The 454,430-nt window shown below is 26.8% G+C and overlaps 19 protein-coding genes and 3 non-coding genes across 49 annotated transcripts; 11 read left to right on the plus strand and 11 right to left on the minus strand.

The window, feature by feature from the left end:
• Positions 1 to 15,827: 15,827 nt before the first annotated feature.
• Positions 15,828 to 178,425, minus strand: LOC100863469 (lachesin). Its single transcript, XM_003697592.4, has 8 exons — positions 178,342 to 178,425; positions 99,464 to 99,561; positions 58,671 to 58,878; positions 45,222 to 45,374; positions 36,844 to 36,966; positions 34,493 to 34,630; positions 30,849 to 30,995; positions 15,828 to 16,696 (listed from the first exon to the last, which is right to left on the minus strand). Exons 1-8 carry the CDS (start codon positions 178,412 to 178,414, stop codon positions 16,443 to 16,445), a joined length of 1,194 nt encoding a protein of 397 aa, XP_003697640.3. The 5' UTR covers positions 178,415 to 178,425; the 3' UTR covers positions 15,828 to 16,442.
• An 11,489-nt stretch (positions 178,426 to 189,914) lies between these two features.
• Positions 189,915 to 219,539, minus strand: LOC100863353 (protein RUFY3). Of its 5 annotated transcripts, none has more exons than XM_012492099.3 (12): positions 218,054 to 219,539; positions 214,570 to 214,748; positions 214,379 to 214,488; positions 213,773 to 213,980; positions 213,517 to 213,680; positions 213,276 to 213,438; positions 213,040 to 213,156; positions 212,765 to 212,905; positions 210,340 to 210,437; positions 206,443 to 206,659; positions 204,535 to 204,777; positions 189,915 to 190,675 (listed from the first exon to the last, which is right to left on the minus strand). In XM_012492099.3, exons 1-12 carry the CDS (start codon positions 218,241 to 218,243, stop codon positions 190,535 to 190,537), a joined length of 1,971 nt encoding a protein of 656 aa, XP_012347553.1. In that variant the 5' UTR covers positions 218,244 to 219,539; the 3' UTR covers positions 189,915 to 190,534. The 5 variants fall into 5 exon arrangements, with proteins under 5 accessions (XP_012347553.1, XP_012347552.1, XP_012347551.1 ...); XM_012492098.3 differs by lacking the exon at positions 218,054 to 219,539 and adding an exon at positions 215,768 to 216,718; XM_012492097.3 differs by lacking the exon at positions 218,054 to 219,539 and adding an exon at positions 215,639 to 216,692.
• Positions 219,540 to 222,221: 2,682 nt separating this feature from the next.
• On the plus strand, positions 222,222 to 237,467 carry LOC100863237 (soluble guanylate cyclase 89Da-like). Of its 4 annotated transcripts, XM_086914858.1 has the most exons (14): positions 222,476 to 222,578; positions 222,667 to 222,745; positions 229,466 to 229,665; positions 231,321 to 231,514; positions 231,647 to 231,780; positions 232,082 to 232,321; positions 232,752 to 232,954; positions 233,044 to 233,151; positions 233,748 to 233,916; positions 234,776 to 234,919; positions 235,046 to 235,199; positions 235,681 to 235,790; positions 236,382 to 236,471; positions 236,559 to 237,467. In XM_086914858.1, exons 2-14 carry the CDS (start codon positions 222,734 to 222,736, stop codon positions 236,667 to 236,669), a joined length of 1,869 nt encoding a protein of 622 aa, XP_086770984.1. In that variant the 5' UTR covers positions 222,476 to 222,578; positions 222,667 to 222,733; the 3' UTR covers positions 236,670 to 237,467. The 4 variants fall into 4 exon arrangements, with proteins under 4 accessions (XP_086770983.1, XP_086770984.1, XP_086770985.1 ...); XM_086914857.1 differs by lacking the exon at positions 222,667 to 222,745 and having other exon boundaries at positions 222,222 to 222,533; XM_086914859.1 differs by lacking the exons at positions 222,476 to 222,578; positions 222,667 to 222,745 and adding an exon at positions 226,426 to 226,561.
• A 682-nt stretch (positions 237,468 to 238,149) lies between these two features.
• Positions 238,150 to 243,717, minus strand: LOC100867891 (trypsin-1). Its single transcript, XM_086914861.1, has 7 exons — positions 243,465 to 243,717; positions 242,701 to 242,872; positions 242,127 to 242,289; positions 241,669 to 241,877; positions 241,041 to 241,243; positions 240,768 to 240,822; positions 238,150 to 240,318 (listed from the first exon to the last, which is right to left on the minus strand). Exons 1-7 carry the CDS (start codon positions 243,543 to 243,545, stop codon positions 240,203 to 240,205), a joined length of 999 nt encoding a protein of 332 aa, XP_086770987.1. The 5' UTR covers positions 243,546 to 243,717; the 3' UTR covers positions 238,150 to 240,202.
• On the plus strand, positions 243,676 to 253,386 carry LOC147656478 (trypsin 3A1). Of its 2 annotated transcripts, none has more exons than XM_086914862.1 (7): positions 243,676 to 243,862; positions 250,121 to 250,271; positions 250,899 to 251,058; positions 251,847 to 252,055; positions 252,282 to 252,487; positions 252,643 to 252,700; positions 252,813 to 253,386. In XM_086914862.1, exons 1-7 carry the CDS (start codon positions 243,791 to 243,793, stop codon positions 252,950 to 252,952), a joined length of 996 nt encoding a protein of 331 aa, XP_086770988.1. In that variant the 5' UTR covers positions 243,676 to 243,790; the 3' UTR covers positions 252,953 to 253,386. The 2 variants fall into 2 exon arrangements, with proteins under 2 accessions (XP_086770988.1, XP_086770989.1); XM_086914863.1 differs by lacking the exon at positions 243,676 to 243,862 and adding an exon at positions 248,559 to 248,748.
• A 3,020-nt stretch (positions 253,387 to 256,406) lies between these two features.
• LOC147656479 (trypsin-1) lies at positions 256,407 to 262,611 on the plus strand. Its single transcript, XM_086914864.1, has 6 exons — positions 256,407 to 256,848; positions 257,312 to 257,426; positions 259,233 to 259,395; positions 260,131 to 260,339; positions 260,699 to 260,950; positions 261,289 to 262,611. The coding sequence occupies exons 1-6, from the start codon at positions 256,720 to 256,722 to the stop codon at positions 261,408 to 261,410; spliced, it is 990 nt and encodes a 329-aa protein (XP_086770990.1). The 5' UTR covers positions 256,407 to 256,719; the 3' UTR covers positions 261,411 to 262,611.
• A 556-nt stretch (positions 262,612 to 263,167) lies between these two features.
• Positions 263,168 to 268,772, plus strand: LOC100869483 (trypsin-1). 2 transcript variants are annotated; one of them, XM_086914866.1, is made up of 6 exons: positions 263,168 to 263,908; positions 264,346 to 264,439; positions 264,880 to 265,042; positions 265,881 to 266,083; positions 267,486 to 267,688; positions 267,990 to 268,772. In XM_086914866.1, exons 1-6 carry the CDS (start codon positions 263,846 to 263,848, stop codon positions 268,170 to 268,172), a joined length of 909 nt encoding a protein of 302 aa, XP_086770992.1. In that variant the 5' UTR covers positions 263,168 to 263,845; the 3' UTR covers positions 268,173 to 268,772. The 2 variants fall into 2 exon arrangements, with proteins under 2 accessions (XP_086770992.1, XP_086770991.1); XM_086914865.1 differs by having other exon boundaries at positions 263,595 to 263,908; positions 265,869 to 266,083.
• A 660-nt stretch (positions 268,773 to 269,432) lies between these two features.
• Positions 269,433 to 272,599, plus strand: LOC100869363 (vitamin K-dependent protein C). Its single transcript, XM_003697560.4, has 7 exons — positions 269,433 to 269,816; positions 270,399 to 270,468; positions 270,554 to 270,722; positions 270,797 to 271,002; positions 271,710 to 271,921; positions 272,178 to 272,235; positions 272,416 to 272,599. The coding sequence occupies exons 1-7, from the start codon at positions 269,724 to 269,726 to the stop codon at positions 272,535 to 272,537; spliced, it is 930 nt and encodes a 309-aa protein (XP_003697608.1). The 5' UTR covers positions 269,433 to 269,723; the 3' UTR covers positions 272,538 to 272,599.
• A 406-nt stretch (positions 272,600 to 273,005) lies between these two features.
• LOC100873026 (uncharacterized) lies at positions 273,006 to 276,787 on the minus strand. 2 transcript variants are annotated; one of them, XM_012492129.3, is made up of 5 exons: positions 276,678 to 276,787; positions 275,265 to 276,572; positions 275,153 to 275,185; positions 274,909 to 275,069; positions 273,006 to 274,819 (listed from the first exon to the last, which is right to left on the minus strand). In XM_012492129.3, exons 2-5 carry the CDS (start codon positions 276,382 to 276,384, stop codon positions 274,670 to 274,672), a joined length of 1,464 nt encoding a protein of 487 aa, XP_012347583.1. In that variant the 5' UTR covers positions 276,385 to 276,572; positions 276,678 to 276,787; the 3' UTR covers positions 273,006 to 274,669. The 2 variants fall into 2 exon arrangements, with proteins under 2 accessions (XP_012347583.1, XP_012347582.1); XM_012492128.3 differs by having other exon boundaries at positions 274,909 to 275,072.
• A 339-nt stretch (positions 276,788 to 277,126) lies between these two features.
• Positions 277,127 to 277,245, plus strand: LOC105736621 (5S ribosomal RNA). The gene has a single exon (XR_004225658.1). It is a non-coding gene; the product is annotated as a 5S ribosomal RNA (ribosomal RNA).
• Positions 277,246 to 277,988: 743 nt separating this feature from the next.
• TRNAD-GUC (transfer RNA aspartic acid (anticodon GUC)) lies at positions 277,989 to 278,060 on the plus strand. Its single transcript has one exon. It is a non-coding gene; the product is annotated as a tRNA-Asp (tRNA).
• Positions 278,061 to 285,111: 7,051 nt separating this feature from the next.
• On the minus strand, positions 285,112 to 339,681 carry mAChR-B (muscarinic acetylcholine receptor). Its single transcript, XM_003697586.4, has 5 exons — positions 339,576 to 339,681; positions 324,671 to 324,852; positions 289,502 to 289,701; positions 288,612 to 288,806; positions 285,112 to 288,427 (listed from the first exon to the last, which is right to left on the minus strand). Exons 2-5 carry the CDS (start codon positions 324,766 to 324,768, stop codon positions 286,188 to 286,190), a joined length of 2,733 nt encoding a protein of 910 aa, XP_003697634.1. The 5' UTR covers positions 324,769 to 324,852; positions 339,576 to 339,681; the 3' UTR covers positions 285,112 to 286,187.
• A 7,377-nt stretch (positions 339,682 to 347,058) lies between these two features.
• On the minus strand, positions 347,059 to 347,131 carry TRNAR-UCU (transfer RNA arginine (anticodon UCU)). The gene has a single exon. It is a non-coding gene; the product is annotated as a tRNA-Arg (tRNA).
• A 5,025-nt stretch (positions 347,132 to 352,156) lies between these two features.
• LOC100872789 (homeobox protein rough) lies at positions 352,157 to 358,758 on the plus strand. The gene is made up of 4 exons (XM_012492004.3): positions 352,157 to 352,366; positions 353,427 to 353,691; positions 357,537 to 357,771; positions 358,463 to 358,758. Exons 1-4 carry the CDS (start codon positions 352,157 to 352,159, stop codon positions 358,668 to 358,670), a joined length of 918 nt encoding a protein of 305 aa, XP_012347458.1. The 3' UTR covers positions 358,671 to 358,758.
• Positions 358,759 to 366,035: 7,277 nt separating this feature from the next.
• On the minus strand, positions 366,036 to 374,263 carry Hrb87F (Heterogeneous nuclear ribonucleoprotein at 87F). Of its 4 annotated transcripts, none has more exons than XM_012492001.2 (7): positions 374,091 to 374,263; positions 372,578 to 372,789; positions 371,635 to 371,947; positions 371,306 to 371,555; positions 371,042 to 371,191; positions 368,974 to 369,133; positions 366,036 to 367,088 (listed from the first exon to the last, which is right to left on the minus strand). In XM_012492001.2, exons 1-6 carry the CDS (start codon positions 374,109 to 374,111, stop codon positions 369,006 to 369,008), a joined length of 1,074 nt encoding a protein of 357 aa, XP_012347455.1. In that variant the 5' UTR covers positions 374,112 to 374,263; the 3' UTR covers positions 366,036 to 367,088; positions 368,974 to 369,005. The 4 variants fall into 4 exon arrangements, with proteins under 4 accessions (XP_012347455.1, XP_012347456.1, XP_003697603.1 ...); XM_012492002.2 differs by having other exon boundaries at positions 371,312 to 371,555; positions 374,091 to 374,258; XM_003697555.3 differs by having other exon boundaries at positions 370,973 to 371,191; positions 371,312 to 371,555; positions 374,091 to 374,258.
• Positions 374,264 to 375,519: 1,256 nt separating this feature from the next.
• On the minus strand, positions 375,520 to 379,182 carry LOC100872668 (uncharacterized). Of its 3 annotated transcripts, XM_086914873.1 has the most exons (7): positions 378,398 to 379,182; positions 378,076 to 378,206; positions 377,639 to 377,988; positions 377,241 to 377,580; positions 376,940 to 377,107; positions 376,533 to 376,700; positions 375,520 to 376,452 (listed from the first exon to the last, which is right to left on the minus strand). In XM_086914873.1, exons 2-7 carry the CDS (start codon positions 378,140 to 378,142, stop codon positions 375,863 to 375,865), a joined length of 1,683 nt encoding a protein of 560 aa, XP_086770999.1. In that variant the 5' UTR covers positions 378,143 to 378,206; positions 378,398 to 379,182; the 3' UTR covers positions 375,520 to 375,862. The 3 variants fall into 3 exon arrangements, with proteins under 3 accessions (XP_086770999.1, XP_012347445.1, XP_086770997.1); XM_012491991.2 differs by having other exon boundaries at positions 378,076 to 378,776; XM_086914871.1 differs by lacking the exon at positions 378,398 to 379,182 and having other exon boundaries at positions 377,639 to 378,367.
• Positions 378,432 to 382,930, plus strand: LOC100869243 (complex III assembly factor LYRM7). Of its 3 annotated transcripts, none has more exons than XM_012492018.3 (5): positions 378,432 to 379,342; positions 380,097 to 380,169; positions 380,252 to 380,322; positions 382,118 to 382,199; positions 382,269 to 382,930. In XM_012492018.3, the coding sequence occupies exons 1-5, from the start codon at positions 379,319 to 379,321 to the stop codon at positions 382,385 to 382,387; spliced, it is 369 nt and encodes a 122-aa protein (XP_012347472.1). In that variant the 5' UTR covers positions 378,432 to 379,318; the 3' UTR covers positions 382,388 to 382,930. The 3 variants fall into 3 exon arrangements, with proteins under 3 accessions (XP_012347472.1, XP_086771007.1, XP_086771006.1); XM_086914881.1 differs by having other exon boundaries at positions 378,805 to 379,342; positions 380,234 to 380,322; XM_086914880.1 differs by having other exon boundaries at positions 378,805 to 379,342; positions 382,118 to 382,930.
• Positions 382,931 to 383,185: 255 nt separating this feature from the next.
• LOC100868894 (glycerol-3-phosphate dehydrogenase [NAD(+)], cytoplasmic) lies at positions 383,186 to 395,328 on the minus strand. Of its 3 annotated transcripts, none has more exons than XM_003697556.4 (8): positions 395,082 to 395,328; positions 394,548 to 394,728; positions 385,591 to 385,731; positions 385,362 to 385,503; positions 384,539 to 384,651; positions 384,218 to 384,448; positions 383,889 to 384,088; positions 383,186 to 383,517 (listed from the first exon to the last, which is right to left on the minus strand). In XM_003697556.4, exons 1-8 carry the CDS (start codon positions 395,129 to 395,131, stop codon positions 383,490 to 383,492), a joined length of 1,086 nt encoding a protein of 361 aa, XP_003697604.1. In that variant the 5' UTR covers positions 395,132 to 395,328; the 3' UTR covers positions 383,186 to 383,489. The 3 variants fall into 3 exon arrangements, with proteins under 3 accessions (XP_003697604.1, XP_086771003.1, XP_086771004.1); XM_086914877.1 differs by having other exon boundaries at positions 383,186 to 383,800; positions 395,082 to 395,314; XM_086914878.1 differs by lacking the exon at positions 383,186 to 383,517 and having other exon boundaries at positions 383,787 to 384,088; positions 395,082 to 395,314.
• On the plus strand, positions 387,599 to 393,165 carry Tpx-4 (thioredoxin peroxidase 4). Its single transcript, XM_012492013.3, has 5 exons — positions 387,599 to 388,291; positions 390,929 to 391,085; positions 391,682 to 391,899; positions 392,499 to 392,574; positions 392,717 to 393,165. The coding sequence occupies exons 1-5, from the start codon at positions 388,209 to 388,211 to the stop codon at positions 392,843 to 392,845; spliced, it is 663 nt and encodes a 220-aa protein (XP_012347467.1). The 5' UTR covers positions 387,599 to 388,208; the 3' UTR covers positions 392,846 to 393,165.
• On the minus strand, positions 395,264 to 406,855 carry Gpdh1 (Glycerol-3-phosphate dehydrogenase 1). Of its 3 annotated transcripts, XM_086914875.1 has the most exons (9): positions 406,639 to 406,800; positions 405,745 to 405,922; positions 403,810 to 403,950; positions 403,275 to 403,416; positions 400,833 to 400,945; positions 398,939 to 399,169; positions 398,440 to 398,639; positions 395,827 to 395,917; positions 395,264 to 395,334 (listed from the first exon to the last, which is right to left on the minus strand). In XM_086914875.1, the coding sequence occupies exons 1-8, from the start codon at positions 406,680 to 406,682 to the stop codon at positions 395,860 to 395,862; spliced, it is 1,107 nt and encodes a 368-aa protein (XP_086771001.1). In that variant the 5' UTR covers positions 406,683 to 406,800; the 3' UTR covers positions 395,264 to 395,334; positions 395,827 to 395,859. The 3 variants fall into 3 exon arrangements, with proteins under 3 accessions (XP_086771001.1, XP_086771000.1, XP_086771002.1); XM_086914874.1 differs by lacking the exon at positions 395,264 to 395,334 and having other exon boundaries at positions 395,664 to 395,917; positions 406,639 to 406,809; XM_086914876.1 differs by lacking the exons at positions 395,264 to 395,334; positions 395,827 to 395,917 and adding an exon at positions 396,208 to 396,904 and having other exon boundaries at positions 406,639 to 406,855.
• Positions 406,856 to 408,540: 1,685 nt separating this feature from the next.
• On the minus strand, positions 408,541 to 443,998 carry Vha100-1 (V-type ATPase subunit a family protein Vha100-1). 5 transcript variants are annotated; one of them, XM_012491990.3, is made up of 11 exons: positions 443,660 to 443,998; positions 442,254 to 442,559; positions 419,433 to 419,533; positions 413,077 to 413,203; positions 412,820 to 412,996; positions 411,889 to 412,101; positions 411,049 to 411,817; positions 410,678 to 410,907; positions 409,767 to 409,986; positions 409,421 to 409,592; positions 408,541 to 409,133 (listed from the first exon to the last, which is right to left on the minus strand). In XM_012491990.3, the coding sequence occupies exons 1-11, from the start codon at positions 443,774 to 443,776 to the stop codon at positions 409,031 to 409,033; spliced, it is 2,535 nt and encodes an 844-aa protein (XP_012347444.2). In that variant the 5' UTR covers positions 443,777 to 443,998; the 3' UTR covers positions 408,541 to 409,030. The 5 variants fall into 5 exon arrangements, with proteins under 5 accessions (XP_012347444.2, XP_086770996.1, XP_086770995.1 ...); XM_086914870.1 differs by lacking the exon at positions 419,433 to 419,533 and adding an exon at positions 427,892 to 427,947; XM_086914869.1 differs by lacking the exon at positions 419,433 to 419,533 and adding an exon at positions 428,733 to 428,818.
• A 252-nt stretch (positions 443,999 to 444,250) lies between these two features.
• ATP6AP2 (ATPase H(+)-transporting accessory protein 2) lies at positions 444,251 to 454,025 on the plus strand. 3 transcript variants are annotated; one of them, XM_012491996.3, is made up of 9 exons: positions 444,285 to 444,445; positions 444,554 to 444,681; positions 444,862 to 445,092; positions 445,354 to 445,668; positions 445,780 to 445,872; positions 448,123 to 448,248; positions 450,880 to 451,074; positions 453,341 to 453,443; positions 453,531 to 454,025. In XM_012491996.3, exons 1-9 carry the CDS (start codon positions 444,403 to 444,405, stop codon positions 453,608 to 453,610), a joined length of 1,314 nt encoding a protein of 437 aa, XP_012347450.2. In that variant the 5' UTR covers positions 444,285 to 444,402; the 3' UTR covers positions 453,611 to 454,025. The 3 variants fall into 3 exon arrangements, with proteins under 3 accessions (XP_012347451.2, XP_003697602.2, XP_012347450.2); XM_003697554.4 differs by lacking the exon at positions 448,123 to 448,248 and having other exon boundaries at positions 444,267 to 444,445; XM_012491997.3 differs by lacking the exons at positions 448,123 to 448,248; positions 450,880 to 451,074 and having other exon boundaries at positions 444,251 to 444,445.
• The last annotated feature ends 405 nt before the right edge of the window (positions 454,026 to 454,430 follow it).

The raw sequence follows: 454,430 nt of genomic DNA on the forward strand, positions 1-454,430 counted from the left end.
TTATATAATGATTTTTTTCTTGATTTTTTTATAGATTTTATTGTTTTATTGATTTACATCTACATCAATTTATTAATTTATTTATTTATTCTTTCATATATTAAAGATTAGTTTTATCATAAAAAAATGAGTATATAGATTTACAAATACTAAGGAATTCAAAAAAAAAAAAATACCAAATAAGTAAATATATGTATAAATAATTGAAAGGATAACTAAATCAAAAGAAGAGTATTTGAATAAATGTACAAAATAAATGTATAAATAAATAAATATATACAATGAATACTAAAAGTGAATATATAAACAAATAAAAATATTAAAAAAAATTGAAAATTGAATTATAAAATAAATTAAGAATTAAGATATTCACATAATATTCACTTAATTCACTTAATATAGATATAAATAATTAATAAATCCTTAATTTTCTTTACTTATCTATAACTGATCAATTCATTTATATAACTTAAGTTCTATAACTATTTAGTTCTAGTTATATGTATTAACAATTCATATATTTATTCATTGATTTGATTAATGATTCATTTCTAGACTCTTTTATTTTGTTTACTTATGTATATATCAAATTATTTATATAATTTCCATTTTAAATATATATCTATTCATTTTTTTTATTCATTCATTTGTCTATTGATTTATTTGTAGACTTTTTGTTTTGTTCATTTATATATGAAATTATTTATCTATTCATTCCTTTCTTTATTTAATAATTATATATTTATTTATTGATTTGTACAATGACTTATTTGTAAACTTTTTTGTTTTATTCACTTATATATTTATTTTTGACATTTATGTATGCATTAAATTATTTACCTATTTATTTTTTTAATTAAAATAAAGAAATAAATAAATATATATATATATATATATATATATATATATATATATATATATATATTTATTGTTTTATACTTTCTTTTATATATTTTTCTGTAGATTTATTTATAGATTTTATGTTTTGCTCATTTATGTATTATGTATCAAAATATATATAAAGAAATATTTATTACTTTAGTTTAATAATTTATATATTTAATCATTTATTTAATAAATTACTTAATTCTAGACTTTTTCATTTTATTTACTTATATATGTATCAAATTAGTTATACATTTACACTTTTGATTATTTAATCATTTGTTCATTCCTTCATTCATTCATTTATTCATAAATTGTATCTATAATTTTTATATAAACTTATAATATACTTATAATAATTATAAAAAATTATATAATTACAATATATTGATAAATAAATAAATAAATGAATGAGCAAATAAGTAATTTAATGCATTCATAAGTGATCAAAACTAAGAAGTTTATAAATAAATCATTGACAAGACAAATGAATAAATAAATATATAAGTAATTCAATAAACAATAAAGAAAATAAAGAAATAAATAAATTGATGCATATATAAATAAATAAAATAGAAAAGACTGCAAGTAAGTCACTAAACAAATAATTAAATAAATATATAAATATTACATTTAACAAATGAAGATGAATAAATTTATGAATAAATAAATGAACAAAATATAGAAGTCCATAAATAAATCATTATATAAATTAGTGAAATAAACATATAAATAATTAAATGAAAAAATAAATTTGATACATACATAAATGAACAAAATAAAATGGTTTATAAATAAGAAAATAGAAAAATAAATTATTAAATATATAAATAGTGAAATAAAGAAAGGAATAAATGAATAAATTTATTAATTTTGATGCATATATAAATAAATATAATGAAAAAGTCTATACAAATAAGTCATTAGACAAATGTATGAATAAATATATATAATAATTATATAATAATATATATAATAATAATATAAATGTATAATAATATATATAATAATTATAATTATATATAAGTAAATGAATGAAGGAATAAAAAAGAAAATAAATATATTGATAAATGAATAAAATAAAAAAATCTATAAATAAGTAGGTAGACTGATGAAAATGAATTAATGAAAAAAATTATACAAAATATAAGTAAATAAAGAAGTAAATAAAAAAATAAATAAATAAATTGATGCATACATAAATGTATAATATTAATAATGAATGTAACAATTAATGAAGTGTACACATAAGTTATTGGACAAATAAATGAATAAATACATAAATAAAATGAATAAATATATAAAAGGAGCAAAAATAAATAGATAAATGTATATTTAAATGAACAGAAATAAAAGTTTATAAAAAATGTCTATGAAATCATTAAATAAAATGGACAAATAAGTATATAAACAGTTATATTATATAAATAAATTTATTAATATTGTACAAAAAATGATAAATTAAGAAATATAATATATAATATATAATATATAATATATAACATATAATATATAATATATAATATATAATATATAATATATAATATATAATATATAATATATAATATATAATATATAATATATAATATATAATATATAATATATAATATACAATATACAATATACAATATACAATATTGAATATATAATATACAATATACAATATACAATATACAATATATAATATATAATATATAATATATAATATACAATATACAATATATAATATACAATATACAATATATAATATATAATATATAATATATAATATATAATATATAATATATAATATATAATATATATATTATAATAATTAATTTCATGTGTATATAAATGAGCATTTTAAAGAAATTTGTAAAAATATTTAAAAATAAATTATTAGAAGAATAAATAATTCAGTAAATAAATTCGATAAATCGATAATCGATAAATCGATAATAAATTGACGAATAAATAAATTAATAAAAAAATGTATAAACATAAGAATTAAAAAAATAAACAACAGATTAAAATTTAATAAAATTTTACTAAATTAATTTTTTAATTAGTATTGTTAATTAAAATAAATAAAATATATTATCCATATTTATTAATTTTCTATGCGATTTCGATTATCGAATCATACGATGCCAGCCAATCAGAAAGCTCCTAAGAAAATTTTGGCGGGCAGGCGTCAGTTTTGTGTGGAAAGTGCTAGAGAGAGGACGTGTTGTCGCAGCCGGCTTCGAAAATTCTACTACGCAGTAAGTAATTTTGATCATATTTTACCATCGAATTTCTATATTATTATCATTTTCGTTTATTTGATAGTTCATTTATTATTCTAATGTCGAAATTAATGAATATTTGGGATTTTTTTGTGTTTTTTCCATCGATCGTTTCCGTCAAATTACCGGTATGTCATGTTTCGTTGAATCGGGATTCGAATTCACTTGTTGCTTTTAGTATAGTTTTTTTATATATTTGTTTTACGATTTTAATTTTTATTTGAAAGAATTCATTCTCTCGATTATCGAGGCTTGGAAGGAAAAATGGCTTGGTGGTATGGACCATTATAACGATTTATGACATGATTTTCGTATTAATATATCTTTTAACGAATAAATTTATTAGAATAAATTTATTTAGAATAGATTATTATAATTTTTTTATCCATATTGAAACGAACGTGCATAAAGTCAATTTTATTTTATCATATTCGAAATATATCGATATATACGTATAATATATATATGTGTGTGTTATTAACGTATTTTGTTTCTAAATACATCTCTCCATAATATTTATATATTCTTTTTCTTTTTTCTTCAATGTTCGAGTCTCATTATTCGTTATAATATAACTTTTTCAAGAATTTGAGAGTTCGTGTTTTTTGACACATAGGTTTCGACAGGTTTAAACTTGGCAAATTACCGCGCTTGCGCATACACCCCCCTCCCCCCAAACCGAATGTAACCGAAACAGTGACGTTTATTCGACGGTTAAAATTTTAATTTAAAATTTTAGTTAACTCGTATGTATATCTTTTTAAGATGGAATTTGTGCTTGATATTTATTTTATTTTAATGTATGATCGATTAATTTTATTTTAATTCATATGTATATATTGAATATATATTGAAAATTCTTATTTTCTTTCGTACAGATTACTTGATTGCTGGTATAATTTGAAAGACAGGAAAAATTTCAATATGGACGCTATCGTACTTTTCAAGAAGTTTGATGTTTCATTTGCGTACTGTATGTATTTATTCTTTTTTTATTCGATCATTTTTATTATATACCTTATCATTTCAAAGTATATTATAATGAATATTTATAATGAACATTCACCATAAATATTAATAGCTTTTTTATTAATAATATATATATATATATATTCCTCCCTTCTCTCCCTTCCCCACAATTACTAATCAGCTTTATTTCCAGACAATTATTGTGATCGCGCGCAATGCGATCGGTAGATTCAGTGTTTGCTTCGTTACAGTTTTTTAATATTTTTAGAGCACGATAGCTCTAATTAAATTTACTTATTATAATCGGGAAGTTAGAATCAGTGTTTGTTCGCCGATTATAAATTAAACGGACGCGTTAATAGTTTCTTATTTTTATTTTTTTTTATTTTTAATATTCGTTTGCGGTACAGGATAGAGTCAGTGCTTCTCGAAGAAATAAGGCAGTCATCCATCACGCGAAGAGGTAATTATTTTTATAAATTTTGTTTATTCTTTGTATTTTGCTTTAATTATTGATTAAAAAATAAAAGAAATCTTTAGTTTAAAGAAAATCAAATTCTTCCATTGAAATAAAATTAATAGATTCTCAGTTTTTTCTATTATATATTGTTATCGTTATTACAGTTTGTTAGATATTCAATCTTTATTCATATTAAAATTTGAAATTTAATAGATTTTTTTTTATTACTTAAATATTTTAATATCATCAATATTGTATTGTTAAAAAAATAATTACACATAATACTTTAATTTTGTTAAAGATGCCTGACTTTGCCAGTGTTTATGGACATTTCTACTGGACTATAATTTAAAAAAATATTTGTGATCGCGTGCAATGCGGTCTGTAGAATCAGTGTTTGTTCCGTAACAGTTTTTTTTTTTTAATATTTTAGTGCATAATAACTCTAATTAAATTATCATAATTATTCGCGAAATTAGAGTCAGTGCTTCTTCGTCGCCTATATCGTTTTAAATCGACGCGGTGGTAATTTTTTATTTTTTATTTTATTTTTTTAAATATTCGTTTTCGGTACAGGGTAGAGTCAGTGTTTCTCGAAGGAATAGGGCAATCATCCACCACGCGAAGAGGTAATTATTTATATATATTTTCCAGTTCAACTTTTTTAAATAATCAGTATTGTGTTTTAATTATAATGTTTCATGTTTTGTTATAGTTTTCACTTCCTGATGTTGACTACTTTCACGATGACATCTTGGGCCACGACAATGCAGATTCTTCGCATCTATTGGTGAGTCGCATGCATTTATGTTCCTCCGGTCATTCAATCATGTCGTAGGACGAAAGGTCCCAATCGACACGGATGATTGGTTGTATACGTAGATTTTTACACGAGCATAATGACCGCGGGTATTTATCATACCCGTGAATAGTAACATTTCTTTCTTTGTGTTTTATTTATTAGATCAGGATAGATCTTCTTGCACGTCGCGTTTTTAAGATAATATTGATAGTTAATATTATATAATATATATCTAAAATTATTTTAATATGATTAGTATGAAGGATACAAATTAGTTTGATTGTTTATAGTTGAAAATGTTTTTTTCGTAATTATTTGTAAAATAAAGATTAAACAACTATATGAATCAAACTATTTGAATAACTATATGAATTTAATAATAAGAACGAATATTCGAATAAATGAGAAATATTGAATTGATTTTAATTAAATATCTTGTAGTGAAAAGATTGGGTGTCCTTCGATTTTGTTATATAATGGATAAAAATATCGATTATACAATAAAATGCATATTATCATTAGTGATAAACATTAGTAATAAACAATTTTCAATTTTACTTTTAATCATATGTATATTTGATATGTTATAAATTTATAATAAGCATGATTTCAATTAAATTAAATTAAAAAATATTTAATTTTCTCCGTAAAAAAGAAGAAATGTATGAAATATTATGTGCAAGAAGATATTTCGCGACAGGTAGATTTCTGAATCAGAGCAAGAAGTTTTACACATTGATTTTTCATTTTCGAACATATGCTTTGATGAAGAGATCGCCTGAGGTTATTTTCATTAATATTCATAATTTCATTTAGAGTCAATTATTTTTTATTATTAATTATTATAAATAAATATCTTTTTTATTGTATTTTTACTTTCTAAAATTAATAATTCAATAATTCATTAAATTTATTAAGTAAAGTATTTATTAAAGAATGAAATAAAATGATATAATTTTAGCCCGTTAAATTTGCACTAATACTTTTTTTTAGCTCAGGATTTTCAGGTTTAACCCTTTCCATGTTTATTGCCAGGATCTCATTCACGTGCCCAAGTGCTTACTTGAGTGAGAGAGAGGCGATGAGCATGATGACCTTAGTTTATAAGCTAATAAACATTTTTTAGCGATTGACGATGCGTTAGTGTATCGTGCACGACGTATTTTCCATATTGTGTGTGTGGTTTAGGCTGTGGAATTGCGTCGTTTCATTCTATAACACAATATAACTTGAAATATTTAAAATATTCACGATTAATATCATTACAATTTCCAACAACAATATTTATACACAATATTATAATTCTTACTTTCAAATTATAATAATGGTCAATAGTGATCAAATTTTCATGCTGCTTTAATAATTTAATTGTCTTAAAGGATATATCCATTTATTAATAAAGAAATAAAATTAATAAATATTAATAAATATTCATAATTAAAATTAAAATATACGCGTGTTTTTATCGCATTTCACGCAATGGTCACTAGCCATCGTCAGTCGATTTCAGGAAAATGGTACGTAAAGTTAGAGTGTGCGAGTTGTGTGCCAAGCTCGGGTGTCGGAGGTGTCCCGGGACGCTTTCCCTAGTGTAGGCTTTTGCGCCCGAGTATTATGCGTGAGAATCGTAGAATGAATGTGTTGGTATGCCTGTTTTGCCATTTTTTAAATATAGGGTTAGGTAGGATAGGTAGTATATTTCTGGTGTATCTGTTAATTATAAGTAGGTAGGGCCGGGCAAGTTGTCACAGTCTCTGGTCGGGTAGGCGCGTTTTCGCGTGACAACTTGTTTCAGGAAATATAATTTGAAAAATGGAGGATGAAGCTGGAATATCCGAATGGAGCATGCCATTCGTATTTGGCTTTATTCATCGATTTTTCGAATTTCCGCGGTCGCGGTCGCGAGGTAAATTCGAAACGGACGTTGCGCTCGAGATTCTGCACGTCTCTACGATCGACGATCGTAATTGATAGTTGATCGTCTACGTGCACTTAGCTTTCGCGATTTAGTCTTCTTTTTTTTCTTTTTTTCTTTGGTTTGCGATTAGCGAGTCTCGAGCCTAGATTTAAGTTTCAGCGGGCATTGCGCCCGAAGGAGGAAGACCGAAGAGGCCCCGACAAACTGTCGCGAAGAGGGGCTGCAACGAATGGTTTCTCATCTTTTGGATTTGTTTTTTGGATCCAAAGGATGGGAAGTCATTGTTACTATTTTGTCATTGTGCTCGTTTTAGTATATGTAGTAATTGTTGTTGTGTTGTCTGGCCTATTTGCATGCAGGCCCATCATCCAGATCCAGACATCATGGGCATCGCGATTTTTTTATTAGTGTTGCGATTAACGAACGGATTGAATTAGTGTTGCGTCAGAATCGCGTTTGCATTAGAGTTACGAAAAGATAATTGCGGTTTGAACGATCGTTTTCTTAAAATAAGAATCTCGTTTATAGTATCGTTGGAAATTTTAAGATATCGCGTATTTTTTTTTTAATTATAAATTGCTACAAAATTTTTATATGAAAGATTATATTATTTTCTTCTTTTAATCGATTTAATATTTCTATTTTACAATATTAATATAATATTTATACAACAATAATAATTTTATCGATTTCGTTTTGAAAAGTAGCGTTGCGTTCAAGAAATAATCGCGTTTGTTCTAGTAATATTGCGAACATTAAATGCCCAAATTTTTGTGAGATTGTCAAGAATACGTGTTCCTGAATCATCTCACGTTGGCTAAGCAAGCTAACAAGGATGATTGTACGGCAGCAGTCATTACAGACTGCACTGAATTTCTTCGTTATCGGTGTTACGATACAAAATGAATATTCCACTCGGTTTATTGTTCGGATTTATTTCGAATGGAAGATATTTGTAGTCCTTCTGGCTACTGAATTGTTACCTTTTTCAGCAATTCTTTTCACATTCTGCGTTTGCTGTTACATGTAAGTATATTTCTCTTTGTCATTGTTAAGACAACGATTCTCCCAAATCCTTGAAAAATATCGAATTTAAATTTCTTTGACTAAATTTTTTAGGAATAATTGTGAATGTTCATTATAAAATTTTTTTTTTATTCTATTCCATAGTCATATTTATGAAATCGTTCGTTACTTTTTTTAATTATTGTGCTAATCATCTAAATAAGTTTGTTTCAGGTATAAGTTATCAGTTATATTTTCAAAAAATATTCGATTTTCGAAGTTATCATCAATTCGAAAGTAAGTATATTTTATATAATTTTTATTAATCCTTGTTGTTTGAAAGAATAGACTAGTATACAACAGAATACTAGTAAAGTTCATCTAATTTCCTTCATTTTATATCGGTCATTTTATATATCTAATTCCCTCATATTTTATTGAGGTTTTTCTCTCTAAAATCTTGCGATTGTTATATATGGGAAGGTACTACTTTTAAATTTATATTACACAATGTATTTAGCTAATGGAAAATTATAAAAAAATTGTAGGTTTAAATGAAAATATTCTGTAATAATTTTCTTTTTGAGAATTATATAGAATATTAGAAGTCTAGGAATGTGTTTCTTCCTAAGAATGGAAATTATTTTCACAGTTAGGATATTTTTTGTATTTAATGTTTGTATTTAATGTACTTTGAAGTTTAAAGTTTCATGAAATTTGTTAGCCTAAAATTGTTAAGAGTTTTCAGAATAGAAGTAGATGGTTTGTAGAATTGTTGCTATGGAAGTACTTTATGTGTACAATATATGTGATTGCATGCGTAATAATAATAATAATAATAGTAATATTATTACTATTATCTTATAATATATACAATATAATTTGATATATTGTATATATTATAAATAGTAGTGATATTATTGTGAATAGTGTTGAAATTAAACCTAGTTGTGATCAGTAAAATGTTATAATGCATTTTGCATTTTTATTTTGCTTTTAAATTTTAATCAAATTTTTATCAATTTTTTATAAATTCATGACAATGAATATATAAAATATTGTTATATGTACATAGTATAGTGTTTATGAACGTATGAATGTACATTTTAATTATGATACAATTTAATTTTTCCTTTAGCTCGTCGTTCCAAGTTTTTGGTAGAAATCTTTTTATTTGTTTTGTATAACAATGTTACAAAATTGTATACGCGTATTTTGATATCGATTTTTAAAAAATAATTCTACTAATCTCTTTTTATTTTTTTAAATTTTTATCTATCATATTTTCTGTAGAAAGTTTTTGCAGTTATTATAGATCTTTGATTTATTGATTCATTATTTATTTTATTTTTTCATTTATTTTTTTTATTCGGTATTTGAAGATTTATTTTATTTTTCTTAAACAAGATTACTTTTTCTTTTATGTATTTGTTGAATAGAATTTTACTTGCCTTTTGTGTTGTTTGTTTTTGTGCATTTTTTTCAATACATGTTTTATTACTTTGTTGTAAATTAGTTGTTTCATTTTTATTTTTTTTGATTTTTTTTTGTAATCGTAATCATTCACTGTATAGTTATCCTAAATATTCATAGATTCGTTTGCTTAACGCTCTAAGAAATATTGTTAAATTTTTTACGCGTACGATATTTTAGAACGTGAAATTCAGTTTTATCGAATGTTAGATCTAACTAGTCTGTATTACTTGTGTTTCTCTAAATGTGAGATGAGAAAGTTTTTTGAATGTGATCATAAATTAGATGTACAAATCCTATATCTAATCTGTGATATTTAATATGAGTGATATAATTTATAAAATATAGCATATATTTAATAATATGTTCTATAAGAAATAATATGAACTAACTGGGCTGCAAGTGTGATTGTATTTTTCATAAATTTTAACATTTTAATTTATTTAATAATTATTAATTTTAAAATATATAACACAAGCATAGATATATAGGTAATATAGGTATATGATATGCAAGCATAGGTTTTTATTTTATATGTGTATCGTATTCTAAATAACGTAAGAAATATTTTGATCTTTTTCGAAATTGATATTTCACAATGTGATGTAAAATCCCATAAAAATTTTGTTAAAAATTCTTCGTTTGTTTTTGATTTACACGACAAAATACATAAAAACAGCAAATAATAGAATATGGATATAGGAATTGAATCTAGTGCCATCTCGTATCAAAAATATCGTACTCTGTACAATAAAATAGAATAAATATTTAGATAGAATAGATAATAGATAGAATAGAATTGATACTTAGCGCTATCTTTCAATTGCCAAAGATATTTTTCTTTTAAAATTTTTCAAGAGATGGTGCTAATTATCAATTCCTATTTTATCTTATCTAATTTTAGATACATATTTTTAACGAAAGATGGAGCTAGTGATCAACTCTATCTCTATTCTTTTTTGCTATTTACTATCCTTTCTATTATGTTTTATATACGACATCCTAGAGATGGCGCTGATTCCAGAATTTTCATCCTATCTGTATCTTTTTGTTCTTCAAAAACTGATTTTGATTAATTTTGTTTTTTAGCTTATGTATTAATTAAAAATTTTATTCAATCCAATTTTTATATATTGTAAGTACTTATGTACATTTTATATATATCTATTTTTGTCGTATTATGAAAAAAAATAAAATTTCGCGCCTTTAATAATTTTCTTTTCCGTTAAAATCTAATTTTAACAGAATTTATTTGAGTTTAATTGAGTTTATTTGAGTTAAGATAAATTACGTGAAAGATATTTTTATATTTAGAAAAGTATAGTAATTTATTAAGGGTATGAAATTGCATTAAAATTTATCTTAAATTCTATGCTTCGAATAAGTTAAATTTTCGATAGCTAGGAATTATTAAAATGGAAAAAAATTATTTAATTTTTATAGGTATTAATTATTTATTTTTTTAGGTAGGTAGATTATAAATTATTTTAGATTTTAATTAAAATATCTTTTTTCTTAAATTTTAATTTCTCTTAAAGATCCTTTTTATTATTCATTGATTTTTTCATATATAGTATTCTTCTCAAATTCTTCTCTTCATATAATATTCATCTCATATATACAGATTTTTTTCTTTCTTTTTTTCCTTATCTTTTCTCATGATATTCTTCGAAGATATTCCAAGTCTTAAATCACTATATATTTTTCATTCACACGATACATACTTTTGATGCAGCCATTTCAATATTCTCATTCATATCTATAATTTCTTATGCTAAATACTAAATTTAAATACTCTTCTTTCATAATTATAAATTTCTACGTCAAATAATTCATAAATATCTCACCATACAGAAACCAAATTAATCAACTCTTAATCAACTAATCAAATTTAATCATTTAGTTCCTTTGATTAGTAAACAATCAAATACCAATCATTTTGATATTAAAATTCGGAATTTTTTCAAGAAATGAAATTTATTATTTTTGTTTCTAAATAATATATTTATTAATCCAATCGTTTACAAACAAATTTTTTTACAAAATTTTGTTATTCTCAAAATATTCGAAAAACCGAAAGAAGAAAAAAACGTAAATAATTGAAATACATAGATTGTACGATTGTCTAACATTTATTGCCCAAGTACACGATAGAGTACATTTTATTTACACGGGATGAGGGAGGGTAGAAGTGGCAGTGTGGTCACAAATGCAAAAACTAACACATCATCTTACAGCTTAACGTATTTACATGTCCCTGAGGCTTATTCTACACGTTATCATACACACGCTATTATTTTACAATACCACGTATAATCCTATGCGTCGAAAGCAACGATCTGTAACGCTTTACAGATCACGTTTAGGCATTACAACGTTCCATTATGTTACACGCAACGAGAATCGTTGCCAAGCTGGGCTATATGAACGATAATGCACACAGCTTCGTTTCTTCTTTGTTCTTCTTTTCCTCTTTATCTCCTTGATTAAGGCTGAAACATGATCGCCAAACTCGTGTTCAACAAGCAATGTCAACGTTAAGAATATGTGTAAAGGCGGATTATAGGCTCGGTTCGCTCTACTTGTCTGATCACTAGCGATCTCTCGTACGTCGACTCGAAGAGAGTGGAAGGAATGTATGATTCTATTTAAGTCACCATTAAGTCACACTGATCATTTTCTTGTTCATAAATTTCGAAATTTTATTAAATTAAGCGCATGTGAAATGTCGTTTCTTAATTATTAAATCTTTTAAATTATTATCGCGATCTTTGAATATTTTAAAATTTATAAATATTTCCTAATTTTTCGCTTAATTAACATGTGATTTAATTATTAAATGTAAAACGTAAACTTTAATAATCGGGTTGAGATTTATATGTATAAAGATTTAAAAAGATATATTATCGGTGTAAATTGTATTCTCTGAAAGTGATTCACGTAGTGCAAGAATTCCCTTGTCGTTTAAACTTTCAATTGACAAATCTATTAAGTAATTATTTAGTATAGTAAATAATTTAGTAAACTCTTAATTGAAAAATTAAGTGACTATTTTGGTAGTTTAGCGATCCAATTGATTTATCATTATTAAAAGTTTATAGTAATTTGAATAATTTAAATGTTTCTGATTGACTTCTGAATCTTTCAATTTAACTAACTTGCAATTCTAAATTTTTATTTTTTATTGGAATTAGAGAAGTCATTATATATAAATTTCGATCATGGCAGTTGAATATTGTCTTTTTATCATTGTCATCAATTATGAAAACGAATTTCATTATAAATTATAATGGTAGTTACACATTTTTTTTGTCAATTATCATAAACTATGTTAAATTATTATAAAATATTTTGAGAAAGAAAAAATATTTTATTTATTACACGCAAAGCAAACAAATTAAGAATAATTTCGTTGAATAATTTCTTTCAAAATTTATCTAGATTATTAAATAAAGCAATCTAGATAAATTTAACATTTAAAGATTTGTTAAATTTTAGATCAAATAAAAGAACTATTTCGATTAAATATATAATATTAATTAAAAACAAATTTATTTCAGAAAATGACATTTCATATGCACTATTCTATATTATATGACTAATAATAGTAATTTTTTAAAAATGAAACGATATTTATATTAACGAGAGATGATCAATTTGACTTTCGTGTGGTTGATTTTATTGGTTAGGGTACGTTAAAATATTACCCAGATCGTCATCCTTATTAATCGTATCGGTGTTACTTTGGTTATTCATTATTGTTAACTATTGGATACAGAACTTGCAAACGCATTTATAAAACGATGGAACCGTTGGAAGGAAGTGAAGTCAGTTTCTCTCTCATTGTTTCCACTTGTACTCATTACAGAAATGTAAATAACGATGATAAAGGATGAAGTGTTTTTGAAGTAGATAGTTAAACTTTTGAATTGTGGTAGTTGATTATCTTTGCAGTGGACAAACTTATTGCGTATGCACGCATAGAAACTCTGATATCTGAAGTAATGAATTTTTTGCGTCGCGACGTGATGCTTTCATCTTTATATGCTGCCCTTTTTTTATATTTATTTCTATTGCATCTTTTTTTTTTAACAATTAAATTAACTTTTAAAATTTAAAAAAGGATACAATAAAGAATTACTACAATATTTATTATATAAATACTTGTGATATCATTAATAATTTAAATTGATAATTTAATTTCATAAATAAATAATAATTTAAAATAATTATTACTATAAATAAAAGTTTCTTTTTTTAAATATATTTAATTTTTATAATATTTTATATAATTAAAATTAAACATCATTTCAAATATTAATAATAACTCAAAGATATATTTATAACGCGTGAAAATTATTGTCATTCAATTATTATTAATTGTTTTAAATTGATAGGATAAGATTATCTTTTTAATATAAATAGAGTAAAATAAGCTATCTACTTCAGAATCACTTTTTATATTACAATACGTGATTTAATACGATTGAATGTTTCATTGATTGAACGTGTCACGTGAGAATCAATTTTTTTTGTAATTCTTTGAAATGAGATAAAAAAAAAATCTATACTCGTTTTGAGTTCCTAATATTACGATAATAATAAAACAGAAAAGTAAACGATAGAATTTACAAGCTTTGTACAATAAAAAAGAATCGATTTGTGATTTTCGATTCATTCTCTGAAAAAAGTGAAGTAATTTCAAGCTTTTTATTCCCGTATAAATATATAACGTGATTCGGAATCAATGTTACGAACATTGTTGCGTGTTATAAATCATAGGTTCTGTTCGTAATTGAATAATCGAAACAATTATTGTCGTAAAGCATGTCGCTACACGAAGAAAATGATATGTACTTACATGTAGATTAGGTACAAGCGTAACACACGTACATAAAAATAAAAACTCTTGTCGAGATTTTTTTTACTTTAGGAAAATACGAATTAAAAACGAATACTTAGAATTGATAAATATCGCAATAACAATATTAAACAATAATTAATAAACAATATTAAAATTATAAATCAGGCGAATTAGAAAATATAAATTACAAAATATAAATTTTTCTCTAAATTTATAAATATCACATGATAAATAATTATACGAATGATGTTACGAAAAAATTTACAAATTAATCGCATAAAATTCAATAGCGAATAAATTAAATCGAAGACATCATCCGTGAAAGCTCTTCAGATTTTTTATCACACATTATCGTTAAGCGTTATTAAAAATTATAAAGAAATGTAAAAAAATATATTCGTTCGATATCATAATAGGCCTTACGAACGATCTAGAATTTACAAATTAACAAATAACGTAAATCAAGGAATCGTTTACAATATTTCTCGCAAAACTTTCGAGGTAGAGAAAATTAAATTTAAATTAAATTAGGTCTTTCCTTTGACTTGTTATATGAATTATGTCAAATATAAATATACTTCGTTTATATATCTCTATCGTTAATTCTTGATACCGTTTTCTCGATACACTGGATTTAATGTGAAGAAAATGATTATTATTTAAAGAATTATTTATAAAATATAATTTAATTACATGGAAGAAGAAACATAGCAAGTTCTGTTATTCTAAATAAATGCATTGTCAGTTCAAAAGCTACCGGTAATACTATTCTCAACCCTTTAGCTCCGATGTATATATTGTAAAATATTATTAGAGTATAGATACGGGATCAGACGCGTATTAAATTTAAAATAATAAAGTATTACGAGTATTACAAATTGCAAAATTTTCAAATTTGCAGCTAATAGAATATTTTTAGAAATTTAAATAAAAAAAGAAAGATATAAAATATACCAACTAACTTTTTATTAAATTAAACTAACTTTTAAATTTTTATTAGATTTTTTCCAAGTTTAAATTCAAATAAGAAATTCGTAAGAATATCCCCATTATTATTTTAATATTTTCACAAAATTGCTAAATTTAATTAGAAATTAATAAATACAAAAAAGCTTGTTTTCAAACTCCATGAATCGAAATCTTGATATCTATTAATTGATAGACAGGAAAATCATTGTGTTACATACAAAAAAATTAAAATTAGTTAAAGAACTTGTTTAAAAAAATCAAATGTCTTCACTTTGAAATTATATCATTTATAATAAGAAAAATTTTGATCTACTAATAATGAAAATAATTTAAGATAATTTTGTAAATTTTAAATTACAATAGAATAAAATTCAATGATTAATATTAGACTAATATTCAAAAAAATATATATTAACACGTAAATATCTAACAAAAAAGGATCTTATAAAACACTAGCGTCTTTTATCTATCATACTTTCCATAAATATGCAACATTCTTCTCGAGCCATATACTCGCGCTAAAGGGTTAAAGAACGAATGGAATCTTTCGTATAAGAGGAACGCGCATTCTCTCAAGCTTCGTTCTAGGCGATCTTGCTCTCAGAAGACACTTTTTTTTCTTTCAATCTCTCGGCACCTTTCTTTCCAAATCCATGGAATGTTCTCGCGAACAAGAACGTAAAGAGAAACATCGAACCGACTGGTCCTCCATTAACATTAGAGTCGCAATCCGGCAATAATTACCAGTATTCTCGCGACTAGCGACCCTGAAAACTCATCCGGACGCGAATTGATCAGTTTCATACGTAAAACTGAGATCACAGAAGGGTCTACGTTGACATACCACCGGCCAATATGGCGGTGATGGCCATGATTCCAAGATTGGTCAGCAGATGGCAGTGGAACGGGGACGAGGCGGTCGCGGATTGGAAATCGATCTGCTCGTCGTCGTTCTCGATCATTTTCGTCATCGGCTCGTCTTTCATGCCGGTCGTGTTCCTCTCGTGATTGTGATCCAACTTCCAACTCTTCTTCGAGTCTCGTCTGGTGCTTGGCCTACGCATCGTTGGCGATCTATCGATCTCTGAAAAAAAAAAAAAATAGAGATTTGACGTGTTAAAAGCACGTTCTTGGCCGCGATTCGGAATTTACGATGTGACCACGGCCGCGCAACCGATCAAATGACCGCAACTCCCGGGGAGAAATATCGCCTCGGTTCGAAATTCGGTTGGAATCGAATCGGGAGATCTTGTTTCGCGATTGGGAAACGATTTGTACTTCGACGCGGTGATTAAGAACGTGTGCTTTTATCGAATCGCGAATTATAATTTGCTTTCGCGCTTCAGTTTGCGTATAGGTAAATGTTGATCAGTTGTTTATCGAAATTTTATGAAATTTTGGAAACAGATTGGATACAGATCGATAAATAAAGTTAAATGTTTAGCGTGAATGCAAGGTTCGTGATTCGTATCTGTATAAAAGACGTGAAATGTTATCGTTATTCGTTGAAGTTTTATTAAATATTTCGGAAATAGATTATTAAATGTAATGGTGAAAATATTAGATAGAATTATCATAATTTAACTTACAATCTAAGAGATATAAGAATATTTATATTCATATCTATATGAATATATGATGACATATTTGCGATATATAAAAAGAAAAATAAAAATTAATTTTTTTGTAGTATAGGTATATACAATTTCGTCAATCATTTTTCAAAAAATTGCTCATCTATTCCGCCAATAAATATCTATTTGTAATAGTTTTTATAAGCTTCTCCAATATTTAATTTCTTTTCATCAAAAAAGTTTGATAAAAACTGGAATAAATGACAGTGAGATTACATCCTTTGAATAGGATAAATGAATATTCCATCTGAGATTCAATATTTTTTTGCCTTCATCGATACACGAGATTCAAAGTGTTCTTGTTCATTTCTATCGATTAATTCCGGATATTTATTAATTCATTTATTTCAAATTTAACTAGAACCATTGTTCTTATAAGTGTATTTTATTATCCTCATTTTTTTGCTCTTAAAAGTTTATAGGTGTAATAATTTTCTTCTTTCCACGTTATATTATACGATTAATTAAACAAACAGATTATAAATAAAAATAAATTTTTTAAATCTTTCTTCAAAATTTTTACTTTAATTTCTTGACATTTCCATTTTTTAAAAATATTATTTAATAAGAAATTATTTTTTCGGCTATCGAAATGAAAAATAACTTTAATCAAATTTAGCTTCGAACGTTTAATGATTCAAATTCTCGATATTTTCATAAAATATTAGATTTCTCGAAATTCCTCGGTATTATCATAAATCAATCTTCAATTCTTAATTGATATACATCCAAGTTACATTTATCAAAAAGGACATTAAATGATCACGAGTTCAAATCGAGAATTCGGCCGTGTTGGTCCGAAGTGTGTGTGGAACACAGAGATGAAAAGTAACCTCGTACCTCTCGCAGATCCATATCCCAAACGCAGATCTATGGACTGACGTGTCCCTATTTGTTCCACATAAATTCAGCATTATGTACGATACATTGTTACTTGATCAATGTTAGCCGAATGCGCCATTAGTTCAACGATGGTTCATCTATGGCTTTAACCTTAGCTTGAGCTTCATACTTGGACCCACAGTTCATTGTTTGATACCTTCACAGATAGAATTTACAGCTTTCTACTTGAGCAATTGCGAACTTCTGCGTTTGACGTATTTCTAACTTGTGAGAGGGGGGGGGGGAAGAGTGAATTGTTATGACAGTCGTATTTGGGTACTTAAACAGACGAGACAGTATGGTATTAGAGAAAAGACTCTCTTTGTGCAAGGTTTTATTTATAGAGAATTGTTCCGTTATCTTATTTTACTTCGTTATTTTATTTTTCGTTTTTGCACTGCAAATATATTAATAAAAAGAAATTAGATTCTTCTGTATTTGTTTATTTCAAAACATTTTTAGTTAACAATCAAATTCATTCAATGTTGAATGAAAGGAAAAATTAAATAAAATTGAAATAAAATTTATCTTAAGGAAGAAATCTTCATTCGCGGAAAGACTTGATTCCATGACAAATATTTGCCCGTGTAACGAAATGCAATTGAATTCTCCGATGCTCGTCGTTCTCGGTTGATGAATAAAATAAAATTCTTTAGTGAAGTACTAGAATCGTAACCTACTTGTTCGATTGCAACTAGTAACGCATTTGATTGAATATTGATTCTGATTCCTATTATAATAAAACTAAATTAAACGGAACAAGAAGAAGAATGTTTCAAATTCATAGAAAAAAAATATATATATATACACGTCCAAAATATTTTATGAAATAAAAATACTTTACTTGGATTAAAAGAACTTTTTTCAGAAAAAAAAGTTTTACACAGTTTATCCAATTTTAAATGGAAGCATATTGCAAAATCATCGACAGCTTTCAAAATATTCCCATGTAACGCACGATTCAAATCGAAACTCCCATCCTGTGCGATATAGAAAAATATAAAAGAATTTCGTGGAAGAAAATCGCGATTTAGCGAGTAACGCAATAACAAGTGGCGGCAAATAAACGAAGGAAAGATTTCGATTTCCAGAGTGCGAATTGCCGAATCCATTACCCAGAAGTCTATTGTCCCGACGCGACAAGAGCCACTGATTCGAGAAATAACACTGCATACGTGTTTCAGTATCATGGAGGTCGGTAAAGGAAGAATGCTTCCATGTCAATGTAGCATTGTAATCCTATTACACTACCACAGGATATCGATAAGCGCTTTTGATTGAGCCAGTCTACGTTAATCTGCCGTCGTATCCATTGATTTGATAAGCTTGTTTGAAATCCGGTCCATCGGTGTGGCAGTATATACACCAAAGTAATAGCATTAAACCGTATCTTTAGTGCTCGCGTGTATTGCGATACAGGAAAACGGTATACCGCTAGTACAATCTCTAGAAAGAGTATTCTTTTCCATTTTAGATTTCACTTTGAAATCTTATTTTGTGTTTCGCCCGTCTATGATTTATATTTTGATTTAATCGGGTGACATTTGTAGCGATAGTAATATTGACGATAATAGTAGTGGAATTTTATTTTAGTAGCGATTAATTGATAATATAGTATATTAATTTAAAATTTTGAATTTTGATTGGAGTGCAAATATTAGATTTGCGATGGAAATGAAGCAGATCTCTGTTCAAACTCCATTTTTACACAAAATTTTTGTATAAAAATCCAGTTGTGATTTATGGTATGCTTTTTTTATGGCAACAAAGTTTTAATTTCCTTCGCTAATTAATTAATTCTAGAATGTTTGCCAGTTAAAACTTAGATGGCGCCTAATTGCCATTATGAAGTAATCACAATTTTACTTTTAAATGATGTATGAGAAATATTTTAGCAAGTTGAGACTTATAATGTGGAATTGGAATTTATACACCTTCAGATTTTATTCTTCATTAAAATATCAATAAATTATCGTTCTTAACTTCCTTAATTAAGGATAAAATTTTTTAACGAATTTAAAGTATATTATAAAGGATTTAAAAAAAAAAAAATTAATTTCAAAACTTAAAATTACAAGTATTATTTGATTATCCGTCTCGCATCCATCAATCATAAAGAAAAGGTGAAAAGTATGCGGCCGAGATTTGTGGCGCTACCGTTCCTCGTAATAAACTCGGCATTCTAATTAAGACTTGGAAGACTTAAAGTTTCTTCTTACTTCTCAACAGTAACTGACAGTATAATCATAAACCCTAAGGAAAAGCTAGAAAACTGGAAAACTTGTGGAATCACTGGTTTCGTTCCCCCAAATTAAACACGCATGCAAACATCTCCTATGTGCCTCCCTTTGTGCAATGCAAATAACAACTTACGAGCTAGCTATATATACACATAAATCAAATCCATCTAAGTGACTTTAAATCACTCGCGGGCCAAAGATCGAATCTGTCAATCAATAAACCAATCTGCATCTCGATGTCCCATCGAACGGGACAGCGCATCGTCCACGTAACGGATAGTCGCGGCGTGGATGATAACGCGCGTTATCACCGATCTGTCCATTAATAAAGATGAACGCGCGGAATCTCATCAGCGACACAAAGTCTCTGGTGCAAAGGATTTAATGCTCGAGCACGTGCCAAAATAGTTTTTAATTTTTCTTTGTTATCTCGTCCCGTGTTTAATGAGTGGAATTCAAAAAATTCGTAAGTTTTTCATCGTTAGAAAACCGTTGTATCGAAAGTTACGAAGGTAATTTAATATTGATAAGTTTTGGATGCTTCGGTTCAGGGCACAGAGTTATTCATTCAATTTCACTTGGAACGTAGAAAGGACTTTGGGGATCTGTATTATTTTGTAGTTTCATTATCATTATCATAAATATGTAATATAAATATGTCTAGTTATACGAAGTTTAAATTGATAAATTATGACAGACAGCGTCATAAACTTTTATAAAAAAACGTGCTAATAATTAAATTGGCTGTAGAATGTATTAATATGGCAACATGCAAAGATGAATGCACTATTTTTTCATTTTTCAATTTCACTATTCTTTGAATTTAACACTCATTTCATTAGTATATACGTTAACTAATTACAGAATGTTAATTGAAAAATCAATTTTAAAAATCACCGTTTATAATTAAATAAATAAATCCCAATCAAGATGTACGCCAACTTTCGTGATTACTTTTCTGGTCTTCCAATCTCCAAAGATGTTCCACTCTCCACAAATTACTCGAAAGTACCAACTTTATAAACACTCGATCATTTCAAATACTTGCATTTTAATATTCAATAATTTCTAATTTCTCAAATATTAAGAAGAAGTTTACCCTTTTCCTCCTCGAAAAATCGAGTCATAACCGGGGAAAAATAATCGGGCTGTGTCAACCGCGTTTCGCCTATTGGAACGTCGAATGCCGCAAAAGCGGGAATGCACTTGTCACTTGCACGCCTCGTCGAAAACGTTCACCGACGATATTAATTTTCTCGGTGCGCGTGTGGATCCACCGCGTTCGCCCGCGCCATTCGAAAATACACTTCTTCCAATTATTCCTTTAAAGGGGGCTACCGGTAACGGACAATCGGCCCTGCTCATCTCTGTGGTCAAAGCTCCCGAAAAAAAGTCGACGACGCGCGATCGTTGAACCGGTAATAACCGACTGCGGATCAGACGATTCGAAGTTTCTTTCATCGAGCGTGCCTTCTTCTTTTTTTTTTTTTTTTTGTTCCATCGTAGAACGAGTTTGATGAGGGAACGTGACGTGGTTATGGATAGGAGAATGATCTGTACTGTATATATTGGATGGAGTGATAGTTTGTTGTTAGTTAACGCAGTGTTTGTCAGAAATTCACGATCGAACGTTCGAGAACGAAGCTTCGTGTATGGAATTGCGATTTCGTGGGATTAAGATCGTTAATTCTTTTTCTTATTTCATTCGTGAGATTGTTTAATTTTATTCGTAGGAGGCGTGTTTATAGATGTGAATGCAAATAATACGTAAATTGATTTCTAACTTCAAATATGAAATAGAATATTTTACGGATATATCACTCTCGTAAAATGAAATTATATGTAATAGATGGATGATGTAGATAATGTTCAGTATATTCGAGAGTTGGACAAGAAGAGAGAATAACTTTCCATTCGTGACGTTATTCCAATGATAAAGGTGAAGTTTTTAAACGTATATTATGATTCTTTGAAAGGTTTGCATTGTAATATACGGAATCATCCTAAGATTCGTACAATTTTCGATGCATTCTATATCCATATTTATTTCATATACATTTTTTACGTATGAATGACAATCTTATTTTAAAATCTCTAAAGAGATCTCTAATAACATATTCGAATCGTATATTTTATTCAAAGAATTCTTCATTTCGTTGAATCAATTTTCAGAGAAGATCATATATTCCTACGTGCAATATAATTTAAAAATGATTTGAAATCCAATCATTTTTCACCGTTTCGGTGAATTATCGCAGAGTCGTAACCGTAAAATATGATTTTCCTTTAATTTTGATCTCTTCCCGATGTCAAGTTATGAAAATTGAAAATATGGAGGGAAATTCAATAGACCGATCTGTCCAACTCTTCGAAAATTGTTCCAAGAATTGTTCGAACATCGATTCATCAATAAATATGGATTCGAATCCATATTTCAGAGGCTAAATCTTAATGTGCATACGTGGCGTCTGCTGGAATCGCAGATTCATCTGGGTAAATATTAAATCGTACGAGGTGATCAAACTTGCCCTTTGTTTATATAGGTTTGCATTGTTGAATTTCATTTCGCCACTGTAATTGCATTTGTTTCGATGACAATTGCGAAGTCATGTTTGTTCATAATTATAACCCATTTACTGTGCACACGAATTTCGTTATATGCATATTAATATTATATCATCCCTCTTTTATTCCATGATTCGATGATGAATAAAATCTAAGTGAGAAAATAAGAAGGATCAAAATTTAATACGAACGTGAATTATACAATTTATCGAAATATTTATCAAAAGTTTTTTTTATAAACAATTTTTTTTTTCATATCATACATTCATCTTTCGATATTTTTTTCAAAATTAAATATGTCACATTGAATCGTTTGTTTAGAATCAAATTCGGATTTAACTTATGATTTAATTTAGCTATTTAATTTAGCAATATCTTATTTGACAAATCAGATTAAACCGAAATCTATATCCCAACATTACAACATTACATATTCGACGTATGAATGCGTGAATGATATAATAATATTAAATCTAATAAATAACATATTACGTGTAGTATTTAGAAATTGCGTTGTCTTGCTTTCAATGATAAGACACTTCGTTCTTTATAATTTTAATATACTTTTCGATATAACTTTGTAATGATGCGAGATGGAATATTAAAATTTTCGAGATAAAATTAACTCGTAAGATAGAAAACTTTTGCAATGAAGCTAATTATATACGGCGTAGTGCACGAAGTAGCTAGAAAATATAAAGGATGATTCTGGAAATTAAACGCAAAAGTTTATTATAAACAATTTAATTTCATTCTTCCCAATAAATAAATTAATATTCCTACACGTGGCATAGCTTTTACACGTTTCCTTCACTCTGCAGAAAATCGCTCCTTAAATTTTCCATTCTCCTACTTCATATCCGCGTTCCGTGTACACACTTGTCCACATAACTCAACTTTAAAAAGCCTCCACGCGTATTTCCTGTCGCGGCCATTTTAATTTTCCGCCGTCGCACAATACGAAATCCATTAAGAACCGCGTAATTGCAGTCGGGCAAAAGCCAATCAGAGGCCCCGGAATCCATCTTGAAAACATTCATCCCTTATAATTCCCTCTTACCTTCTACCACTCTCTTCCATCCTCCTCCTTACCCCATTGTCCGATAACTCGTTCTCCTCGCGCTCCAACGAGATTTCCATCGAAATTAATCGACTTTAATGAGGCGTATAACCCCCTCCCCCCCTACTCCCCCTACTCCCCCGATAATTATTGCTAACGTTATCAGCCGAGACCGATACCGGGGGAGTTAAGAAAACCGAGGAAGCAAGGGAAAACGGTGCGTTTCAATGGGCCGCGAATTATTCGATTATTCGGAGCCAATTTACTCGACGAGGAACTCGACGAGAGGTGACGATTGCACGACGGTTTTATTTACAAATTATCGATAATTGAGTGCGCGCCCGAATCGAGCCAATCGAGCCAACCCGTCTTTCCCTCTTCTTCCCTTGACCCGGCGGTTTTCGTTAAATCCGTCGTCCCCATTTCTATTTCGTCTCCGTTTCATTTTCATGCGACCTCTCTTCCTTGCCGGCCGATACTCTAATCGGGCGACCGATTAATTATCAGCCGGAGAGAGCAGAGTCGTGAATAGATGCCTCGCGGTTTAATCGTATGCATGCCATTGGAAAATCACGTTCCACGACGGGTTTTCGCTGAAGGAACTGGGAACTGGTGGTGCTATCCCCTTGATTTTCTGGCCATCTATTTGCCCGGGGATTGAACGATTTCGGAGGGAAATGAATATGTCGAGTAATTTCGATTTTGCGGAGAGAACGAGATTTCTTTTTTTTTTTTTTTTTTTTTTTTTTTTTTGGAAAATCGAGAATAGAAGGATGTTTGTTGAATAATTTTGATGTTTCTTCTTTTTTGCATCTTTTTCTCTATGAATTTTGCCGAAGAAATTAGGAATTCGTTGCATTGATTTTCACGATGTGTAGTATATAGAGTTGCGGCATGATAATTTCGAATGATGGATGGTTATGTCGCATACTTTTATAGGGGAAATGGAGGTTTTTGTGCAAGCAGTATTATGATTGTTTGTTGTATTTAGTAGATTTTTCTTTATGGAATACGGGAAATGAAAGTATGTATTTAAAAAGATTGCAGGGAAACTTTAAAGCCGTTTAAAGCTGAACGTTTGCGTTAACGCGATATTTCATTTCGAGTATTTCTTTCTTTTTTTCTTTTTTTTTTTTTTTTTTTTTTTTTGAATTTAAAGCGCAGAGATGAGCTAAAAATATAAAATAAATTTTGTTCATTCGAAGCGACTAAATCATTATTTTGAAGGTGTGAAAATTTATCAAGTATACATGAATTTTATTATTTCCCATTTGGACGGGAATGAATAATGGATGAGAGTTTATTCCACGTGCGAAAATCAGTTAAAAATGTAGTGAAAAATTTTTGTTCAAGAAAATTAAATTTGCAGATATTCAGTTAAGATACATGAAATAATGAGCGGATTTAAAAATTTAAAAATTATTTATGAATTTTCGAATGAAAAAATTCTTTTTTCCCTTTTTACTCATTTTTACTCGTATGGAATAACGTACTATCATTCATATATTGGTCAAATTTACCAGTATTTATATTTTCAAATTTGATATTCCCGAAAAATAAGAAACAAATTCAAATGAAACAATTTTACTCACTCAATTTCGATTTATTTTCGTGTTAAGAATTTATTTTCCACATACGTAATGACACATCACATATCTCATTTTTCTCTTCTTCTTAGGCAAAAATCAATATTAATTTTCCCAAAATCACTTGCAGCTTATTAAAAAATAAAAAAAAAGAAAAATAAAAAAATAAAAACAATCAAATCTGAAATCAATCAACCTGATTGATTCGATAGTACTAGTATTAAAAAAATAATTACTATCATTTCCCCTAAAATCAATATTCGAGTAGTTCAGTAGTTGAACAACCCTGTATAGCCGCGTGACGTTTATGTAGGAAATTTGACATGATATGATGCGACATGACGTGGGGTTATACGACCTGTCATAATTTAAAGCTATCTGAAATTCTTCATCGATTCCAGTATGTTTTCTCTCTGTCTTTTTTTCTTTTTTCCTCCTCCCTTTGCAAATTACGATACTAACGTCATTAGCTAACGAGAAGCAACTTTGCAACAGAATGTTTCTCTTCAGGATACTTCTCAACTTCTTTGAGAAGCATGTAAATATTTGCAATAACAAAAATAAAAAGAAGAGAAAAAAAAAGAAATATTGATGCAATTTTCTTGTTAAAATGAGCTAATTTGTGCTATGAATAGAAGAATTAACTCGATGAATGAAATAAGAGTAAAATGTATAAAATGTTAAAAATTGAAGTTTAAAAGCGAAAGATTTAAATAAGTAAAGTTATAGAATATATTATGAAGTTTACAGGAGAAAAGCTACGATAAGTTCATTTTTATTGATTTTTCATTTTTCACGCGAACTCGTGACTGAAAGGGAGTACTTTAAAAAAGGTAAAAACTTGACAAGTTCCAAGATATAATGATTTGAATGATGAGCATATAGGAAAATAACTTAATACGTGCGATTTAGTGCGATAGTTTTATACATTTATATATACGAAATACATACAGATGAAAAAAACTTTTAGGATAAATAAAATTTATTAAATAAAGAAAAAAAGTCTTAAAAATCAACATTTTCAATGTTGTAAATAATTTTTTTGTTTTGGTTGAAAAGGATGATTTTGAGAACTGACGCGCCATGTAAAAACAACAGTCTTATTATTTCTTCTTTTCCCGATTACAAAAGATTTCTTTACATGTCCTCCTTTCGTTTCTTTACACGCGCTTGACATCTTCATTAGAATTACATATTCGTTTAAAAATTCTTTAAACATTACTTGCTTTGACAAAAAATTGTTTATAACTTTGAAAATATTTTCATTAATATTTTCATTGTTAATAATAAAGGATATTTTTTTTTTTCATTTACCAGATACTACTTATCACAAGAGTTATGAATCTTTCTTTTTTATCAATTTAGTACATGTATCTTTGATTATAACTAAGATTATATTATATACATTCATTTCATTGTGATAAAATTCGTATATACTGCAAAATTTCTTCTTTAGTTTTATTTATTGTTAACTTCAAATTTGTTTATTTTTGTCCATTTAGTTTAGCTCGAGTTTCGTATTCTATTTTCTGTTTGATTTGCTCGTTTCCATTCAAAAATAAAATTTCACTAGGAAATTCTGCCAATTTGTAAAAATTGATGAGAACTATGTAACCAATCAACGAATTTCGCTATATACATGTAGAGAGATTTATATCCATATTTTTTTTTATTTTGCTTCGATTTTCGATATTATTCATGTATAATATTGATCATTTTTTTTTATTAAAAAATCTCTTTCATGTTACAATTATATATATATTTTTTTTATTTATCTTTACTTTATCATAGTTTCAAGAGTAACATATGACAGAAACATAATCTCGTGAATTTATCTTAATTGTTCAATTTAGAGCAAAAAATATATATAGAGAATATAAATAGAAAAAGTCTTCTTAATCTGTATGTATCTATATATAAAAGAATATATATTTAACGAAACAGTAGCAATATATATAGCGAAGTATCACATAAAGAAATATTTTATGACAAACTAATTAATTAGTAAAATTAATTGAGTTTGAAATAAGTATTTTCTTATAAATATATTTGTAATTGTATTTCATGTTCTATTTTATTGTGTTAAATTATAATAAAGAGATTTAAAAAGATAAAATCGTAAATAATATAAAAGAAAGGAGCAATTTAAAAAAGAATTAAATTAGGATCTCTGAAATTATCGATATTCGTGGATTATCTTAACTGTATCATAAATTTAAAAAAAAAATAAATGAAATTAAAACAATATAAAATAAATGAAAAATATATAAAAGGATTAAATGATCTCTGATATTAATATTTACATAATATTATAATTTTAAGGCACCGAATATGAGAAACGATTGAATAAGATCCATTGTTTCTTTGTGATCATACAAGTTTCTAATTAGTATATCGTATAAGTTTGCCAGAGAGATTAACATACAGCTTAACCGTTTTCTCCAGTTAAATAACGTTTAAACAGCTCACCTGGACGCGTATGTTTGTTTAATTAATTCAAGTCTCACCGGTTAAATTACTTTTCAAAGCGGTTGAAAGAACCGTCACGATAATTAACAAGTTGCAAAACAGAAGAAAGTTTGTCCATTATCTTCAACACGTAACGTTATTTAGCGTATTAAATTTTTCGCCTGGCGTGTAACGAAGAAGTTTTTTCGCATAGAACGAAACGAAAATCGTTAATAACATGGCGAGAAAAAAAAAGGAAGATGAGGAAGAAGGAGTTAGGTAAATGGCGAGAAACACGAAAGTCTTATTTTATATTTTTTTACGCTAAGAAATTAACGAAATTTATATTACAATTAATTAAATTCCTAATAAATTTGGTTTAATGGGTACTCTTTAGAATATTTTTCGAATCGAATTAGATTTTTATTTGGAAATTGGCTATATTAATTAGATTACATTAGTTATATCGATTTCTTCAAAATGTTTTATATAAATTTTAATTACGAATTTAATAAGTTTATCTAATAATTTTTAATTAATAATTATTTTAAAAATATTTAGTCAATCTATTTAGTTTTTTATCTCTCGAATTATTAAAATAGAAATTTCTAAGTATATTTTATTTATCTAGTAATTGGGCAGATATTATATTATATCCTTTTTAGTTAAAAAATGTTTTTATCGTTTTTTTGAAATCCTTGTTAGGGAAAATAAATTAGATCTGATTCTAGATCTCTATAAAACACATAAAACTTTTGCTAACTTGAATAAAGAAAACACATCGTAGAGTACTGAATATTGTTAAAGAATACAAAATTTTCTTCTAGAATTTTTTTTTTTTTTTTTTTGTTTCATTTTATCTGAAACAGGGGAAAAAATAATTTCTTCTTAGTGAAAAATCGACATATATTTACGATTATTACAATTAAAATAAGATTAAAACGATATATAGTGGCTATAATTTATTTTTCATTTCAATCTCTACAACTGATTCTTCGATAAAACCATTCAAATCATAATATTAAGTAGTTACACGACATATTTCATGTTTAATTATCGCAATGAAACTTAGTCTACAACGATAGACGAATTCTGATATAATTAACTATCGCAATATGGCGGTTTGTGAAAACTTTAAAACGGTGCCAAAGGTATCCCTGTAATTCCACATTAGTTGTACTAATTGAATATCGCGAATCCTAATAACGACTCCCAATGGTTCGATTATGTTACCTGTACAAGCTGTATCGTAGCATGCGGAGACGGCTTCCGGAATGGATTTAGCACGCGAAATCGATAAAAAAGCGTTCATATAAACGTACATTCCTACTTGGTCTTGTTGTAACAAATTTTGCGTTCCAATATGAAAGTTGTTCAATTTCACCCAGTTTTTATTCACATGAAATTAATGATTTAACTCTATTGTAGTTCATAAATTTGCAAATAAGCATCCATAAAATATATTTATAATATTAAAAAAGTAGTTAATCAATAGGAAGATAAACTTATTTTTTATAATTAGTTTCCTAAACAATTTAAAAAATCTGAAAATTGGCAAATATATATCATTTTTATCATAAAGTATGACCCATCTTATACTTTCTACTATTTCACAAATTGATCGAGTGAATCGATCGACGCTGATAAATTATTCAAACAATTTTAATTCGTTCTTTCCAACAGATGAATTGATCTATAACGAGCATTCCCGAGTTTTTAAATGTTTCACCGTGCGAAGCTTAGAGTTTGAAGTAACTGGTAAATTAGCAAAGTAGAGTAGCGTTTATTAGGATGAATTAATTGACTGGCACGAAAATATCGTTGCCAGCCTGAATTGATCGACGAAATTTAAGGTCTTTTAATACTAGGGCCTCGTTCCTCAACCCTCTCGACCTTTTCTCTTGCACCCTCGATTCGATATCATCGAGTAGTTACTACATAGCCGTGTAATTAACGAAAGTTACGATAACGAGAGGATCTCGCCAACTGATAAAAGTTGCGCAGTTATGAAATTGCTGTGCAATTGCTACCGTTGAATGAACCATTACAAAAATAATTTCTTTAGATATCCTCTTAAATTGTCTCGTTTCCTTCTTCGACAAAAAATAACAAGAGGATTATCATAGAAATGAAAATGTTACATATCCGACGACTATATAACTAATTATATTAATTAGTACGGATGGAAAATTTTTTGAAAATTTTTGTTCTTTGCTCGGGTCAGTTTTTCTAAGCGTAATGTAGATCATGTCACGCGCATGCGAAAGAGACTTTGAATGGAAGTGAAGTACAGGAAAAAGAGAGAATGGAGAAGAAAATGAATAATATATTATTATCGATAGTAACGTTCTTTTTAATTCTTTTCTCCTTTTCGGTTCTAATTTTAATTATTATCATGTTACACAACATACGTGGTTGATAACATTTTAGACAATTTTTGATAATAGTGTTGACTAGAATCTTGATTTAAATTAGGTTAACGAAGTTGCATTCTCTTATTTTTATACCCATTAACCTAATTCTATTATTCAAATGAGATGTGCGATGAGATTGCAATTTTAATGCTATGATGAACGGTTGATCGATGTTGACGGAATTGGAGAGTTCGTATAAAGTGAAAGTCACATTAAAAATTTTTTTAATGGAAATATGGAAATAATTTTAATCGATATCAATTATTAATATTTGGTTCGATGTTGTTCGGTATCAATGATTCATAAAAATCATAGAGAATTTTTGATGAAAATGAAAAAAATATTTCCAATGGAAATATTTATATATCGAATCTTGAATAATAAATAATAGAATTCGATTTACTTACTGTACAGTTTGATTTTCCCGTCCATTTCGCCTAATGAGTTTCTCGCGACACATCGATACGATCCAAAATCTTGAGGTTGTACGGATTTTATAGTAAGCTTCATAGTGATCTCGTATCCCTTTGGAATTGTCTCAACCTTATAATTATCTACAAACGGAAATAAAGAGAGATTTTGTTATTTTGAATCATATTTGAAAAATAATTAAATAAAGAAGTGAAAAATTAACTCTGAAAAAATAATTCAAAAATTATTTTCATTATAAAAGAATATACGAATATACAAGATGATTCACGTTTAACTGTTTTCAAATAAATAATAAATAATAAATCTGAAACGATCGAGGATAGATAAATATTTCAAATAGAAACATTAAATTATTTGGAATGACATTTGATTTGATGTTGCATGTTTATACATTGAAAATCGAGATATTTGAAAAGTTTTCTCCTGAAATGAAATCGATACGTATTTCTATTCTCTTTTGTACAAAACAAATTGACACAATTTTATCTGAAAACAATACGTTTAAAAAAATATCAACTTGTATATATATATAAAAGAGAAGAATGAAATTCTCATCGTCCACCGTCTATCGTTATTTATAACCTCAGAGTATCCTCTATAAAATTATCAGAATCATCAAAATTTTATAGAGAAAACCAGTGCACTAGTCTAATAACATTTTTTCCTAAGAAAAAACGTATTCTCACGAACAATCGTTCTTCGTAATTGAAAATCTCGTTCAATCTCCACCCACGTTGTTCGTACGAAGAATGCAATGAAAAAGTGCTTGATAAGACTCATCACTCGTGAGTTCCGCTATTAATCCCGTGGTGGTGTAATTGCTCGTCCGTTAAAAACCTAATTCGTTTCATTTCTACGAGACGACAACGATAAGAATGTGATCTATTCGAGTAATGAGTGTTGAATGACATAAAAAGAACTAGATTAATTTTAGTTATTTTATTCCGTGGCGTAATCGATATCATCTGGCTACGAGACTGGTTGCTAGAAATATGTGGAAAAACGAAGGATTGTAAGTTATGCAATAAAAAGGAATTTTTTCTGATTCGTACACAAGACACAAGATTTTTCTTAAATCAGACTTATACGCTTAAGAAGTTGTGTTGTAAATGTGATTGATCAATTTCACTATTTGAATATGGCGCCTTTTTCTGTAAGATTTAAGCGAAAAAAGATTATGACAAAAATAAAATAATATACAAAAATTACATGTAATATCATGATGATATAAATAATGATATATATTTTATTTTTTTTTCTCATATATTGAGATATATGTAATTTCGTGACTTTCTATTAGATATAATATAATTCTGTATAAGAAAATCGAGTATATATTTAAAAATATATATAATCCAACAGACTATTATTAAATATTATAAAAATCGATAACAAAATACGTAATTTCTATTTTATTATTCTCCATTATATTTGAAGAATTCGGTATAATTCATTTAACGCGTAAAAAGATTGATTTAATTTGGAATAATCGAAATCGATTTAATTCGATTTATAATCTTCGAGGGATTAACTGTAATATGAGAATGAAAAAAAAAAAAAAAAGATTGTTTCTTCCAATTTTACGTTTTATAAAAACACACATATTCTGAAGACGAAAATAAAAAATATACGAAAGAATAAAAAATTTTTATCTCTCGTTGTTACAACATTACGTGAGTTGGATATACCATGCTTTTACATGGCTGCCATTTTCTAAATTTCACGAATGTTGAAATTCGTTCAATGTTCTGAGAACGCGGATACGTCATACGCGTTTGCTTATCAGCATATTTTCCTTGCTTGGTATTCTAATGTATACTTTTTCCACATATATTCGAGCATTCATCCCCGTATATTTTTTGAACAATATTAATATTTTTTTCTAGCCAGACGTGACGCGTGGAGACATAACGAAAATGAAGTTTTATTATGCTTTGCGGGAATACGTGGTTGGAATGAATAAAAAAAATTAAACTTTTAAATATTATGGCGATAAAATTTCTCTCGATGACTCTTCATTCTTAATTTAAGAGCTTAACTATCTATTTCTATATACATTCTGAATAGGAAATCATTCAAATCGTAACTTTTTCAATATAGAAAACATTCTACGTTACGACAGTCTGTGTATGGCACTGATTGTATGGCTGATATTTGAAGTCTTCTTTTATTATCGACGAAGTCGAGAGTTTTTGCAAAGAAAAATATCGTAGGAATTTATTTAGCTATTTTCCCCATATTTACTTGCCGCATTTTTTCGCATAAAGAATTTACACACAGAAAATTATTCGTAATCGTCGGAATCGTAATTCCATCGTTATTTTTCCATCAAGAGAATATAAAACAGTGAGAAAATATCATATTTCGACTTGTTAAATATTGTCCTTTGTCCCAATAACAAATCCCTCTGTTTCTCTCTGTTATTTTTACTGCATGCCACGTAATCCAGACACCGCGATCAACTTCCAAACACGCCTGAACTGACAAAGGATTAACCGTTTCCGCAAAAGCTTTTCCGTAACCAAGGAAAACGATCATCGGGCCAGGGCGATTTCACCCTGGGCTGCTGTGTCACTTTTCTTCCTTTTTTCCCTCCCTCTCTCTCTCTCTCTTTTTTTTTTTTTTTTTTTTAATCCCCTTTTCTTTGTTTCGTTCCGCTCAATCCGTACGAGTTTAACGAGTTTCTGTCACGCAACGCGTATTTTCTCACGGACCGGAGTCGACGTATCAATTAATTCAGAAATAAGAATGTGCGATTAAAGATGGCCGTGATTCGGTAACAAAGAAAGAAGGAAATTAAGATACACGCGAGAGGGACGACGAGACGTGTTATTAATTTTCAACGCGTTAACAATTAACTCGAAGGGGATAAAGCGGCACGCACGCGCTCCATTGTTTCACGTGCGTGCCCCTTCAACATCCCTCCTCCTCCTCACTCTTCGCCAATTATCACGAAAGGATATTAGACTTTAAAGGCAAGACAATTACGTTAGATTGAAATAATTAAGCGAACCGCGTTAGCGTTACTTAGCAGTGTAGTAAAGTTTGCTAAATCCCGTCTTTCGAAGATATTTGAGGTAAAAATTTGGGAAAATTCGTTTTCGAGGAAAATTCTGTTTTTTTGAAGTATAAAAAATATTTTCTCGTTGATGATTGGTTTAACGTTTTATATCTTGAGAGATGTGAGTATTTTTGTTTCCTTTTTCAGAAGCGGGGAATAATATTTATGATTATTTGGAACTTTTAATTGTCAGATTAAAATTCTTTTTATTAAAAAGTATTCCTTCTTGCGAATGATAGATCTCATAATTAGATTTCTATTATGAGCCTTTTAAGAAATTTATGACAAAAATATAATTTGAATTCAATAACTACTAATAAATTGTTATAAAAAGATTGCATTCAAAAATTTCTATTCCAGAAAAATAGATAGATGGTATTCTTATAAAATGATGAACCATTGAAAAAATGTATCGTTCGAAAAATTGTGAATTACTTTAATATATGTAATAATATATACCTATATTAAAAATTTAATTTCTTATTCGTTATTTGAATAAAAAGAAAAAAAAAAAATAAAAGCATGTCATCTCAGAAGAAAAATTTAATATTTGCATACCATTCGTAATCGTTTCGTTAGACGGCCTAGTCCAATAAGTGATTGCTGTTGGATAAGCCTCGCTGTGACATTCTAGGACGAGCGTTTGACCCTCATAAGCGCCAACTAACTGGTTTTCAATCCATACCATTGGCTGAACTGCGAACAGAATTTCCATTAATATTTCATACACCTTGTATCTACATATGAAATCAAAATTTTCTACCGTTAATTGCTTCCTTCGCTTGTACAGTCGACTAAACGTTTGATAGAGAATATAATAGATTTTGAGAGAGTTGCATTAATGAATTTATGTGGTGATGGATTTGTACTTAAATATTAAACGTAATACAAAGTGATTTTGAATTGACATCAAATTTATTGAAAATTAATTATAGAAATGTATGGCAGAAATAAGTGTTCAAAATCCTCGTGAATTTTTATATTTCTACTAAAATTTTAATATTTAATAATACAATTTTTAATAAGATTGTTAGTTTTTATGCTTTTTTTTTTTTATAAAGTATCAAATATTTATCAATAACTATCTAAATTTTTTCAATTTTTCGAACTGTACTAGGATTACTGAACAGAGATTCTTCTTCAATTAAACATTTTACATTTTATTTTTATTCATACGAAAATTTCGTGAGAAGCTGATGAGAAATAAGAATAAATATCATTAGATCATCATCATTTTTTACGATCATAGATTATTTTAATTCCATCCATCGTTTTCTATGTTACTCATCCCATATATTTTTTCAAAGACAGTATGAACTTTTAAGAAAAATTCAAAACAAATCATTACTCCAAAAATAATATAAACTGAGAGAAAATGCAAATTCTCTTTCTACAAAGATTACAATTAAATTTTATAAATCCCCAATAATTCCCTCATAAAATTTGCATTAACTAATAAATTCCACATGAAATAAAATTATAATTTCCAATTATCAAAGAAGATTTTTAATATCGTATAATTTCATCTGACACACAATTGTTAAAAAAAATCCAATTTACAATTTATCCAGCAGAAATCAATCAAATTGCAAAATTCGTTTCGTCAATATCAAAAAAAGGGGGGGGGGGAAGAGAAAAATGAAAAGAAATTAGCGCACGCGAATTTTACTACAGATTCGGCTGATGGAATATTTTCAGCTCAAAGCGGACGTTTCAAAGGCCTCATATTTTAATCAATCCGGTAAGATGGTCGACAAGCCGTGACAGCAGAGATTCGCCGGTGGCGGAAAATATTTAAGGCGTTACTTGAGCGGTGGAAACAATGGTCCTTCGCATCTGCCATTCACGGCCTCCCAAGTGGCGTCATTATGGTACGGCTCTCCCCACGGGGAGACCACGACCACGTAGCCAGACCTTAAATTGCATTTTCCAACGTGCGTGCACAATGCATTGTTAACGCTTTCGGTTGTTTGCCTTTGTGCCGTGCTCGTGACCCATTAACTGCTCTTCGAGTCGAAGATTTACAAACGATTAAATTCTCTCTCTTTATTGAAATTATACGAGCGTTCTCCTCTTTATTTTCAGCGGATTTTTAGATATAGGCTTAGGTAAATGCGAAGGTAAATTTTTAATTTGAGTATGGATTTTTGACAATTTTTATTGTTAGAAAGAATTAGATTAGTTACGGTTATTAGACAATTTTTATTAATTTTATATTTGAACTTCTTAAAATAATTTTCGTGTGATTTATGACTCTCGATTCTTCATATAGTATAGAGTAAATGATTTGGTTATTCTTTAGTTATAGGATAATGATCATTTTTGAATACATAATTTCTATAATCGTATAACAAAATCTGATAAATCAGTGTTTTGTAAAAATTGAAATATATACTTTCTCACGTACTAATATATAGTGAGTCACAAAATTCTATGGAAGATAGATCTTTTAAAAACATTTCATCTAAAAATATTTTCTACAACAGGATAATTAAAAGGAGTATTAAATTTCTTTATAGCTTAAAATATTGTTTGATTGAAAATAATATTAATAGGTACTTTAGGATATCATTATCATTGATTTCAACGATATAAATTATTAATTGAATTTTCCTAACCTGTACAAACACTTTTATACACTGACTGTATACAAAAATAATTAATTCATGCACGAGACATTTGTCTATCACTTAAACAACAAAAATTAACCGCGAGAAACAAACTTTAAACCCTTTCTTTTAAAATTAAAAGGTATCAGATTTTACCAGATCCAACCACAAAATTTTCAATGAGTAGCGTAGAAAGTAATTCCACATGATTTATAATTTGTTATATATATATACGTTGTTCTCGACAAACAAGCGCGCCACCACTGAAAATACATATGCATACATATTCAAGATACGTACAGTAAACGTTGAGGACGATCCGCTTGCTCACTGCTGGCGGCACACCGTTTGACGCTATGCACAGATACGGTCCCATGTGGGCACGCGTGACACGCGTTAGCTTCAACACGGAGCCCTGGCCTACTGTAACAAAACGTGTGGAAACGTATAATACACAGAGCGGCGCGTGTTCCATTTTATTGGAGCTAGGTATATAAGCGGGGCTGGTCTCGTTTAAAACTGAGATACTTTCGAAAAATCGCTATCTCGCTCGACCAGGTTTGCAACCCTCGAATGGAGCTGGGCTGTGATGCGACCGCATGAAAACCGAGTGCATTAAGTAGTCGATTTTGCTCCCGTTTGTATATCCGTTGTGACGTTTTTTGGCTAGTTGATTTTTCGTGTAAAGGAAGCGAACTCTTTTCAAGCATTAGGAATTCTATCTCACGTTCGTGGAATATTGATTTTTCATGTGAAATTAATTTTCTCTTGATATTATTATTTTTATATTCATTGTCAAGAAGAAAATTATCTCTCGAATGGATAAGATATGCGAGATTAATATAATTGGAAGTGAGACGGAGTTTAGGATAACATTTTTTGAAACTTAAATAACTTAAATAAAAGAGAAGAAAAGTTATTTTTCATAAAGATATTTAAAACCAATTTTTTTGATGCTTCAGTAAATCGTATAAAAATTATTATTAAATTATATTAAAATTATTTATTTAGCTGTATTTCAATCTATGTACCTTCCCATATAAAATGATCTTTTCATTTTTATGTTTATTTTTGAAATCAATTTACATCAAAATTGAAGCAAGGTTCAAATACTTTTCAATAGCAAGTGTATTCTAGATACACGAAACACGTAAATCGTTAAAAAATTCACCAATTGTTTGCCTAATCAGTGGCCATGTTTACGTGTAATAACATTGCCGTGCACCAAAAGCTGGTAAACGGTTGTAATCCGGTAGAAAATATTCGAATCACGAGGAGTCTGGATGCGATATACTTGGCTCGGTTGAACGTGACACACAAAAACGGAAAACCTGCTTAAAGGATTTAATTAGATCGCTTGAAAGGGCGTGTAAGTGATGTAACCGCTTTAAGGAAACCTGCTGTGTGCCACGTGAAATTTCACGTAGTCGACGATTTATTAAAGTAGCGAGTATACTGGCAGGAACACGTGAAAGGGGATGCTAATTTTATGACGTTATGAACTTCAATGGCGTATGTAATTCGCGGATCTGAAACGGTAGAAGTTCGCGTACTAAGAATGTATAGGCTGATAAAGAAAAAAGATAAGTTTCAGAATGCGTAGATAATAAACACATTGAATAAAAAAAAAAAGTAATAATGAAGAATTGCATGTGTTAACCATCTTGATTTAAGGAATAAAGTGATTCTTTCTACACTGAATACGAACTTTGATTATGGTACAATGTTTTCTCTACAGATGGATTTCGATAGAGCAACGAGTATTCAGTATAAAAGTGTTAAAGTATTGTTGAATGTAGTAATCGAGATATTTAATTTTGTTCATCTTATTATTTTGATTACATGAGTGAGGAATAATTTTAATGAAATTTGTTCAAGTCGATAAATAGAATATGAAGATACTATTTTTTAGCTACTATATATTATAGTAATATTCAAGTAAATGAATAACTTGATAAGATATGATATAATTACAGTGATGTGTACTAATAAAATCGGACGTGTAATATGAAATAATGATTAAAACAAAAGAATAAAATGTAAATTGCATTTATAATTTATAATGAACATTTTCTTTGTTGTTTGTTTTCTTTGTTGTTAAAAATAAGGATAGATTGTATTTTTAACAACGTTAAACAGTAGTAGTAATTTATTTCTTGGAAAATTTTGAGAGAATAACAATGTGCCTTAAAAAATTCAGATTGTTAATAGAGAGTTAAACTATTATTGCTTTTCATGGAAAAAGATGAACTTTTCAATTATTAACTCGTTAAAAGTTTCAAACTTTTATTGTAAAAGTTTAATAATTCGAAGAAAATTTCACATAGGGGATTTCACATAGAAAATAAAAATTCCTTTAAGAAGCAACTAACAGTTTAAAGAGAAAAATAATCTAAAAGTTTTCTTTTTTTTTTTTTTTTTTTACGGAGAAACTTTCTCACTGTTTACAACTTCTCATTTTAACTTTCTTTTCCCTTTTATATAATTAGAAATTTTAGTCAAAATTTATATTATTCCAAGATACGCAATTGTTAGAATTTAATATAATTATGTAAAAAATTAATTATTTAATACAATTATTATTTTTTTTTTATTTCGATTATATAACTTTAAATTAACTTAATAGATTTCGAATTTCTAGAAAATACGAATTGAAATTTATTTTAACATATATTATATACATATAATATAGTGTTTTTTCATGGACAATATAATTAATTGATTAAATTTTATTATATTTTACTATATCCATACAAACAATTTTTCATATGATATTTTTTAAATATATTCCTCTCAATCGCAAAATCGAATAGGGCCTAGTTTCATTACAAGTCTCTCAATTTCCAATTAATTATTAAATGACCAATTTCTAATTTTCCAATTTCTCACTTTCGCACGATAACAATCATTTATCTTCAAAAAAAAGCAAAGAAAGAAGATATTAATCGAACGTAAAATATATAAATTCTCAATTCGACTCTTAGAAACGCAAAATCGAAGATAAACCGTAAAACGATTTATCATCCAGAGTGAAATCACACACACACACACACACACACACACACACACACACACACACACAAAACTTCTTAAATCATCCTTATAGACATTTCGTCAATACAGCGGAAAATTCTATCGGGAAGTTGAAAAGAAAGGATTTATTTCCGGTAATTGATTCGATCGGAATCGCGGGAGAGAAAGAGAGGAGGCGAAAAAGGCAAGCACATCCCTTTGAACACCTGTTGAGAAGAGCATTCGTTCCGTTGAAAATTCATTTCACGCGTCTGTCTTTGCTGTCCTCGAGCTAATTAAACGAACAGCATCCAGTTGTTCTGAAATTAACGACGGGAAGTTTCATCAGGGGAAAAGATTTTGCTTTTCATCAACCATGGCCATTAAGCTTGCCCCCGTGTGTGTCGGTCGCGCCAGGGAGAATCAACGCCTGGAGGGATAAAAAAAAAAAAAAAAAAAAAAAAGAAAAGGAAGAATAGAGGAGAGAAATCGTGTACACGGCCAATGGAATATTTTATACTTTCCCCTCTATTTATCGCCTAATGGAATCGAATTGTGCGCCATTGTGAGGAAACGACAGATGTCGAGGAAGAAGCGGATAAGAAGAATAAAAAGAAAAAAGAAAAAAAAAACGAAGCAAACGCGACAAATGCTTGGAACGATTCCTTAGAACCTATTGGTGGACGATAAAAAGGTTCATCCGGTGAATAAATCAGTGGAATTTCATTCGTATCTTTGAGGCTTGCCTGTGAAATCCCTTTTCGTACGACGAGCCATCACACCTCTCTGATGTTGAAACCTATGAATTCGATACATCCTGTTGCTCCAGTATTGGATTGATTCGATTCTTATAGGGAATAGTTGGATAGATTTCGAGTCGAAGTCGGATGTAGATCGGATCTGGCGAACGATGATGAATGGGGATCAATTCAAGCTAAAATATCAATTTTTAAAAATGAGATAGAGAAATCGAGTAAATCTTGTTATTCATCTCTTTAATTATATAATCTCTTAATTAAATAAAATTTTACAAACTAACTATTTAATTGATATAATAATAACAGGCATCAATAAATTCTCTCGCTTTAAAGAAAATAGTATATACTTGCTTATAATGTGTTACTATCGATTTATTGAATCTTATCAAACTCGAGAAACTCTCAGCCTTTCTTTTTCATTAAAAAAAAAAAAAAATCACTAGAAATAAACCTCAAGAGTTTCAATTCTTACTTAACACTTACACCTCTTGATCTTGGAGGAGACCGTCCTCTCGAAGCTGTCCTCTCGAAAAAAAAAAAAAAAAAAAAGAAATAGTCCAACCCTCTCTTCGAGATCCATTCACCAGAGGGTCTTAATTAACGAGAACCTTGACCATTTATCTGGCTTGAGAGCGGCTCAAAAATTGTCGGCTCCTTTCGTTCAAAGGAGAAACCACAAACGCGCTGCAATTGTCGTCGTCGCCTCTGTTCTCAATTCTAAGCTGGAAGGACGAGGAGGATGGAAAGGCGAGAAAAGAGGGTGGCGAGGCGAGGTGAGAAAGGGTTAGCAGTAGAGACCTTCTCCTTTACGCACCTGCACAATTCGAAACGTCCCTTGCACTTCCGTGTGCAATTAGTCACGAAACGGTTGAACAGTCGTGCAGGATGGCTCGAGGGGAGGAGAGAGGGAGAAAAGAGGGAGGAAGTGGACAAGAGGAATGGCGTATTGGGACAAAGAAGAGGAGTGCTTCGAACGAGGAGATGGTAATTGAGGAGAGGGAGAGGGGGGAGGGGAGGGGGGTAAAACGATCGCTTGATAGTTGGGAAATTTTTTTTCAGGGAAGATTTTACTTGATGGGAAAGAATAGATTCGAAAACAAAGAAAGAATCGATTTTCGAATTCTCGAATATGATGAATCGTTCGATCTATCGATACGATTCGTTCCCACGATAGAGACGGTTAATTGATTGGCACACTTCTGAGGAGGTAATTAATCCTTTGGATAGAAGTGAGTTAAATTGATGATTAAATTATCCGCGCTGAAGGGTAACTTTGATGGGGGGTGACGTTACAAATGCGTAGCCGTTCAAAGTGTTTGAATGCTACGTGTGCTCTATTTACACTCGATTGTTGATCGATTGCTATTTAATACTTGTGCGATTAATTGATCAATTTAGATTCTCGTTCTCGTTTTTTCGTGAAATTAGTACTGAAAATTTTAAATGAAAATACAAATTTCGATCTAACAATATAAAATGTATAAATTATTGGTTAAAGATATTACTCTTTTATAAGAATTAGATTCGTTTTAGGACACGTTTGCTTGTAAAAAAAAAAAAAAAACTCGCGAAATAAGAGATTAATAAATGAAAAAGCACGACAGTTTGAAGATTAAAAATGGCAAAACGATATCGAAAAATTAATCGAATCTCCATCGGTCTGTCTTCATTCTGGCACAGACTGATTATTATTAGGAATTTATTAGCAATTTTCAGATTCGTCGGACGTTTTCGTGACTTGTTCCGTTGTAAATTAGAATTCTCGTTGGACAGATCGTTAGGAATTCTTGACGGATGTTCGTAACTAAGATAGAGAATGATTTAAGTGAATAAATGGAAAAGTTGTACGGATAACGTGTCAAATGGTAACGTCGAAATGAAATAAAATCATTTTTGAATAATGTTATTCCTGTTACATTAGCGCATGCGACAGAGAAGTCCGCCCGACATCAATAAACGTATTACTACAAAATCAATTACATTTCATGAACAGTGGAACACACGAATAATGCTCGATTATGTTAATCTTTGACAGTGATGATAGAGAAAATAAAAAGTTTCTCTAATTATTTAATAATTGTAATTAAATTTTGAATTCGTTTGGATATTCGTAAAAACAAGTAATAATTGAAATTGTTAAAAATTAACAATGAATATAAATTTATTTTACAGAGATATATAAATTTTAATTCTTAATAATTTTTAATAAAAATGATTTTTCTCGTGAAATTTTCTCGATATTAAAATTTTTGTAAAATATCTTTCGATAAAATTAATCAAGAGCAGACTTTTATTTCCACGCATTAAAAAGAGATATAAACAAATTTTATCACGTTTCAAATTCGAACATATGATACGTCTGAAATGGAGAGAGTCAAAATTATTATAAAAGCAAATAGATATGTTTAGATATTTAATGTAATTTATTTACATTAACTTTTTAAGCATTGCGAGATAAGTAGATTGCGAGGTAAATTAATTAAAAAATAATAAACAGACGAATGCGAAAAAGAGATTAATGAAATAAATTTTGATTACTCTTTACACTATCCATCTTAAAATTCTCTCCTTATATCAAATTGAATCGTATGTTTTAAATTTTAAATTCGAATCGATCATTTTAATCTATTTCTACTCATTTTGCAGAATCGAGTAAAATTTTTTTCTTAAATGATTCTCTTGAATAGAAGTACAATTGTAATTACATTCAATCAACAAAATTGAATTATATTTGTCCTTATGTACTAATTTGCAAAATCAAAACGATTTGATTATTAAAACAAAATTATTATACGTATATATATATATAATAATGGAAAAATAAATATGTGTGTATAATAGTTTTGTTTTAATGAAATTTAACAAATCAAGATTATTTCTATGTGAAATATTTATTTAATTTGTACGTATATTTATTCTCAGTTCAAATAAATATTTCCACGAATTATATTTCACATAAAAATAATATTATTTTCTATTTTGACATCTTAGGAACAAATGTTTGGTAATTAAATTTATTGAATTCTATTTAATTCATCTTATATTTTCACTAATTCTATCAACTTCTATTAATTTATTAGATCCCCAGTTTTAGATTATCTCTCTTTGTTAAATTGCGAATCTTTATGTAATCTAATTACATTAATTTTATTCAAACTGGATGAAAATTCTTCAAAATGGATTTCCTTTTAGATTCTTTTAAATTTCCAATAATTATATATAGAATTGCATTGTTTCTGTATTTCAATCGATACAAATTTTCATTTTTCTCTTTTTCCTTTCCCAAAGTCTAACAAAGTAGAAAACTAATATCAAAGTTTAATGAATCTGAAACAAAAGTTCAAATCTTCTGAGACAGAAAATAATCTTGTATTTATCTGGTTGTTATCGAAAGATAAAAAGAAAAGTGATTTATTGATTTAAATTATGGTAACATGGAACTACCTATTTTCAAAGATTAATCGAAAATTCTATTGGTAATCTCTTTCTTTGAAAACGTCATCTAACGTTATATATTAAAAATATACCAATTCCTAATATTTAATAGTTTTTTAAAAAATATCTAAATATTGTTATCTTATATTTATATTTATATACAAAAAATTTTGATAAATCTCCACATTATTCAAATTCACATTACTTATTTTTAACTATTTTATAGATACAATCGTAATAAGATTATTCATTTTATTCATTGTCCACTCATGCACTGCCCAAATTTTCTAAAATATTAATATAATATAATTACTTTCTATATTTGTTTGAAATAGTTTAGAGAATTGGTATATTTCTGACGCATATATATGTTATCAACTCTCTCGTGCACGATTGGTGACCGTGCAAAAATATCAAAGAAACGAACACGAGGGACGATCTCGTCCAGATTGCTATCAAAACGTAGCTAGTCTATCCTCGCTAATAAAGATCTGGTGCAATCAGAGAGGAGGATGAGACGGGTCGAGCGGGTCGTGTCACAGCTTTATTTGCAAGAAGGTTGGGCAAAGTATGCTCCTCTGCAAGAGGAAAGTGGCAATATACGTGGAACGAGGCGAGAACGATTGTCGGGTAACAATGGCTGTAGATGGAGAGCAGATATAAATGGAGGAAGATACGAAAGGTAAAAAACACACGGTCAGTCGGTGCAGCGTGGTCAAGTAGAAGCTACGTCGAGATTGGAGAAGGCAAATTGGGTCGAATAATCCATTGACCTAATTTTCTGAATATCTTCATTTAATGAAAACCATGCGAGGACTATGAAATATTATTATTATTATTGACGTTTGATGATTGTTTTAATTTCTAATTTTTATCATTTATCTTTCTCTCATTAGTTTAATCTTTTTGAACAATTCAAATGAAGTTTTACACTTAATGAAAACCAAATATTATTATAAAGATTCTTGATGCATTATCAATTTTTATCTTTATGATAAGATATGTGCAAATATTTAATAGGCGATTTGAACAATCATTTAATCTATTGTCAGAAACCTAACTGATTTGATTAAAATTTACTTAATATTGTTGCGACCACACAAAATGAAGGATTCGAAATTGCGATACAATGGAAGAAAGAATAACTCCTTGCGAAAAAATACAGTCAAAAGTATAGAATCGAACATTTTCATCTTCGATAGATATCAAACTTAACCATTACGTAAGAATATGCATCTCCTTTTTCATATGCACATTCCATTTTTATAATTTCTTTTTCTTGACAAAAAAAATATCCAGGGAGTTGAAATTTTATCAAGAATCACGAATGAAATATGCGCATATTTCAAACCTGTGGTCCGCAAAAATCAATATCATATCAACATCGTAACAAAAGAGCATAACTAAAGGCGTAAAAATTTACAAGGAAGGGAGATCAATGATCAGTAAAATTCCAAATCCAACACCACATACCTTCGTGCGAGTTTGCCTGGGTGCCTGCAACTTCGCGACGCCACGTGACCTTCGGCTTCGGGGTGCCGGTCGCGGCGCATCGCAACGTCACGTTGCTCCCCTCCCGCACCTCCATATCCGTGCTGGTGGAGTCGTCCAGGATATCCGGTGGTACTGAAACAATGACCACATTGCAACGACAACTATAGCCCGCCTCCCTCGTGTACCGAGCGCAACCTCGCGTACAACTGGCACGCTCGAGCGCGACGCCATTCGCTTGGATAGATGGCTATCTGGCCGAAATCGGCACCGATCTACCAATGTCTCGTTGTGTATACGCAAATATTTCACACCACGAGGGGGCCATCCGCGCCAATTCGATCGTAAAATCCGGGAATCGTTCGGACGCTCGTGGATGAACTATACAGGATTGAGTTCAAGTGTTGGGCGCTTATAAATCGAATTTTTTGTATAAAGATTCGCTTAAGAATCGGATTATTATTAGTTAAATGATTGTTTTGATTTTTTCATTGTGTTGAAATGTTTCGAATCTCAAAATTTAAGTACCATTCGTTAGGTAGAATCTGTTATGAGTTATATATGGAACTATGAAATTTTGAAAAATTACAAGGAAATGCAATATATATTTCATTTATATTTGACAAGTAATTCATATAGCAGGAATCGATTATATTTCTGGTAACTTTTAATTTTTCAAATAAGAGTTCAAGGTTTAGATAAATAGGCTCAAGCTTACATCTGGTTTATTTGTAATACCTTGATAAACTATTGTGTATTTTTTCGTAGTAGATGTTTATATAATTAAAACGAAGCTTGGAATTCAAATAATAGCTTGAACGAGATTCGCGTAAGTGTCGAAAAATAATACTTGACTAACAATATAGTTTCATTAAAAAATAAGAAAAAAAAAATAATATTTAACGAGACTACTATTCTACTCTCAAACATTTTTTTTCTGGAAATATTCATAGAGAAGCGATGAATTATTTCTTTCACGGATTCTCGAATCTACTCGAAAGTATCGATTTCGATTGGAAAATATACGAATCTTGTTTGTCAATGTTCAAACGTACTTGAGGTATGTTTAATCCCATCACTAGCGAAACGACGTGCTCCGATTCACCAATCCGTGTCTCTATTGTGCGGTGACGCGTTTAAGGTGCCTTCGATCACTTGGAATCATTGCGTGTAATTCGTTTCGTTTGAACCAGGCTTTGAAATTACGCGACGACGAATTTTTCTTTCGCGAGTTTTTGAATCGTATTGGATCGAAATTTGATATTGGATGCCTGATGTTTGGGATGGACAGGGTAGAATGTTATGTAGCTTTTGTCGGGAAAATATATGATGGTAACGGTGGATGTTAACAACATAGAAATAGAAGTTTTGGTTATACATGTTTTGTTGGAATTTGTATTTCAAAAAAAAAAAAAAAAAAAATAGTGAACGCGTAGCTTCTTTGTAAGTTTTATTTTCACGTGTACGATTATTGTTAGTTTTATATTTGTTCGTTTACGTTCGTGACGAGGAATAACAACGAAAAAATGGATTTAATTACTTAATTGTATCTCTATCGATTTTTTAATTGCTGATTAAGTACAGGTTACTGACACAAGTTGGAAAGTTTAAATGGATGATTGATTCTTGCTTAATTAACACTTAATACTATTACAGTTTGGATTCTCGACGATGAAAATAAAAATGATAAAAAGATAGAATATTTAAAGAAAAAAAGAAATTTATGAAAGTAATAAAGTAATGATCTGACAACAAGAGTTAATCACAATATGTAGGAATTCTGAATCTTGTAATTGTATGATTTTCATACATTCGTTATTTTATTAGAATAATCTGTTTACATCTACTACTACATCTACTACATCTTCAGACCATATTTACTCCAGTGTAATACATTCAAAGAGAATAAGACAAAAAATCACGATGAAACGAGAAATAAAATTAACGACTACTTTGTCTCTAACAAAATATATTTGACATGAACATTTTTTAAATTAAGAAAAAAAAATTCTAACAAAAATTATAATATCCACGTGTTATTAATTAATCTTCTGATTATTACTCATTAATTCTTCATACAAAAAAAATTTCACATAATTTTACTTTTACACGAAACTTTCGTGGATGGCTGTACATTAAAAACTTTCTCCAAATCCATAAATTGAGAAACGGGAAAAGAAATAAATTACACAAGGCTGTAAATTCAAAGAAATGAAAAAAGTTTCATAATATTTGATACGATCAAGGATTTTATACGTTTAAATTTCCCAAAAGCTGAGAATTGAATGGTCCTTATCACGGTTCTCTGGTTTCGTTTCTCTCTCGAATGTGAGAGAAACGGAAGAGGCCGCGGCACTCCTTTGTCTCGTTGCCATCGATTCGTGATAATTGGCCACGATAATTCCGCTACTTCAATCGTTATTTCTCGATCGTGGTAGAAGGGAAAGGGAAGAAGAGTGTTTTGTTTCGCGCGCGGTGGAAATTAAATGGCGTATCGTGGCGCGAGATGATAACCACGCTCTTCAATTTACCGAAGGTTATAATTTCAATTTAAACGAGAAAGGCGAAAGGGACTTTATCGATTAATGTTACCATATATACCTGCAATTTCACTTTTTAATCCTGCAAGCGTTTGGGGCTTACAGTTTCATTCGTGTACTCATTTACTGAAACTTGGGGGAAAATAGAAATTTATTACGTGGTGCGTGGAAAACTTTTTATCGATTTTTATTACGAAATGAAACGAATCGTGTTATTTTTGCTAAAGACGAGTTATTCGATCAGTTGTGTCGTACACACGCCAGGAAAAAATTAATTATACAGAAAAATTACGATTTTAAATGATTCGAATCGTGATTTTATGGTTTTGGAAATTCGTCTACTATTAAAAAGTACCAATTCCTTTCCAATAATTTAATTTATGAATTATAGATTTTGAATTACGTTTAAATTTTTTAGTATTTTTCTAGAAATTTAACCGATGACAAAGAAGAATCTATTTATTTATAAGGGAATTCAAAACTTAAACAAATCAAAACTTCTGCGTGTATCTATTATTTTCAAAGGATTTTTTTCTTTTTTTTCTCGCATTAAATTGTTTCGTTCCATTACTCCTTACAGATATTGTTTTGATAAATGGATATCAATATATATCGATTTTGCAAAAAGTGCAATTTACATTCGTTAATTGTATATTGGTATCAATCATTGGAACATGAAACTAGTTCCTATCGATAGTTTTTTAAAAAACTTTTAGCTTGTTATTAAAATTGAAACGTTATGTTCGTTTTTAACACTTTTTTATGTGTTCTATGTATACTATTCTACATATCGTGTTTCTTTTATTCGAAACAATTGATAGAAAATAAGATTGAAAATTGAAAAATGCTAAAAATTTTGAAAAATCATTTCAAAAAGTAATAAAATTAAATGAAATTGCCCAATTTTTTTAATTTAAATAAATGAAACTATTGTGTATAAATTAAAGTGAATATTAAATACATCGAACGTGTATTAAACGCGACAAAAAGGAATAAAAAAAAAACGGAAAAATTAAAATAAAAATTTTCCCTATAAAATTTGAAATTAAACTTCATAATGTAATATGATAATGCATTTTATGCATTTTATTGATAAGATTTTATTTAAAAAAGATACTTCATAAAAGTATCTAAATTAACAAAAATTTCAATTATTCAATGAAAGAAAACAAAATTGGATAGAATTGCTTTCGAATATTTCGTATCACTGATGTTCAATGTTTCGTCCCGCAATTTCGCGAGAATTCTACTAGAAACTTTTATAAAAAAAACTGTATTTATTTCAAATTCTTAGTAACAATGTTTGGCATTATGCCAAAGAAATATATAAATATATAAATAAATTTTTAAAACCATGAAATTTGAAGATATTCAAAAGTATTGGAAATCTTTATAAAATTTGACTGTCTTAGAAACTTGGCTAGCTTCACAATTCAATGTTCAAAATTTTATATTTGAAATCCAAATTGAAAATTTGAAATTCAAAGATTGGACGAAATTCAAAATTCAAAGTTCAACGAGCTTCGATTTTTTTTGCATATAAAATATTATCATTCATAATAACATACTTTGACATACTCTAAATGCTAATTATATTCAAGAAATCCTATTTAAAATATAATAAGTTGTTATCAGAATAAAAGATAATGAAGAAAGTTATTGTAAAAGAAACTAAATTATATCGCTTGAAGTTTAGAATTTCGATTTTAAAGTTTTTACTTCTTTCATCCTCAACTAGTCGTGTCATATCCAAAGAGCTTTTTAAGAACAAGGTAGAAATTAGTTTTTAACGATCCTTAGAAACCCGTATACTTGACAAACGATTCAAAGCCCGGAGAAAACTTTCCCCGCAGACACAGATGCTATTGCAGCCACTTCTTTAAAAAACCTGCACCAAGTTTGCACTAAAAGAGAGATTATATCTTTCAAAGTTAATGAACCGTTAATTAGTTGAAAATGAAAAAGAAAGAATCCAATATTTCAAGTTAAATAATATAAATAATTTGAAGGAGATCGATTAAAAATTTAGAATCATTTTCATTTTCGTATTCAAATTTTTGTTAAATTAGTGCTACAAATTTAATCAATAGTATCATTTTTTTTTATTAATTTAATTTTCTTCGATATATCTTTTACGAAATAATTATTTTAATTAATTAAAGAAATTAATTTATAATTTCCATGGAACATATTAATGGTATTTATAATTCTTTCAATAGTTAAACGAATAAAAATCAATAAAATAAAATTATTATTAATTTTATATATTGCGTAATTCTTGCAAATAACTTATCGATTTTTATTCTGAAGTATGGCTGACATTTTTATTATTAAATCAATAAGTATCTTCTACGATTTATGGATCAAAATATACTTCTCTCAATACACACTTCAAGACTATCAAGTATACCCTGTATCGATTAAAGCGATCAAATTTCTAAAGGATATTCAAATTTCTAAGAAATATTTCAAGTTAATCATGGATTTTCTTGCAGAGATAAAAACACTAAAGGGAAAATGTATAAGCCTTTATTAACTATATCCTTATATGAAGATCACCATTAAGGATAACCCTTTTCTAAAAAGCTTTCTCTCTCTCTCTCTCTCTTTCTCTCTCCTATAAGCACTGAGTTCTCGAAGACGTGTTCAGAAAATGAAATAGTTTAAGAACGAACTTTTCACGAGAAAATATCTTCGAGCGTGAACTTTTCATCCAGCTCTCTCGCCCATTTATGCAACTTGTTACCCTGATTGGAATGATCAGACAGACAAAAATGAACAGAAATTTCGGCCATATTGAATTATCATGAAATCAAATAAACAAGCATCAAAAATATAAACACGTGTTAACGAGCAAACGTTTGAAATTGCTTGTCTCGTTCATATCGAATTGGTGATAATTATACTGCGTAATAAACGTTGACCTATTATTTTCAATTATTTTAAAATCATGGATGATTATTTTTATTTGTATCCTGTTTCGTATGAAGAGATTTATCTTTGGTGCTATAAAATTAATAATATTATCAAAGCAATAATTTTCGTTTTTAAAAACGGAACGTGTAGAAACGTGGTTTTCTTTATGAGTAATGCTTCTTCGGGGCTATAAATATGACAAGATTACTCCAAAAAAAAAAAAAAAATCAGATTTTTGTGAAACTGAAATTAACGAGACCTAATACAATTCAGTTTGATAAAACATCGTGAAAAATATTTATTATATATATCAAATTAATTTTTGCCAATCATTCGAGGTTATTAACAAATTTTTTAATGATTTTAAATTTGATGTTTTTATAATTATTAAAACGTGAAGACGACTTTGGCAAAATTAATACCGGTTTTCATTCAGATAGAGATATAACAATATATTTGCAATTAATGTATTTCTACTATTACTAATATTTTTTCTAATGCTTTAAATCTAATTACACGTGTACAACATGAATATTGTACTTAACTGTGTAGGATTTCTATATCAGACGGGTTCTAGTTTATAATATATCATCGTCGATCGACAATTCTATTAACCCTTTTATATACGAAATGTAATATTGTATTTTAATTAAATTTCTAAATGCAAACTAGACAATTATAACGATTTTGAAATACGTCATTGTATAGATCTTACATTTTATACAAGATATTTTATATTATATCGAATAGTATAAATTAATATATTTATTCTTATATCGAATCTTTATATTTACAACGAATGTGTAAAAAAAAAAAAAAAAAAAAAAAGAATCAATTATACATTCGTACTAATAGAAAAATTATTCATCCTGACAAATGCAGCGATCGTGTGACCATTTAAAAATGGTGGGTGCTGTTTATTAAGGGTGGTAGAATCAGAACTTGAGCTCATTTATTTTCCGCTTTGATTTCGTATCATACAGATCAGGAATTTAAATAAGTCCCTTATATAAAAAAGAAGAAATAGTGTGGAAGGCTATTAGGTATATTTTGTCATTCATTAATCTCTATTTACATCATAATTTAGACTAAAATTTAATGAAACGAGATAAAATATCTTATGATTTATTCTTACAGTATTTTTCTTTACCAGATATTAAATAACGGATAATTGGATCATTCTCATATTTGAAACTTTCGAATATTAAGAAATCCTAAACTTTTTTTAATATCGAAAATATAAATTTTATTTGTTTAATTCTATTTCATATATTATTATTGAAACGATAGTTATTATAATGGATTAATTAAATTAATTTTAGTATTAAATATTTATTTATTTTTTTTTTTTTTTAGAAAATCGAAACATGTTCAAAAAATTTGAATTTCAAACATAAGTTGAATTATCTATTAGACTAATATCACTTAAAAAGTTTCTTTATTTTTAGAATTAGGACGCAGAATATCACGATAAAACTAGTACGCAAAATTTGCATTCATTTCCATATCGTATAACGTAAATCGCACTACACCTTTAAACATATTAATTTTTTGACTCTAAATCTAGAATCCCTATTTTTTTTTTTCTCATTCAAGGAATATTATCTATCTTAAAAGAATCACAAATTTTTTTTCCTCGCTTTGTACGAATGCGAAACTATGGACCAATGCAAACGCGTGTTTTACCCCGATTGACAAACACGCAAAAACACTTTGTTACAGAGATATCGAATTTCCATTTGCACCGTCTCATCGAAACTACATAATCGAGGAGGAATCGTGAATTATTTTCTCGATGCACGAACTAAATTATTAAACTCTTCTCGATACAATTCACAATTTACGGGCAAATACAACACCGTATAATGGAAATAAAACGAATAACAAATTTCCCGTGGAAAATCAAGTAAACGCGGGGCCATCAAGCAAAAAAGCAATTGGGCCGGGTCGTGGAGAAAAATATCAAGCTATGCGTAGTGCAATTCATTTCTGGCTACGTCGTAGCGACAAAAAACCCTCGTATCCGCAGATAGTATATTTATTGATACTGGGAAACAATTGCGTCGAATTTATTATTTCGCACGTGTTTCGCTTGACAACGTGCTGCGGTTCCTTTTTGTTTTCTTTTTTTTTTTTTTCCGCGAAAGTTTTTCCTCTTTTTCATCGCAGATTGCGCGAAACATCCGTTCCATTTGCGAAATGAACGGGTTATTCTAAATCTTTAAGACAGCAGAAACTCCTTAAAACGTGTAAAAAACGAGCAATGTTTAGGAATATTTTTCACTCGTGAATCGATAAGTAAAAAAATTCGTTTTTAAATGTTACAAAATAATTATTAATTATGAAGAAAAATAACGTTATAGATTTTATCAAGAAAGAAAAATAATAATATAACCTACTAGTTGTGTTACATAAAATCAAATGCTATATTCGATCAAATTGATATTTATTGCTCGCTTTTCTAATAAAATAGAAGAAAATAGCAAACAACGAGAATTTCATTGTGATCTGAAAAAAGAAAGATCCTAAAAATTGGATAACGAGAAAAATATTTGAACAAAAAAAAAAAAAAAAATTCCATTCAAAAAATATTAAAAATTTTCACGGAGGGAATAATTAGCATGGACGGGCAAGGAAGGAAATATATTATAAGACTTTACGTTAGAGAAATAAGACTAATTAAGAGAGAAAAAGAAAAGTATGAAACGAACGAAAGGACTTTCACGTCCACCTCAGCTCCACGCTTCTTTAAGACTCGTGGAAAAACATTTCGTGCCTCGCATAACGATTCGCTCGACACGTGCCAAAATTCAAACTGCCAACTTTCCCGACACATGGCAGATATCATCATTATTACGCAAATTATTTCGTCCACTTTGTTGTGAAGATATAAATCCGCTCCATCCGCGTATAATAATAAATTGAACCGATTAAAACAGAAGAATTGAATCCTTGTATTATCGACTCTAATCCCATAATGCAATTAAATCCCAAAATTCTCTCGACTGAACATCAGAGCCAATCGAACGCGCGGAAAGTGTGTGAGAAGAGCGCGTGTTTTCACGGTGTTGTAGTCAACAGGCCGTAGTGGGTAAAGCACAGCGAGCGATAAAGGAAGGAATTTAACGAGGGTTATACGCGATAAACTTAAGAGCTTACCGGGGCACCCTGGAAATTATTGTCCGTTGCACGGGGGAGGCCACGCTTCAGTTCGTCCACTGGACTAATGGAATTTCGGGAATTCCATTTGAAAGTTAATCGCGTGTTTCTCCCTGCAACATCCCGCGGAGAGCATTTAATTACTCGCAGAAACGGTCCCCCTAACTTATTTACGCGTGTCCACCTACCAGCCGCTAACAACACTCGTGCTGCTTCCATGCAAATATAATCTTGCCCCGTTTACGAATTCATCAGCGCCCCCTCGGCCGTCCAGCTGTTCACCAGCTAAACGGTGAATTATGCAAACTACGTACGACACACGGTGCTGGAGGAAGAGGAGGAGGAGGAGGAGGAGGAGGAGGCCCCTTTTCCTCCGCAAAAATTCCGCTCGATCGATCATCAAAGAGCTTAAGGGATAGCGCGTTTCCTGCGCGACCTCCCAACCCCCTGCTCTTCTGACGCCTTCGCGAAATGGCGGCTTTCGTCGACCGATCCTCGAGCACCGATAAAGAAGAAATTTAACGAGGGGTTAGGCGGAGGTTGTTCTCTGGCTCACGTTCTGCCGTGCTCAGCGACTGGTAAATGGGCTTGTTGCGGGGCGGGAGGGGGGAGGGACCGGCCAGTTATTAGGGCGAGTCGAGCCAGGAAGGTGTTTAATAGCCCACCAAGAGTACAATCACGAGCGCAAGGAGGAGGTTTTTGGTACAAGGTGTGCACTTTACATATATTTGCATCCCACCGCGGCAAATTCGACATCAATCTAGGGGAGGGCGCGAGCAGCCCTCAGGTGTCTCTATCTTGGCCGACCGGACTCCTTCCACCCCTTGATTACACTGTCTCGAATTCGCGTTTCCACGCTAAACGGCTTCCTTTGTGCCCTTTGTTCCACCGCTGCGGGTGGTCCTCTTTCTCTTGCTTTTTTTTCTTTTTTTTTTTTTTTTTTTTTGGTCCCAGGAGAAATTTGCAAGGGATGGGTGTTGGGTTTGGCTCGAAGACAGGTCTACTACGGACGCTTTGAGAGAGTGTACGAGGAGAGTTGTGTGTGTACGGTGGATTTGTGATTATGTGGATTTATAGCCTGAGACTCATTTGCAACCTCGTTAAGATCGTGGGGTTAGTGTTAATTGGTCCTTGTGTACGGAGTGTTAGAGAATAGAAGTCTTAGTTTTCTTTTTTTAAGAGATTATACTTTTAGCGAGTTTAAAGTTTAAAATCTAGTTTTTTTTTTTTTAGAATATAATGTTTTTAAGTATCTTTTTTGTAAGGTTATAAATTTAATATGGATTGTGCAATTTTATAGTTTAATTGTTAGATGTACGTGTGATGATTTAATTGATATAATTTTTTTGCATAAGTACGATTTCCTTTTCTTTGGTATATTACAATAGATGGTGATCAAATTTAACTCGTTAATATCGATCAAATTATGACAAGATTCGTCGTTTGCAAAATTAATTCACTTGCTTTACAGTACGATCGAAAAATTAATCAATTTTATAGAAAGAGCTATATAATAAAAATAGTATCTAATGATAAAGATATTAAAATATCAATGTTGATTTAAATTAATTGAATATCTTAATCTACTATTACGTGATAAATGATTTTCCTTGTTATTTTCAAAAATTGTCTTTCTTAATATCGCATTATAAATTTTCAAAATTTTCCATACCTTCTTTTATGCGTATCAGAAAATAATTCGAAATGTAGATATCAAAATATTCTCATTAAAATCGATAAAAGTATTATTTATTAATCTCAATATGGCGATTGTCGTATTCTCATGAACATTATTATAAAAATAATGCAAAAAAGTAATTAAAAGTTGAAAATCAAATTCCAATATTTTTCCTTTTTTCAAGATAGGAAATTATATCTTATCCATTTCGTCTAAAATTTAACCTAGTTTAACAAGCGCAACCATTGATTGTAAACAATCTAACTTAAATTAAAATTATAATCCTACGTAGATCTAGTTCGCTTCGCAAAATATCCAAGGAGTAGGATAAGTAAAACTAGAGTATCATAACCCATCACGTTGTAAACTCGATCTAACCCAAACATAACCTAAACTTAGTACAAACCAAATTTCAACCGAAATCAAACTCTTCGAAGACGTATAGCGTCAAAAATAATATGTCTGGAAATAGCAAAGAACAGCCAAAATTATGCATACAGAATTGAAAGATCGACTCTAGATCGATTCTTAATTATTCGTTTCAAACGCTCGAACAAAAAAAATTCCACGATTCGATTCAGGTGATTCACAAAATAATCGTTTCTGCCATACCCTTCCTTCTTTTAGAGTATCTCTTACGATACTCTTATGTTTCATCCAATCGCTGCCATGCATTCCCCTGGCTTAGTGACCCAACTAGCGAGACAAACTACCAACGAAATAATCAGGGATTAAATATCGGTGCAACGTGGTGGCAATCACGCGACCAGAGAGACACCAGTGCGGATTCTAAGGCGACCGTAGTTGGGTAAGTTTGACAAGTTGGCGGTAACAGGAACGGTGGTACCAAGTGCCAAGAAAGTTGCGGGGAAGGATCGGTTGATGCATGGCCACGGAAGAAGGATGCCGCCTAGCCGTCCAAAGGACGTGTTCCGCGGGACCAAGGGTGAGTTACGAACACACGGAAAACGCTGAATCCGTGCTTAGCCGAGTTTCCCAAGGAGGGCCGAAAGATGGCGGGGAAGGTTTCCACGCGAGGCGCAATACAAATTCGACCGGCTATCTCAGAGATTCGGCTGCGAATATTTGCCGTAATGGCGCGTCCATCCAGCATGAGTGCAATAGCACAAAGTGTGAATTCGCCCTGAAATCTGAATAACAGTGAGCGTAAATTCTGCGAATTCCTTCCTCATCGCGGAATGATCCTTATTAAACTTCGGAGTATTTGTTGGCTAATACCAAGGAGATTTTGGGATTTCTCGCTGGTTTTTGTCGATCTTGGATTTGGTGAAAATGGCGGTTGATTGTGAGGGGGAGGTATTGTAGTGGAACGATTCTCAAATGATCACTGATGGTGGAATGGAATTACAATTGCACGAATTCTATTCGTATAAGAGAAGTTTTAATAATGCTTAGTTGATTCTTCTATTAAAGGGATTACTTAGGTTACATTATTTGTACGAAAGAGTAAAATTACAAGGGAAGACAGGAAAGAAGTTAAAAATTAGTGAAAGGAGCAGAGTGAGCTTTTTATATTTTGGTTCGTTTATTGATTAACTTGATTTTAATGGTATTCACTTATGAGATGATTGAGAACCACTGTTATTTTTGTGGAATGTAATTTCATTTCCTCATGGTAAAAAAATTGGAAAAAAAAAAAGAGATTATGATATGATATGGATGAAAGATAGAATTAATTTTGAAGATTGCAAAATAATTTAATTAATTTTTTATTACATCAGTGAGAATCTTATATTGCAATTAAGTAATTTTTACGAATTGAATATTTATCTTTTATAACCAAATAGAATTCAAACTATAGAGTTTTATAGCAATGGATATTTCTGTAGTGTATCGTGTATTGCAATAGATGTATTGAAGTTTTTAATTACTGTAAAATAGACCATATCTATTAGGCAACTAATCATAGATATAAATAATATAAATAATGCTTCCAAAAATTTCTAAACTTTTTCACATTGGTTAGTACATTTCCTCGATTATTAAAATTTTTTTAAAAATACCAAAAAGTATAGATGTGAATATTTTTAAGTATAGTAAGATATAAACATTTTTAAATTTTAAATAACAATTCATTAATATTAAAATCATGGTTAATTTGTTATTATAAAATATATTATCTACGAATAAATTATTATTTATTCAATATAGGCAAATTTGAACATATTTGAAATTATATTATTTTATTTCATAACTTTTTCGTTTGATATTTATAAAATATCGTTTTAATTTGATTTAATAAACAGTCATTATTTAAAATTAAAATTATATTTTATATTTCAAACACATATTATTTATTTCATAATTATTTCAAATGATAATAATTATTTGAAATAATATTTAAAATATTGTGAAATTTCATGGTTCTAATAAAAACAATAATATCAGACTCTGTTTTATGTTTGATAATTATTGTATATTATTATGCATATTGTTTGTAATTTCTGTTAGTGCGATATAATGATGTAACTTCTGTTTCGGATTATTTCGAGGATTATCAATTTCATTAAATTTGAAATGAATATAAACAGTAACGATAATATGTTTTTTATCTCAATTTTAAATAAAAAAAAAGTTTAAATATAAGTATGAAATCACTATTCCATAATGTTTGGAATTTTTACAGATATTTGTTGTACGATCTGATAGTTGACTCCACTTATTGAATGTCATCTCTCCTTTCGTACGAAGGTAGACGTCTGAAAGTTGAACTTTTCAAAAAGTTGATTACATCATTTCCTGATATTTCGGTAAACTTTATATAGAAAGTTGTAATACATTTTCCGTTATACATATTTCGAAAATATACCATATACAAAATTCAACAATTTAAATTCAATAATTATAATAGGATCAATGAATTAATTTTCATATTAAAAATAAATTCTAATTATGCAGAATAGTATGTATTTGATTTTAATGGAGATTCGCGAAATTTTTATTCAAACACTTCTTTAACATTTATTTTTAAAACCCACGAAAGTTCTAAAAATGACAAATTAAGGAAAACAGCCGATATAAATATCCCTATTTATTCCCTGAATTATTTAATTACTTGAAAAATATATTTATTATCGACAAATTGAAAATTAAATAAATAAATAAACAGTTGATTACCGACTACTTCGAGGAATCCAGTGTTGCTGGACATCGGGTCGGTGTTAACTTGGCACATGTACCATCCCCTGTCCGTCTCTTTGGTGTCTCGAATGTGAAGGCACCACCTACGATGACCGCTATGTGTCACGGCGATCCGATGATTCTTCGTGATAACGTGCGTTGCTATAGTAAGAATTGTCTGTGTGTCCACGCGTAGCCACGCCACCTGTCGTACAAAAGAAACAATTTTCAATTTTTATTCGATTCGAGACACATCGAACGACATTAAGTACCATCGACCAATGTATCCTCCAATACAAACAGAAGCGGGCTCTTTGAAAGGTAATTTAACTTGAAACGCGTTTCACCATGGAACTTGGGGGAAAATTAAACTTGTTATTCGTCGACAATGTTGTTATCTAATTTTACTAACTTCGAAGAATTTCACTCGTTGCGACGTGATATCGTTTTAGACGTCGAAGAAAGGAGAAATCATTACTTAAATTTACAACTTGAAATTTATTTTCAATTGTAACGCATATTATTTACAAATAGATTAGAAAATTATATTTTACAGATAAAAGAGTTCAAACATTATAACAATTACGTATTATTAATATCGCGTTATTTTTCATGTTATAAAAAGAAATATTTTCTTGGTTAAATTAAAGAAGTAGTTTAACAGCGTATCTCGTTTGTTTCATAACTTCATTTAAATTTTTTCAACATTCAATATTCCTTTGTTCGAAATCCATCATACGAGTAAAAACTCCTTCATACTTACAAGCTGCAACAAATGATTTATATTCTCGCGCGTTAATAACTAACAAAGTATTCAGATAATTTTTTCCCACAACAAATCATAATACGTATCATTGCGATATATTACACGTACGAAACAAAAATAATATATATATTCATTATATAAAGCAATTTTTGCAATTTCATACGTGGAATCCATAGTCCGATAAATCGAGACAGTCGTCTTCACGGTCCGATTGAAAATTAAAAAGAGCGACCACCAATGGACACTCGGCGACAAACGCTCTCTATAAATACATCAACGAGCGACAACCAATTCAAGCAGAAGCGGGATCCTCTTCGTTCGAAAATAATTCATAGCCAGACGGAAAGGAGAACGCGGATAAAAAATAAACGCGTGGCGACGAGGATCTGTTGAAAGCCGGTAGCACCAACAACAACACGCGATTGTCGCGATCCAAATCAAAAGAAATAACAATTTATCTGACCTAGATGTCGCTCGTCACACGCGTCATCTCCAACCCGCCCTCTCCAACGCTTACAACCTACGTGTGTATGCATTACAAAAATACGCTTTCCCTCTTGCTTCTCCTCCCCTTGTTTTATTCAATCTCGACCACTTTCGTTCATATCCGTGTATTACTTTGCAATACGAATTCTCTCGGCACGCATTGTCCCGTGGCGGCCAAGACATTTCGTTAAAAGTATACCGCGTATTCTTGGAAACGAGACCAGAGGAACGGAGTGAGAAATTTCGTCGAAACAAATCCTCACACGGGGCTATATATTTACAAACGTTGCCCCTTCCACCACTTCCGCCTTTTTTCCCTCCTTCTCCTTGTTATTCCTTCTGGAACATTTCCCAACCCTCTCTCTCTCTCTCTCTCTCTAGGCCGCCGCAAACTCTGGTTTCCACTCCTTTTTTTCTTTTTTTTTTTTTTTTGTTTCTTTTTGTCGCCATCGTCTCTCAGTGACTCATTGTCCAAGTGCTGCGACAATGTGCTCCGTGTTACAAAACTGTACTCGTTACGCAAAAAGGAAAAACTTCCTCGCCAAACACACGTAATACACTCGTCGCCGTTTTAAAGCGCGTATTTCCTCGCTTCCGCCTTCCCTCGTGTATTCCGGTATTCCGGGAGAGCCTTGTTGTTTCCCGCTTGATTTCTTCTTCCGCGGGAAGACACATCCACTTCATCCTCGTGGGCGATACAAATGTAACCACGTTCCGTGCTGCACGCGTGTACAGGGTGGTTCGTCGCCATTATTCGAGTTGAATGGTTTCGGGAAACGGCGTATTCTTATACTCTTGCTAATTTGTTTCATAAGTGGATGACTCTTTTCCTTCGAATTTTAGAATTTCATTAAGATATTTCATAAAATTATCTCGTGAACGATTCTTTGGACGCAAGTTAATACCGTCTTATAAAGAATATCAAGAGTTGAAGAATAAAATAAAAAATGTTTGTTTATAAAAGGGCGATGGTAATATCTCGCGGACTGTGTGTGTGTACCGTGTTATATACAAAGACACGTGAATAGATTTTTATCCGCCTTTATCTCGTGACGCGCGAGTACGCCTCCGTGGAAAGGGGTGAGAAAGGAACGTTTTCCGAAGACCGTTTCGCGAGGTTCTTTAATAGAACAAGGGGAGGCGGCGCGAAGCGGACCCCGAGAAAGACGTTTTCCAAAGACAACCGAGGAGGGTTTGAAGAGAAGAAAAGGAAGAAAAGGAAGAAAAGGAGGGTGGCGGAGGAAACTTGCAAATCGTGCCCGCCCCCGCCTCGATGTTAGCTCAACGTAGTTTACCGAGTCTATTGTTTAGCGGATGAAAAATATAGCTCGCGGATACGATAGCGTTAAAATCGTGACTTTAAATGATTATTTTAACGATAATTTTATTATTTGTTCATTTAAGGATGATCGAAGATTTTAAAGATTGCGAGAGGAGAAGTGAATACGAAAGTTTGTGCTGCTAAAACCGTGATTTTAATGATTATTTTAAAGATAATTTTATTATTTGTTTATTTAAGGATGATTGAAGAATCTAAAGACTCTAAAGAGAAATGATAGGAATACCAGAGTGACGATTAAAAGTATAATAGTGTTAATATATTGTATAATAAGAAACTAGTAATCTTCTTTATAACATTTTTTTTATAAGAATGATTTAAATTTTTTATTAAATCTTTGATTTAAATTAAATAAAAGATTGAAAATTGTGAGAGGAGAAATGAGTACGAAAGCGACGATTAAAAATATAATAGTGTTAAATCGTGTAATAAAAAATTAATAATCTTTTTTATAGCATTTTTTTTATAAGAATATGGATCATGTGCAACTTACTACGTGATCGATATGATATAATTAAATAAAGATACCAAGATAGGTGTATGTCTGTTTTTTCACAATTTTTTTTTTATAACAAGGAAATTTTTAAAAATGTACGAAACAATCAAATTGAGGAAACAATTTTCTTTGATTTAAGTCAAATATAGTTTTAAATAATTTTTCGAATTCAATTATTGTGATTAGGTGACGAAGTATTTCTTTGTAATTTCAATAAAATAAGCAGTAAAATATTTTATCCGATATATTATCTGAATTGAAATTCATTTAATATTTTACCCCTATTAATTAATTAATTTGCTTATAAGAAAAATAAAATGAAATTGTATTAGTGATTGTAAAGAAAATTTTAAAAGAAAATTGTAAAAGGGATTAATTTCTGTACTACATAATCAGCGTAAATCATAGTTGAATTTTTCGAGATTCGAAGATAAAGATTATGATGATTTTCTTCAAGAATCGTTGAGTTGAAAATCCTTATTTCAAATCTTACAAAGGAATTGTTCGATCGAGTGAACTGGGAATACGGATTTTTGAGATTCTTATTGAACTTTTTACAAAGACAAACTTTTTCTTCAAATGAATGTAAAAAAAAAAAAAAAAAAAAAAAACGAGAGAATAAAACTTTGGATGATTTAATATCTTTTTGTGAATTATGTATTTTCCTGTATATATAAGCGAATAACAGATAAAGAATTTAATGCACATATAGCATTTTTTTTTAATACAATTACTTTATATTTAAATGATTATCGTTAGCAAAAAAGAATAAATTTCTCACTTTGATTATATATTTATATATTTTATTTACACATATCATGACACTTTAAAGTGAAAAAATAATCTCACTTGTATATCAGATCGTTCATTAAATTCTACATACTCGGTTCACTACATTTCTTAAAATAATTACAATTTTTTGCCTTTGCTTGTTAAAATTGTAATCATAATTTCTTGTCTTTACTGAAATAATGCATACTAACTCGAGTGATTTATTGCCATTATTTCAGAGTTGGATTCCACTTGGAGCTAAAGTAATCGATTCGATTTTTCATTTTATCGTGATTTTTAAAGTGCTATCCTTTTAGACCATATTGCACTGGGTGAAATGAGCCGAAGGTATAGATAGTGGAAAGTGAAAATAAAATAAAATATATCCCGATTATAATTTATTTTAATAAATTTTGATAATATTTTATAAAATATATGAATTTTTATATATTATTTTACTTTTCTATAAAATAATAATTTATGAGATAGAGGAAAGAAAATTGATGTAAAATATTAAAAATTTAGGATAGGCCAGAACGAATAGAGAATTATAACAGAAGTTGAACAGAGTGAATAATACAATGTCAAATTTAACGTAGGATATATAGAAAATATAGAATTACAATTTTTTGTACAAAATCACCTCGAGCAAATAGAGTTTGAAAAAATTGTCAAACACACGTGAAAATTGACTAATTTTTCATTCGATACGAGTGGATAATCGGTAGCAAGTTATTCTACATGTCAAAATAGATATAAAAAGTGTAGAATAAAACTTTTTCATTTGAAAGGTTCGTTTTCCAGAAAATCGAATTTCGATATTCATCGAGTACGCACGCATGTATCTGACTCATTCCTAACCGAATGTTTTTTGAATTCTATTTTCTCCCCAAAACTAGAAGGCTAAATGATAAAAGAATATTTAATATCACACATTTTTGACTTATTTTTCTATTTTATTTGATTTATTATTTCGTGAAATATATATTACAACAATAGATAATCTATTATGTTTTTTTAATTTAAAGAAAAACGTAAAAAATTTATGAAATTCTTCAATTTACAATTAAGTTCTAAAAAGAAAATATATTAAATATCAAATTCCATTATTAAAAGTGTGACATATCATCTCGATCTGCTTCTTTACCAAGTTCCCAATATATCAAATTTTCTCATTATCCTAGAATAACATCAATAATATAAAATAATAAATAACGATGTAATAAATAGAGAAAACATTGATCATTCGACTCATCAATCTTTCGATATTAAGGAAGATTAACCGGCCGATGACATTTATTTCGCTCGATTCGATAGTCAATACCGTTTCTTCCCCTTTTCCTCGCAGTTTCATTTTATTTCTCCTCCACTCGCTTTCTTCCCCGGTCAGATACTGATGATGTAGTTCTTTAATTTACCTCGAGATACCTCGAGTCCCTCTCCTCGACTCGACCAACGTGAAAAATGACTGGGAAAAGTTGCTTCCACGGAAGAATAGCCCGCGGTACCCTCGCGATGATCGCTCATCCCCTTCCCTCCTACCATCTTTTCACCCTCGCGTGCACCGTAACCAAGTTTGCCGATAATCAACGAGAGAATGAACGTCGGCCACGAGTTTCCAGCGATTTCGAATGATCGAAAAGCTGTCGATGTCGGTCTCGATCGGGGTTTCCCCGTCGTGGTCGCGCTGTCACTCCTTTCTATTCGCGTTTAAAGGGAAAAAAAAAAAAAAAAAAAAAGAGAAAAGGAATTGGGAGGACGGTGGAAAATGGGCAGTGGACTATTGGAAATTTGTTACTTTTTTTTTTCTTTTACGGTCTTTTATTTGAAAATTTTGTTGCGCGTGTTTTTTCGGTTGGAAATTCTGGCTCTTCAGAGCAAATGATGTTTGAAAGATTGAATCAGCGATCACTAGAATGGTTATACTCTATGATCGATTCAGTGGTCAATCAGTGGTCGATGAATGGTCAGTCAATGGTCGGTTAATAGTCAGTCTGTGATTAATTGAGGGTCGATATGTGATGGTTAATAACCAGTTAGGAATCGGATAATTGATCGGAACAGTTGGTTGTTAATCAGTAGTCAATGAAGGATCAATGGCGAGTTGATAGTCGGTCGGTTAAAGTCAATAATCAATTAATGATAATCAGTCGATTGTTAATCAGTGATCAACAGTGATTGATTGTCACTTGTCAATTTTCAACTGATGGTCAATCAATTTTAATTGACCAACAAGTTTTACGTATGAAATATAAATTATTCGTTCAAATTATGAGGAGAAATTTTTACATTTATGTAGATATCAATTAATAATATTATTACGATTGCGAGAAATAATTGATTGCTCTATTTCCATTTTTATTCCTTTTGTACAAATTCTCTTCTTACGTCTGATAGTCCTTTAAAATAATTTACAGAATGTTGAAATCGAATGTTGTTAATCTGCAAAATAATATCTTATTATTAAAAATATTGAATGTAAATAAATATTTTATCGTGTTTCGAATATCGTGTTTAATTGTGATATTGTTCCGAGTATTCATGGATATATGTTTCGTATTAATTCGTTCTTCCGTATCGTATCATTTTACGCACATACACATCCAGGTTATTACTTGTATTATTTACGTTACAAAGACAATACACGCATTAATTAACTAAATTATAATTATCTTAATCCCATCGATGTTCTGGAAAATCTCAAACAATTCACAAACCGATCATAAAATTATACACTCGCACGAACAATACCTGCAAATCAGTAAAAACAATAAAACGATTAACGGACAAGCTGGGGAACAATTCAGCCCGATAAATAGCAATTACTATATATATATATACCGTTATCAAATATTCGATATAACGGAATAAAAAAAAAGTACGAGGCACGAAGCAAAGTAAGTAAAGCAAAAGTATGCAATAAAAAGTTTTAACGTAAATCGAGTAACAAAGAGTAACAGTCGATGATTTATCCGATATCTTTGCCAACAATAATTTTAAAATTCTCCCTCCTTCGTTAATTCTTCCTTCTTGCGAAAAAAGTGTTCCAAAATCGAATTGATGAAAATCGAACGTCATGGCTAACAGGTCTCGAGTAAAAAAGGCAGAAACACAGGGCAGACATCAAAGGGTCGTCACTGTAGGCATCTCGACGCCGTGAAAAAAATCATGGAACGCGGCATACGTATATACGAGCAATAACGAAACAGGCATATTGGGTTATTCAAATTTTCTTGTGGCGTGGCGCACACCTGTGCAAAATATTGAATATTCCGGCGTGTAAATATTGGAAATTCTGAACACCGCGCGGTATTCTGAACACAAGGCTTCGGAAACGTCGTATATCGAGCCGGTGTACATTGGTAATCGTATCCACACAATCGTTTACGAGCGAAACATCTCGAACGCGCCGTCATTCATTTTTTCAACAGCTCTATTTCCGTCCGTATTGAAACGAACGAAAAGCTGATGGCCACAGAGGCGAGATTGGCCGAACGACGAAATATGAAACGTTCGACAGACGTGTCGACGTTGTTTGCGCTCAGTATTTCGGGAATTATAGTAATATTTCATTCTTTCCTCTTTTTTCCTTTCTTCCTTTCTTTTCTCTCTCTCTCTTTTTTTTCCATGACGAATAGCTACGAATAAAAAAAAAAAAAGGCAGAAAGAGTTTTTCGAATAACGAACTCGTTTCTCGCGGATTTTGATTTCAAGCGTCGATGAAGATTAAAATTTTACAACTGATATATATATGGATTCTTTTTAATGTTATGAAAATTGTGAAAATATTACTGTTGTTATTGTTATTAATTAGAGACTTAAAGTAGATTCTTCGTTTATTTTTTTAAATCTCTATTTCCTTTCAATGCAGTTTTCAAACGATATTATTTCAAAGATGCCTCTGAATATAAGAAAAAAAAAAAAAAACCACAAATGCATGTAATTCTGCTCTCATTATATGGCTAGTGAACTGTTGCCAAATTGTTGTAATTGGGGGACTAATAACTATTCTGCTAACTGTACTACTTGTTTCCACTTTTTCCAAGGAGGAAATTTTTTTAACAACACTGTTTTCTTCCTTCGGTGTTTGAGATAATGTAAAATCATATAATTATAAAATTAAAATGAAAAAATGATGAAATAAGTGAAATAATAATAAATAATATAGTTAGTTGGATTTTTCTATTTTAAATTTTGTAAAATTTACTATATGAAACTATGAACTAGCACCACTCTTTGTTGTGTTCTTCATCTTTCACATAGTAAGATTCAATAAATTTAAATTTTAATGCTCTCACGAGTATGTACTTGAACATGCACAGCCAAGCTCAAATATGTCATATAACATACCTATGACCTATTTTAAATAATTAAGAGTATAATAATATTAACACTCTATTCGATAAGAATAAATCTTATTATTATTTTCAATTATTTTTAGTCATTATTAATTTTTTTCAAGCTAAAACTTAGAAAATCGATCACTCCAACTATATGCATTTCTTACTTCTAAAGAGAACATCTCCTTCCCCGTACATCCTTAATAAAATCGCCTCCACGTTATTACTCGTAATAAGCAAATTAAAACATCCCCACTCGATTCAACAATTTCGTAACAGCAACACTCTTAACACCTCCCCTTACTTTTCATTCACATTCGAAAATATCGTTTTATAAAAATCCAGTTGGCAAAGATTCCCACCGCGATTCCCCGATAATTTAATGAAAACCGACAATGGACACATCCGGTGACCCGTACACATCGCGCGCGACCCCATTCAGCGCGCGAATTTCAGCGAGAGAGGGAAGTCGGTAGCCGTGACCGGGTGGACGGTCAGGTTACGGGTTAATTCGATGGGTTATCAGAGGACAGAGGAGAGATAAGCATCTGTCCGCAACGTCAAAGTTTACCAGAGGCGGAGCGAGGGAGAGGGGCGGGTGGAGCGGATGGAGGCAAGTACGGGAGAGGATAATTAGCCTCGGTGGAGCAATCCGCATAATTATCGTACGTCTCTGTCCAACTCGCTCTTTTTCCTCCCTCCTGCGCGGATGTCGACCGTTTTACATCCGGCAAACATTCCCGCCACGATCGAAACACGGGCTATCACGTCGATGATCCGACGAGCGGCAACCAATGAACCGCTTTTACCTAAACAAGGAATACACTGTTAATTGTAATCGCCCGTGAGCACGGGACTCGGTTAATTACAAAGGTAATCATCGTAACGAATGTCACGTACGGATAATCCTTTTTCGTGGACGCGTGCCGGACGCGTGAAAGGGCAGCCTTACGAATTTTCTTCAACGACGAGCGAAGAAGCGGTGGTGGAATAAGAAGCGGTGGGGGATCGTTTGGGGCGATTGTTTAAAATGTCGGAGATTTTTAAGTGGTAGTAATTGTAATTTTATAAATTGAATGTTATGGAAGAGTATTCGGTGTATATTGAAATTTAATTTGGCGCAAAGTTTTTAATTACGGAGAAGAAAAGAGGTAACGATATGATGAAATAGAATTGAAATTTTCAACAGGCGGTTCAAGCATAGCAGCATAAAATGTTTATAAACGTGACGATAACCGTATTTTATAAAATTACATTATTCACCGATATATAGCCGTGAATTAAAAGACTGAAAAACACGATAAATTATTAACTGTTTGTGTAATGTACCTCCCTTACAAATTAAAGACAAACAAATATCCATTTTCAATTTCAACTTCTTATTTATTCATTGTATTTTGTTCGTAATATGTTGCAGCCATTATTATTCGTAAAAAAAGAAAAAAAATTCAATCTTCTAAATCGATTAAAGTGATTTAATTTCTTACTTTTTAAATCAGTTTCGTCTGATTGATATATCTCTTTTTTTTTTTTATACATATAAAACGCGGGGATACGTAGAATGTTGACATTTTTAGAGAGGAAGATTTTTGAAAAATCCGATTTTTACATCCGAATTTTTTTTCAGCTTATAGGTTTTTCATTGTAAGTACGTGATTCATAAAATATTTGTAACCGGCCAATAGAAATTTAATACAAGTTTTACACTAAAATTTCAATATTGTATTTGAATCTTATATATATATATATATATAGATTATCTTTGTATAATGTATCAATGTATAAAACATGGAATATATAAAATGGAAAACACAAAATGATACACAAATATCTAGAATTTAAATAGACATTCAACACTACTTATTTATTTCAAATAGAAAATTTATTTATACTAGAATTTAGAAAATATCCAAAATTTCTATCTGTCCATCCATCATCCATTTCCAAATCCTCCCCGATCAACAACACTCGTCGAAGCTGGATCAGTCACGATTTCGGCCACGTGGGAATTCGCCAAGACGCATGAAAAGGGAAGCAACCAAAGTAAAGGAATAAACAAAAGGAAGGAAGGAAGGGAAAGATCGATTTCGATGGTGGGTATCCTACTGTCTTCCCGACTGACATCCTCTCCCTCCCCGAATACTAATACAGACTTGCTCATACGCGCTTCGCACGGGATCGCCCCAGCACGAATACAGGCGAGAATATCTGTCGAGCATGCTGGCCCCCCATCTGACAACCCGTAAAAACCGTTCTCCTAGGGTATATCTTGACTGTGCACGGCGCGTTACTCACCCTGTGTGCCGCCGTCACACATCATTTTTCATATCTCCCAGCCCAGGAATATCCTAGCCTCCACGACGGCTGACATTTTCCACCCCTGTCTGACGTCGACAATGTGCCACGTTGATTGAATCGTCGAACGTCACTCCTCTCCCCCCCCCTCCTCCCCCTCCCCGTTTCTCTTTCCTTCCTTCGTCTCACGCGGTTTCCATCGCCCCTTCTAGCTATCGGTTATACCCTTTCTTCGAGCCCGGGGCTCGATTCTTAACGAAATTCCACGAGTGATAATTCCACGAGGCAGGCAAGACCTATCGACCTGTCTAACGCTTCGCTCGGGGGATTATTGTTAAGCGCTTGTAGTCCACCGTTTCAGTGGTGTCGGTACGTCTGAATTCAAATGCGAATAGGAGGTTAGGTTAGGTTAATATGATGGAAAAGTATGATGCTTCTGGTTTTTCGGAAATATTTATTGTTGTGAATAATTATTGTTTGTTTGCTCTTGAATTTGAAGAAGAATGTATATGAAGAATGTGTATAGGGGTGTTAAGGTACGAATGATTTTATTTGACTTGAAGTACAAATTATTTTGCATTATTCTTCTCTTAACGAGAAATCAAGGTTTTCATTTCTATTTTTCGCACCTTTCTCCCACAATAATAAAAGAATAAGTAAGAATAAAACGAGGGGGGAGAAAATGGAAAGGAAGAATGTTAATGTACAGTGAAAGAAAAGATACGAAAACGGATTTTATTATTTACAATACAATAACTGTGGAATAAGTATAATAAGAAGAAAAATATGAAGGAAATAAGATGTGTAAGCAAACGATACGACTTTTTGCTTTCAAGAAAATTTGCGTGATAGGCGATGTCACTTTAATTCGCGAGAGATGTTCCAGCAGTTGAATGCTTGGATTTGGGGATCCCGTAATCCCAAATATCTTCGTATAAACCTTATACGAACCACTCACGATGATGTTACTGAGAACGAGGACTAAAAGTCACTTAATCCGATGAAACTGAAACGCCAAGTACCGTGTCATTTAGTAAAGTAAATTGCTACAATTTTCAGCAAAAGAATTTACTATTAGATATTCCTCAAAATATATAAAATTTTTTACTCTCCCATTGTGTTTGAGTTTAATTAATTCAATCTTTAATATCTTTAATTTTTAGATACATTCATTGTCTAAAGCATGCACATATTTATTATATTTATGAAAAAAATACACATAATGATTGATGTAAATTTTACATTTAAACATAATATTATAAAAGCCTTAATAAAATATGTCCTTTCATTCGAGATATCTCTTAATTCATGATTAAATCGAGTCAGACAGGTTTTACAGCTTCTTAGAATCCTGTATAAATATATTTAATTAAAATCATTTCCATATTCCATATCCAAGTTTTAAAAGGATAGCATTGTTCACTCATACACTAATTGTCGTAAAAATATATTGATGAAACTGTTATCATTAATAAAAATCAATAAAAATTACCTATTTACCTAAAATTTTAAAAAGATTGTATTTACAAAGTAAAATAAAATTTGCAAAATATTCGAGGAATCGTTTCTCGCAATTACAATATCGCCACTTAAACGGGAGGAAACATGATACGCTATCATAATAAACATGCCAGTCATGATATCAGACTACAATTACCGTCAACGTCGATCCACCGGCAAAGTATAAGCGTGTACAATGAGCCGAGGCTTGATTATAGTCCCAGAAAATACATCATCAGGGACATTTAGTGACTAATGTTTCAAGGTACTCGATCCAACGTCGAACGAATCGAAAACGTTGGTGGTGAAATGGGAACAATGCTTTACAGCATGGTGGTGGAAACGCGAATTTGCCGAGGAAACATCAATACGAATGGAAAATTCGATCGTGATGAAATCTATTGTGCTTATATTATTGGCTTGTCGATAATTTAATTCATTATTATCTAGGTTCAAATAAATATAGATGATCTTTTAAAAATAGTAGTCGTTAACGTTAGTAGTATTTTATTTGTTTTAAGCACGAAAGATCGTACATCGATTCGAAAACTAATTTTGAGATGCATTTTCTATTCTCAAAATTTTATAGATGTGTAATGAAAAAGCACTGGCAAATAATTGATAATGATTCTGCCATTTTATAAAATTCATCCAATTTCAATCAATCCTCTGTTGGTTGAAAGAAATTAAATATTGCATCCAACTTAATTTAATTTAAATGATTTAAAGATTTTTTTTTTTATTATTTTTATCATTAATATCGTATTTTTGTTTTATATTTAACTTTATGATTATTTTTCCTTTCGATCTTGATTTTTCAATGAGACACATTGTTTAATTTATTCTATTTTGCGATTTTATCACAAATATTATTAATGTCGAATTAAAAGAAATAAAGAAAATGTTTCAAAAATATAATTCACGAAAACAATTATTTATCATTGTCGAAAGTTTTGAATCTTTTTAAAAATCGAAAATTAAATTACATTCTTCGAAAATATAGAAATAAATAATTATTAACAGCGATGATGAAGAATATACATTATGTCACAACGATGAAAAATTGAAATTGTTATAAAAATTTTTAATAATAGATACAAAATAATGATACGAATAATAATAAAATAAAATATTAAAAGTTTTGATTTTTCTTAATAAGCTTAAAAGCTATTTCGCAACGTTTCATATTTTCTCTTCTTATGCTTTGTTCATTTTTTCTTGGATACGAACTGTGTTTAAGTATAAAAGCATTCTAACGTCTTGCAAAAGACACGGGTATAGAAAAGCAGTGTCGAATTGTGAAAGCTTTGAAACTTTCGAAATACTACTAAGTGCGATGAAACGCACACATGATAAAATTTTTCTTAAAACTTTCGAAGAAGCTCTTTTGAGAAACATATTATTGATACTATATTTTGAACTGTGAGTGAGAATTAAGAAGAAAGGATGCTAAAAGGTATTATTAATTCATATCCCAAATTGTCTACGTACAATGTTCATTTTATATAATTCTATAGTATAATTCTATGCAATTAAATTAAATTAAATTTTCATTTTGTTTGAGTTTTGAATACTCGTGCTTAAAACTATAATCCTACTATCACGAGAATACAAATGGAAATTTTAGAACTTCTAACATCAATAAAAACTCTTTTATCAAAGAATTCTCTCCCTGTCGTTAAAAATAATTTAATTAAGAAAAAAAGAATATAAAAGAAAATGATGAAAGAAAAAGAAAAATAAACCACAGAAAATGGAACATCGTTTAAATCTTTTCGAACATTGAAATTGCTGTCACGAGTATCTCTCTTTTCTATTCAAAAGGGAGAAAAAGGAATTGCTATTCATGAAATCAGAAATTGAAGAAATATATGTAGTTTATTGACTATACATATACATTGCCTTTAGATTTTTATATCTTTCTATTTTTTTTTTATTTTATGCATTTTATCTTAAAAAAGAAAGGAAATTTTTAAAAAATGTCACTCTTCATTTCATGTAATAAATAATTAGCCAATAATTATATGCAAGAAGATAAGTGCAGCTTCACGTATATTAATAAAAGTAAAAATAATAAATATAAGAAAGAAAACGTTACAATTACAACGATCAATCTTCAATCAGCTTTCAAGAATTCTGATTGAAATTAAAAATTATGAAATTTAAAGATATTTTGATAAGAAATAATTACAATAATATTACATACATTGCTAATTTTTCAGATTTACCATATTTTCCATAGATATTCTTAATATTTATTTAAATGGAATCTATTTATTGAATGTTAAATCTTTTTGCCCGATTTATAATCATTAAAACAGAAAAAATGTAACGTTGAATAAATATTATTAAATATCGTTTATCGTTTTGTTTCACGAATGAATGAAAAATGGCACGCGTCGTTGGAAATTAACATTGTAAAACGGAGAACGATCTACGGATAAAATATATTCTGAAACAAATTATACGATGAATTGACGATTGTTTTACGTCGGGGATGTTTTGAGATAAATAAAACTCTTTCTTTCTTTCTTTCTTCCTTTCTCTCTCTCTCTCTCTCTCTCTCTCTCTCTCTCTCTCTCTCTCTCTCTCTCTCTCTCTCTCTCTCTCTCTCTCTCTCTCTCTCTCTCTCTCTCTCTCTCTCTCTCTCTGTAATCCTGTATCTGCTACAGTAGAAAATACAGAGGAATAAGTAAGAAATCTAAAAATACGTCATACACGTTGTTGTTGACTCACGTGGATTACAAATATTGAATTTGTCAACATTATCTGATAAGCATCGGTGTATTTATGTCTTCTCATAGCGTATTTCAACACAATGTTTCATCTTCGATATCCTCGTTAAACATTGATACGATTTATGCTTATCTTAGAATCGATGGAATCAATTCCAAAAAAGATTTATTCGAGCTAATTGATAAGTTAAAATATTTATAGATTATTTTAGATATTGGAAAAGTATTATAATTATTTATTAACTTTCTTTTCAAGATAGTAAAATGTATGTTCAATTATCTATTATAGTGATAGGTTTACAATAAGTATATTTTTTCATATCTCCATATTTGATTTCGTATTTGTATAAATAAAATGGAATTTCTTTGTACGAAAGGTGAATCGTATAATTGGAACAGTAGAGGGTTCTTTCTGTTTCAAGAGATAGGGGAAAATAGTAGAGACAAAAGTTTAATGATATAATGGAGTTCATTTTCCTATAGCCCTCTCTTCCTTTTTGAAATATAATCAGAGGAAGTTTAGTTCTATCTGCCTTTGAAACTATCATATTTCATGGATGTTTTAATACAATACATATTTCATTTTTTTTTTTTTTAACTTCGAATCAAAAATTATTATAGAATATGCGTGCATATCGATATCGAAAATTTATATCTACAAATAAAAAGTATGAAACGTGAAATATAAACATGACAATTTATCGAATACATGTACTAAACTAGTTTTGGGAATCATAGGATTGGAGAATGAATAATCAGTAGACAGCTGAAACTAGAAGCTATTGAACAATGAACACACAAAGTAGTCAACAATTAATCGAATACACGTGTAATAATTAATCAGATACATAAGATACAATAAATAAACGAAAGTTTTAAAGAGAAAAATTTTATTCTATAATAACTTTTAGTTATTTTTTTCCATGCAGAATAGGATCGTACATTTTCTTGAAAACGAAGAAATGGAATTTTTTGATTTCTATCTGACTTATAATACAATACATATATTTATATAAAAAATTATTTATGATATTTAATAGATGAAACACATTTCTCTTGATGTTCCATTTCATTATCTATGTCTGTAAAAAAATACGAATTTGCATAAATACACGGAATATAATACTTACTAACTAATTTTGAAAAAGTAGAATATCTAATATTGGAAGAATTATTTTTTTATTAAGAAAAACTGTATCGATTTCGATCTTTTAAATTAATTACAAAATCTGTCAAAAGTCAAATGAACGAATCATCACGACACAATTGAAAATGAAACGATGCTTAAATTTGAATATTATATCATATTATATATCACTTAATACCTATTACGTTAAAAAAAAAAATTGAAAAATTTTTATCAACGAAAAATATTTCTTTCAAATTCACACAAAAGAAACACATCTTCATAATTGTATCACTGACTTATTTATTTATTAATTGTGAAAACTTCCATAAGAGAAGAAAACAATTTCCAACAAATGCGAAAACTCGAGAATGCATGTTTGAACAACTGTTTTCCTCGTACGATTCATTCCATATACTATTAAAAAACGAACAACGAAACGCTAAACAAACTCGTTTAATTATCCTCCAACAAGTTGAGCGTGTGTTGTCTATATTCTCGAAATCTTCTAGCTATCTCTCGTCTAATGAAGTATGAATGGCAGAGAGAGGAGAAAAAAAAAAAAGAAAAAAAAAGAAAGGGATAAAAAAAGAAAAATATCCGCCCTTCGCGCAATTTCATCTCTGTTAATTTGCGAACCGCAGAGAGGAGAGGACTTAGAAAGACGGTAGCTCGCAATTTCCACAAAGCAACGCAATTATCATTCGCGTTGTTTTAAGGGGCTGCGTTTCATCATCGCCGTAGCAAATTTAGTTAATGTTTCTTCACAATCTTTCATAATTTTTTTTTTCCTTTTTTTTTTTTTTTTTGAAATTAAAGTCGTCAGCTTGATCTTATCAATTTTGTTTATTTTGTTTAAGATTGAAATCGCATTTTACGATTAGGGTAAAATTCTATTAATCGCTGATATGAATCGCTGGAAATCTTTTTTTTTTTGAGAAAAAAGAATTTCAATGGCAAACGATGTGTTAATTCGAATTCCGCCATTAAAGCGTTATTAAAGTTTACTTGAGTTTGATTAAATTTTAACGATTATTAGTAATCAATTTTTTATAAAACAATACATATTCTTTTTCGTAATATTTAGATTTATAATTTATAATCTTGTTTCACGTAGAAAATATTTTCGATTAATCGAAAAAGTGGGTAAAAAATTAAGGACGTTTATTATACATTTTAACGTTTTTTTGGAATTTAATTTGGATTTATCGTTGATGTGTCATTCCTATAAAATTTGAAATTGGTAAACTAATAATGTTTGCCATTAAGTTTTGATTATAATTGACAGTTATTTTTGATAAAAATAATAATAATAATATATATTTTGTTTTATGAATTTAAATTTAATTTTATTTAGAGATTAAGAGATTCCTCAACAATATTTTGATCAGATTTTACAATATGCACGCTATGTTGTGGTTTTATACTTGAAGAAACTTGCGCAGTTTGCAATTCAATTTTGACTTATAAATAGGGATTTCATTATTAACTATTGTTGTATAATGAATAGGATGTACAGTAACGTTATAGTACCTAATAATACATAGTACATAATTAAATCGACGAATATGGAAAGTTAAGACTGTAATTGCGTGACTTGTACATGATCTTTATATCATTCGTTACAAAAAAAATAAATTTGTCTATTGACAACTAAAAACAATCGAAAAAGAATAACAATTATTAGAATCGAATGATTAAAATGATGAATATTCGAAGAATCGTATAAATAATTTATCAAATTGAAAATAATTATTTTTTCGCAAGAATAAAAAAAAAACGAAATTTTCAACAATCGAAATATGAACTGAAAATGAACCTTTCTCAATTATTTTAATATCTACAGAATATTGTTATTCTGTTCTCAACTATATTATTATAAAAATTACCACGATATAAAATTTGAGTTGAAATCACGTTTGGTACACATTTAATAATAATATCATCAAAATGTAAATAAGTATCCAGTGTTACGTTAACTATTGAAGTGAAATTATATTAACAACGAGAATTTGTTAGGGAATTGGAAACCTATAATATTGAAAAATTGGCACAATCATTGATAACCAGAAGGATGAAATAAAAAATTGTTTGAAATAAATACGTTTCATTATACATTAAATATTTTATGGAATTTGGCTGCTAAAAAAAAAAAAAAATAGAATTTCTAATTTTCATTTCTTACGCCGTTATCTCAATTTTATTGTAAACAAGCAATAATATTTTCCTTCACATATAAAATAATTCAACTAAGAAAAATCTGTGTTTCATTATCTTTTTCTTATTCGATTGAATCTGAATCTTCTTATTAGTTCTCATAATGAAGGTTTCGTTGTGCAATTAAATAAATTTCGGTGGAAGAAAATTCTGTCGTGTATCCATACGAATTTGACGTTAAATAAGCTCGGATTCTCGTCCCCTCAAGAACGAAATTGCGTTCCATTTATACATAAGTAATTTATCTCTAGCTATGTCCATCGTTCCAGCTGTTGCAATTAAGAAATTGAAACGAGTTCCCCTCGAAAAGAACGGAGAATATCCGCTTGTCATTGCAATTTCGATTGTTGTTTCTGTTTCCACGACGAACAAAACAAGAGGAACAATTTTCTATAATTAATCTTCCTCATACAGTATTTATCTTGGATCAACGGATAGATATAAATGTTGCAACTATGATTAATTATGATATAAATGAAACTGAATCCGAGATTTTTATATAAAATATCTATTAGATTAATTATATGTCTTTTGTTTTTCGAGGAAAAATTACGTTCGTATCTTTTCATTTTAAAAATTTATTGATATTTGAACAAACTTTTGTTTCTTTTTGAAAGAAATTTGCATTATGTTTTTGTAAAAATTAAATTTAGTTTAGTATTCTTCCTAACAAAAGTATCATACTTTTTATTAAATTATTTAATTTTTTTTTTTTTTTTGTATTAGAAATTTTAGGGAACGTTTATTGAGATGCAATGTAGAGATTGAATTGGACATAAAATTTGAAACATTTATAATGAAATTGGTATGTGATAAAATTAAATAAAAAATAATGAATTTTTGCGTTGATACAAATATTATACAGAAAAGATTATAATTAATAATAAAACTGTTATTAATTATAGAATTATTACTCATTTTAAATGAAATTTATTATATTAGGATAAAAATCATTTTATATTTAAATGCATAAAATAGATCATATAAATCTTATTCATCGAAACATGTTTTTCTACGCAGATTTACGAATTATATTAATACCAGAAGCGATTGAAATAGTTGATTTTAAAGCTTTATTCAACGTACGACTTTGTTAATTCCTTTCAAAACTGAAGTAAAAAATGATAGAACCATTTTATGAAATGTAGATAGATAAATTCACAGATTTAGTTGAATCTACATAAAATATACTCGAACAAGTAAAAATTAAAAGAGGAAATGATTGATTGTTTAATTGTTTATAGGATTTTTAAGAGTTTTTATATTATTCGAAATTTCAATAGTTTAATTTAAATATATGTTTTCACAACGCAAATATTAACTTTTGTAATAACAATGTCATTTTTGTAAATATAATATCAAAAAATAGTGGAAAATTTCCATTTGCATAAATAATATAAATATAACATAAATAAGTGAAATATGAATGAAATGAAATACCTATACATATTTGCATTAATATTTGAACATTATGTTCTATCTCTAAATTTGTTATTTTATATACAAAATACACAAAAGGATTATTTGTTATATTTGTTACGATTTATAGATACATCAATGATATTTTCACAATAATAATATTTGTGTATGCAATATCGTCTTTCTTATTTTATCAAAGAAATATAAATAATTAGTTTGATTTTGTACGCATATACATCATAAAATTTCATAATAGATTCATTCGAAAACGAAGACTTGTATAAAAAATTTTCATTTCTATATTTTGGATTTACTTTGCAAGAATCATCCTCTTCCAGTTTTGCATCACAATTTTCGATGCGAGTTTTTTAAAGCTAAATAACCATCTCCAGAACCAAAAATAAAAAGGATTAAATATTTTTCTAATATTTAATAATTTCCTTTCAAAAAAATATTTATATTTTTTTTTCACTGAATAAAATAATTTTTTATTAGTACTTTTCTCTTTTCTAACACGGAAAAAGTACAGAATTTTTTCAATCATATTTTTTTTTGATAATGTTGCAATTTCGAAGAATAAACACCGGTTTCGGTTGAAAGATCAGTCTAAAACGAAACCTTCGTGAGTTTAGCGTTGTCTTGGTTTCACAACACGCGATTGTTTTCTCGGAGGGGAACACGAACAGGAGTCGCAACAATGACATTTTGCATTATCCAACGGCTTGTCATCTTGCCATTTCACTCGCGAAATGTCGTTCATATGGCCGTCAAGTTGCGATCAAGCGAAAAATTCACCAAAATGTCACATTTCTTAGGATAAGCTAGGCTATTTCTCTCTGCAATGCAACAACTATTATTGTTGCTGTTGTTGTTATGATTTTTTGATATCGTTTTTCTAAATTATTCGAAAATATATAGTTATATTTTTCGAAAATGATTAAGCACGTTGGATCATTGAGATTATACCGTGAAATCAAGAAATGTTATGTATTATAACAAATAGATCGAGATGTTAATATAAATATGAAACAATAAATAGAGATAATAGAAAAAGTAATTAAATCGATATTTATTTTTTTTAAACGTTGATATGTTGATAATTTTTTTTATGAAACTGCGAAAGAGAAGTTCATTTTCGTTGTAAACAAATTTTTTAAAATATTAAATGAAAATTTACAGGAGAATCTCAAAATTATGTCCGAATGAAAATAAAAGAGAATAATTAAACTTTAAACAATATTAAATCAACGTAAACAATTTGGTTCGAAATCGGTTTATTAAATGTTAATTAATTAAACGTTAAAATATTATTAATATTAGAACTTTCAATTGGATTATACTGTATAAATAATTCATGTAAAATTTTCTATAATTAATAGATATGTAAACAATTTCGTTCGCGATTGATTAATTAATGTTAATTAATTGAACATTAAATATTAATAACATTAGAATTTTCAATTGGATTATATTGTATAAATAATTCATGTAAAATATTGTAAATAGAGTTCAATGGATATGCAATCAATTTTCGCAAATTAATACTGCAATAACACCTCGCAGTAATGTAAATAATTTTAGAATAATATTAAATTATGCGGTGATTATCAATTGGATATCAATTTTGACAAATAACAATCATCTTACCCCCAATATCATTTCAAGATATTAATAATTCATTGTATTTAGAACCGATTTATTGAAACCTGTTGTTTTGTTGTAACGTACAATGGTTCGTAAAATTATTGGAACACTTATTATAATAAATAAAATTGTTAACAAAAGAAAATATGTATATTAGATTATTGCAAATATTATAAGACAGGAATATCAAGATATATGTGAATTTTTTTATTAGAAAAATGATATTATGAAAGAATGATATCAAGCCTTAAAATTTTAATACTTTTATTTTTCGTTTCTTTAAAAATATAATTTGTTAGTAGGATTTTAAATTTTAAATTATAATACTTTTTTATCATCCCATTGTAAAAAATATTCCCAAGTGAAATTGCATGCGAAATATTATTCCTGTTGAAAAAAATTTGTTTCATTTGTAATCCATTATGGTCGACATGCAAATGAACTTTCATTAAAATCAGGATAAAATTAGATGTTAATTAAATATAAAAATATAATAATATTAACGTAAATAACATACTTGTACATTTTATATTTATAAATAATCTAAATCTCATTTATTTTTAAAAAGAAACAAAGTTTACAATTTCATTATAAAATTATTAATGAAATAAGTTTATTACAAGTGCTTATAATATTAGTTTCAATCAATCAACATATCTCATCATTGCATCTGATTAAAATTTTCTTTCAGATAATGTTCGAATATTTTCACGAACCACTACACATTATGTTAACACAAGACATTCCCAAATTTATAATTGAAGGATTATTTATCTACCATCAGTTCAACATAAATATAATTCTAAGCTCTTAGGTACAAATATGATTTTAAAGGAATTTCCAAGTTTATTATTAGAGAACCATATATCATTTCATCACCATTCCACTGGCAACTCATCGACTATACCACTGAAACTAAGCACTGAGCATAGAAATGTATTTCATAAAGGAGCACATTGGTTTTCTCGTTCTTTACGCGACATCTTCATTATTTCGACCCATTAGCAATTCATTGTTCCTTACAAACGCTTTTTTACATAAGCATCCTTTGCGTAACGAATACGTTATTACCTCACTCCCTTTACGTGATATACCCACCCCCGCAAATAAGATTCGACGTTATTTACATATTCATGACGAAACTACTTTAATGCCCAAGGAAACTATAGCGTTATTTTATTCCAATTTCCATCTTAAATGGTAAACAGAACGCCACTGTCATTTTACTCCGTGGTATCGATCGAGTGTCCTCCCCTCCCTCGACAAGTCGTCCCTCGTTATAGAACGTAAATTATCGCGCCGCAATCCCAAATGGTACCGTTAATCCTCCTTAAAATGAAATTGGAGAATGCACTCCTTTGGAAACATCGAATAAATTATAGGGATTTAAATCGTTCTGAGAAAAAAAAAAAAAATACGTATCACACCGGTAATAATGTTCCCGCGTAATGATATATGTATATACCTTGAGAGATGGTCATTTGCTTAAATAATGATGTATGAAACGTTATTTGTGAAAATTTATTTCGACAAATTAACATATATATATAATTACTTTTAAGAGGTTTTATTTTGTTAATTTGCTAATAATATATTCTGTTTGTAAATGGAAAATCAATATTGTTTTGAGGATAATTTATTTTATTATATTTTTTTTTTTTTAGTTGAAATATGTTATTTAAAATTTCGAAAAATTGAAAGTTTTAATTGGTTTTGTTGAAAGAAAATATATTTTGTTGAAACGGGAGATATTAATTTACACGTAAAAGCATTAATCTGCATATTGAAAAGAAATTATGATACGTGAAAATTGAATTAATGAATACAGTAAAGGATGCGTGCAAGAGAATTAATATTAATTACGAATAAAAACTAAAATAAGCGAAAAATTTAATAATGAAATCGAATTAATAGTAATTTAATTAAATTTCACAAAAATCTGAACGACTTTTTCACTTATATGAAACGGTAAAAAGTATTAATTTCAAATTTCAATTTAAATTAATATTATAAAGTGTAACATTTGAATAATTTTTTTCACGGTTAAAAAATTTTTAATTTTTGCAACAATTTTTTCGTACAACAAAACGTTTCTTATAAACTCATAAAAATCTGTTTTACATATGTATCATAGGATTGTACTATTTGTGTACTATCGTAAAACTGCAACATCAAAATAATTTATTTCATCACGTGTCTGTCGCATCCCTACTATGCGACATTTTTTTTTTTTTTAACATGAAAAATAGAGATAAAATTTTATTTTGACATTTATATTATATTGAAATTCTTATATCTAATAATAACAAGTATATTTAAAAAAATAATATAAAGTAATATTCAATAAGAGATATTAATTGTTTAGATAAAAACAATATTCACGTAATTCTTTTAAATGTTAACAATAGCTATTCGTCTTTTCCCTTTGTTGGGTCGTGTAATTAAAAAAGTATCATATAAAAAATAACTGTGAAAGTTATTTCAAATAAATCTAACTTAATTTTTAAACAAGCTGTGTAAAAATGTAAAGCTTGATATACCATTCCATTAAAACAATGGCGTTACATTCGTGCAACGCGAGTTGAATAAATTCCAAAAAGTATTCAAAGAGAATACTGTTTCTGTTCTTTCTTCTAAGTTTCATAGAGAATAGATAATGTTTTAATGCATCTAACTTTCGAAAGGATATTCTTATTACAAAAATTCATTTCAAAATCATTTTAAAATTAAAAATATTACTTATTCATTATTAATGAAATAAATGTTAATAAATTATATTAACATACATATATATATATTTTTTAAATACATGTAAAATGAATTTCTATAAATAATATTTTCCATAAAGAAAATTTAAATTTAAAATATTTCTATTCCTAAGAAAAACAAATTATGATAGAAGTCATTTAATCTTGCGAATCTTTTGTTTGAAATAATATCAAACAATTTATTATATTATCACATTCTCAAAATTCAAACGAATCAACTTCTGAACCTCTTTTCAAAATATTCTTAATTTTATATATAATATATAATTAATTTTTCAAAATCTAAATGATTTTTTAAAAGAAAATTGATAGTCTGAATATATTTGTCAATTTCTCATATTCTATCAATTCTTTTAATACTATATTTTAATATTCATTAAATAGTATTAAATAATTCTATTAATTGATTTAAAATTAAGTTTATTTAAAATAACGATAACGTATAATATAACAAACAAATTAATCTCATTATTCTAAATAAACTTAATTTTAAATTCTGTATAATATAACAAATACATCATGTATAAAATATAACAAATTTTTGGGTTCTTAAATGTCCAATAAGCGCCATCTACAATAAATGATCATATCCAAAAAGAGACACGAAAACACGCAATTCTCTTTTCCCTGGCTCGAGTAACGTCGTTTTCCGTGGGAATAGCCGCGCGATCATTCCTTATCCCCCCTGTTCGTGTTTCTGTTTCTCATCAATTCTCCATTTCTCGTCATTTTTGCTTGCGAGAACGCGAGGAAAGCAATATCAGAAGAATTTCCCGCCGCTCGTTTGAAATCGAAACAATTTTAATAGAAAAAAAAAAAAAAATCTTCCGAACGATTACTTTAAATTTACAATATTTCTCGAATAATGCTAAATATGAATTCTAATATTCTTTCTTATAAAACTGTTTAATCTGAATGAAAAGAGAAGATTTTCAATGTTTTAAAATAATATCGATTGAAATTTAAAGGAGGGAATGGGTAATTAAAATTAATTAAAATGTCAGAATTTTTAAAAGAATATGTTATGTTTAAAATTATATCACATCGAAGATTGAGAATTAAATTATAATTTTTTTTTTCTATTTTATATATATATATCATTGTTTGATTTTTTTGCTAAAATAAATAAGTTGATTTCTTAGAATTTAATTTGAAAGAGAAATAACTATAGTGAAAATTATTAGTAAAAGTAATAATTGTAGAGAATAGAGATGAAATATCAATTTCATATTAAAATAAAATATTGCATCGCAATGATACAAGAATTTCGCAGTAACGATATATGTTTCTCGAATGCATTTTTCCTTACCATTCTTTTTCCCATATTGTTATGCATATATTATATACATAGATTCCTTCCCTCGTGCGTTTATATATATATATGTGTTTCTTAACAGCCGTTTTCATTTTATCGTTCATACAAAATTTACCACGTGTACAATGTTGCGAGTATATTTTGTTAGGAAACAAATCTTTTCTCTAGAATTTTACAAAAATTTTCATTTCTTTTTCTTAGAAATAATGTTTCGAAATGCAACATTTAAAATAGAATATTCCAGTTATTAAACAATCCTCAAAATTTTCCATACACAAAATTGCTCGTTGCATAGAAATTTATATAAAAATTATTTCGATTTCTAGAATCGAGATTATCTACTTCAAAAATTATAAACTTTTTGTAATATATAACAAATTTCAAATTCAAAAAGATTCATCACATTATCAATATTTAAAATCTAAAACATATTTAAAAAAAATATAATATCATGTTTAACATGAATAATATTGCGTCTATGAAATATTAATCATATAGATATTATTTCCATTCGAACGTTATTAAAAATGTGTCTCTCATCCGCGAGTAGATCGTTGCTTTCCGGACGAAAACGACGCAATTCCACTCCGCAAACTTAATAATATTGGCCAAGTTTTCGATATTCATTTATGACTTTCATAGGACGAGCAACGATCGCAAATAGCGCGTCTGAACGGAATTTCATTAGAGTTCCACCATTTGACTCGCCGTTCCACACACGAAACATCCTTATGCATCGCCCATCGTGTGTCTGAGCTCGCAAGAAAACTTCACCGTGAAGCGTGTTCTCTTCTCGTGGCGCGCCCCATATTCTCTATCTATCTGCACCATTTTCTTTTGTGCACGAGCGAGCTTGAAAATTTTCAATTTTAACAGGAAAAGCGATGTTAGCCGCGCGATCAATATCGTTTTCGTTATCACGATCCATCTTTTTTTTTTTTACGTGGAAAAATTCTATCCCTTAAACAATATTGAGATTAGCCGAAAACAATGTTGGAATTAAAACAATCGTTATTTTTATCCATTGGAGAAATGTTCGATTTTCTCGGAAGCTTTGAAGGATTTTTAAGGACATTTAAAAGTAAGAAACGAGTATCTTTTTAACATTGTTTGAAATATTATTAGGGTATAAAGAATAGGGAAAGAGAGTTTTCTGTGACGTGATAATTTGGAAACGTGACGCGAGTTATAGCGTGATTAATAGGCTTTTGCGTGAGAGTTCATTTTTTCACGCGACGACAGAAAATTGTTTATCGTGATTATCGTAATAAATAAGGTGTTCCTGTGTTGATGGTACAATTAATGAGATGATTGTGATTCTATGAAAAAAGAAAAATTTAATTTGAAAAATACAATTTGTTCGTTCGAAATTTTGCTTTCGAGAAGATTAACTTTGAAAATTTTTCAAATACTTAATTATTAATCTTAATTAAATGGAATTTATTAATGGAGAAATTATTGAAAATACTATCCATCGTTATGCATGCATAATTGCGTTCCCCGAATTAAATTTTTATATTAAATTTCTCACAAAACGAATCCAGACAGTTATCTGTCTGAGCAAATAACTTGTGGAAATTCAATTGAAAAAGAGAAAGAATGAGCGCAAGTGGGAGAAAGGATCGATATCAAATTTATTATAGATTTATCTTGAAAATTTGACACGCTTAGAATTGATGGAAAGTTTTTAGTAACTTAAAAATTTTGATTCACGATCACACGATTTTCTTGAAAATAGCTCTTAAATTAAAATATTTTATTCCTTTAATGTATTTTTTCACGTAGAATCGAATATCAATTGTACCTACTATCACTAATATAGAGAAAATATTTATCATAGAAATAAATCTATATGCAATTTTTCAAATTTAATAGATTTTTCAATAAAATTTAATTGAAAACACGCTTTGAACCGAAAGAAAAATTCCAGGCAAAGCAATTTTTATATGAATTCAGAGTTTTCTTCATTTTAATTCATCTGTAAAATTAAAGGATTAAAAGAATCCAGAAGAATCTACCTATTTGAAGCTAAATACACAGGAATCTCTAAACTTCAATGAAAACTTTCAAAACTCGAAGTATTTTGGAAAGCACGCTCATAACTTTTCATCTCGAAAAGAAACTATATTAATTAAAAATTTGATTGAATATTTTTTGTAGAAAGTTCAATTTAAATGGAATCGTCCCCTATTTATCTATCTATTCCATACATTTTATTTTTATCCACACGCAATTCCCAACCGAGAAAGAGACAACAAAAATATATTAATATCCCAGAAGATAAACTAGATAACCAATCATATACATTTCACATCGACATAAAAATCACTGATTCTTTACGTATTCATATTTCATCGCTCTTCAACGATCGTCTTGATCATCGCCACTTTACACTTTGGAATGCATCGATAAATTCGATAAATGGCAGAGCTCGAACGCAACGTAGAAACAGGGATAAACGAGTAAAGACGGATGACGAGAAGAGGAAGAAGAGATACGAGGATGGGAAAGAAAAAGAGTGGGTGGAAGATCAACGCGATATTTTCACTGTCGTAGCATGTGAAGGAGGACGAAAAGGCCGAAATGTTTTATGGTTCAGGGCCACGGAGGGGAAAAATAGAGGAAAAACGTGGCACGAATGCGCGTCGACGGTGGCGCCTCTCCCCTCTCGCGGCTATTCACGCGAAACTAAACAACCGTGAAGTAATTTGACCGAACTGAATCGTTTGACGTGATAAAGTCCAATTAATTCCCACGGCAATTGCCGCGAACACGAGGCGATATCGTCGTGGATCGAAACGCGTTCGAGTGGCAGATACAAGGGATTTAAAAGTGGGAAAAAGAAAGAAAGAAAGAAAGAAGATAAGAGGGGAAAAGGAAATAAGTCGATGTTATTCCGATTGGATCCGTACCTACTTCCGGCACAAAGTGCACGCTACCTGTTGAGAACAACGACACGTACCGTGGATTATGACGAACGTGATTTCTTCGCTGTTTTCGAGACTATGAAGTTTTTTGCTCTTTTCCTGTTTCGAGATTTACGATAGGTTCGTTTGGGAAACAGATAAAATGGAATTCGAATTAAGAGTTAACGAGTGGGTATTTATTTTCTTATGGAGGGTTTTAGCTGGATAAGATCGTATTCCTCGAATAAAACGACTGTTTATTAAGCGTTTCAAGCACTCACATCTTAGCTTGGAAACAGGATATTTTAATTTAAACTTTGAAACGGAACAGTGTTATTTAATTATTTGTTTATTCGATGTTTTAATTTATTGTAAATTTGTAACGTGTCTCTGAATATTCGTAAATTAAAAATGTTTTTCCTTTGTCATATATCTATTATGAGAATAATTAATGCCTCGTTTTGACCGCGGCTCGGATAATAGAGATTCATCTATGAATAATTTAAAGTGAGCATTACAACGGTACGTACAAACGGAATGCTGATAATCCAAATTGTACTGCGTGCACCGATCTTCAGATAATCTCAAATCTATGGCTAGGTATTTAATACCTGTCATATTTTTCTAATATCCCAATAAATTAAGTTTTAAAATTAATTCATCTTTCCTCTTGCAAATTAATATTTTATTCGGGTAATCACAAAAATAATCTACAATTATTAAATAAAACATTAACATTTGAACACCATCAATATATATAATAAAACTCCACTTTATACGAAGCAATTATCATGCAAAATTGTTTCCAAATTTGTAATATTTGATCAAATCTAACTACAGTGAAAAATCAAATCGATTAAACATTCAGTTTTGATACACAAACGATTGTCTTTTCAACGATTATTTTTCTTATAAAACTTTTTAAATGACAACGTTGAAAACTTAATTTTAATCATGATACATTTTAAACAAATCTTTGAAAAAAATCATCCCTTTGAGAGATTACACGAATAATCTAGTCACCTATATAAACCTGCTTGTCCCCTGTTCGCCAGATTCGCATAAACGGACTGTCATCGCGCATTATTTTCCCGACAGAAGCTTTCTCATCGCTTCTCTTTCATTTTTTCTTTTTTTTTTTTTTTTTTTTCCTTTGCGAAAGTGCATAGCAACGCACATATATACATATATACATATAAATCGTGAAAACGTTGCCACTTCACTCTCCTTGACTACTTGGAGCTTCATCTTCACCTTTCGATTCTCACGGTTCTCGGCAGCTAGATTACAAGGCGCCTCTTCCTTGTTGCCAGAGTATTTCAACGGCTGCCCCGCTCGTAATACACGTGAGAGAGCGAATGAAGGTTCGTGCGGAAATTCTATCGTATATCCAGAAGGAAAAGAGCGCCGCCGACTTCTGGCAAATATTTTGCGTCGATAAGTGGAGCTGCATCTTGTGCCATTCTCGACAATATCGATGATAAATCTCCGTTTTGGAGTTCCTCGTGCGATCAAATTACATACGAACCGTACACGAGACGACTTGGCGTCTTGCGAACGATCGTTCGAAGATTTATAAATATGAACGCCTTGAGAAAAATTGTGGAATTTTTTGTACAACTTTTATATCGAGTCTCTAATAGTTAGAGTTATTAGTAGCTTATTTTTATCAGTTAATTTTAGAGATACGTAGATCGATAAATTTATAGACAGCTATTCCTTTGGGATATAATTATTCATTCAAAAGCTGATAAATTAATCGCGGTATAATCACAAAATTCTGATTTCGATGAAATTTTTGTGCAAAACATAATACGGATTATACATTTAATAATCTCTGTCTCTCAATGAAAAGTCTCTTTGAGCGCGAAAAAATTAATCCTCGAAATCCTTCATCCTCTCGTCTTTCACGATAAAAATATTTTTTACAATAAAGCACTAAAATTCGAACATTTTAGATATACTTAAAACTCTCTATCTCCGAATATTAAAGATACCGAAACTTCAACGACTGATCCCACTCCCTCGATTCAATATTCCCCTAATAACTCCAAACATTAACCTCATTCTGACGCATCATATAATTCGACAAATCAAAAAACCCAAATCCCTTTGATTCAATTAAGAGTCAATCAAGAATCTCCTTTCGTCGTATCCACGATCATCGACATCTCCAAAACCACCACTAGAAAAAAGAAAGAAAGAGAAGAAAAAATAGCAATCTTAGCAACACTGGTATTATCTCGAATAGGCGCAAACCCCTTCCTTGCCACGGTTAATCAACCTGCTTACTTTTCACACAACCGCTCGTCCCTCGCAAAAACGTCTACATACGCGGCACAGTTTCCACGCCGTAATTACCCAGAATTATTACCCTTATCGCAAGCCGGATAACCGTGGGTGGGTGAGGGCTTTCGTTCGTCGATTTCGCGTAAATTTAATAAGCGGCGAATGCAAGTTGGAACCGCGCACAAAGACGGAGAAGTGTTTAGGAGAAGGATACTGTATGCAAATTCAACGGTATCGCAATTCCATTCGAGGACGTAACGCGCGCACTCGCTTTACTTTACGACAGGTCGACCTAATAATTGTTCCATCCGGCCCCTGCAAAGGCTCGCATCTCTAGGGTTCTACGCTCTCTCCGCCACCTCTGAATCGTTCCTAACCTAAGAAGCAATTAGCGTTATCGCGGTGTATTGATATCGATCCGGAGTGGAGCGAGCGAGTTGCGCGATTCGAGATTCTTTTCTTCTGTTTTTTCCGATCTTCCTCGTCTTCTTTCCTTTTCATTTTGACACGGGGATCTCTTCCTCTTTCGTTGTTAAGTCTGAACACAGTTTGTAGCGTTCTTTTGAAGCGTAGATTATGTGATTTTTTTTTTTTTATGCGAATAATTCGAATAATTTGAGCAGTTTGATTTTGATGATAGGAAGAGATTGTAGTGGATTTATAGAATGAAATTATTGATTTTTCGCAGATGCAATTTATTTATGATATAGAGTCTATGGTATTTATATATATTTATATATATTAGTTGAATATCGAGCATATCTTAGCTGCACGAAAATTTGCAATTATTGCAAATTAGAATAATGGATATATTATTTTATTCAATATACGGTTGGAACGATAAATAGAAGGAAGTATTGTAATTAATAATACAATATGTAATACAATGATATACATTAATAACGAATTGTTGAACACTTTTTCAATGATGATTCGTATGCTGTTAAGCAATTACTTTTTTATATCTTTATATTTTTCATAAAGAGCGAATAATGTATATAATGTCGAATGAAAATGCGTCAAAATTTTAGATTCTATCAGAAAATTTAGGTCAATGCTTTCTGAATAAAATGGGTCAAAATAGGTCAAATCTATTTTCACGAAACTTTCTTTATCACGAAATTAATTCGTAAATTAATTTGTAATTAATTTCGAATCCAATAGACGCGGCTCAATTTCACAATTAGTAGATTGAATCGAAAATAATTTATTCATAATTCCAATTAAGGATGATATTTTTCATTAGAACTCTACGAAAAAAAAAAATAAATAATTTAAAAATAATTTAGGAACGTGATCCTTAATTAGAATATCGAATCAATTTTTTTTTTAATTTTTAACTTATTCAAATTAAAATATTCAATAAGTTTTATTCGTGAAATTTGTTACAAAAATATTTAAAGATTTAGATTAATTAATTTTGGAAATTATTGGAAATTATTAATTATTATATCGTTACAGCAAATAAGATAATTCAAAAGAACGAATATTGAGAAAAGTAATTGAAAGAAATAGATAGATTGATTAGAAAAAATAGATACAGTTAGATATTAATACAAATTCTCAATTTATATTATCTCTATACAATTTTGTTAATATTAGATATCTCAGAAGCACTTAAGATATCCGAGATGAACGTTAGAAATCATTAACACAAATTACGCTACAAATTCCCGTCTTGCTCAATCCTACATTATTATTAGATTATTCTGTAAGGGATTTCAGCAAATAGAGTTACTTGAAATTTGGATAAGGAATCCTTAGAAATTAATACTGAAAAGTGATTGAAACGAACACTGCTTACATTAAAAATTATTAATACATGGTATAATTGATACAAATTTCCCTTTATGTCACATACACTCTATCTAAATTTAACATTAGAAATCGTTAACACAAATTACATTACAAATTCTCATCTCTCGGCTAATCCAATACCATTATATAGATTATTCTGCAAAGAAATGGAAGAAATTCCAGCCCATAAAATTACCCAAAATTATTCACCCTTAAGGATCGATGCAGAAAAGAAAACCTGATCCTGAAATATCAGCACCAAAAATTTCACAAATTTCCCATCTCTTCTATCAATAACTATTTATCAAATATATATAAATTTATCAAATAATATATATATAATAATCCATCAATCCAGAAATAAAATCACTCGAAAGATTCAAAGGAAACTTTTTACTCAGACACCCTCCTCCGTTCGTCCCATCGCATAGTTTCCAATCCCATGGGGATCCTTTGAATGCCTGGTTCGTCGTAACCATCGACATTACGAATAATTAATACGGTGGTTTGTTTGCATGGGCAATCACAGGGCAGCTCGTGCACACAAGTTCTCCGACCCTCCCCACTCTCGCTCCTCCACTTCGGCTATTGACTTCGAGACGCGCCCTACCCCGCATTCTGCCGGGTTAACCTCCTTACTTTGGAATAACCCCGCATTAGAGCTGAAGGCAGACACGCGTCGGAAATCGTGCGTCTACCTGCCTCGAGATCTTGGGGTAATTACGGATTCTTAATAGGGCCGGCCATTTAGCAGGAAGCGCGCTCTAATAGATGATCCTCGGGGCACGAGGACCGACCTCTGGGGCAAATTATAGAGGTTGGTGTAAAAAAAAAAAAAAAAAAGGGGAGAGGAGGAGGACAGTGCGAAAGGGTGTTATTAGATTCGGGGAAATGGGATGAAATAGGGTGCCCTTTGACGGCTGGTTTTTAGGATGGTGGTTTAGGGTGATTTCAAGATGGATGGAGCGTAGCATAGAAAGTAATTGAAATTGGAATTGGTTTTATTATATTTATTAGATATTATTTGTAACGAATATGTAATTAGAATTAAAATGAAATATCTTTTGTAAATATTAGAATTGCTAGCAAATATTCGATTTTTAAGATGTATAGATTTTTTCGTTGCTTTTGCATCGATCGATTTGGATGAGGTTTCATATAATTGGTATAAATATGCAAAATGTATTGTTTAATTTTTCAATGCAGTCTCAGGTAAGAAGTTTTAAAGAATGACATCTGCATTCCTCCTCTTTAAGATTAACTGCTAAAATTTTTCAAAAAATTTTAATTTATTTGGTCCAATTTTAAAAAAATTACTCTAATAATTATTGCCAGGAATTGCATGAATGCAATCTACAATACACAATGATAATATTCATATTCATATTGAAATAAACAATTATTTTAAGAAAAGAAAAAGTATCAAATGGAAATTTAATTTTAAATAATAATATTCATATGAGATTTCCAACATTTTTATCATGGTAGATGTATATATTTTTTTTGTAATTCAACAAGTTTAGATTGTAATAAATAAATCCGTGATTTCTGATATATATATATATATTCGAAATAAACAAAGAAAGAATATTGGCATTGTTACCAAGTAAAATATTTCCATTATTATGTAAATATTAATCAAAATAATATAACAGAGCAGAGATGAAACATGAAATAATTTATACAGATGTGTAACGAGAAATTGTTGTTAAATTTACGATGTAATTTAAATATAATTTAAATATTAAAAATTTATTTAAAATACCACACCTTTTAAAAGAGGGAATATATTTTTAGGAATATACTGTACAATTTATATGTACGATTCGTTCAAAAACAATTTCATTTCCTTCGAAACTTTCTTTGAGAGCTTTTTAATGCATTTGCAACATTCACAGATTGTCTCGAGCTATAAAAACACGATATGTAAACTTAGCATATCGTAATACGATGAAAAAAAGTTACTTTGAGAGATCATTTTGCCCAAGAGAATGAGATAAATGGAAAAGAAAATAATACGTAGCGCTACGCGGAATAAGTTCCAAGAATCTAGGGTAAGCGCCAAATTTAGAAGAAAGAAAAAGTATGGTATTAGAGAAAAATAACCAGAATCTGACCTCCCGTATTCTCCCGTGATAAAATGCGGTTTAGATTTATCCTTTTTCTTTTCCTGAACTTTTTCCTTTACTCCTCTTTTCTACCATTTTCATCTTGCGCACATATATAATATATATATGTGAAACCTACCCAATATACTGTGAAATAATTAATTTTTGAACAAAAAATAACATGATTTATTAATAACATCAGAGCATTTGTATAAAGTTACGAATGAAACTTTTCACAAACATAATAAGAAACTAAAAACTTCGTCATTAAGATTCAATTAAAAAATAAAGGAAATTTAAATAATACTTAAAGTTACCCAATATCTTTTACTCGAAGATAAATTGAATCTTTATTTTAATCCATTTCGAACTCGACTACTTTAATTAATTGAAAATTTTGTACATTCTGATCAACATTTGTACAGAGAAGTTTCGTAAAATCATCCTAATCTGAATTATTTCCAAATTCAAATCTTCTCCCTATCTCATCCCTTCATCGAATCATTCGACAGTCCTACGAGGATCACACGATCCCATCTCCCCCCTTTATTTCTCCGATTAATTTATTCGTATTTCTGTTCTCCAACCAACTCACACGCCGCTCGTTGCATCCGCATTGTGTTGCTCATTGAATATGTAACCGGTATTCGTGCTTGCGCGCCATTCTCCGACGTAATATTACGTATTAACGGGAACATCGCGCATGAGAATCGCAGTTTCCGAGCTCGTCGTTATTCACCTGCAATGAAATCTCGCCTCCACCATTGATTCTCACGATTTTTACCACAGACCTTCCTCGAACCTCCCCACACACGAGCAAGTATGCGAGAATATACTCGCAACACTTGGCAACCGATCCACGGTTCGATAATGTTGCGATCGCGAAAACTGCATTAGGAGGGGCCGGCTCATATTCGTTCAAGCTGGAAACGGAATGGCGTGCAACCATTTGGCAAAGTTGGCTGGCTCCGATTGCGAAATCAAACCGGTAATCCGACGGTGTAGTCGCGACGGAAACGTATGGACGAGCACGAATGAATGTCGTCGGGAAAGTTTGCGACGATGGGCCACCAAGTCTTCTAATTTCGTTTTGATGGAATCGGATGGATCGGGAAATTTAGGTTTATCGATCGTTTTAATCGATCTGTGCGAAAGAGACGAAGGGAGGGATAAGTTTTTGTTTAAATTTATGGAATATATTGGGGCGTTGAAATAATTTTTTATCTCAAATATTAAATATAATTTCTAGTTTTTATTTGAACGTTCGAATCATCATTTAACTTGTATAAGAAAATGTGCTCGCGATTCAGCTTCGGAAACTAAGCGTACCGTAAACAATGTTTTGTTGAAACATTGGGTTGAGACGAAGAAACGGAACTCGATATCGCTATTTGCACGTTGAAATGCGGCAAACAAAACGGAAGGAGAAGGGCTCTTTTCTTTCTTGATTCTATAAATAAAACATTTCTCACGCAACTGCCAAAGTATATGTAAAACAGTATTTAAATACGCGATTTATTCAATTTATTCAATCAACGATACAGCAGAATAAAACAGGAGGAAAAATATTGTAGCTGATGTTGAAGAGAGTAGAAAAAAACAAATGATAAATTATAACGATATTTCACCACGTAAAATATAGGCATATCATATCATATTTCTTTCATATTATAATTTTTATCCCACGCGTCTGCTAAAATTTTCCATCGGATAAATTATTAGGTTGTGACAAATGGTTGAATTTTTGATAAAATTTAACATTTAATCCGCACGTGGACTTTTGATTTATATCTTCATTAAAAATGATTTCGATCGATTCGAACGAGTTCAATATATCTTCTCAGTTAAAAAGATTTTTAAGAGTTTTGTAATTAAAATATTTCTTCGATACTCATTATATAATAAATAATAATTTTTATTATTTATTTCTTACGTTTATCAAAATTTTTCTCAGAAGAAGACTCTATTAATGTTCGGTGTTTTATACAGAATTTTAAAGTTGAATAAGAAAAGCATTTGAATTGGGTGTTGAAATATAGTTCGTTATATAACGTACAATTTGCTTTCTTTAATAATAAAGCAATTAATAAAACATCGTTCAAATTATAGTTCAGCTAATTTCAAGCTTAAAATTAACGTGCAAATAATTAATTAATATATATTTAGTCATTAAATTCTGAACGCATTCGCGGAAAACGAGTGTTTCATATGTAACAATTTAATAGCTGCGTGCTTCTATTAATAAATTAACATTGAAGTTTTTCTACATTTATCGCGTTTTACATTACTACATATTTATCACTTCGTCCCACGAAGTAGAACTTGATCCTCATTGCATTCAACAAGCACGAAAATCACGTAACAATTCTATTAGAGTGAAATTTATTCCGCTTTAAGTGGACCGAAACTCGCTGACGGCGTAAATACACAAATTTTACCCTCCCTTTAAATTCACTCGTGCACTGAATGGAACATTATTTAATATGTATTTAAATTAGTTCATAACTTTTATAGCTTTCAAATATTATCTAATTATTGAATAATAATCAGAATATTTTAATATAAATGTAAATTGGAATGGGATAAACAGAAAAATATGAATGTCTGTTTAATAAAATATGTACAAAAAATATTATATTTCTTAATTATATATCTTTACAAATATTGCTGACATTAAGAAATATTGACCAAGCAACGAGCTGTTATTGAAACATCTTTTTATGTTTCTTCAATTTTCTTAAATGCAATAATTCAATACGTCTAATAATACACGAATAATATATTAATCCAAATGTAATAATTCTAATACTGGATTTCTTAAAATAATTTGATCATACTTATTACCATTTTCAAATACTGTTTGCTTAATTCTGAAAATTATTCTTTTATCACGTTTCACATGTTTCATTCTAATCAATATTTCAATAGCATCTTATCATTATTAGCAAGTAACACTTACTTCAAACAAATACAATTTTATTATAATTTAAGAAATTTCGAGGGATTATTAAATTTTGAAGATTAAAAAATTGATTTTCACTTTAATTTTGAGAAATTACTTTTTTCCATTCATCTCACTTTTGTATGTTTCAACCTCATCGTCGATTAACTTATTAAAAAATAATAATAATAATAATAATAATAATCCGATAGTAAAATCCGATGAAATCTTTTCGAGCAATGGAAAACAAATAATTCGAGCAGGAACGATTATTTTAACGGGACGAAAAAGAAATTCTCCTGATGCTAATCCCGCCAACTCCGACAAATTTCGAGGGTTCCAACTTCAATTAGGTTTAGCACCGTAAAAATACGGGGGGTTAGGGCCGCTTCCACTTCCAGCGCCGTTTCCGCAGGAAGTAATTTCGACTCTTTAATGAAATTTTAAAATTTCCCGCCGACTTCGGATAATGTGCAAACTGTATTCGCCTCGCGGACCAATGTTCTTTAATTTTCGCAAATTTCATCCGGATTGCACAGAGAGAATGTTAATATTAAGCGTTTATCCTCTGCGGCGGAATCAAAACTTTCAATTAATATCGGTTCCTTTCCTACAAACGGGAAAGGAAAATTTATTGTTCGTGGAAAATGGAATTTTTAATTTAATACCTATGATATTGAATTTGTTTTATTATATATAATATATAAAATATTTATTATTCAAGTTATTTAATTATTTCACCAAATTACTTAATTTACGAGTTGTTAAATTTCTGAGACTCGATATTATTTAAATATAATTGGTGGAATGTGAAGTATATTCAACAGGTTATTAGTTGTTGTTTTTAAAATGTCGAATAAAAAAGAGTTCTACACTCGCCATTTAAGGAATTTCGCGCTTTTTTAATGGAAAGATTATTCCAATAAATCATTCACAAGCCACGATCAGTCACAAGATTTTAAGTCCTGCTTCAATCTTCTCTGTAAGTTTCTAAAAGAATTTCATACAGACAAAAGAAAATTTTTAAAAGAAATTTGCATTGTTTTAAGCTAAGAAGAAATTCTTTCGTTATAAAAATCTTATCATTCGAATAATCTAACTTGAGAGAATCAAAGAGATATTTTATACAAATAAAATTTTTATCGTGCAAAATTAACCATTGATAGGAAAAGTCACTTTCTCGATGCATTCCAGATAAGATGCCTTCAAGCCTATTGAAAATAATACGCCACCCGAAGTATCACGGGTTTTGATTACTTCAGAAATTGCCATAGACGGAGCAGCAAGATAACTTCATCATTTTCAAAGGAATTAGCGGTGACACGTACACGTCGAATACCTGATAATGTCACTGTAAACTTTGTTCCTTGCTCATGAGCATACTAATTATTACCTCGAAGTGGAACTTGTATCGAGTAGTGCAACTGGATAATCTCAGACTTCTTAAATAAAAGAGTACATTTTTCATACATTTCTTCATGATATTAAATATCGAAGCATTCTGCTTGCAATTGATCAAAAGGAATCATTAATACTGAAAAAAGAAAAACATTTAGCTAATTAGGATACTTTAGTACTTCGAATGCATCGATACAAACAGTTTTAATGTTAAAAGCGATTACTAAATACTCTCGCTCTCTTTTACGACGATTTTAACCATCCTTAATTATATCAATATAGACAATTGCATTTGAACATTGAGATTTCGAAGATAAAATTATTATTGGGTCTTAATTTAATTAAAGAAAATTAAAGAAAATTCGTCAAGATAAATCATTCACGGTGAAACGAATTAATTTCACTGGAAGCGCATCTTCCATTATCGACTACTTCCCATTTACCCATTTACCCCTTTCCATTTTTTCCTCTCCACGTATCCTCTTCCTCTTCTTCCGATTCTTCCTCGCTTTTCTCCCCAGCCACTTGTCTTTCGTTCCAGCAGAGAGCATCGAGCAACCTTGGCATTTTCATTTCCTGCCAGACGCCCTTGTCCACCGTGGCGCGAAGATAATGCATCGACGTCCACCATAAAACAATTCGTGCACGCATTTTTATCGGCAGAGCACGGGCGCCACCCCTATCGGGGAAACTATAACTCGCGTATCCTTGCGGCTGGTGGTCGGGTCGGTCGAATGGCACGTGCGAGAGGAGAGCACGAAGATACGTGGAGAGGAGAGGATGAAGGGTGGAGGGAGGATGAAAGTGTCGGGCGGTGAATGGAGCGAGGGGTTGGACGAGGAGGAACCACTTAACAAACTGCTGAACTCACACCCCGCGGGATTTTATTTCTACTTAAATGGAGTTGGCGAGATACGCATTGGATTCTTTGCCGGATCTCTGGCTACGAATTTATTTGTACCGTTTGTTATAGACACTCTTTTATCCTCGGCTTCGATCGTATATCCGCCCTTCTCCACGGATCTTATATAAAATTTCTCTCCCTTCCCGTTGAAACTACCCGTTCAAGGTTAGTAGAGGGATGGTAGAAGTATTGCTTGGTTCGTTTCTCTATATATGTTTGTTTTATTCTTTTTCTGCAGGGAGGATAGGTTTGGAGAAATCGAAGCAAGATGAATTTTAGTTTATAAAAAATATTGTCGAAGCTTATTTGTATTAGTTGCGAGCGATTTAAGTTTGTGTTAGTGGAAACGTCTTATTTCGTCCAATGTGAATTTAATCATTGATCATAATTTAATAAATAAGCTCGAACCAATATTTTCCTTGCCAACTTTGCGAGTTTGTTTTGGCCTCTAGAATCAAGCCTTGGAGGGGGGGGGGGGTATTTCACGAATATATTATAAGCATCGGTTAGTTTTGTGTGAAATTCAGATTATAATTTGTGTATTATTTAGCATTTGGTATAAATTACAGAACAATTGGTAAGAAAGGAACGATTTAAAAAGTTATTTGAAAGATTGTTTGTTAGAAGAATTTCTTTCTTCATTATTCAAAATAAATTACAAGTAAATCAACAACGAGAATAACGCGTAAGAAAAAAAGAAAAATTATCATCATTATGCACCGTAATAACACAAACTATGTTACATGTACATCTCACAAACTATATAAATCGTTTGATCCTCTTAATAAATATTGAAATAAAGAGAGAAGATGTTAGAAGATGCTAAATCTTCGTTGAAAGCAACCACATTCGACAGAGACAATTTTTCATATCAACGTTGAGAAGGCAGAACGAGAGTATCTTAATTTTTTCCCTCTTAAACAACGCATCCCCCTCCCCCTATACCGAGAACAAGCGCAAAGAAAGAAGTGGAGCAACTAGAAGAAAGGAAGGGGGGGAGGGAGAAAAGCGGCTTCCTTTATTTTTCCCAACATCCATTTCATGCCACGCGTAGCGGAGAAGCTGGCGAAACGACGAAAGATATCTGTTCCTGGTTCAAGAGGCGCTCGCCTCTAATTTATTCGAGGCGGTATGCTCGCGCATAATATGGCGTGAATAATTGCAAAGACGTTTGAAACAGTGCGTGAATACGAAAGAGGGCGTGGAGGAAGGTGGATCGGTGGCGCTCACCTTGTACGGGCCAAGATTTTCCACGATGCAGGTGAAAACGGCCTCGCGGCCCACGGATACCGTCAGGTTGTTGAGCGGTGTGCCGAACCTGGGTAAATCTGCAACACGAAAGATCCTCGTCTTAAGTATCCCGTCAACGGTGAACGATTTGCATAACCGTGGTATACACGCCACCCCTCCCTTGCTACTTATACTTATAACCCGGGTGGAGGAGCGCGGTAAAGTTTGCAAAGTACTCGAGAAACTCGACCGGTGAATGGGGCGAGTTAACGTAAGCGGGTCAACCTGGGACCTAAGCCAGCCTCTTTATATTTCCCGGCGAAATTCCCTGATTTCGCGTTCGTTCGATCAAGGAGGGGAGGGTGGGCAGGGCCAAAGGGGCGGTCATCCCAGCAGCGAATGTCCCATGAAAATAAAGGGACAAGAGAAAGAGAGATGTCGAAGGGATTCGGGGGTTTATTGTGATAATACCGGATGTGCTCGAGTGGATGTGGATGTATTTTTGTTGAAGGTTCGAAAGGGACTGACTTGTAGGGTAGGATAGTAGATGTAATGACGAGTATTTAAACTCGAGTTTTGAGAATATTGCGGTGAAAATATTTTTATTTTTGCGGGAATAATGTTGAGAAATCGAGGGCAGTTTTCGAAAATCTATATACGTTTTATTAAATGTATTATCTGAAATATTTTGATTTAATTTAGTGTACTTCGATTTTTTTCCTCGAGTGATAATAGTGAAATGGATTTGTTTGATTGTTCTTTAATTATCATTTATATAATCATTTATATTGGTAATTTCGAAATTTGTTTTGTTGTATTATATTTCCTTAGAAAGAAATTTATTGTACTTTAAAGTAGATAAAACTATAGATATGTAACTATAGTAAATATATCGAAATATATTTGACCTATATCATAAACGATTCGGAGGTATATCATACGGAAGTTCGTTGGGCACGAAAATTTCAATTCTCGTAAGACCATTGGTTACACATGCCACGTTGAAAATTTATGGCACATCGATCGTCATTGGTACTAGAGCGAAAAACTTTAAAAATGCACATTTCCAACAAAAGCCTAAAAGTTCTTGAATATGAAAAGAATAATTAAAAATCTATGTTACATTTCCTCTAGCATATCATAAAGTTTCTCTAAACCTATAAATTTTTGTTAATAATTCACCGAATTTTCATTCAAACGTTTTCCATATCTCAGTTATATTTTTTATATTTAATAAATTTGTATAATATCTGTAAAAAAAAAAAAAAGGGAACAGAATAGAAGATTCGACTGCATTTAATATGAACACGTATCAAGAACACGTTATTGAAAGAGTAAATAACAATTAAAAATTAATTTACTTCAAAATCTCGAAACGAAAATACGACGGCGTATGATCATCGTGATAAATCTAGGAAAGCTCCAATAAACGTGGCTAACAGTGTCATGTGAAATTGATTATACCGTGACATCTGGCACTTTCGTTATCTCACGATTTTTTAGCTCGAATTTTTCACTCGTATTTCAAATTTCTATATCGTTAGATATTGATTTCGATACACGGCCATTTATCTTTTCTGATAAATATTTCCATAATATTGCTACAATGATTATATTTTATCTTGAAATCGATCTTAAATCGATATAAAACGTAAAAGCTTTCAACATTTGATACAGATGATTGATGTATATATTTCTTTATTCATAATGCAGGTACGATAAAAAAAAAGGAATAAATATAATAACAATTGAATATCAAAATATTCCATATCACATAATCCGCATTTATATTTATCACTTTTATTTACATGTCTCCAAGTAAATTACAAACGTTCTGTATTTATATTCGTTCAATAATAATTATAATATATTGTGTATTGAATAAACAATAATTAAACGTTAATCACATTCTGAGGAAATATTCCTTCGCAGAGGAATATCAAGACGATCTCAGACGCAAGCCAATACGAATTAATTTCTCGATACCTAGTGGCCGTTCAATTTATTTACACGAGGAAACATGTTTCAGTAATGTCCAATGCTCGTAATGTCTTCGAGCATTATGAAATAGTATAATATTTAAAGGAAACTGCGAAAAGTTCATTAATGAATGCTATGTACTCTTGACAATCTATAAATAGATTGCTGATAAATACATCTTGCAAATACGTTGAAGAATTAACGTAATATGAAAATTAAATCAAATACTTTCTCCTCTTTCTGTCAATCAGATTAGAATTGGAATTAAAATTTTTCGTTGATTAAAGTTATTCATACTTTATTTCATTTCTTTAGAAAAATTTAATTTAATTCATTAAATTTGAATGAGTTTGTAGTATGGTCATAATATTAGTAATAATTTAATGTTATTAATAAATCTTATACTTTGTAATTATAAATAAAAATAAATTCATCAACATTCTCATAATTGACAAATTATTATTATTTCTTTTGAAGGGAGGTTTCGAAGATTTTTTTTAAATTTAACAGAATATTTTGATACTTCCCATATTCCTTGTGTTTCACGTGGAAATTTCTCAAACTTCTAACAATTTTTTAAATTAACCTTGCGCCGATATTAAAAATTACTATTAAAAATTAATCCATCTTAAAAGAAATAAAGATTCGCATAACCTCTATAGTGAAATATCATCCCCTTATATATATTGAAACAACTTCTGCAAAAACATTTCTTTCTCAATTCTTCCTCTCCTTGAAACGTACCTCGCTATATTTAGATAAAAAACAACCCTTTAGATACCCTGCATTAAAGCCAGTTGATGAAATTTACCACGGTTTCTTTGAAAAGCTATCCCCAAAGTTTCAAGACGAAAACAGCGCGGTTATTCTCGTTTCTTCGCGTAGCCTGAATTCGAGGATGCCACCTAGGTCGTGGCACGTGAAGGAAAAAAATATAAAATGCATTAATGTCCGCGCAAGCTTGATGATTTATCCGATGAAAGGGATGCCGAGATTCGCCGGATACGGATCTCCTCTCCCCTCCGATACCCTTGGATATAATATCGAGAGAAATCCTTGGGGTGAATGGGGAGGGTTGGATGAAAGCGGGCCGAGCGTTATTTAATGCAAAGAACCCGCGGCATTTAATTGCGGAAAATCGGATTCCGCTGTTACAACGAGAAAAAAGGGACGTTTAAACTAGTTTTTAACCTACTTCCCTCGACTAGAGGAGTCACCGCGCTCTCGCGATTTTAATGAATTGTATTTTAATGGGGTCGCAGCAGGGGGTCCAAAGTAAAACTCATCGCGTAATTTCGCCGTTTTTTCTTTTCTTTTCTTTCTTTTTTTTTTTTTAATAACGTAAATCCGTGGCAAAGAACCGATCCTGCTCCATCATCTTTTCATGTTTCTGGTTCTGGTCATTGAAAAATTTGAGAAAGAAAAAATAAATGAAAGTGTAAACTACTAAAAAATATTTGCACACATTTGTTATTATCAATTGTTAATTAATTAGATTCAAGTGTAATATTTCGTAGCAGTACTTTTATATGATCTATATTTCATATTAATTTTTTTACATATTCGAGGAATCTGTGGACAGTGGTTCTATATGCAAAAATGAGTCGAAAATGAATAAGAATACAATCGTTTCATTAAAGGTTTCGTTTTTAAGTCAGATTTGAAAATTTTTTAAATAAAAATGGGAATAATATGAATGAATTATCGATAGAAGAACGAAATTTTTCATTTAAATGCACTTTTTCAAAAAGATATTAAAACGTTCGTCGAGTGCATAAATATTTGGCCACATTTTGATTACGTGTTTAATTTCGATTTTTTCAAAAATGCAATGCTTGTGTAAAGATAAAAATACGTGAAATTTATAAAAGAATAATTAAGATTAATAAAATTTATATTATTAATAAAAGAATTAATTGTTTTATATAATTTTAAAAATTATTAAAAAATTAATTACAAGTAATATGTGTTATATTTAAACAGTCAAATATTTTTTGGATATGTAAATATTAATTTTTTTTCATTGGATGATATGAACGAAAAAGATTTTTAGAGAAAAATTTGTTTAATAGAGAAGAATCGTTTGGTTAATTTTACTTTAAAAAATATGCATTCTCTGCATTGATTATAATTATAATTGATATTAGTATCGTTTCTAAAGTATTAATAGTATAAAATAAAATTAAAATTGATCGTGTAAAGAAAAAGATAATTTTTAATCGTTTACCATCTTCGTCCTTAGTCAGACTCGTCTCACTAATCTATCCCAAACTCCAAACAATCGACAGACGCGATTCCTGGAAAAACTAATACACATTTTCAAAAAAAAAATATATAAATCATTGAGTCGTGGACCTATTCATAATCTTTGTATTATTTTAAGTACAACTTTGAATTTTTGAGATATCAGAATGAAACAAAAAGCGATTGCATAGTTTCCTCTATTTCCTTTATTGGATTTTAATGACAAAATTGTTCTGTTTCTTCTTATATTTTTCATATGGAAAATTAAAATTTCATTTGTGACTTTTTATGAATACAATGATTTGTTAATTCGATACAAAGCATATACAGAGAATTAAATTTATTTAATTTATATTCATATTATACGAATAATAATAAATACGCAAAATATAATGCGTACAAATATTATTTTATTTTGTTTTATAAATGAATTTATGAATTTCCTTTTAAATTTTTAGATACACGTTTCTATTCTCTTCAATTTAATGGAATCGAGGAGATATTTAATCAACAATTTGCAGACATATAACACGTTGCGATCTCAAATTCGAAAAGCGACGTTAGGAAAACAGTCGAACGAATACATATGAAGGGAAAATTCACGCTCATGTTTTTGCAAACACTCGTGTTTAATATTTCACATGAAAGGGAAGATCCATTGATGCGGATGAAATTGCCTCGTCAAATACGAACGATCGTTTTTATAAAACTAGCCAATCAACCGAAAGTTCATAATTTTTGGCGAAATTCATCTTTGAAGATGAATTAATTGATCGATAATTACACTTTGGACATTTTATTTTTTAATATCATATACATTTATTTATTAACATCATATTTTTTAATACTGCTTTTTATTTCTATTCATCAACAATATAATAATAATTTCAAAATTATTATTATAATTTTTGTAGAATTTCCTGTACAATCGAGATAAAAATTATTATTTTTATATTTTCCATCGCTATATTTTGTAATACGAATGCATCCTTAAAATATCTTATAACAATCAATCTCGAAGTGTCTGTAATAAAAATCTGTGATAGAAAAATAATAGCAACAAGAATAGCAATTCATGCTATAAAAGTTTAACAAGGTATATCCGATCATGGAATAGAAATTCGTAAAGTTTTTAAAAAGGTAACGTGAAAAATTAAAGACTCATTTCCTTTGTGGTTCTTCAAGAGTACTACTAATCTGATGGATGTAGAAACGGGAAAATGGGAAACAAAAATCAGCACGCAAGGATGAAACGAATCGATAACAACCCCTTACTTGAAACAACGTTAAATTGTTTTACTGAAACGAACGTGAAATTAATTCTCGAGTTTATTAAATAGACCACTGCTGCAGAGATTCCTTTTCAATTTAATTTAGCTTTCTCGAATAATCCCTTTTTACATTTCATTTTTTTTTTTCAATTTTTTTTACTTCTTTTTTATTATTATTATTATTATCATCTCAGAAAAAGACAAAGTAGTTCATTTCTCTTCTATTTTTTTTTTCTTTTTTTTTTTTTATTACTGGTATTATAAAGATAAAAGAAATGCGTAGTACTTACTTGCTTATCGTTAGTTCTCACAATGAAATGGATAAAAAAAATCTGATTAGCGAATTGATAAGAAGATTCGTATTAAAAGATCTTTGCGTTAATTTATTCCTGGTAAAACGAGATACGTAGAATATAATAAAAGATATATAATACGTCACAGGATAATGGCTTTAACCGATGAAAAGCAGCCAAAGTTCTGATAGATATAGCAGGATGTAATAATGCATCAAAGGTGTGCTACTTTAGCTGGTGAAAACTAAATAGAAGCTGTGGAAGATATAATGTAGAGGGAATAATAGCGAGCATATGAGTCTGTGTAAAAAGGTAGTATTGATAACATTGAATATTTTAAGAAAAAAAATATGTTTCTATTTCTTAATTATTCTAATATTGCTTAAATTATCATAATAAATATTGTTTACATATTTCATACTATAATGACAAACAATACACGAATAGTTTATGGATAATTACTATGTTAATTATTTTTTTTTTGTAATGTTGAATTAATATAAAAAAATATCTGTGTCGATTAATGAAAAGTAATTAAAAAAAAAAGAAAGAACGTTCAGAAATTTTATTTCTAATAATGAATTCAGATAATGGATAAATGATACATAATAGCTAACAGTTTTTATCGTTATAATCATAGTGATGTAACTAATGACTATGCTATAATTAAACTTGTACAATAAATTTGTATGATAAACTTGCTGTAGACTATGGGCTTGAAATATAGTTTAGCCTTTAGCTTTAAATATGTATATCTTTACAAGACTTGATCAGAAACAAGATTTCTTGTTTCTTCGAGGCTCTCATTTATGATTAAATGATATTCTCAACTACCAAAGATAATTTTATTATCGAAGATAGTTTAGAATCATTTCAAGATCATGAATAACTTCTTTTCTTGCCTTCTTTCTCTTTTTAACCTGTTTCTCTATTTGAATAAAATTTTTAATAAGTAGATTAAACAAAAGAAAGTATCGTTATGAATCTCTTCAATCTCATGACTTGAAAACTATGACGTACAAATTTTTCAATAATTAATAACATAAATAAATTGAAACACGTCGAAGAGTATAAAATAACGATATAGAACAAAAACGTAAAATTTTTGCAAGAATTCTTTAATACAGGGATGAAAGCCAGAACATCTAGAAAGCCAGAAATTTCGAAAAGCCGGAACTCTTATTAATTGAAACGATAATCGAATATTTCTCGCGTGTAAACCAGAGATCCGATGGATGATATCTAGATTTGTAATCTGCAGCTTGACCCGAGCTCTATGTAAATTCAGCCGAGTGGTATAGACGGTTGAATGGCCAGAGTGAACAGAAAAAAAAAGTGAACGGAAAAGAAAAAAAAGAAAAAAAAAATTGGGAAAAAAAGAATAACAGAAACGCGGAAGAATGGAAAGGATTTTCGAGTCTCGCCACGTCCACGTATTACCATCGATGAAGGCATCCGAAAATAAACGTAACGATTTTATCTAAGATCGGGAGATCCATACGCGTCTCGACGAACCGTGAAACGACGTATCCCGATGCGAGAGAGTTGGCCATTTCTGAAATTATACCCGTGCACAATGCGAGCGTTCTACTACGAATTTTGAAAAAAAAAAAAAACGAGGGAGGAAGATTGAAAATGGGAAGGGGGATACGTGGCTTGTTTTGGAAGTTGGAAGTGTCTCTTCTTTCGGGGAGGATGATACGTTGGGATAATACTCTGTTTCCGGAGAATACGTAATCGGATTATTGGGTTTCTTTGGTGGAACGATATTTGGCAAGGAGGACAAAAACTTCTGGGAAATGAGTTTGTTTCTTTCGCTATGCTCTGGGCGTGGTTCTGGGGAAAAAAATGTGGAATAGGATGTTTGCAAACGTGTAAATGTATATATGTACTATATAGCAGGATAGTCGAAGTTGTGATTAATTGGAATAGAGATTGAGCCCAGATGGCGATACTGGGCTTTTTGGTAGATTTTTTGGTTTTGGCATGGATAGATTATCAATTTATTACGATTCCGTACGATATTGATTTTTTTTTTTTTTTTTTTAGGAAAAATGTGATAGGATCACATTTTTTAGTGTGCAAATGTACGGTATGAAATGGAATATTAGGGTCAGGGATTCTTTTTTATTTCATAGATAAATTATTGATTTTTTGAAATTGGTTTTTCTCTTTGAACGAATTTGTTTCTTTCGTGATATGCTTGATTCAGAAAAAAATGTGGATGTTCACCAGAATATAATAAATGGAATAAATTATGAAATATAATTCATTCGAAAAAAAAAAAAGAAGAAGAAGAATTAAAAAATCAAATTTTTTTCGTTTCACAACTAATAAACTTTTAGAAGTAAAATAAATATCCCTGGGAAATATTTGTTTCGCATTATTTATCATAGCACAAAAGGAAATCTTCGAACACAAGATATCTCGATCCAGCGAAATTGCCACGAAGCTCTTAAACTTCTATCACCTTTCAAACATTTCCACGAAAGAATTCGGAAAGGATAGAATAGAGCAGCACAATCGATCGAATGCTATACTGGCCAGAACATTTTTCCAGCGGAAGGTGGTGGCGAAATATTCGAGGAGACGTGTTCCTCATCGATTTCTGTTGTCACGGCACACGAATTATCGTCGCGTGATAGAAAGTGGACGACTGGTGACTCTAAACCCTCTGATGTTATCTGTCGACCTCTCTCCCCCCTCCTGTAAAAAGGATACCGGATTTGGTGTCCACGAGTTTGAATCTAATCTGGCCACCAAGTATTAGCATCGGAATTAACGAGATCTTCGCTTCGATCCTGCTTACCTGACCGTTCTTTGTGCTGTGACAATTGCAGCTTTATTCTCCAACTACCTCGAGGAAATCGTAATTGCGTACACAAACTCCGAACGTTAGTTTCATGCTTTCCTGTTCTAACTAGGAGAGATTTGGAAGTCGGTATTGTTTAAGAAAGAATTCAGTTTTTGTTTTTTTTTTTTTTGTCGAACACGAAAAGGCTCACGAGATTTATAATATTTTTAATAATGTGATCGGTAATCATGAAATTCTCATTGATTAGAGAAATATAAGTGAATGAAATGAAATTAAAATTGTGAAAAATTTTTCCTTTAATTATTTATAGAATTGATGAAATATTAATTAGAGTATAAATGTAAAAATTTTGCGATACATTTTTATTGTATATCTAAGCATAATCAAACTTTTTAAATAATTTAAAAGTCAAGGAATAATTTCTTCTTTTTTCTGAAAAATTTATCATTTGTATTTTTTTTACGAAAAATCTTCAATTATAGAACTATTATGGGTTCTATTTTAAAAAATGATCGATCGTCATCATTTTTGATTATTTTAAATAATTAATTTCGGTTTCGAATTGGACGTATTTTGATCATTTCGAAACTGATGGTTGAAACAGCTTTTGTAATTATGATTTAATTATGTTAATATATTGACAATTATAGTCATATATTACAGTAATATTTGATTAAATTTAATTAACTTATTAAGTCGTATATCCATACGTAATCTATATTTTAATGTTACTTTAAATTTAAATTGCAAAATTTTTATTTAAATTTTTCAAATTAAATTATCACGATTGTAATTTCTAATAAAGAACTAAACGATAGATTTTATTATCCAACTTCAATAAACAAATATTCAGTAAATTGCAAAAATGTTTTTTCTGCTACAACAGCTGATTATATCCAGTAAAAATAATGTAAGAAATATTGAATATAATTATTATAATTATTATTATAAAAATATCCATTATATTCTTTCTAATGTAATGTCAACGGAATAATCACGTATTTTATTCATTGCAAGAATTTACTTTTTAAATAGCAATATTTTTTTTTTTTTTTCAAAAAAGAAGTTCACTTAAATTAAAACATAGAGCAGAATTTTTAATTAAAAAGATAGCTTTAATTTTCAAATTGTATAACGAGAAACTCGAACATTTCGAAAAATTTCAAAATTAAAAAGAATTATTTTTGCACGACAGAAATATTCTATTACACGAATCTTCGAAGCTTAACTTTTTAAAAAGAATTGCCTTCACAGTGTTTAATTTATGTCGATGTTTAATTACGTATTAATTTTTAGCTCAATATAAAAACTTGTATTCTACCTGTATAATAAGAAAATCATTGTATTCGTACTTTTTCATATAATATTCAATTTTTACCTCGATAATTTGTTTTTTAACTCTGATGAAATCGATTTGTAATTATAGCGTGGTAAAAATGTTGCTGGTGCACAGCTATACATAAATTAAAAATGAAGTCTAGTTTAAAAATTGTTTACACAGCGTGAACAATATAGATACGAATGCACACGAATAACATGAAAATGGTAACGTGTCACCGATGGATACAGATACAATCAATATATTGTATATCTTGACATTAGTAATAAATAATATTGTTACAAGCTGTCCAAACTGTGACGGCTCCAATATGAATGCTTTGTTAGCTGTCAGCGACTCGTCTGACGGTTGTAAACAAGTCAGGGAAAGAAAGAAAATGAACAAGTATACGTCAATGCTAAATTGAAATTCTTTTTAACACTTAATATGAATAGAAAATAATAATTAATTTTAATTAAATTTATGATTAAAATATTCGATCGATTTTATCATATTTATTTGAATAAAAGAAAGAGGGAGAAACGAATATTTATTGATAAAATTTTAGATATAAAAAATTTATAATAGAAAATTTTCAAGATGTTTGTCATAAAATTTAATGATAAAAAATATTTCTCTTTTCCTTCTTTCTTTGCGTTTTTTATAAAATAAAATAGAATGATATTTTCAAGGATTAATCTCTTAGAGCAGTAATTTTCAATCTATTTTCAATAAAAAAAAATTGTTGTTATTATCAGTAAAGTTTCTTTAATTTTAGTAACATTAGTAATTTTAGTGTTCTCCAAAATTTTCTTAAAAATCAAAATTTCCTGTAATTTCAGAAAAGATTAAGAGTTTGAACAGAAAAGAAATTATATATTTATGCTTCACATGTCTTCAAAGAATTACTAAAGTTTTTGAATTTTCTAAGAGATTAAAGAATTTCTTTATTAAATATAAAATTATTAATTATTATAGAATATAAGTTCAAAACTCAATATTTATCGTAGCATCTATCGTCAAACTTCAAAGAGTAAACATATTTCTGTGGTCTTTAAAAATAGTTATATATTTATTAAATTCCAATATATTTTTATTCTCTCTTTTTTCCTCTTTCTTCCTTTTTTATTAATATAACAAGAATTTTTTGACAACGTTAAAAGAACGATAGAACATTGAACTAATGGATTGTCAGGGGTAACGAAAATTGGAAATTCGTCTAGCGATACATTATTCCATGTCACAAGCGTTTCTCAATGCACCTTCCAATATCTATTATTCTCTGTTTAAATTAGTTTTCAAATTGTCGGGTGTAATACGCCAGATGTTGTTGTCAATATAATCAATAACACTTTTAATTTCTACGTTCGATGTTCGAAATAATTGGAAATGAAACGTTCCTTGTCGTTACGTTATAGCGTTTTATTACATTACGTTTGATTAATTGCAAATTGTTGGATACCTAAATTACCTTGGAAATTCAAATTTTTGAACGAAGAGTATATTAACGATATAATCGATATATCTCTTATTATATATCTCTATATAATGTAATGAATATTTTTAAGTTGTATAAATTATATTTTCATTTGATTGAAATTTATTATTGCTATTATCGTTATCATTCAATAACTAAAACTTCGTTATTTCAATAATTTTCAATTTTGCTCGTTAAATTTAAATCTTTTCTATTTATCATTTAACAAGGTATCCTATAAAATAATAAAATTGGAAAAATAATTATTATTACTATTATTGCTATTACAAATTTATTGTTTCATTATTGGAATATTTGTTACTTCAAATGTTTTTTTTAAATTTTTTCTTCAAGATTAAACAATTCAGACTTGTTACATATTAAGATATCTCTTAACAAAAGATTAGATTAAAAAACAGTCACTTCGTTAAAAATTTTTAATTGAAAATATTCTTATTAAAAAATCCTTTTCCAATTTACTTTCTAATTAAAAAATTTGTATATACTTCTTTACTTTATTGTCGTTTGAAAATTACGTATGTGTATTTATTCATACATGTAATTAAAAATTTTTATAAATATTGATGTACATTTTAAAAAAAATTCTATCCTGTTTCATTTTAAATATTTTATAATTCCTTTATAAATTCCTTTCTTGCACACATGCTGTAATACAACATGCTGTGTACAAAATAAACGGAAAATTTAAAGTGGCAACTGACAATAGCTCGAAAGAACTTACTTAGAAATAGCTTAGATCAGTCCTTAGAGTTAGACTAGTTTTGAACTCTAGTGACCAAACTTCTTGAGCTCTTGTGCTTTCGCAGTTCAGAACTATTCGTGTATTCGTTCATTGCGTCAGAACTCTTGAAGTTACAATTCTGTAAACCCTTCCAAAATTCAATCGATTATTATTTCAATCAGATATGTCAAATTTTCGAAAGTATTGAGCTGGCTTGAGAAAAATAAGAAAAAGAAATATATTCATTCGGAGTAAATTTTTTTATTCACTTTATATTTTAAAACTTTATTTACATTTATTATTCTCAAATATTAATTATAGATTTAAAAGAAATTTCCCCATTTTTTTTTGCCATTTTATTTTATATGTTATTGATATTATATCGTTATAAAAATATGGGAAAAATTATTTCAGAATCATCCGATAACTATTGGATTAATAAATTATTTGCATGTTTTATTAATTTAAGTTTTTTCTTCAGCTTGTTCATAATTGAAAAATATTTTTATTTACTTTTTAATTTTTTTAAATAAAAATGGATTATATACGTAATAAAAATAATCCATCAAATGTATAGAAAGTGATTGACGAGCTTCGAGGAAATAAATTTTAACGACACATGGATTATAGTCAAAATCCGCACTAATCTTCAACCATTTTTGAACACCATACTTTAAAGGTTAAAGTGCTGTATCCAAATTTCTATTAACATTCTTTCCAGATATTTCATTTGATCAAACTATACTGTTCAACATTCTATGGGGTAAGCTTTTATTCTAAATTAAAATAAAATTCTATATTATAATTTATTATGTAATTCTTATATTTTTATTTTATTTTCAATTACAACAATTATCGATATTGTGTCAAGAAATTTACACAACGAGAAACCAATGAAGGTACTTCGTATTTTCTCGATTCGAATAGAAGGAACATAACATGTTTGAATCATAGCTTGAGGGAGTGGCGAAATTCAATAGAAATCCATGTTATTCGTAGAGATATAAAGAGAAACATCTCAATTGTTGCTAGTTATATAAATAATATCCCATTAAATGGAAAAACAATCTCAATCAGCATAAAGAAAACCGTGTCTTCAAAATTGATCATACGTTTGGTTAGCTCGAAGATAAAGTAATATTTAAAAATAAGATTATAGCATAAAAATAATTTTGTCAGTCATTAAAAAAATCTTAATGGAAATAATCAGCAAATATTAAACTTTGAAGTAAAAAATAAGAAATAGTTATACGAAATATCAGAAGATATAGTATTTCCATTAAAAATAAAAAACTTTAGCATATCGTTCTAAGTAAAAAATTTTATATACATAATGGATCGAGTATGTTCTCGAGGTAAGATATGTGCAAATAATCAGATGCATTTGGAGGATAGATAATGTTTTCCTTCTTATTAATTTTTATTTTATAAATTTTGATATAAAATTTTTTAAATTTCTATATCTAATCATTAAAAATTTCTTCCCTATTTTCTATGATCATTTATTATCTGCAAAGCGAAATTTCTTTTTATTGTGGAAAATGTAAATGATGTATGTGCATATTGCATGAAAGAAATTTCTTTTTCAACTCTTTTTAGTATCTAAAGATAAAAGAAATACTGGATGAAAGATGTTTTCATAAAATTAATGATATCAAAATTTATGTGAAGATTATTCAAAATTGTTTTCAAAATTATATTGAAGTATATATATCTTTCTAAGCTATTTTCTAAGGGAAATATATTTTGAAGAATCATATGATCTTTTGGAATAAAATATATAGTAACTTATGATTTTTATTATTAAATTATATTTTATATTTTGAAATATCAATATAAATATAAATATTGTATAAATAAAAATAAATATAAATATAAATAAAACTTTAAAATATTTTGACTTAGATTATAATAAAAAAATAGATCATATTACAATCACCTGATGCAATAGGAAATTTATGATGATTTATTGTCAAAGAAAAATGAAACAGCATAGGAAATCCGCTGTATTCATCAGATATACCATCCTCTGATTATTGTCTGTTCCAATCTCCGCAAAGCTATTTGAAGGAAACAAGATTTTCAAATTATGACAAAATGGAAACTGGACGAAATTTTCAATGAGTTTTCCAATTCACGAATTTTTTTCCTAAAAAAAAAGAACTAGACAACGATGAAGAAAATTTAATTGAATCAAGAATATAAAATTTAGGGAAAAAGTTTATTGTAAATATTTTAAGTTTATATTTATTTATCTATTGCAAATATTGCACGTACGAGAAATTATTTAGACAATTAGACAAAAATCAAAATTAATTTCATTATAGAAACATAAAAATATTTGAAAATTATAACCTTATCTCATAAAAAATATCGTTCAATTGATGATAAGATCTTATAGTTCTTTTTATTACATCACAAAATTAAAAATGAAATTATAAACGAAAAATATTATTAAAAAATTTTTATTCGTATTAAACAATCAAACTTAACTTAAATAAAAAAGTTTATAAAATCAAACGCGATCCACGAACTAGTGTTCGCCATTCAGTTCCGTTGTTTTGTTACCTCGAGTGTCACAACAAGATCAGTCGAGCAAGATGAAGTATCCTGTCAAGTTTACGTGCGGGGAATGGCTCGAATTCAGTGTCCAGGGAAATACCCGAAGAACCAGGGCCCGACAGGATAGAATAGCTACGGTTAGAATTTTAAATCGTCGATAATTATCCTCGTTGATGAAGGAATATTATAATTTCGAGTTCTGAAGCGTCGTTGAATGCGTGCATCGAAGCGATGCCATAATTAGCGGTCGAGCCTGTCATGGCGACCAAGTTGCGTGCAAATAATTGAGCTAACATTGCGCACCATCGTTTAATATTCTGTTGACCAGTAATAACACATGATATTTGCACTTGCATGTACGCGTTGTAACGATAGATGATGCCTGATGATGGTGGAATAAATCGTTGATTTTAAAACGAGATTTTGGGAACGGATATTATTAATTATGAATTAGTCGCTTCCTTCTCGGATCGAAGAATATTCGAAATGGTATTCTTGACTCTTGATATTGGATTGATGAATGATTCGTGATTTATTGGCAAATGAAAAACTTGGTTTTCATTTGGATTTTTCTTTTTTTTTTTTTTGGACTCGAAGCGTGAAATTGGAAAATGTTTGAGGATTCGTGATGAAATTAATAATATGGTTCAAATATTTTAATAATAAATATAATAGATATAATGTTATCAAAAAAAATTTACTAGCTTTTCTTTGCTATATTATTTCTTATTCTAAAGAATATTTAATGTCCAATAAAAATCGTACATATAAATTTATCAATTAATCAATAAAAATTTAATAATTATTTTATATAACTTTTATATAAGTAATGTTTAAAGTAATTATTGCAAGTAATTGATCAATGAAGTATCGTTTATATAATATGTTCAAATATTTTCAAACAATATCGACAATGATATTGACGAAAAAACTTTATTCTTCTACCAATATTTGAAAAATAATCCAATAGCGTCAAGTCTGGAGAATAAGCCGGTTATGAAAATATTCACTCGATTTATCGATTCGTGGATTATCTTATAATATCTGATGCACTTATGCATAATTCATAATCGTCCTGTTGGTACCACATTGTTAAATATAGTTGCCATAACGGATTTAGTTGTGTTTATAAACGCATTAATCCTTAAACATTAAATCACCATTAATATCTTATTATATTGTCATCATATTTATCCCATTAAATTAACCTCCTATCTCTTCGTTACATTATGCCTTTTTTCCCTAATCTAATTTCAAATTTACAAGCTAAATTAAATTACAATTAAATTTAAGCTGTAACTTATTATTATATCTTAATTTTAATTATAATTTAATACAAAATAAAATTTCTAAACCGTGTCTACATACATGAACTGGATAAAATTCTTTTTATAGAAAAGTTTGTACGTTATATAAAATAGTGTCCAAAACTAAACTCGTTCACAGTATTATTTCCAATATTATCAATTGATTTCAATATACATGCCAATACATTCAAATATTCTCTGAATTATTCACAAATAAAAATTTCTTTTAAAAAAACACGCACACACGATAATTATCATACTCCAGAAATAAGAGTATAATATCTATACTTAAAAAGAATCGTAATAAAAATAAGGGATTCTTTTCGAGCCTAACTCTACAGCCGTCCTCGTTAAACCGGAAACGCTCCCATTCGGCCGAGTTTAAGACAATTGGCCGTTTATCGTTGGCCCCACGATCCTCCTTCCGCAAAAGCTGATCCTTCCGAATTATTTTATAGCCGTCTCCCTCTCCAAATTTTGTTGTCCAATTTCTCTATGGCCCCGCTTAATTCCTCGATAAACGGAAGAAGCATCGAGTTCGTTCGCGGAATAACAATGGGCATCCGGAATGGTGAATCCGGGCTAGGGTTTTAACGGTTCAATTACTTGGAGGGCTCGATTCCGCGGCTCCTACGAAAAATTGTCCCCTCGAGGAACGTTGTCGAAATTCAGCTGAGACCGGTAAACGACGACGAGCCGGAAACTCAGCGACGAATCTCTCTGATCCCTCTCATGATCACGGGATTAAATCCACGTACGATGGCGCTTGAAAAATGGAGTATACTAATGATCGGAGTGTGGCGTTTTTTCTTTTTCTTTTTTTTTTTTTTTTTTTTTTTTTACGATCTCGTTTTACGATTTCTGTGTCTGTCTTTTGGGTTTTTTCTTCTTTTATTAAGACAGGAGACTTTGAAGGGAAACGTGAAAGTCGATGTCTGCTTGAAAATTGGATATATCGATTGATCGAAAAGATTTAAGGGAACAAGTGTATGTTTTTTTACTTTTTGGTACACTTCTTTTTTACTAGTTGTAATATTGTCATTGAAAGTATGGTTAAGATTAATAATATTCGTCAAAATATGTTTTTAGGTAATTTAATTATTACAAATCGATTGTTATACGTTGTAGAAATGGAGAAATAATTACAGTAAACGTTTAGAATTATTTCTTTATTCACGCAATAGAAAAAGAAAATTGTTGGCTTCCTTCCAAGATAGAGATCGTGTTGAGCAATATTAAATGACACATACTATGTATCAAGAAATAGTAAAGTGCAAGATGTTAGATCTTATAGGTAGAATATATAATTAATTTCGCATTAGCTGTGTCATATATGGTGGCCTTATTAGCTAGCAGAAAATCAGGTTTAGGTTAGATCATTAAGACTAGATTAGAAGCGTAGGATAATTATTAGATGTAGATTAAACCTCTGCACTGCATCTAAGTATATCATCTAATCTATCCATGAAACAACATTTGATTTACATATATAAGATTAATTTTCGTACAAAATTTTTGTATGATCATTTTGTTTCTTAATTTCTCTAGTTTAAATTATGCTTTCACAATTTGTTTGGAAAAATTGGAAATATCTTATATATATTTTACAATGTAGTTAAAATTAGTTTCTACGTCTCACAATCTCACGTTATTCTCGTTATATCAATAATAAATAAAATTACATTGTACTTTATAATAAACTTTATAATATTTATTGTGTATCATAATTATAAAGTTAGTCAAAAAATTCTAATTTTCATTGCCAATAAATTTATATTTGAATCAAATATGTATAAATGTCTGTGATGCACTTGAAAAAGAAAAGCTTTTTTTCTTTCCAGGAGTTTTTAGAAAAAAGATTTGTAAGGATTTTCATGCAGAAGCAAAATATTTTTCAAAAAGTAATTTTGATAATAGTAGTTTGAAGAGGATTCTGTGATAATGATATATTGCTATTAGTTATTTTTGTTAACAGAGATGAATATTTAGTAGTGCATTAATCTTGTAGAAATTTCTTGTAGAAAAACAATGACGATAGTAAGACAATGCTATTACAATTCAGCTACACATCAATCATACTCAAATATATACTTAATTGGACTTCTAAATCAAAATTAATGTATCTTTTTGACTATAATAACCTATTCTCTTGAATTCTATACAAAACATGTATAGATACTGTTATCGTTCAGAAAGTTTTTTGTTAAAAGTTTGAATTTTTCCATAAAACTCCATGTCACATAAAATATGGAAAATTCAGAGTGCTTTTATACGTCACGAAACATAGTATACTCAACAAATAATTTCCAAAAATTATAAAGTTTTCAAACCTGCAATCTAAATATCAAACCATCAAACATAATGTACACGCTACTGCAAAAATTGAATTAAATTATAAAGAAAGTAAAATATATCATTTGAAAAATCTAATTTTATTACTCATGAAGAAATCTTCATAATGAATATATTCATCGCAATCTCTTCTTTTTTAATTAAACAATTGATAAGAGTCGTTTATGTTATAATTACAAACCTTCAAAAAAAAAAAACTCCATCATTTTTTTAAAAATACAAAAACAACAAGTATCGATCACTTCTTATTTAACCTACCAAAAAAAACTATCGAAACAAACTGCTTGAAACATTTCTTTCCAATCCTTTAACATTCAAAACCTAAAATCCAAAAATCGTGGAGAAATTCGCCGCACAATTTCTCCTCTATCATTACATTGAAATTCAAATTGCAATTCAAACGTCATCAAACAACAACTCGATACTAATCCACAACTCGAGGAAATTCTCATTCCGCAGTGTCTCACAATCCGCATAAATTGACGAATTCTAATCTCAACATTGCTTGAAGATAAGAGGAGGAGAGGGAAGATTGACGGATGAAGAGGAGAAACGGGCATAAGTTGGCGGGGACAGAAGGCTGGAAATGCGTGAGCGTGGCCGGTGACAATGTGTATATCGTCCAGGCAAATCAGATTAATTAGGGAATAACGTGGCCATGCGACTAACGTGGCCAGGCACGAAGGCTCTCTTTGATAAGCTTCTCGTGTCGAGAGGTTGAGTGTCGCTCCTTGAATGATTGCGACACTAGGGTGGGAAAGGCTAGACAGGCCGAACAATTCACGAATCTGATGGCATTAAACTAGCCGGCTCGCGCCATGCGGGGAGGGGGGGTGGTAGAGGCTTTGATCGTAATCCAGAGAAGCTTCTAAGCTGTCGTCGACCTAATCGAGCTCAATCGGGAGAGGATTCCTTCGTGTATCGACGCCTCGATATTCATATTTTTAACGGGCGTTTTTAAACGATTCGAGTAGGATAATTGATGACCACTGCGTGTCGATTACGATCGTGATTACGTTTTATAATTTGTGGTTTCAAAATTTTGAAATTAATATTCTTCTATTTGTTCCTTATCTCGTTTTGGTAAGAAACGAATGTTTGAAAAATCTATAATTATATTTTTCGTTTGAGCATTCTTGTGGTTTGAGCATTCCAGTGAAAATAATGTTTTGGAACATTTGGATATTTTGTTTTAGTAATAGTAAAAATGAAGTCTAAATGTAATTTTGTAAAAAGTACACTATATGTGACATTAATTTTTTTTTTATTTGAAATGTCTAGAATTGAAAGGATGCAAGAAAAATTATTAAAATATAAAAATATAATATTGTAAAATATTATTCTTATTGTATAAATTTAAAAGAATCAGTTTATCAGAATTTATTCTTTGTTAAAAAGTAGATCAAATCAATAATTAGTTCTAGTTTAAGATTATCAAAATGAATAGGGAAAGAAGAAATAGGAATTACTAAAACTTTTTTCCAATATAAAATAAGTTAAATTAAAAGAGAAAAGAATTATTGCGACATAAATGTCATATAAATGTCATAAAAAATCGAAAATAATTTTTTTCATTTTCATTTAATTTTCAATTTTTTTTTCAGTTTTTGCTTATCAGTATAGTATAATAAATGTGGTGTTAATAATTTTAAAAAATACTTTGAAAAATATTTGCTACCGGTAATTTTAAACAATTTAATGTGAAGGTATAAGAAAAAAAACAAACTGTTCAGATTTTGAAAACTAAATTGAATTTAAAAAAAAAAAATAAAGCAATAGAATTTCTTAATTTAATTATTGCGAAAAAAAAAAGGATGCAAATTTAAGTACGATTTTCCTTTCAACGAAATATCGGGAATACACGCGATGGAAATGCTCTTCTTCGTGGAAAATCATCAAAGAAGCATTAGAGTCGCTTTCGTTCTTTCGAGGAATAATGATAATACTTCTTTGATGTAAGCTTATAGATAATGTAAGAAGCGAGATTCAACGACGAAGAAAGAATACAATGTTCTTAAATTCAATTCTAAATAATATTTTATTTGACATTATTAAATATTAACGATTCGAGAAGTAATAGAAATAGTTATAGAGAATTAATTCAGATTTTATATATGATATTAATAAATTAATAAATATCATTAATGTTAAATTATAAGGAAATAAAACATTTAATATTGATATTTTACTATTAGAAACTTCGATATGATTATTACGTACTATTTCTTTTTTATATCTATATTTTACATATTCTCTAAATGATTTTCTTAGAAAGAAATGATACATTAGACTAGACGGAAACATTAGATTAGAAATATTTTTCAGGTCGATGAAAGTAGCACATTTCAGAGCGTAGTTTATTTTTTGAAATCCGATTAAAAAGTTTCGATAATAACTTATCGTTGCAAACTCGAACAGAAGGAAAGTTTAAAAAGCTATCAAGCTTTTTAAACTTAACTTTAACTTAAAAGCTCGAGGAATTCGTGATATAAAATAAATACTAATCCCATAGTAAAATTCTAAAATGTAACGACATCCACATTCCACAAGATATCTAAATATAACAGTATCCAATAATTTCTAAATTTTCTGGTAGATATTTATCCAAATCTACACAATATTTTTTTTAGAAAATAAAACTTACATTTTATATAATTATTGATTTCGTGTATTTCAAATATTTTGCAAATTTCAATCATCACGATATTCAATAAATCAAATTATTCTTATTCCATAAAATCTTGTAAAATTTAAGAAATTTAAGAATTTTTATATACAGAAAAATTATATACCTTAAAAAAATAATTAACGAATCAAAAAAAAAAAAATATTCGACGATATAAAAGATGATATTATGACAAAATGAAATATCAAGTTTGATCAGAAATTATAATTTCGAAATTATATTATAAATTGATGAAATTTTAAAAGGTAAAATGAATATTCAGGATCCCATAGAAGTTAAACAAACACTACTCGAGCAATCCGTCCTTGCTATATCATCCGGTGTCAAAGTATAAATTAATTTTTAACTTTTAATTGATTCGATCCAGCTGCATCAACGGACGGATACTTACACGTACTTACACGCATTAACAATAAAAATTCTCAAAAATCTTCTTCGTTCCTCGACCACTTCCAAATTCTCAATCATTCGCTGCACAACCATTAAAAACTTGGAAAAATCGTTCTTCTTCTACATTTCTCAAAAAAAAAAAATTTCAGCTGTAACACCCACCGTTGGTTACAAACAACGATCGATAAGGATCAGCAGTAAAACCGAGTTCCCAGTTACCCTACTAAACCGAACGACATCCTCCACCCTCCTCTCGACAGGCGCCATTCGAGGCGAAAATTACAATCGACGCGGAAAGAATGAGGCCCGGTAGACAGACCATAATCTATAAGATCGTAAGAATACGGATCGAAACCGTGAACCGGTTCTAATTAACATCGGAATGGGCAGAGCGGATGCGTTTTCATTGCGCCTGCAATAAATCCAGGAAGCAGATAAGCGTTATCGCGGTCTTTCGCCACCACCTATCTGCAGGAGGAACGTTTTCCTCGACCGGGTCGGGCCAACGCAATGCGGGGAGGATGGGCCAGTGATAGATGGCTCATCGATCAGCCTGTTCACAATGTCGTGGATCGATGGGGATCGAAACTGGACGGTGTGTGTGTGTGTGTGTGTGAAAAACGTCAATTTGCAACGTCGCGATGCTTATGGCCACGCATAACCGGTAACCGATCACCACCGACTGTCCAGCTTATTTAAAAACTCGCCAATCGATAAGGGATGATTGATTCAACGCGTCTTACGACGGGACGATACGGACGTTTCGAATAGAACGAATCGGATGGGATGATCGATTCAATGTGATTCTTATGACGACAGGTTGGAATGGAATTAATTAATACGATAACAAATGGCTGTTTCGTTTCGTTTGAAACGCGATCCCTCGCGGTGTGGAATGGATGTTTCGTTCAAACTTTTGGAAAGTTTTGATTTGCAATGAACAATTTTTTTTTTTTTTTTTTATAAAGTAAGAAACATCTTCGAAGGGGCGAAAGTTTCTTTCATATTTCGAATATTCGTTGATTTTGACGATACAGAGTTAATCGCAGTTTGTAGATATTTAACATTGTATCGTATTTTAGAAAACGAAGGAAAGGTTAAAATTCGAGGAGACCATTTTGCTTTAGGCCAATCTATAAATTATTTATCGTATGTGGCCCCTGGATACAATATCTATTGTTTGCATTAGCACATTACATTAGCATTGCTGTACGTACTCTAATACACGTGCATTAGCATTAAGTTACATTAGCATATTACGTTGCGAAATCACGTTTACATTAAGCAATTTTTGATCTTTCGAGCAAATTATTCGATTATAAATTATTCAGGGTTATTCGTGTAAACCAAATTCTATTTGAATAAAGTAAACGACTGGAGTTGAGCAATTTATGCAAGCCTTCTCTAAGTATAAACTTACCCCAGAAGATGATATAAAGTAAAATTGTCAGAAGTCTTGATATAAATTTTAATTCATTTAATTTCGAAATAAAAGAAATTATGTACGGTTAATTTTTAACATTTTATTTAAAAGAAAAATAAAATATTCATTTGGCGCTGAATTGGGCATCGTATTGATGCAAAATTGATATTTAAGATATAGATATTTTCGATCTAAAAGTAAAATTCCATAATGATTTTATAGAATGATATATGTATTGCAATATAATTATTTATATCTATCATGCTCCAAAAATTATAAAAAGAAAAAAACACGTTTCACTTTCTTTCCACAAAAAGCAACACGTCCTGAAATATAGCACGAACTTTCCATTTTCTTCGCGACATGTCTTCGCGTCACCGACATCGAACCCCGTTTCCTATTTACTTTATAGCTAAATTCTGATGCCTTGTGCTCCTTTCATCGAAAAAACTTGGTCGATCGTAAAGCACACGAAACGGTTTCAACAGTCGTAAATAAAATATCGATCTGGTTTTACGCGATGCCGAATGTGAAGAGATCCGTCGTGAACCGCAAATGCAAGGAAAAGATGGAAAAAACAAAAAAAAAAAAAAAAAAGGAGGGTAAAATTTCAAGAAATCGTGTGTATAAAAATTTGTAAGAAATCGCGGCGATAAAAATTCCACGAATTGAGATGTTTTCGAATGCGCGATCAATTGTTGTCTACAACGCATTTGAAGAATCTCGAATTGGTTGTTAAAAAAAGAAAAAGATGCAAGAGGAATATGGATAAGTGAAAAACGATATTAAAATGCAGCAGATATTTCTGTTAGGTTGTATAAAATAATAAACGATCTCGAGTAGAAACATCTTTAGTTCGTTTCTCAACTTCGTCGATACATCGGTGTTTGTGAAGTCGAGAAAGGAGAATCTACATACAGAATGGTAAAAAAGATTTCTTTACATGATATTTATGACTCTGTTGTATCGTTTCACGATGATTTGTTTTTCTTTGCTTTTTTTTTTCTTATTTTTTAATTTTAATAATTTAGTGCCTTTCTTTTTTAAATACTTTACAATTTGGAGCAATGAAAAGTATAATTTTTTATTTGTTTTTACAAAAGAAAAAGGAATTAATGAAATTTTAAATTTTGTCTTTGCAGCTAGTTCATTTAATATTTAAGATTCGTCAAAGAAATTATGTTAGATAGATAGAATTTTAAGTTAGGTTGAATTAGATAAATAAATTTTGCAAACAATGGAAGTATATAGTTATAAAATACACATTTTCAACAAAACTTTGTCTAAATCAATTTTGTTAGAACTAAACGAATAAACTAATTCTATAAAGTCTCTACTTTCAATTTTAATCAGGACAAATAATTCTCTATAATATGAAGCGAATATAACTTTTTAACTTGATCCAAAGTGCAAAAAATATACAGAACTTTCAACATATTTTAATATATATATATATATTATAATTTATATACTTTATTTTCCAAAATAATATGTACATCAAAAAAATGACATATTTTTTTGTGTTTGATGAAGTAGTCAAATGAACTATAATAAAATATAATTAAACAACATATAATTATCACAGCAAAGTATGAAATAATTGGTCAGACATTTTTTCACAGATCGATGATACGTATATCATGGAAAAAATCGATCAAGATAAAGAAGCACTTTTGGTTGCGAGCTTCATGTGATAAGAGCTTTCATGTAATTTAAGAATTTGATAATTATCCGGTTCATTTATGAACGTTTCGTGGAGATCTGTTAAATACATAATTTTCTTACCATCAGAAGTAACTGTGGTATACTTCACTCTAATCTTTCCTTTATAATCAACTCTTTTTTGCACGTTGCTAATTGTACTATAATTGAGCTCATAACTTTACTAATAACTCTCTCTAATTTTAGATAAAATTGGAATGAAGTTATTAAGAATTTATTCTACTCTTGTGATTTTTTTATTATTCGTTCTATATATATATTCGTACTATATATATAGTAGAGGTGAATGAACTTGTGATAGATTGTTATAATGCAAATAAAGAATTCTTTATAAATTCTTAATGAATTTTTCGTGAATAAAATATTGTGTGAATATGAAAAAAATACTATTTTGACAGATTCATAATTCGTATATATTTTTTTTAATGATTAAAATTAAGAATTATTACGTTTAACATCATTGTCTGGATCAACAAGATTCGTTTGAAAGCTGCAGAAAGAAGAAAGTGAAAAGATACTTGTAAAGAAATAAATTGTTCTCTGAAATTCTTTCAAAAGTATTCCGGCAAGTGCATACAAACTCATTAAACTCACTTAAAGTATCAATTATCAAAATGACGTATACATTCAATAGTAATTTGATGAAATTCATTTAACATCTTCAAAACAGAAATGAATTCTGATGATAAAATTACCTCAATAAAAGTAATTATCATCACATTTCACCTTTCCATAATCTCGTTTCTCTCGCCCGAGAAAATAACACAATTTACAATTCTCAATGTCGAATCACTTACGTTCAGATTTCGTCCCAATTCCCCACATTTTTCCTTCATTCAAGAAAATGACACGCGATTGAAAAATATCAATCTGTACAACGGGTCGTCGTCCCTTTTTGTACATTCACGCGTACAATTTTCGATCAGGATTTGCGATCGAAATGGACGACAACGAAGGCGTTCGACATTCATTAGCAAATTGCACGCCGAGGAACGGGCGGAGCCGCGAGACAGGGCTGGGCAAAAGCAAGGCGTTGCTGCCACCGCATTGATGAGAAGTTGTATCGTTCATGCTGAAGCAACATATTTTACGCGGGTCTGCAGCCAGCAAGATAGGTGAACGCTGACGGCGAATAAGTTAAAGTGCATCGCATGCGAGCCGTTAATTCATTTTACGAACAATTAAGCCTGGGATCGTGATGGGTCAATCCCGAGTCCCGGCTTATCCCGATCTCATTACGTCGAAAAATAGTACGGATTTGTGGGCCGAGTTTCTTTTCCCCCCGATCCAACCTATTATTGGATCCTTGCCCCTCTGAACTAGTTTTGGACAATTGGCCCTCCTTTTTCTTCCTTTTATACGGATGATGCGGAGAGAAGAGGATAGGAAATATATATATATATATATTTTTAATTTTGTTGTTCCGAGTGTGAGAGTAGGTTTAAGGTGAGTTGGCTTTTTCTGCTTCTCGAATTGAGAGCAAAAAAGATACAAGATAATCGTGGATCATATTTATCGAGTTATTATTGATGTTTGCAACTTAATAAGTGAATCTCGACCGATGTATATTTTCGTTTGTTCTCTAAAGTTTCACGAATATGTGAACTCGTTAAACTGGATGGATTTCACATTTTTTGTTTGTTTTAAATTATTGAAGAGGCAGATAGGAAGATATTTAATATAAATCTGTGTATATGCTTTTGAATAAATATATTCTGTTTGATGTCTTTGACGTGTATCGTCGCTGGATCGAAATTTGTGAAATTTAACATTGACAAAATTGGTAGATCATTTATAATACTGTTCCTCTCGTTAAGTACTTTGATGTTAAATTGCATTACATTATCAATAATATTGGTGCCCGATCATTAAAATTAGTCGATCATGTGATATATAATTGAATGAATTACGATTTATTAAAACAAATTACATTTTCATTGCTATGTATATGTACATTTTCTAAATACATGTAAACAAATTATAATGATATTTATATCAATATAATATAATAATATATCGAATATAATAATCAATAATTCGTAATTTTGTAAGAACAAAATTTCTTTTTCATTGTATTTAAAGTAAATTTTGTTAAAGTGTAAAAATAGATCAATAGTTATCTATCAATCGGATTATCCAGAATAATAGTGAATTTTGTAATTTAAAAGAAAACGTACGAAAAGTAATGAATTAAAGGCAAATAAACGAATAACTAATAAATTAAAATCAATAATTAATAATTAATTGACAATCAATAATATTTTAAATATTAATTCTTCTTTCGTTCTAAAATAAAATGTATCTTCTCTTACAATAATATATATATATATCAATTATTAATATTGAATCTTCAACGCATTGAATCTGTTGCAATAATAATTTTAAGAGTTCATTTCTTACAAAATGTATTCCAAAAAAATTTACACAGAAATTCAAGAAATTTTTTTTTTCTTTTTCTTTTGATTTGCTACACAATCCAAGCAACGTTTGAGCATTAACACTGCTTCCTTTATAATAAATAATAATTTCTTTTCAATCTCGACAAATATACACAATAGAACTTAATATCGATTATCAAGAATGATAGGAATTTTTATTTTATCTTTTTTCACTCTTGTAGTTTTATTTTCTCCCGTTTGTTCAATACAACGAAAATTGAAATTTTAATATGCCGCATATTGCCGTTTTAATGTGTATAATACTTTCGAAGAAAATAAATCCAAAATATTTTTTTCAATTATTAATAGGTGATATTTTAAAATGAATATTGAAACTGTACATACATTTAATCGTATATAAATTGAATGACATATGAGTTTCAATATTAATTTTCGTAATTGCAGAGAAACAATTTGCTGTATCATTAACGCGATAATTTTTAACATTCACGTGTAACACGTGTTTTCTTTGTTAATTGATATCTTTAAACGTATTCCCCTTTATAGTTGAGGCACTTTGTTAATTCGCGTTTGATCTCTAATTATAGTGGATTTCATGCTTCGACGAGTTTTCGTGAGAAGAAACGTTAGAAATTCACAAGGCGGAATAACCGAAAATAAAAATTAAAAGTACAAGACGATTAAAAAGAACATTGCAGAGAATTTAATATCAGAAAGTGAGAAATTCTGGTCGAAAACTTCATTGTGCAAAGGTTCGGGTAATGTTTTAATTAAGTTTTCGCTTTGAAAATCGGTGGATCGGCAAGGACGCTGTTTACAAAATGCTTTCCAATTAATTTAACTTCCTGATAAATTAAACAGGTATACTATATATATATATATTTTTTTTATTAAGAGTATCTCTTTTAAATCGCAATAAAGATATTAGAGATTGTTTGATATTAGAGAATTTTTGAAAAATAGAAATTATATTTACTTTTAAATTTTAATAATTTTAAAAAATTTATGTTTAACGTTTAAATTTTTGACTTGTCATTCTTTATTTTTCTATGAAACTGTTTTATTCATTTTGTGTTTCACATATAAAATTATCACATAAAATAAATATTAATGCAATTTCAGATTTTAGTTAGTTTATATAATATGCTAATTTTAACATGTGTTAACATGTGCGATATAAAAAAGGAAAAAAATAATAATTAAAATATGTAAAATATGTAATGTTATGACAAATAGATATTATTTTAATTTTTAACTTTTAAATCACATAGCAAAATGTTAAAAACAAGATCTATTTTCAACATGAAACATAATCAAATAGTTTCAAATAAATAATTATTATCGAAATAACTTTAAATTGCACCATTTCTCATATTTCAAAAGTAAAAATGAATCAATCATCCTTGACATATACGCATTATAATATTTATTTCTCTGAATTTTTTCCAAATATATTATCAAAATTCCTCGATTTCTATATACATCCCGTATATAATAGAATTACTCATTCACTTGTGCCAATCATAGAACATTCCATTACTATTCCAGATTACATCTCGTGCATACCTTCTTCCAATCACTCTTCTCACGTTACAATCTTCGTTTCCAAATATAATTCGTTCCTCGTTTGACTAAAACTACATCCGTGAAAAATTCATCCCGATCCAACTAAAACAATCTCTGTATATGCGAATATCAAAAAATACGAATAAAAAGGGAAGAAATACGATTAGAAAAAGAATGAGAGATAGAAAAATAAGGATCGATCATTTCGATAATCAAGTACGATAACGAGCACTCCCCTCCCTTCGTCACACGAAGAACAGTCTCTAAAATTATCGTTTAATACCTCGAAACGGCGGCGTTCCTCCCATGGGAGCCTTTCGCGCGAGACGGCGTCAAATTGATAGAATTTTTAATTAAAATTCGTGGTAATTGTCCTGGGCAAGGAAAAGTACGCGACAGGGAGCAAGGGTGGGGGGAAAGCGCGAAATTGTTCCTGGACGAGGAGGTCTGAGTTCATAGATGGAGAGTTTATTACTACCTGAATCTGATTACGCGGAGTCGTAGGGGATTTAGCCTCGCAACAATTCAGACCGCAGCGAGTGTATCACTTAAATTTGAATACGACGTTATCGTTGCAGGGCGGAACTGTCATATCGTGACGCGCAAGTTTTCAACAAGAAATTTCGTAATTACGTTCCTTCGTTCTGCGGAATTTATTGGATATATATAGATTTATATTGCCTGTAATTCGATTCGATGGTGGATTTTTGAACGTGTTGTTGTTTCTGTGATCTTTGTTTCAACGAGTGTTAGTTTGGAATGGATGGATGGATCGAAATTTGGATGTTTTTGTTGTAAATTGAAGGAATCGTTTTATATCTTTTAAATGAGAATATAATAAATAACAGTGAATGAAGTTTATGGCAGATATTGTACAATGACTTTAATTAACTGTTAATGTTTAATGGAAAAAATAACGAAGTGTTAAGATATCTAGAAATGAGAAAATATTTATATCTATATTTATATCTGTATTATCCAATCGTAAAATTTAAAAATAGAGATTTTTTTTCAAGTTTAAACAACTAGAATGCAACTTGTGTAATCAATTATGGGAACAATAAAGTCAGAAATTAAAATTATTTCACAATAAACTGATTAATTTCAAATCAAATTTATCTTTATTTACTTCGAACAATCGATTATCGATTTTATCGTGATACGAACGATAAGGAAATACATCGACGAAGATAATTATTCACAGCTTCTCTAATAATAAAAATATATATATATATATACATAGGAAGATGTATCCTGTTGTTCAGATACTTTATCATATTTTACATATTTTATACGCATATAAATTACCGTAATTGGTTCTTGAATCTAATGGAGAAGGCAGTAATAACAAAGTACATTTAAATGTATCATATCAACGTGAGCGTGCCTGCGTTTAAATGACAGAGCAGGTAATATTTTCGTGTTCATATTTCCTCGATCGTATACGTAACAATCGTAATAGCTCGAGATAACAAAAAAGTGAAATGTGAATAATAATTAACATCATCTTTCCCTTAAATCCCTCGTAAAATACAACCGATTAGATTCATTTTATTAAAATCTCCAAGTTCCAAAAATCGACCAAAGTTTTCCAGTGAATCCCCAATATTTCAAATTTCTGAAACAAAACAAAACGGTGGAACGCTCAACAAGGATAAGAGTGCCGCGGGACACAAGGTAAGAAGGTAAAGTTCCCGTTTAAAACGCAATTTAGGAACAGCGTGTCTTCTATATTCGCACTCGGTCGATAAGATAGAACGGATAGGATAACGAAGGAAGGAAGGAAAATCGTTTTCTCCGTTTTTTCTCAAGGAGATTCACTTTCACGAAACGGTTCCTCTATACTGCCTCGTTAATATTTATATCCCGCATCGTGGGTGTTCAACCTTAAAGAGGGAAGAGGAGGCCTTTGTGGCCTCGACGAAACTCTGATTAAAACAACAGTTCCAATTTCGCCCTTTTTGCGGATTATACGAATTTTCCATTTGAAAATTAAAATGAATCGCGGGTGAATCTTGGACAATCTTCGGCTTGATTAATAATGTATCCTGCCCTGTTTACAATTTGGCTGGATTTATGAAAGGGTATTGATGAAACCCCGTGCTCGCGTTTCAAGATCATTTTTTAGGAAATAGGAAACTTTATTGATAACGAAACTTCAAGAGCTTGCAGTACTTCATCAACTGGACAGGAGAATGATTTATGATATAGTATTACGATAGTTTTTAAAAATCAGTATTTGACGTGAAATTATATCCTCTTTTTATAAAAAAAAAACCTGCACGAAATAATTCATGTGTCTTGGACACACTCAAGCGTGTACTTTTTATCGAAAGATTAAAGGTAAAGTTATTATTGAAGAATGAAGTAAGTTTGTACTTTTTATTAAAATATAAAATTAAACAAAGAAGATTCATGTAGTCAGACAGATGATGAAATGTATTATCCGTACTCTTGAAAGTACAATTTTCCTTTTCCTTTTCCTTTACCGTTATATCCCAAAAGAGAATCACCTGCAATCATTCACACAGATTTTAACACACGGAAATATAATTTTTCTTAAAATCGTTTATGGCTAATATCCGTATAAAATAATAATAAGCTTTCGATTTGATGAGCAATCGAGTACGTTGATTTTAAAATATTTTAACGACGTGTGAAATTAAGTCTAATTCATGAAAATTTATACGGTGCAGAATTCGTTACTTTTACAATTGAAACTCGAATTTTTACCACAGATTTTCACGGCGTTTCGTTACGCTTTAGCAATTATTGGGAATCATTGGTCGCGACGTTTTTACGAAACAATGGACTGGCAAAAAGCTTGATCGATACGCGATACGTGTGCGTGCAATATTGAACGGGCGAGCAGCGTAGAGAAAACCGCGACTCGTACCGCACCGGAAGTAGCCAGATTCGATGCAGGTGCATGCAACTTTGATTAAGAACGAGCAAAGGGTGTGGCGCGCTCCCTTTGGTGAAAAAGCTTTACGAACATTTTCTTCTTCTCTTATAAGTGGTTTCCACGTAAGAAATATCCTTTCGAATAATCGAAAGGTGTTTAGACCGTTGAAGAAATAAAAGTTTGAATATTTTCTCCTCGAAATTTTGCAATTAAGAGAATGGACGTGTTGCATTGTCGAGAGAATAAACATGGAAAGTAATATTTATTTTATGAATAGAATAAATTCGTTCAACGCACTCGTCGATTCGCATCGACGTAAAATAATATACCAAAAATATTCGAATAAAATTCTTATTATCCTGTAACAAATATGCGATATTCGCATATGTAATCAAAATATTTTATTTTTCGTATACGATACGAGAAGAATAATTCGATATTAAAACAATATAAGCAAATTCAATAAAAATCTCTTCTCACGAAGATTCATAACACACATAATAGAGAAGATAACAATTTCTTTGAACTATTAGATCCATTCAAGTAGTTCCTCTCAATAATATCATCGAACATCGCAACAATGTAAAATTCGATCTCCTCACGGAAAATGTAAAAATAACAAAAAAATTCATTATAACAACGTATAAAATCGTTAATCAAGACAAAGTACCAATCGTACGAGCCTTATTTCGAGACCCAAAACGCCGATGAAACCGACGAAATTGACGAAATGAAGCGTCGTCGCTTTCTTCGAGCTCTAACTTCGAACTCGTTTTCTATTCGGAAAGTAAACGAGCAACCTAATACGTGCACACGAGCGAGAATTTGATCCGGTCTCTAATGATCCCAGTTCCAGCCCACGTAATCCGTCGATAATTTACATTTCTCGGCTCGAAACCTCAGGAAATTTCTATCGCATCATCGCTCGTTGCATCCGCTGTTTGAGTTACAATTACAGGAGGGGAGGGAGAGAGAGGGAGGAATCGCGGTTTCGAGCGAGGAAAATCGTACGAGCATCGTGGGGAAAATCGATTTGACGAGTCGTCGAGGAAGGGATGGATACCTATAATTTGTGACACGCGATCTCTCACCGAATGAAAACTTGATGCCGTCACGTGGATCGGCTTGGCGCCGGGCAGACGTTTCGCTTATTTTATCCGCCTACACTGTCTGCCTTCTTCTCTCGTTGAAATTTGTCTTGCATCCATCCCTTCCCTCCCTGGGAACGAGATTTCGAAGCCTTCGTTCGTCGAATCATCGATTGGCCGAGGTCGTGATAATTTATAAATGGAAGAGTTTTAAAGCGGTTCGATTTTTGGGCGTGAAAGGGTGATGAACGAGTTTGACATTAAAGATACAAGTTATTTCGAGTTATTTACGAAAAGGTATATCTATCACATCAAGCTTCACGCAATTTCAATTGTTTGTGATTTAATAAGTCAGATCGAAATTCTTGTATATCGAGTTTTTGTGTTTATTTCGTGTTTCTAAAATCCAAAGAAGATGTTGTAGAAATTATATATTATAACATTCTATGCGAGAGTAATTTTTAATAAGCTGATATAAGATAAGGGTGAAAGAGATAGAAAATTCAATTTTGAAATTCTGGAATCATCTCTTGAAAGAATATAATCGAATGATAATTTATTTTCAATTGTTTATGATTTAATAAGTCAGTCTCGATCGAAATTCTTATATATCGAGTTTTTGTGTTTATTTCGTGTTTCTAAAATCGATAGAAGATGTTGTAGAAATTATATATTCTAACATTCCATGCAAGTGTAATTTTTAAGCTGATATTTACAATATTTATAAATTTGAGAGTGGCAAAGATCGTGAAAAAAATAGAAAATTTAATTTTGAAATTCTGGAATCATCCCTCGAAAGAATATAATTGAACGCTAATTCATTTTCAACTATTTAACGTTTTAATTTTATCGTTAGTTTGTTTTTTCTGAGACTGATAGATTCTTTTACATCGGCGTTTATTGGTGTAGAAAAATTTTATTATTGTATTACACTTTTTTTATATTTCGCACGTTTCTCTTTGTGAAAAATAAAATACATAAAAAAAAAAAGGGTCAACAAGTCTAATGAAAAGAAATCAATTAAAATCTTATAAATCAAACGATTGAAGCAATTATTTTTCACAGTATCGCACAGAAGCTATTAATTAATCTTGTACAGAGTTTAAACCTTTCACGAAAAAAAAAAAAAAAAAAAAAAATGATCCGATTGTTTTGTCCTTTCTCACCCTTTTTTTTTTTTTTTTTTTTTTTTTTTTTTGTCACAGACTTTTCAGATGCACTGAAACAGTTCCAATCAACGAAATTTCATTTGAGGGCTTAAGCTTTTACGAAAAAATCCAATTCCCTTTCACTTCAAAAACTTTTTGTTTCGCTCCGGCAAATTTCTAGTGATCCCTAGCCATGTGGAATTCGTTATGAAAAAAGAGTTCCCAAAAAGACCTTTTATCAAATGATTCTTCGATCCATATATAACTTTTTTTTTTTTTTTTAATTATTAAAATTAAGCCTCGCATTGCATCGCACAACACTCGTAATTTACGTAAAAAAAATCGTTTAATAATTTTAATAATATAAAAAAAAAATTTTCAAAAATTTCTCTAATCGAATTAAGAGGGGAAAAAAAAGGAAATTAAAAAAAAATTAAAAAAGAGCAATTTTTTTCGTTTTTAATAACAAAAATTACGCGTGTGCTTCCGTATTCATGAAATGCAAGCGGATTTTCAGATAATGTAACCTCCTGTAATATTATTTTCACGGTATCCGAATTTTCAATATGATCCTCGCTGAAAATCATTTCTGAAATTTACGCGAATGAAAATTGAATCGGGCAATTACGGGAAAAGTAAAGTTTATGGAAAACGTTACCAAATAGAATTTCCAATTTTAATTTAAACGATCATTGTGCGAGTATGCATTATCTTGATTGAGGGGAACATCCTTTCGATTCGATCGTTAGAATTTATTTTTCAATCCTTGTTTTAAACCATGTCTGTCTGATATGGCCGCGATCCTTTTAAACGAATTTCCGTTTTTTAACGTTCGAATTAACAATATATATTGAAATATATAAATAGAATATTTCATCATATTTTATTTTATAATTGAATCAACTTCTCGATATATTATACTTTTATTAAATAGATTTTACTTACCGAGAATCGTTATATTAAATTATGCTAGATTAAATCAATAACTTTATTAAATTTGGCGTGTATCATAAAGTTTCTTACGATTATTAAAATTCTGTCTCTTTTTAGAATATATAGATGTATCTTAAAAAAAATTCTCCTTTATTTTACAGTTATTATTAATAGAATAGAATTTTCTCAATCAAAAATATATTGCAATTTCAATTGTCCTTTTTAAAATGCATCGTTCAATTTGTAGATAGCAATTAATGATACCAATGAATTTCAAAATAATTTTCTTTATTCTACAATTGCAAGTGTTTTTTACGTTAAAACAATCAATCTGCAGATAATTCCGTCTATTTTAATAACAACCAATGAATCGACCTAATTTCCTTTCCCACATTCTCGATAAACATATCTCAAAGTTCCAAGTTCCCTTTTTAGAACGTATCACCAGATAGCTTCCCATTATTCTACAATCGTCATCCATTTCAAAATTTCTACATATAACATATGGCAAAGTTCCAAGTGTCCTTTCTGGAACATATCACTCATTCAGATGCAGATAGTTTCCCCTACTTTAATAATAAATACCAAAATAACCTTCCTCACTGTTACGACCTTTGTTCATTCTAAACTTTACACATCCTCAACAAACATATCGCAAAGTTTCAAACGTCCTTTCTAAAACATCATCGGTCAATCTGCAGATAGTTTCGTATCTCAACAGCCAACCAACGAATTAGTCCAATTTCCATTATTCCACGAGCCGTTTCATTGTCAATTCCAAAATTGCATAAACGTATGAGAAAGTTTCAATTGCCTTTTCTAAAATATCATCAATCTGCAGATACCCTAATGGTAACGAATTCACCTAATTTCTATCCTTATATTCGTTCATTTTCAAAAATTTCATAAACATCTTAAATAAACGTATGATTTATAAAGTTTCAATTCAAAAATATCATCATATAGTTTCGCCTATCCTAATTATTATACTCATTCATTTTCGATTCCAAAATATTTTCATAAATATCTTCAATAAACGTGTACTTGTTACTCGTCATACTCGTTTATTTTCGATTCAAAAATTTCACAAACATCTTCAGTAAACGTATGATTTATAAAGTTTAAATATTTTTCCAAAATATTGTAAATCTGCAGATAGTTTCGCCTATCCTAATGACAACAAATTCACCTAATTTCTATCATTATATTCGTTCATCATCAATTCCAAAATTTCATAAATATCCTCAGAAAACATATGATTTATAAAATTTCAATTCTTTTTCAAAATATCATCAATCTGCAGATAGTTTCATCTATTGTAATGACAACGAATTCACCTAATTTTTATCATTATTTTCTCATTTATTTTCGATTCCAAAATATTTTCATAAATATCTTCAATAAACGTATGATTTATAAAGTTCAAATATTTTTTCAAAATATTGTGAATCTGATACTTTCGCCTATTTTAATGGCAACCTAATTTCTATCATTATATCTCATCGTCAATTCCAAAATTTCATAAACATCCTCGATAAACGTATAATTTATAAAGTTTCAATTCATCAATCTGCAAATACTCAAAGCATGCAGATTCCAAAATATTTTCATAAATATCTTCAATAAACGTATGATTTATAAGGTTTAAATATTTTTCCAAAATATTGTCAATCTGATAATTTCGCCTATTTTAATGGCAACCTAATTTCTATCATTGTACTCGTTCATCGTCAATTCCAAAATATCATCAATCTGCAGATACTGAAAGCATGCAGATTCCAAAATATTTTCATAAATAAACCTTCAATAAACGTGTACTCGTTGTTGTACTCGTTCATTTTCGATTGAGAAATTTCACAAACATCTTCAACAAACGTACGATTTATAAAGTTTCAATTGTCTTTTCGCGGCGTCAATCCGCAGATAGCTTCGCAAGAGGGTTTGGCACGGGCGAGCGCGCATTGCGGTCGACAGTCGTGTGTGACAGCGCACAAAGGGCGTCCCATTAGACGACACGGGTACGCAGCTCCCTTTGAACGCACGCGAAATCAGTGACAAGTACATGTGTCGAGTCCTGGGGGCCGGACTTCTCCAGGCACATCAAGGCGTCCGCGACGCGTGTTTCACGACGCTCGTCTTGCGATGCTGGGATGGCCCGTGACACGAGGAAATGGCTTTTCAATCGCGGCAAACGCTGCACCCACGAAACTGTGAGCAACAACCCGACCTCTTAATGGATGACGAATTTAATTAACGCGCGAAATTGTTCCGGTTCCCCGATTCATCTCGTTCCACTACCCTCTTTTGTTTCCTTTCTGCGAATTTCTCGCTGGGAAAATATTTTCACGAACCAGTCGGATGTTTTTGTTTGTCAGGGATCCCTTCCCCCTCAACTATGGTATCTAATTTTTGGGACACTCTGTATAATTGCTTACTACGATTGTGATTATAATTGCTGTTCTGCTCTTCCTTTTTTTTTTTCTTCCTTTGCGAATTTTTCATTGGTGAAACGTTTTCACCAAAATTGTGGAAATTTTGATTTGGTGAAATGATATTGATTATTTTAAAGAATATTCTACGTTCCGATTTCGCATTTTTAGCTCTTCTCTTCTTTCTTCCTTTTTGCGAATTTTCTAGTGAAACATATTTTCGCAAAACTTTGATTCCGTAAAATTATTCTGGTTATTCTGAAAAGAGGGGGCAATATATTTGTAGTATTATTATTGAAATATTCGAAATAATATTATTATTATCAATACCATAAATAACAAGAGTAAATGTGTTAACCAATGGCATTTGTGAATGGTAATTTTGACATTTTTAATCAAGTAAAATAAAACATCACGATAAATCATTTAATCTCTCATTTCAGGAATAAAAATATGAATTGCAATTCTAATTTCATATTTCTTATCACAAAGTGACGTAACATAATTTGAAGTAAATAACATAAACATATCTATAATCGTGACAATGATTTTTCGAACGGAAAAAGTTTCATTCTCTCGCCAACAACCTGATCTAATAATATTCTCCATTTATTGCTTCCTTCCATTACTCAGAATACGACGTCTACCACGCCTCACGCACACGCTTCCTTCCTAATTTTCTGCTTAACAAATTCGCAAAAATATTCAACTTTCCCTACGATTAAATCGTGCCCGTTCAACGTCCCTTTCCCAAAGCGAATCTACGATTTTCGAATCTGGAGCAGTCAGCCTAATTACAAGGAATTAATCAGGATAGGTGGAAGGCTCGCGAAACTTTCCACTGTTCCCAGCCCACGCCGACTTGGACGCGTCTCGAATTACAACCCGCGACAATCCTCCTCTCCCTCCTCTCCATTCCCTGTAATTTATCACTTTATTCGGGGAACGAAGGAAATTAGACGATCACGAGAAAACAACGGGGGAGAACGCCTCGACGTTTCTCGCGCCATCTCGCGGAAATCTCGGTGGAGAGTGGGAGGGCTGTGACAGTGGAAAATGGGATTTCTATCGTTCGGACGATGGGCCACACACCGTAAAGTGGAAAGGGTGGTTGGATCAATCGGGGTGAAAGAAGAACAAAGACCTTCTGTATTATTAAGCTGGGATATTAAACGTCCGGAACGGTGAACCCGATTGTTAAAGAAACCTTCATTACCATTCTTTTGCGCTCCTTTGAAGGGAGGCTGCACTGGATTCTTCCTGGGATTTTGGAATGGAATCTTCTTCTCGGGTCGCTCGTTTCTGTGATTTCTTTTTTTTTTTTTTTGGTGTAAATGAAATTTACGTTAAAACGCATGTACATCGAGATTTGGTTAATTTTGGGAATCGATATATGTTTGACGATTTTTGATGAGACGATAAAAAAGTAATTGGTTATGTTTTAAAAAGTAGTTGGATGAAATATTTTGTTGAAATGATTTATTGGAGTTAATAATTTTTTTTTTTTCAAATAAAAATAATTTCTCGCGATTGTTATTTATTAAGGGGAATAAATAAGGAAGGAAGAAGAGTTTATTCGAAGAATAAGCTTCTTGTATTTTTTGATTAATGAATTAACTTTTAGATGAATATTAATCAATCATTTGTTTCACGACACTGTGTAAACACTGAATTTTTAAGATACAATCGTAAATTATATGGTGAACAGAATTTCATCCAAATGATATTCAAGTGATATCTTATTGCATGTATAATTATTTTAATATAAAAAATAATTTAATTTTTTCTCTATTTTCAATATTTTTATCCAAGATTGTTCGTGAAACACTTTTGTTGCCAAATTTATTCATCGATAATTATAACTTAGTTTTTTTCAAAATATTCTTTATACAATTTAAAAATAAGTTCTCTTTATAAATATTTAATTATTAAGATTTGTATATATTTAAAAAAATTGACTCCAAATATTTAAATTAAATTCAATAATTAAATTATTAAATATTAAGTTAAATTGTGAAAAGATATATTTATAACACACTATTTATTGAATTTCTTCGAACAAGAAAAATAAAAATATAATGTAGTGGCATTTAAAATTAACAAACCGCTTTAACTATAGAATTTCAAAAGAAAAAAAAATTCATTGAACAGTTAAATTGATTAAAGGATTCGTTCACGAAAGATCTTAGTTTGATCTGTATTCATTGATAATCCGACTCTTTCTCTTCTTAGAATTCAATAGTACGAGAATTCAATACGAAAATTCAATGAATTCATTTCAGAAAATTCTTTTCAAATATTCAAGTTCTAATTCTGATTTATGATAAATAACCGATAAGTAGTGCATCTTTAAACTAAAAATGAAATAAAACCTTAAAACGTTCAAAATTATTATTAACTTTCTGTAAAATATGAATTTTCATCTATGATTTATTTACGACTATTATCACGTTTATCATGCTCGTGAAATTATTAGTAAATTCAGCAGAATTTACATTAATTCACATTCATTTGATTATGACACTCGTGAAAATTCGTGAAGATAACTATTTACGTAATAAATTAGAAAATTAATTGCTCGTATATCGGTACTATTGAAATAGCATATCGTGAATCAATTCATTCACATTTTTATTTTATATCTTTTCTAAAAATTTGATGCATAAATGCATCGATGTACCAACTATTATGCAACGATTTGATTAATTATATACATTTAATATCACTATTAAATTAACAGTAGATTATAATATGTGATATTATACATTGTAAATTAAATATATATTATAATATTAATTTATCATATATTCATATTTTCTATAATATTATAATCAATGATTAATCAATATTAACAACCCCCATATATCTTAATCCAAAAACTCGTTCAATTTCCGACTCAAATAACGAACGATAATAAAATTACAATGTATAAATATATAAAAATAATATAATATAAATTCGAAACATCATAATTTCACAAATCAACATAAACTTCCCCCAAACACGAATCATAAAATTATAAAACAATTATTCGACCGTACAACAACATCTAACCATAACGAAAATACACGATTCACCTTAAAATAATTATAATACACGATCAACAAACCGGCAAGAAAGCATTACTCGTTTAATTATTCCATATACATCCTTAATCGTATTCCTCCAACAACAAACACTCTCGATCCTTCGCAAACAACAGATTCTTCTTCTTCCCCCCTTCCCTCCACGATTTCGTCTACCAAATAACTCGAGGGAACGCGTTCACGACACGTTACGGTAAAGTCGAGCTCGCGGTTCCTATAAAAAGTAACGGCCAGGTCGAATGCAAGGTCCGCGCGTGTTCCGTGCTTATTACTTTCCGACCGGTGGAACGGGAGAAATCTCGCCACATAAACTTGCAGTTGCTTGTTAACGATCGTGGTCTCGAGAACGAGTTTCAGCCCCTTCCACCCTTCCTGCGAAGTGATTCTTAAACGACAGAGGAGGGGTGGGATCTATACAGAGGGTGTTGCAACATTAGGACGATATTTTACGAATTACGAGGAGGTAGGTTTCGTTTAATGAGCTCTGTCGGAACGTTGGGAATTGAGTCGACTCGATAATTCTTATATCGATTGTTTTTTTTTTTTAACGATATGATTAAAATTAGGAATTATCGCGTTTAACGTTATCGTTGTTTGTCGATCTCAAAAATATCATCGTCTGGGTCGTTTCATTTGAAAGTTGCAGAGAAAGAAAGAGATAATTGTGAGGAAATAAATGATTGTTTGAAATTCTTTCAAAAGTATTCCAGCAAGTGTACATAAACTTATTAAACTCGCTTAGAGTACCAATTGTCGCGTTTTCGAGATGAAGATAGCGAAAGAAGTGAAATAAGTGGCGAGAGAAAATTAGAATTTTTGTTATTTTACCGTGTTTTTTTAATAATTTGGTGAAGTTGAGGATAAAATGTGTTGTTGGTAATATTCTTATGAGATCTTTGGGTTTTGGATGGTATCGTTAAATATTTACTTTTCGTTTAATTGAAATGTGCAATATTTACGATATTGAGTTAAATAATCAAAGAACTATAATATTTTTATTAATTTCTTATAATTGTTCTTGATAATTCAAATGGATTCAAGTTGTAATCATTTGATTTTCAATTTTATTATTATATTATCGAAAATTCAAGAAAATTATACCATTGAGGTACGATTAAATTTGATTAATTGAATTATTTAACGAAAATAACAGAGGGGGAGATGGATATTTCGCTGAAACTTACAATGGCGTCTAACAGTGCATACATACGTGACATTTGACGAGATTGCCATTTAAGTTGATAATAAAGCCGAGTCGTATATTCAATACGTACATCATCATTATCGATACGCCCGGTGGATATTAATCGTTTGAATCAGAATATACATGATACATGTATATTTCCATTTTGGTAAAATGAAAGCTGTTATTCCCGTTAATAAAATTTCATTCTACTTTCTTTATTCTCATTTCATTTAAAATTCACGAGTCTGATCTACGTAATACTTTTTTCATGTAAATCCATATTTTTCAAAATATTCTTGCAATTCTTTGAACAAATTAAAATTCATTCGCTTGAATTCGAAATACTTGATGTATTAGATAGAGATAGACAGCTTTACATCGTATCACGTTTATGTCGTTTCAAAATTTAATACATAAAAATGTTAATTAAAAAAGTATCATTCAAAATATATTACAGTAGTTTGTTTTTATTCATTATTTTTATTATCAATTTTTTTTTTTTACTTTTATTAGCCATCGTTTTTGAAAAAATTTCCCTTTTTATGATAAATTTATAATTCATCAATTTTATTCAATTTTATAACGTTACATAAATGTACTATTTAGTTTATTCATAGACAATGCACGTTGATTGTTTGCATACCGTTTGCATTATCTTGTCAATTAGGCCAATCCTAATTGCACACGAACGACAGAATGTTATCTTTGCGACTATTATTACACCGAGTAATGAATAATGAATAATGAATAACATGATATTCTAAGAAGCCTAGCAATAAAGTGTCTTCTGCGAAAAGAATCGTTTTATAATAAGATATGTAATTCTAATATGTTAAATAATTTAAAAAATGAAATTTATTATTTCCTTCATCCGTAATTAAATAATTTTCAAGCGAATGAAAATTCTATTGGAAAATGTTTATTGCAAATAAATTCCAAAATAAACATTGTGTATATTAAAAAATTATTGACGAATAAATGTTTGCAAATGAAATTCCAAAATCTTGAGAAATAAATTATTTCGATACATCCTTTCGCGCGATACAATATGTATGGAACGTTTAATTCAACAAATACTCGATCGTATTAAAACAATAATTAATCACAATCCAATAACTGCGGTATATTATTATTATTAATTTTTCCACGAAATGAAATCGTTACGTTTTAATCTACCGTTAAACGTTCGAATAAAGTATATTTTAATCCACTTCACCGATACTTGCCGATAATTGTAAACAACATTCAAAAATGTATGTACACGCGGGAAAAAAGTTGGAACGTTTTTAACGATAATAACAGTTTTCATCAATATTTCAAATAATATTTCTATATTTCCTTCCCATTCTTTCGTCCGTTTTTCTTCACATTATTCGTGAAATTAATAATAATTGATTCTCATTGCGTAATCCATGTTTCCCTTAAAACGCACTTCATCCACTCAGAGATATTTCTGAAATTTATGAACGCAGAGCTTAGCATCCGTGAAATAATAATTTTTAATCTACGCAGGCTTGTTTCATCCTTTGAATTTACGATTAGTAAAGGAAGAAATATATCTATACGGCCATTTTAAATTTTACCGATTATATACAAGGTGAATTTGGGGATTATTTTATTGGATTCCATTTTATACTTCTTTTGCGAAATGGAAATATCAGTTCGTTTTGGGAATTAGTTATAAATATAATGACAGGTCAGACATTTGTGGAAATAATTTATTCCTGATAATTCTGCTTATTAATTATTTCTTACCAAAATTATTGTTGTTTTCGTTTTATTAATTCAACTGTCTGTTTTATTAATTACTGTCAGGATCATTTGCACACCGATTATAAAAGCAACATCGATACTTCTCAATTATTTCTTAAGTAAAATCTTATTCGCAAATTTTTTTATTTTAAATTCGATATTTCTAAATCTTTACTTACAATTTGATTAAATAACATCGAGGCAAGAAATATTACTTAATTTCTAGTTTAAAGCTTTATGGAAAATAAAAAATAATAAAAAGATACTCAAATTTCGCAAGCTATAATAAAATTTTTATTCTTCTAAATATTATGCATGCCATCTTCTAGTCTAACATCATTTGATAAATAATAAAAAAAATTTGATACTTGGAATAAAAAAATCCTATGTTTAATTGCTAAACCTATACGGCAGAAAATTAATAAAAAATTAATAAAAAAACTTGAAAAATCGTAAGAAAAAAAAAACCTAGCACCAATTTGTAACGTTTCAGTGATATCGAACGTGTCAAATGAAGGATGAAATCGATTCCCAACTAGGATTCTGGCGAGTTTGAATCGCGACAAGAAACGAGGGCGAAATTCTTTTGCGAAATTCTCGTTAATATCCGCCCTGTTTTTCCCCGAAATTAATAATCGACGAGAAAAAGTGGATAAGTAAGAAACGAGAGTTCGGGAGTTTCCAAAAAAGGCAACAGAGGACAATTTAATTAGAACGTGGTGGTGGTGGAATCGTGCTGGGCTATTTGAGGATAAAGAAAAACGATCAAAACGGGGCGAATCGTTACGCAGACGATTTAACATTCGCGAGACACGAAATTGCAGAGCGCTATAATTTGTTACGATTTCGAAAAATTATTATTCCATCCAGGAAAAATAAATTACACCCGCGATTACACCGGTTTTATGGACGATGATTTTTTTTTTTTATTTATTTATTTACGATCACGAAGCTGATTGAATTTCGATCCAATTCGTGACAATTTGTGATAAATATTCTCTCTTCCTGGATCGTTGAACAATCGAACGTGGAAAAATTTGTATCGATTTACGAAATTAGGGAAAAGTTAAAGTCAATGAAGTTCGAACGTGGAACTTCATAAAAAATTTTCTGCTTGCAATCTCTACTCGTTTATCCTTTTACAAAAGGGAGGGGCATTTGTAAAAATTAAAAAAGATACGAAGAAGTTGGTGTTTTATTTATTAGCAAAGAAAATAATTTTCATTGCAATTTTTAGTTAAGAATTTGAAGCAAAAAAATAAAGGGAAAGAGAATAGTTTTTTTGAAATAAAACTCTTCAATAAATCTTTCGAATTAAAGAAATATTGCAATTTGAATTTTCTTAAACATCGTATGAAAGAAAAAGAGGATTTTTCTCGTCGATTCTTATTTCTCCAAATCAATGATATTCTTAACAATAAAAATAAATCGATGCATTTTTGTAAGAATCGATTATATCCATATGCGAATAAAAAATTATATGTTACTCAAAGTACAAGTAAAAATGTTTTATCAATTTATCGAAATAATTTGCCACTTTCTTAATCACTTCTTTGTTTCTCGATACAATGAATTAAAAATCTGTTAGTGATCTGTACAACACCGTACACTGTGGCGCATACGAATCGTCTTAGAACTATGTTTACATGCAGAATATGGGGCAATCAAGCGTTCAGGTAAGTATAGGTTCAAATAATTCGGATAATGGATTCGGATAATAATGGTTTAGAGGTTCTACACAGGTGTACCAAACTACGAAAGCACAATTTCCTTCACAATACTCTGTTCAAATAATAGAGGATCCGGAATAATGGATTTGAATAACACAAGTTTAGAGGTTCTACTCCACTTGGCAAACCATCAAAGCACGAATTCCTCCACGATCAATCAAACGTCGTTATAATGAATTTCAATTTGATAAGCAGTCAGAGAGCGCTCCCTAAAAAAAAAAAAAAAAAAAAAAAACTGCACAAGTCGTAATCATGTTACTGCAAAACTCCCTTGTTACCCCAGATCACACCAGTTGAGTCACCATCAATCACGAAAGATTAACCTGACACGCGGATCATTCGTTCCAGAGAATATATTTAGAACACTTTGATAATCTATCAAGTGTCTGTTCAGAATACGGTTCGTTAAACCAGCCAACCAGTTTGGTTGATTCTGATGCGAGAATAACTTTGATTTCGCTAATAAACTATTGGCCAAACCTTCACAACAAACCTCTTGGAACCAGTTCCCAGCTTATTATACAACGTCGTTTGACAAAGTTTAAAGGAGTCGAATTAGCAGATTTTAAAGAAAGAAAAAAGAATTTAGTTTTATTAATATTATTACAAAATAAACTAATTTGATCGATTGGTTATTCTTCATTAGTATAAAGATAATGAAGATAAATTGCTTCATATAAAGAATTTTGAATAATTATACGATGATGTAATTAACATATAGAGGAATTCTTATTCATTAAAATAAAAATTTATCTATTGATTTCTATGTTTATTTATAATAACGTTTCAATTATTGATTTACTTACATTCAGTGATACAACTCAATAATTGGATCATATTTAAGCAATTGTTCAACCGAATATAATTATAACAAACGAAATAAACACATTGTTTCTTTTAGTCCAATTAACAAAAACGAAAGAAATGCAAACATTATTCTCAAATTTCGAAAAATCTTATTTCTCGAGAAATATCCAAAATATCACGAAGGTTGAATCCACAATAAATCGCTTAGGGAAAAAAATTTCCTAACTTGCACGAGTCCAATTGACGAAAAGAATTCACAAAAGAAACAGGAAAAGAAAGAAGAAGAAGAAGAAGAAGAAAAAGAAGAAAATTGCCTTCACATGCAAAGAAGATGAAAGCACCTCACGAGTTCGGGTCTTTAATTAATTGGGCTTAAGTAACCGACTATAAAATAGTTGGCGTGTCGAGGTGGCGGGCACGCGGCTCGAGAATCGAGAACCCCGTTAAGAGTTCAAGCAGGGGTTACGGAGGCAAGGGTTGGCCAAGGAGTAGAGAGAGGCACCTTTAATGAGCTTGATAATGGGGCTGGTTATATAGTCCCCGATAGCCTTTCGTCCCTTATGTTCACTCGCCGTTTTCTCCACCGCTCATTGATTTCACGTAGGCGAGGTTAATCGAGTTCCACGATTTCGGTATTTCGACCGTCTACCTCTACCCACTCGCTTAAATTTAAACATTCTTGCTCGAGAGAAAAAAAGCGCCGAGTTAATTGGCTTCGTTCTAAATTTACGTGAACGATCTTTTCTTTTTTCTTTCTTTCTTTCTTTTTTTTTCTTTTTTTTTTTTTTTGGAAAGTTAATGTGGGACCAAATGTCGCGTCTCTGCTTTCGAATCGAGCGTCAACCGATATAGGTTGGAGGGAGATGATGGGTTAATTCGCGTGGAGTATAGAATTCATTTGTGCCGAGTCACCGACCTAAGTCTATTTCTGATCCCATCGAACAAAAAGCGCGCGGATAATAAAACTGGGTCGAACAGGTTGAGCGAGGAAATGCACGCCGCCGAGGGTGGTTCCGTTTCGAGAGTTTCTACGTTTAATTGTCGCTTTGACATCTTGCAGGATGAGACAATTTGTGTTGGAGAATTTTCGAATGGAGGCGATCGTTCGCTTGTTCGGGGGTGGTTGAGCGTAGTAAAGCGAAGTTTCGAACGGTTATAATGATAATAATTGGAAACGACGGTTTGGAGAAAGGGTTGAAATTTCTTTTTGACAAATTGTTTGTTGTTATACAATTGCTATTTTTTTTTTTCGTTGCATTATATTTTTAAACGTATCTATATGTATGAAAGAAAATAGGACTAGAGGAGGGCTAAGAATAGTGGCCCAAGTAAGTCCAAGATAAAAAATGGAACAGTGTTATGATTTCATATTATTTTAAGACTGTAATTAACTGATATCTCGATATACTAGTTTGAAATCGAGCCAATATTGAAACGGGAGAATAATAAAAATATACGAAGAAGATTAATTTCTTTTTAAATCTAAATAAATAATAAATCTTGTTGCTATTTATTTATAGACTATTGATGTCAGTAAAAATTATATTATAACATTCATTGCATTAAAAAAAAAAAATCCATCTTCGAAAGATTAATATAAATATTATAAAATGACATCACGATCATTGAAATAATTAAATTTTTTAACTTTGTCGATAAACGTAGATAGAAAAAGTACAGAAGAATGTATAATTATTGAAATAACTTTATATCTGGATTAAATAGAACGAACCCGATTCTATTCGTCGAAATAATAGATAAAAAGGTTAATTAAATTGGATGACAATCAACGCATATTCGAGGACAAATTTGCAACTAATTTGCAAGGTTAGTTAGCTACAATAATTCATTAATATTCATTGCAAACAAGAAAGGAGAAAGTCGATAAGATAAAAGTAGGGTACGGTCTTGTTACGATTACACTTAATCGATTCATGAACTTCGATAAGTCAATTGACCTGTGAAGTTGAATGAGCGTATCTCACAGTACATATATTTAAGAAGTTTATTTTTAGAAACTTTCTTTAAAATCGATAATATAACGTGCTAAATGATTATAGCTTGTCGTTTATAAATCTTAAATCGAATTATTCAACAATTATTATAATTAATATCAAATTAAGTAACTGTTAAATTTATTGTCCTTTCAAATTTAACAATTTATATAATTATAAGAGTTAAATAATAATATAATAAATTTTGCCCTGCTCTCAATACATAAATGTTAAACAAAATTTATATGTGTTTCATGAATAATGTTCATATTATTTCAATTTGAAATAAATAATGAAAATAAATAATGTAAATCACGAAATTTTTAAAATTTGCTAAATTTTAAACCAATAAGACAATTCTTATAAGCATGAGATAATAAAATTAATCAAAGATTGAGAAAAATTATCAATGATTCTATAATTGAATTATATAATAATTACTTCAATTATACTTTTTTTCTTTATTTGAAAAAGACACTTTATACGCACCAACATAATAAAATTAAATTACTGTTAAAACAATTCTTTTCATTTAATTTTTAACGTTTTTATTAAGTCTTGCATAATAATAATTACTCATTTCGTATATCTTATAATTTACAATAATTTTGCTGCGTATCAATATCTAAATAACACTATATATAAACTAAACAATATCAGATAATCGATACCAATATATATATCAGATAACACCGAGAACATTAACAAAACACGTTTTACAACAACTATTATACATTTCGTACATTCAGAACATGCATCATTGACCAATATAACTCCCATTAATACAGAGAACGATTAAAAGTTCTCAGTGTGTATATTGTAACATCATCCGAATTAATCGTGTCATTAATTAATATTTCCATTTATTAGAGCCAATAATATGAATAGAAGCGTCAATTTGACAATAAATATAACATTATAGAGAAATGTAGAGGATATATTCACCAAGATCTTTGTGAACATCAGTCAAGAACAATATCTTCGTGTATAACTTTTGTAATTAAAATTATGTATTATAAATACATTAATTAATATCGTATTGTATAGTTACGGGAAAAATTTCAACATTTTAAAATAAGAATCCAATTTTGTTTTATCCGTGAAATGAAATAAGGCATTTCGACAATTTAGAAGTTTATTTTATTCTCAAAATTTCATTTTACGATAGATCTTTTCTCTCTTAACATCGTTAATCTGGATTATTTAGCAATGGTTTTCGATTCAACAAAATTCTCTGTTAACACGTTTAAAACAACAGTTTTTAATCGTTATAAATGTTCTTTTTCGAATCATTGGTTCATTCCTTGAAGAATTCTGAGAAAGTCTAAGAAACCACGTGTCTTGAAACACCTATATTTCCGACGAAGGGTAAAGATCATTAAAGAAGAAACACCTTCGACCATTTTCCTCAGTAACAAGGATTTTCTTAAATAACAACAACAACAACAATTTGCCCAGTTTCCAAACAAAGAAATTCACATTTCACCAATATATATATATATCTGGACGAAAAGAAACAATGGAATTGCTCGTTCAAAAATCCAGCTGTTACAAGATGTTTGTCTCCATCCACCGGAATAATAAAGCTGAGTACGATTCGAATGAATAATAACTAACCGCAAACGCTGAGAAACATTGTTTGCTTAACCGCGCGCGAACAAAGATTGTTTGCTTCTCATTCATTCCGTGGAAGCGTGTAAAAGTGACGAGGGAAACAGGCTTGATAAACGTACAGTCAATAGGTATCCTATCCGTGGAATTTACCATGGTTCGAATTCAACGTCAGCAGGTCAGAAGAATCAACCGCGATATCATTATTCAGGCCTGACTTATGACGCGGTTATATCACGTCGCAATCGTTTTCGTCGATAACGAGGTTAAAAATTTGCACCGAGCCTCGAGCTTGTCTTGAAAGCTTTTCGTTGCTGTAGCGATGACTAAGGATAAACTGATAAGAGGCGAGAGAGCAATTTAGAAATTGCAGAAAAACTTGCATCTGTTCGATTGGTTGTTAAAAATTTATATTTTTAATTTTCGAAGTTAACAATATGTTGTAAATTGTCGATAAAACTAAAGTTTCACCGATGCAATCGTAAGATAATTTACGGAATATCAGAAACGAACATCCTTCAATTTCTAACCTAACAATCCAAGTTTTCGTACGATTTCTTAATCTATCCTCTCTTTGTTCAAAATATTTAAAGGAAAATTTAAGTAATCAAAAAAAAAAAAAAAAAATAAGTTGAAAAGTCAAAAATCAAAGGAATTAATTTCCCTCCTAATTAATTATACACTTTCCAATTAAGTTCTTACTCAAAGCAATTAACCTTTCCATCACTTTCCGAAACAAACGAATTTTCAATTAAAATTCCTTTAAACAATCTCTTGTAATAAATATACAATTTACAATTGAAAAGAACGATTAACCAACGCGAAAATCGAGCGGGCGAAAATTTTTACTATATAATTCGATACAATTGTCCTTAAAAAAAAAAAAAAGAGAGAGAACGATGGAATAGATCTCGATCGATAATAGCAGATTATATCCCACTCGAAGCGTGGAATGTGTCGCGAATTACACAGGTGGTGGCACGTATTCGAAAGCGATCGCGGTCACGCATCATCCTGAATGAGCCACGTGTGGATATTTTATAAGTTGGGCTCGGTGATTTATTGCGCGGCCGGTGATTTTTCATCCGAGAACCTAGTGGAATGAAGTGATTGATCGTGGCCGCGAAGGAACACCGTCGAATAGGGAATTTTTATTTATCACCATACGGGCGAAAGAACACCAATCGGATCGGACAATTTACGTATTTGCTTATTGCACGCTCGATTTCATACACTGATATCGGTATTCAGTTTGTTGGCGAGGCCTTGGAATACGGAAGAGTGGAAATTTTTGCAACGAAGTTTGTTGATGGGAATCGATCATTTGACGAGAGTTTGATCGCCGCGAGGACTCCAACGGCCTTGTTTGAGGTTTCATCATTTTTCTTCCCGTTTTGGAAATTTTATCAGTCGGAGAGCGAAGTTGATGCGAATATGATATTTGCGTATGTAGGGAAATAATGATAAAATAATGAAACTTCGATGGAACGTTTGCTTTATTTGGATTGGAGGAATTTAAAAATGTATATTTTGATGTAACATTGGTGGAGAATTATTTGTCGTGGAAAATTTAAAAGATAAGGAAATTTTTATATATTGTTATAAGTAAAATAAATATTGTAGTAAGATACTTTTGGAAGTATAATTGCAAGTTGAGATCAGAATAATTCTTTATAGAATAAATGCAATAATTAATAATTAATATCTTGTATACTTTATTCATGTTTCTGACGCATATTTGCATATGTATTTTATATTTCTCACACTTAAAATATCTTTCGTTCAATGATCATGGTAATCGATGTTGCAATGATTATATTTAAAAAATACACCCCTTTTTTTCATTAAATATAATTTACAAACAAACAACTATCCATACTCTTAATTTATCTTTCGCTTCTTTACAATATAAAAAAACATCCTATAAACTAATTTTCTCGATCCAAAATCGAAAAATCTTTCTAACCCAATTTACCTTTTCTTCAATTGTCTATCGTAATCAACCTCGTCTCTAACCTACATCGATATCAATAGAGAAATACTTATCTCGTTTCGTTGATATTGACGAAGAATATGATAAATTTATCCGCTCGAGAAAATCGACAAGAAGTTTATAAATCTCCTTATCAACGTCAAATTTTTCCAGCCGACAACACGTTTTCCCGCCCGAGCCACGATGAAACGTAAACGGTGCAAATAGGTTGCGATGCTAAGCAGTCGGCCGGCAGAAAAAGCAAATTGATATCGGAAAAAGTGGGTGGGGGAGGAATGGAACACAATGTAAGAGTCGCGCGATGAAAATGGGCCGATGATAAATGTTTTCTTTTTCCCCCGTTGGCTGGCGAACGCGCGATTCATCATCGGTAATTAACCGTGAAACTTGGACGCACACGCGCGTACGCGTCGCCGCGGGGAGGAAGATGGAACTGCCAGTATTTTTTCTCACGAGAAACTGTTGCAATTTGCCTAACATTCGTGCTAAATGGCGAGAAAGTTGAAATAGATTTTTTGGTCATGAAAAATGTATATATACGTGATCGAATATTGAAAATAAATTTAATCGTAATTATGAAAATATTAAAAATTCTGGAAGAAAGTATTAAAGATGCCAGTATTTTTTCTCGTGAGCAATTGTTGCAATTTGTCTAACATTAAAATGATGAAAAAATAATAGGAAGTTTGAGGATAAATAGATTTTTTGTGATGAAATAATCGTAATTATGAAAAAGTTAAAAATTCTGATTGAATATAAAGTATTGAAGGTGAGAGGGAAATAAAATGAAATTTATTATAAATTGTGAGGATAAATAATATTAATTTATTGGAAAGAATAATTAATGTTATATTTCAATGCAAATTATGATAAATGTATGTATATAATGATGTTATTGATATTTCACGTATATATGTAGATATATCTTACATAATTGGAAATAATATGGCATAATATATTCCATTTAAATATTTGAATAGTGGAACAATAACATAGAAACGTGTGCGATAGTAGACAAACTATCTGTGGAAGCTTCAAACGATGCAAATAATGCATTAATAATCATAGTAAAAAAGGAATAATATTTAAGAGAGCGAGTGAAAATAAGTAAATAAATTAGAGTAACCTCAAATAAATTTACTTTTGTCAAAAAGTAAATAATATTTGTGATTTTCAATTACATCACAATCTTTTTATACATATGTATATGTATTAAAATGAATGAAAATATTTGATTGTGTTCAAAACACATAAATTAATCTTCAATATCGAAACTCACCTTTTAAGAATGCTTTAGGATCTCGAAGACAACTTCATATTCCTATATTCAAAAAAAAAAAAAAAAATGGAAAAAAATCACATTGTTTATAACTTAAAAAAAAAACTGTGTTCAATTTTAAAATCCAATTAATTATTCGATTAAATAATGATTTGATCCTTCCTTTGTAGTATAATTACAACAATTCTCCTTGTACAACTAACATACAATAAATAATTATCATTGAAGAAAATTTCTCTTTCTCGAAGAAAAATGAAAAATTTCTAGAGGGGGGGAAAAAAAAAATAGAAAAGATAAACGCAAGGCTAGTTTTTTCGATATAAATTCTCGAGATTGAAGGTGAAAAACAGAAGAGAAGAAAAATAACGAAGAAAAGAGGGGAAGCACACTACAATGGTAACGGTGAGGGAGAGGGGGAGGAGGAGGAGGAAGAGGAGGAGGAAGAAATCTGGAACACATTAGCCCCACCGTTGAACGTATAAACAGTTTCTGTGCGTGCACGAAGAAAATCGATAGAAATACACGGGATGATGCTTTGAATATTCTCCTGCTTTTCAATGCTTTCATGCGGGTTGTCGATTCGCTATTATGCCCATGAAGAAGATCTCGGCGAAACGAAACAGTACTCGAAGTAGTTGAAGTGGGATGCCTTGTTGATAGATCGGTATGCGCGCGTTTATGCTTCTTGAAACTGGGTTTGTAATGGTGGATGATTAAAAGTGAAAAGATTATTCGATAAATGCACGATGAAAGTATGCGAGTTATGAATAAACGTTGAATCGTGAAATTCCTAGATTACTTAGAGCGATTTAAGAAAGTATTCGAGATACTTTTCATAGAAAAATTCGTTGAATACAGTATGCGTGATATTCGAGACTTTTTACAATAATATTTCTCAATTTGTTGTGTTCGAAATATGCTGCTTTCAATAACAAGATAATTTATTATTTCTTCTTTTCTCATAAAATGTATTTTCAATAAAATATATCTATATGCATAAAATAAATTTTTTTGTGAATCACGTAATATATAAACTTTAACGAAAATTGAAAAAAATATTGAATATGTCATATAAAATATTTTCAAAATCTATTTTGTAATCAGATACTCGTTTGAAATAAATGATTGTACATTGTAAGTGAAATTTTTTAATATGATATTGATATAATAAATTATTATTATACATAATATTATATCTAATATCTAATTATTTGATATTGTATTATTTTAACACCCAGTAGATATACTGATTGTTTCATTTACAAAATAAACTTATTAATTCGATTAACTCGGTATTCTAGCGCAAAATGATAAAGATAAACTATGCTTCATACGAAGAATCTCGCATGTGATGACATAATTAGCATAGAAAGATAATCTTACAATTAGTTACGTTGATAACATAATTGTCGTTAAAATAAAAACACACGCATAATCACCAAGCATATTATCAGCATTTTAATTTCTAAGTTCAATCAATTATCGATTATACATTCGCTCGATTGGAATTGATGTCTCCAACAATATTATTTCAGTTACTGTTTTACCTGTGCCGTAGTAGTACAACTCAATAATTGGAACAACGACGTACTCCATCCGGGTATTTATAACTGGATGCTTTAAGAATAATTTAAACGAAACGAGAAGAATATCTAATCGAACAAAAGGTCAAGGAATCAAAAAAAAGATTTAGACGTATACAACAATTAATGAATATCAAAAATCGATCAAAATCAATATTCTAATATTCGATTGCACTATAATTTTCAATATATAAAATTCTTTCAACGGAATTAACATGTTATACACGAAATAACTAAAATTAAAATATCAGTTTCCATTCCATTTATCGATAATAGAAAAATAATATTAATTTCGTAAAAATAAAATCAGCCAAATTTGACTTACCTTTTAATTTCAATTACTACATAAATAACAATTTCAACAACAATAAATAACAGAATCGTGGAGCAATAAATTCACACCACCTCGACTCGATACGATTGAATCCAGCGTATCCAACCACCAAATTAATAACAATTCTCCAGCGAAGAAATTCTCATTCACGAGCCGGATGATCGATTACCCCGCACTTCACCTCCCGTCATTTACATTCGGAAGGGCGATTAGAAATCGCGTGTCGCGGATAAAGCCCGGGTGTACTCAGCGCGCAATTATCGAGTCACGTAAAGAGCGTCGCGGGGTTGTTCGAGAGGGGTTGCAAATAGAATATTCCGCGGAAATTCGCGCGGAATAAAACGTAATTTGTTTCGATGGCGCAAACAAGAAAAGCGACGCGAAATAAGCGTTTTGTTGTCTAGCGATCCCCCTCGAGCACAGTATCGATTCTCAGTGAGAAATGGTCAAGCGTACGCGATTCTTTGGCTATCGAAAGGAATCGAAATGTAAACGATGCTTGGTCGAATCTTTGCAAATATCTCGAAAGAAATTGGTATCGGTGTATTTGCAATTCGTATCTGTTGCCATCTCGAAGCTATCGATGGTAGTATTTTTACATTTGGTACATAGTAAATGTAACGTGTGTGGTTTTGAGATTCGATTCTCTCCAGTTCCTTCTTGTTCTTTTCCATTTTCCACTTCGTTTGATGCAAACTTTCATTAATAAATAAATTTATACCTACTTTTTTTCTTTATAGAATCCATCAAAGATGTTTCACAAATGTTATAATTTTTTTAATCTATTTTAATGATATCCAAAATACTTGTATCAATTTTGCATTGATTCTGATAGTATTTCAAAATCATTTAAAAAAGTATCAATTTGTAGAATTGTACAAGAATTATACACGTTATGTAATATAGATAATTTGAATTAATAATATATCGAAGAAATAACTATGTTGTCGACATCGAAATTATATTTCATTATTTTTTCTTTTATCGTGATGTCGATACAGTTTCTTATCCTGAATTTTTAAATAAGTACAGAAGAATTGTTTGAAAATTGCGAGAAAGATTGGTGTCATATCCATCGCTATTTTTTCGCCTACGAGAGCAAGATTCAATTTCATTTCACGAGGCGATCGTAAGACAAAGGGCGCGTGTTTCCACCGCGTGCGTCGACCGCTCGTCTTTCGTGACAATTAAAAAAAGAAAGAGAGAAAGAAAGAAAAAAGAAAGAGGGAGAAAAGGGAAACATGACGAGCAGCCGTGTCTAACGTTGGACGAGGCATGGAATATTGCGAGGAACGGCGACGGTGACGTTGCGTTGTGTGAAACAACACTCGTCGACGTTGGTAAAATCAAAATACACCCTTTATTTGTGCTGCACCCTCCGCTGCGTGACACTGACGCGTGGCAAACGTTGTATGTAAAAACTGTGCATCGACTGTGATGTTTATAAAATTTGATTGATTGGATAAATTTAATGGATTGAGTCAAGAATCATCGTTGGGGGAGATTTTTGAGAAAATAAATAAAGGGATAAGTAAAAATAGAATTTTAGGTGCAAAGTTTATGAAACAGAATTTTATTTGAATGAAGGGTTAAAATGAAATTGTTGTCAGAAGGATGATAATCGAATTAAAGAGTCTGAATCTAGTCTGAAAATTAGAAATTCTAATAATTCTCATGTAAATGATCAGATACGATGGCTTATGAATGTATTTGAACACTTTTTATTCTTTATAACAATGACTTGGAAACTAATAAATATTATAAATAAATTATTTAATTAATATAATTGCAATATAATAATTGTCAGATTGATAAAATAAAATTTTTGAAATACGTATACAAGGATAATTTACAAATTGCATGACATTGTAAAGGATTAATAAATTGAATTTATACTTTAATAAAAAATAAGAACAATAATTTTTTTTTTCTTTCTTTGATGTGTAAAATTCTATTTTTGTAACAAAATTATGATATCAAGCCATTGTATGTAAAACGATGAATAAAATTTTAATTTTAATAACATTAATATCACAGTATACTCGGTATCGTTTATATAATAATTTTAACAATAACGGATTTATTTTATTTAAATAAAGCTAATGAAACATACACAATGAAATATTTTCGAGAATTAATTAAATTTAATTCCACTTGTTAAATCATATATGCAAGATATTACGTTATCTCTATTTATTATAAATTTTGCATTAATGATTTATAAATTAAATAAATTGTTTAAAACGTACATTTTGTTTTATTGTACTTTCAATTAACGAATATAATAAATTTGGGTAATAAAGTTGAGAAAACATTCAACATGCATGCGTAATTAATGCATTTTCAAACTCGATTTTTCCTCGAAAAAACGAAGTGTAAAATGAAAATGAAAAAAAAAAAAAAAAAAAGAAAGAAAGAAAGAAAAATTTACTTCACAATTTTCTGCGCTTGTTTGTACTAGCTGTATCATATTATATCAAATGATGTCTCCGTTAGACAAATGTATTTCGGTACCGAGACTAAATTCACTTTATTGACACTTTGAAATATGATGTTGATATAAATTTGAACAGTTATTAAATATTGTATAACAGGATAGCTTCGAAATAGAACACTGTTTGTAGTATTTTATTTATTATTCTCATTGAAAAGTTCATCGTAAATATTTTCGATCTTGAAAAATACAACCCTTATAACAATATCCTTAATAACAAACTATAATATTTATAATAATAATCGAATCAAAGTTAACGTTGTCCATCATTTGAGTTATTTAAACTGTTGCAGGATTATTCATCGAGATATTCTATCTATAACATTCCATTCAAATTACTTCTAGCAACACAATAATAAATAAGTCTTAATCGAATTTTTCGTATTTGTTTCGATTGATTTCTAAACTCGCTCTTCCTTATAATTAGATAAAAGTAATAAGAATATTTATAAAAAGTAACGTTTCAACATTACATCATAAATTGTACAAAGCAATATGTAATATAATTAAATTGAAACTAGAATAAATTATGTAAATAATATAATCAGAAATCTGAAATTAAAATCTCGAAATTCTCGAAACGCTTACTTTTTCCTCTTCTTAAAGGAATATCTACAATAATTAACAGAAGACAAAATCATCACAAATTCCAATTTTTCCAAGACTCAATTAAATCAATTAAATCGTCTCGATTAATCAAAAATATAAAAAACAATGATCGAGAAGTCGAATTATCCAAACATCGAAATCTATTCTACACCTTTCGAAGAAGTAAAAAAAACCATCTTATATATTTTATATTATATCTTAACGAGCCAATTGTTCCTCCTTCCAAGGAATGGCGGAGGCATCGAGCTGTTAACGACACGATCGAACAAACTTCAAAAAGGGAGGGTGAGAAATCGAGTGTTGCTCGCCAAGAAAGACGGAGAAAGAAGAAAAGGATCCCGGTTAAATGATGGTTAGTAGAATTTCGCATCAGAGAAAGAGAGAGAGATTCAAAGCCATAATTTACGTTTACCTACGTGTGTCCTACTCGACCCCGTCGCGAGATCGTATCGTTTCGGTAGGTGTCTGACTCTGTACACTCAGCCATGGCCAGACATGCGAGGGGTGTGTGTGTGTGTGCGCGCAACTGCAACCCCACGGCCAACAACCACGGAAACGCAGTTTAACAATTCCGTTTCGCCCGCGTGAAAATGGCTCGCCCAACTGTTCGTCGAGTTCGAGTGAAATTTCCACGAAACTTTGCACAATGCGATGAACCCTTCGACTTTCGCGGCGCGGCCTCCCCTTTTACCGGGGGCTTGTTGTGTATCGGGTTAGAAATGCATTAGAAATGCGAGTATGGAGAGGGTGCTCGCGTCGGCTGATTGAAAACAATTGTGGAATGAAGGATAAGAGCGGGAGGAAAGTGAGAAGGAAAGATGATTTTTATCGTCGAACGATGGGTAAGTTTGGGTTGGCTCCTTCTTTGCAATGCGTGGATTCGAGTATTTTCGATTGTTAAGAATCGTAATTGATTGTTTTCTTTGTAGAAAATTTTATTCTTCATATTCGTAAAAATTTTTCAAGGAAAATATTCATCGTTATATTTTCAACAAATGTAAATTGTAATTTTCGCGAATTCAAGGGAAATTTTACGGACTGGGCAGCAGCAATAAGAGACTAGGGATATTTTGAAGGGAGGTTTTTCATCGATGTGCCACGGTATCGCGAGACCAGATCTCCTCGAAAGATTTAATCACGAACGCTTTCTATTCCCGCGCTTGGGGGTGGGCGCAATATTTAAAGGGTTAATCATCCGTCTTGCAAAGCTAATATGTATTCTTGCTTTTATTATCCGCCATAAAATGTCATAGTGTAACGATTGCGTGTCAGATAGTTTCACGTGTGTATTATACGGAACGTTTCGACAGGGACGGAATAAATCCAAAAAGATGGTGGCAAAATGAACGAGAAAGTGTTAGAATTTTGTGTAATATATATATCTTTAATTATCTTTAATTATCTTTAAAATTTAACTTTATTTTCGAAAGTGAGTAATGAATATATGTATAGATATTTATGTAAAAAAGATAAAAGAGAGAAATAATATTATTCAATTTGAAGAAAATTAGATGTCGTGATAATTTGAATTAGATAAATGAAAAAGTGGATTATTTTTAATCAATATAAATATAATATTTAAAAATATATTGTATACACATTAATATAGAAAAATAGAAAAAGTTCATAATATAAGTGTATATTTCATTTAGCAAAAACATGTATATCTTTAAAAATTATTTTATATTAAATTAAAATGTTGTTAATGTATAAAATAATAAGAATATAGGATATAAATTTTCATATTTGATCATATAACTATAAAAATCTGATAGTATCAATAAAACATTAAAAAGGACAATGCTTAATTAAAAAATAAAAAGAATACTCGATATTAATCATTACCAATAACAGAATTTAAAAATAACTGTTACAAATAAAAAAAAAAAAGGAAACGAGAAAAAACAGCCATTATCGTTCGAGAAAAAACCAGCTGAAAATGCAAAATCCCTCTCGATCGTCTCTAATTCAATCCAGCAAACGTGAATAAATTCTTCTGATCTAGCCAAACTAACCAGGATTAATGTCCCTCACTCGTTTAGCATGGCTACGATAAAAGCTTTTAATTCGATCGGATCGATTAAAATGAAAGCTTTCATCTGGACTAAATTGTGCCAAAGATCGTACCTAAGTTCACAAACAGTAGAATCTCCATTATCTACCATTCGAATATCCAATATTGATATCCAAATATTCTGCTATTTAAAATGTATATTGTATCTTTGCTCTCAATGATAAAAACTTTCTTTTCTCACCATAATAATGGAAATTTAATTTAAAACTGATCTTCACTGTGTGTACTAACAAAATATATAATATTAAATATTGAAACGAGATGGAAAAAATATTCAAAAAAATTGCTAGCAAGAATATTATAGAAAAGAAAGAAGTATGTGAACATTGAAAAATTATTTGGATATTTCTTTATACATGTATCAATTTGATAGATGAAAAAAAATATAGGATCTTTAATTTTACAATAAACTATTTTTCATATTATTACATATAATTTTATCGTGTAAATATAGACATATTATTTTCCTTGAAACATAATTCATTCAGAAAAAAAATCTGTGTTCCATTGTTTGAGAATTCCTTTATCCATTAGTTCGAATAATGGAGGTTCTATCGCATTCCACGCTGTGAGTTGTACAGGACATCGATCGGCTTTCGGAGAACCACTGAGGCCACTCGTCTTCCGGTAACCATCGACATTGCTCGATCACATGTCGTGGACCAAGCTGAGATTGATAAGCTTCCCGACGAAACAAAACAACCAGCGGAAAATAAAGAAGGAAATAGATAGAGGTAAATTCCTTTTTATCCGACAGAACGTGTATGACTCTGGCTTTGGAAATTTAACCAACCACAGATATGATAATATTTACATTAATTTTTTATACACTGAATTTTATGTAATGACATCTTGTAGTCTTTAAAGAATTATTTTTATCGTAACTTTGCATCTATTCGTTGAAAACACGTGAGATAAAAAGCAAGTTAAAACTTGAAAACCTTCAATTTCAAATTGATCGTGTTAATTTTAATTCCAAAATAAGTTTCTGAAAAAAAAAAAAAATAATAAATCCTTGAAAAAGAAGCTCTCAAATTTTAAAAATTTAATCGATAAGTTACATGAGTTCTTTTATCATAAATATTTTATCTCACTCTCTATTTTCTCTACGAACGAATAACTTTGTAATTTAAAATAATTTACAAAAATGGATTTGACTAAATTTTCACTGATGAAAAAAAAGAAAAAATTTTCATTCTTCTTGTTACATGTATCTTCGCACCCTCTTTCAACCCTCCTTTAGTACTATAAACCAAAATTAGTTTCCAAGCTATCTTTCTCAATAAATTCGAGACGGTTGAACGCGGCTCCAACGATCAGAGGAAATTCATTTTACACGTTTTACCCAGTAATTGTTAATCACGGTTCGAGATGTCTCGCGATAAACGCGAGAGTGTATCGGGTTCCCTGGCCGTTTCGCCCGGTTTATCTGATTTTTCCCCGGTGGAGAAGTTTGAAAGTTAAATGAGGGAGTACGATTCGGTAACACGACATCAGCCGTGCGCAGTTTTCTTCGAGGAATGAAAGCGCAAAACCGCTTCCCGCTTTTAATTATTCGGACATAGAGGCTCGCCCCCCGGAAAGAAACCTTGGCAGTCTCGACGAAGTAATTGAAATTTTTCTTCCATTTCTAGTTGGGGATTCGAGACGCGCCTTTCGAATGTCGTCGAATGAACGGAGAAGGAGTAATGGTATTTTTTTTTCCCCTCTTTTTCGAAGAAGTTAAACACATTTACGTGTTTATCCTCGTGTTGATTGAAAAAAGCGGTTTGATTCGTCAGAATGGAAAAGGTTTGCCGTTGAACCGGAGATGCTTTGAGACAGGTGAAAGAGGGGAAGAGAGAAAAAAAAAAAAAAACGTGGAAACAAGTTTTACCGCGATGAAAGTAAAAGGGGGAGGGAAATGTATTAAACCGAAATGTTTTTTTATAGTATAATGACTGTGGTGGTCTGTTTGGATTTCTTTGTAGCCTTTGTATTCCGCCCACCATATTGGCTCCTGGGAAACGAGTTATTCCACGTGCTCGATCAACACGTAAATCTATTCTTTCGCGTTTTTTTTTTTTTTTTTTTTTTTTGCTTTTTTCTCGAAAATTTTTCGGTGCATTAAAAAACAATGAATTTTCTTTTTTTGTTTTGTTCCGACGAAAATGCACACATCGACAGGAGGATAGATCGGAAGTGGATGCGAGAATTTTATAATAAATGAATATTGAATTAACTTCTTAATATAAAAAAAATATCTTATGTAATAATATTTCGAATTTTTTATCGAATTAAAATATTTTAATAGGATACGTAGGAATTCTATGCAATTTTTATGTATTCATAAGATTGAAAATAAATATTATTATTATTATTATTATTATTACGAGTAAATTTTGAACGAAATTAAATTTTTTACACGTAATTATATCAACGATCAAGTAATTAATTAAATTTCTTTAATTTAAAATCATTTTTTTTTAAATTTTTGAATTTGTCTTGTTTTTTTATATATTCATTGTCTTTTTTCTCGGGATTTAATAATTGTATCTTTTTAAAACGGTACTGATGGATTGTTTGTAAAACTTTCAAGCTTTCTATGCCACTCTTTATAGCGTTGAAAATTACACACCTCTTCCACTGTTTCCGTCACCGGTCTACTTGACATAGAACGAATTTCATTCACCACTAAAAAGTACATTTATTGTTCTTTCTGCACGATGTATGCGTGCATTGTTCTTCTCGATAAAATATTTAGAAGAAAAGAAAAAAAAATCAATTTCCTTTCTCTTTTTAAGAGTTTCTGAAAAGTTTCAAAACGCTTTGAGAAGTTGTAACGTTCTACCCGTTTTGTAATTCATTCGTTTAACATTCACGTGAAAATTTTTGCGAGATTATACAGGCTTTAAGCGTATCGAAAATTTAAAGAATATAATAACGTGATTGAAAGAGATTATATTTTTCAAGAATTATATAATTTTCCATTTAAATCTCTTTAAATCGTTGCACATTTAATTCGAAATATTTCCTTTTTGCTTTTTTTCTTTCTTTTTTTTTTTTTTTTTAAGAAGATTAAAAGAGATCAAGTGGAAAATAAGTTTTGTTTGTTCATTTCACGATTCTTTAGTGATAATATCATTTTATTAAATATTAAATATCGTTTTATTAAATATTATCATACTACTATTTAAAAAAACAAATATGATTCTTCGTAAATAGAATGCAAATTTTTATAAACATATTTTTCATATGTTTCGTATGTTTTGAACTTTTGCATGAACAAATACATTAAATATTTCTCCTCTCGCATTTTTTTTCTGTCGTAGTCAAATATTATGATTTTTAACTTTAATCGTATTCCGAGGAAAATTCTTGAGCATCGACGAGATATTAAAAACTGAAAAAATTCAGTGTGCTTAAAGTAAAAAGAAAAAATATGAATAGAGAACGATTTCTTCTCTCAACCTGTAATTTACGAAGAAACAATATCGATTTATACATTAAAATTATGAAAGAATTATTACAATTAATAATATTTCGATATTATTTTAAGAAATATCCTCCATCTGAAGCTTCCATCAATTTTCTTTCATCTTATTAAAATGTGACGTGTTTTTCACTCAGAATCCTTCAGAGAATAATTTTTTATTAAATAGAATTAATAAAAGTTAAAAGTAACATGTAATTTTTTAATTACCTCTTTAATCACGAAACGTTTCGCTATTTAAAAATAAAGTTACTTCGACCGAAACTTTTCAACTTTCCAGCCAAACTTTCCCCAACTGTGCAATGGTATAGTCGTTAATGACTTCGAAACTAAATTTTTTACAACCGAGATTAGTAAGAAGTTGAGAAACTGATATACATACGTATATAATTTCTTAACGTCTTGCCAGACTTTCATTACAAAATAACAAAATAAAACAAACTCGAAAAAGTGAAAGTTTCGAAGTGAAAAGTTGACCCAACCACTATATGCGTGTTTGTACTCTCGCGCGTAGATTTTGGTGGTGCGAAGTGGCGAATTGCCGGTTTAATACCGAGTGCTCGTGCAAATAGGGATGCATCGACTGACAGTGGTTCCTTGTTTGCGAATTAGGTGCAATCAAACGCAAAATCGTACCGGCAAATATCGCTCTATTTGCCAATCATAGATGTGCCATGCGCTAATTATTGTCACGGGCGAAGTTGAACGCGGTTTAAGGGCGGAAGAGTGTTGTTGGAAAGTGATAGATCGCGTAGAGGGCGCGATGGAGTTGTACAGAATCACAGTGATAGAAGGTGAAAAATTTCGTGGAATCGTTCTTCTTTGTTTCTATTATTATTGTTCAGCTTTTTCTTCTTTTTCTACTTTTTATTGGAAAATGATTAGATTTTATTTTTTAATATGTAGGTATTTTGTAGGTAGATAGGTTCTTCTATTGTGTTGGTTGACAAGAGTATAGATATATCGTGTCAAAATTAAAAAGAGAGAGAATTGAAAAATTAAAAATTCATAATTCAAATTTTGGGTTGTGTAAATTCTATATTGCTGGACAAAATGATAAAATACTATACAATTTTCAGTGTTTTTTAATGCAAATTTATCCAAATTTTATTGATGTAACCATTCCATTCTTCATAATATAAAAAAATTTTAATCATAGTTAATATTTTACTTATTTATGTACGAAATTGATCAGACAAAATGTATAAAAAATACTTTTAATTGAAAATAGAAAATGGAAAACATAGAATACAAAAATATTATATTAATGTTGTATAATATATAATAAAATTAATAATATAGCATAGTGTTCGAAAAATTTACAATTATCGAAATAAATTTAAAAGTATAATAGTTATATCTTAAAATACAGAAAAAACTGTGAAGTGTATGATATATTAGACAATTTGATCAATTTTTTTCAACAATATTAATAATATTTCGTGTTATGTTGTTCATAGAAAAACAAGTAGTAACTGTGAAAAGCAGTTGGAGTTCTAAAGTCAGGCAAACTATGAGAGAGTACATAACACGTTCGCAGTTACAAACTCCGCATTAAATGAGCCCCAGTTTTGTTTAATTACATTAAACTACATTTTGTTAAATTACCTATGAGCTTCGTGATCTCTCATTAAAACGTACATCCAAAAAACTTGAAATTAATAACGTGAATTCTTGGATAAATTATGCAATATATAATATTTTCAAAATTACATTTTTTTTTCAATTCACGGATCATTGAAGTTCATTTCAATCAAACTCGTTGAAGAACTCGCACATTAAACGAAATTTAATTATAAATTTATATGTAAAATAGTCTAATAATTATTATTGAAATATACATTCATATTGTTTTTTTCCTACGTTTGGAATAAATAACTTTTTGAACTTGAAATAACATATTATATATATATAAATGTTTCATCAAATACAAAAATATAATATTAAAAAAATTTTTTAATCTAGCTAATATTAATAGAGATAATTCTGTGCGATTAATTACGGTTTCCAATTGTGTTTATAAATCATATTTTTTCAATTATTATAGATAAATACTGAGATGTTGTTTGAAAAATATTGAAATAAAAACTTTACTTTTGGCTCTTTTATCTTTTAATATACTTTCCAGTATTATTGTTTCCTTCAATGCAATATGAACCAAAAGGTTCACTTCAAGAATCACAGCGAAATGAGAAATCCGATTAAATAACTGCTTTAATTATAAATGGAATTCAATCTTAATTAAAGTAATATTTAATGGAAATCAGTTGAATTGACAGAAATTACATAAATTAAGAAAGAATATTATGATAAAATTATGATAAATATATATGTATAATTTATAAAGAATATGCGGAACTCATAATTATTTATTGATCTAATAATAAAATGTTACTTTGCAAATAATTGTACAAAAATATTCGAAAATAAATATATTCAACTAAAATAATAATGGAAATTGTATTGCACGAACGATTCGCAGGATTTCTTATAACAATGTTCGAATACGTCTGTATCGTTATTATTATAATTTATCGAAACAGAAATATCATTCGTGGTTTCAATTATAACGTGTGCATAATTCACTGCAAATTTAACAAGCTGCTGGTATAAAATGACTTTTGCGAGACCAAAATGTCAACCTAATTGACAATGATGCCACTGGATAAATATTAATTAATTATGATCTCGTTCGCGATTTCGAGCAATGAAAAAATGATAATTCAAAAATTATATTACATCCCTTGAAATTCTATCTTATCTTAAGAAGATTAATATCTTATTTTATAAAAATCAAATATATTCGAAATTTAACTCGATTTATTATTAATCGAATTTCTTCGTGGAATCTAAATCAAAAATTAGAATATCTAAATTCATATTATTTCAATTATTGAATAAAATGTCGTTATAAAATTGAAAGAGGAAATGTCAAATCAAAAATTAATTAGGGAATTAGAGAAGAAATAGAATATAATAAATTGAAAATAATAAAATAAATTGATTAATATTCTATTTATTCTTAATCTATTTCGATATTTTATTTAAAGAATTTTCATAAGATTTAAATCCAAAGTCAAGATTTTTGTATTTCGAATAATTATTTGATACAGATAGATAAAATAAAAACATTTTCTTATCCACAAAATTAATCCTTCTAATGCATTAAAATCTACTAATAAATCTATTAATAAAAAAAATTTGTTCTATTAACTCGACAATATTTTAATTTATATTTTTAGCAAATAAAAATTCCTATTATAGATCTAAAAATAATTTTGAATAAAAACAAATACGACTTATATATAAATTAAGAATTTGAATTAAGAATCATTATTGTATATAAATAATTTGTTTATTTATGCTGTAAAAATAATTTATAATATTAAACTAATAAGAAAGTCGAAAGATACATTTAAAAGCAAAAGCGACATCTAGCGACACGTATATCAAACTATTTTTCATATATCAAATCACGATGAAAGATAAATTCTTCTTATTATTAAAACGCAAATATACAATTCCATTTAATAAATCGTTTAAAAAGAACAGGAATAAAAGAGTACACGTCGTGTTCTTAATAAGAGAAAATGAAGCTTAGACAGGAAAGAGAAGAAGAAAGACAGATAACGTGTAAAGTAAAACCTCGCCAATGAAATTATGCAGCCTCGATTTCGATCGACCATTGTCTAATAACTCGAAATAACGCGGTAAATCAAACACCAGTCAGCTTGTGTAATCAACGAATTAAATCAGGTGCCCTACGCTCGTTGAAATCGATGATGCAATTAATTTAAACGCCTCATCCTTGCCTTTCACCCGCGTCATTTGAAGGATTGGAAAAGCATGACGGATAACGCGTACGACGTCTATCATTCGATGACACGTCGTGGTTAGGCGTGAAATAATTGTTGAAATGCAATGATATTCCCGTATTGAATTGAATATTTCGATTTCATATTTTATATTCCCCTTATTATAATGAAATTGAGCAAAATTTTAATTGAATGGTTGAAATTAAAAAAATTACTTCAATTAATAATTCATCGTTCAAAGAATATATATTTATGAATAAATAATAGTCACTGTAATTGTCATTTTATACATATATATATATATATATATATATATATATATATATATATATATATGGTGTGTGTTAACTCGTTTATTAATTAAATATTATTCATTCATTCCCGAACAAAAACGTGTCTTCGTCATCTTTGTTTCCAACCACAATTTACATAGTATCTATAAAATGAGGGAAGAGGGGGTGTAAACAGTACAGAAATCAAGTACCGACTCGAACAGTGTACTTTAACTGTTTGCACATCGAGATTAAAGGCGTCCGAACGGAGAATCCTGACATTATTCCGCAAAAACGCGTTATAACTTATTTGCTTGGAGCCAAAATATGCGCCGTATCAGACGAAACGAAGGAAAACAACTGGCTTGGCCGCCGAGAAATGAAGATTTAAATTTTACAAAGGCCGCGAGACAGATACGGGGGTGTAAATTATAGACACCGAAGGGAAATCTGCCGGTTGAATAATGTATAGTCCTACGTTCGTCCGGATTATCCGTCATATCTGTCTAATAAAAATATTCGCATTGTGATTCGCCTTTTTTTCATTCGTTCTTCTTATTTCTCCCTTTTTTTTTTTTTGTCTTTTTTAGAATCGCGAAAATAACAAGAATCATCGATCTCATTCATCGCCATTTTCTGGCATACGACATCGACAAACAAACGGCTGATAAAACAGTTTTTTTGGAGCGTGGAACAAAAGAGTATCTTTCACAATGACGCTTATTCGTTCTTGGTTTAATTGTTTTCTTGTGCCGCGTGTCAAAGTTGGTAAAATTTTTTGCGATTTCAATACGTTTTCTCATTTATAAAAAAAAAAATAATAATAATAATTTGAAATAACTTAAAAGACGAACAAATAAATAACTACACAAGTATATATTCTAATACTCGTAGTTAATAGTTGCGTGGCGCTAGTGTCGCGTCGCCAATCACAATGGTGAATCAATATATTAAGAATCGAAATAATTTAAAGGAGAAGTTACGATTTACAGTTTTTCAATTTCTTCATCTCTAAGCGAATTCGATTTTTTTAAACTCTAAAAGGTTTGAAATTTTATTCAAAAGTATAGTATATATACAATACGCTACTATATATACTTTAACATAACGAATTAAAGATTGCGAAATAGAAAATGTTGGTGAAAAAAGGAATAAAATAAAACTTCCTAATCAACGAAATTCTAACTCGACCACGGATATTTATAGTTGTCCGACCAAAAAGTTTCCAACAATCTCTGACACGGCGAATATATCATCCACCGCAAATGGGTTAAATTCGTATTTCCTTCTTCTTTTTCTCCTTCTTCTTCTTCTTCTCCGCGGGGGTAAATTCGTAACTAATTCCGGGTAATAACGTCCGCGCAATTAGAGAGAAGAGAGGGCGGTAGATTTACGAGGACGTGGAGCGACGCGCGATAATTCGGCGCTAAGTCATTAGCCTGGCCGATTACACCGCAAGATGCGCATAATAGCGGCACCGTATCTCCTAATTCGCGAGCAACCACCCCCGCCGTTGTTCCAATTATCCTTTCAATTTTATGTCTACGCTGCTCTAAACCGGAATAACAAACTTTCCTCGCAACTCGATGCCGGCTTAACGAGACTCGGCTTAATCTTAATGCTGATATCTTCCCATGCAATTCTGCTGTTATTATTGGTCTCAAATCTGTGAACGTTGATGTGAATAATCTATGTTGTTGGTGGGTAAAACGTGAAAAGAGTATTTCGTGTTCGTTAAAGGAATATTGGAATTTAAGTAATTTTTCTAGAAATGTTTTGATCATCGAGTGATTATTAAAATTAGAGAGTGTCTAAAAATCGATAAAATTTTGCAACATATTTTGAGGAGATTATTCTTTGGTAGAGATTATTAAGATTATAATCTAATATTAGTAAAAGTAGTGCATAGCATTACGTTTTTAATATATAATTTTATATTTTGCAATCTATTTCATAATGTTTTAATAAATTGTTAATAAAAAGTAAATTTTCATGATTTCTATAATTTTTTTTGAAATTCCGTTTTCAATGTTCTTTATTTACATTTCGCTTCGATCCTATTATTCATTTTATATTTGTTTTCTAAAACTGATACGTGTTTATCTTTATTTAAAATTTTTCCAATCAACGTTTGCGGTTTTTTTATTTCACTGTCCACGTGGATAAACAAAACCGTTGGAAAATTTAATAATATCACAATAATATTATTTTACACACAAATAAATAAATAATTTTGTATAATCGATAAATCCGATTAAATATAATTTTGTCACCCGATTTCTTTTGAAATATAAATATATAGGAAACAACGTCTACAATTTATATGAGAAATAAAGTGTCAGAAGTAAAATAAAATATCATCGACATAATGTAACGAATAATTATTTTATTACGTAAGTAATTTTCTAATATTTTGATTTTTTATTGAAATATTTTTTAAATTTTTTAATCTTTTGTTACATATATATTATTAGAATAAATGAGAAACTAATATAATAATAATTAAAAGATATACATATTCAAACAATATTCGTGTGTTATTTTTGATAGACTGTATTTGTATATTTATTCTAACAGACAACATTTTGCATTTACAAAACATCTCGTTGATTATCAATTCTATTAAATTGCATAAAATAAATATATAAATTAAATACAAATTTGAATGGAACGTAGTAATATTAATGCTCAAACTAAAGATCTGAATCAGAAAAAACTTTAAAAACTACAACATTACCACATTGCATGCAAAAATTTCACTTATTATATTATAGTATAATGTCATATAAATAGAAATTTATATTTAACTGCATAATTAAAATATTCTTTTCTAATAAGACAGTTACACTTACAATTTTTCTTTATATTAGAAAGAAAAACTTTGAATTATGTCAAATTCAAACAAATTTGGAGAAACTTTTCTATTAAAAATCAAAATCTAATCGAAAAGATTGAAATTCAAATTAAAACAATATTAAAAAGACGCCTCCTATTTCAATTTATTTACATATAATAATAGTCATTGTACTAGTAATATAATAAAAATTATATTTTTTCAAGCCAAGATCTAGCCAAATACTTTTACTTCAAATTCAAACAACACAAATTATATCTTCCACATTAAAAATCGAAATCTAACTCGATTCAAGGAAAATTTAAGAGACACCTCCCCACCAAACCGATCGTCACTTTCGAACTTGCTGTTTAAATCACGGCCAGACACGTGTATCTTCCCCCCTGCGGCCAATGGACGTAAAGAATAATCGTTTCGGCGCGAATAAACGAGGGATCTCTAGCACGATCTACGAAGTGTCCCGTCACAGGACTAAAGAACCTATTTCCACCCGACCGGCCGAGAAAGAGAGAGTAATTATTATCACGCGAGAGGATAAGGAGAGTTCGTTGGACTAACTTCCGCCCGTGATAATTTATACTTGCCATGGTTAAGGGTGAGATGGTGGAGGTTAGAGGATGATGGAGCATAGTGTCGGGGAGGAAAAGAAAGAGCGCAAATGCCACAATGCCGATTTTGCACGTTTCCATTTCCAAACGTGTACAATTGACTCGCGAACCAACATAATAAACCGATTTCTCCACGTCAAATAATAAATGCTTCGATATTATTGACATCGAGCTTTGTCGTATGCTTTAATTCTATTAATAAGTATTAGTACGTAAATTCGCGAGGATATCGTGATCATGGAGATGATTTTATTGATAATTCAACGATGGAATGATGAATTCGTTAGCGTTGTTAATAACAGGAGGATTGAAGAATTTCTTTTTCTCTGATGTGCTGAGATGTTTTTCTTATTTTAATCAAATTGTCACGCTTCGTCAGTTAATATCCTTTACTATTGCTAGATGGCCACCATCACGATCACTGTGATCGGCCCATATGCCGATCCATAGTACCTACTACGGCCGCTAGGCAGCACTTTGATTCTCGTTAACATTATCAATTCTGTTTGGTATAACTATTAGACCGGTCGAAGAGCTGTCGCTTGAATTCTGCCTTATTGATGTATCGGAAATGCAATGCTTTCTGAATTGCTGAAAAGCATTAAGAAAAAATTTGATATTTCTTGTATTCTTGTAATTCTTATTTCTGCGATTTGTATTTTGTTTAAAAATTGAAATTCACATTTGTACAATAAATTAAGATTTATAAGATTTAGTAAATGCAATTATAATATTGTAAAATTTAAATAAATTTAATTAATAATTAGTTAATATATAGTAGAATTAATTCAAAGAAAAATAGGAATATAAAATTTATCAAAATTTTAATTATAATTTTTGACATTACTTGTAATCAAGTTTTTTATATAACAAGGCAGCAAAATGAATTAACTCTTATATCAATATCTCTGAAGATTTATTAAAATTGAAATTAAAATTTGTTAGTATTTAGTATATTTATTATTAATTTAAATTACATTTTTCAATTTAAAACTTAAATGATAACAAAAATTTTGAGTATTAATGTAAAAATTAAAAGATAGGAGAATAATTTATCCAACTCATCACCCCTTGAATTACACATTTTAATCCTTTCAATATAAATTCATAAATACATCGCGATCAAGTATTCGAAGGCAGTGGTCAACTAGACAGTTCTACCATTGAATGACATTCTCGATGAACTCATTTTGTTCATTAACCTATAACCGATAACAGGATGTCCAAGAATAAATTTTCTTGCTTCTTGAAATGTCAAGATCGTGCTTTCCATATTTTAGCTAAATGAACTGATTAAAAGATGACGGGGCAATTTATCCAGCTCGTCACCCCTGGTAATTGCAAGCTGAAGGATAGTGCACTGCTATGAGGTGCATCCATAAAGACGAGGAACTCATCAGAGCTTCCTTCCACCACAACAAACTTGTTTGATGACCAATTGCTAGCCTCTTGCTATATAGTGTGAATGATATGCTATACTATATTAACGAAAATATGATCGATTAGATTAAAATTCTTTGTGGTAAAAGAAGTAAAAATCATATCAGAATCAGTATCTTAATTCAAACAAGATCAAATTGTGTTTAATCAAGAATAAAACTATTATTAATAATTATTATATTTATATCATTATAGTTAAAAAAAAAAGAAAAGAATTAAAATCCTGATATATTTGAGCCAAATTAATTGATTAAAAGTTGATAGTGTAATTTATCTTGTTTGATTTGCTATTTTATGAAATGAGAAATAAGCATGTTAACCTTTGATGTATAGAAAATATATTGAATGATCTACTAATTAATTAATAGAATTGAATTGTGATAAGAATAAATTACACATCTTTGTTTCATAATGAATTTTAAAATTCAAAATCCTAGAGAAAACTTATATAATGGCCATAGATAATGCATAAAATATAAATGAGTCTCTAGACAGCATAAAAAATAGATTTATCGACTTCATTGTCTATGTCATTTGCAAATACCATTCACCATCTTGATTCCTGACTGTTCATTGTGCTATTTCACTTTTTCACAGAAATAAATAATAAATATTTAATGGCGATTTGATAGTTTCTGAATAATTCAAATTCTTTTGTAATACACTTTGAATGAAAAATTGATTGTTAACTCCTTTTTTACTTATTATTTTTTTTCTAGAAAAATTATCAAAGAATAAAATAAAATAATATGAACTCTGACTTAAATTTTAAAAATATAATAATATAATAATTTAATTACTTCTTTTTTAATTTCTAAAAAATTAATTAATTTTCTAATAAGTGAGTCAGTATACCCTATATAGAACAACATTAATCACGATAATGATTTCAACGGGTTATAGAGGTTTCTTTGCGAGGTTACACGCAATTTTAATTGTACAGTATGCAAATTAATTTATTATGCACTATTTTAAAACACAATGCCATAAATTTTGAAATAATTATATATATATATATATATATATATATATATATATATATATATATATATTATATACATGAATATTATAAAATCAAAGAGAATATGTTTATTTTAGAGTTATGAGGATCTCCATAATTTAAAGAGAGTTGATATCGATGTAAAGAGATTCTTGTCAGAAAACAATATATGATTGAAACAATATACGAATATCATATATATATATATGATATTTATTCCATTTCCAAAGCTTCCTCTACTGGCAGTTAAATTCATATTTTCATGGAATATTGTGCCATTAGTATACGAATACTATTGAAACATCCCCCTCTTTACAATAGAATCCATTATGATGAACTGTTATTTAGATATACATCATCAAACATCATTCAATGTCGCGAATTTTACTTCTTTAAGTATAATTTATTCGTTTTATGTCTTTTATGTTAATTTATTATTTAATTCTTTTATTATTCATGTGAATATGATATTTTGTTTGAAACGATATTTTATTGTCGAATAGTTAATTATTTTTAAAACTTATGTGAGAAAATGATAAATTATCTATTGCAAAAATAAAAACTGGACTGCATCAAGCCAAAATTACATGATATACGTTTATTCATAAATTTATTATATATAATAATTAAATATCTAATTATTACTAATAATCACTTAATTAGTTTCAACAAATCATTATTGATTAAATAGTTTGTTTTTGAATAGACAGATATATAGTTTTGCTTTATAAACTTTAATAAACTGTATATATTTCTTAGTACGTATCGTTTTTAATATGTTTATTGTACAAAATATCAGATTAAGTAAGTTCATATTTATTATTATTACACGTATATTACATTTTTTCCAATTTTGAAGAAAATGTAAACTATCCTACAAACTTTGCCAAATAGGAGTGCTCTAGAAATGCATTTAGAAATTAATATATATATATATATATATATTGATCTCGATAATCGTAAAATTCCTTCTATACACTCTGTTACGTGTGCCAACTAAAAATATCGATATCTTTCACAATTTCCGAGTCAGAGAACGTTAACGAAATTTCTATCTACATTTGTCTTCGTACGAAACATCGTACAACAACATTCAACGTACCAATTCATAATTTATCCCCACGGATATTCAAAAATGAATCACCAACGACCAAACGATTCGATGGATTCCAAGCATTTCGTTCGCAGAAAAAATTTAATCCAATAAAAATCTTTTAGCATCGTTCCAGTTTAACGGCATTGTTTATCCGAGCATTCGAATTTTCTTAGATTGGACGGTCGTTAAATGAAATACGAGGGACGAAAATGGAAAACGAGAGATAATTTAGAGAGCGTGGCACGATCGTTTCCACGATCGATGGAGGGAGTGAATTTACAACACGATCCAACGGCGTTGACGTAGCGAGCGACTGACGCGCATTTTATGCAACTATACACGAAGCAGTAAAACGGGGGTGGTGATTAAAGAGATCCAACGTGGTGATAAGATTTCGATCGCCCTCCCTCCTGCTCTATCGCGCGTGTCACGGCCAAGTCTTTCTTTTTCCTGGAAACCCCCTTACGTATTTTAGGAGGGTGATGGTTTGAGACCGGATTTGGACGAAGACGATTCGTTAATTTCTTGAACGATGTGTGATTGTAACGATAACGATAATTTCAAGAAATCGTGTGTGAATTGAAGCAAAATTTCTAAGAATTTTTTTATTTTAAAAATAAATAAATTATTTTGATATAAGTTTTTGAACAATGCGATAATAATGGTATTGGAATATAATATATTTGATGGTGAAGAAAATTGGAATGGAACGAAGAACTGAAGAAATTTCTTGAAATGAGAAGAATTATTATTTTTAATTTTTGATATTCGAAGCGATCATCTTTCGTAAATTTCTCATTGATGAACAAAATGAGATAATAATGTCAAGAAATCGCTTGTCAAGAGATAAAAAATAATTAATATTAATTATTTTTATAAAAAAAATTGAAGTGGAAGTTAGAAAGGGAAAAATTTAAGGAATAATACATGTAACAAAAATGAAATAATAACATTTCTTCAAATAAAAGATTGGAAAATATATACATAACTACTACTAATTTTAGGGTGAAAATTGATTTATCAAGAATAAAATTTCTGTTATTAAAATAATAAATGAATAATCATTTTTAGCTGAGATTCGAATCGATTATATTTTTTTTTTTTTTTTTTTTTTACTAAATTTTCAGTTATTTTAACATTCCCTTGAATAGAATATTCTGTTCTTAATCGAATTCCTATTATCTACATAAATATACTACGAATATATTTTCACACAAAACTTTATCACACATTTTGTAGAATTAAATTCATTTCACACTATTGCTTAATTATTTATTATTTCCTTCTCAAAATTTTGTAATTTTTTTATTTTGTTATCATGACATGCGTGTCAAAATTATTCAAATTAGAAATATATGCACATTAAGAAATTAAAATAACGTAAAAACCTGATGTATAAGTACCTGAGAATATCGATTTTAAGACATGTGGATGATGTGTATGTTTCATTAAAACGAATAAGAACGCGATAATAGATAATAATATAAAGATAACCTACAAATGAAGACAAATGTAAACGTAATATAGTAGTTAACGTTTATAATTAATTGAGTTTGTTGTGCTTGTCATTTAAATTGATATGTACTTTATTATATATATATATACAATGATATCATCTTAAGAAACTTGATAAAAAACATATCTTTCATTTCTTATATTAATGCTATAATTTAAAAATTATATTTTCACAGAAAATTGAATAAGTTTGAATAAATCAACTATACAACAAAAAAGAGTCACAATTTGAATCAAAAAAATGAATTTTGGTTAAAATAATTACCATGTTTCAAATTATAATTAATGTTTGGCACAATAAATAAATAAAAATACTATTTTCATTCTATAAAAGGATCAATATTTTAGCCTCAGTTTTAATTATCGTAAAATTTTTAATTTTGACAATTGCAAAGTTTCGAAAAACTTTTCACAATAATTTAGATGTATAAAATTAAATTTCACATGAATTATATATTATTTTTCTTTTTTTTTTTTTTCTTAATAAATAATCACGTAACGAGAATTCGATCAACAGTGAATCTTATCGAAAGTTTAAATTTAAATAAAAAAACTTTGTTTTTATCGTGTTATATTATATTTTCAAAAAGCATCTTTAGTAATTTTTATTTGAAAATATGCTTGTGGCATTGAATTGGGAAAATATGAAACTGAAAAGCTTTAAAACGTGAATGCTTGACCAGACGCATAAATATGGAATGATGCTAAACAAATTGACGCGAAATCTAGCAACTAACACTAAGATGCCGTTCTCTACGTGAATGAATGATTCGCAAACGTAACGAACTACACGCCAAAGATGAAGGGACCAGGATTTAATCCCATGTTTAATCATCTGCGGAAGTGAGAAGACAGAGAAATGCTCGCAAATACTGCAGTCGAGTCAAGAAATTGCATGGAATAAGAAAACAGAAAATTTTGAAAGATAATTGCATTCTATAATGGCATGATTCATCTCCTATGTTTTGATATAAATTGTTTAATTCTAAATCAATTCCAAATCAAATATTACATTATCATTTACAAGTTAATAATTCTTAATTTCCTAAACTCTTTCTTGAAACACTTGAATCATTATCTGAAAATTGTGAAATATTAATATCAATATATAAATTATTACACTTATTTGATACAATATTTTATTTTATTACAATATTAAAACTGAATTTATATTAAGCACTAACTTTGACTTGTAAATTGTTTATAATCCATTTTAAAGGAAACAGCATAAAGAAAAAATTGTCAGAAACTTTATTATTGATCATTATTAATCTTATTATTTAAAATATTCTAAAATCATGTTTGAGTAAAAGAAACTAGCAGTCCATTTTTACAAAAAATATCGAATATTCAAATTTGACAAACTTTTAATTAAAATACCTAGCATCTTAAAACGTTAGAAAAAAATAATTGAAATTTTATCACTTTCTATCACTTCCATTAAAACAAATAAATTAAATTATTTTTAAATCTCTACTGAATACAATTCTAATTTAACTTCGACAATAAAACTTTAAATATGCAAAAACATTTTGAAATTTGAATAAATTCAAAGATAGCAGAGAATAATCAACAATAGCAGAATTTTTTGTTTCACTTCTCTAACAAATAATCAATTTTATCGTGGTGATTCACAATAAAAAATCAGAATCTTAACCAATTAATTAAACCACCATATAAACTTTCTCACAAAATTTCGAGAAGCCTTACAATTCCATCGCTAATTTAATAAACAAGGTATATAATAACACTCTCGTTTATCACTAATTAACATTAATTAATTGGCAAATAATATAATAATATTATGCCCAATACAACACGTAAATTGTATAAAACGTAGTAATAATCAGTGCCAATATCTTGCTGTATCCTTCGTTTAGAGAAACCTTAACAGTTGCGCCTGTTACGCGGCAATCAGACCAGCAAACAGTCAGTTTACGATCGTTGTCACATTGAAATTGTTCGAAATATGTCTTTCGAGAACGTGAAATGACTTGACACACCATATCTTTCCAAGAACTTTAACACATAAAACTGAAACTTTGCACAGTTAAATTTGACATAAAACACTGAAACACTCTGACTCTGTCACGATTTGTGAATCCCTTTTTACGATCTTCGAACGTGAATACAATCATGTTATAAACTTATTCAATATGCAGATGCATATGTGTAAATCAACAGTTTTAGAAAAACACTTGAGGCTTTTGCAGTTTGCTACTACACAATTTCGTAGCTATAAATTTTTGGCTCTTTCAAACAATATAATATGTGATATTAAGTTTGATATTGGTGAAAGATTATTATGTGTGAAAATATGATGGTATAAATAAATATTTACAAAATTTTTCTGAGAAAAAGATCTTTGTATTTTTTGTTAAATAAGTTGTGAATGAATCGTAAACTTTTAATTTGGAATTTTTATGTTTTTACTAATTTTTTAAACTTTGAAAAAATTATTGTTATAAAAAATTAAAATTTAAAATCACTGATATTTCCAATAAATAATATATATATATATATACATATTGATTACAATTGCCTAAAAATCCACAATCTAATAATCAGTGTCCCATCACGTACGTGTTATTAAATCCTTAATAAAATTATCTGCTAAACCATCGAATTACATCTTCCAACGAAATTCACACTCGAAAGTCCCAACTTTAATGAAATTTCTCAAGAAACTACGACCAAATACACTCGACAAGTACAATCGAGGTTTCATCAACCGCGCAAACTACACGTAAACACTCGAAAATGTTTGTCAAGCATTCCTGATCTTTGCCAAACGTCAGCAAAGAAGGACCTCTGTAACCATTTCTTCGTTGATCCATAGACAAAAGCTTATATTCCTTCGCCTCTTCGTACAAACGCGCACGAAAGACGTATCTTTCGTAAATGTATATATACATAATATATATATATACCAACACTTCTTGGGAACACTGGCAAACATAAACGAGCGTTTACGTTCATCCTCGTTGCACGTCTCCGTTAACCGCTCGAGTGATTTGCAAACGTTCGTGAACCACTTGCGCCAAGCTCAGCCTTATAAACGTCAGGCTTATAAACGAGGTTAGAACGCGACGAAAGAAAATGGAAGAAGATAACCAAAAAAAGAAAAAAAAAAAAAGAAGAAGAAGTGTTTCGAGATACCGTTCTCACTGGGGATGACAACGATTGGGTGCAAGGTATTTTGATTGGCCAGGTGATTGATTTACCTGAGAGCGGATCGTTCAACGCGGATGCCCATGTCGCGATGCAGAGAACCGTGATCGCGAGAACTGGGAGCATATTGTTACGTGGACGACGCGGCTACGTCAACTGACTGGTGTACGCCGGTCGAGCATACGGCTTTGCCGCCAACGGAACGGCGCACGCGCACACCCACCGACCCACCACCGTGAAAATAACGCGAAAATATCTGTTTACAATCGCGGGGGCGAGGCATGCCGACACGAGTGCCTCTTCACGGATACTACAGGGGTGAACAGAGGGCTCTCTATTTCTCTCGTTCTCTCTCAGGAGTCACTTTTCGCGCTAATTACATTAATCTTAATTGCTTTAAGATTTTCCTCTCTATCTCATCGGCGTCTTTCTCAAGTCTTAAAAGCCGGTTAATTGCATTTGGCCGAGAGTCACGGATTCTTTTTCCGCGGGTTAGAAATACGCGAGAATTGAAATACCTTAATCGGGATAATTGTAATGTTCTATATTCGCGTTTACATACGATTTTCTCGATCAAAAGAATAAAATTTGATTTGATTCCCCCTTTTTTGTAAATACCGACGATGAAATTTTTTCACGAATGGAGAGATCGGCGGGGGAGGATTTTTTTTATCAATTTTATTAATTAATGTCAAAGAGGGAAGGGAAAAATTTTTTGAAGATTTTGAAATTGTTGGAATTGTTAGGAAATTTTGAAAAAAAAATTGGCTACATTTTGATATAAAAAATATATAAAGTGATATTTAAAGTGATTATAAAAGTGATTTATTAAAAAGAGTGATAGGTTGAAATATACTTTTATTGATTTTTATAATTTTTTTTTATTAAACTTTCAAAAAATTATTAATTCTATAATGATAAAATTATTTTTTTGAATGTGAAATAAATTTTAAAATACGTAATTATAGCGATTTATTATTTCTTAATTCTCATATAATATTTTTATATGATTAAAATTTCAATTTTTTTTTTAATATTATTTCTTCTTCTTCTTCGTTTTTTTATCATCCCTTATTTACTTTTCCAAAAACTGCTCGACGAAAATATAAAGTTTTCTTTAATTTCCCGTTCGCCTTATTCTTTCATGCATAGACAACGAGATATCCCTTCAATTTCTGCAGGATCAACCTTTTTGTCGTTTCGTAATAATTAATTATCAAGTTGAAAACTGCAATAGCCCGAATTCAACTTTCCAACACCGTCTCCCTCACTTTTACCGGCAAAAGTTATTATAACAAGCTTTAAGAATTGCTCTCGCGCATTGATGAATATAAATTACATCGTGCATCGAGAAGTTTAATCAAACTACGGGAGAAGCTTTTCACGCGATTATTATTACGACCGATCTCGAAGAACTTGAAACACCAAACGTGGGCACGAATAGTTTTGTCCAAGCCAAGTTTCCCAGCTTAATTCGTCAACTGGATTATTTCGTAATCGAAATTGTTTCGTCGACTCATCGACTTCCATCTCGTTATCTCGTTTCGTCTACGAGAAAATATAATAGAATTCGACTTTTGATTTTCGATGTAGTAACGATAATAGTAGGAATGCTTGATTACTTAATTAAATTATTTAGATAAAGTAATGATGATCGAAATATTGAAATGTAGCAATAGATGTAATTTGTTCATTATAAATTGTAAAAATACTCGAAAAAGATATTTGAATAATGAAATCTTTATTTAAGCTTTTTAATTATATTCATGAAAATTTCATTTTATAGAGAGAAATCATCTTCATCCTATGTATTATTTGAATTATTTGGTAACAAGTTGTTCTCAGTTTATTAATAAAAAACATATATTATATCATAAAAACATCGTATTATTATACTCTAATACATATTTAAATTTTAAAACTTTCGATGCAAGGAATTTTTGTGTAAGTAAATTAAAAAAGACTGAAAATTATTCATTGTAATGAATACTTCCAGTTTTATACCTAATACTTTTATTTTTCTATTGGTATTAAAAATTTCTGTTATTTGCAACATCATTATTCGAAGCTGGTTACTTTTTTTTATATGAAATAAAACATTATATTTTTTTTAATAAGATAAAAAATGTGGAATTCCCTCTTCTATTCTTGCAAACCCTTTAATCAGTAAAGATAATTCTACGTTCATTAAGGGGTGAAATTTAACATTAGAACTACCATATCCATAATTACATGTACCTATTTATTTTCATTATTAATTATAATTATCTGTATAAGTGTTATTTAAATATTAGACATTAGATATTTTTAATGCTTAAACTAGGATATTGTACATAAAAATAATTGAAAAGGATTCGTAGTTATTAAAAATTAATTTAGATTTTTAAAAAAGATGAATTTTTCTAAGAACATTCAAACGTAGCCACACGATTAAGATTCACACTTTTATTACTTCGATTTTATATATATAATAAATATATATAATTATATATATATATAATAAAATCAATATTCGTAATATTTAATTAAAGAATCGCAATTTTCAGAATCGTATTTCGATTATTATCTTACTTTTAATTTCAAATTCGGTGCTTTAAGCTTAAATTAATATTCATTCAATGACAATTCAATTTACTCATATCGAATAATTTCGCGGCAAAATTGGCGAAAAACAAGTTCAACGATTACCCCCCATTAGAAATATTGCAACGATCTTCACAATTGCTTTTCATTATACCTCTCACTAAAAACTCTCTTAAACGCACGTAGCTTCGATCGAAACTTAATTAGATCAATAAATTATACGATATAATATATAACAACAATATATGAAAAAAAAAACCATAAAATTCGAATCTCCAAGATCGAGCACGATTGAAACAGTTATCAGTGTTATCGTTTCCAAAAAATTCGCTTCAAATTCTTCTTCGATCAATTACTCGCTACTACTCGCGTCAACTCTTCCAAAATGGGATGATACTCGAAGACGTGAATCCATTTTCCATCCATCGAATCCTAGCGACCGTAAATCCATTTGTTTCGTTGATGTAAACCCGAAATTCGTGAGAATTCAACAATAAAATATACGTGGCAGCTTGCCGTGGGCATTGTTACGGAAAAACTATTATTTTTGTTTTCTCCACGTTCCACATCACTTTTTTCGAAGCATCGCGAAATTTTCGCGATCCGAATTTTTTCACTCTCTTTCTTCTTCTTCTTCTTCTTCTTTTTTTTCCTCGTCGACTCTGATCTTCCTTTCGTCGTCCCTCGCCAATGTTACGCGTCATTGCCACACCTGGCCGGTTAATGCACGATTCCAGGATCGGGAATAACAACAAACAAGTTGTGAATTTCAGTTTGCCAGAAAATGCAGATTTTACACGGAAGGTTGGCACGAAGCTGGTTTCTAACCGTGCAGTTTGTAACCGAATTTACGCTGCCGCGCGGAAAACTCACTTACAATTAGTCTCGTTAGTGTTTTTAAAGGGGTAACGAGGTAAAAGTAAAAATTGCTTCGCATCTATTGAAAGGGATCGCGTTTGACGAAAGGATTCTTCGAGAGAGAGAGAGAGAGAGAGAGATTTTCGAAAAGTTTTGCAGTTTAATTCGCTTTGCATCGCGAAGAACAGACTCTCGAGAAGAGTTTTTTTTTTCACGAGAGAGAGAGAGAGAGAGAAAGAAAACAGTATCAGAAAAATGTCAAAACGCTAATTACAAGTTTTATTGCGTACGGATTCTTCTTTTTTCGCGAGGAATGATTGATGTGTTTAATTAATAATACGATACAATGGGAAATATACGTCGAAATACCAAGGCAACCATGCTGTTTTGATAAGCAAGCAAGAATAATTAGAACACTGTTGTGTACATATGTAATTAATATACCTGTGTTTTAATCCATTTTTTAACATACGAGTATATAATTGTTGAAATACACGATTATACGTTATACTGAAATATAATATTTAAACGAAACGAAACGTATTGAAATATTCATGTTTTATTATAATTATGGACGTATAACAAAATATTTCATTTAATAGGGCATGAGTAAAGGTACATGGATTATAATTAATGCTGACTCTAAAACTATCTCGCCTCACGTGGTTATATAACACTATCTATATATCTTCTATTACAATACACTATTAAAAATAAATCTTTGTCTCAGAAAATGATTAATATGAAAGAATTAAACGTGAAAGTTCTGCAGGTGTTAAATATATATATATATATACAAATAATCTATTCCAACAGATATCATTATATATATATATAATACAATAAATTCTCTGTATATGGTTAATTCGTTCCATGTTGTATCGTGCTAATTCTTACACCGTGTCATGAAAGAATAATTCTGGTAACATGACAATTTCAAATAATTCATCGGAAGGAAAAAAAGAGACCAGTTCCAAACAAAAAAGTTGCTTCTAGTTTTATCGAAATAACAAATAACTCGATCTTTTTAAACGGAACGTCTAATGTTTCTCATTGAATAATTTGAATGGAGCATGAAATTTTTAAAAAGGTATCGATAAAAACGACGATGTGATTAAAGTGACGAAGTGTGTGTACGTATCAGGTCGATCTCGGTAAATGATAATTCTGATCGTATTATATCGTCAACCGTGCTGTTCGATCTAGTGTTGATTTTTAAACGTTCTCCTCGTAACAATATACGCTCGCGTGATAATTCAGTCTCGCCACGAATACTCGTACGACGACGAGTACGCTAGATGAAATCGCGCCCCTGGCCAGATGGCCTATTACGAGCAATTGCTCTCGCTTATTACGCTCTCCTTTTAAATAGAAAAATGCCGTGAATATTTCTCGGCATTGTAACCTGTTTTCGAAACCACCATCATTTCTCACGTGTTCAATTCGGTATCGAGATGGATATTTTGAAATTTTTCTTCGTTTATTTTATCGTGGCACACATTCTGAAATATTCTTAGAGCATCGTGTAAATGATTTCGAAACGAGGATTGATTTTTATTCTCTGTATAATAATAATATTAAGTAAAATGTAGAATCGAAGAAAATTTCAATCCCATACGCTTTTTTAACGAGTTATTTCATCGAGATGTTTAAACATTGAATATGAAGAATTGTTTGTTTAAGTAATAAACAATTGTAGATTACGTGTAAAATATTTATTTTTTGCAAATGGAACTTTTGTATACAAATATTAAAATCATATTTAAAATAAGTGTCATGATATTATTATTAATTAAAAGATATATACGTTTCATGGATCTTTCATATTTTCAAATTTTTCTTAATTCGAAGAGTTTTCTCTTTTGTTATTATTATTAGCATGATATACCCAATATTTTTAAAAAATTGTTTCTAATATAAAATTTGTCATGAAATTTGTCAACTTAAAATATTATAAATAATATTTTAATCGAAACTTCATGCATTGTTACTTTAATCTTGATAAATGTCAAAATCGTTCGTAATCAGGATATTCATCTATTTTGAACATTTTAAATTTGTTCAATAGCAAAAAAAAAAAAAAAATAAAATAAATAAATAAATCGTCAAAGAAAAAAATTTTATTTTACTTATCTTTCTTTTACTTACTTCCTTCGTGCAATGCATCATATCCAAAAATATTTCTCTCGTCTGATGATTTATAGAAAAAAGTTCATTTATTATAAATCGTGGAGTGTGTCTATGATATTTTTATTTAAACACAATTCACATACATTTCTTGTAATATTTATAAACACACTCTCGTGAAATAATAACGCGAGCTTTAAACATTTCGCGTGTCAGTCATGCAGATGTATTTTGCATCCATGATCTAGGCACAGTGTTCCACGAGTTGCCACAAACACGCCATGCCATCGTTAATGTTGTTATGCATTATTTTATTTGCATGATCTTACGGCTCGTCATTCCGGACACGGATGGATCGTAAAATCGCGAACCGTTCCCCCTTCCATTGATTTGCGAGCAACATTCATCGAATACCGTTGCACGGGAAAAATGAAAATATTTCGTAGTCACGGTATTCTAGCCTTTAATTCGCTTACAGAGAACTCGTGGTGCGAGAAATTTGTGCTCGTGACGCGTATTGGCATTCTTCCGGCAAAAAATGATATAACATATTCCCGAAATGCTTTAAATTTTATATATATATATAAAGAATTTATTGATATATTTATTTTATTAAAAATAAACGCGTATTTTTTGTTAACTGCTTAAGTTTCATCTTATCGAATAACAATACAAAATTCTCTCTCTGTCAAGAAATAAAGAGACTCGATTCAACTTGAAAGCTCTTCTTTACAAAGATTAAAGAATTCGTTCCCTATATGTAAAAACAACAACACCTCTTCCCTTTCTCGTGCCATTCTCCCATATATATATATACACCAAGACTCGAATATTTCAAACAAACTCGAGGATCGTTCGAAATTAGGATCGTCGAGGAAAAAGCGTCGGTCCTTAAACTTGGTTAGTCGAACTTGGAGTCGATTCGAGCGGAAATCTTGGAGCAAACCTAACCCTAATCCCAGCTCCCGAAAACAACGAGTTTAACAGGATTGTGTCGCGTGCACATTGGTGCAAGGCACGTGGCGCGGTACGAACGTGTGCCGCCGCGGATCCTCGAGACGTGGGCGAGGTGATCGACGCCAAAAGCTGCCGAGGATCGATTTCAATTTAGCGGCCGTTTAAGCGTGCACGCTCGTGGCTAACGAGCTTTCGAAAGTCGTAGATAGCCGACAAGTTGGCCTACACGGAATCACCGCCGCCTAGGAACTTGCCGCGGCAAGCACACGTGTAACAAGACACCGATAACTCCTCCTCCTCCTCTTCCCCCTCCCTCCCCCCCCCACGTATCTGTGTAGATACGTGGATCGGTATACAGGGTGTTCAATTGTGGAAAGGATCGGGAATGATATTAAGGAGATTTTGTGTGTGGAAATTTTTGTTATTGAAAAGTTATGTAATCTTTTTTCTTTCTTGTATTTTAAGGTATCTTGTGAGTAACATTTAGAGAATTCTGTGTGCACGTTTTAGAGTTCTTTTGTTTATGTAAAACTGTGAAGAAAATTTCATTTTATGTGTTTTGACATCAAGTATATCTTGATTTGAATATTTTTTTTTTTTTTTTTTTGTCCGACAGATTGCTCGATATCTCGATATATTTTATGGTTGTATATTATAAAAGAGAAGAAATATTACTTACCTTATATCTTGTATTATTTGTCGGACTAATGATCGAGATATACTACTTGCTTCTTTATTCCTGTAATTAACCTATATGTATAATCACACTCATACTTATCTCAATCAAACGAGCGTTAAATTAATCCGACAGAAATTTAGCTAAATGCATAAAAGGAAATTTTGCAAGAATTTTGCGTTATCTTAAATCCAACAAACGCTACAAATTTTTCTCCTTAAAAAAAAAAAAAAAAAAAAATAATACAGAATCAATGCTCAAACCGAGAACTATTTCACGATCCTCAAATTGGAAACTCGACTTCGAACAAACTTTACTTCCCAAAATATTGCTAAACAATGAGACGAAATAAAATACGAAGACGAAACACCCTTTGTACACGTATAAAGATACGTCGTCGCAATAGATACGTCTCATGTACGCTGTTAGAAAGTGGTGGAAAGGATAAGAGCATAAGGTGGAAGGTGGCCAGGTTCTCGTAGGGGCGAGTCGATTGTGTGGCGTGCAGTACACCCTCGCGAAGATTAGAGAGAAGCGTTATGCGGCTGAGGAACAGATTTACGTTCGGCGGGTAGATTGCACATTACGGTCGACATTTTCTACGGGCACGGTTCCCTCATCCTCTCCCTTTTTCCACGGACACTCCTCTCGAACGAACGCGATTTCTTCTTTAATATCGTTGAATGAGATATCACTGCGATTGCAGTGCACTCTTTTAAATTTTCCCGCATTTCTATTCCATCCGCTTCTTGAACGATAGTCCCAGCTTTGTATATATCGTCGTTGTGCACAAGATTCGTGGATTCTTCGGATTGAGATTGCGAAATTTGGAATTTTTGATGATTTCTTGAGATTCGAAAATTCTAATCTCATAAAAAATTTTCCAGAGTCAGATTATACAACGAATTTAAATAGATAAAAATCTGAGCAATTTTGATTAAAAAATTTTTCATGTTCCTTTAAAAAGTAATTTTTTCAATTTTCTATTCTTATTCACAAAATAACGATGCAATGATAGAAAAAGAATGATAATAATCGATACGGAACTACTTACTTATATCATCGTGAATAAAATCGAATGGGATATAATTGTGGAGTAAAGTCCATAAATAATTCTAAATCGGGAAAGAAAGGAGGGAAAAGTTTCTAATATACCTGGCATCCGGCTCGACCTATTCTTTTCACACTGTTGCAACGTGCCTTTCGTTCCGGGCAAACGTTCAATCATAGGAATCGTGCCATATACCATTGTCTTCGCTTCAAAAAGCTCGTTGCGATACCTGGAGAACAATGATTCTTGGCCAGCTTTCACGCAATAGCCTGACGCATGATGAAACGACGCACAAAGGGAACTGTGTGTTGACCGGGGAAGAATCGATTATATCGAGCAAATTTACTATCTACTCGTTGCTAAAGTATCTCACATTTATCAAATTAGTTTGACGTAGTTTGATTGTTAAAGGAGATACTTGGTAGTTACTAGTGGATATTATACGTGCAAAATGTGAAATTATTTTATATATAACGTTCTTTTTTATTCCATTTTGAAAAATTGAAAAATTCTTCTTTTCAACTAAGAAATGTTTAATGTTTAAGTGTTTGTGATCTGTGTTTTCAAAGATTTGAATTTGAAAAGATTCAGAGTTAAATGGTAATTCTTAACACTTGATTAGAAAAATATGGTGAGTGTGATATGTTAATAAATATTAGTTATATAATTCGTTCTTAATCCAAAGATTTGACGTTTTGAGATTCGAATTATCCAAAATAAATATAATGTAAAGTATTAAAAATGTTGAAATAGTTTTCTTGCATTTAAAAAATATTTTAATAAAATCATTAGTTTGATTATATTTTTTCAAAAATGATTAAATATAAAATGAGAAAATATATTTTGTAAACAAGAATAGATAAGATGCGTATCTTAATTCAAAAATTTCAAGATCGAGGTAAGATTAAATAACAGAAAATTAAATTAAAAGATCAACTATTGTTTAATTTTATACGATTTTAATTATTAATCTAATATAATTGTTACAGCAACTTGTGAATTAATTAAAAAATAAAATTCTATAAGAAAAATCTATAATGCTATTAATACTATTAACTTTTATTAATAACAATTTTATTAAAAAAATACACATAATTCAAAGCTCGTGGTCACGTATTACGGAACGTATTTCATTAACACGTTTTTCTAATTTAAACACAAATTCTCTTTCACGATTTCTTTTTGAGCCTCTCTGAGCTATCATTGATCTGCACTACTGACTGAAGAATCGCACATGAATAGACAGGGAAGTAAATGACAAGATGGAAAATATAAAACCAGCCTTTTATTCGCATAAAATATTTCCACGACGCTACAGAACATTTGAAAAATATCATTGTACAGGCACACGTTTCGAAATTCTTTCACAACTCCAATCCAAGGGCGGATACTCGTATAATAATCTGAATATAAAATATTCGTTATATTAACATTTGTCAAAGCGTCTCTCGATAACAGTTCTCCACCGCGAAAAAGGAACTAACGAACATCTAAAATTCGAGAAACGGAAAAACGTATATAGCAACGTATATATTACATTATTTGTATATTGCTTACATACGATTAACAGCGAAAATTCGATGATTGAAAATTTTTTCTCGCTCAGAACGAAAGGAATGAAGATTACTTTCAGTGGAGCGGATGTGAAAAGTATTTGCACTTTTATTTATTCATTGATAAAACATTTCCTTCTTGGAATTCGTAATCACAATCGAATTTGTTGTCCCAGAATTAATTAAATTTCTAATAATAAAAATTTATTTTATTATTCCTTGAATAGTCAATATGGACAAGGAAATATCGTAAACGGTCCAATTTTTTGATAAAATTTTCTAGACTTGAAGAACAAGCAAAAATTGTATGAAATTGTATCAAGGGATGAAAAAAATTCTTTTAACGAAAATTGTATAATAATATATGATTTTAAAAAATTTTTTCACTTAGAAATTTGAAAGATTTCAATTACTGCAGTTCAAAGAAACTCGTACTTAGATATTTTTAAATATTTTTCAAATTTACAAAATTTTATCCAAATTTAAGTTGAACTGAATCATTGACATAACTTTTCATTGTAGGTAATTTAAAAATGAATAATTTTTTAGTTAATTCGTGCTTTTTAATTTTTTTTTTCCTTATAAATATTTCTTTTATTCCTCTTCTTTATAAATATTTTGCTATAATATAAGTTTTGTTAACAATTTATTTAATGATATAATAAAATACAATTTTATTGAGAGAAATGATTAGATAATCAAAAAATTTCTGTTGTTTCTTTATGATAGAAAGTAAATATAGTAAGATATAAAAAAAAAAAATATTTTATTAATCACAACAACAATATACACACGAAATTCTCAATGGTCAAGTCACTATTTTTGAAAGATGAAATAAAATTTCCAATATTTTATAACTTTACTCGTTTCTAAAATATTAATAATGTATAATAAATTGTCTATTTATTATTTTCCAATATTTTTTATTTACTTTTATATTACTTTAATATCCTATTAATTAATACAAAAGAAAACAATTTTATTTTATCTTCAATTATTCATCAGAATATTTTTCTATCATAAAAGAATCACAGATAAAACTTTTTTCAATTAGCTAATTCTGAACTCCACAAAATAAGACACTTAAGATTGAAATTTGAAAATCTTCTTGATTGTATTGAAAAATGATTCGGACAAGAGTTAAATTTTTACAAATGAATATTTGGATAGAAGACATTTCAAAGTCAAATTTTTTTTCTAAATAAAATTATACATTTTTCAATACATGAATCAATTCATTATTCTTTATAAAATAAAATACTAAATTTAATTTGCATCGAAAAACTATTGGTTTAAAAGATATTTCAACTCTCGAATTCGATAATTGGACGAAAAGGATTCAAAGTTATCTAATTTTCGTTATCGATCATCAAATCGTCTGGATCAAAAATAATCCAACCATTGTAATTGTTAATTAAAATATTGAAAGATATATGATTCACGTAACTATTTAAACATACATATTTTCCTTATCTTGAATTACACGTTATTTCTCTGCAGAATAATAAAGGCAAAACGATAATAAAAAAAACTATTATTTGACGTTTCTCTCGATATCCTAGCATAGAGAGCAGAACATCCATCATGTTGATACCACATATCCATACATACTGTATTTAATACTTCTTTCATAATAAATCTGATAACATTTTTGTCAAGTATTTTTTTGGCTTTTAACATTCCATCTATAAAATATAATCCATTTTCCATTCACGAATAACGAAAATTAATTCATCCATTAAAAAATATATCTATAATTAAAATAACACATATATAATATTTATAACAATACGATAAAAGTGAATGTTATAATTCTACTTCTTTTTTTTTTTAAAAAAAACAATCACGACCTTCAAATGTCCCCTACTTACAAAAATTCTAATCTTAACATAATAATAGTAATAATAATTCATTTTCTCAACCAATTCTCAATACTTTCGTCTCGACCACATTCTCTCCTTTACGTCAAGATGCACGCGGTGGTCACGCGAACAACCCAACAACCCGTCCAAGAGAGTCGATCAAATACCCCAAAATACCCCCAAAAATTACCTCGTCAAAATATAAAATGCAAACACTTTTTCCATCTCGACGAAAGCCTTTCCCCCAAAATGGCGGCGGGTGGCATCGAATTTTTTTTCCAAATCTTTTACAAAACGTCGCACGATGATATTGCGATGAAAGGAATTGGACTCGAGGCGATGCAGCCTCGCCAACAGCTCGACAACAGCTTTTCGAACAACAACCGCGTGCGCCGAATTGAAAATGAACGGCGTCGAAGAAGAAGGAAGCGGTCTTCGAGGACATCAGAAACGTCTTACGTGTGTATGTGAGAGAAAGAGTATATGTGCGGGATAGATCCTTTCTTCCGTTGTTTGCCCGTCGTTCTCCCGGGTGAATCGGCCACAGCCGATGGACAACCGGTCGTGGAAGCGTTAGTGCTAGCGTGCACACGTGTAACGACCGACCAGGAACACGTAACACTCGTCGCACACGCGTACTGGTTTCGATGAATTTGGCAGGGACGTGGTGTTGTCGCTGCAAGCGTTGCAGAAGATCTTGCCGCAGTTTCTACAATGGTGCTGGAACAGAAGTGGTTAATAGTTAATTAATTAATTAAAAAATGTTGTTGGATGTGAGTCTTGGGAAATGAGAAGGAAGGATAGGTGATTATTGAATATTGTATGTATTTTTCTTTATTTGAGAGTTTTTTTTTTTCTTCATTGTTAAAAATTGAAATTGAATAACATTTTGATTTAATGATTATTATTTATTGTGTTGGAAAAGATATGTTCTTTTTTTTTTGTTGGATTTTAAGTCAAAGTTATCATTTTGTAAGAAGTAGATACAAATTTTGTAGCTATTTTGTTAGTTATTTTATTAAGGGGAAATTCATTTGTACTAACATTTTGCCTCTCTTTTGGATTCTTGGATTTTTAAAAATTAATCGATTTAGAGAATAACAGTGTATAAGGTAATTGAAAATAATTGGAAATAAAAAAATTCAAAATAAGGTAGTAAAAACGAGCAATTTGAAGTAATTTAAATTGTAAATTTAAAATATTAATTGCAAAAAATGTTCAGTATAAAAATCACTTAAAATTAAATACTTATTAATATTAAAAATTTTCATTTCATTTTTCCATCCGAGGGTTTAAATTTGAAAATTAATCTCGTAAAAGTATTAATTAATTAAAAGGTATCGTAAGGTGAATACAAATATTCCGTCGAACAGTATATTTAGATTGTGCAGTAAAGATAAAAGTAAAAGAAAATCCAGGAAATTTCTGCAATCGATACCGATCCTCCAATTGTGCATAATTATTAAAGTAAAGAAGGAAGAGAAAAAGAACATGCAAAAGTAAGTAATTGAAAATCAGATTCATGCGTTAATTGTTTAATACGAAACAGACAATAATATTTCAAATTACGTATAATTTGTTTGTTCCAATTAATGCACGGTATGTACCACTGCTTCGAGTTTACCGTCGAATTTCTCATTAAGATAAATTCGTTAATTCGTTTGCTAAGAAATAAAACAAAAATCTCGAGCAACAGTTCTTCCAAAACACTGCTCTGATAAATCATATTATTTCTTTTAACAATCGATATGTTTTATTAGGAATTAATTTCTCTTGCAAAACTAAGATATTGCCTTCGTTTCATTATAAGTTTTGTTTTAAAATGATTATTAGAATTAAAAAGTAATTTCTTTCATTTTATATCCTTGGTAAATACCAAAAATATGGAAAAATATAATTTGAAATCAAAAAACAAAGATTACTTCAAAATGAAAATATTTAAATGAAAATAAAAATAAAGAATCAAACGAATCATGTATTGTTACATAAAATCATATTAGGCAATCATCCATCATTTATCATTATTCATCATCGAGAATTTCATGTCTTGTAATTTGATTGTTAGTTATTAAGTAGTTAAAAAATAAATAAAATGTTTTCTCCAGTGAAACTTCTTCAATGAAATTTGCAGATTTCAAATTTTTAATACGTTATCATTTTCTTTACAAAAATATTTCATTAAAATAATTAATAAAAAAAATTGTTTTACCTTTAAAAAGTTTCTTTTGAAAAAATTGAAATAAGTAAAAAATTATAATTGAAAAATGAATAACGATAACATTCCTTTTTTTTTTCTAACAGAAGAAAAAAATATTCTAGTAATCTTCAATTTTTATTAAATAGATTTACATTTTTCTATAACAAAATATATTGTAGATAAAATCATAAAGTACATCTCATAGTTGATAACAATTGCTGATTTCCTTTGTTAAACGAACCCTTCATTTTTGTTTTATTCACTAAATTCATACATATAAGAAAAAAACAAAGATAATAAAGAATAAAAGTATCAAAAAACCACATAATAATTAAAATCCATTAATTTTCGTTTAATAAATTTCTTTTGATAAAAAAAATATATATATATTTATATTAAAAAGAAAAAAAAAAGATAGAAACAAATCGATTTTAATTCCATCACTCGAGCCTATGTATAACAACACGTCCATTGCTTTCGTAAAGCGATAATCAGAGTTAATGGCAACGTCACAAGAACTCGTGTGTTCAAATCGAAAATGTCGAAATACACCGTGGAAATAAAATTACACGATTTAATCACATTCTTGCCGCTCATTGCGTCCCTACGATCAAATACATTTTCGTAAATATATTAACCGAATGAAATGTCATTGTGCGCCTAATGGACGCGTATGATAATCCAAATCGAACTCCATCAAATCAGAATGGCTTTAATCGTGTTCCCAAATGTTCCAATATTCCTTCAAAAATGGCGAATGATAAAACAAATCATTTCTCGTTAATCTTGTTAACGTATTCGAAGAAATTTCAAACCAATCAAAAATTTCAAAATCAATATTCAAAAAATAATAATAATAATAATAATAATAACGGTAATAAAAGAAGAAGAAAAGAGTAGAAAAATTCTCAGCTTCGTTCAAGATCTCGATTAAAGGAACGTATCCACGATTCTCCGCGTAGTTGTTTGGATCGGCGACAAAGTGCACGGGTTCGAAGAAATTTTTTAACGCGTCGAGGCAAAAGTGGCGTGGCGGTACGGCTCGTGATTGAGGATTACGTTCGCAAAAGTCGAAAAAAGTTCACGGGCTCGCACACCTGAAGCTGGCACACGGACAACAGAGCTTTTTTCGCCTGGCGACTCCATTGTCCCTCCGTCAATTTCAGGGAGGAGAACGTTTAATCTTGTAAAATATCCCTTTCTTCTCTCTGTTACATTGTGTTGGAAAGTGTTGGAAAACGTTAAGGACAGGTAAGAAAATTGTAGAAAATCTTATTTTGTTATTCATTCAGCGTTTTTTCATTATTATTATTATTATTATTATATGAGAATTATGGAAAATGGTATTTTTAAAATTGAGAAATGTTGGAATAAAGTAAATAACGAGAGGAGAGTATTCTACTTATCTTTTTCTCGTGCCGATATAAATGTACAAGTTAATGTTATTGTAATTATGCTATTTTGGACAGAATAGAAAAAATTGGTTGCAATTAATTGTTATTTAATTATTCAAGTGAAATTTTAAATTTTAAATTTTTCATCTATTGCATTATTTTATTTTTAATAATGTTATTTGAGTAGCAATGTATTGAAAGATTTTTTGTTTCTGATGCATTTTTCCATAATAATAAATAGAAATATACGTGTGTTTATTTTTAATACATTTTATTAATCATTATTATATTAATATAATTGCAAAGTTTTTTATGTAATATCGAACAATCTGAAAGCTAAAATTTCAAATTCATTTCTTTCATCCTCTCTCTTTCTCTCATGGCAAGTGATTACCATATAATAATGACAATTATTAATATCACCAAGGATATTATATTAATTATGTTCAATTTTGTATTATTTAATAATCATTATTATTGAAATTATTATCGTTTATATTCGCACATTTCTGAGAATAATTAATTACATTTCTATATTTTGACTCCTGATTGTAACTTTGTTAAAAAATAACAAATTGGAAGTTTTAAATGGAAAACAATATTTAAAATATTGTTTAGGAAATATAGGAAAAATATACGTGAGATATAAATTATTCATTAAACATAGATATTAGAAAAAAAAGAAAAAAAAGAAAGAAAGAAAACCAAAATTTGTTTCAAAAATTAAATTAAAATAAAGTAATAAAATATACGATGTCGAAGCGATATCGAATTTAACATCGAATATTTTTCTTCATTTAAAATAGATTAAGTGATATGCAAAATATTTTTAAAACATTTTCAAACATTGCAATATTCATATAAAAGATATATAAAAAAAAATACTTTCTTAATTTATAGTATATCGCACGTTAATTTTTCTTTTCAATTATTTTTTACAGAAACTTCTTATCACGGATGATTTCAAAGTTATGCATCTATCAAAAGCAAACATTTTTCACATAAAAATAAAATTAAAAATGACAAATTTATTTAAAAACGAATGAACGAATAAAAATAAAAATTTCCTTTAACTGTGAGAATCAATCAAACATCCGATCTTAAAAAATCCGATGACAATAATTCCATAAATAATCCTTACGTTCCGTGTCATCCATCCGTCTCATAAAATGTATCGGAAACGGTAATAACCCGAATAGGCCAAGAATATAATAAACGTCACTTCGTCAATTTCATTTCCAACCGAGAGAACGAACATTCAAGTTATAACCACGCTCATCGTGAGAATAAGAAACACACGAGGATTTAAGGAGGGTCGACGGGGAGGGAAGTTTATGGCTCGTATATACGTATCCTCGATCCAAAAGGTGCGCCACTCCTTCCACTATCCGGTTTCTCCATTACCCCTTGGCTCTTTATTTTCGAGCCATTACCAACGGTCTATTATAATAATGCGGAATTCGTCGGTCGAAGGGAGGGGTGGCGCGACCACCACTCTAAATTTTACATCTAAATTGAATCCGGCCGGTGAGGTGAAATGGCGGCACGGCTCGTTCGTTCGAGCATTGGTATTATCGAGGCGAGAGGTCGAATAATATCATCTCGATAACCGATTTCCACGCCGGGTTAATTATTGAACCGTCCGTATCAACTCGTGACTTGCCAGGGAGGGGGGAACGTTTAGCTTGGACCACGAATCATCTGATTCGAGTCTTGATAGATGATACACTTATATAGGGACGCTTTTAAACAGGAATAAATCAGTTCGCAGATAGAATCGTGGAAGATTTATTGATGACGATCGATAAATGCGTGATATTTAACGTTGGTTTCAAGGTGTAATGAAAGTTGTTGATGAAAGTCTTATATATAGAGGATTTATCAACGTGGAAATTACTAGATAGTCGGGCAGAGCTATAGGATATTAACATTTTAGGTAAATTTTGCAATTCGTATAACATTGGCGGAAGAGATTCGAATAATATTTTACTTCTTTTCCATTGTAAATGAGTACTTGAGTACGCGTATGGATATTCATTATTTCGTTGTTTGAAAGGAAGAAAATTCATTAAGCAAATAGTGTTGAATTAATAATCGAGCGAACTTATATCGATATTGGTATAGTTAACCTGAAAGATTTACTTTTAAATTTTATTTAACAATCTGTATTTATCCTTTCATTATTTTTCGACCGCGATTATCGTTAATAACAGTCATTTATAACTATTGAGTTAAAATGTGAGAACAAGGAACAGGATTAAATGGCTTGAAATTAAATGTCCTAACCTATTCTCAACGCTACGTTCCAACCAGTTGAACGTTGATATTAACATGTAACGACCTGATGATATTTCGAGATTAGTAACCCCATAGCTCAATTTAAAACTTGTTATACAAGATATAAATAAAAGTCGTAAGATTCGATCTAGAAATAATTAGTTGTTAAACCTGCTACTTAAATGTTAAAGTCCAAAAAAAAAAAAAAATAGATAAGTAGATATGTACATTATAAGAAGAAAATATTTTAAAATATTCGCTTAAAAATTATAAATTGAAAAGAAGATGATATTTCAGTCCATTTTAAAACGCATGCACAATGATTAAATGTAACGTGCAAGAGAACTCTGAAAAACTTTTCCTCTTTTTCAGCCGCTTAAATACATTTACAAATTACTGAAAAGAATTTTCCCTCCCCGATTTTCAAAGAAAAAAATAGGTAAGGAAGAAAATAAGAAGATGTATCTCTTTAATAAAATGCACGAGTAGAAATTTCTCTCTCTCTCTCTCTCCTTTTTTTCTTAGTCGCTTGAATAAATACGAATTGTGCGAATAAACGATTTTATAAAGAGAGAAGAAATATGTAGTAACAGTTACAGTCTGGCGTGCCTCGAACACGAGAAGGTCAAGTCAGAGATAATGTTTGCGCGAACGAAATGATTAGGCGAGGACTCGTGAGAATACTATGCTGGTATTCGAGTCCCAGTAGTAGCAGCAAGTGTAGAGGGATCACCGCAATTCCAACAGCGAGACGCCCCGGCTGATTATGAGCACTGTGAGTATTTGCTTCCAATATTTAGAACATACGTGGTTACTGCACACAGTGATAATGCAATTCTGCAATCGATAACGATAAATTTCACTGCCCTAGAGATACAACTTGAACGCTAACTCCTAATTGATGAAACGGCAGATTTTTAAGATTTCGGATTATAGATCGTTTTTACAATAGAATAGAAGGGTTGGTGGGTAGCTTGTAGCTTCAGATCGATGTGATATGAAATTTGTTAATTATATTATTAATTGTTCTCGATTAAATTAAAAAAGAAGAAATAATTCGCGTTTGGAATTTATTACATACAGCGATAAAGAGATAATTGATTAATAATTTATTGAATGTATAAAAACAAAAGTATAGAATATCGTTGAAGACTGATTATGTTTCTATACATTTTTCAAAATATCTCAAATTTCACATCGACGGATGGATATTCCTGAATGAACGAATTATTCTTTTTTTACATCGAATAGAACAGAAAGATTTTCGAGTTTAATTTTTGATTTATTTAACCCGACGTGGATTAAATCAATATTCGTGCCATTATAAATTGAATCGACATAAAGTGTCGCTTTATGATATTAAAACGGAGAAACAAGATGAATCGAGTGCAACACGAAATGGTAAATGGTGAAAACAATCCTACCCAACCCCCCTCAACTTGTTTCAACTTCCCACCGCGAGAGCTATTCCGCCCATTTTCCGCGCGATCGCGTGAACCAGCGAAACGATTTTTTTCACATGGGGGATCGTTAACCTAATTGAAGGTATCTTATTGCTTGCAGCCATTTCCCGGCTCGAAACAGATGGAATATTCGTGCATCGAGAAACAGGGGAAACGAGCATTCGTTACGAAGTTTATGGTAAATCTTAATAATCATCGTGGCGCCGGTGTAGTTCCTTGGTGTGTATTTTATCCCAGATTCGAGAAACAGAAGTTTATTTCGTGTTATTGTCCGTGTAATTATCCACACCAGTGTTTTCCGTGTTTCTTAGATTAGCAACAATTCGAAACTGTTGGAAAAGAAGAAACGAAAAATATGGAAAGTTTAAGGATTAATTTCACCCTCTCACATCGTTGTTTTTTAAGAAAAGAAATTTGTATAATTTATCGCGCAATTAAGAGAAAATTAGATTAAGAAAATCGTATCGTACTCGTGTTTTCCAATTTTTCCAATTTTCTTTGATCATATTTTTAAAGCTGTATTTACAGGATGAAGAGCATTGAATCTTTTCGGAGTTCGTTTCGTTCTTTTCACTACGATACCGCAGTGAAATTTGCACGATTTATTGCATCTATATAGGTAGAAACTGGATTAAGAAAATCGTGCAATATCCATTCGTGTTAGAAAAAAAAAAGAAAAGAAAGGAAGGAAGAGATATCGTTATCATTTTGTTACGATACATAAGACGTTCAATGTGTTTCACTTATTAACATCTGTGTACGGATCGATATCGCCGATGATGCAACGTTATGACGCCATTTTGGTATCGAAACGATGCTGGCTTCTTATTCCAATTTACAATTTATGCGTTATAACATTTCGTTGCTGCAACATATGCATGCATCGACTATGGTTATTTCCCAATCGATTATTAGTCTGGATTATACTGGATGAAATTTTCTCTATAAAGATCGGATGGAAAAGTTAAAATTATTCGAGGAGTTAAAACTTTGCGAAACGTTTAAAAAAGATTAATAACAAATTTCTAATCACGAAAGTTTTTTTTTATAAGAAAAAGAATGTTTCATTTCTTGAAATTAATATTTGGTGAAAATGATGATTGAAAATAATTAAACATTTTTATTTGAGATTTTTTAATAATATACCACAGAATATTTATATTTTGGCATTATATAAATTAAGGGGATATAAATGAAAATGTTATTGAAATAAAATATTTAAAAATTTAGAGAGAGATTAAATTTAACAGAATTATTTTGGAAAATTAAATTCAACTTTTCGATTAATTGAGTAATGATAAATTGATAATGCACGTGCCTTTTTTAAATTAAGTAATATTAATTAATCGATAAAGACCAAAAATATAAATGTATAAACCTAAAAAAAAAAATCTTTTCTTTCATTCTTTTTAAATGAAAGAACATACTAATTTTTTTCTTTGTGAAAATCCTCGATTCAATATATTCATTATTAAAATATTTTCTATTCAACGAGTTTTAGCTAAGAATATTCTGAATAAAAATATACCAAGAAAAGAATTCACGTCACAGAAAATACGTGACACAAATTCTTTCCTTTTTTCGTCCTCTTAATGTACAACATTCTTCGTTATAATTAATCTACGGATTTTTATACGTTATCAAAACGTTATAAAACATATATTATCAATATATTATTATTATTATCCATATTCGTATCCAGTCACGTGAATGAAACTATTGTTGATGTTTCGCATAAAAAAGCTTGAGGAAAATTTAAAAATTTTGTTATCAAAATACGCTCGGGAAATAGAGAAAACCATGCCATTGAAATCCCTTTTTGTTTTATCCCGATATCTCAATCGATTGCCGAGATATAACGATTCAAAGTATTCGTAGCGTTTAAGATAGCGCGCGATTAATGAATGGATCCGCGACCCAGTGACATACATATTTTTCCTGGGAATGCGTACTACGTTTTTCTAGGAATCGCGTCTGTCGCTTGTCTGCAGTTTGGGATAGGTCAGCGAGACGAGGCGCGAGCGAGAGGTCCGAATAACCGAAAAGGACGAAGATAGTAAACGATTAAAAATTACCTTTCTCTTTGCACGACGATATCTCGGGAACCGGAACTCGTATCAAGATAATTGAAAAAGCGTTTTAAAGGGCAAGGTTCTGCGTTTCTGGCGAGCTTTCATTCGTTGACCGGAGGTTATTATTTTCCGAGTTATAACAATTCAAAGTTTTCCTAATTTTAATACGATTTAAACGGGTTTAAGATAAACGAGATTAAAAATTACCTTTCTCTTTACACGATGATATCTCGGAAACCGGAAATCGTATCGGGATAAACGAAGAGGCATTTTAAAAGGAAAGGTTTTTTGAGTTTCTAATGATCTTTCACTCATTGATTACGGAGCATTATCTTTGGAGTTATACCGGTTCAAAGTTTTGATAAATTTTAATCGAGTTTTAAGGTAATCTACGTTAAATATATTTAATTCGATCAAAATATTCCTTACTTATGATATATTGAAACTCTAAATTGATTAAAAGAGTTTTTTAAAGTTTTTTATCTAATCGACTGATATGTCGATTATAAATATAAAAGTAACAAAATATATATATATACATAATAATTTCTTTAAACTTCATCCATCCTCGTTACAACTCTAAAAATTCCTCAAGATTCATATAATTCAATATTAATACATTCAATTTCAAATGCCTAAATTACAAGTTTTCAACAGCCTCGAACAACTTAACCGGTTTAAGTATAACAATAGAATTAGGGCCGAGCAACAATACTCTGCCATCTTAACGACGACGAGGGCGAATCTGCGGTTATTGTTTTGCAGGGGTTTGCATGTGCCAAGCCGCTTGCTTGCGCTCACTTCGGGTTTTTCCAGCAAAACCCTCTTCTGAACGAGCCACCAGCGAAATACATCGGCGGCCAACCGACACCTCTTATCCACCAACACGCTCGGCTATTCTATTCTATATTAAACAGTATGGTAACAATATGGTAATATCTAGTGACGGGACTAAATACATCGCGAGTAGGTTCATTAGACATTTACAATCGAAATTTGCAATAAGTAAAACCGAACTTTGCGTAAAACTTTATTAATTGAAACTTTCGAAACTTTCATCGATATCCGTCTAAGTGAACTCTACGTAAACTCTTGTTATCTAAACTAAATGGTGAAAATAAGCTTCTCGGTGAATTGTGCTCTGAAGAATTGTTGATGGATTTTTTTCTCTCTCTCTCTCTCATCACGAACGGAACAAGAGAGAAAGATATAAATTCGTTTCACTTTGAATTTCATTCTGTAATTCTGAAGTCTATGAGAATCAAATAAAGGATCGTTCGGTTTGATTTACGAAAGTACACTTGATCCCATCGCTATTTCGTGCGCCGTGAAAAATGAGTAACGAGGATGATATCTCTGGTCTGGCTTGTTATTATGCAATAACTTGCGAGCCATCGAATGCAAGGGGATGGAAAAGAAGAAAAAGAGGGCGAAAGAAAGCGAGGTCTAAATGGTGCCAAGCGAACGTCTCTATCGAGACGCGACTATCTGAATATGCATGTATTCGTGCGTGCGTGCATCGAACGAGGCGGTTGCGTGGGTATGATTGCGTATGAAGGCAAAAATGATGATGCAGTAAAGTGATTGCACCGTAAGCAAGTGTTTTCGGCTGGGTTTATGATTATCTGGTGGAATGGAAAGTTTTGATTTCGGTGAGAACTTGTAGAACTCTCTCGGTTGGATTGCTTGGTTTAATAATTCTCACTGTTTTGGATTCGTGCGTTTGTTGTTAAAAATTTTTTATTATCATTTTTATTATTGGTACAGTGAAAAGTATATGTTTTCTATTTGGATTTTCTTCTTCAATTTGCTCGTTAAGGTGTTTCACAATTATTTTTCAAATTTAATGAAATTTAATATTTACGTTGATAGGAATAAAAATTAAATATTGAATATATTTATTCATTTCAATGTACAGTTGCAAACGATTATGTTGCTACCAGTGTGCAACAATTAGTACCTCTCTACGTGTGCAAACAACGGAATTACATAGTTAAATTATTTTACACGAACAAACTTATTTTGCACAAATAAATAGATTCGAATGGTGCAGATAAATTAACAAGGAACGAAACAGCAAGATAAACCTGGTGAATGACAACACGCTTTGAAACTAATTTCATTTGTTACTTCAAAATTCTACTTCTGAAACTATTTAACTATTTAATGATTTTATGTATAGAAAATTTGAATATAGGAAAATGATACGAGATGCGCACGACATTCTTTCCTTGTTTCCTTTTCCTTAATCACATTGATTTGATCTTTTATAAAAATCCGCACTTGGTTAAAAATTATGCTCCAAACCTTGTTATTATTACAATTTCTCGTAAATTTTCAACTCATAAAAAAAAAAAGGAAAGACAAAACAACTCCCTAATCAATTCCAAAACGTCTCTCGTCTTCTCCAATTCTTTTTAAAAGGAAATCGATCGAACGAAATGATTATCAAAGCGTTTTCTTTATTTATTTATTTTTTTTTCCCCCAAATAAAAATCGAATCTCCGAGATTGGACAAGGAAATCTCGCGCGTTTAACGATCCCAACTCTTTCCCCTTCGAAGGGGATTGCCCCCATTAGCGCCGAGAAATCCTTGGAGAAGCTCTTGGCAAATCTCTATCGCGCCCGTCCACGAAATTTCGATCGAGGGCCGGCCGTGCATAAATTCCAGGGGATATTATATTATCGTATGACGAACGCACGAACACCATCTCCCCTGCATTCCTTATCAACTGCACGCAACGATTTGATCGTTGCGGAATACTTTAAATGCATTGTGTCGTGCGTGAGAAAGTGGAGGGAGAAGCCGTTACTTTTATTCGCGCCATTATTGATCGATGGCTGTTTTGGATAAGATTTTATTATTGAATTCGCGTGGGATATTTTCTGTGCGAGTTAAAAAAATTATATTCGTGGAAGGGTTTTTTTTTTATTTTCAAGATAATTGGTTTTTATTTAGTGCATCAATTTGTATAGATATTTTTTATTAAAGAAGTAGTCGATACCGAATTTTATTTATTGAAAGAAAAAAACCATATTGCAAGTTAGAATATCTTTTTGAATGGAAAATTAATTCGACTTTTGTTTTTGCTGCAAGCAATGTTAATGTTTGAAGATGAATACGGATAATAGATTAATTTGTGAAATTATTGGAATTATCGATTCTAGGGATTTTTATTCATCGCGAACGTTTTTTGAGATTGCAAAAAGCGAATAAATTAGCGGAATGAATTAGCAGGGGATAATCGATTTAAACATTTTTGTGTATTAATATCGAATCTGAAAAGTCATCTTGCTGAATATAAGTTGGATGAATATTTTAAGAGAAATTAACCCCTTGAAGATTAATTCAACTTTCTCGGTAAAATATCTTCTCTAGCCTCTCATTTCGATAAAGATGCCACTTCTTGTTATTCTATTTTACACTCTATGCTTCTTCATTATTTCTTCTAGTTACTTACAAATTCCATTAGCGTTACAATATTCACTTTTATCTCGGGAAATATTCAAATGTACGATTGTTGTTGCCCCATTTCCTATTCACAGATAATTTTTTATTAAGCGAATTTTAAAACAGGAAATGAATCCAATGTTGCGAAGGAGTGCAGAGAAGGTACATTAAAAATGCCAAAGTCTCCAAAGTCGTTCTTTTATTCGTGCAAAAAACGTGCTGTTTGATGTGAATTAAAATTTATGTTACTTGCTTACTTCGAATATTATGAAAAAAAAAAAATGTTTTATTAGTTTTTATATTTTCAATTCGTTAATCAATGTACGTATATTTCAGTGGAATTGAATAACAATATAAAAGCAAAAAAAAAAAAAAAAAAAAAACGTTTTCGAGAAAAATGCCAATTTTAAACATTTTCTATTTAACATTTTATGGGTGTATGGGGTAAATTTTTATTTCGATGTAAAATAAATTATCAAAAGGATATTTCTGTTATTTCGCAAAATTAGTTTACATTCAACATTTACGTTTCATACACGTAAATTTCCATTTCGACAAAAAATAAAATGATTCTTGAAAATCGTTTTGTTACTTAAATGGATTTTTGGAAATAAAATATTATTCCTATTCAATGAATAACGGTTAACACATTGGGTGGAGCATTAAAAGTGGGTAAGCAGCATTGGCCGTTATCGCCAACACGGATTTTCAATCTTTTCAAATCTCTGTAAAAATGAGGAGAAAATTCATTGGACCATTCACAGATAAAACGAATTGTCCCGTAGATAGCATAAAAAGTGGTGCACAGCTTCGAGGGGAACAGTGTTAATACTTATTTATACAAATAATACGATAAACAAATCAGAATATTATCTTTTAATTTATATCTCAAAATTGGGAGAACAGAACAAAAATTTATTATTCAATCAATATACAAATTGAGACACGTGTTTCTTTCCCCTTCTTTTTATGTATCATTTAATAGAGCATTTTATATTTAATGAATTACGATTCAAGATCGTTCAAATTCAAAGAAAGATCAATAAGTATATTTATTTATTAAATAACAAACAAAACTTCAATTGCTTTAATTACTTCAAACTCTATATACATTAATACTCCATTAATTGTTCCCGAATGCAATGATATATTTTTCCAAGACTTTCGAACGTTCAAAATCCGTAAGCATAAACATCCGAGAGAAGAGAAATATAGAAAACTGGTGGTGAATATACGCGATGCAATCTAATCAAAAATCCACGGGTCGAGATCTCTTCAATTACCCTTCGGATAGGAGGAAGGAAGGAGTAGGCACGGACTGCCAGCAAACGAGGATCGGGGCCGCTTGTAATTGCAAATCCTAACACGACCCGATACAACCCGTGTTATCTCTAATAACAGAACTGTCATGCATCAAACTTCTCCACCTGGCGCACGCGATTCCGATCTTCGAGGTCGAGGAACAGGCGTATCTCTACATATATATATATAAAACCATAAAACTGGACGGTCATCAACGTGGTTCAGAGGCAACGTGGTTCGTCGAACGCTTAGTTCCAAATGTTGGTGTGCACACGTGGTGACTCCGGGATAATTGAACGATTAAGGGAAGCAAGTTAACCCTTTCGAGCAATCCGTGGGAAGGGGAAGGAGGGAGAGGACAAGATGAAGAAGCGAGGCGAACGAAAGAGGCGGGATCCTCCGCCAATTAAAAAGTTTGATTACCTTGCGACGAGTGATGTTGAACTCACGGTTGCAGCTCTTGCAGTGGGTGACCAGCCGATCGTTCGCCCAGGTCGCCGCGCCCTCCTGCTGGTGGTGCTGTTGAGCGTTGTCAGCGGCCTCCCTTAATTCGACGGCCGCCAATTTCGCGGCGCTCAATTGTCCCCCAAGTTCCTCCAGAGTTCTCTCCTGCTCGGTGCAGATCTCCCTCAGCGCGTAATGCTCCTCCTGCAGGGCCAGGTATTTCTGTAACACACGCGAGGAGGGTGACATCTGGAATTGCATCACGTGTTCTTGGAAACTTTGCCTCTCTTCTCTCTCTCTCTCTCTCTTTCTCTCTGGACAACGATTGTTAGTCGAGCTGTCGCCGGCTATTACGCGAAAGATTCGATTGCAGGGGCTGGAGAAAGTTTGGGGAGATTGATAGAGACGTGGGGGAGAAGAGGGGAGAGGGGCGAAAAATCGATCAGGGAAGTAATGTATTGTTTGGAAGAAAATGGACGGTTGGAAATATTTAAAATATAAAGTTTTCATAAGGAACAAAGTTTCAAAGGTAATAATTAAGCATGAATGTTTTATATTGTGATATTCTTTGTTTTTTGGGGGGGGAGGGGAGGAGGATACGAAATAAATTAGTTGGAAAGTAGAAAAATGATTGAAAATATTCCTCTATGGATGAAGATCAATCAGCATAGATAGATTTATGAATGTTTTTATATTATGTGTTTTTCTGGATTTGAATGAAAAATTTGAAGGTAGAAAGATAATGTGACATTTTAGAGGAAAATTGAAGGTGTTCTATAGATGACCAATCTGTGAGAATATTGGATTCATAAATGTGTTTTACATTCTGATATTCTTTTAGAAAAAAATTATTTTTATTTCTCTTTTCTGCGTTCATTTTATTCTCTTTAGTCAAAAATAATATTCTATTTGGAATTTTTTAATAACCTAAAATATCTTGAGATATCTTGCAATATTTGAAATTCCATGCATATTTCATGTAAAGATCTAGAACTTGAGGTTTTTAAAGAGAATAACATATCAACGAATTTAAAAGAAAAGTATATGAAATTTATTAATACAAATAATTTTTCAAACATATTAAAGTATGATTCGATATAATATAAAATACTATATCATTTATATATTATTTTATTGAAAAAAAAATAAAATAAAATAAAAGTCAATTCCCTTTAAAAAGCTAGCAACAGTATTTCATTTATTCTGTAAAAGACCTCAATTGAATGTTTTAAAAAATAATTCTGTTTTCATCTTGATAAAATATCGATCAAAGAGAACTTGCAAAATTACTTTTAATTCTTTTAACATTAGAAACCAATTTTTTCATATTTTTTTTATCATTAACACTAAAACTGTCAAACCAATCGAATTAATTGATTTTAGATCTTTGCATTTCTGCAATTATCAAAAAAATATACTAATTTTATGCTAAATTATTTTCGAAAAACTAATATTGATTCTTTTCAGAGACATGATTATATCCCATTTTAATTCAACTTGGACACATTGAGATACATCAGATATTGAACTTCTAATCAAATTAAACCAATCAAAAAAAAAATGAGTATATTTCACGTTGACCTTATCTCGACCTTATCGAATCAAGAAAATCTCAATTCCTTGGCAAAAAAAAAAAACAGAAACTTGTTATTCTTATCAATTTTTCGACCTCTCTATTTTAAAACAGAACTTCCATAATTCTAATAATTCCGTAATCACACACGTATAATATTATTTTGGTTCTAACAAAATTAAAATTCGACAAAGAGAAAGAAAAAGTTTCACAAAATATAATAATATTATATCGTAACATTCTTTTCGATCTCAAAGTTTGGCCATCGGAATTTATTTGAAATATTTGGCTAAAAAGTTGATAGACAGACGTACCTCGGACACCCGCCTCAACTGATCGATTTCATGATGTAATTGAGAGATCTTCTCCGCGTTAGAGATCGATGCTTCCTGCAAGGAGGTTCGCCATTCTCGTTCGAGTCGCAATTCCCTCTCGACCCCATTCGCCCTCGCCTCCCTCTCGGCGGCCTCGGCCCCCAAAATCTTCACCCTCTCCACCGCTCCTGACTTCACGTCGTCCATTTCCTTGCACCTGATTAAGTCAAATAGCTGACACTCGAAACATCGTGCCGCTCTTCGTACGAGATGCAAAGACAATTTTCGAGAAAATTTACGTACGCGCGAGGGCTGATGGTTCGTGAAAAATTAAAAAATTAAAAATACGTAACGAGGCGAGCCAATGTGATTTTTTAAATCATTTTCACGGAACGAGATGGATTAATTTTGTATCGTTGCGTGAAAGATTTAAGAGAAAGGTGGAATCTTTAATAAAGAGCAGAAAAAAAAAAAAGAAAGGAAAAGTGTTTTAAAGTGACATCTGCGAGACCAAGTTAACATTTAAGAAGAGAGATATTGATCTCTTGATTAAAAAATAATATGTATATATACGTGTGATGTAATATAAAATATTAAAATCTGTTTCAATGAAAAAGATGGAATAATGAGAGATTGCATGGCGCGTATATAACGAATTATTTTTAATGGAAAAACGATCTCCTTTATCAAGGAATCCATATTGAAGGCACTGCCTTGCGATCATTTAATGGCGACATTATTTACGTAACGTAATTATTAATTAAACGATAAGGGGATACGATTCGATGAAAGTTTCGCAGAATTCTCCGTTATGTTATTTCGAGAGATTATTCCGGGGGGGAGGAAGCGATGCAAAAAGGATAAATTATTATTACAATAACCGATACAGGCCAACCATCCGTTTAGCGAGGAAAATTCATTTGGCTGTTTCCAACCGGCGTGAACAGTTTCGAGTTTACAGAAATGATAAGCCTCGAAGCGGAAAGGAAGTTACAAAAGCAAAGATCTGTAACTTAGTTCGAGGTTAGTCCTCTCGTTCAAACTTTCAGCCATGATTATTCATGACTGAATACCTTCATCCGGCCGAAGAAACAGGCGGGTTGTTTTTTTAACGGCTTTATGCCGCGATCCCCGAGCAAATTTAACAGAACTCTCTACTGCTCTACTATATTCTTCCCTCCAATTCGATCTTCGCTCGACTTACCTTTTTCTCGATTTAACTCGATATCTCGAGAAAAAATAATAATAATAATCTCTATTCTTTCATATCTATGTGAAAGCGAGCAAAACTTGTCGCGAGCGAGATTCAATAATGTAAAAAAAAATAAAAGAATTGGACTACCTATGTGGACACATCCTTCATAAGTTTGTAACCAACTTTCTACAACTAGGAGCACAAAGAGAACGTGTTACACTTTCGACTCAAGCGATAGATTTAAGCCAATAAGTCTTGCTAAAACTGGAACGCTATTGCATACATCATACAAGATCCAAAATGACTATTATTAATAATTCTCTAACTAATACTAAATGCATATATATATACTAAAAAAACTCTTGTTCAATATATATATATATAATTTCCATCATTGTGGAAGACTATTAATGTATTTTTGAAAGATTCTAAGAAATTAGAAATCGTATATTTTACTCTTTACTTTATTTTAATCTTTATATACAAACGTTTTGAAAAAATGTTCTGACTGATTACATTAAATATAATAAAAGGAATTAAGCTCGATAAAGCATCGATCGAGCTTCGAAACCATCCGTGCACCGCCTTATTATTATAGTACGACAAGATGATGATCTTGAGGGTAATTAAATGGTAAGAAAAAACTATCTATCTTCTGTCATGAATTTATTTTCCGCTGCATTGATATACAAGCACACAAGTGTCTCGGTGCATTATAAAGACCATTGCTCGATGCTTATACATAATTATATAATTTATATAAAGATAGTGTTGGTAATATGGCACGTTTGCTTTTCGTATGTGTCTCGATGAACGTGATCGACACAAACATGTTTACGTACGTGTGTCTGTGTATATAACGACGAGGAATATATATTATATACATATACACGATCGAGAAACAATTTGATTCGATATAAAAGCAAATATAAAGGTTGAGATTGTTGAGGAGAAATAATATAAGCAGATATTAATGCTTGGGAGCAAGATGACGAGTAAAAATGATCGCAAGTCAGTTCCTGTAAAATTCATCCTGATTCGTTACACTAATTGACCAGATACCACCAATTTCATCGAATATCGAGCATAATTAAGAGAAAAAAAAGTTATACTTCGCGCACGAGCAAGGCAAGATCAACGATACGAAAGATCGACACATCTCTATCTGATAGCATTATCGATATTATTCTCGTTATACTCGAGGTATAAATCTACCGATTATTGCGTGAAACATGAATATAAATATAACATTAATATTTATATATTATACGTGCTATATGATACAGGCTGCTTCAGAAATGGGCAACCAAATTTTTCTACTCTCCTTAAATGAAGAGTATTTTTAATAACAAGTCACACATATGATATAAGTACGAAAATTCTTCGTACTCGAATCAAAGGTTTAGATAAAATTTCTGATTTATCTTGGTCACGCAGATACATACTTATTCTTCTAATAGGAAAAAAGCAGTAATTTCTACTTCTATGAAATTTCGATCTTTAGGAATAATAACAAGAAAGTTTGGCTATCCATTTCTGAAATTGCCTTGTATATAAATAATATATATATATATATAGAATTAATAATCTTAAATCGAGTAGCCTTTGAGTGAAGGTTTGCCAACATCCCCGTTAACGATAATCTCTACTACGTTTGCCTTGGCTAATCTACTCTAAGTCAGATCGCGTTCGCGAGACGCCTACGTAAAAAATAAATCACCTCTAACTCTACAGCCCTCGAGCGTTTATATTGTTCATCGTTTCTCGATGTTGTCTCGCATATCATAATCGTCGAACAAATCGACGATCTATAGAAAATTTGTTATCACAACGACTAGGTTTCTTTTTTATTTTTTTATTTTTTTTTTTGTACGTAAATCGCTAAAAACGATAATAAAGGTGATATTTTAGTAAGTTCTTCCTCTCTTTTTATTTCTTTCGTTCTTTTTCTTTTTTTTTTTTTTTCATCGTTTGTTATCGGTAATGTTCCTCCTCAGGGATGAAGATGAAGAACAATGAGAGACTCGGTGAGATTTTTTTGTCGAATTAGAAGCGTTAGAGGATGGAATGATGTCATTCGTAAGAAAGACTTTGGTAAACTTGTTTGAAATTCTTTTTTTTTTGTCGATATTAGGTCAATCTTTTTGGTTATTAAAGGGTATAATATCAACCCTTAAATATTTTATCGGATAATTATAAGATACGATTATAACATATTATAAGGAGGAATTTATTTTTCTTTAACGTTCATAATTCTGAATATATATCATACTTTTATCATTTTTTCATTATATAATAAACAACTCAAACATAATACTTTTTATTATATTTAAAATGTATTTAAGGGTTAATACTTCCAATATTGATATATCCAATCCAGCCAGGACAAACAAATTTTTCAAGGGAGAAAAATTGTCTGAAATTGTTTCGAAATTATCGAAGCGTAAGCACCAAAGCCTTCCTCGTTGGTTAGTCGCGCTGATGATTCGAAACGAACATTTCAAATATTGACAAAACAAAATTTTACAACGATGACGCGAAGCACACGAGTATATAACCGGAATGCGACACGAATTCTACACGATAGAACGTTTATTATTGACTTTGATATAAATCAGCTCGATCTAACGATATAATCTAGAATACCGAATCAGTCGTGCTTACAAATTAATTAACACTAATGAAAGACAAATTAAACATACTTCTCATCCATTTTCTGGATGGTCTCAGTCATCGATAGCGTCTTAGCCTCCAATTTAGTGATCAGTTCTGTTTTATGCTTAAGCGAGCCTTCGCACTCCTGAAATAAACTATGTTTCAGTAAAAGAATCGTTTCGTTCTATCTCACTACTCGCTAAAGGAGCAACCCTGAAATTCGCACACAATTCTTACATAAAATGTTAAATGTTTACACAGCTGCAAACTCGCAATTTAAACAAGTGAAACCAAGGAAAAAAAAAAAAAAATTCCTTCGAAGAAAAAAAGAGATTCGTAACTGAAAAATCATGCAATGTACTTTTAATCTCACTCGATGAACGTGATCTCGATACGAGCTCGACATTAATTAATTTGTCAGCTGGTAGATCATTTGCAGCAGTGCCAGCTTTAGAAATTTGGAAATGAATGAATGAAGAATTAGTGGAGATGGGGGTTTATTAAAATTATTGGATACTATTAAAACGCGCTGCTGTATGAAAAAATTAAATCTCTTCTGTTAAATATTCAATGATAAATTGTCTATTAGGAAGATGCAATGCTACCAATGTGACAAGATAATTAACATTTCGATAACAAAATACATCCGCTTTGGATTGAAAAGATATGTGCGAGACACTCTACAAGGATAATAATAATCATGATCAGAATGGAAGGTTATGAAACCAATTGCAAAGATAATGGAAAAAGAAATGTACGTCTATCAACATTATTGTCCTCGGTAGTAGTAGTAGTTCCATGCAGATGATAACAGCAATTTTATTATTATTAAACAGCGTAAACTATGCCGTAACAGAGCACAGTTAATTCCATAGAGTGTCTCGATCGAAACACACCACGTTAAATGCTGTATTGAAAGCCTATCGATGCATGAATAATGCTAAATAATTAATTATCGGATATTTCGTTTTAAATATTCTACGCGTTTTAGATATATATATATATATATAAAGTTCTGTCCTGTGAAAGGTCTAAGTGATATTTTGATATAGCGTTAAATGTATAATAGCAGTGCTTCTGAATGATCCAACAACATTTCAACGATTAATTATCAATAACAACCACATAAACGTTAATTTTTCTTTTCTCCGTGCATAATCATGTTAACATTTATGCATATTTAGGCTTCGATTGCATTATACACTATACAATATTTTATATATATATATCCATTGACTTGAATAACACTCAAGCTCTTTCCAAGTCTCAACTTATTTAAAAAGCTACTATATAATTAAAAGTTATAATATAAAAATTCATATGATAAAAATATGTTAGAAGAAAGGAAGAAAATTTAAAATAATATTATAATACAAAGCATAACATCTATATATATATATATATATACACATATATGGAGAGTTTTCAAAATGTCATTGGTCATATCAGGAACACCTTTTCGTATAAAGAATTAAGACTGTCTTTCGAATAGACGCTTTCGATATTATTAAACTCGAGATATTAAACGTAGTGATAGAAGATGCATAGTATAAAAACCATTTCTCTAAAGACAATGTTTATCTTATGCGGTTGATCGTTCCTCTCCTGATTCCCCCACGGAAACCTCACCGTTACTCTGCTCTTTGCTGTCAGGCTTCGTCGCCTTGCACTTGGCGCCATTCTGTCGACCGTCGACCCTCGTCTGTTTGTTATTATTAGGAGAATCTAATTGCTTGCTAACCACAGACTTTTGTTGAACGTTATTCGATTGTTGGTGATTGTTAATGGACGATACTTGTTGATTATTAACCGACTTTTGTAGATTGTTAGCCGATTGTTGCTGATTATTCGACTGAGGATGTTGCTGATAATCAACCGCATTGTCAGTGTAACATCTGGGCGAGGTGGGGCTGGTCTTATTTAGAATCGATTTCGAAACACTGCTCGGTGTCGTCGGGCTACGAATATTCTCCACCTCCTTTTTCATGTGGTTGCACTTCTCGAGATTATTCAGGATCTTGCCTATTTGATTCGTCTTGGCGTGGAGCCGGCTCACCATTTCGCCTTTCTGCGTTAGTTCGTGCTCACATTCCTATAATGGAAATATTCCCAGAAACAAGGAATTTCGAATGCCAACCCCCGACCCCCAGCTTGACAAAGGGGAAGCATAAACTGTCTGAGTGGTATATGTATGTTCAAAGTTGGCTAAAAAATCTGAAAAGCTGGATTAAAAGCAGAAGTGGGAAGGGGAGAGCGCAATATCCAAGTGCGGTTGGAAGAACACATAAATTAGAAGAAACACAAGTTAAGTGGTAATCGCGACGAGGATCTGCCTCGTGATCGAAAAATCTACGATTCTTCTTATGTATAAGGGGGGGAGGGGGAGGGGAAGAAAAAAGACATGTACGTATGATCGCACTATGAAGCATCCTTCGTCGCGATTAACGGGTGAAAAGGTATACTAATGATCACCTGTAGCTTTTTATACATTTCCAAGTTAATTAATTTGATCTCGTCGAGTTGTCGCCGCAACGATATAATCGTGTCTTGTTTCTCGTGAATATCTTTCTCCAACAGCTTCATAGCCACTTCCATTTCCGACTTCATACTCATCTGCCCAGAAAAAATTAAAACCGGTCATTCCCTTCCTTATTATTACAATTAATCTCCAACAATCTTTAATTCATATTTCAGAACAGGGGATAACAATAGGATGATAAAAAAACGATAGATATAGGCCGATCCACCTGCAACTCTAACTCCTTCTCTACATCCTGCCGCATTTTCTTTTCAGCCTCTAATCTACTTCTCAACTCCTCGATTTCCGTGGTCGTTTCAGTGATTTTGATCGGTGGTTTCCCATTCTGAAACCAGAGAAACCCTTTTTTCACCTTTTGAACTGTCAATCTGATCAAAAAAAAAAAAAGGAAGAAAATGAAAAGGGAAACGAAGAGGGAAACGAGAGAAACGAAACGTATCGTACCTCGTTCGTGTCTTTGATCTCGATTCCTAACTCTTTCTTCAATTGTCTATTCTCCTCGTGAAGGGACAGTATGTTATTTTTAGCGATCGAGAGATCCTCCTTCATAAGAGCGTTCGTCGTTGTCAATGATTCCACTTTAGCTTGAAGGTTGGTCACAGTCGCGCTGAAATCGATGATGATACAAAAGGCTTCGAATCGTCCGCGTGTACATATATATACATGCGGGGGAATGTATAGTTACTTCAAGTGGCGGTTCAGCTCCTCGATGTAATTCTTCTGATCGAGCACGGTGGTCATGTTGTCATTTTCCAGCTCGTCGTCCGGGGATTCGCCAGGTATATGATTGCTGTTCCGCAGATACAGTGAAAAATCGATCACCCCTTGTTGACAATCGAGGTCTTCCTCCTGTCCCAACAACAAGTTCCCCCATTCAGTTTCTATTCCATCTTGTTCGAGCAAACACTCTGCGACAAAGTGGGGGGGGAGGAGGGACTGACCTTTACGCAGAAATTGCAATCGATCACGTTCAAACCAACCAACAGGCCCATTATAACGATCGCCTCCTCGCTCATCATCAGAGCGTCAGGCTCGAAATACTCGGACAGTATGTCTTCTTTGTGATCGATCAAAACTTTCAAGTAGTCCGCCAACTTTTTCTGCATTAACGCCATGCGCAACCACGCTCTTGCCCTACCCATGGCAGTCCTGGAAAGGTCAATCCGGTCAACAAGACCCGTCCAATTCGACGTTGCGGCTGATTTTTTTTCTTTTAAACGCGTAACGAAAATATAAATGTCAGAGTTTAACAGTTTGCAAAAGAGAATCGAGGAGTTTTATTTTAAAAATAAGATTCGATTGATCTCAAGTTGAATGGAGGATGATTAATTTTAAAATAATATATTCTGTCGTTGAAAAATCTCTGGAAGAAATGATACGTTATTTTTTATATATATATATATATATTTCATTTTTAGGTAAAATTTGCATTGGAAAGATTTGCGGTGTAAGGGACGAATATTTATAATGGATTTAAAAATTGATAATTTTCGAGGGGTGGAGGGGGGGAATGGATAAAGACAGAAAGGGGAATCGAATTATAATACCTAACAGTGGGTAGATCACGAATACTGGACGTAATGTCCTGCGCTTCGGGGCAATATTTCTCAACGAGCTGTAGTATATCCCAAAGCTCCTTCTTGGGTCCAAGGAGACCCTGAAATCGAAGGCAATTAGCGCCAATTTCCCAATTGTTTTTTCATATTTTTTTATATAAACTCGAAGGTACATGGTTTACCTTCTTTGGTCGCAAACCATGCCTAAGCACGTGTTCAAGAACGATGAAGAAATGTTGCAATGGCATGTGATCAGAGTCGAGCATTCGACCATACTTCAAAGACGTTTCGATCAGCTCCTTCACGATTAATTTCGAGATATTAACGAGGTTACTCCTCTCGATGATGACCGGATCTCGTGCTGCAAAAACAACATGTTCTTGTTCCAATTCGAATCGGCAAATCAATATGTATATGTGTGTACACGTGTGTATCTTCGTATTCATTGGTAATAATCGCTGATTTCATCCGTGTTCTCTTCGTTGAAAATTTAAATTAAAAAAAAAAATAAAAAAAAAATAAATTATTCTTCTCGAAAGCATGAAGATGATGATACGAATGCGAGTATCGGCGAAGCGCAACGAAAAAATATTAAGAAAGAAAAAGTTGCGCTAATAAAAAAAAAAAAAGAAAAAAAGATTTCTGTTACAGATATAGAAATAGTTTAGTTAGAATTAGAATTATGGATTTTAGAAATCGCGAAGTGAATGTAAGAAAAGAAAAAAGAACAGACAGAGATAAGATGATAATCTCACATCGAAGGAAATTGATTCCAGTTTAATAAAAATTAAAAATTAAACAAAAAAATCTTCTATATAAATATCTTATAATTCTCAGTCAAAGATTTCTTAATGAGGATTATTAAATTGGAAAAAGTGAAACTTGAATAAATTAAAGATTTGTCTTATCCATAAACATCTGCCAGATAATCATAATCATTTTAAAATGTCGAATAATTTAGAAATTATTGAATTTAATTAAACTCCACATTCACGGTTAATTACGATAAATAATTGACTCGAGCCGGAATAAATTTCCCTTCCCCCAAAAAAACTTGATCTCGTATCAAACGAAATCAACTACAACCAAAAAAAAAAAAAAAAAAGAAAATATCAAAACTCGAACTCGTCCAAGTCGAAATATATACGATACTGGTGCAATAATAATAAATCGTTGTTTCGTAAAATAAACGTTAGTCGAGGAAGAAGTGAAATGAACGAAGCGAGTAGTGCAAGAACATCGAGTACAGACACAAGCTGGAAACGTGCTGCAATGGCGGTGGGCTTGACGGCATTATATCGCGAAGCTCTCGCTGATCGGGAAGCTGTTGCTGTTGGCGATGATGATCATTATGGTGATGATGATGATGATGATTAATACCACTTAGCGCAAGCGGTGGCGAGGGAGATCGTTGAATCGAGTCGTGCAACGAGAACTCGACGTCCTGAAGCTCTTTCAGGCACAGCCACTCGCCGTCCACCGACACACGGAAGTTGCACAGGTATATAGTATCCTGGGCGCCAGCCATGTCTTCCTCAAGCATGACACCACCGTGATGCACACCGTGGTCACCCGCTGGTCTGATCTTCAGACCGTTCTGGGATTCTTGCCGCATAGAAGAAATCGTAACAATGGATCCCTTTAAGCTACTCCGCGCACGGAGTACTTGTACTTTGGATTAGTGACTGGAACTGGTCTCCTCTATCGCTATCGATCGAACCCCGGTCAATGTTTCTGTTCTTTCCTTTTCGATTTTATATATAACTTTCGAAAAAATATTCTCGAAAAAGAATGATATTTTGAGCTCTGTGATGATTCAGAGTTATTTGATTACTTTACTCGTGTTATCTCGATGGTCTTCCTCGCACTCCGATGTCCCAGTTCGATCGTTTCTTGGTAGAGGTTTTGCTCTTGAGAATTTCAATCAGCTGACTCGATGCGTTTCATTGGTAATTTTGGTTGGTGTATCAAACGACGATGATTATGTGTTTAATTATTGACCACTGTATATATTTACACGAATAATAATTGTTTTTAAGAAGGTTTAAAAAGTTAGTAAGTTGTTGGGATGTTTGCTCGATATCGTTAAAGTGTTAAATCCGTGTTATGGAGAAAATGAAATATAGACACTGCGGTAAAAGCGGTGAAAAGAAATCTTTGCTGAAGCGGAAAAAACAATCGCGTTCGCGTTTCGGTTTTAGAGCTACATTGTAGCTGTAACTTCGTGTCGGTTGGCTTCTTAAGAGTTTAACGTGGAAGAGACTGATTCACTGTCGAGGAAAATCGCGTATGACGTGTGTCGATTGCTCGCGAAAATTTTTACGACGAAAATGGTGTGTCGCCGGCGTAAAGTAATATTGATTTTCCCGCCGACTTTACCTCCACCTACGATAATCAATACACATGCTCGAGCAGCTGGCCAGGAAGTGCTGCCATCTGCCTTCCTTCGTTTTCTACTATGCCGATAAAACAGTATTTGATAATAAAAAAAAGATATTTATATAACAGAAATTAAATTGAAATTTTATATCATATAATATCTTAATTAAAATATTTTTTTTAATATAATTAAAATAAAGTAACTTTTTAAAGATATTTTTTAAAAATTACATACAATTGTGAATGAGATTATAAAATTTTATTTTAATTTTATCAAATTGAACAAATTAAATTGTTTGTAAAAATTATATAATTATATTTAAGATTGTAAAATATTGTTTCATTTTTATTTCACAATTTTTTAGCTTTGTGAAACATTAATCATATTTTCAAAATGAAATTCCATGAAATATAAGTTAAAGAAAATATATAAAGATTATTTGAGTTAATTATATCTAATTAATATCTTCATGAACGATTTTTGAGATTTTTTATTACGATATAAACTCAAGATAAATTGAAATACGTTTGCTCAATGTCAAAGATCATTTGATGCAAATAATAATACAAGATAAATATATGTGTTATCTGTAAATATTCTATTGCATTAATGTATTTTAAGAAAAATAAAATCGTTTAATCGTTTGTTTACATATTCGATACTTTATACCATTATCATGGTATTAAAAGCATTAAAATTTTATATATTTAAATTAAATGTTCTTTTTAATTCGAATACTTCATTTTCTAAAATTATTTGATTCAAATTTCCAAAATATAAATCTTAATAATACATCTCATATATTATATATTATCGAAAATTAGAATTAATGCCTTAAGAATTAATTCCACGTGTTAACTATATAATGAGCATTTATCTCCTTTTTCTCTTAATTAAAATTTTTTTTTTTTCATTACCGTTTCGCCAATCGAAACCATAATAATTACCGTAATGTCACACGATCATAACAAAAGTAAGTACAATTTGTCCTCTCATTTCTCGAGCCACATCTAACACGTGTAACATTATCATTGACGATCACGTGACGTACTAGTTAACCCTAGTGAAGTAGGCGTATCTCGATAAAGAAAATATCGGCGTGTGAGCGCTAATGTGCGTGTATACTACGTTATACACGTATGTATATATATATACATATACACGGTTGAGCGACGTTGAATCACGCGCACTTTGCATCGACGTAGCCGAAACTGTCGACTTTAAAACGCGCGCCGAAAGCGGATCGAAAACATGCACCTGTGTGTATCGTGCTATGTAGTACTTACGTCTCGGTAACCACCAAGCGTCCAGTTTTCTAGGCCTCGATACCACTAGATCCGGCCACTTGTCCTCCCGTATCGAGTAAGTCGATGGCGATCGCGATACACTTTTCTCATTCTCCTCGGACACTAAGCTACCGGTTAACGATTTCTCGGACGGAGATATTGGCAAACCTTCGCTACTCTCCGCGGCCATGTTTACGTTTTCACTGTACGCTCGCGCGCGCGCTTGCTACCGAATGGCTGGCCTGCGTTCATGCGTTCTCGCGTGCGCTCGCAGTTAGCGATGGGAACGACACTCTTTCAAGTTTTGTAAGATAGTTTATTGTTCTGGATATGAACGTTAGTGTTATTGAAAGTGTTGATAGTCATATTTGTTAAGTTCAATTGATATTCGAGATTACGTAGAAATATCGTCGGTTTGTGTATTCTAACCTGTCATACTACTATCGGTTATCGTGTTTATCTCGTATTATTTTCGTATTATCGATGTGTGTATATATATATAAGTATATGTAAGAATGTGTGCTAATATGCGTGTGTATAATAAATAAAAATATTTATTTCATATTGAAACAGATATTAATATCGATATTAAGTATACAGAAATGAGAATTAGAAATATAAATATTTATTAATATTAATTTATATAACTTTATATTATAATACTATAATACTAAACTATAATACAAATTATAATTTTTCGTTTAATTTTTAATATAAGAACTATAAAATTAAAATTTATTTTAAATACTTAAATACTTTACTAAAATACTTTTTCATTTTCAGTATAAATTCTAAATTTTAAATTTTATGGATGGCGATCATCAAGGGATTGTAAAATGTTTCTTATTTAAAGAAATATTGATTATCGTGAAAAATACTTAATTATAAACATTAGTAATATTATGTATTTTATTTTGTGTTTCTTCATTATCATTATTATTATTATATGTATTATTTAATATCATATTTATTTTATAAATTCTCTATTATATTGATATATTTTTATTACAAATATATTTCTATTTTAATCTCTATTTCATAATAAGATTCTATTATCTCTTATATTCTTCCAAACTTAAAAAAATTTAAGTGTCAATTGAATTAATCCCATCACTACTTAATATCTTTATTTCGAATAGAATATCTGTTTCAATGACAATATTACTTGTTGATCGTTAATGGTATAATCAATGGCGAAACATCAACATTAAAATGCGGGAAATATGAATCGTCTTGTCGAAAAAATTGATACATTGATATAAATTAAATGATAACGAGTGTAACAATTAGTTTTATAAATACGATAATTATGGATTAATTTGATTAAATTTCTTTTTTTTTTTTTTTTTTGGAAAAATATTCAATACTAATCCATCGAATAAAATGGTTTGAATATATTATTTTTATACAGGATTCGTCATATTTATGTCAATTCTAAGTTCATTTTCTACTACATTTATGAAATAAATATATTATGAATATAAAATAAAAATAATTATGATTATATTTATCATAACCATACTATTTAATATAATATAATATAAATTTATATTATACTATATTACACAAAATATATACACTTTTTGTACTAAACTGTAATTTTCTATAAAGAAAATAAAAGATATTATCGTCTTAGCACGTTCAATTCCCACTTTCAAAAAGGAATTGTAATGCCATGTACGTCTCCACTAACCAGTTACGATAAAATGTGTGTTGACGCGTGTGTGGCAAAAGATAACAGTACATCTTCCATGACTTGTACATCTTGTTTGTGACATACATTATCATGTACACGATTTCGTTCTCTCATACGTATTTTTTATATAACTAATTCATTTAAAAAAAATATAAAAAAATGTATGATTGAGAAAAAAAACTACATTAAATTTTTAAATAAAGTTCACACACTTGATTTTAATCAAAATAGTTAAGTAATTTATTTAAAAAAAAAACTAATAAATGCATAATTATGAGAAAAAAATTCTCTGTAAATCTAAATTCAAGAAACTTTTTAATTCTTAAATAATTAAATCAGATTAACAGATTAAATTACATCAGATTTAAATTCTACATAATAAATTTGTATTTCTAGATTTAAAAAATTAAATCTAGATTTATTTTTATATATTTTATATTATATATTATATTATATAGTATTATATATTTTATATTTTTATATTATATATTATATATTTTATATTATATTATATAGTACATAGAATACAAAAAAAAATTTAGTTTTCAAAATACACTAAAGCTTAAAATAGCTAAATGTTAAAGAAACACGTTGATTGTGAGTCAAATATTAATTTTAATAAAGTTGATTAATTGGATAAATGTAATATCTACTTTATTCCTTATTGTACATTTTGTAATCAACTAGTATATAAATTCATATTTGTCTCATATATATATATATATATGTATATATATACATATATAATGAGTTAAATATATTATTTATCTAACATGTCAAATTATTTTAAGCAGCAATTTCGATTAAAATTTAATCGAAGGTTAATGTTGCGTTTACACGAAACATAAATTCAATTCTACTTATCGAAATGGAAGGATCTTATATACATATCACGAATCGTTTCATGAAAGAGTAAAGAACAAAATGTCTAATAAACAAGTCAATTCGCATTAACTTTAATACACTATTATTTACAACTAATTACTTATATAAATTATTAAAAAAATCTTTATTCACAAGTCATTATTATAAGTATCGTTTAACTTTTCGAATTCTCTGAATTGCAATATAAAACGTGAAATATATCGTTAATGATAGACATTGGACTTTTACATTTGTGAAACTTAAATTTGAAATTTTATAAAATCATGAAACTTTCGAATCCCAATTCTTACTCTTTTCCTTTATTTTCTTTTTTAAGAAATATTTATTTTATCTTAGTTTAAAATTGTTAAAACAAATTTTAATATCTGAAATATTTTAAATTCGGATTAAACAATAATAATAATTATCGTTTTGTAAAAAATACAATTTTTTAGTTTCATTGCTTTATCCAAATTATTTTAATGAATTGTTGAAATTTATTGAAATTTTCAAGCTTATCAATTAAAATAATTCTAAAATCTAAGCACAGACTTATTTATATTATTATAAATTCGTGTATATAAAAATAAAAAGAATAAATAAATTCATATTATCATATATTACAGTTTCGCAAGTTATACAGATTATCGTTTATCTGAATTTTCAGAATTTTAATTCACAAAAGCATTAAAAGCTGTTAAATTCGTTCGATAACACGAAATATTTGAAATTTCGAAGGGTTTCGAGATTCCAAATGTCCCATTCCTACGTAATAGACTTTGTCTGTGGAATACAAAATACGGAATACATTCTCCCAATTTCTCATCTCATGTTTTTTCATTTAAATTATATAATTTGAATATAAAATTTGAAAAAGGATTAAAATAAGAACATAGATTTTTCTTTTAAATTTATATATAGAATTAATATTATATAACAAACTTAATACAATATAATATAATACTATATATAATACTATAATATAATACTTAATACTTACTAAAACTAAAATATATATTAATTATTAATTGAAAAATTCTATAAAATTCTGTGACAAACAAACTAAATTGTGCAAGTTCACGCTCATCACAATTTCAAAAAATAATTCACAGTATTCATATTAAAGGAATCATTTCAAAAATTATAACTTTTCTCTCTCTCTCTCTCTCTCTCTCTCTCTCTCTCTCTCTCTCTCTCTCTCTCTCTCTCTCTCTCTCTCTCTCTCATTTCACATAAAAAATGCCAAGTATACCAGATGTACCTACACACACACACACACACACACACATCCAATTCCAATATTTTTACAGCGGAAAATAATGTTACAGCGGATTGTCGGAACCATTTCACGATTATTCTCTCATAAATTAAAAAAAATAAAAAAAAATCGAGATTCCCCTGGTGGAATGAAAAAATCGGACCAAAACACACTTGGACACACACGTCGTGTTCCGCGGGAGGGAGGGAGTAGCTCTTCCCCCCTTTGTATAACGTGGAACAAACACGTTTGAAAAGGATCCAGGAAGCAAGATGCGTGGTGCGCACGCAGTCGGCGCGTATCTCTCAACCACCCTTCCCGTGGAGCCTAACCCTCGCGGCTTGAAACTCAAAGTTAACCGCGCCGCCGATGCGGACAGTCCTCTCCGCGCTCTCACAAGGCGAAGCGAGAAGAGGAGAGGAGCGCAACAGCCGAGATGTCATGAGGCGCGGTGCAATGGCGCGAAACACTTGATTGACGACGGGATATGCGGCGGCGCGACGATGCGATTTTCATCGTTTTTTCCAAAACGATCCGCGAAAAGATCCTTCTGTCCACCCATTTGAATGAATGCGCACGCAACTTGGTGGTGAAGTAAAAAAACGCATCGCGGAAACACAATGTACGGCATGCTGTTGGAGAGTGTGCAGCACTTCGTGCAGGTAAACGTGATTGGGGTGAAGGAGGAATGATGATGATTCGTTCGAGTGAGTGCTACAGAGTTTTGTTTTTGTTGCTCGTTGTTTGTTTCGAAGGTAAATCTGATCTGATCCGTTATACGATATTGTTTCGTAGGTTTTAGGTTTAGTAGGATTTATTGAGTTCAAAGGATAATGATAAGGTGGTGAAAAGGAGAATAATTATGGTTTGTTCGGTAGGAAAAGAAATTTTAGGAAATTTTCCAAAAGTGTGTAACAATTTTTTCGAAAATTTTGTTTTGTTGTAAATTTAATACAAATTTGAAGGTAAAGTATGTATGCATAGAGTTGTTGTATTATTCTAAATATCCATTATAATTTTAAGTTTCGTTTGCGGGTAGAATAGGGTTGCGCATGTTTTATAAATACTTTTATTTATTTATTTATTTTTTTTAATAAAAGCAATAGATAGAATTCGAAGAGAATTTATAAATAATAGAATCGCATGTTCTTTGATTCGAGATAAGGTATTATTACTTCGAGAAGAAGTAAAGAAGAAAATAGGAATAAAGAGGGATGAAAATACTTGGAAACAGCTTGTGTTCAAAGTGATTCTGATAACTCGTTGAAAGAAAGAAAATATTGGATAAATTTTGGTGCAAATATCGTAAATTAATCAAATTATTATAAATTACAATTGCATTTTTCCTTATTAATGAAATTGTAGAATTTTTTTTTAAATGATAAAAATAGCTCTCGAAATATTCATACTCAAAATTTTGCTTCGATCAAATACGATTTCCTGTTATGAATATATATGTAAATATTTGGTAACATATAGATTCATTTTCATTATATACACATAGGTTTCCTGGTTTGACAAATAGCTTAAAATGCAAAGATATAATTAAATATTATCGTATGAAATACAAGTTAAATCTGTAGAGAAAATAATTAAATCTGTATAAAATATACGAAACGATTTAAATCTACATAAAAGATAAAAAAGTACAAAGTATATATGACAAGATTAAAAAAACGAACAGAATAAAATGTCTTTTATTGAAGACAATAAAAATCTTTCAAAGCATTTTGTTTTCATTTAAAAATTAATTGTGATTCGTCTTATTGTTAATTTTCAGAATCACCCTGTATATACTTGATCTTCGTCAATCTAATTCGTATCAATTGAACTGATAATGAAAACTTCTCTGCAATGATATTTTCTCTCGTTAAATTGTATTACTTCTTTTTTTATTGCGGCATTATTGTTCCATGATGTGAGTACGTGTATCGTACAAAAGAAACGTAACACTTTTTGATTTTGCTTTTAGAGAGCAAAATAAGAGAATAATAATTGCAGGTGATTGTGAATAAATTTTTAAAGTTTTTGCAGCTATTGCAAATATTTACACTTTTTCACCTAGTATATTATGTATCACGCTATTAATTTGTAATTTGTTGTTATTATATGATACATTATTATCATAAAAATATAATGTTCAAAGTAATATATAATCTTGTACTCTATAATAAGTACAAGAATAATGTGCTTAAGAACTTAATCAAAAATAAATTATTTTTTATTGCCACATTTAATCCATTAAATCTCAAACAATAAAATAATGTAATTTTTGTATATATGATTATTTATTCAAGACAATTACCTGACAATTTATTTAATTAGTACTATTGTATATATAATTATTGCTTGAACAATAAATAATTTATATACAATTTCTTTATGAATTCTTTAGTCCTTTAAATATCGATAATTTATAATTGAAAGATTATCAATTAATTTTATTCTTCATTATTAATTTAACAATTACATTATTAACATTTAATAGTAACATTTAATAGTGCTAGTAATATTCAAGTTTCTTTCATTCTTTATCTCATTAAAATCCAACAGTGCGCGTGATTCAAATTTCGTTCATGCACATAATTCTATCATAATTCTTTGTATATTACAAAAAGGAATTTAAAAAATTCATTTAATACTTTTTGTTTATTTTAATTTCTTTCTTTCAACTAAAAAATTGTCCATATTATAAAATTTAAAAAATTTGAATAATGATAAAAATAGATTTTTTGTTAAATAATTATATTTTATTTGAACATTCATATAACATTTATTACTATAACATGTATTTTTTTTTTACACACAAAATATTTTTAAAAATCTATTATCGATAAATATATTAGAAATATTCTAAAATATTTTTTTTTATTTATATTTTTTTTATAAATCTATAAATAATAAATAATCACGTGAAAATTTCATTAATTCGTTGCTTAGCTTTAATGGATTAAATAACGGTGTTATTTAAATATGCTATTTCTAATTAAAATTCTCCTCAATGATGCAATGTTACAATACACATTTACATTTTTCTCTGCAATTTCTTCAAATATTTATTCCAGAAAAATTTGTAAAAATCATTTCATATTTCTAATTTAATAACATTTATATCAATATCTATATAATGATACATAATTCAAAATGACACTGTCCTATTAATGGTATTATATATTATGTGTATTTACTTGAAAAGTTCCATTTTAATTACATTTAATGAGATACGTAATTGCATTAACACAAATAAAAATCATCCAAGAGGATGCATTGAACGAATATAAAAGAAATTAATCGAAAAGAACTTTTCTGCGAATAGAAACCATAAAAGAACATGATCCGATCTGCAACGTGATAGCTTTCTCCAATATCCTCCATTTCTCAGCTTTAAAGATTCACGTCCGTTCTTAATCTTCTTGATTAAGTATCCCAAGTTGTTTAAGTATCGACAAGTGAAATAAATTTCCTTCATCTTTCGCGCATTTTCAAACTCACTCACGCTTCTGCTCGAGCTCGATCACGTGATTATAAAACCATACTTACGGAAAAGATTGATTTGATATTATTCGAAAAATTTTCCCCCCCCGCCATGTTACATGCACTGAATCTTTGCTTCATAAATTTCTTTGATACGAAAACGCTGACTCGTTCGAAAATTCTTTTTTTTTTTTTTTTTTACACTACATACATCGAATTTTACGTGCAAAAAAAAAGAGCAAGATAAAATTCTTTAACGCTATTCAACAGCTTTTTTCTACGTAACGAATCTTTACTTTTTGTATTTTATACGTACGAATAAAAATAATAAATGAAATTCTTTAATACCGTTCAAAATATTTTACTAGTATTAAATTCATCTGAATTTTGTGTATGCAAACAGGAACAAAACTCTTTACTTTTGTTTAAAAATTTTTTTTTCTCTGCCATTTCGTACGAACGAAAAACAAAATAAAACTCTTTCTAAGATTCTTCCATCAGAAAAATGCTTTTGCTTTTAATTCGTGCAAAACAGGAACAAGATGAAACCTATCGATGTGTTTATCAAACGAGTGTGCAAAATTGTTGATTTATCGTATCGTCCAAAAATAAAAATCGGTCGTTGCGAAAAGAGTCACGTAGTGGACGAAGGAAATGGTCTGAAGGTACGCAACAAACGAGGTACCTGAATATGGATGGATTCATACTTCCTTTCGGTGCAACGCCTTAATTGTACGAAGCTTTTAAAAATAGCATCGTTATTCCATCACTTAAAGAACGGTTAATTTGTTTTTCTAATGTAACATTTTATGTATCAATGACGTTTCGTCAGCCATCATTGTGTCATGCTGTTCATTGTGTAAGTTGAAAGGCTTGGATAATTATACATATATTTCTTATACGTATATAAATGAAGAGAAATAATAATGGAGTACGCACACATACACACGAGATTCACATCTATTCAGAAAATTGTCATCTCTTCGTTTAATGTAATAATACGCTTAGAGTTTCTGAAACTAGCGAAGTAAATGCAACATGTAAATCTCTTACATGAGAATGGAAACGTGACCGTGTTATGTTCATTAGTATGTACTTATACGTAGTCTTGATTAGTTCCTTTGAATAGATCTTGCAAAGTATCGTGTATACACGTGTATACACCAAAATTATTGCCTTCAGAAAATCATTCGTTCGTAATTTTACGAAACAACAGGTTTGGATAAATTTTATATTAAGGATGAGAATAATTTCGAATAATAAACTTATCTTTTAATTTAAATTTGGCAAAGATATGTAATCAAGTCAAAATAATGTCAAAAAGAAGTAGCATTACATATCGTACAATATAAATTAAGATCTGGTAATATTTTAGAAATTATAATTTAGAGAAATTATAATTAGTATTTCTAAAATGGAATGTTATTCCTTGATTAATTTTACGAATAATTACACGAAGTAATTATAGAATTGAATTAAATTTTTCATTTGTCATTTTATAAAATGTCTGAAAAAATTATGAAATGACATGACATGTTATTCGAAGTAATATTTCAACGTGCCTTAATACGCTTCTTCGTTTTATAATTCACAACAGATAATTGTGAAAAAGTTCGATTATTAAAAATTGATGATTCGTTCGGATCGACAAATTTGTGCGTGTCCACTTGACGTATTAAACCTTAGGGGATTTCATTAAATGGGGTTCCTATTAATTTTCGTGACCAGAGTCGTTATTGCAGAAGGAGCATTGATTATTCTATAGGGAGCCAGAAATTGGCTTGATTGTGCGAATCAATTCCTTGTAAATATGTGGAATGAATAGTTTTGTGTTCACTTGGTATCGTATTAAGTGATTCGTTCCGTGAATTTTTAATATCGAATGTATCAATTGTATTGTCGTTTCATGGCCATCGAATTAATCATACGAAAGAAGGGAAGAGGTTAAAAATAAATTAAACGAAATTGAAATGAGAAAATATAACAAATTTTATTTAATTTGTATTATTACAAATACGTATAATGTGGAAAAGTTTTTCTTTTGTGAAAATGTGATTAATATCGAGTGTTAGATTAGTTAGAAAAGAATTTTTTGCTTTCAATTTTACAGTTTAAAATTCATCTACAATTCATGTATTAATATACATGTGATATTATAGCATTTTTTTATAAATATGTAGATGTAATATGAAGAATTTATTACTTTTAATTTTATAATTTGAAATTCAAACCAACTTTACTGTTGACATTTTAAAAAATCATTTATTATATTTTATGCGATATAATTCAGATAATAAATAAACGTAATGGTAGTTGATAAAATATTTATTTAATACTATGTTTTCTTTGTATATTATTTCAAGAGGAATTAATTGAAATCATTTTTCTCTTTACGATTAAAAAAGGAATCACTTTTATAAACTTGCAAATATATATTTGCAAATTTTCTGCAAATTTTGTTATTGTTTAAAAATTAATTGTATATTTAGTAATTTAAATTATATCGATAGATTTTTGTAAAAAAATTTTCTTAATTATTAATACTTGAGAATTTAAAGATTATTTGCTTAATATAATTTTTTATCTATTAAAGATAAAAAGAAATCTTTTTATCCGCTTCTCAACACCTTTTTAAATTTAATTGAATTTTCGTTATTCAACATATTGATTTATATTCCAAATTAGAATTTTAATACTTACTATTAAGTTGTTCTATATAAAATAGCTGATTTTACATAAATTCGATTTAAAAATCTGATGATTAAATATCTTACTAAATAATCATTAATAATTTAACATTTGACAGCTTATAACTTAAATATTATTTTATTTCATTATAAAAGAAAATAATATGTTATAATAAACTATATTTCAATATAGAATTCCAGTACATTTTATCTATCATTAGTGTAAAGAATTAAAATTACTAATATAATTAATATAATTTAATAAATATTAAAAATGAATCAAGAAATTTTTGCACTTGCAGTTTTCTTTTTTTTTTTTTATAATAAAAATGCCATGTGGTATTAAATTTTACAGTGTATATTTTTTTTTTTATTTCGGTTCATAATTATAACTTATGAATAACGCTACGAGCTGCACAATATAAAACATTTGTCTTTGTTTTTCGTGATGGAGGAACAATAGGAAATATGAAGGGAGAAATATTCCCCGGAGCATAATAGAAACGGTTACACGTTCTATCCTTTTACATCGTCTTTTGTCACCGTGTCTAAGCTACTTTTATCGGAAATCAATCGTCTTGTGGAGAGTAAAATCTGTGTGAAATATAACATCAATGGAATCGAGTAATAATCCTTTTCCTTAAAGGTTTAAACAACAAATCTTTTGAGCATTCGTTGAATAACGAAAGAGAATTTCTTCGAAAAAATGAAATCTTAATTTCATCAATGGAATTAATACTTCGTATAAAAATTGTTATCGAAATATCGTTTGAAAATTTATTTTACTCGTCATAATGATAAATAAACGTGTAGAAAATATTTATTTGATATAATATTTTATATAATTAAACTTGAATTGATTATATTATTCTTTATCCATTAATATTTAATAATGGAAATAAATATAAAAAATAAATTTCTTATATTCTTTGATTAATGATTGAAACTTTTAAATGAATATCAATCAATCACTCACTTCTACGATATGCACATCACGAATATAATCGCAATTTTATTGTGGACAAGGTTTCATCAAAATTCAGATATTTATTTCAATTAATCAATTCAAGGTCATATTAAGATATTGCTTATAACATATTTAAATAAATATTTAAATATTTAATTTTACTTATCACAGAAACGAAACACTTATTTCAAATATCCAAGATTGAATTTCATCCTTTTATTCCTTTACCATAATAAGTATAATATTACATTTCATAACCATGAAAATTCTACAGAAATGGAATTTTTGATCCTCGAATGCCACCAAGTCGTTCAATGTTAAATGTTACACAAACGTGATGCAACCTTTTGAAAAAAAGAAAACTGTAATTTTAAAAAGTATCGAAAGAAGTGACAAACAGGAAATGAGAAAGTTTCTCCAGGAAAAACTACTAATACTGAGAGGGACAATAAAATTCTCGTTACAGTTAGAATACGGGGAGGATATGTGGCTGCAGCTACTGGAAAGAGCTGATTGCAAGCATATGGTCTTCAACACGCGACAAACGTATCCGGACGAGCTTATGACCAATTTAGCTGCTGCATTGGCCGAATTTAATGGCGAATCCGTGGAGAATGTGATGCAATTCTTTGGAAAGTGTTTCGTTAGATTTTTTAGCAACCTAGGGTAAGTGAACTTTCATAATTTCGATTTTGGATTATAAGTGTAATTGGGTTACACACAGTAGCGAGAATTTAAATAAGAAAAGTTTTGAAAATCGATATAAGACTGTTTATATCTCGGATAAATAAATATGCATTTCAATTTTGTATTATTACAAAATGTCGATATAATGTCGTGGAATATCCTTTGAAGGATCGATTGTGGAAAACAAAAGTTGATAAACTGTCGATTGACAGTTTATTCATCAAGTTGTAAGCAATTTAAATTTGTGCCCAGTATTTTCGTTTCATCTAAACTTTGATTGCTTATAGGTTAATAAATAAGTTTTAATGATCAAAATTATTGCACATCAATTTTTATATTTGTTTTAGAACTAGAATCGATCCTTCAAAGAAATAATTTATTAATCTATTAACGTCATATGTAAAAATTAAATTTTCATGGTATATAATAATTATAGTCGAATTGGTTAAATTATAATTAAGCTTATATAAACACCATTGCAGATGTCGCCACAGGTACATTACATTCAAATCTGTTAATTTTATTGCAATCTAGTATAATATAATTAAAAAACTTTTAAACATTTTAATTAAATTATATATTATCTTAAATAAGATTACAATATATGAAAAACAAAAAAAAATTCTCAAAAATTTAATCATTGCATGCTGTAATAAATTAAGAAAATTTAACGAACACAAGAGTGATTAATGATTGAAAAGAAAAGAAAAATCAAAGTGTTCATTTAGTCGCACGAGTTTGAACACGTGCACGATTAGATTGAGCTGATATTAGATTTAGGTTCCTGCTAATTAAACGGTTCAATTACCATTATACGTCGAGAACTACGTGATGTGGAAATTAATTATTACCTGGGGACGAAGTCACGTTAAAAGCCTCAATTAATATTTTATTGCATTTGAATCGATACTCTACTTGGAATCGTTAGCAAACTGCTCATTGAACAATGGAAAGCCATATTGCCTGTTTCAACTAGTACTTGAATTCGTTTCGAACCGTGCCTCATAATAAAAATAAATTTGAGAATAAAATGATTTGCTAGGCTGTTATGTCAATTATACGTATGGTTATTGTTGATATAGTTTATGCGGCATGGGATCAAGTAGTATTTCCTCTTATCAGTTTTCCGTGTCTCGAGAGGGATGATTATCTGAACACGAGGCAGGCGTGGTTTATACCGATTGTAAATTTGAAACGTTAGATGGTTATAACTCATAAATGTTGTTGAATGAAATCAGATTCCATTTTCTCTTGTATTAACAGGAATACTTTATCTTCCTTTAACGTTTCTTCTTATAAAAATGAAAATTTAATATTATTTCGAAATATGAAACTATTATCGATCTTATATTTTATTAATACAAAATGAACTCAGGTTATTATATTATTTTAATGATATGATTTTGAAAATATTAACGATCAATCGATTTTTTAAAATAATTATTAACGAAGAATTGTCGATAAAGGTTATAAGAGATTAATACAAAAATGGAAATATCGATGAAATAATGTTTGAAAACGATTTCGTTTGAAACGGCTTGTGCCGTTTTCGTCTGCAATTGAAATTTCCAGAAAATAAAGTTGATATCTCTCTCAATCGAAATCCAACGATAATTATTTGCCTTTGTAAACAGATATGCTTGTATGATAAAAGCCACTGGGCGTTATTTTTGCGACTTTCTACAAAACGTCGACAATATTCACATGCAGATGAGATTCACGTATCCTAAAATGAAAAGTCCCTCGATGTACACGACCCACATCGACCCACAAGGCGTAGAGTTAGTCTATCGAAGCACCAGGAAAGGATTTACGCATTACCTTATGGGTAAGATGGATTAATTTTAATTTCAAACATTCGAGTAAAATTATTGAAAAAATTGTACTTAGAGAAAATTATAATAACATTTGTAAAATATTTATCACATGTTTCACTTGCATGTAATACAATTTTTCGTAGGTCAATTATTTCAAATAGCTAAAGAACTTTACGAGACAGATTTGGTCATACGTGTATTAGGAAGTTCTAATAATATACCTGGGTCCAGAAGCGTGATGGTTAAATTTAGAATCGATTTTGACAATCGTGAATACGTAAGTAATCAATCATAAATAATTCAATCGGTGAGACTGATAATCGAGCAATTAAAACAAACAAAACAAACAATTAAGTTAAAACAACGAAAGTTTTCTTTTACAAAGCACGAAGAAAGAATTATTTTAAGAATTTTCTTAAAAAAGATCTTTATATGTATTTTGTATTTCAAATTTACAAAAAAAAAAAAAAAAAAAAAAAAGGGTACCATGAAATAGAAATAGATTCATTAATTGAATATATCTTCTATTATTGTATATCAATATCAATCATTTATAATTTAAAAAAACTTATGCTTAGATCGCGAAGAACAATAGAATGAAAACTCCACTTAGCCGTGAATTAGCGCCAGTGTCAATTTCATTTCTCTTACGGCTTTTCCCATTTGGTGCGATAATCGACAAAGATATGAGGATATTAGGGGCTGGTGATAAATTGCTGCAAGCGTGGGGTGGCAGCTCCTCCTCCATCCTGAATAAGCACGTCACGGATGTTTTTAAACTTCGTAGGCCTAAAGGAATATCCTTCACGTGGGGAAATGTAAGGGAGCATTTTATGTGAAAAATAAGTGAGAGAGTATCGTATTTCCTGGCATCATTTCCTTTTATTTTTCCCGATATAAAAAAGATGTTGCACTGAAGTGACACGTTATATTTGTATGAAATGAATATACTCTTTGAGTAAGATTTTCTTTTTTTTTTATTACCTACAATATTCTTATATTTCTTTTTTTCACGTTATATTCAAAAAAATTCAAAGAAATTCAGTATTCGAGATACTGATTTCAAAAGTATGTTAGAAATTATTGTAGAATCTATTTATATAATGTTAGAATAGATGATTATTGTTAATTGATAATTTAAAAATTATTAGATACAATTATTTGAAATGAATATTATTTTTTAATAAAATATATATTAATAATTTAATATTCGTATAATTCTTTATAAAGCAACGTGTATATGTACAGGTGATATATCTACATTCGGTGATGTTCGAATTGGAGATGATCAGATTAAACGATCAAAATGCTTCGTCGAACGCAGTCAATACACCGAGTACGAGCACGGGATTGGACAGACGAGGTAGTCAAGGAGCTAGGAGCATACTGCTTAAAGGTCAGATGAGATATATCGAGGATCTCAAAGCGATCATTTTCTTATGTAGCCCCTTGTAAGTTTCGTAAAAAAATATATTCGTTGAAACGTAAGAGGAGAGGAAGCAGAAAGGGAAGAAATTTAATAAAATCATCACTTCGACAGAATTAACAGTTTAGACGAATTGCTTAACATGGGCCTGTACCTGAACGACCTGAATCCCCACGGTTTGAGCCGTGAGTTGGTACTCGCTGGATGGCAGCACTGCGGAAGGTAAAATATCATTTTTTAACTAGTGAATGAGATTGGCCGATCTGTCTTAAGTCTCGTGAAGGAAATTCTGTCGTTTTCTTTGATTTATTTATTTCATACTTCACTTATTGTATAAATATAACGAATAGCATGTACATAAACAGATTTTAAAGTTTTAAAGTGATTTGTTATTTCAAGCTATTGAAGGTATTTTGTTTCAATTATCACATTAAAGATAGAAGGTTTTAATAGGGTGGATAGCTTTGGCAGTACATAATTTATAGATTGTCACTTGTTGCATGAGTTTGAAATATTTAATAGGACAATGTGTAATTATAAATATATCATGAACAACAGATTTGTCGTTCATTTGGCTTTAAATCCACTTGTATATTGTTTCAATATCTGTTTTGGTTTGTATATTTAAGTATTATTATTACTCGTAAATTATCATTCACGAAGTCTCACAGAATCCTTTCATTATTAAGCACATTTGAATCTTTGAGAGAAAATTTTAAAATTGCATTTTGTACATATACATGGATAAGTTATTTTATTACACACTTGCAAAGAATTTTCCACGGGATGCGATGTTATCACTGTGCATGTCTGGACAGATTGGAGATGATGTTCGAGAGAGCGGAACAAAGATCCACGGAATTGGAGAACAGCTACGCGTTATTGGATCGTTGGAAGAACAAGAGCGACGAACTTTTGTATTCTATGATCCCTCAGACTGTCGCAGATCGATTGCGTGCTGGCGCCAGTCCTTTAAGCACTTGTGAGGTATTTCAGAATCTCTTGAAATATATATATATATAATTTTATTATTTTTTTTTTATAATAATTGTTATCAGAAATAGAATTATATATAACTGATTTGTTACAAATATAAAGAGCGTCCTTTAACATCGAGGACATTGATTCTTCATACGAATATAACAATGCATATCCTGTAATCTATTTAATCTTGTCTCCGATTTATAGTTAAAATTATTTTTTTTTTTTGTACACGTTGTACTAAACATACAAATTTTTGCTTATTATATATTGAATAAGCATTATTATCTGTTATTTCTCGATAACAGAATAAATTATTTTCACTTCGTTGCAATATCTGACAATTAATTTTCTGGTGACTCATATATGAGATACTAGCATAATAATTTTCACAGAAATAGACTGCACATTTTAACTTAAAAAATTTGTGTTTTGTATTTGAATTACTAAAACCTGGAATTAGTTCTAAAAACTATGATATATACTTTCATCTGTCAGATCAATAATTTTTAAAGTTTTACGTAACATAAATTTCTTATCACTTGTAAACGAGATTTCTCACCAAAATATATAATGTTTGTTCAAATTTTTGATGCAAAATTTATTCACGGCACGCTCTGTACATTATATCGAGTTTTAATCTGATATTCAGTCACATATGGATATGAAATTGATTTATCGTGGGATTTGATTTTTATCCCAGAGTCGAATGAATCGAAAGGGAATATATAAATGTGTATAGAAAATATCGTAACACGAAAGTTATAATGTTTTTTCTTCCTTTTTTTTTTTTTCTAAAATTGAAAACGCTTTTAAAAGATTGTAATAAACTTTTCAACGATGAGTTTGTTTCAATATTCTCTAGTCGTTCGAGTCTATTTCCGTGTTATTTTGCGAGCTGTGCGACTTCGATTACTCGACGATCGAGGGTGCAATGGATATTGTCTCGTCGATGAACGCCGTTTTCTCCTGTTTCGACTCGCTGATGGACGAGTTTAACGTGTACAAAGTAAGCATAACAAGTGTCCAAACAAGACGAAAACGTTGCCAATTACCGTTAGGAGTGGAATAAAATAAGAGGAAAATAAGTATCCCAGCCCAGCGTGATACACTCTACTTTTACGACTTTCAACAGGTAGAAACTGTCGGTCGAATTTATATGGCAGCCAGTGGGGCACCTGATAGAACGGAAAATCATGCGCAGAACATCGCGGATGTCTCGTTGCAGCTGCTAAAACACGTTCGATCCCTTAAGTTACCCTCTGGTTTAGATATACAAATTCGTATAGGTAACTTAGGATAAGATTCATTTAAAATAAGCTCGCATTGCTTTCAAACTTTCGTGAAAAATATTGGAAATCGATTGAGAAATCGAAGCTTTCTTTCTTTCTTTCAAAAATTGGAATAGCAATACAATTTTTACATATTAGTTGGAAGGAATAAAAGAAAAATTCTTTTCACTTCTATTTTTTGTGTGGAGCGAAAATTTAACAATGTTATTATTTGTTAAAAGAATATATAAACAAGAAATAAATTAAACGTTTTTCGATAGATTTAAAAGATAAAAGTAAAAGTAATACTTATCCTATTTTTGGATAATCGATGCTCTATTCTGTTCTGTTTTCTTTTGTTTCTTTTTCCTTTTTGTTCTTTTTTTTTTCTTCGTCGCTTCTTTCTTTTGTCTTCGCGAGATTAGATTTGTCTTTCTATTCTCGAGAGAATAATCAGAGAATGAACACAATTGCATACAAGTGTGTTCTACTTTCCTAGGAATCCATTCTGGACCAGCTGTGGCAGGTGTGGTTGGCATCAAAGTACCTAGATATTGCTTCTTCGGTGACACTGTGAATACTGCTTCTAGGATGCAAACGACTAGCCTGGTAAGTTGATTTATTCAAGTTAAATCTCAATGGAAAGATTGGAAAAAGATAAAAAAAAAGTAGAGAGTAGATGAAAAAAAAAACGAAACTCTTTGTTCTTTGCTGAAGATTTAAGATTTATGAACTGAAATTTAAACTTTAAAATTAATTTAAATTTTACTTAAAAAGAATTTGTTTCATAAAGATAAATTCTGCACACAGATTTTTTACACAATTTCTTATGATATCACCAAAATTATGAAATATTGGAAAAGAAAGCAAGACTTTTGATTTTAAAAATAAATAAAAAAATATACAATAAAATCTTTATTTGCAGAGTGAATTTTTTATCTAAATTGAATGAATTACATACAATTTTCAAATTTATTCCACACTCATCTTTCATTCAAGAACCATCATCTCTTCGATTCCTAGCTAAAATACTCTTCACTTTAAAATATTTAAAAAGTAAAAAAAAATCTTTTCTTTCGTTCTAAATGATTCAACTATCTTTCAGATTATTATCAATTAACAAATTATTATTACTCTCCCATTTCCTTTGCTATAAATTTAACGTCAATTTAAATTTGTTTCGAAATTTCCACGTTACAGCCAGGAAGGGTGCACATCTCGTCTGACGCCAAAGCCTTATTATCGCTGGATCGCTATCACGTTGAATCACGCGGATTGGTCTGGGTCAAGGTTCGTATCACAAAAAGTTTTTAATTTAGGTTTCTCCTCCCCTCCCCTCCAGGTTGTGTAATTCGTTAGTTTACCGTTTCCGTGCAGGGTAAGGGTAACATGGAAACATATTGGTTGTCCGACAAAGTAGAAGCAAACGTTAAGTTGATGGAGGAACAAGCCGTTAGACCGGAAGGACTTCTAGTCACCGATATTTAATACGCGAAAAGTATAAAAGTATATTCGACGATTTTTAATTTTAACCAATCGTTTACCTCTTTGTCGTTGTGGATGTTCGTTTCGATGTTAAAAAAAAACGATCAAAAATTCACGTTTTCGACGTGCGATTTTAGACATATTTAAGTAGAATATCATTGGGACTCTAACTCTCGTATGACACGGTACTTGAGTTACATAAAAATTATTATGCAAGACTCGCGTTACGCGTAAAACGTGAATGTACGTTTCGTCCTAATAATTATTATATACGTTATTATATAGGAAATATATATTTATTTAAGAAAATTTGAATCGAATTAAACATGGGATGAGCTCGTTAAAATTTGAAGAAAATTATACGTAAAAGTGAATTTTTTTTTTTAAATGCCAAAGCGAATTTTCGATTAATAAAATTGTAGAATAGTTTCTTTTTTTTAAATTTCTAGAGATTATTAAATTTCTATATCATACATTGCAAAAGAGTCAATCTTTATTTGAATCAAAATCATATTTAATGAAATTATGATTGATTTTATAAAATACAAGTACAGAGAGTTATTAAGTTGTATGAGAGTTACCTATATTTTTACGATGAAACGATGTTGTAGACTATCATCATTGAGTAATCGAAATAATATGTGTTTAATTTAGTATTCTTTTAGTGTTTATAAAATTTTAACGAATTATTTATAAAATAACGATAGATCGTGTATGTATGGGATACAATGATACGTCGATTGACAGAAAACAATTACTAAAAGGAGCTAAAAGCTCTTGGTTGAAGCAAGTTACAGTAAATGAATTTCTCTTCCGTTTTCCTTACTTCCCCTCCCGTTTATCCCTTCTTATTTACTTTGCTGTTTCATTGTACATTGTACTAGGCTTTAGAGACTGTTTGTCGAGTTGAGCTTCTTCAATTCTTTACATCCTTTCTTTGATAACATTCTCTTTTTCCTTGCTTCGTATATCAATTTTATCCCTGATATAATTTTTTTGTAACTTCTTCTCGCTATTAAATCTTTTAAAACTATTCTCTTTTATCAAAATGTTAAAAAGAGGTGAAATAAAATCGATATTTTAATTTTGTCGAAAGTGTTTACAAATTTTTAATTGGGAAACAAAAAAGCTGCGAAATTAATTTATTTTAATTTTTTATTTAAATCTGGTTTGATAATTTCAATTATGATTAATTATGACTCAATGCATATAAATGAAAATGAAAATATATATATTTATTCGTAAAAGAATTGTAAACAAATTTGAATTAAATAATGTATTCAAAATTTGAAAATTAGTAAACAGAATACTAAAAAATAAAAGTTTAGAAGGATTTTTAAAAATTTACAATAAGGTGGGGATTAAAGTCGTACAACTGATATTAAAAAAAAAAAAAAAAGTAACGTTCTAAATTAAGCTTGAAACGAAAATTAGTTTCAGTCAAATGAATTTTTTATATACGGCAAGAGTTTCGAAATTAAAATTTCTTTTTCCTTGAAGCATATTTCCTTTATTTTTCCATTCTTGTCTTTATTTTACAATATTTGTTTTTTTTCCTCCCAATGAATTCTAGTCTTTAAAAGTCTTGAAACACATTTATGGGGAACAACTTTTGTTCTCCATTGAAAGTTGGAAGTGATTCAAAAAAATGTTGACTTTTCTTTTCCAGTCGAGTATTCGAGTACTTGGAAAAAATTCTAATGAACGTCAGTCAGAAAAAGTTATATAAAATAAAAGTTTTCCGTTTCTATTAAAATATTAACTATCTCTCTAACACATCTCTTATTTTTATATACAAAAGAAAAATTCGATGAAATATCCTTCGCTAAAACTTATCGATTAAAGTTAAATATTACGATACTAAAATTCGATAAAAAATTTTTTATTTTGAAAAATATAAACAATTCATTGTTCTTCCGGAAAATTGAAAATTTTCCAAATTTCAACTTTTAACTTTATATTATTTATCATCGTTACAAGAATAATAAAATAAAAATTCCACGCAATTCTAATACAAATGAATTTAATAATAATAACAGTAAAAAAAAAATAAAAATAAAAAATTAATACATAAATAAAATTAAAATTAACTTATGTTAAATTGAGTATCATTCGAGTATTTCGTACATTTCATATATTCGAGCTATAAATACTTAAAACTGAACACTTTCGAATTCCTTCGAACAATTCGAGTGCGACAAAAATTTTGTCGGGTCAATGACAATCGACGTTTCACTGTCGCCCACAAAATTGATGGAAACGGATACACGGAGAATCAAAGCTCCGTGGGCAACGGGTATATATATATACACATACCCGTGAGTTTTCACCGAAATTCCAGTTCGAAGAAACAGAGAAAGTCCGGGTGACTTTCTTTCTCGTACGTTCAATATTACGAGTCGTGTGGAGAACGCGCGATACGTGCCTTAATTTTCAATTGTCTCTCCAACGCCTCCATCGAATATGTGGAATAACGGATCGCGTGGCCATTTATATATATTTTTAACTTCTCGTGGAACACGTAGAAAATCGCTTTAACCCTCTATAAATTTTTCATTTTGAAAGAAAGAATAAGTAAGTGAGAAGCTCGTTCGTTTTAACTAGAAAAATTGTTGTCAAATTGTGGGGGAAGGCAGTAACTATAAACGAGTTTTTTTTTTTTTTTTTTGGTAGTTGAATATTTTGCTTCGATCAATGCTTTCAATGGAGCACTATATACAAGATGTTAATGTATTATATATAAGAGAATAAGTAGTACATTGTGGAACTTTATACATTTATGAAAAATCGAAGTATAATCTGAAGAAAATTTCTGTAATTGTGTTCATAAAAATTTTGTTTAATTCGCATAAGCAAATCCGCGTCGTTGTAGAGGATTGAAGTTCGAGTTAGATAAAGTAAGACGCAGGGAGAATCGTTTGTTTCGTCCTCGATTCGTAAAAATTAAATTGCTCGTAATTGTAGAAACAATCTACTCGATCGATACTTTTATACATCAATTTTTCGGTTTGTTTTTAGTCTCTCTAGAATTAACCTCAAAGATGTCCCACGAATATATTAACATTTTATACAAACTATTGTTTTAAAACTTTAATAACTGCACTTTAACGAAGCCTTGGAAGTTTATATCAACTTCCACGAGGTGCAGGAATTCTGCTTTCCCCCATAGTTGTATACAGAATAGAAATTAATAATTGTTGCGTACAGATTGCGCCCCCTACGAGGCAACGATGTTACGGCAAAATAAATTAAAACTGTAATTACACTGTCTATAAAATATAAATATAAATACAGGTGTTTGATTATAGAGGGTTAATTCATGGACACACGATGAAAGACCTCCAAGAAAAAAAACGCCGAGGTTTTCAATGTAAAAATTCGCGAACATTCTAAAATAACATTCTAAACTTGAAAAAAGATATTCATTCACGGGGACGAATTTTAGTCGTCTTTTTTTTTAAGACGATGAATTTAAAAATAATCACGAGACGAGACTCTTGTTGCGTCCACGCGTGATTATTCTTCATTTTTGTAAATTAACAGTAACAAGAGTCCTCGGTGTTGCGACTTATCCACGAGAGGTAACGATTCACCCTGGTGTAAACACCAGGGTAGCCAGGCCTCGCGCATCCTTCGCCCCAAGATACAATTCCTGTGAATTAGATACACCACAGATCGTAGATTTAAGTATAGAGCAGTCATTGGATGAGATATGAAGGAGGTTCGAGTTCGTGTCTTCTTTTGAATTTTAACGAGGATATATCGAGGATAGAATCACGAGATTATTCCTCTTCAATACTCGATATTTAGATAATAAGAATTCGTTTCAAATAATGAATTATTCCCAAGAAGAAAATAAACGATAAAGCATTTCACGAAATTGTAATATTATATTTAAACAGTGTTTTCATTTTGAGTTAATTTTTCGATCGATTGACGTACAGAGACACGTTTCGTTTCGATGAAATTATTATTCGTTACTATCTTACCAAGATCATATCATTATTTCTCCATTCTTCACTATATTTGACAAACCAACAACTTTACATCTCTTCCAATGATAATTCTATTCATAGCCAAGCAATATAGCGGAAGTCTTACCGACTATTTGATATGTATCCATGTTGACGATATGCAGGGGACCACCACTGTCTCCCTAACGAAAAGAAAAAAAAAAAAAAAAAAGAAATCACAAATTTAAACTTTTCTCGATGTGATCAAGTGATAAACAAAAAACGGACGTGCAAATCGGATGATACACAAACTCGAGTAGAGTTGCAAATGTGCAAAGATGTACAAACAATGTTGTTAAATGCGGAGAAGAGGTGTTAATAGTGACGATAAGAAGGACAAGAAGAATTTGTTGTTAATTACCTGACACGAATCCTTGCTTCCCTCTTGGTAACCAGCGCACAGCATGTTGTCTGTAATCCTTTGCGATGGATATTTAGTGGCGCGGCAATCGGCGTTCGAGAGAATCGGAACCGTCACTTCCTGTAGAGTTTGCGATATGGCGCCAGACTCCGCTGTCGCTCCCCAACCTGTCACTGTTCCATTCAATCCGGCAAAAGTTTTCGCTGAAAAAAAGTAATCCCCCGTGGGACATCAACAGATATTTCCTTCTCTCTTTCTTTTTCCAAGCTCGTCGAAATATGTATGATTTGTAATTTTGATAAAAAAAAAAGGGGGGGGGGATAGGATTTTTTTGCGTCAAACTCGATTTGAAAAAGTTTGAAAAGTTCTTTTTACTTCTGGTATGAATGGATTAATTGTTCTGCGTGAAAAAGAAAAAAATGTAGAATGAAATTTGTTGCAACATTTAATGAACATATTCGATTTTAATTGAAAGTAAGAATTTAAATAAACAAATTTTATTACGCTTCTATTTAGAATCTCCTGTCAATTGTTCGTTTAATAAAAAGTTAATTAAATTCAAATATATATATATATTATACGTTAATGCTTGAACTGAAATTTCTTACAGAAATTTTTCGTTATTTACCTCGTTCTGGAAGACAAACAGGTCTCGTCTTTCCCTCGAATCGAACGGCGTCCTTCAGTTTGATGAGCGCGATGTCATTGTTATAATTGTACGTCGAATAACCGCTATGCTTAATCACTTTATCGACACGAAATTCTTGCGTCTTTGCCTCTGTAGTGGAATTGCGATCGTGTTCCAATATCCGCACCGATATGAGATTGGGATCGAACCTGGAATTGGAATACGAGGTACGCCATTAAAAATTTAGTTTCGACCAGGGGCAAGCAACTATTGCTGACTCTGACAGGCATAAAATTTCAGAAAAATCGTTGAAATTGATACGAGATGTATTCTTAAATAAAATAGTATTGTAAAAACAACAAATTAGGAAAATCTCACGTATTGAAGTGTTAATATAATAAATTAAAAATATGAATATACGTATTATTACAATTAATTTATTTGTATTTTGAGATCACCTGTCGACACAATGGGCGGCAGTTACTACGTAAAAAGAGCTTATAACGGATCCACCGCAATAGAATCGTCCTCTGTACATCAGTAAAACCATCCATGGATATTGATTAACTTGAGTCTCGACACCACCGACGATACGTCTCTGTACGTTCGTCAAACCGCATTCTATAAAGTATAACGTAATATGTGTCGTGTTCAATCAATTTTATCGAGAGATAATATAAAGATAATGAAATTTAATATTTTTCTTTAGCGTAAAATACTGCATAAAGATTGTTTAACTAGAAATCATCCTGGCGCGATTATTTTTATAAATATTCTCCTTCTTATTATTTGTTATATTTTCACATTAAAGATTTGATCAGAACTTACACTTTGTAAAAAAAAAAAACGAGGTATCTTTAATTAAAAATCTTATCCTTTACAAAAGAACGAATAGATTAAACTATCTCCAGATTTCTCGATTTCTAAGATATAAACTTCTTCGAAAGTTTAACTTTAAACAATAAAAATATATATCTTGAAACACGGGTAGTTTTTGTCTCTGAATGCTATGTATTCAAGAAAATCACTTACTGCAAGGTAAACACGTTTCAGGAATTTCTGGTTTCGGATTTTCAGTCGTGGAATCACTAGGGGACAATATCCCGGCCAATATCCATTCCCAGAAATTTTTGTCATCGTTGATCGTTGCATTGTATTGTGTTGCGTTCAAATTTATTCCCTCTTTGATGACCGACGATTGCACCTGTAAAAGTTTATACCATTTATTATTCCAAGAGCAGAAGCAACAGATACATTTACTAATTTTTTAGTGTACATTTTCACAATACAAATAAAATATTACAGAAATAAATTGCAGAGGATAACCTGGAGTACATCGATACACATATTTCACGTTTAATATTTTTTTTGTTTTATCTGAATATATTTTATACCCAGTCGAGACATGATTAATAAAAACAAATTACAAAATAAATATAAATGTATATCTCGCTCGATATCTCAAAATCTTGTTCCTCGAAGCATAAATGATTCAATGAAAAAAAAAAAAAAAAAAAAATATCCTAAATCTTCATCGATAAGAGGAAAATTTTTTCAACTCTTAGAATTTAACGCTCCTTAAATTATTCGTCAAAAAAATCCTACGAACGAGTTAATACCTAAATCGATGATACCAACGCTTAAAGCAAAGCAAAAAGAAAAAAAAAAAAAAAAGAAAAAGAAGTAATTTCAAAGAAACGAAATCGATCGATTTTTCCACTTCCGTGCCACATCCATTTCGTGTTCCCCTCGAAGAGAAATTGTCGATCACTTATCGGTGCACCGCCGTTACTTACTTCCTCGCAATTAACAGTACACGCGACCACGACGAAGGCCGCGACGATGACGGGCAAACAGATTATCGTGCGGATGCACATGATCGTCGCACTTCTCTTTCTCGCGCGCGAAACGGATACACTGTGTGTGAATTCCGTGGCACTCGGTCGCCGAATAAAAGGGAGCAACCGATTGAATCGTTGCTCGGGATCTACACTTCCTACCAAGACGGCGTACACTTTCACACGACACTTAGCCGTGGCCGTCGCATCTTTATTTATACGGAATAGTGGACTGGCGGGTAGTCGAAGTGAAAATTTAGGCTGGCCATATTTACTAGAGCGAAATGGGTGTTGGGTATGGCGGAGATGCGGACGTGGAATCTTGTTTTGTCGATTTTACTGGTTCGTTTCGAAAGGTTCGTAACGGAGATTTTTTTATTTTTTGGTGTATTTTTTTTTTTGTTGGCATATATTTGTCCATGTATTTGCGATGAAAATGATGGCAATATACAGAACTTTTTTTGGAAGATTAGTGCATTAATTGGCTTTTTGATTTTAATATCTTTATTGATATTCTTCTTTTTTTTTATTTTAGATTTTGAAATGATTTTTTAATTAAGAAATATTGTATTTATTTTGAAGATAATTATTTATCGATCCTGTAAATATTTAAAGGCACGCAAATAACGTTCTCGAATATCCATCATTCTTCGAATCCTTCGAACAAAGAATATGCATCGGAATATTTGAATATTTTACAATCGAATATCTTGTAATGCGCCCATGAATTGTAATTTATAAATTGTTGTATGAAAGAATACGATTTGTACGCGTGAATCTTGTGTAAAAGAGGTCGATTAAGTGGAAGATTTTATCAACGATTTTCAATATTTTTAATAAAATTTAACAATAGTAACAAACAATATTTAACGATAATTTTTATTATTAACTACCAGTTACATTATTTATTAAAATAAGCACGATGACAAATATATATATATATATATATAAAATAAACATTCTCATAAGAATTATCATAAATTAAATTCACAATATCGGATTTCGTTCGATTTTTTTAAATTTTAAAAAACACGAAAATAAAAATATTTTTTCTGACCAGAGACGCGTATATCAGCGTCGACATGTAATCAACTCGTTATTTTCTTCGTTACACGTAATATATAATACTAGCCGTTATCAATGGTCGTGAGAGAAATAAGATAAGATGATGTAGGACGGAGGATTGATGTAGCTCACCTGTGGACAGTGGGTCAAGGTATATGGGTCGCAGCACCCTCATGCGGGTGGGACATCGCCTCATTGTCTTCTTGGATGACTAACCTTATCTGCCAGCCTTGCCTTATTTACACTTATCGCCACGGTCAGATTGTCACCAAGATTTCAATTTTTCACGGGCAAGATTACGTTTCTTCTTCCACGATTTTTATCTTTTGTGTATTAGAGATGATGCAATAAACTTTTTATAATTTTTGAGCATCGATGATCAAATTGAATGGAATCTATGAAATAAGATCATTGCGTGATAATTACATGGAATTAATTAATTCTTGTTCATCGATAGTGAAGATAATGCGATGGTACATATATCGTGATTAATGATTGATTAGAAGCTAAGAAAAATATTTTTTAATTTTTATTGTACTCCTTTTTTCTCAGAGTACACGATATTATATATTCAGAACTGTATTAAGATGAATCGTAATTATTATAGATGTAACAACTAAATTTTATCAATCGATTTATATGTAAAGAATGAAAGTTTGGAAGAAAAATCATTGATCGAGTGGAAAAATAATAGAAATGAAATTTATTTAAAATTCCCTCGCCTTTTCGTGATATAAAATAAATGAATAAAAAGCAGACACCGTCTGGGAAATATATGAAAATTCTTGCTTCATTCGTGGCTCGAAATTCGAGATAATAATCGCGTTCATATCGCTTGATGGAACGTGACAGATTAATTGATGAATGGTAAAACAAGACTGTGGTATTAAAAGAAGCATGCATAAATTATCGAGACACAGTTCGATGCATGCGAGACGATCGCCTCGTCTCGTTATCCTTCTTTTTTACTTTACCAATCCAATCGATACTCGCGTTTCTTGGCCACTTTTTTGCCTTGCCGCGAGTCGCACATTCGTCCCACGAATTATACCCGTGCGAACCCATCCACTGGATGTGCGTGACGGCGCGTTTTCTTACCCCGAATAATTGAATTCCAAACGTCGAAGGAATCTTGTTACCCGGTGAAACTTGTTCGATATTGAACGAGTAACGCAATCAATCGGTAAATTACGACTGTCAAAGGGATAAGCCACCTTTTGACGCGAACTTTTCTGGTGAAAAAAAAATTGTGAAAAATTGTGAAAACAGCCAGCTTTGTTTCTATTGTAACGCGATGCTGTTGTGTGGTGTGATTTGGATTTCTTTACCAGTGTTTTTTAACCATGAAAGGTCGATGAAAACGAAGTGTTGAAATATAAAAATCGAGACGTTAAGTGTCTCGAGTTTGCTTCGTAGAGGAAGATGGATTTTATTTAATCTCAAATTTTTGTATATGGATCTTTTGTGAATGTATTAAAGAATATAGAAAAAAATACGTTAAATCGAAGATCGGGATGATGTCGAGTCTATATAGAAAAAGAAAATTTTTTTTCTTTCATTTTTGGTTTTCGAAAAAATCGAGTTATGAAACGTATAGGGAAATTTCCGATACGAGTTATTGGAATTATTGATAGAAGGTTATTTGACGTGAAACAAAAAAAAAAAAAATATTGAATACAATTTTTTCGTATTTTTTTTTTCAAAAAAATTGTTAAAATTCATCGAGTATATCAAGTATCTGACTATTCGAGAAGAAGAATTTAAATTAAAAATTTTATTCTGCATTTTTTTTTTACTTATTCTCGCATTGGCAGAGAAACCTTCTATCAATAATGCATTTATATTCAATTGAGAATCGATAGATTCAACTATACTTTTATCTAACATATTTTCAAATTCAATTTCTTTGAAAAAGAAATTCCGAGGGAAAAAATTTCTCCTTTCTCTTTGAGCTGTTTTTACGAATTAAAATTACTCGTTGTAACTTTAATTAAACGAGTTCAGTTTAAAAGTTACGTAAATATTAAATGCTCGTAAATATCTTATTATAAAAATCGTAACAAAAATACGAAATGACAATGGCCTAGTTTTTCGTTCCATATAATACAATAATGCAATGATAAGAGCATTAATGATAAGAATACATTGTTGATATCTATTTAATACATTTTTATTATTCTCAACCACTCCTTGGTAAAATTTATTTAAAAAATTGAAATACAATAATGAAAATACAACATTATTTAGAATTAGTTATAATCCTGATTTATGTTAATTTACATGACAATTAAATTTGATTTGAATTGATATAACAAATGCAAATATCAAGGATTCAATAATTCAAAAAAAAAAAAAACGAACGCAGAATAATTTAAAAATACGTCATAAATAGAATTAATTCTAATTAAAATATCGAGACAAAATATATATAATCTTTACAATTATAAATATTCCTAATAACAAGCACAAGTATAAACATTTATATCAATTTTACACCATATTAACACACATATTTTTTTCAATTCCACATTCCATATATTATAATTCTAGTATCAGGTTTACACGACCAAGTAGAAACCATAAATAATCGAAAACAAACGTCTGGTAATTACCTAAAAGGCAATTAACGCTTAGCCCATGATCCGTTGAGACGAGACGAATTTCTGACACCCGAGTTTCCCGAATTTACACAAGATAACGCCGAGCAATTATCTGGATGTTTAGCGTCCAATTTTTAAACACGCGTCGTGCAATTAACCGAACACGATTATTTCAACACCCTCGCGGAGCATTGGAATCCCGCGTGACAAAGAGAGACAGGGCGATAGCGCACGCTCGTTAAATGTTTGCTTTACGAATCCGGAGGCAAGGGCAAACGGCTATTACATTGACCCGATTTCGAGCGGCAACATTAACCCGTGTAATATCGCTTAAAGTGTCACAAACTTCTTAGAATCTCGGCCAGTAAAATCTTTACTACCTGCGTATCGAAACTGTTTCATGGCCCTTGCAGGTAATTCCGAGTTGAGTTTCGGAAGTTTGTAGAATTTTTCATCTTCTCGATATACGTGAGCACTTTATGCATTTGTAGAAAATTTGAGTGTATATAAATATTATCGATCTCTCCTTGCGTTGCATAAATATCTAATTGTGATACATATGACAAAGTTGTTTTCGATCAAACTTCGTTTTGATTAACTAAATTTTGCAGATACAAAAAGCTTTCCTCCACTATATATATAATACAAAAATTATCCTTTACGTAATTATAAACGAGTTAACGATGAACGTGTCATAGGAGAGTGAGAGAGGAAATTTACGAGACAAATTATTCCAACATCAAAAACAGCAAACCCAATATGTTTCTTACGGCTTCAAACTTATTAAAAAATTCCAGCAACACCCATAACATCCACCACGGCCCATCACCTCGCTCGTGAAACGGCCCACAACCAATTACAAGAGCTCGTTCCACTCGATAAGTGAAACCCTTCCAATTAACTCGTTCCATATTGCGCCTCTCCTCTCCTATCTTCTCTCCTCTCGAATACAATAGAGGAGGAGGCGTGAAGAAGAATTTCGTGTGACGAAAATGAATGACATTGATCCAATCCGTCGGATCTTCGAAAGGAAGGAAGGAAGGGTCGAAATGTTGGGAGGAGGAGAGGTCGAAGGTAGTGGTGGGTCCGTTGTTTGACATTGATCGTCGTTGGTGGTCGTTGGTTGCCTCGACGACATCTGTACACCTCTGTATCCCTCGTTACGCATGAGACACATTGTCACCTTTTTCGAGTGTATCCGTGTGTCGAATCGGTTGTTGTGCAGGTGAGACAACGTGCCGCTTACACGTACAACTCGGGCTGATTTAAAAGCTGTCACATGCAACATCTGCCAATGCACACGCACCACTCAAGGTTGACGATCCCCACCGGCAACCGCGGCTTCTTCAATAGTTATAATTTACTATAAAACGGCAAAACGGCCACGGTACCTTTACACTTTTCACACTTGCCTGGCGTAGCCACGTGCACTGGACGTACGTGTTATATATAATATCGGGATCGGGATCGACAACGAGGCTGGTATCGACAACGCGCCGATATTTCGGGCGACAATGCGACGAACACTCGTGTTCCTGTTCTGGATAAGTTGTTGCGGCCACGCGTTACCGCGAGTGGTGAGTCTCCCTCGTCTAATTAATTTTATTTCGATCGTGAAATAGATCGGTTTTGAATACGCTCGCGTGCATAGGCAGAGAAAATAAAGTTGCTTGGATAATTCGTTATTTATTATTCCGCTTATAACCGGTGAACACGAGCAATTTGAGCGTAATAGCTATTGTAATAAACGTTATCGCGGGCATTTTGAACAATGTTATTGGTCGATGTATATTTAGTTTTGGAATTTATAATTGATCGATTTTGCACGATAATGTCCTTTCGTGAATTTATGCAACAGTTTGAAGAATGGAATTTTTAAATTTTATTCGTAAAAATGATTTTGGGCACGTAAATATCCGAATATTTCGTGATTCTATCTTTCAGATTAATTAGATGTCTAAGTGTTATGAGATTTTGTACAATTTAAGATATACAATATACGTTTATTATTTGAAAATTAATGGTCAGTTATTATTTTGTTAATACAGATTTTTAATACAGATAAATTATGTCCTGTACAAATGACATAAAAATATAGGGGCACAGAAGACAATTTCGATAAAAGTAACGATATTAATACTTTAAATCATATGTTCGACGATAAATAAATGCCGAAAATTGTTATTTGAATTTACATGTTTCATAAGGTCAGAATGTTATTAGAAATGAAATTTATATGGCACTAATATAATAAAAGGGTGAAATATAGGGGTAAAATTCCTTTCATGCTATTTATGACTTCTAATACAGGGCCAAATATTACCTTTTGCGGTGATATTTATGTTTAAATCTGATTTTTATCAACAAATTCTCTCAAAGTGCCGCGAATAACTTAAAAATTATTATTTTTAAAGATTTAATAAATTTTTATCCACCAATAACGTAATATCTGTTTTTAGCAAATAATATTTTTTACAATCTATAAAATATAAACTTCTGATAAAGAAATTTAAATTAGATATGAATTAAAAAAGATAGATATATATTTAAAAATAAAATAGATTAAAGAATCATTAAATAAATGCATTACAAGTATCAGCAAATATCAAAAATAATTTTAAAAATTATTTGAATATAATATGTAAATATATTTAATATGTAAAAATTTTAGAATATTTTAAAAAATTTTTTCTTGTTAAACATACGATGAAACATTATGATTTTTGTTATTGCACACATGACTGCATTCTCTTCCATAGTTTATTCTCAATTACCTTCATTCTCAATTGACTTCATAGCTTTCTTGTCCCAGATTTAATTCTTAGATACCTCAGAAACAATTCACCTAAAATTTTCCTATTTATCTTGTATTTAACACGAAACAATCGCAATAATATTAAACACAAAATACAATTCGATTGTACAATAATTATTTCATTTTTTATTTAGATATCAAACGATAAGGAAAAGAATTTGCCAGCGTTAAACGTTACGAGCAGCGAGATAGATAATTTAAAATCGATAGATGAAGTCTCTTACATCGATTTCGATCCAATCTCTTCGATACCATCAAAGAGACCGAACGTCTGCAACAATTGTGGTAATTAATAAAAACGATCGACTATCGAAACACGATTACTCCCACTCTTCTGAAACTGTCATCTTCGTTGAAAATAAAAGAGGGTGAAAGAGTCTACGACTACTTTCATTAAAGCCTTTATTAACTATAATTTCACTGTGCAACAGTAAAGATGAACGAAGAATTTTTCAAATAAAAAAATATATAATATGATAATAATAATTATAAATTTTACAATGATAAATTTTTTGTCAATTTTTGGTTGAATTTTCTCAGATCGATTATTATTAATCAACTTTATAAATTAAACAATTTTATTATTAATAAAAGTTCTACATTGAGATATAATGAAAACTTCATTTTTATATTGCTTAAAAAAATGACGTTTAAAATTTATCATAAATTGATTAAAATAGAAAGGAATTGTTATAAAAGTTATTCAAATTTTACAATACATTTTCACATTACATTGAAAAAAGTATCAAACTTATTGTAAACACATATGATTATTCTTACTTAAAAAGTTATTTTAGAATAGAAACGATAATAAATGATGAAAATTAAATTTTGAAAATCTTTGAGAAAAATAAAAAATTAATGAACAATTGTATTTTATCTTTGTTAACAATATTTACGTATCTATTTTAGCGTGTGGCATAGGACGGAAAACAAGAATCATAGGTGGAAACGTAACAAGCGTTTACGAGTATCCATGGATTGTTAGCATGTTTAAGGAAAATGCATTTTATTGCGCTGGCAGTTTAATCACGCGAAAACATGTACTCACGGCAGCTCATTGTTTGCAAGGGTGAGTATTTATTTATAAACAGAATATTCGATTCTCTATTCAATTTTTTATCGAGTTAATTATAAGATAAAAAAATATAAATAAATTTTTAAAATTTGAACGTATTAAAATATTACTTTGAAATAAATGATTCGTCGTGTTTTTCTTGTTATCGATTTTCATTTTATTTTATTTATTGCTAGATGCCGATTCGAGGATCCATGTTTACTGAAAATATACTGAAAATGACGATAACTATTGTGAGTTATTGATAATATTCAAAGAGAAGAGATAAAAATTTTTCGTAGAAATTTCTCATCAATTCCATCAAATTATATAATTATTTGTTTTTTCTTATAAATTCTATAAGAATTTTCCATTTTATTTCTGTTCTGAATTTTTCATGAAAATGTTCACAAGCAATGTTCCAATGCATACGTTTCCTTTTTTGATCCTTGTTAATCCATTTACTATGATTAAATCAAGCGTAGCTAAGAAGATTTAAAGCTTTTCTTCAATTTCCTTTCTTTGCCTGTACAATAAATCTACAAGTTTACACGTTCTCAACGTTATTTATCCAAGTAATTTATTAACTTTTCTTCTGTACACGTTTATTTACCTCTATTTATTACTTTACATAGCGCTTTTTATTACTATTTCAATTTTAATAAAAGCCACTTGAAATTGAAATCGAATAATCACATCGTTTAAACGAATTATTCGTTTTTAATATAAAATTCATTGAAGAAAAATTGCAATTTTTTTAATATACAAAATTATTTCTGAAACAATTTTCTAATAAATTTCAGATTCGACAGAAGAGTGATCAAACTTATCTTAGCGGACAATGATAGAACGAAAGTAGACAGAAATGCTATAATTCGTCGTGTCAAGTCGGTCGTTATACACGAGAATTTTAATAAATACAGCAAATACAACAACGATATAGCCATTATCGAAATGGATCGGCCAGTGAATGTGAATGGCATCGTGCGAACCGCCTGTTTGCCCGAAGACAGTGAGTACACTTTTGCTGCTTATTACGAAAAATAGCGCAATAAGTCAATGACGTGCAGTAAAATATATCTCATAATTCGCGAGTGAACATATTTTATAGATATTCTATAAAAATATTATTTATTTCGATTAATTCGCACCTCGATAAATATTTCCTTTAAAAAAACATCGCATGTTCTTTAAGACAAGAAAAGCAGATCGTGAAAAAAAATTCGTGTAATTTACAGAAGCTGTCGATTATACTGGAGCAACAGCCACAGCAATTGGTTGGGGTCAAACGGGGGAATATGAGCCTGTGAGCAATAAATTGAGAATAGTCAATCTCCCAATTTTGTCCAAGGAGGAATGCGATCAAGCGGGTTACTACAAACATATGATCACCGAAAATATGTTTTGTGCGGGATATTTGAAGGGTGAATTCGACGCTTGCTTCGTAAGAGAACAATCAATCTTGTATATAAAAATATCTATCTTTTTAAGACACGAATAAAACAATTTATTTGATTATGAATTAGAACAATATTAATTTGTTATGATTGTAATTCAAATATTTCATTATTCTACTTCATAACGTTACATTATTTTTAGGGTGACAGTGGTGGTCCTCTCCATGTGAAGAACAGGTTTGGATACATGGAAGTAATAGGTAATTTATTCGTACTTTGTTATCGTTGATAATTAAAATAATTGTTTTATAATATTAACGTAAGAAAATATTTAATCAATCAGTTGGAATCAGTGTTACATATTTTTTTCAGGTATTATTTCATGGGGTCGTGGTTGCGGAAGACCAAAATATCCAGGTGTTTATACAAAAATAACAAATTATCTGGAATGGTTGAAAGATCATCTACACGAAGAATGTATGTGTTCACCGTCGTCGTCACAGAGATATTAACTTTCTATTTCAAAAATCTTCTACACTTAAGATAAAGTACATAATTCATCAGGATCACACATACCTTTCCAACATCGATCTTTCGTTACGTAACACTTTTATATCCGTTAAGATAATCGACGCAACAATACGATCAGTATTATCGTTATATTCCATAGTTGATAAGTTAATTTTACTTAATATGTTTATAAATGTTTACAGCAGATAGTTGTTACTGCCACTTCACAATCTGATTGTAAATAATTGTTGAATTTGAATTAGAAATCATCGTATCTATCATTAATTTATTGCAATTGTTGGGATACAATTGCACATAGTTGAGGTGATCTAGTCCAGTGTACATATATGACAAGTTCCACAAGATTTTTCTGTGATGTTCCGCGTTTTCTGTATTGAAACGATTGTTGAAATAAAAAAATTTGTGTTTATCTTGATATTACCATCTTTGAAGCCTTTCACTGTGTTGGAAATTATAGGAACAATAACGAAAGAGCTGTAAAGTTGTAAAAAGACGAATTTAAAGTTGCAAAGAAGATAATTATTACATGATAAGAGAGAAAGTTACAAGTAAAACTTTTACTTTGGATTCGCAAATACTTTGATAAAAACAGATGGTAAAAAATAATATCGAATACCGTCATTTTGAAACTCGTGAAACTTTCTTTCTCTTCACAATTTTTAATTTTTTAAATTTACATTACTCGGGTTTCTTCTTCATTTCTTTAAATCCTTTTTATATTACTTTTATAATAATTGTTCATCATAATTCGTAATGTAATTGATAAAATAAAAATATTTGAATATTTATAACTAATTTGAATAATCAATGCAGAAAATTAGAAAAATAATTCTATCAATAATTTACATAAATAACTAAGAAATTTCGATTAAAATCATTTTTCATTCGTACACGTATCTCTAAAATAAAACTTTGCAATAAAAAATATCCAAAAGACAATTAAATTGTTAGAAAAATATTTCTGCGAATAAAAAATCACAACGTTTCGAGCATAATTGAAAAATTCCATTTTCCTCTAAAATTTGATAAATTTTTCGACTTCGTTTACTGATTAATTACGAAAAAGAAAAGTGCAGGTCACGACCGGTAAAAACCGGTAAAATCTAACGGTCAAGGAAAAATGACTCAAAGAAAAGTTGGACTTCGTAACGAAATAGATAAAAGTTAGATAAAAGATAGTCCTCGATCAAGATGAACTGGTAATAACGGAAACCGGGTCAGCAGTCAGAAACGTTTTGCTTTCAACGATGAATGTGGGTTAGTGAAACCTCCAGACCGTTACCAACGACTCCTAATTCTTCCCAAAATGAAACAGAAATGGCAATCGAATTTATTGTGTAAAAACAACATATAGAATATTTTGTTACGCTACATAACACGTGAAAATTAAGACAATTATGATAATAAATAATAAAAAACGTTATGCATATATTTATGCATATATGAAATAATATTAAAATACGATGTAAATAATATTTCTTCCTTTCATTTTTATACTACTTTTCTAAAAATATTTTATAAAAAATTTTATACTCTTGGTGAACAACAAATGATAATTCTTTCTATGTAATATTTTTTCCTTTTAATGATAGTAAAGAAACCAATAATCTGTGTACGTTATTAGTTAACTACGATTATTTTAATACTTTTAAAATAATAAAAATGTTTCGTTTATTTGAAGAAATTTTCCATTTCCTTTAATACTTTTGTCTTCTTAAAATGAATTCTTCAATTCAGTGAATTAGTTTTAAAATTACCAACTGCGGGATAAAGCTCAAAATTTCGGAGAAAATTTAATTTAAAATCTTTGAACAAACAACAATCATTAATCGAATTCGTTGTCAGTTGAAATGGTAAGAACAATCTTAATGGTAATTCTTAGATGGAAAAACTCTTGTTGCAGGTCGTAAAAGGCACATGATCAGAGGACACGAGAGAAGTAAGCGTAAAAATTGTGACGATGAGCGGAGAACTTTTTTAATAAAATCTTTCCATGGCAAAACTCATATTTCTCGCCTCGTGATTTCATTTGTCAAGGATGGGGACACGTCCACGTTTGGTCGGCCGCTAAAAGAGAAATTTTTTGAAAGGATAAATCGAAAGCGTGCCTCCTTTATCTGGTTAAGATGGGGTGTATCGAATCGAAGTAATAAAAGTAACGTTCACGATGGAAAGATTTCGTATCATTTCGAAAAGATATTTTCATCAATTTGATCATTGAAAATAATGATAGGAATCTTCTTTTTGGTATCCAATGGTATATTCTCAACTTTCATGCGAAAAAAGCATTTCTCAATTTCTATCATTGGAAAAAACGATCGATTAATCGTTGAATATATATTCCAAGTTTCTCTAATATTTACCAATCGTTAAAACGATTCCATATCCTGTATTAAAGAGAATAATTACCATTGGAATATCAAACAAATTGCAAATTGAAGCTTATTTGTAAAATTAAATGCAAAATATATACATTCGATGATACATACATTATACATTGGCGTTGTAATATTTTATAAGTAATCTAATTTTTTCATGCTGCTAATTTTCAAAATTTCGTTGAACGAGAAAACGTAAGATTCTTGAATTAAATTTTTTAGAGGAAAAATAATCCTCTATTTCTAAACGAAATATCAGAAAAATATATATATATATATTCCACGATATAAAAATATTTGACAATAATATAGTAGATATAGATGTTCTAACCTCACTTTTTTATTGTTGATCTTAATAAGCTTAGAATTATAATACTAAGTTTAATGTAAAATTTAATATGGTAAAATTATAATATTCAAGAAAAAAATAGATAGTATTAAAATCGTAATACTTAAAGAAACGTAATCGTAAAATTAATATCACTTACGAATGAAACAAAATATTTTTTTTTTTAACTAAACAATAAAACAATAAATTTTCCCAATGACATAAATTATCTAATAAAAACAAGAAATATTCCATTCATATCTCTCTCTTACTATTATACAACATCTACAAAAAATATTCATACACGATTGTAATCATTACAGCATTCACATAAATATTAATTAATAATTAAATCCAAATATATGAAATTTCGTATCGCATTAACACCACTTTCACTTTACGAAAAATAGCTACGAAAAACTTGGCAGTAAAATAATGATAAAACGTCTCGTTGAAAAAAGAAAAAGAAAAAAAGAAATAAGAATGCACAAATTCCTTTTTCGCGTAGCGATAAAAATCAAAAATATTTCAAATTCTCATAATTGTGAAATTATTAAAAGACTGATCTGTTCGTAAAATCGAGGGACGAAATATTAGGAAATCGGTGGGCAAATGGAGAATCTGGCGTGACACGAATCGACGCGGCCACGTCCATCTTGCCAATTTCGAAACGAGAGAGGATCATCGGTGCGATCGGCTTAGCATACTGAATGGGAAGAGCAACAGGACACAGTGAAAGAACTTTCTTCGCGAGCGAGGAACGCTCGTTGTTGGTCTTGCTCGGTCAGTCCGATGTCTTCGTGGAAGCGCGGTGAAAGCGTCTGCACCACGTCCGTCGATCCTCTGCAGCCTCTCTCGATCGAATCTAGGGAACGTGAAGAAAGAGGAAAGAGGAAGAGGAAGAATATCTGGTGTGGAAGGTGTGTTGGCACGCGAAGATAGAATGCGCGATCATGAAAAATTCCGTGAAAATCTCGAGTGTCTAGGAAGTTTGGCCGGCGAATGGGAAAATCTTGCGTGACATTCCTCAGACTGGCGGAAGATGTTTCGAGGCACGGTATCGCGGGAAACGTGGACACTGGCCTTGTTCTTGTTGCTTTTCGCTCACGTGGCTTGTTTGGATGTTAAACTTCTGCGTAATAATTCTTTGACCACCTCGAATTATTATGGTGTAAGTAGTTCACATTGGACAGTGAAATTGGCTTCTCCTCGTTACGAGTGATGTTTAAACGAGTGATGTTATATGCAGTGTAATAATTGCAATCTTATTCTTGAAAAATTGCTTTGGTCGAGGAATTCTTTTCTTTTTGGGGGGAGGAGGGAGTGGTAATTTTTGATTAAGATCATAATTAGATAATAATAATTTTCGAGTGTTTAAAAAGTATTTTGAAGGGAAGTTTCGATGGAGAATTATTTCTTTCGCGAATATCTCGTTGGAATGAAATAAGGAATCAATTTTATTTGGATAATTTAGAGGGATTCGTCGATTTGTTCGTTGTATAGATTGGAATTTTTAACGAGACGAGCCTTGACCCATAATTCGAATCATGGTCACTTTCTCTGACGGCTTCTTTGCTTATTTGCAATGGAAAGTGAGCGTACGGCTTGAAGAGTGATCGATGCGTTTCTTTCAGACGACGAATTCGACCCGTAATCGAAAGGGCAAGTTCCTGTTTGATGAATTGTTCGGCCTTGATATAAGTGGCAGCGTGGACGATGATGATGTCGTGTCAAGGAATTGTACATGCGGTAAGATTGTGTTAACACGTTAAAATAATTCCAACGCATATGCATTTCTTAATATTGAAAGTATTCTTTGAATTATAGTTGATTTTTCGATATATCTAGAGTGAAATTATAATAGAAAGTTGTAAATAAGTAATTTTTACAAAAATTTGTAAGAGTTTTGAAATAACACGAATATTAAAATTGCTATCTTTTTTTATTGTTTTTTCATTTTAATTATTAAAATTTTCTATTTCAAATTTTGAAAATTTGAATAACAATTTGGATGAAATTTCATTAGAAATTTATATTTTTTATTTTCTTATATCTGAAAATAACACGTTTTATTCATCTTACGTAAAAGAATATATTCATCCACGATTCAAAATATTCTATAATTTTCTTTTCTTCCGTAAAAGAAAAGCGTTATTTATATACGATTTAGTAGAAAATAAAATATGCTATTACGTTTTTCCCATGAAAAGTAATATATTGCGAATACGTTTAATTTTGATTGTCTACAAACAGAAGAATATTTCAGTCGTTTGCAATGAAAATTTAAACGTTCGAACGATACACGTTTCATTTAAATGTGACTTTTTTTCTAGTGAAAGAGTGAAATTGATTAGTTTTCGCCTCAAACGTTCAAATACGATTTCTTTCAAATAACGAAATAAATTACTTCTCGTGGCAAAGTCAAAACATGCCATTATTCCTGATAAGAGATGAAATATGTTTCTTGGATAATCGAAATATACCACTTTTCACTGAATATGAAAAATAAATGTGAACAAATATGACGAATGACACGTGCCATTTTCAATTTGTTTTGACAATTTGTTTGTGCCAAGAAATTTTCCAATATTATACATATTTACGATAACAAAGAATATCTTTTTGATAATTTTTTACACCAATTTATGAGTCACTGATATTCGCGTTAAATTTTTTAATAGGAATTATCGAAACTATATTTGAAACGCATCAACTCTGCATAAATGTGCAGAATTTTATTCTGCATAATATACGTATAATTTACATAATATACATATACAATGATTCCAATTCTGTCCAAGTTTTCAAAAATTCTATATTACAAACTCACGATATCATGCATTACAAACTTGATTAAATTATTGTATACATGTATATTGAGACATGGAATTTTTACAAATCTAAAATCACAGAAATGTAGAATTATAATTTATAGAATTTTCGAAAAATTGACGAAAAGACGAAAAATCTATTATATATTTATTGAATCAAATTCTAATTACAATTATTCTCAAACTAATAACACATTCAGTTGAGAAATTCTGCCCCTAATACTCTACTTACATTCAACCATGCAATAAAATGATCAAGTTGAATGATCAATGCTCGAAGATCACAGATCGATTCGTTCCAATTACAAGATAGAAAAGATAAACTATTAAACTGGTTTTAATAGTTTTCACCTGCGTTTAACTCCACTTGATGGGATGGGATAGAAAAAAGAGAAAGAGGGAGAGAAAAAAAGAGGGAGAAAAAAATCCACGAACTAGTTTTTTCCATGGTCGCTCGTTTCTCTTTCTCTTCGACCGCGTGGAACGAAAGTGCGATCGAAAAATCACTTTCCCCCCATACGACTTTGCAAACTTATTACATCACGTGACGGAATTTACACTTGACCACGTCGGCCAAGTGTAATAACGTCAGTCAATACGTATGATTGCGCGCTGGCTAGCTATCGATGTAACAGTCCACGGTAGAAAGCGTCGTCGAGTGCTTCCGGCTCCTCTAGCGACGATGTCACGTAACGGGCAACAATGATGGAGGAATTGCTTTCAGAATGCGGTATATCGAATCAGGAGGATCGAATCGTCGGTGGACGGCCGACAGCCCCGAATAAATACCCGTGGGTGGCGAGGCTCGTGTACGAGGGTCGTTTCCACTGCGGAGCGAGCCTCGTTACCAATGATTACGTTATCACTGCTGCTCACTGTGTACGAAGGTAAGTTTTCGTTTTCGAAATTTGCATTAATTTTTCCGATTCAATTTAATCGTTTCGTTTATTTGGCGAAAATTAAATATCGTTAGTGTGCAAGAGTTTAGTGAGAAAAGTTTTTAAATGTGATTTATTGAACGAATAATTAGGGAAATTTGAAGATGAAATGTAGAAAATGAAAAAATGCTTCGTTAGAAAATAAATATATATAAATTACATAATTGTGATTAAAATAATTGACAATTATGTAACACGCGTTATACGTTATTATCATGTAACTTAAATATTATCGAATTTGAAATAAATTTTAATCTATTATCGTTTTCTTTCTGCAGAACTTTTTATTAAGAAAAGAATTTACTACTTGCTAAGTAAGTAGAATGCTTAGGTAGCAGTAATACGGTGGAAATAGAATGCAACGAAAGCATTTTAAAGCTTCCATTATTTCTCTTTGTGTATTTTGCTTTTATGCAAAAAATAGTTTATCAAGAGATATTTATTAATTTATTGTAAATAAATCGGTAATAAAAGCATTTATAATTAAAAATTATATTTTTATTCCTACTCCCTATTAAAATACGTATCAAACTATTTATATTTAATGATTACACGAATTAAAATACGATATATATAAAAAAAAAAAAATAATATCAATATTTTGTCATAAAGAAAAAATTGTATATATTTTCAATACATTTTTTGTAATGCAATAATATGTAAATTTTTTGAATTATTTTCCAGGTTAAAGCGTTCGAAAATGCGTATAATATTGGGTGATTACGATCAATACGTGAATACCGATGGAAAAGCTATAATGAGAGCAGTGAGCGCTGTAATTCGTCACAAAAATTTCGACATGAATTCGTACAATCATGACGTTGCCTTGCTGAAACTTCGAAAATCTGTGAAATTTTCCAAACGTGTCAAACCAGTATGTTTACCTCAAAAAGGTAACAATTAACAATAAATAATCGTCTCAAACGTGCTAACGAAAAATTTTTACAATTTTTTTGTACAAATAATATCTTATATTTCGTAAAATTTTTAATCTTTTATGAATTTCATAAATTGTCACAAATTGAAAAATCATGAAGAATTTATTAAAATTAAATATTGTTAATTTCATGCTTTTGCAAACAAATTGATACCTTATAGAATAAATAATTTTATTTAAAAAAGATAAAAATTTATCCTATTTAAGAACTAAAAACAATTTATTAAAAATAAATCTATTGATCCTTGCTTCGTAAAAGGACAAAAATTTCTTTTTCTCCAATAAAATGAATTTAAATACCAGAAATATTTGCAGGTAGCGATCCAGCTGGTAAAGAAGGTACCGTGGTAGGCTGGGGTCGGACATCGGAAGGTGGTATGCTGGCTGGACAAGTCCATGAGGTGCAAGTACCCATATTAAGTTTAATACAGTGTCGTAAAATGAAATATCGAGCTAATCGAATCACGGATAATATGATATGCGCCGGTCGAGGCAGTCAAGATTCTTGTCAGGGTGATAGTGGCGGACCTCTTCTCGTGCAGGAAGGCGATAGACTCGAAATAGTTGGTAAGAAATAAATATCGTTCAACTTTTCACACGTTTGCTTTCAAATTGTCGAAGAATTAAATTTCTACGTATTCTTTTTATTCGTTTAGTTTTCCTTGATAAAATCATAATTAAATAAAATACAAATTCACTGTGTAGAAACTGATTAAATAAATTAATAAATATCGGAGAAATAAATAAATTTTTAAATATCAAATGATTGTAAAATAATAGTTTTTAAACTATTGAATATTAATATAATTTATTTTTTTAAGATGTAAAACAAATTTTTAAAAATCATAATATTTTTATAAGAATGTTGTATTTATATTTTTAATTTTTATTTCTTTTGAATATAGGAATAGTTTCTTGGGGTGTTGGCTGCGGAAGACCAGGATATCCTGGGGTTTACACTAGAGTATCTAGGTATCTGAATTGGATTAACACAAACATGAAACAAGGATGTATATGTACGAATTAAAAAGAATCGATCGATCGTTCGACATGATATTTCCATAAAAAAATCTAGAAAATGGAAAATCTTCTACCAAGCTATTCTAATTTAATGACAATATTTTATATTATAATTCATCAAATTATTTATTAATCTAATCATGTTGTGTTAAGAGTGTTCACTAATTTTATCATTTGATAAAATATAATTATAAAAGTCAATTTAACACAAAATAGAAATTATTACTTTATAATTATTGAAAATTATTATAATTTTATTAATTAGCCAAATATATAAGAAAAGTAAATTAAATGTACTTAAAAATCTCACAACTAAATAATGTATAAAATAAGAAGCTGCTACAAATTAATTTAATCTATATATATATATATGTTTAGTAGTAATTAGAAAAGTTATTGCACATTATCATCATTTTATGTTAATAATAAGTATAAATAATTATAATTGTAAAGGATACTTTATTATTTTTATATATACAATTGTATATAATTTATTAATAAATTATAACGTTAGAATAATTATTATCATGGCAGAAAAAAGTAAATAAAGTATTTAAATGTTGTATGTTGTAAATTAAAAAATAATCTACTATATAAATTCACAAATTTTTTAAAATTTCATACAAAAAAACAAAATCAAATTTGAAATTTCGGTAAAACGTTTATATTCTTTTTTAATATTTTGATCAACATTACATTTTTCGTCTTTTTTTCGTCTATTTTTTGAAACAAATAATAATCTTTTTGATATTTTTTTATTCTATAAAATATGGAGATTGCTTTCATACATTTTTTAACATCTGTAAAAATTTGTAGTTTTCTTTTTTAATATTTTGATCAACATTACATTTTTTGTCTTTTTTCTATTTTGTAAAACAAATAATAGTCTTTTTTTTTTTATTCCGTAAAATATGAAGATTGCTTTCATGGAGATTGCTGTAACAATTGTAAAAATTTGCAACATGTAGAAAATATATTGTATAATATTCGAACTGTACTCGTATCGTCCCTTTTGTTGCGTGAATGGCAACGTACGTACGTACTTGGAATAATGATCAGTAACGGTTTTCTGTCGAACCACGATTAAATTAATGAAGCTAATACAAAACCAAGACGACAGTATGTGCATTCGTGCACCGTAATGTTTCAATCTTTGCATTCAATGCTTTACGTTTTTCATATAAAATACAATAATATATTCGATGCAACACTTGCTCAAAAAATAAATTTCCTTTCGATCCATCAAAACTAGCTTCCCTCTCTTTATTTTTTCGCATTCCTTGATATTGACGTTATTCAACAACTATTTATAAAAGATCATTGTCAAGAAAAAAAAATATAAATAAACAAATAAATAAAAATGAATTCTAAAAGATCCAAAAGAACTTTTGTTCCCTCGATATAGTCGAGACCGAAAATAAACGGCCAACAAGGCGTATCATAATTTAGTCGAAAGTGGAAAAACCAGACTATAATAGCCTAGTCATTATCTCGAATAGACACAATATTAGTGCAAAAATACTTGCTGTTGAACGGTATCGAATGACGCATGACAAATTTGTGTATAATAAGAGTTTTGCATATAATGTGATGAAGGTAGTTGTAATGTCTTTTCCCTTGGAATTTGCATAATATATTCGTGGTATATTCGATTTTTGGACGTGTTGTGACAAGATGGTAATAAATACGTGAAAAAAAAAATATTTTTTGACATATTAATAACAACAGATAATATGTGGAATATATGGAATTGAATGATATATTGTTTTATGATCGAATAAATTGAATTTTTCACGTAAAATTTACTTTTAGTAATATAGCAAGTATAAGTATTTTCAAATGCTTTTCTTCATTAATATTTCTATTTTATTAGTTGTCGCAAATGATAAACTAATGAAGATAACCTAAATCGATAAGACGTATTATTAATATTATTAATATTACAATAAATAATATCATTAATGTGACAAGCAAATTTTCAATCGAAAAAGACAGCGCATTATTAACGAATATAAAATTATCTCTATCAAGATTCAAACGTCACTTCTAAATTATCAAAAAAATATTTAAATGCATCCAAATCTATAAAAAAAAAAGAACTGCAATCATCGTTGAAAAACCTAGCGTGACCCTGATGAAGGTCAATAACAGTCACCCGTAATTCGACCCTGAACGTGAACCCGAACTGGTCAGGTACTGTCCAGTCGCCGACCAGTCGTGTCCTCCTTCTCTTCTGGAATAGCAATCACCTTCCTCGAAGTGAGTCGTCCTCAGTTGCCGTGGGACACTGGCGATAGCAACTCCCAGCCAGGGATATGTTCGTAACTCGTTCCTGACAGTGTCCGCGCGGCGGATCCTTCGTCAACAGAGAGAATCCTTTCCTGTGGAACGTGTAAACTTCGCACGGATAACAAACGTGGGCAGAATTTGATCGATCGGAAAATGAGGTTCTCCCCGTGCATTGGATTACTAGCGGTCCTGGCTCTGGCTTCAAGAAGTTGTCAAGTAAGACCATCTTTGCGGTAAAACTTATTTTTATAAGTAATATCAACGGTACTGTGAGAGGTGATGCAGACGAATGCAGAATGAATTGTAGAATATTATTTGTTCTACAATTATGGAATGAACGAGTGATCGAGATTGTTTTAGGGATAATTTTATTAAATAATTGCAGAATAATCAAATTGAATTTGTGAAAATGTTTTCTATCGATTCGTTTTTGTCTCAAAATTTGAATTTGCTTTTTAAAAAGTAATTTAAACTTAGAGCGTGATGTAATATGAATTAAATTTTATTCTTGAAGAAACAATATTAATGTTAATTTTTAAATTAACAAGTTAATGTATACATAGAGTTTATATGGAGATATATTAAATAATAAGTGTTACGTATTAAATTGTTAATCAAAAATTTATATTGAATGTGATTGAAATTTTTTTTAGGCAAGTACTTTCGGTGAAAAGGTGAAAAACTTTTTTGGTATTTTTGGTAACAAACCACCGTATGCTGTAGAAGCACCTGGACCATGTTACTGCAGTAAGTACAATTACATTTTCATTCAATCATATAATAAAAATAATAATTAATAATTATTAAGAATAACGTGATGCAAAAATGATACAATACTTGGGAAATAATCTTTATTTAAATTAATATTACCGTCATATTATTCAATATTGAAATGGATAACTAAAAAATTGAATTATAACAATATTAATCACATTATAATTATTGAATTATGCTGTAATATCATTTAACTGTAATATTATTTATAATTTTAATGAATCTTAAATTAAATTTTACATTATTGGGATTAACTTAACACTACGTTCTAAAACATTTTAACACCAAACTCTAATATAACAGTCAATATTGCCAACTTATCATTATTATTATTTTATTTTTCGTTACCGTTAACTGCGACTCCTAGTTAAGAAAACCAGGTTGCTAACACGTTTAACTGTTCAAACTATTAGGCTGCGGCCTGCGAAACGAAGAAAGTCGAATAGTTGGTGGTCAAACGACTCGTATGAATGAATTCCCATGGATGGCCAGGCTTTCGTATTTGAACAAATTCTATTGTGGTGGAACATTGATAAACGATCGATATGTACTTACAGCGGCTCATTGTGTCAAAGGGTAAGTATTCACCAAAACAGGCAATTAATCCTCTATAATGGTATGTTAAAATTTATATATCCATATCTGTAACTTTTTATGGTATTTTTCAAATTTAATTTGTTCTTTTTACATATATATTTTTATTTTATTGATATTAAGTAATTTGTAATATTAAGTCATCTTATAATTGATGCTGTTTTCGATAGAAAATAATAATAGTTATTTTTAATTATTATGAGAAAATAATTTTTCTTTTCAGTTTATAAATAATACTCTAATCATAATTTTTATTTAAAAAGTTTCATATATGAAGTAAATAAGAAGTGTCAAAAATATAAATTCAATCAACAACTATGACAATTGAGATTGTAACAATTATAATCTAGTTCAATCAAAACGAATATAATATGTTAATACTAATCAAAAAGCTTTTTATAGCTTTTTTCGTTGCTTTGCCATATATAATCAGATACTGTAATAAATAAGAATTTATTTGCAATTCGCTCAAAATCAATTGCTCATTTATCAAAATATTATCTATTTAATTCTTCTCTATAAATTTTTCCCTTGATAATTCTTCGCTTTATAATAAGCTCCTTTAAAAAGAACGTTATGAAATTAATTAATATTCATAGCAACAATATTGTTATTCGAATTTATAAATCAGAAACTATATTATCAGTTACGTAACTTTTTTACATCAAAAAACGAACAAAATTAACACTCATAGAGGATCAAAAACAATTTATTGTACATATAATGAACCAAGCAATTCGAATCTCTGAATTTTGAATTACAAAATGACAATTTAAGTTCTCCAGAGAAGCATGATCAGCTTTCCTAGCCCCGTTTTCAGGTTCATGTGGTTCATGATCAAGGTCACGTTCGGTGAGCATGACAGGTGCACCGAGAAAGGAGCAGAAACGAGATACGTGGTGAGAGTGCTAACCGGTGATTTCAGTTTCCTCAATTTCGACAACGACATTGCCCTGTTACGTCTTAACGAAAGAGTGCCCCTCAGCGATACCATAAGGCCCATATGCCTGCCATCAGTAAGAGGTGCGACTATTTTACTGTTTCTATTATCACGTATGCAAATATTAAAGATGTTCATTCTGTCATAATCATGCATAGAGTGTTAATATATTCATTGGATATCTTCGAAAGGTTTTAGAAGGGAAACAAACAAAAAAGAAGCTTATTTATTAAATTATAAGTAATTGAAGTTTGTATTAAATGAGACGACCAAGATGAAATCATCTCGCTTTAACTGCATTTCTTCTTAAACTATCTATAATTTGATATCTAAATTAAATCTTGATTGATACTTTTATATTTCTTTTAGAATGGATCTTTGAAAGATATTTATTAATACTGGATAATATGGAAATATATTTGACTATTGAATTAATTAATCAATAGATTGTAAACTTTTATATAGATTTATAGATACAGACTTTTTGAATAGATTTTCTGAAATGAGGAAATAATTATAAATAATTTATTACATAAATGTTACAATTCAAGAAGTAATGTTGAAGTTTTAAATATGTTTCAAAGACATTTTGTAATGTCAAAGAACAATATTGTTCAATCTGTAAATTAATTTTTTCAAAAGATAAGAATATTAAGATAGAAATATAAAACAAACTTTTAATTGTAGAAGATCTCATAGCTATTTTTCTTTGTTAATGTTCATGCAATGATACATTTCATTGATTCTAATAATAATTTCTAGAAATTAAAACAAATATAAAAATATCAGTTAAAGTTTGTTTAATAAGTTATAGTAAATTTTGTACTAAATAAAACAAGACAGAGATAAAATAAGACACTTTTATCTCCATCTATCACACTCTATCAATGACACATTTTCTTAAAAATGCCTTTAATGAAATTCTGCAATATAAGTTCTATCTTAAGTTAAATCGTCTTAGTGCAAACTGAAATCCTTTAACAAATAAGTCTCAACCAGTATCTTTTTACACACTCGTATATTTGAATCTCATAAAAATCCACTGTTCGATCGTGTGAAGTAACAGAATCTCAAATAACTCCATCAAAAACGAAAAGTCAAGTAGCACACGCATGGACGAGAAGCTCTTATATCGCAATTAATCTACAAACGCTTCAATCATTATTTATCGTTGCAAAATTACAAATTGGTCAATATACGGGTACCTATTCAGCCACTTTCGATCGAAACAATAAAACTCTGATGCACAAACAATTGGCAACGATTATTTATTATCCCGAATTATGTAACTCGTGTGAAGCAGGTGACGAGATCCAGGTGAAAAGTGCAAGTGGATAAACACACTGTCAAATGCAAAATAATTCTAAAAACTCTATGCATACCATTGGCATTGCAATTCTTCTCTTTCTTTTTTTTTTTTTTTCTTGTTGTGTGCACATTTCTCTTCTCGCGCGTATATATACGGGCCGTGTTAATGGGTTTCAGATAAGCAATACGTCGGATCGAAGGCAATCGCGTCCGGCTGGGGTACGTTGTACGAGGATGGCAAGCCTTCTTGCCTGCTGCAGGAAGTCGAGGTACCGGTTATGAGCCTTCAGGATTGCCGTAACACAAGCTACAATCCACGCATGATTTCTGATAACATGATGTGCGCAGGATATCCCGATGGCCAGAAGGATTCTTGTCAGGTGAGCTTTATCTCGGTTATGTCAATTTTAAAAAATTGCATAGAGATAATGATTTTTTGTGTGAAACTGAGGAAAAAGAGGACTTAAAATAAACTGAATTCCTATATTCTTCATTCATTTTTGCATAACTGATAATTGGAAATTAGTTACATATCGTTATGATAAAAACGATATATAAAATTTTAATAATTAAATATCGTATCATTTTATTTTACAATTATTATTCGAAATCGATGTAAAAAGGGGAAGGAAAAAATATCCTATTTCTACAGATTTCCTTCTCTCTTTTTTTTTTTTTTAGGGTGATAGTGGAGGGCCACTCATAACCGAACGCGAAGACAAGAAATATGAGCTTATAGGTATAGTATCCTGGGGAAATGGATGTGCTCGGCCAGGATATCCTGGTGTTTATACGAGAGTTACGCGATACATAGACTGGATCATTTATCATTCTCGAGAGGGATGTTTCTGTGAACAGAATTAAGATCAATAATTGTTGTACACAACGATGTTCAAACCAATAGATTTCTCTGTTTTGTCGTATCAATTATTATCACCGAAAAATATCACGAGAGATAAATATTAGTTTGATTTGAAATGTTATAACATAATTCGGTGCACGTTCGAGGAAAACTTTGATTTCGTTAGGAATATTAATTAACAATCAGTTTTCATATTCGTGAAATATGTGTCGAATATAAGTGATATTCCAAGTGATTCAAAATTAAATTTATTTGTCTACGAATGACTCAAATGAGAGGAGAGTACTAAGCTCAAAAATAATTTTAACACGTATATATATTTACGAAATACTCAAATTTTTTATTTTTCTGTATATCACTTTTCATCTATTATTGTTAATGATCATAAATTTATTCATTTTATTGTATTTTTTTTTTTTACAACAAATATAAAAATCACGATTTACAATATAAGTATAAGATCAATTGAAATAAAAAAAAAAAATTACACGATCTGTTCAAACATAAGTGAAAATTTTAATTTCATTTTAAAGATCAAGTAATAAGCTCAATGACGAGATAGTCAATAAACGTTTATTATTACATAAATTATGCAACGATAATTATCTATAAATATCTTTTTATTTCATCCTGATAATAACGAAAAATTTAATTCAATTTATCGAATAACTTAAATCATTCGTCATGTTTCCTTTCATTAAATTCCTCGAAATTTCACTAATTCCCTATACACGAAAATTTATCGATGCTATTTTCTATCGAGATTAATTATTTTATAGAAAATTAATCGCACGCATTAACATCAAAATTAAGAAATTCAATCAGAATAAAGTAATATATATAGAAATATATATAGAATTGTAGACTTTGCAGCAAAAGAAGAAAGAATAGATCCATTTTTTAACAAGTTATTAAGAATTTATAAATTTTCAACTGTTTCGTGCAAAAATAAAGTTCTCCAATTAATAAATTAATTTATTTTATCGCTCGTTATTTTTAAATTTACAAATTCGTCAAAAATTGAAATAAAAATCTAACGCCTACTTAATTATACTATCGATTAATATGAAAACAATTTTATTCTACAAATAATTGACATCATTTTTCATACATTTCTGTTAAACATGAATCAACCCTTGCTGCAAGATGAATTTATCAATTCGTCCAATCAATATGATTCAATTACTGTGCCTGCGAATCAATTACATTCGATACGCAAAGCCGAAACCAATGCGTGCACATCCCTCGAATCGAAGCCGATACTCTCTGCTCAAAGCTTATCATACGTGTCAAACGTATTTCCATTTCCACGGATTGACTCCTGATCACATCATCTTGAAATCCTCTAACGGTACCGGAGCAACCGGTTGGCGACCGGTTACCATTCAAACGAGACAACCAAGAGCGAATTCTTGGGGTCTCGATAACTTTCGTGGATTCGACGTTTATGAAAAGGCCTCTGCTCGAGATGCGGGCAATGATAATCCCGCTATACAAGAGAAACCGACCGTTCAACCGGACCCAGTACCGTTTCGACAGCCGAGAGAAAAGCCATGAAGCTGCAAAACTTCGTTAAATACCTCGTATGCGGTCTTTTGTTGGTGCTCGCCACGAGATCGATTCGCTGTTTCGAGGTTGCTCCATCCGTAAGCGATTTTTCTTTTAGACATCCTCGATTTGTTTCTCGATATATTGATTGAACTTTTTTTTGTCGTACATTGTCGTTTGTTTTCATTTTTTCTAATTCGATTTCGTGTCGAAGAGAACGATGGGAATGAAAAAGAGACGCGTAATTGGGTATAAATTTGATTTAGTTCGAATTTCAAAATTTATTTTTAATTGTATGGCATTATTTATGTGAATTAAGGGGGGGGAAACAAGTAGTAAGAAATTATTAAGTACAAAGTAGAAGATATTTTATATTCGCTATTTTTATTAAATTTTGATTAAATCATCGTGTACTATCCATTCTTGATTAAACTTCAATAAACTCACTAATAATTCGTTTTTAATTATCAACACTGTTAATTAACTATTGTCTGCTAAAATGATTGAGGAGCAATCTTTGATCTTTGAAACAGTAAAACTATCTATAATTAATATAATTAAATGATTTATCATTTTGTATATCGTAAATAAAATAAATTCATGAAAGTAAATTCAATATTTTGACGTTCGAAAGGATGGTAAAAATATGTAATAAGATATAAAAGTATACTTTTTATTAGAATAAATTGCGGGAAACACGAGGCATTTTGGACTTCCTGTTGGGCAGATTCAAAACTTGTGGCAATTGTCGTAAGAGAATATTTGTATGATGTATTACCAGATATCCAATTGATTAAACTCTTCATTGATTATTAAATAGCTAGCTTGTTTATAGTTTGCGGTCGACCGAATCGATTTGGCGAAACACGATTTCTCGGTGGAGAATATACAAAAGTTCACGAATTTCCATGGCTTGCGAATATTCACGTGAGATCGAAATTTCTCATCAGCGGAGTTCTGATAAACGATCGTTACGTTCTCTCTTCGGCCAATCAATTCGTTGGGTTCGTAAATTTTGCATTAAAATGTTCATTATTGTAATTTTTTGAAGGGAACAACTTGAGAATATTATTCGCAGCGTAACAGCGGCGGAAGTAAAAGTATCCCTTGGAGAATACGATCGATGTAATTTGGACGTGTCGTCGAGCACGATCAGCGTTGAATCGTTGATTCTCTATCCAGAGTATAACATAGAGTCTCATGCTCATAACTTGGCATTGATCAAATTGAGTCAAACTGTTAAATTCGAGAGAAGGCTATCACCCATCTGTTTACCAAATCCAGGCACGTATTTAATTCTTATTGTTCCATTCTCTTTTTTTCTTTCAAATAATCTACTCGTAAAATAATAATTGATAATTATGCAAATTTGCGTTTCTATGGAACACAATTATTGAAATTGAAATAAATGATATGTTTTATTATTCTTTGTTACGAATATTTTCCATCTTTTTCAATATCACAATGCATCCATAGATTTTTTATACATATAAATTTTGCACAAATACGTAAAATTTCTTTAGTTTAATAATAATATATGAGTTTAGTAAAGAAACATAAAAAATGTATCCAATAACATCTTCAATATCTTCTTCGTTATTTTTAAAAATATTCGAAAGTTTTATGATGTAAAATGTAAAAATTTTATAATACAAGAAAGAGCTGAAATATATACACATATATATAGTAATTTTTTTTATATGCTCATAAAAGTTTTATTCTCAAATATATACGCATCCTTAAATTGGGAATTGCTTGTTTTATCATTTTTGACATTAGAAGATATTCCTTCAAAATTCTTCATTTTTATTGATTTTTTTTTTTCTTTATATATCATTAATACAACTTGCAACAAATCAAACCAACATTTCTGAAGAAATTTACAAGATATTGAAAAAATAATTTTTGGATCAATACATACGTATATTGTACAATGATAAAAGGAAAATTGATAAATAAATACAATTAATACAAAATATATCATTATTAAGGTTCGACTTATCTTGGACAAGTTGGAACGTTGGTCGGATGGACGGTGAAGGACATAGACGATTCAAACAATAATCAAACTTGTCGGCCACGAAAATTGGGACTTCCAATTTTGGGACACGAGGAATGTGTCAAATCCGGAATAAATCCTATGAATTTTCACAATGATTCCGGTTGTGTTGGAGTATTAGGTGGAAGTTCTATTGTATGCGAGGTATGTTAACTTATCGGCAATATTATTTTTAATTAAGTACACTTATTAATCAAATACGGATATTTATAAGTTTGTTACAAAAAATAAATATTAAGGGATAATTGGATGAACCGAAGAAAAATATTATTATTAAATTATAATTTACAAGTTAAGAAGAATTTGTGATCTTCTTTTCCTTCTTATTCTTTTTTTATTCTTATTTCACTTTATTTATTTTATTTTGATAAAATTTTAAATATCTAAATGTACGTTTCAGAACGACGTGGGTTCCTCAGTACAATATCGTTCATATTTTGGAGTGTATGATCTCGTTGGTATGCGTAATATTTTTTTTAAATTATTTAATTTTGAATAACACGAATAATAATTGTAATTAATTTTCGTAATAGCCTTATCGCAGTGGGCTTATCGTATAGTATAATAAAACTTCTTTATAAATAAAATTTTTCATGCTAAGGATAGTGAATTAATGAAAATATCTTATTTTGTAACAGGTATAATTTCAGATATAAACAAGTGTGATAATATTCCTGCAGTTTCGATATTCACGAGGGTTGGCCCACATTTAAATTGGATATTACAACAAACCAATGATGCTTGTTATTGTTCAAAATAATAGATTATTATTTTTTTACAATACTTGCATTTCAAAATAAATTTATTTTTATTATTTTTCAATGTGAGAAAAATTTCATTATTCAATATAAATTTTAATCATTTGCATCCTTTAATTTATGCAGAATGAAAAAATATAGCGATTCTAATAACAAAAAATTAATATTCATTTTTATTTTAAATAAATTTAGAAACATCCATATCTTTTCCCCTTAAAATTTGATGCTGTTAAAATAATTTTATCAAATCTTATCTAATTTAAATAAAAAAGAACTTATACAATCGTTTTAAAGAACATCCGTAGTACTTTACGTTTATCTTATCTTATAAATTATTATTTAGTATTATTACTGATCTGCTATCTTAAATTTAAAAAGAAAAATAAAATCATTAATAAATATTAATATAATTTCTTAATAAACAGAAAAATAATTATTTTCAACAATTTCAGTATGAATAATATTCTTGCTTACATACAATAATATTTATTTTGTTGTAAGAAATTTATTACATACTCGATATCGTAAATGCGTGTACAAGTGGACGGTATTTGCAATCATGAAAAATTAATTTGATATAATTATCAACGAATGTACAATAATTCATTCAAATGTGATCAAGGTATAAATATATGAATATCCATATAAACATATGAATACTTTGTGCATTAAATTCACTTAAACGTAATACATGTACATAAGTATCTGTATTATTTATATTTATTATTATTAACCCTACAATGATATAATACTTTTTTCTCGATACATCAAGTAGATATTATTGCAATCTTTTAGATTTAATTCGTATTTCGTATATTTACATCGTACAAAAAATTATGAAAAAATTCATTGATATATTTTTAAATATCTAGTCTGTATAATTATATGTTTAAAAGAAAATTATAAGTTTTATATTTGCAACAATGGTGGATAGCAAAAATAAGTATTCCACTGGTATAATGACAAATGTACCATTGTACCATTGTAGGATTAGTATATTCGAGTTTTCTAAATAATAAATATGACGTACGATTACAAATTTGTCTCGGAATATAACATTTCGCCACATGCTATATCGAAAATAAAAATTTTGATTATGATATAGTAACATATACTGCAATATACAATATACATGTCATCGAAGGAACTATTTGAAAAAATGTACCATATAATTATATAATGCGTTTTTCATTCATCATTTCATACAACTTTTATATATATGAATGAAAAAATTCGATAAAAAGAAATATTAAAAAATTTTTATCTGAAATTATTTGTAATATATTTATTAAAAAATAAATTTAAAAATCAAAATAATAAATAAATAATTTTTTTTATATCAATATTATTTTTAATTGATTTATATTTATATTTACATCATTGCTTGCAATTTGATATTGAACAAAGATAAATTTTGAGAAATATTAAAATTCATTTAATTGTAATAAAATATTAAAATTTATATTCTTAAATGTAAAGAAAAATATATATATAATATTTGAATACAAAATTATTTATAAAATAAATTTTAATTTCTGAATTTTAAAAAAATAAATAATAATACTAAATAATGTAATGAATCTTAAATTATAAAGCATAAGTATAAAATTACATATATCTAATTAAAATTATAATATATTTAAATTTCAAATTACATTTTTAAAAACAAGATAAATTAAACCTTGTTTTTGTCAGTACGTCTGTAATATAATAAAATAAAACTTATGTTTTATTGTAATAATTGTATATGTATATTATAATATTTTTACGAAATGAAAAAAATTCTAAAAAGAATTATAATCACAATAAAAATATATATATACGCTAAAAATAAATTACACATATGTAAATATATAAACAATGAATAAACAGTAAAAGCTCACTGGAAAGAATAGGTTACTGAGTAAATTAAGCAAACTGAGTTTAAAAGTAAGCAAAAGCGCTTTAGCCATTATAATTTAAAATTAAATGTTATATTATTTGCTAATATATCTAACTTAATAATATTTAATGAAATATTAAGAAATAATTAATTTAAAATAAATTCATATTATAATGGAAGTATACACGAATACAAAATAATATGTTACACGCGTGCTATTATACAGTAGCTTTAAAATATTTGATACATGCATTAGTATATAACATGGGTAACATTTGCATTACATTGTGATGTAACTGCTTCTTCTAATGTACAATCCAATTTACGGTAATTAGCAGTGCTTGGTCGTCGTCTAGCGCGACTATTTCGTGATCTTCGTCCTTCTACTATGATAGCTATTATCTGTAATATTAAAATACTAAAATGTAAAATATCAAGAAAAGAAATGAATGATTGAAGTTTTATAAATAAGAAAAAAAATACTTATTTACTTTTTGTTTATGTTGATAAACAAAATATGCAACTACAAAGATTAAAGAAAGTGCAGTTAAGTAAGTAAGAAAATGAGATTCTTCATCTGTTCTTATAGGATGATATTGAGGTATTGAGATATCTCTTTGCTCAGATGGTTCAGGTATACCTTGATCTTGATCTGCTGACATAAAAATACATTAAATATAAATACATAATATCAAAAATTATAAAATATTTTTTTTTTATTAAATTATTTTTTACCAGCATCAGATTGGTCAGAAACATCATTTGTATCTAAAAAAAAAATTTAAATTTAAATACAGTAAATTATGTATTAAAGTAAGAATTAAAGAAAACATGAATTAAATAATACCATCAGTTAATTTTCCATTTTGCTTAATGCTAGCAAAATTTTCATGATCTTCAGTATTATCTGATATTGTACTTGTTTTATAATCATCATTTATATTATTCATATTTTTTTCAGCTTCATTACTTATAGTATTTATTCTATTGTTTTCATTTTTTTTAAAATCCTCATCATTTTTAGATAATGTTTTTGAATTTATATCTTTATCATTTTTATCATTCTCAAGTCTCGCATCATTTTTATTATTGTTATCATTATCATCAGGTTTTTTAGCGTTGTATTTTTGTAGCGTTGATTCTGAATTTTCAAAAATATGACCTGTAGCACTTAATTCTTTTATTTTTTCAAAATCAGATGTTGTTACAGTAACTTCAACAAATTCAGTTTGGGATTCTTGTTCTAACACAATATTTTTCACATCAGATGTTGTTTTATATTTATTATCACTATCTCCTTTCGTTTCATTAGAAGTTTCATTTATTGCCGTAAAATTCTGTTTTATATCTATAGCAGGTTTTTTCTCAAGTTTATTTTCAAATTTTTTTCCAAAATCTTCATTTATTTCATCAATACTTTTGCTCCATGATAATATTGCACAAAGTGGAATAAATTTTCCTGACAAATTAAAACATGCGGCATAACAAACATGAGAATTATTAAAATGTACATGTGATAATAATGGCTCCAATTTTTTATATGCAAATTTAATATCTTTAATATTTTTACAGAAATTTGTCTGATCATTTTCATTTTCTTCAGGGAAATATCGTTGAATATTTGAATAGAAAGTAGTATGATTCAATTGATTTTGTAATTTAGCTTGACAAACTTTATACAATGTATCATAAAATATCAAACATAAAAAATTTCGTATATTCTTGTATGTCATATCATATTGCGCAATTACATGTTCTCCTTCAGGATATGTTACATTATAACAATCCGCTGTAATATTATTTTCATACAAAATTGTCGGCATTTTACATAATTCACTGTCACTTTTTATTACATCTATAATACTTTGTGATGTTGATACACTTAATACACTTGACACTTTTATAAAATAAAGAAAAAAAGCAAAAATGCCAAAACTAAAAGCTGAACGAGTTATATAGTTTTCCATTATTCTTTTATCCTCTAAACTAATGTCTTATATAACTTTTAATTTTTCAATCAATTGTTTTAACATGTGTTATGAATACTCTGTATTATTTCTTGAACATAACCTTCCACAATTTAATTTATTTAACACGGACCCAACTATAGAATTTTATATATACGCCATCTTTCTTCTGATTGATCATACATAACCTAAAAAACCATCTTAATCTTTATATTTATTCAAATGTTTTTATTTTATATGCTATATAAAAATCTTATAAACAATAATATAATAATAAACATTGTCTTTTTTACCATTATTATTATTTTATATAAGATATATTAGAAATATATAAGCACAGATAAGATGCAGAATAGATCCGTCATTTTATGGGATTTTATGTTCCCTCTTCTAAATTACTGATTACATGAGAAAAAGTAATTTTGATGTATTATTTACGATTTAAATATATAAATTATAATAATAAATTTAGAAATTACTTATTCGAAGCTTTAAAGTTGCAATAAACATGCAATTAAAAAATTTTATTAAATATAAATAAAATCGATATAAATTTAAATATATATATATATATATATATATATATATATATATATATATATAGATAAATAGATAATCGTATAATAAATAAAAAAATTATTTTATTTATACTACAAAACTACTGTAATTCAGTAGATAAATTTTTCCAGTATCTTTATCTTATATTGAATCACTTTTAAATTATGCATAGCAAAAATATAATACCAACGACCATACCACGTAGGGCATACTGGTTCTCGTCCGATCACCAAAGTCAAGCTACGTTGGGCACGGTTAGTACTTGGATGGGTGACCGCTTGGGAACACCGTGTGTTGTTGGTATTTTTTTATTTTTATTTTATATCTTTTATATGAATAATTTTTATTTTGATTTATATTTTTTCCTTATTTATTATTTATTTATTAATTTAACGGTTGTAAATTATATTTTCATTTATAATAACTTGAATCTGTTTACTGTCCATATATAAAATTTATACTTGGGCAAAAAAACAATATTCCAATACAATTTAACAGATAGAAAATAAATTAAAATCTAGTTCATTAGAAAATAGGATATATTATTTAAATTTTATATTTAGATTTTAATTATACTACAAAAAAAACGCAAAAATCATTCCTCGTCTATTATTTTATTCAAACGATAATGCAAATCAAAATTCTATATTACAACTTTTTAATAAATTATATATGCTGATCTAATACTATACATTCTGGTTTAATATCTATGCTGGAACTATAAAAAAATTTCAATTTCATCTTTGAAATAAAGTATCTACTTTTATCAAATTAATAAAAAATTATTATAGATGAAAATCATTTGTATCAATTTATTTCTATATTATTAAAACTAATTTTATTCGAAAAACATTATTGTAAAATTTTTAGCATTAGCTTCCTTCATCGTGCTATATATGCTCTGTGCATATTTTGCAAAAATTATAAAAATAAATTATAAATCGGTTACTGTTCAGCATAAGATCCAAGTATAATAATAATACAAATACGATTATAATAACTAAGTTACAATTATACTATCAGTTTAACAAATCCAACACATAGATTCCTCGGTAGTATAGTGGTCAGTATCCCCGCCTGTCACGCGGGAGACCGGGGTTCGATTCCCCGCCGGGGAGATTTTTTAAATTTTTATAATTTTTCTTTTTTTTATATCATTATTTTTATATTATCATTATCATTATTATTATATTAATATTCTATAATTATATCTTATTTATAAATATTACTTATTGGCTTAATTAACGAATTATACTACAGAAAAATACGAATTTAATAAGAAAATATTAAAATAGAATAAATATTTATTTTCACTATTTATAAAAAAATTGTGCAATGAAAACAAAGAATCTTATTAAAGGTTTAACATTTTTTTATTATTATAGCTATTTACATGCTGATTTAATGATTAATATGTATTCTATTCAACTTATATTACTCAATGAATTCTTTTCCTCATTATTACATATAAAAAATATATTTAATGAAAGTACAATAATATAGAACAATAAATAATAAGGAAAAATTTGATATTTGAATAACATTCTTTTCGTTGTTTATAAATGAAAAATTTGTGAGAATGATATTAATTGTTTGAATAAACTATTTTTATTACTTAAACTTATTTAAACTTAATCATTGTTTGAAATAAAGATTTATTTTTGAAAATTATTAGAGTTGTTATAATATTTAAAATAATTAATGATAAAGGTTGTGAATATTATACATAATAGTTTTTTTACAATTATAATTATATCACATTATTCACTTTATTGTAACTCTTTCTGTATATGTTTTTTATTTATATTGAATAACTGAATACATTATCATCCACTGTAATTGATATATATGTATACAGCTGCGTGCACAATCATAAATAACAAAAAAAAAAAAAATTAATACTATTTAACTATAACTATGTCATGTTAGTTGTAGTTCTGTTAACTATTTTATTTATATGATTGAGCTGCCAATATCGAGTCGTTCACCATTATATCGACAATCAACTTTATATTTAAATAAAAATATTAAGCCATATATACAGAGTGCAAAAAAAGTCTTTCGTTACTTATCAATTTATGACAATTTTTATGTAAATTGATATTTCAAATAATATAACGAGATTACATTTAAAATAAAAATGATATAATGATTATTGTTTTAAGTATTTATTTTTAATAATATAGTAAATTTATATTTTTCATTTTAGAATTATTCATGCTTCAGAATTCATCTCTAGAAGAATTTCGCCTCTAAGAATTATAATATTTCAAAACAAAAATTACAAAATAAATTATATCTTTATTCAATATTATAATTTTTTTATTGCACTGTGTATACACATATAAATATCACTCTAATAAAGATTATTTAAAATATAATGTAATTTTTCTTTTAAGAATTCAGCATATTAATATGTATACGTACATCTGAATGTGCAGCTGTATGTTGTTAACAATTTTACAACGCTATTAAGTAGACGCGTCCATTTTAGTTTTTTTTTTCTTTTTTTCTTTTATTTTTTATTTCAATATGTAACATATATTCACACACTTTATTACATTATTGACTGTCGCTAATAAGAACAGTTTTTCTCTATGACACAATTCTTTTCCTCTACCAGAACTACTTTCAGACATGTGACATTTAAGCACTTCTATCATATTTAATGACACTTGTAATATTAATTGTTTACTTTAATATAATTTGTTTATTGGACTTGCTTTTTCATGTATTAATACATTAGCGAGGTTTTGGAAAAGTCTATTAATATAATAATTTAAAGATACATTTACATTTGACAGAAATTTTTTAAAACGAAAATTTTTTGTTAACAATTAGAAAACTATTTCCAAAGAATGGCAACAAGCGTTATATTTCGTTGTAATATAACTTTTCATAAAATAATATTTATATTAGAAGTTGAAAAGATTGATATTAAAAAAAACATTAAATAATGTTTATATAATTAAAAGTAAAAATGTCAAATGCAAACATATCTTAACTTATATGTTAACAATTCACATTATTGATTGACGAAATATAAGAAGTTTTTAATATTTTCATTCAATTTTTATCTTAATATGCACATAGCTTGCGATAACGTATTTGTTGATAAAATTATATTGTTTTTTTATATTTTTTTCTTAATTAACCCTTAAAAGCTAATTGATCTATATTTTTATAGTATTATATATTTTAAAAATATACTATATATTCAAATAAAAATGATTTTTTTTTTTTCTTTTAGAAAACTTCTATCGAATTCACAATAAAAGAGAGAAAAATTTTTAACGAAAATTTAATCAAAGTTTAATATATTTTGAACAATATTGTTAGCTCTTAAGGGTTGTTGAAGTTCAGATTGTCCAGCGAGAGCACGTGCAGTATTGTCTAGAATTTAATTACAACGAAATGTTTTTTCATTGATCCCATGATAGACAAGGATGTCCATAAAAGCACATTATATTTTCTTTTGTCTTATAGCAGATCAGTTTCCTATTTTTATATGTAATTAAATATAAATTAAAAAAATGATTAAAAATCATAAATAAAATATTATGTAATTTTATTATTAATATATTAATAATATTGATGAATTATATTTTCATGAATGTGATAACGATTAATTTTTTGTATTTAAATACTCCTTTTTTATTAAAAAAAATAAAAAAAAAAAAAGAAATAATTACACGTCTTACTAATTAATTTTAAATAAAACTAACATTATATTTTTTTTATTTTCATACAAAAAAATATAAACATATTTAATTTTATGCCAATATTTTATACAAAATCGATAAATTTATAATCTTTGTAAATAATACTTGAAATATGTACAATCTACAGTAAAAATTTCATATAAGAAATGATTCTCTTGATTCTCATCAAGAATTAAGTATAAATATATTTTAAAAAGAGCTTAGTAATTAAAATGGAATAAATAGTAAATTATTTTAAGACTCTTAAAGAGTCTTAAAGTCAAAAGACAAAAAGTCTTAAAGAACTTATTAAATATTACGTATTCTCGCAATATAATCAGCCTTGTCAGTCAATAAATTGTATGTCAAAAAAAAGAAACGATATAAATTAAAATTCTATTTGACTTCGATAGAACTAAAAATATAAAATAATATAAATATACGTTATATACAAAATGTTTACAAAAGATTACACTAGATATAAAGATTAAATAGTTTATATCAATTTCGACACATTTCATTACTATTAGTTATACCTTATAAGATAAAGATTCGTGTAAAAATTTCTATAAATATTAAATTATATAAAATATAAATTTGAATCAGCTAAAATAATAAAAATAATTAAATTTTTGTCTTTTTGTCTAGAATTATCGTATTAATGTTATTAAAATATTTTTGATATAAACCAATAATACATATGTTTATTTTTTAAATTAATATTTAATAACTCGTATTTATCGAATTATAAATTTTTACTATTTAAAAATGAGTGTTATATATTCAATTTTTCATTTTAATCGCTATATCATTTATCATAATTTTCTTAGAAAAGAAAAAGGAAAGATATTGTGTTTCCAATTGATCTAAAGCAATTCTATTTTTGCAAAGAATAAAAAAATAAGTAATATCACGTCAAATTATCAAACAAAAAAAAAAAAAAGTATATAAATGATTATATGCGTATGCATATAATCTAAGCAAAAGACAAAAGATACAATATCTTATAAAATATCAGTTTTCATTCAGTAATATGATTTTTAATAGCGAATCAAAAAACTGATCCGCAGCATGACTCTCGTATTTTTATCTGTATATCTGTGTTTTGAGGTAGAAAGAGTGAAATTCATCAGGAGATATCGCGAGCCATTGTAATGAATCGAGCACTTGTACGCCCATAAACGAACGTCTTAATTGATCTTCAATTCTCTTTTAATTGAGACTAAACGTGGAGTTTTCTTTTTTTTTTTTTTTTTTTTTTCGACTCATTTTCCCAACGCCTTATAGCTCATTAACGTTCCCCCCTTCCCCTCCCCCCCTTCCCTTTTTTTTTTCGTTTTTAATGACTCTGCTTCATTGGTAGGCGTTAACGAAGAATACTATGGCGATGAAAGCTTCGGCACACAGAAAGAAATGCAGAGAGCGCGAATATTCACTTTCCCCACGGCAAACGTCTAGTTATCATCTAGGCTTCATGCTTATTTTCTTCTTATTCGTTCAACATTAACTTTAATTCTTTCTAACGCTTAATTTCTATGAATCCGTTTCTATCGTTTTTACGCTATATTTTTTTTTTTTTTTTTTTTTTTTATGTATATGCTACAGTGATGCGTAGCTCATAAGCAATTACTTATTTAGCATGTTTCGTTATTTAACACAATTGTTCTTAGAATTGGAGACGACGAAACGTCAGCTGTTTGGAAGCGAGTTATATTAACTATTATTCATGTATGCAAAAATCGAACTTTCAGGTAATTACCGTTTTGTACAGAAGTCTTAAATGATTCATAATATAATCCTTTTATACTCTTTTTACAATTTGTACATAAAAATATTAATGCACGAACAAGTATAAGTGGAAATAATTGTTAATTAATTTTTCATTTTATTTTAATTATTTCTTAAGAGATTAATTCTTTAAAATTATAATTATTTACATTGTATATGTGATCACCGTTTGCCAATTAATAGCAAGCCATTTTAATAATCTGAATGGAAATTCTACGAATTCCATTCCAGTTATTCTGGAAAAATTTCAAATGTTTAGGTTATTTTGATTGATCAAATCAAGAAAGCAATAAAAGTTTTCTTTTTCTTATTATATTAAAGTTGAACAAATGCAATTTTATAATTTTGATTTTTCAAACGTTGAAAAATATGAAAATTAGGCAATTGATACAAAATTGATTAGAATTTTTTGTCGAAAAAATAAAATGAAATAAATTATTTGTATTAATTAGAATATATGATATAAATATAAATATATATAATTTAAATAATAAAATTTGTAAAATAACTCGTCACGACATATGATATATGTATTTATGTTAATGTATGAATATACATTTTTATTCAATAACTCGCATTACAAACATTTAAGACTTTTGCACATTCTTCTTTTGGAAGATTGATTTTCGATTTATTAATTATTTAATTCCTTGTTGTACACATATTTTACGCTAATCATACATTTCGAGTTTCTGAAAAAATTGACATTTAACGTATGCTATTCACTTCCATTTTCCATCCTGAAATTTCTATTTATATATATATATATATTTTTTTTTTTAATGTAATATATTACTATTTTTCCAGAAATTTTTAATTTTGAAGAGGAAAATGATTTTACACGTTTTTATGTTAATATGTCATACTATATATAATATTCTAGATTGGACAATTCTATATTCAATATATTCCTCTTTTGTAGATTTATTTCTTTTCATGAAACAATGTAATTTCCTTCAAACAATATATGTATATATATTGTTATACGTTATTATAGTATAACAGATTTGTGAATAAGATCAGGAATAATTATAAATAAAATTTATAAAAAATCACTATAAGAAATAAATAATTACAGATATGTTAAATATAAATAGGATGACTTGGTATTGGCAGTGAATTTCGAAAAATGTTTATAAAATATCAACATAATTAAAAATGAATTAACGTAATATCTTATAAATTATAATTTTTATAATTTTTTCTTATTTTCTTTTTTTTAACCAGGATATAATATAATTATAAAATCGAGTTTCTAAATTTCGTTTCACATGAAATTGAGTTCATGCCAATTATACGTATAACGATTGATAAATACATTTAACCATTCTGAATCATTTAGAATGATTCATCTTTAATTTACAATTTTATTAACGCTCATTAACATCGCCAATATGAAAATTATATTTTTATACGAGCAAATTGTAGTTTACGTAAATTACCGTGCAAGATAATTGCGTGTTTCTATTGTTGTAAAAAAGGTACAAACTCTTGAAAATGATTAAATCATGAGAAATATAAATATTGCCAGTTTTCCATATGCAATATTGCATAAAAGCTATATTATAAAAGTAACTTCACAACGTACGTATTTAGGAAGAAGAGCGAAAAATATTGATCTGACATTTGATTTTGTCGCATTTGAATCATTTTTTTTTTTTTTTTTTTTCATGTACGAAAGTAATTCCATTGATGAATGATAACTGTGGTTTTGTGTAAAATTCTTGTCGTACAGTATAGTCAGTTATTTAAAAATATATCCCTCGCAAAACATGACATTTTGGAAAGGGATTTGGATAATGTTTTCTTTATTAATTAGTGATTGTATTGGAAAAGCTCGATTAATAGTATCAAAGTTGTACATCGTTTATTGGATTAGTCTCGTGAGATCAATTTAAATGTTTCGACAGTATCTTTAAAAAATATGTTTTTTTTTTTTTTTTTAATAAAAAGCATACTCAGTCAAAATGTTAATCTATTGCATTATAAAATCCATGGAAATTCACGAAAGTCTATGATCATTTATCACGAAATAAATGTTGATAAATAATTAATATTCGCTTCTAAGAAAGATCCATGAAAATGCGAAAAAACACGAATGAAACATTTATACAAGCGTGTATAATTGTAACTCGTACAAATTGCATCACTTATTACGACGAATATTTTACGAATGAATTAATAACACTGGCGTACAATTATTTTAGATTTTAACTATTACATTTTATTGCATCTGTTATATCAATTGATAAGAATACTTCATTATTTTTTAAATAATTATTTAAAAAAATATATCTCCATCTGATCTTGATGATTTTTTTAATATATTGTCACCATCCTGAATTGTATTATAACAATAGTTAAATAAATTTTTATTCAATTTTTATTCATTTTTTTATTCTGGTTTCATAATTTTTGGATTTGATTTTTTTTAACTTAGGTTAATAACTTTTTAATAAACAACAAACAGACAAGTAAAATTTTTAAACAATATATTCAAAAGTCATCGGGATTGAGAATGGTAGGCTTTTATAAATATTTATCAATTTGAATTTTTTCTAACATTTCATATTTCTTTATTAATTTTGAATATTATATATATAAAATTTCTGAAACGTACGAATAAAAATATTTTACCATTTTCTGTATCCTTTTGATGATATATGTATTGTTATTTTTTTATTTTTTTTTTTTTCACCACGATTAAAATTTTTCCTCGCATGATCTCTACGTTCAATAAAATCTAAAATGAACGTTATACCAGTGTTATTAGACGAGTGTTCAAAAACTCCTTTCGTCGGAGTTGTGTTCGGTGTAAGTGTTCCAATGTGATGTTTGAAAGCAAACATTATCGATTAGAAATCCATGGACGCTCGTTCACGAGGACAGCACCAAATGTAACTGAATTCGGAGAAAGAAGGCCCGTGTATCAATAGGCCACCCCAAGGCAGTGTGTACATAGATAATAAAATCCTTGACTCTTTGGTACTTCTTCGAAACGAGCCATCTCGATCTGGTTCGTTGCTCGTAAAAAATATTTGTCTATCGTTGAAGAGAGATGAAACCATAATCCGCGTTTTTAAAGGCTCGTGCAACGGTATAATATGCCATGTACGATTGGCGAAAATTAATTAAAGCTTTTTGTTCATTCTTCTTGTTTCGAGAAAACTGTTCATTCCGATGCAGTGATTTTTATCGATGTCTTTCTATTAATCTTATTCATTTCTCTTGCTCTCTTCCCTCGCGACGAACGATTCGATCGTTCAATTAAACCTAATAGACTTACGTGTGTATACTATATCCTTTCTTTAAAGAATATCCTAACTCGTATTGATGTTTTCACGTTATCGAAGCACTTATTGTAAAGCGATTATTATTGTAATAACGCACAGTTATCTAAATACTACAAATACGTTTCTTTCTACATTTTGCTTTTTTTTCTTTTTTAACGCTTTCCTGCACAGGATTTAACAAATATTCATACATATACATTATGTACATCCGCATAGTCTAAATCCGCTACACCAACGCATCCTATTACTATATACACGAAGCACACTGGTACTCGATTTGTGCCTGCAATTGCGTTTAAATCGCAAGTCATCCTACTAATCTTATTGTCCAATTTGGCCATTAAGCAATTGGCCGTTTAAATTAATTAATTCGGTTAATTTAATTATGGAAGGCCTTATTCACCTTATTTCCAAGCATATTTCTTTTCTTTCTTTACTCCTCTCCACGAATCCCCTCCTTCTTTTACGTCATGTGCAGATCACCTTTCAATATTCTTGTAAAAGTCTTCTTGAATTGCTGGTTGGCCAATGCGTAGCAAAACGGGTTAATGGGGCTGTTGGTGTAACACAAGAAATACGAGAACATAAACAGATGTTCGTTGGTGCACGGTTTGTTCGTACAAAAACCCTCCACTAGCGCCAAAATGTGATACGGTGTCCAACAAGCGACGAATGCGCCTAGAATGAAAGATATCGTCCTGAAAGCTTTCCGAGCCCTGTTCTCGGTCCGTGATTTTTGCCGGCTCAACAAAGGGTCCCTCCTCTGCGTCTTCGTCTTCAAACGTTTCCCGATCGTCTTCACGAAATCCTTCCTCGAGCCACCCTCCTCGCTGCCCCTCGTGTCGCCCCTCTTCTTCGACTGTTTCTTCGCGTCTTGCTCGTTCCCTGTCGTGCCGGAGATCGTGGGCACCATCGTGCTACCGCTCGAGGACGAATTCTGCGGAGGATTGGTCCTCGCGTCCTGATCAGAGTGCTGATTCGTCGCGTTGTTCTTCTCCACCGCGTGAGTATTGACGATCGTCGTCACCGGTTGCTGCTTCGCGTCCTTCGCTTTCACGCTAACCTCGGTGTGCACTTTGCTCACCGTTGGCGATGTTTGAGAGGCGACGTTCGACTTTTGAGTGATGAACACGCGAGGAGGATGCGTTTGACTCGAGGCGTTCGACATTATAGGCTGGCTCTGCTTGCCCGATTGCTGATTGCTCACTTGCTGGGCCGTGGCTCTGATCAGTGCGGCCTGCAGCAAACTGGTGTTGGACGAGGTAGGGACATTGCCTAGGATGGGCGACGAAGGCGCGCTCGAAAGTGGATTAGCTAGGCTGTACGAGAAGGAAGACGATGGACTCTCGTAAGAGGGACTCGGCAATATAACCGAGCTTTCGTCCATGTACCTCAAATCCCCGCCGTCCAACCCTGTCAGAATATCGAAAGTGCCTGTCCCGTGGGACGACACGACCAACGACTTGGGTCTGTCCGTGGATGACGACGTGGATGGGCTGTCTGACGCTTGGGGGCTGCTTCGAAACTGCGTAGGCGGCGGTATGATGTTCTGTTGGCTTCCGCTGATCGAGCGGGTGGGGTGAGTGGGTGGCGACGTCTCGGCTGAGGTGAGCCGTTGATGAGGAGTCGCGTCGCAGTGGGACTGTTCAGGTGTCAACGTTTGACTGCTCGACCTGTCCGGTTCGAGTACGTTGTCCGTGTCCAACAGGCTCAGCTCTTGTATCTTCGGCAATGTTTGGGCTTTCTGAGTGGCCGTGTCGCACGTCGATCCTGCCAGCTTCTTCGATGGTTGCACGCTCAGGTCGGCCTTGGCCGGATGAATGATCCCGTTCAAGTGGCCGTTAGTTGAGAAAACTGGGAGGGCGCCGGTCTGCACGACCAGGCCGGCTAAGGAGGATCGTTTCCTGATGCTGGTCAGCTGTTGGCCGGGGCCCATCGTGCTCTCCTCGTCCGAGTCGAACGCCGGGCTGCTACTCCGCTCGGATTTTTCCGTCTCTGTCGGGACGATGCTTCCGCCGATTTGCTTCTCCGTCGAATCGGTCGTCACGCCTGTCGTTCCAGAAGTCTTCGAGGAAGTCTTCTGCCCTGAACCGTCACCACCCCCCTCCTCGTCACCCGACGCGCTCAGCTTCGGTTTATCCTGGCTCAAGAGGGTGCTTTGCGTCTTCGATATCCCAATTCCAGCCGCCCTGCCCGCCATGCCGGACATCGCACCCGCGCTAAGCGCGACCATCGATTGCATTTTCCTCTGCTTCGCCTCGCTCTTTTTCTGCATGTCGTAAGCCGTCTTGTATATACCCCCGTAAAGGATGAATAGGACGACAAGCGTGGTCCAATAGTAACCGATTATCAAAGCGGTGTTGAATACTGGATCTTTGAGAAATTGCACGGTGCACTGGCCGGGATCCAGGTCCCTGTAACCGATAAAATGCTCCCAGCCGAAAATACTGATGAAGAAGAGAAGGGCCGGTATGATCCAGGTGATGGTGACCATCCAGATTACGCGATTTTTCGTGCGCCAGCTGCGATATTGGGCCGCTATTTTCACCGAACAAAATCGATCGATTGTGATCAATAATACCGTGTACTGGGATACCAAGCATACCGTGTAATCTACGGACAGCCATAAATCGCAGAGCAAAGGTCCAAGATTCCAATATCCCATCAGAATGTAGACCGTGTAGAATGGCATGGATACAGTTCCTGTTATAACAATCGTGCATCACGATTAAGGTTAATTTAAGGTAGCCAGTAGTATATTTGGGGCAATTATGCAATTAATTATTGTTGATATTAATATTTTTGAAATTGCGAGTTTCTAGAATTAGTAGATGTTAGTTTATTATTGTTAGAGATATTTATTATTTATCACGTGAGGATCACTTACCAATAAGCATATCGGTGGCTGCTAATGAGGCGATGAAGTAGTTGCTCGGCTGTCTGATAGCCCTATCTACGATAAACGCCAGGAGGACGAGAATGTTACCGCCGACAGTTAATAGTATACATAATGCGAGGGAGAAAGCGATCAGTATCGTCTGCCATAGTTCGAAGGGTGGTAGAACAGGTGTGAAAGGTTCCGCTGTTTAATATATAGAATATTCATCCCATTTGTTTTTACTTGTATATATGTGCACTATTTTCAACTAAAATTAATTTTGAATTATACATATATATATATATATTAAAAAAGAAATTATTGCTTTTAAATAAAGAAAGTGGCATGATTAAATAAATAATATCTTATTACGCATATTTTATAACGAAAAATAATTTAAATTGTATAAAATGCAATCTAATAATTAAGCTGAATTATATAATTCTCTTCTAAAAAAATAAATGTAAAAAGAAATATTACGTTTTCTAACAATATTTATCATCTTATGAATGCAACTTCTTCTTAGAAATAGATTAATGTTTAGATTCAAAGTTTCTTAATTTATTTCTAATTTATTTTAAATTATTATTTACGCAAATTATTCTTTTCCTAAATTCTTAAAGGTTGAAAATTATTGAGTTTCGAAGATTTTCGAAGTTTCTCTCTTTTTTTTTATAAATTGTATAAAAACAAGAAACATTTCAAAATTGCATTTAAAAAAAACAATTGCACCTGCATCTTCTAATCACAAAGATTGTCAAACGGTATACAATTTTTCTCTACAATTTTTTTTTCTAATTTCATTTGAAACATAGTTAAAATTCAGCCCAATTATTAAACTCGCCCACCAATTAAGCACGAACAGTGATACAAAATCGTGAAAAATTTAATTGTGTTACCGGTTGATAAGGTTGTTGCGTTCCCCGTTATCGTTCCGTTGGTAATATTTGACGGAAACCATTCTGATAGAAGTTCTACATATTCCCCACTGCTCCAACGCGGATCATCCGGGTCAGGCCAGCTTCCATTAAGCTGGGAGCATTCCGCTAAAACTTGATTGTACATGCGACAAAGACGTTCCCGTTGCCTCTCTCGTTTCCTAAAAATTATTTTGAAAGTATTATATTGTTCGTATTAATGTTGTCGCAATAGATAACTCCTTTAGTTGGTCAAAAAAATATCTGTCTCTCTGAGTCATTATACTCCTGTTCAACCTTTTTGTACATGAATTTTCATTATTTATCATTTTATCGTGAGAATGAAATAACAGATGCATTAATAAATAAACTTTATTTTTCTGTATATCAAATTTTCTGTAGAATCAATGAATATATATCCCATAAATATATTAACACTCTGTATTCATTCTATTCACTATTGATGATAATTTAATCATTTGAAAAGAAAATTTAAAAAAAGGAAGATATGTTAAAAACTAAATATATTTGACATAATATATAGAAGACTTTTAAAGTACAAGTTAATTTCAATTATTCATGTACTAATTTGACAAGAAAAATTATTGACAACTTTGCCGACAAATATTTAAATACAGATAAGCAAACTGCTTATTACTAAATCTTTGAAAATACATTTTTAACTACTCAAAAATCCATCAGTCTTGTAGAATATTCGAATTAATGTGTTCTTTCTCGAGCAAAATATAAGAATTTCCTATTTCAAAAATAAATTATACTCGATATCAGGAGTAGGACGTGACACGATTTCCTACGAAAGAAGAATTAGAATCGTACTTCTTTAATGTAATGTTCGTTAGCATCGAAGAAAATGTGACAGCGGTATTTCCTGATTTTAGCTAGTGACACGCATGCCTCTTGCTCTCTATGAAACATTGCTGCAGTGGCAACACGAGAAGCAAGTCAAAGGCTGAATACACCGGGCGCACAATGAGCTTGAAATAAGCATGAATGGAACCACATCCATTCCTCCGTTCGCAGGTCCCTGTCGCCAGGAGGGAAGGAACGATGGGCCTCCGCCTTAAAGAGGGTGACTCGTTTTTAAATAATTTAGCTACTCGATCGTAACTACCCCTCGGTAGTTAAACGCTACCTTCGTCCTTTGCATCCAACATTCGTGAAAGATGTGATTAACGTCGTTCATTCATGAGCTTATCTTGCAAAATATTCATCCACTTTTCTGTATCTCTTGCCTTTGAGAGGAGAAAAATATAATCGCGAGTATCTCGACTAAATGATTAGTTATAAAATAAATTTGTATTTTGCTGCTTCGTTAATTTGTTGTTCTTATTATACGTTAGACCGTGAAATATATTTAAAATAATACGAATTTCTTTATTATTTATTGTAATTTGTATTATAATTATAATTTTTTTTTTCTTTACTTTAGGTAATAAGTTGTTGCTTTTGCGCAGGAAAAATTAATTTACACGCCAAATATATTCGTTCAATGTCGCGGGATACGCATGTCTGTATTTTTTCCAATATTGCGGCACAATTTGCTTTATTAATTCATTAATAATTGCATCTTTTAAAACATTGTTAATTTTACATACCTCATTAAAATTTGAATCTTTTTGGAGCTTTTTGTTTTTTAATAGAATTAGAATAGAATTTAGAAACTAGTATTAATGTAAAATTTGAAAAAAATATGGATAAAAATAAAAAATATGTCCAAGTTTCATCTCTTTATCTATTTATTGTAAAAATATGCATTTAAATAAATATCCACAGTTTATTTATCATTACATTTTTACAATATTTTGATATAATATTAATCTTTAAGTTGAATAACTTAAAGATTCCATCATAAATGAATATTTTACAATAATTCCTTTTTTTATAAAATTTCTGTTAAAAGCTTTAAATTTTTTTTATAATATTTAAAAGATCAATAGATCAATCTTAACGTTTCAATAACTTACAGGTACATCAAGAAATAAAATTTTAAAAAAACTTGGAATAATAATTCCTTTTAATTCTGTTTCATATATTATAACACATTACTCCTCGCAATATAACGTCGCGTTAAATAACGTACTCCGAAGATCGAACCGAAGATTGACGAATGGAAAAATGTAATAAATGTAATAACTCGTTTCCAACCATTAATTTAGCGAAAGACGTTACAGAGGGCAGTATAGTTGATGTAACGTCTTAGGTTGGACATTAGATTTGCAAATCAATGAGATCGTTCTAAGATTATTAGAACGGGTCTCTGCGAACGCAGACAATGAAGTCACGCGAATAAAAGATAGAGAGATGAGATCCATTGTTTCAATGTTCTCGAGGGTAAATACTTGTCCTCGTTATAGCAGGCTTTCTCTTCAAGTTGCGCCACCGTGAAATGATTCGTAAATACTTGTCCTCGTTATGGCGGCATTTCTTTTTTACAGCTCTAGCAAGTGAAATGATTCGTAAAGAGGAGCCAACTACCTATAATTAACTGGAACTTGGAGCGAGCTTAATACCAACAAAAAAAAAAAACATAACGAATCAAAATATATTTTACCTCGAAAAGAAAGAAATCTTTCATATTTATCATAGGTGTTATCCGTTTATTATTAGATGCTTAGAAAAATTAATCAAATTGAAGGAAAAATAATTAAGTTGTAAGAAAATTCTGTTACTAAATAATAAAAATAAATGATTATTTATAAAATCTATGGAATAATTCTATAAATTATCGTTAAGATTTGTAAAAGTACCATCATATTGTGATATGTAATTTTCTAGACTTTCATTCCAGCCATATTTCGTTCCAGCAACAATTACAAAATATTGACATATTGAATACATTATTTGCAACATTAACCCTTTAAAATTGTAATACTATATCATATTTAGAATTATGCATTTTCTACCTACTACAATTCAATTATATTAAATTCACAAAGCAATTCAAATCGATTCTCATCCTGCTTGAGAGGATCTCCTTTTAATTATTATACAGTACGCAACTCTTAAATCTGAATAATCATTTCCAGAGTAAAAAAAGAATATTTAAAAAGAGTTTGAAAATTTTGTCTCCCACATTTCTCGCATCTTCCTTTTCCTTGGAAAATATTTATTTAATATTCAAAGACAGATAATTATTATTGTTATTTTTTAAAAATTGGAATTAAAATCCATGACGATGGATTAAAGACACTTCAGAGTGTATTTAAACGAGTTCGAAGAGGATCGGTAAGAGCCGAATGCCGAGGAGGAAGGCACTTACTTACGTAGCGTGGGGTCGTTTGCAGGGTACTTTAGACGAGGAAAGGGTGCTCGATGGGTTGCCTCAACTCGTGCATCGAAACAAGGGTAAAGTATCCGTTTTGTCTAATGAGTTGTAATGCCCGCTCATCAAGGTCATTCAACCGTGAGTCGAACAGCCGGAGACACCCTTCGGTCGGGCAGGATTTCCCATTTCTCTCGTATTTCGATATTTTTTCAAAAATATCGCTCGAGGGAAATTTAAAAAGAGAAAAAGAAAAAGTGTGATCGTGAAAATTATTTGAAAGTGTTGAATGTTTGTTAATGCTGGCGTAGCGTAGCTTTCAGATGCTGATAAATGGAGAAACGGTCAATTGGCGGAAATGAAAAATTGTTCAACTCTGTTGTCGAGGGAGTCGTATTGGATAATTGTCTCCCATTCTTTATTAATTACAGACGATTCGTAATTAAATCGTGTTGTGAAATTGCACAGGTGACCCAGATCTTGTGGGTCTAAGAAAAAAATTTCAAGCGCACTTAGTTAAAGTCTGCAGTAGCCTCAGTTTCCAAAAGCTTGTGTAATAAAAACGCAAATGTGTATGTTCCATAAAGGTAAGTAAAGATAAATATTTTGCCAAGAGTCGGTTAATACGGATTGCGAGATTCGAGTAAACGACTCCTGAGAAGTTTAATCTGCAGTTTGCAAGAACGGTAGAAATTAATTATTAATATTTCAAGCAGTAAATAATAATTGTATATATTTCTTTCAAAAGATAATTCTAACGATAACACTTATTCAGTGATTTGAAATATTAATAAATTTCAATTCAATTTTTCTTATTAAATAAACTAACAGATGACAAGATTAATATATGTATAGTAATTGTGCAATTGTTTTTTTTAGGTATACGTAATAATGCATAAACTTCATTTTTTCTTCTATGGTGGAACACTTAACAAATTTAAGGCTTTACAGAGAAGCGGAATTATGATTTTTTTTAAAATGCTTCTTTTACGCTAAAATGAATCTTTAGAATATTAATGCGTATATGATAGCCCATTATCTTGTACATCTCTCGTCTAATAACTATCAGCATTCATGCGTATATGGAAGCTGCTATGCCTTGTTTGAACTATATTTGACGCATTTTTAATATTCATGCATTTTTACCTCCACACACATGTCATTCATTTGAATCAAATATGTAAAATTTGTTTTCATCTCACTTTTCATTTCGTTCGTGTGCGAAATATTTTCTACGTGCCATACAGGATGATGCTGGATGGGTAGAACAATAGAATGGAGATGATTCTATATGTGCAAAAATAAATCGAAAAAAAAAAAAAAAAAGAATAATATTTTTATTCGTAGCTTCTGAAAAGATCGAAATTGAAGCGAGAAAAGTTTGATTAATTCTCCATTGGATTATTGATGAAAGATTATTCTACGTGCAAAGATAAATAAAAAGTGAAGAAGAAAATTTTTCTTTCAAATTCTCGTTTTCAAAGATATGGAAAATTCGATTTTTTCGAAAACATAATAACTCATTGAAATTCAATCCATTAACCAAATTCCTTTGTATTTGATAGTTTTTTTTTTAAAATCGAATACAGAAAAAATCTTATTCTTCTCTTTGTGGCTCATCCGGATTTATTTTTCGGCCAATTGTGTGAATACATTTGAGAGAGTAAAATTCTTGAGAGTTGTACTTGAAAGTTATTTTTCGCTAATGAACAGCGTAGCGAGGGTGAAAGTTACTTTCGGACATCCATTCCTCCACGCATTGTCCACTTGCGAAAAAATGCAAATCCTGAGAATTATCCTCAGATATATTTGCATATCTAAACTTTTCACAAGAAATTTCCTGACTGAATCAACATATTGAAATAAGATCAACATGTTGCATCACCTCTAACAATGACAATTCTACTTTTCCCCCCGGAAGAATAATTATAACTTGAGAGGTCGAAGAAAGAACTCTGAAAATGATTATTTTCACACTACGATAATTAATCGATAAATTTAATTTAATAAAAATAGCGGAATCTAATGCGAAATAATTCATTCGTAAATAGAAAAAATATTTCCTAGATTTCGAATACATTGGCATTTTCCCTCGAAGACACGTGGAATAGTCGAATTCAGTGACAGGCAGAGTGTACATTTCTGCGTTAGGGATTTACGCGAGAGTCTCTTTTTCGAATGAACGATACTCACGTGGCGGATATTCAGTTCCTCTTGAATACCTTGAGATGAAAGGAGAATTCAACGAGAGAAAGCTCGAGTGAACCGAAATAGAAAGCGGAAAGATGTGAGAAGTGACTATGGAAAATATGAAAAATCCTTTTTTTTTTTTTGATTAAAAAAAAAAAAAAAAAAAAAAAAACAGTTCAGGGATCATGGACACGCTTTTGAATATATAAGTGTGCCAGTTCCATTCGTGAAAATATTTTAATTAACTTCGCGGAAGGTGCTTTAGTTCCAAATCATTCGTATTCTATAAATTATTCCGAAAGTATGATGTCTGATTTGATAACATTCGAATGAAACGATGAATATTACAATATATAATAATAATTCAATCTGTACGAGTTTAAAAATAAAGAAATTAATTATATACATTTTATATACATATATAGAACAATATTATATAATATTTTATGTATATAATTTATATCGTATCCTTTTTCCAACAAGATTAATCATAAAAAATTCTCAGCGTAAAACCTTACCAAGGTTACTAAATTTCATTTCGTTCAATTGTCCGCCATTCGTCTCATTTCTGGCAAAAAAAAAAAAAAAAAAAACATCCTTGTAAACTGTTTGCCGCATTAAAGCGAAGCATCTCATAAAAAAATGGGCGCGATCCATCGAAGTTTAAAGAACTTGCACGCAAAAAAAAAAAAAGAGAGTCCCAGTTAAATTTCATCCGTCCAAAGTACCTCCTTTGTTTACATTGTTCCTCGGCTTTCTCTTTGTCCCGTAAAAAAATCGTAATTTCCAAATTAAAAAAAAAGAAAAAAAAAATAAAAGGAAAAACGGGGAACGATGAAAGTTCACAATCAAGAAAAAGTTTCTTGTTCTTCCATACAACGTATAAACAAGAGGTTGAAATATATCGGCAGTAATCAACGCCGCTTTGCGCGTACCTTAGACTCTATCCTTGTGTGTATGTGTGCCAAGAGGATGGTGAAGGGTAGCGGGTATATAAGCCCCGTTAAGCGGAGGATCATCGCCGTGGAATGGCACGATCATACGGATAAAGTGAGAAAGAGAAAGACGGGTGGAAAGACGAAGGATGGAGGGGGCGAGTGGAGGAAGGTGGGGAGTGGATACCCACGGCCTGGAGGGGATGGAGGCGAGGAATTTGAGATGTGGAGAGGAGAGGCAACAAGTACATAGCGAGCAGGCATCGTTCCAATATTATGTGAAAACGCTACTCGCGGTTTCGTTTCGTTTCGTCCAAGAATGAACCAAAACTACGGTTGCCTACCGTTGTATCGACAATGTCGCCGATGAATGGCAGACGCTTCTTACACCGTACATCGTATTGCAACGACATTGTCAGAATTTGCTGATTTCGAGAAGAACTACTCGTGGAACACTTTCGCATGGCTTGAGCTCAATCGCTCACGATTCTATTGTAATTTTTCGCTAGGAGTTTGGACGTTACGTTTTCTTTTTTCTTTTCTTTTCTTTTTTTTTTTTTTTTACGTTAGATATATCATATAGTTTGAAATTAAATTAACTTAAATATTTCTGTAATCGGAAAGTTATCGAAAAATCGAGTTTTCCAGTTTTCAGATATAAAGTGTTATTTCTTCGATTAATTATTTTCCAAACATTCGTCTTATCTGAAATTTATTTGATCAATCGGATAGAAAAACATAACGTTAATTGAAACAATGGGACGTCTATTTTTTAATTGATTTATTAAATTCGAAAATTATTATGTTCGTAATAAGATGAAAAAGATTATTAAGATAGATCTTTCGAGATGGATTATGCTTTTAACCTTTTAAAGTCGTTTCATTACGTTGAAAACGAAACGAAAAGTTGTTGCTGATATTAAGCTGACCTATAAATTAATTACTGTTTTAACAGTATAATGCCTAAATGCCTAAATGCGAGCAACTTTTAATCGGTCAAACAAATTAATCGGTCTCTAGAGTTATTTAAAATCACTCGTGTAAAATAAATTTCAATCGGATAAAATAAACGATTGGAGTTGAATCGCTTGATTTTACAACTTACTTTTATCCTAAAAATATAGTATAAAGAAAAAATATACTGAAAAGCAAACTGCTTGAATAAAATAAATTACACGAGCTTCTAAATTTCATAGATTTTCGAAGTGAACGAGTTACGTCGATGTAGCAAAAAAAAAAAAAAAAAAAAAAAATAGGGCGAGCCTAAACTTTCAAAGCGAGATATATTCTTCTATTTATAGTGAAATTCTATGTTCCGTATAAGTATGCAATCAATAAAAACTTTTGACAACCCATCAATCCTCGTAAGATTTATTTTGGAGATTTATTTTGGTTTTATTACTCTCTAAAAATTTAAGAAACGTTTAATCAATATTAAAAATTCAGTAATTTGGATAATTACATATTTAATAAAATTATTTATATAAAATAGCTAATTAAAGATACATCAATATAGAAATTCAAGATGTACGTACGTTCAGTGAAATGATAACAATTTGATGAAGCTTTTAATACTGTATTATTCGAGTGTAGTGCCTATACGTGCCTTTACCAACTAAACAAGCTTTGAAAATTGAACATACATTTCTAATTCGTTTTTACCGGTATGATACGAAGCGAGGTGAAGGCTCAGAGAAACGTTAACTCGTGACACGGATTATACGGATGCATATGTGCACTTATATTAGTCAACGTAATTCATTCTTCTGTCTCTAGCGAGAAGACCATGGACGAGAACAAAGCCGTGTAACAGGGATCCCCTTGTGATTATCTGTACGGTTAATGTTGTATAAAGTATCTCGAATAAAGATTGATCAGGAATTGATGGAACCCTTGATTGCTTTTCATTCCATCATCATCATAACTCAGAAATTTAATTAACAACTAATTAAATTATTTCGTACATGGTGCTTCTTGCTTACGCCCATTTCTTGATCGATCGATCAATAAATAGAGTTACACATCTCGTATTTAATTCGAAGACAATAAATTGAAATAAAAATTTAAGAAATTAGAATTAGAACGCAGAAGTCAATTCACTTAAGCTTTTCAATTATCGTATATAAATATATTATAATAAAGGATTAGAAAATTTAAGAGAAAAGTTTGATAAAGTACACGGGTTGATAATAGAAAAATATCGAGCATAATCCATCAACAAGACACGACTGATTTACCAGAAGAGGAGGGTGGCAAAGCCATGACGAATTGTCCGCATCACACCATCCATTCTTCGATGCTTCCTGCTAACCCCCTCAAGGGAAACCCTATTTTTATTTTCTCCTCCTCGTCGCATCTGGATGCAGTCTTTGAAAAGGATGCCTCGCCATGCACGAAATACATAACCCATAGCTCCAGGGTGATATCTGCTTGCTCCCTCTCCCCCCTCTCCCCCTCCCCCACACCCCCGTTTCTTCTTCCCGTGACATCGTTTCCTTAAATTCTGCGATGCACCTCTTGTAAGAAATAGGCCGTTATCGCAAAGAAAAAAAAAAAGAGAGAGAGGGAAATTCGGATCCACAGACTAGTAGAAACTTCGTGCATGTGCATGAATCGAATCGTTACGGCCCTCGTTTTGTTCGCTGGACAGGCGCGCAAGAAATATGGCGTATTACGTGACGTAAAAATGATTACACTATTCTCCAGCCCAGGCTAATAATTTTTTCACAATTCGGTAATTTTTCACAGAAATGAAACGCTATGTTTGAAATATACGTGTCGATACCGAGATATGCCAAATAGAAATAATGGATTCAGGTGAATTTGTTTGAAAGTGAATCCTATTTTTTTTTTAGGATTCTTATATAAATACGTAAAAATTTTGGATCCCTCGATATTTTGAGAATTCAGTAATTTTTCTGAAAATAAAATGCCACGTTTGGAACATAAGTCGATAAGTAAATATCCCAAATAACGAGGATTCAGCTTTAATTGAACGTTCGTTTTAAACTATTTAATTTTTAAACTTCATTTTAAAGTGAATTTCATGAAAATTATTAGATGATGTCTTAGAGACATTGAGAATTAAGAGACACAGAATCTTTGTGATTTTTTTAAAAGCTTAAAAATTTTAGTTAATTGAAAAACTGATTGAGATACGAAAATACTATAACTTTTTAATCAAATCATGAAATTGTAAAATTTTTAATTATACCGTTTTAATCGTATATTTTATTAGAATACATTTTTTAGAGAATGTTTTTATCTTATGGATCTTTATTTAATTATTTATCGATATGTATCTCGAACGATGATTATTCTTTTTCTTCATCTTTAGTTATGTTTCACTGCCTTGGTTGTAGTTTGCCAACGGCAAAAATGAAAGAAAATGAGAACAAGCGAGGATGAGTAAAAAGTAGACGGATATATTCTACGTGTTATACATTCGTTTTAATATTTCGTAATTTTTTTTTTTTAATCGTTTTTTTTAAAAACGTTTTATCAAGATTTCGGATAAAATTTTAGCGAAATCGAAGGACGAGGGAAAAGATAGACGTGGTAGATTTTAACGCTTTTACGTAATCAAGTATCCACAAATTATTCGCAAAAGAATAGAAAATATAAGATAAATACATTTTGAACGCGTTTCTAAATATTTGTTTTTAAAAAAAGTGGAACATTATAACTTTTATTAGAAATAATTTTTCTCCCTTTCCAATTTCCAGAAAATGATAAATTTTCAGATGAAATATAGAAAAGGAAGATAGAAGAAGAGAATTTTTTTCATTTAGATAGATTTCGTTATGTTTGCGAACGCTTTACAATTAAATCCAAAATTAATATTCAAGTGGCAATTTCATATTTATACCGTTTTTTTTTCAAACGTTTGGAAAATACTTTAATATTTATGAATAGAATGAAATCTGTTTCATATAAAGCGAATAATGAGTCAAGTTTTTAGCAATTTGACGAGGTTGCATCTTCCCATTTAATCCCCTTTTGACTTTGCCCTTGTTTCCTGTTGATTTTAGTTTCATTCTCTGCGCGAATGAAATTCGGCGCGCAAAAGTCTAGAGATGAAAGTAGAAGTTAGCAGAAAATTTCCCGAGATTGAACGTTGCTGCGGTCCAAGAGAATTGGCACTAAGACTAGATTCATCACTTGTCGAAAAATTTGCTAACTTCTTTGAAGGTTTCCCAGAGTTTAGTGAGAAACTTTCAGTATTGCCGCGAACAACCAATTTTGTTATATTACAAATTTTAAGGTGTAATTCTTATTCAGAGATATATTATCAGATATATTATCCGATAGTCCCTGATTGTTTGAAAAACATCATTACTCAAATAATAAATAATTGGAATAAATTTCGAACCTTAATAAAACAACAAGAATAAAAAAAATTAAATTACAAATATCAGACACGATATTAATACAAATTAAATGAACAAACATTAAATTAATTTATTTATCGAACGTATTATTTAAAACAGAATCACACACGCGAGAAGTGACAAATGAAATTATTTCAAATAAAACAAAACACATTATCATACTTATTACACGCATCACACGTTTTATTTATTATTCATTATTTAAATTCAAATTAATCAGATTCGAACGTGTTAAATTTCATTCAACTGTATTCATTCGCAAAAATTCGTTATATCTTAAAAATTAAATGTAGAATCCGAAGAAAAGAATCGATATTTCTCAATTAAGAAACGACCGATTCCTCGATTATAATCGAAATTGCCTATTCGTCCAAATATTTACGATAGACATGTAACACGGTTGCTCACAGTTGCTCTTAATTCTCAGCACAATCGATCGAAAACTTCGATACACCGTGGCTAAAGCCAGGGAAGAGCGATGGGGCGATCTCTGGAAGAAGATGTTCTCGAAAACAGCAGAGGTGTTGCGCCAGATATTGTAGACCAATTTTCTTCTACACACACCGATTCAAGGGTGGTGGTGGTGGTGGTGGTGAAAGCTTAATATAGATAGAGATCAAATCGGATTTACACTTGGGCGGAGGGCAGCCGTGTTCCATAAATATCAGTGTTACGATGGCGATGGTGATGTAGCAAACTCTACAGGGGAAAGCTTGATCGCTCGGGGGAATTGAACGAACGCGTTTAATAACTATGCTGGCATACGATCGCCCACGGCTTGACACTGAAATCATGCCGAGGCGAGACCCTCTTCGAAAGTCGAGAGAGAGGAAATTCCCTCCAATGTTATCAGTAGCCAACCCGTGATCGATGATATTTCGCGCGACAGCTTCGCATTCTCTCGTGCGTAAATTAATTCCTCGAGGACGAATTTCCTTTTTCCATCTACAAAGAGAGGGATTTTGATTCTAGTAGAAGCTAGAATTATTTAACGGTTAATTAGTTGCCGCGTTAGGTTGAGCGATAAGTTTGTTTATCTTTACGATACATGATCGATATGTATTTTATCATATTAAAGAAGAGGTTGTCGAGGAAAGTGTGTCGAACGGTTTTGATATTTCTGTATTTAAATAAAATAGAAATTGTGAATGGATTGATCGATTTGAATGGAAAGAATTCGTTCGGTTTTTTCGAGATGAAAAAATTGTATTTTTAACAGGTGTTTTTGAAATATGATGTTTTATGTTTTTAAAGGGATGTGAATTGTGTGTATACATATATACAGAAGGTATGAATGAATGAAACTAAATATTAATTGAGTAAAAAATATATAAAGCATTTGATATCTTTGTATAATCGTGAATCTTTAATATTTTTTATTTCATTTATTTATTTATTTATACATAGATATATTAAAGAGAGTAAATGCTGAAAATTTTTGTTATTACAATTTATATTTTTTTTTTGTAATGAATTTATTCAATTTTTCTTATTTCTTTCTTTTTTTTTTTTTTTTTGTATTGAATATTACATTTATATTAGCTTATTATATGAATGAATTTATTAAAAGAAAGATCGTTAGAATGTCGAAGAATTAATTCGATATTTTAATATTTTATTTTTAAATAGAATAAATAGGAGAATTGTTTCTTGTCACAAGGTTGCATACTTCATGGTGTGATACAAATTATTAGAATTTGTTTTTTGAAAATGATATATTTATTAAACTTTAATTAATTTCTTTTGAAGTTTACAAAATTTGTTTTAAAAAAATAAGATAAACATATGATATTTTATATTAATTACAAGCATAACTAAGATAAAATAAATAACAAAAAATGATTAGGTTTTTGAGAGATTATTGATTAGATAAATTTTACGTGAATTCGATAATACATCTTAATGTTCTTTCATAGAATAATAAACTTTTTTATGTTCTCAAATATTTAATTTTACGACGGATTTACATAGAAACTTCACATTTGCACGAAAATAAAGAATAATAAGCTTTATAATAAGCTCTAAAAACACTTCTAAGACTTAAGGTGCTAACAAATTTAAGATTCGAATGTTTTATTAATTAAGATCGAAAAGATATTTGAAACATTAATCTTTTTATTATTCGTTATTAAAAGTAATTAAATTAGATTTACACAAGTGTTGAACGAACAAATGCAATTTAACACGTTCTGGTAATTCTGATTGGGAAAATAATTGAAAAGCGAAGATAAAACGAGTATTCGATTGTTCAAAGAGCTACACAAATTTATCTTGTAATAATATTGAAACTCCATTGAAATGAAACGTTTTCTCTTCGATGCAAATATTCTTACACCGATCGAAAAAATTCGTTATAGCTTATATTCGTTTTTTTTATATTCGTAAAAAATGTAATTTTATCGAATTTTATAAAACTTCTCTTTACAAGTTGAAAATAAATTTCAATCGATCATCACAGCGAATATAATACACCTAATAAAATTAAAAATTGATTCAAACATGAATATCAAAATACATTAATACGTTTAATACGTTAAAAAATATAATATTTCACATTGTCTGCGTATTTTAAATGTATTTTCCATCATTTCCATCTTGTTTTGCCCTGTTATCCACATCTTAGAAGCTTTCACGACTTGTAATACTAGGGTATTAAAGTTCTTATCACTGGCCTATTACTCTGGTAATACTGTCCTTTATATATATCTAGTCGTCGCTAAAGTGCTCAGTGACTCTGTATAAATAATTAAAGAATGCAAATGTAGCACAATTTTATCGTCTATTTTAAATCTATTATATCTATAAAAATATTTCTTCTTTATCAATTCTTAATAATATTTTGTAATATGTACGATAAAAGTTAGGAATTACTTGCGAATGAAATGTGTTTTATAGAATCAAAAAATTTAAACGAATCTACAAGTTAAAACAAAAGTAAGAGAAATTGGTATTAATATATATATAGCATTGTAGCACTGTAGATTTCGAATTTATAACAAAATTAGCATCAACAAAACAAAATTCTAATTATAAAAAAGATTTGAACGAAAAAATTATTTTGAATTATACAAGAATATTTTTAATTTCATTTACAAATCGTATTAATCCTTTTTATTTATAGAGGCAATTTTTAATTATTAATTTAAATTTCAGTTTTTTTTTTTTATTAAAAGTAAGAAAAATCGTCATAATGGAAATTAATATTTATTACCTCATAATTTTCGTTTACCTTACGTTCGATAATAAATCAATATGCCATAAATTTAGAAGTTTCTTAGGAACAAGTCAGCAAGTAATTTTCAACGATTTTTATGGACCAATCTGTGGATTTGAAGTTTTATCACCGAACAAAAGCCATGCCACCCTCCCTTTAAAGCAGAAGTGTTGAGACCGCAATGAAAAGAGGGTCATAATCCAAAACTGATTGTATTCTCGATTACTTCAACTGCTATTAAAACGATTGATTTATCAAGCACGAATTTTCAGTTAATTATTATGATCCCATTTAAATTTTATTATTATACTATTAGTTATATCATTTTAATCTTAATTATTTTTAAACGATGTGAAAAAAGTATTAATGGTGGCGTAAAATTTAATAATTTTATTTATTGCTTTTATCGAGATATAAATAACTCAACGCATAATATTTAACATTTAATAAATCATAATTTATTAAAAAGAATAATTGAATAAAAATATTGTTAAAAATGTATCAAAAAAAAATCAGTAATCAGTGAGATTTATTTTTATAAAAATGAAAAATCTCTACAACGCTTATGTTTAATTAATTTTCGTAAAGTATATGCGTATAAGCAACTATGAATTTAAATAAAAATAATATCGATCCATTTTGATCAATTTCACTTCTCTCGATAAGTCTAAAGAAAATTCTTTCTTCTTTTTCAATTTACTTTTTAAATCATCACCCCTATCCAATTTTATATCATGAGTAAAACTTTGTATAAATAGTATAACTTCTAAACTCTTTCTATTTCTAATTACATTTAAAAAAAAAAAAATTTAGTCCAGTTTGATAAAATTAATTGAATAATATTTAATTCACTTGTTGCATATTCCCCCTAGATTTTCTAAATACTACTAATTTTAAACTGCTTGTTTATTTAATTATTACAGAAAGAAAGTTGAAAACGAGAACCGACTTAACCTGTTCTACATTTCGTTTTATCCGGTATGCAGATAATCAATATCAATCAGTGATTTCTCCGATTACTCGATGCACGATAATCAAGCTACCGTTAATGCAATGCCACTACGTGCCCCACCCCATCGTGTCTATCCGTCTTTCCTCATCTCTGTTTCATCGGAAGACAAAGACTGGCTCATAATTAAGTGACGTGCATAGACGTTGCTGATAGGGAACATTATGTTGTCATCGCTTAGATAAAACGATATATACATACATCAACTATACGTCATACGTATGAGTATATACGTATCAATTTCCAGTAATTACGGGACGGTGTCTTTATTCATTTTACATGAAAATGTCATCGCCATTTGACAGTTCCGACGGGTGTAAGGAATGTCAAGATTTCGATCAATGTAAATCGAATCTAAATCGCTCTTTGAAAACTTGATCTCTTCTTCTCAATCGTTGATTCAAAGTTTTAAATTTTTTAATAGATTTTATTTCATACATTCTAAAGAATGTTTGAATATAGAATATATATTCGTAAGACTCTTAAGGGTTAAATGTTGAATGGATTTCGATGGAATTAATTTGAAACTAAATTGTTGTTGAAGGTTTTATATTCTTTTGTGATGATTTCATAACAAAATTTACGAAAAAGAAAAAAAGAAATAATCACACAGTGAATAATAATTTTCCTCTAATTTCTTTCTAATTCGCCTCTTAGATTTTAATCTATTCGATAATTACCTTCTTAATTATAACAGTTAATGTCGTGTTACATGTCGAGAAAAATTATTAGGAAGGAACATGTAAAAGATATTTAGTTTCAGTTACGGATATTTTTCACAAAAGAAGGTAGCTAATGTTACATGCCGTTAAGCACTCGTATTTCCGACTCACAGAAAATAAACAGGAGCTAAAGTGGGCAGTACGGATCATAGAGAATGCAGCATGAAATAAAAAATAAAAAAAAAAAAAAAAAAAAAGGAAGAAAAAAAGAAGAAGAAAGAAAGGACGAATCTCTCGAGCCTCAGAGAGTTTCACGTTTTTATTGTAATCTAGCCATTGTTGTTTCCTGTTTTTCGTTTTATATCGTTATATCGTTCTGCATCAGTCCTACTCCCGACAGAAATTTTTATATTGACAATGCTTCCTCTGGCTCCATATGAAAATACAAGAGGTTCAAAAAAGAATATGATAATGACTATTTTAAATCAACTATTTTAATTCTTTTTTAAAGGTTATGAAACAAGTAATTACAATGCGATCAAAATATGATTATTTCTTAAGGTTCTCGTATAAAAATTTAATTGTATAATAAATGTATTTATTATATGAATTATAAATTTCATTAGAATCATCACGAATTTTATTTACGTATTCTATTTTTAACTTTTATATGATATCAATATCGTGCAATTTTTTAAAAAATTTCCTTAGATATTTTGTCTCGAAATTTCATTTGTATCATGCAAAATATTATTTTTTATCCAAAAGAAACGAAAAACGAGACGAAATATTGATTTTAAATATTACGCGTTTAAAAAAAAATATAATGATGTCAAGACAATTAAAAATTATCTCATATCAAGTTTCGTATAAAATATTATCACAATTAAAGCAAATCCAACAAAATAATGATTAATAATGATCTCGAGGATAAAACAATTAAGAGCTCAATTTATACATTAATTATAATTGTTAAAAGCTTAATCTATTTATTGTAGAATGTATTTCGTTCATAAAATTCCTATTACCGACTACAAATAATAATTTAATAGTAAACTCATCCCTTTAATGTACGATAATAATAATAATAATTCCATTCTAATTTAAAAAAAAAAAAAACCACCATTTAAAATCATCAATTGCAATGTACACATACAGCGTGAATAATTTTGAAGCTCATTATACCCGTTAAATTTGAAGCAATTAATTTATCCAAAGTAATTTCACACGTATTTCGAATAGGATGCTTTCATTGTTTCTATATAATATTTCCTCGTTTATGATAAAAGCAGACAAACTTATGAAACAACGGAAACGTATTCGGTGTATTAAACAACAGAAGCTTGTGTAGCTTTATAAAACGAGAAGCTCGAAACGAATAATAACATGAAGAAAATATGAAAGATGTTTGTATTCGATATTTAGACTTTTAAAGTCCAGTTCATTTCATAATTATAATCATACTTCTCTAAGAAATTTTTATTTTAAAATTCTTACAATTTTTTATTGATCTCTTCTTATTTGAATATTTCTCAAATAAAATTTTCATTATTTTTTTCTATATCTCTTTTAATATTCAAATAACAGCTTGAACTATATATATATATATATATATATAAAACAACGGTTCTCGATACATAGTCCATCTACTACCAGAGGTACATAAAATATTCCCAACTGGTACGCAAGCTAAATCAAATCATATTAAATTTTAAATTTATGTGCAGTGGGATATGATAAAATGAATTAATTCGTTCTAGAACCTTGTTTATATATTGAGATAAGAAAGAGGTAAAGGGAGAAAGAAATGTTTTTTAATTAAAAATTGTTTCGCGTATACATGTAGACACTACAATGGTGAATTAACAGAAATGTATCAGTTATCCGGGGAGGTGTTCTCTCAGAATTATTGGAAAATTATTCTTTGATTTCATTTGCTTTGCTGATTCGTGAGAATCGAGAAAGAAAAATATTTCTTATAAATGACATAGAAAGAGATTGAAATAAAAAAAAGCATGTGTTTTATTTTAGAATCTTACATTTCTCAAGAATTAAAGTATTAATTAATTAATTTTAAGAATTGATGGAAATAACTCTATGATTAAGAATCCCAAAACAATTATTGTACGTGATTTGATAACGTTTCTGTGGTAGAGAAAAAAATTAACTTAATATAATCTAATTTAATTGAGAACTATTGATACAAAACGATTGAAGTCACGTGAATGAATACTTTTAGTACGTTTATTATCAGAGCAAATAATTGATTGTTTGATTTAATAAATGTCATGTAAATTTAAATTTTTTTCAATCGATAAATGTGTAATTCCATCGAAGCAAGTATCCAGAACGACAAAGTTACGATCTTTGTACGATTTGGGTTATAAAGATAGATAAAAAGGATTCAAGATCAATATCGTTATTTAGCGATTTATCTAAAAAGATTGATTCGCTTTCATGTCTTGATCCCATCCTTGACAGCTGTAGAACCGAAATCCAAATTGATTTATCGACACATTTATGTATCATCGTTGATGGGACATGACAAGATACGTGTTTCTGGAACTTGATCTGGGTAAAATCAAGAGAGATCTATGAATCTTTTATAGGAATAGGTTCGAATTCTTTGACATGATTAATGGGACAAATACTAATATAGAGATTTGCTAAATTATTAATCATCTTGATGAAATGTTGTCGCTCTAAAATGTTAAATATTTGTTGATACTTTTGAAGAAAGCTAAATGAAATATAGTATAACAAAATTATTATCTGAAACGCAGATTCAATTATTTTTTATTATCACAAATTAAGAGTAGGGAATATAAAAGCATAAAATCTTATAAAAAGCATTTATAAAAAGTAATTGGAATTTATTAAAAAAGTCTAAACAATAATTTATGATTTATTTTATCAAGAAAAGGGATAGTATGGCGATAAATTTTAATGATCAATAAAAAATTTAAAAAGGTATTTTATCGATTTTTTGATACAAATTTGAAACGAAGAAAAAATGATTGCACATGCTAATGGAAATCCGAATGCTTGAAATCTTTTTTATCATTGCTTGAAAGAAAATCCATATTATACGTATTAAATATAGTTAAAGTGTTAAATATAGTTTGATTTTACAACTTTATTGAATATCATAGTTGATTATAACAAAAAATATTTATTTTTGTACGTTATCAAAAATTTTGAACTTTCTGAATTGATTGAAAATTAGATTAAATCTCATAGAAATTAATATAATTATCATAAAATATAAATCAATATAACATAATAATAATTTAATCATCATTTATTTATGATCAGGATTTATTGATGAATCAATATATATACATATATAATATCACTATAATATACTTTTACAACAATAAGAAAATTTGAGAAATTTGATTATAAAAATACATTTTTAACATATTCCAATTTTAGACAAAATTTTTCTATATTTTCTTGTCTATGAATTCGTTAACTCAGAAGATATTCATTTAAATACATATGAAATAAGAGCATTCTAGTTCTGACACTAGTTAATGAGATTTACTGAATCTATTAATTATTAATACAAGAGAAATAGCAATGGTAAACAGCTAGATTCATATCCTAGTTCAATTCTGTCATTTCCGATTCGGATCTCCGCACAGTTAACCACATTCTATCCTACCGTAGACATATGTCAAATCATTAAATGATCCGAAACTCACTCGAAAACGATTTGCCTTTATTTACTTTCTACATTGATGATTATTGGTAAAATGTCATAAATAAATGATTAGGGAATGAGTATAGTTAAGTTTATAAATTTTAGATTATACATATTCATGTAAAAAATTTAAAAGTGTAAAAATGTAAAATAAATTATTTATTAAAATAATTTAATGATTAAAATAATTTTTTTATTCTATTTATCTTATGTATTTATATTTATTAAAATATTATTCACAAATTTTCACAAATGTGTAAAATCATTCAAGATTTATAAGCTGAATATATCATTAAATGATATTTGTTTCATGTCCATTTGATCCATTAAAAATCAAATAATGCAATAATGAAAATTGCATTATTATTGAAATAATGCAATTTATATATATATATAATTATTTATTATTTATTTATTCAAAACACATAATTATAAATGTAAAATGCCATAAATTTTTAATTTAATTTTTTTAAATTATTTTCATATTAATACTACAAATATCAATTTTATTTATGCTTCAACATATTCTATGCAAAATAATATTTTAATCCAATTTTTTTTTTAAATTTTTGAATTCCATAAAACACATTATTTTTGGTTGATACTGTATCTAGAAATTACCATTCTTTATAAGTGATTTGACAGTGATTTTGATATATTATATCTGATCATTTATTTGATCATCATTTGAACGTGTCTTTGATATCCGAAATTAATTAATTTTGTGATGACAAGCATTGAAAAGCATCATTGCATTAGTGGCTGCGATCACTGCCCAAATAGCTAACCAATATCTAATCGTGGTCACTAATCGTTGAGTTCGACTACTAACAGTAGCTAATTGTAACTTGGACGCGTCGAGGCGGAAAATGTGCTGATAATAATCCAATATTTTATTATTATTTTTAGTTATTTTAACCGATTATTTCTAATATTTTACAAAAATTTTTCTATTAATTATACAAATTTGTAATTTTTTCCACATCGTCATAATTTAATTAACATTTTAATCATTGTTGAAGCTCGATGTGAAATATTAATCTCTTTACAGTGAATGCAGAAAGAGATTCGAACAAACTATTAAAAGTAATTATATAAATTTAGTAACAAATTAATTAAATATTACAATGCCTAATATGATTATTCAAATCGAAAGTTTTCTGAATTTTTAAAAATATCAAATGATAAAAAAAAACTTGTAATTTTATTACACTGACAAGAGATTGAAGAATTAATTATTATAATTATTAATCATCTAGGATTTTACATTATCATTTATGTTTCTATCTTAAACTCGAAATCATTCTCGAGATCTTTACTTTGATCAAGCCAAGCAGAATTTTATTTTCCTGTTCAAACGATGACGTTTCTCGTTTCTTTCTTCCTTTTTTCTCCTGTTCTATTATCACAAGACATCGATCCAAGAAACATTTTTATTCTTTCATAGTTTCAATGCTGCTAACCCATTGTGAATTTCAATCTAATGTACATTTCTTTCAAAATTTATTGTATAAGAAATTCTAAGTTCCAAATTCTTTGAACATTCGATTTTCTATTTGGAATATATTCTACCTTCTATTCTGAATATATTATACGTACATATATTGCGTGCATTGCAAAAGCACTAAGCTCAGCAGCTTCTTGATGATCCGATCATCGTCATTGAATTTTTCTTTGGAGGTAAAGAAAATGTAAATTTATTATATATGTTTAAGTTCTTAATGTCACATTTAATTAATATTTTTATATATTCAATATCTATAATTAACATCCACAATACCATTTGCTAAACTAACTGATCAACAATATTTAAAAAATTTTTATTTTTAACTTTTCTCTCTCGCACAACTTTGCTGTATAAATCAAAAACAAATATAGATGCAATATTTGATTGATGTACTACGTTGTCTCGAGATAAAGATATGCATACGATGTATCACAAATTAGATTTGTACATTTCAACAATAAAAACTGATGTATACGTTTTCTTCCCGTATCTCGTGGTTAAATTAAATATTTACGTGTATATACGCGTGTATGGGATACGTATCTCGAATCTCGATCGAAGTATACAATTTGAAAGCAATACGGTTCGGTTCAACATAGAGAATGCATTTTTGCCTCCATTCTCTCCACGGCGCAATGAAAATTCGAAAATCAATATTCCTCGTGTCGTCACAATATGCCTACCAGAGTTTCCAGTGCTGTGCTTATTTTTCTTCACTTTATCTTTGTCACATTCATACACAACGTGGAGATGACACACACGTGCGGGAGAGACAATTGAAATTATTTCAAGCTTTTTGTTTTATATAATATGATTTATATATATTTTAAAAAAGCGTGATAATGTGTCAGTGATGTATTAAAAAAATTAGAATGATTTTGTAGAACGATATTATTCCATTTTGAATAATAAAATTTATTTTAGTCTTACAAGTTTTTCGATAACAAATCACCATTGAAAAAAATATTTTTTCCTTTCCAATTCAATTTAATAGAAAAACAAGTAATATAATAATGTTTAATATTGACGCTCGCAATCGTATTGCAATAGAAAATGTTTCATCGTTAAAATAATAAAATATTTATTCGATTTTTTTTTTTTCTTAATTTCATTTGATACGAGTGAATCTATATTCATTGTTTTTAATCCCGTAATTGATCGAATTCTCCTCTTTGACGAAGTAATAACTTTCGTCGAAACAAAAATCACTGAAAATCATCCAGTTGATAAATAAAAATGCGTATACACGTAAAACAATAATTTTCTTTTAAATTTAATATCATTAAATCTTTTCATTTGTTAATCCTCCATTCTCATATTTCGTAATTTCTCTCAATTTTAAAGCAAACTAAAATCCCCTAATCTAATTATTCACTAATAACACTACAATTCTCATTAATTATTATTAAAAAAAAATTCTCTACATTTTTTCACTTTTCACGCAATATCAATCCATCATACAACATATACATACATATATTATAATAATTCGATATCTAAAAATGGGCAACGCCGTCGTGTACATCCATATCCACATAGAATATTTCTCACTTATAAAAGAACAAAAGGATAATGCCACCGCTGTTTAAAGAACATCCACGTCCCCGTTTTACTTTCCCCGCCACTATTATTTCACTCGTTTAAACCGCATTGAATCGAACCCCGGCAAATCGGTCAACGTTGGAAAAAAAAAAAAAAAAACGAAAGGAAACGAATGATCGAGGCGTGTCACAAGTGATTAAAATTCGACGAATCTACCAGAATCCCCCTTATCCGATGTCTCGATCGATCGAACAACAAGGTTGCAACTGATTAACACACACCGTGTGTGTAATAACGCTTTGCTTTATCGTGTAAACTATCCTCATAGACGATTCGTACTCGGCTATACTATACATATATTTGCATTGTCCATAAAGCAGAATTCACATGAGCAAATGGATGCCGAACAATGGGAGATTTCTCTCTTGCGTGCCAATTCATTCGAACAGGGCCGACGTTTTCAATTTTTGAACAGGCTCGACGAGTCAAACAGCTGATGTTTACGCCGCTTCATCAGCTGCATTTTTTAACCTCCATTCCCCGATACCCAATTGGGGGGAAAGGATGAATCGAGAGCCTGTAACCGCTTTTGTGCCAGATCTATTTATTGCATTGACGCTCGCCACGACGTTTTTGTAAAATTCTTTTGAACTCCTGATACCGTGAATCTTTGCTCTGAAACGATTTCTTTTTTTTTTTTTTTTTTTTAGATAGATAGACGCGTGAGGTATTTTGCAAGTGATATAATTTAAGTGTCGAATGAATCGAGGATCTTGTAAAGAGAAAGGGGGAGATTGTGACAATTTTGGAGAAGTTAGATTAGGTTGGGTTGATTGAGAAAAAAATATATTTCGTAATTAATTATTTAGTTATCGAGTCGATTCAATTTTTGACGAATTTTTTAAAACTGAGAAATATGTTAATGTTTAATTTTTGTTTATAAAAGGCACAATTTATAAATATCGATTTATTGTTGCGTTGTAATTTAAAAACTGCGTTTTTCTGTTACATACAAGAGAGGGGATTTGCATTTTTATTGCATAGAATAGTAACGAGTATAAAAAGATGTTAATATTTTTGTAATGAAAATCTTAGCATTTTTTAAATTTATATTAACTTTGATAATTATTAAATGTATACAAAAAAAAGTATAATTTCTGTCGATTTTAATTATTATTAAAATTTTAGTACGTAAAAGTTTATATAAGCGATTTTAAAATATTAAAATAATTACTTTAATTCGATGAAAATTTATCATAAAAAAATACCACGTGTATTTGAACTTTGAAAAAGAACATTAAACTAAAATATCATTAACGATGAGAAATAATTTTTACTGCTGAAATTTGAATATCCATTTTTATATGTTACAATCCTTTTTACGTATTAATATTTTTCAAATCAATTAAAATCAGAAAGAGAAAAATTTATTTCTCATCTTTTACAAATAACAACAAATATTTAATAATGAGATTAATTTCTCTTTTTTTTTTCCCTTTTTATTCATTTAATTCGTTTTTACAATTATAATTTTTATAAACATATTTATATTAACTTGTAGATAGTGCAAGGTTCTCCTGTATTATATTGCGCGAAGTTTAATTACGCATAGAAAGTGAAATAAGTTTCATGAGAAACACGCATTCAATAATAAAAAAAAAATCACGTTATACTTTACATGGTCAGTAATATGCAGATGGTATGCAGATCATTGGAATTGCAAAGATTTTTGCGAGTTCGTGACAACTTCGATTTTATAAACGATATATAAATGAGCCCTAACATGTTTTATATTTCAACTGTTTCACTTTCCAGCTGCATTTATTACTTATCAATTCTCGAGTTTTACTAACATTGTTTGTATTTTAATTTTTATACAATACCAATGTTAATTCACGTTTGTACGATATACGTTTTTATCTATTGAATATTGCGTTAAATTATTAAACGATTCACGTGATTATTAATGATTCCTATAAATTACAAAAAAAAAGAAAAAAAAATGAAAATGAAAAAACTCAATAACTCGTATTGTAACAATTTATACATGTAAAATTGTAAATTTTATAAAAAATGTTTGTTATCAGAATATTAACTAATGCTCGTGTTCTAACAAAATAATCGATCGAGCTTGAAAAACTGCTAAAATAGCTGAAACTTATAGAAAAATGTTTGAAGAGAGAATTAGCATGCAAGAGGTAGAAAATGGGCACGAAAATCTGACGATCTGGTATAATGGAGCTCTCACAGAGCGATAAAAAAAGTGTTTCGTTGAATACATTCTAGAAAACGACCACGTTGAATATATACCTTAGAGTATCCGTCATATACGGTATGTTCATACCATATCGGATTTTGAAATAATAGCATCGCGTATTGCTTCATAATTGAAAGATTCGTTTCGTTAAATTCGATAGAAAATATTTATACGAGAAAAACTTTTATGCATTAACACGTTAATATTTAAAAATTTTGTTGAGAAAAGTTAAATGAATCTTGATTGGAAAAATATTTTTATTCGTATTACGTTTCGACAATTTAAGATAAATAAATTTTCCTTGATAAAAATATTACTATTAATTCTAAATAAATTAGTTAGTTAAATTGAATATTTTGTCAATATTCTTTCTTAATGTTGCAAAAGTTATATATCAAAAGAAAATTTCTTTTAACTCAGCATGTACAGTCTGGTCTAAAAAATAAATTCTTATATTATTCTATTAAATATCATAATGCTTATTTATAATATTTTCATCACGTAAATTTCATTCATTGAATATCATATCGATAATTGTTGATTAATTTTTATTGATTTCCTATTATTTTGATTATTAATAATTTATTGATACCGAATTTATTAATATTGCAAAAGAAAATATTTCTTTTTTTAATTTCACTTGGAGAAATTTTAAATATCAGACTTTGCTTTAAAACTTTGCGAAAAGTTCGTACTTGTTTTTCACGGTAACGGAAAATGATAAACGTCAAAAGATACCTATTTGGTTTTATCGTATTTCAATAAGCCATGAAAGAAATGACGCAGCGATACCAAATGATGCTATCTGCGAAAGATGGTAATACTCGAATACCCGTATTCGACTACGCCTTTTGTATATGATGAGAATGAAAGAGGTTGGCCCATACTATTAGTTTAGAACTTATTGAAAAAGGATTTCAATGCCAAAGAAAAGAGACATTATCATTATCTGACTTCAGAAGTCAGAAAATCTTTGCAACGTTAAACTATTTGATTCCATTAAGAATCGAATAATAAAATAACTTATTAAGTATAAACAAATAGCACAAATAACACGAAAAATCGCGTATAAATTATTTCGAGTAAATATAGATAGGATATATTGGAAAGAATTTTATTTATTTATTAAAACAGATTTTTATATTCTTAATATAGGAATAAATTAAAATACTTAACAATAATAAAATTAAATTTTACTCTCTCGATGAAGGGAAAAATTGTTCTATCCACGACAATTATCGTTTCATTCCACTTACTTAAAGAGGAGGCCAATAATATACGCGTTTGTTTTAGCGTGCGATTTTATCGATAGATATTCGGCATTTTTTTTCGTAAGCAATCGGCTCGATCGGTAAAGTCGAGCGTATGCACGGCTCGCGCGCTTTGTTCCTGTTGCACGACACAATGGATTCTTCTTTTTTACGAAATAACGACGCAGAGCACAAGCATGTACTCGCGCACTCAAACAACTGGCCCCATCAACCGAAACTCACTCATATAGCCCAGATCCACGGGATACGCGAATTAGCGTGGCTAGGTCAAGGGTGCAATTTGCCCCAGATTAGTTTTGTTCGATGCCAGCTCACTGTCACGCCCTTTCCCCATTGCCCTACTCGTTCTCGAAACATTTCTTTCTCTTCAACTCTGAAATCCTAATTATCCCTACCTATTCAGCTGCATTTGCCACGCTTGTCTACCGACGCGTTAAATACAAAGTTTGTCAAGTTAGAAATTATGCAAAAATCATGCAAAAAGCTTCCCGATCATGGTTCAAAATACGATCGAATTCTTTTTGTGAAAAATTTTGTCCAATCCAAAAATTGGAACCGATAATATAATTTTCAACAGTTTAAAATTTAAACGTTTGAACGAAATGTAATTAAAAGTTTTGTACATGTATTACGATACATAATATCTTTTATTATAATTAACTCTTTCGATATGAATTTAATTGAATGTCTGAAATTTATTCAAAACATCATATTTATACAACCATCATAAAAAATTCTTGCAAAATCAATTAATTCAAGAATTAATTTTAATTAATCGAATGAATATTTGAGAAACTTCATTTTCTTTTGTCGTTAATAATTTTACTTCTGAAAGTCAGATTATCAGCCAATATCCATTTTTATTTTATCAGGACACATTTATGTTACATCTTAAACAACAAAAATTTCTCTAATAATTTCAAATTGTAACATGTTGTAATTTTTTTTTTTCTGTCGAAAAAAAAAGGACGAAAGAAAAAAGAATTGGATTATTCTAGCTTTCAAGAATTACAGAATTAATAAAAAAAGTTCCCTATCTCTAAAAAATCTAAGAAATAAAACGTTAAAATAAACGTGCGACAAATCTGTGAAAATCAGAGAGAACTCAAATCCCTTTTTTATAGATTATCAATAAAAGTCAAAATCATTAAAATTGATTAAAAGTCATTGATGTTTGAGAACAAAAGTATTATACGATATATATTACGATAGTAATATTTTATCGCATAGAAAACAATGGAATGGAAGTCTAGTTTAGCCACATTTAACAAACTTTGGGATCTCGACCGAGCACTGCCCAACCGGAATCTAACTTCGATTACTCGAAACACACGTGACCACCCGAAAATTGCAAACTTTCGGGATCCCGATTTGAACTCGGATATCCACACACGCTTACTGGATATTAGCATATGCAACAAGTTGTGAATTATTGTTTTTATCATTATATACAGAACATCGTATAAAAATATAAAATTTTAGCAGCACAAGCAAAATATTATAAAGATATAAAGTTCCAAATAAAATTAAATCTTTTTCACTTAACAGATAACACGCGTGATTCTTTATTATTCTAATGAAAAGATAAAGTAAAGATTATACTAAAACGTTGTACGCATATAATTAAATTTAAAAAACAAAATGGAGTTAGATTAATTTGATATACAAAAATATTAATTATCTGAGATAATTGAAATTAGTTTATTATATTTTAATATGATAAATACTTTTTAATTATTACATAAAATCCACTTAGTGACACGATCGTGACATGTTTTAACAAAATTCTCTTCATTATTAAATTTAAAAATTCTCTTCATTTCTCTTAAATAATAAGATAACTATCTTGATTTCAGTTTAAGCTTCAAGTCATGCGAAATTCATTTTTATCCATTTTCTTTATTCATTTAAGTCAAATAATAATATAATAATAACATGATAGTGTTAATGATATAATAGATAGATAATGATAAATAATAACACAATAATACATGTAATAGAATGAGAATAAAAGTTATTTCTTCATTATGCTTATTTGTATCCACTGAAAAATTAATTTTATTTTTTCTTCTTAAATAATTCCTCGAGTCTTGTTATAAACTTGCTCACAAATTAATTTTCAATTATATAATCAATAAATCTTGTTTCGTAGAAAATAACAGATATGAAAGAAATTGCCTGAAAAGCATTCGTGTATTTAGATCAAATCTTATACTGTTAAGGATCATGCAAACAGTTGATTCATTGTTAATAATATACTATTAAAAAGAAATCGAAGCGCAGGCATTAGTCATACACTAATATGAATTAAGTATGATCAATCAGACAAATTAATGAAAATCTTTTTCAAAATATTTACAAACATATTTTTTAAAATATGTCAATATTAACAAATTTAAAAATATGAGAAATATTCTTCTATTTCTTAAACATGTTTAAATACATATAATTTAATTTAATCAAGATAATTTTAAGAGAAAGTGATAATTAAGTAAAAATTAAGAAAGCAAAGAAAAATATATATAATCATTTTACTATATTTATTATCTATATTTATTACAAATTACTATTATTATATTATTTAGTAAAAATAAAATATTTTTTAATTTGGATATATATATTTTCTTTTTTACAAAAATTATAAATTTTAGCGTTATATTTCCACATCTATCATTTCAATTATTTATATACACGCCTTATACACGAACCATAATTTTCATTCATATAAATATTGTAAAAATTCAATTAGTTCGTTTTCTACGATTTTCACGAAATAAAAACTATTAAAAATCAAAATTAACAAAAAAAAAACACATAGTTGTGCAACTAAGAAACAAATCTAATAAAAAGATGATCATTCTTTTGCGAATCAGAAATCCAAAGAAACGTGATAAACAAGCAAAAAGGAACACGATAACTAGGACATACGTGGGATTAAACTTTTTCGCTACTATAATTTTGATACAAAATCAGCAACGAGCTCAACAGCTGACAAAAAAAGAGGGATTTTTCCCGTGGTGAAACTCTGATCTTTTGATGAACCTTTGCACAATGATACGCATTGAAAAAAGGTGAAGCTAACAGTTTCCATGACAGTTTCGGGGGCACACGTTTAATAGTTTATGGATTATTTGAAGTTGCAATCTCCTCTAAAAAACGAGACCGCGTTTACAAGAAACGAAAGTTCCATGATAAAAACTTGAGCCCACTGTTCTTTTTCAACTCAGATATCGTTACCCTTTAATTTTGCATGCGGCGCCATTGTGCAGGGGGCTCGTCAAAAAATCATGGCTACACCCTGGGACCCCTCTTTGTCGAAGAAATTCCACCAGGGGCTAATGCGATTCTCGCGAACTCTTCGATCGAAATACCGGATTGGCAGCGATTCAGCAACGAGCAAATATGTCCTATCTATCGAAAATATAATATAATGGATATAAGAATTTTCTTTGGAGATAAAACGATAGAATAATAAAAGGGTAACGATTCTTAACACGTTCTTTAATGTAGCGTGAAAAATTGATTTTCGATGAGGAAAGAAATATTGTAAAACGAAATTTAAAATAGTTAAATTGAAGACTTGTGTATGCGCAAAAGGAAAATCAAATATGTGGAAAATTTTTTTTCGCTTTTTCACGTTTCTTTGAGAAGTATTCATGACGCGACCGTATGCGTCAATCGTCATAGAATAGGGCATTTCTATGACGTGTACGTTCGCGTCATCCCGACACTGAATATATTAAACTATGATTTTCAGAATTTTTAAAGTGTGCGAATGATTCATTTGGATTAAAGTTTGATTGTTTATTTAATTTCATTGTGAGAAATATAAAAGTACTACGCGTTTCTAATTAATCTTTTTTCTAATTAAGAATAATTACTCTCATATTTTATCTTCCATTAACAAAGGATATGATCTAGAAAAATACACATCATATATATGGAAGTTATTAAATCGAATTCATAAAGTTTTTAACAAAGTTCACAGAATTCAGTTAATGCAGTTTGTGAAACACTGATTGACATAATGAAATTTCAATTAAATACGAGTAATTCACGAGGAAGGTACATTAAGAATTTTAAGGATCAAGGGAGTAGGAGTGAAAGCGACAGAGTAACAAGTATGAATGAAAATGCAGTACATTTTATACGTGCACATGTTGATTGTATAAATTTATGATAATTCTATTCGTTTTTCATTCATAAAAATGTCCTATATAATATCAATTACAAATTTCTATTAAAATTTATGCAGTCAAAACGCATCTAATACCCGCTTTAGCGGATTCCAACCAATCAATTTTTGAAAATGAAATCTCATTATGAGTTTCAAGTGTGAATTTGACTAATTTCCAATTAAATTCGCCACGATATATGAATGTTCGAATTTGGTCTGAACCTCAGACGATATGCAAAATTAAGCAGAACGTGTTCACACGTTACAGTGTATACAGCAGTAAGTAAGTTGTTCAAAAAGCTCGATTCCATTTATATAAAGAATAAATTTATTATACAAACTTTTAAAACGAAATCGTATCATCGCGACTATAATTCGTCGTGTCACAAATAAATAAATAAATATGCAAGTTTAACAAACAAACTCTGTTAGAAAAGAAAAAGGGATCTCGAAAGGTATCTCGGGTGATCGATCATTTCTGTTCACCTTGTATAAAGAAGAGAGATTCGAAATACGAGTAACGCCATAAAAAAATAAACGTAAGTAACTGTAAATGAAGCGGCATAACTCGAGCATCGCGATACAATTTTCTAGAATTTCATGGAATCCGATTTCGTTTACTCGTTTATATTAATTGGAATGCAATCTTCCATTTGAAATATTCGCTCCAGAAAAGTTCCAATACATTTAACCTATCTCGGTCAAGGGAATAAAAGACTGATTAAAAATAGCATTTATTCGTCTCGGTGGAAAGATATGACGTACACGTATAGTATGCATAATATAAATACATATAAATTTGTAGTTCCTTTTTCTATAATTATATATATCAGATAAAATAGTTGTGCTACAAACTTTAATCTATTTCTTGCTTGATATCGATTGTTTTTTAGAAAAAAAAAAAATAAAAATAAAAATAAAAAAAAAAAAAAAAAAAAGAAGGGAGAAAATATTCTGGCCAAGCATCCCCTTTAAAAGAAATTGTTCTCGATAGTAATTGCCTTTCACAGGTACACCGGTTGCATTATCGGAAAACGCAGAGGCCGTCCTTTGAAACGAACGCTCGTTGTAGGTATCTGTTTGCAATTCACCCGTATATGTGTCCTATCAGACCACAGCAGACTGACAAAGCGAATCTCTGGTGTAAAATTTTTAAACTTGCTAGGCTCGGTTAATATTTACACAAACAAATTTGGATATACAACGGTGTTATCATAATTTGAAAAGCAAGTACCACAAGAGTAATAAAAGAAAGGTATTTATTATTTTTTTCTTCCATTGTTTCGTTCGGTAGTGTATTTACACGAGTATATTGTATAATAATTTATTTTATTTAATAATTACAAGTGATGTATTTATCTTTTGGCATGATGATGCTTTTACAGTAATTATATTTGCAAGCTTTATAATATATTGTATATATATGTGTGTGTATATATATAATTTAATTAAGAAATATTACGTATTCATTATGTTATAAAGAAAAAAAAAGATTTCTTTTTTTTATTTCAATCAAAGAATAGTTTTCTTCTTAATTAAATAATTATTGCAATAATGATGGAAAATTTATGAAAATAAAAATGAAACAATTATCAATAAAATCATTCATTCATCCGAATGTTTTACTAAACATTTTATTATTTGATATTATATTTATCCAGTAGTTCCTCTAATGGAAATAGAATTTAATTTGAGATTAATTTTAGAACACTATTGAAAAGAAATCTATTTCGATATTTCCTTTTCAGAAATCTTCTCATATAAAGTATTCAAGAAAGAACTTTTATAATACGAAATTTAGATTAAATATTACTTAACTTTTTACATTGAAAAAATTTGTGCAATTAAGCAGATAAAAAAGTATTATAAATTTCTAAGTATTTATAATAAAATAATGTATTTTTTTTTATATAATTATCTCAATTTCATTGCAAATAAGTGTATTATTAAGATTCATTTCACTCAAAATAATAGAATAATTTATCTAAAAAAAAAAAATCTGTTCCATTATCCAAAGCTTTTCTTATCCAAACACTATTAGTTCGGACAATGGAGGTTTCTACTGTATACAAAAATATTTCGTTCAGTTTTTATTTAAAAAAAAATATAAGATATATTGGTGAATGCACGTAAAATTCAAAATTCAGAGATATATTACTCTACAAAAAGGATGCATCGTTCTAGAAGTCTTTTAACAGCAACAAGAGGCAAACGAATACTCCATTTACCGCATGCACAGCCGTACTCATTAAGCGCGACCAGAGGAACAATGGTGTCTCGAAAAGGAACAAGACCCTCAAGAAATTTTTCCCTCCGTTTTGGTCCCCAAGAAAATTCATTTCCTCCAACCTTGGTGTTTTCTAACCATCCCCACGGACAACCAATATCGACTGTACGAGAGAAACCACATGACGCTATTAATCTTGAATAATGAACATTTTGAGGAAGCAATGATAGATCACGTGTCAAAGTTAGAAATTCGAAAAATGATGAAATGAGAAATTATGTATGTACAATTTTCAATTTGCGATACGTGTATTATATCTTTCCAATTTTATCGTCTTAGAATTAATGTTAAAACGTTTGTACGAAAAACTTTTTTTTATTATGAAATTTGTGAATGTGAATCATTAGTGCGATGATAAGTTTTAAATGATAAAATATATATTTTTTCTTATTAAGAAATAGAGGAATCAAATAGAAGGAAGAAAAAAACAAATTTTATAATATCAGTAATTGGAAATTTATAAAATTTTATTAACAATATTAATTTTAATTAAATTGTAAAATATTTACACAAAATTGCAAAAATAAAATTTCCAACTAATATGAAATTGATATTTGTAAAAAGGGATAATTATATTTAAAGGACAATGATTAATATTTTAAAAATATTATCATAAAGAAAATTAAAGAAAGATTAAATTAAAGATTAAATCATAATTTAAAACGAGAAATAATTCAAGATTTTTTTTTTAATTAAATTCTCTGCTAAAATTCGTTGTACGTTACATCATGATAAACCGAGCATCAAGATCGAGATCGTTTAATAAGTCCTAATAGCGTATTAATGTTAAAGAAAATGTAGGTCAACATTTCTTTCATAACCATTTCAGAACATAATTCAGATTTATAAATACCTCTCGTACCTCTTGCTAAATTGCTCCGTAACTTCATATCTTTAAGCGAAACAGTTCGAAAATTTCGCGTGTACTAAGCACTAGATACTTGCTAGTGAGCGAAGTAAATAACCGAAGATGATTATTCCATAAATACACGTCGTCTACTTGATGCAAGAAGATTGGAATCGCTACGAATATCTAGCTGTAAAATGTTAACAGTGAGATGTTTTAATTTTATAAAAAAATGAAATAGATTTAAAATAAAATCGGATGAAAAATTTATATCTTTTATCCGATTTTTAAGTCATTTAATTATCACACGAATTAAATATAATTAATTTAATCGTACGTAAATGTTCGATTGAAATGTTTCTAATGGAATGGAATTTGAAAAAAAATTTGTGAAAAATAGATATTCTTTCATAAAGTTGTCATTTTATTAAATAATGCTTTATGTTGCAAATTTTTCTTGAATTTTCTATTATATTATAATAAATATTCAAATAAGTTGAAATTCTTCTCTTTCTTTATATAAATAAACTAAGGATAATTTAAAAAGATTAAAAATTAAAAATAATAAGGATGATTGCTTTATTTTCGTGTTCTCTTTAGAAATTTCGATTCATTGAAAATAATTGATTATAAACTCAAAAAAAAAGACAGAATAGATCAGATAATTAACAAAGTTTAAAAAAAATAGTTAAATACATATCAAATATCCATTTGAATAAATTTGATATATATAATTTTATTATCATTCAATACAGACACAAATACAATTTAACTTGGCTGATTCTTTGACTAGATAGGAATCTGATGATACCATACGTGATATTTTGTGCTGATAAGTAATATTGAAACAATATTAAAAAAGAGTTAGTAGTTGAGTATCGTTCGCTATCTTTAACTTTGCAAATTTGCATTAGGAGTATAATGAGTATACATTTAAGATAAAACGAAAGATAAGAACAAAATTTTTTTGTGTTGTTTATGATACTTAATGGAGTAAATGTTGTTTTGTGATATAGTGTTTTAGATGAGTTAAAATTTCAATTTTATCAATAAATTTTTTGATAATATATAATAGTTTGCTTTTTGCTTTTAGAAAATTTTTACTAACAATAATTTAAGTAATATCGATAATTAAATAATAATAATTTAAAGAAGAAAATTAAGTAAAAGTAGAAATAATATTTAAATTTATCAATGGAAAATGTGTTTAAAAAAACAAAAAATTAAAATTTTTAGATCTTTGCAGCATTAAAATTTGACATGAATTTTACATGTTTAAAGACAGTAATTAAAAATAATAGATTTAAATAATTTTCAATATTAAATTAATCGTACAATTTTAATAATATTTGACATTATTACAGATTAAAAATATAATTTCTATGTTTTATTGCAATAAAATTTTATTTGAGTTTATTAAAAACTTATTTTTTGAATATTTTGACAATTTAAAAAAATTTTTAAATTTCCATTGCAAGGTTGAAAATATTTTCAAACTTTTATAACCTAATTTCCTTTACAACATATTATAGAGTTATACGCTATACATACTTTTTTAATTATGCAGTTCTCACCGAATTTAATACGTAGAATATAAGTAGTTGCAATTTCAACATTTCAAAACGGGTTTAAAACGCGAGCAATTTTTATTTTATTTTTTTTCTACTCCCATTTTTTTTAAAATATCAAATATTATACGAGTTATCACTTTAATCATTGTCGATAGAAAATTTTTAGTTATATAATATATGTTTTCGTTTTGTGATCTTTGTGATATATCTTCTCTGATATATATTTGATTTTTGATGATATATCTTTCTGTTAATTGAAAGTAGGATATAATATACAATATAAAGTTATAAATATGACTCACCATTGTGTCATATAACGCGTGCTAATAATGAAGACAGGAGAAGTAGTGCGATTAGCTTCGGTGCCATTTAGGCTGCTGTCTGTCCCATTTATCTCCATTTCACTAGGCGAAAAATTGCGGTGGCAGTAACTTTCAAAACCACTGACACCTTCACTTTAATAACCAATCACCTCTTGAGCATTCTGAAAAGAATACAATAATTATTAGTAGTAATATATTTTACTCTTCAAATATTTCAAATAATTTTGCACTTTTAATAGTCATAATGTATTTTTGCAATTATAAGAATTATTAAATTTTCAACTTTAATTCTCTTTATTTCTTTCTCTTTCCCTTTCTTAATAATAATTCTTAAATTTGAAATCTTTAACAAATATTCTATTCTTAACAAAAATCCTTGATAATTATGAAAAATAGATACAAAATTGTATATTGGACACTTGAACACTTGGATTAATCTCTTTACAATATATAAGATAGTATTTTAATTAAATAATAAATATATCTCTTTTCAATGAATATATTTCTTGAATATATTTTCTTTGCAAAAGAAAGAATATATAAAAGAATGCTTTTGTCTTAAATAATTGATAAAAAAGAATTTTTCTTTTTATAAAATTTGGTATCTCGAAGAATTAATTAACAGCAAATTAGTAGATATATCTTGCAAGTAAGCTTATGTTACAAAGATTAATTCAATCGCATTATTCTTTACGTGAAATAATTTTCATGAACAGGATTGTAATAGGTCAGGCTAATTGGAATTATTTCAAATAATAGAGAGAAATATCTCTTTTAGCAGTGGCTTGTCCCCAAGAGCAAATGTATAAACCAGATAAAGACACCGAATTGAAATGAATTCGTTTGCGAATGCTATTGAAATCGCTGCATCCTTTTATTATTGATTTTCATCTAAATTGATATTCATTTATGTTGAAAGGAATGTTTGAAGATTGAAGGCTATTCGACTTTATAATTCATTAAAAGAATAATATTTAGGTCCCATGTTAGAAATAGAAATAAAATATAATTTATGCTTTTTAAAAAAAATTATTTAACATTGTTATTATTTTAATATATCATTAATATATTGTAAATAATATTGAATAGAATTTTTGATACAAATTAATTTAAACGTTAATTAATTAAATATAATTATTAGTATAACAATTTCTGTAATTAAAAACAATATATAAAAATTCAAAATTATTAAATTTGTATAACTGCTTATAAAAATAAATTTACATATAAGATAGAAAAATAAAATTTATACATACCTGTATTAAACATTAATATATAATATATATCGAATAAAAAAAAATCGTTTAAATAAAATATATTCAAAAAAATTTATACAAATATTTTTTCATCATGCAATTGTTTTTGCAATCGTAAATTAAATTTTTGCATTCATGTGACACGCGACAATTGTACATTTCATTCTCTTGGCCTTCGTAATTTTCTGCCATTTAAAAAAAAAATTTATTGTAGAGATTGACCACATTATTCTAAATTATATCAAAGCACGAAATTATAATATATACAAAAACACCGTAAATCTTGGTCATGGTTTTATTCAATAAGCAACCTCATAATAAATATTTTCTATATTATTTTAATAAAAACAAATTTATTTTTTTATATACATTAAAATTTGACAAAAAAATATAATATTGTTATTACAAGAAAGCTTTTTATTTTCAGAATATTCTTATTTCGAATAAAGATGAATGAATTTATATGTATCACAGTGGAATATACAGTATGATAATTCTATTCTTTCAAGAGGATACATTTTAACCCTCATTTTATTCGACTCACATTTTTTTCAATCTTCCTTGATATTGTTGCTTTTTACATTTATATTGTAATATAGTTCAAATATTTTTTTTTAAATATTTATTTCCTTTGAACATGGAATGTTCCATTTGAATTGATATTTAGAAATATTTCGGACAATAATTAAATGGTTTTACTTTTCTCTTATTGTTAATGAAAATATATAAAATATTAATATATATGTGAAGATTAATTTTTCTTTTAATGAAATTATATATTTTTGTATTGACATATTAACAAAAAAATTAGTAAGTTATTTATAGTAATTATTTATTTTAAAAAATATCTTTTATATTTCCATTTAAACAAATTAAATTGTAATATATTTATATATATATATATTATATCCTGTATAATTTAGTTTTCATTTGAAAAATTTTCCAGTACAGTATGAATTTTAAATCTGTGAATTGCAACTTCCAAGAATATCAAAGATTTTTTACGTACAATTATTTAATAATATAGAAAACTTTAAAATTTTCAACATTTAAATTTACTTCAATATAATTATTTAAAAATACAATAAATATAAACAACTCACTATAATAAAAAAAAATCTTAAAAACTCACGTGACATAGATATATTAAATATACACGTATTATCTTGCTACAGATTTTCAATATTTGTTTTTTAATTCTCACCGTATTGCATATTTATTTAACCTATTATAAAAAAAAAATATTATATAAAATAGAATTTTATACGATTATAAAAAAGAGAAAATCTGGCAAACTACTCTGGCCATTACAAAACAGAATCGTATTTCAAAAAACATTAGGAAACACTGATCTAACAAAATATTCAGATAGATCGATTTAAATATAGGCACAGCCTATAACCACCAACATTATCAACATCACAAAAGTCAGCATGTCAGTCATTCTATTATCCTAGAAACACTTTTCTCTCCCTATCGGTTCGTGCAATAGAGATCCCTCCCCTGCCGTTATTATTCACGTCATTTCCTTAAGTAACACCCTTTTCTCCCTCCAGTATTTTTCCATTTTCAAAGAAACATATCTCTCCCTGGACCCTTTCTTATCCCACCAACTTTTAACCCTCGATGTATTCCACGCCTCATTTTGCATCACCAGTCAAACATGAGAGAAGTATCGTGGACCTCAATCTACGACCGTACGTCTTATCTGTGCACACGTCACGTTCGTTCGGATGCGAGTCAACGATACAGGATATTTTTTTTTTTTTTTTCCCCTCTTCTCTCTCCCACTTACAGATCGCGGTGTTTGGGCACAGGGTCAAACGAGTTTTCGTGGCACATGTCGTACCTCTGTGTGCGAGCAATGTGAAACGGACGAGAGATAATGAAAATGGAACAGAGAGAAGAACCGAGCCACGATTCTGAGCTACGGAAAGTGAGAAGAGTCTGACATGTAGGAAATTTCGAGGAATATGTAGTTTAATGACGTAAAGCCACAAACCATCCCGATGGGGTGGGTCAAATTAGAATGATCCAGAGTCTTTGTACCTGCAGAGAATACTTAAGCGGAAAAACTTGTAATTATATTTCGTATGTCCAATTATTTTCGTATATAAATACGTGAGATGTGTATTTACGAAATTTAAATTTTTTTCGATGATTTTCGATTGAATTTATATTGAAATAAATTGATATTTCGTTTAAATTTTTATTTCGATTATGAATATAATATTGAATTAAAATATCTAAGTATTTGAAATAAAATTTCATTTTTTAATTTCGAGGGGATTTTTTATTTTTTGTTGATAAATTTACTTGATTAAATATTTATGGACAATCAATTGTATAATAAAGAAACTTTATAAGTATCGTAGAAAGTTTGTCAGAGTCTTGAGAAGCTAAATTATAATAAAAAAAAAAAAAATGATTGCTCATGAAAGATGTAAAAAATTAATAAGAATAATAGTTTATAATATTTGAATGATTTGCAATATTTAAAAATAATTCTTAATCTTTAGATTTCATCAATTTAAAACTTAAAAGCTATAATAAATGAAATTTTATCCCTTAATAGATATTGTTTTTCATAATTTCTTTTGATGATCTTTTAATAATTAAATAATTCTATAAATTTTTCTTAATTATTAAAAATCACGAATAATATAAAAAGATTTGAGCATATTTCATTCCACTTTATTAAACAATATTATTCAATATTATTTTACAAAGCTTTAGTTTATAAAATTTTATTAATTATCAAAAATTATGAATAACAGAAAAAAATTCAAGCCTATTTCTTATTAAACAATCATCATTCAATCCTCATTCTAATCCTCAAAGCTTCGATTTATCAAAATTACTAAAAAATTATTAAAAATTATTAAAAAATATTAATACAATTATATATAACAAAATTTCCTTATTTATCTTTATTTATAAAAATTACAAACAATACAAAAAGATTTTCGTTTTACTTTATTAAATAATTATTCAATTATTTACTGCAAAGCTTCACATCAATAAAAAGTTACCAACACACTTGTAACGAATATTATTGACAATGTTAAACTTCCCACAAATTATCGATCAATAGATTAAAATGTTATTCCAAATATCTGGCAAGTTACGCGTGAACCTCCACTATGAACACGCGAAACATGTGGTCGTCGAGATTTATACATGCGCGACGAATCATTCTGAACAATTGAACCAGACGAATCAGACAACGATCGCATATCGACGGTCGGTAATTCGTTTCGAATTTATTGCTATTTCAAATGATACGAGCAGCGGCCATTGGATCCGCTCGAAAATCCATGAACAATCCTGGCTTTTTCCCCATTTATCTCGCTCGTTCCCTGTCTACGAATTTCAAACAATTTGCTAATCCTTGTTTTCCACGCAGTTAGGGATCCCTAGATTCTTTTCATTTTATTTTCGCTTATACTACTATATGCACACTGCTCGATGTCACTCATCGATTACCGATTAACAGTTTCTCCGATGTAACTTCAAGATATATGTAGATTCACGTGAAAAATGGATTTTCGATTAAATGTAGTTTATTCCAATCCTCGATGACATGAATTATGCATAAGCATAAATTAAATAAAACGTTCTACCCTTGGAATTAAATAGCAATAAAAAGTATCGTATAAATTAATACCATTTAAATTGTTTTGTGAATCGATTTAAACGTTCCTTTTTTTTTTTTTTTAATTGTGTGGAAAGAATGAAAAGTGGAAATCAATTAGATAACGATCAAATTTTCCAGACAAGTATTTGTTCAATCTGGTTCTGTATGAATTGAATTTTATTATTAAAATGATTGAAATTTGAAAAATGAAGTAATAATGATTGAAAATGAAAAAAAGAAGTTTTTCTATTAAAAATAAAAAAGTTTATTTGTACATGAGATTTAATTATCTTGATTTATATGATTAAGAATAATCATTTTTATCTTTTTTTTTAGAAAAACTGCAAAAATTATCTGTAATTATATTAGAGAAGAACTATAATTAAAATATATCATAAAATTGTGACAAACCTTATAATTGACAAAATTGTTGTTTGTTATAAATCCAATTCAATTGTTCACAATAAATATTCCTGACTAACAATATCTTTTATTACAAATTGATTACACCATTTATTCCAATCATAATAGTTAATATTAATAAACAATTACAAAACAATGAAATTATCCCCATAATATCAACTATCTGATATCCATCTTCCATCGGCAATTAATCAATTCCTAAGGCGAAACCGAAATTTCCGATATTAATGGAGAAGTAGAAACCAAATTATCAAAGATCTTGTATTAATCGATGATATATTAGACATGACAGACTCAGTATTATCTTGTCGCATACAGTTTCCAGACATTGGACAAATAAGAGACAATTTAGCTTTGCAAAAATCGTGAAAAGCGTTTGCTATTTAGTTTGAGAAAAGGAAGTTGCCGCTTCCAGTCAGCTGATTGAATATCCTTCTGCAGCGGAGATGAAAGTCGTTGCAGCTTGGAATTAGATCGATATATAACTATACAAATATATTTTCTCCAAGGGGGAAAAAATTGTCGATAAACCTAGTTTGACGCTTCTTCCCTTCCTGTCGGCTTTAATGAGATTCTCACCGATTAATCTGAATCGATCGTTTCGTATTTTCTTCTCTCTCTTTCTCTCTCTCTCTTTCTCTCTCTCTCTTCCTTCCCTTCGTCGGTAACATTCGATCAAAGATCGAATAAAACGTTATCGACATGTCCATTATCGACAGTTTCGATCAATCAATTGAACATTTGTATTAACAATTATTCCAGTTTCGTTATCATTCATGCTCGAAGATTGATGACTGAAAATTAATTTTGATCTATGGAAGTTTACGATGATTTATTAAGTTTGAAAATATCGTAAATAATAACGATTGCAGGGAGAAATTGTTATCATGAACTTTGGTTTTTAATAATATTTAATTTTAAGTAATTTTTTTACTATTAAAAGTTGCATTTGTTGCAGGAGATATTCAATAAGAAATCTCTGATAAATATTGGAGTTGGTTGAAAAGCTTCGAGTTTTAGAATCTCGAACTTAATAATACTTCCAATTGAATTTGTGTTTTAAAACGTTATAATTATATAAATAATATTAACATAAAACAATCGAATTTTATAAATAAATAATTATTATTACTGTTGAATGACTTTGAACCTGAGTTTAACTGAAACTACAAAAAATCAAATTTTTATTTATACTCTTGTTCTTAAAATTCTCTTAAATTCTTAAAAAAATAAGAGAAAGAATAAATATTATAGATTTCAATTGGTGGAAATGATTTTACAAATGGCAAATCTAAAAATTAGAATTCGATTTATTTTCAATTATAAAGCAACAGTTTCATTTGTTAATTCTGATAACCTAATAATAATTTATTTTTTTTAGCTACTATTCAATATTTTGAACACAAATATTTTATTATTAATAAAAAGCTAAAATTATTCTTTTCATTATTACCATGCATTCCATATTTAACTCATGTTTACCAAATTATACTTAATTAATTAAATCTATATTATACATTTCTTTATATACAATATCAAAAGTTATTTTAAAAAGTACTTGAAGTGTCAAAATTTCGATCCAAAATATCTTTTTATAGATATGTAGAGTATTTAGACGAGCATGATACTCCTTTGAATGACGTTGAACATATTGTTATCGATTTCTTCTACATATCAAGTAAGCAAGCTTGTCATAAACGCTTGTCATTCTCCTTTTAAGCGGCTTTAAACATCACTCAGCGATTTAGATGGTCTATTATTGTCCATCTGCGCTATGGGGGAAATTACATTTCTTTTATTATGGAGTCATATATTCTTCAATTTTCATATTATTATAAAATCGAATTTTAGTTTTTTTTTTGTCAATTGATTAGAGCAACACAGATATAATTAATATTAAAAGAATTAATATATAATCATCGCACATATGAAATATCATTTTTATAATAGATAAAATTTTAAGTTAATATTTTTAAAAACATTTTTCATATAATTCTACATGCTTTTTTAAACAATTAACTAGTTTCATTATTATTCATTATTATTCAAAATCAAATAATTGCCAATTATTCAGAATTTATAAAATAATTTTCAAATTTTGCATTTTCTTTCAAAAAAATTTGAAATGAAATAAAGAATGGATATAATGGACATTCTGAAATATTAAATTTATGTTTTTAATAATTTTTTTACTATATCTGTTTTTATGTTTAAATTTATATGAAAAAATTTCGAAATAATAATAATTATTCTATTAATGTAATATTTTTATTATTTTTTTAAATTTCACTTATTTTTAATTATGTCTTTTTCATCTAAACTTAGAAAGAAAATGAAACTTCATTTACTTAAAATATACCTAAAACAGCTGTATGTATAGTTTTCTTTAATAAAAATTCAGAAGAGAATTTGTAACATTATTTTAAAAAAAAAGTAATTGGTAATCTATAAATTAATATGAATAAGATATAAAGATAAAGATATGAGTGAATATTTATATGAAATTTTAAATAATATTAATAATTCAATCACCAGTATTTTTATTTTATCAAATTTTTTGAAAGCTGTATTAAAATGGAATAATGAATTCATATCATTCGAATGCAAATTGAAAACATGCTGAAAAGTGGAACAATTTTTCGTATTCGCTAATATTAATTTTTATTTTATCTATTTTTAGAGAAAGAATGATTTAATTCAATAAAGGTTTTAAAAGCATGTATAAAGTAATTATTAATTTCATTATTAGTTTTTAAGTAATCCTATAAATTTCCTTACTTTGTATCAATTAATTTCCACGTAGCAAAAAAAGCTTTCTTACAAGATGAAGAGTTATAATAACATTTTTATATAAAACTCTATATATAATAGAGTTTATGCAGCAATCTACGTATAATATGGTTATAGGTGAAACAATAAAATTGTGATTTCTATACCTCGATAAAATTTATTCAATCAATTAATTTCTATTGATCTCTATTTCCATAAAAAAAATTTAATAAACTTTTATTCAAAATTATTATTATTTCTGTTAAAATATTTTTTCTTATTATTTTTTTTTAAATAATTATACAAATACATACGAATATTTACAAATATTTTACGTATTTAATAAATATATATTTATAGATCAATATATATAATATGATTTTATTGATCAATATTTTAATTCATATAATACATTTTCAAATCTAACAAAAATATACAGATATTACTATTTATAACGCTATATTTTTTATACTCAAAAAAAACCGTAAAAATTGCAAAAATCTCAAAAACTTATTTATTAAATTCAATTTAAGTTTATGTTAGATGAAGCCAAACAAAAACAAAGTAAACTTGCGAAGAAAGAATAATCTCATTCTCCATCTCGTTTCATCTTACATGAACCTTAATATAACTTAATAAATAAACCTTAATCAACATTTTTGTACACTAACTTTTACGTTTATTTTAACTTCTAGAATCGATTTTCCAATGCATTAACATTTTCATTGAAGACAAATAGTTCTTTATTTCACAAAGAATCACGAAGAAAAACTTTTTAAAAAGTTTTCTAGTACCACTGATATATAATTAACAAATCTTCATTACATGTTGATATTTATATTAAACATTTGTAATTCATTGTCAATATTATTTCGAAAATGAAGCAAAATACCTATTCCCCGTATCTCGAATAGTGCGAATACATACAAATTTCTACGAAATGGTTGCAATAGCTTCATTGTGCAATTGCATATATACTATTTATTCCTTCCAACGGGATTCATTCGAATCCAAATATAATGAAATTTAATCCATTATAAATCGTAATAATTGTAGAATAGATTGCGAGAGACAGAATTTCTAATCCAATTTTTAGAAATCGTTATTGTAATAATGAATTTAAGCGGATGAATTTAAGATTTTAACATCGATTTTTAATTTAATCTAATAGCAAAAACTTTTCTGCAACTTGTATTTTTCTACAATTTACTTTTTCATCTCAAAATCATATTGCAAGCGATCTATTACAAGCCTACCAACCTCCCTTTCCGTGACTTCACATTCGTGACATCTGTGACACGAACAAATTTTCGCACCCCTCGCTCTGCTAAAAAACGAAACTAAAACTTTCACCCAGTTGCTGCCGTCTATTTTAATCGTGGTCAATCGTTTACGTTCGTTGCGTAGAAATTGCCCTAATTAAGAGCCCTGTGTTAAAAGCAATTAAACTTGCCACGATTAAGAAACAACAATTTTGTGGATTACGGTTTAATGATGGACGGAAAATGTGTGTTAGCCATTTTCGAATGCCAGTTTCAATGTGCAAGATTCCGTGGCAAGATGAAGTGTTATTCAATTCGTTCCTTTATGTGAAATTGAAAATCTATCTCGTTCCTGTATAACGATACCGGAACTACAGTTACATTATCATTGAGAATAATACTGTTAATATAGTTTAAGATTGAACATTATAAATAGATTCTTATTGAAATAATTATTTAAAGAAACTTTTAAATTTTAATTTTGCTGTATTATATTATATTATATATTAATACATGAATAAAGATTTAGACATTTGTATTTTAGATGAGATACTATATTTTTCTAGAAATATTTCATTTTTCTACTTACATAATATTACATAAGTGGAATTAATTAAAGCTAGAATTAAGTGGAATATTTTTAATAAGATGTTTCTAAAAAAATATTGTAATAAAAGATGTCTTTTTGAGCTAGAGTTTTATTTAATTGAAAAATAAATTATTTTAATACTTGATATTTTATTTTATATTTAGATATTTGTTAATTGATTTCACTACAAGAATATTTTGCTAAATAAAATCATACTTTTATTCTTTAAAGTATTTTTTTTTTTTGTTTGGATCTATTAAATATATTTCGTATTTTTGCAATTTTTCTAATTTGCAAAAATGAAATTTATGTTTCTTATATAATATATACAAAAAATTTATATTTTCCATTGCTCTTCAAAATAATTGAAAATTTGATAAATAAATCATTAATAATCCAAATAAGAATTTATTCGTAAACATCTTTATCTCGATCAATTATTAATTCCTTCTACTTGTTATTTTTTTTTTCAAGTATACTTAAATTTAAAGTGCCCAATTTTCTGCACAATTATTGTTATTAATCAATAAAACAATACATAACGATAAGTTAACTTAACTTTACCATGAAACTAACAATCATTAACATTTTATAATTAATATATTTCTACTGCATATAACGTACTATAATATCTTTCGCTTTATGAAAGTTGTTATTGACGTCATATTGTTTCTTTCTATCCGCTAAAATTACGAACCACCGTTTAAAATTAAAGTTTTCCAACAAACTATTTCACTACAATTATTTTCATTAATTTTTATTTAAATGTGTTAATCATTTATATAATAAGAAAAAATCAAATTTATGTAAAAAAAAGCGTAACATCAACACGGAATGATTGATAATTACTAAACATGAGAACAGTTTTGTGAGATTAAACTTTATGATTGATACGATAAATAAACTCACCATTTGATTTATTGATTTGACACTTGACCGACCATATTCACTTCAATATTCAATAGGAATAAAATTCAGAGAAACGTAAACGTGACTTATCATGTTGATTATACCCTATTTATCTGATTTGAACTATTTTTCTTTCTTGATAACAATATATCTAATAATTCGTTCAATTATAAAATATTTGTGACACGTAACATTCTCGCCAATTTTTCACATTAAACAATTATGCAATTTCAAAAATATTAATAATTAATATTCCAATTAAATCGTAAACAAATTTATCGAATTTATCTTATTTATTTATCGTATATGTGTATTATAATATATTAAAATTTGTACAAAATATACATATGAACGAATTCATAAAATTAATTATTGTAAGAATACAACAAATTTCTTGTCTACTTTGTTATATGATTTCTAATGTAGTAAGTTTAAATACAAAATCAACAACACAATAATTACGAATAATGTTGTGACACGAAAATATAAAATGGAAAATAATTTATTAATATACGAATACGTATCAAGATACGTTTCAATTCATGTGATAAATATATCGTATAGCATACGAGTATTTGCCTTATTCAAAAATTTATCTTTCATTTTAATTCAATTATCTAAATATTAAATATTTTTAATATTGAAAAATTTGAAACTTGTGTTTTGTGTGAAAGGAATATATATTTATTATTCAAGAATTATGTTTCAAGCGTAATAAAATATTAAGCAATGTTTAGCACAAGTTCCATATTAGCTATAAAGTAGCTATAACACGATAATTATCAAACATTTCATAATTAATATTTTAAACAATATGGAATACGTATGTTTCATTTCCTTAAAAAAAAAAAAAATTGCGTGCAGGGATAATTATTTTAAAATCTGAATGTAAGCGAAAAAATGTTGCTGTAAAAACACGCAGAAATGTTATATCGTTCTAAGAGTGAAATTCGCTTCTATTTCTTGTTACTCAAGATGTTCGTGACGGTTTTCCCGTATTAAGTTAAACATAAATTCAAGAAGGATGGCGTGTGCTCGCTAGGTTGTCGTGCTCTTTATCAGCTCTTTCGAAAAATGTGACTCGTCGTTCTTCGTATATTACAGTGGCCATAATTATTTATCGAGAATTTTTTCTCCATGTGCGTTAAATGGGTTTAATTGAATCTGTCGATAAAATTCAGATTATATAATATCATAATTTGTCGAGACGTATTTCAAGCACATATATAACAGGACACGATAGAATTGAAATAAAAATTTAAGAGTTTTTAATCAAATTTGGGTAATCAAAATTGGACTTTTTTTTTTTTTTTTTTTGTTTTCCTTTCACTTTCCTTTCACTAATTTTATTTAGTTTAAATTTTAACTTCTGAAAAGAAAATTTCTGAAGCAAAGGGATAATTTAAATTATTGGATTATTATTTTCAATTTCAATTTCACTGTGAACTGTTTAAATAATGAAAAATTAATATCTTGTTTTACATCATTAGTGTTTGGTTAATAATTTTACGAGCACATCATTGCATCAGCGTGTAATTAAATCATTTTCGATTATTTACTCACACAGTTCATTGAATATATTAGTTATTATAAAAGTATTTTTTAATCTATATCCCTTTCTCTTTCGTTTATTTTCATAGCTCTCTTCAAATAATCTTTCTAAATTACTAGAAATTAATTTAAATTATTCAATTTTGCAATTAGGATATGTACGAAAGTTTATTAAATTTTATGTTTCAAAGTATGGAATTTTTTATTTTTACATAACAAAATACCGTATATTGTGAAGTTTTTCTTCACACAATCTAAACTTGGAAGATAACAAAAAATTATGAGAATTATAAAAAATTTTATATATTACAACATAATATAGATAGTACAGAAAAGTACACGAATGAAAAAGCGTACACAGTGAAAAAATGAAATTTAATTTTAACTCGTTTTTGAGTAATTTTTAATATACAATGTGATAAAATGTACAAAGAAATGCGTAAAAAGAAAAAAACATTTATACATATTTCTACAGTTTACATTGTTCCATTACACGTAACAAAGCACTGTAATAATAATTTTTAATTTCGTTAGCTTAACAATATGCATTTTGGCCTACATCGCTCTTTGACCATGACAGGATAATACAAATACACGTCTCTCTATTCTTCACAAAGAATTAACTAATCGATATTTATCGATTGTCCTTTAGAAGTCTAACATGGAACGCACGAACTAGAATCCTTTCACGTTTACTATCAACTAATCCTTCAATTCTCATGCAAAATAGGTGAGCTTAATATGATAATAAAATTCATTTTTGGATATGGAATTTTATTTCAACAATGTTACATAGCTTTCCAATTGAAGAGTGAAAGCTTGTATAAAACTGAATATACTGATTCTTGAAAATCAAATTTAATGATTAATTTTATTTTGATCATCTATATATATTATCATTTATTCTTAACTTTACTATCATATTTTGATATATCTATCTTATTTATTTTTTAATCCATAAACGATTAATGCAAATAATTTAAATTCCTCATAAACTAAAAGATAATGAATTTTTATTTATGATTAAGAGATGGTATACGAATTTTTTCAAATTTCTTTCAAAAACTATTATCCATTATTAAACAATATTACTCCAAAATACATTGGCAATGAAAGATTTATAAATGCAGAAAAAAGTTACTTTAGAATTTTCTTAAGAAAACATTTAAATCACAAATTGAAACGAAGGAAATTATTAACACAAAATAATAAAATTATAAGAAGATTCGGTACAATAGTAAAGTAAGAGATTTAAAAATTTTTGATTGATTGTGTACACTACTTTAAAATTAATTTGAATGAAATTACGTTGATATTTTTATAGAAAATCATCTACTAATAGAAATAACTATTCCTATATTAATATAAAATATAAGCTAAACTCTATCATTATAAACTAAAATAAACTAAGGATATTTATATACGCATCAGAGTTAAATCTAACGTGGAATTTATTTGTGCAATAATGTTCCTTTCTCATCCACGTCAATCATAGATCGAGTATCGCTCGGTTGAGTGGAATAAACGCTTCTGAATCCCGTTTAAGGTTGGCACCACTGAGAATTGTAGTTTTATTTTTTTATCGAGCACGAAAATCCCATCCGTCCGATTTTTGAATTTGAATGAACTTTCATACATCTTCGTTTCCGTTTCGTGTGAAAGAATTTCTGTGTCAACCCCCTCCTTTTCACGAGGCCGCCAATGAATTTACATTTTGTTCAACAAAGCATGATCGTTGGAATATATAATTTTTTCGATAATCGATCGCCAACTTCACGCACGCATAAAGATAAAAGCGAAACTACGTATACGTTTCACAATGTATTCGTTGTTTCAAGAAAAGAGAAAGAGGTTACATGCGCGAAAAACATGAAACAATACGTTAATTCGAATCTATTGAAAAAATGAAAGTTTTCAATATTTTATAAATAAATTATACTAATGGAATATTAATGAATAATAACGAAAGTTATTATTTTTGTTTGAAAGATAAATTTTTTGCAAAATGTTATACTATAAATAATATCGTCGTTATTCGATTCTATAATGGAAAATAGCTTTGTGAAAATATTAATTCAAATTAATTAAACATTATATAATTCAATAATTTCTTCCTTTTTAATAGTAATTTCTATTAATTTCCCAAAATCCAGTTTCTTAAACCATATTAAGCAAAATATTCCAATGCATCAAATTCTAATATAATTTCTCAAATTTGAGATTTTATATAAAGATATCATTAAAAATATACATAATTATTTAGTTTTAAAAAATCTGAAGTTTCATTGCTTTCTTCATGTTCTTTTTAAAATATTATTATATAAATTAGATTGTTCCTAAATTTGTCAACTTCGTTGAAAAAATGAGAAAAATAAATACATGGAAATTTTCAAATATCGGCAAAATGAAAAAAATGATAGACAATATATTTTAACTGAAAAGGGAATTATAGGAAACACATAAAGGCAACAAGTAATGGGTAACTCACCTTGTATATCCTTCGAGTGGAGGACTGCGCCAAAGTAGGCCACATAAATCCCCAAAACTTCAATTCTCGGTGTTCCACTTCGTCATGCCTGCCTGAGTTCTTAGTTTCATCTTCCCAAGTTCTGGATCGGTATTGAGTTGTCACGTTGCAACTTAACTATCCACGAATAATATCATTCCAATAAATTCGATGGGAACAAAATCCAATGAAACGTTTCTTAATTCGTAAAAATTAATGTTTCAACGATAAACGTACAATTGCACAAATATCATCTGAATCATCGAGTATACAATTGATTAACAACGTAATCATAACGTAAATTTACATTGAGCCAAACCCTTCGCATTTCCAATATTCACTGACAACTCCTCCTAACTAATGAACCAACTCCTCCCTGAACAATCTTCCTTAATAATAATAACCAATAATCCTTAACGAATAATATTTCACCACTATTTTATTTCCCGATATTTCTCTCCTCCTTATCGTCAATCAAGCTCGCGATAAATCCTGCCAGGCATTACCAGCTACGCTGATCAACCGATCGAATATAACGAAATTGCATCCACAACATGCTCCTTCGTTCCGCTAATTATTATCCACTTGTCTTTCCTCTTCACCCGCGCACCACATTACTCGAGGGAATAATACATCGGGATACGATCGAGCTGTACAACCGAATGGAATATAATAAATCGAATAATAATGATCCGACTGTATCTGTTGTTTGTTTTTATCTAGAAAGACATTGCTCGATCTTCGTTTGAAGGGGAAGGATTATTGGCACGGAAGCGCGCGACTTCCGGCTCCGTCGCGTTTTCAAACTCTGCCACGAATGGGGGAGAATTCGACGGACACGCGGCGAGAATTCAAGTGAGCGCCGCATGGCGTCGCGGTGGTGTGCAGCCTGGTTCCAAGGCTGCGCATGCGCACAACCGGCGTTCGAGGGCCGCGCGAGAGGGATGAATCGTTCGTACGCCGCGTTTGTTATCAATTCACCTAGTTTTCTTCATAATCGGGCGGAGAACCTGGGTGACGGTTAGGTGTGTGAATTAACAATGAGCCCACTCTGATTCCGATGACGACACGACACGTGGACGCGCTTGAAACACTGATACCAACGATCTAGGTGATCTCGTGCCGAGTGAGATGATGCGCACCGCTCTCCATTGCACCGATATCGTTCCTTTCTTTTTATTACTCATTCGCGACTCTTCCTTTTTTTAATCCATTCCTTCTTCTTTCGCTAAACATTCTCATATTGAATATTTGTGATGAAAGATATGAATTGTTTGAATTTTAATATTTCGAAATGTAAACGAAATTCGTTTTGATATAAAATTCTTATACGAGTAATGAAATACGGTTTAAATAAAAAGATTTGTTTACTTCCTTAAATATCGTAAGTATATATGCTATTTTGGATATTTTGTGCCTTTTTTTTTTTTGTATAAATATCTGCAATCTATTTGTTACTAAAATTTTCGCATAATTATTTACATTTATATTGTAAAGATAAAAATGTAGATAAAGAAACTTAGAATTTTTTTAGAAAATAAGACATATACAAATATTTTTTGTCGCCATTATATATATTTTAAGATAAAGATCGATTCAATTCAAAGTAAACTGGAAATTCATTCAATATTTTACTTATATATCTTAATATATATTATACTTTAAAAAGAAAATTTTTATATCACATCAAATTTATTTAATTTATTTTTATTTAAAAAAAATGTTATGCAAATAAAATTATTCTCTTTATTTACGTATAAACACTGAGAATTAGGCGACTGTAGGTACACGAAATTTAGAACAGGGCAAAACGTGAGCTTCGCTTTGTACGTCCATTACTTATTGTTACCATAAGACTGTACAATGGGCATTGTGAGACTTAAGATGAAAATTCGTAGGAGGAAAGTTAAAAAGAGTGAAGTTCTAAAAGCAAACATACTTGCAAAACGAGTATTTTTTCGTTCTTATATCGTCAAAAATTTTATGCCCAAGTGATCATTTTGTTTCAACTTATACTATTATTTTTTTTTATTTTTACATTTTCTTTGTATTCTGGTAACAACTTCCTATGTATTTTTATCTTCTTTTAAATTAACAAATTATTAATTATTATCTGCGTAAATGAGAAAAAACTTTTCCATCTATTATTATATGAAAGCTTGTTAAAGGTAAATTTATTACAATCAATCGATATAATAATATTGATTTTTCCACGATTATTTATTATTTTTAAAAATATTATAATTTTGTTAAAATTTTTATTCTACGACAAGCAGTTTTGCTTCGATATTTCGTAAATATCTAATAATACAATTGATACATACTTTCAAGAATGATTAAATAATAAATATTTACTATGTTTTATAACTAATGTAAAAAGTAGCCATATTTAAATAAAATATTTCAGTGAGAGATATTAAATAATGAATTATTAAATTGATCAATTCGCAGAATGCCATACAAAATTAATAATAATAATTTATTTAATTTTAAAGAATTGACAATTCAAATGAAAAGTTAACTATAGATTAATTAATAAAGATTAATTAATTATACCAAGATGAAGTTTTTCAAGAACACAATTCCCAATATTTTATATTTTCTTAATATTATTCTATAATTCTTTCAAATATATTCTCAGCACTATGTGTATCACTATTATTCCATATACACAAGAAAATCACCAAAATGTTCTATTGTGATATATAATATTATGTTTCTGTTAATTTCCTTTTCATCTTTTTAATATATATCATAATATTATTCATATCAAAAACTATGTAAAATTATGTAACTATTCTTACTTTTGTTTTCTATAAAAACACATTTACATCATTTCTGCTTACAATCAACGAGATCAACATAAAAATTAATAACATTTAAAAAATAAAACTATCAATTTTTATTATGAAATTTAACAAAAACATTCTTACAAGTAATTCTTATAAAGAAATATTAATCGTTTCATCTTGATACGTTCAAAAATTAAAATCATTCTAATTTAGTCATTCTGGTTGCATCATTCTGCGCGATCATCAGGCAGACAGTAACAAAAGTCGTTGTAAAAGTCTTCCAGACCGTTCGAAATCGTTCGAGATCTGATTAGAAAAATCAAAGAGGGAGCCACGGTTCGCATGAATTCGCCAGTTGCGCCTTATCTTGAGGGAGTTCAACTAATTGTACGAGTTTACATCGCGGCACGGCGTGATCACGTCGATTAACGAACAGGTTTCGGAGATACACGACACGCTGCAAACTGTGCAGCGGCAGTAGGTCGGCATGCAAAGCTCTATCGCTGATCCCAATCTTCTCCTTTGACGAGGATGTGTGATCGAGCACAGTCCAAAATTAACACCACAGGAGCACGAGCGAGGCAACATAACGTCACGAACAACACAAGGATCAGTTGATTCGCCCCCTTTGGTACACGCGTTCCTGGCGACTTGTCTTTTAAACTGGGTCAATACAATTTTTAATTGAAATAATCCCATAATTTTTTTCAATATCTGTAAGTATAATCGATTTTTCTCGAATTGTATTGCGTCGCAATAGTATTGGATTGTGTGATTGCACTTTTCTTACAAAAGTATTAAATATAAGATATAAAAAATGAACTTTGGAATTTTTAAATAATTTTATTAATTTTAAAATTAATTTTAGAAATCATTGTAACTCAAAAATTGAAAGATCTTCAGTATTAATTGTAATTAATTGTAGAGTTTAAAAATAGGCAAATATAATAAAATAAAATAATAAAATATATAATAATAATAATAAAATTTATTCATTTATTTGGGCGTTTTTAGATTTTCCATTCGATTTTGCAATGTATAATAAACAAAAATCAAAATAAGCAAAGTCTGGTGAATATACAAAATGGGATAAAACATGTCAATTAAAACAACTTTTTGTGACGTCAAAAATATATACATGCGTTGTTATAGTGGTTTTTACTAATGCTTTTTCTGAATATAAATGATACTTTTAATTGATCTATTTAAGATAGATTCATCATGAAACAATCTATTAATAATCTCAATAATCCCACCAAAATGATAACAAAATCCTGGATATTATGAATTCTGAATATTATTAAATTATTAGTAAATAATAAAAAAATAAGATGAATTATTAATAAACTATTTTAATATATACATGATTTAATTTAAAAATTAAATAAAGTATTAAAATAATGTTGTAAATATATTTAATCATTAAATATGAAAATTGAATAGATTTTTTATTCTATGATTTTTTAAAAATTTAAAATTTAATTTTCTCGCAAACAAGACTTGAAATGAAAATATTTTACAAAACGTTTTTCTTCAGGATTAAACTTTTAAGTCTTTTAGGATCAAATTTTTTGTTATTTATGACAAAAACATATCTTTTTACGATATTTTTGTAAAAAAAAAAAAAAAAAAAAAGATATATTTCGTCAAAAAGAAAATTTATTTAATAACAAACTACTATAAACTACTATATTACGAATAAGAATAGAACGTAATTTCACCATATTATTCGTGTGAAATACGAATGCAAATACTCCAAGCGATTCGGTTGGAAAACGAACTGAAGCCGAATTCCCGAGCGTGGTGAAGACTTTTACCCCTTGGATAAGGAGGGATTTAGTCGTGGATATCTGTTTGAATGAAGGTAATATCAGAGAGAGGTTTTTGATGGGGTCTGAGGGAGTGACCAAAGCGCAGTTAAAGACAGGGTCCCAGAATGACGTCGCGACAGAAGCTGGAATGGATGAACGAGGGTGGTCAACGTGAGAATGATCACCGTGAAAAGAGACAGAAGAAAGAAAAAGAAAATTGTCGGAGACCCTCATCATCCTCCGCTAATATTTACTTACGCATATGCAAAGACGAGCCTGGTTACTAAAAAGAACTATCTCGTTGGTATTCTTTGATAAATATGCCTGGAATTATGGAAGACCCCCTTCAATAACCCTTAAAGTTTAATACACTTTTAGATATTTATCTGTTATCACAATATATATGAAGGAAAAGATCGATTAATGATACAAAATAACATTATAAGTTATAAATTAAATCTTATACATGTTGTATACTGAGTGTGATTACACGATATCGTTATTATAACCTCACTTTAAGCGTGAGAAAGATTTATTGCACATTTCTATTTGCATTTATTTAGTTGATATATCGACAATATGACAAAAATCATGTTACGCAGTATCATTTAAAAAAGGCTATGGTAACTTTTATTATTAAAAATAAAGTATTTTAGTTGATTAATTTTAACAACTTTTTTGTGATATATAGTCATATCGTCAAACTAATGGTACATAAAGAAGATGATATGAAAAAATAAATGATAAAATATAGTAATATTTTTTTCATTCAATCTTCAAATCAATATTGAAGATTTATTGAGTAACACATATATTTGAAAAAATTGTGCATTACTTAAATGAACACTCCTATAGTTAAATCAAGTATTGATGAAAAATCTCACTCACAAAATAAATAATTATCTTACGTAATTTTTTCCAGAATGGATTATATCATATTTTCAATAAATATTAATATATATATATTCAAAATTAATAATTTTCAAGTTTTCAACCATTCAACTATAACATATATAATCCTGTTCTATTTAATTTCACTTTACTAATCTTCGTCTTGATTATACATTTAGAAAATCAATTGAACAAAATAAAAGTATTTATAAATATAGATTAATTTTAATAAATTAAAAATTATTTTTAAAATAAATTTAATAAATCATAAATTATTAATAGTATAAATTTGTTATAAAGAATTAATTAATTATTAGAATTAAATAGAAAGAATAATTTAATAAATTATTAGTAGAATATTGAAAAGTATAATATTTTATCGCAGTCATTTAATAATTTTACATTAAAATATATATTGGAAAGTTATAGATAGCTATTTATCCCATTATCGATATAACAGTTGGCATATAAACACATGTAAAGTATAAGATAGACATGACATCTTATGGGATTTCGTATCTCATGTTCTGATATACCAACTTTGAAAAAAAAACAATGTTTCCTCTTGCCCTTTGCGATTTACTATATAGAAACAAAGACAAGAAATAAAATGAACGTGACATCTGTGTGATTTAGTTTGCACTAATAATCTTTGGCATTCAAAAGATGGTGCTGATAGTCAATTCTTATTCTATCTGTATTCTTTTCACATTATATTTGCTTTCCTTGTCTACTATTTGTTTCATTTGACATTCGAGAGATGGCGCTGATTCCTTAATTTTTAATCTATTTCTATCTTTCTCTCATTATTCGTTCTCTTTGTCTGTATTTATTCTTCAATTTACGAAATTTATACGTTCAAATTGATGTTTTTATGATATAAATATTAATATTTACAATTATAGTATAATATTATATTATAATATACAATATATATATATATATATATATATATTATATACATATATAAATAAATTTAGTTTTGATAATATTATATTTAAATTTATTTTTATTAAAAAGTCTCACAAATTGATATTTGATATTGGCATTAGAAATTATTTTATTAAAATTTATTAAAATTTAACATCTTTTTTTAATTTAATTGAATATAATTCCTTACGTTTTTAAATTAAACATATCAAAACTTTGTTTTTTTGAATCAATATTTAAAAATACAAATTACAAAGGCTCTTAAAAAAAAAGATTTTATCTCGTATCTTACAACATTGTATGATTAGAATGAAAATTGAATTACATTGAATTACAAATATAACAAAGATGAAATCTCTAGAATTTTTATAGTTCTTTATATAATGTTTATAATTTCTTCTCTTTTTGAATGCTATATTTGTTGAAATTTAAATTTAAACTCGAGATTCTTTAATCATAAATTAAATAAAAAAAATAAATTACATAGATGAATCATAAGTATAAATTTAAATAATTAATTAATTAAATAATTAAATTAATAAATACAAACATTGATCACAATTAATATATTCAATAAATTTATTAAACATGCATAATTAATAATATATTGTAATGATTGTTGTCCATACATATATAAACAAAATCTCGAGTAATAGATATTCATTTTGAAATCTATTTTGTGACTACAATCAAAATTTAAAAAACTAATAAGCAAAACCAAAAACATTGAACAATCTATCCTATATTAGCTGTAATTTATATCATTATCATTTTAAAATCATTAAATGTATAGAAAAATCTCTCATATTTTAAAATATCTAAAAACACGAAATCAATTGTAGCTTTGCATTGATTATGATTATATGCATATGTACAAAGAATAAAAACAAATAATTTTATAAAAAAAAATTTGTAAGAGAAAATAATAAAAGAAAATGTAAATATTTATATAAATAAATAAATATCTTATCAGTAAACAAAAATTGTAAAAGAAACAGACAAATTAAAGTTGTAAAAAAAACTTACGTTGTCATTAACAATCATCCCTTGTGGGGATCGAACCCACGACCTTTGGATTAGAAGTCCAACGCGCTATCCTCTGCGCCAAAGGGACTCGCTGTAAAAATTTTTCATAATAGTATACTTGTGGTTCAAATTTTTATTACGAAATATAAAATTTATATTATAAATTTTTTAACATTTTTCTTTTAAAAAATTACAAAAATAAAAAATAAAATAATAGTACAAATATTTTAAATCAAGTTTAGAAATTTTAAAATAATTTCTAACCTATCATTGTTAGATCATCATGGTTAGTTTTGAATATATAGTACTAAATATATAATTCGTGTATACTTCACTTTTTGTCTTTTGAACAAATGAGAAATTCACCATAATATTTAAGATCCATTGGTACCAATTTATGCAATAATCTGATTATATAAATTATAAACATTTTCTGCGCATTTGATTACATTGATCTCAAACATTATAATATAGTATGTAAACATCATGTAAGTACTTACGTACTTGAATGAATTGGCTGTGACTTGTATTTAATTTCGGGTGAATTCAAACATTTCCACAAATTATTATATGTAATATATATTGTTTATTGTTATATATGTATTTATATGTGAAGAAAAAATTGTTACTTACATATGTTGCTTTATTTCTGTAAAATATTAATAAATAAATAGAATAAAGAGTAAAACAGCTGTTTAAGATTTCACATCATATGGATAACGTACCACTAATATAAATAAATTATATGTATACGTGTACATTACATCGCATTTATTTCTAAACATGAAATATTCTTATTATCTTAATATTTAGAATCGATTTTTCAAAAATGTTTCATATTATGATATTATTTATATACTTATATAAATAATATTATGTATAATGTAATATAATTTAATTTACAATATATGTAAAATATTTAAACCAATATATAATTGTTGTTTTTTAGAAATTTTTTTTCACTAAATATAGAATCTCTGAATTTGCTTTTTATTTTTTATTTTTAAAAAATCAATTCATTTCAATTATATCGCATATTACTATTTTTAAGACATTTTTTTTATTGATATTATGGATTGAATAATATTTAATTTTCTTTTTGCACTTTATGACTATAATTATTATATTAATAATTATATTCAATGTAAATATTCAATATCATTAAAATATCAATTCAAGATATTATTTTTTTAAAGAATCTACATATATATAAATATAAAAAAAAAAGCATAATGTGATCTGCTAATATCTTTTTATTTAAAAAAAATTTCTACAGAATAGATTGAATAAAATTATCTATTTAAAGACTTATTTAAAATTATTTCATGAACTTGTTTATTAATACATAGCGTATCTATATATATATAATAAAAATTTCTATCATATATTTTAGCATGTTCTATATCTTAATATATATTTATAAGAAATAATGACTGAAATTTTCTGGCTCTATTTATTTAAACTTATTTTAATTTTATGTTTGAATATTTATAAGTTCGAAATATACATTTAATGATTTTATCTGCCTATTAAATTTGTATTCTAAGAAAAAGCTTTTATTAACGTAATGATTTATGAAAAAAATCATATTGAAAAATTTTATTTATTTGTAGTATATATACAAGATGAAAAGTATAACGAAGTATAAGTATTATTGTAATAAATAATGCTATATATAATAGCTTATTACATATAATAAAAAAAGAAGTAAAACTTTTATACGTAATATAATTGCTTTGATTGCTTTGATTGTTTTATAATCCATTAGTTCTAGACATTAATTAGAATTTGTTTCTTTTACGAAAAAATCATTTAATGTAATTAAAGTATCTTCTTTTAAAGAAAGAGAAGAAAGATTTTTTAAAACGTAATAAAATTATTTCAGAAAAGAAAATAAAGAAAAACACGTTATTCAAGAAGATATATAAATATAAAAAGTACAAAACGTATCAGATAAGATATTCAAGATTGTTTTATTAAATTATGAGACATTAGTAACTTCAATTAAAATAAATATTACTAGTTTCATCAATTTATTTCATTAGACAAGTTCAAAAATTCGATAGAAATATTTCGAATGATGTTTGAAATCAAGGCGAGAAAGAAAACGCCATTGTTAGACAATGTTAGCCAGATCCACAATGAATAACGACCTTGTCTGTATTGCGACGATAATCTGGATTGTTTTAGATGCGTGAGAATTACCTATCAGAATAACTCGCTAGTGGAGTGGTATAATGGTAGTCCGATTTCGAGCCAATCGGAGACGAGATGGAAATCAATGTAATTATAGAAGAACCAACGAGAATTCGTTGAAGACGCGCATGCGCATATCCAGTTTCACATCGAGCTATCTCTAATTTCCTTTGCGTGATTTCTATTGTCAACATTATGATTATTGCAAATACGATGGTTTTATTTGATAATTATATATAACCGTTGAAATAAATATATTTATATGTAGTATTATTTTTCCAGAACTAATTATATTCAAACAAAACAATGCATATTAACGAAATAATAAAACTAAAATGTATTCCTATATTTTTTATTTTTATATAGTCATGCATTATATTATTATTTATATCATTTATTTTATTATTATATTATTAATTTCATAATTTTACTTGTTATACTCTATTATATCTATATTTTAAATAAAAATAATATAGTAAATAAAAACAGAATATTATAATAGTATATCAATTTTTAACTTTATTTTAAAAACCATAGAATTTAAAATTATAATTCATCCATTTGAATATTCTTGAAAAGTTTAGATATTATCCATTTTGAAATATAATTGAAAGCAAAATATATAATTTGAAATTCGCTTCGATAACATTATAATTAATTATGATTGTATGATTATTACAACTATCTAGTTATAACGATTTCTATTATAAATTATATAAAAACATTTAAATAATTATTTTATTTTATTATTATACATTTAAATAATTAAATAAAAAATAATAAAATATATTTAATTTTAGTTTTAATTTTATAAAAAGATATTTGTAACAATATAATAAATTTAATTAAAATTCTTATTTTATTACATTGATTGATCATCATTCTTTTATTATAATTAATCAATCAATTAAACAATAATTTTATTTTTACGATAAATATCGGCTAAAATTTTTATATTGCTTAATCTGTTGTTTAAAAATAAAATATACCATAATACTATTTATAATACAAATATCTTCATAAAATTATTCTGAATTTCTAAATTTTTTTTTTTATATAGAAAGAATAACGGAAAAATTGATGAAACCAGTGATTAAAGTAAGGATTTAACAAAAATTGAACCAATGATACGTGATAAGAATCCGTAAGTCTCCCCCTAGGGGTTGAAATCTTCGATTGATGAATGAGAAAAGAATTCCTGCATAGATTGTTCAATGTGCGGTTGACCGTGAATGTACGAGATATTGCGAGATTAATACTTTTCAGAATCATTCATGTTTAATGAAAATGTTTATTTACCAAATCATACATGGAAACTATAAATAACTCGATATACAATACTTATGACGTACAATTTTAATAATTAATTCATTTTATTGATTAAATTTTTTAAATTATTTACATTTCTATTTCTATTTTATCTCTAACAATTGTAAAGATGAAAAATTAATACAAATGCATATTTTTTAAAAAATAAAAAGATTATTTACAAAAGAAATTACAATAAATATCTATATAGCAATAGTTTTTTTAGTTTTCCAATAACATATGTTTTTTTAATAATATTAATGATATCAAAAAATTAACAAGTTGCAAATGATTACATTATTCATAACATTCTTTTACAATTATACATAAAGTCGAATAATCAGATGATTTTCAATAAAAAAAATTAGTTTTTTGAATAGCATTCTAAAAGACAGTTTCAATATCTTGCAAATAAATAAAAGTCATTTTAAAAGAAAGTAAAATAAAATAACAGAAAGATGGAGCATTTTGGCATTAGAATGCATTATATATAATTGTATATAAGTTGCACAAAATTTTATAAATAATAGAATATTTAAATATATACAAGTATGATAAAAAATGAAATCGTGAGAATTGTAGAAAAAATACAGGAAATCTGTACAATACAAAAAACAAACAATCCAATACATTCATACATATTAATAGCGAAAACATTAATATTAGAAGGAATTTAAGATATTAATGGCTTCAATCTAAAACTGTTTAATTGTCATTCATGCTCGTTAATGCGTATCTGAATTTCACGGTGCAATCGTAAATAATAAAGTCTGTTTGAAATGTTTCTCATCCACTGGCCACAAACGTCTGCAGGTGCTCTTTCGCAAAGGGGCGTTACAACGATGACAGCGAAATTATCTGAAACCGAAGGGATGGGGGTGGTACATCCACGCATAGTGGGGAACATTGATAGGGGTAGGGAGATACGAGAGAGCACCCCGAGCATCCCTTCTCTCTATTTTCATACTAACCATGAAGCGAGAGAATGGACGTTGGAGGCAAACTGACTCAGATACGTGTGCAACCTCGTACCGAGTCATTCAGTGGTCTACTTTGAGGTATTTTACACGCAAGTGTCGTTCCAAGTGTTCCGGCAATATCGTCCTAACTAACTTTACTCGTTCACGTGAATGATATCTGTACTTATGTACATATATGTGCATACACTTGCGCGTGCGCGCAAACGTGTACTTTCATAAGTTTTCGCATAATTATTCTATTATCTTTAAACGCGTAAAGTTTGATTATATAAGGCGTAACGTCGAAAATAGATGTGCAATTACGTGAATTTGACAAATTTGTTTGCCACGCCTAGGATAGGGAGATTCAAAGTGAGCAGGATTAAAATTTTTGGTTAAAAAGTTTTTTTGCAAATTTTGATTTTCGATAAAGACGAAAGAGTTTCGTGTAAAATGGCAAATTTAACAACGTCGATCGGGTTAATGGGATATGAGAATAAGACGAAAAACTCAATGCAAAGAATAAAGATGATAATCGTTTAATACGATTTGTTTCGAAACTTTTTTTTTTTTTTATTATAATTTCGATATACTTTTTGTTTTATCCTCGAAGAGGTAAATCCGTAACGGTAGAATTTGATCGGTGCTAAATGTCGACGAAAGCAGAAGGGCCATCATCTCCACGACAATTTTTTGCCCGAATTTATGGACATCTTGAAGCGAAAAAAGTTGATGGTACCGAGAAAAATGATGAGAACAGGACTGAACCGAAATCAAGTTTTGAACTTTCCTCGAATATTCTTCTTTACAATAGAAGCACGTTAGATGCGGATAATTCTTCGAACGATGAAGTTATACAAGTAAGAAGTAGCTTTTCTCGTTTCTTACTTGTCGTTTTGATGTTGAATTTTTATTTTAATTCGTAGAAAGTATCAAATTTATACTCGTTACTATTGATTAATATTTTTAATAATAATTTTCTTTTTTTCTATTCAAATATGTATGTGTATAATCTTGACGAAATTTTTTTCCTATTATTCATACTGATTTCGAAATATATGAATCGTATTATTTAATGACAATTATGAACATTTATTTTTTAATATACAATCATTCTCAAAAGTTTCCATACATTATATATACGAAAATCATTTGCGTTAAAATAAAATTTCATGAAATTTCATTGTTAATATGCGTATATTTTATAATATATTTTATAATTAGACTCTTTTGAAATGAAAATAAAACATAAAAATAAATAAATAAATAAATTAGAAAATTATTTTTTTCTTATTTGAGAAATAATTTATTTTTAAATGTTTGATTGATAATAGAAAATAAAATATAACAAGTAATAAAATTTCTCATAACTTCATCTTATTATCAAATTATCAAAAGAAATGCGAAAAGAAATATATTTAAACCATTTAGATAAAGAAAAATGGCTTTGGTAGAAATGGAAATTTTACTACAAACGATCAATATTTATCTTTCAATTGTATTATTATTCAAGTAATATCATTTAATATAAAATAATAATACAAATAAAAAATAAAATATAAAATTTTCTTGAATAATTATTCAAATAACGCGCAAAATTCAATTTTACGCGTTAAAAAATAAATATATGGTTTATTTTAATAAAAAAAAACTTTTACTGAATATATGAAAACTTTTGTGAATTGTTATAAGAATTTAAATTCGTCAAATATTTCTCTAAAGAAAGTATCGATAAATTATAATAAATTTACAATAATATAATAAATTAATAAAATTTACAACGATAGAGATTATTAAATTCAAAAAATTATTCATTATTTTAAAACTGTTTTATTAATTTATTTAACGAATAAAAATCTTTTTACATTTGAAAACATAAAACGAAAATTCATTGTTTTAATGCAATAACTTCATATACAGGTAACAGGTATAAAAGAAAAATCCTCGGATCGGAGCGGAAAACAGAATACCAATGAAACAAATATTTTAATGAACGAGAAAGAAAAGAACTCGAATTTTTTTAATTTAAGATTGCCATTATTTCACGAACTTCATCAATCTAGACCAGCCAACCATCCTGTATTCTTATCTCAAGTTACATATCCATCTGCGCTTCCGCCACATTTTCATAATTTACCATATTTTCCAACTTCGGAACACCATTTGCAAGGATTTTCGGCTTTCTGTAAGTATTATTTTCTTTTTTAATGAATATCATATTTAGAATAAATATCATAAATTGGAATCTTAATTACCATTTCAAAATATAAATGTAACTTTAAACTCATTAACTAACTAATTAACTAATAAACTAATATTAAGTATATTGTGTAAATACATAATAATCTAAAAGTATTTTCTTTTATATAAAAGATATAATAATACATTCCATAACTTGAAATTTATTTTTGAATCATTGGTACAGAAAAATGTTATTATTCATACGTGAAATACTGGTAAATTCTTATAAGTGAGTTTCTAAATTGTGAATATTAAATTTGATATTTTGATGTGACATTTTCATAATAATTCATAATATTTATTATGATATTAAAATTTATAATATTATTTATAATATTAAAATTATTTTTTTTAAAATTGTAAATGTTGCGATAAATCAGTAATTACATATTTATTAAAAAAAAAAGTACATGAACAAAATTTTATTTTTTATATTTATATTCGATTTATTTTTCCATATATAGAATTTATTTTCTTTTGACAAAAATAAAATGTTTACAAGAACATAAGAAAACACATTGTTTAAATCTAGTTTTATGTTTAATATATATAATTATTTTAAATATTCAGATATAAAGGAATTTTTATGGTTTTAACATGTGAAATTTATTTTCTTGTTCGAGATATTCGAATTAGAGAGTATTATTATTTAAAAAGCTATAAACAGCTAATTTTTATGTTTGTTATTTTAATTAATTATAAATAAAACTTACAAATAATCTTTTTTATATTTTTCATATTAAAATCATTTAATCAATGAAAAGTAAATCTAAAAACATTCAAAATCTGAATTATTCTTAAAAATATTATCACGTGTATATAAATGAGATTGAAAGTATTGATTAATTACAGGATACCTTTTATTGATTATGGCAAATCATATCTTGTATACAATTACTAATTTAAACAATATAATCATGAATTTAATATTGCTTTTCAAAATATCATGGTACACTTTTCGAATGAGGATATTTTTAAAAGGATTATTTGCTTAATTATTCAAAGTTCAATATTTATATCAGTGCTTTCAGTTCTGTAAGTGAAACGAAAAATAGATGTAAATCGATATAAATATAAAATTTAACGAAATCTAAAATGTATGAAAAACAAACTGTATTAATCGAAAACTTGGATTATGAATATATTTGCGATTATAAAAATATTCATATTAAATATCATTATTAATTACCAATTAATTTTTATTGCATATTTAATAAATATCATGCATATACAAGTATTAAAAAATATAATTCATGAATTTATAATATAAAATAAATATCTATATATACGTATACAATGTAAAATGTTGAAATTTATAACATGATAATATTCAAATCAGAGAATTGCGGATCAATATCAATGTATACCTATGTGTTACTGGACATTGTTCAATATGTAACTATACAAACCCTAATCGTTTGTTAAATTTACTGTATTATGTCTTGGCATATATTCTATTCAAATGAAAGGAAAATTTTACGTGAAAAATATATTTGAGGATTCTTGAATTGATAAATTTCTTCTATTGTCCTCGAAGAATGGAAAAAACCAAAAATTAAGGATGATACATTCAAAATCTCTAATATTTAAAAAATTTGAATATCCATGAAAAATATAAAAATATTTTCGATGAAAAAATCTTAAAATACTTTCTGACATACATAATTGAGTTTATAATACGTTAAAATTTCTTCAGATTATCACATGACAAACAGAAAATAAAGCAAATAACGGATAATCCAAATTATCTTAACTACCTTTCAATCGAGATAGAGCGTAAAATCTAGTATAAGATTTTTCTTTTGATAAGCTATCGAATGATCTATCAGATAAATATGGTGTTTAGGGGTTCTTTTAGGGGTATCCGCTATACCAAAATTATTTACGCATTAAATACTTCAATTAAAATAAACAAATTTTATTTTGCATTTTGAACTTATTTTTTTATATATAAAATAACTTAATTTGTTCATTTTTAATTAAAAATTTATATATTCGATATATTTTTTAAATTCAATTTTCTCGAAACGAGCGTCCAAATGAAATAATTTTATTTTATTTTCCAGTAATTTTTATATAAAAATAATCTCCTTTAGGTTTCAATATACTATATATTATATTTTTTTTAAGAAAATAAATATTATTTTACGGATACATTTATACACTACAATATATTCGTTAAGTATATTGTGCTAAATACAAAAATTCTTAAAACTCTTTTCATTTAAAAGATATAATTAATTAATTATTATTGTTATTATATTGCGTTAAATTGCTATCTACAACTATAAATCAAAAAGAAGATATTGAAATTTTAAAATAACATATCAAAAAAATATAATAAAGATGATCAAGAAATTTAAAAATTATTAAAAGAATTATTTTCGAAAAAATGAAACGTATGATTTTTTAAAGTTTAACATCTTTTACAAATAAAAAAATGATATTAAATTTTAAAACTTGATTTGACTTTCTCAGATTGAATTAAATGATAAACTACACAATCTTACTGACTTCACAATTTGACTAAATAATACACGTATACACTCTATGTATCAAAATTTATTGCTATGTATTATTATTATTGAAAATTTGGCAACAATAAACGAAATTGTTTTCTCTTTCAATTTTCATACGTTTCTTAAAATCGATATAATTTGTCGCTAATGTATATAGGTATACATATTTAAACATTTTATTCAGTTCCTGAAGCTTTTCACTGATAAGTGTTATTACAGCAACATGTACAATATAACACAATACAGGTATACGCACACGTTTGAATGGATTTATTCCGCTTCGCTACCTCGTACCGATGTTGTGATGAGATTACTGGACGCAGTTGGCCGCATTTCAATGTGAAATATACCTTGCTATATTTCTGCAAACCCAGTGTTACTCGCCTGCCCCTTAAGCCGTTGTCACGGCAAGGCAGTCCCGAATCACTATCGTGTTAAATGAAAAACAAAAAATAAAAAATAAAAAAAAATAAAAAAAAAAATAAAAACAAAAAGGGAAAATTTAAATGAAGATACAATAATCTGTGAAAATACTGAAATATAATAAAGTAAGATTTTAAAAGCTTTAATCTCTCATTTTTTTATATTTGTATTAAGAAATATTTTATGAAAAGATTATTTTATAAGGAATTTGTAAATAAAGAAGTAAATAGATAATGAAATTTAAATAAATTGATAAAAAAGAATATGAATATTAGAGTAAAAGGAAAAAAATCGAAATTTTAACCATATTCTTAAAATATAAACTATAGAAATAAAAAGTGTCACAAAGATATATTATATAATTATCTTATCATTTTTATTGAAATAAATAATATCATATATTATATAATAACATATTTATTATATTTCTTGAGACATATAAAACACCTATATAATAAGATAACTTTTATTCTCAATATAGAGCGCAATAATATAAAATTTTTATTATATTTTAATTTAATATAATAGTCTTTTTATAAAATATATAAATACTTTTCTAACTATTCATAGTATGGATGGTTGTAAAATATATCTATAAATTTCTTTATTCTTCCATCTAGAATTCCATCTAATTCATTAATAAAACATAATATTATACCGAATTTAAAAATTCCAAAATAAAAATCATTTTAATATTAAGATATGAATATTATGTTATTTATTATGATTTACAATTGAAAAATCAAAATTTTTGCACTGAATATAAAATACATTGTGATATAGATATACTTCGAAATATTATTAATATTAAAGAATTATCTTTACATTGAAGCAATTGTCTTTACAGTAGCTCGCAAGAGAAGAAAAGAGGGAAGACCACGAAGGCAAAGAACAACTTTCAGTGGTGAACAAACATTAAGATTAGAAGTTGAATATCGTAGAGGAGAATATATTTCTAGAGGACGAAGATTTGAACTTGCCACATCTTTACACCTTACAGAAACCCAAATTAAAATTTGGTTTCAAAATCGGCGTGCCAAAGACAAAAGAATAGAGAAAGCACAACTTGATCAATATTATCGGTAATTACATGCACTACATATATATCAAATTATTATTTAACTCATTTAATTGTATTATTATATTATATTAAATCGTAAGTAAAGTAAGCATTTATACAATTTCATTTTTTTTAAATTTAAATATATTAAAAAAAATATAATATTTTATATTCCCTTCTTTTCTACCATCTTATATTTTATGCGACAACGATATAGCATCTTATAAATATAATTTTTTAATTAATTTTACAAAATTAATATATTCTTTTAATTTTAAATGAATTATATTACACAATATTCCTTAATTTGTAAAGATATTTCGAAAACTGATATAGTATCTAAAAACAATGAAAAAAACAATGATTTGATTTTATTAACGAGATATAGTGAATTTTATATTTTGCTATTTTATTACTGAATAAAATGATTAATTTGTGTTTCAATGCTTTCATTCTATTATAAATGTAATTTTTGATATTTTTTCAATTACAATATTTATTCGATTCTTTAGGATAGCCTGATTTGTTACACTTCAATCTATTATTATCAAAATTATTAAAAAAAAAAAATTTTCTATCATACAAATATATAAGAAAAATGATTAAGATTAGATATTAAGTGATAAAAAAATAGATTGCAAAATAGTACAAAATATATATATATATAATATAATCAATATAAATAACTATATTAAAAATATTACATGTTCCAGGAATTTCGCCATTTCTAATGGAATAAATTTGCCAATTTATGGTAGAAACGGATTCTGTGAATTTTGTTTTTATAAAAAGACATTTGGATCTACTACTAGTCATTCATGTGCTTCAATGAATTCTGTTACCGGAACTTTTCCAAAACAACAATGTAATAAAAGTGAAAATGATATAGATAGTACATCAAATATACTATTTTCTGCTTGAAACATCTGGAATAAGATTTGCTATATTTTATTATAATCATTTGTATTTGTTTTATCATGTATATTCAATATTAAATTTTTTAGTAAATTAAATTATTGGAAAAGCATTGTAAAAAGAGTAATGACAAAAATGAAAGAAAGATTTATGAAAACAGAAAATTTAAGAAATAACAAAGAATTTTAAATGACAATTACATAAATAATAATTGATAAATAATTAAAATATAAGTAAATATATAAATAATAAATGTATAATAAAAATATTGTAACAAATGTAAATATATATTTACTTATATTTAAGCATAATATATCAATTCAAATAATCCTTAAATATGCATTGAAAAGCTCATTAAAACGTTTTTATATATTGGCAACATATATTGCTACATATTACTAAATTATAATGTAATTGTAATTTCTGATAATAAATAATATTAAAATAGAAAAAGAGATATTAAATTTATTTTCCTTTAAACCAACAAAATGAAAACTTTTTCTATATAAAATAATACTTGATATTATCATTGAGAAAATTATTATAAAATAAAAATTATTATTAATTACCAAATTATATTATCTAAACTTGTATACTATATATATATATATATAACTTATATATTGTATAAAATTGAATAGATTTGAATAAATGAATAGATTTAACAATACATTTTTATATATATTTTTAAGACTTCAAAGTCCCATTATTGATTTAGCATAGATTAAAATATTTGTAGCGGTTATAATTAATTAAATTTTCAAATGAAATATAGGAAAAAATATTTTATTATTAAATTATAATTATTAAACAATATGTACATTTTAAATTTGTCCATAAAATATTATACTTATTTAATATAAAGATTTTTATTTTATTTAGATTCTTATATAATACAAAGATGAATATAAATATCTTATTATCAAAATAACGTGCAATATTATACATTAGATTACATTATTCTAATAAAAAATATATAGATGAAAATTAAAGAAATAAAGAAAATTTATCTTAAATAAAAAATTTACTTTTATTTAAGATTTACTTTAATTTCTATACAAAAATTATACTTTTAAATAGTCTCAGTTATACAGTATATATTACCGGAATTCTAGAAGCTGCAATTTATTGTAACATATTTTCTAAAATTTATCTTGTAAAATATTTTCAATCTCTTACATTATGTACTATTTGAAATCATTCAATATAAGCGATTTTATTATATGCGTTATATTTTTTTTAAATAATTCCATAAAGATCTAAAAATATAATATCAAAACAGGATGAACAATTTGCATTTGGAAATTTTGAAATAATTAAAAAAATTATATACATTATATAAATTGAATTGTAAAATAAAATTCAAATGTATGTAATAATACTTGTAATAATAATGTAATAAATAATTGATTTTGATTCTTGAATTATTTTTTTAAGGATTATTTATTTAAAAAATTATTAGATAAAATTTTTAATTTTTAAACAGAAGTAAATGCTCGCATTTAAGAATTATTATTTATTCAATTTAAATAATATCTACAATAATAATTTCAAAAATAATTTACATATCGAAATTGACAAGAATTTAAAGCTTAATAAATTACATTATCATTATTTCAATTCAAATGATAACTTACACACATGATAATACACACAACCATACAAAAAATAAATTTTCATATACTCACACAAAATACAAATATATCAAAATTACAAATCCAAGGATATCAGAGAATTGATACATTCGCAAGATATCACATCGCAGTCTTTTTGTAAATTATAGCTGATTATTACTTAAAATTATATAAAATTATATTTTTTAAAGCATTTTTCTTCATTGTTATTTATTATATACATTATAAGAATAAAAAATTTAAAGATTATATCCATAAAAATGTTACTGATTAAATTCTTTACTTAAAAATCTAGTGTAATTTTTTTATATATTTATATATATTTATAACAATAATTCAAAAACTGATAATTATTTTTATAGTTTCTTTATTTTGAATAACTGCGAACATAAAAATAAATTTAAAGGATAATGAAAAATGACAACCATATATTGAAAAAGAGTTTATTACATTTTTTTTAAATATTTAAAATTACATTTGCTGAAAATTAATGTAAATAATTAGCCTCTTATAATACATAATAGTTTTTAAACAATATATTATTTAATATTTGCTTTTAGAATCAGAATTAATGAATACATATGGCTATAACAATGCCTAAATAAAATTTGTTATTTATTTTCAGGACTATTTATTTTATTTCTTAAATAAATTATTTCAGATTTGAAAACATTACATCTATAATAATTATATATAATTATTATTTTTAAAACATTACATCTATAATAATTATATATAATTTATATATAATTTTTATTTATTATTTTTAAAATAAAATAAGTTATATATTTTTACTTTTAAAAAAAGTAAAACTTTTTTTAATTTAATTATATTTTAAATATATTATTTAAATAATTTTTTTAATTTTAAATAATATGAAATTTGTATTTTTGTAAAATGTAATAAAGAATATAAAATATAGATTGATAAAAACAAAATAAAAAACGATAATATCAAATATATGAAAAATTAAAATTAAAATAAACTTACAAACAATACTTTCATCTTAATAATGAAAAAATAAATCAATTTTTTTTATAGCAGCTTTCTAAATATATTTATGTATTATTTCTTCCTGGTATTAATTTTCATAGATTTATTTTTTATTAATTTCTATTCTTCATTAAAATAAATATCATAATATATTCTTATTTATATATTTAATTTTTTAATAAATTTTTTTCTTTTTATAAAAATATATACATAAATTTGAAACTTACTAGTTGTTGATCCATGATATATTTTCTTTGTATTTTAAAAGACTAGTCAATAATAAATTATAAGAATTATATAAGAAGTATTTTTTACATTTAAAATTGATAAATAAATAATTTCATATTATACAAGATTTTTATAAAATTGTAATACAATCGAAAAGAAAATAAATAAATAAGTCAAAAATATTTAATTTTTTTCATATAAAACTTCATTTTTTAAAAAATCGAATTTAAAAATTCATTAAATAAAAATAGGTTTTGAATAGAACTTGTTTTATAAACAATATAAAGATCAATAATATTATGCTAGCTTATTCTTTATGATTTTTATCAAAAAAACTGGTTCACGAACAATTTACAAGGAATATGTAAATTATATGTACATATTTTATAACAATAAATATATAAATATATAATGAAGTATATAAGTATATAATAAATATATAAGTATATCATCAATTTAATATTTTATCGATCATATTGCAACAATAATGATACAAATATAAAGATAAAAAACTAATTTTGATAAATACTTTGGCAAAAAATTTAATAACATTGAACAGAGATATTTCAAAAGACAATTGCATTTCGAAATCTCTTCTCAAATTCGGGATTAATTTGTATTTCCTACTGATAATAAACTTGATTGTCTGATTTATTGAAAAGTATACTTTATTCATCCAATAAAAGTTAATTTTCAATATAATGGAATTTTACTATGATTCATTGGGATATAAAAATCAATAGCACAGAACAAAACAATAATATTGAGATTAAATTTATTAGATTTCTTTGTGGAACAACATTTATCTATGAAATAAAAAAAAAATGAAATATTTTTTTTTCAAATCATATTTAGTCTCTTTTGCGATTGTATTATTACTATTTATAAAATATTATTTATTAAATATTATTTAAATATTATTTATATATATATCTATAAATTTTATAAAATTTAAAATTTAATAGGATATATGATTCATAATTGTTCTAATTTTAAGAACTTACATTACCTAATAAAAAATACTTCTCGATATTTCATAGCATAATTATAAATATTAGTAATATACTTCTAACTTTTGCAATATTTTTTGCAACTATAATGGCATATTATACTTTAAATTCCACCTGCTTATAAAAAATTTATATTTATTTTATATATTATATATATTTATATAAATCCTATTACCTTTTGAATTTTTTATATAATTTATTTGTTATAAAATTTAGGAAAATAATCTTGAAAATATTAAATACTAATATATCATAAATATATTATTTTTTATGTTAAAGAAGCAATCGACTTCAACTTACCTCCTATGATGAGTGACAATGGTAGTTGTGACACGGAGCGCTCTGAGAGTACCAGCCCAAATGGTAAACCAGAAATTAATGAAAACGAAAGATAGCAGTTAATATACAAGTAAAACAAAAGTAATTACTATCTCCTGCTTATATAATTCATATTTAAGCCATAATAGATTTTTAATATTTTTAAAAATAATTAATTTTTTTAAATATATATTAATGTAATAAAATTATAATAAAATTCTTTTATACTGGCGATAATATTTCATTGTAAACAATAAATAAAATATTTAAATATAGAATAAGAAACTATTAAATATTAAATTTAGAAATTATTAGAAAAAATTATTTTAGCATATTATAACATAATATGTTAACTTAAAAGGCTACATACATCCAGATGGGATCAAAAATTTTTTTATTTGAAATATTATTATTATAATACGATATTTAGAGTTTAAGATATTCTTACAAAATTTTATATTCCATTTAAAATAATGAAATTATGATTGTAATGCAAATGCAAATTATATTACTGTTCATAAATCTTCAATTTTTAATAAAACTCTAATATTCTGAAAATATGATGAAATTTTACTCATTTTCATCATCTAAGAATATATATATATATATATATATATATATATATATATATTTAATATTAACTATATAATATTAAAACAAATTAATAATTGTTTTAAATTATTTAAAAAATTTATTTATTTAAATCTGAAATAAATACAGGAAATTATTTGAAATTAAAAATATTTGAAACGAGAATAAAATAATATAATTCTTTACAAAAAAAACTAATTGTTTCAATATTAAAAATAATAGAAATTATAATTAAAAAATGTGGCGGAAATTTCAATGAGATAAAAATAAAATTTTTAAAAATACTGTATTTTTTCTTAATATCCTTCAATAATTAAATCTTTTCTTTATTTTCAATAATTATTTTATTTTTTTTCGAATTCGAATATAAATACTATAACTGATTTAAGATTTATGAACAGACTTATGAAATATAAATGAATTAAATTTAAATAAGTTTTTTTTCAAAACAATACATTTGAAAAATATTGGAAATATTTAAAGAATATTCAATTAATTGATAATTATTCTGCAATGAATTATCTATTCTTCAATCTAAAATTGTCTTTATATATATCTTAATTACCTTCATTAATAAAAAGATTTTTATAATACAAAATTTCTCTTCCTAAATCTTAATAAATGGCGCAAAATCTTTCAATCTTGGAGATATGTCTTATTTTAATTTTATTTTTTGTAACAATTTATGATAAAATATATGTAATTATTAGTCTTTCAAATAAAAGATTTATAAAAATAATTTTGGAGACAAATACTTTTTGTCCCCTTAGATGTGCTTAGCCTTTTAATAAATAAAATAAATAAAAGAGAAAAAAACAAACAGAATAACACATTCTAACATAAGATATGTTTCTAAATTAAGATTGATTTTCAAAAAATATAATTAGTCCATTATTTCAATTAATTATGCTTAATTATAAACTATAGCAATATTCATAATATTCATTTCCGTATATACAATTTTTACAATTTTTCCCACCAGTTTTTATAGTTTTAATATTAAAAAAAATGTTTCATTTTATAAGTGTATGTATATATGTATACATAAAACATAATACATGATTTATAAGATAAAGCAAAACTTGATAATAGTATGCAAATGACATTCTATTTAACTATTTACTTCGCGCTTTCTTTCATTAACAGAAATAATTAAGTTAACAGCATAATCTAATAGAAATATTAAAAAATATTAATATCATGCACAATCTGTCATTTAAAATCCCTATGTCTAAACAAATGAATCTAATATTCCTACCTGTGGTTGTATAACAGAAGCTAGCAAGAAGCCTAGCAAAGTCTAGCCTTGCTGCGTAGTTCAGAATCCCTTTGTTCTGCTACCTGCCCGTTTTAAGTTTCTTCCTTCATTTTCACTCTTCTAACTTTCGATACTAGATACATGCTAGATAATAAATCTAACTAATAATATTTTTAAATATGAAAATATGTTATGCTCAGAAAGCATAACATACCTATTTAACTGCTTATTTCATTACCTATTAATCAAGTTAAATTTACTATATAATAAAAAAAAAGAATATGTTATTAAACCTAATAAAGAATGTAATTCCAAACTAGGTCAAATGAATGTATATATATTAATATATATTAACTCAAAATTAATTATATAACAAAATTTGAAAATGTATAAAAGTATCAGTGTTGTGCAACATTTGAATAAATACTATCTATGAAAGATATAATATAGTATTATAAAAAGTACGATATTAAAATATAAAGAAACATTATTTGCAAAAATTAATTTTTTATTTTATTATCATTGATTTTTTTTAAATAATAACTGAAAATACTATAAAAATATTAAATATAATATTAAAATATTATTGGTTAAAAAAAAATAATCTTTTAAATATTTAGAAGAAAAGAATTATATATATATATATATGTAATAATTACTTTTAAAAAAATTTATAATGTATTTTAAAATTTTTACTTTTTTAGAAAAATATTAAAGAATTTTTTAATATTGTATTTTATAAACTTTCATAAAACTATTATCTTGGAATAAAATCATTTATTAAATTAAACTTACTTGTAAATAACTCAATATAATAACTTAGAATAAAAATAGATTTTAGATATGTCTATTTATTTTATTAATTTCAATAAAAGTAAGTAATTAAAACTAAGAAATAATAATTTAAAATACATATTTATTGCTACTTTGCACAACACTGATTAAATATTTTATCTTTCTAAGAGGAATATGAAACAAACGAATTTCAAACTAAAGTGTATCTATTAAAAATATATACACTTCTATTTTTTGCTATATTTGATATATGATAACAAAGACACAAATTATTAATGAACTTACAATTAAAAAATGATTATAAAATAATTAATTTCTTAAGTTAATATAAGCTTTTATTAAAAATATTTCATAAATTTTTAATGATATTTAATTATCTTTTATTATGTGAGATAAACAAAATTTTCTTTTAGAAATTTAGGATTATTTTTTCTGATATATATGTAATTTAGAGAAATAGAAGTCTATATATAAAATATAAAATTGAATATATCTTTTCATTCATAGACTCATGTATGTTAAATGTTATAAAAATTACACAAAATTGATCAGAGAGATTTTTTATATGTACAAATTGTTTAATACTGTGAATACATATAAATATAAAGCCCTTAATTGTGCTTTCATTAACTACACAGACAGAAAATACAAGAATGCTTTCTATACATAATATTTGAAATTTTGCATTATTTATATATAATAATCAAATATACCCTTATCTAACTATACTTCCCTATTCCTTTAACTGATACATCTTCTTGTACTTTTTACTTATCCTATGCTATGGACATTTTATTTCGTAAATTAAAAAGTGACGTGGAAGGTTCTGGTCATTTTTATTAACTAACTCTTAAAACATTACAACTTAAATAATTAATTAATCTAGGTAACCTACAAAAATGCTAACTGATATTCGTGTACCTGGTTCTTTTGCAAACTTATTAATTTGATTTTATATTAACATTTTTCTCATGCAATTTCCCTTTAATCCTGAGATGTTTAGTCTATATAAGAACCACCTTGCTTATTATGAAACAAATCATCAACATATCAAAACCTAGATTCTTACATATACCGCTATATTGATGTATTTCATTAAATTAGAGAAACAATCGTGCTCTCCAATATCTAAAATCCTAGATCTGTAGTCACTTTCAAAGATGTTACACAATAATAAGTATAATAAAATGTTACAAAGTTTAATATTTGGATGGCACGGATGTATCCCTAGCCATAGTAACTGAATAATCAAATTAATCCATATCTTTTTTACTAACAATGACGATAATTACACGTTAATAATTGTTTCTTTTTCAGGGGATATTATATGTGTCAAACAATGAGTTCAGACACAATCTAGAAAATTGTGATGCAATATTTTCACATAAATAGTAGAATATAGATATATGCAATAGGTGCTAAATACCAAAAGAAATACAAGTAAAAGCCTCCCTCACTGTGATCTATTAAGATGACGCTTCTCTGTCCTGTATCCTGATTGTCCTGCCTGGTCTTGTCTCTAGCCTTATAGCCCTGCCTGCTCCAATACTAAACAGTACAGAAGTACTGGCGACTAGAAGACAAGTAGTAGGTTCACCTGAGGTTCAAAAGTCATAAATCTATTAGTTAAGATGATTGAAAATACTCAAATTGTAAGAATCTATAGATTTTGAGCTAAAAATTAAATATCATATAATTATTTACTATAATTTACTATCATCTTAAGAATGTTTTCTTAAAACATTTGTTTTTACATGATTGTATATAGTACTATATAATATAATTATTTTTTTAAATTAAATTAATTAAGAATAATGTAACTAAAAAAACAATTCATTGCTCTACTATTGAACATAAAATTTTGCACACTTAAGATATTATAATGAATTATAATAATTAATAAATTATATAGTAAATTAATAATTCCATATAATATTGCAAAGCTATTTTACGTTTTAATTTTTTATCAAGATAAAATGAAAGTCTACAAATAATCAAATCAATACAAAATATGTATATATGTATATAAATATGCATATAAAAAAATTTTAATTAAATATCTGAATACTTAGCAACAAAAAGTTGGTAATATTTAAAATAAGTTATTTGTTATTTCAAATGATTATTTTGAATATATTAATTAGAATATCATAAAAATATGAATTTGGACAAAGAATATTCTTTTTTTTTTCAGTTGATTTCTTTATATTTCTTTTATAATATTTATATTTTTATATATTGTTGTTAATTATTTACTTTTTGATAATGTATAAATAAAATATTTTTGAAAACTTTTTCCTAATTTTATTAGAATAAAAGTATTCAGACATTTTATTTTCTATTATTATTATATTTATACAAAAGCTAATTTTAACTATATTTCATTAAAATTATAATAATATGAACTCTTGTTTGCTAATATGAATGTCAAAATATATTCATGCATTATGTGCACATAATGCTTCGAAATTATAAATATTTACCATAATATTTTTATATAATTGAATTAATATAAAATTTATCTAAAATACTAAAAAAATTTATCTAAAATATTTAAAAAATAGTCAGTTATATTGTCTCTTATATTTTATATATGTAAATTATTTTATGATATCTTATATTCTACATGTATAATTAATATAAAATTAATAATATCAAAATTTTTAAATTATTTTTTAATTATTTCTTAATTGTTTTTAAAAAAAAACACATAAGGAACTTTAAAAATTTTATATATAGATAGATACTTAATTGCATATAAGTAAATTAAATTTTACAAGGACTATAATCATGTTACTATTGCCAATTAATTGATACAATATAATTATATTATTTACTTCATATAATTTAATTAGAAAATATCTTTATAACATAAATAAAAAAAATTTTTTTTATAAAATAAAAGAATAAAAAAAAATATTTATATCCAAAAATTTATAAGTTCATACATTGAACATTAAATATAACAATTATATTATATAATTCTTTTTTTATAATTATGTCAAATATATATATAATTTTTTTTATTTATAAATATTTATATGTATATATGTGTACATATATTACATAATGCATGTGTATATAAAAATAATTATATAAGAGAACTATTGATACAAGTATTTTGTAATACCTGATTAATTTTTCATTTAACTATAATTAATAACCCCATGTGAACAAAATGTCAGTTATTGATTATACCTGATCTATCTATATAATTATAAAAAAAATAAAAGATAATTGATTTTAGAGCTCAATTGAGTTCTGTTCAAAATTATTTAATATGTATATCATAAAAGTAAATTAAATTCCGCATATATTTTACTTATAAAAATAAGTTTTCTTTTTATGTATGATATTATTTCGAATCATATTTATTAACAAATATTTTTCATTTTAAAATATAATTTAAATATAGAGATATATTAAAGAAATATCATTTAATAATATATTCTAAAAAATAATCAGAATAAAATTCTGCTTACCACATGAGGGAAGTAACCAGTGATAATGCATTTTAGTATCTTCTTCCACCTCCACCACCTCCACCCCCCATGTTTCCACCACCAAGAGAACTACCTCCGTATCCTCCTTGATTACCATAACCACCACCACCACCTCCAGAATTTCCACCACCCATAGGACCTGAAAAATGAATCAATAAATTGCAAGGAATTAGTAAAATTGTTTAAAATTATATAAAATACTATAAAATATTACTTCTTTGATGATATTTACATGATGCTTATTATCCTAATAATTAAAGAGATGAAATGTAAACTACGTCTGATATAAACATCTTAATAAATTAGATTACAATATTATTTTATGTACAAAAATTGATTAAACAATATTAAAAGTAATAAGCAATTCATAGTTAATATTTATACTTATTTAAATAAAAAACTGAATAAATGATAATATATATTCAATATCTGTTAAAAAAATTATTTCTACAATAAGATACAAAATACCTTTATAAAATAATAATTTAGTATAATATGAACAAACTGCATTCGAATTGAATACAGAAAATGGACAAAGGCGCTCCTTCTCACTGCAACATCGCGCCTTATGTCTTAGTTATAATTTATATTAAAAGATATTTACTTAATTTTCTTTGTTGTAATATTTTCAAATACTATTAAATCCATTTATAGATTGTTATTATTTATATTAACAATGTAGTTAGTATTAATCTTACTATGCTAATCAGATTAATCATTTCTTAAACGCAATGATATGTGAATTTTACGAGAGAATCACACAAGTGTTGCATATCAATTTCAATAATACTTTACATAAATAGAAAATCAATAAATATTTAATAAATATTTTTATATTAATGTAGATTTCACAAAATATTTAACGAACATTATTCCATGTATAACATGAAAATATCTACAATTTTATAAGCTAATTATATAATAATTAAATTTGTTTATTTTTATTGTATAACTTAATTCCTCATAAATATATTTTCATAGCATAAAATATAATGCAAATCATCAATCATAATTAAAATCGCGTATGTAAAGTATATTCATAAATGTGTAATATCAATGCAGAGTTAATAAGTTTTATAATAACTATAGTTTTATAATAATTTAAATATGATATAAAAGATAAAAGTATATATATATATATATATATATATATATATATATATATATATATATATATATATATTATATCTTTTTTTTGATTTCCTGATTGACATATGAAATATAAAGTTAAAATATTTAATAATTGTTATTTAAAGTTATTATAGATGCAATAGATGAATTATAAATGATATTATACCCAGTTCTAAATTGACATAATATTTGTAAAATATGTTAATATCTTTAGAAAGGGAAAAAAAATGAATATTATTCATTCATAAAAAATAAAAATAAGATTTTTCCATCATTATAATTTATAATTTTTAAAAAATTATTTAAAAATAATTTAAAAATCTTTTTAAATACCTCTTCATTGTAACTTCTTAAAAATAAGAAAAAATATGTAAGTAACATATAAAAAAAGATAATATAAAATTTTGACATTATTTTCTATATTTGAAATAATATTTCAATTTCTTTCAATTTAAATAATATATATGTTATTAAATTGAAAAAAATAATAAAGCCATGAATATTGAAATAAGAAAAAACTTTATAATATTCAAAATATTGAATATCTGCACTAAAAACCAAATATTTGTCAAATACTTTTTAATTCTCTATATGTAAAATTTAACTGAAATTAATATATCACACTTTGTGTGAATACTTAATTAGTAATATAATATAAAATTGTACTAATTATAAAGCTGAACGCTCCTTGTGCAACTTATATCAATATTATATCAATATAAATATATTACATATATTAGAATATGATTAAAACAACATTGCTGTAATAATTAAATATCTAATATCTAAGAATAGTTGCTCAAGGTACGTAACAGACGCGTTGGCTTTTGAGAAGGACAGAAGCAACCTTGTCCACCGAAGGGTGGTAGCCATCTCGAGTCTCCGGACTGTCGGCCACTAGGACCCATATTAATACCATAGGGTGCAGGTCTTCCTCCAGAGTTGAAATTATTCCGTACTGGTCCACCGCCATAGCCCTGCTGGTAACCTCCTCCAAAGTTATCGTTGCTCCAATTTCCACCGCTATTATATCCACCTTGACCTCCTTGGCCTCCCCAGCCACCTCCTTTAAGATAAATTTATTATAAAACTTGCAAAAAGTTAATTACTATAATACATTATTAATTAATATATTAATGTAATACTTAGTAAAATGGGAAAAGTATATCTTTCTGCGAACCTTTACCTTGATTCTGATTTTCCCAAGGACCGTTACCGCCCCAACCTCCTTGATTACCTCCACCATAACCACCCTGATTACCACCATTATTCCAATCTCCACCGCCACCACTTCCTCGTCCTCCCCAATTACCGCCACCCTGATTACCACCACGGGGTCCCCTTCCTACATTTTGTCCTCCTCTGCTACCACCACCTCCACTACCACCACCACCTCCTGATGCAGAAGCCATCTCTGCTTTACTTAAAGCCTACAATGTAAAAATGTGATAAAATCTAAAAAAATTTAGAATTCTATATCTAAAAAAATAATAATAATAGTACTTTTACCTTTTTAACATCTACATGCTTGCCACGTATTTGGTGATTACGTTGCAAACAAATTTTATCTACTGGATCATAATCATCAAATTCAACAAAACCAAAACCACGCTTTTTGCCTGTTTCTTTATCTGTTACAATACTAATCGAATTTATAGTGCCATAACTCTGAAAATATTGTTTAAGATCGTCTTCTTCATGGTCATCTTTTAAACCACCTACAAATAATTTCTTCACTGTTGCACCAGCTTCGGGTCTACCAATTTCTTGTCTAGGAACAGCTCTCTTAGGTTCAACTACACGTCCATCTACTTTGTGTGGTCTATAATTCCAAATAATGAAATATAAAATTATTAATTTCTGTGTGTATATATATATATATATATATATATACATTAATAATTTTAATATTTAGAATACAAATATAACAATATTAAATGATTAATAAATGATTAGAAATATAATAAATATTTATTAATTTTTAATTAATTTAACTATTAATTTTTTTTATATTTTTTCATAAAATTCAAGAATAGTTTTAAATTTATAAATTCTAATTATTTTAAAATTTATTCATATGAAAAACTAATTAATTTATCATTATACAGATTACAAATGATTTATGAACAGTAATATATAATTTAATTGGAGAAGTACTCAATTTAGATCTAACCTAAACTAAATGCTATAATATTTAATAAAATAAATATTACTATTAATTTAATCATAAATGAAGTATGTACTACTAATTAATATAATCAAAATTTAATTTAAATACTTAAATTATAATATTAAAATATCATAAGTATTGTAATTTAAAAACAATTTAAAAATTTTTGTATTAGTGAATTTTTAAAAATATTTTTAAATATTATAAAAAAACAAAAAAATCAATAATTTAGTCCTTATATAAGAAATATGTATAATATATTTATATATATGTATTATATACCTTGCATTTTGAGCATCATCTACCATATGTGCACGTGAATAAGTAATAAATCCAAATCCTCTAGATCGCTTTGTTTTTGGATCTTTCATTACAACTACATCAACAATTTCTCCCCATTTTTCAAAATGTTTCTTTAAAGAATCATCTGTAGTTCTATAATCCAAACCACCAATAAATAATTTTCTAACATGTTCTGGTTCATTTTTACCATCCTAAAACATGAAATCATTATTAAAATTAAAGAATTAAATGAAAATTTCAATTGTTTATTAATCATTTTTTAATCAATATTTTGATTAATTATTAATAATCATTAATAAATTATTGTATTTATTTATAAAAAATTTTGTTTCTTAAAAATATTATAATATAAAGAATAAGAGATATTTTTATTGAAAATCACTTAAATTTTAAAATATAAATATTATATATATAAAATTTTGTTTTTAAAAGAATAATATTTTTAAATAAAAGAATATATGAAAGTATTATATATATAAATAACTTATAAGATAATTATAAAATAAAATATTTATATTTAAATCTTTACATTTTCTTTATTTATACCATAAAATCTATATTATTATATATTTAAAATCACTTGTATTTTGTTAAAAAATAAAGTTATTATTTGAAATTGATATAGATTTCAAAAAATTTAATTTCAATAAATTAAATATTAAATAATTATATTAAATGTATTACTATATAAATTATATATATAATTATATATATATGTAATTATATATACATAAATTACTATATAACTTATTACATATTAGTTATAAACATTTTAAAATAGTTAAATTCGATTTTCTTAATTTCATAACATTTTTTTTTATGAAACATTATGTATATTATTAACTATTAATTATTATTCGATACAATTATTTTTCTAAATGATTATGTATTTATAAATGTTCTAAATACTAGATTAGAAATAATAGACAACTATAAAACAAATAAATAAAAATTACAATATAATTTATATATAATAATAATAATATAATAAATATTAAAAAATATTTTCAATATAATAATATAATTAAAAATATAAAAATATAATTTATAAGATTGAAGAATTCAAATTAAAATATCTTAAATGGCGTAGCGTCGGGGTACGCCATGATGAAAGAAAACTACAAAAATGTATATCTGTATATTATCTACTTAAAATTAATAAAACCACATATATTTATTTAAATTTAGAGTATTCTTGATATTTACTTTATTTTTTTTATATTATTATTATTCACACAGTTTATTTATTCATAGTAAATCATAAAAACTCTTCATAAAAAAAAAAATAAATTATATACATATAAAATACTGAGTAAAAAGATCTTAAATAATAAATGATAATGATAATTATTAAATATTTCATAATATTCATATAAATAGAGTAAAATAGAAATTAATTGAGACGAGATATATTCCTATTTTTATATATATTATTTTCAAGTGTAACAAAATATATTTAAATTGTTAATTAAATTATAGATTCTGTACTTACATCATGCTCCATTTTAACCATTTTGGATAATTTTAAAGGGTCAAATACCCTTTACTACAGAATATACAAAGAATCTCACTAAACTAGTATTCAAGAAATGGAGATCGCGCACGTCGGTCAATCGATACTGTTCCTTCCAAATGCCTATGTGAACCCCAAATGCGCAACTACCATATAAATATTTCAGGCATGCGCAGCTTTTATATTACTTATTAATTTATTATCTTTTTAAGAATTTTTCAGAATATTAGGATTAAATATTATCTAAAAAAATTTTATATATTGCCTAATATATATTTTAATATATTTTAATTGTTTATAAAGAATAAAATTTAAGTATCATTATTATTCAATATATTCTTCCATATAAACAATAAATATGTTATATTAATAAATTGATTATTTAATATCATATTTATATATTATCTATATTTATATATATAAATAATACATTTATAGTTATACAATGCGTCTATTTTTATAAATATAATGAAATAAATATTGTATTTATACAGCGCCGGAAATGTCAATCGTCATTAAAATAAACTACCTATGTATACATGAAATGCAGTTATAATAATACATGAAACATTTTCATATTTTATTATAAATAAAATTAGTTCACAAACTATGTACAATATAATTTTTTCTTAAGACTTTTTAAAAATTTACTATATTGCGAATTATAAATAATATTAAATGCAAATACAAATATATAGTATAAAAAATGCAAATTACAAATATATAGTATAAAAAAAATCAAGTAATATTTTTTATTTACGAAGATAATGATAAATAAAAAAAAATAAATATGATTAATATTATTATGTATATTGATATATATTGAATATTCTTTTTTGAAATTTCATCATAAATTTTAAGGTTATTATATATATTATATTAATGTATAAACTTTAACTATTCAACTATTATAACATTGTATTGATAAAAACGAAATTCATTATTGCATTCTTATTATTATAATTTCATACATCAATGAATCCATTAAAACGAATAATATTCTATTAGAAATAAAAATATATATGCTATATATTTAAAAAAAATAGTTTTGCATATATTTTTTCTACATCCTAAAAATAACATTCAAATTAATGATATTATGATATATATATCATATATTATACAATACAATATTTAAAATACAATCTAATATTTTTTATAAAGTAAAATCATTTTTCATTTCATAAAATTTTATTCTACTAAAAATAATTTGCAGATTTTATATTATAATTTGAAATTATATATAATAAATAAAAGAATAAGAATTTATTTTTTCTAATATATATATATATATTGTGTGCACATTTATTTTTAATTCATTACTTCTATGTCATTTGTTGAAAAATATAATATTTATGTATAAATTATAATAAAATTAGTTAAATAAATAAAAAAAAATAAGCATAGATACAAGATATAAAATACAAAAATTTATTTTATCTTTTAAATGATATAAGAAATTACATTAATTATTACATCAAGAAAGTAATGTAATATTTCGTATAAAAATATGATATTATGAAAACCTAAAAATTTATTGTATTTTTAATGAAGAACAATATTGATATTCAGAAATTCTAATTATAATTAGAATTAGAATTGAAAAAATAATTGAAAAATTGTTAGAAAATTTAAAGAATTGTGGATACTTTTTTTTTGTTGTTCTTCATATTATAAAAATTTTTTACTCATTTGATTCTAAATAATTTTAATTAAATTTTTAAATATAGTATTGTTTTGTTTGTAGAATATTATAAATTAGAATTTGTATGAGATATTTGATTTGTAAGGGTAGGATATGATTTATCTGTACAATTTAAACAATTTCTAAGAAAATAATTATGATTTGATATATTTTGTGGATATAACTTTTCTTCAATACGTTTATTTATTACAACTGCTTCAGCAAGAGGTATTGGTTCTGTATATGTAAATGTCTTTCTTTTGGTATCATCTAGCTTTTTAATATTAATTGGTCCATTAATAACAGAAACAGCATTACTAACTTCATTAGTAGTTCTTATAACAGGTGTAATGTTACCCATTGAATCTAATCTAGAACTGATTTGGTCACAAGAACTTATACACACCACTGATACCTTAGTTGGAGTTTTTGGTAATAGATTGGAAGGTATTTTTTGTGTCTTTTTTGTCTTTTGCTTTTGTTTTAAATTTATTTGTTTAGCTTTTGCTAATTTTGTATTTGTTTCAGGATTTGCATTTTGTTCATTATTAATATTAAAAGATAAACTTTCTGGATGATGATGTCTAATGTGTCGATGTAAATTATCTTTTCTTCTAAATACAGTTTCACAATATTTGCAAGAAAATGGTTTTTCATCTAAAATGAATTGTTTATATCATATTAGATTTATAATTCATTATTTAATAATATAATATATAATATAAAACATTACATACCTGAATGAACTGTTAAATGACGTCTTAATTCACTTTTAGATAAAAATACTCTACTACAATGTGCACATGAAAATGGTCTATCTTTTCCATGCGTTTTTTTATGACGAATTACTAAAGATTTATCTTTAAAGCTTTTATTACATTGATCACATACATATGGTCTTTCATCTAATTAATAAAGAAAATATTAAGATAATAATTTTAAAATATATTTCTAATAAATTTAAAATAATTTAAAAATTTTTAATATTTTTTATATTTTATTTATAATTTAATGATATTTTTTATCAAGATATATTTATATCAATAAATAATTTCAAAATATTTTTATTTAATTAAAAATAAAATTCTTATTATTAATTAGAAATTAAAATGTTTACTATTTTTTTTTTTATATAATTACTTACTATTATGTGTTTTTAAATGACGTTTTAAGTTAGTTAATATTCTAAAAGTTTTTTCACAAGTTTTACAAGAATATGTAGTTGTTCCATTATGTATATGTAAATGATTTTTCAAATCATCTTGTTTGGAATATCTTTTATCACATTTAGAACACATAAATTGTTTATCTCCTAAAATTAAATTTAATTTAATTAATAGTTAATATATAGTATTAAAATTATTATTATTTAAAATAAAAATCTAATTAAATATTGTTTTTTATAAATAAAATAAAACTATGTTTATATTATAAAATGTTATTACCATGAGAATACATATGTCTATTAAGTTTATTCTGTTGCGGAAATGCTTTCTCACAGAGATTACATTTATATGGTCTATATCCTTTATGAATTCTTTCATGATATTCAAAATGTGATCTTTTTATGAAACTTCTGTCACAAAAAGAACATTGATAAGGTTTGATACCTGTTATACAAGCATCATGATAACATTTTTCTTTTTTGTTTTGAAAAATTTTAGTACATATATTGCATTTATATTTTTCTGGTATTCCTGGTATTACAGTAATATGATCACGATCAACACATTTCATAGATTTATTTTTTAATTTTTCTTTTGTGGAAAATTTTGTCTTGATTTCCTAAAAAAGTTTTAATATAGAATAATGACTTAAATATCATATAAATTATAAAACTTACCACATTACAAATTTCTGTTACTTTATTGTTAGATGATGATTTTACTACTACATTATTACTTAAATGTGGATATACATTTAGAAGTGCATTATTAGTTTCTATATTTGAAATATGTAAATTATTTGATGTATCACTATTTTTAATATCTGTAGAAGATTTATTTATTTCTTTTGTTTTGTTAATTATATCTTCTCTATATAATTCATAATTATTTATATAATCAGTAGAAATTGGTTCAAAATTATTTGCTTTAAGTTTGGAATCTTTATTAATAACTAATTCTAAGGGTAATATTTCATTACATATATTACTTTTATCAGAAATAGAAACGTTATTTAATATTTTTTTTTCTGCAAAACAACATATAAAAAAACATATTAATGAAGCAAAAATTACAGTAATTATTATTATTAAATATATAACTATAAATGTTCTACCATAATTTTCAATACTATGTTCATTGATACATATTTTGCAACCTTGTTCTTCATATATTAAACACATACGACATTTAATATGACCACAACTATCTTTTACAAGTCTTGAACGCGATGTATTTATTATTTGTCTACAATTTGGACATACTTTGTTCATCATAAGTATATTTATTTCCCGAAATTATACTATAAATTATTTGTTTACGAGTAAATTTAATTTCATTAATTAAATTAATTTTAAAAGAAAATACATATTTTCCTTCATATGAATTTGTTTCCTTCCTATCGCCTTTTTAAAAATTTGTACTACATAGATACTTACATATATGTACTGATGTTTGATTCATGTTATGCATATATGTACAAATTTATATTCTATTCATGTTTCAATAATATAGTTAAAAAATTGTAGTAAATATATAAAAAAACGTATTTTTATAGATACATATAAGTATTTCTATATATTTTTGTATTTTAAGATTAGGTTAAGTTAATAGGTACGATTTGTTATAAATTAATATAATTATAATTAATGATATTAAAATGAATAATTTTTTATTAATTTAATTTAAAAGTTTTTAATTGTTTAAGATAAATAATATTATTTATAATTCTTTATAATTTCACTTTATTGTAATAAAATTTATAAGTACTATATATATACATAAATATTGATATATATATATAATATATATACATTATATAGCATATATTTATCGATAACAAAACAATTATTTTTACATCAAAATTATTATTATCAATTTTAATAAAATTTTATAAATAAATATAGTATTAAAAAATATTTAATAATTTCATTTTCAAATACATATTTTCAATTTACTTTTTATTACTATAATATTTTATTAAATAAAAATATTAGATTAAATAAATAATAAAAAATATTTTATAATATAAATTTATTTTGATATGTATAAAATAAAAAAAAATTATTTTACGATAACAGTTTGTTAAAAATAATAATTAATATAATTTAATGTTTTGGAATAAATTTTATTTAGATTTAATATTAATAAGAAATAATTTATATTTATTATATATAATCATACCAATATATTAGTGTTACTTTAAATATGGAAATGTAAATACTTAACCTCTTTTTTAAAAAAGAACTAACTTTTAAAAGTGAAATCTATTTGATGTTTTTAAAGTACCAATATTTTTAAATCCTATTTGATATTTTAAAAAAAAATTCATTTTATATTTTTTAAAAGTTATTGAAAAAATGGGAGATAATCTACGACAAAAGGTAATGCTTATATTATGTTTATATTAACATTTTGTTAATATTAAGGTTATGATTTGATCTTGAATGATCTTGAATTTTTAATGAATAAAAATTATTTAAGATTATATTTAATCTTATTAATCTAATTAAGATTATATTAATTATTTATAATATCATATTTAAAATTTTGTAAGAAAAATTTTATAAATAATTCAAATGATATTAAATGATTTAAAAAAATTTAAGATTACATTAAATTAATGTTAAAGTAATTTAAAAAAATTAATTTTTTTTCTCATATAAATATATATATATTTATAAAAGTTTTAAGATAAATATATTTTTGTTGTAATAAATATTAATTTAATGTGTTAATATACTTTTTTATAATATAATGCAATAATAATTATTTCATAATAATAATAAATATAATAATAAAATTTGAATTTATATTATTTTGAAAATAAATTATATATAGTTTCTAATCATAATATAAGAAATTATATATTTTTAATATTTAATTACTTATAATATATTTTTATTAATTTAAATTTTTCCTAAATTTTTTTCATTCAAATTTTTAACTCTCTAGATTTATTTAAAAAGAAAAATGAACCTATAATTAGCAAATAGATCTTAAAAAAATCTGCTTATAATATTTTATATGTATTGCATATATATTATTTGATAATATTTTATTATCATTACATAATATTTTAATCTTATTTATGTTATATTATGTTATATTATTTATAATGTTATTTGTATTTTTTAGGTATTACAAATATTTAAAAAATTGCATCGTACTCGAATGAAAACTTTTCAAGGTGATGAACATGCATTACAAGGTAAGTTAAATATGATTATTAAATATGTTTGAAAAAATTACTGAAATTATAATATTTTGATAAGTTTATAAATTTGACTTAGTATTAAGGAACAAGATAAACGAGGAGTACAAAAAATATAAAAATGTCACAAATACAGCTGCTATTGAAGAGGTAAAATTTTTATTTTAAAATACAGTGGAATTTTGATTAACCAAATTTTAGTTTAATCAGAATTTATGTTGTCCAACAAAAAAATATGCTACACAATTCAGTTTTTGAAGAACAGTCAGAACAATATTAATAAATATATGCACAATTTTATTTGATTATGGATAAGTTTTTATTTATTTCATTTTTACAGCAAATAACAGAAGAAGAAATATGAAATTTTTGAATTAAGCTTATTTTTGAATAAAATATTGCATTTCTCAAATCAAATATATATCATATTATATAGTAAATTTTATATAAATTTAATAAGAGAAAAAAACAATTATATAAGAAATAGATTCATATAATACAAATTATATAATACTGGTTGTTTTTAATTTTTTATTCAAATAATTGAAATTTTTATTTGAATAAGTGAATTTAATAATACATATAAATCATTCTTTCAATTACATTTAGTACTTTAATCTATTATCATTATTTTTATTAATTTTATTTTTTCAAAGTTCACAGTTCACTTAATGATAAAAATTTTATATATATGTATAATACAAATAAATGGAATTCTACTATATATAATTCTATTATATTTTTTCAGGTTTCAAATATTTAATGAATTTTTATATATTTTTGTTTTATGTCAATGAAGTCGGTTAATTGAGATTTCACTGTATTATGTATGATATGATAAAGTTTTTTTTTATATAATGATATATATTTTGCAAGGATTATTAATCTATTGATTATTATAGGGATTATTAATTGTCAATATTTCAATATATTATAATATTTAAAATACATTATTATTTTCGTAAAATTTTTAATACTTTTAATATATATATATATTTATAATATATTATAATGTATATATATTTTTAATACTTTTACGATAGTATTAATGCAAATTATTACATACACGGATTGAATTAATTTATTTGATGAACAAAATATATATTAAATAATTTTATTTGTTATAACGAAGTATACAATAACTAATTATAAATAAAAAATCTTCAATATTTATGAAAAACATATAAAATAAATTTTAAGCCCATCTTGCAGATATATGATCACGGATATGCCATGAAGATACGAAATATCGCGAATAATAAACATTCTTAATTTATGGACATATGTGCATATTCCAGAAATAGATTATAAATAATTTTCAAAGGTAATAATATATAACATATAAAATACAAGAAATATTAACATTCGATCGCGAATATTTTCGAAATATAAATGATTTAATAGTGGTGAAAAAAAGTTATATCTATTTAAATAAACATTTTATCAGATGATTTCTTAGTATATATTATATGATATACAAAAACGTGTTTTATTCTTTTCTATTATATTTCGAATATAACTATTGTAATACTTCAACTAATGAATGTTTTTAAATATAAATACAAAAGTGAGTAAGAATAAAAGAAATTATGGAAATTGATAATAGTATATAAAAAATAGAAAAAATTTGATTCTGTTTTTTCAAGATTTGTAATGATAAATTCAATTTAATGTCTGGCTATGTTCTTCAAAAGTTAGAATTTTTTCAATTTTTATAATTATATTTTTGTCTTGATAATATTATATATATATAGAATGAATCATACATATAAATAAAGTATTGCAAGTTATTTCAAGCATTGACTTGAATATATCAATTATTATTATTTTTTTTTTCTTTTTTCGAATATAAATGAAATGGAATTAATTTTTCTGGATATTGGGATAAAAAATTTATTGAATTATATATATATTTGAACAAATTACTGAATAAGTATTGTTTTAGCTAAACAAATTTGCGGAAGAAGTAGAACATGAAGTACGAACGACAATAGTTCAAGCAGTTGAAACAAAACCTGGACATTTTGGTAATATTGTTAAAATTATCATAATTATAAATTTTTTTTCATTACTGATTTTATTTTACAATATTTTAGAATTACGCATTACACCTGATACAACATTAGTAGACAATGTGCCCTACAAAGATGAGCCATGTAATAGAAGTAAAAAGGACAATTTAGATACTTCTACTTCGAAAGATAAAGCAAAGTAGTTATGTATAATTATAAATATAAAATTATAAATATATTTAAATTATGCAATAAGTTAAATTATAATTAAATTTATTACTATTTTATGGAAATATACAAATATTTATATATGTATTTATATATTAATAATTCTTTATTAATACATTTTCATAATATTTAAATATTGAAAGCTTCAAAGGAAAACTGATATGAATGACAAAATTATTAACTTAAAATTTATGAATCAAGTTGAATTTAAATAGAAAAATATTATTATTAGCAACAATAATCATATTATGCCAAATGTGACAGTATGGCATTCCAAGACCTATTTTATTATCAAGATCTTAAAAAGAATCCAGGAAAAATCGCATTTTTAGCGAATCTTCACAAAACAAGAAAATATGTCAGTTTTGCATTGTTCCTGATATTTCGAAAAAGGCAAGAAAAGATAAGAATTGTATTATTGTATATTATTATGTATTATTGTATATTGTATATTGTATTACAATTATATAATTGTATAAAAATCTAAAATAAACTATACTAAATCAAAATGCAACAAATGATGAACTAATATACTATACAGATATATGTTATTTATAATATTAAAACTCATTAATGTATAATATTCTTAAATATACATTAATGTATAATATTCTTTATTATTTAGAAAATAATAAAATCTTTTAAATGAATAATATTTACTTATTTTAGAACGAAATCATTTATATCATTCTTTTAAGCTTTCAATTATTTTTCATATTTTTAATTTTTAATATTTTTAAATTTTTTTTTTAACATTAAATAACTACTTGAAATATTATAATATTGATGATTTATTGCAAATTACAAATTATTTTAGAAGAATTATATTTATTATTTTCTTACATATCTTACAATACAATTATATATTTATTTTAAAGAGGAAACAATATTGTAATTGAAACCAATTATAAATAATGTAAAAACTAATTATTGCAAAATATCTGCAATATTATATATTTTAATATATTATATATTATATATTTCTTCTAGTATTTGATTTTTTGTTTTTAATGATTTCTAAATGAAATGTGATACTGACAGAAAATAACGTTTATACAGATTAATTAATTAATTTAATTATGCATTCTGCGTATCTCCAATCGTTCTAAAAAACATAAATAATATTTTTATAAATATTTATAAATTATATATTTGAATTAAAAAAAAAATTTATATCGAAATATTACTTACTTTTGGAATGTTATCCTTGTATGTTGATAGAATACGTTAGTAAATTATTATTATGTATAGTATTAGTATACTATCTGTTATATCCCGATATAAATGGGTTTTCATTTGTTAAAGAACAATTTTAACAGTTCTCAATAAAAAAAGGAAAAAAAAAAAAGAATAGTTCTTAATACAAATACAATGTTTTTGGTGCAAACCTAATAGGGATATTTATTTTATAAAATTAATTTAGAAAATTTAATAAATTTAACGAATCATATAAATAAAATTAATTTTAATACTAACGGTAGTTCTGGATGAGCACGTATTTCATTAATTAAATCTGCTGGTCGTATTTGCTCAGTACAGATGCGATGTATTGTAGTGAACAATGGAAATTTATCTGTTAAATTACGAGCTTTTAACATTCCGTGAACTTCATCGGCTGTAGCTGGTCCTTGCAATTTTTGACCAGCTAAAAGTTCTTCTTCAAGCTGTCTAATAGTCTAGTAGAAAAAAAATGATATAAATATATGTATATTATACTTTTTTATATAATATCAAATTGAATATTAAGAGATATATTGGAGAAATATATTGGAATAAAAAAATATAAGAAGAAATGTGATTTATACTTTGCCAGTTTTAACATATTGTTCGCAAACTCTACGATTTCTTCCACCATAGCATGTAGTTATTAAATCTGCTACACCACAGCTTTCGAAAAATGTTGCAAGTTTTGAGCCAGTATAAAATGTATCTACAAATCTAACCATTTCTATTAATCCAAGTCTGATAATAGCTGCTTTTGTATTATCACCTAATCCTATACCATCTACAAAACCAGCAGCACATGCCACAATATTCTAAAATATAAGTTATAATTATTAAAGATAAATATATTAAATAAGTTTGTTTTGTTTAAAATCGCTAAGTTTATATAATTAATTACGTACTTTCAAAGCACCACATACTTCAACTGCTTCACAGTCTTCAACAATTGAAACTCTGAAATTGGAGGTTTGAATAAGATCTTTTAAAAGTGGAGCCAGACGTTTGTCTCTGCAGCCTAAAAATAACAGTATAATTAAATATACACAATATAACTAATTAGTTGTTAAAATTTTTTTAATTATGAAATATCCTATTAATATTTAATTTTCTATGAATTTATTATATTTTATTATTATTTCATCTTAATTATAAAATTATAAAAGAAAAATTTATTATTTCGTTTCTATTAAGATAATTAAGATAATTAATAAAATTATAAATATAAATAATATAACAAATTATAAATTAATTGACAAAATATAAATAAGATTATATGCAAAGTTATGTAATTATTTCATTAAATTATATATATAATTTTATATTTTTTTTCATTTGAAATGAAAGAAATGAGCGAAAAGTTAATATTAAGATTATAAATATTAAAAAATTTATTTAATATTTATTTTTTAATTTTTGATTAAAAGATTGATTTATATATTGATTGATTATTATAAAAATTAACTATATGTTTCAAATTAAAAAACTTTAATTTTGCAAAATTAAATATTATATATTATATAATTATTTATTATAACAACATTTAAAAAAAATTATGCATAATTATTATTTTCATTCTTATCGATTTATTTTTTAATTTAAATTCATTATTAAAAATTAAGAAATTTTTTCCTAATATCTTTTTAGCTAAATATTAATTTTAGCGATAAAATTAATAATAACATATATTTAAAAACAGATCAATATTTTATTCTTTTCATTAATTACCAATAGTTGTCTCGCAAAACTTCTCTTCAGCAACTTCATTAGCTAAATTAGCACCCATTAAAACGTAACATTGAATTCTTAAATTTTTTTCAATGACTTTAGAGATTAGTTCGATATTTACTCCATCTCCTCGATCAAAACCCTTGATAAAAATTAAAAATTATTATATTAGTATTATTATGTATAAGAAATTAATAATATTAAAAGGAAATTTATTGAAAATAAATACCTTAATTAGTGATACTCCGACTGCAGTAGGTTTAATTTTATCAAGTAAAGTTGCACAGAGTGTTCTTATGAATTGATGAGGTATTACAAAAATAAGAATATCTGCATCTTTTGCAGCTTCAATGACATCTGGGACAGCAACCTAGACATTGTAAAAAATTAAAAAATTAATATGCTTTATTTATATATTAAATATCTTGTATTGTTTATTAAACAACTTAATAATTCATTATAATATATAGTATTTTATATTTAAATAATTATATTTAAATATAATAGATAATTATTTAACTAAAATTAGAAAAATTTATATTTAATGGAAAATAATACATGTATATATATATTATTTTATTTTTTAAACATATAAATGTATATATTTTCTTTTGTGATTAATGATGTCTAATTATCTTATACAGAGATACAATATAATATTTTATTTTTATATATATATTTATCAAATTAATAATAAAAAAATTATGTATATATATATATCATATATTTTGAATGATTATGAAAATTAAGATAAATTCTCATTTCATATTTTAGAAAAAAACAAATTTTTATTTAAAATAGATTATATATATTTCATTACGAGGTTACAAAAACAATGATAAAAATTCATATATTGCACAATTTATCATAAAACTTATACTGATCATTGAATAAGTTCATCATATAGATGATTATAGAAGATTTTAATCTTTATCTTATTTTATGATATAAAAAGCTGATTAAAGAATTAAAGTTGTACGAGACCGGAAAAGATTTTTATTTGTTTTAATTTTTTCAATTAAATTTATCAATTTTAATTTCATAGGTAATCATAATTTTTTAATGAAATTGATTATGATCATATTTTTTAATTGAAATTATTAAATATTTCATATATTTTTTCATAATAAAAAAATAAATAATTTTTAAAATATTGAACTTGAAATATTGAAATTTTATCAGACAGAAAAAATATAAGAATCAAATATTAAACTTTCATAAAAAAAACTATTATTTTACGACCATAAAATTTTCGATTAAAAAATGTTATTTATAATAATTTATATATTTAATAATTTTATGTAATCATATATTTTACATAACAATATATTATTTTAATATAATTCTTGTTATTTTATATAACAATATATAAAAATAACTGAAAATAATTGTCACACTTTTATTAATTATTAAATATTTTATAAATTTCTATCAATATATGATAATAAATTTTAAAAATTTTATCATGTTTGTTTCACTTTTCGAATATATTATGTTTCGAAAAGATAAAAATTACGATGATTATTTAGCAAAATAATATTATATTTGAAAAATTTTTATTAAAAGATAATCAAAAAGCAAATAAAATGTTTTTAGAAACAATTTATTTTTGAGAATAAAATAAAAATATGTAATTGTATAATGATTTTTTTAATTTAATGTTATATGTTTTATTATTTAAAATTTTGTTGCATTTTGTTTCTTATGTTTTAGATATTTTCAAATATAAGAAAGTTTGTTTATATTTAATAAGTACTAATAACTCTAAATAACAAAATTCTAATAAACATCTGTAAATTTCTTTAAAAAATTTTGTGGAAAAATAATGTGTATACTTAATAAATATTATTATGTTATTTATCATAACATTCCTCTTGAATTGATTTCTATTTAATCTAATCTCTTTAATGCACGAATATTTCTCAATGACAGTAGATTTAATATCAGTTGTGCAAAGGAAATGAGTACTTATTGAACTAAAAGTAGTATTATACTTATATAAGTTTCTTGAATGAAAAAAAGATTTTGATATAGCTTAAATTTGACAATAGTATATATATATATATTATGCATTCATCATTTATTTTCTCTAGAAATTCCTTTAATTTCTTAAAAAAAAAATTGTTATTATGCATTCAATGTTTACTTTCTCTCTCTAAAAAAAAAAGAAAATATTTAACAAAATTTTTCATATATCTTTAAAATACATTTATTAATATATTTCTTAGAATATTTTTACTCAAAATTTAATTTCCTATCATATTGCATACTAATGCTTTTACGATCAGTATATAAGTGCAAATGGTTATAATTAACAGACAAATCGAAAACATAAAATAAAATTTGTTTACAAAATGTTTTATTTTGAAAAAAAATAATTTTAAATATTTGCCTGATAATGCACAAAATATATACATTATTGCATAAGTATGTATAACCACAATTCTGAATATTAATAATTTCTGTAAATTGCAATCATATATTAAATTATAAGGATACTAATTGTTAGACAAAATGTAAAAAATTTTTTTTACATATAACAAAATTTGTCATAAATAAAATTCTTTTAGTTTCCTTCTATATATTATCATTAGCTAAAGTCAACACATCCTTATAAAAAGATAATACGTTTACCATTCAAAACACATAAGTAGACGTATGTACATACATAAATAACGTGACATCAGTTACGCCTATGGAAAGTAGAGGGGAAATACTTAAATAGTAATGCTAGTGCGCAATTTCAACATTGTATATATTGCAATAACATTCAGAAGTGGCGTATTAAATTCCCGCGAATTATTGTTTCAACATTGGTACGATTGATTAAATTTCAAAAGAACAATCATGAGAATTAATTCTATTGTGCCGAATTTTGAAGCAGATACTACTCAAGGACAAATTAACTTTTATGATTGGCAAGGAGATTCGTAAGTTTAATTGCATTTGTTTATTTTTTCCTTTGCTTTTAGTATTATATTCTAGTAATACTAGTCTAGTATTAATTTAAAATACTATGAATAATTTTGTATGATTAGTACCAGAAATTGCGTAGATTACTATTATTATTATTCTTAAATCATACGTTTATAAAATTCTTTTTTATGTTATGAATTACTTAAAAAATTTTTTTAAATAAAAATTTTTTTATTGAGAAATATTTAATATAATCGTTCAATTGATTTTAATATAGTTTTAAATTTTAGAAAAATCTGATGAAGATCCTCGGTGGATCTTTAATTTTTTAACTTTGAACTTAGATTTCTAGAATTTGACACTTCAGAAGTTAAAAAAATCGATATTGAAAACATTACGTTGCAATCAATAATGTGATTAATGTTTTTTGTTGTTATAAAAAGTAATTTTGTTTTGAGAATTAAACATCTTATTTGAAATGAAATAATGAATCTATCGCTTCAACTATTTTATTGTTTTTATTTTCGAAATATCATCAGGAAAATTTAATTTAAATTCTAAAAATGAACATTCTCTGTTTTTCTCTTAATCAAATTTACATATGGACAAGTCTAGTATAACACAATATTTTTGATTATTATTTTATTCTATATAATTAGAGAATTATGGAAATATCTATTATAATACAGCATTCTTATAATTTTATTTTAGTAGTTAAAAAATTAACATTTTTTGATATATATATATATATATATATATATATAATAAATTTATTTATATATAATATTTTTATTTCTGTTCTTATTAATATTTGAATTATATTAATATTTTATCAATCATTATTAATTAGTATATGAACAAAACATAAAACGAATATTGCAATCATAAATACATTATAGATTTCAAATATGTGTACTTGATTGTGATTTAGAAAATTTGAATATGAAATTTCTGAATTCTTACTCTCGATCAAGGTTACAAAAAATAAAGATAATTCCTTTAATAATAAATGCTCTAATTATAGTATAGTATCATTTCACCTATATTATTCTCTCATTCCATTATATAGATAGATAATGTGATATCGTTATCACACATATTTTATCAATAATGTTTCATTTTATTGTTGGTTATTATTAATTAAATTAATTATTATATTAATAATAATTTTTGTATTAATATCTAATTATGCTTAATTAATTAAATTTATTATTAATTAAATTTTATTTATATATGAAATAAAGTAATATATATATATATATATATATATATATATATATATATATATATATATATATAAATTTATAACACATAAATAATCTTATATTGTGTAATTACATAATCGATAGATACAATATAGTTCACAAATTTGAGCAAATCTTGTATAATACCGATATTTATATAATGCAATATACTAATTTTATAAAAAAAATTTTTATAAAGTTATTTGTTTATTAATTATATATTTTTGATTTATTATATCTTTAACTTTTTTTCTATAAAGATGCAATTTTTTATTTTTTGAATTTTTATTTTGTTAGAAAATTTAAAAAATATTATGCAATATTAAAAATTTTATATATTGAGAATTAGTATAAATTGCATGCTATTTATTCTTTTAATTATTTTTCAATTATTTTTCATTTATTTTATTTTTCAATTGCATCACTTATATTTTTGCCTCGATATAAAGTTATTTTCGTCTATGTCTACTACTATTATTAGTTATGTAGATTTACATAATACATTTATTTTTCGTGTATATTGAAAGATTGTTATGAACAATTTTTTTTTATTAATCTTAATAAACATGTTTTTGTAATATTTTGTTAACGATCACAAAATATTGGCTAAGTCAAAAGTGCCAAAGAAAAACAACAAGAAGAACAAGTAGAACAATAAACATACTTAATTTTTAATTGATCTTATTTTATTAATTTTTATAATATATCCATTTTAATAATAGATACATATTTTAAAAATTTTTTGTAAGTCATGTTTTGTTAAAATAATTCTTTCTCTCATACTTATGAAATAAAATAATAGACAAATTTTATTTCTCATATTGTAATGATTCATTAATAATTGAAATATTATTGATTATGAATTAAAGATATTGCGAATGATATGTTATATATTATTCTTTTTATTGCTGTTTGATTGCATCATGAATTGAATACAAGTAATCTAACATTATTTAAGAATGATTATTGATTAAACTTACGAAATCAGAGAAAAAGAAACAATATTTTCGAAGTTAAAATATTACATAAATAACTTTAAATCATTGTGTAACTTTTATATATACAGACATATAATAGTACATCAATAATAGAATAATGAGAAAAATAATATCTAAATATAAGAGAAATAAGAAAAATTATCAATTATTAAGTTGAGATATGAGTTTAATTTTAAAAATATTCTTTTCTTAAATAATTAGATTATCATTGAAAATATCAAATTAATTTTTTTAATATGTAATTTTTTATAAAATATATCATGAAATGTATATAGTTTTAATTAAATCAACTGTTATATTATATGTTATTTATATTATATTTATAAGATTATGATGTAATTTATAAACTATATTTATTCAAATTTATGAAAATACTTTTATTATTTTTTTTTGCATTTATTAATTATAGATGGGTCGTTTTATTTTCCCATCCTGCCGATTTTACACCTGTTTGCACCACTGAATTAGGACGTTTGGCAGTGCATCAACCTCATTTTAAACGTCGAAATACAAAACTTTTGGCTCATTCTGTCGATAAATTACAGGATCACATTGATTGGGTTAATGTAAGTTATAAAAACTTTACTCAATATTTAATGAGACAATAATATAAATATAAATAAAGATATTTAGATATTGTGTTTTTTTTAAAAAGAAATATTGCATCTCTTTTTAATAAACCCATGTTAATTTTTAAAAAAATTGCATTAATTAATAATGAAAATTGCAATAATGAAAATTTATTTTAAAAGAGATATTTTATGTTGAGCATAACATTTTTTTATATTTTTCTAGATATTTTATTATACGTTTCTTAAATATATGAAGCTTATCTATAGTTAACAATGAACTATTTATATTTGTGGTCATTTTGTTAGTTCGAAGCTTTTATTTCTATATAAAGGAAATACTTATCATAATTCTAAATATATTCTAATATATTCTACTAACAATAAAATAAATTTTTTTTGAAACATATATGAACTTTTGTTTTGAAGATATTATTATATTATTTATATTATTATAAATTCATATTTCATTCATTATTCATAAATTTATTCATTTAAGTATTTAAATATATATATTCACAATATAAATGAATTTTTAAATATGTACAATATTATAATATTTGCAAATTACAAGTATATTATTTTTATTATAGGATATCAAATCTTATTGTCAAGATATACCTGGAGCATTTCCTTATCCAATAATTGCTGATCATGACCGTACTTTGGCAGTGAAATTAAATATGATTGATGAAATTAGCAAAGATGATCCAGAACAAGCGTTAACTGTTCGTGCTTTATATATTATAAGCCCCGATCATCGATTACGTTTATCAATGCATTATCCAACATCCACTGGACGCAATGTAGAGTAAGTCTTTTTATTATAACGTTGTCCTTATACCAGAGATATATTATTTTTTTGAAAGAAATTTTTGTTGTTCTATTCTTAATTTCAGATTCCAACAATAAAACAATGTTTCATATTGAAATCGAAGCAACTATTGATATTTCAAAAATATCGATTTCGAGAATTATTTTATTATAAAATATTTTATTATAAAAAAATTTTATTATTTTATTATAAAAAATTAAATTTTAATATTTATCAGAAAAAGAAAATTTATTTTAATGAAAAATTACTTTAATTAAAATAAAATTTTTTATATATTCATCTCAATTTCTTATAGGTATAAAATTTGAAAGAAATTTTAACTTACAATACGATGTAAAAAAAATAGAAGCATTCGAAAAAATATTAAACTCAAAATTAAAATTTTTCTAAAATGAAATATTAAAATATTTGTCTTCTTTCTGTTTGAATCTTTCATATTTCATAATAACATTCATAATATATTAATATTTTGTAAATTTCCATAAGTTATCAAATTATATATTTGTACTTCTGATATAAAAATAAAGATTATATTATAATATAAATATAATTAATAATTTATTTATGATTTCTAGCGAAATCTTGCGAGTTATAGATTCCTTGCAACTTGTCGATAAGAGACCGGAAATAGCAACCCCTGCTAACTGGATGGTAAGAAAAATTTTTTTTTTCAAAGTTTGATATTGTTTCTTTTTTAAATATTTGAACAATATTTTAATAGATAATAACATTCAATATTTATTTTATTATAATTTTATGAAAATTAAAATTGTACTTTATTTTTTATTTATAGCCAGGTGAAAAAGTTATGATTCTTCCAACAGTAAAAGATGAAGAACTTCCTAAACTTTTCCCCAAAGGAGTGGACAAAGTGTCAATGCCTTCTGGCAAGGTTTACGTCCGCACAACCACAAATTATTAAACATATTCATAAATGAAGCTTTGTATTAAATACATGATATATTATTTTATATTTTATACTTTTTTTCATTATCATAAAATTATATTAAATAATTTTATCATTTAATATACTATTAAAAATTACGATTCATGTTTATAGTTATTTAACACAATATAATAAACTTTCTTTTTTATTATTTTCACTAATACATTTGATTTTTATAATAAGAAAAATATCATTATACATAAAATTAAATTCTTCATTGTTATATATAATGATAAATTAATTGTATAAATAGATAATGAATACATAATAAATATTTCTTATATTAATATTCAAAAGCTGGACATACTATATATACATAATAATATAAATACATAGAAATTATTATATACATTATTTTTTCTAATCATTTGCTAAAACAATATTCTAATTGAACTTTTTATGGAATATGATAAAATTTTATTAAAAAGAAAAAAATTAATCCTGCAATAGCATATCAAAATCCTTCATTATTTTAGTACAATATTTATTTCCATTATTATATTGCAAAATTATTACAAATATATAATTATATAAATATATAATTATATAAAATATATAAGTTATATAAAATATATAAGTTATATAAATATATAATTTATATAACTTATTTAAAATAGATATTTTTAAATATATTAATGAACTTTTTCAAAATTTTTTGTATTATAAATATATCCCAACGTATTATTTAATAGATTATTTAATATTTAATAGAAAAAATATTAAATAATCGTTATATTTTTTAGAAAAAAATATTGTGCTATTGCAGGATTAAATCAATTCGATAATTTAGTCCAATCTTCGAAGAGTAATAAAATTTATACAAATATCATTTTAGATATAAATTATAAAAATATCAATTTTTAATTAAATTGTAATGAAATTTTATCAATAAAATCATTCTATCAAATTATAAATAAACAAAAATAAAAATTATGGATATTATATTAATTTAATTTTATTGTAAAGACAAATCAAAAACAAATGCATCTTTCTTTTTTTTTAATTTTAATTTTTTTTATACAAAAATATTTTAATCATATTTTAATATATATTATGATATTATGATTAATACATAATTAAAATATATATAAAAAAATGACTTACAATTTATTTTATTACAATTACAATTACTATGCTCAGCGAAATAATTGTAATTATATATTAATATGATTTACAAATTAAAAAAATACAAATTCTAAGTTCATTAAAAAAATACTATAAGGAACATATTTTTTTATAAATAGATCGTGTAAAGTTTTATAAAGTTTATCTTTATAATATTGGTATTATAAAATATTATTATAATATATCAATACTAACAAATATAATTTTTCATCATATTTTTTAATGAAACATCATTATATATATAAATTTATTTTTTTGTTCTCAAATTTAATGAAAAGAAAAATGCAAATATTATTTATTAGTGTTATAAATTTCAATTGTTCTATTTTTCTATAAAGTCTAAAATAGAATACTATCGTCTTATTAAGCATTTATAAGTGCACTTATATTTGTTATATTTTTTCAATAAAAATTTTCAAAAAATTTGAACATAATATTTATAAAATTAAAAATAAAAATGTTTAATTCGTTTAAGATTTAACGATATGATCTTGAAAATTAAAACGATACACTCAGAAAAAACATGCAATTTTAAATGTTGAACAAAACTTACAATATTTTCTGGAAGTCTGTGCCCAGGAAGATATTTCACATTTTCATGTAATTGATTGATAATATCACTCAACTTTTGGCTATTCACTATTTCTTCGTAAACGTACATTGTTACGCGTGTTTCAAATTTATTATTAAATTTTACTACATTGGTACCAATAATTTTTGCAATAGCTGAGCCCCTAAAGTATAAAAATTAAATTAAAACTATTACTGGTATAATTATTTTATTTTAATTTGTCAGTTTTATTCATTTCATAAATATATATAATTAATAACACATTGAAAGATAATTTTGAAATTGTATACAAATGCAATTGTATGTAATACAAAACAAATTGATAAAAAAATATAAAAATTGTAAAAATTAAAAATAAAATATAAATATAAAAATAATATATTTAATTGAAAATATAATATAATATAATACGATTTGTTAAGATGATATTATGATTTTGACAAAAGTAGCATAATTTTCATAATTCATTTCATAAATATAAAAGATAAAAGAAAGAAAGAAATTCGCATCACATACCAATTACCACTTCCTACAATGCACACCCTCTTCTTTGCATCTGTAGCCATTTTGGTATCTTAACGTACAAATGATACAAAATTTATAAGTTCACGAGGGTACGAGAATGCTGCACAAAGTACCACAAATTAGATTATTTTCAAATGCTGATGTACAACTGACTGACTGACCGATTAACTTACAAACTAACTTCAGCCTTCATTGACCTTAGTAACGATCGCAAATTATTTTCTAACGGTTGGCATTCATTGTTCTGGATCAAGGCCAATATAAACGTAACAGCAAACCGTAGCCAGAATGAATGTTAAAATTAGCAATTGCTTAATAATAATACTTAAGATAATCTTGAAGGTTTTAACTATATTACAATGTAATCTTAAATTTTAAATTTAAGATTAAAAAAAGTAAAAATTTTCAATAAAGCTTATTATATAACATTAAGATTAAATATTAAAATAAAAATAGAAAACAGAAATATAAAATAATAAAAATATAAGAATATAGAAAAATAAACGAATTATATCAATTTGCAAAATAATAATAAAAGATATATAAAGTAGTACCCATTATTGAAATTCATTATTTTTAAATAAACATAAAAAGATTTGTATTCAGTTATTCCATATAAATTTTTACCATCGTTATATAAGTCATTATAGTTATCGCTACATTGTCCATATCAAAATATAGATATGGAAATCTATGTTTTGAATAAAAACAGTTTTTGAAATCGAAATAATTATACCAATAATCTTCTTTTATATCTTCCAAATAATCTTCATAGGTGACATCTTGGTGATAGTAATTGTAGTATTGGTGCGTTAACGTCGTTGTTCCTAAATATGAAGCAAATATAATTAAAATTTATGAATCTTTTGTGCATTTTTAATTATATTTTATACTTTTATACCCTTAAATATATCAAAATTTAAGTATGTAAATATAGTATTATAGTATCTAATTATAATTATTGAATTTATATTACAATACATGTAACAGGATATATTATATATTATATAAAAAAATATATTACATAAAAAAAAAAAATAATGTTACTAACAATGGTTAAATTATTATTTGGAATTAAAGGCTTTGGAAAAAGGACAAATATAATTCTAAACAAAAATTTATCAATTAATAAGTAATAATCGTATATTTGTTGTCTATATTACACTGTTCAAATTAATTTTAATTCTAGTACAATTCATAATAAATTAATGAAATTTATCAACATAAAATAGAAATGTTAAAAACATTTGTTTATAGATTTTTCTTAATTTCTAAAATACAACAATTCTGATAAAATTTTCATTAAAATATAACGCACAATACAAAATATATTTAAATGTATTATATACTTATAATTTTATTTTATGAATAAAATGTTTATATATTTCGTATTCATATATGCAGCTAAAAAACATTAATTACATGATTAAATAATTTTGTTAAGAGTATATCAAAATTATTATATGCATTATAGCTATTTTTTAATGGAAAATATAAGCTTTAAAAAAAAAGTAAAACGGAGAATAAGCAACAACAATTTAAATTATATAATATTAAAATATTATTTAATAATGTCTTTGGCAATTATTATGGCAAAATTATAATATTTATAAAAATCCATGGTCCTTTATATTTCCTCTTCTATAATATTTTCTTTCTTCAATTCATAAATTGATTTTAATAAAATTATTAAGGCGATACATATTATACATATAAAAACTAAAAATCATTTTTATATAAATTTTAATGTTTTTTATATGATTTGCGTAGTTCATATAGAGCATTTACATTCTTGATAATTTCTTGTTTCATCTCTGTTTAAAAAAAAAATGAAGTTTTAAAAATATCTTATGCACAAATTTTATTTATAAAATACTGGTGAAATCATTAACCTCTTAATAATAAAAAGAAAGATTAATAAAAGAATTTTATAACACCCATAAAAACAGTAATACATTTTCATATAAAATAATGATATCTAATAATATGCAGAGTGTCTCAATTTCTTTTGTTAAACTTTTTCAAAAATATTTTATGGGCATAAAATAGAAAAAATAAAATAAAAAAGATAAAAGATAATAAAAAAAGATGTTATATAAACTTAAGATACTTTTGAAATTTTTTTAAAGATTTATAATAAAAATATAAAATATAAAAAAAAATACTAGTAGATTTATGATTATTATAATAAAAAACAATCAATATAATTATTAAATAGTGTATTAAAATATATTTTTTTGCAGATAAATAGATACTAAAAACATTAGTATTTTCATTGTAAATTTCTAATATAAAATTTAAATAATATATATAAACATGTTTATATAAATATAATGTTTATTTTATATCCATAAAACATTTTAAAAACGTTTGAATGAAAATATTCAAACAATTCGTTTATATTTATTCAATTTTTATCAATTTTATTGTTACATCTTATATAAAGATTTTGATGAAATAATAAAATAAATAAAATATGTTAAAGTATATTTTTTTTCGCCTTATTATTATTGTTCTAAAATACTCTAATATAAAAATATATGAAAATATTTTTATTAAAAATAAAATATTTATATCGTTTTTAATATATATAAATATATTTAGATATATTGTACATAAAAAAATATATTATGCTTTTCTTTAGTGAATTATTAAAATTCTTTCATGTACAATTATACATAATGTATTATTAATTAAAAAAAAATTTTATTTAACAAAAGTTAAAATATTTTATTGTATATATGTATTGCATTTAGAAAAAAGATATATAATTTCTTTTTGATGTAAATAACAACTATTTACAGTATGTACATGTATTATATACATTATACATATTGTTGTAATAATATTTAGATACTTTTTATAGATTTACCAATTATTTTTATATATTTTTATATATGAAATATATAATAATACAAATAAATAGGACCATGGTTAGAGAGATTATTGTTACAATAAAATTTTAAATGTTATAAAATATTAATTTAAACAAATAAAATTTTAAATAAACTAAAGCTTAGATCCTATATCATCTATGATATCGAATCAAATTTACTAAATATCACATATTTACATGTCTTTCGTCGAATTTCTACATTTATATATAACAGTACTAATATATTATAATATAAAATAAAATAAAATATAAAATATATAAAATAAAATATATAATAAAGTAAAATATATTGTAATATATTTCCAAAAATAAATTTCTTTTACAATATATAATTCTATTATTCTAAAATATTCTAAAATAAATTTCAGATATGTATATATATATATATATATATATATACATATTGATTGAAACTAATCCATTATTAATTATAATGGAGACAATTGAGCTTACATGTATTCTGGATGATTGCGTAAGTTTTCAATTAGTTCCATAGGTGTTGTCTCACCAATACAAATCCGATGTACAGTTGTGAAAAGAGGAAATCTGTTTTCCATATTTTTTGCTTTTAACATATAATTTACTTCTTCAGCAGTGAAAGGACCTTGCAACTTTTGTCCATGTAAGATTTCCTTTTCCAACTCAGAGATTTTCTGTAGAAGAAATAATACATTATACATTTTTTTTATATATTTATATAATATAATATAATTATATAATTAATATTTAGTCTTCTATTATGTGCATATAAGTTTATAATATATAATTACATGTAATTTGTAGAAAATTATAGATCAATATAGATCATAAATTAAATTATTATATATATAGTAATATTAAATTATATATGAATAACTTATTGTTGTTACAATTTCATTTCGTATATAATAATTAAAACTGATTTATATGTTAATAAATATTAAAATTTAATAAAATATATATTTAAATTAACCTTGCCCGTTTTTACAAACGCTTCGCAAATTTTACGATTTCGACCACCGTAACAAGTTGTAATTAAATCTGCTATTCCACAACTTTCAAAGAATGTAGATTTTTTTCCACCAGGGAAAAAAGTATCTACAAATTTAATCATTTCCATAAGGCCCAATCTTATTACTGCAGCTTTCGTATTATCACCTAATCCTAAACCGTCGATGAAACCAGCGCCGCAGGCTACTATATTCTGTTAAAAAATAAAATTAAATGATATTTGATATGCAATTTTTATTATTAATTCCATTATATTATATATTATATATATTATTATATATATATTATAATATACTTTTTAATTAATGAAAAATATGAAAAATTAAGAAAAGTATATTATTGCGAATTTGATTATGATTAAATAGTCAAATTATCACGTACATAATCTTATGAATATCTTAAATATATGTAATCTTACATATATTTTTTTTTAAATTAGTTATACAAAAATAAAAATTTATTTAAATCTATTCAAATCTTTATATATTTATTATTTATATTTTATTTTATTATATTTTTATTATATTTTATTTTTATTTTTTAAATTTTACATTTTTAAATTATATATATTGATATATGTATATATGTCTTATTATTTATAATAATAATTATTTATATATTAAAAATTAATAAAAGATTATTATTTTAAATTTCAATTTAAAATTTAAAATTAGTTGAATTAATTAGAAATTAAATGACAATTTTGATAAATAAATTATTATAATTGAACTATTTGTATATTTATAATTTTATTCTGCAAAATTTCAAAATATTTTTTATATATCTAATGTAATTGGTACGTATTTTTATTCGTATGCGTATTATAATCTAATATACAAATCTATTACAAATCTAATATAAATCTGATTGAGAAATTATTTGAATTAAAAGTATATTTAGAGTATATTTTCGATATATATATTTTTTATGATTATTATATTTATATCATATTCGTTTTACATATTCTTAAATTTTTAATATTACAATAATTCAATTAAAAATTTCCGAGAAATATTTTTCATTTTCATAATATTTCTTGATTATTTTTTTATAAAATATTTAATAAAAAAAAGAAAAGAGAGAGAAAAAAATTTTTTTATCAATTTTTACTTTCAGATCAATATGTATTTTTTTTTAAATACTTGTAATCTATCTTTTGTAGTTTAAACAATATTTTAACGTATGATTAAGAATTTATAGAAATTTATAGAATTTACGCATTATCTTTGTTTATATTTATCTTTATTCATAATTTATATTTATCCATGTAAATATATTTCAAATAATTATAAAAATATATCAAAAATGCTTCAAAATTCAAAATTTCAAATTTAAGATTCAATATAAAATATAAAATAATATTTAATATATAAGTCTAATAATTTTTTATATACTTCAAAGAAATACAAAAGATTGAATAAATGTTTTTTATATAAAATAAAAAGAAAAGAAATATTATTTGTAGAATTTTTATTGAAATTTGATAAATAATTATATTAAAAATTATGAATATTATTAATTTTTTCATTATTGAAATAATTTTCAATTTAAATCAGAAATGTAGTTTCTTTTTTATATTTTTTCTATTTAAATATATTGCTCTATTTTTTATAAAAAAACAAAATAATTATTTTTTTTTATTTCATATTACATTCTATATTAAAAATTAAATTTATAAAATATAAACCTTTCATTATTATCACGATTCTATAAACGAAAGAAAAATGCAATTTTACATACAACGAAATATAAATTTAAAAGACATATGTATTTAAAATAACATCTCTATTGCATTCTGCTTTAATTTATAAAATCTTATTAATAAATTTGATAAAAAAAAAGTGTAATATATTTACCTTTAATGCTCCACAACATTCAACCGTATCAACATCTTCAACTACTACAACTTTAAAATATGATGTTTCCACTAAATCTTTCAGTATAGGAGCCATATTTTTATCCTTGCAACCTAGATATTAAAATATAACATTTATAAAAAATGATAGCTATTTAACATTATCAAAAATATATAAAAAATAACAAAAAATTTTTTATATAGAAATTTTTTCAATTTGTGTGTAAATACTAAAAATTATTTAAATATGTTATATTAAATATAAGAAAATTCTTAATATACATATATATGTATTATTATATGTATATGTATTATTAATAAAAATATTTTAAATTTTAAGATTAATTTTATTATTTTAAAAGGAATGTTAAATTTTTTATATTAAAATATCGAAGAATATTTAATTCTAATATTAAGTAAAAAAAAGTATTCGTTTTTATTAAATCTAAACCTAATGATATTTCACTTCATTATTTAAAAATTTCCTTTGCGTAATAGTAATCAATAATATGATGATTACTCTATATAATAAGCATATATAGTTAAGTAAATATAAGACAGATAATTCCTCAATCCATGATATAGAGCTTATTAGCTCTTTATTCAAATTCAAGAAAACACCGTTTTTTATAGGATATATTAAAATTGTGAATTACCAATATTAAAGAATATAAAAGAATAATTTTGTGAAATTATTTAATTAGATTATATCATTGATTATATTAATATCACTAATTAATATCAATTAATACTACTTTGAATTATTACACGAGTTAATGGAAATAGATGATTGCGATAAAAAATCATTTGAATTGATAAGAATTATCATGTAAACATCGTTTTGTAAAAATCTGTTATGATAATAAATTTCCAACTTTATATTACGCGAATTAAATTTTTAAGAAACGAAATGAAATCATTCAAGTACAGGTTTTTATTATATTAAAGCTAATGAATTTTTATTATATTAAAACTAATCAATTTTTTATTTGAAATTAAATATTCGATTTTGATATAAAAAATATAATATGCTATTTAAAATAATTAAAATTAAAATTTAAAATTTTATGAATACCTTCTCTAAACTATATGATTCTTGTATACAAATTTTTTATATAACATATATATTAGAAATTATTCGAGATATATGTAAATCATCCTATACTTATTTACGATTAAAATATAATTATTATATATTACTACCAGTACCGCACAAATATATTTACATATTTCTTTATATTTTCTTTTATTATCATGATTTTAATTGCATTAAATTTCTGTTAAGGAAATTATACACTATTAGAACTCAACTTGGATTTATTCAATGACCTATTGTGTATAAGTTATTTCATTATATTGGGAAACTTCAATAGATAAATCTATATATAAAAACAATAAAAAAATGTTCATATTCTGAATGTTTGATATCGAGTTTTGTTTGTAAATAATGTAATTAGTTCAATTATTTTTACTTTGTAATAAAATTATTTCAACATTCCAAAATATTTAATATTAACTACAACTCGAAAACAAAATAAAATATTTATAAATATTTATAAAACTTTTTTTATTGTTTTCATGTGTAAATTTTTCTATTGAAATGATTTCCTGATATAATGGAATATTTTATATATTAAATCATAAGTAATCATACAAATATATATTAATAATTAAAATATATTTCAATGGAATTACTTAAAAAAAAAAAGATTTAATATATCAATATCAATTTAACTATAAAACATATAAAAAATAATATAATTATTCAAAAATACTTTTCTACATACAATATTGATCCATAATATTGAATATTGATAAATAATCATGGACAAACAATTATATTAATATATTATAAACACAAGTATTAAATGATCAATATAATAATGATCTTCAAATATATATCTCATTGTATTATTAAAATTTGATTAATATAAAAAAAAAAAAATTCTTATGATAACCATTTCAAATTAATAATTTTAATTCATAATATTGATAATCATTTTAATAATTTTAAAAATATTCATTATTTAGAACAATAGAACAAAAGTATTAAAATTTTCTTGAGAAAAACCAATTATTCAGAAACTTCTGGTATCTATAAATACAAATAATTATCAATTTGATACAAATTATTTAATTTTGACTTATATATTATTTCCTTTGATACATAATATGACATTAATGATATTACAAAGTTAAAATACTTTATAACTTTGTTCAAAAACATTTATCTAGAATTATAATGTATAATTTTGATATCTTTTAAAACATTAAACACTTGTATTAATATTTTTTTAAGTGGAAATAAATAATATATATAATTATAATACTATTATATATTAATTATACTAATATATTAATTAGTACTACTATACTAAATATACTAATTATATGCTATTAGCACATATAGAATATTTATTTTAGAGATTTCATAAAAATTTACCAATAGTAGTTTCACAAAACATTTCGTTTGCTACTTCAGAAGCCAAATTTGCTCCCATTAAAACTGAAACAGGAATGTGAAGTTGTTTTGAAATTATATGTGAAATAAGTTCAATACCACCTCCTTGCTTTTTATCAAAGCCCTGCAAAATAATGATAAATAAATATAACAAACTTGTTTCATTCATTATCATAATTTATATTTGTGAAACATGGTTATTTATTTCATAATTGATATATAAATCTTATGAACATAAATCCATTTTTTAATACAAGATAAATCTATCTTGATATCAAATATGTTATTTTTATTGTCTGTATAGTTTGAATTATAGATTATCCAATTTCATACAATTAAAAGAATTTTATACAAATAAAAATATAGAATTTATGATATATGTATTATAATATAAATGATTTATATTAAAATTTTAAAAAAAGTTACAATTGTCTTTTTCTAAATAAAATTATGTATGACAAAAATATATATATTTATTTTAATTTTTAAATAAATCAAAACTAAAATAAAATCATACCTTTATCAGAGAAAGGCCAATAGCTGTAGGCTTTATTTTTCCCAATAATATACTACATATTCTCTTTATAAATTGATGAGGTATTACAAAAGTTAGAATATCTGCATCTTTAGCAGCTTCTACTACATCAGGAATTGCAATCTAGAAAATCAGAATTATATATATATATATAAATGATATGCAAATTATTAATTTTATTATATATATATATATATATATATATATATATATATATATTTCTAGTGAATTAATATTTGCATATCATTTTTATGTATAAAAATTATATTTTTTAAAATAATTAATAATGAATGATATTATTATATTTAAAATATTTTATTTTATATATATATTTTATATAATTGCTTATTTCTTTTAATTTCCTATATTTTATTAATCTTTTCTATTTATAATATGTTTAAATTTTTATTTTTATTTAATTTTTATCAATGTATAATTTATAATATATTAAATGCAAAATAAAATTGCTTATAAATAAATTTATTAATAATAAAATAAGATATATAAATATTCTAAAGAGATTACAATAAATCATGAACAAAAATAATAATATTAAACAATAAAATATATTAAGTAATAATTTTTTAACCTATTTTTTTACATTAAGACTGAATAATCTGGTTAATCATAAATTAAAATTAATTATTTTCAGATGAAATAGGAATATTTCATAAATTATAGCATTCATTTGTTATATTAATATAAAAAAATAGATATCATTTTAGATATATTACATCATTTTATTTGTACTTAAAGATATACAGCAAGCGCGCGTGCGCGATATATACTTTTCGAATCATAATATGTAGTTTCACTTGACTTCATACAGTCAAGGTTTTTCTATACAAAGCCAGTGAATCTAAGTTATGAATCTATATATATGTATACATATAGAATAGATACTATATATTTCATATGAGATAATTGAATATCTTCGATATATATTTCGGAAGTTGGATTAAAAATATAAATTCTATTTACTAATCATAATTTATCATTATAAAACATTATAAAAAAAAATTAAAGAATGAAATTAAACATTTTCTAGTAAATTAAAAATAAGAGATTATTTTAAATATTTCAATATAATATATAATAAATACTTTAATATAAAATAATTTATTTAAATTTTACAGAATTATTAAAAATAATTAATGAAACTTTATTAATAAATAAATAATTTATTTATTTGTAAATTAAGTAATATAATTTATTATAAATTAATAATTAATTGATAATTATTAACTTTTTTTCATATAAAAAGTTGAACATATAAGGTACACATGTAAATTTATATATTATTTGTATATTTGTATAGTTAGGCTAGAATTACGTAAATTTAATTTGTTTTTAAAGTAATACATTCAATAATAAGAATAATAAGTAAAAATAAGTAATAAATCACATAAATATAAGTTAAATTATAAATAAATTTATTATATTTAACAAAATATTATTTTTGGAAATTTTATATTATTTATGTCACAAAATTTATATATATATATATTTATATATTATATATATATATATATATAATAGAGAGAAAGAGAGAGAGAGAGAGAGAGAGAGAGAGAGAGAGAGAGAAACGTAAAATTTGATGTTAATTTTTTTTATATATATACATATAATTTATTAAATAGCTAAATTTAATATCATTTAATAATTATTTAATCATTTAATAAATTTAATTTTATTATTTTATATAATATTTGTAATATTCGAAAATATAATAATAGAAAAGTTATAAGTATTTTTGAATATACACATATATATCAAAATATACTAAATGATAAAATATATATAGTATTATTTTAGTATATAGTAGTATATATAGTATTAATTTGATTTTATCATAAAAAATAATTTTTTTATTTTGAGAAAGCACATAATATATACAATATACATATATATACTTACTATATTCGGCGGAAGCTTATGTCCTGGAAGATACTTTACATTTTCATGTGTCTCATTAATAATTTCTGTTAGTTTTTTTCCATTGACTATTTCTTCATAAACATACATTGTAACACGATCCTCGAAATTACTAAAATTAATAGCATTTATTCCAATTATCTTAGCGATAGTCGAACCCCTAAAATAAAAAAATTATAGGAAAATAAAATTATATAATATTTCTATATAATATATTTTTACATATGTCTAAGAAATTATATATAATTTTCTCAATGAAATATTTTTCAAATTATTTCCATCAATATTTTTCTACTTTATGTCGAATATATTAAATATAAATTTTATTATATGAAGTCCAAATTAAAATTATATAAATAATATGTACTTAACATTATGCTATTTCTTTTATTAATAATATTGTTTAATTATTAATTTAGATATTTTTGTAATATAATGATCGATTTAAAAATATTTTAAATTAATATTTATACATTAATATCAAAATAATTTCATTGTAATTTCATAGGAATATTTTTCAAATATGAATAATATGATCAAATTAAAATTTTTCGAATTTGATATTTTAATTTTTACGAAATAATAATTTCAGTTACATATTTTATTTATTAAGAAAATATATATGTATATATATATATAATATAAAATATATATGTATATATATAATATAAAATATAAAAATATATATATATATATCAATAAAACTATTAAAAATGGAATGGATTTAATGATATTAATACAATATTCCAATGGATCTTTGTATGAAATACGTGAAAATTAATTATTATAATAGAAAACATTTAAATGCGTCTGACTAAATCAATGATAGCATTTCGCTACTAGAGATATTATTATTAAGATTTAAAGAAAACTTACCAATTTCCTGATCCAACAATACAAATACGTAGTTTTTCTGCCATAATTTGATTTATATTAGTATAATAACAAAATTATAAAAGAGTAAAATGAAAATGATTACAAAACAACGAACAATAACCATACACTGTCAAAGCAAGAGAACTACTGGACAACTTTGAACGTAAAAGACTTGCGTTATTTTATACAGAAGTGGGAGTACGGAAACATCAATGATAGGCATCTAGTTATTGTAAGCAAAAATATAATGATCAACCAATGAAAATCAAATATGATAAAAAAAATATTTGTCTTTGAATTTTACCTTCTTATTATTGTAAATAAAAATGTGATCCACGAATTAACATCAAATATGATAAAAACATATTTTGTTTTCGAATTTTTATTTTATGGAGATTACGTAATTAGATAAGAGCAATTTTATTTATTAAAGTATAAAGAAATATTCGTAATATGAAAGAATAAATTTTATTACCAAATAAAATTTTGAATTTTTTACTATTTTAAATATATATTTTGAACTATTTTAAATATATAACTATAAAATTGATTTTAAATTGTATGTTAATAATATATACATGTTAGAATATTATAATATCAAATATTTGCATAATTTTATTTATATTAAATGAAATATATAATAATATTTTATATTTATACACAATGTATTTATGTAATTAATTTATGGATTAAATAATATTAATATATTAATCATATTATGTGAATATATATATATATATGAATACAACATTCATTGTAATTCAGTGTAATATATAATTCAGGCTAATATCCATAAAATGAAATTGTAATAATTTTTTACATTAAAATTTATTTTATTCATAAACAAAATTTATATAAAAATAAAATTTATTTTATATATCAATTAATTATTAATTAATTATTATTAATTACGTTAAATATATATTTTTATACAAATAAGATAATAGATATTTCTTTGTCTAAATTTTTATCTATTCCTATTATAATAAAATAATAATTTGTATTTTGATTATGCTATTATGAAATGAATTTTAGTATATATAGATTTTATTAAAATATATTTAACGCGGAATATTAATGTTTCAGATATTAAAAACTTCAAAAAAAAAAAATATGATATAAGTATATATTTACTTCTATGAAAATATCTATTTATTGTGACTATCAATATAAATGTTTTAAATACAAATCAATTTCTTTTTTTAAATTTTTAAAAATATTATTTATTATTATTTTTTTAGATTATCTAATTATCTATTAAATCAATCTAATTAACAATTTTGATATAAAATCATTATATATTTATTATTATAAATCTACTATAATTTTTCAATGCTATTTTACAAATATTAAAAATTATAAAAGTAATTATTTACAAAACTAATAATAATAATAATAACAATAAAAATAACAGTAATTGTTGAAAATAATAATATAGTTAAATTAATGTTGTGTAGATTGATTGTTTTTACTTTAATAAATAATTTTAATAAAAGATTTGAATTTATTTGGTATCAAATTTGATTAGATTTGGAAATATCTCCTTCGTTAAATTAAATACTTATATGCTTACAATTCGAATTTATCTAATTTAAAAATATACTTTTAAATATTGTTAAATTTTTTTAAGTATTTATGAAAAATTTGAAATTACGTTATATTCAACTTGCAATATACTTGAATCTATTAGGTTATCAATATTTTTATCAATTTATGATAGACAAATAGATAACAGATTATATAAATAATGATTTATGATTATTATGTATGATATATATATATATATATTAACATTATTTATTCCTCTTATATATATATTAGAAAACTCATTTCAATAAATACAAATTATTTATTATTTATTTGCTTATTATGGATAGGAATGTAATAATAAAATAATATAAGTTAACATTTATAACATGTATATGTATAATTATAATTATAATTAAATACATGTCATGCACATACAGTTGTTTTTACTACATATTTCAGATCCACTTATAGTTTACATTTTTTATTTTTTTTGTGAATTCCCCATAAGCATTTGAATAATCAAATTTTATTTAAAAATTATACCATTTAAAACCATTTTTATAATAAATATATTGAATTTTTAAATATAATTATAAAATGAAAATATTATATTTTTTATTTTTAAAATTATAATTATTTTTGTTTTGTAAATAAAAATGAAAATTAATTTATTTGAACATAATATTAATTTATGATTAGTAAACTTATGATTAGTAAAAATCAATTAATATTATAATATCACAATATTATTTATGTTTATAATTATATGTTTATAATATGTTATAATTTTGTTTTTTATACTTATGGAGAACATGAATTTCATTGATAATAAATGGAACGTTGTTTTGTAAATCAATATACTTTAATCTTCTGCAGTGGATTGTGCTGCATCTAAAATAATTTCAAATGAAAATGGTTGGAAACCATATCCTAGTCCAGAGTAAAATTTGCTTTGAAATTCAACCCTATAAAAAAAAAATTAAATTTTATAATAAAATATATATTATTAAAAATGATTTATTTGATATTTTATTTTATTAAATATAAAATTTTATATAAATATAAAATATATTCTAAAAAATTTCTTAAAGAGAAATTTTTTAAAATACAAAAAGATTAATTAATTACAAAAAAAGAAAAAAAATAAAATAATATTCATTAGAAAAATTATAATTTATATTAAATTTATTTTTTTTAATTAAATTTTAATACGTTATGAAATTGTTTAAAGCAAAATAATTTTTCAACATACCAATGAAGTCTAAGTGTATGTAAGAAAGCTGATAAACCTTCCATAAGAACTAGAATACCAACTGTTAAAACAGCCCAAAATGCAAACACAGCCCATAGAATAATACCACCTGCCCAGCCTTCTTGAGTTAACCCATTTCTCATAACCATATTCCATAATACTTCTGATAATTCTAATGTAATCAATAATATTCAATAAAATATATTTATTATAATTTATATATAATTATGTAATTTATATATAATTAATATTATATATATAATTATATAATTATGTAAACTACTAATAATTATATAAAATATTAATAATTATATAATTATATAAACACATTAATTTTTAAACTTACGAGCATGGGCAAGAGATAAGGCCCATAAACGCAGATAAGATGCAGTATGAGATACACTGCCAAGAACATATTCAATAGTATGTATGCCTTGATGAATAAATACTTCAGCCATATCTTCCTCTTCTTCTTTGTGACCTCCTCCTTGAGGAATTCCATTTGCTGGTTGTATTGCATCAACAGCACCTTCTACATCTCCATTTTCTGTACCATGATTGTTTAACTAATATAATAATAAAAAAAAATATATTCAAGATTGTAATGCTATTAATTTTTAATTTTCAAAATATAAAAAAGCATTTTAAAATAAGAAAACATATAAAAAAAATGAAGAATATTTTCAATTAAACTATTAAATCATGAAATATAATACGAAATTAAATCTAATATTTCCAACTTTTTAAGCAAACAAATAAATATTTGTTAATAAAAGATAATTATTTTTGTTTTCAGCAAATTTTATGTATGATATATTTTTTTCAATGTATTTTATATTATAAATATATAATATATTTATATTATAATATATATTAACAATAAATAATTTATTTTTTAAAATAACTCGCTATATGTAATTGTGATAATTGAAGATTTACATGAATCACATATATATTTACACAATGAATCAGATAAAATTACTAAAAATTTTTTGTAAAAGATAACAGATAACAATTTGTATATTAATTATAAAATTTTACTTAAAAAAGAATTAATAATTCTGAAAATATATAAAAATAGATAATTCTATATTATTAGATAATTTATATTATTGTAATATTTTTGCATATTCCTAATAATTTTAAACAAGTTAATTATAAATGCATTTCTTTATATAAATTATAGTTTCGATTCATATTTTTATGTATATATATAATATACATAATAAAATATATATATTAAATTTAAAATTTAACCTGATAATGTTGCTTTTTTCTATTCTTCATTAGCATAATAGGTTTTGCCAATAACATCCAAGGAATGCAAAGAACAGCTATAACTACTAGAAATGATTGGAATCCACTTTGTCCACCATACATCCAAGGTGAACAAGGCTTTGGTGCAGTTCCAGGTTTAAATAATACCATATTAATAAATGTAATTAATACTGATGGTGCACAAGAAGGACCATGTTCTGGATCTATTTCTATAAATAATATTATAAATATTATTGTATTACAATATGTATATCCTTTCTTTCTAAAAATTGAAATAAATGCCATATATTATATTATAATAATAATAATAATAATTATGTTAATAATAATAATAATAATATTTTACTTACTATCGCTATCAGGGCCATATTTTATCCATTTAATAAACATAAGTAGTACCATGTAAAGGAAAAGAAATACTAGAAAAATAATTTGAGGAATGAATTCACAAGTTATGTTAAGTTTTCTTTTAAAATACATATGATTCCATAATCCAATCACCACACCAAACAACATGTGTATGACTCCAAAAATTATAGATATTTTCATCTTATATGAATTTAAAAAAATGATTTTATTTTCTGCTAATTGCCACACAGGATCCATTCCAATAGGATATGGAATTTGTAAATATTGTTCTTTATCACTAGGATTTAATTGCAACTCCTTATTTGAATCTATTGTAGAGAAATTATAACTGATTCTCCAATATGATCCAAAAATATTTAATGATTTGGAAAATATATCATTATATATAAGTCCAGTATACATTGAAAATAAACCCATTAGAAAAATAATATATCGACCACCAAAGAAGATATTCCAAATTTCGTTATCAGATTTCTTTGCAGCCAATGGTTTTTCTTTTAATACCATCCATCCACCAAAAAGGAACATAAGAAGACCATGACCAGTATCTCCAAACATAACGGCAAATAAAAATGGAAATGTTATTATGGTATAAGGAGATGGATTCATTTCTCTGTAGGAAGCAACTCCATATGCATCTATTAAAGCTTGAAAACCTTTAGTAAATTTATTGGTCCGATTATAAGTAGGTGGATCTTCAAAAGTTACCATACGGTTTAAAATTGGTGGCACAGAGCTTCCACTACGTTCCTAAAATATATATAATTTTGAAATTTTTAACTAAAGACAATTAAATAAGAATAATTAAAATATATAATTACAGTTCCACGACGTAATGCTAATTGTATTATTTCAATATCTAATACAGGAACCCAACATTCAGCAATTAAACATTTTTGTGTAACATCCAAATTAAATAAATTTAAAGTATGATAAATTGCTTTGATTTTGCGAACTTTCACAAACCAATTTTTAATATTTTTTGCAGCAGCTACTAAAACACGATGTCGATGATCTTGAGTTTGTCCAAGAACCTAAGAGAAATTATAATAAATAATTTCAATTATACATACAATAAATATAACATGAATATATATATATATATAACAGATTTATGCAAATTTAAAAAAAATTTTACTAAAAAATATAAAAAAATAAAAGAATCTTTAATTTTTAAAATTAAAAGTTATTTGTTATTTAACCAAAATTTATTGCTGCAATTATTAGCCATTTTAAATGAAATCTTTAATTTTTTATATAAAAATTTAAAAATATAATTAATTTTTTTTAACATTTAGACTTTATCTGTTGTAATTTAATAATTACAAAAAAAGAAAACAAAAAAGAAAAAAAAATAAAGGACCATTTAGAAAATATGTTTTAATATTATATAGAGTACTTAATTTTTCGATTTTATTAATATATTTTATAAGTATATATATATACTTATATATTTTATATATATATATATATATATATATATATATAAAATTCGTTTTAATCCTTGTTAATAATTAAAATATAAAATAAATAAATATTTCTTTTTTCTTTTTTTAAATTTCATATTTTTTATTAAAAATTTTGTTTAAAAATTCAAATATTTAACTATATTTTAAAATTAATACTTTTTATCTTATTATTATAATTGGAAAATTGTATTTTTAATTAAAATTATGAATAAAAGTTTTCTGTTGCTGTAGATATTTTATCTCTAAAAAATAATTTTATTATAAAAAAAATATAGAAACTGACTGTATTTAGATCTTCAATTCGAGTCATAACACCCATAGCCATCTCACGGCGATCAGCAGGTGCTTCAGGGCAAGGATATAAAGTTGCTCTAAATCCTTCACAAATTTTTTTAACTCGAGTTTTCAATTGATCTCCTTGGAAGAATATGATAAACACAGATTTGAAGACTTGATCTCCCTGAAAAAAAAATAATATATTTCGAAAATATTATTTAAAAAAAAAATCAATTTTGAAAATTTATTCGAATTTTTATTTACCGTTGAAGGATCTTCCAAAGGAGTTTCAATTTCTGCTTGACGCAGAAATACATTACCACGACATGCACGCCAAAGCATACGTTCAAATGCTGGAATACGTTCTCGTAGAATTACTCCTGCGACGAAACTATTTAAAGAATAATTTTAATAAGATGCGTAAATCATAATAAATTATCAATGAATGAAGTAAAGACATGACACCATAAATGAAATAAAAATATAACACAACATATAAATATGTTGTGTATGTATAAAAATCTTAAATCACTTTAAATTTAACATGAATATAATAATAATATACATCAATACAATTTGCATAAAAAATCATTTTTGCATTTATAATATTATATGTCGTCATATTGGGCAAATTGTATGAGTTTTCAAGGTTAATATGTAAATTCTATATTATAGGTACTAATACTTTCAACCTGTATCGTATTTATTTTATTATTTTTATTAACAACATATTTATTTAAAGATTTCTTTATTATTATTTAATTGTATTATTATTGAAAAATGATGATTCTTGTAGCCATGGTTTTTTTCTTAATATCATAAATATTATTTAATCATACAATCGTCATATGTATATATAGTATAAATATATCATAAATTTTATATACCTATAATAAAATTCAATAAACATACCATATTAGTATTAATAAGAAGAATAAAAAATATAGTAAGAATATAAAATAATAAGAATAAAAAAAAATAATTATGATAATAATAATGAAGAAAATAATAATAGTAATTGTTATTAACAACCATAATAATAACAGCATTTCAATAAAAATATGTTTAATAAAAGATTTATATGTTTTAAATATCAAATGATATTTAGAAAATAAATAAAGAAAAAAAACTAAAAGTAAGCTTTATACCTGCAATTCTTAAAAACTTATATTATAAAACTTAACTTACTATTAAATTAAATTGGATCTTAAACATGGACCTTAAATATATAATTTAATATAATTGTATTAGATGTATGCACATATTTTTTATAAAGAAAAATAAAATAACATGCATCTCAAAATTATGATTAGATTAAATAATAAATTATAGAATATATATAATAATGATCCAAGAAAATGTATGTTTTATTTAAAAAAGGAATTTTAGAAGAGAAAATTTATAATTATTAATTAATATAATATTATAATATTATATTATAATAACAAACAAAATCATATTATTTTGAGAAATATAAAGCAGAACAATATAAAATATTTCGCATGCAAAAATTTATTTAAAAATCGATTTAATCTCGAAATATATGAGATATTTTTTCAATGTTATTGTATAAAAAATTAATTTATATCTATATATGCTCAGTAATCGTTCATTTTTTTTAGTTTTAATTAATTTTGAAAAATCAATGCTATCTACAAAGCTATAATTGAAAGATTTAATATAATATAATATAATAAATATAATATAAGAACTGATCAACTCAATTTTTTGTCAAAAATAAATTTTTTATATAACTCTAGCTCTGATAATATTCTGTGTTTGTAAATGCAAAAATAGTTATCAAGATAATGTAATTTTAAGTGCCAAAATTAATTATATGTGTATTTAGGGATAATGCAATAACTATCCTTAAAATTATCTAGTTTTTTTTATCAATGCAGACAATAATTACAATCATTTTTTGATCGTATTTTTGTCATTTATTTCAAATAATTTTTCTACTTATAATATATACATAATATTTATTATTATGTTGAATAAAAAAAATTAGAATATAATTAGATATATAAATTTCTTTCCTAGTTTTAGAATAGAATAATTTTAAATATCTTTGTTTTTTAATACTTTAATTGTTTTATTTTGGATTTAATACTTATAATTTATATAGAATACTTATAATACTTATAATTTATATAGAATAATTTTGAACTTTATAAATATTAAAAAAAATAATTAATACAAATATTTCTAAAAATTTATCTTCTTTATTTCATAAATAGAGAATTATAAGTCAGGATGAATCCAATGGCTATAATTCTATATCAAGTGAAATTAAAAAAAAATGTTTAAAGAAAATTTTTAATAAAAGTTATTCTATTGTAATAATTTTTTTAAAAGTGAAATAGCATAATTGTTAATGCAATTGTATTTGATTTTTAAATAGAATTCTGAATAAAAAATCTTTTTTTTATATGAATTGATTGATTAAATAAAAAAAATATTAGAATACAATAAAAAAAAAATTATTTATGAAATATTTTAAATTCTATACAACTTTTATGTTATTTTTGATATTTACTTAATATTAAAAACAAATGCAATTGCATTTTGTAATCGTACTCATGACATCTATAAAAATTGTATTAAGATAATGTTTATGTAATAATAAAGATTATTAAGTCGAATACAATTTTTTTTTCTAATTGTACTATGAACGCATATATAATATACGTTATAATTATAATTATATAATTACTACTTCTTCTTATATTTCTGAGAATTTAAACATATATTATATATATATATATGATTAAAACATTAACTGAAAAAATTTTCATTAATGTGTCATTACTGCGCATATATAAGTATAATACAAACATTTTTCATTCATCTAAAGTTATATAAAGTTATTTTTTGGATTCTTTTTTTTTTGTTAATTATATTAATTTATTTATTTATTTTTTTTTGTATCTCCATTCACATTATAGAAAATAATCTTATAATTTTTTTCTGTTACTAATAAATGTTATATTTTTTAGTGATCATCATGTTAAATTTATGTGAAGGTTTTCAAGAATTATTTATATTCATATGGATATCATATCACAGCATTCATCTATTAAAGACACATTCACACAAATGCTCAAACTCATTACAGTATTATTATATAATAAAGCCTATAATAAAAATCTTTCAAAAGCTATAAAATTATTATATAGTATAATAATTAATTTTATAAGTAATTTTTGCACAATTCTGTAGATATTGAAAATACTGATCATTTTCTATAAGCATAATGCATAAAAATTATTAAATTACATTTGTCGTTTATTATACAATATGACCTATATATTATTTAAATATTTCTATTGCTTGTGAAATTATTAAAAAAATATTTAATTATTTTTAATTTTTAATTAATTTTTAATTATTAAAAAATTTATTATACATTAACAATGAAAAAAAATAAAAATAAGATTTGTTAAGATTTTAATTCTTTATAATTTATTACAAGCTAAAATGAATATGAAATAAAACATTTGTTTTATATTAATTAAAAAGTAAATCTTAATGAAAGAATAATTATATAATTTATATGATTTTCATAAATACATATTTCATATATTTATATATATATCTATTTAATTTGTTTTTTTTAATAGTTTTTAAGTTTTTAGATTCTAATTATTTATGTTTCAACAATATATTAAAATATTATAATTTGTATTTATTTTGTATTTAATTTTTTTATTTTCAAAATGGAAAAAATTTAAATTGAAATTTAAATTAAAGTTTATTATAATAAATTTTATTCATAAACTAATTTATGCTACATGTATTATTATTATAACTTATAAATTTTTCAATACATAATTATTTTAATACTATTTTAATAATAATAATTTGATCTCCATTGAGAAATATTTTTATACAATATTTTATTTCTTTATTCAATATTATTATTATATTAATCATATTTTTACAATTTCAAAAGCAACAAAAATATTTATTATATTTAGGATGCAATATAATTATTTATTTCTGAATGAGATGGATGATACACTTGGACATATAGTGAGCTTGCATGTAAAAATAAATTGAAATTAAGAAGTAAAAATTTTGTTGAGATTATTTTTATAATTTTTGAAGAATCAAAATTTAAAGACCTACAATTTTTCTAGATTTTATTTTATTAAACTCTTATTTATGAAATTTTTTTCATTTAAATACGTAGTATGTAAATTTATGCAAAAGTTTGTGGTTGAAGAAATATGAAGATGTCTTGAAGATATCTTAAGTTCAAAGAAAATATATGTGAAATAATGAGAAATGTAGTTTTTTAAAAAGTTTTTTTAAAATAAAAAAACAATTTTGAAGATTATAACATTATTCATAGAGCAAGATTTATGCGTTAATAAAATGCCATTTTTAAAAATTTCTTCAATAATATATGCAAACATAAATTAATAAAATTATATATAGAAATTAATTTGATATTTTTAATACTTTTTAAATTAAAGTTATTAATTATTTATGAAAAAATTATGCAATTTTTTTTTAAATAAAAGTCACTTTCAATGATTCTATCTTTTAAACAATTTTCGAATTTTTTAATGAAAAGAAAGATGATTGCTTTAATACGCAATAAAGATTGGATAAGTGCCTGATTTATGACGTAAATGGCTGATAATCATCTTCATGGAAAGATTCTCCTTGATGCACTAAGAATATAATATTCAATCTCGATTTTCTTAAAAATAAAGACTTAAGAGATAAAATTTTATTCTATATCCACATATATGCTCAGTAGAATTATCTATTGATGATTAATTCGAATTCAATTGAGAATCAGCAAATTTCATTTGAAAAATGTTCAAACTTGATTTATTCGAAAACATCAAATGAAAAAATTTTATTCTTTCTTTTTTTACTTATTTAAAAAAAAAAACTTCAAATAATAATTCCCAAAATAATTTTTTTCAATGAAAAATGATGAAAATAAAAAAAAAAATAAATGAAAGAATAAGTGAAAGAAAATAATAATGAGAAAAATAAAGATGAAAAAAATAGCTTTAAGTTTTTAATATATTTTTAAGATAAAGGGATCTTATTTAAACAATAAATATATTTGTTTTAATATATATCTTCTATATTTCTATTTTCCCAATTTTTTTAGATAAAAAAAATTTTTTTAATTATTTTTAGATAAAAAAATTTGTTTAACAATCCTGATCATAATTAAATTCTAATACTACTATTTCATAAATATATACTTTAAATTATAGGCACTTGTCCAATGTTTACTATAATTAGTAATATAGTTAATCAATGCTTTCTTATAGCTCTTTCATATTTGGAAATACTTGTTTGTCAAATGATGTTGAAACGATTTGAATAAATAGTCAAATAAAACCAAAAGTTAAGGAAGTAAATTGCATTTCCTAATCCAAAGAATTATCTTTTCTGTTTGCAAAATGTGACCAAAAATGTGACCTTGTCGTATTTTATAAGCAATGAATAATATTTTCTTCCCAAATTTATTATTCTTGTGTTAGTTTAGAATCGAATAAATCATAATTTTTTTTATACTAAATGAATTGTAATTTTGATTTAATGCAATAAAGCACCGAATTAATTTTTATACATACTGATATGATTATTTATTAAATTTACTAAAGATTATAATAGAATAACAATAAAATATAGAACATAATAGAAGAACATAATAAAATATAAACATAAATTTAAAAAATAGTTAAATCGATGAACACTCAATGAATCATTAAATTCTATTTTTCTTACGAAATTAAATTGTTTATGAAAAGATTCTATATCTTCAATTTATTTTTACATAGGATATTCTATAATAAGTGAGAACTATTTCAAAGATTGATTCAGTATTTAAAAAATTGTATGTATGAAATATAACAAGTTTTATCATATGATATTTCTAAAATATTCTTTTTATATTTATTAAATAATTATGATTTGAAAGAATATAAACATGAAAAAAATTATAAAAAGTACGGTTTGCAAATATACATTTCATCCATATAAATGAATCCTTGATCTTAATATGCTTATTTCACAAAATCCTAACCGTAGCTAATATTGAAACTGATTAGTGTAATGTTGATTCAGCTAGTGACACTATTGTAACCAAGATAGAAAAAGATCAAGGTAAAAAACCTTAAAAATACAAATTCAGAATACAAATCTATTCATAGAAAATAATCTCTTTATATTTCTTCTTATTTGTTTAATAAGAGAATAATAAAATAATAATAATAATAGTTAATATTATAATTGATTATTCGTTTGATTAGATAAAAAATGATTCAGTCTTTGTTTATAAGAAATAAATTGCTGAATTATTTGCTGAAATATTTTTCATTTATTATTGGACATACTGTATAGAAAACATACTTTTGTTCAAGTGTACCATCTTCTCTGGATTTTATATACTCCTTGAACATGTAAATAGTTTTTTAAAATTTTAAATTTGATAAAAGTAATTAAAAAGTATATTATAAAAATAATAGTAAATATAAAACTAATTTAACGATTTATATCGTTAAATTAATAATAAATTCTGTTGAATGAATTTCGAAGGATACATAATAACGTATGGGAAGGATTACTAGATACGGAGTACATACCCCAATTGGACAGGACCAAGGGCAGTCTGGCGGGCGATATTATCATCACTAATCAATGCACGTGTCATGGACTCGGTAGGATTCAAGCCTGCGTGCTCTTGCTGACGACACAACAGACAAGACACAACCACATTAGCACACTAGACATCACTATAATGCTCCAACGCCATATTGTTGTTGCATAAGTTCCTTACGTTTTACACACATAGGAATAAGATTAAAGATATCTTTAACAATTCATATTTTATCAAATTTACTGGCTCCAAGATTACAAAAAAAAAAAACAATTATATTTTTTAGTAAAAATTTTAAAAAATTTTTTATTTTAATTTAATATAAAAAATAGAAATGTTAATTGATATGTTAAATATAAGGTTTGACAATAAAGTTAACGAATTCGTCATGATAAAATTATAATGTCAAAGTATTTCCTTTAAAAAATTGTGCATTTATGTCATATATTGTTCATCTTCTAAAACAATTTTGAAAATGATTTTATGAAATAAATTCAAAGTTATTCTATTACTCTTGATGCCATTATATTATCAAAAAATATTTTTTTATTTTTTTTAAGAATAGTAAAAAATCATAGAAAACTAATAAAATCATAGAAGTTAATAAGGGAAATTTTGCAATAATTATTTTTTAATAGATATAACATTAATAATATTGAGAGTAACACAAATTTTCAAACCATTTTCAAAATCATCTAGAAGGATAGACAAAATACATGTTCGTATAGTTTTGCAAGAAGGTATTTGAACGTGATCAGAATGATATTTAACAAGAAGATACGTAATTTTATGTACGAGTTTTATTGTCAGATCTCATAAAGAATTAAAAAAATATTGTAATATAAATGAATATCGTATTGAATATATATATATTATAATTAGACATTATATCTATATATACATATAAAATAATTAAAATTTATAATTATTTTTTTGATCCTATATTTCTTGAATAAAAAATACAGGATAACATATAGATATAATATACAAAACAATATATAATACGAAATACAATTAAAAAATATAATGATTGATGTTATAAGATATATAAGATATATGCTATGACAGAAAGCAAATAAGAAGAAAATTATTCTTAAAATTGAAAAAAATTTTAATTATTGTCTCATATTGTTGCTTCTAATTACTAAAAAATTTTTTCCCATATATCACTCATGTTAATTACAATTATAACTTTTACGTTAATTTAAATTTATTTCTACATTTAAATTACAATAGCAATACAATATAATAGTGGATACCAGTAAATTACATAATAAATTGATAGAATTAATGGAACTATTTTTAAGGTTCCAAAGATATCTTAAATCGATTATATTTTTAACTAAATATAAATTACTATACAGTGTTATATTATAATATATTGAAGTTATTAATATCAATTATACTAAATATCAATTATTAATTCACCATTAATACAAAATGACCTTGTTAATTCAACAAATTTTTTATTATCATTAAATCCTGAGAATTGAAACTAAAAAATGTTAAATAAATAAATAAAATAAATTAAATAAAATAATATTTGTTTCTCTCAAATACTGGTTATAATTGATTTATAATAATAATAATTCTATAATGATTTTATTTTATTGTTTTTTTTATTATCTCAATGAAGCATTTTTAAAATTTTTTATAAACTAAATTTCATGATTCTCGTATGTTTAGAATATTTACGAGAATTATTTAAAGGAAAAGAAAGATTTATCTATCATGATCATTAAAAATTTTCTTAGGAATTAATTACACTTTTCATATCACTTTGTTTTTTTTTAATAATCATTATCATTGATTAAAAAGGTATTATAATATATTTAATTCTGTGTCCTATCTTGAATTAATATATTATATATTTTTAATAATATTCAGATAATAAAAACAAAAGAAATAAAATCTAAAAAAAGATGTTATATAATTTTACATATAATCTAAGAAAATATATAATATTTACATTATAAAGAATAAGAAATTCTAATATAATTTTCTGAAGAAATTTTTTTTTAAAAATTATTTATATAAATCTTTTATTTTTTTATGATTTAAAAAGAAATAAACAACATTGCAAAGTGAAAATAATTAATTTTGATAAAATCTTAGTTTATTATAATTTTGTATCTTTTTTTTAAATAAGTGTTTGCATGAAAATTATTCTTAAAAAAATAAAAAATTATTAAAAATAATGTACATAGATATTTTATATTTTTGAATAAAAAAATTATAGTTATGTAATCAAATGTGAATAAATTCATTTATTGAAATAATATATTACAGATATTATTAGATAAACATTTAAATTAAAAAAATTAACAAAAATATAATTTTAAATTTCTAATATAATAATATAGAAAATTTTATCAAAATTTATTATTTTTTTGGAATGTATCTCTATTAGAAATCATTAAAAAATAATGATATATACATTATTATTTCATTTAAAATCATGGCTTAATTATATTTTTATAAGAAAGATCATAAAATATTAAAAGTTTATTAGTGTAAATTAAATAAATTTATATTTACTTATCATTAAACTCATTAAAAATTCATATTAAGATTGTTTCAAGATTACTTGAATTGATTCGATATTGAATTAACGAGGTCGTAGAGTGTATATATGAAAAAAAATAAAAAAAAAAAAATATAAAAAAAAAAGAAATATTGAAGTATATAGCAATTTCTACTTAATAGATTATTTGAAAATAATTTCAATTATAGTTATTATCTACTTTTTAGGATTTAAATAATATTAGATTGCGTACCGTTTAAATAAATAGAATATTTTTATTTGTTTTTTAAAAATTATCTAAATTTAATTTAATTATTTTGTTGAAAGATACATTGTATACATTCATACATATGTACATGTATATAATGTATAATATCTTAAAATTATACAAGTCAACTCATTTTTGTTTAGACTTATTATATAAAAATATGTATGTATATAAGTATAATTAAATAAATAAAATTAAAAAAAATAAACATAGAAATTAATAGAATTAATAAAATTTTTGCAATGCAAGAAAAAAGACAATGAATTTAAATATAACACATATAAAGGAATATAAATTAATTAAAAACTTCGAAAAGTATACCAAAAATCTTTTCAAAATAAGTAATCATATATTCTTGTTTTGTTTTAATATATTTTCTTATCAAAATAAATTTTCATCTTTTCAAATTTTAATCTATTAAATAAAATATTTTTCATACACAAAATAATATAAATTAAAATGAATCGGCTTGTATATTTTCTACTTATTTTTTAATTTAAAATGACAAATTGAACAAAAAATTTGTATAGAAAGTATAAAATAAATTTTATGACATTTAAGTACAAATTTAAATACAATGGTTTTCCTATTTTTATTTGATAAGAAAAGCTTTTGTTAGCTATTAAATTTTTGGTATTAAGTTTTGAAACAATAAGAATCAGTTCACTGCATGCAAAAAAAAAGCTTATCACAAATCCACTTACCAATTATCTTACCCATTCAATATTGCCCACATATATACATATAATACATAATAAGCAAATATAAAGTATTGCTTATAAAAGGTCAGATATAGATTAGAAAGACAAAATTTATATTATAAAATGATTTGAATTATGAAATAGCGTTGTTATAAATAATAGATTAAATATTATAAGCTTTCGTAAAACTTTCATGAAAATTTTTTTTTAAAATTATACAAATGTAAATAGAAAAGAAAAGTAAAAAAGAAAAGCTCCTTATTATTTTAAAACCTGAAATTTTGTTTTTGAGATTTAAATAATTTCAAATTTTTATATACAATATTTAAATAGATAATCAAAAGATAAATGGAGATTTTAAAAGCTAAACAGTGTAAGTCATATTTTTTTTATTTAAATTTTTAATTATTAAATTAATTAAAGTTATTATTGAAGTACTAAAATAGTTAGAATATTATTTGATTAATTTATCAATTGAAAATTTAAATAATAAAGAGATTTTCAGAAAATGACTTACACTAATACGTTAATTTTTCAAATAGTGTATTTCAGTAAATATTCAATATATTTTTAGAAACTTTTATTTTTGATTAATTTTTTACGAATATTTTATGAATTATTTTTTTTATTTTTAAGTTAAAATATTATTAAATGTATTAGTATTACATGGTTTAATTGAATAAATGCTTTTTATATTACTTACAAAGTTAATTTAAATATATTTACATGTATTTAATTATTAAATTTAAATTTTAAATATTTAAAATAAATATTACATTAATTACATCATATATAGTTTTTAATATATAATTATAATATAATTTATTTTAATTCAATAAATGAAAGTCAAAGATAGAGATTAAAAAAGTCAATAAAAATAAATTAAAACTATTTAATTATGTATACCAAAAAATATGTAAGCAAAATATTTAAAGGTAAGCAATGTATACATATAAAACATATATACATATATGTACATGGAGGAAAAAGCGATTATTTAAAACCGTATACATGCTATGTCATAAAAATGCAGTAAAGATCATAAAACATGCCAAAAATAGATAATATACATACATCAATATATAAATATGCTGTATATTTTATTTCTAGAAGCTTAATTGTTATAATGGGAATTAATGGACTATAATGCATAGAGCATAATATATAATATATAAGATATAAAGCTTAAGAATTAAATATATAAAATATACAAAACATTATTATTAGAATTAAAATTTATAAATTAGAATATATCTAAAATATATTACATTTTACATTTAAAATTCTTTTTATTATTAAAAAAAACTAATTCAAGCAGAAAAAATATTTTTATGTTGAATTCATGAAAATCTTAAATACATATTATAATTTCGTATGCGTAACACTGCTATAATTTTCATACCGCAACGTACTAGTATTACAATGAATCATAAAAATATTTTAATATTTATCACAAAAAATTTTTATAAATATAATATGTATATTATATATAAAATTTTTTAAAATATCACAAGATAATGAGTAATAATAATTACGAAATAACATATAATGATTTAATAAATATTAAATGCTTGATACATAACTATGTACTTCTTGGGCTTCACAATGATTATAAATGCTTTATAATTTCTGTGTGTATATACTTTCGAAAATAAGATTTTTCATCGTTGATAATTTTACCTATTTAATTTATTTGCAATGTTAATATTTTTAAAAATTTTGTACAATATTCATACAATTTTTTTTCTGAAAAATATTTCAAACACTTTTGTAATTCATTGTAATTTATTGTACGTATTAATGCAAATTGCCTTTGTTTAAATAATTATTTAAATCACAAATTTTATTACGAGATTTATTAATCATGGTAACTTTAAAAATGTTAATATAAGATAAAAAAATGAATAAAATGAATAAATAAGAATGAAACGAAGAATTTTAAATAATCATCTAATTTGAAATTAAAAACTTGTGTTCATATACCTCACTTTTCTGTATAATAAAATCGTTATAATTACGTAAACATATTTATTAATAAGATAAAAAAAAATAGAAAATATTTCAAAGCAAAATTGGTAATTTGCTTTGTATTGATCAAATTCCAATTCCAAATCATTCGGGCTTAAAAGATTAAAATATTTGATAACCAGTTGAATGTACGACTCACCTTAATTTTTTCCCAACAATAATAGCTGTAATTTATTGCGACGTTTAAATAATGCTGTTACAAGTCAGATTTTTTTGATTTTAATTAGTTGTATTTTGAAAGCGAAGTCTTGATTAAATTAGAAACAAAGATTTTCCGATTTTTGCATATATGCGCACATAAGCGCACGTATTTGTACATACCCATGGCCACACTATCATCATTATTGTTATTTACATTAAAGCTAAATAAATAGTGAATGAACGAATTAACATATATTATTTCAACATTATTATTGTAATATAAATATTTCGATACAGTTTGAATGTATTTAAACAACTTTTAATTATGTTACATATAAATAACGTCAAACTGTATCAACTGTTATATAATATATAAAAACTTTTTTAATATGACTATTTCAATAACAATATAGCACACATTTTAGAATTAAGAATTTTTATTAAACAATTGATAAATGATCGATAAGTGAATGTTATGTAATTACAAAGCAAACAGTCGCATTTGTCTTTGAAATCGTTAAAGCAATAATTTTTCATGATTGATTATTTTTCTTATATGTTGTATGAAGATAAAAGAAATTCACATATTCCGATAACAAAACATGAAATTAACAAGTGAAAAAATTAAATAACATTTAAAATAAAATATATACTTATAATAATAGACATATTTCAAACACAATAATTATATGTATATATATTTAAGTGAAAATTAATTAATATATATATATAGAAATTGTATGGCTAATATCACATATCATATTCATTATGATAAGATTCGTGTTAAAAATATTAATAAAATTAATAGAAATTGTATTAAATTATAAATCAACAATTTTTACGATGTAAGAAAACATTAAAATATGATTTTCTATTATTTATACATAAAAATAAGATTTTCTATTTTACGAAATTTTTAAGTTTTTCACTATTTCAATGAAATTTTGTTAGCTTATAGAACTTGCCAAATTAAATATATAGATAACTAATGATTAGAATATTAATAATTGGAATTAAAACCTATATTCATGTTCTTATAATATATGATTATAAATTTTTTATTTTATGTTATATATAATGTTAATAATGCAATGATGATGATGAATCATGCATTTATAAATTCTATGTTTCAATATTTATTTTTCAAATAAAAATCTCATTATATAATAAATCATAACATCAAGTATTTTTTTCTATTGTTTTTTCTATAATGTATTTAAATGATTCTCATTTAATGAAAAAATATAAAAATTTTTAATAATTTATTCAATTTTAAATCTTTTTTTTTTTTTTTATTTTTCCAACATATTTTTTTGATCTCAGGAAATTTATTATATTTTTCATAATTTTTTTGAATACTTTTTTTAAACAATATAAAGAAATAATTTTACATTTTGATGTTTGAAAAAATTATTCTATATACATATAAGATAAAGAAAGAAAAAGAAAAATTCTTTGTATTTTTTGTTATTTAAAAAAAAAATCAAATTTTAAAATTATCAATGAGTAAACATTAATCAGTATAAATAAATTTTAAAACATTTTTTAAAAAATATTTTGTATAAAAAATATTAATATTGATATGCTCTTTTTATATTTTTTCTAATTCTTTTATATATAAATTCTTTTATAGCTAAATATTAATTAAAAAGTGAGAAATTATTTTTACAGATATATTTATAATTTTATAAATAATATGTTAATTTGTGCAAGATTTAAATTAAAAACAAATAAAGTTACAAATATATATATATATATTATATATAAATTAGACAAATGCAACCTAATATATATATATATATATATATATATATATATATTGATTCTAGAAGTTAAACTCTGAACTTTTATTACTTTTTATTACTTAATTACTTCTGTTTTTTCAATTAAAAAATACTCGAATATAATTTAAAAAACTTAGATATTCCTTCTTTTGCCTGCAATTTCATAAAAAATATATTCTTTGAATATATTAAAAAATTCTACAAATAAATTATGTTATGCATAAATAAATGTTAAATTAAAATTATTCATCAATTTTTCAAATCTTTTAGGAAACTTTCACGAAAAATCAAAAAAATCTTATATGTTTCTAATTTCTACAATAATAATTTTATATATTATGACGATATCACAAATTATATTTCTCTACGATACAATTTGTACAAATATATAAATATATTTTTAATAAAGAACAATTATTATATTACTATAAATCCTTTAATACATTTGTACTTTTTTTCTTTCTCTCTCTTTCTTTCTTTTTCTTATTTATGAGATATACATATATTTTATATTGAATATGACAAATTATGAATCTAAAATTTTGATCATAATCATTAAGTAATCAAATATATATATTTGAAAAATGATTGAAAATTTAATATGAAATTTCTTTTAAGAACAATGCTCTATTTCCTACATCCTTATTGAGATGAACTTTTATTGATCATAATTCCATCATAATTTCTAAATTAAATAATTTTTTTAAATCATTTGCATAATAAATATTGTTGATGACAGAGTTTTATATGCTATCAAAATCTTATTGATAGATTTTTGATATGTTACTATATTTTATTGAACTAATAATTTTTTAAATCTAATTTTTTTTAAGACTTAATAAATATTTCAGCGACTGTAATATTAGTGCTCTTTTTTGAGCTAAAGGATTTTAGGTAATTACAAACAAAAAAAAAAAAAAAAAAAAAAGAAAAAAAAAGAAAAAAAAACATTGAGCAAAACAGATTTGCAAATGCAAATAACGGTTGATAACAGCTTGCCTGAGAGGATTCCTATAGTGTGCTCCTATGGCGTCTGCCGTAGTACAGTACAGGTGCTGTAACCACAGAACACACTGACGCATCATGCCTTCTACTTAAATCTATATTTGTACATAGCCTAATAGCACAAAAAACATTTATCAGAAGCTCTGCAATTTTTGCAGATTATGGATTAATAAATCCTATTTTAAAATGTATGTACAAATGTTTCTATAGATTTAATATTTTATATTATATTCTCCTTTTTTTACTGTAAAAAAGATATTTAAAGAAGTTTATTTATAAGAATTTTATAAGTAAATCTATAAAACATTTACATATATGTTGTACAAATATGATTTTTAGTCACCGATTTAAAATGTAGAACGTAAAGATTTCTTCTATGATTATTACATATATATTCAGTGACATACTCTAAATAATATGCATATATCTTAATACATTGTAAAATTATTATCACATTCAGAAAAATCATTATATTTATAAAATTTAAGTTTATATAAGAATTTTAACATACTAGTTTACATCATTTGATTTTTACAAAAGTTAGTATTGCAATTAATATATTTTTGCTTTATATTCATATTAATATAAAGCAATATAATTTATATTCATATTTATAAGATCTAACAATATATCACTTACATGCTTTCAAACTAATAAGGTAAAGAAAAAATTATTAGAATATTATATAAGATAAATGTATAAAAGAGATAGAAAGTCATAATTATACATAATGAACGAATTATAAGTCATAATGTTTTTTATTTTGTACATGTCAAAAGAATATTTACAAATCATTACGCTCTACATTGTTTGAATTTGCACCACATTTAATTACCCGAGCTTGAGAGCCTGGCCGCCAGCGCGGAGGCCCTCTTCACCCAAGAGAGTGACTTGCTCTTCCTCACGGCTGGGGTCTGCCATCTGCGACACGACACCTCCATGCTCAGCCTGGCAACAGACACATGTCACCTCTCTTTTGCCCTATCTCCCCCATTTTTTCATTATTCACCAATTTAAATTCGGGCGACGGTTGTAAAATTTCATAGAGAGGATAAGAAGCGGATTAATGCAACATTATGACTCTAATTTCAACAATTAAAAAATTATAGAAAAAAATAATAAATAGAATATGAATGTAAAAGATAAATAATAGATAAGATAAATAATAAAAAAAATAATAATAAATAAAAGAAAATATGATATGCACATAATTCATTCAAAATCAATAATATTCAATACTTTTTAAATATTTTTTTTTGTATATATTATATATAATACAGGATGTCAAAAAAAAATCATATATTCATTTAAAAAAAAAAAATATATATATAGTATTTAATGAATTATTTGAAATGAAAAAGATTTATTATTTTGTTAAAACTAACAACATTTGAAGAATTATAAATTGTAATAAAATTCTTTTTGATTAAATAATATAGTAAAATTGGAATTAATATATATATATTTACAGTTGTGATTATGGTATGCAAATGCCTTAGTACTTTTTATTTAGATAAAAATATTTATGTTCTACAATTCAGAAAGTATTAGTTTTATTATCTATACTATCGGTTATTACTATCGTGTATAGTGTGTATGTATTCTTTTTTGATATTCTGTATTAAATATAACATATGTATTTCCTATGTTTAGTGTAATTTATTATATTGTAGTGTACGTACAGATTTTATAATGAGAGATTAGTCATCAAAAGATTCATGTATATACAATGACACACAAACACTTACTATACGAATATAATATACAATATTATAATATATCCGTGAATTATCTTTGGAAGCTATCGATTTTAGAAGTCAAAATAAACATAAAAGTTGATATATAAAAATGTCGATTAGCTTATTTATTAAAAATTATATTTACAACAATTTTTTCATTAGATAAAGCACAGATAAAAATAGATAGAAATAAAAAATTTCACTCTATGTTTCTAACTTCATCTAATTTCAATAACATATAATTTAATAAATAAGATATTTAATAAGATTTCAATCGATATTTTTACATACTATTGTATTTGTTTTGGTTTTTAGAATCGACTCTTCAAAGATATCTTATGAATATATTAACACTTTGTATATGTGTTATATATATACAAACTACAAATGTTTAAGAAATCTGATAAATGAATCTACAAACTAAAATAAAATGAAAATTAAAAATAAAAAAATTATATTTTCAATTTTTTCAGTTATGTTTTTTTAATTATTGCCAATGAATTTATGAAAATATCCCTAAACATGAATAAACTTCTTTAAGAATATGAAAAAACTTAAATAATAAAGAATGTAATCGATGTATTTGAAGATTATATTTCCCTGCTTCAACACTATATTTGTCTATTTATACTTAGAGATTCTTTTATAGATTTATAATTATCAATAATTATCAAAACTTATCAAAATAAAGTCGAAAACAGAATTTTTTTATTTTTGATTTTTGTTGCATTTTGATTTAAAAAATCATATCTTAAATTTTTTGACATTTGCAGTCGAAAATCCTATAGATATATAAAATATATGCAATATCATGTAACATATATATTAATTCATAAAGTTTTTTATATAATAATTGAATGATATTAAGAAGCAAATGAATTAAATATAATTAATTTTTACTTTTTTCTTCTATTTTGTTTCTTTTTTTCTATTCTTTATTATTTGTTAAACTTATAAATCTTATTTATTAATTTATTAATTTATTTATTATTAACTTATAAACTTTTATTTTAATAAAATCATTCTATTTTCATTTTTCAAAAAAGTAATCTTTTTCTTTTATTTCGTTTTCTTAATTTTTAAAATATCTGAAGAAAAATGTGAATAAGTATTTGAAATTAAAGAAAGATTATAGTACTTATAATTAATAGAGATTATAACAATATTAAAAATGAATTCTGAAGATTAAGAAAAATTCATAACTCAATTAAGAATTCTAAAATTTTCTTAAGTGTTCTTGCTTTTTTAATTCTCTTAAGTATCAATACTATTAAATATTTCAAAAAACAAAAAATTTCAATTCTTTGAGAAAGAAAAATTTAATTGTTAAACTTAATACTGTACGTACCTACAATATACATTTGTATATGTATGTAAGTAAATAATGAAGAATACATGTATATGTATGTGATGATGAAAAAAATGATAATATGTATTTATGTATACCATATGAATTTTTCCTCTGAACATCTTACAATTGTTTTATTATATAAAAAAGTAAAGTTATACGATTAAGTTATATGATTTAGTTTCAAAAATATTATATTTTCATTTTATGATTTAAATTTATTTTTCAGATTAGAAAAAAAATTATATTTTTATAAAATGTAACAATAAAAAAAATTATTTTTAACGATTTTGACATAAAAAAAATGGTACTAATTTAAAAAAATGATTGCATATTTATTTGCAATTAGATATTATATTAAATTTTTATTGATATATAAATTGCAATTATTTTAATGTTTGAGGAAAAATTGTTAGATAAATTGTTTAAAAAAAAAAAAAAAAAAAATAAATCAATATGTTTTTAAAAGCACAGAGTTTTGTTAATTATTATTTTTATATATTCATGTATTTATATTATATAGATTAATAAAATATGCTTTATATTACATATTAAAAAAATAATAAATTCATATTAAAAAATTTAGATAATACATATATATACACGCATTTCATATTGCAAAAAAAAAAAGTAATATGCAATAAAAAAGATTCAATATCTGAAATTAAATTATATATTAATATAGATAAAATGATAAATTATTATTTTTTTTATATCATAAAAATAAAAAGAAAACATATTTTAATGCTATAACAATTATAAAAATTTCAAATTAGTATAAATCTCATGCAAGTATAGTTTTAATATAAAATTTAATTTGATCAAATTCATTAAAATGTAATATCAACATATTATATATAATAGGAATATAACAATTTTTAAATGCAATATAATATTTTTAAATAATAAAAATAATATAAGGCATCATAACAATACCAAACTATGTCAATTTGTTACATTAATAAAAATTGATAAAAATGATCTTTATTACTTATAAAATATTACTTATAAAACAAATATAATAATTTAAGCTTCTATATATAATTGAAACTATTTATAAACTTTCAAGCATAATTTTCAAACTGCATATATATATATATATATAATATATATAAATATAATTTTAATAAAATGCAGTCTACAAACATTTAAACAACTAAAAGATTCACAAATAAATTAAAATAAATATAATATTCAATTGCTTCTTATGCATACAAAATATTTTAGTAAAAATCAATAAAATTGAAATATAATTACAAAAATATGGATGATCATGTATAAAGAAATCATATGCATTCCAATTTTTTTATAAAATGATTAAATATAAACATTTTTAGTGATTTTTCGATCTTATTAAATAATTTATAAAAACTACTATATCAAAAAAAATTTGATTAAATTATAATTAAAATTTATTAATAAATTAAAATTTTTTGAAAGAATTTTTAATCATAGAATTCTCTTGTGAGTATTATTATTTTTTTTTTTGAATCATGATACAGACGATTAGAAGTAAATAATAATTTTTAATTATATTCCAAAATTTGAAATGCTATAAAATTTCATTTTTATCTCATATATATCATCATATCATTTTATCTCATATTATAATATATATAATATAATTATAAATAAAATATATAAATATATATAATTATAAATAAAATAAAATTATAAATAAAATAAAATATATATTAATTCTTTGCGAACCTGTTAATGCTGACATTTTGTTTAATGCTGAAAAATAATATATATTAAAAGAATATGTTAAAAAATATAAATTTTATTTTGAAAATAATGTGAATATAATATTTTTTTTACAATATACTAATTATGAAACAAATAAAAAAAAATTATTTAAATTTATATATAAAAATAAATAAAAAATAAGAATAAAATCTCTTCATATGCAACTTCATTTTTAAGTAAGTAAATCAAACTTAAAACTTGTCGAGTACACATGAATTTGGTTAATTATCGACTACTAAATACGAGTAAATAATTGTTGAATATAAATTACATTCTAAATACAAAAATAAATAAAAAATATAAAATAAAAATTTTTTCAAGGAAATTTAATTTGAATATGAAAAAATATTATGAAAATATTTTATATTTTCAATCTATTTTTATATAAAACTATTCGCTATCTTGATTATGTCATTTTGTATGTGATTGTATATCTTTGTATATTTTACATACATTATAATTTGTTTTTATTTTTTTGTAACATAAATCATTTTAAATAATTATACATAATTTAACTCTTTTATTATTTTAATTTTATTATTAATAATATTAATTTTATTAGAAATAATTAATATTTTTATCTATCAAAAAATTTATTAAACAATTAACTTATCAATCTATAAGTAATCATTAAACGAAATATTGATATTATTAAAAAATTAATATGTGTTTATAAAAATTATTACTAACAAAATTCAAAAGAAATCTTCTAATAATTATTTATAAATATTCGTTCGCAAAGGATTAATATAATAAATAAATACATAAAATAGAATATAATTTTTAAATATTTTTATATATATATTTAATAAAAGAATTTTTAATTTTGTGTACAGTTAAAAAGGAAATATAATTTATATTGTTAAATTTTCTTTCTTATTTCTTATTTTAATGAATTAATTATTTCAAAACTTTATTTTAAAAGATTAATGAGTAAGAATAAAATGAAATATAACTATATATATATAAATTTTTAGCTATCCAAAAAAAACATTCTAATATATACATAACATTTAATTATAATTATTTCTTTTAATTTTATAATTTTTCTTAATATTTTCCAAATTTAATCTATTATGAAAATATGTTATACATATTATATATTATGTATTTTTATTTAGATGAAATTTTTATTAAAAAACAAAAAATAAATAAAAAAAATATTACAATAATGAGAATTTTTTCATAACTATATTTTTTAAATTTTAAAATCACTATTGTAATTATATATATTTATATTTTAAATATTGATCTTTAAATGAATTAATTAAAGAGTAAATATTGAATAATATAAGATATTCATAATTTATATATGATATATATGTATCATGTTCAATATGAATATTTGAATTTACACAAAAAAAAATTAATCTATTATATTCTACAAAATAATCTTTTGGTATGTAATCTTATAAAATATATATTATAATCTTTCGATATCTAATCTTAATAATATGAAAAATTTATTGGAAAGTATGAATACTGTTTCTTAATAACTGATACAAATTTCTTTAAAAAAAAATTATCAAAATTATTTATTTCTTCGCATGAAATTTTTGATTATTCTTATTTCATTGAAGTTAATGTAATCGAATATTTTATGTTTCATCAAATGATGACTAAACATGATTCTCCAATGTGATACATTCATTTTTTACTATAATATACAATTTTAAGTACAATATTAAAATACTTTTATAGAAGTAACTAAACATCTAAAATGTGTTAGAAATAATTTAGAATTTTAATGAAATATGTAATATCGTTTTGTTTTTGTTTAAAATTTTTTTTAAAAAAATTATTACATGCATTCCTTATATATGCACATTTATAAGTACATATATATATATAATATTTACAATATTTGGCATGCTTCATGCAAACATATAAAATATAAACATAACTTTAAAAATGTATGTTTAAATCATCATTCTTGAGTTAATAATATGTACATGCTAATTTTTAAATATTTAACATTCCAAGCACCAATTTGATATCCCTTTATAAAAATTTCAATGCAATATGTTACTATACAGACATTTTGATCAAATCAATTTCTAATTAATAGAATTAATGAAAATTGAATTGAAATATTGTACAAATGAAGGATATATAATTCTATTATAAAAATAAAATTATATTTTTACTAACATTTAGATTTATATATATGAAATACTTAAAATAAATGTATAAATAATTTTTAAATAAAATTTATTTTTATAGTAATTTTTCATTGATATCAATAGGATAAGAGAGTATGTTTTTTTTAAGTATTAAAACATTCAATAAACATCAATTTCAATCAATATATTGAATATAATATATAATGAATATAAATATAAATATAATGAATGAATATAAATATATTGAAATTTTTTTATGATAAAATATAGTATATTATAACATATATTATAAAAAATCACTATTATTATCGCTAGTTGAGAATCGCTGTTTGCAAGAGTAATATCAAAGAATATCAAATAAAATAAATAGTAATGACGTTTTATATTGAATGATATTGAAATGTTTTATGATTACATTCTTAAATGAAAATCTAAATATTTTTATTGCATATTTAATTTTTGCTTGAAACTTTTTTTGTATTTTATAATATTTAATTATTTTCATTTAAATTGAACATTAAATTAATTGAATTAAATAATTAACAATAATTATTAAAAAATCAATTTTTTGAGACAAAATTAAAATATTAAATTATTTGTAATAATTTAGATTTATCTAACAAATTAAATTGAATTAACTAGTAATAATAATAAATTTAATTTTTATTTAAAAATAACAAAAATTTATTATATATTTTAGTTATCTTTCAGTTGTACAATATATAATATAATCATTTTATACAAGTTCAAGTAAATATATAATATGCAAGATATCCTAACTGAAGAATTCTCTTTTTTAATAATATAAAAAATGTGCATAATTTGGAAGGTTTTTTTTCGATAAAATAATTTTTATTACATAATTTTTTAGCATAATTTTTATTACATTGCATTTTAAGAAATATGATAATAAAAAAAAAAAGTGTTTTAAGATTTTTTTTTCTTTCAATAATATTTTCTGATATTTTTTTTTACTAAAAAAGAATATATATTTTTTTTATACTTTATAACAAATGGAAAAATACAATGGAATACTAGATCATGACTTCCAGATGAGTATTGAAAAGATAATGAAATTATTACATAATATTAAAATGGTATGATAATTTTTTTGTTCGCATTACAGACGCTCAAAGTGATATTTGTTCATCATTTTTTTTTCAAAACTAATAATTATTTTTCATACCATTAAAAATAAGGAAGTTATTTAGAAGAGTACTTTTTTCTTGAGATATATTTATGCATGAGACATTATTATGCAATTTTGTCTTATATATGAACTTTTCTATTATTTTCTATGAATTTAATAGATATAATAAAATTATTATAAATTTATGATAACATACATACATACATATAAATAATATGAATATATATGAATATAAAACTAACATAATTTCAATTTTAAATATAACTTAATTTTTAAAATTAATGAAATCTGTTGCAGTGCATTTTTCTATATAAATGTAAAGAAAATATTAAATTACAAATCTAATAATTAATTAAATATTTATAAAAGATATATTGAATTATTTGATATTTAATGCATTATATATATAGATTTATATGAAATATGAAAATAGTAAGAGTAACAACATTATAAATAACTATAATAAGAAAAATTTGAAACTAAAAGATTGATTTATTATTTATTTATTGAAATTCTACAATTTTTATATTAAAAACAAATTTTTTATATTAATTCACAGTTTCTTTGAGAAAGATGATTTTCTATAAAAAAAATTTGTAAATTAATTAATTGATAAATATTTTGCTTATATAACACTTTTGCAATATTTTTTGTAGCAATATGAAATTTTGTCATCTTTATTTATTTTTTTAGTGTATAAATATATTGATATAAACAATTGTGTTAATTATTAAATAATATATTATTAAAGTAAAATATAAATACGTATATTTGTTTATGTATTATGTATATTTCTCCTATCATCTCCTATCATCTCCCTTAAAGAAACATGATTCATCCTGCATATATAAATATATACACACATACACATAAAATAAAATGATTTTTCGATTTTAAAATTTAAAAAAATTGAAATTTTAGAAATTTTGAGAAACCGAAAAATTTTTTGTTAAACGTAAAATAATTTCAACACGATTATTAATAATAAACGTTTAATAAAACAGTTAACGACAAAATATATTCGAAATTGTTTAATTTATTGTGAAAATATAGGAAATATAAGGACACAGGGAGATAGGGCTTTTATAGTGACTTGTGTCCTTTGCAATTCTGCAACTTGGTTAATTGACAACACTAACACATTAATAATCCTAAAATCACTCAATATTATCATTAGTAATACAAAACAAAAACAGCTTAATATCAATAGCATTAGAATTTTTTTCATAGTTATAATTTACTTTATATCTTGTAGAATAATCTTGCTTCTATTATATAATATTATGAAGCAATATTACAACAGATAAAATCGATATCAAACACAAATAATACAATTTTTGTTACCATGCATTTTAATCAATTACATACGTTATAAAATCTAGCTATTAAATTAAATTTATATAATAAAACCTATTTAATAAATTAATAAATTTCATAATGACATATTTATACGTTTGTATCCATTTGATTAAAAAATTACAATATTATTAAATATATGATTGTTATTGTTATCATATTTCATAAAAAAAACTTTATAAATTTTATAAACTCTATAAAACTTTATATTAAATAATTCTGATATTTAAAAAATATATATTTATATATAACGAATAATTATTTACCAAAATCTTAATTGAAATATTATATAATTATTGATTAGCAAGATTTATATTATTTATTATTATTATTATAATATATTATAATAATATTATGTACTATTTGTATCACAAAATTCATCATACTAGAAACATTATATTTATGTAAACTAAAATGATAAATATTAATTTAAACAAATTTTATACATACCAAAAGTGCTGCCACATGTTAATATACTCAATGTTTATAAAAATTATTTAGATATTTAAATTGTATTATATTTACAATAATTAAATAAATATAGCATAAAAAATTTAAAAATAAAGAAATAGTTTAAGCCTTTAATATTATGTATATACATATATTCGAGGTCAAAAAGCAGAAAGTTTAAATTACATTTAATTTTCTACTATTAAGATAAAAATGCAATATCCAAATCTACATCTTTCTAATCAAATCACCTCATTGTCATTTTTATATGAAAGATGAAAATGATTAATCAATGTGAATAATTGTGTATAAAGCTTAATCTTTTATAAAATATTAATATAATAAAATATAAAGATTATAAAACTTCGATTTTTAAGGAACAATATTTGATGTCAAAGAATACAACTTTTCAATATCAATAATTACAAATATTTTGTAACAAACAAGACAATTAAATATAAAATAAAATCACATTCAAATTATAATATAAAAAATAGTTTAAAAAAAAATTAAATTATAATCATGATTTTTTTTTATCATTTTTTTTAATCATTAATGTATATTGACACCAAATAATTTCCAAAAATTAGAATTGCTTATTTCATATTATTTTTGAAATATTATTTTGTAAGAATATATATATATTTATTTATTAGTAAACTTATATATAAAAAACTTTTTATTAATAAATAAATATATATTTTCTTTTTTATTTTTTAAACATTTTTTAACAATTATATATACAAATTTACTAATTAGTATAAAAAAATTTATCGTACATATATACATAAATATATATATATATGTATATATGTATATTTACATAAATGTGTATGAATTGTCTGCATGAAGTGTATAAGAAAAATGTAAGATAAATTGTCAATTTCCATGCATCAAATAACAACAAATTGATCATAATGATATCTCTCAGAAAAAATTCAAATGAAATACAGCAGTATATCAATTGAAAACAAATATTATTAAACAATTTAAAAAAAATAAATTGAACTTTATTATTCTCAAATGAATTATTTACATGTAATTTTTTTTTCAATTTATTGCTATACATAATTAATCTTTAAAACTTTAATTCATGTATTTAAAACTAAATAATGATTCAACTTTTAAATAATAGTTTTTCAAATTTTAATTTTGAAAAAGATATATTATATATAATTTAAAGTTTTTATATTCCAAGAGGTGTCAATATTTGAAATCTGCTATCATTTAATATTACTATAATAATAATAAAATTTATTATTAATTTTATGTTTCATTAAGTATATGAATTCTATTATAAATAAAAAATTTTGATTTTTAGATTCACAAAATTCGAATTTAAGACTTATAAGATTTCGAAATTTTCAAAAACTCTCGAAACTCGAAATACTCCAAAAATACTGTTTTTCTTTTAAATTCTAAAATTCTTTAAACTCTTAATAATTATATTCATATTAGCATGGATTATATATCAAATTTATGCCAAATGAAATCCGTTCTTAAAGAATTAAATTCAGATTCATAATCAATTAATATTATAATAATACAATAGTTTTTTTTGACTTGCAAAAAATTAAATTTTTATATTTCATTTTTTTTTATTATAATGTTATGATTAAATATATTGAAAAAAATTTAAAGTTTAAATACAAATTTAATTGGATTATTTAAATAAGTATAAATCCATATTATCAATATTTACAACACTTTCACAAGTTATATAAATTATTATTTTTGAAATTTAAGAGTTTCAAAAATAATAAAGTTTCGAGATTTGAATATTCGAAATTTTTTGAATTTTAATACATTTTAAAATTTTAATTGTAATTCTTAATATTTATTTAGAACATATTATCATGACATTTATAAAACATATTAATATGTAACAAAATATTTTAATGAAAGTTACATTCATAAAACTAATTTGATATAAAAACATTTTTTTTTCAAAATTATTTTTTTCCAATTTTAATTATTACATTAATATCTTTTTTAAAAGAAATTATATAATTTTTTAAGAATAAGATTTTTTAAGATAAGGTATTAAAAAGAGTGTAAATACAATAATCACACAATATTTTTCATAATAATAAAATTAATTATACAAAATATTTATTTATTAATAATATAAATTCAAACTACTTCAATTTGTATTCAAATTGCAAATATATATAATAAAATACATATATGTAAATTGTAATTTTTTATTAGTTAGAGAAATAAAAATCTATAATTCAAAAATATTTGTATCTTATTTTTATTATTTCTTTAAAAAATATGTTATTTAAAATAAAGTATTATTGTAGTATTGAAAAATCTTGAAATTAAAAGTTATGAAAAAATTTAAAGTGAAATTCTCCACGAAATGTTAGAATTATGAAATTAACTTTTCATTAATATATTTTTTGAAAATCAATTTAATAATGAAATAATTGTATATTTGTATGTGTATATAATGTATTATAATAAATAGAGTACATGAATATCTCTCTTGAAAGTTAAAAAATCCAATTTTATTTTTTAATTATTTAATTATTTAATGACATTAAAATTCATATATTTAAAATTATTTTAAGAATGATAAATGAATAAAAATGATAATATTTTAATAGTATATATGTTTATTTATACGTATTTATTACTTTCAATTTAAAAATTTATATATATATATAATATATATATATTACAAACAGCTAATGAATCAATTATTTTATAAATTTTTAAATTATATGTATATATACTATATATAAAATAGTTATAAGAGATATTCATTTATTCTTTTTCTCATAATTCATTGTATAATTATAAAAAAATTTTAAGAATAGTTTCATATGAAAAGATAAAGTAAAAATAAAAATTATAAAATTTTGATTGAAGCTTTGTGCTTTATTTATTATATTTATTTATATTTAAATTGTGTTTTTAAAATTCATAATAAAATACATTAAAGATACAATAATTCAATTAGTAATAAATGAATATAAAGCAAATTATATATATCAATACTTTTAATTCAAATTTTATAATGTATATGTATATACATATTAATGTATATATGTAATAATAATTCTATTTAATAATTTATATACATTTATTAAATTATGGAAACTCAATTATTAAACTCATTCAATTAATAAAGTTGTATTAAATAATTGAAAAAAAAATCAATTCCTCTTTTAGTTTATGTTCATAAATAATTAATTTATACTCTAACTACTGTGATTACTCTAGTTATTTTTATAGTTTAATTATAGGCAAGTTTTATAAATTAGAAAAAAGTAAATAATAAATTAAATGATAGAATTATAATATAAATTCATATAATCATATAATAGCTAGTCATTTTATCAGTTTATCATATAATAATACTACAATATGTACAATCTCTCATAAAAATTTGTGATACATATGACTCATGTCAATTATTTATAAGAATTTGCTTATATATAATAAAAATATATATGATAAAAAAATTTTAATTTTCTTAAATTTCAATTATTATACAAGATTAATATTATAATATTATAATTTTATTAATTTTATATTAAATTTGAATAAAATGAAATTTTACACTTTCTATAAAACTGCTTTTGAAATATTATCTATATAGGATATATTATTCTATTTTATGTTCTTAGTTTGTTAATTGAATTGAATTTTAATTTAATGCTTAATTATTTTCAATTAAATAAATTGAATATTAATTATAATTTTAATTTTTATAATTGAAGAAATAAAGCTTCAATCACAATTTTATTATACTTGATTTTTATTATATTTTATTGTGTAAAATTATTTCCATTGTCGAAATCCATTATATGTGTATCAAAATAAATATCTCTGTAAATAATGCTTTTAACAAAAATTGGTTTAAGTAACATTTTGTTATATTATTTAAACTTTTAAATTATTTATTTAATTTCTATATCTTACATTTTTTTAAAATATTAAGTTTATATTATATTTATATTATATAATAAATGAATTTCAATATTATTTTTCATTAAAAATTTGATTTTTATTTAAAAAATAGAAGGAAATGTATCACAATCTAATAGATTAAATAAAATAATACAACAATACAACAATAATACAATAATTTCAATAATACAACATGCAGTTGTTTTTTAATGTAACATTTAAATATGAATCAATCATTTTTTAATCATCTAACATTTAAATATGAATCAATCATTGTTAAAATCATTATTTACAGAGTTATAAAAATGATCCCAGTTATACATTCCCTATGCTATATATTAATGTTAGTACATATATGTATATATTTGTTATAATATGTAGTAAATATATATGATAATATACATTATTTATTTTTCGTGCAAGTTAAAAAAATATTATATTATATACTTTTTACATATTTAAGCTCTAGTATAATATTTTACATAAACATTATTAAAAATTTTAATAAATTCATCCTTACCTCATCAAAGAAAACTTGTGTTTTTCGAAGTATATGCTTTAATTCAGTTAACTCCAAGAAGTTACGTTTAAGTGTCTCAGCATTTTGATTAACTTCTCGTAATTCATTTTCTAATTTTTCAAATGTTGCTTCAAGATCTATCATTTCTCTGGGTTGTGGAGCTTCTGGATTTTCCCCAGTATCGAGCATAGGAATACCATCTTTTTTAATTTCTTTTTCCAAATATCGTAATTTACGTTCCATTTCATCACAACGACGTACTTCATTAACAAATTTTCGTTGGAAAGCATTAACATCAGGATTAAGCTATACAAACACAAATTGATATATAAAATAATATATATATATATTATTATTATTTTTCTTTAATTAATGAGTTAAATATATAAGATATTTTGATTCAAAAATTATTTTATATATTTATTTAACAAAAATAAAAATTTCAATTATATCAATATATAATTATTTGTACATATATGAAATGTCACTATTCATTAAAAATTATGTTTTAAATAATTTGGAAAAATATATTATTTATTTTCTTTTTTAGTTATGAATAGATATATTGATATGAAAATATATTGGGACAATAAAAATAATAAAAATTTTATCAAAATGAATATTATTTTATAGATTTCCTAATCTTTTTCAATAAGCTTTTCTTAATGGATATAATTATTTTAATTCAAAAGTATACTATACTATTTTTAAAAATATAATATGATATAGTTTTAAATAAAATAAATTAAAATATTAATAAAAAATTTTAATAAGTATCATTACTTCTTTTTGTGTCATATACAATATTAAATGAAGAATTAATTTTTCATTATATTATTATACAATTCATAATATTAAATTTAAAACTTAATAATGTGAGATATTTTAATCATGCAAAAAATAATATCTTAAATAAACATTATAATACTATCAAAAATAAAATTTAAAAAAGATATTCCCATTAAAAAATTAAATTGATCTTCGAATTTCCTCATCATTCTATATATAGAATATATATAAAATATATATATTATAGAAAAATTATTCCCATTTCATAAGAACATTTTTTTTTTGTGACATCACTTCCTTAAAGAATACTTAGCCATATTCAATTAAAACAGATGTTTTACATATTATAAAAGATATTTTTAGCAATGTAACATTAATTTGTATGTAATTTAATTATATGTTTATACTCTATTATATTATAATTTATAATATAATTTAATTTAAAGAAATCATTATTGCTATATTAAAATGTTATTGTTTATTTCTGAATTTTATTTTTTCATTTCGAAATTTAAAAAAATAGATGTTACTTATTAATTTTACAATTAAATATTTTCTCGTAAAAATGGCAAAAAAATTCAAAAATATTTTACATTTTTTAAATATATTATACTTACATCTCGAAATTGTACAAGGCCAAGTTCTCCAAGTTCTGAGACACAAGCATAAGCTGCTTCACTTTGTAAGAAGAGTTGACACAAGGTCATCTCTTCGCTTCGAAAAAGCGATCCCATATTAAATTTCAATTAATACAGGTTAAAATAATTATATATTTGTTATGAAAAAAAAATTTTTAAGTAAAACAGAAAAAGACAAGATTAGAAATAAAATTGCTTCAATGTAACTTCTTCTTGCCAAACATTTAATAGATTAACACACTTCCCGATTTCGATTACAGAAGTAATCAATAAAGTAGTCACGAGGTGAGACAGGCATAAATTACGAGTTGAAGGTATATCGCTACTCATATTTTTAGTTAACGCCCAGAAACTATACTAGCGACATCTAACAGTTTTGTAAATATTATCTATTTTCTTAGAAAAATTAAAAATTTAATCAAATTAAATATTAATTTAATATTAATAATTTGAAATTGAAAAATAATTTTTTGATTTTTAAAAATAAAAAAACTTAAAAAATATATTATTTTTTCTATATTACATTATATATATACTACATTATCTACATGATTTTGTTATTCACGTTTTAGTTCATATAACTGTTACTATATGTCAGCACATGTTGTTACTACTAAACCTTCTATTACGTTAATGTCATATGATCAGTTTGTGAATTCGTATTGAATTTAAGGGAGTGTCTGAATTTTTACTTAGAATTTTAGATATCCTTTAAAATAAAAATGTTAAAATTATTTTTGTGTTTTATAACTGCGTTAGTTACAGGTAACTTTTTTTAAATGATATTTAATTTTATATCATTTAATTGTATATTATTTAATTAATTTAAAATATTTTTATTATATTTAATATTATTATTTTTTATTATTATAGTTACAGCAAGTGGGGATTTTGTAGTTTTACATAGTCCAAATAGTGTTTTATTCAATGGAAATGAAGAAGTGGAACAAAGTTTACTAAAAGAAGTATTAGCTGCTGCTTTAGGTTTCACTGTCAAACTGGTGCATCTTTAAGTTTTCTTTTATATATTTTTTATTTATTAATAATTGTAATATAATATAATAATATTTTAATCAAAATAATATTAAAAAGTTAACATAAATTAAATATAAAATTATATTGCTGCAGATTTATCGTGAAATATTTCAAATTTTAATTATATATTATCATTTCTGTTATAGAGAGGAATATGGAATGGCATTTCTATTACTGATCCATTCAGACTTCCAGAAGCTGTCGTTGTAGTAGCAATAGAAGGAGTGGATTCTTTAGATATACCAAAAGGAAAAAGATTTCCATTAAATGTTAATGAAGTTGAAGAAACTACATGGCAAGCTCTTAGAGAACGTCTTGAAGAGAGAGATAATGATAATACTTTAGTAAGAATATCTTTAGGTGATGGATTAGATGCTGTGAGTATTATTATAAAATATTAATTTTAACAAAATAAAGTAAGAGTTTTTAATGAAACTAATTATTAATTTAATACATGTATTATTTTCATAAAATCATTAATTATTAAATTCATTAAAATATAATAATTAAAAAATAACATAATACAATAATAATAATAATTTAATATTTATTGCATAAATGTACAATATTTATAATATATATATATATATATATATATAAATAATAATAAAAATAATTTCTATATAATATGAATTTAGCTAGGACAATCTGCACTTGGAGAATTAAAACCTACTCCTATTGATGAAACATCTTTAAGAGCCTTAAGTTTAAGCAAGGAAGAAGATAAAAAGTTTTTGGAAGAAGTTCAGTTACTTCATGCTATTGCTAAAAAAGCACCTTCAGCAATTAAACCAGATTCAAAGTCTGATATTTATTGGCTTGTTATATCTGGTTTGCGACCTATTTTTGATGCTTATGGAAGCAATTCGACTACTTCTAGAGAAGCTTTATCATTATTGAATAATGCTTTAAATGTTATTCATGATGCATTTATTCAAGCTTATGATGGTCAGGTAAGAATTTAAAAAATATTTTATAATATTTTTAAACTTTAATATTTATTAATGTATATATAATAAAATATTATTATAATATAATAAAATACTATTAATATTCTAATTCAGGTACTAATTGTGGCGTTTACAAATGATGCAAGTAAAGTACATCATATCCGTTCAGTAACTCTAGAAAGGCAAAAACGGGATACTTCAGATACGGTTTGTATTTAAAATTATATATGATTTATAAAACAAATTTATAACATTATAATTATGAATATCAAAAAAGCAATTAATTTAAATACTGGAATACTGGAATATAGAATTAATCCAGATTGATTTTTTTCATACTTTGCATATTTGTACATATATATACATTAAAATATCAATGTTAATTTTTTCAATTAGATTTAAAGAAAAGATAGATAAATAAATAGAAAAATATATATTTATATCAACATTTATTACTTTTTATAAAAATAAATTATGAAATGCAATGTATACTAAATAAACATAAAAATGTAAGTTTTTTGAAAATACACTTTTATGAAGAGATTTTTAGATTTTTTCAATATAATTTATTCTAGTAGTTTTTTATACTTTTTAAATTTAAAAAATATCATAACATTGAAAAATTAGTAAAAATTTATTTTTACAAAAGATAAAATTTATTTTATATTTTTTCTTTTCAAATTAAAACATAACATTTATTTGAAAAATAAAGAATAAATGGAATTGACAATAATATTTCAAATTTATTCTAGTTTTATTCAATTCCTTAATTAAAAAAAAAATTTTATTTTATTATATTTTAAAACATATTTATATATTTTTTATATTGATTTTAAATCAAGAAAATACATATTATTTAAAAGTATGTATATATTTATATAATAAAATAATTAAAATAAAAATATATAACTATATATAAAAAATATATTGTTCAAAGTAACTATTATTAACATAAATTATTTTAATACTAACAGTAATAATATTTTACAAATTGCAATTATATATTAATTAAAATAAACTAATATGTGTATATTTAATAATAATTACATAATTCTTATTAAAATTTAAAAAATAGAAAGATAGATTTTTTTATTTATGAAAAATTTTTTTAATAATTATATAATTAAAAAATAATATAACATTTTGAATTGAATAAATTTTTATTGTTATATTAGTAAAAATTAAAATATAAAAATATATATTATAAAAAAACGTAAATTTCTATGATTTTTTAGGATATATTGCATATTGTATTCAATACATTACATAATAGAAAATTGCAGCTGCTGATATATATATGTTATGAAATATGATTTTAATCTTTTTTTCTAATTGTCTTTTTTGTAGAAAAATTAATTTTAGAAATTAATAATTCGTATATAAATTTAAAAATGTGCAAAGTTTGAAGATTATTAAATTAACTTTTTTTAAATTTTTTTAAAAATTGTTTTCTAAAAAATTTGAAAAAGATGATATCTTATAGAAAATGAAAATTATTATATATTTCAATAGAAGTGTATAGTAGTTCTTAATATAAAATTTAGCAATAAGTATAGTCTTTTGTATAAGATTTAGCAATGTTGATATTACAAATGTAAATAAATTTGTTTTATATAAATACTATTTTCATCAAATTTAAGATTTATAAACAATTAGCAAAACTAAATAAGTTACTTATTATCATTTAATTAACACATCTAACGATTTAAAAAATTATTATTAATTAAATAAATTAATTATAATATAATTTAATTTTAAATTAAATAAAATAATACTTATATAAAATATATTTGAAACATATAAAATTATAAATGATAATTTGTTAGTCAGATAACAGATAAATTTGAAAACATTTTTATATATGAAAAATTTTAAATTCTGCATTTTATGTGCATTTGTATTATCAATATTGTTATAATCTGTAATTTTCTATTTAATAAAATAATTTTTTACATTTGTAATGTTTAATATTTTTTAATATAAATATAGCAACCATATGAAGGGATATGAATAATATATTAGATCTTATAATATATTTGATATATTATATTTTAGCTATTGAAGAAATTGCTGATTAAGGTGGCAGATTGGATCTACATTTCTCTTAAATACTGTACCTATCCCACTTATTTGTTGGGTTGGATATAATAATAATTTGTTGATAAATATATTAGGTTATAATATTTACATATAGGATATTTTATATCATTTTATATTCGTATATTCATTAATATGAATTTATAACAGAATTAATTATATGATGAAATACATGGCTATAACATTATACATCCAAAACTAACTATGTTTTATGTAGAAACTGAATTTTATGGTAAAAGTATTAAAAATGTTATTAATAAATGTTTTTATTTTATGTGAATAGTGAATATTCACATTGCAAGTTTAATAAAAGTTTCATATATTAGAATTCAATGATTGTGTCACCTATATATTTTATAGGCTAATAAAACTAAAAATATAGAATCTATTGGAAGAAATCTAAAAGAAGAAATATGGCTCAATAATACAAAATTTAATAACAACAATAATAATAATTATAATAATAACAATAATAATGTAAAAAAGGTATGTTCATATGATTGCATGAAAATTTTGTTAAAATTGAAAAAGTAGATTCTTGCATGATTTAAAACATGTTAAATTATAAATAATACAGATAGTAATTATAATTCTATGATTTAAAACATCTAAGATATGGTAAATTATCAAGAAATATTTACCATATAATTTTTATAAAATATTCTCCAAAATATAAGTCCAAAATATATGGAATACAAATATTATACAATATTATACAATATTATACAATTATATACAAATATTAAATTTTTTTTTTTCAAATTTTATACATATATTTCATATATAGTACTTAATAGTTAATCCTTTAATATTTCTAAAATTATTAAATATTAATTTCTCTTTTTATAAGATTATAAAATTCAGTTTTTAACATTTTTCTATTATTTATATTCATTAATAAATATTAAAATATAATTAATTTATTACTTATTTTAATTTTAAAATACTATTACAGGTATTTAATTATACATATGTGTATAATTAACAATCTTCTAATATAGTATAATTTAATATATTAATATTTTGTTGCATGTTATTTGGCACCAATGACAATCTGTAAGTGTGATGCATTGATTTCATTAAGAAAAGTTTCATTTTCTATAAGAAAAAACTATGAAACTTACTTTATAATGTTATTTTAAAATTTTTTATATTTTAACTAAATTATAATTCATAACAGTTTTCATTTTAATTTGTTCTATATACATATGTATATGTATATAGAAATAAATTTGAAATAAATTTCATATTTAATTTTAATTTTGAGAATGAATATCATAACTTTAAAAATTATTATATTATAAATTCAAAATCATATCATATATAAATATATATCTAAATAACTACAAAATATAGGAAAAAAAAAAAAATATGCAAAAAACTGTTGCTGGTTTTAAAAATTTTAAAAAATCTCAGAACAAAAATATTTATTATAATTATTCTTAAATTGCATGTAAAATATTTCTTACGTATTAATATTAGTCATTAATATGGGACATTCTACTCACAATTATACTATTTTTAAATCTTAATTATTCGTTAATTATTCATTGAATACCACATATAAATTGTGTTTTTATTTACTAATGTGTTTTTGAATTTATTTTCCCAATAATTTTCTCTTTCTCTGAAAGTGAATATTACATATTTGTGAATAACTGCATGAAAAGTTAATAGGATTTATAAAGAATTATATAGTTTTTCATTCATATATACATATAGATCAAAGATTTTTACATATACATATAGATTAAAGATTTTAAAATTATCATAACAATTAAAATATTACTTAAAAGTTATTGAATATTAAATGTGTTTATGTAAAAAATTACACTCTCTTATTAATTAAATTATATTATTTTATTATAAAATGGTCATTTTATCAAAATTTTAAACATTCTTCAAATTCCAATATTTATTCAGTAATCGCTGTAAATGATTATCACGCAAAAATTAATATTAATATATATATAATATATAAATTTTCCCTCAAAAAAAGGATAACTTTAATGATTATAATGGTAAAATGAAGTTATTAAATTTTGTTATTATTTTGTATTTCATACTTAGATATATTATTATTGAATGATATATTCTATTCTGATATTTTTTTATATATTTCTTTAATCCTAATTAATTTTTTTTCTGTTGATTATTTTTAGACTATAATTGATTTATTATTATGCTCCATGTTCTAGTATTTTTTTTTTAATTGATCGTTAAAGGAATAAATATTAAATAATATTCTTACTTTTAAATATTTATAGTTTTTAAGTTAATTTATTTATAGTTAATTTATTAATTCAAGATATTTTTCGTCAATTTTTATATACATATATATTTTATTTTATGATCGAAGAAAACTGATTTTGAATAATCAAATAAGTTCGCATTCTTCAATTTTTTTTTTTCTGTCTTTTTTTTTTATAATCGTCAGACAAATTTTCTTTGATAGAATTCATTTCTAATATTTTCTATTTTTTTTATTTGTGAAGAGAAAAACTTATTTTTATCTTTTAAGATTCTAACTCTGGAAATTTACATAAGATAGGACCTAAATAGAATTATTAGGGTATCCAATAGATTTCTTAAAAATACTTTAACAACATAATAAATTATAACGACATTAAAAAAAGTAATTCTATAATTATTGTTATACAATTATTAGTGTTATCATATTAAATTATTGAAATTGTTTATTAAAAAAATATATGATTTTAATTTGAAAAAATATAATAATATATAAATAAAATATATAATATATAAGTAAAAGTAAGATTAAAAAAAACTAATTTTATAAAAATAAATCTTTTCAAAAATTTTGAATATATTTTATTAAAAAAAAATAAATTTCTCGATGTTAATTTGAGTTCAATAGTCGTCATAATACATTAAATATTAAGATAAAAAATAAAAAATACAATATTAGAAAATAAATAAAATTTTACTATACTTCTATTTTTATTTTACACGAAGATATTCACAATGTGGCTAAATATATTTCATATATCTTGTATTAAACAATCGACAACTACTGTGATTAAAAATAAATTAAATTTGGATTATTTTGAATTAACACGCAACAAATGTCGTTTACATAAACACATATACTTATAGCAAGATGAGCAACCAGAAAACAGAAAGACAGAAGGAGAAGAGGATTTAAAAACTAATAACACTAACATATCCTCCGATGAAACGAACAATTCTACTGCAAATAATGATAATTCTGATCATAATGGAAACAATGAAAATCAGGATTTGACTAATAAGGAGCATAAAATATATTCCAACACACAAAATATAGGACAGGTATCATAAACTCCTTAACATGCATTCTAAAGTTTTAATTTGTAATTAAGTTATAATTTGAAAATTTATACGCATTTTATCATATCAAAATAAGGATGCTTATTCGAGAAATATTCCATATACTCCCATTTATTTTAGTAATATGTGTACATTTCCGCATAAAAAAATATATATATTCTTTAGTTTCCAAAATATATATATTTTTTGATATAAAAATTACATATTTTTTTTATCAATAATCGTCTTATTACAGAAACCAATATAATTTTATATATATCTTTTTTTAATTGTGTATGATTTTTAATAAATATTCGTGATATAGAATATATTAGATTAATGATATAAATCAAAATACAATTTATAAAAATTAAAAAATTCAAATAGAATTTTAGGACATGTTATTAATAATGAATATTGCGTGAGTACAAGAATGTAATATACCTTAAAAAAATATCTTTAAATAAATATTCTCATATATTATTACGTGAATGATATCTTAGTAATAGCTTATAAAATTTTATTTATTGATACCACTTATTTCTTTTACTTATATAATATTTAAGTTTATCATTCCATCAAATATAAATTAATAATCTATTAAGTTCATTTAATATATATTTAAATTTTATATTTATATATAACAACAAAACTAATGTAATTATTAGATATTATTATTAGTGAAACAAAATATATTTTCGTTTTTATTTCACATTCTTCTTTTATTTCAATCATTATACTGAATGAAATATTTTATTATTATTTACATTTACATCTGTATCGCATGATAACACATAGAAGAAAGATGTAAAACATTTTATATAATGATAGCATAATGAATGTAAATGTAATCGTTAAAGTAAAGGATGTATGTGGTTTCAGTTTGTAAAAATTATTAATACGCTTGTAGAAATTTATCGAAAGCTTTAGAATGCATTGTTTTTTGACAATGAGAATGTTTGTTGCCAATAGTATTTTATGCAAATATATATTTAATTATATTTTATTTTGTATTTGATATATGCTTCTATATTTATCAATTTTTTGCCATCTAATTTTTAAATAGTATATAAGGCAAGTTAGATATTTGGATGTTGATTTTTTTTATTTTAAGCTTGAACAATTTATATATTATAAATATGAATTGTTATGTATAAATTCAAACCATCCGTACATGATAATAAAATAATTTACTTAACTTAATAATTATTAATTATTTTTTGTATATTTTTAGAAAACTGTTTTAAAAAAATTTATTTCTATATGCAACAAGAAACATTGAACATTTTTTTGAAAATTTTAAAGTAAAATTTTTAATATTTTTTGTAGGAAAAAATCGAATAATATATAAAAAAAATAATACAAGTATATATAATTGTTAAAATAAATAATTTCTATCGTGAAAGTTAACCATAAAATTTCTTTTATATTTTATTTTGTTTGATGATGTTGTTCAATATTTTTTAAAATCTATACATAATTAGATGTATAGAGATGTTTTATTGAAAAATATCGAGTTGATTTTCAATATTATATTTATAATTAACGTAAAAATTATTATAGCATTTTGATGTTTTTTTTAAATTATATTAACTTTTATTGTAAAACATTTTCTTATATAATGGATTTTATAAATATTCAAGTTAAGTGAATTACAAATTAGATAATTATTAAACTTTGTTAGTTACATAATACTTCTTAATTATTTTTTAATAATAATTTTATCATGGATGAAAAATCAATGCGATTATTTGGTAAGATGCATGATGATTTTATATAATGAAAAAGTATAATATTTTTTAACACGTTTTGTGCCGTTTGTATTTTAAATTTGAATGAAAGTTATAGGAAATTTAGCTAGAAAAAAAAAATCATTTTGATTTTCATTAAATTTCTGATATTTCCATCTTTTTTTTTATCTTTATTTGGATAATATAGTATATAATTATTTATTTAATAAAAGTTTTACTTTCACCAACTGTACTGTAGTTTACATGGTTCACGAATGATAAAACATGGCACGAAACATATTATAGAAACAAATAAATATCATTTAAGAAATATAAATAAAATTAAATAATTATCTTAATTTTTACTTAAACAGGCATAAGTTTTCTATGAAAATAATATTACATTAATTATACAATATAATAAATGATATTACACAATATAATAAATGCAATTTAATGAATTCATTAAATTGGGAATTTTTACAATTTTATTATTGTAATAGAATATAATATTTTATACATCGAGCTTTTTGTTTCAGGTATATAATCTTTCAAAAAAATATTCAGAAGATTATCCTGTCATCTTTAATATATTCTTATGGTTTGGAGTTGTTTTTGTCTTTTCACTTCTTGCTATTTGCAGTACGTAATTTTTATTATTTTATTATTTTCAATAATATATATAATATAACATTATTCTAATTTTTATTTGTTTGTTGCAAAAAACAGTTGCCATTTCACAAATGGATCCAGGACGAGATTCTATAATATACAGAATGACTTCTAATCGTATGAAGAAAGACAATTAAATGTAAATACAAATTAATATTACTCAAGTAAAAAATGTTCTTCATTCTCATATAATGCACTTTATTTTACCAGTTTTATTTATAAAATATTTAAAATTCCATCTTAGATCATTGAAGTGATCTTTTTTATATGTAGAAATATAATGAATCATTATCGTATATAAAGTACTTGTAAACAATCAATCATTTATCAATCGTAAAACATAATGTAAAAAATTACTTACTTTATTTTTTTGTTAAATATTATATAGAATAATTAAATAACTGAAATTGTATCTATATACTTATAACAATATATATAAAAATGTTCACATTAGATTAAATCTGTTATAAGCGAGTACAAATAATAACGAAATATATATTCAAATGTGAAATTATAGAAAATAAAGTTATCAAAATTAAATATTTAATTAAATATTTAGTTAAATATTTTATTAGCTAAGTTAATTAAGTAGATATTAATATAATTGTAAATTTGATTGTATGTAAAACTATAAATATGGACATATGCATATATATTTTCATATCGAATTAAGATATATTGAATTAAAATAACAAAGATTTATTAAAAGAATTTGTAATCAAAAATCTTGATCAGATAAAATTGAATAATATCAGATTTCCTGTTAATTAGTATCCATGAATCATAAAAATCAAGTTATTATATGATAGAATAATCTTTTTTTTTCACATACATCAAATTTGAATAAAATCAATTACATATGACCATCACAAAAAAAAATTTAATAAATATTATATATATATATATATATATATATATATATATATATATATTTAAGCGCGTATTTATAAAATTATT

This window comes from Apis florea, unplaced genomic scaffold (genome assembly GCF_048593485.1).
Source record: "Apis florea isolate Af1SG1 unplaced genomic scaffold, ASM4859348v1 contig_3756_pilon, whole genome shotgun sequence".
In the NCBI taxonomy this organism is placed as follows: Eukaryota; Metazoa; Arthropoda; class Insecta; order Hymenoptera; family Apidae; genus Apis; species Apis florea.

Excerpts from the sequence above, each read along its gene's own strand:
- mAChR-B (XM_003697586.4), bottom strand. The coding sequence starts at position 324,768 with ATGGAGATAAATGGGACAGACAGCAGCCTAAATGGCACCGAAGCTAAT. Across the intron at positions 289,702-324,670 it reads ACGCGTTATATGACACAATG|GAAACGAGAGAGGCAACGGG; the intron begins GTGAGTCATATT and ends AATAATTTTTAG. Across the intron at positions 288,428-288,611 it reads AGCCACCGATATGCTTATTG|GAACTGTATCCATGCCATTC; the intron begins GTAAGTGATCCT and ends TTGTTATAACAG.
- LOC100872789 (XM_012492004.3), top strand. The coding sequence starts at position 352,157 with ATGTCGACGAAAGCAGAAGGGCCATCATCTCCACGACAATTTTTTGCC. Across the intron at positions 352,367-353,426 it reads CGAACGATGAAGTTATACAA|GTAACAGGTATAAAAGAAAA; the intron begins GTAAGAAGTAGC and ends CTTCATATACAG. Across the intron at positions 357,772-358,462 it reads CAACTTGATCAATATTATCG|GAATTTCGCCATTTCTAATG; the intron begins GTAATTACATGC and ends TACATGTTCCAG.
- Vha100-1 (XM_086914867.1), bottom strand. The coding sequence starts at position 443,776 with ATGGGATCGCTTTTTCGAAGCGAAGAGATGACCTTGTGTCAACTCTTC. Across the intron at positions 412,102-412,819 it reads GAATTGAAGATCTAAATACA|GTTCTTGGACAAACTCAAGA; the intron begins GTCAGTTTCTAT and ends AATTTCTCTTAG. Across the intron at positions 409,134-409,420 it reads CATACACTTAGACTTCATTG|GGTTGAATTTCAAAGCAAAT; the intron begins GTATGTTGAAAA and ends TTTTTTTTATAG.
- LOC100863353 (XM_012492097.3), bottom strand. The coding sequence starts at position 216,002 with ATGCGGCAAGAATCCCAGAACGGTCTGAAGATCAGACCAGCGGGTGAC. Across the intron at positions 213,981-214,378 it reads CGTGATCTACCCACTGTTAG|GACTGCCATGGGTAGGGCAA; the intron begins GTATTATAATTC and ends TGACCTTTCCAG. Across the intron at positions 213,681-213,772 it reads ATTGCAATTTCTGCGTAAAG|GAGGAAGACCTCGATTGTCA; the intron begins GTCAGTCCCTCC and ends TTGTTGGGACAG.
- LOC100867891 (XM_086914861.1), bottom strand. The coding sequence starts at position 243,545 with ATGTGCATCCGCACGATAATCTGTTTGCCCGTCATCGTCGCGGCCTTC. Across the intron at positions 241,878-242,126 it reads GCCGCCCATTGTGTCGACAG|GTTCGATCCCAATCTCATAT; the intron begins GTGATCTCAAAA and ends TTCCAATTCCAG. Across the intron at positions 240,823-241,040 it reads GAAGCAAGGATTCGTGTCAG|GGAGACAGTGGTGGTCCCCT; the intron begins GTAATTAACAAC and ends TCTTTTCGTTAG.
- LOC100863469 (XM_003697592.4), bottom strand. The coding sequence starts at position 178,414 with ATGCTCCCAGTTCTCGCGATCACGGTTCTCTGCATCGCGACATGGGCA. Across the intron at positions 58,879-99,463 it reads AAAATCTTGGCCCGTACAAG|GTGGCGTGGCTACGCGTGGA; the intron begins GTGAGCGCCACC and ends TTTGTACGACAG. Across the intron at positions 16,697-30,848 it reads CGGGAAAATCAAACTGTACA|AGATCGATAGATCGCCAACG; the intron begins GTAAGTAAATCG and ends TTTTTTTTTCAG.
- LOC100873026 (XM_012492128.3), bottom strand. The coding sequence starts at position 276,384 with ATGGAAAACTATATAACTCGTTCAGCTTTTAGTTTTGGCATTTTTGCT. Across the intron at positions 275,073-275,152 it reads TTCTGACCAATCTGATGCTG|CAGATCAAGATCAAGGTATA; the intron begins GTAAAAAATAAT and ends TTTTTATGTCAG. Across the intron at positions 274,820-274,908 it reads TTTATCAACATAAACAAAAA|ATAATAGCTATCATAGTAGA; the intron begins GTAAATAAGTAT and ends TTAATATTACAG.
- LOC100869483 (XM_086914865.1), top strand. The coding sequence starts at position 263,846 with ATGAGGTTCTCCCCGTGCATTGGATTACTAGCGGTCCTGGCTCTGGCT. Across the intron at positions 266,084-267,485 it reads ATGCCTGCCATCAGTAAGAG|ATAAGCAATACGTCGGATCG; the intron begins GTGCGACTATTT and ends AATGGGTTTCAG. Across the intron at positions 267,689-267,989 it reads GCCAGAAGGATTCTTGTCAG|GGTGATAGTGGAGGGCCACT; the intron begins GTGAGCTTTATC and ends TTTTTTTTTTAG.
- Hrb87F (XM_012491998.2), bottom strand. The coding sequence starts at position 374,111 with ATGGTTAAAATGGAGCATGAT. Across the intron at positions 372,790-374,090 it reads TGGTTAAAATGGAGCATGAT|GATGGTAAAAATGAACCAGA; the intron begins GTAAGTACAGAA and ends TTCATGTTTTAG. Across the intron at positions 369,134-370,972 it reads ACCACCCTTCGGTGGACAAG|GTCCTATGGGTGGTGGAAAT; the intron begins GTTGCTTCTGTC and ends TTCATTTTTCAG.
- ATP6AP2 (XM_012491996.3), top strand. The coding sequence starts at position 444,403 with ATGTTAAAATTATTTTTGTGTTTTATAACTGCGTTAGTTACAG. Across the intron at positions 445,093-445,353 it reads TAGGTGATGGATTAGATGCT|CTAGGACAATCTGCACTTGG; the intron begins GTGAGTATTATT and ends ATATGAATTTAG. Across the intron at positions 445,873-448,122 it reads AACGGGATACTTCAGATACG|GCTAATAAAACTAAAAATAT; the intron begins GTTTGTATTTAA and ends TATATTTTATAG.
- LOC147656479 (XM_086914864.1), top strand. The coding sequence starts at position 256,720 with ATGTTTCGAGGCACGGTATCGCGGGAAACGTGGACACTGGCCTTGTTC. Across the intron at positions 256,849-257,311 it reads CCACCTCGAATTATTATGGT|ACGACGAATTCGACCCGTAA; the intron begins GTAAGTAGTTCA and ends CGTTTCTTTCAG. Across the intron at positions 260,340-260,698 it reads AGTATGTTTACCTCAAAAAG|GTAGCGATCCAGCTGGTAAA; the intron begins GTAACAATTAAC and ends AAATATTTGCAG.
- Gpdh1 (XM_086914875.1), bottom strand. The coding sequence starts at position 406,682 with ATGGCAGAAAAACTACGTATTTGTATTGTTGGATCAGGAAATTG. Across the intron at positions 403,951-405,744 it reads ATAAGCTTCCGCCGAATATA|ATTGCAATTCCTGATGTAGT; the intron begins GTAAGTATATAT and ends CTGATTTTCTAG. Across the intron at positions 403,417-403,809 it reads TTGGCCTTTCTCTGATAAAG|GGCTTTGATAAAAAGCAAGG; the intron begins GTATGATTTTAT and ends ATTATTTTGCAG.
- LOC147656478 (XM_086914862.1), top strand. The coding sequence starts at position 243,791 with ATGGGTGTTGGGTATGGCGGAGATGCGGACGTGGAATCTTGTTTTGTC. Across the intron at positions 250,272-250,898 it reads GAACGTCTGCAACAATTGTG|CGTGTGGCATAGGACGGAAA; the intron begins GTAATTAATAAA and ends TATCTATTTTAG. Across the intron at positions 252,701-252,812 it reads TGGATACATGGAAGTAATAG|GTATTATTTCATGGGGTCGT; the intron begins GTAATTTATTCG and ends TATTTTTTTCAG.
- LOC100869363 (XM_003697560.4), top strand. The coding sequence starts at position 269,724 with ATGAAGCTGCAAAACTTCGTTAAATACCTCGTATGCGGTCTTTTGTTG. Across the intron at positions 271,922-272,177 it reads GAAGTTCTATTGTATGCGAG|AACGACGTGGGTTCCTCAGT; the intron begins GTATGTTAACTT and ends TGTACGTTTCAG. Across the intron at positions 272,236-272,415 it reads TGGAGTGTATGATCTCGTTG|GTATAATTTCAGATATAAAC; the intron begins GTATGCGTAATA and ends ATTTTGTAACAG.
- Tpx-4 (XM_012492013.3), top strand. The coding sequence starts at position 388,209 with ATGAGAATTAATTCTATTGTGCCGAATTTTGAAGCAGATACTACTCAA. Across the intron at positions 391,900-392,498 it reads TCCACTGGACGCAATGTAGA|CGAAATCTTGCGAGTTATAG; the intron begins GTAAGTCTTTTT and ends TATGATTTCTAG. Across the intron at positions 392,575-392,716 it reads CAACCCCTGCTAACTGGATG|CCAGGTGAAAAAGTTATGAT; the intron begins GTAAGAAAAATT and ends TTTTATTTATAG.
- LOC100869243 (XM_086914880.1), top strand. The coding sequence starts at position 379,319 with ATGGGAGATAATCTACGACAAAAG. Across the intron at positions 380,170-380,251 it reads TGATGAACATGCATTACAAG|TATTAAGGAACAAGATAAAC; the intron begins GTAAGTTAAATA and ends AATTTGACTTAG. Across the intron at positions 380,323-382,117 it reads ATACAGCTGCTATTGAAGAG|CTAAACAAATTTGCGGAAGA; the intron begins GTAAAATTTTTA and ends GTATTGTTTTAG.
- LOC100872668 (XM_086914871.1), bottom strand. The coding sequence starts at position 378,235 with ATGATGAACAAAGTATGTCCAAATTGTAGACAAATAATAAATACATCG. Across the intron at positions 377,581-377,638 it reads TAACAGAAATTTGTAATGTG|GAAATCAAGACAAAATTTTC; the intron begins GTAAGTTTTATA and ends AAACTTTTTTAG. Across the intron at positions 377,108-377,240 it reads TAGACATATGTATTCTCATG|GAGATAAACAATTTATGTGT; the intron begins GTAATAACATTT and ends ATTTAATTTTAG.
- LOC100868894 (XM_086914877.1), bottom strand. The coding sequence starts at position 395,131 with ATGGCTACAGATGCAAAGAAGAGGGTGTGCATTGTAGGAAGTGGTAAT. Across the intron at positions 394,729-395,081 it reads ATTGTAGGAAGTGGTAATTG|GGGCTCAGCTATTGCAAAAA; the intron begins GTATGTGATGCG and ends TTTATACTTTAG. Across the intron at positions 384,449-384,538 it reads AAGTATGTGGTGCTTTGAAA|AATATTGTGGCATGTGCTGC; the intron begins GTACGTAATTAA and ends CTTATATTTTAG.
- LOC100863237 (XM_086914857.1), top strand. The coding sequence starts at position 222,492 with ATGTACGGCATGCTGTTGGAGAGTGTGCAGCACTTCGTGCAG. Across the intron at positions 234,920-235,045 it reads ACGAGTTTAACGTGTACAAA|GTAGAAACTGTCGGTCGAAT; the intron begins GTAAGCATAACA and ends GACTTTCAACAG. Across the intron at positions 235,791-236,381 it reads GGATGCAAACGACTAGCCTG|CCAGGAAGGGTGCACATCTC; the intron begins GTAAGTTGATTT and ends TCCACGTTACAG.